Below are 576,716 nucleotides of genomic sequence, written 5' to 3'. Positions count from 1 at the left end.
TGCCACAGGTCTCCAGAGACACTGGCACTGACTTTTCTTTGCTAACCTTATGGCTTCCTGGGTTCTCTTGACTAAAACCAATGTTTATAATAATGGTGCTGTTTACATGTATGTTACTGCTGCTCTCTACTGTAATGCTTACCCTACCTGAGCTCTGCTTATACATTTATGCCAATGTCCAGTGACTACCGTACTGTTCAATATCTGTACCACTTTGTCCATTGTCGGCAGGGAAGGGACAGGCAATCTCTGTGAAGGAGGACCCTGCGACCCACCCAGCTGGACCCAGATGGCCTTGAGAAGCCAGCAGCACGTCAAAAGACATCAAAGGTTTGCTATCTAGAACCTTAATGGGGTGTTGTGCAGTTTCCAGGCTGTATGGCCATGTTCCAGCAGCATTTTCTCCTGACGTTTCACCTGCATCTGTGGCTAGTGGCATCTTCAGAGGATCTGGCTGTGCAGATTGGAAACCACACAACACCCCAGTGATTCCAGCTGTGAAAGGTTACAACACTACATAGAACATCAGTATTTCCAAGCTGTGAATGGTTGAATCTGTGGAAATGCAAAGGACGGAAAATATAACTCTCTCTGTGCCAGTGGACCTGCAGGGCCGACATCAGAAGCAAAGCCAAGGAACGGACGATGGGGGGCCGGAATACCAGGAATGTTAGCGCCCCTGGGAGAAACGTGCCGCCGACCCCTCCGCACCGCTTGGCCCTTTGTGGCTTCTTCCTCCGCCCCATTCCACACACCGACAAGTGTCCTGATGGAGGCATCTCCTCCCGCGTTTGAAGCCACCTGTTTACATTCCTGTTTACCCGTCCCCATGGAGATGTCTGATGCCACATGAAACCCAAGCTAGTGTTCCTTTCCTGGTGCAAATGCTGGAGCCGGGCCACTTGTCCAGGGAGCGGTTCGAGCACCGGACAGCCAACACATTCCCAACCTAGTCCTTGTGCAAGCATTTGGAATCTACACACCAGAGTAGAGCGCAGCGTAACCAGTGCTATCTATGAGCTTATGGTAGGAAGCCGGAGAGGAAATATGCTGGCAAAGTTTAAAATAATAATATTAACCATAATAACAACTTTATTTTTCTAAAAGGCAAAAGCCTTGCTTTTATTGTGGCAGGTAATACAACTTGGATAAAAGAGGAGATCGAAAAGCAAGGGGAAGCCTTCTGGAAACAATCCCCCGTCTGCCAATTTCGTCTTTAACGACACCTTCTATTCATTCATGCCAAACAGACACGAAACAAGCTGGGCCGCTATCTCCCAGATCCCTTTTTACACATTGGCCATTTCCCAGTCTTCTGCTACAGAAACCAATTTTAGCGACAAGTTGCATATTTTATTTTAACTGGAGCAACGTTTTCACATGTTTCTGTATCGGGAACTCTTGGACGGGTACCATCTGCACCCAGGGATTTGTCAATTTTTAATGCCTCGAGCATCCTTCCCCTTTTGCCGACATTGTTTCCTCTGTGTTTCCAGACTGAAATGTATGGTGGGTCTTATTCTGCAAGGAAATTGGGGGGGGGGGGGGGCAGAAAGGAAAAACTACACCAAGAGTTAAGGCCTGTGAATGAAACAAGTCTTCCGCTGGTCAACATACATTTTGGTACATCAAGTATCAGCCCTGTTTCTGGGCACCTTTGACCTGCCGATTCCAAAAATGGCCCCAGTTTCCCCCATCAGCTCTAGTTTTTGAGAAAAAGAACATATGCCATCTACCAGTCACCATCTGCTCACCCATAGAAAACCACGATAAAGGCATCTGAGAAACGAGAGCAGATGCAGTCCATCCAATGCAATTTTCTGAATCAGTGCACCAAAGAACCCAAGAAACAGATCCAAAACACATAGACACTAAGATTGGGGGTTTTTTTTGGTTGGGCTTCTTGGTGTCTGATCCCAAACACAGAAAGTCCTTTCTGGAGAGGCCCCTTCGATGTACCCTTCCGAGGACTGATTTCGGCTGTTCTTCAGGAGCTGACTGTTCACCAGAAAGGGCTTTTAACAATGCACCCTGTCTCCTGTATTTGTTCTTCTTCAACTACTGGTAACATTCCTACTACTACTTAACTTTGCCTTCTGTACGTGGTGTGAAGTTGTGCCTGCATCTCTTCCCCTTCCAAGACAGTGAGTAAAATATATAGTTCCTGCCAGAAGCCGAAATGTGGGGGGAAGAGACTCCTGGCTCTGTCTGACCTGGCTTGGCTTTGAAGCTCCCTGCGTTTCAGTCACCACGGAACAAAAAGGCCGGGGAGCTCTGCGTTCGACTGCCGAGTTTCCTCAAAAGTAGGTCAGGATGATGTGCCATGGCTGGCCCCGTCTTCCTTCCTTCCTTCCTTCCTTCCTTCCGAAAGCGCCACAGCACAGGCACCCTGCGGGGAGACGCTTCATCTCGGTGCTGCCATTCCAACCCAGACGGTTCGAGCAGAAGCGCCCAAGAGCCTCCAAGCGACGCGAGAAACAGAGACCTTGTTGCGTGCCTCCTCACAACAGCCCCAAAGCCAGCAGCACCGCTGGGCTGTGACAAATCAGGTGCAAAGACTGCGCTGCCAAAGGCCACTGGTCTCTTCACCAGCCCTCATGACTGCTCTCCATTGAACAAGGCCTTCTGGGTACAGCAGTGTTTCTCAACCTGGGGGTCAGAGTGTTGCTTCCCATCTACTGTTTTGATTTTTGAGTTTTTTAATACTAGTAGCCAGATTTTGTTCATTTTCATGGTTTCCTCCTTTCTGTTGAAGTTGTCCACATGCTTGTGGATTTCAATGGCTTCTCTGTGTAGATGGGAAGCAACACTCTGAGGGCAGAGGAGCCCCAAGGACGGCTAATGACTCTTAACAAAGGATGCCCCCAGGCAATAGACAAACCTTTCCAATGCTAATTAGGATGATTAATTGCAACATTAACGCTGGCTTCCAACTGACAAAGGACTCTTGTCACACCCTGGACTCTCCACAGATATATATATTTTTCCTTCCTTGCCTAGTTTATCCATACCTCACGACCTCTGAGGATGCCTGCCATAGATGTGGGCGAAACGTCAGGAGAGAATACTTCTGGAACATGGCCACACAGCCCGAAAGACATACAACAACTCTTGTTTTCCTGTTTGCTTTCACTCCTGATGCGATCACATCACCTTTCATGACAACTCACCACCTTTCATGATTTACCCACAATCACAAAGTGCAACCATTCCAATTCCGAATTGAATGGTGGCACAGTAGTGTTGTGAATTAATACAATCACAATTAAAGTTGTTCTTTTTTGTAACTAGCGAAGCCAGAACCCCCTGAGAGGTCACGCTGGGAAGTGGGGAGAGGAGGGAAAGCTGTGGCAGGCAAGCGTGGATTTCCTCTCATTGTTTCAGGAATACTGATGCCCTCTTCCTCCTCCGCTGCACATTGCAAGCGTGTGCGCGCGCGTGTGCCCTCATGTCGCCTGTAGACTTGCAGCAACGATTTCACAGTTTTATTTGGCAAGGAAGAGTCACAGAGTGTGTTGTCAAAGGAAGGCTTTCATGGACCTTCCACAAATATATAAACCCCATTTGCTTAGTTTCCAACAGACCTCACAACCTCTGAGGATGCCTGCCATAGATGTGGGTGAAACATCAGGAAAGAATGTTTCTGGAACATGGCCATACAGCCCGGAAAACTCACAGCAACCCAGTCAGGAGGTGGTTTCCCCAGTTCCTTCCTTTGAAATACGGCCCCATAGCGCCTGCTGTTTATCGGCAGTGTCTCAGCCAAGAACTTAACTGGAGCTGATCCTGATTTCTTCTAAGGGTGAAGTGGATCTGGTGCTTTTGGGGATTAAAAAAAAAATACACTGCCCCTCACAGTTCCCCGAGCATTTCAGTTCCTTCCTCCAAACCTGAAATACCTTACGGAAAAATGCACCTTGGGCTCAAAGATTTAAAAACTGGCAAAAGACCAGGTCCAGAAGGAGAGACTCCAACCAGAGAATGTTGCCAAGGGCACCGAGATGGAACATCCTTATCATGAAACCAACCACAGGTTTGGGGTGTGCATGGTGGTGGTGGTGGTGGTGGTGGGGGGGGGGGGGAGAAAACACGGGAAGAGTTTTGTAGAGAAGGCAAGCCAGGGGGGCTAAACTCCCTGCCGGAAGAGGAAGAGGAGCAAGCCCTTGAAACAGCGGCTGGATTTCCGCTCTCTATCAGGGAGAGATAGCCTTTTTGCCTGCCACCAGACGGGGAGAGTTCCACTTTTCCTGCTCCTCGGCAGCCCCAAATGAAATCCAGACCCAGGCAGCAGAGCGCAGCCGCTCAAAGAGCCCTGTCTAGTGGACCCACATCTGGAGCCCATTAGTATTGGCACATGCCTGTCCCTCTCAGATAGAAGTGGGGTGCTGGACTTAGACGCTTTTGTTGGCCTCACAAGGCCTGGGCCAGCATTGAGGCCATGGAGCGAGCGCCAACGTAAACTCCGGTCCATCCACACAGACTCTGACAGAGACCTTTCCTCACTGTCTTTTGCCACAGATCCCAGCCTGTCCCATCTTCTTGCAGGCTGAGCCACGTGCGCTGCACCCAAAGCTCAACTTGCCCATCCCAAGCTCAGCCCTGGCCCTTCTTTAAAGCAGTCTCCCCCCCTATTCTCATGCTCCATGGGACCAGGGGTCACCGCTTTGAGGATCACTGGTGCAAGAGGGCAAGATACAACATGGGAAGGGAAAAGAAGCTTTTTTTGCAGCAGCGGGAGGCAGAACTTCATCCTCCTGAGAAGGCAGCCCACTGACAGTTCCTCACTGGGGTTTTCCTCACATTTAATGGCAGAGAGGGAGGGAGGGCTGCAGCCGCGGGAGTCTCTCTGGATCAAAGGCATCCAATGCAAAGCTGTTATTTCCTGCGCCTGCCTCAGCCCACACGGCCACGCTTCCTGCAGGCCTGCCATTTCCAGGCAGTGCACCAACAGCAGCATCCAGGGAAGCAAAGCCAGAGCTGCAGAGGGAGGGGGTCCCTGAGTTGGTGATGGCCTATGAGTCACTGGATGACCGTCTGGAGCCCATTTCCAAGAAGGAAGGGAGGAAAGCGAGGAAGGAAGGGAGGAAGGTGGGTAATAAATAAAGCATTATTATTATTACTGCATTGCAAGTGGAAGCCGCAGTTGACCTGTGCACACCACCAAGCCTTCTTCCACTGAGCTTTTTACTGATCCACCCGGTCAACCGTCAAGACATGAAACCTGGAGAACGAGCCACACAAGTGCTGCTACACTTTTGTTCGTATCATGGTCATACAGCACTGCATCCGCAGAAGAGCCGTCTTCTGCCTCCGGAGCCCTGCTCTTTCCTCTCCAAGAAAGGGCTTCCAAGCCCAAGACACAACCACTTAGGCCTTCAAACTGGGGATTCTGCACTTTTACTCCAACTACTTTTGAGGTGAAGGATACAGTCTTTTTGTTGATGCAACCCTTATTTATTTATAAATGTATTCCACCTCTTAAGAAAGAGATAAGCTTATGTACAATAACATCAACCAAGCATCATCAGCACCACCGAGAGAAGAATGAACCAAGCGCTTTGCCACCCGGAAATACAAAAGCAAGAGGCAGATGATCCGAGCAGAGTATTGCATTCCTCCCCTCCAAGCTGCCTTTTCCCACACATGTCCCCAAGCAGAAGGAGAATACCACTGACGTGGGAAGGGAACTGGGAAAGAGCTTACATGTGTTCAGCCCTGAACCTCCAAGGGAAAAAGAGAGAGAGAGGAAGGAAAGAAGGAAGGAAGGAAGGGATGGGAGAGAACAAAGCAGGCATCACTAGGAGTTGGGATTCAGCAGAAGGCCAGGTTGTCTGGAAACTAAAAGGGAGGTCGGATCGCCATTCGATTTTCATGAGCAGACTGTGGATCCAAGTACTAACATGGGGACAACAAATAGGGAAGCCCCACTGAGCTTCAGAACAATATATTATAACTATTATTTAATATTATCATTATTGGCGTGCAAGCTGCCTTTCAAAGTATGAGCTGAAGTGCAAGGGATTCCATAGCTCATGCAGAAGGCCGGGGAAATGAGTCTGGGAATCCAAAAAACATTGAAGAAGATCTTTGGATCTGGACCAAACTTGGCACCAATACTCAATATGCCTAAATGTGAACACTGGTGGAGTTTGGGGAAAACAGAACTTGACATTTGGAAGTTGTAGTTTGGAGGGGCCCATAGCTTTCGTTTGGGGTCAAGCAAAGATATGCTCACTCTTAGGAGGACACTGCAGGCTGGCATCACATTTCAGCCAGGGGGAAGTATACACGGAAATCAACTGATGTCCATATATACTAGCCTTACTCGGTTCCTAAAACTTCTGCCACAGTATGAGGGAGCCGTTCTGGCCAGCAGATCGAGAGAGTGGAACAGAAGAGCTAGATAAGCAGTATATAACAACAATAACAACAATAGTAAATAATTGGGTGGCTACAAACACAACTGAGTCTGCAGGGATCAGCCCCTCTTTGCCATTACAAACAGCAAGGCCTGTTCAAGATTTTGGTGAAAGAAGAGCAGCTCCTGTTTCTCCATAAAAGCACTTTTAGCCACATATTTGGCCCAATATATAAAAAGACAGCAAGTGATCTTCCCAAATGTGAAGGAGTCAGGAGTAAAAGCCAGGTCTGGCTGTGTCCAACCGCACGAGGGCTGCCAGGCCCTGAGTGATAAAACATTGCGTCCAAAGCCACGGCTCTCGTAAAAACGGAGGGCGTGGAATCACCAAGTGCCTGCTGCTCCCAAGAAGAGCCCGAAGGAGCAAGCCGAGAGCCAGAGCCTCGCGCCCCGTGGCCAAGGGCCAGCCACAGGGCTGGCTGGCGAGATAAACAGCCGCGGAATGAATGTGTTTCTTAGATTACCGAGGCATGGTGCTTCTGCGGGCGGCACTGGGGCCCGGCACGGCTGCTGCGCCTTGGCAGGACATGAGAGGGATGCGGGAGGCCAGGACAAACGGCTCCGCGGCTCACACGCTGGCACTCTGCACGCCAACAATGCCCCCCACCCAAGAAAGAGCCCTGCTGGTGCCAAGGGCACAGAGACATGCAAACAGAAGCCCTGCAGTTGGGAGGATTGTGTCAGGATGGCCTAGTGCAAGCACAAGGTATCATCCGTCATCCGTGACTCTGAAGGAAGAGTGGAAGTGTCTGGATCCAAGGACGACACAGTCAAAGTCTCTCCTGCTTTGGTCAGGCCCCGTCTGGGATTGTCTCCAGTTCTGAGCACCACCGTGTCCAAAGGCTACGGACACAATGGAAGGTGTCCAGAGAAGGGCCGAGGTCTGAAAAGCACAAATCCTACTGAAGGGCAGATGAGGGAGTTGGGCCTGTGTAGCTTAGAGAAGGGGACACAAGAGCCAGGATTCAGCATCTGAAAGCATCTCCTATCAAGGAGAAAGGGGAAAGCTGGCTTCAGAAGCTGGGACACAATGGTGCAATGGAGTCACATTGTAGGAGATTCCACCAAAACATTAGGAAGCATGCCTTGATGTAGAGAGCTGTGTGACGGCAGAATATGCTGCCTGGGAGTCTAGCGGGGCCTCCTTCTCTGGAAGTTTTTGCACAGAGCCCTTGGCCATGGGTCTCCTGCTGGGATTCCACCAAGGAGAGATGAACCCAAAGCCACTGGGAAGACCTCAATTGGGGCCTTGCTGGGAAGCCTCTCCAGGCAAAGAATCCTGCACCAAATGCACCATTTCCAGGGCACGTGTAAGACTCACAGCCCCCGTTATACACCAACCAAAATTGGAATCGCTCGCCCTGCTACAATGAGAACCTCCCTCCAAAAAATCCCAGCTCACAATGTTTATGCATCTTGCCATTCCTATCTGCGTGGCTTCTGTTCCCTGCTCTCTGCAGGAATTACGCCAACCCTTTTCCAGCAGCAAAGGCTCTACAAAAAAATATCTTTGAATCATGCCTTCTACCAATTGTGACCTGGCACATGGGTGGCCTGCCATTTTCTGGGTTTCCCCGCCCCCTGCTTCGGCAATAGAAAATACCACGCACGCAAAGGCAGGCTTCCTTGTGGGATGAGGAGGCTGAACATCGCAACGGAGGACCTCGAGTTCCTTAGGAAGAACATTTCAAACCAAATGTGGAGGGACGGCGGAGTGACTCTCTGCCCTCCTTCCATCCTGGCTTTTCCCAGACGCCAGAGTCTGGAGGCAAGACGGGCATCTGATAGTGGGATTCTTCAAAGGAAGAGGCCACACTATCGATCCCCTCCATGCAAACCCTGCGCCAACCAGACACGGAGAGAGTGAACTAAGGATGGAAGCCACCAAGGAGGAATCTGGAAGGCTTCACATTCATTTCTGACAAGTCTCTTCTCCCAACTGTTTCTATGGGAACCACCGAGAAGGAAGCCGGCAAAAGAACCACCGTAACACACAAGAACTCTGCACATTGTGTTGCTTCAGAGTCATTTCTGATTTGTGGCAATCCTTTTGTGACTTTTTCTTGGCAACTATTGCCCCCAGGAAGGTTGTGGCTGCTGTCCTGTGAGGCCGAGAGAGCGTGACTTGAACCCCAGAGGTTTCCATTGTCAGGCTTATGTTCCTATCTGCTCTTTGTGAACAACATCCCCTTTTTGCTTCTTGTTTTTCACCTGCCTTTCAAAGGATCACATCAGCCCCTTTTATCACAAGGCTCCTTCTATTGAGTTTGCTGCACAAATTGATACAGTGGCCAACACTTTCACCTTTTCCTTTGCATCCACTACTCTAACAATACTGGGCTGTTGTGTGTTTTCCTTCCCACCAGAGCGGTACCTATTTATCTACTCACATTTGCTTGTTTTCAAACTGCTAGGTTGGCAGAAGCTGGGGCTAACAGCGGGTGCTCACTCCGCTCCCCAGATTCGAACCTGAGACCTTTCGGTCCGAAAGTTCAGCAGCTCAGTGCTTTAACAGCTGCGCCACTGGGGGCTCCGAAATGACCAAAGGATGGCCAAAATGCCACCCAACTGGCACACCCCTGGTCCCTGCTGGGAATGCCTTCCAATGGGGCCCAAGTGTGACATTTGCCCCTTTGTTGTACGAGTGTTTCCTAAACAATGCCACCCAGGAAGCCAAACACCTGCTCAGTCAAAAACGCTGCTCTGACGTCACTCTTTCCAAGGGGAATGGCTGGGGTTTGGAGCGGGGCGCAGGACCAGAACGGAAAAGGCAGAAGCTCGTTTTTGCCTTGCGCAAAACGCTTCGAGGAAAAACAACACAGCTCAGAAGAAACACAGGGAGACCCCTCATTTTAAAAAAGCCTCACTCAAAGCAAGAAGATATCATCAAAGTACACTCTGCATCCACAAAAGGGGATAGGGCGTCTGCTAAACTCCGCAGCGCAGGCCGAGATGCCTTAGAGCAGAAGTTGGGAAAAGGGCAGATGGCAGGCCCGACTCAATGAAAGGCAAGGCCGAGTCAGGTTACAAGCAGCCGCTTAGCATTTCAGGCCGGTCACTGGAGCAGCCTGCCTGCATGAACCCAACTCCCTCCTCCTCCCTCCTCTTGTTATACTACCTCCCTACCTGCGGCCTCTCGTGTCAGCCGCTGAGATTATAAAACTTCAATCTGGGAGACGTATTTGCTCACTTTGCGAACGCAATCTCTGTGCAAGCCATGCTACTGAAGGGAATACGTTAAACCTGCGGTATCTGTGGGGGTTCGGGTCTGGGACCCTGCGTGAATGCAAAAATTAAATGGCAATGACAAGAACGTGTAGGCTTCCAAAGAAGGGGGAAACCCAGTACTTTGAAGCCTGAGGCTCTTCATATTTGTTCTCAAGTGTTTATGGAAGGAGGCGGAGATCAGTTTCCCAGGTGGAAGCGGGTGGCGAAGGCAAATCAGTCCCTGGCCAAGCCATCCCCAGGCTCCGTGCGCCTCTTCCTCTGCCAACGGGCGCAGGATGAGCCAACGAGCCAGAGCCTTCCAAGGCTGTCGCAAGCGCTGGCCCTTCGTCCTCCTGCGCGGCAGTGACGCACATGTCCCTCCCTCCCTCCCTCCGCTCCGCATGCCAAGGATGAGCCAGCCGGCAGGAATGTCAGAGGCCACACGGCTGCTCTTTCCCATTCCGCCGTGGAAAACAAGTTTTTCCTTTCCTGTGACCTTCCTCGCAGGCCCCCAAAGCCGTGGCTAAGAAGAAGCAGGGTGAGCGTGCGGCACCCGGAACCCGCTCCGTCCGAAGAGAACTTCAGAGTCGAAGGAGTAACAGCCTCACCAGGCACGGGTTGATTTCCGAAATGTACACACCGCCCTTCATCCCCATCGCCTGCAGCCCACAGGGCCCTTCCTACACATCCTTGAGACTTCCATGTCTCCAACCCTGGGACATGACCATCCATTTAGCCCAGGCATGGGCAAACTTCGGCCCTCCAGGTGTTTTGGACCCCCAACCTCCACAATTCCTAACAGTCAATAAAGGCTGTGTGTGTGACAAGTCAATGGTTGGATTTATGGATCAGAGGAAATGTTTAGGAAGGGAGTTGGATAAGCAGCATCATCGGTGCCCTGATGGCACGAATCTCACTGTCTTCTAAGGGTAGAGGGTTCACAAGGGACTGTGATCTGTTCTGGATCCCCCCGGTCTTTCTGTCACAATGGGGACATAGGTTTCCAGATGGAAGGGTTTGCTTGAGGCGCCTTCTTCCTCTTGGCATGTTTCACCCTTTCACCCTCTTTTCGTGCCTCTTCAAAACCCACAGCACTGCTGGTAACAGCTGGCCTCCAGTTAGACATTACAGGGCCAGAGCTTCCCACTTCTCAGTGTTTATGACACATTTTTTAGCTTTAAGTCCAAAGTAGGATAACAAGGGATAAATATCAACAATGAATGTGAGGCTCATAGAACAGTTTCTGTAGTTGTGTGTTAGCATATGCATGTTAGTATAGATTTGGTTTGTGAAGTGTCGCCATAGCTAGTCGGATAGCTGCTTAGTTTGATACATACATACACATACACACACACACATGTATACACTACACACACACATATATATCTATACAATCTGCTGTTTTGTGTTGCCTCTTTATTATTATTTTCTTGACTTCGAAAAGAAAAGAATTCTTGCAACTTTTTTTTCGCGTCAGGAGCAACCTGAGAGAATTGGCCGTCTGCAAGGACATTTCCCAAGGGACGCCCGGATGTTTTGATGTTTTACCATCCTTATGGGAGGCTTCTCTCATGTCCCTGCATGGAGCTGGAGCTGATAGAGGGAGCTCATCCGCGCTCTCCCCGGGTGGGATTCGAACCTGGCAGAGCTTCAGGTCAGCAACCCAACCTTCAAGTCACAAGGCTTTTATCCCTAGGCCACTGGAGGCTCCTATCCTTGCAACTATCAAGGGCAGTCAGTGGCCTTTAAGACAAGGCCTTTAGCTTACGATGGCCCGGTCTCATTTCTGAAAATATACTGGCTGTCCAGACCACCTTGCCTTCCATGGGGGACCCTCCCACCTTTCCTACTCCCCTTCTGTCATTGTCCTACTATAGGAAATCTCTTAAAGAGGAAGAGATGGAGGTCAAGAAGCGGCACAAGGCATTTACCAAGACTCCAAGAACTTCTGCCGCAGGAAAGCTGGCTATGGGAGGATGAAGGCGAGCGCATGCTCCTTGCAGGGCTGTGCGCAAACAGTGCCATGCCCGCTCTGCTGCTGGCTGCCGGCCTTGGCAGAGGGCACAGGGGAGCAGTTGGCGGTGCCACATGGTGCCAGGCTGCGCAGCACAGAGGCACCTGCAGGACCCAGCCGAGCCTCAAGGTCAAAACAAAGCGACCGTGCCAGGCTCCTCCACCGAGCGGATGGACGGACGCAGGGCGGGCTTTCTCCCCTTGTTCCGAAGCATGGCTGCGGAAGGTGCCGCCGGAGCCAGCGTGTGCGCGCAGCAGGGCATGCGTAAGAGGGGCCGGTTTCTATAGCAATCCTTCATCGGCCAGGTTGGCAAGCCCTTCCCCTTCTTCCGTGGCTGAAGTGAGGCCTGGCTAAGAGGAAGAGAAGCAGGAAAAGGATGGAGAGGCCCGTCGCATCCACTCCGCAATGGAGCCTGTGGGGAGGACGAGTGCACCAAGGCGGCGAGAAATGTACGGACGCATTCCGCTTGTCCTCAAAGCCCCGGACAGTCCAAGGCTTGATGGCAAAAGTCACTCTCCGACAAAAAGAGGGAGGAAGAGTTTCCAAGTCAGGCTCCCTGCGCTTGGGGTGATTCATCTTGCAGGAACGCCTCGCCGCTCCGATGCAATGGAAAAATCTAGAGATTAAAACGCTCAACCGACCCACCGAGGCTCAAAAAGGGTTAGAAGAGCCTTCCTGAAGAGGCACACGCCACTCCCCGTTACTCATCGCCTTCCACACCAAAGAGAGGACCACGGAAAACAAGGCTGAGAGTGCAACTGGCATCGAAAAGAGTTACCAGAACGAGAAGCGTGAGCGGAGATCCACCAGCCCAGAGGCCGGCCGGAGCTGGAAGTGCCTATCAAACTTTGCCATGGCTTTGCACGCAAGACTTGACCTTTCTGCAGAGATTTGATTCAAAGGGAGAAACCGCATTCACACTTTGTTCAAGGCTTTGGGACAAACATGACTCCTTGCACGAATCTCCTCGCCTGACCTCCGCGAAGAAACCAAAGCAAGCCTCCCAAGACAAGCCATAACACTCCAGGCAGAGCGACTGAAATTGCGACTGAAGGACGAGGGGGAGGATAAGGGTTTCGGCAAAAGCACTGCAAATGGGTGACTTTGGAGCCGGTGTAGGCTGTCTTCCCCAGGACAACAGGGAGGCCCTTGCTTGCAAGGAGCCTGTACGATTATTACCTCCCTCATTATATTGCATATGATTACATATTACATTATGATCCCTGATTATCTCCCTCTCTTGATGCCATTCCCACAGCTAAGCGGGTGGCACAGACTGCCACTTGGGCATCAGCTGCCTCCGTTGGTCTTGTTTCCAGCTTCAGTTAAGACTTTATTCCTAAAATAAAGCTGGCCAAAACAAATCTATCCTTCATAACAGCTTGCTTTATTTATTTTGCCTAAAAAAATAATTTAATCAAAACATGGTAGAAATATCAGAATTAGTTGGTGGTTTTCTCTCTGTATCCTAGTTCAGGCCAAAGATACTGCAAGAGATTCCACTTTCAGAGCAGAAGAGGCCATTCCAATTATCACGGGGTCTTCAGAGGAAGCTTCCTCTGAGGCTGAGAAAGTGTGACTTGTCCACAGTCAGCAGTGGGTTTTCGTGCCTGAAGAGAGATTCAAGCCCTGGTCTCCAAGGTCAAAGAACAACATGAAAACCACAATATCATGCTTTCTGATATGGAGCAATATGCCCCGGAAAAAAAAAAAACTCCCACAACTTGGGTTACGGCTGGGAAGGAGATTACAAACACGGCACAAAGCCATCTGACCTACTCAGTTATATATAGACAAAACAACGCAGCAGAATTGTCTGTTTTCGTAAAACAAGTTTCCTGGAAGTGGGCCACTATGCAAAAAATCCAGAAAAAATAGAAAACCCTCTTACAGGTGCTCACTAGTTGTCAACACAGGTCAGAAGAGACACGGTCATTTATTTTAAATGGGGAAAGGCCTGCCTATGGCACTCATCCTCTTTTAATCCAGGCAGCGAAAGCTGTATCGGGAATTGGTTTTCAATTCTGGACAGTAGCATTATTTATGTATACTTCTCCATCAACCCTAGACTAGGTTTGTGAATAGAAATGATCAAAACTGGGTACAACCCTTTGAAGGAAGACTTGGTAATGTTTTGTGAAATTGTATAGGTGTCCATTAGGGAATCTCTCAGCACTTATTATTTTGTGACATTCATATGCCACCCTTCTCACTCCGAAGGGGACTCAGAGTGGTTTAAAAGTTATATGTACATACAATATATTATATTATTAGCATAGCAGAATATAAGCATTATATATTACTACTGTATATTGTGCTGTACCACTACACTGCATATTATTAGCACCTAGTATCTGGGCATCCTACAACGAAACAACAACCTCTCAGTCCAAACCAAGAATAGACTAGAACAACTTTATTGTCATTGTATTATCGTACAACGAAATTAAATGCCATCCCCAATCACATTATATATGTATAAATTCCAAATCAAAGCACCACCCTTCCACATTCTAATCACTACTGCACAACTCCTAATGCCACATCAGTGTGAAATGTTCGGCACTTGCTCTGCAAAGGCCACATATGCATTGCTGCTTGGTTTTGTTGGGAAACATATTCAGGTGAATTTCAAACTACAAGAACGTCTGAGCAGGACCAAAGCAGAGAGGCTCACACAAAGACAGCTTTACATGTTGCAGTTCTCCAGGTGGGAAAAAAGGATCCAAATGCCTGTCAATGCCATGCAAGTTGACCTAGAGTGGTCACTGTTTGCAGCATGAGGTTCTACCCTGGAGCCTCCCTCCGTGGCGCCTGCTCTGGCTAACTCGATTAGCTTGCTTCCCATGTTTTCCAGGCTTAATCTGCCCAACTCGATACGGAGGGTTGGTAGCTCTGCAACGAAGAGCAGGTGGAGAGAAAGGGCCCTCAAAGACATGGGCAGATGGCAACCGAAACGGAGGCAGGGTTTCCAGAAGAGCACAGGCGGCTCGGAGGGGGAGCGCATTGCTGGCGCTGCTGCTGCCACTGCTGCTCATTGACGTCAAGCCTGCTTCTCCTCATGGCAACCCTATGAATAAGAGACCTCCAGTCACGCTGTTATTAGCAGCTTTGCTTGGGCCTTGCAAATGCAGGGCAATGGTGGCAATCCGCCCTTAACATCGACTCCTACTGGTTTCCGCTTTTACCACGCACTACCTTCTCCTTTCGTCATGCGTCATCAACCTTGGTCATCCACCAGTACGGCTCCTTTGCACAAGGCGAGCCACGTTTAGCCTCTCTCTTTCGCTCCAGAAGGATACGAAAGATGGCAGCTGAAGGTCTTGGGCGCAATGATTTTACGACAGGTAAGAAAAAGCATACATGCCAAGCTTGGTCCAGAGTCATCAAGTCATGTCAGGAGCCTTGTGGGACCAACAAACAAAACATACAGCCTTGGCCATGTACAGAGAAGGATTCGCCCCAAAGTTTGGAAAATTCGCTGAAATATCATGTCCATAAGGTTGCGTGAGAACGTTTGAGGGGCACTGCCACCCAGAAGGCAAAACACATCCAGGATTAGTTAGCGTCCAAATCATCAGGGTGAAGCACTGTGCAATGACAAACACTGTGCGCATATATATATGCGTGTGTCTGAAGGATGATCCCGAGCCGGATGCCTTCCCACAAAACTGGCTTGTTCCAACTCGACCATCTCGCCCCCGCACCGCCATGGAGCGTGACTCACCCCATCCAGCCTCAGGTTGTGCCTCAACCGCTGACTTCGGGGTTTGGGGCATCAGAGAGAGAGAGAGAGAGAGAGAGAGAGAGCCTTCCTCCCGAATACCAAGAAAACAGGTTTATTTACTTAACAGGCTCGTCTTCCCTGTCTTTCGCCATTGCTGCGACTGCAATCACTACTTTTTAAAAAAGACATGCTGTTTGTGTTTAATTCTGTTTTAATGTTAGTATATTTTAAACTGTATACGAATGCTTTCATGACAAGCCGCCTTGAGTCTCCTTTGGGGAGATAAAGAGGGATATAAATAAATATTATAATATCCTAGGCCCTTGGGAAAAGTGTTGGGGAGACGACTCCCCGACACTTGGACCTAATGTGCATATCTGCTACGTTGCTATGCACACGCAAACAAATAGAAAACAGCAAAGCCAAGAGGACAGGTAGCGGGAGCCGAACCCCAAGGCTGCAGGCCTAAGAGGGCAGAGGCCAGGTGAGCTCCACAAACAAAGCACTTTACCAAACAGGCTCCTTTGTCAATCTGAGACCTCAAGCAGTGGCCCAGGTTGGTGAAAGAAAAGGTGTTCCATCCCTTATTCAGGTCTTAAACCAAGGCCAGGCTCAAGCACCAGGACTTGAACCTGGAAACAGGCAGGATGCCCAAGGAGCTCTTGGATCCCTGAATTTGCCAGTGGTGTTCAACCTTCGGTTATCCAGATGTCCTGGACTTCATTTCCCAGAATCCCTGACCACTGGTCAAAGCAAGGGGGAGGAGCTTTGAAGAGTTTCTTGGCTTCAGCTCCTGAAGTTGATGCTGGAGAGCCTCCGAGGACCAAGGTTTGAGACAACCGTTCTTGGAGACTAACAGGTTTCCCTCTCCCTGGCAATGCGAGCAGAGTTGAGAGACCCACGGACTGCGATTGTAGAACCAGCACCACCGACAAGCCCAAAGCTGACTCCTCTACCCCCCCCCCCAATGGGCCCTGACCACTGTTTGTACAACGGCCAAAAGCTGCAGAGCATGTGGCCTTTTCACCGCTGAGGATTGGCAGGTTTTAGCAGTCGAAGGCTGCAGATGTGGCAAGGAGAGGGTGCCATGCCCAAGCCTTTGCCCACGCATCCCTTGGGGCAGCGTGGGAAGGGAACCGCTCCCACAAAGTCTGGGGAAAGTCTTTGGAAAGTTTGTTGCTGTGGAAACACTCTGGCTCTTGGTTCAGGTGTTCAGAAGGCACCACCATATACAGACGGGGTACAATGCTTGCCCCTTCCCTTTGCCACTGAACGTCCACATATTACACAGCAAAAGGGACGTCAAGGAACCCACTCCTATAGAGACCTACCTGTCCAAGATCAAGAGCAAAATCCCTCATCAACTCCCTCTGAACTCCACTTCTGTAGTGATTAAACCTCTTGGATGTTTTTAAATGGAGCCTGGATGACCATCTGTTGTGGGAGGACTATGACCGTGCCTTCCTGCCTGGCTGAAGCCTTTTGGACTAGATGCTCTTTGGGACTCCCTCCCAACTCTAGTGAAGTATGGACTGCCTGGGAGTCCAGGGCAGTCTCCTTCTCCAGAGGTTTTTGAACTGAGGCTGGATGGCCATCTATCAAGAATGCTTTGACTGTAACTTTCTGTCAGGCAGCCTTTGGGGTTTTTTTTTTTTTTTTGGGGGGGGGACATTTTTCATGCAACACACCTGTGGACTGCAGGCGATACACTCATGTGTCCTGCTGTAAAGTCTTTATCAGTGTGGGCTTTTGGAGGGGGTTGCTTCCATTTCTGTGTTTGTGTAAGACAAAGCGATTAGTCACTGGCTCTGATTAGTCTCATTAATCCATGACTACCCAGATCCATCGTTCCTTCCTTCCTTCCTGTCTTCCTTCCTGTCTTCCTTCCTTCGGGGGCAGAGCCAGCATGAGCCACAGAAGCCTCTGTCATCTCCTTCTCGGCCTCAGGGCAAGAAAAGCCTCCAGAGCGACTCCCTCAAGGCCAAGGCAACTAGGACAGAAGGCCAGAGCACATTCCAGGGCTTGTACTGATCATCAGCATTTCTGGCCAAGGGTCTGCTCCTAAATGCAAGAAGGGAATGCATCTGTATGGGAGAGCTCCTTAAGAAATTGTGGGCCAGGGGCTGAACCAACCCCGGGTCTGCCAGCTCCCCTGCAAGGACCCCAAAACCCAGTCTGGGCTGCCTTCCCAATAATGAAGAAGTCTGGCTGGGGACTTGATGCAGCTGAATGTCCCTCAATATCCCACAAAAGCTCAGCGCTGAGCTACCTCCTTTAGGCAACCCCACAGAAGTGGTGACTCGTCCTGCCTTTGCCTCCATTCACAATTAGAGGTCAGCTCCCAAACATTTGCAGGGCATTTATGGCGCTGTTGGGACGGTTTATTCATTGAAGCAAAGGGATGGTTGGATTTCCCAAGAACAACGGGCTCCTCTACACAGACATCTGCTACCACGTGCCTCAGAAAGAAGCATCTTATGCTGATTTCAAGACTTGATGTCCAGCTGTTCATGTGAATCTTATCCATCTCCTGATATTTATTATTTACTTATTTATTTACAGTATTTATATTTCGCCCTTCTCACCCTGAAGGGGACTCAGGGCGGATCACATCACACATATAAGCCATGAAGCCATGAAGAGACTTCCATCTTGTCTCTTTGCATCAGCTGGAGGCCCCTATCCGCAATAACATGCTATGCTAGTTTTATATATATATATATATATATATATATATATATATATATATATACGCACACACACACACATACATACATATATATGTGTGTGTTTATATATAAATATATATATACAATATAATTTACAATATGTAATAATTATAACATATTGTATATACATATAATATTCATAATATTATATTGTAATACGATATAATACTAATGATACAATATAATAATATTAATTATATATCATATTTTACATGTAATATTACTAACAATATTGCAATATGTTGATACAGTACAATATAGTAATTTGTTACCAGTATTGTACTATACTAATAGAATATTGTATGTAAATTTAATTTGTAAGCCGCTCTGAGTCCCCTTCGGGGTGAGAAGGGCGGCATATAAATGTAGCAAATAAATAAAATAAATATAAGGCAAACATTCAATGCCTTAACAGAACAAAGACAGAGACAAATGCAGGCTCCGAGCTGGCCTCGAACTCATGACCTCTTGGTCAGAGTGATTTGTTGCAGCTGGCTATAGCTGGCTGCTCACCAGCCTGCGCCACAGCCCGGGCCTGATAGCCTCAGTGGAGATGTTTATCTATCCCAGACCTCCTTTGGAACAAAATCCAACGAAGCAGAATCCCTGGCAGATGAGACAGAGCTCATTATGGGAAACTCCACAACAACTCCAAGGTCTGAGCAAGGAGCCGGCACCAGCATCAAGCTGGACCTTTGCTGTGAACCACAGTGACAACATAAGACGGCACCGTAAGGAGAGGGAAGCCACAGAATATGTCGTTCCCAGTGCCATTTCTCAGGGAAGGAACTGATGGGACGGGGACCCAAATCCACCAATGTAACAACACACAACAAAAAGGTCTTCAAAACCAGCTTATGCTGGCACCACTTGAGAAGCATCGTTATTTGGGATGAAAGCATGATTTAGAATTTGGTCAAGCAAAGCAATAAAATACACATTTATTTGAAACCCAATCCCCAGACCTCGGCAACACAGATGGAGATCTTAGACCAAGGAACAAGGAGGTCTCCAACCCTTTCCATCATCGGGAGAGAGGCGTCCAGCTTTTGGGAGAAACACAAGAGGAGCCCCAGTGACAGCAGGCGAGGAGCCAGGAAGTGTTTACATTTACTGCTATTTCCAAATCGAAGTGAGGCCACAGCCATGGACAAAATGCACCATTCCTGGTGGCAATGTCAGCAAATGAAGGTTGGGGCAGCGCTGCCAGACAAGCCCTTGATTACGTCAGACGCCGGCCCCAAAGAAAGATGTTTCGGACGGACGCACCAATTAAGGCCAGCCATGTTTAGAACCAGTGACTCACGGCCACAACGACGTCCCCAAGGCATGCAGCCACGCATTGGAGCTCTTGAATTGAAACACAACACCAGATGTTTTGGACTGCAACTCCCACCATTCCTAACAGCCTCAGGCCCTTTCCTTTTCCCCCTCAGCCGCTTAAGCGGCTGAGGGGGAAAAGGAAGGGGCCTGAGGCTGTTAGGAATGGTGGGAGTTGCAGTCCAAAACACCCGGAGGGACAAAGTTTGCCCATGCCTGCTTTATTGTGCACATGGTCGCCTAGTTGTTGTATTAATGCATTATTCTGCTAGGAATTTGTAGCCTGACAGCTGCTTGTTGTAAGTACATATTTGGTACAACATTCTATGTATCCCTTTATTGTTTAGGTATTTTATTTAGAGGTTATCATTTTGATAATTAGTTGCCACCCTCTTAGATATTATGTATTTAGTTCAGTGTTGATAATCTGCTAGTTTTGTTTTGCTATGAGCAGGCTGTTTACAGAGATTTGGTATGATTTTAATACATGTAGCCCTTGATAAAAAAATGTTTCCCACCAGCTTTATTCATCCCTGACTAGGAGCCAGATCAGATCTTGGCCCTTTTCGGATTCAACGCCTCCATGCTGATTCCCGTTCTCTCCTTTTTTGGGCAAGATTCATCCCAACTGCCTTCTTTTCCAGGTCCACCTCATCTTGGAAGCTAAGCAAGATTCGCCCTGGTTAAGTTATTTGGATGGGAGGCCACATTTCAGAGAAAGGAAGTGGCTTTGCCTTCGGTTTCCTAGCAGAAGAAAACCCTATGAAATTCAGTATCTCAAAGCCCTCAAGATCTTGGAGACCACAGCCCACCATTGGCTTATCTGGAGCATTGATACCCCAACCCTCTGAGAATAATAATAATAATAATAATAATAATAATAAGTTTATATATATCCCGTCTCCATCTCCCCCGAAGGGGACTCGGGGCGGCTTACAGCGAAATCAAAATACAAGCAATGATAAAATATAAAACATCAAAGGACAAAAACAAAAACCAATAATAAAATATACACAATAAGAACTCGCCCCATATTTTGGGGAGCCATGTTTGAGTTTATCAGCCCGCTTTTCAATCCTCCCGTCCCTCAAAGACAGAACACACAACCCATTCAATAGAACTAAACTGATGTGCTCAATGATTTGTTTTTTTGTTTTTGCAATGAGTTCAAGATTTGTTATTCATAGCCCAGATCGCATAGTTAATAGCCCAATCTATTTAATGCATCCTTCTAAGAGCGCCCAGGGATTCCCAGAGTGAATCCGCTGGCAGCGGCTCTCGGCAGCCTCCTTCCAGCCAAGATCCCAAACGGTTCAGGGTTCTCTGAGAAACCACGAGGCCCCAGGAGTGTGGCCACAGCAGGTGCCTTCCCAACAGCGTCAAAGGCATAATTCACCCGGATCGGTATCACAAGCTGGAAGGGTGAGGAGCAAGAGGAAGAGCCAACCGCCAAGCTGGCTGGGTGCAATACTTTAGCTTGGTAAGCAAACAGTGGGTGGAGAGAGGGCTACAGGTCTGAAGCCAATTGGGAGCTCAGATGAAACCAGTGCCACTTCCAAGGCCTGGCAGCCATGCTCTCAACACACCTTCCCTGCCACAGGGAACCATGCCTGGAGGACAATGCTGCCCACCTTTGCAGGTTTGCCGTCCAAGGAACTGCAGAGATGCTAGAACATTGGTCAGCAAGCATCAGGCCTGAGGAGTCCTCTCCTACAAAACACAAGGCCTTCTCCGATTCAAGGAGGGGGACCTGTGTGTGGCGGAAGCTCCTTCCTTGGATGGCCATCTGCCAGGGGTACTTTGACTGTGCTTTTCCTGCATGGCAGAAAGGGTTTGGACTAGACTGCCCAGGTGGTTTTTTCCACCCCTATTATTCTATGCTTCTATGACCCCAGATGTGTCGACATGAGTCTTCATTAAAAGAGGAGGTGTCTGCCCTACCAGAGCTCTTCAGAGAAGTTGCATCGCTGGGCAGGAAGCCACATTCGCCAATGACAAGGCACCAAATGTGAAGAGTCAGCAGGAAAGGAGTTTCGCTTCTACGGCTGATTTATGGGTAGAATGCAGAGCTGGGAAGGCAGGATACAGTGGCCCTGTGGGAAAGGGGTGCCCCCCCCCCCAAACAGCCCACGAGGGGCACACGCTAGCCACTTTCTGCCTCAGCTGGCATGCGGGTGGGAAGGGCCACGCAACACGCAGCCAACCTTCCAGGTTTACGAGACACACACTTTGTCAGGAAACGTTGTGGGGGCTGCCCTTGCCATATGGCTCATGGGAAAGTCATCCTTGCGCATCGAGTCTCCAGAAGGAGAAGGCAAGGGAGCCAAGAATTAACCATAGAGGCGCATATGCATCCGAGAGAGCAGCCCAACCAAGGTAGGAAGCCCTTCATCCTGCTTCCCAGAGGCCACAAGGAATCCACCAGAAAAACCACATCCTCCACCAACAAAAACCCAGCTTCAGATTCCCACAGGCCACATACAGGTGTTGTGATGAGTCGCCACCATGGAGTAACACGCTGGCACACATGTGGAATGCGCTCCCTATGCACGCACACAAATGCTGTCTCAAGCACAAGGACACATACATAGATAGCACTATTTTGACAACACCAGAATGCTCCTTGCAGGCCTCTACCCCTCTCGCATTCCAAGTATTTATTTATGTATGTATTCTAGGCATTTACTTATGACCTCTCAAGTGATCAGGGCCTCTGGGGTGAGACACAAAAGAATGAGCGGCCCCAAAATACGACCCTCGGTCACACCAATACTGCATTTTCATGTTCTCTCTCTCCATCCGCAAGACATGCCATAAACTCCACTATCGGTAACAGGGCAATCCAGTATATTCATGCGTCACAGGCAGGAAGAGAGAGGGGCCCTTAAAGGAATGAGCTGGAAGGACACCTGGAACAGAAAGGCAGGCAAGCAGCAACGGTTCTGCAGGTGCCCCACTTCCTTACCCAAGGAAGCTGCAGGACATCACATTGTCAAAGAGAGGGTTTGGGACCACGCTCCACCAAAAAGGAGATGAGGGAGCCAAAGCCTGCACTCACAGGCCTCTTCTGAAAGGAAGGGAGGTGGGCTAGCCTTAAGCCAAACCCTAAACAGCAAACACAGGAAGAGGTCTCTTTGAAAGAGCAGGAGGTTTGAAGTCAACAAAACCAAGTTGATCACGAAATCAGACCTTCCACAGGGAACTCAATGTCGGTGCGGGGGGTTGTAGAGTCACCATTTTCTCCAGAGGCCCAACACCACCGACAAGGGCTTCAGCAGGGCGAGGGGCTCTCTGCTCAGCTGATCCAAAAGAACCTGGAAATGAAGACGAACCACCCCTGTTTGCTTTTAGCCTCCACTGTCCTGATTGCTTCTTCCTTTTATGTGAGCCGGTAGCCCCAGGGGCTTGGGTTTGTCTTATAATTGATTTCTGCCAGCCACTCTGGGAGCCTTCGAATAAAATATAAAAGGAAACAAACCTCTGCTGCCGTCAGAGCACCAGGCCCCTCGATTACTATGAGAAAAGCAAAGGGCAGCCAATCTATGGACATGGCGCGCAGGCCCTCTCGCCACGGGGGCGTCTTCTTCTACAAGGTGAAGTTTAGGGAAGGCCCAGAGGAGACTCCTGTCAACAAACACTGACCAGCCATTTCCCCCAACGCACACTTCTCCCCCTTTCAGCCCTGGTTGCTTGCTCAATGCTGGCGGACTCTGTAAACAATCCCGCGTTTGTTCCAAGGCTTGTTTGCAGCCAGCCAGCACTCTCTGAATCACTGCAGTGACCGCCTCCAGCAAAGACCACAGAAAAACACAAGGCAACGGGGAAGAGACCCTGCACAAACAGGCATCTGCTGATCGTGCCCTCTGTTTGTCAGAGACAAAGGATGAGCTCAGAACAACAAGGGACCCTGGAAGAGAAGCAAGGGTTTCAAGGGACACAATTCTTCCCTCACCAGTCGGTTTGGCCTTCAGGAATTTACTCTGAACTCTGAACTGAATGACCAACACAGGTCAGACTAAATATTCTCAGAATGCACACTTCTCTGGGGCCTCGCTGGCAGGGAACAATTCTCCTGAGTCAACGGGGCCAAGAGGCCTTTCGGATTCACGTCTACCAGATTCCTGGATGTCAGCAGCCTCTAATTATTTTCTCCAACTAACAACCGTCCTGAGCAAAGCAGACCGGGGAGGGAGGAAAACAGCTTCACTTAAATGCAGCTTTGGACTGCAAGACATAGTGGTTGGCTGTCTAGAGCAAGCATGGGCCAACTCTGGCCGTCCCTCCAGGTGTTTTGGACTTGAACTCCCACCATTCCTAACAGCCTCAGGCCCCTTCCTTTCCTTAAGCAGCTGAGGGGAAAAGGAAGGGGCCTGAGGCTGTTAGGAATGGTGGGAGTTCAAGTCCAAAACACCTGGAGGGACGGCCAAAGTTGGCCCATGCCTGGTCTAGAACCATTGCAAACCAGTTGCTGTCAGGGCAGCTCTTCTGGGCACAGGTTCTTCTGTTCCCATCCCAACGGTCACAACTCATGAACATTATTTCTCAAGTTGCTCCTGACACATACAAAAAAATTCTGAAAATCTTAACACAAATTTGCCAAAAAACAGAGCGGCAGATCGCTCCACTTCCTGGCCTCCCTCAGTTGAATCCTGCAAGCTTTCCATGGGGCTCAAGTGCATCTCTGTGCAGCTGAGCAGCAGCACTTGGCGCAGTGTGTCCTGCCCGAGGCAGTGCCTGTCCTGTGGCTTCTGACGACCTCCTAACCACGGGACGCTTTGGCCCGCAAACTTTCCCCACAGACAGAGGAGGGAGTGGACCTGGCCGCTCACGGTGGGACCAGCTTGCAGACTCCACTCAGGCTTCTGCAGAGAATACTGCATTGCTACCGGGTGACAGCAAAAAATGCGGTGGAGGGAGGCATGGGGAAAGAAAGGGAGAGTGCCGGAGAATAGAAGCAGCCAGCAGCCTCCTCACCTGACAGCCTTCAACAATAGGAGAATTCCTCGTGACGCACATGCGGGTTAGTCAGACCCACTGCCAAGCTGCATTCGGCAACCGATTAGCAACAAGAGACTGCGCCCGCTCCTGCTCTACATATTCCTGGAGGCTCCTCTGCCCAGCCATCTATCTCCCAAAGCATTCTAGGGCATGCTGAGAGATGCCCAGGGACTACTGATGGTGCAAGGACACGGATCGAGATTATTTGGGGCGTGGGACAAATGGCAGGTGCCCTGATATCATTTCCCTTGATAGTAACCATAGAGGTATATCTTGATACCTTCAGACTCAGGGTTCTAGCAGTCTTGGGATAGAATTGGCTCGTCCATCTCTCGTTGGCCACAAATGGACATCAGCAACCAGAGCGCACCTATCCACACACAGAGAGCCAAAGGAGCAACTGGTTTAAGGCCGCTTCCTGCCACCAGCCGGGTGTCACATCAGGGAGAAAGGGGAGCATATAAGCCCCCAAGGTCACTATCAGCTAAGAGGAAATGCTTTTCTGCTCCGTGCCTCACAAGTGTTACTCTCCTCTTTATCATGATCGGAGCCCTGACGTTTCATCACTTTCTTGGACAGTAGAATCGCCAAATGTGAGCTGCAGCAAAGGGAAGAGAAATGTCCCAATGAATTATCTAAGTCAACCACTGAAGCAGCCAACATAGGTACACACTAGATGTCCCACAGGAAGGAGACAAGACACCCAAGCATCCAACAAAAACAACGTTCAGGACCCTGATCTAAACGAGGCTGGCTTCCGAAAGGTGGAGTTTAGAAACTCTTCTGCCCTGCATTTACTTTCCCATTCCGCCTTGCCTTGGTGTGCTGAGAGATTGGACATACAAATATTTGCAAGAAAAACCATCATCCCCGCTTCCTCTTTTCCTCAAAAGCATTCTAGTCCTGCCCACCTGATGCAAAGCTCCATCGCCACAAAGGTTGAAAAGGTGTGCTGTTCCAAAAGAAAGAAGAATACAAGGCAAGGACCATTCCAAACCTTTGAAAATTACACCACAAGAAGCAGAGCTCTGGCCACTGTTGCCGACAATTTTTGAGTGTTTTTGGGATCTCAGACAGTGGCACAGCACAGATCAGAACCGCAGTCGGAAGAGATACCCCACAGGGCCATCCAGCCCAATGACACAATCCAAGCCTTCCCAACAGAGAGCCAGCTTATTGATAGACCTCCAGAGAAGGAGACACCATCGCACACAATCCCACTGTTGAACAGATCCGACAGTCAGGAGGTTCTTCCTAAGGTTTAGATGGAAACCTCTTTTCCTGCCATTTGAATCTGTAGCCGTGTTGCTTCCATTCAAACATGCCTTGGTCTCCTCTTTTTCAAACTCAACCTCCCCAATTCCTTCAGCAGTTCCTCAGAGGGATTCATAGTTTCCAGACATTCAACCAAAGGCCAGGATGGTGAAGAGGAAGCCTGGGCAATGTTTTGCCATGTTTAGAGTAAAATAGCTGTGGTTAGCTTCGATACAATAAGCCTAGTTTACCTGGGAACCAATTCTGGATTTATTTCAGAGAATAATAATAAAAATACAAACATTCCTTATATTTCTGTTTGGTCCCACTTTGCAGTCTTCAGGAGACTCAATGCTCTGAATATCTGCATTTGCGAGACAGCAAAGAATATGGTGGCATTTACACTGTAGAAATAAGTGCAATTTCCATCACTTTACTGGCTACAGTTCAATACTATGGACTCGTGAGAGTTCTACTTTGACAAGGCATTTCACCATCTCTTGCCAAAGAGTGCAAACGGTGACTCCTAGGATTCTGTGACTCGCAATGCGCCACGGCCGCTCAAGCCCCACCAAACTTGCATTCACGGTGTAGAAAGGCACCCTAAATATGCCACCAAATGACAACTCCCACTGCATTGGGCCAAAATCCCTTCGTTCAACACCCCTTTACCAAACTACAGATCCCAGGGATGCAGAGCACTGAGCCGCTTTGTGTCTCCTTTAAAGCAAAAAAAAGAAAGAATAACAACAATAATAATAGTAATAATAATGGCATTTTAAAAAGTGCCAAGATGCATTAATGCAGCTGTATACAGCTAACAAATATAAATAATAATAATATAAATAATGAGGGCAAAGTGGTGCCAAGAATGCATGAATACGACTGTATGTAAATAAGAAATAATAGGAATAATAGTAATAACAATAATGGCAATCAAAGCGGTGCCAAGAATAATAGCAATTATAATAATAGCAATGCAAGTGGTGCCAAGAATGCCTGAATTTGATTGTATGTAAATAAGAAATAGCAGTAATAAAAATATTGCACAAATGTAACCTTATGTAAATAAGAAATAATAGTAAAAAGAATGCATGAATGTGACTGTATATAAATAAGAAATACTAATAATAATAGCAATGAAAGTGGTGCGAAGAGTGCATGAATGCGACAGTGTGTAAATAGGAAATAAGCATGATAACAATAATGGCTGTCAAGAGTGCATAAATGCAAGTGTAGATAACAAATAATAACAATAATAATAACAGCAATGAAAGTGGTGCCAAGAATGTATGAATGCGACTGTATGTATATAAGATACATTAGTAAAAATAATAAAATGGGACTGCATGTAAATAAGAAATCATAGTAGTAATAACGGCAACAAAAGCAGTGCCAAGAGTGAATGAATGCGACCATATGTAAATTATAAACAACAACAAGGATGAGGACGGCAATGAATGTGCTGAGAAGAATAAACAAGGAGGAAAATGGCAATGCTCCCCTAAAATGCCCCCCGCCCTAAAATGACTCTAAAATCAGGACAGTAAATAAAGAACAACACTCAGAAAACAGAGGAATTCCAGACAGGAAACCATCAGGGCTAGAATTCCCCCAGGCGGAAAGCAGCCAGGCTTTGAAGCTGCAAGGCTATTCAGTATGAAACAACAACAAGGAGGAGGAGGGCAATGCAAGTACAGTAGAGTCTCACTTATCCAAGCCTCGCTTATCCAACGTTCTGGATTATCCAACGCATTTTTGTAGTCAATGTTTTCAATATATCGTGAGATTTTGGTGCTACATTCATAAAAACAGTAATTACAGCATAACATTACTGCGTATTGAACTACTTTTTCTGTCAAATTTGTTGTATAACATGATGTTTTGGTGCTTAATTTGTAAAATCATAACCTAAATTGATGTTTAATACGCTTTACCTTAATCCCTCATTATCCAACGTATTCTCTTATCCAACGTTCAGCCGGCCCATTTACGTTGGATAAGCGAGACTCTACTGTAAATAAAGAACAACACTCAGAAAACAGAGGAATTGCAGACAGGAAACCATCAGGTTTCCCCCTAAAATAACTCTAAAATCAGGACAGTAAATAAAGAACAACACTCAGAAAACAGGAATTCCAGACAGGAAACCATCAGAGCTAGAATTCCCCCAGGCGGGAAGCAGCCAGGCTTTGAAGCTGCAAGGCTATTCAGTATGAAACAACAACAAGGAGGAGGAGGGCAATGCAAGTATAGTAGAGTCTCACTTATCCAACATAAACGGGCCGGCAGAACGTTGGATAAGCGAATATGTTGGATAATAAGGAGAGATTAAGGAAAAGCCTATTAAACATCAAAATAGGTTATGAGTTTACAAATGAAGCACCAAAACATCATGTTAGACAACAAATTTGACAGAAAAAGTAGTTCAATGCGCATTAATGCTATGTTGTAATTACTGTATTTATGAATTTAGCACCAAAATATCACGATGTATTGAAAACATTGACTACAAAAATGCGTTGGATAATCCAGAACGTTGGATAAGCGAGTGTTGGATAAGTGAGACTCTACTGTACTGACAACAGAAGAATTCCAGAGAGTAAACAACCGGGGCCAGCTAACACCTCCGAAGAAAGGGTTCCTCCCCCCAGGCGGGAAGCAGCCAGGCTTTGAAGCTGCAAGGCTATTCAGTATGAAACAACAACAAGGAGGAGAAGGGCAACGCAAGTACGGACAAGAGAAGAATTCCAGAGAGGAAACAACCGGGGCCAGCTAACACCTCCGAAGAAATGATTCCCCCAGGCGGGAAGCAGCCAGGCCGGGGGGGGGGGCGTGCGGGCCTGACCTTGGCGCGGGTGAGGAGGTGCGTGGCGAGCTTGACGACGGCGAAGTTCCCCTTCCCGATGGTGCGCTCCACCTCGTAGTGCCCGATGCGGGCCGGGCCTAGCGGGGGCGCGGGCCGGGGGGCGGGCGGGGGCGCGGGCGGCGGGGCGGCCGGGGGCGGCGGGGCCGGGTGCGGGGGCGGCGGGGGCGGCGCCAGGCGCGGGGCCGCGGAGGAGGGCGGGGGCGCGCCCGGGGGGGAGCCCGCGCACGACGCGCCCCCGCAGCCGCCCCCTCCGCCGCCGCCGCCGCCGCCTCCCGCCGCTGCTGCTGCCGTGGCCGCCATCTTGTCCTCCCGCCCTCCTCCCTCCTCTCCTTCCCGGCGCTGAGTGAGATCATCCGCACGGGGGCGGGGCCGCAGCCATGGCAACCGCAGCCTGGAGGACGGGAAGACATGGAGTGACGTCGCCGACACCCTATTGGCTCTCCTCCGCCGCCATCTTCTCCTCCTCCTCTACTCCCCGGCCGAAATAGAAGGGGCGGAGCCACAGCACTCTATTGGCTGCCCTTCTCCTCCATCTTGTCCTCCCGCCCTCCTCCTGGCGCTGCCGCCATGGCAACGGCGGTGAAGGGGGCGGGAAGAGGACGCCTCTGACGCCACCCTATTGGCTGCCCTCCACCGCCGCCATCTTGTCCTCCCTCCCTCCTCCTCTACCCGGCGCTGTCGCCATGGCAACCGCACTAAAAGGGGCGGAGCTACTATAAGGGGCCCCTTAGAGTAGGAATGAATAGCAATACAGTAGAGTCTCGCTTATCCAACGTAAACGGGCCGGCAGAACGTTGGATAAGCGAATATGTTGGATAATAAGGAGAGATTAAGGAATAATAATAATAATAAATAATAATAATAAAATTTCGGCACATGTTGCACTTTGCCTGGGTTCTATGAATTAGTCTCCAGTGTGAATATTGTATGTTTTATGTTGATTTTAACGATTGTTTTTACTGTAATTGATGTTTTTATTGGATAACTGTTTTATTGCTGTGTTTTGATATTTGATTGTTTTATCGGGCAAGGCCCCATGTAAGCCGCCCCGAGTCCCGTCGGGGAGATGGGGCGGGGTATAAAAATAAAGTTATTATTATTATTATTATTATTATTATTATTATTATTATTATTATTATTATTATTTATACCCCGCCACCATCTCCCCGCGGGGACTCGGGGCGGATTACATGGGGCAGAGGCCCAAAGAACATAGGACAAAATATAGGCAACATAATACAAATCACACTATAAAAAGATAAAACAGTAATACAATATATCAACTAAATCAAAAATACAGGATAAAAAATTGCATTTAAAACACATAAATGGTAAAATCTTAATAAATATAGGATAGATTATTAAAAACTCTCTGGGGCTGATTAATTAATGACTGTATCTCCAAAGGCCTGCCGAAACATCCAAGTCTTCAGTTGCTTCAGGAAAAGCCTATTAAACATCAAATTAGGTTATGATTTTGCAAATTAAGCACCAAAACATCATGCTTTACAACAACTTTGACAGAAAAAGTAGTTCAATACGCAGTAAAGCTATGTGGTAATTACTGTAGTTACGAATTTAGCACTAAAATATCACGATGTATTGAAAACATTGACTACAAAAATGCGTTGGATAATCCAGAACGTTGGATAAGCGAGACTCTACTGTAATATGAATAATCGTAATGAATGACTATAGAAAAGGCAAGGAAAGAAAACCCCGTTGTTAGAGTCGCTTTCGCAGCCATGCTGTGACGCCATCGGCCCGCGTCAGGGCCCCGCTTTGAGGCGATACCACCCGCGCATGCGCCTCAACGGAAATTCCTTTCGAAGATGGCGGCGGGAGGCTAGAGAAAGGAAAATGATAGAAGGTTTTTGCGCCCTCCGGCTCGCCGTAGACTGCGCGGGGGCTCCCCCTAGAGGAGAGAAAGGCCCAAGCCAGACGGGGGTGTGTGTGAGAGAGGGAGGAGGGGGCGGGACTTCCGCCGAGCGCTGCCGCCGATTGGCACGCGCCGAGGGAGTTGCTGGCGGAAATGGCTTTCTGCGCAGGCGCGCTGCGGGAGGAGGAGGGGGAAAAAGAGGCGGCGGCAACCGAGGCGAAGGTTTGGGGGGCTGCGCGGGGGGCGGGCGGGGGTCCGAGGCGTCTCCTTGGCAACCGGGGCCCCTCCCTCCCTAGGGTGGAACTCTTCAGTCCCACGGCAGTGTCTACAGCGCGGGATGGATGCGGGTTAGCGCCGCTTTGGACTCCCATGCCTCAACATTGGCCGAGCCTGGGCCTGGACCGCAAAAGGGCCAATGTTGTGAAACCACAGGCTCTGGGAGGCCAGGCAGTTCAAGTGGGGACCAAACCGCGCTAATTCCGCAGTGTAGACGCGCCCAGAGATACCACAGAGCAGCCCCATAGAGATCACTGGCTTCTATAGAGAGATGAAACCACCACCATCATCATCTTTTGTAGACAAACAATAATCATGTCCTATCATCAGGCATCAAGAAACAATTGAAAACTTGGATGTTTAGGTTGGCCTTTGGAGAGACAGCCATTGGATGACCAGCCTCATTATAATTCTATTCTGAATTTTACTAGGTCCCTCTTATCTGGGTATTTTAATCTAATGATTCCACAGTAGAGTCTCACTTATCCAACACAAACGGGCTGGCAGAACATTGGATAAGTGAATATGTTGGATAATAAGGAGAGATTAAGACAAAGCCTATTAAACATCAAAATAGATTATGATTTTACAAATTAAGCACCAAAACATCATGTTATATAACAAATTTGACAGAAAAAGTAGTTCATTACACATTAATGCTATGTAGTAATTACTGTATTTACGAATTTAGCACCAAAATATCACAATGCATTGAAAACATTGACTACAAAAATGCGTTGGATAATCCAGAACGTTGGATAAGCGAGAGACTACTGTATTTTTATATTGCTGATGCAGTCCCCCCACTTATGAAGTTTGACTGAATTGTATTGGTGGTGGTTTGATATTATTACTGTTGTATTAACTTTTGTTTTAACTTTGGTTTATTACCTTATTGTGTTTTAACCTGTGTATATTGTGCTAATGTATTTGTGTTGTTACTTTTGTAACAATGTTAGCCGCCCCGAGTCCCGAGATGGTGGTGGGGTATAAATAAAGTTTTATTATTATTATTATTATTATGCATGGTGTGCTGGACTCTAACTCCCAGAATTCCTCCGAGCCGCAGACCCCTCCCTTTTCACCCTCAGCCGCTTAAGAGGGACCAAACTGCACTAATTCTACAGTCTAGGTGCAGCCATAGGGAACGCAGGGCAGTCCCCTAGATATCCATGACTTTTATAGAGAGAGAGGACAATCATTATCCCTGAGCCATGGCCGTTCAAGGGCGACCAAACTGCATTAGTTCTATTAATGGGAATACTTCCTGCGGACGGCTGCTGACCGTGTTTCTCTCTCCAGGGATAGGATGAGCCAAGGAGACTCCAACCCGGCGGCTGTCGCTCACGCAGCCGAAGACGTCCAGGGCGATGACCGGTGGATGTCACAGGTGAGAATGGAAACGTAAATGGCTTCATTTTGAGACTCGTGCCCTAAAAGCACATGTGAAAACGTGTTAAATTAGTCCACATTTGATCTATGGTTTGTGTTGCTTTATAATGTACCAATGAAGCTAGGCTTAGTTTTTGCAGACTGTGTTGTTTCCATCCAGGATTCTTATTTGTAAGTTTGAAATCTCTTTAGTTTTTGTTTTGCTTTGCATAAGGATTTAAAAGGCCACAATGAGTGACAAAGGAAAGGAGCATCGTTGAGAGGCAGGCAAGTTTGCTTTAACCTACCTGCCTCTGTGATTTTCCAGCACAACCGATTTGTCTTGGACTGCAAAGACAAGGAGCCGGACGTGCTGTTTGTGGGGGACTCCATGGTGCAGTTGCTACAGCAATATGAGGTAATTGGCTGTTTGGTTGTGCATTTAAGTAAATTAGATCTAATTTGCCAAATAGTCACTGTTGAATGTTTTTATGTTGAATGTTTTTATATTGTGGAATGATATTTTAAATTGTAAGTCGCTCGGAGCACTCTGGTGGAGAGTGACTAATTAAGAAATAAAGTGAAGTAATTGTGGGATCGCCTTCCGTGGCTTTATTTGCTTCACTCCAAGGAGGGATTGCAAAGGATTCTGGGATTTTTATGCGGCTGAGGGGGGAAAGGAAGGGGCCTGAGGATGTGAGGAATGGTGGGAGTTGTAGTCCAAAACCCCTGGAGGTCCCAAGTTTGCTCATGCCTGGCATAAGGGGATGACAGCAATAATTTAAAAACAGTTTTGCTATAACAACGTAAGCAACGATAGGAGCTGTTTCTCAGTAATGCCAAATATTACATTTGTACCTTGGGCAACTCAAAAGCGATTGCGGCTAAAAGGAGTCATATGTATTACCAATAGACTGAAGAGCAGTTTTAATGCTCTGCTTTTGTCGGTGAACTGGTTTCTTTGCACAGATCTGGCGCGAACTCTTTTCCCCTTTACACGCGTTGAATTTTGGCATTGGCGGGGATACAACGGGGCATGTGTTGTGGAGGCTGAAGAATGGCGAACTGGAGAACATTAAGCCTAAGGTAAACGTTGTGCCCGAGAGAGCGATGCCCTCTGTTTTGCTTTATTATTGAATCCATAAAAAGAAATAGATAAGCGATGCCCCTCGGTTCATAAATCTAGTTTGCCGGACGTTGTAGCATTGTAGTCTGTTGCCTCCATCGCATTTCTAGCTTGTGGTGTGTGAATGGCTGCTGTGTCACACAAATCCCTATCGCCTCATCCTCCTCTTTGGCTTGGACTCTGTGCTGTCTCCCAAGTCCTGACCCCTTGTTCTCGCCCTCAGGTCATTGTCATCTGGGTGGGGACGAATAACCACTTCAACACAGCAGAAGAGGTCGCCGGTGGGATCGAGGCCATTGCCAAGTTCATCAGTTCGCAGCAGCCCCAGGCCAAGATCATCGTCCTGGTAGGCCGTCCCACCATCGCGGGTTGGGTGCTGGGATCCCATTGGGGCCTAAGGATCCTTTGCTGGAGTGCATTCTACGGAAAGATTTGGCCTGCTCTTCTCCTTTTCCCAACTCTGATAAGAAGCCGGGCTTCCCTTGTTCCCTGAGCAGCAGGCGCAAAAAATTACATATGTGCGATTTCACTGGGACCACGATGGAGAAAACCATATTATCATTATGTATTATTATATATTATCAGTTATATTATTACATTACAATATTATTGTTATTAGTAATTATAATAAATGAGTGGAGGGTGAGTCCCTGCTTGTGGCAGAGGGAGCGGGCGGCCTTGTGGTCCGAAACCCGCAAGCAGTGGAGAGCAATGCTGTGCCTTCTTCTTCCTCCCAGGGCCTTTTGCCCCGCGGCGAGAAGCCCAACCCCCTGCGGCTGAAGAACGCGCTGGTGAACCAGCTGCTGAAGGCCTCTCTGCCCAAGCTGTCCAACGTGCAGCTGCTGGACGTGGACGTGGGCTTTGTGCACTCGGACGGCACCATCTCCTGCCACGACATGTTCGACTTCCTGCACCTGACGGGGGCCGGCTACGCCAAGATCTGCAAGCCCCTCCACGAACTGATCATGCAGCTGCTGGAGGAGACCCCCGAAGAGAAGCAGGCCACCCTGGCCTGACCCCCGCGGTGTGGCTCCGACGGTCCCCTGGTCCTTCCTTTCTCCTTCCCTCCCTTCCTTCCTTCCCTCCTCCCTTCCTTCCCCAGGCACTACAGAACCCTCCCTGCTCCGAGCGCGTTCCATCCTCCAAAGTTACCGGGTCTTGTCCTTTTTTCTAAGCACTGGCCAAGGGAGAGGCAGAGAGAGAGCCACCAAACAGGGTGGGTGGGCATAGCTGTAGGAAGCGGATTATTATTATTTTTTGTTTACATCCCCAGCACCCCTGCCCCTAGTTCTGCTGGATGTCTCTCATTCATTGTCCAGCCCGAGCTCATCCGTGGCATCCACATTCCACTCCCCCGACTTGGAAGAGGAGCAGCTTCCTTCCGATTATTCCAGTTTTTAAAAAATACTTAATTGGGGTTAGGAGTTTTGTTTTGTTTTAAGTGATAACTCGCTGCTTTCTGGCCCCAGGAGGCAGGGACAGACACCGTGCCCAACCTGTGAAAAAGAACCGCATCCGGATCAAGTGAAGAGGAACATGAAGAAGAAGTCATTTCAGGCCACTTGCTTTGCATCTCTCTAGCTTGATGCATGTTGGGGTGGATGGAGAAGGGTGGGAGGGCTTTGCTTTTGCGTCTTTCCTTGGGTGTAAAACTGACATCTCCGCTCCTTGGGGCTGCTTGCATATACCGTACATTTATTTTGTTTTACTGTTTTAAGAAAAGCAAGTGACTGTTACTTTCTCTTATTCCCCCTCTGACAAAACCACCCTCACCTTCCCATCAGTTTTCTTTCAAAGCATGCAAGCTGCAAGCTTTATGAGTTTGGAGGTGTATTATTTCCTGCGTTGTGTCTGGTTATGTTCCAGTGAGGGACGCTAAGCCCGGTTTCAGTTGTACATTCCCTGCATTGCGTCTGGTTGTGTTCCAGCAAGGGACGCAAAGCACGGTTGCAGGCCTCTTTCAGGTGTATATGTCCTGCGTTGCATCTGGTCCCAGCAAGGGATGCAAAGCCCAGTTAGAGGTGCATTTCAGGTGTATATTCCCTGCATTGTGTCTGATTGTGTTCCAGTGAGGGAGGCAAAGGCCAGTTGCAGGCCCGTTTCAGGTGCATATTTCCTTCGTTGTGTCTGGTTATGTTCCAACAAGGGATGCAAAGCACAGTTGCAGGCCTGTTTCAGATGTATATTCCCTGTGTTGTGTCTGGTTGTGTTCCAACAAGGGACGCAAAGTACGGTTGCAGGTGCATTTCAGATGTATATTCCCTGTGTTGTGTCTGGTTGTGTTCCAACAAGGGACGCAAAGCATGGTTGCAGGCTCATTTCAGGTGTATATTCCCTGCGTTGTGTCTGGTTGTGTTCCAACAAGGGACACAAAGCATGGTTGCACGCCCGTATCCGGTGTCTATGTCCTGCCTGGCGTCTGGTTGTGTTCCAGTGAGGGACGCAAAGCCTGGTGCAAGCCCTGAGAGGCGCTGCAAAGAGAGAGAGCCATTGAGGAGCGTGGCCTTGGGTGTGGAGACCTTTTGATGGCGAGGGACCAGGGATATAAAGCCTGTATCTCCAAAGCAGTTGTCCCCATCCTTTGGGGTCTCCAGGTGTTTTGGACTCCCACTCCCAGAAATCTCAGCCAGAAATGGTGGGAGCTGAAGTCCAAAACACCTGGAGGGAAGAGGCCCAAAGGTTGGGAAGGAAGGGACCAGCCCTTGCAATGGGGGACTTGCATGGCTTGTTTCGGACAGGGATGCAGGCAAGTCTCTGATGCAGAACTGCAGGGGTGATGTTTATTTTTCTTGCTGCAGGGCTTGCGTCGCTCTCAACGTCCCCTTTTCTCCCGGCCTTGTTCCCTTTGCGCTCTTTCCTCCAGCAAAAGGAGTGATGCTTTCAATGCGAAGCGTTGTGTTGCATTGTGCACCAAGCCAGGGCCGCGTTTCCTTGCCTTGTGCCTGGGAATGTCGGGTGTGCAAAGTCTTGGCCCACCTGCGAGGCCCGGCTCCCTTCCTGCGCTCCTTCCTTCCTTCCTCCTGCCTGCGGTCCCGATCCTGGGAAGCCATTCCCCTTCCTCCTCTTCTTCGGACCCCCTTCTCTCTCTCTTTCTCTCTCTTATCAAATCTCATTGCTGTTTACAGTTTGTGTGCCGCGACCCAGAAGAATCCTGTTTTTTTTTGTCTGTCCTGTGATGTATGAGCATTGCCAATTTTATATTTATTGCAGCAAAAAAAAAGAGGAAGGAAAAAAAAATAGTGTGAAAGCAAAAAAGGTCCGGGAATGTCGTCTTTCCTCTTTGTCAATGTATGTCTGGGAAATGGGGAGAAACGGGGGAGGGGTGCCCCCATCCCACCCCTGCACCCCCCTCCCCCTCCCCCAAAAACAAGAACAACGGTGGTTCGGCTTTGGCAAAAACCAAGGGCACCGAAGACGAGTGGTAGAGCTCACTGTTTAGTGCATATTTCAATATAAATGTATATGTTTCACCAACCGGTCCGTGTGGGTGTCTCTCATCTTGGGAAAAAGGGAGGAGAGGGAGGGAAAGGAAGGAAGGAAGGAAGAGAGGGATTGGAGGGAGAAGGAAAGGAGGGAGGGAGGGAAAGGAAGGAAGGAAGGAAGGAAGGAAGAGAGGGATTGGAGGGAGAAGGAAAGGAGGGAAAGAAGGGGAGAAGGAAGGAAAAGAGGGAAGTAGAGAGGAGGAGAGAAAGAAAAGGAGGAAGGACAGAGGAAGGGAGGGAATGGAGGGAGGGAGGAAGATGAAAGGAAAGAAAGGGATGGGAGGGTGAAAGAAATGAGAGGGAGAAAGAAAAGGGCAGAGAGGGATGGGTGGAAGGAGGAAAGGAAGGAGGAAGATGGGAGGGAAAGAGGAAGAGAGCGATTGGAGGGATAAGGAAATGAGGGAAGAAGGGAGGGAGAGAGGAAAGGAAGAAGAAAGGGGCGGAAGAAAAGGGAGAAGGATGGAGGGGAGAAGGAAGGAAAAGGAAATAGGACGGAGGAAGAAAAGGAAGGACAGAAGAAGGGAGGGAATGGAAGGAGGGAAGAAAGAAAGAAAGAAGAGGGATGGAATGGATGGAGGGAGGAAAAGGAAGGATAGGAGAAGAAGGAAAAAAGGGATAGGAGGATGAAAGAAGAGGTAGAGGGATGGGAGGGAGGAGGAAAGGAAGGAGGAAGATGGGAGGGAAAGAGGAAGAGAGGGATTGGAGGGATAAGGAAATGAGGGAAGAAGGGAGGGAAAAGGAAAGGAAGAAGGGAAGGATAGAGAGAATGGAGGGGAGGAGGAAGGAAAAGGGAAGTAGGAGAGATGAGGGAGGAAGGACAGGAAGGGAGGGAATGGAGGGAGGGAAGAAAGGAGAGGGGTGGAATGGAGGGAGGGAGGAAGAGGAAAGGAAGAAGGATTGGGGAGGAAGAGGGATGGGAGGGCGAAAGAAAGGGGGAGAAAGAAGAGGTAGAGGGATGGTTGGGAGAAGGAAAGCAAGGAAGAAGGAGGAAGATGGGAGAGAACGGGTGGGAGAAGGAAATCAGGAGGAAAGGAAAAAGGGTAAGAGGAAGCAAAGGAGGAAGAGGGATGGGAGGGAGAAGGCAATGAGGAAGGATAGAGGAAGGGATGGAGTGGAGGGAGGGAAGAAAAGGGAAGGAAGGAGGAAGTAAGGCGGGAAGAAGAGAAGGGTGGATGGAAGGAGAGGAAGGAGGAGAGAAGGAAGGAAGGACGGGGAGAAGTAAGAAGGGGGGAGGGAAAGGGGACCAGGAAGAGGGAAGAATGGCCCAGCGGACCCCTCAACTTCAGGAGCCGGTGCTGGCGTGTCTGGATGGGTCCCCGCCCAGGGAAGGAAGGGAAGGGAAGAGAGAGAGAGAGAGAGAGAGAGAGAGCTTCCCCCTCGACACCCGGAAGAAGGAAGCCGAGAGAGAGCTTCCTGGGCGCCTCCTCCTGGGCTGGTCCTTCCTCTTCCTTCGGGCGCCTTTAAAAGGGCGAGGCCTGGGCGCTGACGCTGCTGCTGCTGCTGCTGCTCCTGAGCCCGGACGAAGGAAGGAAGGAAGGAGGGAAGGAGGGGGGAATGCGGCCGCTCTCTCGCGCGAGGCCATGGCGGAGGCCCCCCACCCCCACCCGCACCGTCTCCGGGCTCTCCTCCTCCTGGGCCTCGTTCTCCTCGTGAGCCTCGGTGTCGCGGAGGGCGAGGGCGAGGGCGAGTCGAAGCGTGTGGTGCAGAAGGAGGCCGAGTTCGACCGGCTCTACTCGGAGTCCGTCAACGCCGCCCTCCTCGACATCTACGCCTTCAACCACACCGTCACCCGGAACAGGGTCAGACCCAAAGGGAAGGGGGAAAGGGGGCCTCTGAGCAAGTGCAGAGCGCCCAGGGGAGGAGGGGAGGAGTCTCGCTGTCTGTCCTGCCAAGGTGGCGCCTGGAAGGGGCAAAGGCTGTGTTTACCCAAGGAGGGAAAGAGGGAGGGAGGGAGGGAGAGAGGGAGAGAGAGAAGGAAAGGAAGGGAGGAAAGAGGGAAGGAGAGAAAGGAAAGAGAGAAAGAGGGAGAGAATAGAGGAAAGGGAAGGAGAGAGGAAGGAGAGAGGAAGGAAAGGAAGGAAGAAAGGAAAGGAAGGGAGGAAAGAGGGAAGGAGAGAAAGGAAAGAGAGAAAGAGGGAGAGAATAGAGGAAAGGGAAGGAGAGAGGAAGGAGAGAGGAAGGAAAGGAAGGAAGAAAGGAAAGGAAGGGAGGAAAGAGGGAAGGAGAGAAAGGAAAGAGAGAAAGAGGGAGAGAATAGAGGAAAGGGAAGGAGAGAGGAAGGAGAGAGGAAGGAAAGGAAGGAAGAAAGGAAAGGAAGGGAGGAAAGAGGGAAGGAGAGAAAGGAAAGAGAGAAAGAGGGAGAGAATAGAGGAAAGGGAAGGAGAGAGGAAGGAGAGAGGAAGGAAAGGAAGGAAGAAAGGAAAGGAAGGGAGGAAAGAGGGAAGGAGAGAAAGGAAAGAGAGAAAGAGGGAGAGAATAGAGGAAAGGGAAGGAGAGAGGAAGGAGAGAGGAAGGAAAGGAAGGAAGAAAGGAAAGGAAGGGAGGAAAGAGGGAAGGAGAGAAAGGAAAGAGAGAAAGAGGGAGAGAATAGAGGAAAGGGAAGGAGAGAGGAAGGAGAGAGGAAGGAAAGGAAGGAAGAAAGGAAAGGAAGGGAGGAAAGAGGGAAGGAGAGAAAGAGGGAGAGAATAGAGGAAAGGGAAGGAGAGAGGAAGGAGAGAGGAAGGAAAGGAAGGAAGAAAGGAAAGGAAGGAGGAAAGAAGGGAAGGAAGGAAAGAGGGAGAGAGAGAAAAGGGAAGGAAGGAAGGGAGGAAAGAGGGAAGGAGAGAGGGAGGGAATAGAGGAAAGGAAGGAAGAAAGGAAAGGGAAAGAGAGAGGAAGGAAAGAGAAAGAAAGGGACGGAGGAAAGGAAGGAGGAAAGAGGGAAGGAGAGAGAAAGGAAAGGAAGAAAGAGAGAGAGAGAAAGAGGAATGAAAGGAAGGGAGGAAAGGGAAGCGGGAAGGAGAGAGAAAGGAAAGAAAGAGAAAGGGAGTGAGGGAGAGAGAGAAAAAGAGGAAGGAAGGGAGGAAAGAGGAAAGGAGAGAGGAAGGAAAGGAATAAAGAGAGAAAGAAAGATGGAGAGGAGAGAGAGAGGGAGGGAAGCAAGAAAGAAAAAGGGAAAGAGGGATGGAGAGAAAGAAAGAAAGGAAGGAGGAAAGGAAGGAGGAAAGATAAGGAAAAGGAGGGAGGGAGAAAAAGAGGGAAAGGAAATGAAGAGAAAGAAAGGATGGAAGAAAGGAAGGCAAGAGAGGAGTCTTGATTTATTTTGGGGAGTCTTGTGTTGTGCTTGGGACTCCATCATGACACCCCCCTTCTCCCCACTGGCTGCAGACGGAGGGGGTCCGTGTGTCGGTCAACGTGCTTTCGGAGCAGAAGGAGACCCCCGTGCTCTTCGTGGTGCGGCAGAAGGAGGCCGTGGTGTCCTTCCAGGTGCCCCTCATCCTGCGCGGACTGTGAGTAGCATCCGGCTGGGAGTTGGAGTCAGAACACCAAGTTGGGCCAGGCCTGGCTGCACACCTTCCCAGGGTCGGAAGGGAGCCCAGGGTGTCCAGGACTTGGTCTGGAACGGTCCTCTTGTTGTGGTCACCTCTGAGCGGTGAGACTCAATTTAGTCCTCTCTGGGGGAGATTCCACCAAAATGCAGCAGAGTAGCAAAAGCAGAAGCTTTCAAATGCAACAGTTACTTATACGGGGTGAGCAAGAGAAGCCTTGGTTTATTTAGGATTGCAATGGACTGCAGAGTCTCAATAAAAGTTCAAAAAGCATTTATTCAGGTAAAAAGAACTCCATTGTAGATAGAAAGGCTTGGGAGCTGTCTAGTCTACTCTAGACTGGTTTATAAGGAGAAAATAATAAAGGAAAAATAACAAACATCTAAATAGTTATATTTTGCCAGGAGAGAGGGTGAGACATGTTGTTAGCTTGAAGAACAAAGGGAGAAGAAGGAACCAAAAAGGTTCCAACCTCATGGTCCTGTTTATTGGGGCCATAAAAGACATTCTGACCATTGGGAAGTTAGTGTCCCTGGAGATTCACATTTCTACTACCTTCAAAGTAACGAAAACAGGATAGAGTGAAACACAGTGAAGCCTGTCTAGGCATGCTTTGGAAACGGGGAAAGGATTCCCTCAATCTAACTCTATCATGTATCTAACTACATTTGCACTTGAGTAGTCCAGGGTGATTCCCAACACTTCTTAGTCCCACTGACCAGCCCTTCCTTCCTTCTTTTCTTCCTTCTTTTCTTCCTTCTTTTCTTCCTTCCTTCCTTCCTCCCCCCCAGGTACCAGCGCAAGTACCTCTACCAGGACGTCAGCCGGACGCTGTGCCAGCCGCAGACCAAGAAGGAGGTGGACACCCAGTTCTTCTACGTCGACGTCTCCACGCTTTCCCGGGAAAATGCCTCCTACCAGCTGCGTGTCACACGTGTTGAGAACTTTGTGCTCCGGTGAGACCGTCGGCGGGCCTTGCGGGCCCTGTGCTGCCCCAACGGGTTGCGGCGGCATCCGTGTCCTTTCCGGGGTCATTGGGTGATGCCTGGACCCTGCCTTCACTGCCTTTGTTTCCTTCCTCATAGGACCGGGGAGCATTTCGGCTTCAATGCCACGGCCGCTCAGCCACAGGTGAGTGAGTCCCTCCATGGGTATAGTACAGTAGAGTCTCACTTATCCAAGCCTCGCTTATCCAAGCCTCTGGATAATCCAAGCCATTTTTGTAGACAATGTTTTCAATATATCATGATATTTTGGTGCTAAATTCGTAAATACAGTAATTACAACATAACATTACTGCATATTGAACTACTTTTTCTGTCACATTTGTTGTATAATCCCTCCTTATAATCCAAGATATTCGCTTATCCAAGCTTCTGCCGGCCCGTTTAGCTTGGTTAAGTGAGACTATTGTAACAAGAAATTCTTGATAGGATTCACAGTTTGTCTGATCATGCTGGTTTGTGATGACAACTACAGTATATAATAAAAGTTCTTTTTTCCCCAACAATAAATGTGAATTCTTCTTTATGGAAAATTAAGACATCCCCTGAAAATAAGTCCTAGAGCATCTTTGGGAGCAAAAATTGATATAAGACACTGTCTTATTTTCGAGGGAATACGGTATAATGTTGCATCCCCCTCTGACTGTTCTTGTAGTATTTCAAGTACGAGTTCCCGGAGGGCGTGGACTCGGTCATCGTGAAGGTGACCTCCGCCGCCAAGTTCCCCTGCTCCGTCATCTCCGTCCAGGACGTCCTGGTAGGCACAGCCGGGGAACCCGTCGGGAGCGGGAAGGGTCCTAGGGCCAACTTGGGCCCCCAGGGGTTTTGGACTCCAACTCCCACCATTCCTAACAGATGAATAATGTTTAGATAGCTTAATAATAGTCCGTTCTTCCTTCCTTGCTTTAGTGCCCCGTCTATGACTTGGACAACAACGTGGCCTTCATCGGCATGTACCAGACCATGACCAAGAAGGCCGCCATCACGGTCCAGGTACGGAAAGTCCTGTTTATGTATATATATAATATAGAATAATTATAACATATTGTATATACATATAATATTCATGTTATATTGTAATATCATATAATACTAATAATACAATATACCCTGTTTCCCCGAAAATAAGACATCCCCAGAAAATAAGACCTAGTAGAGGTTTTGCTGAATTGCTAAATATAAGGCCTTCCCCGAAAGTAAGACCTAGCAAAGTTTTTGTTTGGAAGCATGCCCGCCAAACCGAACACCAGAGTATGCGGGATCGGTAAATGTATATACCATAGAGTGTTGTACATGGAAATAATGGTAATAACAAGAAATTCTTGATAGGATTCACTGTTTGTCTGGTTATGCTGGTTTGTGATGACAACTATTGTATAGTATATAATATATGTTTTTTTTGTTCAACAATAAATGTGAATTCTTCTTCATGGAAAAATAAGACATCCCCTGAAAATAAGACCTAGCACATCTTTGGGAGCAAAAATTAATATAAGACACTGTCATATTTTCGGGGAAACACGGTAATATTAATTATATATTATATTTTACATGTAATATTACTAATAATATTACAATATATTGATACAGTACAATATAGTAATTTATTACCAGTATTGTACTATGCTAATATAATATTGTATGTAAATTTAATTTGTAAGCCGTTCTGAGTCCCCTTCGGGGTGAGAAGGGCTGCATATAAATGTAGCTAATAAATAAAAAATAAATAAATATGTACTTTATTAAAGCTTTGGATATTGTGTTTTATATGCCTGACCCCTTTTACCTCCAGTGGCTGATGCTGTATTATTACTAATTTGTTCTGATTTTATGTGTTTTATTGTAATTTTGTTTATTTTATTTGATTTATGTTATTACTGTTTTTGTTTTGATATTCATTGTAATTGCTTTGTTCTGTTTTGTTTTGGGCATCGCCGCATGTTAGCCGCCCCGAATCTCTTCGGGGATATGGTGGCAGGATAGAAAAATAAAGTATTATTATTATATTATTATTATTATTTCCCCGTTCCTGCTTGGAAAGGAGCATTTCTTGGTGAGAGGTGCCTTCCTTGCTTTGCACGCCATTGGCAGCTAGTTTGCAATCCTTGGTTCAGACTCTGCAGAAAATGCTTCGGCTGTGCTCCGTCCATAGGGAAACTGGCCTGTTTAGCAAGCCTTTCCAATGCTGGTGTCAGTCAATGATTGATTTTAATGCCTCTTGTATATATGTTCTCCTCGGAAGGATAGCCAGGACTTCACGTCCCGTGTTTAGCCCATCAGACATGGTCGGTTGCAGTCCACCAAGCTGGCCATGTGTGGTTGCGTGTGCGCCCGGCCCATGTTGTGCCTTCTGTCTCCCGTTTCTGCAGAAGAAGGACTATCCCAGCCACAGTTTCTATGTCGTGGTCGTGGTCAAGACGGAGGACGAAGCCTGCGGAGGGGCCCTCCGCTTCTACCCTTACTCCAAAGGTACGCTGCCTGGCACAGGAAGACACCATCAAAGCCCTCCCGACAGATGGCCATTCAGACCCTGTTTAATAATAATATTAATAATAATGATAATATGATATCCTAGAGTTGGAAGAGACCCCCAAAATGATCCAGTCCAACCACATTCTGCTAGGCAGGAAGACACCACCAAAGCCCTCCCGACAGATGGCCATTTGGACTCTGTTTATTATTATTATTAATAATAATAATAATAATGATAATATGATATCCTAGAGTTGGAAGAGACCCCCAAAACGATCCAGTCCAACCAAATTCTTCTAGGCAGGAAGACACCACCAAAGCCCTCCTGACAGATGGCCATTCGGACTCTGTTTAATAATAGTAATAATAATAATAATGATGATGATAATGTGATATCCTAGAGTTGGAAGAAACCCCCAAAATGATCCAGTCCAAACACAACCTCCAGAGATGGAGACTCCATCAGCATAACCAGGGATGATGGTGATGATTGAATCCTAGAGTTGGAAGAGACCGCAAGGGCCATCCAGCCCCATTCTGATGGTGAAGACACCATCAAAGCCCTCCCAACAGATGGCCATCCAGCCTCTGCTTAAAAATCTCCAGACTGCCAGGCAATGGTGTACTCTGCTATCAAGCAGGACGTTCCTCCTGCTTGATCCCAATGCCTTTTCCCAATTTATTTTCCCTTCTGCCGACACTTCGAATTCTCGAATTCCATTATTTATTTATTTATTTACAGTATTTATATTCCGCCCTTCTTTCTCACCCCGAAGGGGACTCAGGGCGGATTACAATGAACACATATATGGCAAACATTCAATGCCAGCAGACAAACAACATTCAGTTTTAGACAGACACAGAGGCATTTTTAACATCTTTCCAGCTTCACGATTCCGGCCACAGGGGGAGCTGTTGCTTCACCGTCCATTGGTGGCTGTTCTTCCTCTTCTTTTCCTCGTGAGCAGTTTTATGGTGTTGTAGATTAGTTAAATTAGCCTCCTGCATAAAGCGTACCTAAATTTTCCCTACTTGACAGATGCAACTGTCTTTCAGGGCTGCTAGGTCAACAGCAAGCCGGGGCTATTTTTTTTTTTTAATGGTCGGAGGCTTAACCCGACCCGGGCTTCGAACTCATGACCTCTCGGTCAGTAGTGATTTATAGCAGCTGGTTACTAGCCAGCTGCGCCACAGCCTGGCCCCTAGGAGCCATCCAGCCCAACCCCGCTTCTGCCAGGCAGGAAGGCACCATCCAATCATAATAATCTATTATGATAGCTATTATTATAAAGCTATACAAAGCTATTATAAAACTATAACTGCTGACCCTTGTCCTTGTCTGTCCCGCCAGATGAGCCCGTGGACCAAGGCAACCGCCTGAAAACCCTGGATGTGGTTGTGTCGCCGGCCGTCACCTGTAAGTAGCCCCAAAGGGCAGCTGGATGTTTCCATGCTTTCCGTATCTCCCGCTCTGTTTACGTGGCTGTGGGACACGGGGCGAGTGTCCCCGGCTGCCTGCTGGGCCCGCACAAGGCCTCTCCTCCTCCTCCTCCTGTCCTCCCCTTCCGTGCAGCGCAGGCCTATGTCGGCGGGATGCTCTTCGTCCTGGGCGTCTTCCTCTCCTTCTACCTCCTGACCGTCCTCATCGCCTGCTGGGAGAACTGGAGGTGAGCCCGGGGTTGCACTGGTTCAGGCTCAGTGCAAAAGGTGCTGGAGCAGGGTCATGCTCCTCCCAGGAAAACAAAAGTTTGGCAGGTGGTGGTGGTGGTGGTTGTTGTTGTTGTTGTTGTTGCTGTTGTTGCTGTTGTTATGTATCTATTACCCAACTCTCCTTACCACTCCAGAAGGGCGCCATAGTTAAAATTATTATTATGATTGTTGTTTTGCACAACTGTAAATATAAACAAGCGGCTTTCAGTCTGGAGCTGCAAACAGCCTTTGCTTTCTTTTCCCGAAAATAGGCAGCAGAATAAGAAGCGCCTAAGTGGTTGTTGTTTTTGTTTTGTTATGTATCTATTACCCAACTCTCCTTACAACTCCAGAAGAGGACATAACATAGTTGAAATTATTATTATTATTGTTGTTTTGCATGACTGTAAATATGAACAAGCATTTTTCAGTCTGGAGCTGCAAACGGCCCTTTGCTTTCTTTTCCCGAAAACAGGCAGCAGAAGAAGAAGTGCCTAAGTTGTTATTGTTGTTGTTGTTGCTGTTGTTATGTATCTACTACCCAACTCTCCTTACAACTCCAGAAGGGGGCATAACATAGTTGAAATTATTATTATTATTATTATTGTTGTTGTTGTTGTTGTTTTGCACGACTGTAAATATAAACAAGCATTTTTCAGTCTGGAGCTGCAAACAGCTTTTGCTTTCTTTTCCCGAAAACAGGCAGCATCAGAAGAAGTGCTTAGGTTGTTGTTATTGTTGTTGTTGTTGCTGTTGTTATGTATCACCCAACTCTCCTTACAACTCCAGAAGGGGGCATAACATGGTTGAAATTATTATTGTTGTTGTTGTTGTTTTGCATGGCTGTAAATATAAACAAGCAGCTTTCAGTCTGGAGCTGCAAACGGCCTTTGCTTTCTTTTCCCGAAAACAGGCAGTAGTAGAAGAAGTGCTTAGGTTGTTGTTATTGTTGTTGTTATGAATCTATTACCCAACCCTCCTTACAACTCCAGAAGGGGGCATAACATAGTTGAAATTATTATTGTTGTTGTTGTTGTTGTTGTTTTGCACAACTGTAAATATAAACAAGCGTTTTTCAGTCTGGAGCTGCAAACGGCCTTTGCTTTCTTTTCCCGAAAACAGGCAGTAGTAGAAGAAGTGCTTAGGTTGTTGTTGTTGTTGTTGTTGTTGTTGTTGTTATGTATCTATTACCTAACTCTCCTTACAACTCCAGAAGGGGGCATAACATAGTTGAAATTATTATTATTATTATTGTTGTTGTTTTGCATGACTGTAAATATAAACAAGCGTTTCCCCCCCCAAAAAACAGGCAGCAGAAGAAGAAGCGCCTGGGTCTCTTGGCTACGATGGACACTCCCAGCACCGAAACAGGTACACACACACACATATATATTGAGATTGAGATACAAGGCTTGTGGATAGGACGATGCCCCAACCTCAGAGCCACAGTTCCCATCATCCCCGGTCCGCAGAAGGGATGGGAGTCGTGGGTATGCAGATGACCCCTTGATTGACTTAAGAGGACAAAGGCATGGGCCAACTCTGGCCCTCCCTCCGGGTGTTTCGGACTACAACTCCCACAATTCCTACCAGCCTACCATGCCTGCTTTAGGAACTTTGGGACTTTCCCCCTGTTTGGTCACCCGTAGGTCAGGAAGTGTCAAGATGAGTGCCAGGGGTCAGGGTGAGTGATGGGTGGGTTTCTTCTCAAACACCATTGATCAAACATGCTCTGATGAATTGGTGAATTTTTCTGCCCCACCAAAGACATCTGCAGTCAAACATTTATTTAATATTTACAAAGATACTTACAATTGCAGCAAAGTCCATCTCTCGAAGCCGGCATTCTCCCTTTGCCTCTTGGCTCGGGGCTTTTCTCACACAGCTCAACAAGAGATAAGAAAGCACATTCCTTAGTCCGACCTCCAAGGCCGGAAATCATGTCTCATAGGTCACAGCAGGCTGTCAGTCAAATTTGCAAAACAGCAGAAACACTTGATTTACATTTCATATACACACAACCAAAATCCAACAGGAAGTGTGCGTTTGTGTTGACACCTCTGCTTTGCTTCGAGGTCTGCTTGCAAAGCCATTGGCTGACAATGGGTTGGACGGAGGAGCTTGGCTTGCACTGACCGACTCCTTCTCTCTCTCTCTTCTCTCCTTTCTCTCTCGCCTTCAGCGTCTCTCCTCGGTAAGCATCCATCTCTGCTTTGCTCCCGCGGTTGCCTTTCTCTGGCAGCCTCTTGCCAACCTCTGCTGCTCTCTTGCAGGCGCTCCTCCTCCTCCTGCTCCCCGCATCACCCCAGACTCCTTCCTGGGACGCCCGGCTTTCAATAGCTACAGCTATGGCTCCTTTGGTGAGTCCTTCGCTCCCAGGCTCTTGCAACCGAGAGGGTGGCCTATGTATATATTTTGATTTGTCCTCCCCGCCTGCTCCTGTCCGACGCCGCTTCCATTTGCGTCTTTGCAGACAATGGTTCCACCGCCAGCACCGAGAACGTCACCGACAGCCTCCTCTCCACCGAAGCCTCCTACAGTTACACAGGTGAGTCCCCAAGGCGTCTCCTGCACTCGGGACCTCCCAAAGGCCATCCAGTCCGACCCCTTTCTGCTATAGACACCATCAAAGCCTTCCCCACAGATGGCCATTCAGCTTGTTGTAGAGTTATAGTATTCCAAAACTGGAAGGAACCCCCAAAGGCCATCCAGTCTGACCCATTTCTGCTATGGACACCATCAAATCCTTCCCCACAGATGGCCATCCAGCCTGTTGTAGAATTATAGTATTCTAGAGTTTGAAGGGACCCCCAAAGGTCTTCCAGTCTGACCCCTTTCGGCTATGGATACCGTCAAAGCCCTCCCCACAGAGGGCCATTCAGCTTGTAGAATTGGAAGGAACTCCCAAAGGCCATCCAGTCCGCCATCAAAGCCCTCCCGACAGATGGCTATCCGGAATGTTGAAGAATTATAGTATTCTAGAGTTGGGAGGGACCCCCAAAGGCCTTCCAATCTGACCTTTTTCTGCTATAGAAACCGTCAAAGCCTTCCCCACAGATGGCCATCCATCTGTTGTAGAATCATAGTATTCTAGACTTGGAAGGGACCTCCAAAGGCCATCAAGTCCGCCATCAAAGCCCTCCCGACAGATGGCCATCCATCCTGTTGTAGAATCATAGTATTCTAGACTTGGAAGGGAACCCCAAAGGTCTTCCAGTCTGACCCCTTTCTGCTATAGACACATCAAAGCCCTCCCCACAGATGGCCATCCAGCTTGTCATGGAATCATAGTATCCTCGAGTTGGAAGGAACCCCCAAAGCCTTCACACCATCCAATCCCGCTCAGCCTCTGTTTAGAGACTTCCATTAACTCCTACCGTAGTTAGAAGGGACCCCAAAGGCCATCCAGTCTGACCCTTTCTGCTATGAAGGACACCATCAAAGCCCACCCTCCCTCCCGAGGGATAGCCACCCAGCCTGTCATGGATTCGTAGTATCCTCGAGTTGGAAGGGACCCCAGAGGCCACCCAGTCTGACCCGCTTGTGTTCTGGTTTAACCCTCTGCTTTCCTTTCAAGGGCAGGACCCGTGCCAGCGCCGCCAGAGACTCTGGGCCATCCCTATGGGTAGACCGTTTAGGGGAACGGGGCTCAATGGCTGCAATCGGCGGGGCCACGCCCTCTTCCCGGCGCTTGAGTGGGGAGGGGGAGGGAGGGGTCTTCTTGCCCCAGGAAGCGCCAGGAACCGGCCGTGGGTGCCCTTCCCCTTGATCCCGGTGGGGCAAGCGGTGGCTTCCTGAGGAGGGTCCGGTCACAATGCGAGTCGGTGGGAGGAGGGGTGTTGCAGCTCCCATAGGAAGGAGCAATGGGTGAAAAACCCTTGCCCTGGCCCTCCTCAGAAAGCTGCCCAAGGAGGCGGTGGTCGGCCGGCCGGTTGGTCAGTGGTCGTCTTTACAGGGTTTCCTTAACGGCGGAGCGTTAATTGCAAGGGCCGGGCACCAAAGCAGAGTGATTGCTGCTCACCCGGAAGGGGACGGGAGGCGAGGGCGATGCAAGGGGTCTTTCTCTCGCCTGGATCCGCCCCATTGCGCTGCCTCCTGTAGTCAATCAATCACCTTATCAAACGATTGAGTCCATGAGGCTGAGCTGGGTCTCCATCCCTCCTGCCTCCCTGTGTTGGGTTCTCTTCTCCCAGTTGTGCTGTGGGTCAGTCTTTCATCAGAAAAAGCACCAAGACACACGCTGGTAGATTCCAACAGATTTTATTGTACCAAATACCAGAACCTTCTCTTTGGCCCATTTATATAGGGGCTGTCGCATACCAGAGTGTAATTGAGGTTTTGTGGCTGACCAGTTTATGGCTGGCATCTGTTCTTTGTCAGCCGACCGGAGATGTCAAAGATTGGAGATCATGACACCCTGCAGAGGTTGTCAGATTGCAGCAGCTCCCATCATCCCTCACCATTGGGTGTCCCTATGGGACTCACAGTGCAAAAACCGGCTTGTATTTGAGGCCGCAATTCCAAGGAGCTTGCTGTGTTTGCCAATACCTGTCACCATCCGGGCCCGGTGCCTTTCCCATGTTTCTCTCACTCGTTTCATCATTGTGATTGAAGGGCGAAGTTTGCCCGTGTCGGCCTAGATGCTTCTTACTGGAGGCGTTTAGGAGTCCAGCTGGCTGTGAATGGAGGGGCAAAGGCTTAAGGAAGACCCCAAATGAGCCCCTTGGAGGTGACGCCGGCCCTCTTCTCTGCCTGCAGACCGCTCCTTGGAGAACATGGCCGGGCGGCCGAGGCTGGACTCGCTCAGCTCCGTGGAGGAGGACGACTACGACACTTTGGCCGACATCGAGTCGGATAAGAACGTCATCCGCACCAAGGTGGGTCTTCGCGCGGGAGGACAAGCATTAGATTTGAGTAAATACGACAATTTGGAGATGGGGAGGAGCATGCAAGCGGCAGAATATGGCTTGGCTGACTTGACCAAGCCACACTGAAGAACAATCTGCAGGACATTGTGGGACATCGTGGGTCAAGGAGGGCCAACGCTGACCATCTCTCTCTCCTCCTGTCTCTCCTCGAAGCAATACCTGTATGTGGCAGACCTGGCCCGCAAAGACAAGCGGGTGCTGCGGAAGAAGTACCAGATCTACTTCTGGTGAGAAGAGACGGCGAGGCATCCGGGGTGGACGAGAAGCACCACGTTCTTCCCTCCTTTCACCCCCCATTTTACCCGTTCCGTCTCTCGCAGGAACATCGCCACCATCGCGGTCTTCTACGCTCTGCCGGTCATCCAGCTGGTCATCACGTACCAGACGGTAACAACACGCTCCCCCGGACCCTGGGCATCTCGAGGGTGGGCAGGGAGGCCGGGTGGCTGTCCTGAGGCAGACAAAGAAGAATGTCTCAGCGTTTCTGTTTATCCATCAACTCACCTATCCATTCTTCCGTCCATTTTTCTATCCATTGACCCATCCTTCTTTCCATCTGTCCATCCATCCATCCATTCTTCTGTTTATCCATCAACTCACCTATCGATGCTTCTGTCCATTTATCTATCCATTCATCCATTCTGTCCATCCATCTATCCATCCATGCTTCTGTTCACCCATCAACCCACCTATCCATACTTCCGTCCATCCTTCCATCCATTCACCCATCTATTCACCCACCATCTCCTCCCTCCCTTTCTTCTTTATCTGTGCATACATCCATCCACCTACCCTTCCTTCCTTCCTTCCTTCACCCACCATCTCCTCCCTCCCTCTCTCCCTTTCTTCTATCTGTCCATCCATCCATCCACCCACCTACCCTTCCTTCCTTCCTTCTCTCCATCTGTTCATCCTTCCATCTGTCCACCCATGCTTCTGTTCATCCATCAATGTACCTATCCATGCTTCCATCCATTGTTCTATCCATCCTCCCTTCCATCTATCCATCCAACCATCCATACGTCCACCAATTCACCCATCAATCCTTCCTTCCACTCATTTTTCCATTCGTCCAACTATTCTTCCATTCTTCTTTCCTTCCTTCCTTCCTTCCTTCCTTCCTTCCTTCCTTCCTTCCTTCCTTCCTTCCTTCCCTCCCTCCATCTATCCACCCACCCATCTATCCATCCAACCACCCATTTAACCATCAATCCTTCCTTCCACCCATCTACCCACCCTTCCTTCCTTCCTTCCTTCCTTCCTTCCTCCCTCCCTCCCTCCCTCCCTCCCTCCCTCCCTCCCTCCCTCCCTCCCTCCCTCCCTCCCTCCCTCTCTTCTTGGCAGGTGGTGAATGTTACTGGGAACCAAGACATTTGCTACTACAACTTCCTGTGTGCCCACCCTTTGGGCAACCTCAGGTAGGGGAGTCGGGAGAGGGTCCGGGGGGTCCGGGGAGGTCTCTTCTCTGCTCCAAGGGGTCCCTGAGCCATGCCTTCCTCCTCCTCCTCCTCCTCCTCCTCCTCCTCCTCCTCTTTGCAGCGCCTTCAACAACATCCTCAGCAACCTGGGCTACATCCTGCTGGGCCTCCTCTTCCTGCTCATCATCCTCCAGCGCGAGATCAACTACAACCGGGCGCTGATGCGCAACGATCTTCAAGCCGTGGTGAGTCACAACATTGGAAAAGCACAGGTTGCATGGGGACTACAACTCCCATCATCGGAGTAAATAAGAGCCTGTTGACGGAGGTTCCTCCCCCCCTTCCTAGGAGTGCGGCATCCCCAAGCACTTTGGCCTCTTCTACGCCATGGGCACGGCCCTCATGATGGAGGGGCTCCTCAGCGCCTGCTACCACGTCTGCCCCAACTACACCAACTTCCAATTCGGTGAGTGCTGTCTCGGGGGAAAATCATCATCATCATCGTCGTCATCCTTGTTAGTCATGATAATCATGGTGATGGAGTCTCCTTCCTTGGAGGCTTTGAAACATAGGCTGGATGGCCATCTGTCAGGAGAGCTTTGATTGTGTTATTCCTACATAATGTCATAGGGAGGGTTGAACTGGATGGCCTTTAGTGGTCCCTTTCAACTCTAGTGGGTTCGATAATAATAATGATGATGATAATAGTAATAATAATAATTGAATTGAAAACAATAGGCATTGACAAAATTGGAATCAATAGGCATTGACAAAATCTGCCAACTGCAAAAGGCCACCCTACTGGGATCTGCACGCATCATCCGAAAATACATCACACAGTCCTAAACGCTTGGGAAGTGTTCGACTTGTGATTTTGTGAAACGAAATCCAGCATGACTACCTTGTTTGCTGTGTCATACAACGTCGTTGTGTCAATAATAATAATAATAATAATAATAATAATACATCACACAGTCCTAGACACTTGGGAAGTGTTCAACTTGTGATTTTGTGATACGAAATCCAGCATGTCTATCTTGTTTGCTGTGTCATAAAATAATAATAATAATAATAATAATAATAATAATAATAATAATAATAATTCTAGACACTTGGGAAGTGTTTGACTTGTGATTTTGTGATATGAAATCCAGCATATCGATCTTGTTTGCTGTGTCATACAATGTTGTTGTGTCAATAATAATAATAATAATAATAAATAGGATGCTACTAATCCCTGTTAATGCTGATGATGCTTCTCCCGGCAGACACCTCCTTCATGTACATGATTGCGGGGCTGTGCATGCTGAAGCTCTACCAGAAGCGGCACCCGGACATCAATGCCAGTGCCTACAGCGCCTACGCCTGCCTGGCCATCGTCATCTTCTTCTCCGTCGTGGGCGTGGTGAGCCCTTCCTCCCCAGTTCACATTCCCATCGCTCTGCGGGGGCCGTGGGTTTACCGAGACCTCCTTCCTTCCTCCTTCCTCAGGTCTTTGGGAAGGGCAACATGGCCTTCTGGATCGTCTTCTCGGTCATCCACATCCTCTCCACGCTGCTGCTCAGCACCCAGCTCTATTACATGGGCCGGTGGAAGCTGGGTGAGTTTTGGGGGCTCCCCATGGGGTCTGATATTATAATAATAATAATAATAATAATAATAATAATAATAATAATAATAAGTAAAGCAAAGTGAAGAACCTGCTTTGATTGAAGTCAAAAATCAGAAACTTCTCAAAGCACAGCAGACAAAAAATCAGTACAAGAAAACCGCACTACAAACTAGAGCTGACAGCTGGCACAACAAAACATTGCATGGAAAGTTCCTTGACAAAATTGAAGGAAAAGCTGACAAGGAGAAGACCTGGCTCTGGCTCACGAATGGGACCCTGAAGAAGGAGACAGAAGGCCTGATCCTTGCAGCCCAGGAGCAAGACATCAGGACAAAGGCAATTAAGGCCAAGATTGAAAAATCAACTGATGACTCAAAATGCAGACTGTGCAAGGAAACCGACGAAACCATGGATCATATCCTCAGCTGCTGTAAGAAAATCGCGCAGACAGACTACAAACAGAGGCACAACTATGTGGCCCAAAGGATCCATTGGAACTTATGCCTCAAGGACCACCTGCCAGCAGCAAAGAACTGGTGGGATCACAAACCTGCAAAAGTATTGGAAAATGAGCACGCAAAGATACTGTGGGACTTCCGAATCCAGACTGCCAAGGTTCTGGAACACAACACACCAGACATCACAGTTGTGGAAAAGAAAAAGGTTTGGATCATTGATGTTGCCATCCCAGGTGACAGTCGCATTGACGAAAAACAACAGGAAAAACTCAGCCGCTATCAGGACCTCAAGATTGAACTGCAAAGATTCTGGCAGAAACCAGTGCAGGTGGTCCCGGTGGTGATGGGCACACTGGGTGCCGTGCCAAAAGATCTCAGCCGGCATTTGGAAACAATAGGCATTGACAAAATTAAGATCTGCCAACTGCAAAAGGCCACCCGACTGGGATCTGCGCGCATCATCCGAAAACACATCACACAGTCTAGACACTTGGGAAGTGTTTGACTTGTGATTTTGTGATACGAAATCAGCATGTCTATCTTGTTTGCTGTGTCATACAACAACAACAACAACAATAATAATAATAATAATAATAATAATAATAATAATAATAATAATAAATGTGGGTATCCTCTCTCTTTCTGCCGCAGATTCTGGGATCCTGCGCAGGATTCTGCACGTCCTTTACACCGACTGCATCCGCCAGTGCAGTGGGCCCATGTATGTGGTGAGTACGTCTCATGCTTCTCCTTCTTCTCCTTTATCTTCCAGGTCTGTCCTCAGAGATAATAATAATAATAATAAAAATAAAAACTTTTTAAAATTTATACCCCGCCACCATCTCCCTGTGGGGACTTTGGCGGCTTACAATGTTACAAAAGAAGAACACACATACATTAACACAATATGCACAGGTTAAAACACCATATGGTAATAAAATCAAAAGTTAAAACAAAAGTTAATACAATAGTAATAGTATCAAACAACCACCAATACAATTCATAGGCCTCTTTCTGGGTCTCAGTTGGCCAACCGGTCTCCTTTCTCCTTCCGTCCACAGGATCGGATGGTGCTCCTGGTGATGGGCAACATCATCAACTGGTCCCTGTGAGTAAAACCAAGTGGGAGGATGGCCATCTGTCGGGAGGGATCGGGTTGCGTCTTGGCAGAGGGGAGGGCGGTGGACTGGATGGCCCTTGAGGGCTCTTCCAACTCTAGGATTCACTAACAACAATAATAACAAGAGCCATAAACCATGTTAATGATGATGTCGATGAAGTCTGTCCAGCCTCCGTCAGGAGGGCTTTGATTGTGCTTTTCCTGCAGGGCAGAAAGAAGGGGGTTGGACTGGGCTCTCTTCCGACTCTAGGGTTCAACAATATTATTAATATAACAGTAACAATAATGCATGTTAATAATGACGATGATGATGATGATGATGAGGGTGGAGTCTCCTTCTTGGGGTGGCCATCTGTTGTGAGTGCTTTGGTTGTGCTTCCTCCCTCCCTCCCGCCTTGCAGCGCTGCCTACGGCCTGATCATGCACCCCAACGACTTTGCCTCCTACCTGCTGGCCATCGGCATCTGCAACCTGCTCCTCTACTTCGCCTTCTACATCATCATGAAGGTGGGTGGCCCAGCCTGCCAGGCACAAAGGACACCCCAGTGCCGTTCAGGGGGTTAAGAATTAAGAATTTGGATGAGGGTAATGGGAGTTGTAGTTGCTGGGATTTATAGTTCGCCTACGCTCAAAGAGCATTCTGAACTCCACGAAGGATGGAACTGAACCAAACTTGGCACACAGAACCCCCATGACCCACAGGAAATACTGGGAGGGTCTGCTGGGCATTGGGCTTGAGTCTGGGAGTTGTAGTTCACCTACATCCAGAGAGCACTGTGGGCTCCAAACAATGATGGATCTGCACCAAACTTGACACGGATACTCAATATGCCTAAATAAACACTGGTGCAGTTTGGGGAAAACAGACCGTGACTTTTGGGAGTTGCAGTTGCTGGGATTTATAGTTCACCTATGAGCATTCTAACGAGTACTAACGAGTTGGCATCCTAACAGAGAGAGATGGAGGCTTTTATTTGTGTACATTTGTCACGGAGAAGCGGGCATGCCCATGGGACTGGGGGTCACCACAACCAGGCAGGAGAAACATGCAACGGAGGCTGCTCACGTTCTTCTTTGCCCGCAGCTCCGGAGTGGCGAGAGGCTGAAGCTGATCTCCCTGCTCTGCATCGTCTGCACCTCGGTCGTCTGGGGCTTCGCCCTCTATTTCTTCTTCCAGGGACTCAGCACCTGGCAGGTGAGGCGAGAGCCGCTCAGCAGTGAGACGCTCTTCTCCGAGTCATCGGAAGCTTTTAAGCAGAGGCTGGATGGACGTCTGTCAGGAGGGCTTCAATGGTGCTTTGCCCGCATCATGGCAGAAATAAGGGGGTGGGACTGGATGGCCTTCAGGGTCTCTTCTAACTCTAGGACTTAATAATAGACAATGGATAATAATGTAATTGTGCTTTTCCTGCATGGCAGGAAGGGATTGGACTAGATGGCCTTTGGGGTCCCTTCGAATTCTAGGATTCAATAATAATAATAATAATAATAATAATAGCCCCTGTTAATAATTTTTGTCTGCTGTGGCTTTGCCCCACTGACCTCCCCCCTCTTGACCTTCACAGAAAACGCCGGCTGAGTCCCGGGAGCACAACCGCGAGTGTGTCCTCCTCAACTTCTTCGACGACCACGACGTCTGGCACTTCCTATCGTCCATCGCCATGTTCGGCTCCTTCCTGGTGAGTCGTGTGGCTGTGTTTGCTCAGTTAGTTTTAGGCACTGGTTTGTCGCTCGCCTGTCTCCCAATGCGGGACCCACGAAAAAAAGGTAAAGCAGAGATATTAGGGCTGTGCAAACGTATCGTTCCTCCTCGTAAGTCGTTTCGATTTTGTTGAATTCGTGCAGACATTACATGGATCTACGCTGAACATATTACACAGCTCAAACATTATATGGATCTACACTGACCATATAACACAACTCAAACATTGGTTTGGTGGGCATTGGCCTTGAGTTTGGGAGTTGTAGTTTGCCTACATCCAGAGCACACTGTGGACTCCAAACAATGATGGATCTGGATCAAACTTGGCACGAATACTCAGTGTGCCCAAATTTGAACAGTGGTGGAGTTTGGGGAAAATAACCCTTGGCATTTGAGAGTTGTAGTTGCTGGAATTTATAGTTCATCTACAATCAAAGAGCCCCTTGAACCCCACCAATGATAGAATTGACCAGTAGAAAATACTGGAGGGATTTGGGCTCCTGAGACCATCAGAAATATGTGTTTTTGTCTCAACTTCTAAAAATAGGTTTTGCTGACTCTGGATGATGACCTGGATACCGTCCAGCGGGACAAGATCTACGTCTTCTAGGCGGATGGGCGGGTGGAGGGGCGCCTGCCGTTCCTGTGGTCCGAGGGGTGGGGGTCCCTGCCGTCCCTCCCTCCCACCCACAAAAGCCAGGCCTGCTTTTCCCACCAGCGGCTCATCGGCTGGTTCGGTGCATTTGGGGGGAGAACGAGCCACGGGAGCGGAGGAGGAGGCGGCGGCGGTGACAGGCGGCACGTCCTCTCTCCGTCCCCGCCCAGCGCCGTTGTACAAGGAACAGACGCCTCGTATGGACGAAGCTGGCTGAACAATCCTAAGATGACGGATCCGTTCTCAATTAATGTCCCGCTGCCAGAAAATACGATCAAGGGCCACCTCGAGCCCGGCTTGGCCTTTTCGCGCACATCTCTTGCCGGCCGAAAGCACATCTCTCGAGCCCCTTTCGTTGACCAAGGCCTGCCAACTGCCAAACGTGGCCTTCCGGAGCTGGAGGGGCTCGCTTGCCAACGAGAAGGACCTTCTTCTGGGGAGACAGATAGATAGATAGACAAAGGGCCTCTTCCGGGTCCTCCAAGCACATGCCTCTTCGGTGCCTAATTCGGGGCCCCTCCGCTTCCTCCTTCTCCTGCCTTTCTGCCCAGATCCGGGGAGGGGTCCTGGGCAGCTCTTCCTTCCTTCCTTCCTTCCTTCCTTCCTTCCTTCCTTCCTTCCTTCCTTCCTTCCTTCCTTCCTTCCTTCCTTTAGGGGAGGCTGCCATCTTTTCCTTCTGCGGTCATCCCTGGCAGCCAGTCACGAGTGACCGCTGACCGTATGCATTGTACTGCCTGAAACTGCCTGTCCAACGACGACGACAAACGTGTTTTTGGCAAGGGTCCCACCCGTGTCGCCGTCCTTTTCCCCCCTTGTACGAACAGCACAAAAGACAGCCGAGGACCGACGTGGCCGGCTTTTGCGGAGGGTTGCTGTATCAGTAGCCCAGGAGCAAGTGTTTTTTTTGGGGGGGGGGGGGCTCCTGCTGTTGGTTCTCCTTTTGTGCGTCTGTTCCTGGTTCTTTCGGTCATGTTTTAAAAACGGTTTTGGGGGGTTCGTTGTGGGGTTTCCTTTTGGTTTTCTTTTTAATTGTCCCGATGTTGCTGCTGCAGAACCGGAAAACAACACTTCTCGTTTCTACAGATTCTGTTGCCAAATGCAAAGAAATAAAAAAAAGAAAATTATAAATGATAGCCAAGCCATTTTTTTCTCCTCCTCCTTTTTAGCAACTCCCTACCCTTGCTTTCGGATTCATACCAAGATGGCATCCAGGGTGGCTTTCGGCCATTTAGAACATGTTTACATTAACAATAGAAAAGTAAGAAAGTTATGGAAAACCATTAGGGGTGTGCAAAAATAGTGTTACTCGTAAGTCGTATCAAATTCGTTAAATTAATGCATACAAATCGATATTAGAAACATGCAGAAGGGGGGGGGGGAAGGAATTTAAGAATTAAAACACCAATAATTTTCGTTTATTCTGTAACGTTCGGAAGCCTTCCAAGGTGAGTTTAATTTTCAGTATAAGTATTAAACAACTTTGGTAAAGGAGGCCATTGCAGAGTGAAGCCATTTCCTGACACACAGGGCTACTTTGACAGCCAGAAGACACTTAGACTAATTTTGAAGGCAAATAACAGAGGTTAATTTACTTTCAGTCTGAAAGGATGTCTGGTACAGAGTCTGTGCTCTAAAGGAATTGAACATAACCTTACAATACAGTGCAAGACGTTTTATTTATGACAGTCATTCAAAAGACTTGCTCTCTTCCCCTGATTGGCTCAGAAATGGTGAAACCTCGGCAGCCCTACCATTGCTTCCAGTGGTCCGAACATTGTCATTTTTTCTTACGTGAGATTAAAATCCTATTCGTATAAGCGCCCTGTTTTCGGAATCTGGGACAAATACAAAAATGAGACAAAAAGAATGAAATGAGACGAAACAAACAGTGATTCCATACAAATGCACATGACTAATTCATTGCGGAAGGTATTGTGAACCATGCGGAAGCTGAATTCAATATATAGATATATTTAATTGAAATACTGGATTTAATTCATTCTTTCAAGAAGGGGGTCGAGTTTTCAACAGCATTGGCTTGAGTGGATACTCAGCTCTCAGGAAATCACTCGGCACATGCTCAAAGGCATCCCTCTTTGCTTCCCAAGGTCCAACTATACATATGTGTTTCTCACCTATGACCTCCAGCATTGCTGTTAGGTGAGCCCGCGGTGGAGCAATGGGTTCGAATCCGGGGAGTGGGGTGAACTCCTGTTGTTAGCCCCAGCTTCTGCCAACCCAGCAGTTCGAAAACACCTTGTCCACGTGTCTGATATTACTTCGGAAGTAAAGATTTAAAAAATGTTAACACGACGTACAGAACCTCACCTGTGGGGTTTGGGGGGCTAATTGTGCCCCACGATCCCCCCGCCCCTCCCCTCTGCCTCGGTTTCCCTTTTACGTATCCGACAGGGAGCCCGGTGAGGATGATAATAATAATAGGCTTATGCTGGGTAATAGGCTTATGTGCTACATTATGCATGTCAAGGACAAGCAATTAAGCTTGGCCTCGCACGTAATAATTAGATTTTTTGTTGATGAGCTCATCAGTAATGTGTTTAGTTAAGATTAAGGGCTTAGTTGCCGGGGCACAACAGGTCTGGCCGCTTCCTCGAGAGGCACCGTCTCCTGTTATTCAACCGGGAGAGAGGAATGGGCCAAAGGGGACACGGTGTTGCGGGCGGAAGCGTCTGTAGCAAGTGTGGGCAAACCTCGGCCATCCATGTATTTTGGACTTCAACTCCCATAATTCCTAACCGCTAGTAAGGGGCCTTCAGGGGTCCCATAGACTATAATCTGTCTATCTAGAGTACACACACCCAGTGTTGGACCACCTGATGGACATGCAAGCCCATGGTTTGACAACCTAATGTATCAGGTATCCACAGGGTGGATGCACCCATCATTGGACTACCTAATGGACATAGAAGCCCATGTTTTGGCAACCTCATATATATGGTATCCACAGAATGGATGCACCCATCGTTGGACTTAACTGATGGACGTAGAAGCCCATGGTGTGGCAACCTCATATATATGGTATCCATAGGGTGGATGTATCTATTGTTGGACTGCCTGATGGACATACAAGCCCATGGTTTGACAACCTAATGTATCAGGTATCCACAGGATATATGCACCCATTGTTGGAATACCTGATGGACATACAAGCCCATGGTTTGACAACCTCATATCTATGGTATCCATAGGGTGAATGCATCCATTGTTGGACTACCTGATGAACGTAGAAGCCCATGGTTCAGCAACCTCATATATGGTATCCACAGAGTGGATGCACCCATCGTTGGACCACCTGATGGATGTAGAAGCCCATGGTTTGACAACCTCATATATATGGTATCCACAGGGTGGATGCAGCCATTGTTGAAGCACCTGATGAACATGCAAGGCCATGGTTTGACAACCTAATGTATCAGGTATCCACAGGGTGAATACACCCATCATTGGACTACCTGATGGACGTAGAAGCCCGTGGTTCGACAACCTCATATATATGGAATCCACAGGGTGGATGCACCCATCGTTGGACTGCTTGATGGACATACACACATACATGCATTTGTTTACTTCATCCAAAACAGAGGCGAGCATTGCAACAGTCATGAGTCTTGATGCACATGTGAACCTGAATGTCTCATGTGCAACTGATGAACATTATATGCAATGGCATGGGACTGTCTTGACAAACGGAGCTAAAGCGAGCCACACCTGAAACCTTTTGTTTCCCATTTTTGGTGCTGATGATAGATGGATGGATGATACCTTTCTGCGGGAAGCGCTTTCTCTGCCTCCCACGCGGCTGACGGGCGGCTCTTAGAGTCGCGAGAGAGATCTCGGTGACACTTTAAGTGCCCCGAATGACAACACAAGGGCGCCAAGCATCGCTCGCAGCAACATACGTGTGCCCGTCAAGAGGTTCCTGGGGATGATGGGCACGTTTCTCACCTGCCATCACCGTCATCATTATGTTCGCAGAATTGTTCACTGAAATATTCATCAAAATATTGGAGGAAATATTCATTAAAATATTCACACAAATATTTTTTAAAATATTAACAGAAATATTCATCTTTTTTTGCAGAAATATTCATCTAAAACATTCACATAAAAATCAAAATATTTACAGAAATATTCATTAAAATATTCATCAAAATATTCGCAGAAATGTTCATTAAATATTCGCAGGAATATTCACAAAAATATTTTCAGGAATATTCATCAAAAATATTCACATAAATACAGTAGAGTCTCACTTATCCAAGCCTTGCTTATCCAAGGTTCTGGATTATCCAAGGCATTTTTGTAGTCAATGTTTTCAATATATCATGATATTTTGGTGCTAAATTTGTAAATACAGTAATTACAACATAACATTACTGCGTATTGAACAACTTTTTCTGTCAAATTTGTTGTATAACATGATGTTTTGGTGCTTCATTTGTAAAATCATAACCTAATTTGATGTTTAATAGGTTTTTCCTTAATCCCTCCTTATTATCCAAGATATTCGCTTATCCAACATTCTGCCGGCCCATTTAGCTTGGATAAGTGAGACTCTACTGTATTCATTAAAATATTCACAGAAATATTAAATAAATAATCATCCAAATATTCGCAGAAAGACTCATAACAATATTCATCAAAATATTTGCAGAAATATTCATTAAAATATTCATCAAAATATTCATTAAATATTTGCAAGAATATTCACAAAAATATTTGCAGGAATATTCATCAAAAATGTTCACAGAAATATTAAATAAATAATCATCCAAATATTCACAGAAAGATTCATTAAAATATTTGCAGAACTATTCATCAAAGATATTCACAGAAATATTAATTAAGATATTCGTATACTTTATTATGCATGGCCGGGAATGGCAAGGAGGATGTCCTGGGCCTTTTGGGCCATTCGACATCTTTCCCGGTGACCTGGATGATGGAAGAGAAGGCAGGATGAGCAGATGCGATTTCTCCTCCTTTGTAGGTCTTGAAACAGAGGCTAGATGGCCATCTGCCAGGAGTGCTTTGATGGTGCCTTCTTCCATGGCCGAACAATGGGGTCGGGCTGGATGGCCTCGCAAGGCCTTTTTTCCCTTTTCCGTCCTCGCTCGTGCAGCCCGTTCCCCGAAGGCCCTTCCTCCAAACCCTCCATTTATCTGGTCATTAGATCTAATTAAATTCCTGAGTCTTGCAGGCCTGATGAGCGGGGTATTGCTTTTTTCCTCGCCAATTAAAACAGAAGAGATTAAGGGAAAAAAAATATGCCCCGGATGCTTTGTCCTTGCCATTCATTTTGCGGGAGGAAAAGGGAGAAGAGGAGGATCCACGTGCGAGAACGAAGGAACGAAGGACGGAGGAAAAGTTGAGTCCGTTTCCGTGGTGGAAACACCGAAAGAGAGCCTCTCGACAAGAACAATATCACAGCGACCGTTAATGAGGACTCCTCGGAGACACTTTTGGCAAAGCAGAGATGTCCAGGATGTCCAGGTCTCTTTGTTAGAGAAGCAAAAGCATCGTGGTTGATTCTGAGAGAGATCCCGGGCTTCTCGGAACAGCTTCGGATGCCGATTTTATTTTATTTTTGCGAATGCTGTGATATCGCAATGGCGCCGAGGCCAAATAAATCCCTCTCCAGACTCTTGATGGCAACAGAAAAAGGAAAAAAATGAGAAAGACTAGGAGAAAGAGAAGACAAAATAAAAATGAGAAGCAGGAGGAAAGTGAGAAGGAGAAGAAAGAAAAGGGGGAAAGGGAGAAGGAAAAGGAGGAGAAGAAGGAGGAAAACAAGAAAGAGATGAAGGAGAAAGAGAAGGAGAAGGAAAAGGAAACGGAGGAGGAAGAAGAGAGGAGAAGAAGAAGAAGAAGAAGAAGAAGAAGAAGAAGAAGAAGAAGAAGAAGAAGAAGAAGAAGAAGAAGAAGAAGAAGAAGAAGGACAATTGTGTGTGCCCTGGCTGAAAGGAAAGGCTTGAAGATGCAGTTGCCAAGGCAGCCAGTTACACGTTGTTGTTCTGGTCCCTTTGGAAGGGAAAGTCACAATTGTTGTTGCTTTTGCAGGGTGTGAGTGTGCAGTCCTTCCTAACCACAGCAGAATATTGTTGTTATCTGACAACGTCGGAAAAGTTAAACGAGTAGAATAATATACTCCAAGGGCATGAACCTATATCCTAATCACAGGATCCCGAGAGGCCCTTCTCACCTCTGTGCACACTCTTTTTGGGACCCGATTTGTGTCCGTCTTTCTTCCTGCGCGGCCAGCATTGTCCTGCAGGGGGCGCTCTAGGACCACAGTGCGGACTGCCTTCCACCTCCATCTGGGTGTTCCGAAAATGGGAAAAAGACTAAATCCAATTTTTCCAGATGCCTGTTCGATACCTGCTCAGAGAAGTGTGTGAAGTGACTGTCAGATGCGGCGGCAGCCCTTCGGCATAGGATCGGGCCTCGGGGAAGTAAATAAAATCCGAAATAAAATAAAAGACCCAAGGTTATGGAAGTGGAGTTGCAACGGAGGAGCAGATTGTGCACGGAGGTGCATGACTACCGTGCATGGCTGCACAAGAAGTGTGCATGGAGAGGAACTTGAAATATGTTGTCGAAGGCTTTCATGGCCAGGATCACAGGGTTGTTGTATGTCTTTCGGGCTGTGTGGCCATGTTCCAGAAGTATTCTCTCCTGACGTTTCGCCCACATCTATGGCAGGCATCCTCAGAGGCTGTGAGGTGTGGATAAACTAAGTAAGGAAAGGAAATAATATATATCTGTGTAGAGTCCAGGGTGTGGCAAGAGTCCTTTGTCACTGGGAGCCAGCATTAATGTTTCAGTTAATCACCCTAATTAGCATTGGAAAGGTTTTGTCTCTTGCCTGGGGGCATCCTTTGTTCAGTCATAGCTGTCCTCTGCCCTCAGAGTGTTGGTTCCCATCGACTGTTTTGATTTTAGAGTTTTTTAATACTGGGAGCCAGATTTTGTTCATTTTCATGGTTTCCTCCTTTCTGTTGAAGTTGTCCACATGCTTGTGGATTTCAATGGCTTCTCTGTGTCGTCTGACATGATCGTTGTTGGAGTGGTCGAGCATTTCTGTGTTCTCAAATAATATCCTGTGTCCAGGTTGGTTCCTCAAGTGCTCTGCTCTGGCTGATTTCTCTGGTTGAGTGAGTCTGCAGTGCCTTTCATGTTCTTTGACTCGTGTTTGGGCAATGCTGCGTTTGGTGGTCCCTATGGAGACTTGCCCATATCTGGTAGACTCCTGCAGAGGAGAGAGGATCCCTCTTGTCCTTCGCTGACCGTAGCATTTGTTGGATTTTCTTCGTGGGTCTGTAGATAGTTTGTAGGTTGTGCTTCTTCATCAGCTTCCCTATGCGGTCAGTAGTTCCCTTGATGTATGGTAAGAACACCTTTCCTCTGGGTGGATCTTTGTCTTGACTCTCATGGCTTGTTCTTGGCCTTGCAGGTCTTCTGACATCTGTGGTGGAGTCTCCATTGGCCTGTAGAGCCCAGTTTAGGTGGTTTGAAATAGTTTGCAGTGTGCCTGATCATACTTAGGGACAAGTAGCGAGCTCATTGGACAGTACACAGTTGGTCAGCGCAATGTCCACGTTGAGCCAAAGTAACTGCGATGTAACATAACCCTTGTGCATGGATGTGCATGACAACTGTGCATGGCTGCACAAGAAGCGTGCATGGAGAGGAATGTGAAATAGTTTGCAGTGTGCCTGATTGTACTTAGGGACAAGTAGCAAGCGCATAGGACGGTATGCAGTTGGTCAGCGCAATGTCCACTTTGAGCAGAAGTAACTGCGATGTAACATAACCTTTGTGCAATCACGTGACCCTCTCAGTCAACGTAGACTTACATTGAGCTAGTGCCAACAACGCGCACTGCAAAACAGCCTCACATTCCTCGTTGTGCTTGCGGACAAACTGTGAGCTCATTGGTCGATACGCACTTGGTGAGGGCAATGTCAGTAGAGTGCAACACAACCCTTGTGCAATGTGTCAATGCAGATTTACCGTAAGCAAGCAATTGTGTTATTGTGCATAATGCGCATACCTATCATACATGACGGCGCATGGGTGTGCTTGCATGTGGCACAATGGGAAATGCATGCATCCGTGTGCAGCCATGGATCAATGATAGGATATAGGCTTTAAGCCCCATTGATTCCACGAGGCTTCTCTAATTGAAAGCAACTCTTTGTTACAGGCTTCGAACCCTATTGATTCAAGTGGAAAGCAACTATCAGTTGTGGGTCTTAAGCATCATTGATTCAACTGGGAGCAATTATAGGGTGTAAGCATTAAAGCCCACCCCTCATTGTGTTCAGGGACAAACAGTAAGCGCATTGGCCAGGATGCAGTTGTGTGGAGTGATTTCGGGTCCGGACGCCCGGCACACCTCGCTCATCCAAAAGGCCAAATCGGGACACGGATGGGTCAGAAGGCAAAAGCAGAGGTTTGTCTTGTCAGAGTATTTACAGTGCAGCAGTAGTTGGATGGAATCAGTGGAGCGCAGAACAAAGAGACACTCAGAGACGTTGGTAAAACTATTTACAAAGTTTTACTGTATCAACACAAACAGACTTACAGACGACAGATGAACACAGGACTTGAACAGACAGAACTCAACTGAACAGTAAGCACACATACTTGTGTCTGGATACTCCCTAGTTCCAGCCACACATCAAGGTCATCACAGCTTCTTGGCAATTATCAGTAAACACACACACTTGTGTCTGGATACTCCCTAGTTCCAGCCACACATCAAGGTCATCACAGCTTCTTGACAATTAACTCCTTCCACACTATGGCACATTCTGGATGATGCAATCAGTTGCAATACAAAGCAAGACACAAATTGCATTGAAACACTATCAATACCCAAATCCCAAACTAACATTTCTTTCTTCCGAGCCGGAAAGGATGTCAACGGAGTCCGCAGTCCCAAAGACGGACATACTGCAATTCATGATACAAAGCATTTTTATTTCATTTGCCAGTGTCGTGACCAGTGGTTTGGTGGTTGTAGCTTAGCTGCTGCGGAAGTTTGGAAAGAGTTAATCTCCCTCCTATTTGTAAGAGGCCGGATTGATCTTCCCAGCCAGGATTCACGGGCTGTGGCAATCATTGGGGAGGCCGGCTGAAATGGGATGCCGCTGTGATCCGCTGCGTGAAAGAGCTTTGCAAGAGACCACTCTTTGGGAGAAAAGCATCTTGTCATATTAGGAGGTGGATTTTGGATGTTTTTCCTCCATTTTTTTTTTAGGATGGTCCAGACAACTCTGAGATCCACTTTGTCAAATGCCTTTGCAAGGTCGATGAATGCCATGTATTCATTCAGCAGGAGTGTGGCCTGGAACAACCATTGTGCAGTTGTGTAACATTCTGTGCCAGTATGGATTTAGACTGGATCTATGTAGCCACGTAATGCATGATACGGTCAGTGTGTAGATCCATATAATGCAATCTATATATATAAAAGAGTGATGGCATCACGGCAACCCACAAAACAACAAAACTACAGGCCCCCCAACCTCGAAATTTGACAACACAACCCATCATCCACACCTCTAGGTTGATACAACAAAAAGAAAAGAAAAATAAAGTCCTAATTAGAGAGAGAGGAATAATTGCTTTTATCCAATTGCTGCCAGTTAGAAGGCTAAGCTCCTCCAACTTGTTCTCCTAGCAACCCAATAAAAATAATAAAAAAACACTAAAATTAATACAATAAAATACTATAATAACAGAAAATAACTAAAAATAATACAAGAAAATAATAAAATATAATAAATAAAAATATAACTTACAATAAAATTAATAAAAAATTAACCAATACCACCACCACTTTGCCACAGCAACGCATGGCTGGGCACAGCTAGTTCATTATATATGGCAGTGTTGGTGCAGCCTTACACTCAGCAAGAGCACAACTGAGACTCTCGGACAGAATTGCCTGGATTTGTCCAGAAAATTAAGCCAGAAACCACATACAGAATGCAAGTTTTTCCTGAGTATTTTGCAGCAATCTTGCAAATACCGACACGAACCCCGAAAATGGGAGGAAACAACACAGCAAATGGGACAATCTTGCTCACGCAGTTGCAACACACACACAAACACACGACGAGAAGAGAGCCTTGCTTTTCTGGGAAAACAAAGAAGAAGCAAGCGACAAGAAACAGGCACGCTCCCCGTTTTGTATTCCACAGGTTTGTGTGTTTTTCGCGACGCCGAAGTCCCGGCCACAAACGGAGGCATTAAAGGCACACATTATCATCTTTACAGGTATAATCCCTCTTTTCAAATGGAACGAGGATTTCCTTACATAGACACACACACACATATACCTAAAATGAATATAATTTTACACCCCATGCCTGCCAAACAAGAGAGACAAGGGAAGAGGCGGCAGAGCAGCTCTCCCTTTGCGGGCGGATTTGCTTCGCGTGTCTCTTTCCCAATTCTTGAGCTTTTCTTTTCAGACTCCGGTTTAAGGGCACAAGGAACCGAGAGAGGAATTTTAGGGCCGGTCTGAGTGTCTCCTTCCTTGAGAAATGCAAACAAAGCGCATGCATCCCCCAATGCAAACACAGGCCAGCCATAGGGATGCCTCTCTCCATGTGCTCCTTGTGAAGATCAACCCATTGCTATCAATAGAGCAGGACTGACTTAAATCACAGTTTTTTGTGAGCCAAAGTAGGTCACTGGCTATCCCAGTTCATGGATTCTGAGGTCCATTATGAATCACTAGGCTCTCCAAGGCTGCATCTCTTCTTCTTTCTAAGCTATTTTCCCATTGCGACTCGTTTCCACAGGGCTTTGTTTTGGAACTTCTCAGGTCTCAGGTTGACGCCATGCATGTCTTTGTTGATGGTGTCCAACCAGCTTTCCTTTGGTCTTTGTTCACGTAGTGGCTGTCCTGCAACCTCCAAATGCAGTGCTGTAGTATCCATCCATCCATCCATCCATCCATCCTTCCTTCCATCCATCCATCCATCCTTCCTTCCATCCTTCCTTCCATCCATCCATCCATCCATCCATCCATCCATCCATCCATCCATCCATCCTTCCTTCCTTCCATCCATCCATCCATCCTTCCATCCATCCATCCATCCATCCATCCATCCATCCATCCATCCATCCATGTTGTTTATAATAATTCCCCAAAAGTCCATAGGCCCTTCCTCCAGGTGTTTTGGACTTCGATTTCCACAATTCCTTCAGTACGTGGACAACATACTCATAGCACAGGTATGGGCCAACTTGGGCCCTCCAGATGTTTTGGACTTTGATTTCTACAGTTCATTCAGTACGTGGACAACTTCCTTCAGTACATGGACAACATACTCGTAGCACAGGCATGGGCCAACTTGGGCCCTCCAGATGTTTTGGACTTTGATTTCCACAATTCCTTCAGTACATGGACGACATACTCTTAGCACAGGCATGGGCCAACTTGGGCCCTCCAGATGTTTTGGACTTTGATTTCCACAATTCCTTCAGTACATGGACGACATTCTTCAGTACATGGATGACATACTCATATGCTTAAGCAGCTGAAGGGGAAAAGGAAGGGGCCTGAGGAATGGTGGGAGTTGGAGTCCAAAATACCTGGAGGGAGGGCCCAAGTTGGACCATGCCTGGTCTTCACTGTAGAACAAATGCAGTTTGACACCACTTGAACTGCCAACGTCCACCGGTTTCTCTACCTGAGATTTCCTATGAAGTCTTCCTAATTCGAATCCTGCTCCTCTCTTTTTCTGGGTTTACGAGCCACGCTTCGGCATATGTTCTCAGGGTCCAGATGACGAGAAAACAATAATACAACACACTCCGAAAAAGGCTGCGCCGCCTTGTCAATAAAACAGCTCAACCATAAAGCAACAATTAAAACCCGCTCTTCAACATGCTGGGGGGGAATAAATATGTGTCTGCAAACAAACGTTGCCATTGTTTATTTATTTGTTTGTTTGTGTGCTTGTTATGTTAAGAAAGAGCCTTTCTCTAATTTAGGTTGAATGGTTTTGGAGGGAAACAAATGCCATTTGCCTGAGACGTTTAGCTTGAGAAGGTTGAGAGGAGAACATGGATGGGAAAGTTGGGGCAGAATGAAGCCAAAAGGACTGTGGAGCACAACCCGATTCTATTATTATTATTCATTAAGCAGAGGCTGGATGGCCACCTGTCGGGATGCTTTGATGGTGCTTTTCCTGCATGGGAAGGGGTTGGACGATATGATCCATGTGGTCCCAACATCCAGTGAGCCTATTATTCTGCCTCTGCCTGGCGTGGTCAGGACTGTTACTTAGATGACCATTTAATTCAATTTCAATTAATGGATTGACCATTTGATGGATTGGTGCCCAAGTTGTCCAAATTACTTACAGCAAATCATATTCCATGGATGCATCTACACTGTAGAACGAATGCAGTCTGACACCACTTGAATGGCCAGTGTCCACCAGTTTCTCTACCTGAGATTAACCCTGCAATGAATTTTCTATGGAATCTTCCTAATTCTAATCCCCTTATTTACTGGCCATTCATTTAAAGAGGAAAGGCAGCCTTTTTGGCTTTGCTTTGCTTCCTTGCACTGAACATGAGGCTTCCGAGATTTACAAAATGCTAACGAAAGAGTGTTGGGTGAGTTCCGATTCTTAAGTTTTCGGTACAACTATTGGATATTGCATCGTAAGTTACGAATGTAACGAATTTGATCTGACTTACGACAACTTACGACTACTTTGTCATTCAATCACAGGACGATTTTAGTGCTTGAACTCAAGGTAGGCGGCAAGTTAGCTGCTGCGATTGAGGATTCTCGCTTCGAGAACGGGCTCTAATAAGATGGGCACAAGGGCATAAGCATCCGCATCCACGCCCCACCCGCCGCTCCGGATTCCTCTCGTCGGCACACGGCGTCAATATTTCATGAGACCTCGGTGCTTAATAATGGATGGGGAACATGTTTACAGAGAGATCGCTCTCACTGTGGGTATAATAGAGCACCTCCCAGGACCTGATCGGTGCTCTGACTTGCATCTCTCAGCTGCCGGTTGCGAGTCTGCCCAACCATCCAGCAATTTGGAATTATGGGAGTTAGAGTCCAAAAGACCTAAGCTGGACCATGCCTGTTTTATCCCATGCTTCCTCCCATTGAATGGTAACACTGAATGTGGGACTGAATGCATGACTAGACGCAGAATGGAATACACAGTGGAGTATGTGCCTACCTGTGCAACAGCCCTACAGTTGTATCTAATAATAATAATAATAATAATAATAATAATAATAATAATAATAATAATAATACCTGGCTATGGCTCACAAATGGGACCCTGAAGAAGGAGACAGAAAGCCTGATCCTTGCAGCCCAGGAGCAAGCCATCAGAACAAAGGCAATGAAGGCCAAGATCGAAAAATTAGCTGATGACCCAAAATGCAGACTGTTCAAGGAAACCGATGAAACCATTGATCATATCCTCAGCTGCTGTAAGAAAATCGCACAGACAGACTACGAACAGAGGCACAACTATGTGGCTCAAATGATTCATTGGCCTCAAATACCACCTCCCAGCAGCAATGAACTGGTGGGATCACAAACCTGCAAAAGTATTGGAAAAAGAACATGCAAAGATACTGTGGGACTTCCGAATCCAGACCAACAAAGTTCTGGAACACAACACACCAGACATCACAGTTGTGGAAAAGAAAAAGGTTTGGGTCATTGATGTTGCCATCCCAGGTGACAGTCGCATTGACGAAAAACAACAGGAAAAACTCAGCCGCTATCAGGACCTTAAGACTGAACTTCAAAGACTCTGGCAGAAACCAGTGCAGGTGGTCCCGGTGGTGATGGGCACACTGGGTGCCATGCCAAAAGATCTCAGCCGGCATTTGGAAACAATAGACATTGACAAAATCACCATCTGCCAACTGCAAAAGGCCACCCTACTGGGATCTGCACGCATCATCCGAAAATACATCACACAGTCCTAGACACTTGGGAAGTGTTCGACTTGTGATTTTGTGATACGAAATCCAGCATGTCTATCTTGTTTGCTGTGACATAATAAAATAATAATAATAACTAATAAGGTGATTAATAATAGCAATAATTTAACAATAATTTTTACATGGATGACATATTCATAGCACAGACAACCTGGGTCCTCCCTCCAGGTGTTTTGGACTTCAGCTCTCACCATTCCTAACAGCCTTACATTGCCAAATAGTCCTACAGGTTATGGGTCCAGGATGCTCCTCCACTGTCAAATATTCTTCCTACGGTTAGCCCAGGTACGGGCAAACTTAAGTGGCTGAGGGGGGGAAGGAAAAGGCCTTATTTTGCCTTGATTTGAGGCTGAGAGAGAGTGTCTTGCCCAAGGCCTGCTTCCCCAATCAGTCATATTATCTCAGCTTGTTTTCCAATGAGGATTTAGCCGAGATTTGACCCATGCATCAATCTCCTTGGAAAACCATGTTCTCCGTTGGACTCTTCCCCAGCAGATTTCAAACAAAAGTTGATGTGATATTCGAATACCCTCTGCAAGCAAATCTTTCTGTTTAGGTTTTGCCTTTCTTCACTGACAATCAATCAGCGCATCTGTAGGGACCATAAGCCAGAAAAATAGTAAAATATTGGCTATGTAGCTTTGCCTGTGCATATGCCCCTCCCTCCCTTCCTGTGAGCTGGTGCCTTTCTTCAGGAAGTTCCAACGGGAGAAGAAAGCTCAAAGTAAACAAGTTAGGTCATTGGTATCACTTGTGCCAAAGTAGGTGTGGAAGGTGAGGAAGACCCTCAGCCACTGGTAAATTTTAGATAAGCCGAGATATAAATTCTTTGTTTGCAGATTTTAGATTGTACTGAAAGGAGTTTAATGTGAGCCACGTTGCATCTCCATGTGGCGAGAAAAAGCGGGGTATAAATAAACATAAACAACAAGAACAATAATAAGGAAGCTTAATGACTCTCTTGCATTTTTCCCAAACTGGAGTCCCCACTTGAGTTGTCAGATGACAATGAGAGCCTCATTCCTACATATCCGGAGGCGTTCTTGCACAAGCCAGGGATGTGTATTGCGCACACATTGCGCTCACTCAGCAGTTTAGTTGTGTCTTCTGCTGTGTGGCACCCATGCCTCGATTTGCTCCGCTTCCTTGGGAACATCCATCACGTTGAGGGATGACAGTGTCAACCAAACTCAAAACAGGAACAGGAAGAGTGTGCGTGCCTTGCGCATGTGTGTGTGTCTCTCCCGTAACAAGGACACTTTCCAGCCTGCTGAAGGTCATTGGGCGCAAAGGAGAAACACGATTGTACTTTTCTACCATTCTACTGTCCTATTATTCTATGATTGTGTGATTGTGCAATTCTACTATTCTACTATTGTACGATTTTACTATTCTACAATTCCATGATCCTGTGATTCTTTGATTTCATAATTCCACAATTCCGCAATGCCGTGATTCCACGATTCTACAATTGCACTATTCTACTATTCTATGATTGTAAGATTGTACGATTCTACAATTCTAGGATTCTTCAATTCTATTATTCTACTATTGTACGATTTAACGATTCTACAATTCCATAATTCTGCGATTCCGCAATGCTGTGATTTCACAATTCTACAATTCCCGTATTCTACAATTCCTTGATTCTACGATTCTATGATTGTACAGCTCTTCAAGTCTACTATTGTACTATTCTATGATTCTACAATTCCATGATCCTATGGTTCTATGATTCCATAATTCTGCGATTCTGCAATGCCGTGATTCCACGATTCTCATATTCTACAATTCTTTTATTCTATGATTCTATGAGTGTACAGTTCTTCAAGTCTATTATTCTACTATTGTATGATTCAACAATTCTACATTTCTGTGATTCTATGATTCTAAGATTCCATAATTCTGCAATTCTGCAATGCCGTGATTCCTCGATTCTACGATTCTCATATTCTACAATTCTTTTATTCTACGATTCTATGATTGTACAGTTCTTCAAGTCTATTATTCTACTATTCTACTATTCTACGATTCTACAATTCCGTGATTCTATGATTCTACGATTCCATAATTCTGCAGTGCTGTGATTCCACAATTCTTTGATTCTACGATTCTATGATTGTACAGTTCTTCAGTTCTACTATTGTACTATACTACGATTCTACGCTTCCACCATTCCACGATCCTATGTCAGGTGCTGAAGCAGGACCACGGGAAGCATCAAGGCAGGGAGTCCGGCATCAGGGCCTTGCGGACAGTCTCCAGACCGCGTCCCTGTTCTGTGTCAGGTGCAGCCTCTCCGTCACTGTGGGCATCGTGTCCTCTTTGGCTTCCTGCAAAGGAAACCCACGCACTGAAACGCACACTCATCACGAAGCCGTCCTTCTTCTCCGCTTCTCGTTTGTCATTCCCAGGTGCCGCGGCTCAGGAGACGAGCGAGAGGCTCCTTTGGCTCTTCAGCTCCACACATGTCTGGCCAGATAAGTTTCAGCTGGGATTGCGATCAAGCTGTCCATCCGCCCGGCGCAGGAGGAGGCTGTAATGATGTGCTTGTCAGGCCTGGAGGAGCCTCCCGCGGTATCGGCCGCTTTCATCGCCTGCGCCTGCCGCGCCGAAGCGTCTGAGCAGCCGGCTCTTCGGAGAGGACAAGGGTGCCCTCCGCCTTCCTTGTCTTTCGGAGACAGCCGGGGACAGCTCAGGTGGGAGGCCACCGAGGAGAACGGGGGCCAGAGGATGATCAGAAATTGGTTTGGGGACCAAAAGACTGTTTTTGATGCTTGTAGGCATGTGGACGCACACTTGAGGGGAAGGACAGCACTGGTCCGTTTTCCACAGGTATATTAAAACCAGCAGAAAAATCACACCATCGGCTTCATCGGTACTTGGAGTTAGAATAATAGAAGGCTAGAGTTGGGAGGCCATCTAGTCCAACCCCCTTCTGTCTCCATGCAGGAAAAGTACAATCAAAGCATCACCCCCCCGACAGATTATTGAGGTTGGATGGTCATCTGTTGGGGGTGCTTTGACAATGCTTTCCCAACATGAAGGCAGAAGGTGGATGGTCCATGTGGTCCCCTCCAACTCTATTATTATTACTACTGTATGACACAGCAAACAAGATAGATATGATGGATTTCGTATTACAAAATCACAAGTCAAACACTTCCCAAGTGTCTAGGAGTTATTATTATTATTATTATTGTTGTTGTTGTTGTTGTTGTTATTGTTATTGTTATTGTTATTGTTATTGTTATTATTATTATTGAAGCTGGATAGTCATCTGTCGAGCGGGCCTTGATGGCGCTTTCCCAGCATGAAGGCAGAAGCAGATTGGACTGGATGACCCATATTTCTATTCCAAGATTTTCTCCACTGCTTTGGCTCCGAGGTGTAAAAAAATATAACACACGGCGACACCGCTTTTCTTGCAGCCCTGTGTGTCCCGCTTGCTGCGTTTGTCCCTTCGTTGATTCTATATACAATCATGGAATCATGGAATCACGGCATTGCGGAACCGTGGAATTATGGCACCAAAGAATCGTAGGATCATGGAACTGTAGAATAGTAGAATCATGCAACAGTAGAATAATCATAGAATAGTCGAACAGTACAATCGTAGAATCGTGGAATCATGGAATCACGGCATTGCGGAGTCGCAGAATTATGGAATTGCAGAATCAAAACATCATGGAACTGTGGAATCAAAGAATCACAGAACTGCGGAATCGTAAAAACATTGAATGGTAGATTCATGGAACCTCAGAATCATAGCATCACAGGGTTGGAAAGGAACCCCCAAAGGCCACCCAGTCCCACCCTCTTCAGCCAAGCAGGAAGACACCATTTAAGCCCCCCCAACAGATGGCCACCCAGACTCTGCTTAAAGACCTCCAGAGAAGGAGGCTTCACCATAGATTACCTACCAACTGATTTTATTAGAGATAGAGAACGATATCTGGAATGGTTGGACATCTCCCTAGAACAATGATGGGCAACCTTTTGCACTTGCTGTGTCAAAATTCACCAAAAAACCTAGCATGACTTGAGTGGTGTGTCACTTGGAGAAAAAAAACCATAATTTCACGATATAGTTTAAATAACAAAAATATATAATTGTAATATATAACTGTATTTAATCAATCAAAAACTATTTAACAGCATTATTTCCATGTACAACAATCTATGGTACCTCTTGCAATTTCCATGCTGATTTCTCTCTATTGTAGTTTCAATGTAGTCATGAATAATGAATAATATAATAATAATATAATAGTAATTATATATATATATATATATATATATTTACAGTATTTATATTCCGCTCTTCTCACCCCGAATGGGACTCAGGGCGGATTACAATGAACACATATATGGCAAACATTCAATGCCAACAGACAAACAACATACATTAGACAGACTCAGAGGCATTTTTAACATTTTTCCAGCTTCACGATTCCGGCCACAGGGGGAGCTGTTGCTTCACCATCCAGTAGTGGCTGTACTTCCTCATTCCTTTCCTCGTGTTTTGCTGGCAGTTTTTTTATGGTGTTGTAAATTAGCGTCCCTAAATTTCCCTAATTGACAGGTGCAACTGTCTTTCGGGGCTGCATAGGTCAACAGCAAGCCGGGGCTATTAATGGTCGGAGGCTTAACCCGACCCGGGCTTTGAACTCATGACCTCTCGGTCAGTAGTGATTTATAGCAGCTGATTACTAGCCAGCTGCGCCACAGCCCGGCCCCATCCTACAATAATACTAGAATGAATATATATATATATATATATATATATATATATATATATATATATGATAGAATGATATCTATATATGATAGAATGATATCTATATATGATAGAATGATTATATATATATGTATGTATGTGTGTGTGTGTGTGTGTGTGTAATGTGCATAATTCCCATGGAGTAAACAACAAAACCACTGGACCAAATCACACCAAATTTGGCCTCAAAAGACATAGTCATCCAATCTGCATGCAGCAGCGTGTCAGCAAAAATGGCTAGGCGTGTCAGTGCTGACATGTGTGTCATAGGTTGGCCATCACTGCCCTAGAAGATTGTGTGCCTCGAGGTCCTCTGACCTTATTGTTGTTGTGTGCCTGCAAGTCATTGCCGTCACCCAGAAGACCTTTCCATTGGCTGCCCCAAGACTGTGGAATGACCTGTCGGAAGAGCTCCAACTGCTAAACCAGTTGTCAGAACTGAAAACATAAATGCTGTCTCTCTCTCTCTGTATTGCGGTAGATATATTAGATTTGATGCTCTGCCATAAATAAGCAAAAAGCAACTCCGAGAAGGTCTGGCTGTGCCTTGGCAAGAGAAGTGTTGCGTTCCCTCTGAATGCAAATATCTCATTTCAGACTAATGCGGTCGTTCTGTTCCGTGTCTGTTCCGGGCCCTCCGATCCAACCCCGCCTCTCCTCCCTCCTCGAGGACCACATCTTCCCTTCCTTGATGAAGAATTAACTCGTTGGCGCTGATTTATGAAGAGTGGCAGGCGTCGCCGGCAGAACAGGGCTGGGAGGCGCTCCTCATAAAGTCCCGCCGCTATTCCTAAAAGGGTTCGCGTTAATGCCTGCCCATTAAAATTCATATTCGGTTCCGACGGAAGGACGCGCCTACCCTGCAATCTCTGAGATGTGCCCTTCAAAAAGGTGGAGGAGGATTGGAGCCGATCGACGGGCGACAAACCAGAGAGGCCTCCACCGTCGCCCGTTTCATCCAAGCCGCTTGACTGACAGCGAGGACTTGTCTTGTCACGTTACGCCTTGAGTCAAATATGACGAATGTTTGTCCACGAATATAAAGGCACGTGAGGTACGCACACTTGGAGGCGCTTTGCTCACCCAACTTTTTATTAATAAACCCCCTTCTCCTAAGAAAACAAAGGCTCTGGCGGCACGTCCTTTGAGCAGGCTTTTCAATTTACAGGTGTCGAATTGAATTGTCGCGGCACCTGAGAGCAGATTCCCATCTCGTCTCAATCGAGGAGGAAGGTGTTGCCGTCAAGGTAGGTTTTGGGGCTGCCTTTGCTCTTCCTCCGCAGCCCAAGAGAAGCCATTCGGAGGGATTGGGCTCCATCCTGCTTTGCTCCAGTGTCGTGATCTTTACAAACTGTCTGGTTCTCTTCTCCCAGTTGTGCTGTGGGTAAGTCTTCCACAGAAGAAAGCACCAAGACACACGCTGGTAGATTCCAACAGGTTTTACTGTACAGAATACCAGAACCTTCTCTTTAGCCCGTTTATATAGGGGCTCTCACTACCAGAGGGTAATTGAGGTTTTATGGCTTGTTAGGTTCTCTTCTCTCAGTTGTGCTGTGGGTAAGTCTTCCACCAGAAGAAAGCACCAAGACACACGCTGGTAGATTCAAACAGGTTTTATTGTACAGAATACCCAAACCTTCTCTTTGGCCCATTTATATAGGGGTTCTCACATATCAGAGGGTAATTGAGGTTTTATGGCTTGTTAGGTTTTCTTCTTCCAGTTGTGCTGTGGGTCAATCTTCCATCAGAAAAAGCACCAAGACACATGCTGGTAGATTCCGACACGTGAGCATGGTTGATGCCAAAAACTTAAGAATCTATACTCACTTAATACTTTTTCGTTTGCGTTTTGTAAACCTAGGAAGCCTCCCAAAGTCAGTTTCATGTTCAGCGCAAGGAAGCAAAGCAAAGCCAAAAAGGCTGCCTTTCCTCAGAGGGGAGCAATAGGGATAAGACAGAGTATGCTGAGGAAGAGGTGGAGAAAGCACAGGATTCTGGCAAATGTAGTTTGGGAAGGCAAGGAGCCCTATGGCAGAGAATAGTAACACAATTTTCACTAATGATAATAACAAGCCTTCCAAAGTCAGTTTCATGTTTAGCGCAAGGAAGCAAAGCAAAGCCAAAAAGGCTGCCTTTCCTCTTTAAATGAATGGCCTCTCACCACAAGGAGAGGGAAGCAGCAGGGAGAAAGCAGAGTTTGTTGATAAAGAAACAGAGAAAGCACAGGATTCTGGGAAATGTAGTTTGGGAAGGCAGGGAATAGTAACAAAATTTTCACTAATGATACTTTAGAAACGAAACGCGGGTGTGTCCTAATTTTGTAATGAGCTTTGAAACATGTTTTCCATCGGTTGCACAACCCTAATGGCCATCCTTCCATTGGCCCGGAAACACCTTGTTTCACCTCTTCTTCACCTGAGACCGCTGTCACTGATGTCCCAAAGACAAGGCCTTGGATGGACAGCCTCGTTTGCTCTCCACTTCCCATAGTCGGAGGCACTTCCTCACGGCCGGCCGGACACGTCCCTCATTTAATGGGTGGCCGGAGGAACTCGGGTTTCAAAGGACCCCCTTCCTTTTCCTGCCGCGTCCAGGACTTCCTTTCGGCTTCCTCCTCCGCGAGGCAACCCTTCCTGTTCCACTTTCCGCGGCGGTGTCGGCGTCTCCTCCTCCTTTGTAGTCAAAAGATGTTACTTACTCCGGGAAGACTCCATCGACTTGAACAAGACGAGACCCGCACTTGAGCTCTCTCCTTTTATAGCGCTAACCTTGGGGACTCCGTTCCTTTTGTTTCCTCTTCCCTTTTTTTTCTCCCCTGCTATTTCATGAGCGCTTTGTTCTCGACTCCAGTCTTTGTGCAAGAAGGCGCAGGGGTTTCATGCAATGACCTGGTTTCTTTCTCTTTTTTGTGCGCACGTCATATATATATATATATATATATATATATATATATATATATATATATGGCACAAACCCTGCTGGTGGCAGAAAAAGAAAGAGAAATGGTGCAAGAGAACGGACAGTGCGAGAGATGACAATTGGCAGCTTTGCTCCTTTGGAGGAATCATCATGTTGGAAGAGACCCCAAAGGTCATCCAGCCCAGCTCCCTTCTGTCATGGAGGAGGACACAACCCAAACACTCCTGACAGATGTCCATCAAGCCATTGCTTCAAACCCTCCAGAGCAATGAAGGCTGAGAATGCATTTGCAGACACAAAGCAAGTGTGCCTAGATGCCCAATATGATCATACATGACTTAATCACATTCTTCGTCTTGTTGATGGGAAGTTTCACACCGTAGTGGAAATCATCTATCGGACAGATGGCAAGCTATTTAACCTCAGCCAAAAGCAAGGTCACAACATCTGTTATAGAACTCCAATATGCCGATGATAACGTAGTCTGTTCGCATTCAGAAGAAGACTTACAAGCTTTCAGTGAGAAGCTCGGCATCTCACTGAACATCAAGAAAATCCAAGTGCTTTGAGGATCGGGACATCCGTAGGGACACCAAAGTGCTTGATTATAAAGCCATTGTCCTCCCAACCTTGTTCTATGCCTACGAAAGGTGGACGGTCTACAGACGTCACACTCAACTCCTGGAGCGTTTCCATCAGCCTTGTTTCCCAAAAAAATCCTGCAAATCTCTTGGGAAGACAAAGGTCAGTATGCTGGAAGAAGAAGCAAAGACCACCAGCATCAACTCCACTGGACTGGCCACATTGTTCGAATGCCCAAAGGTCACCATTGTCTCCCAAAGTAGTGACTCTACTCTCAACTCAAGAATAGGAAACGTAATGCTGGTGGACAGGAAAAGAGATTTAAAGATGAGCTTTGAGCCAACCTTAATGTCATGATCTCCAATCTTTGACATTTCCGGACACAGACCAAACGCTGACAAAGAACAGATGCCAGCCATAAAACTGGCCAGCCATAAAACCTCAATTACCCTCTGGTATGTGAGAGCCCCTATATAAATGGGCTACAGAGAAGATTCTGGTACTCTGTACAATAAAACCTGTTGGAATCTACCAGCGTGTGTCTTGGTGCTTTCTCCTAGTGGAAGACTTACCTACAGCACAACTGGAAGAAGAGAACCTAGCAATTTTGTACAGAATACCAAAATCTTCTCTGTAGCCCATTTATATAGGGGCTCACACAGAGGCGGTTCAACCACCAGGCCAACTAGGCATTTGCCTGTGGCGCCATCTTGTTGGGGGCGCCATCAAGGCAATTCCTGTTTCCTGCACTCTGCCTCCGCAAGGTATTGAACTGCTTTTTCTGTGGATTTGTTGTAAAACATGATGTTTTAGTGCTTAATTTGTAAAATCTTAATGTAATTTGATGTTTAATAGGCGTTTCCTTAATCCCTCCTTATTATCAAACATTTTCGCTTATCCAACACTTTTATTTTTCAGTGATTGTTTTTTGGGGGGGGGGGGGCGCCAAAATTCTGTTCGCCTACACTTGAAAAATACCTAGGGCCGGCTCTGGGCTCACACATACCAGAGGGTAATTGAGGTTTTCTGGCTGGAATCTGTTCTTTGTCAGCGCTTGCTCTGTGTCCGGAGATGTCAAAGATCGGAGACACTGAGAACTGGGAAGCCCTGGCCCTTGAGTGCTCTAACTGGAGGTCAGCTGTGGCCAGCAGTGCTGTGGTATGTGAAGAAGAATGAATGGAGGGCGAGAGGGAGAAATGTGCCAAGAGGAAGAAGGACTGCCTTCCGTCTGGAAACTGATTTCACTGCAGAAAAACATGCAGGTCAAGAACAGGGCTCCACAGCCACCTACGTACCCACCACCAAGACACTACACTTGGAGGGCCATCATCCTTGGACAACAACCTAAGTAAGTAAGTAAATAAATCACATTGCATTTCGATTATTATAACTTGCTGTGCATGGTCTGAGAGTCGTCATTTTACAAGCCTTCTTTCCAAACTACGATTCCAACCATCCCATAGCATTGAGTCATGGTGGTCAAAGTGGTATCGAACTGCATTAATTCTATAATATAGCTACCTCCCAGACTTACACAAGGGTTGCGTTAAGACTTACATCTCTCTCTCTGTCTCGTGGCATTAACGGTATTGCCAGGGAAGAAACCTGCAAAACTTCAGCACATACAGAAGGAAGAAGGCATGACAAACGATGCTCCCCAAAACGGTGTGGGTTTTGCTTTGTGTTCTGCTCAGCTGGAGGCACAAAAGAGGGGAAAAGGCCTTTTTCGCGTCATCCTTGATGAAATGGACGGATGGATGGGCAACGCTTTATTGAGGAAATATATGAAAGTTTACCCTCTGGAGCCTGTGTGCCTGGTGATGATGATTGCGGAGGGAGCCGTGCTGCCTTCTTGTTGGCGCATCAACACTTTACAAGGCTCGGCGCCCATCCTCATCTCTCCTTCCTCTCAAATGGAGTCGACGGCACCGAAGATCCGTTGGCAGACTCCCATCCAATGTCGAGCCAGGGCTGACCCTGCTTAGCATTCGAGATAAGTCGCGATCCTTTGTTACCTTTGAGGCAATTAAGCCTCTCTTTGCATGTATGCATGTGCATCTTCAAATGGCCTGTAAACCAATGCAAAACTTACGGCTTCCATAGGCAAGTGGTTTCTGCTCGTTGCTTCCTTTTAGCTTATCCGACATTCTGCCCACCCGTTTATGTCGGATAACCGAGACTCTACTGTGTATACACACCAACGAGCCACGCCTTTGGGTGCATCATGGCAGATTTTCATCCGTATTCTGGATTCAGCTTTGGCTCAGACACCAGATTGCTTTCCATACGCTTGGAAATCATCGTTGTCATCATCGTCAAGTGTCCTCTGGAGATTCCTACCCAAAGCTGTAAATCCGGAAGCCTGGCTTCCGACAAAGATTCCTTCTTATAATTATTTCCTACATTGTCTGCTTTGGTGGAAATTTTGCTGAGTATGTCCTTTGTAACCTGAGCCCACATACACGACAGAGAAGCCACGATTTTCATAGCAAGAGTATGGAACAGTCGTGGGCTTTGGGAGGCTTCCGAATATTTCAGAATCTTAACAAAAATTATTGGTGAGTGTTTCGATTCTTCAATTTTTCTCCCCTTTTTGGCATGTTTCTTAATAGCGATTCATTTGCACGAATCTAACGAATTACTAATAACTTACGAGGACTAGCGATAGTTTTGCACAACCCTATTGGCTATGCCAAATAGTCCAACAGGTTATGGGCCCAGCATGCTCCTCGGCTGTCAAATATTTTTCGGGGCTGAGGATTGTGGGCCCTTGAGGGATTTCTCTTCTTAATTGGACCTATTGAATTACTAATGACTTACGATAGAGTTACACCACCCTATTGGCTATGCTGCACTTTACATTGCCAAGGAGTCCTATAGGTTATGGGCCCAGGCTGCTCCTTGGTTGTCAAATATTCTTTCTACGGTTTGCCTAGGCATGGGCAAACTTTGGCCTTCCTCCAGGTGTTTTGGACTTCAACTCCCAGCATTCCTAACAGCCTCATGCTGGGAGTTAGTCCAAAACACCTGGAGGAAGGCCACCAAAGTTTGCCCATACCTGGGTTAGTTGCTGTCATATCTCATGGAGATGTCATCTTCCTCCCTCCATCCTAGGAAGTCATGCCTTTGGGCTTGGCCTCGGTGTTACTGGGGTCCCCGGGGTCTCTGTAACCGTCAACTTCTCCCTTCCTTCCCTTCAAAATCCCTCTCTGAAACCATCAGCCTGAGAGGAGGAGGATGCCTTCCCTTCATCGCTAAACCACAAAAGCCTGTAATTAGTTTGCACCGTGTTATTTCGACAAAGCAGATCTCACATTTAAAATTTGAAAGGTAATCATCGGGAAAATCAAGGCGGGAGCTATAAATAGTGGAGCAGGAGGCGCGGAGGCGTTGGCGTTGGCGACGGAAGGCTCTCCGTCTCCTCCTGGCCATGAAAGGAAGGGTTGGAGACCCTGCGGTTGGCCTTGGACCCCGTCTCCCATCCATTCCTTCTCCTTTCTGTTGTTGCTGCTGCTGATGCTGCGCTGGGGTAATTGCTGCCCTCATCGTGGAGGAAAGGGCGCAAAACCCTCAGGTTCATCTGTGCCGACCGCCGAAAGGAGGTGAAATAATAATCATGGTATTCATCGCTTATCTGCCAGAGACACCCACCAGCCTCCCGGTGATTCTGGAAAGGTGCTCCCTTTGGAGGTGAGATTAGATGCCGTCGCTTGGAGCCAATAAATCAACGACCGCTAAGGGCCGAGAAGAAACAGTAAACATACATGATTTGCAGAGCTCACGGCGCATGGTGTTTTTATGCTCTCTCGTGCTTTGGAGGGACTCAGCTCTCTCTTTTGCGCCTCTCTTCCTCCTTCCTTCCTTCCTTCTCCCCGGAGAGCCTTAAAGGGGGATTTGGAGGAAAGCACTGCCGAGCCATAAAGCACTCTTTGCAGGCCTCTGATTCTTTGCCGCCTTCACTCGTCGCTTCTGCCTCGATCCCCAAGAGAAATGACCACCGCAAGGTCCAGATCTAGGCCTTGATCCTGTTCTACGCCTGCGAAACATGGACGGTCTACAGACGTCACACTCAACTCCTGGAGCATTTCCATCAGCGTTGCCTCTGAAAAATCCTGCAAAATTTCTTGGGAAGACAGGCGGACAAATGCCAGCGTGCTGGAGGAAGAAGCAAAGACCATCAGCATTGAAGCCATGCTCCTATGCTGTCAACTCCGCTGGACTGGAGGACACATTGTCCGAATGGCCAAAGATCATCATTGTCTCCCAAAGCAGTTGCTATACTCCCAACTCAAGAATGGGAAACGTAATGTAAGGAAAAGAGACACCGAGAACTGGGAAGCCTTGGCCCTTGAGTGCTATAGCTGGAGGTCAGCTGTGATAAGCAGTGCTGTGGAATTTGAAGAGGCATGAATAGAGGACAAAAGGGAGAAATGTGCCAAGAGGAAGGTGATTCAGGCCAACCCTGACCGGGACCACCTTCCGTTTGGAATCCGGGTCAAGAACAGGTCTCCACAGACACCTACGGACCCACCGCCAAGACCATCATACTCAGACAACGAGGAATCACCCAAATAAGAATACTATTAAGATACCCGGTTTCAGTCCTCAATAGGAAACCTGTGGGGCTTTTAGCTCTTGTTGTCAGGCGCCTCCTCCTCCTCCCACCGCCTCCTCCTCCTTCTCTTCTTCGGAAGCACTGCACAGAAATGCTCCAATTAAAGGAGAAATGGCAGTTCATCTTCCAAGTTGACAACTTTGGGTCTGACACGTCTCTGGTCTTTGACAGAAATCCTGGTTTCCAAGCGCTTGTCTGTTGCTCAGGAGGGAACTCTGCAGACAAATCCGCCAGACCTGCCTGTCCCGCCACCCTCCGCAACAGTTTATTTTTCTTTATAATGAGAAAAAAAGCCCATGCCGTTTAAATGGTGTCTCTCTCCCCCAACGCTGTCCCCCCCTCCCTTCCATCCTTCACCCCCCACGTTGTGTTATTTGGAGCAATCGTTGTGAGCATCTCTCCCCCTTTCCTACCTTCCCCTTTCAAGTCGCGTTTCAATTAAGATCTTCATAGCCAGGAGATCCTTCTTAGATCAGAGCAAAAAGTTGATGGAGTCGCTCCTTCCTTATCCCCCCCCTCCCCAAACAACAACAACAACAACAACCGCCACCAATTTCCTTTTTGATATTCAAAAATGTCATGTTTTGTAGTTCCGCGCACCCAACCCTGTTCAGCAACGATTACACTTTGTGAACATTACACTAGAAAGATCTGAACCAAACAGGCTTGTTTTCTCCCAAGTACACTCTATAATCTCTGCCTCTGAAGGTACAAGCAAGTGGGGCGCAGACACGGTGGCAACGCAGACAGGGATTCGCTTTTAAAAAACGGTCGCTAAATTAAGCACTCAAGGTATACCTTCCCGTTTGCAGAAAGGTTTGTTTAGCGCTGGATTTGGACACATTTGCCTCCAAAGGTGGGGAATTTTGTCTCCAAGAATGGGAGCATCTATACTACAGAACAAATGCCGTTTGGATCCAATTGACTTGCCCTGGATCAATGCTATGGCATCCTGAGAGTGGTAGTTTCTTGCTCTCTCTCTCTCTCCCTCTCTTTTCCTTCTTGAAGTGAAACATACAGTACCAGGAATAAAAACCAATCCAAACTTCCTCAGTGGACAGCAATCTCCCAAAGCAGAGAAGAGCATGCAGGCAAAGGCACGCAGGCTGAGGCAGCAGGGAAAGGCACGCAGGCAAAGACATGCAGGCAAAGGCACACAGGCTGAGGCAAAGGCACGCAGGCAAAGGCACGCAGGCAGAGGCAGCAGGCAAAAGCACACAGGCAAAAGCACACAGGCAAAGGCATGCAGGCTGAGGCAGCAGGCAAAGGCACGCAGGCAAAGGCATGCAGGCTGAGGCAGCAGGCAAAGACACGCAGGCAGAGGCAGCAGGCAAAGGCACACAGGCAAAAGCACGCAGGCAAAGGCATGCAGGCTGAGGCAGCAGGCAAAGGCACGCAGGCAAAGACACGTAGACTGAGGTATGCAGGCAAAGGCAAGCAGGCTGAGGGAGCAGGCAAAGGCATACAGGCTGAGGCAGCAGGCAAAGGCACGCAGGCAAAGGCACACAGGCAAAGGCATGCAAGCTGAGGCAGCAGGCAAAGACACGCAGGCTAAGGCAGCAGGCAAAGGCACGCAGGCAAAGGCACGCAGGCAGAGGCAGCAGGCAAAGGCACACAGGCAAAAGCACGCAGGCAAAGGCATGCAAGCTGAGGCAGCAGGCAAAGACACGCAGGCTAAGGCAGCAGGCAAAGGCACGCAGGCAAAGACACGCAGGCAGAGGCAGCAGGCAAAGGCACACAGGCAAAAGCACACAGGCAAAGGCACACAGGCAAAAGCACGCAGGCAAAGGCATGCAGGCTGAGGCAGCAGGCAAAGGCACACAGGCAAAAGCACGCAGGCAAAGGCATGCAGGCTGAGGCAGCAGGCAAAGGCACGCAGGCAAAGACACGTAGACTGAGGTACGCAGGCAAAGGCAAGCAGGCTGAGGCAGCAGGCAAAGGCACGCAGGCAAAGGCACACAGGCAAAGGCATGCAAGCTGAGGCAGCAGGCAAAGACACGCAGGCTAAGGCAGCAGGCAAAGGCACGCAGGCAAAGGCACGTAGACTGAGGTACGCAGGCAAAGGCAAGCAAGCTGGGGCAGCAGGCAAAGGCATACAGGCAAAGACACGCAGGCTGAGGCACTGAGCCACACGTAGAATGTCTCCTCCGGTGTCCTGGAAGCCCCGAACTCTCTGTTTAGGCTGAGGCTCTTCTGTACTAGCCTGGACTGCAAACTCTGGAGTAGAATCTCTGGACTGGACTCCTCCCGGAACGTTTAGGGGAAGCAATCACATAGAGCTGGAGTTTCTGCCTTGTAGGAAGAGGAGTCCGAGCTGTTCTGGCTAGGAATCCTGTACAGGTTTTGTTTCTCTCTGCCTTGCTGTTTTGAATGGCAAAGAGGCATTTTTTGCATGGTTCTTAGATCAAAACAGTGTTCAGATGTCAAAACTGCACTCTAGGCTGAGTGAGGATTTGTAAGTTAGGAGGTGAATAGAGAAGATGTTGTGATCCACACGAAAGCTGAGGAACGGATTGCCTAAGTGTCTTATGTTCTGTTCCTACATTTGTAAATAAAGCCAATCTTATAGGCAACATGGTACCTGCAGGGATGGATGAGACTTCTTGGTCATCCTCCCATCCAATGGTCTGATTCATTCCATGTGGAGTATAATGCGAGAGATGAACATGGTTGTACAATAGTACACTGGTGAATTTATGCTCAAAATAGATACGAATGGAGGTGAATAGAGAAGATAATAATAATAATAATAACTTTATTTTTATACCCCGCCCCATCTCCCCGAAGGGACTCGGGGCGGCTTACATGGGGCCTGGCCCGATAAAACAAACAAATAACAGTAACAAAGCAATAAAACAATTATCCCAGTAAAAAACATCAACATCAATAAAAACAATCATTAAAATCAACAAGCAGGATACAGTGTTAATATTAAGATATTGTGATCCACATGAGAGCTGAGGAACTGATTGTCTAAGTGTCTTATGTTCTGCTCCTGCATTTGTAAATAAAGCCAGTCTTATTGGCCTATAGTGAAGTGGGCTCTCATTCCAAGCAAACCAAGGCCAAGTCTGCAAAAAAGTCAGGAAACGATGGGAAATATTCATTCAGAGGCGGGGCAAACATCTGCCAGGGATGCCGAAGTTACTCTGTTTAGCAGATGGTGACGGTAATGGGATCACTGTGTTGGGATGGTCACCAGGGCCCTCCAACGACCCCTTTGTCTCCATGAATCCGAACATAATGGAATCTCCTCTCATTCGTTTGGCGACGTTTTGCTCCCTCGGACTGGAAGAAACAAGCTGCGGAGCGGAGCAGATGTAGCTAATTCTGGCTACGCATAAACATGGCATCAAGCACACGTTGGGTCTTTGAAAGACCTCCATTTGGCAACCTTTGCTGCCCAGATCGGATGTTTCCGTGTCACTTCCACAAAGATGCCACCTTTTCCCCATTTCCAAGCCCAGGAAGACACGGGAGGAGGATGGGAAACTGATTCCTGTTTGGCTCACTCTTCTCTGATGTGCAACCGACTGACGTACAGCTCATGTTGAGAGAGAAGCGCAGATAAGATAAGTATTGATTTGGGAGAGGAGGACGCCTCCGGGCCTCCTCTCTTCCTCCGCCGCCACCGCCTCTTCCAACGTGTGTGTCTGGGACGGCGATCAAAGCCACGGCTGTCGCAAAGCGGTGGCAGCGGCTGTTTCAACACGGAGGCGGCAAGACTTGGGATGTGTTGGCAGGATCTTCGGGGAAGGAGCTCAGCAAAGAGGCCGCCTGGAACAAGAGAGCCTCCGTCGCCGTCACTTCGCATAATATCTTGTGGAAACACGATGGACCACCTGGATGAATGTTGTTCCAAGGAGGCCTCGGCGACCTCCGTAACGTCACTTGCTAACCAGTCTTTGAAGATGACCCTATGGATCATTTTTTGAAAAAAATTAAAATTTAAAATAATTTTATTGAGTGAAGTTAATGGGATTACTGGAGCCCCCGGTGGCGCAGTGGATTAAACTGCTGAGCTGCTGAACTTGCTGACCAAAAGGTCGGTGGTTCACTTCTTCACTTCACTTTATTTCTTAATTAATCGCTCTCCACCAGAGTGCTCCAGGCAACTTACAATTTAAAATATCATTCCACAATATTCGAATTCAGGGAGCGGAGTGAGCTCCAGCTCTTAGCCCCAGCTTCTGCCAACCTAGCAGTTCGAAAACATGCAAATATGAGTAGATCAATAGGTACTGCTCCTGCGGGAAGGTAACGGTGCTCTGTGCATTCATACCAATGGCCACATGACCTAGGAGGTGTCTACAGACAATGTGAGTAGATCAATAGGTACTGCTCCTCCGGGAAGGTAACGGTGCTCCATGCATTCATGCCAGTGGCCACATGACCTAGGAGGTGTCTACAGACAATGTGAGTAGATCAATAGGTACTGCTCCTGCGGGAAGGTAACGGTGCTCCATGCATTCATGCCAGTGGCCACATGACCTAGGAGGTGTCTATGGACAACAATATTGTATACGACACACCCCTACTGTCTGTCTTATTGGGTCTTCCAGGATGCCCTTGAGGTCCCTTCCAACTCTAGGATTCAAAATGAATTTGCAAATTGAAGGTGCCTTTTCCCAAGGAACCAAGGAACCTGCTTGAAATGCCCAAGGAACATCTCCACGTTGTCTACATTCATGCACACATCTCAGCATGGAGTGGAGCTTGGTTGTGGAAGATCTCAACGGTCAGGAAGCCAGAGAGCCACCCCGTCTTCTCCCCTTCTTCCTCCGAAGCATTTCCCGTCATCCATTTCTGATATTATCCAGGCAGAAGGGTGCATTTGCTGCAACAGATCCTCGTGTAACTATTTTAAATCTTAACTGAAGGCAGGAGGTGGTGATTGAGGGGAGAGAGGGAACAATCCAGAACGGATTAGCTGTTAATTACTTTTCAGAACATCTGTTATTTCCTACCATTTGTTTCATGCTTTCCTTTTGAGAAGTGTGAGATTTGTGCTGAGTTTGGCGCCTTCTGGAGCTGCCAAAGCAGGTCATCAGCCATCTCAGAACCAGCTCTGAACTGATAGTTTCCCCTCCTTTCCCTCCTCTACTGTATCATTTTCATTCTTTCCGCCTTCTCTTTCTCCTTTCCCCTCCTATCTTTTTATTCATTCCCTCATTCTCTTCCTCTTTTCCTTCCTCCTCCTCCTTATCATTATCTCCCTCTTTCGTCTCCTGTTGGGGCTCAGCAAGAGGCTCTGGATTTCTCACAGGATGAGGGGGATGATGGGTTTCCAGCTGAGAAGTCTGTGTGTGATCAGGGTGAATTGCAGGCCTTGGATCAGAGAGAAGTGCAGACAGTTGAAGATGAGACAGAGGATGTTTTGGATTCCAATGTTCATTCCATAACAACTGGGGAAAAACCAATTTCTCTTGGGAATCGGTCTTTGGCTGACGGGGAGTTTTCCCGTGGTATCAGATTAGGTCTCTGCACAGAGGGAGTGAAGGATAGATTAATTAGGCATTTAGCAAGACTTCTGTGGGAAGTCCTTGAAACCCAGGTGTGTGAGGCATGATCTCATGGCTTCGTGGTTGGGCTTGGGCTTAAATTAAGTGGTGTTTCTTGGTGTCTCTCAGAGCACACAACGTTGCCGAAAAGTTCAGGTTCGTGTTTCAGCTCTCAAGTCCATGATTCAAGTTAGCTGTGTTTGCCTATGTTCCTGGAAGAGTTTTGCCTTTGGAAAAGCTCCTGTTTTCATGCTTATGGATTTATGTTTGTGATCTTGACTTCATTGACTCCATGTTCTTTGTCATTTTTGGACTACTGTTCTTTTGTGTATTTCATAGCTCCTTTTCTACTGTTCTTTTGGGAAATGCCCTTTTCCCCTTTGTAAATGCTTTTCTTACTAAATTGCTGTAGTTAGTATGGCTGGACTTGTGTGGTGCTGGGTGTCTCAAGGCTAGAGTGCAACATCTCCTTTCCTTCCTACACCTTATCATTATCTTTCCCACTCATTCTTTTCCTCCTCCTCTTTCTCCTTCATCCTATATTTTTCATCGCTCATTCTTTTCCTCCTTCTCCTCCTTCTCATCATTATCTTCCCTACTCATTATTTCCTCTTCCTCTTTATCATTATCTCCTTCCTTTCCCTCCTTTCTCTCTTCCTCCTTATCATTATCACCCCTGCTCATTCTTTTCCTCTTACTTATCATTATCTCCCTCTTTTCCCTCCTTTCTCTCCTCCTCCTTATCATTATCACCCCTGCTCATTCTTTTCCTCTTACTTATCATTATTTCCCTCTTTTCTCTCCTTTCTCTCCTCCTCCTTATCATTATCACCCCTGCTCATTCTTTTCCTCTTACTTATCATTATTTCCCTCTTTTCTCTCCTTTCTCTCCTCCTCCTTATCATTATCACCCCTGCTCATTCTTTTCCTCTTACTTATCATTATCTCCCTCTTTTCCCTCCTTTCTCTTCTCCTCCTTATCATTATCACCCCTGTTCATTCTTTTCCTCTTACTTATTATTATCTCCCTCTTTTCTCTCCTTTCTCTCCTCCTCCTTATCATTATCATCCCTGCTCATTCTTTTCCTCTACTTATTATATCCCTCTTTTCCCTCCTTTCTCTCCTCCTCCTTATCATTATCATTCTTTTCCTCTTACTTATCACTATCTCCCTCTTTTCCCTCCTTTCTCTCCTCCTCCTTATCCTTCTCTTCTTCGCTCTCTCTTTCTTTCCTCCCATAAACACACCTTTTTACCAACTCTGGCAGCAGCTCCCTCCTCCTGCTGCTGCTGTTTTCTTTTCCTTTTCACCGAGCCAGCCTGAGCCTTCACGTCCCTTTCCCAATAGCTATATTTTATACGAAAACAAGCCCCTTTGAATGCAGGCGCCCTTATGCAAAGCCATATTCTTTGGCTCACGGCGCCGGCGTTTAGAAGAAGAAAATGCTTCCCTTTCATCTGTCCAAAGAAATCTTTTTTTCTCTCTCTCTCCTTCTGTGCGCTTGCTTGTAAATCTGATTGCTGCCAATTTCAGCAACAGAAGCACCGGCATTTGGGAAAGGAAGGCATTAGTGACTTAAAGATACTCATAACATTTAAACTAGATCTTTCTCTCTTTCCTCCCTTTTTTTCCTTCCACCTCGGGGCGTGCATTTTGCAGGGGTTGCCTATCTCTTCTGCAGAAGGAAAAAAAACCACACACATATATATTGGAGCTCGGGGCTTTGCTTTCTCTCCCTTCCTTAGAAATGAAAGATGCAAAGGATGTTTTTGTGCTGAAAGGGACAATCCCGCTCCGGGCCCCATCAGGAGTGAGGTTGAATTCTCCATATTATTCACACTGTGTGTGTTGATTCCCTCCTTGTCGGTTTAAGACCTCGAGGAAGAGGATAATATGTATATTTCCTATTTGCAGAAAACACCAAAAAGTGTGGACAATTTCAAAGTTCCCCTTCTTTCCCTCTCTCTCTCTTAAGTCAGTGCTACCAATAACACCAGATCTGCAAAGCTTTTCTCCTTTCTCAAAGATATTGACAGATATCATGGATGTTTGATGGGAGGGAGGTTATTTATGTTTTGAATATATACAGAGCTCTGTATGGTGAACTAAGATCACTCTACCCACTATATAGACTGAGCCATATGTGAGTCTATATAGTATCCTATATGGTGAACTCTATATCGTCGGTCAATATCATGGATAGAATGGCGCAAGTTGGCACAAGGGATCTTTCTCTTTCTTTCCTCCTGTTTCCTCCTCTTCCTCCTTCCTTTCCCTTCCTTCTGCTCCTTTCTTTCCCAGTGACATCACAGAGGGCCACTTCACCTAGCCACAGCCTTGGGGGCACAAACAAACAAACAAACATACTTTGACTTTTATATATAGTTTAGGTACTTGGGTTAGAGATTTTGTAAGTGTAAACATTAGAAGTAGTCATAGTTTGGTTTTGGGTTTTATGGATGCTCACATTAGGATATGGGTGAACTACAACTTCCATCATCATCTGCCATTGCCCCTAAATTGCATGAGTATTTAAAGTTGGTTATGTTGGCTATGTTTACCAAGTGTGGTCTGGATGTGTGTAAACTATAACTCCCAACATCCAAGATCAATCCCCTCCAAACCCCTCCAGTATTTAAAGTTGACCATAATGGGTCTGTGTGCCAAGTAAGGTCCAGATTCATCATGGGTTGGGTTCATAGGACTCTCTGGATACGGGTGGATTATAACTCCCAATATCCAAGGTCAATCCTGCCCAAACCTCTCTAGTATATAAAATTGGCCATGATGGGTCTGTGTGCCAAGTGTGGTCCAGATCCATCATCGGTTGGGTTCATAGGACTCTCTAGATATGGGTGAACTATAACTCCCAACATCCAAGATCAATCCTGCCCAAACCTCTCCAGTATATAAAATTGGTCATGATGGGTCTGTGTGCCAAGTGTGGTCCAGATCCATCATCGGTTGGGTTCATAGGACACTCTGGATATGGGTGAACTATAACTCCCAACATCCAAGATCAATCCTCTCCAAACCCCTCCAGTATTTAAAGTTGACCATAATGGGTCTGTGTGCCAAGTATGGTCCAGATTCATCATGGGTTGGGTTCATAGGACTCTCTGGATACGGGTGGATTATAACTCCCAATATCCAAGATCAATCCTGCCCAAACATCTCTAGTATATAAAATTGGTCATGATGGCTCTGTGTGCCAAGTGTGGTCCAGATCCATCATCGGTTGGGTTCATAGGACTCTCTGGATATGGGTGAACTATAATTCCCAACATCCAAGATCAATACCCTCCAAACCACTCCAGTATTTAAAGTCAGTTTTGATGGGTTTGTGTGCCAAGTGTGGTCCAGATCCATCATGGGTTGGTTGCGTGAATGGCATCGTTGCATCCTGCCCTGCTATGATATTCCGAGGTGCTCCTATTGCAAGCCTCCTCTTCTCTGGGAACCTGTGGCGGTGCCATCTTCCCGCATCCCTTTGCATGCGTTCGCTGAGCGCAGCCCATATGGCGGGGAAAATTACCCGCTGTTTGGAGACCTCATTGCTCCGGCGATCCCGGCGTCGGCAGTAATGAAGCCTCGGTGCTCCTGCGAGGGGGACTTAATGTAATAACAACATTACATTCCGCAAACAAATGTTTGAGATATCGAGAGTGCACCAGATAGTAAACAGAAGCACCCCAAACGCCCCCTTCCTCGGCTGAGAAATAAATTAGATGTTGTTAACGAGCAGATTGGTGGGCAATACTCCATGGCGCAGGAAGCTTCTCGAGCAAAATCCCATTCATGTTTCTCTATACGTTTCAGCAAGGTGTCTAAATACAATGCCGTGTTTTAATGCAAGAGGTAGCTATTGTTTCCCAAAGACTGAGAGGTGCAAGAGAAAGGGAATGCCGCTCTTTTATGGCCATTCCTTGACTTGGGGAACCATATCCTCTTATGCCAGTTGTTCTCAACCTTCCTAATGCTGTGGCCCCTTAATACAGTTCCTTATGTTGTGGTGACCTCCCAACCACAACATTATTTTCGTTGCTATTTCATAACTGTCATTTTGCTACTTCATGACTGTCATTTTTCTACTGTTATGAATTGTGGCACAGCTGGTTAGTAGCCAGCTGCAATAAATCACTACTGATCGAGAGGTCATGAGTTCGAAGCCAGCCTGGGTCAGAATAAGCTCTGGACTGTTAATAGTTTAGCTCGCTGTTGATCTAAGCAGCTTGAAAGACAATTGCATCAGTTGAGTAGAAAATTTAGGTACCGCTTTATACGGGGAGGCTAATTCAACTAGTTTGCGACACCATAAAACCTTCCAGTAGCATGTGGAAGAATGAGGAAGTACTCCATCAAGGACTCGGTGTCACAGGTGGACGGTAAAGCGGCAGCCCCCCCTGTGGCCGTAACTGAGCATACGAGCATTAAATTTTTTTCCCCATCTTGTTGTTTGTCCCACAGCACTTTATAAAACAATATTACTGCACTTTAGTTCAAATGTCCCCTCCATACTACCCCCCTCCATTAACCTGGTGGTTCATTCTATTTTACTATGTCTGTACTCATTTTATGCCTTTAAATGAGTTTTATGATCATTGTAATGTATGGTTTTATAGTGTTGATTTTATTGTGGTTTTATTTACTGTAATGTGTTTTAACTGTTGTATTTGTTTTGTTAGCCGCCCCAAGTCCCTGTCAGGAGATGGTGGTGGGGTATAAGAATAAAGTTACTTACTTACTTACTCAGGAAGCCGGAAGCTGGAGTGTGGAATTTCTCTCCAAAGGTAAAAACATCATTACGCATCATCTCAGCTTCTTCTTAGCCCTTGGCCTATGGCGGAATCACTTAGTTGTTGGCTCAAGAGAGGCTCCAGTGATGCCTGTAGGCTTATATGTTACTAGCTTTGCCCGGCCACGCGTTGCTGTGGCTTATGGGAATCCTTTGTTGGCCAGGTGGAATAGCAGTGAATAGCCTTGCAGTCTCAAAGCCTGGCCGTTTTCTGGAGTAGCTGGAGCTTTTTGTTGTATGAACGTAGAGGCATGGATGAGGGGTTGTGCTGCCAAGTTTAGTGTTTCTGGGATGTGTAGTTTTGTTGTTTTGTCCTAGGCCGAAATTTCATTACCCTTTTATATATATAGATGATGGCATGATATCTATGATGTCTTTGAGTCTTGGAGGAGCTTTCCAAGGTGTTGAAGGTACATGATCCATGCCTGAAACAGCCTCCAGGACTAGGGATGTGCAATTTTTTTTGTTAGTTGTTGTAAGTCGTATCAAGATTGTCAAATTTGTACTTATGATGCGATATCCGATATCCGTCAAAAACGTAAGAATCGAAACTCACCCAATGCTTTTTTGTTTGCATTTTGTAAACCTATTGTAAGCCTCCCAAAGTCAGTTTCGTGTTCAGGTGAACGTTTGCTTGGATGGGTGGGAAGAAGCCACAGCGGTTGGACAGTTAATTTCAACCGATTCTCTGATCCGTTTCCATCACCGGAAGGGGACTTCCTCTCGGAGAAGCGACATCTGTTGCCGAGTCCCGTCACCGTCCCGAATTCTCTTGGATGTAATTAGATCAGAAAACAGAGAGGCGCGCGGCTACGGTGGCCTTTGGGAAGGAGATGGTCTTTGAAAGGAATTATGCTAATCAGGATCGCCTCTTCTGCCGCCGCAACTGCTCTTATCCGGGGCAAAATTAATGGGACTCAGGAAAAGACCCGATCGTCATTGCAATCTGTTTCTCGCAGCAGGGGGAATTCTCCCCGCGCATTATTATTATTATTGCTCTGGAAGAGCCGAGCCGGAGCTTGTTGAAAACACTTACTATAATTAGTTCCAGGGACACTCACTTCCGTCCCTTTTCTAGTAATAATAATGGTCGGTAATGTTTACAAATTGGAGTGCTTCCATCGGAACGGAGGAACGGAAGCGCCGAAACCCAAAGAGGGGCCGAGGAGCTCATTTAGGACTACTCTAAAAAAAAAAAAAAAATAACAGGGAGCAATTGATGGAGGTTCTTAGAGGAAGCAGTGGTCACCTCTGGGTCATTAGACGTCTGCTCGGAGTTGGAAGTCCTTAAAGTAGACTGATAAGACCAGGAGTTGAAATAATTCCAGCATGGGAAGGAAGAAAAGGAAACGTAGTCTTCACTGCAGGGCTGACTTTAAATTGAGTTGGAGAGGAAAGGGTCACGGAGGACTTGCTTGATGTTGAAAGTGTCCCAGATTTCGTTGCTTCTTGAGAGAGACTTGCTTCTGAAATCCTGGAGAGTTGTTACACAACTGGCACGGATTGCAGCTGGGAGCTCCTTCCCATTAAAGGGCTGCAGAGAAGATCTCAAGAAGTTCTTCTTCTGGAGATGGGCGGGACAAAGGCAGAACGGGGTGGGACCTAAATAGTACGGGATGGAGCAAAATAGAAAAGGGGCGGTGCCAAATAGAAAGGAGGTGGTGCTAAAATAGAAAGGGGTGAGGCCAAATAGAAAGGAGGTGGTGCTAAAATAGAAAGGGGTGTGTTCAAAATAGAAAGGGGTGGTGACAAAATAAAGAAGTAGTGCCAAAATAGAAAGGGGTGGGGCAAAAATAAAAAGGGTGGTGCCAAATAAAAGGGGTGGGGCCTCAGAGAAAAAGATGGTGAGAAATAGAAAGGGGTGGTGCTAAATACAAAAGGGCAGTGCCAAATAGAAAGGGGTGGTGCCAAATAGGAAAGGGGAGTTGCCAAAATAGAAAGGGGCGTGTCCAAAATAGGACAGTGCCACATAAAAGGGGTGGGGCGAAAATAGCAAGGACAATGCCAGACAGAAAGGTACAACGCCAAATAGAAAGGGGTGGAGCCAAATAGATGGGATATTACCGAATCAAAGAGGTGTTGCCAAATAAAAAGGGTCGGGCCAAATAGAAAGGGGCGGGGCCAAAATAGAACACGTTTTTCTCAAAACTTTAAAAAATTCCCGAAAATCAGTAGATGTATGAATATTTCTGAAACTTGGAGGGAATGGTGCCCTGTTATCTTGTGCCATTGGATAGAAAATCCAAGGAGATAGCTCTTGTAGTTTTTTTTTAGAAATATTGTTTATAAAAACTTTGAAAATTCCCCAAAAATCAGTGGATGAGCGAAATCTTCTGAAACTTGTTGGGCTCACAGTGGTCAGTGTGTTCTATAATCATAATAAGTTTCACCTCAATAGCTGTACAAATGAGGGAGAAAGGAGCCCTTGAACTTTCCCCACTTGCTCAATTACGATAATGAAAAAGTCACGAAATTTTGTTATAGTAATGAAATTTTCATGACTTGCGTTATAGTAACAAAATTTTCATGACGCATGTTATAGTAATGAAAATTTCATGACACGCGTTATAGTAACAAAATTTTTATGACTCACGTTATAGTAACGAAATTTTCATGACGCGGGTTATAGTAAAAAAATTTTCATGACTCGTGTTATAGTAACAAAATTTTCATGACTCGCGTTATAGTAATGAAATTTTCATGACTTACGTTATAGTAACGAAATGTTCATGACTTGCGTTATAGTAACGAAATTTTCATGACTCGCATTATAGTAACGAAATGTTCATGACTCACATTATAGTAACGAAATTTTCATGACTCGCGTTATAGTAACGAAATTTTCATGACTCGCGTTATAGTAACGAAATTTTCATGACACGTGTTATAGTAAAGAAATTTTCATGACGCACGTTATAATAAAGAAATTTTCATGACGTGCGTTATAGTAGCGAAATTTTCATGACTTGCATTATAGTAGCGAAATTTTCATGACGCGTGTTATAGTAACAAATTTTTCATGACTTGCGTTATAGTAACGAAATTTTCACTAACTACACTTTAGAAATGAAACGCTAGCCCTACCTAATTTTGTAACGAGTTTTGAAACATTTTCTTAATTGACCACATAGGTTCATTAGTAAATAGTAACTTTTCCAAGCTCTGCACCTGGTTGCACTTCGGACGCCTTGCTATCCGCGCATGGACCGGAGGCGGATTTGGATTCGAGGGAGAACAGCCCGAACTGGATTGGCACCTGACGGAGAGGAGCAAAGGGCCAGTTATTATTAATTCCTGAATCTCAATCACGTTGCTCTAATAGGCTGATCGGATGAATCAGGGCTCCACTTGTGGAAACGAAATGAACCGGCGAGGGGCGACGCTCCGCTACCCTCCTCGCCTCCACATTCAAGAGTAATGTTTGTTTGAAACGGTCAGAGAGAAATCTGATTAAAATGTATAAAGGATGCTTGGCTACACATTTAATTTAGCTTTAATGAGGCCTTTAAGGTATTTTAATTCGAATCCAAATTATTATTTAACGGGAAGGGGGAAATTGACAGGTTGCTCTCCCCGGGTGGCAAAAAGGGAGGCCGGGTCTCAGAGTCTGGATGGAGGTAGAAACGCACCGAGATCAATGCTTTCCGTGGGAGGAAAACAACATGAGGTCACGGAGGAGGAAGGGCTCCCGAAGGCCATCTAGTCCAACCTATGCCTGGAGGGGACATCCTTGAGGATGGTCAAGGGGAGCTATACAAGGAGAGCGTTCATTCAGGAAGTAATTCAGGAGTGGAACTCGGATTTTGCCCTTTTTGGAAATCGTTGCCTATTCCCAACTATTCCTGCACGATATGTCTGGCAATGCCATGCCGTTATCTTGCTCATTAGGCAATACGAGAATTTCACTGAAGAAAGATGAAGCCCTATCCTCCCTCCCTCCCTTCCTTCCTTTCTTCTCTCTTTCATCCTCTACTCCCTCCCTTCCTCCCTTCTCTCCTTCCTTCCTTCCTTTTTTCCTTCCTTCCTTCCTTCCTTTTCTCCTCCCTTCCTTCCTTCCTTCTCTCTTTCATCCTCTACTCTCTCCCTTCCTCCTTTCTCTCCTTCCTACCTTTCACCCTTCCTTCCTTCTCTCCTTCCTTTCTTCCTTCTTTCCTTCCTTCTCTCTTTCATCCTCTGCTCCCTCCCTCCCTTCTTTCCTTCCTTCCTTCCTTCCTTCCTTCCTTCCTTCTCTCTTTCGTACTCTACTCCCTCCCTCCCTTCTCTCCTTCCTTCCTTCCTTCCTTCCTTCCTTCCTTCCTTCCTTCCTTCCTTCTCTCCTTCCTTCCTTCCTTCCTTCCTTCCTTCTCTCCTTCCTCCCTCCCTCCCTCCCTCCCTCCTCTCCTTCCTTCCTTCCTTCTCTCCTTCCTTCCTCCCTCCCTCCCTTCTCTCCTTCCTTCCTTCTCTCCTTCCTTCCTTCCTTCTTTCCTTCCTTCCTTCCTTCCTTCTCTCCTTCCTTCCTTCCTTCCTTCCTTCCTTCCTTCCTTCCTTCCTTCCTTCCTTCTCTCCTTCCTTCCTTCCTTCCTTCCTTCCTTCCTTCCTTCCTTCTCTCCTTCCTTCCTTCCTCCCTCCCTCCCTCCCTCCCTCCCTCCCTTCCTTCCTTCCTTCTCTCCTTCCTTCCTTCCTTCTCTCCTTCCTTCCTTCCTTCCTTCCTTCCTTCCTTCCTTCCTTCCTTCTCTCCTTCCTTCCTTCCTTCCTTCCTTCCTTCCTTCCTTCCTTCCTTCCTTCTCTCCTTCCTTCCTTCCTTCCTTCCTTCCTTCCTTCCTTCCTTCCTTCCTTCCTCCCTCCCTCCCTCCCTTCTCTCCTTCCTTCCTTCCTTCCTTCCTTCTCTCCTTCCTTCCTTCCTCCCTCCCTCCCTTCTCTCCTTCCTTCCTTCTCTCCTTCCTTCCTTCCTTCCTTCCTTCCTTCCTTCCTTCCTTCCTTCCTTCCTTCCTTCCTTCCTTCTCTCCTTCCTTCCTTCCTTCCTTCCTCCCTCCCTCCCTTCTCTCCTTCCTTCCTTCCTTCCTTCTCTCCTTCCTTCCTTCCTTCCTTCCTCCCTCCCTCCCTCCCTCCCTCCCTCCCTCCCTCCCTCCCTCCCTTCTCTCCTTCCTTCCTTCCTTCCTTCCTTCCTTCCTTCCTTCCTTCCTTCCTTCCTTCCTTCCTTCTCTCCTTCCTTCCTTCCTTCCTTCCTTCCTTCTCTCCTTCCTTCCTTCCTTCCTTCCTTCCTTCCTTCCTTCCTTCCTTCCTTCTCTCTTTTGTACTCTATTCCCTCCCTCCCTCCCTCCCTCCCTCCCTTCTTTCCTTCCTTCCTTCCTTCCTTCCTTCCTTCCTTCCTTCCTTCCCTCTTTCATCCTCTACTCTCTTCCTTCTCTCCTTCTTTCCTCCCTCCCTCCCTCCCTCTCTTCTCTCCTTCCTCCTCTCCTTCCTTCCTTTTCTCCTTCCTTCCTTCTCTCCTCTCCTTAGGTGGGACTAATGGGTAACCTGCTTAGGAAAGTAGGCTAAGTGTTGCATGCGACGATGCGGTGGGACTTGCCTCTCAGCAAACATGCCTTGATCATGTGCTTTGTTTCTCCCTGAGCTTCGTTGTCAAGAAAGGAAGCCTTGCTTTGGCTAATTCAACGAGAAGGGTCAACCCCCCAAGACATGGAGCTTCCTTCCTTCATTTCTCAGAGCTGGGGATAAAACGAAATATAGGCAGGACCGAGCCTTCAGGTGGGCCGAAAGGTAGGAATTAAGCCTAAAGCAGAAATCTGGAAGATTGCAGGAAGGTTGCAGGAAATGCTCAGAGGAGAGAGAAAGGGGGAAGAAATGTTGTTGAAAAATCAACCCCTCTCCCAGAATTCACTCAATCTGAACTCTGAAGTTAAATTTGAATTTTATTTTATTTTTATGTTTTATAAGGTTTCGCAATATCGCAATATCCACATTTGGCCTCATTTCGGATGCCCACACGGTGACCCTCACATCATTGGCACATCATGTTCGAGTAGTTTATGTGATTGGCTTCATAGATGGAAGAAAGCCTCCCTTCTGTTTGTAATACTCGTTACATGTCTTAGAATTGAAATACAGTTGTTGTTGTTGTTGTTGTTGTTGTTGTTGTTGTTGTTGTTGTTATTCTTGGAGTCTTCTTTATGCCTTTGCACTTCCTTCAGCTGGGGAAACACTGTGTCTTAGAATCAAAGTACAGTTGTTGTAGTTGTAGTAGTAGTAGTAGTTGTTGTTATCTCCCTGCCCTTCTTAGACCCCTCCTTGCACCCTTGCATTTCCTCAATCTCCAAGCAGCATCCCTTCTAAGTCGACACAGATTTTCCGAAGTGTTTCCGTCTTGCTTGAGGAGCAACTGAGTAAGGAGAAAAAGGTGTTAACAGGGAGGTCGGGGCCGGGGTCAGGCGAGCCGAGTGGTCGTCCATGCGTTGCTATGGAGCCTGTCGAACGAGCCGGAGAACAAGGAGCGGCAGGTGAAACGAGCTGACCCTTGGCTACCTGGGCTCTGCTCTTTCCCACAAAGGGACATGCCGGGAAATGCTAATGCGGCCGCACTCGGACATGGGATGCTCGCCTTTTCCATCCCAACAATAACAACCTCAACGATTGCATTCAAATTGCAGGCAAAGAGATTCCATCTCAAAACTAGGAAGAACGTCTCGATGGCCGATGATGTTCAATGAGGGAACCCCAGCCTGGTGCAATCTCCATCTTTGGAGTCTTTTCAAACACACCTTCTGAAATACTTACTTAATTCTTCTGAAACGTTGTAGGTGAATGTTTCAAATCGTTTGCTTTTTTGTGTGGGCACCGCTCGCATTTCGAAATAGCTTTGAATGTATGGACTATCCGAAATACAAACGAGATTCGAAGCACATATGACTTCCTACACAGACCTAGTAGAAACGATGGTTTAATTACGTGTGATGAATGTCAGCGTTGTGACAAAGCTTTTGGAGCATGGATGCTCTGGAGCGCAAAAGAATTGACACTGGGAGACGTCAGTAAAAGCAAGAAACACAGCTTTACTGAGTAGAGCAGTAAAAACAGCACAGACAGACTAGGCAGACGATGACAACTGATAACAACACTGTCATGGGGATGATGGGGTGCAGAGTGGATTCCAAAATTCATCATCCCGGTCTCACCTCCTTCTCCAGACTGTATTCCCATGCGGAGAATCAGCACTGGTCAAGAAACACTCCAGCAGGCGAAGGGGTCAGTTGAAAATCAACTGTTGTTAAACTTTATTTACATATCTATTTACAGTTGCATTTCTCGGCTTCAGAGCATAGCATTCATAGTCCATCTTCAGTGAATGCTCACGCCAAACACACACAGATAAGATAAAACACATTCCTCAGTCCGGAGGAAGTTCCGACCCCCAAAGTCATGCCTGATAGGTCATAGCAATCACAACAGGCTGTCAGTCAAAACTAGCCTGCTGTTAACTGTTTCATTACTGAAAAATACACTCTTGCTCAACAGCAGAAAACACTTGATTTACATTTCATACACATACAACCATAATCCAACAAACCGAACTGAACTGATCTGATCCAAACTGATGCAATAAGAAGGAACTCACTCTTATATCTAGATCTTCCCTCCTTTCCAGACACACTCAGGGTCATCACGGTTTATCACTTTCAACGTCCATACACTTCAGATGATGCAATCAGGTTGCAATCCCAGGCATGGCACCAATTACATTTAAACATTCACCTTACACAAATCTTACATTGACAACGACTTCACCAGGTCGGTCTCAGGCTTATACTGGACCTCCTTCCAAGGATGGTTACCTTCAATGGCCAAAGACTATCCCATATTTATTTATTTATTTATTTATTTATTTACAGTATTTATATTCCGCCCTTCTTTCTCACCCCGAAGGGGACTCAGGGCGGATCACATTATACACACATAGGGCAAACATTCAATGCCCATAAACACATCAAACAGAGACCGAGACAGACAGACGCAGAGGCAATTTAACCTTCTCCTGAGGGGATGTTCGATTCTGGCCACAGGGGGGAGCAGCTGCTTCATCATCCACTCTGATGGCACTTCCTCATTCCAGGTCGTAAATTAGTTAACCTTGCCTCCCCACTTTTTTTTTTAATAAGTGGTACCTTATTTCCTACTTGATAGATGCAACTATCTTTCGGGTTGCTAGGTCAGCAACGAGCAGGGGCTATATTTTATTTTTAATTGATGGGTGCTCACCCTGCCATGGGCTGGCCTCAAACTCATGACCTCATGGTCAGAGTGATTTATTGCAGCTGCTCAACAGCCTGCGCCACAACCCGACCCCAAATCCCATCCTTTGCCCAGGACTCCTCCTTCCTTCTCTCCCTGGGCGACAGACAAGGCTGTCTCCCTTGATGCTGATCTTGATCCTTCTTCCTGCGCTCCCTGCTCTTCCCCGTCCTGGTGATCTATGGCTTGTTTGGAGAAGGAGCAAATGCTGCTTATGCATTATATACATGTCTTGTCTGTTCCACTTGGTAATGCCATTCTTTAATATGCATAGCGGTGGCTTTCTAGCGGCTTCTGGTTGCTGCTCTTCTTTCTTTCCTCCATCTCCTCTGCTTTTTCTCCCTGGGAGCGTGTGATGAGGTCCTTCATCTCTCGTTTGTTTTTTTCTCCCTCTTCGTGCAATTTGAGGGACAACCTCATTTTCAAACTTGGTTGGGCAAAGTGCTCAATGAAAAGACATACCGTCACCAACAAGAACATGTAGTGTTTATGGAGCACCACCAGTTCCTTGTTCCAGAAGGTCCTTATAGGGCAGGGATGGAAACCAGGGACCCCACAAAGATTTTATGTACCCCTTATGTGCCTTTGAGGACCATCTATTCTATGTGTTTTAATTATTCTAGCTATATATATAAAAGGGTAATGAAATTTCAGCCTAGGACAAAACAACAAAACTACACATCCCAGAAACACTAAACTTGACAGCACAACACCTCATCCATGCCTCTACGTTCATACAACAAAAAGCTCCAGCTACTCCAGAAAACGGCCAGGTTTTGAGACTGCAAGGCTATTCACTGCTATTCCACCTGGCCAACAAAGGATTCCCATAAGCCACAGCAACGCGTGGCCGGGCAAAGCTAGTATTCTATATTATTCTAATTATTCTATAACCCTGCATTAATTCTCCAGCAGAGATGCACTCTTCATCGATACCAGCTGTGCAGCTGCATGTTCCTTAGGGTTATTTCATTATTTCCCACTCTCTGCAATATCCCATTGAAGTCACCGAGATTTCGGGAATATCTTTTGCACCCTTCCCATTGCACACTAGGATGGTAAGTAGGCATAAATGATTGCACTACGTGAATTTCCAGTTGGAAAATAGGGCCAGATAAGCACTGTGCCTCCCGCACCATACAGCCAGAATAAGGAATCTTGTCCGCTCTGTTTGGAGAAGAAAGTAAGCACGGTCCCGTATAGATTTTTCCTACCGAACCCTGTGGCATCAATACGGAAATAACAGAGAGCTCCTCTTCCAAAATCAAAATGTAGAACTTCTCAGCCATCAAAAAGGACTCGGCTCCTCCGCTCTGAAATTCAAATGTGAAATCGCAGCCGCAAGTTCATGAATTTCCACTCAAGTGGAAGAGCTGCTTCTTCCTTCGTTCCTTTTGCTCCCCGAAGCGCTCCTTTGGTCTCCGTGCCGTCCTACCTTTGCATTTTATGGAATTATGATTTTTTTTTGCATTATCTATAGAGCCAGGACTCCCCTCCGATATTTTTTTATGTGTTTGCAAAAACCCCACCTCGCCGCTGAAACCTTATTTGCACAACTCCGGCGTCTCACCTTCAAAATAGATTTGTCAGCCGGCTCAACAGCTGTGACAGCACCAAAGCTAACTCCTTGGATTTAGGAAAGTACGAAAACAGCTGAGGGCAAGAAAGAGCTCACAAGTCAGCTTAGAGTTGCAAATGCCGTCTCCCTCCCAAGCGCAGGAGGGAAAAAGTAACACATTACGGGAAATGCCGCCATGACGTGGTTGTGCTCCAGGCAGATGGAGCCGGGACTTTGCTCCTCAACCTCAACGGAAAGCATTTGTTCTTCAACCACTCCTTTCTGGAATATACCTTCACTTTTGTCATTGTGGATGATGTGGGTTAATCTCTGGAGACAAGTGGATTGTGTTAGGTTTTCTTCTTCCAATTGTGCTGTGGGTAAGTCTTCCAACAGAAGAAAGCACCAAGACACACGCTGATAGATTCCAACAGGTTTTATTGTACAGAATACCAGAATCTTCTCTGTAGCCCATTTATATAGGGGCTCTCACATACCAGAGGGTAATTGAGGTTTTATGGCCGGTATCTGTTCTTTGTCAGCGCTTGCTCTGTGTCCGGAGATGTCAGAGATCAGAGATCATGACAATCGGGCAAACCTTCCTTTGGGCAGGAATATGGAATATCAAGGACTCTTCCTTTGATGATGTTGAGTTTGTAGCATGGGACAAATGAAATAAAAGCTTAGCCATCAGATAGTGTAGCTGGTTCATAACACAATGGATGACATCCTGACACTGGCTTATGTTTTTACTCAATTTGTCAGTTGTAAATACTTGGTTGGGTGTCGTGCAAGATGGTTCCCAATGATCTAGGTTCAGAAAGCCACCTATATGGACTTCAGGTGCAGCTCTGCCCACAACTGTACACTGTGTTGCGGGATGTGCTGGTAGTAAAGGTAAAGATAAAGATTTTCCTCTGACATTGTCTAGTCATGTCCAACACTGGGGGTTGGTGCTCATCTCCATTTCTAAGCCAAAGAGCCGGCGTTGTCCGTAGACACGTCCAAGGTCATGTGGCCACTGGCATGACTGCATGCAGCGCCGATGTACTGGTTCGTGAAGTGATTTATAGTTTCCATATCACAACCTCCCTGAACTGCTACAAGCTGGATAACAAGTGTCCCAGAAGCAAGCAAAAAATCCAACAGAGTCATTTCACACCAAATATGTGTTCTTCAGCTTGTCTATCTGCAGAGTCCAACTGCCAGCATCTGACCTTATCTACACACTACTTAGTAAACTCACAGATTCAGGTTTTCATCCAAAATATCCGGTGGCAGCTCCCCCGTGGCCAGAATCGAGCATATCCTCACGAAGCTGGAAAATGTTAAATTGCCTCTGTGTCTGTCTATATGTCGTATGGCTAGAAGCTGGAAAATGTTCAATTGCCTCTGTGTCTGTCTATATATGTTGCATATCTAATGGGATTGAATGTTTGCCATGTAGATGTGCCTTGTGATCCGCCCTGAGTCTCCTTCAGGGTGAGAAGGAAGTGTGGAATATAAATACTGTAAATAATAATAATAATAATAATAATAATAATAATAATAATAATAATCTTTATTTATACCCCACCACCATCTCCCCACGGGAACTCGGGGCAGCTCACATGGGGCAAAGCCCGGTCAACATAGTTCACAGAAGTAACGACATAAATACATTTGCACAATATGCGCAGGTGAAAACACAATAAGGTAATAACACAAGAGTAATACAACAATAATAGTATCAAACAACCACCAATACAATTCAATCAACTTCATAGGTGCAGCAGCAATATAGAGATAGCATCGTCAGATTAAAATACCCAAATAAGAGGGACCTAATAAAATTCAGAATAGAATTATAATGAGGCCGGTGATCCAGTGACTGTCTCACCAAAGGCCAAGCTAAACATCCAAGTTTTCAGTTGTTTCTTAAAGGAGGATAGAGAGGGCGCCAACCTAAAAATAAAATGGAGTCTTGCGCCTGAACATGCTCAGTACCATTACATGTCTATAGCCCCTCCCACACCACAGAGGAACAGTCAGACTGACAAATCAAGATACATATACAAAACAGGTTAGTGAATATATACAAACAGTGAAAGACTTGGGAGGTTGTTGTTTCCAACGGTAACTGTAACGATGCAGGGTAATTCCAGAAATGAGACGTAATTAGCGCCTTTGTCAGAAGTAATATCCCAAAATGGGATGGCTAGATGCCACATCTATATGAAGGATCTCTCGCGGCCGGAGGGGCGGATGGTGCGGGGGTCCCAAAATGTGCTCTGCTCCAAGGCAAGCAAAAGAAATTAAAACGAGAAGAAAAATGGAGTCGCGTGATGGTTCGCATTATGCAGCTGAAACGGATAAGGTCGTTGCTTTGTCCTTTTGCTTCCCGATTTTATCAGGGGGAAGATGGTATCAAATAAATAATGCATCAAAAGATTTTTCTCCACTACCCCCCCCCCCCGACATTATCCCAATCGGCGGCGAGAAATCCAGCCGCCACGGCAAACAGTAATAAATGGCCGTGCTTGTCTCTGGAAATTTGGGCCGGCAAATTTCCGAACCAGATTAAAAAGTAAATTAGATTTCTTCTTGGAGGGTTGTTGTGGTTGTTGTGTGCTGGTGTGCTCGCTCACAATTGCCGCTCAAAGCAAGGTTGAGAGCGGGGGGGGGGGGGGGTCCCGGGTGCCAATTACAAAAAAGTAGTGATAATAATAAATATGTATTTATAATGGGTCTCCTCCTCCACTCAGATAAGATTGCTTGCAAGGCTCGGCCGATTGCAAGAGACAAGGAGGGAAAAGGACAAATAGAATCAAATTGGGGATTAGCAGCAGCCAAGTGGCATCTCTTTCTCCGTTCCCACCGTGTCTCACCTGCACCTGCAAATCCCACGGAAATAATCTGCGTGGATTAGGATCAATACAATAAATAGGCTTCCCCTTTGTTGAACCTCCTAGCCTCTAATATATAATACTAATATTATGCTATAATAATAATATAATATATTGTACTAGCTGTGCCCGGCCATGCGTTGCTGTCGCATTGTCTGGTGGTGTTGGTGAGAAATTGTTGAGGTAGTGGTGGTATTGAATGTCTGTTGTATGGTTGTCTTTATGTTTAGTATGCACACTGAAGTGGATTATATGGCAGTGTGGAGTCAAGATAATCCAGTTCAAAGCAGATAATATAAGATTCTAAATGGGTTATATAGCTGTGTGGAAGGGCCTTGAGTCTACATTGCCATATAATCCAGTTAAAATCTGATAATCTGTGGAAGAGGCCTAAGTGAGGCCTAACTGTGCCTGTCCCCTGGGCTGAGTAGGTTGTTAGGAGACCAAGTAGGTGGAGCTTAGCCTTCAAACTGGCAGCAATTGGATAAAAACTATTATTCCTCTCCCTGTAATTAGGACTTTATTTTTCTTTTCCTTTTTGTTGTATCAACCTAGAGCCGTAAATGATGGGTTGTGTTGTCAAATTTTGAGATTGGGGGGCCTGTAGTTTTGTTGTTTTGTCCGCTGCCCTGATGCCATCACTCTTTTATATATATAGATATACAGTGTTCCCTCACTTATCGCGGGGGTTATGTTCCAGGACCACCCGCAATAAATGAAAATAAGTGAAGGACAGGCAAAGAGATCTTCTGAGTTTCCTAAGACCATCAGAAATATGTGTTTTCTGATGGTTTTTGGCGACCCCTCTGATATCCTCTCGTGACCCCCCCCCTCAGGGGTCCTGACCCCCAGGCTGAGAAATGCTGACCTACAGTATAGATGGGGACATTCTCTGTGCATGGACGTCTTCCCCCTTTTGCAGCCAGTTTGCTTTTCTTCTGGGCCAGAGATACAAGAGCCATGAACATTGCTGAGATGTTATCTTTGTTTCAAGACACAGGACTCTTTTCCCATCTCCCCTCCTCTGATCAAAAACATGCACAAACTTTGGCAAAGCCGCCCGACCGACGGGAGAAATACTTTCTGACATTTTCCTTTCTCCGGCTCTGGATTTGAACCGAGGGGAGATTTAGATCTCTGAGAAAAAGAGGGGTCTTCAAAGGAGCCCTGGGTCCCTCCTCCCTGTTGCAAAATCAATGTGGATAAGCTCATAAAGCCAAGGCTGAGAGGAGGAAGGGAGCCGTCCTGCACACCTACGCTTGCGCATGTGTTGCTGCTACGAGGGATAAACAAACACCTAGATCACCTTGGCCCTTTCTGCTCTCCTCAGCAGTTCACGCAAAGGAGCTTCATTGAGATAAATGCCGTGGAGGCGGATCATTAGACGGAGCCGTTTCCCGGCTCTCTCTCCGAGGTCGGCCCACTTTGGAGGCCGGCACCTTTCCCGTTGCAAGCCAGGGCCAATGTGTATTAACATACGGCAATGCACACACATAGGAGAAACCGCTTGTGTGTAGAGCCTTGTAGTACATGTGTAGTGGACAGATTCAGCCCTAGGTAATTTTCAAGCGTAGGCGAACAGAATTTTGGCGCCCCCCCCAAACTAATCACTGAAAAATAAAAGCGTTGGATAAGTGAAAATGTTGGATAATAAGGAGGGATTACAGTATTTATATTCCGCCCTTCTCACCCCGAAGGGGACTCAGGGCGGATCACATTATACACACATAAGGCAAACCTTCAGTGCCCATAAACACATCAAACAGAGACAGAGTCAGACAGACACAGAGGCAATTTAACCTTCTCCTGAGGGGATGTTTGATTCTGGCCACAAGGGGGAGCAGCTGCTTCATCATCCACTCTGACGGCACTTCCTCATTCCAAGTCGTAAATTAGTTAAACTTGCCTCCCCACTTTATAAGTGGTACCTTATTTCCTACTTGATGGATGCAACTATCTTTCGGGTTGCTAGGTCAGCAACGAGCAGCGGCTATTTTTTTATTTTTAATTGACGAGTGCTCACCCCGCCACGGGCTGGCCTCGAACTCATGACCTCATGGTCAGAGTGATTTATTGCAGCAGGCTGCTCAACAGCCTGCGCCACAGGCAGGCTGTTGAGCACCAAAACATCATGTTTTACAAGAAATCAACAGAAAAAGCAGTCTCAACTGCGCCACCATATGTTTTGCGCCCCAAGCGACTGCTTAATTCACCTTATTGTTGGACCGGCTCTGGTAGCAGATATCCCTCCTCCTTGCTTACAATGGCTCCCCTGGTTCTTTGTCTAGGCATGTGTGTTTCATTTCTAAAGTATTGTTAGTGAAAATTTTGTGACTGTAACAAGAGTAAAGGAATTTCGTTACTTTTTTTGTTAAGTAATTGCGCAAGTGGGGAAAATTCTGGGGCTCATTTCTCATGATTACATTTGCTATAACCGTACCACACATTTTCCATGGTTAGCCCGCCAACCTCGCCTTCCCAAACTACATTTCCCAGAATTCTGTGCTTTCTCAGCCTCTTTCCCAGTGAACTCTGCTTTCTCCCTGCTTTCCCTCTGACTCAGCCTTTTTGGCTTTGCTTTGCTTGCTTGTGCTGAATACGAAACTGACTTTGGGAGGCTTCCGAGGTTGACAAAGTTCAAATGAAAAAGTTTCATTTGGGTAAGTTTCAAATTTTAAGTTTTTGGTGCATATCGGATATCACATCGTAAGTACGAATTTAACAATTTTGATCCGACTTACGAGTACTAACAAAACAATTGCACAGCCCTACTCTCCATAAAAACACGCTATGAATATTGCAATGTTCCTACATGACAAGCAAAGGTGATGAAGGTTATTTCCCTGCAAATACTAGAGGAATAACGCAGCTTCCCGCCACTGGGACTCGTTCCCACTGGAGACTATGGCTGTCCGGTTGAGCCCGGCAGACGTTGAAGTTTATGCGGCAAAACTTCCTCCTCCTCTTCCTCGCTCCCTCTTTCCTTTCAGGATGATGCCTCCTGCGGGAAGTGTAAATATAGAAAAAAATGACAACATGCGCATTAATGCTCGTTAGAATGTCATCATTATATTCTGCAAAGTGTCTGCCGAGGGGGTCCCACAAGGGCACTTAGAAGCCAAACAGCTGCTCCACATTTGTTCCAGCTCACATCTCGAAGAAAATGACATTGAGATAAATAGAGTCGGGGAGCCTTTCAGGCACCAAGAGAGAAGGGAAAGGGAGCAAAAGGGGGCCGGGAAGGAAAAGATGGCCGACGGCTTGGACCCAAATGTGGGGAGAGAGAGAGGTGGGCTTGGGCATCAGGCTGGGGTCGGTAGGAGCTCAGGCGGCAGAGAGGTGGAGGCGGCTGGAAGCTGGGCCTCAAGGTGTCCCGAGGGCTGCTGCTGCTAGGATTTTAAAACACACGGTCATGTTTGGAAGGTAAAATGCTGAGAAAAGTGCTGAGTCACAGTGAGTAGGCATGGAGATGATGAAATCATGAATGCGGGATTGCATCATGTGCAAAGGTGATGAAGCTTCATGTGCAAGGATGCTGAAACCACGAATAAAGGATTGCATCGTGTGTAAAGGTGATGAAGCATCATGTGCAAGGATGCTGAAACCATGAATGCAGGATTGCAACTCATGCAAGGATGATGAATGCAGGATTGCATCATGCTCAAGAGTGATGAAGCATCATGTGCAAGGATGATGAAACCATGAATGCAGGATTGCATTATGCGCAAGGGTGATGAAGCATCATGTGCAAGGATGCTGAAACCACGAATAAAGGATTGCATCGTGTGTAAAGGTGATGAAGCATCATGTGCAAGGATGATGAAACCATGAATGCAGGATTGCATCATGCGCAAGGGTGATGAAGCATCATGTGCAAGGATGATGAAACCATGAATGCAGGATTGCATTATGCGCAAGGGTGATGAAGCATCATGTGCAAGGATGCTGAAACCACGAATAAAGGATTGCATCGTGTGTAAAGGTGATGAAGCATCATGTGCAAGGATGATGAAACCATGAATGCAGGATTGCATCATGCGCAAGGGTGATGAAGCATCATGTGCAAGGATGCTGAAACCACGAATAAAGGATTGCATTGTGTGTAAAGGTGATGAAGCATCATATGCAAGGATGATGAAACCATGAATGCAGGATTGCAACTCATGCAAAGATGCTGAAACCATGAATAAAGGATTGCATCATGTGTGAGGATGATGAGCTCATAGTGTCACCCCCTTGGACCTCTTCCCATACTCAGCCATGTTCAATTGATACATAGCTACTTTATTTATTTATGTATTTATTTACAGCATTTATATCCCGCCCTTCTTTCTCACCCCGAAGGGGACTCAGGGCGGATCACATTACACATATAGGCAAACATTCAATGCCTTTTAACATAGAACAAAGACAAACAAACATAGGCTCCGAGCGGGCCTCGAACTCATGACCTCCTGGTCAGAGTGATTCATTGCAGTTAATTGCAGCAGCTGGCTTGCTCTCCCGCCTGCGCCACAGCTGGAACTAATATTACTTTAGCAATATTGTAGTTAATATGTAGCGGCATCGATGTTACTGCGCATGTGTTGCATCCATGCATCGGCATCTCTAGGGTTGGTCCCATCCAGTGCAGTGACTCATGATGCCACCTCCTTCTATCCAATACATTATGTGCCTGGGTATCTCTTTTCCAGAAATGTTTTTAATTTTGAATATTTGCATATTTGTAAGGAGATGTCTTGGAGACGGGAGCTACACCTAAACATGGCATTCACTGATACTTGCTGTGCACCTTAGATGGATAACTTGTAGGCGATTTTATAGATGTTTTAAAAATATCTGTTTTGTGCATGAAACTAAGTTTGTTGAACCACCTGGAAGCAAAGGTGACACTATGATGTTTTATTGCTGATTGATTTGTTTACTGTTTTGTTTTTGCTTTTATTCTGTTGTGTCCGGGCATGGCCCCATGTAAGCCGCCCCGAGTCCCTTCGGGGACGTGGGGCGGGATACAAGAATAAAGTTGTTATTATCTATCTATATAAAAGAGTGATGGCATCACGGCGACCCACAAAACAACAAAACTACAGGCCCCCCAACCTCGAAATTTGACAACACAACCCATCATCCACGCCTCTAGGTTGATACAACAAAAAGAAAAGAAAAATAAAGTCCTAATTGGAGGGAGAGGAATAATTGTTTTTATCCAATTGCTGCCAGTTAGAAGGCTAAGCTCCTCCAACTTGGTCTCCTAGCAACTCAATAAAAAATAATAAAAAACACTAAAAATAATTAAAAACACTAAAATATTAATACAATAAAATACTATAATAACAGAAAATAACTAAAATAATACAAGAAAATAATAAAATATAATAAATAAAAAGATAACTTACAGTAAAAATAATTTAAAAATACAAATAACGTCAAATAAAAATTACACAACAATTTTTAACCAATACCACCACCACTTTGCCACAGCAACGCGTGGCCGGGCACAGCTAGTTATTATTATTATTATTATTATTATTATTATTATTATTATTATTATTATCTCAGCCACCCAATTCTAGAGGATTTTGGATTCCAGAAACCTTGGATTCACAAGAGCTTGCCAACCTGGATGGTTTGCACACAGAGCTCCCTTGCCTTGCCCTCCCTTCCTCTGCTCTGAAAGAGAGACCATTTGGTACGGTTGTGTTCTGAGTAATTCCTCTCGAAAACGAGCGGCTTCAAATTAAAGAACAAAAGAGAGAGAAGGAGAGAAGTATCACCAGGAGGGAAAAAGCGCAAGAGCAGGAAGGATCCAGCTGCTGCTTCCAGCCCAGGACGCAAACTGGCCGTGACTCGGAGGCGCTGCCAACTCCATGCTCACTATCAATTTCTCATCTGTCATTGAGACACAAGGCGAGGCTGCGTTGCCGATTACAGGAATGTTCCATCCCAATGTATGCTCCGGCTTGTAAACCTTCCTTTTGAGGAAGGAGAGGATAGGGAACGAACAAAGAAGGACTGACAACAACTAATGGCTGGAGCCGGTGTGGGGAGGAAAAGGCAGCATTTGTGCTAGCAATGGGATGATATGATGCCATGTGAGCTTGCAGTACAATGGGGAGCAATTACTCCGCGTGCTTGTCATGAGGTGCCAAGAAGAAACTTGGGCTTATTTGCCCGAAGGCATCCTAGGATAGTGAAAAGAAGCAGGCCAAGATCCGATGCTCAGGAGAGGAAGCCTAACTCTACACTCATGCGGTGATGTGGCAGTTGTGCCTCACTAGCGTGGTGGTGAATTATGACAAGGTTCTCAGCACATTGGCTTGTTGCGCATAGCTGCTGTCAAGAAAACCCTATGACAGGATGCCCTTAGGGTTAGAACCATACGTAAGAAATGACACACAACACCATAGGCAAGAGTGTATGTAGTGTTATGGTTGGAGAAGTGGATGAAAACTCTGGGAGAACAGGGTTGCTTATTCATAAACATATTGGACAACCCACTGGATGACCTTGATGTTACCGTAGAAATCTATTGGATGACCTATATTGGTCTTATCCATAGAAACACATCAGATGAATTTAGTCTTACTCATAGGAAACCATCAGATGAGCTTAGTCTTACCCATAGAAACCTACTGGATGACCTTGGTCCTAGCCATAGAAACCCATTGGTCTTAGTCTTACTCATGGAAACCCATTGGATGACCTTAGTCTTAATCATGGAAACCCACCGGATGACCTTAGTCTTACTCATGGAAACGCATTGGATGACCTTAGTCTTACTCATGGAAACGCATTGGATGACCTTAGTCTTACTCATGGAAACCCATTGGATGGCCTTAGACTTACTCATGGAAACCCACCGGATGACCTTAGTCTTACTCATGGAAACTCGTTGGATGACCTTAGTCTTACTCATGGAAACCCATTGGATGACCTTAGTCTTACTCATGGAAACCCACCGGATGACCTTAGTCTTACTCATGGAAACGCATTGGATGACCTTAGTCTTACTCATGGAAATGCATTGGATGACCTTAGTCTTACTCATGGAAACCCATTGGATGGCCTTAGACTTACTCATGGAAACCCTTGGTATTTCTCATGAAAATTCACTGGATGACCTTGGTCTTACCCATAGAAGCCTACTGGATGATCGTAGTCTTTCCCATTGAACCCATTGGACAACCTTGGAGTTATCCACGGAAACCTACTGGGTGACTCTGAACATCAGAGAAAGGTGATGGCAAACCTTCTCTAAAGAAATATTGCCAAAGGGAGTAATTTTAGTCTTGTTGTGTCAGATGAGACCACAAGTCCCCGCTTATCCCTGGAAACCCTTTGGGTGATCTTGGCCAAGCCCTACTCTTAGTCTCAGAAGAGGGTCTCCTCTGAAGACATGTCATTAAGAATGATGGGATCACATTAAAATGGACTCAATTGGAAGTCCTATGAGAACAGTCCTACCAGCAGATTGTTGGGTCCACATCTGAAGACTGAAGCTTCTATGTTTACCAAAACGAGAGCCCAGTTTCCACCAGATTGGCAGCTCAGCATCAGAACAAAGGAGAAGGAGAAGCTCTCTGCTCTACTGGATGAACATACAAGGGATGGAAGATGCCTCTTTGCCGGAGCAGCCTGAATAAACGTTCAGAGGCAGCGGAGGATCAGATCTTAATCCCGCCTTACACCATCCTTGGCCAGGTATGTTGATTTTAGCCTAATCCTTTAATATTTAAAGCAATTCCGTTCCTTGTTTGAAGAGACTTGCTGGCCTCTGAGGGAGAAAGAGAGAAAGGAGGATGAAGAATGACACATGTCAACGGGTGTCTGAGGGGAGTACTCTTTCACTTAACATCATTCGATTGTTATGACCTCTCTTGTTTAGCTGGGAATTTCTCCTGGAACTCTAGGGGTGCATCTACACTGTGGAATGGATGCAGTACAATACCACTTTAATTGCCGTGGATTAAGGCTATGGAATTATGGTATCTGTAGTTTGATAAGGCATCTTCAGAGAAGGCTTGAACCCAATACTTCCAGGATTCCATGGCATTGATAATTAAAGTGATATCAAACTGAATTTGTTTTACAGTGTAGATGCTAGAGGTGTGAAAAATGGCAGAAATCTGATTAACAATTTGTTCTGAAGTTCGGATGGCTCCCTGTTTTGATTTGGGGGGGCGGTGGGCATTTTGATTTGTTAATCGAATTACGAAATTTCGTTATTGTTTTGGTAAGATTCATCCCATCGAAGAATGGGGAAACTTTCAAGGCTCGTTTCTTTGTCATTTTTATGGCTATCAGGATGAAACTTGCCACACTTACAGGTTACATTTACAAATGCAAGCCTGCCAAGTTTCAGAATGTTTCGGTCATCCACTGATTTTTAGGAATTTTTAAAAGTTTAACAATAATAACGATAATAAATGATAATGGATATAATAATATAATAGTAACTGGATATAATATGATAGTAACTCCACCTTCCTGCTTGGCTTCTTGGTTGGGACTGGATGGACCTTGGGGGTCCCTTCCAAATGTATGAGTCTAAAAATAAATAATAAATTAATATTTAATAATATAGTAATACAGTAGAGTCTCACTTATCCAACACTCGCTTATCCAACGTTCTGGATTATCCAACGCATTTTTGTAGTCAATGTTTTCAATATATCGTGATATTTTGGTGCTAAATTCGTAAATACAGTAATTACTACATAGCATTACTGCCTATTGAACTACTTTTTCTGTCAAATTTGTTGTATAACATGATGTTTTGGTGCTTAATTTGTAAAATCATAACCTAATTTGATGTTTAATAGGCTTTTCCTTAATATCTCCTTATTATCCAACATATTCGCTTAACTGCCGGCCCGTTTACGTTGGATAAGCGAGACTCTACTGTACCATTTTCCTGCCAGGGCTGGGGAAAGAGGAGTGGAATTTTAAACCGCTTTCTGCATGTAAGTTTTAACAACCACAGAACGGATTATCTTTTGCTCTGAATTAACAAATCATTTACGAATTTTCCAAAAGTTTTAGAGAGAGACTGTTTTGATCTGTATTGCTTCGGAGGGGCCCCTGTTCGATTTGTAATTTGTAATTCCTGAATCATACGAATCTCCAGAATTACAAAGCAACCTCCGAAATTTTGCACATCCCTAATAGATGCATGCTAGGAGAAATTAGGAGTCCAATGAGAAATGCATTTCTATTTCAAATCAGACAAATCAAACTCTGGACAAAATAGGGTTAATCACCAGCTTGAAGACTTTAATATAGTGTGTCAAGGTTGCCAACGATCAACTGCAGAGCACATGTTCTGGGGGAAAAACAGATTTGATAGAAATCCCAACTATAGTCTAGCAAAGTCTCTATTTGTTTGGCCTTCCAGGGAAGCAGAGATCCCATGCAACCTTCTGGAGGAAGACCAAAGAAGTACAAAGGCACCTTGCTTGGTTGGTCCCTAGGAGACCAAATCAGATCGCCTTATATTAAATAAACACTCCATTGAGGGACAACATTTGGGCAAGAATGACAGGTTAGATAAATCCAATGATAAAGCCCTCTATCGTGCCTCGAAAGCCTCTCTCTCCTCCTTAGGCCTGCCTGGGATTGTTGACTCCTTTGCCTCATCTTGATTGACGGCAAATAATGCCAGGTCTCTCTCTCTCTCCCTCGGCGGCCGATGTGCGTCGCCGTAAAGAGTCTTGGCAGCCTCACACCTCATTACTTGGCAACAGGTGCAAAGTGATAAATCAAGCAGAGAAAATGGGAACTCCTCCTCTTGGGAGGCTCAATATTCCTCTCGATTCCAACACCTGGATGCCTAGGGAAGGCTCCTCTCTCTGTCCGTGGTCCTGACCTGCTGCGTTCTGGGAAATGCAGGTGGAAAGAGTCAGCTTAGAGATATAGAAGTGAAATAGCCCACAGAGACAATATGCCATACACACACACACACACTCACACACATGCACAAACATTGAGAATTTATTTTTGCTGGGGAATAATGCAATGTGGAAAAAAATCCTTTATGCTTGGTAAACCTTCCGTAATCCCATGAAACCATCTTTGGTAAACCTTTCATAATCTCATGGAACCACCTCTAGTAAACCTTTCATAATCTCATGGAGCCACCTCTAGTAAACCTTTCATAATCTCATGGAACCACCTCTAGTAAACCTTTCATAATCTCATAGAAACACTTGTGGTTAAACCATTGATCCACCTTTGGTAAACCTTCCAAAATCTCATGGAACCATATTTGGTAAAATCATGGAACCACCTCTGGTAAACCTTCCATAATCCTATGGAACCACTTTTGATAAACCTTCCATAATCCCATGGAAACACCTTTGGTAAACCTTTCATCATCCCATGAAAACACCTCGGGTAAAGCCATTGAACCATCTTCAGTAAACCTTTGGTACATCCATGGAACCACCTTTTGTAATCTTTTGGTAAACCTATGGATTCAGTTCCAAAATGTGGCCAGCACTTACATTAACCTCATTGAGTAAATTTATCATTGAGACTAGCGACTGGAGTTGGTGAAATCATAGACCCCAAAAGGCATCTAACCCTGGCATTGAAAAATACATGGAAAAAGGTCTGCTGTGGAGTGACCATCCAACTTCTGTTGTTGGGTGCCTTCAAACAATTTCCAACTTATGTCAACCCTAAGGAGAAGCGATCATGGGATTTTCTAGGAGCTGTGATTCACCCAAGATTATCCAGTAGGTTTCCATGGAGGATCAGGGTGTCAGAGTACTTGCAGCGCAGCAGTAGTTGGATGAAAGCAGTGGAGCGCAGAACAAAAAGACACTCAGAGACGTTGGTAAAACTATTTACAAAGTTTTACTGTATGCAGCAGTAATCAACACAAACAGACTTGCAGACGACAGATGAACACAGGACTGTTCTGTTCTCCAACAGAACTTGACTTGAACTCTAGGCAGACAGAACTCAACTGAACTGACGCAATCGGTATGCAGAAACACTTGTGTCTGGATACTCCCTAGTTCCAGCCACACATCAAGGACATCATAGCTTCTTGGCAATTAACTCTTTCCACATTATGGTACATTCTGGATGATGCAATCAGTTGCAATACAAGCATAGCACAAATTGCATTTAAACACTATCAATACACAAATCCCACATTAACACAGGGGACCTCCAGAGCTGTAGTTTTATACGCAAACCACGATGCCATGGTGGTCTGAATCTCTGAGTTCCAGGTGTATCAAAGTGTCCTACCCGTAGAGTTTCCCATTGATTAAAATAGATGGAGTGGGATGGAACCTGACGAAAGGGTTCTCCACTTTTGGACTTTTCATTGCATCCTCCCAGATGGGAGAAAAGACTGAGCAATCTCCTCAATGCTCAGTTTATTCCAAACCCGATGATGTTCCTGGATCACCTTTTGTCGACGGATGGATGCCTCTTGTCTGCCAGCCCTTTTCCTGCTTCCTCCCCCACAACCTGCATTACGTCCTGGCATCACAATGTGGACACCCTCCCTCAGAAGAAAGGCAATAATAAATCTTTCACTTTCAAATCTTAGATTCATTAAAAGCAGCCCAGGAGGAAGAAATAATAAGGTGCCGCTTTACAGCCTAAATAAAACAGGGGAAGAGGCAGTCCATAATATGAATTTCAGGCTTTGGCTGGAGATAATTCATGCATCATTCTCAGATAAGAAACAAAAATGGAGCTGCGTCAGCACCTTGGCTTGAGAAATAACTTTTTGTATTATTTTATGCCTCTCGGTAATGGGCCCAGGTTACCATACATCACCCGCTCAGCCTTAGGGCTCCGAGCCTCATAATATCCTCTCCGAACGCAGCAGAAAAACTTGGAGAAAAGTCACCGTTGCTCATCGCCTTGAATAATGGGGGCCGCCGCACCTTTGTTCTGTGCTTCATATGCATTCAGACTGTTTTAAATATTCTAATACAGGCTGAGATCCTACGGAGCGCAACGTTGTCATGGCAGAAGTTATCACTGACACGATACGCAGCCAGATTGGAGAATTACAATGAGGTGTTTGAGAAAAATCATTTAAAAAGCCCATAGAATCATACAATCTTAGAGCTGGAAGGGCTCCCCAAGGGCCATCTAGTCCCAGCTGGTGCCATGGAGGAATACACAGCTAAAGCGCTCCATAAAGATGCTCATCCAGCCTCTATTTAAAGGCCTCCAAAGGCAGAGAGAGAGACCACCACTTTCCAAGGCGGACTATTCCACGAAGAGGTCCCATTTCACAACGGCAGCTCCCGTAGAATCAGAACACTTTGAACACAATATCCCGGAGTGCAAATGCAATGTCTGTTCCAAATTGTACATTGATGGTACTAATAAAGGGTTGCACAATCTCCAAAAATGGCATCATTGTCTTGAAATGCCTACTTTCAAGCTCATCGAGGTATCCGTTACTTATGTTTGGCCTAATTAAGGCTGTCCATGGCTTAGTCTTTGCTTTACTCAGGTCTGCTGAGGAAGGTTTGCGATAGGGTTGTGCAAATCTTCGGAGCTCTGCTTCGTAATTCAGAGATTTGGATGACTCGTAAATACAAACTTCCGAATTACTCATCAGAAAGGATCTTTCCAAAGCATTTACGAATCAAAGCACAATATTAAATTGGATAGTCTTATTGTTCTGAAACTTGGCAGGCTTAAAGTTGTAAATCTTTCCTACAAGTGTGCCAAGTTTCATCCTGATTGGCATAAAAATGACGGAGAAACGAGCCTCGAAATTTTCCCCATCGATACTAATGGAACGAATCTCAACAAATCACTGACAAAGCTTCGGAGATTAGAATTATGCTTCGGAACGGGATCCCTCGGAATCTTTACAAAATGAAACAGGGGACCATCCAAATCTCTGAAACGAATTACGAATCAGAAGTCATCCGTTTCTCACACCTCTAGTTTCCAAGATACAATGACATTATGTATCCAAAGGCAAACTGGAATTATTTGGAAGCCATTGCCGAAGGAGAGAGAGCCAAGGGTCCTCTTGGGATGGCCAGCACGGCCGCCATATTATTCGCCCACTCATCTCTCTGCATGTAAACAAATACACAAAAACATCAACAAACTCCCCATGTTTCTAGACCAGGCTTATCTAATAAAGATCCCACTCAAGGAGACCAAATGAAAGGCAGTGGAGTCTGAAAGGCAACTAATCGGATTGGATTGGCTCTTTTCGGCGTCTAATTTTACCTATCACTTGCGAAACTGTGAATCCATTCTTGTTTAGATACTGAATTTGTTCGTTTAATGGAACACAAGAGACGGCAAGTTGGGGGAGAGGAGAATAATTGGGTTTTTTCTTCATTTCTTGGCAAAATGGAATAGAAACAATTTGGAAATTGGAGATTCACAGGCAGGTGCACTCGACTTCTTTCTTAGGAGAAGAGGGGGAGAAATAAAAAGCTACAGGACGGACAAAGAGAACTGCAATGGGATGATGAGGCTTCAGTGTTGGACTGTGGGAGACCCGGGTTCGAATCCCCTCTCAGACATATTGGAAACTCATTGGGAGACCCTCTCATTGGGGACACAAGAGAAGTCTTATTTTTTGAGAGGTTCCCAAATCCCTGAAAGCGGGGACACGAAATGCATCACGGTTTACCAGGATTGCACAAGCCTAATATGTACTAAACACCCTACAAATCATCCTGTTGGTTTGTGGCTTCTTGTTTAGAATTTGAATACTGCCAGAACATGGTTGGATTGATTTGCCTTCCTCTTTTCCTGAAAGCTGAGATGAATTCTGCAAAGAGGAAGAAAAAGGCGCGTTCCCATCTGGGCCGCTTGAAAGAAAAGAAAGGATGGGATTCCTCTCCTTCCTTCGCTCCCTGCCTCTCCCCGTTCTCTGGCCGATTGTTCACGGCAAAGACAAATATTTTATCAAAGAGTTGGGGAAATAAACATGATTATAGCTCAAGGGCGCCAGGGAGTTTTGGGAATATATATGTATATATTATATGTGTATGTATATATCTCGACGCCAAAAAACAACAACGTGGGATGTTATCAGGAGAGACGGCATCACAATGCACACCTGACAAAGGTAATTTTTGTGGCGGTGAAGCTGTATCGGGAAGCAGAATCATTTTGCTGGGCGCAGGAAGGCCTTATAAGATCAGGAAATGAAGGCATGGAAGGAAAGTGGACTGTCTGTTCTCCTTCGCTCCGTTTTGGATCTGCACCTCCCTACACGAAACAGTGCATGGCTTATAGGGCATGGATCGTTCCTTTAAAGTCCACACTAAAATCTGGAGCAGAAACACTCTTATGAAGGTCAACCAACCTTGGATTTCTGAGCATAGATTATGAGGCGGACCTTCATAAAGACTTCTGATCGATCCAACACCTCAACTATCTGAAAGACTACATCTCTATATACAAGAGAGAGCCTGGGTTAAAACCATGGGTTGTCCCTTTAAAGTTCGCACTAAAATCTGGAACAGAGGCACTCTTGTGGAGGCAACCAACCTTCGCTTCCTTGGATTTCTGAGCTGAAATTATGAATGTCTTTCCAAGGTGGCCCTTCATAGTGACTTTTGATCCATCCAACACACCAACTATCTGAAAGACTGCATCCTCCTATAGAATAATAATAATATAAATACTGTAAATAAATAATATTAATAATAATAAATGTATGACCTGACTCTCCTTGCGTACACTTTATGGGGGTCCACCTGCCTTCATTTACTGGGATTTGTGAGTTGAAATGATAAATGTCTTCCCAAGGTGGTCCTTTATGGTGTCCTTTGATTCATTCAGCATCTCAACTATCTGAAAGAATGTACCTTTCTATAGAATAATAATAATAATAATAATAATAATAATAATAATAATAATAATAATCTAAATACTGTAAATAAATAATATTAATAATAATAAATGTATGACCTGACTCTCCTTGCATACACTTTTATGGGGGTCCACCAGCCTTGCTTTGCTGGGATTTCTGAGCTGAAATGATGGTGGTCCTTCTTAGTGACCTTTGATCCATCCAGCATCTCAACTATCCGAAAGACTGCATCTTCCTATACAATAACAACAACACCTTGTCTTTCCAAGGTGGTCCTTCATAGTGACCTTTGATCCATCCAACATCCCAACTATATAAGAATAAGAATAATTGTTTTACATGTTTCTCTTTGCAGATACACTTTTATAGAGGTCCACCAGCCTTGCTTTGCTGGGACTTGTGAGCTGAAATGATGAATGTCCTCCCAAGGTGGTCCTTCATAGTGACCTTTGATCCATCCAGCATCCCAACTATCTGAAAGACTGCATCTTCCTATATAAGAATAAGAATAATTGTTTTACCTGTCTCTCCTTGCAGATACACTTTTATGGAGGTCCACCAGCCTTCATTTACTGGGACTTGTGAGCTGAAATGATGAATGTCCTCCCAAGGTGGTCCTTCATATTGACCTCTGATGCATCCAACATCCCAACTATCTGAAAGACTGCATCTTCCTATATAATAATAAGAGTAATTGTTTTACATGTCTCTCTTTGCAGATAACACTTTTATGGAGGTCCACCAGCCTTCATTTACTGGGACTTGTGAGCTGAAATGATGAATGTCCTCCCAAGGTGGTCCTTCATAGTGACCTTTGATGTGTCCACCGTCCATGGATGAAAGATGGAGTCTCCATTCCCTCTCATGAGGCGTCCATAAGGAGACCTTGACCAGGAGGACTTGGCTTTGAGGCGGTCAATGGCATTTTTCATGATAATTGGTGCATTTTGCAGGGAAAGGGCAAGATGGATGGTGGGCCGAGATAATAGGCACCGCCGGACCCTTAAATCATGGCCGGGCAACTTGCAGGTTGCCTGCTTCCCAAACTTTCCGAAAGGGAAGGAAACATCTGGAGGCGGCACTGTTTGTTCTGGATGTTGCTCCGATGAATGATGCACTCAGACAATTTTCTGCCTTATCATAAATTCCGCAAACTCATGAACTTTGCAATCTCTCAAGCTCGGCTCTATCTGGGAACCACTTATCTTCTGCTGAAAGCAATATAAAAACAGATGGCAAAGATTGCATCGAGTGATAAATCAATGGCACTCCTGCCACTTGCTTGGCGGACGGACTGGCAGAGACTCCCAAGTTGAGACCGAAAAACACGTTCGGATGGCGAGGAGAAGGCGGAGCGGACGGGGCGGAAGGAGGGGACTCAATCTCAGGGGAGCACAGACTCTAAATTGAGATTTTGCGGGACCTGTGCATTTCAAGACGGATGGCGAGGATCACCACAGGAGGTTCTTCTACATCATGCGTTGGCAAACTTGGACTTCAACTCCCACCATTTCTAACAGCCTCAGGCCCTTTCCTTTCCCCCCTAAGCCACTTAAGCAAATTTATGGTGTTGTAAATTAGTTAAATTAGCCTCCCCGCATAAAGCAGTACCTAAATTTCCTACTTGACAGATGCAACTGTCTTTCGGGCTGCTTCGGTCAACAGCGAGCTAGGCTATTATCCTTCAACTACCCTGGTTGGTTTTACCAGGGCTGTCACGCAGCTGGTTAGTAGCCTGCTGCAATAAATCACTACTGACCAAGAGGTCATGAGATCAAAGCCTGGGTCGGATTAATAATAGCCTGGCTCACTGTTGACCTAAGCAGCCTGAAAGACAGTTGCATCTGTCAAGTAGGAAATTTAGGTATCGCTTTATGCGGGGAGGATAATATAACTAATTTACAATACCATAAAATTGCCAGCAGCGCACGGAAAGGAATGAGGAAGTACTACCATCAAGGACTCAGTGTCACAAATGGACCATGAAGCAGCAGCTCCTCCTGTGGCTGGAATCAAGCATACCCTCATGAAGCCGGAGGCTGGAAAATGTTAAAATTGCCTCTACTGTCTGTCTGCACATGTTGTATGTCTAATAATGGCACTGAATATTTTCCATGTATATGTGCATTGTAATCCGCCCTGAGTCCCATTTGGGGTGAGAAAGAAAGACAGAATAGAAATACTGTAAACAAATAAATAATAAATTTAGCCTTTTCTGTTGCTTTACTGAACTGCAAATCCAATGCATTAGGCCATGACAGTCAAAGGGGTGTCAAACTGCATTAATTCCACGGTGTAGAGCAACACAAGGCGGAGATCGAGTGAGTGAGCCACAGCCTTTTGCTTTCAGATACATCTTCCCATCAGAGAGATGTGGAAAAAAATAAAACTTATTCTGCTGCTGCTGCTGGTTGACTCGTCTCATTAATAACCTGCAAACATCCCGCCATATGTTGTGTGTGGTTTCCTTTTTATTATTATTATCACTTGACTCGTATCATTACGACTTCATTTCAGAGGGGCCCGGAGTAAATGAACAGCCATTCGGAAGGTTATTTAACTATTAAAACAACGCTTAATTAAAGTTTGCCAAGTCTGAGGAGCTGGGGAGGATAAAGAGGCGCTGAGTAAATATCAGTTATTATTTAATAAGGAGGGAGAGATTGAAACGTTCCACATCGGAGACGCGTTTTCCAGAAAGGATGAGGATGAGGATGAGGATGACGAGAGTTCTGTTCTTTGTCAAACTACCATATTTGGACGGCCACGGAGTTGCCAAGGAGCGGCCGGAGATCCTCTGCTAAGCGCTTATTGAATCAGGAGAGGAAGCCGCTGACGGAGTTCAACAGGGAATAGCAATCACCCTGATTAATTCTGTTGTTGTCTTCTTCTTCCACCTCCGCCTCCCCACTTAGCCAGGCAGCCAAATTCCATATTTCTTGTCTTGGAAAGAGGAATTGCAGGCGTCCTTAGGGTTTGCCTCAAACGCAAGGGGAATGCGATTGTTGGTCTCCTTCCAAATCCATCGTTCTGTCTAATCCAAGCATGGGGAAACTTCAGTCCTTCAGGTGTTTTGGACTTCAACTCCCATAATTTCTAACAGTCTTTTGGGATTTGTATTCCAAAACACCTAGAGCAGGGGTCCCCAAACTAAGGCCTGGGGGCCGGATGCGGCCCTCCAAGGTCATTTACCTGGCTCCTGTCCTAAACTGTAGACTTAGGATTGACCTAAGTCTACCTGGTCTTTGTAGGTCTCTTTGCTTACTTATAGCCTTATGAGGCCATCTAGATGGCTTTTGGAGGTCCCTTTCCTTACCTATGGTTTTATGAGATTGTCTAGATGGCCTTTGGGAGCCCCTTTCCTTACCTATGGTCTTATGACACCATCTATATGGTCTTTGAGGGCCCCTTTCCTTACCTATGGTCTTATGAGACCATCTCGATGGTCTTTGGAGGCCTCTTTGCTTACCTATGGTCTTATGAGATCGTCTAGATCAGGGGTCCCCAAACTAAGGCCCATGGGCCGGATGTGGCCCTCCAAGGTCATTGACCTGGCCTCTGTCCTAAACTTTAGACTTGGGGTTGACCTAAGTCTGAAATGACTTGAAGGCACACAACAACAACAATCCTAATTTTGGACTATTACATCATAGTCTGCCCCCCCCCCCAACAGTCTGAGGGACTGTGAACCGGCCCTCCACTTAAAAAGTTTGAGGACCCCTGACCTAGAGGGCCCAAGTTTGTCCATACCGAGTCTAATAAATGAATCTGCTTTGAGTACCAAAGGAGCTCTCCGAGGTGCTGAACTTGGTCACCAAAGGAGCTTCAGCACCTCTGAGAGCAGCTGGTCTGCTCTCAGAAATGGATCCCGAGCCAGAAAACAACACATTTGAAAAATGTTCTATTCTTGCTTTGAAAGTGTTATTCCTGTTTAATTGTATGGTACTTACTTTGAAAGCAGATGTGACACTCCAGAAACTTCGTTAAAATTAGGTTGAATTGGTTGAGACTCAATGATGAGATATTCATTGAAGAACTATCACAAATACAGTAGAGTCTCACTTATCCAACACTCACTTATCCAATGTTCTGGATTATCCAACGCATTTTTGTAGTCAATATTTTCAATACATCGTGATATTTTGGTGCTAAATTCGTAAATACAGTAATTACTACATAGCATTACTGTGTATTGAACTACTTTTTCTGTCAAATTTGTTGTATAACATAATGTTTTGGTGCTTAATTTGCAAAATCATAACCTAATTTGATGTTTAATAGGCCTTTCCTTAATCTCTCCTTATTATCCAACATATTCACTTATCCAACATTCTGCTGGCCCGTTTACGTTGGATAAGTGAGACTCTACTTTAGTGCCATAGCAGGATGTTCCTCCTGCAGAAACAAAGTTTATGCAGTTCAATAAAATTTTCCCATGTTTTTATGGTAGAACTGATTAGGAATTGACATTTTTAACCCAGGAACATAAATCGCGTTGCATAGTGTAATTGAAAGTTTTGAAGAAAGGTGGCCTAATCCCCATTCCTATTCTCTCTCTTTTCTACTCCTCTATGTTTTTCTTCCTCAACTATGAAACAGAGAACCACATGGCATGTTGACTGATGCCAATTTTCAGGATGAGATCATCTTCAGGACGAAAAGGAACGTTCTCAGACTGAAGTCAACCATTGCTCAAGTGGTGGCATGGTCCAGGAGTTTCTTCACGTTCCTAGCAATGGGAGGTCATCAGTTGTCCATTGGAGAATGCACAACCTTATTGACCATTTCATGATGCACAAGGATGCAAAAAACCCAACGATAATAGTTAGTCTCAACTAGAGTAGACCAAAGAAATAAGACATTCAATAGAGAATCAATAGCTATCTAAATTCCATTGCATCAGTGGGTTTCAACTGGAGTAGACCAAAGAAGTAAGACATTGAATAGAAAGTCAACACCTATCTTAATCCCATTGCATCAATAGGTCTCAACAAAAGTATACTAAAGAAATAAGACATTGAATGGAGAGTCAACCCCAGTTTCAATCCCATTGCATCAATGGGTCTCAACAAGAGTAGACCAAAGAAATAAGACATTGAATGGAGAATCAACACCGATTTCAATTCCATTGTATCAATGGGTCTCAATTAGAGTAGACCAAAGAAATAAGACAATGAATGGAGAGTCAACACCTATCTCAATCCCATTGCATCAATGTATCTACTTTAGTTGGAAGTACAAATAGGATCGAGGTCCTGCCTCACGTTGCTTCTGCGACATCTTGCAAACATCAATCTTAAACTAGAGTAAGGGAAGGAAGGGGGACAAAACTCTCTGAGCCTTTGAGACAAGAAAGGCAGAACAAACAAAACAAATGAATATGGAGCAGAGAAGCCAAGCCGTAAATCAGAGGATGGGAAAGAAGGGGGAGGCTGACAATGTTTCTTAAAAAACAAACCCAGAAAATGAGAGGGTGCCATGTAACCACCATGCGGAGACAATAATCGCTAATCAAGTCAAAGTTTCATTCTAATCAGTTCAGTTGTTAAAGCGGAGAGAGGGAGAGAAGCAGCAAATGTCTGGGTTTGAAGCATTTCCATTCATTACGGCTGACGGCGGCAGAGCCGTTGCCGGGGCTGAGCTGTCATTACGGCCCTTGTTTGCCTCGAGTTCCAAGATGCAGACCTGTTGTTTACAACTGGAAGTGGAAAACAACGACAAAGGCACACACGGACACACCTCACAATGATGTTTCTGGACATGCTATTTGGCCCATGGCCACCAAACCCTCATTGGGCAAACGTCTTCTTGGTTTTCAGGCTACCCATGGCTCTTTGGAAAGGTTGGAAGCCATTTGTGGACCTTTTGAGCAAGAAGAACAGTCAACATGCAAGCATTTGTGGTTCTGGGTATGAACAATATAATAATAATAATAAAACTTTATTTATATCCCGCCCTATCTCCCGGATGGGACTCAGGTAGAGAATCCCAGGTAGAGCTCAAATGGAACCATAGGAGGGGTTTAGATGATGATGATGGTGATGATGATGATGATGATGATGATGATGATGTTTATTTATGGGCTGGGCTTTAGCACAGCTGGTAAACCCCCAGCAGTAATAAGATCTACCAATCGAACAATGGCTAGTTCGAAGCCCGGTCGGGGTGAGCACCTGACTGTCAAGCCCAGCTCACTGTTTACCTAAGGAGTTCGAAAACTTTTAGAGCTGTAAATAGAGAAATTAGGTACTGTGAATTAAGAGGGGGAGATATTTTATGACACCATACAATGCCGGTGATCAAAAGGAAGGAGGAAGTCCTGATGGCTCTTCCTGATAGAGAATGGAGCAACAGCAGTGGCTGAATCTGAGCACAACCTCTAAGGCACCAAAGCTGGATTTCAAACACAACATACCTCCTTTCTGTCTGTTTTGTCCTGTCTGTTGAAACGGCATTGAATGTTTACCATGTATGTGTACTGTGATCCCCCCTGAGTCCCCTTGGGGAGATAGGGCAGAATATAAATAGTGTTGTTGTTGTTGTTGTTATTTTATTATGACACCGCAAACAAGATAGACATGCTGGATTTCGTATCACAAAATCACAAGTCGAACACTTCCCAAGTGTCTAGGACTGTGTGATGTATTTTTGGATGATGTGCACAAATCCCAGTAGGGTGGCCTTTTGCACCTAATAATAATAATAATAATAATAATAATAATAATAATAATAATAATAATAATAATAATAATAATAAAAAAAAACTTCAAAGACTCTGGTAGAAACCAGTGCAGGTGGTCCCGGTGGTGATCGGCACATTGGGTGCCGTACCAAAAGATCTCAGCCGGCATTTGGAAACAATAGACATTGACAAAATCACGATCTGCCAACTGCAAAAGGCCACCCTGCTGGGATCTGCATGCATCATCCGAAAATACATCACACAGTCCTAGACACTTGGGAAGTGTTTGACTTGTGATTTTGTGATACGAAATCCAGCATATCTATCTTGTTTGCTGTATCATAATAATAATAATAATAATAATTTATACCCCACTTTTTCACTCCACAAGGAGACTCATAGTGACTTTGCATAGGAGCAAAGAGATGGAAGAAACCCATCCTTGTTCGACACAAACTTAGAGCAAGGGAGCCACGCTTTCTACCTGCTTGAACTCCATCTTAGACCAAGATCTAGACGAGTGTTGCCAGTCACCTTTGGCTTCCAAAACGGCCATGCCCCTAATTAAACTTCCAGTGTGGCTCTTGCAAAAAACACACACCAAAGCGATTAGTTATCAGTGTGTAAGATTCATAGCATAGCTGCTCCCCAAGATAAAGTCATAATTCCAAAGCGGCTTCCCGAATGGCAATTTATTCCAGTACTAAAACACCGAGAAGGTAAATCATGGGGAGCATAATCACTTCTTTTCTTTCTTGTAAATCACGGTAACGTGCTGAGTTTTTGGATATTTGGGGCGAGGGAGAGGAAGGAGCAAGGGGAGGACCCTCCATGTGTGTCAATGGGAATGAAAGATGGACGAAGGGTGAATCTACACTGTGGCTTTAATACAGTTTGGCACGATTTTCATTGCCATGGCTCAATGCTGTGGGATCATGGGAGCTGTAGTTTGGTGAAGCATCAGGACTCTTTGGCAGAGAAAGCCAAGGCCTTGCAGAACAACAACAATAACAATAACAACAACAATAATAATAACAACATTTGCGTTGTTATTATTATTATTATTATTATTATTACATGCAAATGTTATTATTATTATTATTATTATTATTATTTTATTATGACACAGCAAACAAGATAGACATGCTGGACTTCGTATCACAAAATCACAAGTCGAACACTTCCCAAGTGTCTAGGACTGTGTGATGTATTTTTGGATGATGCGTGCAGATCCCAGCAGGGTGGCCTTTTGCAGTTGGCAGGTCGTGATTTTGTCAATGTCTATTGTTTCCAAATGCCGGCTGAGATCTTTTGGAACGGCACCCAATAATAATAATAATAATAATAATAATAATAATAATAATAATAATAATAACAATAATAATAATAACATTTGCATTTGCATTATTATTATTATTATTATGCCAATACAACGCACATGCGCATTAGGTCTAAGTGTCTGGAATTCATCTCCGAATATCGAGCTCTTCCCAAAAGAACAAAATATGTGTTACATCTATATATATAAAAGGGTAATGAAATTTTGGCCTAGGACAAAACAACAAAACTACACATCCCAGAAACACTAAACTTGGCAGCACAACCCCTCATCCATGGCTCTAGGTTCATACAACCAAAAGCTCCAGCTACTCCAGAAAACAGCCAGGCTTTGAGACTGCAAGGCTACTCACTGCTATTCCACCTGGCCAACAAAGGATTCCCATAAGCCACAGCAACGCGTGGCCGGGCAAAGCTAGTATGTTATAATTGAAGCTATTATAAAATTTATTATAAAAATATAAAGATCCCAGTATTCCATATCATTGAGTCGTGGCAGTCGCAGTGGTGTCAAACTGCATTAACTCCACAGTACAGATGAATCCTAAGCTAGATGTTCTATCTTGAAACCCGTTCCCATTTTTCTGTTCAGCTCTTTGCCAAAAACGATCCTGCCCTCCGCTCTTGCTCTATGCAAGCGGCATCCATTGTATTTACTCTTGACAGCCGCCTGCCAAGAGGCTGAAGGGGTGGTCAGTACAAATGACCCCTCTGGCAGATTGATGGGCCCATTCCTCTCGAGTGTCCTTGTGCTCCCTGCCAAGGCGGCATGAATCACAGCATCTGTAAGAGGTTCCCTTTGCTAATAACATAGATGTTGAAAGATATTGCTATGAGCCCCGGAGTGCTTTGCACAGATTGCTTGGGGGTTGGCGCAGTCGCCTTCCTCTGGACACCCTCCAGCTTCTCCACCTCCTGCTTGAGTTGTTTTGCCCAGAATTAGCCACAGTCTATTTCCAGGTGAGATCTGACCAAAGCAGAATAAAGTAGGAATCATCATCATCATCATCATCACCATAGGCCATCACTTGTGGCTCATGCGTCCGATTGTCTTCTAAATGTAGGGTCTTGGTTATGGGTCCATAGGTGATTAGAGAGACTTATTTTTGATCCGAATGTTCTTCCGCAGTGAGGACATTGATTTCCAGGTGGAAGGTGGTCCCGACAAGGGTTGGCCTTCTTTTTAAACCCATCTTTCAATCTCTCTTCCTGTCCATCAGCATTCCATTTTGCATTCTTGAGTTGCTTTGGGAAATGGTGATCTCTGGGCATTCGGACAACGTGATATTCAGTCCAACAAAGTTGGTGGTGGAGGGTCATCACTTCAATGCTGGTGGTCTTTGCTTCTTCTTCCACAACACTGTCATTTGCCCAGTGCACTTCGCTACCCCAAAGGCCAGATCAAGACAAGAGATTTGCAAGATTTTTCATTTGTAGACAGTCCACGTTTTGCAGGCGTATAACAGACTTGGGAGGACAATAGCTTTACAGACAAGAATCTTAGTCTCCCTACAAAAATCTTGATCCTCAAACACTTTCTGCTTTATTTGGAAAAATGCTGCACCCCCAGAGCTCAGGTGGTGTTGCATTTTGGTGTCGATGTTGACTTTTGTGGAAAGGTGGCTGCCAAGGTAGCAGAAATGGTCAACACAACCCTGGACTCACTCCGTTCATAGGGTTGACATTTAAAAGGACTTGGACTTTAAACTAAGCAACCACAGCTGTTCCTTTTTCCCATCATAAGTGGAAATCCTCCAGCCAATGATGCCAGGAGGAATCTCCAGCCAATGGGAGCCCAGATCCAAGTCGGGTGGCCTTTCCACCAATCGGGGAGGACACTGGTCTTTTGAAGTGGATAAAATGCTCTGTACTTTTCTGTATGCTTTACATCAGTTCCTTTTGAGCGCAGACTCTATACTGACATCCTTTCTGGCCAGAAAGAATAAACTTCTGTTCATTGCCTTCAGACCCGATTCATGTCTTGATCTGGCTTTTGGAGTAGCGAAGTGCGCTGGGCTCTGTGTTGTGGTAATCTCTGAGTGGTAAGACTCAATTTAGCCCTCTCTGGGGGAGATTCCACCAAAATCAGCAGAGTAGCAAAAGCAAAGCTTTCAAATGCAACAGTTACTTACACGGGGTGAGTAAGAGAAGCCTTTGTCTATTTAGGATTGCAATGGATTGCAGAGTCTCAATAAAAGTTCAAAAAGTATTTATTCAGGTAAAAAGAACTCCATTGTAGATAGAAAGGCTTGGGAGCTGTCTAGTCTACTCTAGACTTGTTTCTAAGGAAAAATAAGAAAGGAAAAATAACAAACATCTAAATAGTTATATCTTGCCAGGAGAGATGGCAGGACGTGTTGTTAGCTAGAAGAACAAAGGGAGAAGAGAGAACCAAAATGGTTCCAACCTCATGGTCCAGTTTATTGGGGCCATAAAAGACATTCTGGCCAATGAGAAGTTAGTATCCCTAAAGATTCACATTTTCACTAACTTCAAAGTAAGGGATGTGACGTACACAGGATAGAGGGAAACACAGTAAAGCCTGTCTAGGCATGCTTTGGAAACAGGGAAAGGATTCCCTCAATTTAACTCTATCATCTATCCGACTACATCTAGACTTGAGTAGTCCAGGGTGATTCCCAACACTCTGAACCCACATTTAGTGGTTAGCTGAAATCACTCAACAAGCCTCCCTGCAACTCACCGTTTTGCAATGTGGTTCAGCCATTCTTTCCCACTTCCAAGCCTTGGCTTGGCTTCCCCATCCACGCTACTCACTCTGATTGTCAAGCGTGAGGCTCACTTGAGCGGAAGCGAAGCCCCAACTCCGAAAGCACAAGCAAAACTCATCATTGCTATTTGAGCTGACCCTCAATCTCCAGAAACCTGCTGAGGAATTCCCCGTCCTCTTTGTTCGCCGGCAGCTGCAACAGGCGCCTCGTCTGCTTCTTCTGGAGTGTTTTTAATTAACGGAGCCCAATTCATTCCGGGACTGGTCAAGTCCTCCCCAAAGGTACACAATGGCGCTACTAGTGTTTTCTCAGGAATTAAACTTATCATACAATAGAGGGAAGGAGGCCGGCTTTGTACACGCTATTACCGGTAGACCTTGCTTTGCATACAATGGAATACATTACCTTTTGTTCTAAAACCTTAATCCTCTTTGCTAAGTGGGATAAATCCCACCTCGGATCCATCCGTGAGCCTCGGAGGCGCAGATACCAAAGGAACACGGGAACATCTTGCCCGTCGAGAAGCGCAACGCCAAGCCGCGGAGTTATGGGTTGTCTTCCAAACCCTCAAAGGTCATGGGGTCAAGGGCGCGGGAAAAAAACCCACCATCCACCCGGGAAAAACCTTCAAAACGAAACAGTATAATTATACGGCGAGGAATAAAAATGAAGATAATGTAATAACCAAATAACGGCGAACATCATACCTGGAGGCACCACTCTCCGCCAACACCGAATATCCTCCCAATAATCCAGATCGCGTCGTTTATAATTGCAAACGATGCAAGTGCGTCGCCGTCAGAGCTCTGGGGTTTAACTTCTCATCGCTTGAATATTTTATCATTTACTTGTTTGTGTTAATGACCTCGCCTGGGTTTCACCCAAACGACGACGACGCACTTAGACGCCCAACAGCCTTCGGGTGTTTTCTTTTTCGAATCAAAAATCAGAAATCAAAGGATGATTAATATTTTAAGACACAAATCCCAAGGAATGAAACCACGCAGGTGAGGCCGATGGGACGAGACAATAAGGAATTTCTGTGGCCACTTTAGGGAAGAAGAGCAAGAGAGAGCAGGTGTCGTCCATGGGAGGAATCTCACAGGTGGGAACGCTCTTGCACCGAGGGCCCTCCGATGCTCAACCGGTCGGTCTGAGATGGGAATTAATCCATTTAAGCAAAGAGGATTAATGCCTCATCATGGCAAAAGGCAATTTATTCAAGCACGGCCTCTCGTGAACCTCCAAATTGCAAGCGGGACGTGTCTTGCCTTCGATAGGCTCCCTCGTCCCTAAATATCATGCCGCCATTGATAGACACTCGCTTGTCTTCTGCCCTATTTGTTTGTATTTATGGAAGGGGAAAGACACCATTTAGGGATCCCACATCTCCCTGGCCTGCCTTCCCTGGTTGTCAGGAGGAAGGAGAGGAATCCCAGGGTGAGAGCGCTGCCTTGAAAAGTGCTTGCGAGAGGGATCATGAGCCTCCTCCTTCGGCAGGAATATGGTTGGTGTCTAGACATGAGGCAAGTTCGCTTTCTTCCTGCATAAAGTTTGGGGGCAGAAGGGGGATGGACAGCTTGGCCCTGGGGTCTCTCCCAAAGGCAGGATTGTATAACCCTCCCTCTCATCTCCTCTCCTCATCTTCCTTCCATTCTTTCTATCCTTCATACTTCCAGCCTTCCTTCTGTCCTTCTTTCCTCCCTCCCTGCCCCTCCCTTCCACCTTTCTTTCCTTCCTTCCACATTCCTTCCTCCCTCCCTCCCTCCCTCCCTCCCTCCCTCCCTCCCTCCCTTCCTTCCTTTTCTACTGACATTCCCTCCTTCTCTTCCTTCCCTTCCACCCAGAGGCGGTTCAACTGCCAGGCCAACTAGGCAGTTGCCTGTGTTGCCATCCTGTAGGGGGCGCCATCGAGGCAACTCCTGTCTCCTGCGGCCTGCCTCCGCAAGGTATTGAACTGCTTTTTCTGTTGATTTGTTGTAAAACATGATGTTTTAGTGCTTAATTTGTAAAATCTTAATGTAATTTGATGTTTAATAGGCTTTTCCTTAATCCCTCCTTATTATCCAACATTTTCGCTTATCCAACGCGTTTATTTTTCAGCGGTTGATTTGGGGGGGGGGGGGCGCCAAAATTCTGTTCGCCTACGCTTGAAAATTACCTTGGGCCGGCTCTGTTTCCACCTTCCTTCCTTTCTTCTACTGTCCTTCCCTTCCTCCTCCCTTCCATCTTCCTCCCTTCCATCTTCCTTCCTTCCTTCCTTCTCTCCTTTTCTATTGTCTTTCCCTTCCTTTCTTCCTTTTCTTCCACCTTTCACCTTCCTTCCTTCCCTTTCATCTCCTTCCTTCCTTCCTTCCTTCCTTCCTTCCTTCCTTCCTTCCTTCCTTTTCTACTGCCATTCCCTTCTCTTCCCTTCCACCCACCTTCCTTCCTTCCTTCCTTCCTTTTCCTTCTTTCTTTTTACAGTCCTTCTCTCTCTTCCCTCCCTCCCTCCTTCCTTCTCCTCTCTTGTGGTCTCCTTGCACCCGGCTCCCTTGCCCCTGACAAATGCGCAACATCCCTCTGCGCCAGTCGGATCTGTGAGGCCGGACTCCGTGAGAGCGAGAGAGCGAACCCCCTGGAAAAAAAAAACCCTTCTGTCGGAAATGACAGCTCCTGACAAAATGAAAGGAAGTATCTTGTTCAGATCTTCACTTAAAACAATCCAGAGGCCATTAGTATTCATCTCGCGTGATCTGGATGGAGTAATAGCGGCTCTATGAATAAAATTAAAATCAGGGAGCTTACACTTAGCAAGAGAGAGAGAGAAGGGAAGAAGGAGAGAAAGGGAGAGAGAGATGCACCGCAGTCTGGGCGGCATTACAATTGTTAATGATGACTGAAGATGCACTCGAGTGGTCGGGCAATTGGAGAAAGCTGCCAGGGAGAGGTTCGCACCGGCCGGCATTGATCTCCGATGCCAGGCACGATCGGCCTCTCCTTTGGGTGGACTTCACTCTTTCCAAGGTGCGGGAGAAGGAAGCAGGACTCAAAACACATCTCCTATGTCCGGCTTCGAAACAAGAGAGTCTTGAAAGCCAACTAATCATAGAATCCTAGAGTTGGAAGAGACCCCAAGGGCCACCCAGTCCAATCCCCACCAGCCTCTGCTTAAAACCCTCCAGAGAAGGCCACTCCACCAGACTCCGAGGCAGGAGCATATTCCGCTGTTGAGGTCTTCTTACCATCAGGACGTTCGTCTTAATGTTGTCAAACCCCAAAGAGTGGGCCCATGTGCTCTTACCTACTGCACATCCATGTGTACCTCTGATGCAAATGTCATGTCCATGCATGTTTGTAATGCCCACTTGGACCACATAGGCAACCATGCTTCTGCAACTTTGAACCAAATGTCGACGTTCCATATACAGTTGAATGTTTTTATGTTGAATCTATATATATAAAAGAGTGATGGCATCACGGCAGCGGACAAAACAACAAAAGTAAACACCCCACAACCTCGAAAATTGACAGCACAACCCCTCATCCATGCCTCTAGGTTGATACAACAAAAAGAAAAGAAAAATAAAGTCCTAATTAGAGGGAGAGAAATAATTGTTTTTATCCAATTGCTGCCAGTTAAAAGGCTAAGCTCTGCCCACTTGATCTCCTAGAAACCCACTCAGCCCAGGGGACCCTTTACCTTAACTAGTACCAGTTCCTCAATACTTTATTTCCCATACCACCATACTTTGCCACAGCAATGCGTGGCCGGGCACAGCTAGTGTTTTTATATTGTGGAATGATATTTTAAATTGTAAGTTGTTCAGAGCACTCTGGTGGAGAGCGACTAATTAAGAAATAAAGTGAAGTGAAGAAGTAGAGTCTCACTCATCCAACAAACCAGCAGAACGTTGGATAAGCAAATATGTTGGATAATAAGGAGGGATTAAGGAAAAGCCTATTAAATGTCAAATTTGGTTACGATTTTACAAATTAAGCACCAAAACATCATGTTATACAACAAATTTGACAGAAAAAATAGTTCAGTACGTAGTAATGCTATGTAGTAATGACTGTATTTACGAATTTAGCATCAAAATATCACAATATATTGAAAACATTGACTGCAAAAACATGTTGGATAATCCAGAACATTGGATAAATGAAAGTTGGATAAGTGAGACTCTACTGTATGTCTCATTAAGACTAAACTATGCTGCTGTTCCATGACAAAAAACCACAAAGCCATTGGCAGACACAAAAAAGCAGACACAACAACAGAAGACTTGCAAGGTGGGTTTTCCATATACAGTAGAGTCTCACTTATCCAAGCCTCGCTTATCCAAGCTTCTGGATTATCCAAGCCATTTTTGTAGTCAATGTTTTCAATATATCGTGATATTTTGGTGCTAAATTCGTAAATACAGTAATTGCAACATAACATTACTACATATTGAACTACCTTTTTTGTCAAATTTGTTGTATAACATGATGTTTTGGTGCTTCATTTGTGAAATCATAACCCAATTTGATGTTTAATAGGCTTTTCCTTAATCCCTCCTTATTATCCAAGATATTTGCTTATCCAAGCTTCTGCCAGCCCGTTTAGCTTGGATAAGTGAGACTCTACTGTATATTGGCCTGTATGCTTGTGGCCAATGTATATATGTGAATAAATATTTCCAAGATAGCTCCCACATCCAATAAAACAGTATCACATCAATTAAAACTCCAATTAGACTCTATAAAACCATGAATTATAACATTAAAAATGCATGTATAGTTAAATTCATCCACTAACACCTTCGTGTGCACCTTGATTCACGTCCTATCAACCTCAGATGTTACTCCTCGAACGCTTGAGTACATATTATTATTATTATTATTATTATTATTATTATTATTATTATATGTACATTGCCACGTCTTTACATGAACAGAGATGCTGGGTTGCATCATGAAAACCAGAAGGAAGAACCAACATCCTTGAGACGGGTGGCTAAGCAGCCAAGGTCGATACCATTCTTAACCAGTTTCGAATTTTCGAAAGGAGTTCATTAAGTGCAGGAGATCGTTGTAGCGATAGCCCGGATTTTGCAGTCAATGGCATCGAAAGGGCTGCCCAGCTCAGCTTAATGGAGCCATTGGATTCCAATTGCTTCCTACTCCATCCAAGAGCCCGAAATCTTCACGTCTGGTTGAAAGTCGGGAGGGTTTCTTCCGTGAGGGATCAATGAGTGTCGAAGTGAGCATTGGATCGATGACCTTAAAGACTACGAAGGAGGTGGTGGATTATTTTCAGTCCTGCTTCCAGGGAAAGAATGGATAGACCCACGTAGAAGAGATCCGTTGTATCAATGGGTTTGAAGAGCTCTCCACCCCACAACTGATTCATTGGGTTCGTTCTCATTGAGACGACTCTATTGGATTTGGGTATTGTTCAGTCTACCCTAGTTGGGGTCAACTAATAGGATTCCAGATCTTGTGATGATGATGAAGAAGATGATGGTGACAAAAGGAAGAAGAAGAAGATGAGGAGGAAGGCAATGTCATGGTACCAAATGTCATCCAAAAAGGAGAAAAATGAAATAAAAATATTGGTGTTTTCAGCTTGAGAGTATTGTGTGGGTGAAGAAAATGAACAAATGAAATGAGACTCCCTTGATAGCAGAAAAATGCAATCTTCTGTTGTCTATGGATTCCTTCCTCTACAAGACATATAATTGCAAAGGGAGAAGGGTATCTGTATCACCTCTTATAGAGGAGGAGAAGACGGGGGACTTTTCCCATCAGCAAATAACAAGAGGAAATAGGAGCATGCCGTGTTTCGAAAGAGTGCAATTTGGGATGTTGGCACAACTTGCAAGCACATCGTTTCCTTTGCCATTCCTGTTGTTGTTATTGTTGTTTATCATCATGTCTCTATGGAATATAATACTCCAGTACAGAAATATTACCATGTTTTGCAAAGAAAAAGCTGTCTCGTGCTCAGAAAATGCTATTTTTGGAACAACACAACCATATGTGAATTTTATGCAGATTGCGTCATGAACGGCCAAAATTTTGGTCAGTTCAGGATTCTTCTCGTTAGAGTTTCTTAACATTAAAAAAACATGTTTTGTTTCATTTTCAAATACTTTCCACTATTACGGCTGGGCTAGCACAGCGGTTAAACTGCCAGCTATAGAAGATCCTGCTGATCGGAAGGACTGCGGTTCAAGTCCGGGTTGGGGTGAGCTCCCACCACCAGCGAAGCTTCTGCTCACTTAGCAGTTCAAAAACAACACCATGTAAGGAGATAAATAGGTGGGGAGGTAAAAGGCAACCCTGAAAAACATGCTGGCAAAAATCCATCCAGGAAAGGTGTCCATGGATGACAGGCTCCTTGGCATGGAAAATGAAACCACAGCACCTCCCCGAGGCTGAGTCGAGCACAGGCGGATGCCGGAGATGAAAAGAGGGAAGCCTTGCCTCTGTTTGTGTATTGTCTGTCTTCGTCAATTGTATAGTGGCATTGAATATTTGCTATATATATACTTGTACTCTGCTCTGAGTCCCTTCGGGGAAATAGAGTAGAATATAAATAAAACATATTATTATTAGTATATTATTAATATTATTTTCATCCCCCCAAAAGCAAAGCGAACATTTACTTCAGTGATTCCCAAAGTGGGGGCTACCGCCCCCTGGTGGGTGCTGCAGTGATCCAGGGGGGTGGTGATGGCACCTATTAGGACACGTGGGCGGGGCCAGGGGAGGGGTGGGGCTTCTTCCCAAGTGCTGGAGACAGGTCTGAGCCTCTATACCTCTCCTGAGGCTCTTGTTGGGACAGAGAGGACGGAGCTAGGGAAGGGGGCGGGGCCTCCTTCCAAGAGCCCAAGACAGGGCTGAGCCTCTATGCTTCTCCTGAGACGCCTTTTAGGACTAAAGGGCGGGGCTAGGGGCGGGGCCTCTTCCCAAGAGCCTGAGACAGGGCTGAGCCTCTATACTTTTCCTAAGAGGCCTTTTAGGACTAAAGGGTGGGGCTAGGGGCGGGGCCTCTTCCCAAGAGCCCGAGACAGGGCTGAGCCTCTATACTTTTCCTAAGAGGCCTTTTAGGACTAAAGGGCGGGGCTAGGGGCGGGGCCTCTTCCCTAGAGCCAGCGACAGGGCTGAGCCTCTATACTTTTCCTAAGAGGCCTTTTAGGACTAAAGGGCGGGGCTAGGGGCGGGGCCTCTTCCCTAGAGCCAGCGACAGGGCTGAGCCTCTATACTTTTCCTAAGAGGCCTTTTAGGACTAAAGGGCGGGGCTAGGGGCGGGGCCTCTTCCCTAGAGCCAGCGACAGGGCTGAGCCTCTATACTTTTCCTAAGAGGCCTTTTAGGACTAAAGGGCGGGGCTAGGGGCGGGGCCTCTTCCCTAGAGCCAGCGACAGGGCTGAGCCTCTATACTTTTCCTAAGAGGCCTTTTAGGACTAAAGGGCGGGGCTAGGGGCGGGGCCTCTTCCCAAGAGCCCGAGACAGGGCTGAGCCTCTATACCTCCCCTGCGGTGCTTGTTAGAACACGGGGGCGGGGTATAGAGGCTCCTCCCCCTCCTCTAGCCCCACCCCCTGTGTCCTGGCAGGCGTCACAGGACACAGATAGAAGCTCAGCCCTGTCTCAGAGCTTGTAAGTCCGCCCTCCCCAGTCCTGGCTGCCCATTTGTAGCCCTGCCCCCTCCCCCTCCCCCTCGCAGCCCTGCACTTTGGACTCCGGAGAGGCTCAGTCCCGCCCTCTTGAGCAGGAGCCACGCCCACCCCTCTAAGCTACGCCCCCTTTCCAGGCATGCTGAGTAATATTTTTTCTGGAAAGCGGGCGGCAGGCCAAATACGTTTGGGAACCACTGATTTACGTAAAACATATTGAGTTAATGCGTCTCCTTGAGGCCATTCGATTGCAGTTCGTTTATTTTGAAATGATAACATTCAATCTCCTTGAAATAATAACATTCAATCTCAAAATCCCACTGCCAATGGAGGGTGAGTGGGATTTCCAAAATAGAGAAGAAAATCTGGAATGGGATCACTTTCTTTCTGACTAAGATAAAGACAGCAGCCAAAATAATGATTTACGCGGACCTTACCTTTGACCCTACAAGACTAATAGGAAGAAATAGGAAATAAGACGTACTCAAACAACCCTCTTGCTAATTTGGGAAGCCCGAGATTGCGTTGGGGGTCCTTTTGGAGACTATTCACTTAAATAAGAGCAAGGCGCGACCGTCTTAATGGGGTTATCCATCCCTGTCACTTTGCAAGATGGCAAAATAATGGGTTGGGCTTGGCTTTTTCTAAAGGCTCCCAGCCAAGGAGGTTGTGCTAAAGTAGAAAAATCTCTTTTATTTTCACCACAAATCTTTCCCTTTTGTCTCTCACAATACAGGCGAGAAGCTCAGCAATTGGAAGCTACGTTTTGAGGATGCCGTGAGATGCTCATAAATATGTTCAATGCTCTGAAAGACCAGGGGTGCATCCATATTGTACGTTGTTGTTGTTGTTGTTGTTGTTGTTGCTGTTATAATTTCAGTGGAATAGACCTACTGAATCAGCCATTGAGTCGACATAGTCCAAGTGGTCTACAGTGCATCTTCACTTTAGAATTAATGCAGTTTGACACCACTTTAACTGCCATGGAATTCTGGGAGTTGTAGTTTGAAAAGCCTTTTCCAAAGAGTGCTGCTGCTTCACCAAAACTACAAATCCCAGCCTTGAGCCATGGAGCTTAAAGTGGTGTCAAACCGCATTCATTCTACAGTGTAGATTGTACCTAGACCTCTTGGGACTATGTTGACTCAATGGCTGATTCAATGGGTCTACACCAGTCTGAAACAACAACAACAACAACAATAATAATAATATCCAAAAATACATCACACAATCCTAGACACTTGGGAAGTGTTCGACTTGTGATTTTGTGATACGAAATCCAGCATATCTATCTTGTTTGCTGTGTCATACAACGTCGTTGTGTCAATAATAATAATAATAATAATAATAATAATAATCTGCACGCATCATCCGAAAATGCATCACACAGTCCTAGACACTTGGGAAGTGTTCAACTTGTGATTTTGTGATACGAAATCCAGCATATCTATCTTGTTTGCTGTGTCATACAATAATAATAATAATAATAATAATAATAATAATAATAATAATAATAATAATTACAAGTAAAACAAGCAGTCAAAGAAGAAGAACACGCCCTGGCAGAATATGTAAAGCAAAGTGAAGAACCTGCTTTGATTGAAGTCAAAAATCAGAAACTACTCAAAGCACAGCAGACAAAAAACCAGTACAAGAAAACTGCAGTACAAACTAGAGCTGACAGCTGGCACAACAAAACATTGCATGGAAAGTTCCTTGACAAAATTGAAGGAAAAGTTGATAAGGAGAAGACCTGGCTCTGGCTCACGAATGGGACCCTGAAGAAGGAGACAGAAGGCCTGATCCTTGCAGCCCAGGAGCAAGACATCAGGACAAAGGCAATTCAGGCCAAGATCGAAAAATCAGCTGATGACCCAAAATGCAGACTGTGCAAGGAAACCGACGAAACCATGGATCATCTCCTCAGCTGCTGTAAGAAAATCGCACAGACAGACTACAAACAGAGGCACATCTGTGTGGCCCAAATGATTCATTGGAACTTATGCCTCAAGTACCACCTCCCAGCAGAAAAGAACTGGTGGGATCACAAACCTGCAAAAATATTGGAAAATGAACAGGCAAAGATACTGTGGGACTTCCGAATCCAGACTGACAAAGTTCTGGAACACAACACACCAGACATCACAGTTGTGGAAAAGAACAAGGTTTGGATCATTGATGTTGCCATCCCAGGTGACAGTCGCATTGACGAAAAACAACAGGAAAAACTCAGCCGCTCTCAGGACCTCAAGATTGAACTTCAAAGACTCTGGCAGAAACCAGTGCAGTTGGTCCCGGTGGTGATGGGCACACTGGGTGCTGTGCCAAAAGATCTCAGCCGGCATTTGGAAACAATAGACATTGACAAAATCACGATCTGCCAACTGCAAAAGGCCACCCGACTGGGATCTGCGTGCATCATCCGAAAATACATCACACAGTCCTAGACACTTGGGAAGTGTTCGACTTGTGATTTTGTGATACGAAATCCAGCATATCTATCTTGTTTGCTGTGTCATAATAATAATAATAAGTTACTAACTACCTGCTTCTCCTTGCAGATTGAGGAAGGGCACAAGACAGTTAAAATACACTGATAAAAGCACATATCGAACCATACACGTATTAAAATACATGGAACACAGTCAACTAACTAGTAGCGTTCAGTCTTTATTCAGTCGGAAGCAGATGTGTGAATTGCAATCATTTATTATTCATTCATTTGCATGCTTCTATTTTTCCCTGTGTTTAAAGATCTCAGGGTAGCATGCGATGAAAGCAACTTGACCAGCTTGAAAATAGATGCGGAAAACAGACCCAAAGCATTGAACGAGTTAAAATCAGGACAGTTCGAAGCGACTGAAAGTAATTCTGCACCAAGTATGTGCACGGATTTGGATGAAATCAATCAAGTTTTAGTAAAAGTTGACAAAACAACAACCTTGTGTTTACTTGGTACCCATCATTGGCATCTGTTGGGCCTCTAGGAAAACAGAAAACAGAATGCCCGAGATTTATTCCGGTGGGCAGCACAACTTCTGTTCCCCCGAATCCATTCATTTTTACAAATGAAACAGGCGGAGATTGGCAAGAAGATATAAAGAAGGGAAACAGCCCCTGACGCTCGCAATCTCGGCCTTTGAAATGTCTATTTTGCCATTTACCGACACGCTCTTAATAGAGCTGCAATTTCCAAAGCGATGCTTCCCAAGTAAATGTCACAGATTCCAGAGATAGTTACTTACGAGTCAATGGGCTTGGGCTTGGGGCCACCGCCGTTGTGCGGTCAAGATCTCCAAAAGGAAGAGGGAACCAAAGCCAGATGGAGCTCTTGCGATTCGGCCAGGAAGACTCGGCGAGTGAACACACCTGGCAGAGAAGTTGGCCAAGGACTCTTTGGAGAAGCAACGGAAAATGGTACGGGTCTTTTCAACAATGGACGCTGCTCTCTCTTTCCATCTTCAGTTAATAGAGGTGTGCATTTTTTCGTTAGTTCTCGTAATTCAGATCAACTTCGTTAAATTCGTACTTACGAGACAATGTCCGATACGTGGCTGTTGCCCGCACCAAAAATTTAAGAATCGAAACTGAACCCATACTTTTTCGTTTTAGTTTTGTACATTTCAGTTTCATATTTAGTGCAAGGAAACAAAGGTGAAAGCAAAGCCAAAGGGTCCAACCCAAGATTTTATCATTATATTTTTGCATGTGATTTCTTATGACTTGTTTTATTGCTGATTGATTGTTTTATTGCTCTGTTTTTATATTGTTGATGTCCGGGCTTGGTCCCATGTAAGCCGCCCTGAGTCCCTTCGGGGAGATGGAGCGGGGTATAAAAATAAAATAATAATAATAATAATAATAATAATAATAATAATAATAATAATAATAATTAAAAGGTGCCATAGTGCCTTGCCATCAGGAGCGGGGAAAAGAGCGAGCAGTTTTTTTTCTGGGAATAGTACAGGACTCTGGGAAATGTAGTTTGGGAAGGGAGGAGTCCTACGTCAGATAATTCAAAAGGCCCTGCCCTGAACTACATTTCCCAGATTTGTGATATCCTGACCTTTCTTATGAACTCTGGGAACCTTGTACTTCGAAGAACCTTGAACCCTGGTGAGCATCCTGTTGTGTACCTTGAATCCCTGGACTGACTCTTGACTACATATTTTGGATCACACTTGGACCCTGGACTCTCTGGCTTGACCTTTGGAACTACAACTACTTTTTGGTCTCTTGAACCTTGGACATTAATAACTGAACCCTCGACATTTGACTCCTGGACTGCAACCTTGACTAGGTGGTACTCTTGTTCCTGAACCAGAGTTTGTAGTATTCTCCTTGTTATAAGTCTTTGCTTTGTATCTGTGGCTGTGTGCTATATTTATGTTCTGAACTTGGACCTTGAAACAGACAAATTAGTAAATGCTGCTCTAAGTAAATAGTTTTGACAAGCCGGGAGTGGTCTTGGTTCATCTCTGCATACCGGAAGAGCCCTGGACCCTGACATTTTGAGCATTTGACTATTTTCCTCTCACTAGCAGTCCAAACTTGTACCAAGGAGGAGAACCACCCCATAATGCTCAGTGTCACCCCATGGATACTGTGTCTTTGAACTTGGAAGGAAAATATCCAAAGCTTTCCAAAGGATCTGAAGGTTCAATGGCCAAGGAGCTGGGAAGTTGAAGTCCAAAGTATCTGGAGGATCAATGGTCAGGGATTTGGGGAGCTGAAGCTCAAAACATCTGGAGGACCAACAGTCATGGATTCAGGGAGCTGAAGTCCAAAAGATCTGGAGGACCAATGGTCAAGGATTTGGGAAGTTGGAGTCCAAAGCATCTGAAGGTTCAATAGCCAAGGACTTAGAAAGTTGAAGTCCAAAGTATCTGGAGGATCAATGGTCTGGGATTTGGGGAGCTGAAGCTCAAAACATCTGGAGGACCAACAGTCATGGATTCAGGGACCTGAAATCCAAAGGATCTGGAGGACCAATGGTCAAGGATTTGGGAGGTTGGAGTCCAAAGCATCTGAAGGTTCAATAGCCAAGAATTTGGGAAGCTGAAGTCCAACTCATCTAGAGGATCAATGACCAAGGAAATCTGCAACACTCCCTAGATCAAGTCATATTGTCAGCAGATACTTTTTACCAGAAAAGTAAGGTTGAACCTCTTTCATCCAAAAGAAAACATTTGAGAAGTTCTGAGCTGGGACCCCATCCAGCTTCTCTCTGGTCATGGTGGGCACAGACATGGTGCCCATTTCTTATAAAGAATGGGAATCTTAATATATCTTCTTCTCAACTGTTGACGACGCAGTCACAGGTCTCCAGCGAATGGAGATACACGTGGAGCTCTAATGGCAACATGGCACATTTAAGCAGGAAACACCTCTGGAGCCACTTTCTGGTGAATTATGGAGTCTGCCGCAGATGGTGTGCCCACAAGTGTCACAAGGGGAGCCATAAGGAGAGGGCTGCGCATGTGTTGTACGGCCATTCCTGTCCAACCAGGGACACTTCTCTTTCCCATTGAGGCCTCCACGGGCAGCTGCCTCTGACGCCATGCTGAAGGAAAGGTGTAATTGCCTTTTATTCATTTGGAGAGCATCGTGGAACATTAAAATCAGATTGGATGGGTCACATGGGAGAATCCCTCATCAACGGCTTGGCATGTGCGCCATGCGTGTGCCGGATGGCATGGCGGGAAGCCTCGCAATCCCGCCCTCTCTTCTTCTCCGCGGCTGGCAGGAAGCGTTATTAAAAGAAACTCATCATCCATCCCCCCAAACACACACACACACTCACACAAACCAAAAGTACAAATAACCTAGTTATCTGGTGGGGCCTAATGGCCTTATTTTTCCCCATTCTTCAGCGTAATGAGTGCCGTCGGAGCTGCTTGAATCCGTCTCTCCCGGAGCCTAATTGTTTTTAAATGTCTTTCCTAACCACTTCACATCGAGGCCATAAATCTGTGTTTTTGGGTAAGGGAGAGCCACAGTTTGGAGCTTTTCTCTTTTTATGATGACACATTTGGGCGTTAATTAAAAAACGCACGTAGGAAGAAGCAATCCTTCAGTCTTTTAACTGAATCCCCTTTTTGCTGCCAGGACAGATGAGGAGGAGGGGTCAACGCCTTTCCGACGTGCAAAGCGGAACATTTCCATCCAAATTCAGAGTTTCCAGCAAGAAGGATTTCCTCGTTCCCTTCTTTATTTCCTTTGCCCAGTCCTTGCTCTGATCGGTCCGGGTGGTTATATCTCAAAGAGGTCTACGGTGCCTCAGCCAACCATCTATCATCGCTGCCCTTGCCGTTGGGTTCTCTTCTTGGTCACTTTGTCACGATTATGAAGATCGAGAAGGCTGCTGCACTTCCTAGTGCACAGTGGAAGGACTCTTTTAGGCTCCTCTTCCCTTTATAAATAGACAACGGAAGAGAGCGGGAACGAGAGGAAACTTCTCTTCTACTCTTATATAAGTATTTGTTTATGGAGCTCTCTGGACATGGACTTGCGCATCACTATATTGTGTAATTTTGGCACGGGACACGAACACGCTGCAATCAAATGCACAACCCAAAGTGCAAGAAAGTGAGCAAATGAAGGCGTGCTGTTGCCAATTTTGGACAAAGAAGACAGGCACACATCTGCTGGCAATGTGCATTTGTAGGCAGAACTGCACCACATGCATCATTCTACTTCTCCAGCCTTGACGATGTTGGGTATACCGATTCTTGGCATTATCTGCATCAGTCAACATTTTAGCTCAGTATCTCAGGGATATCCGGGTTTGAGTCCTTACTCAGCCATGGGAAGCTCCTAAATCAATCTTGGGCCGGCCTACACAACCTGAGGCCCTCCAGATGTTTGGACTTCTAACTCCCAACTTGTCCAACATTCAGGAATTCTGGGAGATGAAGTCTAAAACACCTGGAGGGCAGGAGGTTGCGCTGGGTAAGTCTTGGATAAGTCACTCTTTCCCAGCCTGAGAGGAAGGCAACGGAAAACCTCCTCTGAAGAAGCCTCACCAGGAAAGTCCTATGAGAGGCAGCATGGTGAACTGGTTTCACTCTTGGACTGGGCAATTGCTGGTGAGACCCTCTGATCTTCACGGGGGAGGCCATAATTGTGTTATGATTTGGTTGTTTCTGCTCAAAAGGGGGGAGTTGAGGAAGGACAAAGGCCTTCATCACGATTGAAGGAACCTCATGAGACCTTGTCCTGCTCCAGGATCTGGAGCTCCGTCCCGACAACCCTAACCTTTCTGCGTTTCACATCTTTCCACAATATTCATTGACAGGGTGTCATGATCTCCAATCTTTGACATCTCCAGTCGGCTGACAAAGAACAGATGCCAGCCATAAAACCTCAATTACCCTCTGGTATGTGAAAGCCCCTATATAAATGGGCTAAAGAGAAGGTTCTGGTATTCTGTACAATAAAACCTGTTGGAATCTACCAGCGTGTGTCTTGGTGCTTTCTTCTGGTGGAAGACTTACCCACAGCACAACTGGAAGAAGAGAACCTAACAAGCCATAAAACCTCAATTACCCTATGGTATGTGAGAGCCCCTATATAAACGAGCTAAAGAGAAGGTTCTGGTATTCTGTACAATAAAACCTGTTGGAATCTACCAGCGTGTGTCTTGGTGCTTTCTTCTGGTGGAAGACTTACCCACAGCACAACTGGAAGAAGAGAACCTAACAAGCCATAAAACCTCAATTACCCTATGGTATGTGAGAGCCCCTATATAAACGGGCTAAAGAGAAGGTTCTGGTATTCTGTACAATAAAACCTGTTGGAATCTACCAGCGTGTGTCTTGGTGCTTTCTTCTGGTGGAAGACTTACCCACAGCGCAACTGGGAGAAGAGAACCCGACACAGGGCAATGTTGCCACTCTGTAACAACCACAACGATAACTCCAGGAATGTCAAGGAACATGACGTCTCCTTGATGAAAGGTCTTGATCAGGACAAACTAAAACAACAAACAAGAAGACAGTGTTTTCTTGACTGACTGCAAAAACAAATGCAACCTGACCTCAAGGGAGAACCTGAAATACTGAGCGCTGGTTTCATGGCACCCTCTGGACCTCTTTCCCTTCTCTGATGGAATTCCCTGCCAAAGCCGACACGAAGGGATGTAAAACTCAGAGGCGCTCGCTTCATTTTTGTCAGGTTGTTATACATTCACCTGTGAGACAATTGTGTGCCTTTTAAACGTGAGCCTCTTCTCCTCATTTCGGAGAAGTCAAATTAACATCACTTTCCCGAAAGAGAACAATAGAGGGAAAGAGAAGAACACGGCCGTCATTGTTGAAGGCAGAGGTGGGTTTCGGGAGAGCAATCTGCTAAATATTGGTACAATGGGGTTGGGATTTCTGACATTTCAGGACTCAATTATGGGCTGATGAATCCATGCTTTTACAGCGTGTCATGTTTGTGATGGAAAAGGAGGCACCAATCATCTCCGGGAGAGAATGGCAGAGAGACAGGTTGTGAAGGAGTCTCTGACAAAAAGGTTTTGCCATTAAGTGGATACAGCGCTGCGCTCATGCTCGCAATTATTTTCCAGAGTTCGGAAAAAATCTTCTGGGCTGCAAAGCTCAGAGGTCTCCAGCTTCTGGATCTGTGGTCCTGTTGGGGGTCTTATTCATGTGTACGTTCTCAGTTCCTCCAACCCATGACCACTGGTCAAGCAGATTGGGACTTATGGGAGCTAAAGTCCAAAACATCTAGAGGGCCAAAAGACCGAGAATGTGTGGTTTAGGTCAGGGCTGTCAAACGCCTTTCCATGGAGAGTCACATCAGCCTTATTATGGTTGCCTTCAAAGGGCCATTGAATCCATGGACTGGGAATATGTGGAGATGGAGAGAGGGTAATCTAGCTATCTATATTATCTCTATCTATCTATTATCTATCTATCTATCTATCTATCTATCTATCTATCTATCTATCTATCTAACATCACCATCTATCTATCATCTATCTATCTATCTATCATCATCATCTATCTATCATATCATATCTATCTATCTATCTATCTATCTATCATCTATCATCTATCATCATTATCTATCTATCATATATCTATCATCATCATCATCATCATCATCTATCATATCTATCTATCTATCTATCTATCTATCTCTATCTCTATCTCTATCTCTATCTCTATCTCTATCTCTATCTCTATCTCTATCTCTATCTCTATCTCTATCTCTGTCTCTATCTATCGTGGTTGGTGCTCTTCAGCTTCAACCCAAATTGCATACCCAGATGTTATTGAATGACAACTCCCATCACTTTTGGGATAATGGGAATGGCAACCCAACCTGCAACCTTCTAGATGTTCTTGTATCCCAACTCCCACCAGCTCTAGTCATGAAATCTAATGATTAGGAACACAGGAGTCGTTGTCCAGGATCTGGAGAAAGGGCCACCCAGATTGACATGGTGGGCCGGATGCGGCCCGTGGGCCTTGTGTTTGACACATGTGATTTAGGTAGTTATCATTCTAGTTCTAGTGCTGTCACTCACGGGAGTGGCGTCAATATCTCTCAAGCAGAGAAACTTCTAAGTACTCTTCTCCAAAAGCTACACATTCTAGGACTCGGTAGGATGGAGACATTAAAGTGGCATCAACTGTTCTAACCACCCAGTGTGGATACACAATACCCCGCAAGGATTAGTTTAAAATAAAATATATAAAAAAACTCTAAATGCACCAGATCATCTTTCCTGAGTCAACGCCTGCTGCAAATGCAGACTTCTTGCAAAGTCGGGGGGAAAAGCCAGAGAGAAACGTGGGCGTGCGGGGCCATAACGGCCATATTGCGATATTGCTTTCCGGGAGAAGCTCCTCAGCGTGGCCCCCGCCGCCCCCTTTTTGCATCTTAAGTGCCCTCCTCACAGCTTGGCCCGGCCGTCAGACGTGATGCATGGTGTCTGCTGGGCTTATTGACTGCTCTCAGCTGCAGATTGATTCAGGCGCTGTTCTTCGGCATTATATCAACGGGCCCTTTCGCGGTCCCTCCGCGGCGGGAGGCGAGGCGGGGCGGAGCGCGGGGAGGAACATTACTTCTCTTTTAATACCATCATCTCAGGAAAAAACCAGCGGAGGAATGGAATATAAAAGAGTGTTTTAAAACAGCATTAATATTCAGGCTTAAACTGAAAAGCGCCGGGAAATTTAGAAAAAAGCGTGGTGGTGGGGGGACCGTTCTCCGGCATTCGGGAGCCTCTCTTAACCACTCGGCGTATTGTTATGTATATTGGGGCCAGCGTGCAATTATTCCGCCACGCGTTTTTAGTAAAATGTGGTGATCCAAAGGGATGAGAATGAGATGCAAAGATAGCAAGCAGCTCCGCTTGGGTCGAAGGAGATGAGGAGCAGCCCGACTTTTGCATCGAAAAAGGGAATGAAAGGAGGGTTGTCCTTGAATGCTTCCCTCTCCTTTTCCATAATGATTTCGCCTGCACTTAGGTTGGATTCAGAAGTGAAACATCAGTCTCCGGGAAGGACAAGAAGTGTGCATGGAGAACGTTGAAAGACCCAACTCCCACAAAGTAGTGGCTCTTGAAATTGAGCCTACCTGGTACTCGTTGGCCTTCTCCCATCCAAGTTTCAAACATGGTTGTTGAGCTTCCAAGATTGGATCGTTGGCCTTCTCCCATCCAAGTTTCAACTATGGTTGTTGAGCTTCCAAGATTGGATCGTTGGCCTTCTCCCATCCAAGTTTCAACTATGGTTGTTGAGCTTCCAAGATTGGATCGTTGGCCTTCTCCCATCTAAGTTTCAACCATGGTTGTTGAGTTTCCAAGGTTGGATCGTTGGCCTTCTCCCATCCAAGTTTCAACCATGGTTGTTGAGTTTCCAAGACTGGATCGTTAGCCTTCTCCCATCCAAGTTTCCACCATGGTTGTTGAGTTTCCAAGATTGGATCGTTGGTCTTCTCCCATCCAAGTTTCAACCATTGTTGTTGAGTTTCCAAGCTTGGATCGTTGGCCTTCTCCCATCCAAGTTTCAACCATGGTTGTTGAGTTTCCAAGCTTGGATCGTTGACCTTCTCCCATCCAAGTTTCAACCATGGTTGTTGAGTTTCCAAAATTGGATCATTGGCCTTCTCCCATCCAAGTTTCAACCATAGTCGTTGAGTTTCCAAGATTGGATCGTTGGCCTTCTCTCATCCAAGTTTCAACCAAGGCTCACGTTGTTGAGCTTCCAATATTGGATTGTTGTCGTTAGACTTCATTCCATAAATGTATCAGCTATTGTCTGGGACTTATGATGACTCCACAAGGTTTTCTAAGGCAAGTATTCCCCAGAGGTGTTTTTACCAGTATCTTCTTCTGAAATATGGCTGACCACTCACGATATTTGTTGGTGGCCTCCCATCCAAGTCCTAACCAGGACTCACCCTCTTTAGCTTCCAAGATTGGATGGGATGGGGTGCTTTTAGGGATTAAAGCTTTGATCCTCAAATGTGTCTGTATGTTCCTTCTAGCTGCCTGATGACTTATACTGCCCCATGAGTTCCGTGTTGTGGGATGCTGGTACGTGAAGTGATTTATAGTTTTCAAATCACAACTTCCCTGAACCACTGTGAGCTGTGTAGCAAGTATCTCAGGAGCAAGCAAAATTACAGCAGAGTCCTTTCACAGCAAACACATGTGCTTCAACCTGCCTATCAACAGAGAATCAAGTTGGATCTGAGTCAATGATCTAGTTCTGGTTCCGGGGACATTGCAAAGCACTTCTTCTGCCCTATATGCTGCTCTAAAACCCTCTCCAGAATGCCAAGGTGGCTAAGTAGTAAGTTCAAGAGGAGGTTGGGAGCCACAGAGCCGTTCATGTAAAACTATGATTATTATTATGCCACGTTGTGCCATGCAAGATCTCTGCTATTGTTACCCAGCTGGCAGAGCTTGATTGAAGTCAAGTTCCCATGTCATAAGAGCTGGCTGGGGAGGTGTAAATGTGTCATGCTCCATCTTATTGAATTCCATCACATTCGGCTGCCAAGTGCAGGCAGATCCAGGGCCGTATCAGACCACGAGCCCTGGCTTTCAACCTATGGAAATACAAGCCTGTTATTCATGTATGTATCCTCCCATTGAGTAAGGCATATTGGGTGTATGATTTATTTACTGTAATTGGTGTATTTATCTTCTGCTGTTTTTCCAACCTGGGACCCCAACATGGGTTCCTCAAAACGTGGAGTGACACAAGGTGCATCCACAAACCTAATGACAGTAAAAATATGTTCAAATATTGGGAGGAAAATGAGACGTGTGGCGACTGTCCTGATCCTCCTTCCCCAATCTTTTGGCATTAGGCCGGGGGCTGCATCCGGCCCCCGGGCCTTAGTCAGCCCATGCTTGGTTTAGACTCAGCCCAAGAAAGTGATCAACGAAGAGGATGATTGAGATTCAAATAGTTGGGATATGCAAAGGGCCATAATATGTCTGCCCCAGCAAGACAGCCTTGGCCTTAGCACCCATTTTGCTTTCCTTCATGGTCTCCATATACCCATTTCGGATCCACTTGGGGTGCCTTTTAACCCCCTTTGACCAACAGAATGGAAACTCGGTGTCATACCCCAGCCACCTTTGGCTTCTGAACCTGATTCAGAAATGAACTTTGACCAGGATGAAGCTTATTCTGACTTTTTACCTAGTCTGCAGAGCTCCTTCCAATTACAGCTGCCGGCTGTTGATAGCTCGGATGATTCTTTAATTGGGAGAGAAACTGGATATCTTACTCCCATGGCTGAACCAGATGTTCTTAGTTCCCCAGAGAATGTGTCCTTCAACAGTAGGGAGTTTCTGCATCGCCAGAGATCAGAAAAACAAGGCCTCCAAAGGAGTAACCGCTGGGCATCCAGGATAGAAGATTCCCTTGGGAACCTTTGGGGAGTTTGGCTTCCATTCTTTGTGATCAGATCTAAGTTGCATAAAAGTGTCTTGCACCGTGAACACTTTGCGGTGTCAATGTAGCCATTTCCTGAGAAGAGTTCACTGACTCTAGCTCCTGATTCTACCAAGCCAAGTTTCCTGTTCCTGGCGGCCAAGCCGAGCCACGACTCCCGAGTAGACCTGGAGTAAATCTACTTCCTTGCCTTGTCCCTGAATCAAGATTGGTCTTAGCTTCGTCTCGTTCCTGCCTTGATATTAAAGACTTCCTAGTGACTTTGGACTCTGTTATTCAACCTTGCTTCCTCGTTGTTCCCTGCTCAAGAACTTTTCAACAGTTTTGAGCGTGTTTCGGTTTCTGGACTTTGGACAATAATATTGGACATTTCTCTTTAACTCTTTGGACTAATCCATACCTTTTCACAAAGGATTATTATCTACTCAATCTTTCCACTTATTCATTCTTGAATTTCTAATTGTTTTAATAAAGATATCATATGGTTATTGGTCTCTGTCTGGTTCCCAGTGTTCACGCTGTCTTGGGGTGCAACACTCGGCCTTTCTCCACTCCTTCCGCAGGGCTGCGGATCGGCCCGTTTGTACCACAGGCAGCAGAAAACTAGTTTAACATCTCATTTATTTCATAGATGCGAAAGCAATTCCCTCCTGAACGATTGTCCTGAACCAACAATTCAGATCGGAGGGGAATGTGCCTCGCCTGCCAGGGAACAGTCGGCGCCTCACCGAAGAGCCAAAGCGGAGCAGAGGAAATATCTCCTTCCCTTCCCTCTCTCCCCTGTTAGCCCGAAGTGAAAAGCCATTAAATATGATTAAGGTTAAGAGATTGCTAAAATTACAAACAGCCGCCGTTCAATTATTTTTGCTCTATAAAATTCAACCCAGATTGGTGTTATTCCTCCGAAATGTGTTTTTAGGAAAATAACATTGCGCCGCTAATGCAGTGCGGTAGAGCCAGCCAAAGAGCGGCTCTTTCTCTGAAGGCAAAGCTAAAAGCTTCATAATTTAACAGGCCAAGATCATAACTTAATATTCATCGGGGTCCGAATTGACACAAGACGGGGTTCAAGAAGGAAAGGAAAGGGTTGGAAACGATCCTTGCCGTCAGAATCAGAGAGAAAGCAGAGAGTCCATCAGATTTATCATCCACTAAAAGAAATGACAAGAGAGGAGAATATAGCCATTTGACACGACGCCTTTCTTCTTCTTCCTTTCCTTTCTTTTGTAAAGGAAGGTAAATTACTTGAAAATTTTCCACGCTTAGCCAACACGGCTGCAGCTGCGATGGCAGGATTTATTGGACTCGAGCATGTTGTGATAAAACAAAATTCACAGAGTTAATAAACTAGGCTGGAAAAAAAGTGAAAGGAGATGAAGTGAAGTCTGTGCCAAGCTCATATACTTTCATGGGAGGGTACAAGCCATTTGGAACATGGCTTGCGCCTTCTTTATGGCATCTCTGCTCATGTTTAATGTGCTGTTGTGTGCCGAACTGCCGAGCGGCACTCAAACGCATTTTCGGATAGTTTTGTTCCAAAAGCGAAGAAAGACTCGGAAGTTCAGGGGATGAAAAAAGAAATAATCTCGGTATGGATTTACTAGTGCCGAGAGACTCGTGTTTATTATGGTTAATAAAATATGAAAGATTGCATCTCTCTGCACAGGAAAGGGATTAGACTGGGCTGGGTTTGAATGGGTTTTGATGTCTCTGTTTCGGTCCATGCAATGGTGCCAACCCGGCAGACAAAAGGGTGCTCAGGGTGTTGGCAAATTCAATGGAGACTCCAGGGAGGGGGTCTGGTCTAGCAACTGGGGTGAGGAAACGTTCCCAGGAATAAAACTAGATAATATCAGGAGAACCCTTTGACTCTTCCTAAAGCCCATTATGTGCTCCATGTGTCTTCTCAGGATGTTGTGAAGGGATCATGTAAACCAATGTGTGGTCATTACCTGAGGTCTGTGTAAGTGTTTGTGCAACATTCTAGAGAAGTTTACTGGAAGATGGTGTGAATCTAGAGAGAACACAGGCTCCCGATTACTCAAGGGATCCAAAGGGCAAGAGATGACATGTCATACCTGTCCGCAATGGTTGCCGATTCACAACACACACACACACACACACACACTGTTTGATCGCTTGAGTATCTCTTTGCAAAGTGTTTATAACTTTTGCATGAATGTTTCATCAAGCCGCACAGTAGTTTCCACTCTCCTGGGAAATGGACCCATCTGGAAAGGCACCGTTTTCCCTTTCCTTTCATTGGGTGGGATTCATCAAAAGAGAAAAAGATGATTGATCTTCCTTCAAGGAGAATGAAATCCTTAGTAACAGTTGTCCGTTGGGCCAGGCAGCAGCCGAAGGTGCATCTCCACTGTGAAATAAATGCAGTTTGGCACAACTTGAACTGCCACGGCTCAGTTGTAGTTGTAGTTTCTTGTGCCTTTACTGTCGAATAATACCAAACTGCAACTGCCATGATTCCATAGCACTGAGCCATGGCTGTTCAAGTGGTGCCAAACTGCATTTATTTTGCAGTGTAGAGGCACCCCAAGTCCAGATGCAATTGAAGGAATGATTTCTCCTCTGTTTTTTATTGCAGCTGGAAAAAAAGGACAAGTGCGAAAGATGCAATCATATGCCCAGGACCCCAAACTTCCAATTTCTCTTCTCTGCAGTTATATCTTTTAGTAGAGAGGGTGAAAGACCTTGCAAAACTACTACTCACAGGTTTCCATAGTATCAACAACCCTGTGTTTAACTCCGGAAAACACAATTCAAGAAGTAAACGGATAAGGTGGAATATGTCCAGAGAAGGACCACCCAAATAGTCTAGAAAAGGTCTGGAAGCCAGTTCTTGATATACTTTGTGAACAACTGAACAACTCTTGGCAAAGGCGAGAACTTCCATGAAGATGGAGGTCCCCTCACTTCATCCGTTCCTTTCATGTTGTATTTTCCAGGTTAATATTTAGTGTGAAAATAACTATTTATGTGTCCCTCCCTCGTGCCCAAACGGAGAAGTCCAAGGTGACAAACGTCGCATGTGTTATTGGGTCACAGTCAGCCGGTCTCCTAGTATCGGCCCATAAAGATGTACATATTTTGTCACTTCAAAGAAGAAAATCCATTCGTGATGTCCACACTCTTCCCCGTCGGGGCTCCGATTTATCCCGGGGCCTCGCAGGCTTTCGGCAAAAGCCATTACCACAGGATTAGAGTTCAGTTTGATTTTCATCAAAGGCTCTGGTCACTGCGTATTTGCTTAACACCAGACCTTTTGGGCCCCGTCAAATTTAACAAGCCTTGACAGATTTGGGATTAAACACAAAATGCCAGACAAATCCACACTTTCATCAGAGGCTCCGGCGAAGGCGGCCAGATCGGCTGGGGTTTCTGAGAAAGTTATCTATATATGGAGAGGACAAAGAGCCAAAATTAATTTGAGTTGTCACCTCAAAGCCAAGTGTAAATCTGACTGTGAAAGCTGCAGGAGATGTGGTCTCCGTGCGCCCCTTCCCCATAAGTTTGGAGTCTCCTCGGGCTTCCGCCTGTCTTTTTTGGTCCCATTGCTTTCCAATCCATTTTGCAGACGTGTATATGAAATGGCACCTGGGAGTTTCAGGGAAAGCAGAGTTTGGAAGAAGCTACTTCAGAGTGGAAAGGGAACTGTATATCTCAAATGTTCCCAAAAGCAACACTTTAGGGAAAATTATGAGTTTTCTCATATGTTTAGACTTGTTGCCATGTGCCTCCAGGTCATTTCAGACACAAAACCTCTCTTGGGGTTTTCTTGGCAATGTTTATTCCAAGGCAACTTACCCTCACTATATTCCAAACCGTGACTTTTTCAAGATCACTCAGTTGACCTTCCAGTTGGGATTTGAACCCTGGCTTCCTCAACACTTTTTTCAACAACCTTTCCACTCCTTCTGCCATTTGTGACCATCTTCTAAACACATTCCATTAGTCAAGATCTTCCTTGAACTGCAGGGCTCAGAATAGGACACCACTTGAGCTGTCATGGCATCATGCTATTGAGGTCCAATTTAGATTAGGACTGTGGATAAGGAGGGTCTGTGCCTGGCAAGCGCTGACGCTAAAGCCTGAAGTTCCCAATTCTGCGGTACACATGTGCCCAAATAGAGTGCCCAAACTGACTGCATTTACATCCTGAGGAGTCCTATAGAATTGCTCCAAGACTTCAGAGACTTTGATTTGTTTTGACTCCAAGCCAGGTTTGAGCCAATTGATTTCTACACTGATATATTTAGTTTCATAGCATACTACCTACCATTTTGGAGAGACTGAATGTAAACATATTGTGTCACTAACACATTTTAGTTGGAGTCTGGTGGATATATGTTTGATATATGTTTTATACTGAAAACTGCTCTATGTAGCATTTAAATCTGGATGATTGCAGTCTATAAATCTTTATACTCTGTAAGTTACGACTGTGTGCCACTACAGCTGACTGAATTTGGTCATCAGTTGTATTATTATTTGTATTACTAGCTGTGCCCGGCCACGCGTTGCTGTGGCGTTGTCTCGTGGTGTTGGTGAGAAATTGTTGAGGTAGTGGTGGTATTGAATGTCTGTTGTATGGTTGTCTTTATGTTTAGTATGCACACTGAAGTGGATTATATGGCAGTGTGGAGTCAAGATAATCCCGTTCAAAGCAGATAATCTAAGATTATAAATGGGTTATATAGCTGTGTGGAAGGGCCTTGAGTCTACACTGCCATATAATCCAGTTAAAATCTGATAATCTGTGGAAGAGGCCTAAGTGAGGCCTAACTGTGCCTGTCCCCTGGGCTGAGTGGGTTGCTAGGAGACCAAGTAGGCGGAGCTTAGCCTTCAAACTGGCAGCAATTGGATAAAAACAATTATTCCTCTCTCTCTAATTAGGACTTTATTTTTCTTTTCTTTTTGTTGTATCAACCTAGAGGCATGAATGATGGGTTGTGTTGTCAAATTTCGAGGTTGGGGGGCCTGTAGTTTTGTTGTTTTGTCCGCTGCCCTGATGCCATCACTCTTTTATATATATAGATTGTTAACATTATTATGTATATGATGCTCTAATATACATATTGTGTTCTATGCTTTGAACCTTTATCGTGGTGCATATTTCTCAGATAGTGCCCAAATAGAGGCCAGTGACAACATCCAACCTTGTGCTGCTGTTGCCACTGACTCTTTTCTCTGCTTCGCTCATCCTCAGCTCTGGCCATAGATCTTGCTTAAGTTTACTCCTCCTCCGGGGATGAGCCGTGCCCTTCTGCGTCTCAGGAGGAGCTGTGATTTACCTGGGCATTTCGCCTGAAGCTGTTTGGGAAGGAGCTGCATTAATCAGCCGGCTTCTTCTCGAGTCCTCCCTCCTCCTGGGAGACGCAGTCCACCCACCTTTCCGTGATGACAAGGGAGGACGGGGCTCAAGCACTAAGAGGACGGGGCCAATAAATCTGCCTCCTGTTCTGGCTCTGGTGGGAGCCTGCGTTTGAACCGTACAGCATCCGATGGAAAGGAGCCCAGAGACACCAGGACACATGAAACACACACTTGGAGTGGGTCAAGGCACTGAAGTTCCAGACTGGCACACTTGCGTGTTCTGCTCATCATGAACGAGGAATGAGTCTGCCCCCGAAAAAGAGAAGGAATCGATGGAGAGGATGACTCAGCGCTCCACTGAGTCATCCTCTCCATTGATTCCTTCTCTTTTTCAGGGGCAGACTCATCCCTCGTTCATGATGAGGAGAACACACAAGTGTGCCAGTCTGGAACTTCAGTGCCTCAGCCCAAGCAGGTGGGATGTGAGATGGCACACAAGAAAACTGCAAGGGCAGAGAGCTTTGGAATTCGAAAACACGCGATCCAAAGTTGGCATTGCAGGGATCGGACATGTTGAGATAGGGCAGGAGTAGAAAATAGCCAGTGCTCCTGGGCAAGATGATAACAGAACCCTAGAGTGAGAAGAAAGGAGCCCCGGTGGCGCAGTGTGTTAAAGCGCTGAGCTGCTGAACTTGCAGACCGAAAGGTCCCAGGTTCAAACCCCGGGAGCGGAGTGAGCGCCTGCTGTAGCTCCAGCTTCTGCCAACCTAGCAGTTTGAAAATATGCCAGTGTGAGTAGATCAATAGGTACCGCTCCGACGGGAAGGTAAGGGCGCTCCATGCAGTCATGCCAGTGGCCACATGACCTTGGAGGTGTCTACGGACAACGCCGGCTCTTCGGCTTAGAAATGGAGATGAGCACCAACCCCCAGAGTTGGTCACAACTGGACTTCACGTCAGGGGAAAACCTTTACCTTTACCTTAAAATTGCCAGCAGCACGTGGAAAGGAATGAGGAAGTACTACCATCAAGGACTCAGTGTTGCATTAACTAATGACCTATCTGCAGGTGGCTATTGAAGGAGGATGGAAGAATCCATCTTTCTCTCTCCTGTGTGACTCTGTGTGAGTATCTGCTATGTTGTATGCGACGATCTGATGGCTCTGATTGTTTCTGGACATCTTCCATCTTATCCATTTACTGCTTGAATTGTGTTGTCCGGAACTAGGCACAGGGTTGTTATTCCAGACAAGGTCTCATCAAGTTCACAATGGAGTGGGACTATCATCAACCTCATCCGATGGACAGTCTCCCCTGTTGTGGGACACTTTTGCTCCGGTTCAACGATGGAAAGTCACAGTTGCCATCAAACAAAGCACCCGTACTTCCAGTTATCATCCCGACCCCAATCCCCCATTCATTGAACTGGAGGGCAATCGTGTTCAAGGCTCCAACAGTGCTATATCCATAGTACCAGCTGGAAAGCATGTATGAAGGCAACTGTCACACTCTCCATCCCATTTGGGTGCATGACGGAAGAGCGATCTTTCTGAGAGTAGCAGTCTCTCATGAGGGAAAGCTAAGTCTTGGATGGGACATCTTAGGAATTGTTTGCTTTGGCTTGTAGACTTTAGGTAAAGATTATCATTGTTAATGTCAAAGCCTGTCCTGTTATGTCGGAGCTTGAGGAACCAAACCCTTTGCTCTCTGGATCAAATCCAAAGCCTTCTCTGCCAAAATGAGACGTGTGATGAGGAAGGACGGCAGAGAACGATGGGGAAAATACATGTGATGAGAAGACTGAACTCCATATGTGACGAAGGGCTATCTAAATGGTACAACTGCCTATGAAATAGAGAAGGACCACCATGGATCTCATGGTCCATGTGATGAGATATCAGCGAGGCTTCCTCTTGACACCTTCCAGATTCTCCATATCCTTCTTCAATTGCAGACGTGGATGACCACCACCTTGTTGGCCATATGAGTACCCATACAGGGAGAATGGGGAGAGACACGTAATTGATGGCTATGTTTCATCTGGTACTTTCCTGGACTTTTCCAGGCATCAATATGTCGTGCAGAAATGCAGAGAATACCCGGCAAGGTTTTTAGCTCCACAAATGTAACCTAGGACCCGGGACGAAATGAAAGAGAGGTGCAAGAAATGTCTCCTTAGGGCTTCCCAGGCATTTTGCCCATGGAAACAGAAAGACAACATTAACTTCAAAGCTCTCCTTAGGCAAAGTGTTGAGTCGAAACCACCAGGAGGTTTGGATCCGGCATCAAGCAAAGCTTCCGGGCATCGGAAAAGCCAGCCTGAAATGGCCTTCTCTCCCTTCTGCAGAAGCCGAGGAAATCATGCCTGAGCTTAGAAAGGTCTGAGATAGATATAGTGTGTGCGTATACACACACATACACACACAGATTGATTGGGATGATTCACAGCAAGGAATGAGGGCTCCCCGCTGAGCACTTTGTCATCCGTTTTGATCAAGGAGAACACATGCGCCGAGCCCAGGATGGTAATGAAATTCAGAATCGATGCCAGGGCCCGGGTCAACGCCTGGCCAAGTTGTCTTTGTGCCCACATCCGCACAGCCATGCACACTGCCACTACTATGGGTTGTAAGTACCGTATATACTGGAGTATAAGCCCACCCAAATATAAGCCGAGGCACCTAATTTTACCACAAAAAAACGGGGAAAACATTGACTCCAGTATAAGCCGAGGGTGGTAAATTTCAGAAATAAAAATAGATACCAATAAAATTACATTAATTGAGGTATCAGTAGGTGAAATGTTTTTGAATATTTACGTAAAGCTCAAATTTAAGACAAGACTGTCCAACTCCGATCAAATCATTATTCTCATCTCATTGGTATGTTTTTGAACTGCTAGGTTGGCAGAAGCTGGAGCTAACAGCGGTGTGCAAGTTCAGCAGCTCAGCGCTTTAACACACTGCGCCACCGGGGCTGGCAATTTTATGGTGATATAAATTAGTTAATTTGCGTCTGCCAACCTAGCAGCTCGAAAACATGCAAATGTGAGTAGATCAATAGGAAGGTAATGGCGCTCCATGCAGTCATGCCAGTGACCACATGACCTTGGAGGTGTCTACGGACAACGCTGGCTCTTCGGCTTAGAAATGGAGATGAGCACCAACTCCCAGAGTCGGACATGACTGGACTTAACATCAGGGGAAACCTTTACCTTTACTTTAAATTAGTTAAATTAGCCTCCCCGCATAAAGCGGTACCTAAATTTCCTACTTGACAGATGCAACTGTCTTTCAGATTGCTTAGGTAAACAGCAAGCCAGGGCTATTAATGGTCGGCGACTTAACCCGACCCGGGCTTTGATCTCATGACCTCTCGGTCAGTAGTGATTCATTGCAGCTGGCTACTAACCAGCTGCGCCACAGCCCGGCCCTGCCAGGCAGGAAGATACAACAACAACAACAACAACAATAACAACATTGGCATGTTTTCGAACTGCTAGGTTGGCGGGAGCTGGAGCAACAGCGGGCGCTCAATCTGCTCCCGGGATTTGAACCTGGGACCTTTCGGTCTGCAAGTTGAGCAGCTCAGTGCTTTAACACACTGCGCCACCAGGGCTGGCAATTTTATGGTGACGTGAATGAGTTAAGTTAGCCTCCCCGCATAAAGTGGTACCTAAAATTCCTACTTGACAGATGCAACTGTCTTTCGGATTGCTTAGGCAAGCAGTGAGCCAGGGCTATTCATGGTCAGGAACTTAACCCTACCTGGGCTTCGATCTCATGACCTCTCAGTCAGTAGTGATTCATTGCAGCTGGCTACTAACCAGCTGCGCCACAGCCCGGCCCTGCCAGGCAGGAAGATACAACAACAACAACAACAACAACAACAACAATATTAATAATAATAATAATAATAATAATAATAATAATAATAATAATAATAACAACAACAACATTGGCATGTTTTCGAACTGCTAGGTTGGCAGAAGCTGGAGCAACAGCGGGTGCTCAATCTGCTCCCGGGATTTGAACCTGGGACCTTTCGGTCTGCAGGTTCAGCAGCTCAGCGCTTTAACACACTGCACCACTGGGGTTGGCAATTTTATGGTGACGTGAATGAGTTAAATTAGCCTCCCCGCATAAAGCGGTACCTAAATTTCCTACTTGACAGATGCAACTGTCTTTCGGATTGCTTAGGTAAACAGTGATCCAGGGCTATTAATGGTTGGGAACTTAACCCGACCCAGGCTTCGATCTCATGACCTCTCGGTCAGTAGTGATTCATTGCAGCTGGCTACTAACCAGCTGCGCCACAGCCCAGCCCTGCCAGGCAGGAAGATACAACCGAAACACTCTTGACAGATGGCCACTCAGCCTCTGTTTCAAAACATCCAGAGGAGAACCCTTAAGGCCAAACCCAGGCCAGGTCTTCCTTGACCCAAGGCCTGTTTGTACGTATTTACATCTTGGCAAAAGAGAGCTGAAAGGGAGCGGAGCGGAGGAGAGCCGTGCCAGACGTGCGCAGGGAGCAAAAGGCAATTAGCACCTCATGTACGTTAAACACAGCTGCCTTCCCGGCTGTATGGAGGCTGCCGCCGCCGCCGCCTCGGAGAGATGTTCCTGCAAGAAGCACTTGGCAAGCGAAGCGCCTCGCACCCTTCCCGCCCCGAATCCCTCGCCATTCCTGGGAAAAATCTCTGCAACATCTTCCCCTTTCAACACATTTGGAAGGAAAGGGATTCGGGAGGGGTGTGTGTGGGCATGCGTGTGCGTGCGCGCACTCTGTTATGTTTTATGCATGCATCTGTTATGCTAAAATAACCATCCCTCCCAGCTAGGCCCACCTGCTGCTTTTTTCAATTTTAAGTATTTCTAAGTAGCAATCAAAATCAGTTTAATTTGTTCTTTATCTCGGAAAAAACCATTGTGGAAGAAAAATGTGACCATTATGATACATCAGGGAGAAATACAGGCCCCTTTTTATTTCCACGTCCTCCGTATTTGATCAGATCACGGAGTCGTCATTATGCCGGTTGTATTTAATGCTCCTCGTACGAGGCGGGCCGCCTTCAATCACCACTAATCTCTCTCTCTTTCTCTCTTTCTCTCTCTTGCAGATTCCTCCCTTTTGGAACGCTTCCATCTTTCTTTCCACACATGCAATGCCCTGCCCGTGTTATGAAATATAGATCTGGTGCAAAAGAGCCAGCGGTTGCTTGCATTCATTCATGTAAGGTTCTCTTCTTCCAGTTGTGCTGTGGGTAAGTCTTCCCCAAGAAGAAAGCACCAAGACACACACTGGGCAGATTACAACAGGTTTTTATTGTACAGAATAACAAAATCTTCTCTGTAGCCCATTTATATAGGGGCTCTCACACACCAGAGGGTAATTGAGGTTTTATGGCTGGCCCGTTTTATGGCTGGCATCTGTTCTTTGTTAGCGCTTGGTCTGTGTCCGGAGATGTCAAAGATCTGAGATCATGACACATCCACACAGTTATCGGGTACAATTATGAACCAGGAAAGTCAATACCGCCCAACAACTTCCGGAGAAGATTTCCACAAAATGCAAATTCGTTGGGCTCCCTTTGTTGCTTCTGTTGTCGACGGAGCCCGGCAGAAGAGGTTTCAGCAGGTTAGCATCAGCGCATTCCCTTTGATAACCTTTAATAAGCCCAGCAAATGAGCCTTCAATAGGCCAGGCGGGCCGGGCCGGACAGCCAGCGAAGGTCCGTTTGGCCTCGATTGATGATCATTCCCTTCGAAGATGAAAAGGTCCTTCTCCAAGGGAGGGAAGCCTTGAAGCTGCCCTTTGGAGCACCTTCCCGGGATGCAATTAATGGGCCGGCAGGAAGATGCCTCCTCCACCAAAGCCAGGCTAATTAACCCAGCCACATGGACGGACGCAGAGGAAGCCATTGATTAATAAAGCAACCGATGGCTTAAGTAGAAGAATCAAAGCATGGAAAAACCCTGGGCCCAGATGGTGGACCTGAGCAGTTGGAGGTGGATTACGACAGAGGAGGCTTTTCAAGAAGATTATTATTATTATCATTTTTTCGTGTCAGGAGCAACCGGAGTTCAAGAAGATGGGACTCCACCTTGGCTGGAACTCAAGGACACCTTGGAGACAAGTCCATCACTAGCGGCATATATAGAGTCACTAGCTGTGCCCGGCCACGCGTTGCTGTGGTGTTGTCTGGTGGTGTTGGTGAGAAATTGTTGAGGTAGTGGTGGTATTGAATGTCTGTTGTATGATTGTCTTTATGTTTAGTATGCACACTGAAGTGGATTATATGGCAGTGGGGACTCAAGATAATCCAGTTCAAAGCAGATAATATAAGATTCTAAATGGGTAATATAGCTGTGTGGAAGGGCCTTGAGTCTACACTGCCATATAATCCAGTTCAGAGCAGATAATATAAAATTATAAATGGGTAATATAGCTGTGTGGAACGGCCTTGAGTCTACACTGCCATATAATCCAGTTCAAAGCAGATAATATAAGATTATAAATGGGTTATATAGCTGTGTGGAAGTGGGCGGAGCTTAGCCTTCAAACCGGCAGCAATTGGATAAAAACTATTATTCCTCTCCCTGTAATTAGGACTTTATTTTTCTTTTCTTTTTGTTGTATCAACCTGGAGCCGTGAATGATGGGTTGTGTTGTCAAATTTCGAGGTTGGGGGGCCTGTAGTTTTGTTGTTTTGTCTGCTGCCCTGATGCCATCACTCTTTTATATATATAGATGGAATCACAGAATAATAGAGTTGGAAGAGGCTATCCAGCCTCTGCTTAAAAGCTTCCAAGGAAGGAGCTTCTACCAGACATCACGGCAGAGAGTTCCACTGCTGAACAGCTTTTACAGTTAGGAGGTTCTTCCTAATGTTCTTCGTAGTCCAATCATAAGTCTATTAGGGACCACAAAGGCCATCTAGTCCAATCATACAGCAGGAATGGACTCCCCAGAAGCCATCTAATCCAATCATAAGGCTGGAAGAGACCCCAAAGGTTATCTAGTCCAATTGTAGGGATGTAAGGGATCACCAAAGGTTCTCTAGTCCAATTACAGGGCTGGAACGGACTCCTAAAGGCCATCTAATCCAATCATAGGGCTGGAAGAGACCCCAAAGGTCATCTAGTCCAATTGTAGGGATGTAAGGGACCACCAAAGGTCATCTAGTCCAATCACAGGGCTGGAACGGACTCCTAAAGGCCATCTAGTCCAATCATAGGGCTGTAAGGGACTACCAAAGGTCATCTAGTCCAATCACAGGGCTGGAACGGACTCCTAAAGGCCATCTAGTCCAATCATAGGGCTGGAAGGGACCACCAAAGGTCATCTAGTCCAATCATAAGTCTGGACAGGACCCCCAAAGGCCGTCTAGTCCAATCATAGGGCAGGGAGGGACCCTTGAAGGTTATCTAGTCCAATCATAGGGCTGGAATAGAAGTCTATAGAGAGGTCTCCTCCCCAGTAACCTTCCCAAGGAGGCCACCATGTAATTCAGCTTCTCTTCCATCTCCTGCTTAATATTTAAGAGGGTGGGCAGGATGTGAAATCGGCTCTGAATGCATCTCTAATAGAGTCCTCTCTTATTTCCCGATTCTTTTCTTCTTTTCAAACAGGAGGGAAGGGGAGACAGAGCTATATCGACGGGGAGATAAGCGAGCGACAGATAATGAGGCCCAGGAACGATGGGGTGATAGAGGAAAGCGGGGAAGAGGGGAGGGGAGGTGGCGGGTGCGGCTGACCTTTGCAAAGAGTGGGGGGAGCAGGAGCCTTTTGGGGGTCCAGGAGGAGAGATTTAATTCGGAGCTCTGGCTTTCAAATACCAGCACCATCGCTGGGGAATGCATGATATTTTTATAACATTTTCCCTTTTCCATCAGCACCTTTCATCCTGAGGGATCTCAGGGGGCTTGTCAGAAAGGACTGCTCCAATTTTCGTCGTCTCCGGCGTCTCTCTCGGCGCTTCCCTCCATTATGCACAATATTCAAAGCGGGAGAGACGGACAGTTTCTTTGCCAGGAGGGGCACCGGATTTGCCCCAGGTTTTCATCCAAACCCCAAAAGAGCTCTCAAAAAGGATCTGACTGTTTAGAGGTAATAGGTTTGGGCAACTTGGATAGGTCATTCGGGAATGGGGCTTCAGAACCCCGGAGAGCTCTTTTGGGAATATGGTTTCCAGGATTTTTGGGAAATGGGGTTCCAGCACCTTGAATGATGTGGTTTCAGTATGTTGGATAGCTCATTTTGGGAATAGGATTACAGCACCTTGGATAGCTCTCTTGGGGATCTGGTTTCACCACCCTGGATAGTTCTTTCGGGGAAATAGTTTCAGCCTCCTGGATAAGTCATTTGGGAATGTATTTCAGCACCCAAGAGAGCTCTTTGAGGATATGGTTTTCAGCATTTTTGAGATATGGAGTTCCAGCACCATGAATAGCTCTTTCGGGAATGCAATTTCAGTGCCTTTTGGGAATGGGATTTCAGCACTTGGATAGCTCTGTTGGCGATATGGTTTCAGCGCCTTGGATAGGTCATTTGGGAATGGTATTTCAGCACCCTGGAAAACTCTTTTGGAAATATAGTTTTCAGCATTTTTGGGATATGCAGTTCCAGCACCTTGAATAGCTCTTTTGTGGATAAAGGTTTCAGTATGTTGGCTAGGTCTTTTGGGAATAGGATTTCAGCACCTTGCATAGCTCTTTTGTGGATATGGTTTCAGTATGTTGGCTAGGTCTTTTGGGAATGGGATTTCAGCACCTTGGATAGCTGTTTTTGGATATGGTTTCAGCATGCTTGTAGCTATTTTGGAAATGGGGTTCCAGCACTTTGGATAGGGCTTTTGTGGATATGGTTTCAGCATGCTGATAACTCTTTTGGGAATGGGGTTCCAGCACCTTGGAGAGCATTTTTGGGAATAATATTTCAGCACGTTGGTCTTCTGGGAATGGGATCTCCACACCTTGGAGAGCTCCCTAACATTTCAATTTGATTGAAAGACTCCTGTCTTGTTATAATATCCTATAGCTCAGTCCCAACTTGAGCAAATCCATTTACTCAATTGTTGATGAATAGTCAACACCTAGATAAATCCCATTGATCCAATGGGCCTATTCTAACTGAAAATAATCAAGAAGCTTGAGACCTTCCTGTAAGGTTTAAATGTATTTACAAGACCACCTGATTTAAAGTTAAGCTGTCACAAGAGTAACTTTCGGGTTGGTAATTAAGGCAGTGGTCCTTTAGGTTCCTCTTTGTTGCCATTTTGCTATAGCTTAACAACATATGTGTTGTAACCCACATCCCAAGACACCCTCCCTTGTTTTCAGTTCAGCAATGACAGAACTGAAGCAGACGTATTGCCCACCATGGTCGATTCAAACCCGTTCAACAGATCAATGGGCTGTTCAAACTCGTTCAACCAGTTGGAGTCCTCCATCTGCAGCGATGGGTTCAACGTGTCCGCGACCTGCTAGAAACGTGTAATCTTCCCTCACTTCTCTTCCCAAACACACCCTTTTCTGAAACAGTTCTCCGAGTCCCGTTTCCATAAATAAAAATTAAACAAGACCTTAATGAACCCCATGCATATTAATCACCTCCAGCTGAAGGTTAGGAGGAGACATGATTGGAGCCCACCCTCGCTTGATTAGAGTGACTTCGCAAATAATGGTCGTATTCATAAAACCACAGGAGGAGAGGAAAACACAAGCAAAATGTGATATTTTTCTTTAAAGTACGAATGGAATTGGAGTAACATCTTCTTTCGACCTCCACGAACATCCTTCCCTGCGATTTCTGCTTCGTTTGAACCATGTCATTAGATGACAAATGTACTTCTGGCAAAAAAAAGAAGAGGACGAAACCTCCGAGTGCCGTTCTTCTTCTATTTTTTTACCCTCAGGCCAGTAGTTAGCTTTCCAGCGCAGCTTCGGGATAACAGGTCCGAGTCTTTCTACCCATTTGCCGGAGAAGAAGAACTCCTTGGAAAACAGAGAGACTTGTTAAAAGTCCCTCCTCCGGAGTCCGGGGCGAGAATTTGAAGCTGTTATTCAAGGTGGACGTGTTGGGAGCTCAAAAAAGCTCACACTCAAGTTGTCTTCCTTCACAAATTAAAGGGAGGTTTATTTTTAACTGGCTGACAGGTCACAGCTGGAGGAGAGCGAGGACCGGAGAGGGACGGGCTTTTTGCAGGATGGTATTTGGAGACGCTTTGAAAGACAGATCCCATTATACTTGCTCCAGGGCCGCCGTCTTCTCCGTTTTCTCACTGGATAAAATAAATAGACTGAATTATTGCTATTAACACTGGACAACACACGTTTTGGGGTCTCGAAGGTTAGGCCTGTTTCTGGGTATATCCGACCTGCTGATTCCAAAACTGGTCCCAGATTCCCCTTATCAGCTCTAGTTTTTGAGATACATTAGATTCTTGGTTCAGAAGTTCTTCATCTCAATAGGGTTCACCATTATCTATGGTTTCACATGTCCAGCCAAGTCTAGAAATGTATCTCCCATGGATATAGAGGTCATATTGTACACTTTTCTGCATTATAGTACAAACATAGCATTTACCAGTCACCATCTGCTCACCCGTAGAAAACCATGGTGACCACATCTAAGGAACTAAAGCTGTTGCAGTCTATCCAGCGCAAGTTTCTGAAACAGCCTTAGATAAGCTACACAATGCCTTCTTCTTTGGGTTATGGACTTGGAACCCCAGGAAAAATGGAAATTAGTTTTTAAAAAACTATTTTTTCCAAAGAGAACATTTCCCTAGGAATTTCCAAGTTCTGCAATGTGACTCAAGGGTCAACCTCCACCAGATGTTGATCCTAGAGGAGTTCTGTTGGAAGATCTGGAGATTCTTAGAGAAGTCTTCTCTCTTTTCCAGAACGACTCTATGGTTAACTTTGGACATGATCTCTCTAGGAATATAGACTCTCTATGGATATCTAGGTCCTCCAGCTTAACTTGGTGGTCGCTGTCTTCGTTGCATTGGGTGTTTTGACCATCGCATTACATTGTGGACTCAGCTTGTGATTTACTAAGATCCCTAGATAGTTTTCACATTCTAATTTCTCAATAGCTTTCTCTACTTACAGTGAAAAGAACTGGAAACAATATCCCAGGTGAGGGCCATTCAGTGCAGATTGGGGCGGTATTATAACTTTCAACAACAGCAATAGCAGCAACTCCTCCTTCTTCTCCTTCTTTTTCTTCTCCTCCTTCTCCTTTTTCTTCATTACTTTTTTTCCCTAACCTTCCAATGACATGACACAATACAATAGTGTTAGGTAGAAATGGAGCAGCATTTCTAATCACATAAAAATACTGTGGTATATGAATAGCACCTGTGTAATGTCTGTGAAGGTCATGAGGCAATACCTAAGGGGGTGTCATACCCCATCCACCTTTGGCTTCTGAATCTGATCCAGAAATGAACTTTGACCAGGATGAAGCTTATTCTGACCTTTTGCCCAGTTCTCCGAGCTCCTTTCAGTTACAGCTGCCGGCCGTTGATAGTTCAGATGCTTCCTTAATTGGGAGAGATACTGGAGATGTTGCTCCCATGGCTGAACCAGATGTCCTGAGTTCCCCAGAGAACGTGCACTTCAACCGAAAGGAGTTTTTGCATCGCCAGAGATCAGAAAAACAAGGTTTTAGAAGTGGCATCTCGAGGGGATTGTGGATAAAAAGATTCCCTTAGGAACTTTTGGGGAGTTTGGTCTCCCTTCGTTGGGATCTGATCTTCGTTCCATAAAAGTGCCTGGCACTGCAGACAATTTGCAGTGTCAACGTAGCGTTTTCCTGAGAACACGTCACCGACTCCAGTTCCCTGATTTCACCAAGCCAAGCCTCATGTTTCTAGCGGCCAAGTCGAGCCGCGACTCCCGATTTAAGCTGGAGTAAATTCACTTCCTTGCCTTGAACCTTGAACCAAGTTTGATCTTCGCTTCGTCTTGTTCCTGCTTTGATATCCACGATCTCCTTGTGACTGGGGACCTTGTTATCCAGCCTTGCTTCCTTGATGTTCCCCACTCAAACTTCCCAACAGTTTGAGCGTGTTTCGGTTTTGGACTTTGGACAATAATATTGGACATTTTCCTTCATCTTTTTGGACTTATTCATACCTCATCACAAAGGACTATTTCCCACTCATCCTTTCTGCTTATGCATTCCTGGATTTATATTTGCTTTAATAAAGATATTATATGATTATTGGTCTCTGTCTAGTTTCCAGTGTTCACGCTGCCTTGGGGTGCAACAGGGGGTGTGGTAAAGCCTAAGTCATAACCACGTGAGGTGTATTGCAAATGGGTTGCATCAACCAATGTCCCTTACTGATGACCTGTTAGCAAGTGGCTATATAAGGCGGAGGAAATAATCCATCTTTCTCTCTCCTGTGTGACTTGGTGTGTGTTACTATCTGATCACTCTGATTGTTTGTAAGTACAAGGAAAGCATGTAAGTACAAGGTCTGCGTTCCTGTTTGTTCATTCGTATATATTGCAACTGTGAAGATATGCCTCCGGATATTTGGGATGAAAACCTGAATCCGTGAGTTTACTAAACAGTGTATAGATAAGGTCTGATGCTGGTAGTTGGACTCTGCTGATAGACGAGCTGAAGCACGTGTTTGCTGTGAAAGGACTCTGCTGTATTTTTGCTTGCTTTTGCGACACTTGTTATCCAACTTGCAGCAGTTCAGGGAAACTATAAATGACTTCACGTACCAGCAAATCCCACAACAAATACAAGCATACTCCTATTGTTGTTGCCTAGAATGGCTATGGCTCTCTGATTAAGAATTTTGCAACATGCGAATCACTCTTCGCCATTACCCAGAACATAAACAAATACAACCGCACCTGAAAATAGTTAAATTCCGAACGAGACACAAGCCTTTGGGGTCGAAGGAGGAGAAGGACACCCCGAAGAGGGATAAAGGTCAAACAACGGCTAATACATTCCTCACAAAAGGTTCCTAGGAAGCCAACCTCGGCAGGCCTCCCACTCCAAGGCTTCGCCAAAGCGATGGTTGCTGTAGCAACGCAGGTAGCATTTTTAAGTCGGCAGGTGGCTTATTCTTTGCCCTTGTCTTGTTTGGCAGCAATTAGCCATGGAAACAACTTCATTCTTCCCATCGCTTTGTACAACTAGCTTTGTTTGCACTGTTTCCTGAACCGGGTCGGAGTCCAAATTACACCCCAGGTTTCCGACTCTGAAAATAAGCACGGACCCACATTGGGCGAATTTGGACACATCAGCAATGCCTTTTGCCTTGTTCAGAACCCTTGCAAACCAGTCTTCCCAACGAGAGGCAGCTTTGGGGCTGTAGGGATCATAAGCCAGAAAATAGTAAACTATTGCTTAACATAGCTTTGCCTCTGCATATATCATATAGCCTTTATATAGACAATATAAGCACTTTATATGAACCAAAGTAGTATGTGCAACACAGGGCCTGTGCCCCTCCCTTCCTGTGAGCTGGTGCCTTTCTCCAGGAAGTTCCAAGACGAAAAGTTAGCTTGAAATCAGCAAGTGAGGTCACAGGTATCACTTATGCCAAGTAGGTGTGGAAGGTGGGGAAGATCCTCAGCCATTGGTCAATTCTAGATAAGGCAGAGATATGAAATTCTTTGTTTGCTACGACATGCTTTGCGACTGCCATTTGCATTGTATGGACCCACAAATATGGGTATTTACGGCTGTTTTGCTTTATCATCAGCTGTGATAATAAAAGGCTTGTTTTATTGCTCCTTTTCTTCCCCTCTGGGCTAGTCTCCTACAGAACAACTAAACCCGCTTCGGATTAAAGTCCAACTCTTAAAGGAGCTCCTCGAAGATCTCCTTCATTAAAGCTCACGCTCAAACCCGAACATCCCAGAGCCAAACAAAGTTGCTGCAAAGACAGTTGAGCCAAAGATATAATGACTTCTGAAGTCACCTTATCAATCCAATAGAAGCAGATAAGCAAAATAACTGGTGATGATATCTGCAGGTGTATGTGTGGTGAGTAGGATGAGAGCGGCCGCGGTTTTTATTTTCAACCAATTTAATTCAAATCCTGAGATTCAATCAACTTGAGATGCCTCCTCTCACTATATCTATCTATTTCTATCTCTTCCCTAAATACATAATAGAAGTGAAAATACATATATATGTGTGTGGCTGGGACTCCCACTTCCACAAACAGCTATGAGACCCACCTATGAGAAACCACTGAAGACTCTCCCTCCAATGACATGGCAGGTTTTAGCAAGTGCCGTGAACATGCCCAAGAGCCCTGCCAAGGTCCTCCACAAACACAAGACCACCCACCATCCAAGTGAATGTTTTCATAAGGTGACAATTTCCTCCACAATTTTATGTGTTTCCTCCATCACAGACATCTCAGTGTTTCTAACGCTCTCCATTGGTGTGGAATTTGCATGATCCCACCCACACCAAAGTGCCACTTTGCTTTGTCATATTATCGAGGAATGTTTGAAATAGTATTTTCAGTGCATTTTCATTTGTAGCAAGTATCCGCCACTTATGTTTCCAATACCAGATGTTCTCAATCCTCCAAGGCCACCAAAAGGCCACCAAAGGACCTTCACAGGATGAATGAATGGGAGTTCTCTCTATGGAGGTGATTGCACAAAGAAGGTACCAAATACCTCTCTCCATAATGACCAAAAATAGACATATGTGAAATTAACTAGAAGATAGCCTACAGGATGCCCACCATTTATTTCCAAATCATTTCATTTTCTTCCCAAAGGAGAAGTCACACCTTTGGGGTCATTGAATCTCTGCAGCTTCATGACCGAACCAACATATCCATCCCACAACAAACGTATTTGCAGGAGATCATGGCCAACTTTTCAAAACAACATAGAACCTAAGATGTGGCCAATCGTCCAAAACAACATAGAACCTACTGAATAACTCCTCCCATTATAATCAAAAATGGACATATATGAAATCAACTAGAGTAGATGGCCTACAGGATGCCCACCATTTATTTCCAAATCATTTCCTCTTCTTCCCAAAGGAGAAGTCATATCTTTGGGGTCATTGAATGTCCACAGCTTCCCGAATGAACCAACATATCCATCCCAGCAAACATATTTGCAGGAGATGGTGGCCTACCTTCCAAAACAACATAGAACCTACTGAATATCTCCTCCCATAATGACCAAAAATGGACATATGTCAATTAGATGGCCTACAGGGTGCCATCAATTAAAGTAGATGACCTACAAGATGCCCACCATTTGTATCCAGATCATTTCCTTATCTTCTCAGAGGAGCAGAAGTCACATCTTGGGGTCATTGAATGTCCGCAGCTTCATGACCGAACCAACATATCCATCCCATAACAAACAAATTTGCAGGAGATGGTGGCCTATCTTCCAAAACAAGATAGAACCTACTGAATACCTCCTCCCATAATGACCAAAAATGGACATATGTCCATTAAAGTAGATGGCCTACAGGATGCCCACCATTTGTTTCCAGATCATTTCCTTATCTTCCCAGAGGAGCAGAAGTCACATCTTGAGGTCATTGAATGTCTGTAGCTTCACGACCGAACTGACGTATCCATCCCATAACAAAGTATTTGCAGGAGATGATGGCCTATCTTCCAAAACAAGATAGAACCTACTAAATACCTCCTCCCATAATGACCAAAAATGGACATATGTCCATTAAAGTAGATGGCCTACAGGATGCCCACCATTTGTTTCCAGATCATTTCCTTATCTTCTCAGAGGAGCAGAAGTCACATCTTGGGGTCATTCAATGTCCACAGCTTCACGACCGAACTGACATATCCACCCCATAACAAACGTATTTGCAGGAGATGGTGGCCAGTCTTCCAAAGCAACATGGAACCAAGATGAGGCAGTAGATGTTGAATAGGGGCTCATTGCAAGCCAGAAAGAAAAGTGATCAACTTCCCCTTGATTGTGTTTGATCATCTCCAGAGCTACTTCGCAATTGTGCCGAAGCAGAAGGTTAATACGAATCACCCTTGGCCCGACACATAGAAGTTCCCGAGGAGTTCCTGAAGTGGAGAAGGCCTCCTGGGAAGCCGTAGGAGATGCTGCCTTAGTTCCTGCAACTAACTCCTCCGTCTTCCCATCCCTCCACTCACTCCTCCGGCTTAATGGTGCTGACAAGCTTCGCCTTTCAGTGCAGAACCCAGTTAGTCATACAAATGACGAACAAGTAATTATGGTGACAGATCCCAATGCAAACCTGTCCGGACAAAGCGCCCACTAATTCAATGCGTCCTGAAAGGTGATGGTTGGACAGGTCCTGGCAGCTATCAACAGCGAGCTACTTTTTTTGGGTTCTATTTTCAAACCAGGCTAACAATGCCAGGAAAGCAGTTGTCAAGCCGCCTGAAAATGTCAGTCTATTAAGGACATTTGCTTGAGACGAGTGGCAACCGAACCGGGTATGATATGTGTCTGAGATAATATTATCCTTGAATCCCTGGGGCTTTTATGGTCCGGTGGTAAGTACGATCAGGGAGCAGGGGGAGAGGTGGGCCAAGCACGAACGGGGAGGATTTATTGCCTGATTGTGTGGCGACCTGTGTCCCAATTGTTCCCTGCCAGAGCAAGCGTGAAATCTGTGCCATATGGATTTTTTGTTTTGCACAGAAAACACACTTTCTGCGTACTATATGGCAGTTATCCTTCTGACCCAATTACGTTGTCTCAAAACAAGTCTCACAAAGGTAACGGATTTAGATTTATTACCATGGCACTGTTGCCGTAACCACAAACGTCTCCAAGATCCACCATAAAATCCTGGAAGACACAATCATAAATAGGTAAAGGTTTTCCCCTTGAAGTTAAGTCCGGTCGTGTCCGACTTCTGGGGGCTGGTGCTCATCTCCATTTCTAAGCCAAAGAGCCAGCGTTGTCCGTAGACACATCCAAGATCATGACTGCATGGAGCGCCATTACCTTCCCTATTGATCTACTCACATTTGCATGTTTTCGAACTGCTAGGTTGGCAGAAGCTGGGGCTAACAGCAGGAGCTCACCCAGCTCCCCGGATTTGAACTGGCAAGCTTTCGGTCAGCAAGTTCAGCAGCTCAGCGGTTTAATCCGCTGCATCACCAAGGGCTTTCAATCATAAATAATAATAATAATAATAATAATAATAATCATCATCATCATCATCATTTGGGCCACATCATTATGCCTCTGTTTGAAAATCGCACAGACAGACTACAAACAGAGGCACAACCATGTGGCCCAAATGATTCATTGGAACTTATGCCTCAAGTCCCACCTCCCAGCAGCAAAGAACTGGTGGGATCACAAACCTGCAAAAGTATTGGAAAATGAGCACGCAAAGATACTGTGGGACTTCCGAATCCAGACTGACAAAGTTCTGGAACACAACACACCAGACATCACAGTTGTGGAGAAGAAAAAGGTTTGGATCATTGATGTCGCCATCCCAGGTGACAGTCGCATTGACGAAAAACAACAGGAAAAACTTAGCCGCTCTCAGGACCTCAAGATTGAACTTCAAAGACTCTGGCAGAAACCAGTGCAGGTGGTCCCGGTGGTGATCGGCACATTGGGTGCAGTGCCAAAAGATCTCAGCCGGCATTTGGAAACATTGACAAAATCATGATCTGCCAACTGCAAAAGGCCACCCTACTGGGATCTGTGCGCATCATCCGAAAATACATCACCCAGTCCTAGACACTTGGGAAGTGTTCGACTTGGGATTTTGTGATACGAAATCCAGCATGTCTATCTTGTTTGCTGTGTCATAATAAAATAATAATAATAATAATAATAATAATAATAATAATAATAATAATAATAATAATACATCACACAGTCCTAGACACTTGGGAAGTGTTCGACTTGGGATTTTGTGATACGAAATTCAGCATGTCTATCTTGTTTGCTGTGTCACAATAAAATAATAATAATAATAATAATAATAATAATAATAATAATAATAATAGGCAAAGATGGCAAGTGGTGCATTAAAGGAGAGTATATTCAGCCCCTACAACCATCAACTCACAATGAAACTAGAAGTTCAGGTAGGACACGGGTCTGCAGAGCTCAACCTGTAGATATTATTATTATTATTATTATCATTATGATTCCCTTGAACAGCCTCCCCATCTTTCCTTCTCTCGTTTCTCTCTAGTAAACGACTGCAAACAAACCAGGGAGATTTCTCGCTCCCAGCAGCAATAAAGCCCCCTCTCTTCTTTATGGCTCTATTTGCCCCTTGCTTCCAGATGTCGTAATTCCTGCATCATTCATGCTAAAATAGTCATAGAAATTGAAATAAGGCTCGCGACCGATCAAGTGTCTCCCTCCTGCAGTCATAACGCAGGGCAGTTAGGTTCCATCTGTCCAGAGACCGGTGCCGTTCCGATCGGGGTGATTAAATTAAAATCGCTATCTCACAAAGCGCACTTTAGGCTTTAAATAACAAAATTAATAAGGAGGGAGACATCTGCTTGCGCAAAAGCCTGGCGGGTGTGGAGACGGGGAAAGTACATGTGTAGCAGGAACAGCGGTGCATCTGCACTGCAGAATTAAAGCAGTTTGGCACCAAATGCAATGGTGTTTGATGGAGTCAGCAGTGGAACTCTCTGCCTCAGAGTGTGGTGGAAGCTCCTTCCTTGGAAGCTTTTAAACAGAGGCTGGATGAAAATAGTTCCATTTTGTCTCCTGTGCCATAGCAACATGCTATGCTAATTTTACACACACACACACACAGATATCTAATATACGATAATTTATAAATATAGAATATATTGTTCATACTTATAATATTAATAATAATATTATTATTTATTTGCAGTATTTATATTCCGCCCTTCTCACCCCGAAGGGGACTCAGGGCGGATGACCATGAACACATATATTCAATGCCAACAGACAAACAACATACAGTATAGACAGACACAGAGGCATTTAACATTTTTCCAGCTTCACGATTCCAGCCACAAGGGGAGCTGTTGCTTCACCGTCCATTACTGGCTGTACTTCTTCATTCCTTTCCTCGTGTTTTGCTGGCAGTTTTATGGTGTTGTAAATTAGTTAAATTAGCCTCCCCGCATAAAGCGTACCTAAATTTCCCTACTTGACAGATGCAACTATCTTTCGGGGCTGCATAGGTCAACAGCAAGCCGGGCTATTTAATGGTCGGGGGCTTAACCCGACCCGGGCTTCGAACTCATGACCTCTCAGTCAGTAGTGATTTATTGCAGCTGGTTACTAGCCAGCTGCGCCACAGTATATTAGTAAATTATACTAATAATATAATATAATAATATTAATTATATATTATACATTAAATGTAATATTACTAATAATATTACCATATAATGATATCGTACAATATAGTAATTTAATGCTTACATTGTGCTGTGCTAATAATATATTGTATGTACATTTGATTTGTAAGCCGTTCTGAGTCCCCTCTGGGGTGAGAAGAGTGGGATATAAATGTAGTAAATAAACAAACAAACAAACAAACAAATAAATAAATAAATCTGTCAGGGGTGCTTTGATGGTGCTTTTCTTGCATGGCAGGGGTTGGACTAGATGGCCCACGTGGTCCCCTCAGTTGTGTTCTGTCAGTACTTTGGAGTGCTTTCTCCGCTGACATCCTCTCTGGCCATTGAGAATGAACCTCAGTTTTCGCCTTCTGATTTGGCCTTCTGGGAAGCTCGGCATGCTCGCTGGGGATCACGGAGTCCCGGGCCGAGAAGAACTCCACCATCGTCTTCCCGCTCCCCATCGACTTCCTCCAAGGCATCGTCACCGGGATGAAGTGCTAGCTGGAGGAAGAAAGAGAGAAACAGTTTGTTGCTGTTTATTCGTCCAGTCGCTTCCGGCTCTTCTTGGTGACCTCACAGACCAGCCCACGCAGAGACCCCGGCTGCACTGTTGAAAGTCTCGGAAGGAAGGAAGGAAGGAAGGAAGCAAATGAAGAGGGAAGGAAGGAAGGAAGGAAGGAAGGAAGGAAGGAAGGAAGGAAGGAAGGAAGGAAAGAAAGAAAAAAGGAAGGATAGAAGGAAGGACAGAAGGAAGGAAGGAAGGAAGGAAGGAAGGAAGGAAGGAAGGAAGGAAGGAAGGAAGGAAGGAAGGAAGGAAGGAAGGAAGGAAGGAAGGAAAGAAAGAAAAAAGGAAGGATAGAAGGAAGGACAGAAGGAAGGAAGGAAGGAAAAAAGAAAGGAAGGAAGGAAGGAAGGAAGGAAGGAAGGAAAGAAAAAAGGAAGGATAGAAGGAAGGACAGAAGGAAGGAAGGAAGGAAGGAAGGAAGGAAGGAAGGAAGGAAGGAAGGAAGGAAGGAAGGAAGGAAAAAAGGAAGGAAGGAAGGAAGGAAGGAAGGAAGGAAGGAAGGAAGGAAGGAAGGAAGGAAGGAAGAAAGGAAGGAAGAAAGGAAGGAAGCAAATAAAGAGGGAAGGAAGGACAGAAGGAAGGAAGGAAGGAAGGAAGGAAGGAAAGAAAGAAAGAAAAAAGGAAGGATAGAAGGAAGGACAGAAAGAAGGAAGGAAGGAAAAAAGGAAGGAAGGAAGGAAGGAAGGAAGGAAGGAAGGAAGGAAGGAAGGAAGGAAGGAAGGAAGGAAGGAAAGAAAGAAAGAAAAAAGGAAGGATAGAAGGAAGGACAGAAGGAAGGAAGGAAGGAAAAAAGGAAGGAAGGAAGGAAGGAAGGAAGGAAGAAAGGAAGGAAGAAAGCAAATAAAGAGGGAAGGAAGGACAGAAGGAAGGAAGGAAGGAAGGAAGGAAGGAAGGAAGGAAAGACGGCACAAGGTGTTAAAGCACTGAGCTGCTAACTTGCAGACCGAAAGGTCCCAGGTTCAAATCCCAGGAGCGGAATGAGCGCCTGCTGTTAGCCCCAGTTCCTGCCAACCTAGCAGTTCGAAAACATGCCAATGTGAGTAAATCAATAGGTACTGCTCTGGCGGGAAGGTACCGGCGCTCCATGCAGTCATGCCAATGGCAACATGACCTTGGAGGTGTCTATGGACAACGCCGGCTCTTCGGCTTAGAAATGGAGATGAGCCCCAACCCCCAGAGTCGGTCACGACTGGACTTAGTGTCAGGGGAAACCTTTACCTTTACCTTTTAGAATCACCACCAGATCTGTATGTCAGAAGGGGCAGGACTGGATGGCCCTTGGGGCCTCTTCCAGCAATATAGTTCTCTAACATTGGATGGAAGAGTCCCTCCCCGGTCTCCAAAGCGAGCATTCCTCTCCTGACAGCAAATGTCTTTTGCTCACTAGTCTGGGCAAAGCAGGGATGGCAAGGCACCAAGTGGAGAATGCGGAGAAGGAGGAGGAGACAGGCCGCCCGCTTGCAAGGAGCAGATAATGCGAATTCCCACTATCTCACCCATCCTCCCAGCAAGGAGTTGGCAGAGCCTGGGAAAGTTACTTTTGGGAAGACAGCTCCACGAATCCTTCGGCCGACTTGGCTTTGGGCGAAGGAAGCACCGGATATATTTACACTTGGTGCTGTGTGGTTTCCAGGCTGTATTTACATTTGTGTTGTCGAAGGTTTTCATGGCCGGAATCACTGGGTTGCTGTGAGTTTTCTGGGCTGTCCAGTCATGTTCCAGAAGCATTCTCTCCTGATGTTTCACCCACATCTAGGGCAGGCATCCTCAGAGGCTGGGAGGTCTGTTGGAAACTAGGCAAGTGGGGTTGATATTAGGGGCCGGGCTGTGGAGCAGGCTGGTGAGCCGCCAGCTGCAATAAATCAATCAATCAAGTTTGCCCAGGCCTGTTGGATGGAATGACCCTCCAGTCAAACCTTCCAGGTGCTCCTAATTCGGATACTGAGTTCTGCAAAACATATAACGAAAACACGTGCCGTCTTCAAAAAAGCAAAAGCAATTTGTGCTGTTTTTGAAATCTTCCCCCCTCTGCTTCGATGCCTTTCCATTTCTCTCTCCATCCGCCCCAAGTTGCACAAAAGACGCGGGTCCCGTATCTCCTCTAAAAGATACCTTTTTCCTTTTTCCCCTCTCAAAAGAAACACAGCCTTAACGTTTAATTAAAAGTATCTGCATCCGAGTAAGATTAATTAATTCGCCTCCCACCCTGGAGTCCCTCGCTTTGTGCTCAAGCAAATGAGGTTTTAAATGTTTGCCGGTATCTCCAGACAGACAACACTTCGGCAGGTATCGGCGGGAAGGGAACGAAGGCGCTCGGCTGGTTTCCGGGCTGCAAGGAAAGAGGAAAAAGGCTCGGAGCTGAAGGCCTCCTTGGAAAGGCTCTTGCAGAGAGAGGCTATTATTTCCATGCCGAACAGAGGCGGGAAGAGGTCATGTTTTACACCTCCAAATTAGGAAAATCAACCTGGGCCAGGTGGCACACATCCAGGAGTTCTTAAATAACTCAGATGTGGAACAGCTGATCGTGTAATTTATATATTTATATATGTGTGTGTGTGTGTACATACTAGCTTGGGGACCCGGTGATGCTCAGGGCCTTTATCAACCGGGTTATTTGTCACCTGGGTTCACTGCACTCTGGAGAAGGGTGAACTACAACTCTCCTATGCCAAGGACAATCACCTCCAAACCGGGCCTGTCTGCACAGTTGGCCATGTTGGGTCTGTGTGCTAAGTCCCATCTTCCATGGTCCATCCTCGACCAAACCACAACAGGACATAAAGTTGGTCATGTGTGTGGAGGGGGTCTGTTTGCCAAGAGATATATAGCTATCTCTATCTCTATCTATCTATCTATCTATCTACCTACCTATCTATCTATCTATCTATCTATCTATCTATCTATCTATCTACACAATGATTCCCAAAGCGGGTGGTACCGCTCTCTGGTGGGCGCTGCAGAGATTCAGGGGGGCGGTGATGGCACCTATTAGGACATGGGGGCGGGGCCAGGGGAGGGGCGGGGCCTCTTCCCAAGTGCCGGAGACAGGGCTGAGCACCTGAGGCGCCTGTTAGGACACAGGGGGCGGAGCTAGAGGAGTGGGCGTGGCTTCTTTCCAAGAGCCCAAGACAGGGCTGAGCCTCTATATTTCTCCTGAGAGACCTTTTAGGACTAAAGGGCCGGGCTGGGGTGGAGTGGGTCTTCTTCCCAAGAGCTCGAGACAGGGCTGAGAATCTATACGTCTCCTGAGGTGCTTTTTGGGACACAGAGGGCGGAGCTAAGGAAGGGGGCGGGGCCTCCTTCCAGGAGCCTGAGACAGGGCTGAGCCTCTATATTTCTCCTGAGAGACCTTTTAGGACTAAAGGGCGGGGCTGGGGCAGGGCAGGGCTTCTTCCCAACAGCCCGAGAATCTATACCTCTCCTGAGGCGCTTGTTGGGACACAGAGGGCGGAGCTAGGGGTGGGGGCGGGGCCTCCTTCCAAGAGCACGAGACAGGGCTGAGCCTCTATACCTCCCCTGAGGTGCTTGTTAGAACACGGGGGCGGGGTATAGAGGTTCAGCCCCGTCAGACACTTAGGAAGAGGCCCCGCCCCCTCCTCTAGCCCCGCCCCCTGTGTCATAGCAGGCGCCGCAGGATGGGGATAGAAGCTCAGCCCTGCCTCAGAGCTCGTAACTCCGCCCATCCCAGTCCTGGCCGCCCATTTGTGGCCCCGCCCACCTCCCCTCCCCCTTGCAGCCCTGCATCTTGGACTGGGGGAGAGACTCAGCCCCGCCCTCTTGAGCAGAAGCCACGCCCACCCCTCTAAGCCACGCCCCCTTTCAAGGGGGCATTGAGTAATATTTTTTCTGGAAAGGGGGCGGCAGGCCAAATAAGTTTGGGAACCACTTATTTACACACACACACAATAAAAGTGAAAACCTGCTTCAGTGTCATTGCAAATGGGCCAAGATGAATGGAAATGCCGAAATCCTTATGCTGACGGCTCATGTTTCTTGTACTGAACCCCATGGTTGGGTCCCCTTTGGATCATGATAAGTCCAAGTCAACTTGAAGGCACCCAACAACAGAACAGAAGACCTAATGCAGGTAGGATGTCCCTTCCTGGGCCTATTTCCCAATCCGGGTTGCATCGTGTTGTGCGTTGTGTGTCCTTGTGACTGGGCTGCCACAAGTCTCCACCCGGAGCCGCGGGCCTTCCTTTGTGCTCCTCTCGTCTCGCTCGTCTCCTACCTGATCCGCCCTTCATTTCCATCCATCGCTCTGTGAGCGAGCGCGTCAGACTCCTGCAGCAAAAGATTAATTGATAAGGGATCGGGAGGTTTCTCCTCCAGAACAATGGGCCTTTTAGTGAGTGCTAATAGGATGCCAATTAGGCTATTTACATTTTGAGTTAGGAGAGGAAGCCGCACGGAGATCCCCCCAAGGTGGATGATTGGGGGTAATCTTGCTTGCAAAGAAAGGGCAACGGGAGCCTGGCACACACTCCGCGCATGAGATTGCGCCTGCCAAACATCAGGGAGGAAAGCCTTCAAAATACAGAATAATAATAATAACAATAATAATAATAGGAAGAAGAACATGCCCTGGCAGAATATGTAAAGCAAAGTGAAGAACCTGCTCTGATTGAAGTCAAAAATCAGAAACTACTCAAAGCACAGCAGACAAAAAACCAGTACAAGAAAACCGCACTACAAACTAGAGCTGACAGCTGGCACAACAAAACATTGCATGGAAAGTTCCTTGACAAAATTGAAGGAAAAGCTGATAAGGAGAAGACCTGGCTCTGGCTCACGAATGGGACCCTGAAGAAGGAGACAGAAGGCCTGATCCTTGCAGCCCAGGAGCAAGACATCAGGACAAAGGCAATTAATAATAATAATAATAATAATAATAATAATAATAATAATAATAATAATAATAGAAGACCTGGCTCTGGCTCACGAATGGGACCCTGAAGAAGGAGACAGAAGGCCTGATCCTTGCAGCCCAGGAGCAAGACATCAGGACAAAGGCAATTAATAATAATAATAATAATAATAATAATAATAGAAGACCTGGCTCTGGCTCACGAATGGGACCCTGAAGAAGGAGACAGAAGGCCTGATCCTTGCAGCCCAGGAGCAAGACATCAGCACAAAGGCCATTAATAATAATAATAATAATAATAATAATAATAATAATAATAGAAGACCTGGCTCTGGCTCACGAATGGGACCCTGAAGAAGGAGACAGAAGGCCTGATCCTTGCAGCCCAGGAGCAAGACATCAGGACAAAGGCAATTAATAATAATAATAATAATAATAATAATAATAATAATAATAATAATAGAAGACCTGGCTCTGGCTCACGAATGGGACCCTGAAGAAGGAGACAGAAGGCCTGATACTTGCAGCCCAGGAGCAAGCCATCAGGACAAAGGCAATTAATAATAATAATAATAATAATAATAATAATAATAGAAGACCTGGCTCTGGCTCACGAATGGGACCCTGAAGAAGGAGACAGAAGGCCTGATACTTGCAGCCCAGGAGCAAGCCATCAGGACAAAGGCAATTAATAATAATAATAATAATAATAATAATAATAATAATAATAATAGAAGACCTGGCTCTGGCTCACGAATGGGACCCTGAAGAAGGAGACAGAAGGCCTGATCCTTGCAGCCCAGGAGCAAGACATCAGGACAAAGGCAATTAATAATAATAATAATAATAATAATAATAATAATAATAGAAGACCTGGCTCTGGCTCACAAATGGGACCCTGAAGAAGGAGACAGAAGGCCTGATCCTTGCAGCCCAGGAGCAAGACATCAGGACAAAGGCCATTAATAATAATAATAATAATAATAATAATACAAGACCTGGCTCTGGCTCACGAATGGGACCCTGAAGAAGGAGACAGAAGGCCTGATCCTTGCAGCCCAGGAGCAAGACATCAGAACAAAGGCCATTAATAATAATAATAATAATAATAATAATAATAATAATAATAAGAGAAGACCTGGCTCTGGCTCACGAATGGGACCCTGAAGAAGGAGACAGAAGGCCTGATCCTTGCAGCCCAGGAGCAAGACATCAGGACAAAGGCCATTAATAATAATAATAATAATAATAATAATAATAATAATAATAATACAAGACCTGGCTCTGGCTCACGAATGGGACCCTGAAGAAGGAGACAGAAGGCCTGATCCTTGCAGCCCAGGAGCAAGACATCAGAACAAAGGCCATTAATAATAATAATAATAATAATAATAATAATAATAATAATAATAATAGAAGACCTGGCTCTGGCTCACGAATGGGACCCTGAAGAAGGAGACAGAAGGCCTGATCCTTGCAGCCCAGGAGCAAGACATCAGGACAAAGGCTATTAATAATAATAATAATAATAATAATAATAATAATAATAATAATAGACCTGGCTCTGGCTCACGAATGGGACCCTGAGGAAGGAGACAGAAGGCCTGATCCTTGCAGCCCAGGAGCAAGACATCAGGACAAAGGCAATTCAGGCCAAGATCGGAAAATCAGCTGATGACCCAAAATGCAGACTGTGCAAGGAAACCGACAAAACCATTGATCATATCCTCAGCTGCTGTAAGAAAATTGCACAGACAGACTACAAACAGAGGCACAACTATGTGGCCCAAATGATTCATTGGAACTTATGCCTCAAGTATAGTAGAGTCTCACTTATCCAACACTCACTTATCCAACATTCTGGATTATCCAATGCATTTTTGTAGTCAATGTTTTCAATACATCATGATATTTTAGTACTAATAGTAATAAGATCAGAGTGAAATAATAAATGTATTAATAATAATAAAAATAGAGTAAAATAAATGTAATAGTAGCAACAATAATAGAGTACAATAATAAATGTAATAATACAAATAATAATAGAGAAAAATAATAAATGCACCATATATTCTCGAGTATAAGCTGACCCAAACATAAGCCAACCAGGACCCTCACCCGAGTATAAGCCGTGGGGGGCTTTTTCAGTCTTAAAAAAAGGCTGAAAATCTAGGCTTATACTCGAGTATATACAGTACATCAGAATAAAACATACAGCAACAACAATTTAAAACATGTTCAATGGAGGAGAGGACTATGCGGTGGTTGTGTTGTTATGGCTGTTGTTGTTGTTGTTGTACACCAGCTATGGAAGATCCTGCTGACCGGTACGTTAACACTTCAAGCCCGGGTCAGGGTGAGCTCCCGCCGTCAGCCCAGCTTCTGCTCACCTAGCAGTTCGAAAATAGCAAGGCGGGTAGATAAATAGGTACCGCCCGGCGGCTGAGATCCCACCTGCGACCCCTCTGACAACTCCTTATCGCAAGCGCCTGTGGCAAGTCCGCAGCGACTTTCTTCCATCTTATTAGCTCGGCGCAGATTAGCTTTCGGCGGCGCCGAGCCCGTTTATACAGATTCCTGATAAATGTTTTGACTGATTTTCCCGACTCCGGGAAGACACACAGAGAAACTCCCCTGCTCTTCCAAGGATGTGATTACACCGAGAGGCATGAAATATTCATCAGCGCACACAGGCGCCCGGCTGGGTCCCCGTCAAGGAATCCTCCTCCTGCAAAGAGGGCGAGGATTCGAAAACACTCCCTTCGGAAAGAGGAGCCATGGCTCAGGGACTGGCTTGGACCACACTGCTTCTGATCTTGAACTTTCCTTTCTCCTGGACAAGAGAATTTCCTTTTCCTCCCTTCCTCCCTCCCTTCTGCCTTCCTGCCTTCCCTCCTTCCTTCTTTCCTTCCTTCCTTCCTGTTTTCCTTCCCTCCTTCCTTCTTTTCTGCTTTCCTTTCCACCTCCCTCCCTCCTTCCTTCCTTCCTTTTTCCGGTCTTCCTTCTTTCCTTCCTTCCTTCCTTCCTTCCTTCCTTCCTTCCTTCCTTCCTTCCTTCCTTCCTTCTTTCCTTCCCTCCTTCCTTCTTTTCTGCTTTCCTTTCCACCTCCCTCCCTCCTTCCTTCCTTCCTTTTTCCGGTCTTCCTTCTTTCCTTCCTTCCTTCCTTCCTTCCTTCCTTCCTTCCTTCCTTCCTTCCTTCCTTCTTTCCTTCCCTCCTTCCTTCTTTTCTGCTTTCCTTTCCACCTCCCTCCCTCCTTCCTTCCTTCCTTTTTCCGGTCTTCCTTCTTTCCTTCCTTCCTTCCTTCCTTCCTTCCTTCCTTCCTTCCTTCCTTCCTTCCTTCCTTCTTTCCTTCCCTCCTTCCTTCTTTTCTGCTTTCCTTTCCACCTCCCTCCCTCCTTCCTTCCTTCCTTTTTCCGGTCTTCCTTCTTTCCTTCCTTCCTTCCTTCCTTCCTTCCCTCTTTCCTTCCTTCCTTCCTTCCTTCCTTCCTTCCTTCCTTCCTTCCTTCCTTCTTTCCTTCCCTCCTTCCTTCTTTTCTGCCTTCCTTTCCACCTCCCTCCCTCCTTCCTTCCTTCTTTCCTTCCTTCCTTCCCTCTTTCCTTCCTTCCTTCCTTCCTTCCTTCCTTCCTTCCTTCCTTCCTTCCTTCTTTCCTTCCCTCCTTCCTTCTTTTCTGCCTTCCTTTCCACCTCCCTCCCTCCTTCCTTCCTTCTTTCCTTCCTTCCTTCCTTCCCTCTTTCCTTCCTTCTTTCCTTCCTTCCTTCCTGTTTTCCTTCCCTCCTTCCTTCTTTTCTGCCTTCCTTTCCACCTCCCTCCCTCCTTCCTTTCTTCTTTCCTTCCTTCCTTCCCTCTTTCCTTCCTTCCTTCCTTCCTTCCTTCCTTCTTTCCTTCCCTCCTTCCTTCTTTTCTGCCTTCCTTTCCACCTCCCTCCCGCCCTCCTTCCTTCCTTCTTTCCTTCCTTCCTTCCCTCTTTCCTTCCTTCCTTCCTTCCTTCCTTCCTTCCTTCCTTCCTTCCTTCCTTCTTTCCTTCCTTCCTTCCCTCTTTCCTTCCTTCCTTCCTTCCTTCCTTCCTTCCTTCCTTCTTTCCTTCCTTCCTTCCCTCTTTCCTTCCTTCCTTCCTTCCTTCCTTCCTTCCTTCCTTCCTTCCTTCCTTCCTTCCTTCCTTCCTTCCTTCCTTCCTTCCTTCATTTCCTATGAAAACTCTCCCCATTGTTTTCAAATGTATCCGATCCACAGACAATTTTGAAGGTTCTGGTTCTATAGATTTACATTATAGCTCCAGATTACACAATGACAACAACGAGACAACAACATCAAAACAACAAAAGACCACCCAGGAAAAATGCTCACACTATTTAACAACAAGCACCTCAACACCTTGACGTGACGCGACAATAAAACCTCAACTGAAGAAAGAAGCAAAGAGGCAAAAAGGGATTCAATGGTAGCAGTTTGGCTTGTGACAAAGTGGGTTTGCTGGGCAAGTGAATTAAAATTCCCCAAGGACATGTTCATTAAACTGCTAGAGACGTTTGGATGTGGGAACCACATCACTAAATCATTTATTTCTTTATTGCACTTCCCACATTTGGAAGCGTAATCTGGGAGAGGTGAATTGGAGACCTGAACAAACCTGGCCAATTGATTTGGTCATTACAGACAGTTATAGCCTTGTATTGTCGAAGGCTTTCATGGCTGGAATCACTGGGTTGCTGTGAGTTTTCTGGGCTGTCTGGGCCATGTTCCAGAAGCATTCCACCAACATCTATGGCAGGCACCCTCAGAAGTTGTGAGATGTTGGAACCCAGGCAAGTGGGATTTATATCCCTGTGGAATAATGTCCATGGTGGGAGAAAGAGCTCTTGTCTGTTGGGAATGCTGCCATTGGCCACTTTGATTGGCATTGAATAGCCTTGCCGCTTCAATGCCTGGCTGCTTCCTGCCTGGAGGAATCCTTGTGGATTTGAATGGCTTCTCTGTGTAGTCTGATATGACGGTGGTCCGAGTCGTCTGTGCTCTCAAATAATATGTTGTGTCCAGGATGGTTCTGCTATGAGTCTGAGGATGCCTGCCATAGACGTGGGAGAAACATCAGGAGAAAATGCTTCTGGAACACGGCCATTATGGAAATAATCTGGGAAGGATTTCAGCAAATACAGCAGAGTCTCACTTATCCAAGACTCACTTACCAAGGCATTTTTGTAGTTAATGTTTTCAATACATTGTGATATTTTGGTGCTAAATTCGTAAATACAGCAATTACAACATAACATTACTGTGTATTGAACTACCTTTTCTGTCAAATTTGTTGTATAACATGATGTTTTGGTGCTTACTTTGTTAAACCATGACCTAATTTGATGTTTAATAGGCTTCTTCTTAATCTCTGCTTATTATCCAAGATATTCGCTTATCCAAGGTTCTGCTGGCCCATTTAACTTGGATAAGTGAGACTCTCTTATATATGAAAACATCTGCAGGGATTGTATGCATAAAAGGGAGCAGAATTGTCTTCTGCTGCTTCACAGAGAAGACATCGGAACGGGTTCAAATTATCAATATTTATATATGTCAGCCGAACATTAGAAGGAAGGTCCTATTGATAAAGGTTGTTGGAAATTGTGAAAATTTTGGCCTCTTGGGAATGCTTTGGTCGTGAAATTCTTCACGTTGGGGGTGAGACTAGATGTCCTTCAAGGTCCCTTCCGACCCCACGATGCTATCATTCCAGCCGCATAATAGTTAACCTGTTTCGAACGAAAGAGTAAGCCCTGTATTTATTTTATGGGCCGGCCGCTTGTTCTGCCTCCTGCCCTTTCCTCTCAATGCATTTAGAGCAACCTACTTGTTTCTGCCCATCAACATTTGTCCCGACGACAGCCATACAAATCAAAAGCTCTGAAGGCTAATAGCGAGGAGATCTATCTGGCAGGGACTAAATGGCTGCATCGAAGGGAACATTGGCAAATTTTCCTCCCGTATCAGAGCAGGACAAGAAGATTGCCATCCGATGTTGTTGTTGCGAGGGTCAGGGTAGAATGCCTCTCCATTCTGCATAATTCCGCCTGTCACGGGGAGACGGGAGGACAATCGGGAGGCTGGGAGGCTTGGATCTGGAAGTCAAGGAGGGATGGCATCTATGTGTATACGGTGTGTGTGTGTGTGTTATTTGGCACTCTATATCCATGCCAGGCCATCGAGATAGGTCATATTTAGTAGGGGTAAACATGACGCTTTTCAAAGCAAGTGGCATCTTGTTTTCAGGACCTTGGAGAGTTCTGGAGAAGCAAACAAACTAGTAAAATGTGGGCTAGACAAAACTACGGTTAGGTGGATCTGTAATTGGCTAAGCGAACGAACCCAAAGGGTGCTCACCAATGCGTCGTCTTCATCTTGGAAAGAAGTCACGAGTGGAGTGCCACAAGCAGGGCTCCGTCCTGGGCCCGGTTCTGTTCAACATCTTTATTAACGACTTAGACGAAGGGTTAGAAGGCACGATCATCAAGTTTGCAGACGACACCAAACTGGGAGGGATAGCTAACACTCCAGAAGACAGGAGCAGAATTCAAAACGATCTTGACAGACTAGCGAGATGGGCCAAAACTAACAAAATGAAGTTCAACAGGGACAAATGCAAGATACTTCACTTCAGCAGAAAAAATGGAAATCAAAGAGACAGAATGGGGGACGCCTGGCTTGACAGCAGTGTGTGCGAAAAAGACCTTGGAGTCCTCGTGGGGAACAAGTTAAACATGAGCCAACAATGTGATGCGGCAGCTAAAAAAGCCAATGGGATTCTGTCCTGCATCAAGAGGGGAATAGCGTCTAGATCCAGGGAAGTCATGCTCCCCCTCTATTCTGCCTTGGTCAGACCACACCTGGAATCACACTGTGTCCAATTCTGGGCACCGCAGTTGAAGGGAGATGTTGACAAGCTGGAAAGCGTCCAGAGGAGGGCGACTAAAATGATTAAGGGTCTGGAGAACAAGCCCTATGAGGAGCGGCTTAAAGAGCTGGGCATGTTTAGCCTGCAGAAGAGAAGGCTGAGAGGAGACATGATAGCCATGTACAAATACGTGAGGGGAAGTCATAGGGAGGAGGGAGCAAGCTTGTTTTCTGCTGCCCTGCAGACTAGGACACAATGGAGCAATGGCTTCAAACTACAGGAAAGGAAGGAGATTCCACCTGAACATCAGGAAGAACTTCCTCACTGTGAAGGCTGTTCAGCAGTGGAACTCTCTGCCCCGGGCTGTGGTGGAGGCTCCTTCTTTGGAGGCTTTTAAGCAGAGGCTGGATGGCCATCTGTCGGGGGTGCTTTGAATGCAATTTCCTGCTTCTTAGCGGGGGGTTGGACTGGATGGCCCATGAGGTCTCTTCCAACTCTACTATTCTATTATTCTATGATTCTATAGGAGTTGCTCCAGCAAAAGTCACAACAGGGTCAAGGAGAGAAGGCATATATGTGTATACGAAGGGGGGTAATTTGGTGCTCTATATCCATGCCAGGCCATGGAGATGGGCCACGTGTAGTAGGGGCAAACATGACGCTCTTCAAAGCAAGTGTTTTCAGGACCTTGGAGAGCTCCAGGAGAAGATTGGAGTTGCTCCAGCAAACGTCTTAACAGACCAATCGAGAAACACGTTGATCACCATCCATGCCCTTATGCATCCATACCCACATGCATGGCCCATATGGAAATTGCACAATAGGCATGTGGCATCTTTAACCATGCTTACCTTGTAAAGACCAAGGGGACACGTTCGCCACCACGGAAGACTTTGGATAGCGGCACTCCCCTCCCACTGGACTCACTTCCACACGTTGTCTAAAGGTCTTCAGAAGCTCTCTATCAGATATGGGTCATCCCTCTCATCTTTTAGGGCCTTCCTGGTCCATTTGAGGCCCAGAAGAGGCGTTTTTAGCAACAGGAAGTGAATGGAAGCTACTCAAGGATGTTGGGGATAACATATGAGCCCTAAAGGTCTAAGTGACCTCCAAATGTGCCTCCACCAAGCAGACAACAACACTGCAGCAATGGTTTTAGGCAAAGCAAGCCAGGATAGCATTGGCGACCACTCTCCTGCCGAGACCTGAGAAGTGCATAAGAAGGGAACACTTTTCCATCCGTACCTGCAGTCTCACAACATGACCTGCAACCCTCCCGGCCCTCTGATTGACACAGTTTGAGCAAGTAATTTGCCAGTGCCGAGAAGGGGGCCCCGGGAGGAAGCCCAGCCGACCTCGGTAATGAAAACATAAGATGGGGCTGCTGAATAAGTAAAGAATGGAGTGTCTGCGGCGATTCCCCCGGCTGGCTCTTCATTTCCCTGCCTATTATTGTGCAACTGTTTGCAGAGGCAGCCCAGTGGCTCTGGAGCCTGGAATCACTTCTCGCGCAGACCGGGGCTGCGACGAGGTCATTTTATATTTCCTCAGTTCCTGAATCTTTGGATTTCTTTGGGTCCCTTCGGCTCCTCTGTTTGGAGAAAGAGGCCTCTTGTCATACACAGGCAGTGGCATGACAAGAGTGGAAAGTGGAAAGCTCTCATGTTCATGGATGAAGGTGTGAAGGTGTGAATCCACTCTGGGTTTTAGTCTCACCTTGAAAGGAGCTCTCCGACATGCAGACGACTCTGGTGACCTCCAAAACTGGTTCACTACTTTGAACTGGTTCAGTACTCTGCCGGCTGTTAGGAATTGTGGGAGTTGAAGTCCAAAAACCCTGGCGGGCCAAAGTCTGCCCATGCTTGTTATAAACGGAGGATGAGAGCATCCATCTTTCTCTCTCCTGCGCGACTCAGTGTGAGTATCTGCCTGTGTTGCATGTGACTATTTGACAACTCTGATTGTTTGCAAGAACAAGGAAAGTGGATCTGCACATCATGTTTGAACATTGGTATATACTGCAATGTGAAAATTAAAGCCTCCGGATATTTTGGGTGAAAACCTGTATCCCTGAGTTTACTAAACAGTGTGTAGATAAGGGCCAAAGTTCTTGCTATAAACAGAGGATGACAGGATCCATCTTTCTCTCTCCAGTGTGACTCAGTGTGAGTATCTGCCTATGTCGTATGTGACTATTTGGCAACTCTGTTTGCAAGAACAAGGAAAGTGGATCTGCGTATCCTGAGTGTATAGTTGTATATATTGCAACTGTGAAGAGAGGCCACGACACTAAAGATTCCTGGGGAAACAACCTAAAGGGAGATTAAAAGAAACTTTATAGGAACCTGTACATACCCTGTTTCCCCGGAAATAAGACAGTGTCTTATATTAATTTTTGCTCCCAAAGACGCGCTAGGTCTTATTTTCAGGGGATGTCTTATTTTTCCACAAAGACGAATTCACATTTATGGTTGAATTTTTAAAAATGACAATTTATTATCTACTGTACAGAGGTTGTCATCATAAAACAGCATAACCAAACTGTGAATCCTTTCAAGAATTTCTATATTATATTTTATTGCTATACTGTTTTTAAATTACTGTTTTAAATTTCTGTTCGTATGTAAATTTATGTTGTTGTTGTTGGGCTTGTCCCTGTGTAAGCTGCCCTGAGTCCCTTCTGGGAGATGGAGGTGGGATACAAGAATAAAGTTATTATATTATTATTATTATTATTATTATTATTATTATTATTATTTCTTGATACTACCTTTATTTCCATGTACAACAATCTATGGTATGTACATTTACCGATCCTGCAAGCTTCCAAACAAAAACTTTGCTAGGTCTTACTTTCGGGGGAGGCCTTATATTTAGCAATTCAGCAAAACCTCTACTAGGTCATATTTTCTGGGGATGTCTTATTTTCAGGGAAACAGGGTATGAAAGCCATTGGGGTGGAGAGACCGGAGGAATCCGCAGGGACCGAGGGAAGGTCAGAGAGGAAGCAGAGGAGGCCAAGAGGCGCAAGGGAATGGAGTCGGCGGACTGGCCATCTTGGGCTGATTGCTATTCTTGTGGGGTGCCGTATTGCGCAACCTGGCCACGGCCGCCGTCGCCAAGGGAGGCGGATGAGAGGCGCTGGCATCTGGCAAGGTGGCATTCCCCCGGAGACCCCGGAGAGGCAGGGAAGGAGGGGACGGAGGGAGCTTGTGATCAAATATTCCTTTTCACAGCCGGCAGCCTTCAGATATGTTTTTGTTCTCCCCCCGCCACGCTCGTTTCATGTCTCTGCGCGTCCAGTTGGCGCCCGTGCCAGGCGGGATTGGCAGCATTGTAGCCGGGCTCAGAGGGACCGGCCGGCCGGGGAGCAGCCGCGGTGCCATCTGCCAGAGCAAAGGGAGGCCGGGGGGCGGAAGGCCTTTGATGGGGAAGCAGGGCCAGGAAGCCCCCTCCCCTCCTGCATCCGGACTTGGTGGAAGTTTGCAACACGGAAAAGTCCTGCTTGGGGATGCAGCAGTGCCAGCCATGCTTTGCGATCTAAAAGCCTCGCTGTTTGGTTCTTGGTGGCCATTCCGTGACCAAGTTGTGCGATGAAGGCACACAATGCAGAAGAGACATTTGAACATGTTCGGTAAAGGTAAAGGTTTTCCCCAGATGTCAAGTGTAGTCGTGTCCGACCCTGGAGACTAGGACTCAATGGAGCCATGGGTTCCAATGACAGGAAGGGAGAATCCACCTGAACATGAGGAAGAACCTAAGAACCATTCAGCAGTCGAACTCTGCACCACTTTATCTATGTTTTGAGTTTACAACCTATGACGTGCACTTTGCTAATCTACTATTACAACCTCACTGTTTTTAGATTCTGTGTTTTTAATAAGTGTGTTTTTATTCTTTTTGGTTAATGTGCAAATATTACAATTGGTGCATGTTATCGTTTATTGATGTATTGTATATTGTTATTGTTTTGTATTTGATATTTCTGTGAACTGCCCCAAGTCCCCTCCGGGGGAGATGGTGGCGGGATACAAATAAACTTTATTATTATTATTATTATTATTATTATTATTATTATTATTATTGACACAACGATGTTGTATGACACAGCAAACAAGATAGACATGCTGGATTTCGTTTCACAAAACCACAAGTCGAACACTTCCCAAGTGTCTAGGACTGTGTGATGTATTTTCTGATGATGTGTGCAGATCCCAGTAGGGTGGCCTTTTGCAATTGACAGATCGTAATTTTGTCAATGTCTATTGTTTCCAAATGCCAGATGAGATCTTTTGGCACGGCACCCAGTGTGCCCATCACCACCGGGACCACCTGCACTGGTTTCTGCCAGAGTCTTTGAAGTTCGATCTTGAGGTCCTGAGAGCGGCTAAGTTTTTCCTGTTGTTTTTTGTCAATGCGACTGTCACCTGGGATGGCGACATCAATGATCCAAACCTTTTTCTTTTCCACAACTGTGATGTCTGGTGTGTTGTGTTCCAGAACTTTGTCAGTCTGGATTCGGAAGTCCCACAGTATCTTTGCGTGCTCATTTTCCAATACTTTTGCAGGTTTGTGATCCCACCAGTTCTTTGCTGCTGGGAGGTGATAATTGAGGCATAAGTTCCAATGAATCATTTGGGCCACCTAGTTGTGCCTCTGTTTGTAGTCTGTCTGTGTGATTTTCTTACAGCAGCTGAGGATATGATCCATGGTTTCGTCGGTTTCCTTGCACAGTCTGCATTTTGGGTCATCAGCTGATTTTTCGATCTTGGCCTGAATTGCCTTTGTTCTGATGTCTTGCTCCTGGGCTGCAAGGATCAGGCCTTCTGTCTCCTTCTTCAGGGTCCCATTCGTGAGCCAGAGCCAGGTCTTCTATTATTATTATTATTATTATTATTATTATTATTATTATTATTATTATTATTAATTGCCTTTGTCCTGATGTCTTGCTCCTGGGCTGCAAGGATCAGTCCTTCTGTCTCCTTCTTCAGGGTCCCATTCGTGAGCCAGAGCCAGGTCTTCTATTATTATTATTATTATTATTATTATTATTATTATTATTATTATTATTATTATTATTAATTGCCTTTGTTCTGATGTCTTGCTCCTGGGCTGCAAGGATCAGGCCTTCTGTCTCCTTCTTCAGGGTCCCATTCATGAGCCAGAGCCAGGTCTTCTCATTATCATCATCATCATCATCATCATCATCATCATCACCATCATCATCATCATCTCTCTGCCTCGGAGTGGCAGAGAGTGGTGGAGGCTCCTCCCTTGGAGACTGTTAAAAAGACTGGATGGCCATCATATGGGGGGATTAGATTGTGCTTTTCCTCCAAGGCAGGCAGTCGGACTCGAGGGTCTCTGGGGTCTCTTCCAGCTCTAAGGATTCGAACGCATTCGACTTTGCAGCCATGCATCCCATGTCTTTTTTTGGGGTGGATCTGCTCCACCACTAAAGTTGACGGATCTCTCTAAAGTGCAGGCTCTTTTGGAAATTCTGTTTTCTTTCCCTTTGATAAGAAAGCTATAAGCTCAAAGCCTGCAAAATGAAACGGAGTTGGTTTTCCTGGAAAGAAGCCTTCTTTTTCTCGTCTCCTCACATGTTGCTCCAGATTCCAGTAAGATCTTTGTTGCTGTTGTGGGTTTGTTTTTATAGGAAGGCAACCTTTGGCTTTTGTCAGGAAGATATATGGCTGGTTCCAGGCCCGTCTGCTGTGCCGGCTTCTCGGAATTTCCTTTCTATCCTTGGGATGTCATTCACGGCCAGGGCTTCTTTTGATAATACAACAGCGTGCTAACATGGCTTTGGACTCAAGTTTGGTAATTGTAGCTCCCAAAGCAAGACTATATATATACAACAGAGTCTCACTTATCCAACACTCGCTTATCCAACATTCTGGATTATCCAACGCATTTTTGTAGTCAATGTTTTCAATGCATTGTGATATTTTGGTGCTAAATTCATAAATACAGTAATTACTACATAGCATTATTTATAATGAACTACTTTTTCAGTCAAATATGTTGTATAACATGATGTTTTGGTGCTTAATTTGTAAAATCATAACCTATTTTGATGTTTCATTGGCTTTTTCTTAATCTCTCCTTATTATACAATATATTCGCTTATCCAACGTTCTGCCAGCCCGTTTATGTTGGATAAGTGAGACTCTACTATATGTATATGTATATATACATACAGTAGAGTTCCAGTTAACCAACTTCTGGTTAACCAACACTCCATATTATCCAACGTCCCAGGCCCCTTGGGAGGTGCCCGTGCGCGTTGCTAGGTAGCTTGCTATCTACCTAGCAACACACACGGGCGCTTCCTTCAACCAGCTTTCTGGATAATAGGGCCTCCCTATTATCCGTCAGATCCAGTTATTCAACATTCGGCCCGCCCGTTTATGTCGAATAACTGGAACTCTACTGCATACACATATACATATATATGCACATACACACACACACAAGTAAAAATATGTTCTGGGGCTTTACAATGTGTGATTGTGGGCTTTCCTTTTGGTTTCTGAGACCCCTCCCAACTTGGCATTTCAGCTTGAAAACGGGCTTCGTGTGACAACCGAAAAGACTGTCAAACATCAAATTCCTGGTGAGTTATACTTAGAGCACACCCTCCTTTCCTCTGTTTGGGATTTTGACTTGAAACTTGGCACAGCTTCTTGGATGACAACCAAAAGCATTCTGTCAAATTATGAAGTGTCTTGCAAGCTGCCCCAATGAGTTACGGCTGCCACAAATAGATGGAAAGACAGGCAGGCAGGCAGGCAGGCAGGCAGGCAGAGAGAGAGAGAGAGAGAGAGAGAGAGAGAGAGAGAGAGAGAGAGAGAGGGAGACAGACAGGACGCTTGGTTGTGACAGACAAGGCTGAGGAACCTCTTCTCCATCTTCATCCCCATCTCTTCTCCATCTCAATTCCCATCTCTTCTCCATCTCCTTCTTCTCCATCTCCATTCCCATCTCCATTCCTATCTCTTCTCCATCTCTTCTCCATCTCCATCTCCATCCCCATCTGTTCTCCATCCCCATCTCCATCTCAATTCCCATCTCTTCTCCATCTCCATCTCCTTCTTCCCCATCTCCATCTCCATCCCCATCTCAATTCCTATCTCTTCTCCATCTCCACCTCTTCTCCACCTCTTCTCCATCCCCATCCCCATCACCATCTCTTCTCCATCTCCATCTCGATTCCCATCTCTTCTCCATCTCCATCTCCATCCCCATCTCCATCTCGATTCCCATCTTGATTCCAATCTCGATTCCCATCTTGATTCCAATCTCGATTCCCATCTCAATTCCCATCTGTTCTCCATCTCCATCTTCTTCTCCATCTCCATCTCCATATCCATCTCATCTCCATCTGCATTCCCATCTCCATCTCCTTCTCCATCTAAAAGTCGAAGTATGTATGTACTCTTTAGGCATTATATAAGATGAAATTCACTGTGGTCAAAGAAATGGAGAGGGAGAGAGAAGGAGGAGGGACACTGGTTGCATGACTTTGGTCAGTGCATCTAGGTTTGAGTTTAAATGATCAAGGAGCTTTTCAGACCCAGCATCTTGGAGATCTTCTCGAAAGCCTAGACCAAAACCTCGAAAGCTTCCCAATGACACGGCAGCCACCACTTTCTTTTGGACCCACATCCTATTTGGGCATGATATGAGATACCCAATGGTCAGGGAGAGGGCGAGAGGTTATGGAGAGGACACACACAAAGTCTTCAGAGGTGCCTTTGGCCAGTGAATCCACCTTGGACTGACCTGGAGCCACTCCTGGTTTCACAGGAGCTTTCCAAGGTGCTGAACCCAAATCAACTTCCCTGCGAATGTCTTCCAGGCTTTTGCAGAACAGTTTTCCTCTTCCAGCGCCTTCAAAGTCTTTTTAAAAAAATACTTTTTATTAAGATTTCTTTTATAATACAGTAATAATATAATAGTAATAAAGAAGAAAAAGGAAAAGCAAAAAGGAAAAGAGAAAAAGAAAGATTAATATATAGATATGAAAAAAGGGACATAAATATAACAGATTTAAGACTGCAAGTTAGAGTATTTTGCTATGTGTATTACCTACACTAAATTGTGTATATTCTGGAAAAAATTAATTAATTTTTTTGTTATTATTGTTATAGTTACTTAATTGCAGTATATAGACGAATATATATAGGTAATGAAATTTTGGCCTAGAACAAAACAACAAAACTACACATCCCAGAAACACTAAACTTGGTAGCACAACCCCTCATCCATGCCTCTACGTTCATACAACAAAAAGCTCCAGCTACTCCGGAAAACGGCTAGGCTTTGAGACTGCAAGGCTATTCACTGCTATTCACTGGCTAACAAAGGATTCCCATAAGCCACAGCAACGCGTGGCCGGGCAAAGCTAGTATATATATATAGAGCGCATAGGCGAAGAAGAAATTGAAATATAAACATAGGTTAAAATTATCAGGATAGAGGATCGATGTTACATAGAAAAATGATTGGTTGTTTTGACTTCCTGGTATCTTCCAGAGGTCTGTTCCTTTTCTATTTTTCTGTTCTATTCTTGTTTCTTTTCTCCCTTTCTTCTTTCTTCCCCTTTGTTTTTGTACATAGTTTTGTTTTTACGAATAGTTCTTATCATATCAATATTTTTTTATTCTTTAACATGAGACATTCATTTATTTGTTTCCAGTTGGTTTCCTTTATTTTCATTCCTTTATTCTTAGTCATGAGAAAGGTAAGCCTATCCATATTTCTCATTTCTAAAGTCCTGAATCCCACTCCCAGGTTCGGCAACTCCTTCCCTATCTATCCAGGGATATCAAAGATAAAAAGTTCCGAAGAGGATAGAAGAGCGAAATAAAACCAACGAGAGCCGGAACGAGGCAGGACGGGGGGAAACTCTCATCCCGGGCGGGGCCTCCAAGCCAATCATTGCAAATGGTGACGGGAGCCCCAGAAAATCCTATTAGTTGCCTGTCAGGCTCTCCTTGTGATAACTGACAAGTTATCTGAGATCTGCGCTTCAGAGGTGCCGTTCCTTCCCGATGCCGTTCAATGACACATCTGACTTGCACATTAAAAATTACGGACGGCCTTTTAGTTTTTCTTCTTCTTCTTCTCCTTCTCCTTTCCCTTTCTTTCTTTTATTATTTTTTTGGTTCTTTAAACATGCCAGAAGTCAAAGCAACATTTATCACTAATTGCACAATTACTTCCCGTGGCACCCGGAGATGGAAGCCTTGACTCCTTGCGATATCAAGTTTGCCGAAAAGTCAAGGCAGTAATTACGCCAGGCAAAAAAATCATTTAGTAAATTAAAGTAATTCCACACTAGACGCGGTTAAGATTCCATGGATTCTATTACGGGCGTAATAAAATAATTGCACAATTAGGAGCAAATTACTTATTCTTTTAGAAGGGCTCAACTTACTGCAAACAATGTATTTTAAATCAAAGATCATATGCTGCCAGTTAATGAGACCTAGCGGTATCCTTCCGTGCCACAGTCCAGGGGAAAATATATATATATAATTCAGCAAATAGCAGAAAGTGACAAGGAGGTCACCCATTAAAAATTGTTGGTATATTAATTTTAGGATCCTGTGGTAACTCCTTTCCTGCGTTCAAAGTCGGTACAGATACTTTCTGCACGGTTTGTTCTTTGCACGTAGGCACATCCGCCATGTCGAAATTTGCATCCTATCACCAAATAAAGCACAACGGCTGCAGTGCACGGCTGGCACATATTAATTAATTAATTAATTTACAGTAGTTATAATCCGCTCTTCCTTCTCACCCTGAAGGGGATTCAGAGTGTACATATACATGGCAAACATTCAATGACATTAGACATACGACATATAGACACAGAGGCAATCTAACATTTTCCAGCTTCCAGCTTCATGAGGGTCATGCTCGATTCTGGCCACTGGGGGAGCTGCTGCTTCACCAGCCTCAGTTGGCATTATCTCTATCCTGGATTTTATTAGGTCCCTTTTATTCTGGCATTTTAACTGATGATGTTATTTCTATATTGCTGCTGCAGTCCCCCCCACCAATGAATAATAATAATAATAATAATAATAATAATAATAATAATAATAATAATAATAATAATATCTCAGCCAGCATTTGGAAACAATAGACATTGACAAAATCACGATCTGCTAACTGCAAAAGGCCACCCTACTGGGCTCTGCACGCATCATCTGAAAATACGTCACACAGTCCTAGACACTTGGGAAGTGTTCGACTTGTGATTTTGTGATACAAAATCCGGCATGTCTATCTTGTTTGCTGTGTCATAAAAAAAAATAATAAAAAAATAATAATAATAATAATAATAATAATAAGTTTATTTATATCCCACCTCCATCTCCCCCGAAAGGGACTCGGGGCGGCTTACAGCAAAATCAAATACAAAGCAATGATAAAATATGAAACATCAAAAAACAATAACAAAACCAATAACAAAATATACACAATAACCGAAAAAAACACAAAAAAACCCTCACAATGCGGTATTAAAACATCGAGTTAAAAACAATGAGGTTGCAATAGTGGATAAGCAAGGTGCACACTATGAATAAAAAATTTGTAAATAAAGTGCAATAGATTCATTGAAGGTCACATTAGGTAGGGAGGTCGACTGAATTGTTAGAGGTGCCTCTAAGAACCCATTACCGCTGTATTAACTCTTGTTTTACTGGAGTTTTTTTGTATATTGTTCAATGTATTTATGCTGTTGATTTTGCAAATTGTGCTGGTTGGGCCTTACTCCATGTGAGCCACCCTGAGTCCCCGTGGGGAGATAGTGGCGGGATATAAATAAAGTTTTATTATTTTTAATTATTCACCATCCACTTGTGACACTGAGTCCTTGATGGAGTACTTCCTCATTCCTTTCCGCATGCTGCTGGCAGTTTTATGGTGTTGTAAATTAGTTAAATTAGCCTCCGCGCATAAAGCGGTACCTAAGTTTCCTACTTGACAGATGCAACTGTCTTTCGGGCTGCATAAGTCAACAGCAAGCTAGGGTATTAATGGTCGGGAGCTTACTCTGACCCAGGCTGGCTTCGAACTCAAGACCTCTCAGTCAGTAGTCATTTATTGCAGCTGGCTGCTAACTAGCTGCACCATAGCCCGGCCCTTTTATTAACCCTTCCTTAATATATTTATGCAAAAAATCCAATGGATAGTATATGAATCAGTACGGGACACTACCATGTTTCTTCAACTGGAAGATGCCATCAATTGGAAGACCCACCCTCATTTCAGCTTCATCACTCCCACCAAAATGAAAAGGTAAGATATGCCTGCAATTCTAAGGTGCACCCCATTTTTAGATAGACCACACAGACCATCAAGTCCAACCCGTCATGCAGAAAAAGCACAAAGATGGCAGTTCGTTTAGAGTAGCCACTATTCCTTGACTACTTGTTTACCTATTTTGGGTTGCCTTTCCTCTTTCTATAGAGCGGAAAGTACATCTTAGAATGGAAGAAATGCAGTATATACTGTGTCCAGTTCTGGGTACTAGAGTCCAGAAGGTGTCCAGAACAGGGCCACCAAAATGGTCAAAGGTCTGGAAAACAAGTTCTTTTGAGGGCTTAAGGAATTTGGGAATGTGTACCTTGGTGAGGACAATACTAGGAGGTGACACAATAGCCATCTTCAATGCAAAGACATCACCATGTTGGTATGGAACCCAAGTATGCAAAGGGATCAACTGAGAGATCAACCAAGAGAACGAAGCTGGTGGTGGCGCAGTGGGTTAAACTGCTGAGCTGCTGAACTTGCTGACCCAAAGGTTCAAATCCAGGGAGTGGAGTGAGCTCCCGCTGTTAGCCCCAGCTTCTGTCAACCTAGAAGTTCGAAAACATGCAAATGTGAGTAGATCAATAGGCTGGTGAGCAGCCAGCTGCAGCCAGCTGCAACAAATCACTCTGACGAAGAGGTCATGAGTTCGAGGCCAGCTCGGAGCCCCGTCTTTGTCTCTGTCTTTGTTCTATGTCAAGGCATTGAATGTTTGCCTTATATGTGTGCAATGTGATCCGCCCTGAGTCCCCTTCAGGGTGAGAAAGAAGGGCGGAATATAAATACTGTAAATAAATAAATATTGGCAGGAAGGTAAGGGTGCTTCATGCAGTCATGAGGTTGAACACCTATCTAACACCTTTGAGTTTTCGATAGCAAGCCCTCGATTGCAACTCCTTCTTAATCAGGGGTTCAGCCGGATGATGTTGGAGTGCACCTCCCAGCATTCTTTTCTGTGGATGACAGTGGCGGATGGGAACTGCAACCCACCTGCCTTTGGAGTGCTGCGGGATTCCAGTTGCTTCCAGTTGGCCATTGAAAGCAAAGCCGGCCTCAGGGCTGGTCTGGTTTGCGCGGCCTCCGTTTAGCCACGCAGGCAGGTTCCCCGCAAGGCCCGTTGTCAGCTTTGTAGAAGGACATTTGTTCCTTTCCAAACCGTGTGGAACAGATGGCGGACGCAGGGCGAAACTGCCAGGGGCAAAGGAGTGTTTGCTCGCTCGGGAAGCCCGCCACGGCCTCCTGGCATCGGCCCAGGCTCGGCCGCTCCAGAGAGGTAAGCCGGCCGAAGGAAGCCAGGCCGCCGTCATTCATCCTCGGCAAGGAAAGGCTGGCAAAAGCACGAGACACGCAAGAGTAACAATAGTCCATAAATAGATCCCAGAATGTGTCGTCGTGCCTCTTATGTTGCTTCCCACAAACACCAGATGAGCCAAGCGCTGGGTTCTTAGAGGGACCTCTTTCGTGCCAAAATCCATGAGGACAGAGACAGCGAGAGGAGGCCTTTGGAGCCAAAGATGGCCAGGTCCGTTTGCATTTTAGAAACAGCCCCGTCTTTTCTTTCCTTTAGGGAAGGTTGAGGCATTGCGTTCACTTCCCCCCGCATTGTATATACACCCGCTGCTGAAAAGCAAAGAAAGAAAACGTGACTGAAGTACAGCCGAGCTCAGAGCTTTCGCCAATCTTTTCTGGAGGAAAAGTAGAAAGCAAGCGCTGATGCCGTACGGCGCAAGAACCAGAATCCATTGTGTCAGGCACAACAAGGAACACAATGGCACGGTTGAAAAGTGTGCATGGCTAGGCCTCCCTAGAAGGGGATGCAGAGAAAATTTCCGCTTTTGGCACGAGAGAAGGAAGGAAGGAAGGAAGGAAGGAAGGAAGGAAGGAAGGAAGGAAGGAAGGAAGGAAGGAAGGAAGGAAGGAAGGAACACACAGGACTGGCCAACACAGATGCAGAAGTCCCCTCAGGGTGCTTCTGTCCGCAAAGCCTATGGCTTGTGAATTCAAGAACAACGAGAAGAATGAGAAATCTGCTGCCCAGGCGCATGAAAGAGCATTTGAGTAAAAGGATCACATTGCATGGGACAATGACACCAAACCCAACCTCCCAACTTCCCAAGTTGGTACTTTGGGAAGTTGGTAAGGTAAAGAGTTGGGAAGTTGGGAAGTTGTGAAGGTGTCAAGGTGGGAAATTGGCAAGTTAGGAAGTTGTGAAGGTGTCAAGGTGGTAGATTGGCAAGTTAGGAAGTTGTGAAGGTGTCAAGGTGGGAAATTGGCAAGTTAGGAAGTTGTGAAGGTGTCAAGGTGGGAAATTGGCAAGTTAGGAAGTTGTGAAGGTGTCAAGGTGGGAAATTGGCAAGTTAGGAAGTTGTGAAGGTGTCAAGGTGGTAGATTGGCAAGTTAGGAAGTTGTGAAGGTGTCAAGGTGGTAGATTGGCAAGTTAGGAAGTTGTGAAGGTGTCAAGGTGGGAAATTGGCAAGTTAGGAAGTTGTGAAGGTGTCAAGGTGGGAAATTGGCAAGTTAGGAAGTTGTGAAGGTGTCAAGGTGGGAGATTGGCAAGTTAGGAAGTTGTGAAGGTGTCAAGGTGGGAGATTGGCAAGGAAGCAAGTTGGCAAGTTGGCAAGTTAGAACACTGGGAAGTTGGCAAGGAAGTAAGTTGGGAAATTGGCCAGTTAGGAAGTTGTGAAGTTGGCACGTTAGGAAGTTGTAAAGTTGTGAAGCTGGCAAGGAAGCCAGTTGCCAAGGTGGGAAGTCGGCGAGTAAGAAAGTTGTGAAGTTGGCAAGTTAGGAAGCTGTGAAGTTGGCAAGGAAGCAAGTTGGGAAGCTGGGAAGTTAGCAAGCTGGCAAGTTGGCAAGTGCCCACTTCTTGACTATACAGGAACTTTGCAATGTGCTGAATCTGAAGTAGGACCCAACACCACCACTGCGTTAATGAGAGATGTACTCAATGTGTGGATGCCGCAGTCACGCACCCTCACGTGGCCTTGGGTGCAAATCAAACCAGTGGTTACATCCCTACCAGAAGCAACAATATGTGTAGCAATGAGCCTTCAAAGAAGATGGAGACATCACTAGTCCTCGACTCAGAAAACCAAGGGGTACATAATGTCTCCCAGCTATTGGCCAGGGTTCTGATTTGTCAACCCAGGTTCTTTGTCTCCAGTTGGTCTGGCATCAACAGTTGCCCCAAGGTGACCATTGCTTTGGTTGGACTCAAAACAAATTCCTGCAGAGATTGCGATGCCAAGCATATTCCCAGCAATGCCATTGACAGAGCGGCCCAATTTGGAAGCTGAACTGTCAGATGAAGGGAATGATCACCAATAGCAGAGATGTTTGGAGACAGAAAACAACACCAGCCTTTTATTTTTATTTTTGCAGACCCTCCAAGTCTCTCATAGTTTCCCACCTCGAATCAAACAATCTTGCTTTTGTGAAATCCGGGTGAAGACAGAGAAGTGGATCCATGCTTATCATGGCTCAAACCAGTTTCTTTTTTCCTTGTGTTTTGATCATTCAAGAGCTTGTTTGGCTGCCTTCGTGTGCTGGGAAGCGGCCAATGGGTTGCAATGGGTGCCGGCGTATGTGCGAAACAGCCAAGCAATGGTTGGAGCCATGACCAGGCCATTGCAGTGAAGGTCACTCCGAGGAATCAACCCAGGAATCCAATGTGGCTGGAAATCACTCCCACAATCTCGAGGACAATGGCGACGGCAAAAATCCCCGGAAGCTCTTCTCCGCCTCTTTCTCTCCGCTTCCCTCGCCGCCCGATTCTCCGTCCTTTCTTTCGCAATCTTTAAGGCACTTTAATGTAACGAAATAGCCCAGTTGGAGGTCATCCAAGGAAGAAAGCTGCATCGCAAGCCGATCGAGGCACAAAAAGGTTTTGTCGGTTCCCGCCTGGCAGAGACACACACGCACCAACTTCATCCGTTTCTGAAAAATCTGTGCGTTGACAAAAGGAGGCCTGTTTGGCTTCTGCGGGTCAGTTCTGAATGGCGCCAACACAATGCTCTCAAAGCTCATGTGGTTTCGGGAAAACAATCCACGGCCGAGTCGTTTCCCTGCCAAGACCAGGAAAACATCCAGAAGAGAGGTAATTTCTGATCCAGGTAATTTCCTCCACCTGCTTTATTGTGACACATTTGGTGCACGATACAGACGGGGACGGTCCTGTCCGTCTAATCCCAGAAATAATACCTGAGCTGCCACATCCCCCAAGTATCCATTGTTAAAATATTGCATAATGCAATGCCTTGTTTATGACATGCAATTCGGGAAGGGAATAACTGTGGTGGGAAATGTCCCATTTGGACGGAAGATATATTGTACTACCTGAAGGTACGCGTCACAGAGGTTCACCACCTTAAACAACATGCCGTTGCCTCAAATCATTTCAAATGCCTTGAAACCACTTCCAGCTTGCCATTTTAACTGGTTTAATATGCTTTTGAAATATATTATTACTATTAGCATTAGTATTCATACTGTTTTTAAATGGCCATATTGGTTTTGCATTAAACCGACCGGAGAACTCTGGATCGAGGCTATAAATAAAGGGATAGACAGTCCTGCTTTGTTCCTATAAGGAGTGATGTGTGGGAGGTTGGTGCTTTTTGCTGAACGGCGTCAAAGAAAATCTGTGTTTTGCCTCAGGGCGAGTGTAGACGTATGTATTGCCGCTGCCATCCTTGTCTTTGCGAGGAACGGGAGGTCCACCATATTGCCTTCCTCCCATTGGGAGTTTTGCTCGGCGTCCTATGACATCTGCTTGCTTCTCTGTGACTCACCAGTCTCTGCAACCTCTGGGCTCATTTCTTGAAGTGAATGTCTAAAACATCTGCCTTGGTGGACTTCCGTGCTTCTTTCTCTCCCCTTTCCTAACACATCGGGCCTGAAGATGAAGAAACATCACAGTAGGTCTAAAGGACAATCGTCTGTCTCTGGGGCCTTCGAACACTACCGAAAATACCTCCGCCCTGGGTTTGAGAAAAAGGGTATTTCATAGAGATGTGCACAATTTCGTTGGTTGATTCGTATTTCGGATAATTTTTGCGATCTGGCAGCTGAGCAATTCCTGGTTCCCACGAGAGCTTTCCAAGGTGCTGAACCTGAAAAGGAGCCTTAACAGAATGAAAAACGGACTAAACTCTTTGGCTAAATTCTATAGTTTTCATTTGTTTTTGGAGAACCCAACTAGATGGAGAAGTCCACCAGAATGAACGTTCTCCTCCTTTTTGGATGGAGAGGAAAGACGTTTCGCCCAAATCTTCCCGGTTCTGAATATTCCTCCTGCCTGTCACTGACGGCGGCCTTCAAGTCTCTCTCAACATCAGCTCTGGAAGATTGAAATATCAATTACAGATCAATTTTCTCCTTAAGTAAACACTAATGCAGGATAAACAGCATCAGGCGATGCGATCGCAACATGGCTGACTTCGGGACAGGCTGCCTGCTGCTCGCAGCAAGTTTAAGCCCGGAGATTAATTAACCTGAGAAGATATCACTTAAGGAAGATTTAAGGCGATCGGGTTGGGAATATCAAGCACGGTCGGCGCATGCTAAGGAGGAAGAGGAGGAGGAGGAAGGCAAGGAGGCTTTGATTTTGAAGGCCCTAGATTCCTCCGGCGAGCCTTGAAGGATTAGGCTCCAAAAATGGTGCAAAGACTAAGCCGTTGTAACTGGCCCGAGATGAGAAGAGCTCGCAATTGTACAACGGTGTCCAGTCCCATGATGCCAACTTTGATTCCAACCCAACGTTCCATTCATGATCCAGGCTACAATTTGGTGTTTATGGAGCATCAATGGAAGGCATGGGCCAACCTCAGCCCTCCAGGTGTTTTGGACTCCAACTCCCACCATTCCTAACATCCTACCGGCTGTTAGGAATGGTGGGAGTTGGAGTCCAAAACACCTGGAGGGCTGAGGTTGGCCCATGCCTGATCTATGACTTGTAGCTTGACACTACTGCTCAATGCTATGCGATCCTTGGAGTTATCGTTTGGTAAGACACCACTGCTCCTCCGTAGTGAAGCTGAAAGTCTTCGCAAAACAACAGATCCCTGGATCTTATTGCATTAAGCCAAAATGGTGTCAAACTGCATTAATTGGACAGTGTAGACACACCCAAGTGGGAACTGAACTAGGCCCTGAGAATCCATGACAAGGACGCACCGTGCATCAAACGGTTGCATGTCATAGCTGAGATCTGACATTGAAGCAGTCGAACAAGACTCCACACTTGTGTCCTTGTTGGCCAATGTGGTTTTGTACAGATGTGAAACCAAGTATCCATATGAATGCGAGGCACGATATATATCTACATGCTGCACTGTCATGTGTGTGCAGACATCACGTTTTGCTCCAGACAAAAATGTCAACAGAATTGGAGATACTAAAATTCCAGCGTGAGGAAAGCAATGGTAGATATGATGTCTTGAGAAGGAAACCCAATGATAAGTTTGACTTAGGGTCAAAACATCTTGAAGGCAAACAACAACAACAACAAGAGCAGCAGCAGCAAACTATTATGGATGAAACAAATGCTGCCAGAATATGTGTTGTCGAAGGCTTTCATGGCCGGGATCACAGGGTTGTTGTATGTATTCTGGGCTGTATGGCCATGTTCTAGAAGTATTCTCTCCTGACGTTTCGCCCACATCTATTGCAGGCATCCTCAGAGGTGTGAGGTATGGAGAAACTAAGTAAGGAAGGTTTATATATATCTGTGGAAACCTCACAACCTCTGAGGATGCCTGCCACAGATGTGGGCAAAACGTCAGGAGAGAATGCTTCTGGAACATGGCCATACAGCCCGGAATACATACAACAACCCTGATTAACTACAACATTCACACTGGCCTCCAACTGACAAAGAGTTCTTCTCTCACCCTGGACTTTCCACAGATATATATTAACCTCTGCTTAGTTTTCTCCATACTTCACAACCTCTGAGGATGCCTGCCACAGATGTGGGCGAAACGTCAGGAGAGAATACTCCTAGAACATGACCATACATACAACAACCTTGATTAACTACAACATTCACACTGGCCTCCAACTGACAAGAGTTCTTCTCTCACCCTGGACTTTCCACAGATATATATAAACCTTCCTTGCTTAGCTTCTCCATACAACCTCTGAGGATGCCTGCCATAGATGTGGGCGAAACGTCAGGAGAGAATACTTCTAGAACATGGCCAGACAGCCCAGAATATATACAACAACCCTAATTAACTACAACATTCACACTGGCCTCCAACTAACAAGAGTTCTTCTCTCACCCTGGACTTTTCATAGATATATATTAACCTCTTTGCTTAGTTTCTCCATACCTCACAACCTCTGAGGATGCCTGCCATAGATGTGGGCGAAACGTCAGGAGAGAATGCTTCTGGAACATGGCCAGACAGCCTGGCAAACCTACAACAACCCTGCTGCCAGAACAGCATCCTCCTCCTTCTGTTTCCAGGATGCGAAACTGGTGGTAACGAGAGGCGATCAATCCCAGAGACATGGGCCCGGGTCCAGGTCAACGGTTTGGGGCAGAGAGGCCATGCCAGTGGGACGGAAAGCCCTCTCCGCAGACAATTACTTGACACCGAAAGGGATTACAAAGCGAGTCCTGCCTTTGCTGCGGCCCAGTTGTTGTTTTACAGGGAAACGGAGCACATTTGGCCCCCGATTCCCCCCAGGGATCGAACCTGCTTCGGCTGAACAGTCTTGCTTCCCTCTCCGTCTCTGGGAGGACGGCGGTGAACGATGGCACCAATTAGAGCCGACGCGTCACCTTCGGGCCGCCCGCCAATGCGCCGGGAAAATGTCACCGGCCCCCGAAAAAACAATAGTGGGAAACTAATAACTCCGTCGCCTGCCCTCGAGGAAGCGCGTTGCCTTTTATCTCCTCTCCGAATCGGGCAAGAAAAACCACCGCGGGCCTCGGGGAAAAGCATTTCCCTCTTAACAGCTCCATCGGAGAGGCATTTCTTCACAAATAATTTAGTAGGAGGAGAAGCTTTGTATTGCTTTTATAAAAACTAAACACAATCACAGAACAACACTGTGTGCTTGAAGAGTGCCTACTCGGCCTGGCTCGGAAGTTTCAGAAATCGTAGGAAAATCGGAAGTTTCAGAAATCGTAAGAAAATCAGAAGTTTCAGAAATCGTGAGAAAATCGGAAGTTTTGCAAGTCGGAAGCCATATCCAAAGCGTTTGCGTGCCCACTCCAAACATTTTAGAATTGAAGTTGACCCCATACTTTTTCATTTTAGTTACCGTATATACTCGAGTATAAGCCGACCCAAATATAAGCTGAGGCACCTAATTTTACCATAAAAAACCCTGGGAAAACATTGACTCCAGTATAAGCCGAAAGTGGTAAATTTCAGAAATAAAAATAGATACAGTAGAGTCTCACTTATTCAACATAAACGGGCCAGCAGAACATTGGATAAGTGAATATGTTGGATAATAAGGAGGGATTAAGGAAAAGCCTATTAAACATCAAATTAGGTTATGATTTTACAAATTAAGCACCAAAACATCATGTTATACAACAAATTAGACAGAAGAAGTAGTTCAATACGCAGTAATGTTATGTAGTAATGACTGTATTTACGAATTTAGCACCAAAATATCATGATATATTGAAAATATTGACTACAAAAATGCGTTGGATAATCCAGAACGTTGGATAAGTGAGACTCTACTGTACCAATAAAATTACATTAATTGAGGCATCTGTAGGTTAAATGTTTTTGGAATATTTACATAAAGCTCGAATTTAAGATAAGACTCTCCAACTCTGATCAAATCATTCTTCTCATCTTCTTCAATGTAAATGTGCTTATGCATCCTTTTAATAATAATAGAGTAAAATAATACATGTAACAACAACAACAACAATAATAAATAATACAGGAAAATAATACAATTAATAAATAGAGTAAAATAATAAATGCAATAATAATAATAATGATCAGAGTGAAATATTAAATGTCTTAATAATAATGACTTGTGATTTTGTGATACGAAATCCAGCATATCTATCTTGTTTGCTGTGTCATAATAAACTAATAAAAATAGAGTAAAATAAATGTAACAGTAGCAACAATAATAGAGAAAACTAATAAGTGTAATAATACCAATAATAATAGAGAAAAATAATAAATGTACCATATATTCTCGAGTATAAGCTGACCCAAATATAAGCCAACCAGGACCCTCACCCAAGTATAAGCCGAGGGGGGCTTTTTCAGTCTTAAAAAAGGGCTGAAAAACTAGGCTTATACTAGAATATATATATATATATATATATATATATATATATATATATATATATATATATCTCGAAAGGCTCCCAAAGGCAGTTTCATATTCAATGCAGGACAAGGAAGCCAAGCCAAAGGTTGCCTTAGTGCCTTGCCATTCCTCTATGAAATTAATGCAGCCTCGGCATTAGCAGCGGGCAAAAAAAGGAGCAGTGCATTTTAGGAACAGCGCAGAACTCTGTAGTTTGGGAAAGGAGGAGCCCTATGCGAGGGAATTCAGGAAATCGACCAGGAAAGGCGTCCATGGACGACACGCTCCTGTCATGATCTCAGATCTTTAACATATCCGGACACAGAGCAAGCGCTGACAAAGAACAGATGCCAGCCATAAAACCTCAATTACTCTCTTGTATGTGAGAGCCCCTATATAAATGGGCTACAGAGATGATTTTGGTATTCTGTACAATAAAAACCTGTTGGAATCTACCAGCTTGTGTCTTGGTGCTTTCTTCTGGCGGAAGACTGACCCACAGCACCACTGGAAGAAGAGAACCTAACAGCTCCTCGATATGGAAAATGAAACAACAGCACCTCCCCACGGCCGAGTCGAGCACAGCCAGATGCAGGAGATGAAGAGGGAAGCCTCGCCTCTGTTGATGTACTGTCTGTCTCTGTCAATTGTATGACGCCATTGAATGTTTGCCATATATGTACCTGTAAGTCCCCTCGGAGAGATAGCGTGGAATATCAATAAAGTATATTATATTATTACTAGCTGTGCCCGGCCACGCGTTGCTGTGTCGAAGTATGGTGGTATGGGAAATAAAGTATTGAGGAATTGATGGTAGTTAAGGTAAAGGGTAAAGCTTTTCCCCTGATATTAAGTCCAGTCGTGTCTGACTCTGGGGGTTGGTGCTCATCTTGAGTCTACACTGCCATATAATCCAGTTGAAATCAGATAATCTGTATTTTATAGGCAGTGTGGAAGAGGCCTGATTGAAGTGGCCCTGGGCTGAGTGGGTTGCTAGGAGACCAAGTGGGTGGCAGCAATTGGATAAAAACAATTATTCCTCTCCCTCTAATTAGGACTTTATTTTTCTTTTCTTTTTGTTGTATGAACATAGAGGCATGGATGAGGGGTTGTGCTGCCAAGTTTAGTATTTCTGGGATGTGTAGTTTTGTTGTTTTGTCCTAGGCCAAAATTTCATTATTCCTTTTTATATAGAGATTTGAATTCGACACCTCCGTTTTGGAAGACGCCCTGTGGCTAAAAGAGTGCAAATTGAGACAGGGAGGTAGTTTTGTAACATTAATTTCTTTTTATTAAGAAGACAGATAACTTTATAGTACTTCTTTTTTTTTCTCCTCTTTGTAAAAATGGTATACATGAACCAATACAAAATGTGAATGGGAAGAGATGGATATGCGTTTTCTTACACTGCAACATCATCCATGGACATCTTAAAACAGAACCGGCCTAAAGTGGTGGGAAGCGGGGCGGGAAGAAAAAAAGAAACGTGGGAAAAACAAGAGAAGAAAAACGGGGAGAAAAGAACAAGCTTATTTGGCATCAATTATGCACCCTTCGCTTTCGCTTTCCAACGGGTTTCTTTCTTTCTTTTTTTGTCAACAAAACAAAAGAAAACTCAAAACCATAAAAGCCCAAGAAACAAGTTTGTTCTTTCTCCGCTCTGAACTAAAAAACAAAACAAAACAGAAAAACCCCTTTTTGTAATCTAAACCTGTACAAATCAATACCTAACAATACATTTCAAACAGTGCACGGTATACTTTGCAGGAGCCGAAAAGTTCCCCTTTTAGACTCCGTACGCAACTAAAAATAAAAAAGCCGTTAAAAGTTATTATTCCTTCCTGGCGCGGTGGCTCGTTCTCGTCCGACGTTGAGAGTGGGGCCGAAAAAAAGGTTTTCGCAATCTACCTGAGACGGAACACACCAATCCAAAAACACATGAACCTGAGACATGTCAAACATTATTTAAAAGTCGAAAAGTTACATTATCGGGAATAAAACACCGCACTACTGCACACTTCCGGAAACGAAGATGAACTAACTGCTCAGGGAAAACGGGATGTCGGTTTCGGGCGGTCGATGCGTAGAAAAAAGACGAACCCCTTCCCCCCCAAAGACCCTTCCGCCATCTCGGTCCGAAAACACACCGATATTTCGTTTCGTCCCAAAGGAAGGCCGGGAAGGGATTTCTCATGGTTTCCAAGGTGGGAAACGGGGAGGAAAGGCAAGCGTTGGAGCGTTCCCCTGATCCAACCCAAGGGCAAAAGGAACCGCAAAGATAAACCAGGAATGGGCAAACCTGAGCCCTGAGGGTGTTTTGGACTTGGACTCCCACAACGTGGACATGTAGATGATTCCTTGGGTGACTGAAGTGTCCAGTTCCAAGAGGACAAAGTCATGGGCAGACTTGAGCCCTGAGGGTGTTTTGGACTTGGACTCTCACAACGTGGACATGTAGATGATTCCTTGGGTGACTGAAGTGTCCAGTTCCAAGAGAACAAAGGCATGGTCCACCTTGGGCCTTCCAGGTGTTTTGGACTTCGACTGAGGCTGTTAGGAATTGTCAACGTTGAAATCCAAAACATCTGGAGGGATGGCCCAAGTTGGCCCATGCCTTTGTCCTCTTAGAATTGGACATCTCAATCAATCAAGGGATCATCTGCATACCCACGTTGTGGGAGTTGAAGTCCATAACAACCAAAGGGTCCAAGTTGGCCCATGCCTTTGTCCTCTTGAAACTGGACACCTCAATCAATCAAGGGATCATCTGCATACTCATGTTGTGGGAGTTGAAGTCCAAAACAACCAGAGGATCCAAGTTGGCCCATGCCTTTGTCCTCTTGGAACTGGATGCTTCAGTCAATCAAGGGATCATCTGCATAGCCACGTTGTGGGAGTCCAAGTCCAAAACACCTGGAGGGCCCAAATTGGCCCATGCCTTTGTCCTCTTGGAATTGGACACCTCAGTCAATCAAGGGATCATCTGCATACCCACGTTATGGGAGTCCAAGTCCAAAACAACCAGAGGATCCAAGTTGGCCCATGTCTTTGTTCTCCTGGAACTGGACACTTCAGTCAATCAAGGGATCATCTGCATACCCACGTTGTGGGAGTCCAAGTCCAAAACATCTGAAGAGCCCAAATTGGCCCATGCCTGGTCTAAACCATTCTGCCAATAATTTAAAAAATAAATATATATTTTAAAAGCCTTTTCCCTAAAAAAAATATAATAAGAAGCAAAACGAACGGACGCTAGAGGTGATTGCTCTTTCTTGCTCCCCCAGTGAGTCAAGACTTCAGTCAAAGTGCTTCCTTCCCTGTGAATCAGCCAACGGAATCAACCCTTCCTCCAAAGTCTCATCGTCTTCCCAATTGGGTCCAAGATTCGAAAAAGGGTTGGCTTTACAAGAGGTGGGGGTTCTTTAAAGATGCCTCGAGTCCCTCTTAAGGTGGGATAAAAAGAAAGGAGAGGAAATAAAAAAGCAATAAATATAATTTCCCTCCCCAGGAAAAGAAAAACAAAACAAGGGATTGGGCGCTGTATAATTCTAGTTCTGTCCGCTCCCGAGATCCCCCAGGTCAGCTGGGTTTTAGTTTGCATCTACGCTGCAGAATTAATGAACTTAATTAATTCTGTGGCCGGAATCGAGCAAAACCTCCGGGTTGCCGAAGATGGGAAATGCCTATATACCTCTATCTGTCCTGTCTGCGTATAACGGCACTGAATGTTTGCCATATATGTATTCTGTGATCCGCCTTGAATCCCCTTTATAAAAGGGCGGAATATAAATTTTGTAAATAGATAAACTTTGTCACTACTTTGATCTCCTTAGCTCAATGCAACGGGATCATGGGAATCGTCATTTGGGGAGAAACCAGTCCTTTCGGAAGAGAAGATTGTTACACTGCAATGCTCAAGATCCCATAGCAATGAGTCATTGCTATTAAGTGTCAAACTGCATTAATTTAGCAGTGTAGATGCACCCACTAGGACTTCTCCTTGCCAAAGTTGCGGGAACAGAAGGTATAGAGTCAGGGAAATGGAAGCAAAACAAAGCCAACGGGAGCAAAAACAGAAGGAGTTATACTACTGAGTTTGGATAAAGTTAGTGGAAACTAAGGCTTCTTTCTCTGACCTTTCTCTGAACGGAGATACAGAGCGGTTCAGCATGAAAACAAACGCCGTCTCCCCCCCTCCTGCCTTTTGCCAAGTCAAATCCAACGGCGTGGAAAGTTTCATGCTGGATTTCTCAGCGGGACAAATACCTGTAAATGTACATGACTTGCTGGCTGCAATCAGGACTTCTCCCCGTGACCTCTTTAACAAAGCGAATGCCCAAAATGGGGGGAGAAGAACAAGAAGAAGAAGGGGGCAAAGCAAAGGGGGAAATTAAGAACAAGAACGACAACAGACGTTGGCCGATTCACATTCTTTTCACATCACAAAGGTTTGTGTTGAGTTTTTATTTCCAGCAAATTACAGTAAACGTGAGGCCGGTTGGGAGCCGCTGATGGGATCGTTTGGAACGGAAATAATTAGAGCGGAACGTCCTCCCCCCCCCCCACTTTCGCTCCCTCCCGCCCTAACTTTTCCTTCCGGTGACAACTCGAAATGGCTTCCTTTGTCCCAAAAGGGCCAGTCCCAATCCATCATGGAGTCAAGGGGGGGACGGGATGTCGTGGTGGCCCCCGTCCGGACAGAATGGATAAGGGATGATAAGGCGATAAAAGCAGATTCAATAACGGGGTGGGGGGACTTGTTTCGCTCGCCGACGAACCCTGAAATCAAAATATGGGGTCCCCCCTCTCCGATCCCCAATCCGGCCCATTGTTTCGCCTTGGAAAACCCTGGACATCTGCCCCCCATTCTCCCGAAAAAAGTTTCTTCTTCCAAGTTTTCATATGACAAGGGAGTTGGATGGATTGATGGTTACACTGAATTGCAAACGGATGAGATCTAAGGTGTGCTGGTTCTTCTTGGATGACACAGTTTTCCAACAACGACAACAGAAACAAAACAAATATATTAAAAAAAACCCTTAACCCGGAGATAAAACATTGGGGGAGAGGGATGACCGAAAGTTAGGGGAAATAAAAACGAAATATATATATTTTCAAGGGATCCCAACAGGCAGGCAATTTCCAAGAGAGACTACGAAGGGAATGGGAACCGTTTGCTCTCCACGCCTCCCCCGCGAAAGACCAAATAAAAGAAGGCACGGAAATATATCTATATTCTCTTTTTTTCTGCAAAATGGTAGGACTAAACTAAATCCAAGCTGGACGACTCGGGTCGAGTAATTTAGAAAACCCCAAGACAAGGGAGAGTGTACTTTACAGAGAACGCTTTTTTACACAAAGGGGGGGAAGGAGGGTGCCTCGATTCTGCGACACAGACACACTTTGCCAGCCATTTCGGTTTTGTTTCTCAAAATTAACAGCACTGGAACCAAAAATAAAAAAAGGTGGGGGGTGGGATAAAAGAAATCAAGGGGAAGGGTCGGGGGAAGAAGAGAGACAGAAAGAGACAAAATTAAAAGAGCCATAAGCTGGTAGCAACTTCCAACATCACTGTCTTTTGATCTTCTACGCGGGGCCTGTCTCTCGGTCGTCCGCCACGAGCGGGCGCCTCTTTGAAACCAAGAGAGACCTCAAATGAAGTACTCTTTCTTCTCTTCGGAGTTGTTCTGTCCCCCCTCGGCGTTGATGATGGCGGTGTCGGCGTCGGCCGCGTCGTCGGCTCCTTTGGCTTCATGGGTGAAGTAGGTACCTGAGGGACACAGAGCGGGAGAAAGGGGTGAATCAAGGAGTTGGAAGAGGGCTCACGGGCCATCCGGTCCAACCCTACTCTTCCCTAAAGGAAGACACAATCCATGCTTTCCTTTGAATAATAATAATAATAATAATAATAATAATAATAATAATAATAATAAGTAGTAGTAGTAGTAGTAGTAAAACAAGCAGTCAAAGAAGAAGAACATGTCCTGGCAGAATATGTAAAGCAAAGTGAAGAACCTGCTTTGATTGAAGTCAAAAATCAGAAACTCCTCAAAACACAGCAAACAAGAAACCGGTACAAGAAACCCGCACTACAAACTAGAGCTGACAGTTGGCACAACAAAACATTGCATGGAAAGTTCCTTGACAAAATTGAAGGAAAAGCTGACAAGGAGAAGACCTGGCTCTGGCTCACGAATGGGACCCTGAAGAAGGAAGGAGACAGAAGGCCTGATCCTTGCAGCCCAGGAGCAAGCCATCGGGACAAAGGCAATTCAGGCCAAGATTGAAAAATCAGCTGAGGACCCAAAATGCAGACTGTGCAAGGAAACCGACGAAACCATTGATCATATCCTCAGTTGCTGTAAGAAAATCACAGACAGACTACAAACAGAGGCACAACTATGTGGCCCAAATGATCCATTGGAACTTATGCCTCAAGTACCACCTCCCTGCAGTAAAGAACTGGTGGGATCACAAACCTGCAAAAGTATTGGAAAATGAGCACGCAAAGATACTGTGGGACTTCCGAATCCAGACTGACAAAGTTCTGGAACACAACACACCAGGTTGTGGAAAAGAAAAAGGTTTGGATCATTGATGTCGCCATCTCAAGTGACAGTCGCATTGATGAAAAACAACAGGAAAAACTCAGCCGCTATCAGGACCTCAAGACTGGACTTCAAAGACTCTGGCAGAAACCAGTGCAGGTGGTCCCGGTGGTGATGGGCACACTGGGTGCCGTGCCAAGAGATCTCAGCCAGCAGTTGGAAACAATGGACATTGACAAAAAAATGATCTGCCAACTGCAAAAGTAGGGTGGGAAAAAACGATCTCCCACCCTACTGGGATCTGCGCACATTATCTGAAAATACATCACACAGTCCTAAACGCTTGGGAAGTGTTCGACTTGTGATTTTGTGATAAGAAATCCAGCATATCTATCTTTTTGCTGTATCATAATAAAATAAATAAATAAATAAATAAATAAATTTATTTTTATACCCCGCCCCATCTCCCCGAGGGGACTCGGGGCAGCTTACATGGGGCTAGGGCCAGGCAACAGACAATATAAAACTCAACAATAAAAACAAATCATAAACAAATAAATATAAATGACATATACCAATACACAATAAGCACACTTTGGTAAAATCCTGGGTTTGCTTCTAAGACCTCTAGTGATGGAGATCCCACCATCATCTTGAATGGTCATCAAATCCCTCTCCATAGGACACCCTTCCAATAGCTTACCTTTGTGTCTTGCAAAGTATCGGCCCAGAATGATCAGCAGGCAGAGCATCGCAAAGACTACGACGGCGACAACGCCACCGATCACTGCGTGGTCCACGGCGGTGATGGCGCTTTCCTCACCTGCCCGGGAATCTGTGAGAATTGGAAAACAATCGGCATTACCAACCATAGCGAGGATGGTTTTGCAATCCTAGACTGGCACATCTGCCTTAATTTGTCATTTTTTAAAAGGGCTTTAAGGGGAAGCAAAACTAAGCCAGGAAAACTAGGTCCAGGCAAGAGACCAAGAAGTCTTGGGCCTCAATTGAATTGGATTACCGGGCAGCAGCACCAAAAGTGCTAATGGTGCAACTCAGGCTAGTTGAAGGGAAACAGATCAAAGAATGGGCACCAAACCCTTACTCATTGACATTCCCAATGTTTTACTGAGTCACAATTCAATCCTATCTTCAAACTACACAAAGCAATGAATCCACATTTGGTGCTAAGAAAATACTAGAGGAGCTATCCAAGGTGCTGAAACTTACCAGCAAACCAGGTTCAGCACCTTGGAGAGCTCCTTGAAGGTATGCTCTGAAAGCCTATAGTGGACCACACTGATGATGGAAGTCACCTACTACAATGCTTCTCAAATCTTTGTTTACATCATTTGATACGTCCAGGACAGTCTCTTCTCAAACTGTTGGAGACGATGTATCCCATATCCACATGCTTTTAAATCCCTCTCCGCTCCTCCCTGGCCGTTTCATGACCAAGGAGGGCCCCTGAAGAACCTTCGATCCCAAACATAAAAATTCTCCTGAAATAAAGATAGCAAGCAATAATTGTACATTGCTTTTACTTTATGTATTTAACCACTTGCCGGGCAATTAATTTGTTTTTATGAGTCGCTCCTTTCCTCCCTCCCTCCCTCCGCGGATGTCTTTCTCCCTGGAGAGAAATGGCTTCTTTGGCTGGGGAGAAACTCCGGCATGAGCGATGGCCATGTAAAATTAATGTATAGCAATGTAAACAATTTTAATTTAAGGACGTGGCTGCAACCGATTCGAATGGCAACCGGGATTTATAATGCAGTAAAAAACAATTATTCTCTCGTTGATTAATACATTAACATTTGGGAATGGAAGCTAAACCATTGTTGCTTGTCTCCTCCCCCCCTTTCTTTATCGAGTTGGACCGTGACACCTCCATTAAAATGATTTACCGGCCATCTCTTACAATTTAAGCACAGCAGCAAAAGAAACGGTAAAATTCTTTTAACTTTACATGATTTGTGAAGTCATATGTGAAGGATTTACCATTTAAATCTTTCACTACAAGAAGCACACAGCCCATAAATCTGTCCCGGCCGCCCAACGTTCGCCCTCCTTTCGCGCGGCCCGGCCGTGCCAGGAAGAGGGATGCCTTTCACTAGGAAGAGCGAGTGTGCAAATCCAAAGCCAGGCCTTTAAAAAAGATTTATCTCGGCCTCTCTCCCCAAGAACAGAGCCAATCTCTGAAACCTCCACCTCTAATAATATTTGAAGTTTATCGATCAAGTGTACAGATCCGTGACAGCGAGCCAGCGAGCCAACGGCGGTGGGCTCTTCTGGAGCCAAGACCCGATACAAGGCTTTCAGCCCAGGCTCCGGGATTTATGCTTCTCTATTGATGTTTTCTTCCCATTCCGTTCCAAAAGGAAGTCGGTAAATAACTTGTGACCACGACTGCTGTAAAGTGCGGCTTAATTAAAACCGGATTCAATGAAGAGAAGAGACTTCCGGAGGTGTTCCCTGGCACAACTTTGCCTTTCCTTCCCAGGTTCATCTCGGAGCACAACCGAGCGGGATAAGGTCACCAACTACTGTACCGGAGGTGTTCCCTGACACAATTTTGCAGGAAAACCGGATTCAATTAAGAGGAGAGACTTCTAAAGGTGTTCCCTGACACAACTTTGTCTTTCCTTCCCAGGTTCAGCACAATGGAGCGGGATAAGGTCACAAACTACTGTACCGGAGGTTTTCCTTGACACAACTTGTAGAAAAGCTACTGCCTTTCTTTCCCAGGTTCACTTCGGAGCACAATGGAGCGGGATAAGGTCACCAACTATCATACCGGAGGTGTTCCCTGACACAACTTTGCAGGAAAACTAGATTCAATTAAAAGGTGTTCCTTGACACAACTTTGCCATTCCTTCCCAGGTTCATCTCGGAGCACAACGGAGCGGGATAAGGTCACCAACTACTGTACTGGAGGTGTTCCCATACACAACTTTGTAGGAAAGCTCCTGCCTTTCTTTCCCAGGTTCACTTCGGAGCACAACGAAGCGGGATAAGGTCACCAACTATCATACCGGAGGTGTTCCCTGACACAACTTTGCAGAAAAACTATACTCACTTAAAAGGAGAGACTTCCGGAGGTGTTCCTTGACACAACTTTGCCTTTCGTTCCCAGGTTCATCTCGGAGCACAACCGAGCGGGATAAGGTCACCAACTACCATACAGGACGTGTTCCATGATACAACTTTGCAGGAAAACCGGATTCAGTTAAGAGGAGAGACTTCCGGAGGTGTTCCCTGACACAACTTTGCAGGAAAGCGCCTGCCTTTCATTCCCAGGTTCATCTCAGAGCACAACGGAGTGGGATAAGATCACCAACTACCGTACCTATGAAGTCTTGCAGCTAAAGTTGCCTTCTTCCAAAGGTCGGCTCAGGAGACACAAGGACGTGCAACCGGCAGCCAAGAAATGCTGGGACTTGCAAGGCCCGGCTCAGAGTGAGGAGCAAATTCTCCTTGGAAGGGTCACCCAGAAGCTCAGTTTGTGTCCTGGATTTTCCCCACAGCTAGATTAATACGCTTTGGAGAGCAGCTCCCATGTTATTTACCCCAAAAGGCATTTAAACAGGTACAGAAGACTCCGTGGAGACACTGCAAAGGCATTAGTAGGTCAGGGATTTCACGGCCGGGCAGACTAACCCCTGGACAAATGAAAGGGCAAAGATGTCTACCGGGCATCTCTGAATGCCTTCTCAATATGGTAGACTCCTGAAATGGCTAGAGGATCGCTCTGATCCTTTGGTGAATGTAGCATTTGTTGGATGTTCTTGGTGGGTCTGTAGGTTGTGTTTCTTCATCAGCTTCCCTATGCAGTCAGTCGATCCCTTGATGTATGGTAAGAACCCTTTTCCTCTGGTGGATCTTTGTCTTTACTCTCGTGGCTTGTTCTTGGTCTTGTAGCTCTTCTGATGTCTGCAAAGCCAAGGGCATACAAATCAAAGTCCTTGCCTATGACTGACCATCCTATATGTTCTTGGGTTTCTAAGACCATGGACTACCATCTTCTTTCATCATTGCTTCTGCCTCTTGCAGACTCTATGGAGTCCCTAAGGAGGTGGAAATAGTACTGATGGAAAAGGGGGAGGCAGGGAGCTCATACTCCTTTCAGCCAACACGGATGGACACAGAAAGGGCAGGAACAAAGGGCAGCAGAACCTCGATGGATATGCGCCTGGCACTGCTGAAGTGACGCTTCCTGGCATCCGACTGGCTTTCTCCAGCTGAGCATCTGGCCCACAACATAACCAACTGAAATATTGTGTCAACGCCACTGACTCGCCAAGCTCTCTCATGGCTGCTGTTCAGCTGGTGGCGATGCCAACACTGCCGGCCCCTCGTTCGCATGTTCTTCCCAAAGAAGACCGACCGTAAGGTGCTTATGGCTGGGTACGCTTACGATATGCCATATCTTCTGCTGGGATGGGCACTCACGTTTCCCTTAATTATTTCTAGGAAAACAAGAGCTTCGCGCGGGCTGAGGGTGCTTTATTTTGTGCATGGCTAAGTAGCCCGATTTTGCACGTTCGTGTTAATTAAAAATTAACTACGGCGTGGAGAAGATGCAAAGCAAGGAGTAGCGGCACCTGTGAGGCTGGTCAAGAGCGCTTTCCTGCCTTAAAGGATAAGAGGATCAGGCATCTGCTGGGATATCAAATGTGATGCCAAAACGATGCACAAAAATGCTCAAAGTTGTACGAGTCCCTTAGAGCTCTCGGACTGTCTGGAGAGGCCCTTCTTTCCATCCTGCCATTTTTTCGGGATCATTTTGGTGGGAATGAAAGGCCTTCCCAGATTTTGACATTCTTTCGCTAAGGAGGTCAGGACGGTCCCATCCTTGCTCTCCATCCTTTGATGTCATATAGTCAAAACATTACGCCCTCCAGGTGTTTTGGACTTCCACTCCCACCATTCCTAACAGCCTCAGGCCCCTTCCTTTCCCCCCATGTTTGCCCATGTCTGCAATAAAGGATAAGAGCTGTATGTTATCATCACGAGAGGTAGAAAGACCTTGTGCCATGTTCCCACCTTAGCTTCCTTCCAAAAGATTGCATTCATAGGGGCATCTCCCAGTGAATTCACATTGTGTTTCGGCTGGACTGAACTGAGCTCTCCAAAGTGCTGAACCTGTTTCTGGGCATGGAGTTCAGCACCTTGGAGAGCTCATTTAAAGTTCAACCTGAAACATGGAAATTATTCATACTGGTTCCTATAGGTCATCCTTAAAAAATCTTAAATTCTAGAGTTGTGCGTGGAAACCATTTCCTCCGCTACTTTCATTCCTTCGAGAGCACATAATGGGCCCCACTCCCTACGAAAATCAGCTCAACACGAAAGCAAGCGGGAGCCAATCTCGGCTTCTCCTCTGCTTTTCAGTATTAGTTAAATCATTTTATTACTCCCCAGCAAAAAGAAAATCCTCATTCCCTGAAAACTACTACCAGTTACCTCTCCTCTTCCAGGAGGTCATTGCTCTTCCTTACCTGGAAGTGGGAAGCCTCCTTAAAATGCCTTGGAAGAGTGCGTGGCTGTTGGTGTGCCTGCACTTGCCTGCAGCTGAGTGCCTCCTCTAGAGCAAGAAACAACCGTACACTTACTTGCCTCCTTTAAATGCCTTTGAATAGAAAGACTGCATGGCTGCTGGTGTGCCTGCACTTGCCTGAAGCTGAGCGCCTCCTCTAGAGCAAGAAACATCTTTAAGAACTTGCTTGAGTCCTTTAAATGCCTTCAAATGGAAAAGTGCATGGCTGTTGGTGTGCACCTGCACTTGCCTGCAGCTGAGTGCCTCCTCTAGAGCAAGAAACAACCGTACACTTACTTGCCTCCTTTAAATGCCTTTGAATAGAAAGACTGCATGGCTGCTGGTGTGCCTGCACTTGCCTGAAGCTGAGCGCCTCCTCTAGAGCAAGAAACATCTTTAAGAACTTGCTTGAGTCCTTTAAATGCCTTCAAATGGAAAAGTGCATGGCTGTTGGTGTGCACCTGCACTTGCCTGCAGCTGAGTGCGTCCTCTAGAGCAAGAAACAACCGTACACTTACTTGCCTCCTTTAAATGCCTTTGAATAGAAAGACTGCATGGCTGCTGGTGTGCCTGCACTTGCCTGAAGCTGAGCGCCTCCTCTAGAGCAAGAAACATCTTTAAGAACTTGCTTGAGTCCTTTAAATGCCTTCAAATGGAAAAGTGCATGGCTGTTGGTGTGCACCTGCACTTGCCTGCAGCTGAGTGCCTCCTCTAGAGCAAGAAACAACCGTACACTTACTTGCCTCCTTTAAATGCCTTTGAATAGAAAGACTGCATGGCTGCTGGTGTGCCTGCACTTGCCTGAAGCTGAGCGCCTCCTCTAGAGCAAGAAACATCTTTAAGAACTTGCTTGAGTCCTTTAAATGCCTTCAAATGGAAAAGTGCATGGCTGTTGGTGTGCACCTGCGCTTGCCTGCAGCCGAGCGCCTCCTCTAGAGCAAGAAACAGCTTTAAGAACTTGCTTGCCTCCTTTAAATGCCTTGGGAAGAGAAAGTGTGTGTTGTGCAGGCCCAGGAGAGAGGTTGCGGTGCCTGCCTGCAGCCCAGCGTCTCTCCTCTAGAGTAAAAGACTTAAATGCCTAAAATGATGGGAAGGGGAGCTTAAGAAGTCCCCCCCCTCATAATGGACCTTTAGAAAACGGATTTCGGCACCCCAGAGCGACAAAGGATATCTGCCCTCCCGATTTCTGGAGGCTCCCAAAAAAACAATCGAAGCCCCCACCGAAAGCCCGGATGCACAACCCTATTAAATTCTCCAAAGATAAACTGATATCTCTGGTGATAATAAAGGAATGAAACAGAAGCCCTTTCTATAGGTTACCGAGCTCAGTGGATAATGAAAGTTACACTGCTGGGAAGCTTAAATGCTCCGGCAAACAGAAGCCATTCAAGTGTGTGATTACTTAGGGACAACTTCCACCTTGTTGCCGAACAAAAATACCAGTCTATTTGGGACCGGGAGGCTGAAAAATAGAAGATGAGACTCAAATAGTCGCAGAGTCCCTCAGAAACCTGAGATGCCCGTGGTTTAGATCTTTGTTGTCATTTCAGCGGAGGCAAAAACGGGATATGACTTCTTAAAATGGAGCCGTTTCTGAGCAGTCACATAAATAACATTTTCTCCCCCTAAAAAAAGCAACCCACCGAGGAACCAGCTGGTCCTTCCCGGCTGGTGTTTTGCTTGCCGAATGAGCCTGACTATTTTTAGAGGCTCCTGGAAGCAAATCATATTTTTGTATATATATATATATTCCAGAATGTCGCAAGATATTAGATCAGGTGTTTTTTCCACTCCTTTATGCAAGCCTTTTTCCCCTTTGAAGTCTTCTAAGCACATCCCGCCGCCCTTGCTCCTAACCGAAAGGTAGGCTTATCTGCTTATTGAACTGGCAATTTGAAAAGTTTGCCATCTTCACAAACCTCCCCCAGAAAATGTTCCTGACAATGTGCAAGGCTTCTGCCAACAAATGACTCTCCTAAGTTGTACATAAGGTTGGTCTCCTGTGCATGAATTATATAGCAATACATTCTAATATGGATCTTTGATAGAGCTACATAATAATAGATGTGTTTATAGAATTTTTACAATGTGTATGTGAAGATGCCATACAGCCTGAGGAACCATACAACACTCCAATAATAATAATGATGATGATGTAATAATAATAATAATAATAATAATAATAATAATAATAATAATAATAATAAATAATCCAGCATATATATCTCGTTTGCTGTGTCATACTTTGGCTTTATGTCAATAATAATAATAATAATAATAATAATAATAATAATAATAATAATGGTGAATTAACCCAAGTGGGCAGGAGAAAAGCCTTCATGTTGACTATCCCTTATCCAGAATCTCGAAATCTGAAATGCTCCAATGCTTACGTTTAGACTTGGGCTGAATCTCCAAGATATCTAATCTATAAATATAAAAGGGTAATGAAATTTCGGTCCAGGACAAAACAACAAAACTACACATCCCAGAAACACTAAACTTGGCAGTACAATCCCTCATCCATGCCTCTACGTTCATACAACAAAAAGAAAAGAAAAATAAAGTCCTAATTAGAGGGAGAGGAAGAATTGTTTTTATCCAATTGCTGCCAGTTAGAAGGCTAAGCTCCGCCCACTTGGTCTCCTAGCAACCCACTCAGCCCAGGGGACAGGCAGAGTTAGGCCTCACTTAGACCTCTTCCCCACTGCTGATAAAATACAGATTGTCAGATTTGAACTGGATTATATGGCAGTGTAGACTCAAGGCCCTTCTACACAGCTATATAACCCATTTATAATCTTATATTATCTGCTTTGAACTGAATTATCTTGACTCCACACTGCCATATAATCCACTTCAGTGTGCAGTCGGACACAACTGGACTTAATGTCAGGAGAAAACCTTCACCCCTGCTGACCTTAACTACCACCAATTCCTCAATATTTTATTTCCCATACCACCATACTTTGCCACAGCAACGTAACAGCTAGTTACTTATAAGTAAATATCTCCAAATCCGTCACCACCGAAATACACAACACTTCTAGCCCCAAGCATTTCCGATAAGGGATATTCGACCTTTCCTGTTGTATAGCTCCTTTGAGTACTAGAAGCAACTCAACCGTTGACTGATGCCCATCCAAAATGATTTGCGGAGCTGAGCAAACTGCGGTGGAAGGGAAGGAAACAAAAGCCCATAATACCACGTCTGATCCTGACCTGAAAAGGAGATGTCAGTTGCAAACAGCCGTCCCAGTTAACATTGTCCCTTTAAGATAAACAGGGGCAGCCCTCTGTTATTGCACGGGAGAGGGACGTGGCTCCACAGCAGGCCCCGACAAAACGCCACATTATTTGCTAATCCTAATGTGTTATTCTTCCTCCAGATTTGCTTTTCTCAGCACCAATTCAATTATAGATGCTACAAATCCTTCTGACATTTAATTCCCTCTTGTCAGGCAGAGCAGTGAACGTATATATACATGAGCCGCGTTTCCATTAAGATGTTAATATACGCTGGGAGCAGGCTGGCTTTCCTTCAAGGAACCTCCAGAAAGGAGGGCAGATCCCAAAGCTGCGTGCCCAAGGGGGACCTGGGTTGCCGTCCCTGGGAAGCGGAGAGACATCGGCCCGTCCTGAACCACGGAGGCGAAATTTGGGGTAAGAAGAGAGGCTCAGAGGTTGTGTGAAGCTCCCGTACCTTCTTTGATTGCAAATGGAAGGCCACCAGGACCACAAATGGTCACTGAGAGACAACATTGGCCAACAGCTCCAGGAGAAGTTCATCTTGTTGCTTCCAAACACAGGCCATGAAGAAGCTTGTTTGGACCACAACCTTCCTAGACCTTCCCTTGGGAAGTTGATGTTTCTCTCTTTCTGTGTTTCTCACTTTCTTTTTCAGCCAGTCAGAGGCCCAATTGACTGTCCATTCTCCTCCCCTCTTGTGATGTGAGCTTGGGACTTCAATGCAGCATGTGCTTGGGAACGCCCAAGTTTGCCCATGCCTGCACCATAGGAGTTTAGAGCAAACCTTTGAGGTGCTCTCCAAGGTGCTGAACCTGGTGTGCTGGTAGATTTCAGCACCTTGGATAGTTCCTCCAGTATTTTTCTTTAAGGAGGCTGATGTGGAACCCACTCATTGGAGTTAAGCGTAAATGCAGGAGCCTGAGGCTGTTAGGAATGGTGGGAGTTGAAGTCCCAAACACCTGGAAGGCTGAAGTTTGCCCACACCTGGTGTAGATGCACTTTGAGTCAGGGATGCAAAGCGAACATGAGATTTCCAAGGGCCTCTATAACTTCATCTTGAAATACAGGCCGCCTATAATTGCCCTGGAAGGCTGAAATGGAGACCCTCAAGCATTGGGAGCAGAGCCTTTGCTGTTATTCATTACCCCGGTTTAGCCTTAAAAGAGCCGCACGGATGGTAATGTATTGACGGGCCGTTTAAAGCCTGCGTTAACCTGTTTGTCTTGCATTACAATTGAATCTGGTCTCTAATTTAAGTGAGCGGAATCCAAGGAGTCCATCCTTCCTCAATCAATATGTTCCCCTTCGCTGACCCATCTCAAGATAGCTTCATAAAAAATAATGTATTTTTGTTTTAATAAATTTAATCACCCCGACAGGTGCTCAATTTTTATTGGCCGCTCCTCCAGATGTCTCTTTGCCGGGGAACAAAGCCACCCTCGCAGTCAATATTAATTGATTAATCCGCATCCCCCCGGAACAAAGGTGCTAATCAGTTTTTGATTAGTTAATCAAAGGACAAGGAAGAGTGGCGCAGGTCCGCTTTGATTGTGTCGGGCTCTACAGACAATGTGCACATTTGGAGCAAAACCTACACAATGGGAAGAGCCCGGCTCAAGAGAGGGAGATGCATGCAATCGGATTGTCAGTTGTGCACAAATGATTGCTTTTTGTTGCATTTGTAGATAAATGATAGCTGGGAATGAGAGATGGGCCATGACTTTAATGCTCTTCACCTGAACTTCAACTATCACAGATGCTGCGTGATGCTCCCGTACATTCCTTGACTGTAAATGGAAGGCCACCAGGACCACAAATGGTCACGGAGAGACGTTAGCCAACAGCATCAGGAGAAGTTCATCCTGTTGCTTCCAAACTCAGGATGGTATATATCAGACCTTGGAGAAGCTTCCTTGTTTGGACCACAATGATTGTGTCAGTCGTGCACAAATGATTGCTTTTTGTTGCATTCATAAATGAATGCTAGCTGAGAATGAGAGATGGGCCATGGCTTTAATGCTCTTCACCCAGACGAGGTCAACTGTAGCAATGATGGGCACAATCCATGAGTTGAGCCAAGAAGGTGACCATGTGCTTGAGGCAATCTCCATCTGCTGGGCTTCGTTCTGTGCAATAGCTTTGCAGAAGAATGAAAGATGGGTCATGGCTTTAATGCCCTTCTCTTCTACTCTTCACCAAACTTCAACTATGTCGAAAACGTTGGGAGAGCAACAATGGACATGATTCATCATCAACACAAGTTGTGCCAAGAAGAGGCCATTAGTCCTTCTGCCACACTTGTCACCCAAACTTCCACAATGTTTGGAAAGTGAAGAAATGCCAACCGTAGCAACAATGGACACAATCCAGTTGACAAGAGTCATGTTGGGAACGTGGCATGTCTTTGTGGCGATCTCCATCCTTAAGATTCCTTCTATGCAATGGCTTGTCAACACTTTTGGACAGCTCAGAGTTGCAGACGATTGAAAGATGGGATGTGGCTTCAATGCCCTTCTCTCCCACTTCACTTAAACCTTAAGCAAGTTGGAAAAGTTGGGAAAGGCTAACTGTGGGAGCAATGGGCAGGATCCACAATCAACACATGTTGTGCCAAGAAGGTGGTCAGAAGCTTGGGGCAATCCCCGTCTTTTGGATTTCCTTCCGCACAAGAGCTTGTTGATATTTTTGGATGGCTTGGAGTGGCAGAAGAATGTGGGATGGGCCATGACTTGAATCTTGAACGGCCCTTTCTTCTACTCTTCATGGTAGCAACAATGGACACAATCCAAGACGCAAGAAGATGGCCACATACTTGGGGCAATCTCCATCCACTAGATTTCCTTCTGTACAACAACTTGTCGATGCTTTCAAGCGGCTCAGAATTGCAGAAGAGAAGCTCAACCCAGTGCGGCAACACACAACGCAAATCAGCGAGGACTTTGCTGCATCCAATTGCTTGTGGGAATAAGGGGCAGGGGAGAGAGAAATGAGATTACCAGCCTTCCAAGTGGCTTTGATGGACCATGAAACGAATTCATGAGCAAATCATCATGCCAATAAAACCTAGATTTGTAGCCTGGTGTCACTTAATGGACACGCGGTCCCTCCTGTGTGACCCAAATGGCAATTTCATACGGCCAAAACAGACTCGGCGCATAGGGCTGGCTTTGCACTGCATGTATTGATGGAAAGGGCAGCGAAAATCCCTTCTTCTTTTGGGAAGCAGCACAAATGTTCCACCTTTCCTCCATTGAACAGCATCAGCCCCTTCATGTTGCACTATGCTTCGCTCATTTGGAAAGGGGAATACGTTTGGAACGGAGATGGAGCAAGCAGAGACTCAAACAACAAGGTCTAATCAGTACTTTCCAGTCTGACCCTTCCCCATGCAACTAGGGCTTCTTTAAGAGATGGTCAATCGGCTACGGCATAAAGATCCACAAAGAAGGGGAGTCCACCAGCCTCCCTGGGAGATGTCAATCTGTAGCATCAATGGACACAATCCATGAATTCATCTCTCCATGCCCAGGACACCCAATGGGCAGTCCTCCTCAAGACATTCATGGAACCTACACACACTTGGGCCCTGTCACACTATACAATTACAGTCGTTCCACCATCTGTAGCTTGAGAACATTCCAAAAAAGGAGAAAGTAAACAAAAGAGCCCTCCCCTCCCCAAAGCAACCCTTAATTTTGCAATTTTCTATAAGGGATATCCTTTCGTTATTGGATATAATGGGACTTGAGCGCCCTTGAATTTTGGAACCAAACTCCCCTATATCTCAAGAGCACACTGGATAGTCAAATATCCACCGGAAAAGATGCTTCAATGTTATGCAAGGGGTGTGGTAGAGAGTATGCTGGCGTTGGATCCTCAATAGGTATTAGTAATCCAAATGTGGGTTCTAACCCCCACGTTGCCATGGAACACATTGGCCAGAGACCCCAGAGAAAGCACCAGTTAACCTGTTATGAAGGTAAAATGGGAGGGGGGGGGGTCAATCCATAAGGTTAAATGTGTGTATGTGTGAGATGGAAACACAAAATGCACGAGGCATGGGCAAACTTGGTCCCTTCAGGTGTTTTGGACTTCAACTCCCAAAATTCCTAACAGCCTACTGGCTACTGAAGTCCAAAACACCTGGAGGGCCCAAGTTTGCCCATGCCTGGGATACACCATAATTAATACATTTCCTACTGGAGGGACCTACCATTTCATTCCCCTGGCCAATGACTAATGTGCTGTGAGAAACAACAACAGATAAACAAAAACAAAGCTGGGCGTTGGAAGTCATGTATACGCTGCGATATAATTGCCCGCTCCTCTTCTCCGACCACATCAGATCCCCAAATATAACACACGATCCAAGAGGCAGGTGGAGACACCCCCTTCCTCAGTTCACATCCATCACCCTTTGTGAATGTTGCAGAATGTCAACTGAAGCCTCCTCTAATTAGGATTCCCTCATTACTGCTGAGAAATAAGCTTTCAGCAGCTCCTAGACAAGGTGCGATATAACTCCTTTCTGTCCTCCTCCTCTTCCCTGAATTAGAAGGCTGCTCTACATATTGGGGAATTCATGCAACCGGTGACCAAGGAGAAGCCTGGCTGGACGCAGCTAACACAGCGGGGTTAAATCACCAGCTCCTGAAAATCTTGTCAACCGGAAGGTCGGCAGTTCGACCTGCGGGTCGAGGTAAGCTCCTGCCATCAGGTCTAGCTTCTGCTTACCTAGCAGTTTGAAAACAGCAATGTAAGTAGATAAATAGGTACTGATTCAGCGGGGAGGTAAAAGGCACTCCTGGAAAACATGCCGGCAAATTCAACCAGGAAGGTGTCCATGGACATCAGCCTCCTCAACGTGGAAAATTGAGCAATTGAAATGAAAAGAGGGAAGCCTTGCCTCTGTTTATGTACTGTCTGTCTCTGTCAAGTGTATAACGGGATTGAATGTCTGCCATATATGCACTTATAATCCGCTCTGAGTCCCCTTGGAGTATATATAAAGTATATTATTAACAACAGCACCTCCCCATGGCTGAATTGAACAGCCTCCAGATGATGAAGATGAAAAAGCAGGAAGCCTTGCCCCTGTCTATGTATTGTCTGTCTTTGTTATTAATTGTGACGACATTGAATGTTTGCCTTGTATGTATTCTGTAATCCACTCGGAGTACCCTCGGGAAATAGAGCGGAATATAAATCAAGTATATTGTTATTATTATTAAGGTGGACATCAAGGAGTATGCGGCTATTGGGAAGGATGGGTTGGGCCGCCTGGGATGTTGCCATAAAGCCACTACGAAATACCAAGCAAAGCAAACCAACAAACCGAAAAGGTTTGGTCAGGATGAGCAGAAAGGAATGGAAAGGAGAAGACCACCCACCCACTGCCCAAATGCGGCCCCGGCATTTAGCTTGACCTCAAGACTGGCCCTTACCTGAGAGATCCCCATAGTCCAGTTCTTCAGCGGAATTGGGCAACTGAGTAATGCCTTACAAGTAAAAAACAAGCTCATTTTTCTTTGCGTTCCTCAAGGGACAAGAAAACAAAACACTTAAGCACAGAGGGTGAATTGCTCAGGAAGACTTCAAAACAGAAGAGCCAACAACCTCTTGCCATCTGACAAAAGCTTGAGCTCTGGAAATAGCTTGCACTACATGAGGCACTCCAATCGTTTTAACACATATATACTTTTTTTGTGTACGGGAGGGGGTTTGTTTTGCCTCTTTAAAAGCAACCGACAGACTGAGCAGAAAGATTTCTTTGTCTGCACCATCAAAACACACAAAAACATGGAAGGCGGACATTCAAAAGCACTCATTCAACACGGCATGCATGGGATTGTTGGACGTTGCTGAAATAAAGCAATGGGTCCTCCTTCTTTGGTTGACAATCCTATTTAGGGTTTACATCAGGCATGGGCCAACTTGGGCCTTCCCTGCAGGTGTTTTGGACTTCAACTCCCACCATTCCTAACAGCCTCAGGCTCCTTCCTTTCCCCCCTTGGCCGCTGAAGTGCTTAGGCTTAACTGTGATGAGTGGGTTCCACATCAATAGGGCAATCGATCCACCTTTGGTTCAAAGGAAAACCCTGGAGGAGCTATTCAGGGTGCTGAAATCTCCCAGCAAAGCAGGTTCAGCACCTTGGAGAGCTCCTCAAAGGTTTGCTCTAAAAGCCTTAAGCAGCTGAGGGGGGAAAGGGAAAGGCCTGAGGCTGATAGGAATGGTGGGCGTTGTAGTCCAAAACACCTAGAGAAAAGGCTGAAGTTGCCCATGCCTGGTTGACAGCGATTTCGGACCGTGCTTTTCAAAGCTGCAGCAACTGTAGGAGATTGCAATTCGTATTACTTTTTATATTACGATGATGAAGGGAAACTCAGAGGATCACCTGGAGATGTCACAAGTGATCTGATCTAGGAAAGTCATCTCAAAGCTGATACGGCAAGGATATTTTCTTGTTAGACAAATGCAAAAGCTGTCCCGCTTTCACAGCTGCCTTCTTTCCCCCTCGACTTGTTTCAAAGTGATTTTAAGTGTTTGCATGTGTATGGGCAATTCATTTTGAGGGTTTCGTGGATGCAATGCGTTTTCAGATTCCTCAGCCAAGTCCACGAGGAGTACGTAATGGAAGGTGGTGATGAAGCTGCTTGAGAGGAGGATGCAAGAGACATTTCCATTGCCTTTTATCCTGATAGACTCCTTATCCAAATTGTAAACTCAAAATGCCGCCTTTGAACCCATGGGCTGCTCAACTGTCTCCCTCCTTCCCTTCCTTTGAGAACTCACCAATACCAGGGATGTCCTTACTGTACAACCAAGAGCAGATCTAAATCAAATTGATAAGATGTAAAGCTGCAATTCCTTCATTCAGTGGAGCAGGTATACCTAATGAAGACAATAGACTTGTGCGCGGATTTGTTTTCATCCGTTTCCTTTGGTACCTTCAGGAGCACGCAACAGGAAGGGCCCTCCCGGTACGAAAAACCCACCCGCGATGAAAGCAAGTGGAAAAAGGGTTTTCTTTTTGTTTACTGGAGGATTAATAAAAAAGAATAAGTCATGATGCCAAAAAGCAGAGGAGCAGTCGAGATTGGCTCCCCTTGCTTTCTTTGCAGGCGGGTTTTTCGTACTGGGAGGTCCCTCCCCGTTTCGTGCTCCCGAAGGTACCAGAGGAAACGGGATTTGCGCACAACTCTACTAACTGCTGTGAGCTGCCTTGAGTCCCAACGTAGGGAAATATCGGTATGATGATGATACCACCATTATGTTGCAAAAAGCAAAGGTCAAAGTAGGCTTGCATCCCACTCTGCAATAGCCCTTTTCATGTGTTCAGGGCAAGACTTGCTCCCAAGCGTTCTCTCCAATGTTGCGCATAGCTTTTGCCATCACACAAGTCCTACAGAATTAATTGATCAAGTCACATGCCAAAGAAAGAAACCTTTCTCCCGTTGTGACAAAGCAAGCAACCTCTAAAGTCTAGAGTCTAAACCCACTTGAGCTATTCAGGAAATGGCATCTGCGGGCTCATTTGTGGGACGACAAAGGAAGCAGCTTCTCAAAAAACACCTTCTGCGAAATCCTATTCTTATCTCCCACGAGTGGCTTCTTTTGGGAGACTCTTCCTCCCACTTTTGAGAGCTAAAAACACACACACTTTGTTTTCTTAAAAGGGGAAAAAAGGTCAGTGCTGCATTTTTGATGAAGCCAAGGGCCTTTCATTTCCCTCTGTAGGAAGCAGGCCGATTCCTATCCGATCATCTCTTTCTGTTGCCTGAAAAAATGTCACAAGAAACGGCCAGGAAGGCACCTTAAACACGGCACAAATTACGTCTCGGGTTTTCTCATTACATTCCTCATTCGGCTATTAAAAGCCTTTATTCTTCATTTTTGATTAGAAAGCATTCACATTTCCCTGCCATTTTTTTTCTTTGCAGAATAAATGAGAATTACCTTTCCAACTTCACACAATTGTTTTGTCACTTGTTATTAAAGAAGTTGGAATCAATTGGCGGAGGAGCGGCACCGCCGTGAATGAATGCACTGGGGCGAGCGTTCTCCTCCTTCCCTTCCCTTCCTTCTCCAGGCCCACCTTTGCGTGGCAACATTATGCATTACTTCCTAAATTGATTTCCAGAGAAGCATCCAATTTGGCGCTTATAAAAATCAGAATTAATTTCAGACAATATCGTCCTGAAACTTCTATGGACCTTGCTCTGTTGCAGCAAAACAACAACAGCCTCGACACCAAGTAAAACCCGCCAATCTCACTGGGTCTGCAATATGCTTTTGTGGTTAATTCTGAGATATGTCTAGTATTAAAAGTGTTGTTGTTGCTATGACTGTTGCATTTAGGGGTCCTTTACGTCCCTAAAAGCTCCAGTTTTTAATGGCCCTTATGTCTAAATGAGATGTGATGTTGTGTTTGGAATAAAGTGATGCATCCAAGTCTTACAAATGTACCTTCAAGTCACCTATTGTCCTATGGCAACCCATGGATTTCATGGGTGTTTCTTGGGCAAGGGATCCTCAGAAGTGGTTTTTTCCAGTTCCTTCCTCTAAAATAAGAGCTGACTGCACTTGAAACTTCCATCCAAGGACTAAACTCGGTCTAACCATGCATTACTTGGTGCCTTTAGAGAAGCGATTCCCAGATGTTGGTCCTTCAAGTGATTTGGACTTCAACCCCCAGCAGCCTCACCTACTTAGGCCAATGTTCAGATCCTGGAAGCTGAAACCCAAAACACTTGAAGGATCAGAGTTTGGGAAGAACTGATTTAGAATATATCCGCCTTCAAGTCGCCAACTGACTTATGGTGACCCCATAACTTTCATCAGGTTTTCTTGGGCAAGGATTCCTCAAGGATGGAGCCCATGACCTTCTCCCATTCGAGGAAGGCTGATTCTACTGAACTTCCAGGATCAGACAGGATCTGAACCTTTAGGGAATATAGGGCCAACAAGGACAAACCTGCTAGTTCCCTCCATTCAGAGAGTTTGTGTGGGATCTGCTACTGGTTATACTGGAGTATGCGTGCAGTGCCCCCAATTTCATCCCTAAGGAAATCACAACTGGTACTAACTCTAATCTCAATGTCTATCCCAACTAGGGCTGCCAACTGGATCCAACCTTCTCTCAGCTAAAAGTTCAAGTTTATTTTCGTTCAACCATAATTTTATTTCTCATCAATAGGGTTGAACTGCTACTTAGCAAAAACTCGGCTGCTCAACCGTTTTGTGCTCTTTGTTGAAAATGATTTTAGGGTTGTCATTCTGGATCAAGCTTTCTGCTCAAACTCTCCTTTATCAGCTTTGAGGATGACAGGGATTTGGCATCTCTTCCTCGGTGATGACTGAAGACACATTTTGTTCCCAAATTCAAATGACAACACGATGGCCGAAATCCAATCTCCAGGCTGAATTGCAGTTGGAAAGCGGAATGGGCTGGTCCACTGTATCCCTATGGCTGATGACTCACTTGTGGGGATTTCTCTGATATTTGGGAAACACACCCTCATTTGTGGCATGAGGAACACTGTGAAATGCTCAGAGGTTAGGGACGGACCTTGGAAGGAGAACAGGGCTTTGGTTCAGACTGGTTGGTAAAAATGGGGCAGGGATTGAAGAGGTCCAAGGAGTCTCCTCAACACTGCTGAGAACTTGGACGAGGGGCTCACAACGACTTCTTTAGTGAAACCAGTGGAGATACCAAAGGATTTGGCCACGTGGACACTACATTCTTAAAGGAATTTTTTGGAAGTTGTGCCCAAATATGTGGGATTGCATATGGCGCCTTATTAGGAAGCTTTTGAGGGAGTTTATCTCTTTCTCTTAGTTGTGTTTCCTAAATGCTTCTCCCCTTTGCTTCCTCCAAAGTGTACCTTTGGTATGGAAGCTACAAATGAAGGCATGGCCACCCCAATAGGAATCCTCAAGACCCCCATGATATTTCGTTTCTAAATTTCTAGCATTGCAGTAACTTTTTCAAAACCTGGAGAATCCAGAAATGCAACGTAGGCCTCCATAGAGAAGAGGGAGGTATGGTGACCCAGGGAATGTGAGGACAACAAACTGAACCACCACCGTCATTATCATTACTAATATTATTAATTACACTATGTTTCAAAATTTTTGTTTAATTGTGAGGCCCTTAATTTGAAAGGAGTTGTTATGCTCCAGAAACATTGTTGTTGTGGATACCATTGGTTGAGATCCAATGATGAGATATTCATTGACGAACTATCGCCAAATGCGATGATGTCCCTCCAGAATGACGTTTGGGAAGTCTAATATGCTTTCCACATGTTGTTGTGATAGAACTAATTAGGAAACGACATTGATAACCCAAGAACAAAAATCGTGTTACATAGTGTTATTATTAATTATGATGGTTCTAAGCGCAAATTATTTTTCAGTGGCTGCAATGCTAGAAAAGGAGAAAGGAATCACAGTGGGGGAGATACTTATTTGGGGGCAATGCCCTCGTTTTGCGTCCTTCTCCCCATCTTTGGGATTCCCATCCTCATTCTGGGAAGGCTTAGAAAGAAAGGGATCGGCCCAGTTCTTTGGAGAGGACTGGCCTGTGGAAAGACCTTGGTCTCCCAAAGCCTCCTTCTTCAAAACTCATTACGGGTTTTCCCGAAAGGGGATGCCAAAAAGCTGCCGAAGCGCAAGCAGAAGAAGCTCGAACGCCAGCCGTGAGCATGCTGTTGTTATTGGAAATCTGGAGATGGATGCAGAAAACTGGGAGGAAAGGCAGGATGGGGAGAGAAGGAACACAGAGAAATCCTGACGTTTTAAGGCCTCGGCTCTATTCTATGGAGCCGAAGCGCCCGTGCTGCCATTGTGCCCATGCATGGCTGCTCCAAATCCTGCAAAATACAAAGACTGGGCAGCTCTTATGTTCTGCATGCATGCAACCAAGCACTCCTTTCTTTTGCAATGCCCTTCCATCCTCGGGGTGCGAATTCAATGGCAAGGCTAATTTTCAGTCCCTTGGAATTGGTATTGATTTCTGGGTTGGTTGGTTTGTTGACCATGCCCCGTCATGCATTTCTCACCCTCCACAGACATGCTTCCTCTCATTTGGGGACATTTGTTTTTTTTTGGACGAAATGGCCCACACGCAAGAAATGCCCGGTCAACGTGTCATACACACTTCTGGCAACGCAAGCTTGGGAAGAAACCACGGGAGGATCACGCGGGAGAACAGAAATGACCGACCCCAGCTTAATTTTTTGGAAAGGTACTTTGCCATCATATTCAGTCATATATCCACTTCGCCAAATGTATCCACAATTCAAAGACTCCAAAACTAGGGGAAATCAATGGACACTTGTGTCATATTTGGGTTATTTTCAAAGTCCTGCTCTTTAGTTATAGCAAGGGCTCAGATTTGTTCTCCAAATGATGTCCTTTCCGTTTTGCTTTGGATGCATTAATGCTACCTGACTTAGCTCCGTGGGACCGGCATACCTCTACAACAGGCATGGGCAAACTTGGGCCCTCCAAGTGTTTTGGAATGCAACTCCCACAATTCCTAACAGCCGACAGTGGTATGTGTGTGGTTATGTATGCACTTTGATGTACAGATGAGCACAAGGACATCGATGGTGGTCAACTTGTTTCCCAATCACTCCATCCTGACTTTTGCTGGAGCAACTCCTATCTTCTCCAGGAGCTCTCCAAGGTCCTGAAAGCAAATTGCCACTTGCTGGAGCTCTTCGGTCGCTGGAGTAGAAAGTGCTGATTACACATCTGTGGTTATGTATGCACTTCGAAGTACAGATGAGCACAAGGACATTGATGGTGGTCAACTTGTTTCCCAATCACTCCATCCTGACTTTTGCTGGAGCAACTCCTATCTTCTCCAGGAGCTCTCCAAGGTCCTGAAAGCAAATTGCCACTTGCTGGAGTTCTTCGGTCACTGGAGTCGAAAAGTGCTGATTACACATCTGTGACGTCAAAACTTGGTCATTTCCACTATGTCTGCTCTTATCGTAATGTAAATTGGTGGAAACTTAGGTCAGGATGTCTCAAAACTCAGCTGTTAACGCTTCTCCTCCTTTGTGTTTTTGGATCTTTCTATCATTAAGGGTGGTTTGAATGGAACCTTGAGATCCCATCATCGAGGAAAGCTATACTGGTTCCTCTGTAACATCCCAAGAAATGAGAGATTTTGTGTCTGGGGAGAACAAAGAGTGGAAGATATCGAACATTTTTTGATTGATTGCCCAGCATATGCTGAACTTCGACACAGATATTTACATCCATTACTATCTAATTTTAGGGCCCCCAACAGAAATGATCTTCTGACAGTCCTCTTGCAAGGACAAGAAAGGTCCACCATAATCAGAGTAAGCCTTTATATCCTGAAAGCTATCAAGAAAAGAACACATTTCCTGAAAGAAGAATCAGGAAAATAAGCTTTTGACGGTGAACAGAAGATCAGCTGCTGTCCTCCCATCCTTTTTGCCTTGTTTTTATTTATGTTGCACTTTGAAATGGTCATATGACTGGTCAAACAAATAAATTATTTATTATTTATTATTATTATTATTATGGTTCCTCTGGGACAAAAGAGAACTTCAGTAGAAGCCACGGACTTAAGGTGGTCCTATTCACCCTAGTTTTGGGGCTGGACTCCAATCTATGACCTATCCTCACATATGCAATGTATATGATTATTAATTTTTGCAATGTTTATGAGTTTTAATCAGGATGTGATCTGCCTGAAGACACAAACAGAGGCAGATAAGAAATATTATTATTATGGAATACTAACAAAATCCATCCAACTATTATTATTATGGACCACTTGCAAAGTCCACCCAACTATTATTATTATTATGGACCATTTACAAAGTCCACCCAACTCTTGGACCAAGCTTGTCCATATTAAGGTTCATAGTGAGACTGGGTCACATTTACTGTTTTGTTTATTGTATTGTGTTGTGCTGTTCTTTTATATGCTGTTTACATTGTATTGTTTTGGGCGTGGCCCCATGTAAGCCGCCCCGAGTCCCCATTGGGGAGATGGTGGCGGGGTATAAATAAAGTTTTATTATTATTATTATTATTATTATTTTGGAAAACCGAGAGTCATGAAGCAGCTTTTCTTCTTGCTTAGTTGAAAGGATTCAAGGGGAACGCCTTGCATTTGGGTGCGTCGCATTCCGAAGCACAGCCTTCGCGCACAACAACTTGCATCAACTGCTTCGTGGGACTATTACGTCCTTCTTGCGCAGTCTTTCCAAAGTGAGATGCCTTCTCTGGGTCCTTTGCATCACTCAGCCGCTCCGCCTGCTCTTGCTCCTTGTGGCATCTGGGACCGCTTCATACTGCAGTTTTGAGACTCTGTGGGTCAATGCAACGTGATCCTGAGAGTCGAGGCTTGGTGAGGCAGAGAAGGCGCCAGGCCTTGCAAAACTACAACTCCCATCACACCATAGCAGCATCGAGCCACAGCAGTTCAAGTGGTGCCAGACTGTATACAAACAACGCAAATAGTTGCTAATAATACATGAATGACAGGTAGTTAAGGTTCCATCTACTGACCCACAACCTGTGATGGAACTAACCCGTTTGTGGTGAATTTTAGGAAGGGATATTTGACAAAAAATGATGGACCCGAAATCATTAGATTGGACCATGAGCTGACCCACAATGGAGTTTGAATGCAGAATAGAAGATCGTACGGGGCTGCAATGCCGTATCTTAGATATACGAATAGGAGGAGCAACTTGCAGAATGACAAGGCGAGGCATCCTTGCAAAGCCTGCAGAGTGGATCATGATGCCCACTTGATATGCAATTCTGCCTAAACTTGTATCAGTATTGTTGTTGTTGTTTCTCCACCCCCCCCCCCCAAATCCTCCGGGGTTTCTTCCCCCCCAAAGCTTGCGTTGCCACTCAGCTCTGCTATTATTGCTGCTGCTGAGAGAGAGAGAGAGAGAGAGAGAAAGAAAAAGGTAAGAACAGGAATGCAATACCAACCGTGAACCGCCGGTTCTGTCTCCGCCGTTGTGTCTACACACGGGAACAGAGGGTTTTGGAGGGAAGGAAGAGACAGGAGGGACGGCATGCAAAAAAAGGGAAATGGAAAAAAAATGGAAACAGATAATATATGAGCAAGCTTTCAAAGAACAATTGCGTGACAAGCAATAATAATAATAATAGAAATAAAAGCCAAAAAGCATTTGAAGTGAGTTGCACTGTTTTTAAAGAGACATGCCTTTGAGCTTACGAAGCCGTGAGCCTGGAAAAAGGGGGAGCAGGGGACCAAAAGGGAACCCAAAGGAGGGGACGGGCCCCCCGTTTGCTTGGTTTTTGGGGCCCTGTTGCTGTTCTTTCTGCCAACAGTGACGTTGTTTCGTGGAGCGTTGGAAAGGGAGACATGCAAAGTGGGAGGAGACACTGGAGCGGTAAAGCTCTTGCAAGGAGAGGAAAAAAGGGCTCCGGACAATGGAGACGATCACGCGACGCCATCATGGCATTGCGACTCCGTTTCATATCCTATGTCTGCTTCCTGCAAAATCCTGGGATTTGCAGTTTAGGGAGGGACCTTTAACACTCTCCCTTGTTGTCCTGGGTCTTACTAAACTGCAAATCTCAGGATGCCGTGCTTTAACAGCGTCGTGTGATAATCTCCCGTGAAAGCGGAGTGCAGCCCAGGAAAAAGCTTTCATCCATTCAGACATTGCCTTTGTCAAATGCACACGCCCTTTTGCTTTCTATGTTTCCTAGGCATGGCCTTGGCTCCCCAGCTCCGTTCCTCATGCAAAGGACGCCCGCAGATGCAACCCAGCATTTTGCATCCGAAAAAATACCCATGCCAGGTTGACTTGGGGTGAATGCCCCCGGCGTAGCTGCATTCACAGGTCTGCAAGGAAAGGAGCGATGCCTTGCCCTTGGCAAGCCATGCAAAGTGCGGAAAGCGGGGAAAAGAGAGACAGAGACACCCCATCTTTGCAAAGAAACCCACACTGCTCTCTGCAAAGATTCCCATTTCGAGGTGGTGGGTCGATTCCAAAGAGCATTTCTGGGGATCCCTGTTGCTAGGAATGTGGCTCGCAAAACAAAACAGCCCAGCTCTCCTGGTGTTGTTTTACAGCCCTTATGCAACAGTGAATTAAAAAAGCCTCAAGGGCCGATGGGTTGCTAAACCTACTTTCAGCTGGAGGTTGGGATTTGTCTGATGGCGCCAAACCTGGAAAGGGGACCGGGCGGTTTTCTCTCTTGTGTCTCCTGAGCAAAAGAGTTCTTTTCCATCTTTGGACTTGGAGCCCATATCTTGTGCTGTCTGTGGGGTTCATCTCCCCAAAGAATATATCTGGACTGGAGGCACCTTGGACTTCCATTTGGGTTCTCCTTGGCTTTATGTAGACAGATAGCCACGTTTCTCATACAGACCAACTCAACCTTTTCTGGTTTAGAAAACCGTGTAAGAATCATGCCTGGATCTGGGTATAGAGATAATGGCCTCCATAGCAGGAGACTAAAAATGTCTGCAGCTCTATCCCAGTAGATGTCTATAGTCTACTGTTATGGAACTGGGATGGCTCTATGTTAACTCTGTCCATAGACCAGGCATGGGCAAACTTGGGACCTCCAGGTGTTTTGGACTTCAACTCCCGCAATTCCAGTAGGCTGTTAGGAATTGTGGGAGTTGAAGTCCAAAACACCTGGAGAGCCCTAGCTTGCCCATGCCTGCCCTAGACACTGGCATGACATCCAGGTACTCAGCAAGGATAAGCAAAGAGGAGCCATTTTTGTGGCATCCAGGGACCTCATCACATTGGGATATACTCCATTCATGAGACTCTTTGAACGTGATTCTGAAGGGTGTCTTATCACATGACTTTTGGCACTGTTTCTGATTGTCAAATCCAAATGCATCCCGTCAGCTCAAATCTCGCAAGAATGGTAGTTAGGGACTTTCAAGTTGTGCCATTGCACAAGATTAGAAAAATAAAATTGCAAAAAAGCGACCCAGGGAGGCATTTGAACAGATTGGGAGGAGCCAGTAACAATCTAAAGGTCCAAAATGTAAGAATCGGGTGTGATGGGGTCAGTGTGCATCCCATCGGAATGAAGTATCTATCCAGTCCTAAAAAATACGGGATGAATACCGATAGAAACGCAGTATCTCTCAATGTGATAAGGTCCCAGGAAACAAGTTCTTGACATCAGAATGTCCCTAGCAGGTTCTGGAGGCATTCTGGAAACCTTTTGCTCCTTTTATAGCCCCAGGATAATTTTCTTTAGTAACAGGAAGTCTCTCCAGACTTCAAAATGTTGCCTCCAAATTCCCAAAATGCCTCCACAATCCCTGGAGGCAAAAAATAAGACAAAAATTGATTTTTTGGGGGTATTTTATATGTGGACAGATACCGTTCTTCAATGTTTACAAAACTCCAGCAGCAGCACAAAAGGAACTGCTTGAAACCACTTGGTCAGGAAGGTGTTCTGGCATTTCTGAAGAACCACAGGCTTCAAGGGAAGGCCCTGGTCGCCTGAGTTTGGTTCAGCGTAGGCAATGTTTCAATGAACGAAGGCAGACCTGTACGCAAGGCTCTAGGACAGGCAATTTAGCCAACCAACTATCCTAGGACTTGAGTCTTATGGTAACCAAAGACCACTCCATGGAGTCGATTGCTCTCTTTGACCCTCTGAATCCAACGAAGGCCCAATATTCCACTTAATAGGGAGGAAGGGATGCTTTCCTTTAGAGACTGAACAAACGGAAGAGTGTACGTTTACCTTTCCGGACCAAAGGGCAAGACAACACAAGTCAATACACGTATATTACCCACATGGGGAAAAATGCACAATACTTACGGACGGACATTTTTAAAAAGATCGAAGTGGGGAGAGGACAATAGAAATAGGCACTTGTATCAAGCTTTTGACAATATCAGTATACCCCTGGCATTTCCCATCCTCCGTTTCAAGACACACAAAATTAGTAAGTTGGCCCAAGTGCATCCTATGCTGGGGGTCTGGACAAAGCTATGGCCCCAAAGAAGTAAGAGGGAGAGAAAAGGCAAGGTTCGGGGTGGGCTCACTCTTAACCCCAAGGAGAGCTTCATGTTGTAAAGGGTTCAATATGGGGATGGCCCTGTTAAACACTCTGGACGTTGCATTGCATTAACTCCTGCAATTTCATCTTGCCCTCCCCACCAAATGATCAACTGATTTAGGGTTTCATTTTTGGAGGTGGGAGGGGTGGGTGGGAAGAGCTTTGCACGCTTCCGCTTTGAGAAGGCAGTTCTTGCGGACCGGCACCTTCTGTTCACGTGCTGGAAAAAGAGGATTAGTCAAGGAAAATGGTTCTGGGTGGACAGTGCAGCTCGCTTTTCCCATTCTGGGACAGAGATCAGCAAGGAACGGACAAAAACAAAACAAACCAAACAAAACGGAACACAAAGTTGTCAAGCAAGTTAAGGGCGAAACGGATATTCAGCGTCAAACAACACCATGTTGGCTGCAGCTGGAATGGCAAAGTTATGATTAGCAGATGAGCTGGATGGTCGCGGTAGGAAACAAAGCAGTTATGGGTTAAAACAGCCCAAGTTCAACCCAGACCCTCCCCATGGTTAAGCAGAGGTCAGCCCTTGGGGAAGAGTGGGGTGGGTTGTGTTTTGGGTGGGAGACAGCTTTAAGGCACTCTGACAGTGATGCCCTGGGAGGAACGGCTTCGTTTTCAGAAGGCAGCGAGGACATCCAGAATAATCCCTGCCTCACAATTGCGCAAAGAGCGCCCACCAACCACTGCCCGCACTTCTAAGGACTCCAAGGAAGAGATATTCCGGCTGTCGTCAACAAGAGAGGGGTCCAAAAAAGGAGAAAGATGAGGGAGGAAAGGTCCGCTCCATAGCGCTAAGGGCACAAATATGATGTACACATACAGAATGACCCAATGCCGCCCTGTGCAAAGTAGTAGCACTAAACAAAATTTATTAGGTGCGGAAGAGTGTTCCAACCACCCATTCCATCTAACACTCTCCACAGATCAATACTTAATGCTCAAAAAGCCAAATATATTGCCTCGATCAAGGTACAGGACATGGAGATGCTATGGGGGGGCGGACGGGCTTTAGCACAGCAGGTTAAACCACCAGCTGCAATAAATCTTGTCAATCTGGAGGCTGACAGTTCGAAGCCCAGGTCAGGGTGAGCTCCTGACCTTTAGCTCAGCTTCCGCCTACCTAGCGGTTCAAAAGCAAAATGTGAGTAGATAAATTGGGACCACTTAAAAGCGGGGAAATATTTTAAAGGGGCCTGGAAAATGCCAGGCTTGATCAAAAAAAGGAGGAAGTTTAAAAACAAAGCTCTTCAGCAGGGCATGGAGCCATTTCTTCCTGGAAAAACCACATTCACTCTGCCCGACCTCCTTTGCGGCTGATGTGCAACTTGGACAGAAGCGCAACCACCTAACGCACTGGCACAACGCTGGCCTGAATCAATGCCTCAATACCCGTGCATGCAAACAACACACAACCCACATTCTGCAAGACAGCTGGCCAACACTCGGTTGAAACAGCCGCGTTCCAACTCCTTCGTGGCGCCTCCTAATCTCTTCAGATGGCTCCTCTCCAACACAAAACTGTGTGCTGAGTGAGAAGGACCAAGGGTTTTAAAAGCTAATCCGTAAAATGAGTCCGCCGTTTCCAGCAGAACAGTCTCCATCGAGGAGAACAGAAAAACCCAAGGACATGATTAAAACAAACCAACCCGACTTCCCCACCCAAAAACACCAAATGTTGTTCTGCAAAGTTGAGCCTCTGCCATGAGCTATTGCCAGTCTAGAGATGCTAAATAATAAACAGTTGAGAATAATTATGTTGGGTGTTGCCTTCTACACCAAACGCCTTTGCGTCTCGATCACCTACCTGGGCCGTACTGTCTGCCAGAAGAGAAAATGGGTCCTTTGGCCTGGAAGAGCCCTCATTTGTGGAGCTGAATGGTCTATCCCAGGCATGGACAAACTTGAGCCTTGCAGTGAAAAGGAAAGGGCCTGAGGATGTTGGGAATGATGGGAGTTGAAGTCCAAAACACCTGGAGGGCCCAAGTTTGTCCATATCTACACTATAGGCTTTTAGAGCAAACCTCCAAGGAGCTCTCCAAGGTCCTGAACCTGGGTTGCCGGTAGGTTTCAGCACCTTGGATAGCTCCACCAGAGTGGCAGAAGGGTTGGAGAAAAAAGGAGGGCTTCCTAAGTCGCCCCAATGGAACAGCAAGGGATCGAACCCTGTACTGCTGTCACAAAGCGTCGTTTCCGAGAGCCGCTTTCGGAAGGAAGCGTTCTGCCGAGCGGCCGGTTTGTACGGCACCCACGAGATCCCTTCATTTGCAGACCAGATGTTTCCCAAAAACAATCTGGGTCCGTTTAGGGGTTTTGTGTAGCATGGAAAATTATTTTCTGAAGCGTGGCGCTGCATATTGGGCTGAGATTTAATGCTTCACTCCACACGGCTCTCTCTCTCTCCAGGCTTTCCTCTCCATTTAGAACCTCTGTTAAAGCCGGAAATGCCCCTCGCACACTCTTTGCATGCTCCTAATGCAATGCAATGCAATGCAAACTACCAAGTTCTAGTGTGTTGCAGAATGAATGTTTTGGGTGAGCAAGAGAGCCAGCCCGATGTACCTGTGATGCTAAAACAGAGCACTATCAGTTGGTAGGCTGTTAGGAATTGTGGGAGTTGAAGTCCAAAACACCTGGAGGGCTCAAGTTTGCCCATGCCTATTTTAGAGCAAGGAAAAACAGCAGCAAGCAATTTAGACTGGAGACCCCTTTGGATGACCTTGTTAGGACCCTCCAGAAATGACATGCATGTGACACTTACCAACAACCATGGTTTCAGGTTAACTGAGAGCCTACTAAGAAAGAAACCAGAAGGAAACCCAAGTTAGGAAATTCCCCTGGACCTGATGGCCACTAGCTATTAGAGGTGTGCAACGTTTTGGACACGATTCGTAAGTCGTACTAAGTTCAGCAAAATCCGTACTTACGATTTGACTTACGAACTCGAAATTGAGCACATTCGAACCCAAACAAAACAAAACAGAACCCCCATGAAATTCTGGAAAAGCTTGTTAGTATTTTGTTAGTATCCTGACTGTTTTCCCCCAAGAAAGCAATCTCTCTGTGGGGACGATGGGGCCGAGTGCAGTCACACTTGCTGAATCAGATGCTCTTCACAAGGCTGGATTTCCTCTCCATTCTCCTTCCCTGTTGTGAGGTTGTTTTGGACTTCAAGTTCCAGAAATCCCTACCGTTGGCTTCTCTCAGTAGGTGAGAGATTTATTTTTTTAAAAAAATCAATGCATGAGCGAAAAGTTTTGAAACCTAGGAGGAATGATGCCCTATATATGTTGTCCCATTATGTAGAAATTCAAGGGAATCCCTCCCGTAGTTTTCCTTTTTAAGAAAGTTACTTGCAAAAACTTTTTTAAATTTCCAAAAAATCAGTGGATGAACAAAACGTTCTGAAACTTGGTAGGCTTACAATGGTAAATGTGTTCTACAAATGTCCCAAGTTTCATCATGACAGATGAAGAAATGAGCCTTTAAAGTTATTCCATTGCTGCCAATAGAACAAAACGGTAACAAAAAAAAAAAAAAATTCCAGAAATTCACATCCAAAACGACTCCCCCCATTTTCTGAAATAATTTTGAAAAACTATAGGCTTTTAGAGTAAACCTCCAAGGAGCTCTCCAAGGTGCTGAACCTGGTTTGCCGTTAGGTTTCAGCACCTTGGATAGCCCCAACGGGCCATCCAAATTTGGAAACAAAACCCGGAACGGATTTCTGCCATTTCGCACACCTCTGCTAGCTATCCATTGTGTTCAGCCTCTTTCCCGTCCATTGAATGGTTTCCTCTTCCAGTGGACTAGAGGATGAAGTCTAGAGCCGTTCAGCCAAAACACATCCTTGTCGGTTAGCAACTGAAAGGAGCATCCTCCGTTCCTCCTCCCTTAGATCTCTCCTCCTCCTCCTCCCTTCTTCCATTTCAATGTGGTCACCGTGGATGGAAATGTCAGGAGAGCACCGCATCAACTCTAAATTAACTTGACATTTTACCAGGGACACAAGGAAGGCTCCCCAGAAAGCCGAGATGAAAACAATAAATAATTTGTGGGGACTGAAGGTTAGAGGGAACAACTCCTTTGGCACCAGCTTGCAAAGTGCCTTGGGGAATGTGTTCAAGCCACGGCTGCAACACAGAGAGGAGAATGCGACACGAATCAGAGGGAAGGGTTGGCCGTGGTCACTTCTGATGTTCCAAAAAAGGCGGGTGGTGGGCTGGGGAGAGAGGCGTGAAAACGATACGAGCCCCTTCCCGGGAGGATCTGGGATATTTAAGTCCATTTAATGCTCCTAATGCAGGCGTGTTCAAAGAGAATCTCAAACCTATTTATCCTTCCCTGATGATAAAACAAGCTTTTGAATCAACATGTCTAATGGACGTGCAAGAGCTTGTTCAAGCTAATGCGATTCTTCTCTCATCTGCTGATGATAATTGAAAGAGCTCAATCGAACACTGGCTTTTGTTAAGCAACACAAGGAGGTTTTGGTCTCCAATCAGTCTTGGCTTCAGATTCAGGTGACCCAGGGTCGTGTTGTGGGTGGAATGGACCATACTCAACAGTATGGGACTCATCCTAGCTGGAAAATGTCCAGATTTCTTTCTGGGGTTACCTAGTGATAAATTCCGCATATATTACTAAGATCGGGATCTCTTCCAGCTCCCGTTTCCCATCATGGCCAAACTGGCCCTTCCAAAAAGCCTCCAAGGAGGGCAAGAAAGCAAGATTCTGGGCTCTTGCAGCTCAGCAACTTATATTTCATGGAACTTGGACTCTAAACCCATGAGGCCATTTCATCACATTATGGAGGACCTATGGATAGCTAGAGAGAAAACTTGTCTAAGGATTTCCAGTTCTTCCAGGACAACACTATAGTCAATTTCTGGCAAAAAATGATCACAGAGTCACCATAGAGGTTCCTAGTGAGATGTTCTTGCAAGTAAAAATATAGTGTTTTTCAATTTTGTGGGTGTCTTGTGCTCCTAACTACTACAAAAATGGAGGACCTACATAATAAATCTCTACTGTGGTTGTTGTCATGCCTTCCAGAGAGGGGTGAGGAGATAATATTTTGGGGCTCTGGGATGGTAGAGTTTTGGAGAGATGTTGTGGGTCCGTCATACAATCTCCAACCCAGACAGAATCCAAGATGTCAACAATAACATGAAGGTCTCCTTGTAAAGACACAGAGGACATCCTTTATGCTATTAGCATGGAAACCAAGCGAGAGACGAGACCCAGCTGTAAGACACGTTTCTGCAATACTCACAAATAATTACTGGCGTACTTGAGTAGAAGAAAAATTGATCCATCGCCCAGAGAGGAGGGAAGAGAACTCAAGGTACACAAACACAGCCAGACACAATTGTCCTGAGCCCCCAAAGAGGAGGAGGAGGAGGGCTCTGTTTCTCCCCCTTACAAATATTAAGAACTTTTTAATTATCTCCGAGGAAATAACAGCTGTCCAAACGGAGTATTTCCGAGAGAAAACTCCAGGGGCAATTTAAATTATGCAGCATGCGCCGCTGTATCGGAGTGTACATCTTAATGAACAAAGCTACAAGGACATTTTGAAGTGATATAAAAGGGCCGCTTTTGAGGGAGGGGACGGGTTGGCATTACAGCGGAAAATACCCAAGAAAGGAGGCACTACCGGCACAGAGATGGCAAGGATGGCCTGGCCTTGAAGAACAGCCAAGGAACATCGCAAAAGGTCACTCTTAGGGTCCCTTTCGCGACCCATCTCTCAACTGGAAAACCACATTTTCCGTAGGATGGGACCCTGATGGCACCTCATGGGAAACCATAGTATTTGAGTAGAATATAAGTCATAGGGTTGTTGTATGTTTTCCGGGCTGTATGGCCATGTTCTAGAAGTATTCTCTCCTGACGTTTCGCCCACCTCTATGGCAGGCATCCTCAGAGGTTGTGAGGTATGGAGAAACTAAGCAAGGAAGGTTTATATATATCTGTGGAAAGTCCAGGGTGAGAGAAGAACTCTTGTCAGTTGGAGGCCAGTGTGAATGTTGCAGTTAATCACCCTAATTTGCATTGAATGGCTTCATCTACTGATATAAGCATGATATATCAACATGACTTCATCAAACATGATATAAGTCATCATTTCATGAAATGATGGACTTTCTGGGAAACACGGCCCCATTTCCCTACATGCTTTTCCGAAGCTTTGGGGAAAGTAACGACAGGTTGAATATCCAAGGTGCTTGGATTAAAGATGGGAAGGGCTGGAAAAAATGCGAAAAAAGGAAAAACTCAGAGAAATTCAGAAAAAAACCTGAAAAAAAAGTCTCCCCCCATTTTCTGGGATTTTTTCCAGGCCTTTCCATCTCTCCATGGGATTAGACATGTTTTGGATTTTACGTTTTCTTCCCGATTTTGGAATATCTATATTTGCATATTTTTTTATATATACTGAAACATCTTGGAGCGGGGCCTCAAGTCTAAAAATGAAACTCACTGATGTTTCATATCTACGTATTTTAAAGGTAATTATTCCTTGAACAAACTTTTAAAATAATTTTGTGCACAAAACAATATCTCTGCACAAAGAATCACCAGAAAAGCAAAGGTGTCACTGTCTTAGCCAACCATGTGGATAATTTCTGATTTTAGAGTATTTTGGAAGTTGCTCAACCTATAATGAGGTTTTTCTGGTTGCAGAATGAATTAGGTCCAAGCCTGAAGAAAAGAAGCAAAAGTTGGGAAGCAAATTCTTCTGACTTACGGTCAAATACATACGAGGAGACCATCATCTTCTGCTTCTGAAGGCCATGAAAAGGACCTTCTGGAGATTTGTGATTGAGGACTGAAAGGGTCAACTCTCTAATGAAGGATGGGTCTACAAAGATGTTTCCCCTCCAATTTTCAAGGTTCTTTGACCCAAACTATTGTTCTTAGCCCTCCAACATGGCCAGGAAGTTCTCCAGGAGCTAGAATTCCCTTTATAAAGGGTTGCAGGACAGCTCAAACCCTATAGTTTAACACTGAAAATATTTTTTAAAAAACGAAAGTGGGCTTTCAATGCATTCTGGTTTACTTCTGTGCAGTATTGGCAACCCATGAGCATCACCTCTTAGCCGTCTCAATGGCGAAAGCAAGAGACGTCAACAAGGTCACCTGGGAAACAAACATGGGTCTCCAGCTCGGATTTCTACCCACTGGGTCTTATGGGCCTTTTTGCTCTATCATCACTATCATCACCACCACCATCATCTATAATTGTTCTTTCTAAAGAGCAGCCTTGGCAACAGGCGGCACCCCGGCGGAGGGCGACGGGAACCCCGAAATGATCTGTTGCCCCTTGAGGCTTTTAGGAAAGCATTTTTCCTCGCGACGACTGCATTAAAACGCCGGTAATTATGCTAATTTCATTCGGAGGATGGTTTTCAGTTACACAAACCTTTAGCACGGCAGGAAGAAAAATACATTCCTGGAGGTTTTATGCCTGCATTTAATCACCGATGTTTGGCTGCCGAAGCTTTTAAGGCTAATGGGTGGCTCCAAAGCGCCGCGGTCGGCAGCGAGAGAACGGAAATTTGGTCCATTTGTCAGGCCGTAATAAACATGGCAAATTTAAGAACGGAGATGAGAGATGCTTCCTTCTCTAACCTTTTGCCCATTTGAAGGACCCAGGTTAAATCCCACATGGGGAGGAATCAAGCCTTTGGGATCAGATAACTGCATGAGGAGCTTGTTGACTAAGACGTGGCAAGTTGGCGAGATCCCATCTATCAGAAAACGGGATTTGTTGGGGTTCCGATGTTACCAGAGTTGTTGGGAGCCAAGGGGAGAGATGAAAGCAACTGAGTGAGTTGAAAAGGATTGCATATGGCACTCTTTTAGGAAGCGTTTGAATGCCTGGTTGGAAAAATGGCATTGACATTGGTGCTTCCTGCCTCTCCACGGAATGTCCCTCTCCTATCCACGATTCCTATCAAAATCCATAATCCTGGCCACCAAACCTGCCCTCGATTTATACATGAGATGGACTCGTACATGAGTATAGTCCACACCAGGCCTGGGCCAACTTCGGTCCTCCCTCCAGGTGTTTTGGACTTCAACTCCCACAATTCAAAGTTGGCCCATTCCTGGTCTACATCTACTCAAACCAAACCCATGTCAAGACTTTGTGGTTGGTCATAATGGACTCAATGGCATCCCATCCCGCTTCCTCCCTTTTTATAGTCACCATCTTCTGCTGAAAGAGCGATACTGAGACATCCCAAATTCAACAAAGACTTTGGTTACTTACCGGAGCTTCTGGAGCGTCATAGCGAAAGGGTCTTGGCTAAGCACAGCATGAGAAGGGCCTTCTGAAGTGTGCAAATGTATCTGCAGGTCTCTAGCTCATTCCCTTTGACCGAATGATAGGTACGGACCACAACTTTAAGCCAAGGTCTTCACAACTAACTAAGGCGCATATATGCTTATCGAAAGCGGCAGTCCTTCTATCATCTCTTCATAGACAAGGGGAACACTTATAGTAAATGGTGAGGAAAGCATGTTTCTTGCTATGAAAAAAATAATAATTACTCCATCACTTATGATGTAGTGATATGCAAATTTATGCAAAACAATTGACTAAAATAAATGAGACTGGAAACACAGCCAGCCAGCCAAAGCCAAGGGGACCCTAAGAGGATGAGACTATGGATTCCACTCCTTCACATTAAAACACAAAATGCTCAGAATCCCCCCATAATATTCTTATGGCGCAAAGGCATTTGTTCGTCTCCGAATTGTGACCGGAGATAGCGGACAGGGGAAATATCCAAAGTAAAGGACACACAACTTGCTACGAGGGATATTACCGCTTGTCAGCAACACTTCCTGCAACGAAATTAAGCTACAAATCAACTCCGGAATGGAGGATTAGACTGTCGAGGTTGTTTTCTTTAGAGGAACGTTCTTCCTCTAAAAGAAATATATATATAGAGATACACACACACAAACGAAGTTAGAATCATCCAGAGGGGAACCTAGTGAAATTGAAACCCACAGAATCAGCACGGAAGAGGCATTAGGAGGAAACCTGATTAAATTAAGAGGTGAGAGCGACAACAACTACAGCAAACAAAGAGGAGAAGGGGAAGGAATCAATTCCTGGAGACCAAGGTGAGTCTATTGGGGGAAGCAGGAATATTCTGGCTGGGGTCAATAGCAATTGGCAAAAGGGTCGACAAAGATGAGGAACCTTGAGGGACTAGTCCACATGGTCATCTTTTAATGGCCTAGAAGCGTGGTTCTCAACTTGTGGATCCCCAGATGTTTTGGCCTACAACTCCCAGAAATCCCAGCCAGTTTGCCAGCTGTTAGGATTTCTGGGAGTTGGAGGCCAAAACAGCTAAGGACCCACAGGTTGAGAACCACTGACCTAGAAGATGGTTAGGGTTACATAACAACAACAACAGCAACAACCACCTCCTTGTAGCTTGAGACTGGGTACAACAGGAAGAGTGATCCTTGACATTCAAGTCATCCCTTCCACCATATTTATATCTACTTCTGTATCTGCTTCCTGGGATTTCACTAACTCCTTTCCCTCCATAAGGACCAGAATCCTTCCTCAAAATCCTGGTTGTTTCCTTCCTTCTTAGACTCTCCGACTCAAAGGACTATTTGACTTATTGGCCAAGTACCACTTGGGTTGCCATACTTTTCTTAATACCGTTGGTTCTCCACATTCATGGATTCCACCACCCAAGGTCTGACAACATTCCCCTCCAAAACAATCCAAGAAGCAAACCTTGACATCTGAGACACCATTGAACCTGAGTTTGGTATCCATGGAGAAGGTCTTTGATAGCCAAACCTCAGCATATACTGAGGCCCGTTGTACACAAAGTGCATCAAATTGCACCTTCTCGTCTTGGAGGTTGAGGAACAGGGAAAATCAAGGAGAAGGGATGTCTTCTGTGACGCAACCACAATGAGCAGCAACACAGTGAAAGTCTTCTATGATAGGATGAGCAACAACCTGATGGCCACCAACAAACAAGGAAGTCGTGGCCAGAAAACTATATGGAAGCAGAACCTGGAGGTTGAAACTGGGAGGAAAAATATATCTGTTCTGCACATTTGCTAAGGATGGTGAAGCTTGCTTCCTATTGGAAGACATAGAACTTGCCATGACAGCTCCAAACCAAGGACACTTCATGTGTCCAAGACGTGAGCATGGGAATAATAAGAATGGAGAGATCCCACACTCTCCTCACAATGCCACAACTCCAGTTCCTGCATCCACGGAGCATTGCAGGCCTTGGTTAGGCTTATGTGAACATTACTTTGGGTTCTACCCCCACAAATGGGTGGAAACTACATGCCATTCCCGCACATTGGCATTGGCATCTTCGGAATGCACAGGGACCCAGAGACATTCTGATTTCTTAAGATCCTAGAAGGAGGGGGGAAAAAAGCGTAACGAGGCGAACAGCTAGACAGCGCAACGGAAAGTGGTCGTTAAGGCACACTGGAAAGAAAGGTTTTTTGTTATTTGCACAGATCATTAATTCCAAATATCAGAGAAAGCAAAAAAAAAGTATGAGTCCAAGGACGGGAACGAAACGGGGAGTAAAGGCACCGTGACTGTCAAAGCGACGCATACTGGCCACCATTGTCATTATGAGCAAAGGGGATATCACAACCAGGATGGAAAAACAGCACATCTCCGCTCCGGTACCAGGTTCAGACTGGCACCACGTCTTAACTGAAAAGCAGGGGGAGAATAATGGGGCACAATGGGAGTGAACACTGCAAATGGAAGCAAACCAGGGGATGGAGATGACAATGGAGGATGGATTTGGCAGCTGGAAGAAAGAAAGTTATCTGTTATCGGAGGAAGAGATGGACTGGTTACAAAAGAAAGGGAGGGTTGGATAAAAAACCATTGGAGGCACTGGTTTCTGGTGGGGATGAGGGATTTAACATTGGGAGGGAACTAATTTTGGAAAGCATTACACAAAAGAGGCTGTAGGACACCCAATTGCTTCTCTGGAGTGAAGAAAGAGGCCACAGATGCACCCCTGGAAACCCAAAAGGAAGAATTAGGACCTTTAAAGGGGGGGGGGAGTATTAATCTGAATTGAGCTGGACCCCATTTGTCCAATAATCACTTAATGACGCCTTCGGCTTCTGCATTAGAGAAAAGCTATCCAATGGTAGGGAATGGAAAGAATATTTGTCGTCATTGCCCACCTGCCCCCAACTGAATAAGGGGTTCCTCAACCATTGGGACACCTAGTTGGGACCAGTAACATAAAGGTGAGATTTCTGTACAGTTTTTGCCCAGAATTTGCACACCTCCGAGTGTTTCAGGAAATCATTCTGCGTAGAAACACATGAAAGGGGAATTTTTCACAAACACCATGTCTTTCACGTGGCCTATGGCTAGTACAATAAACAGCTCATTCACATGAAAAATGCTTCTCGAAACAATGATGAAGATTTTGTACAAGACTGGAGAATATTTGCAAATCCAAACCATTTATGTACAAAATCCCTCGCGCAATCACACTACAAACAGATTATTCTTCATACAAATGTGTATTTTCAAATATTTTTCATGCAAAAAAAAAAGGCCCAAGACATTTTCCTGAATCATTCCTACAGACATACATACAAATACACATTTGATTCAGGGAAAAGCATTTGGGAATTTTTATAGATATCAATAGGAAAATAGCTGCAAAAGAACACATCGCTTTCTGCAAACTGAGAAGTGGAAAAGTGTATCAAAAACACTGTTGCTGCATACATTTTTCATGCAAAACCCCAATATGTGTTTCTGTGTACAGAGTAATTTCCCAAAATACTTCCAAGATGTATGAATACCAGGCACAAAGGGAACAGAAATACTAGTTTTCTCCTACAATTGGGGAGAAAAAAATCAACAGAAATGACCCACTCTTCCAAGGGAGGTTGAAATAGCCATATATTTACATCCCTATAAGGGTCCTTCCAGACAGGCCCTATATTGGGCATGTGCATTCAGGCCAAAAGGCATGCCGTTGTCGGATCCGTTTTTCGCCTGACTTCGCATTTTGTTTACTGGAAAGTTACCCAAAATGGGAGGGGGTACCGTTTCATTCGGCAGATTTGGCCCATTGGCTGCAATGGAAAACTTTAAAGGCTCACTCCTTGGCCATTTTAAGGCCTATCTGAGTCAAACCTACCTCAGTTGTAGACCCGACTTACAACTGCAGGCCTGCCAAGTTTCGAAACAATTCACCAATATGCTGATTTTTTAGATTTTTAAAAAAGTTTTAACCATAACATTTTTAAAAATAAGACATACTGCAAGAGAGGGTTCTGGGAACTCTGGTTACTGGTTATGTCCACTCTCAGCCAACCAAAGCATGAACACCACCAGGCTTTTTATTGGCTGAGACACAGAGAGAGTAAAACTTCAACTGTCATCATGTTCCGAGAGGAACTTTTCAATAGCCACCCATTGCTAGTGCCACAGGGAAAGCGGGTTCCCCAGGGTTTTCTCTGGAGGAGGAGGTAACTTTCCAAGAAAAAATGGCGGAGGCTTCTTCTGCTGAGGAGAAAAAAAGATGCCACAGATCCCCCTGCCTCAGTTATTTTGTGAACTTAACTCTTTCTGAAAATATTTGTTTCACTGGTCTTTTGGTTCTCACTTTCCCCTTGTTTTCGGAAATTAAACGAAAACGGCCCTCCGAAAACTACAAATATTTTCGTTAACAGTGATTCGGGCACAAGCCTACCCTATATTCAAGTATCTGATCCCAGGTTTTCTGCTTTGAACTAGATTATATGATTCCGCACGGCCAGATAATCTGGGATAAACGGAAAACCTGGGATAAAAGGCCTGTCTGGAAGGGCCCTCCGTTAGTGGTAGGGAAAACTTTCCGGGGATTCACAACTTTGACCACTTTTTGGTCACATCACATTGGCCAAACGAAAAAGACAAAATAAATCCATAACGGGATAAATGGGGTGGGAGTTTCTCCCTTTCTAGACTCTTATTCCATCTCCCACAACTGTCCCCTCCCCCTTGATACAGAGATAAACAAACACATATCTGGGTTCTTTAACCCCATGTTTATGAAAGTACCGTACCTGTGGCGGTGGTGGTGGTGGTAGTGGTGGTAGGGATGGTAGTGAAGGTGGTTGTTGTGGGTGGAGGGAGTGTTGTGGGGGAATCTAGATAAAAACATAAAACAAAACAACAAATAGGAAAACAAAAAGAAAAGGAAACAGAAACAAAAAATAAGCAAATTAAAAGCAATGAGCAGGACGCAAAACTGGTCAATAAAATTAACAAAGAAGCAAAACAAAGGATGATGGTTATATGCCCCTGCTTCAAATTTTTAGGTTTTAGCTTGAGGAGGAAGAAGAGGAGGTTATGCCCGAATCTGAGTCCGGAGTGACTCCGGATTAACCGAACGGAGGCGTGTTTCCGGGCACGAATCCTCCCTTCCCGCAAACGGGCAGACACAAGGCGTAGCAGCGCAAAACATTAGTCAGAGATGCAAAAGCATGAGATGGAATAGGAAAACCCTGCAAGAAGAAATGAAGGTAAAAATATATATAAAAAATTCTAGCCCTCAAAACAAACAAACAAACAAACAAACGATTCGTGGACTGTTTGCAAAAGGATAAGACCGACAATAGCGCTTTGTCTTCCTTATGGCTTTTTCGAGAAGAGAAAAATACAAAAAAAAAATTTAGGGTCTGGGAGGGGGGACGGAGGGACCCCGCTGTGCTTAACAGACTAAATATCAACAGCAGATGAATACGTTCCCTCTTTTCTTCTCTTTCCCCCTTTCCCGCTCTCTCTCTCTCTCTCTCTCTCTCTTTCTCTCCAGAGCGGTTAACTTCATTATTCTCCCCTGCATCAATACATCCCAGCAGGATATAAAACTACTTCTAAGCCAGTAATAAATACAAAAGGGAACGAGAATGTCACGACTAAATACCAAGTTGGATGCATGGAAGATTTGAGCGAGATTTCTTTTAAAACAGAGTCAATGTCTTTTGTGATGTATAAATATTAATGTTCGGCCAGGGCTCAGGCGTCGTGCTCTGGTCTCATCTATCAAGTCCCCTTGAACGGCCCCGACGGAGAAAGATGAAGGGGGGGGGGGGCTGCACGTTTTCACCCTTTCCCTTTTGTGTGGGAAGGAATTAAGGAAGAAATGAGTATCTTCCCTGGTCTAGAAGATACTTGACCTGCAAAAGGTAACAGCAAACAATCTTAAGGAGCATCTAATATGCATAAAGAACAGACAGCACAAGAAATTCCTTCCTTCATTTGTGTGAACTTGTTGTGGGTAGAGAGGAGAGATATGGGAAGGAAATCCGCCCCCCCCCCCCGGTCGCCTTCTCAACCCCCCAACATATCATTGCCCAAATGATCAAACCGAATGCATAAAGTAGAGCGCCAGACTTTGAACTCGGGAATGAATCTGCAATAATGGAGCATGAAACAGTTCGGAGGCTTTTGATTTTGGATTTTATCTCGAGCATGTCAAACTTCTCATCGCCGACACATCTGCTCCTCTTTTATCTCTCCGAGTGAGCTCTCAGATTTTCTAATTAATACCTCCAAAACTTTAATTATGTGCTTCACCTTTATTGTGTTTGGCACAACTTTCCTCGGGGGAGAGAGCGAGCGCGGAGCTGTCACCTGGACGAGAGGGATTGCCGGGGGAACAGCCATGGCGGGCGGCCAGGTAACACTCCGCCAAGGGGCCCCGGCCCCCCATGTGTCGGATGGAGGGCCCTGAGTCAGGGCCGTTCCCATTGGGGGGTCCTGTCAGCATGCTTTTAATGAACAGAATGGAATTAGTCATTAGGGGTCAGTGGGGGGACCTATGATTGGGGCAGGTTGCCCCCCTTTTTAGACCAATTTCTGGGCAAAAAAATATCATGTGAGAACAGGGAATTATTGAGAACTTGAGAAATTCCTCCTTTTTGATCCAATCGGCATGCTTTTAACTGGCAAAAAGGAATTAGTTATTAGGGGACGGGGGAGACCTATGATCGGGGCCAGGTTCCCCCCCCCTTTAGCCCATTTCTGGGCACAAAAAGTTCACGTGATAAAGGGGAAGAATTGAGAACTTGAGAAATTCCTCCTTTTTCATCCGATCTGCTTGCTTATAATCGGCAATAAAGAATTAAATATCATAGGACGGTGGGAGGGGAACCATGATTGGGACTGGGTTCCCCCCTTTAGGTCCATTTCTGGGCACAAAAAGGTCACGTGACAACCGAGAATAATCCAGAACTTGAGAAATTCCTCCCTTTTGATCCGATCAGAATGCCTTTAATTGGCAAAAGGGGGCTAAGCATTGCGGGACGGTGGGAGGGGCACCACGATTGGGGGCGGGTTCTCCCCTTCAGGTCCGTTTCTGGGCACCAAATAGTTTGTCTCCTTCCTTGAACGTTCTGGGTGAGATAAAGGTCTTCTTGTTCCAGAAAAGGGACCTTAAATGGCCCAGTAGGTTGAAAAAGTTACGCAAATGAATGCTTTTTTGGGGGGTTTTCAATTTTTGGAAACCTGGTCTCCACATGCCATCTTTGGACCATGCTTTGTGAACTTTTGCTCGGTCCCTTACACCTTCCACTCTAGTCACTTTTCGGTCATATTTTGGAAAGCGGGGGATATAACAGTCCAAGGCCTGAAGCACACATACAGATGGAAACCAAAGCTTTTAACATGGCAATGCCACATACAAGGAGTTCTCTGAAGGAAATGCCTTTGGGTAGGATCTCCGGAGTCCCTCTCTGCAGCCAAAGGTGATCCACTTTGCCCTGACTGTAATTTGTATCTCTCTGTTTCTTGAGTGTTTCCAATAAACCTGACACTTAACAATGATGAAAGAGAATTCCTGAATGTCTGGTCTACATCATTGCAGGCTTCAAAAACTCAAATACAAGTGAAGGAAGGAAAGAAGCCCTGTACAGAGGAGAGAAGGGCTCACAAATCCCGCCTTGTACTTTCAGCACAAAGCAACGGATGTAAATCCCCTACAGAAGGGAATCAGAGACCTTAAATATCTATAGATAGGACTCTAATGTCCCCAAACACGAAAGAAATGAATCTAACACTCTAAAAACCTGCAGAAGGGAACTGAACATTTTCATATCCTACAGAAGGGACTCTAACACCCTAAGACCCAGTAGAGGGGAATCGAATACCCCAAAACCCCATGAAAGGAAATCTAGATGGGAAAGAAACCAACATAAGCACCTCAAACCATTCATTATTTGGAAGCCTTGACACATATGGTGACATTTCACAGCCCAGGATTGTAAACAACAGTCCCCTCCTAACCAGTTTTCCTAACCAGAGTCCTGCAAAACAGAAGACTGAGAGCAAAAATATTGAAGAATAGCAAGACAAATACCATAGCAAACGCTTAAGGGCGACTGAAGGTGGAGCTTTTCCTTCCAGGTTATGCCCCGCGTTGCATTATCTGTCTGTGTCTTCAAGGCATTTAACTTGCTAAAGAGAGGGGGAGACTTCCTTCAGGTGTTATTAATGTACGGGACTGAACGGAATACAAATGGGGAGATGAGCGGACTGCGAAGAAGAGACGGCTCTTATCTCGCCACCTCCGGCCAATGGGTTTTGACCTCTGTGGCACCTGACAGCATTTCCAGCTTCCCAAACAAGCCCTCGGTGACAGATCAGGGCAAGAGCTGCCTCCCTGATATGGGAGGGAAAATATATTCTGCATCAAGAGGTGAAAAGGGAAGGGACCCAAGAAGGCGTTGCTCCGATGAGACGTCCCCGTTTCTTTCCCGAAGCAACAAACTCAAGCAAGAGCTCCCTCTGTCCCTCCCGCTTGCCCTGAAACACGAGCGCCAAGGAAATCCACGCCCGGAAGAAGGAGGAGGAGGACAGTCACGTATTTCACGTACCGTAGACGTAAAGGACGTAATCGGAGAAGGAGGTGCCCACTTCATTGGAGGCCTCGCAGCGGTAGGTGCCGTTGTCGCTCTTGTTGAGGCTCTCGATGTGGAGGTTCGATCCGGACACTAGAACGTGTTGGGGCATCTCGTCGTCGACCCGGATCCACGTCACATCCAGAGGCCTAACGAGGAGGAAGGAAGAAAGGAAAGAGAGAAGATACAGAGAGACGGATAAAGAGCTGAACGTCAATGCCAATTCCTCCAGCGCAATGACATTCTCATCAAACTATGGTTAGACCAGGTATGGGCCAACTTGGGCCCTCCAGGTGTTTTGGACTTCAACTCTCACAACGTGGGTATGTAGATGACCCCTTGATTGAAGTGTCCAGTTCCAAGAAGACAAAGACATGGGCCAACTTGGGCCTTTCGGATGTTTTGGACTTCGGCTCCCACAACGTGGATATGCAGATGATCCCTTGATTGACTGAAGTGTCCAGTTCCAAGAGGACAAAGGCATGGGCCACGGGTGTTTTGGACTCCAACTCCCACCATTCCTAACAACCTCAGGCCCTTTTCCTTTTCTCCCTCAGCCGCTTAAAATATGGCCGCTTTTATTAGCGTATATGCATGTTTGGTATCCTTCGTACTTTCTTCCAACTCGTTTTCTCCTTCTTCTTATATTTCTCATATTTTTTTCTTGTGCCAGGAGAAACTTGAGAAACTGCAAGTCACTTCTTGTATTTTGAAAACCAACCACAATGGAGGGGAAATGCACAGTGGCAAAAAAAAAATCCATACAGGACGGTAAAAAAGCAGTTTCGATGCTCCAGTGATTTTAATGCACACACAAATGCAACAAAATGCAAAGGAGCTTGGAAGGTAGATGAAAAACACCGCCTCTGCGGAAATTGTGCACAATTCTATCCGAAGTGTCTACTATCCTTTGGGTACAAGGACTGCATTAGGACTGCAGCCTTGGATTTAAATTCATGGTGAAGGATGGTAGGAAGCGGAGGGTGTGTTTGTGTGTGTCTGTGTGTGTTGGGGGGAGGCCGGGGAGAGGCAAAGAAAACCTTCTGTAAGTGAAAAGGTCAGAGCGGGAGGTTATCGATCAGGCGTGTCTTCTTCGGTAGGGCAAATTCATTAAGCGGAGGGACTGGAGGGAAGCCGGCTCGGGAGGGAAGGAGAGAAAACAAGGCCGGCTGGAAAAGAAGAATCAAAGCCCAGCCAAGTCCAATGTATGTCTGGCTGGATAATGCAATCAGGGAAAGAGGCCGGGAAAAAAAGGTGGTGCGGGTCCTCTTGTGCTGATGGTTTGAGCAGTTGAATCATGTCCAAAGAGATACTGTGTTGGTGGTGCTATCCTTCCCATGTCATGTCTGCTTCTGGCACTCCATTTTCATGCCCAAGGACATCTCTACTTGGTGAATGAAGGCACACCTGTTTTATACATCACATTTGGCCGTAAATTACTGCACTGGAACATTTACTTACGAGTGTCCAAACTTACGAGTGTTTCGAGTTACGAGCCGGCACTCGCCCCGGCGTTTTCGTTTGACATAAGAACAATGTTTGAGTTAAGAGCCCGGCCACAAAACAAATTAAACTCTTAACTCAATGTATGATAACTTTATTCTTGTATCCCGCCCCCTCTCCCCGAAGAGACTCGGGGCGGCTTACACACGGCACAAAAATGCCTATTACAAGAGCATAAAATAAAACATGATATAAATTGAAATTAAATAAAACAAATAGACATAAAACAACAATTTTAAGCTCAGTTAAAACAGTGCTCACTGGCAGTAAGCTACTGTAAACATGGCCAGGCTGTAAACAATGGGCAAGGGAGTGGGATAAGTGCAAAGGTGCAGCCATGGGACGAAGGCATGGGGAGTAGTGCAAGAGTGTGTAACTATTGGTATCACTGTATTTTTTAAAAGTTCATCATCATCATCACAGCAAACAGGATGTTTGTGGCGCAACACTTACTCGGGTTTGCCCTTCACTTGGCAAAGGAGGTCGAGGAGGTCCCCTTCTCTTGTGAGCGGCTGAGCGGGGGAGTTTTGCAAGACTTGGACTTCGGGCTTATCTGTGCATCAAACACACAAAACACACCATGAGAGGGAGAGGGAGAAGGAGACAGAAGGCAAGCAATACGAGAGAGAAGCAAAGCATACGCAACTGAACACGTTTCTTCGTCGGTTTGTGCAAAATGGACCCTGGAACGAAACCGCGAGGCCCGAGGGAGCTGCCCCTTCTTTATGGCAGCCTTGTCGTCTCCGATTCTCCCCTTCCCAAATTAAGTTGACTAATAACCTCCAAAGCCGTACATGCCGATAAGGCCTTTGCACACCAAGGGCAGCAAGCGGTGGCATGAGCCTCCGCCGGTTCTTGCGAAATGAAATTTTGTCAAATTGAAGTTTATCTCTGAACTCACTCGAGCTAAAGGAAACTCATTTGCCTTCATGCTGAGGTGAAACGGCAGATTTGTGGCGTTCAGAATTGATACATTTTATCATGTATCATATTTTACGGGATGACAATACTCGGTGCCACGGCATATTAATACGTTGGGGCTCCGGCGGGAGCTTTGAGGAACGGCGCGGACAAAGGAGAGGCTTCCACTGCCACCGGACGGCTCTCGCAAATCCCCAAACGCAAATGTGGCCAAGGATAAATGTGGAGAAGGGATTGGAAATCCTTCTGGAGGATCTGGAGGAACGGGAGGTGATGCCCACCATCATGGTGTCCATTGCCTTCAACACATACAAGGCAATTTACTGCTGAATCAGATGAAGACCATCCATGGAAAACCATGCGTTCCATTTCCACCAACAATCAACTCTACTGAGCCCATGATAATAATCTCAAAGGGAGAGTGATAATAAACTCAAAGACATAAGGTCTTAGTCCAGATCAGTATACAAAGGGATTGTGGAACCTCTTTGGGATTGAGTGAGAGCATAAGGTTGTAGCATAAGGTTTTGTAGACTACACTGGCTGCATAACCTGGGACTGGAATGGAGTCCAAATGGGATAACGTTGACCATGTAGGTGGCCACACGCATTGAGATGGATCCAGGGTTCAAAGATCCAGACGTATTCACCCTGAATATTGGTATGCAAAGGAATCTTGTATCAACTTTGGCATTAATTGAGAGTAAGATGTTTGCAGTATAAGCTTTTCAAAAGGGAGGTCAAATAATCTGGGACTAGCTCAGAGCCTGAATGACCCTGGATGACCATAAAGGTGACCACATCTACTGGATCAAATCTAGTGTGGTGCCTCCCTGTTGAGCACGTAGGGACCAAATTCACTCAGGTGGCCAGTTTTGACACCACCAACACCACATCTGCCATCTGAACCAACGACTGGTCAGATTCAGACATGAACCAGTTGTCCAGACACCAACAACTGGATCTAGAAGCTACTCCTGAGTTTCTGGGAAACAGCAGACTTTTCCCTGATTTTGCTTTGGTCAGAGCAAAGTCGAGGTGAAGCCAGAGAAAGGTAGACATAAGTCATCTAGAGAGTCACCACCAGCTATGGGGGGAGTCCACCTTTCTTTGCTGGCGTAAACACAACCTGAGTCTGCATGCATCTGAAGATGCAAACTCAAGTCTACAAAGCTTATGCTACAAACATCTCAATTAATTTCACAGATGCTACAAGATCCCTTTGTATAACAGACACGGAGGGAGTTCCATCACTTGTCATCCTGGGATACAAAAGGAGGCAGAGGCAACATATTTTGCTCACGAATGCCATGCAACGAGGAGAACCTCAAAGCCACATTTGAGGGACCAGGTGCGTATGGATGGAGACTGTGGAACAAGGGATAGCTAAGCAGTCTTTAGACATAGGAAACTCCCAGTACAAGTCGGAATGGGGTCTAGTTGCTTTGGAAACCCAACTGGTGCCTAAGATTTGGCGCAGAAGAAGATGTAAAATAAAGTAGGTCTAATTGGGATTTCTGCTCCACAGTGCAGCCCGTCTCTTTGGCAAGGGACCCACAAAGAGGCAAACACATATATTATCTACTTTCACACAATACTTAAGAACAAACAAATGGTGGCCATTCGAGGAAACCTGTAAAAGAATACTGAGATGATTTTAAGCAGCACAGATCACCACATCTAGGAAGTAACGTACAGGAAGTTAGTGTGGATGCAAAAAGGGAGCTTACTTGGAATTTCACGAATATCTATCTCTCCACACACCCATGTCTAGACCATACATGTTATAGATATATGCATTTTTATTTAACTCCAAAAGCAATGTTTGAGCACATCATGTGACATGACACATATGGTATCCTTTTCCAGGTCAAGGAGGAAGTCCACTCTTGCTGCCCCCTGTTGGGAAATAAGGATAAGGCTCAGGCCACGGATACCGAACTCATAAAACTTTACGTTTTCTTGATTTCAGAATGTTGACAAATCAAAACCTTTCCTTTGCTCCCTGAACCCCAAGTCTTGTACCCTGGGATTTGGATTCCACAAGGAAATGAAACATCAACGTCCCCCCTCTTTCCCACGTCAACAACAACGTCTCCATGCGCTCAGTTTGCAAACAAGAGGAAAGAATAGCGGTATTATTTGTGACGCGCACCCCAAAATTATAAGGGATTCCTGCCCAGGGATTGATGCGAATTAATAGGAGGAAATAAAGCGAGGTAGAAGGAGAACTGGAGGAGGAGAATAAAATAAAATATAATTAGATATTAGTTTTGAAACATTAATCAATTAAAGGCAGATTATCACCTGTTAAGCAGTCTGATAGATAAATATGGCGCATAGGATGAGGTTTAATGGGGTTTAATGGAAGACAGAGAGTCAAAAAGAAGATGGAGATGGAGGAGGAAACAGCAGAGGAATCGGAAATGAAACCAAAAACAAAGGAACACCGATTGGCATGCAAAACACAAATGCTTACATTGGGGGAAAAAAGGGAAATTAGGTAATAATATTTTATGAAATGGTAATATTTGTGCGCCACAGCAAGAACAAAGTGATTTTTTTTTTGCAATATTTGACAGCACCGCCATTGCTTCCAACAAACAAAAATAGCAGCAGCACGGATGAAATTTGCAGGGAAAGGAAAAGGAAGAGCGAAAATTATAAGAATTCAGAGTTTGAGAAGTCGTCACTTCGTCAATAGGAAACCCCCCAAAAGAAAGCCGAGGAAAGAGTCCAGAGGGCGAGAAAATCCAAGCGAGCGCTGTCCTTGAAACGAGTGAGCTTTCAAGAAATGCGCAGGCAGCTGTGAAGGAATGACAAGAGGAGATCAAAGATTAAAAAATAAAGAACCCAGATCAGAGATTGCAAAGCAGAACAGGAACAACACCGGCAGGAAACACAATAGTTTATATGGAAGGACGGGAGGACATCATAACTGAGGGGTAATAATAGTAATACTAACGAAAATAATAATAATAAGAAGCAGCAGCAGCAGCGAAAAGGTCTGGCACAAAAGTGGGGATGGCCGACGGAGGAAAGGGTCGCAAAAAAGGGGAGACAGAGGACCACGGAAACCAAGCTGGAGATCGACAGAACTGAACACAGAGGAAACACCAGTGGATTCGGTCACTGATTATTTTTAGATGCACACACAATATAATCCATTGCCATTTTTCTTCATCAAAAAGTCTTGGGTGAATAGGTTTCCCTAACTTTGGATCCCCTATTTCACCAAATCTCAATATCTCTCTCTCTCTCTCTCTCTCTCTCTCTCTCTCTCTGTGAGATATATATATATATATATATATATATATATATATATATATATATATATATGCACTGAATAGCCTTGCTTTGCAGCTTCAAAGCCAGGCTGCTTGCTAACCAGAGGGATCCTAACCACCAGACTACGCCACAGCAACACGTGGCCGGGCACAGCTAGTGTGTGTGTGTATAAATATCTGATATATTCTATACATGTGTGATATTTGTGCATGATAAATATTCCCTCCCTCTCTCCCCTCTATACATAATATCACGTATGTATTTATCCCTTATTTCACCAAAGATATTTATCTCTATCTGACCCCATATAAAACCCAGATGATCTGCTTTGAACTGGATGATATGGCAGTGCAGACTCATGTAATCCAGTTCAAAGCAGACCATGTGGATTAACCGTGTGGATTAATCCATCCTCAGACTACTTCAGAAGTATTTCCGAGCGATCGTTCTGTCCCTGCATTTCGCGTGCCTCAAACGTGGCTTGGTCGCGTTCATGTTTGAGGGATGATGGCGCAGCGAGGGCCGAAGATCTGCTGCAGTGGGAAATGCTTTCTGTCCCCGATCTGCGTCCTTCTCCCCACCCACCCACCCACCCACCCATCGCTGGGCTAATGAGCCCTCTCTTAGGAGGCGCGAGCGGCTTGCTTTGCTCCTTCCGAAGCGGCGCCATTTGTAACTCACGCCGCGCTCTAAAGTGGCACAACTCGAGGGAAGATTGGCACGCTAATGCCCCATCGAAATCAGCAGAGGCAGGGAAGAAGAAAAGAAAACCTCCACTTCGGCTGATTTCTGGAGGACTTAAATGAGCCGAGCTTCCCGTTGGCGGGTGCAAAGGCTCCGTCCGGAAGCATTTCTCAGCCTTCAGGCGACGGGCCAAAGAGCCACTTAGCCGCGAGGGATCAGGAATTCGTTTGGAAAGGAGCTCGGAAAATAGACTCACAGCTATGCCTTTCTCTAATGGAAAATGGGCTGATAACAGTTTTGGACGAGGGACCCAAGTGTCCATTGCCAGTGTTTCCAATGGACGCCTGGCTACGAAAAAGGAAAGGGTAGCCATAGCTTACATTCAGAGAATTCAGCAGCATGGCTGCACCAAGGTGGCAACGCACAAAGCAAAGCTTGATGTATGTGTGGTTACGTAATGCAGGAAGTTGAGCCATCTGAATGGTTAGGAGGTTAGGAGGACATCTACAAGTTCAGACCCCCTAACAGTCCCCCAAAACCTCACCAGGATGTTCACGACTGATACATGAGCTATGTTTCGTCCAGAACTATTGTTGGTGGGATTCACATGGCTCTCCAATTGTGGGTGGACTACAACTCCCATTGTCCCCTATCAGCACCACCTAATTGGATCAGGATGAGTCTGTGTGCCAAGTCTGGTCCCGATCGATCAAGTCGTATGGGAGCCTTAGTGGATCATACATAACTACATGTAGTCTTTCTCTCCTATGGAAAGGAAGGCCCCATCTCCTATGTCCTCAACCAACCATCCGTGATGATGGTGGGACCAAGAAAGCTCATTTGAAGTTCCTAAGACCCAAAACAGGGTCTTAGGAATATTTTATATTAATAAAATAATATTAATATAATATTATTATATAATTTATTATTTTATATTATGTATTATTATATTTATTTTTATTATTATTATTACTTTATTGTATTATTATTTTATTATATTTATTATTCATATTGTTATTAAGCCGTCGCCAATTGTGCCGTTTGCGGCAGGTAAAGAAAAGCCTTGCAAGGAGCAACCTGTTGTGATCCCAACAGGCCCGCTCTCACCAAATAATGGTTTCGTGTATTATTATTATTACAATTCCTCGGCTTTTTTGTTCAAGGGAAGAAGAACAGAGGCTTCGCGGCCGAATCTGGGGTGCAATTATCTCCCATTCCAAAGCATTTATTCCGCCCCGTTTTTGCAACCAAGACCGGGCTGGGCTTTGCCGTAGAGCACGGCTGGCTCTCCGTTATTTGCGGCAACGTTCCTCCTCCTCCTCCTCCTCGGAGAAAGCCTTATTAATGAGCTCGCAAACGAGCACCCAACTGGGAAATGTCACAAACAAGAGAGGCTAATGCTCCAGAAAATCAAATAACCGAACACTCAGCTGATCGTGGTGCCTTTCATATCTGCAATAATAATACATTTCGGGGGGGAAAAGGGCCCTCCTTGAAACCACACATTCTGAAAGGGGTCAACACCTCGTTGAACAAAACAACTCATTTATTTTTGTTCAGAAATCTCCAGATGATAAATTATATTGATGTTAATCACTTCACTGCATACTATTGCAATTAATATCGGCGCTTGCCAGAAAAACGTGCGGAATCGGAACGCGCCAGGCGGCGGCATATGGCTGGCCCCTCTCCCTCTCTCCTTCCTCCTCCTTCCTTCCTTCCCTCCTTCCACAAACATAATTGGGCACCAGGAATCCTCCTGGAATGAACAATAAACAGAGGTTACCGCCGCTTCCCTGGGTATGTATTTTTATAAACATGTGTGTAGACATTATAAATATCCGTGTTGCATTAATTATGACTGAACTCTACGTTACTTCTCCTGCGGCTTGAAGGATACAGAGCAGACTCCTCCCCCGGCATCCAAACACAACCAGAAACAAGGAGAAAACAATCCCAAGGCACAGACAGCGTGGAGGGATTTCCCCTTCCCCTCCCTCCCTCCCTCCCTCCCTCCCTCCCTCCCTCCCTTCCTTCTTTCCTTCCTTCCTTCCTTCCTGCCTTCCTTCCTTCCTTCCTTCCTTCCTTCCTTCCTCCCTCCCTCCCTCCCTTCTCCTTCCTCCCTCTCTCCTTCCTTCAAATCCTTCCTTTCTCTTCCTTTCCTCTTTTTTCTTTCTCTATTCCTTCTTCTTAATTCATTCCTTCTTTCTTCCCTTTCCTTCTCTCCCTTTCTTCCTCTCCTCCCTCCCTCCTTCAAATCCTTCTCCTTCCTTCCACTCCTCCCTCCCTCCCTCCCTCTTTCCTCCTTCTTCTCCCTCTCCTTTTCTTCTTCCTTCCTTCCATCCTCTTTCCATAAAAGCAAGCATCCTTTCCTTTCTTCCCCTCCCTTCCCTATTCCATCCTTCTTTCTGATTTTTCTTCTATTTTTCTGAACACAAAAGCATGCAGAGTTGGCTTCCCTCCCCCTCCCCCTCCTTTCCTTCCCATTTCCTCCCAGCCCTTAATGACGCCTTAATGTGTTTCGATGCTCCACTTCACTTTTTCAAAAATATATTTATACACAGCCTCCTCCTCAAGCAACACGGGAAACTGGATTTGTGTATTTCTTTTGGGGGACAAGACCTCACGTCGGCCATCTTGACCTAAACCCTCCCACAAAAATAGGATCAACTGGGCAATAGGTTGGGTGCCAACCATGACTCAAGCATTACTACTTAGTTGAAGGCCACCAAAAGCATCTCAGGGATTTCTGTTTTATGGTTGAAGGCCACCAAAAGCATCTCACGGATTTCTGTTTTGTGGTTGAAGGTCACCAAAACATCTCAAGAATTTCTGTTTTATGGTTGAAGGCCACCAAAAGCATCTCAGGGATTTCTGTTTTATGGTCGAAGGCTACCAAAAAAATCTCATGGATTTCTGTTTTATGGTTGAACCCCAGAGTCAGACATGACTAGATTTAATGTCAAGGGAAAACCTTTACCTTTACTTTAGTTGAAGGCCACCAAAAGCATCTCAGGGATTTCTGTTTTGTGGTTGAAGGCCACCAAAATATCTCAAGGATTTCTGTTTTATGGTTGAAGGCCACCAAAAACATATCACGGATTTCTGTTTTATGGTTGAAGGCCACCAAAAACATCTCACGGATTTCTGTTTTGTGGTTGAAACCCAGAGTTGGACATGACTAGATTTAATGTCAAGGGAAAACCTTTACTTTTACCTTAGTTGAAGGCCACCAAAAGCATCTCAAGGATTTCTGTTTTGTGGTTGAAGGCTACCAAAACATCTCAAGGATGTTTGTTCTGGCCTTCAAAACTCCCACAATCCCTACAGTGATCTTCTTCTGGGCAAAAAAGAAGGCCAGTGGACGCCCTTGGAAGTCTCCTGGCAAAATAAGTGTACCTTTTCCATAGGTTGCAAAGCCTTTCTTTTGAGACCAGAAGTGAACTCAGGGACACTTTAATTGTGGGTGATTTGTGGTCCGTGTGGGCCTCAGAAGGCCTCAGAGCATCAACGTGATCCCAGACATGTTCTTCATCCATTGCTTTCTCATTTAGCGTGAAGGACAATCTTGTGCGGGAGGATTCAAGAAGAATCTCTGGTTATTTTTCCTGAAGAACTTCCTTTTCTCCCGCAATGCCACGGCCCAGCAGGGTTCTCCGATGCAGCCGATAAAGCCGCTCAACAAACAAGTTCCTCCGCGTTCTTGCTCAGAGAGGAGCCGGCGTGAATAAAGTAACAAAGACGGGAAAGAGGGGGGATGCAAATCCATAATTTCATTTGAGCTGGTAGCATGGAAAGTAAGTTTAAATGAAATGTTCATAAAACCTTAAGTTAAATAGGTCAAACTTGTCAGCCCGCGATCTCGCACGCCGGCTTCCAACAAAGTGAATTTGTGCAGCGGGAGGCTGACTTCTAATGGAATTACTGACAGGCCCAGAACAATAGCTGCAGCAGGTCTGTGGACCAAATCCCTCCTTACAAACAGGGTGATTACCATACTCAGGGGGGGTCTGTCAGGAGCAAAGCTCGGCCTCCAAAGCAAGGCTTATGGCACGACAATTCAACAGCCTCCCCCTTCCCCTACCTCTCCCGTTGCTCCCATTCGAGTGGGAGTGTGAGTTGGGGCTTGCAGGAGAATGGGCACTCCAAGTGCAAAGCATACTCCTCACTTCTCCATCTCCATTTCTCCATATCCTCCTCTCTTCCTCTTCCTCCTCCTCCTATTCCTCTCCCCCCTCCTGATTTCTCTTTTTCTTTCCTTCTCCTCCTTTCCTTTCTTCCTTCCTTCCTTCTTTCTTCCTCCTCCTATTTCTGCACGCAACCTGTTTGGTTATTTCCCATCTCCATTAATTTGCCCCGAAAAACAGAATTTGCACAGTACAAAACGGTACAAAACGATATTTCAAAAGTCTCAAATGGCAGCCAAGTCAAGGATGTGTACACCAAGGACAAACAACAACACAGATGATAATAATAATAATAATAATAATAATAATAATAATAATAATAATAATAATAATTGAACTTATGCCTCAAGTCCCACCTCCCAGCAGCAAAGAACTGGTGGGATCACAAACCTGCAAAAGTATTGGAAAATGAGCACGCAAAGATACTGTGGGACTTCCGAATCCAGACTGACAAAGTTCTGGAACACAACACACCAGACATCACAGTTGTGGAAAAGAAAAAGGTTTGGATCATTGATGTTGACATCCCAGGTGACAGAAAAGCAATAGGAAAAACTCAGCCGCTATCAGGACCTCAAGATTGAACTGGCAGAAACCAGTGCAGGTGGTCCCGGTGGTGATGGGCACACAGGGTGCCGTGCCAAAAGATCTCAGCTGGTATTTGGAAACAATAGACATTGACAAAATCACAATCTGCCAACTGCAAAAGGCCACCCTACTGGATCTGCGCGCATCATCCGAAAATACATCACACAGTCCTAGACACTTGGGAAGTGTTCAACTTGTGATTTTGTGATACAAAATCCAGCATGTCTATCTTGTTTGCTGTGTCATAATAAATAATAATAATATAAATTGATATTTGTACCCTGCCACTATCTCCCCAAAGGGACTCGGGGCGTCTCACACTCCAAGTGCCACGTATAAACAACAATACCTAAGTATATACACAGTGACATAAGTGTAAAAACAACAACACACATAAAGCCTCACTAATAAAATTGTCAAAATTATAAAATTTCCTAAAATCGCAGTAGAACCTCCGAGTAAAGCCAGCTATCTGCAATAACAAAACAAAGTGAGAAGTGATGTAACAGGTGGATCATCGGGCTGGCTATAGATTACACAAAGTCAAAGGCCTCTCTGAAGAGCCATGTTTTTAAATTCACCCAAAAGGCTTGAACAGGGAGGGAATTCCAGAGCTGGGGAGCCACCACCGAGAAGGCCCCCCTCTCTCGTCCCCACCAAACCGTACTTGAAATGGTTTGAAAAGGTCTCCCCAGCAGATCTCAATGCTCATGCCGGTTGATAGAAGGAGATGTGATCTCAGGGTCATTGTGTGTTTTCCGGGCTGTATCTCCATGTTCCAGAAGTATTCTCTCCTGACGTTTCGCCCACATCTATGGCAGGCATCCTCAGAGGTTGTGAGGTAATCCTCACAACCTCTGAGGATGCCTGCCATAAATGTCAGTGAAACGTCAGGAGAGAATACTTCTGGAACATGGCCATACAGCCCGGAAAACATACAACAACGCTGTGATCCCGGCCATGAAAGCCTTCGACAACACAGATGTGATCTCAAAGATACCTATCTCGAAGACAGGTTGGACTCCACTGTTCCTTTATATCCATTCTATGGCTCTCTACAGCTCTGGTACGAGGCATGTTTTAGCCCAAAAGGCTCTTTAGATCTGTGGGTACACAAAGCATGCGCTTCTGCTCACCTTGACCCAACAAAAGAGGACATCAATCTTGTGATGTGAAGGTTGGTCTGTTCCTTTGAGCAGACCTCTGTCCGTTCAAGTCATTTGCAACTTATGGTGACCCTATCTTGGCAGCATTTGGTCCAAGCGAGATTGCCCTTGTCTTCCCCTGAGATCAACATTCAGTGGAACATCTAGTAGAACATTCTGGAGGACCAAGAGATTCCTAGAGACCCCATCAGTCAGCGAATAGTCAAATCTACACACGTTAAGCCCACAAGTGTCTATTTTAACCTTAATTTTGTGTACGGTTCGGGACATCCATGTCAAGGAGAGGTGGAGCGAGGTCACCTCGAAAACGCAAGCCTATCTTGCCATGTTGCCATTCCATGCAGCTCCTCCAGTTCATCTCCCATCCCTCTAACTCTCTTCTACAAATGTTCGCACCTCCCTGGATATTCAGGGCTCTGAGCAAACAATAATTAGCTCTCCGCCTCGAAAAAGCTCCGTAGATAATTTGAATTTTGCCTGCTAATACCTTCTCTGTTATTACCGGCCACTTCCTGCTGAATCCCATCTCATTGTAAGTACACCAAAGTGACAAAATTGCTCGCTGTGACTGCGCATTCATTGGAACCGTTCTCTGAATCTAACTCATCATTATATCCATAGTGGTTTCCTACCCAGTCCTGGCTGAGGCCTATCTCTCATTCTCCTGGCCTTCACACTTTACTCTTGGTAAATACATGGGGGTCACAAGGGCAAAGGTGATCCACTACTAGATCTTTAGATACTTCCTTACTCCTTCCTGTGTTGTATGTCATTGTGCTGCCCTTGACATATTCAAAACCTATCAATTCAGGTTGTCTCCAAAGTCTGTAAAATACGCTCAATGGTTGAACTATGTTTCTCTTTTCCATCTTTCTATTTGCATTTGTATACATACATGCATCCATGTTTTTGTGTTTCTGCGCTTAAGCCCTTTTCTTCTTCTTATAATCAGACCTCACATAGGTGCTAATGTATTATTAAGGCTAATGGAGCTCTACAAGAAATGTTAATGGACATTAAGTTTGCATAAATGAATTACACATTTAGTGCAGCGGCGAGAAAGCGACAATCTGCCAATTTAGGTAGTATCTGATGGTGTTTGTTTTCCCATTATAGGGACATTACTTCCCCCAATACTTTCAGGGCGATATGAAAATTGTAAGCAGAATGCTCATAATGGAACAAACATAATGAAGTAGAAGAAATAAATTAACACGGGGGTGGGTTGCGGGGAGGTTCTTTGTGCAACGTTATGGTTGAGCTGCATGTACAAAAAGGCGTTCTGAATTATCCGCTGAGCAACCAACCGGCTTCATTTCTGCTCCTTGGTGAAAAGGAAGAGCCATAGAAGGAAGGGTTGGTTTCTGCTTAAGGACTGTTCTTCCTTGCTATGGATCCGTGGTCCAAACCGAAGCATGTGATCCTGTGTGGAACTCAACTCCAGTTCTATCTTTCCATGGGCATTCCGAACCCGGTTCCAAACCATACAAAATGCCACAATTCCATGAAATATTTCAATACAAAGAGGCAAACCCAACACAACCCCAAGAGACCTCTCTTGGAAGACCTTCACTGGATGTTGACCATAGGAGAATGCTGGAGGGTCTAGAGATGCCTACAGAGATGTTCTCTCAGAAGTGTTTTCAATTATATTTGTGATATTTCCATTGACATGAGACCCTTGCAAATGCACAGGGACGACTAGAGTTTGCTAAGTGTCTAAAACATCATTCTGAAACAGTGATGCCTTCCTTGGAGAAAGGGTTCCAGAAGGAAGGAGGTCTTTGGACTTCCTTTGGCTTCCTTTGGAACCATGTATATACCACCAAAGAACCAAGAACAGCATCTTGCTTCCACTCTTATACGGATTCCTTAAAAAGCTTCATTATGTTAGTGCTTGAAAAGCCTAAGCATTAATGATGAGTCATAGGCAAACAAGTTAAGGAGGGACTACGGTGAGATTCGGATTTGGGGCCTTCAGCTTCACAGCTTCTCATCTTAAGCTCAATTTAACATTTTTTGGGATCAGGAAGGATATTGACATGTGCTTCAGCTATTCTACAGCGGTTCTACAAGTCGTCCAAGTTTGTGGAAGCAAACACCATCAACGCTGATCTGCTAAGTCAACATGCCTTGAGGGAATCGCATGCGGTTGGTCCAAGAATGGAGAAGGCGAAACTACATTCTGTGGCCAACTCAGTGACAAAACCAACAGAGAAAGCCTTAAAACAACACTCAGTATTTTGAATCTCAGAATGAGATAGAAACCACAGGCACCGTATTCAGCTAAAAACGCCAGCCATATGGCCCAAAGGACATTTTCCAGCCTTGATCAGGTGGATGGATGGAAGAGGGTAGATGATTCTGGTACTCACACATTACGTCTAGGTAGTACTTGGTCTGCAAGTCTTTGACGGCAGGGTGGTCTACCTGACAGATAACCGGGACCCCGTCGTCCTCTCGTTTGACCTTCAGTGAAAGCTGGCTGGTCACTGTGAACATGTCTGACCACTGCTCCACTTCTGTTTTGCCTGCTGGAGAGAGGGACACGGGGAAGAAAAAGGGCAAGTAAGTGGCAAATGACTGGACCAACGGTGTCTGCATCCAAGGACTAGCCTACTTCAGCCTCACTTGTGTATGAGGAACACTCCACCATTGGCAGAGAGGTCTACATCATCTCCCTTGGACCCATTTAGAGACCTCTTCTAGACTTTGCATAATAAAAGCAGAGATTGAAATATTTTAACAATGGTTGTGTCAAAGACCAGCAAACTACGTTTGATGGAGGAGAAGGTTCCTTGTGGGACCTCTTCCAACAGGAAATCAGGGAACGAACAAGGCAATATGGAGAAAGAAGGGAGGAAAGAAAGAAAGAAAGGAGAAGGCCAGTGCTAGTGGTCGATTGTCTATAAAGCCCTATATGGCTCAGGTCATGTGGGATGGGCTTTGAATAATCTTAATACATTTTAATATTTTTAAAATTCATAAATGGTTAACATTCTAGAAATAATTTCTACGTATATTTTTATGGAATGATGCATCATTTATTTTGCATCATTCATAAATGAATTTTGCATCAAATTTATTTTGCATCATTTAAAAACTATGTTGTAAACTACTCTTGAGACTCACGACTTGGAGAAAGTTGGGATATAGATGGATGAAATAGTAGTAGTAATAGTGCTAATGATGATACATTCAAGTAATAAAAGGAGAAGGAAGAAGAGGAGAAGGAAAAGTAGGAGAAGGATAAGAAGAGGAGGAGAAAGAAGGAGAAAATGAAGGAGGAACAGGAGAAGGAAGGAGAAGGAGACGAAGGTGAAAAAGAGGAGGAGGAGGATGTAGAGGATGAGGAGGAGAAGGATGGATGGAATGAGATGGTAGAAGATAGAACATCGATTCAGGAAGATATGAAAGGGATGGCTGGATGCTGAGATGCCTGGCAGCCCAGGTAGCGAGTCCAGAAGGACGTGGCTCACTCTTGGACTCCTTGGGTGCCTACCATCAGTATTACCACTATTATCTTATTCATTTCTATCCAACCTTCCACCCAATAATGAGACTCAAGAGTGTTTTACAACATATATTTTAAAAACTGTCCAAAAGCTTCAATAAAAATACTCCCGCAATGACCAAACATGGTCATTCATGATCCACCTCAAGATGTTCCTCTTGCATTTCTACAAAGCTGTCTGGCTTACTGTAAGAGTAAAACAAAACAACCAAACAACCATACAGCACACTTCATTAGACTGATTAAGATGTGTGTGTGTGTGTGTATGGGTATGTGTTGGGTCTACCAGATAGCTCCTTGCTCCCTTTGAACCATCTGATCGTCGTGGCTGGTCTGCTGGCCATTGCGGTGCAATTCAGCTCAACCTCTTCTCCCTCCATGATGGTCTCCTTCTGGGATTCAATCCTTAAGTTGCGCGGAGGAACTGTGAGGAAACATGGAGAAAACAAAATGAGAACATCTCAGAATGCTGCAATTGGCTACCTGGAGACCAGATGTTGTAGCCATGTGGCTTTGCCATGAACATCCTCTAAAGATGAAAAACCACAACTCCACATTGGCTCTCACTCTTTTCCTCTCTTTGCTCTTCCAGGATCAGCAATCAATGTTTCCAATTTCAAGAGAAAAAAACCAGAGAGTCTCCTCTGAGGCAATCTAAGCAACAATCCCAACCTACTAAATCACTCGTAGGGTTCTGGCATGAAGATCTCAGATTCTCCCCGTTCTCCAAAAATCGAGGAAAGGGTGGGCAAAATGTTAAATTAATTGTCAGGGATCCTCGGTGTTAAATGAGGCTCTAAAATAAATATGTTAACTAGTGTTCGTAAAGACAAGTGGGCACCTGCTCTCTCTCACACACATACAGTTTGATAATTCTGATGAAGCAGTTCCATGGCTCAAGTAGCCAGGGTTTTTTAAAGGAGATAAACAAGTGTGTATAAAATATATTGGGTGATAAAGGGAGCTCCACAGTGCTCATAAGGACGCAAAGCAGGTGGCACATTTATTTCTGATTCCAATGTGCAGAAAAGCGACACAGCATATCGAAACACAAGAAGGAAGGGATGTGGCTGCCCATGGTCTCCATCCCAAGAAAATAAGATGACTACGGAAATGGGATGGTCACGGTCTCCATCCCAAGGAAATGCGATGATCACGGAAATGATCTGACCATGGTCTCCATCCCAAGGAAATGAGACGGCCATAATAATGAGATGGCCATGATCTCCATCTCAAGGAAATAAGATGACCATGGAAATGAGATGGGCAAAGTCTACATCCCAAGAAAATAAGATGACTACGGAAATGGGATGGTCACGGTCTCCATCCCAAGGAAATGAGACGGCCATAATAATGGGATAGCCATGATCTCCATCTCAAGGAAATAAGATGACAATGGAAATGAGATGGGCAAAGTCTACATCCCAAGGAAATGAGATGACTATGGAAATGAGATGGTTATGGTTTATATCTCAAGGTAATGAGATGGTCATAGAAATGTGATGTCCATAGTCTCTATCCCAAGGAAATGAGATGACCATGATCTCAATTCCTAGGAAATGAGGTGGTTAGGGAAATGAGATGGCCATGGTTTCATCCCAAGGTAATGAGATGGCCATGGAAGTGAGATGGCCATGGTCTCCATTGCTAGGAAATGAGGGTGACTATAGCCTCTACCCTAGGAAATGAGATGCCCATGGTTTCCATCTCAAGGAAATGAGATGGCCATGATCTCCATTGCTAGGAAATGAGGGTGACTATAGCCTCTACCCTAGGAAATGAGATGCCCATGGTTTCCATCTCAAGGAAATGAGGTGGCCATGGTCTCCATTGCTAGGAAATGAGAGTGACTATAGCCTCTACCCTAGGAAATGAGATGCCCATGGTTTCCAGCCTTCCAAAATGAAGGAGTATCAGACATACTGCACTTCAAGGTTTCTCAGCCCTAGGGAATGAAGTGCATTGTACCCATGCCATATTGATTCTTCTTCCAGGTACGACTCACTGCCAGGTGAGGGGAAGGAGCAATAGTGCAGCCCCAGTCGAAATTTCTCTATGGACTGGAACGCATGAGTATGAAACACCAAGTTCGGTTACAAGAAGCAAAGCATCTACGGGGGAATCATAGCAGAGCCGTGCTAGGAATCAGCTCTCAAGAGTAGAGCGAGCTGAACTTGAAATTCACACTCCAGGCTAATTTTAAATACCTTTTCAACGTATAATAACATGCTAAGAATGGAATCTCATTAAATGGTGAGATGGGGAGGCAGGGAGAGAAAAGGAGAGGAGAATCCATGTCACTAATCAGCAAGTGAGATCTCACTCTGAGATTGTTGGTTGCAATTCGGAGCGGCGTCAAGGGAGACGGAGCTAAATCTGGAGCCACGGCGGTTACGGCATTAGCAACTATTACGGACAGACACTTTCACGCGTTCGTTTAGGGATCTTTGGAGCCGTGAGCGAGGGGATCGTCCTCTCTTCTCCTGTATCTCTGGAAACATCTACACTGCAGAATTAATGCAGTTTGATACAAACTTAGCTGCAATTCCGCCTTAAAACTGACCAATGTATTCAACACACACAATGTCCTTTGATGGACACTTGGCTTCCAAGATGGAAATGTCAAGGTTTTTGGAGAGTTGGGGAACTCTATAGAAAAGCTAGAGCTTGAAAATAAAATAAAAAATGGTCAATTACAGGAGCTCCTTTTGGGATATCTGCAGGTTGTCTTCCTTTTCCTCTAGTCCTCAATTTTTGAGGTCAAAGACTGGAAAATCTGTGCATTGCCTATAGGAGGAATATGGAGTAAATGTCTAGGTTCGAATCCAAAGACGATCTCAAGTGTGAAGAGATTTTTAGAGGCCACTTGTGCCAAAATGTAGCAAAGATGCAGCAAAATGCAGCATTTTTACATCTTGGTGTGTGCTGTGTGTGTTGAGATCTCTCTCTGCTTGTGTGTCAGGAGAGATGTGTGCTTGGAGATTTCTCCCTCTCTTTTGAACCCTAGAAGACATGGAGCTTAGAGTAGCTAGGACGCAGTTATTTACTATTAAGAAATGTAGTTATTATTTTTGTAAATAAACCTTTTGTGATTTTAAAGACAGGACTCTGAATCTTTGCCTCCTAAGCTCGAAATACTTTACAGCCACATGGCACTTCGTGCTCTGCTTGCTGTGAGCTCAATGCTCAACCATAAGTACCCTGATTTTGTATTTTTTTTGATGCTCTGCTGTATTTGGGGAGTTTTCCCTGACACAAAGTACGTCCCAAAGAAAAAGAAAACCAAGAAGACAAGATGGTTGTCCGCTGTGACACTGGAAGCAGCCCAAGAAAGAAGGAAGGCAAAAGGAAACAGTGATAGGGAGAGATATGCCCAATTAAATGCACAATTCCAGAGGTTAGCCAGAAGAGATAAGGAACTATTTTTAAACAAACAATGCATGGAAGTGGAAAGAGACAAGAAAATAGGAGGGACAAGAGACTTCTTCCAAAAAATGGCACTTCACACTCTGCTTGCTGTGAGCTGAATGCTCAACTATAAGTATCCTGCTTTTGTGTATTTTTGGATGCTCGGCTGTTTTTGGGTAGTTTCTCCCACAACATACAGAGAAAATCCAAACAAGCATAATCTCCTAAATCGAAAAAAAGGTCCAGTCCTTACCCAGCACAGTAATGGTCATGTAGTATTCTTGCGGGGGATCCGTGTAGAGTTGGCAGAAGTATCTTCCTTCGTCCGAGATGGAGACGTTGGTGAGCGAGACCCTGAGCTCGCTGCTGGAGAAGTTCACTAGCTGGAATCTGCTGTCCTTCAAAGCTGCGGAAGGAGGAGGAGGAGGAGAAGACCGTTGGGAAAAGGCAGACGCACAAGGCAGATGGATGGAAAACACAGTGAAATGCAGACGTCTCTGGAAAGGGAGCAACAGCGCTGGAACGCAAAGGTTAACCCCCTTCTCCAAGTCCTGTGATTTCGTATAGCTCAATACAGTTACTTATCAATTGGTATAAATATTCCAAACCAATGTCCCTTATCATCCAAGACTGGTAATGTTCTTTTCATCCTCCACAAAGTCCATTCACCTCCTGCCAAGTTCTATAAACTAAGCAACCAAGCAGCAAACACCTATCGGCTGTTAGGAATTGTGAGAGCTGAAGTCCAAAACACCTGGAGGGCCGAAGTTGGCCCATGCCTGCTGCATATCATCTCTCATCAGCTCTAGTCATGATGTCCAATGATGAGGAACAGAGATGTCATCTGGCAACTGGAGGAAGACTACATAAAAGGACATGAAGGGCTAGATTCATCTCACAGGCCTTGAGTTTGACGCCAGGGCTCCAAGTGATATGTGGTCAATCAGACCACTCTCTCCAACCAAGGAAGTGCTTGTAAATAAGTATGGAATTGATAAATCAACACCAATGGAAATCCCATGGATTCTGTGGATCAACTCAACTCCAGTTAGAACTAGAAATTGGATGTTAAGGCTTGAATCTACCTAGGGAAACATATATTTTTCTCCCATGCTGCTTGAACCCCTATTTGGCCCTGTTCAATTTGTGCTTGTCAACTCAATATTTTGGCACCTGACTGTAATTCAGAGTGAACAGGTACAATCAATGCCCGTTGTGTCGCGAGACAAGAAGTCATAAGGAAGGCGTTTCATGAACGCTGGCATTTATGACGGGCGGCCTGACGGAACCTTTCAAGGGTCGGATGTCAAATAAAAAGGGAAAGCGCCGCAACCCCTCTCCGCTCTCGAGATTTGTCCCCTGCCCCTCCGCCAAAACTCACGCCTGAAGTCTCTGAAATAAATCGTCTGTCTGTTGGGATTCAAGAGCTGGATCACGGAGTCATCGCTGTTCTTGACTCTGCAGCTGATGGTGGCCACCTCCCCTTCGACCACAGTCACGTCTTCGGTCACCAAGTTCTGTCCGTCACCTGAAAATGGGAAGAAAACAACGTTAGCCTGCATGGCATCCACATAGTCAATCCAGAGGGCAAGTCACCCAAGAACTGCAAGAAAATAGCAAACTATGTCATTTGTATCCAGAGATGAGCACCGCCTCCAGAAGCCGGAAATGAAAGGAGAAGCCTTTGCCTTTGTTTGTGTGTCTCATTGTATGTGACTGTAAAGGCACTGAATGTTTGCCTATGTCTACTGTAAATGCTGTAATAAGCAGAATATAAATAAAGTGTATTCCAAATACCAAATACAATGAGAGAAGAGTCACTATTTCTCCCCATTGCTATTCTCTTTTCAACTTCCCAATGAGGTCAACTATCAAAGGTCTCTTGAATGATGAAAAACCTTCTCAATGAACTATCTAATGGAGGAGAAAGTTGGCGCATGACCTTGAGCCTAGATATAACGGTCAAGGCAATCCTTTTCCATCAGCCAACCTCATGCCTCCAGGTAGAATCACCTGCCTGTCTTTTCTGACACAACGCTCTCCATTGCTCAGTGCAACACACATCACTTCTGTTTGTGCCAAGCTCTTACAACTCGGTAAATCAATGTCGGACACGCAAAAACCGAGGCCCATGCATTCTTAGGATCGGCGCTGTTAACTGCATTAGGCACCGCCAGGTAGGAGCTTTATGGAAAGGCTAAGTGGGAAGGAAAGGGGGAATATAGACACAATTATTTGGAAACTCTTTCTGCAAAAGCAGCGGCCGAAATGGTAATTCTGGTTGGCAGTTAATACTCAACGCTCAGGAAACGGATCCGGGTGGGTGAGGTGGAGGAAAGCGGGCGCCAGTTCATTCTCAAAACAGTGAAAAACGGAATAGTTACTTTGCTTAGGGAAAAGCAAGCCCAATCTTGCCTGAATTATCCACAAAACGGGGGATTTAATGAGACCGCAGCAAAAATACACATAGACAAAGTGATAAGAAAAGGAAAGAACGGGATGGAGAAAACCAAGAAGCACATCAAAGGTCCCACTGCATCTGCTCAGCTTCACAGCCAGTGGCCTTTTTGCTGGTCCCCTAAAGAGTCTCCTGGGGATGCTCGAAGAAAGGAAGAGGCGGAAGGCAGCACCCACACATGCATCACATCTCTGTATTTCCTCAGCTGGTCTCTCCCTCTTTTTCTCCTTACCGCAGCCTTCTTTGCCTCTGCCTCATTTCCCTGACTATGGAACACAGACCTTTATGTAAATGTGCTTTGACGCTGGGAACATTCCCTCTCTCTCTCTCTCTCTCTCTCTCTCTCTCTCTCTCTCTCTCTCTCTTTCTTCTTCTTCTTTTTTACTCCAGCAGTTTATCGAAGACCCAATTATGCACTCCCAGACCTAGCAGAAACTGTGCTGACTATTAAGTACCTTGTTTACAGCTCCATTCTTTCCCTCAAAGCTCCACACATTTTTGCCGCAGAAGTGTGGCTGCGCATTGGCGGCGGGAGGAGAGTTGGCAGAGGACGGCGGCCTAATAGGGAAGCGCCCAGCGCCTGCACGAAGAGGGAAGGACAGCTGTCCCATGCTCAGACGGGAAGAGGGAAGCCACTGCTCCCATGACAATATGGTCCCGGTCCTAACAAGATGTTCTCATGCTGATACTCAAGCTTTAGCATCTCTTGTGTGATGGCGACGCTTTGAAATGGCACAGCAGCCAATGCGTTGTCAGTAACAAGTGACAGATTTTGCTGGTTTCCAAGTGCCCACATTTGCTCATTTCCATGCAACATCTGTGCAACTGCAAATTAACACCATGGGCAAAGAGGCAAGCAAGACTAATGCTTCACCCAAGTGGGGGGACGGACTAAAACCAACTCTGTAGCCAAAGAAGCAAGCAAGACCAACAATTGGCCAAGGAGGTAAGCAAAACCAGTGCTTGGCCAAAGATGGAAGCAAGACCAACGCTTGGCCAAAGAGGCAAGCAAGACCAATGCTTGGCCAAAGATAGAAGCAAGACCAATGCTTGGCAAAAGGGACAACTAAAATCAATGCTGTGGCTGAATAGGCAAGCAAAACCAATGCTGTGGCCAATGAGGCAATCAAGACCAACACTGTCAGAGTAATTTGCAGCGCAGTAGTAGTTGGATGGAATCAGTGGAATGCAGAACGAAGTGACACCCAGAGACTATATACAAAGTTTTACTATATGCAGTAATAATCAAGACAAACAGACTTGCAGACAATGGACGAACACAGGACTCTCACTCTAAGCAGACAGAACTCGACTCAACTCAGAACAGAACTGAACAGAACTGATGCAGTCAGTAATGCACACACACTTGTGTCTGGACACTCCCCAGTTCCAGCCACACATCAAGGTCAACACAGCTTCTTAGGAATTAACTCTTTCCAGACTATGTTACACTCTGGATGATGCAATCAGTATGCAATACAGGCAAGACACAAATTTCATTTAAACACTACCAATACACAAATCCCACATTAACAAACACTTGACCAAAGAGACAAGCAAGACCAACGCTTGGCCAAAGATGTAAACAAACCCAATGCTTGGCCAAAGACGTAAGCAAGACCAACGCTTGGCCAAGGAGGCAACTAAAACCAACATTGTGGGCAAAGAGGCAAGAAACAGCACAACGAAACCCAAGATTATAAACCCTTTCCCATGTGGGTTGCGGTGTTTCACACTCAAAGTTGGTTGTGGTCTTTAGTGATACATGGTATGGCCCAAATTCCATTGGAAATACGTTCCTGGACTTTGTGTGATATGTGAAACTGTGGGTGACAGCAAACCCAATTGAATGATGGGCCTCTGGATGCCATAGAGTTGCACCGGAGGATGTAGAAAACGAGAGGATGTATTTTGTCAGATATGAATAAACTGCGGATATGGTAGATACGGGAGTCTTACTGTGTTATCTGCCAGCTCCTTGGCCAATTAACCACAAAGAGAGCTTTGATGGAGAAGGGATGTCCAACAAAAAGTATATGAACATGCATTCAGACATACACAAACACAGCAATTATATTATTATTGCCTGTAATATATATAGAGAGAGGAAAGGGTCTTCAAGACACATAAACACATCGCTGGCAACAAATTGAAGCCATTAAGATTTGATTTCCATCTCTGTAATGATCAGCATATTCTTTTGAACATTTGCTTTTTAAGACAATCCTATCTTTTAATTCATTAAGCTCGTTCTCTCATTTACGGAGCTTTATATCAAATCAAAATCCTATTTGAATTAATCAGAATTATGGCGGAGGGGGCGAAGTAATTTAGAAATAAATGATCTGAGGTTCAAACCATTCAGGCTTTTGATTATGAAATGCCGCACGATTAAAACCAGCCAGAGGATGTCTCGAGCGAACGCCGCCAATTGAGGCCGGGAGCCTGGGATTGCTCCTGGGTCTGCAGCTCTTTTAGAGGTTCCATCACGGGTCAACGTTTCTCATTGAACCCAAAAAAAGCCAAGACATTTTGTATCGACGTAAGAATATCTGCCGAGAATCAAAGCCCAGATTGCTTCCATGGAACGTGCAGACCTCAACTTTGGATTAAATTATAAACCAAACTCAACTATAGTTCAAAAATGATCTCCCATTTGATTGACCATCACTTGGTTGGATGTTCAAAATCACCCAAAATTGTCCAGGGCGGTATTTCAGACAGTGGACCCATTGCTTTGTGATGCTTCGCTGAACGCAAACTAGGTTCCATGAACAAAATGATTAAACATCTTGGGTCTAAAATTAATAAGATACGGTTTCGTATCTAGGTTTGGTTCTCCATCTCCAAGACCATCCCATTATGTATAGACATGAAAAACACAAGCGTTCCATAACCCAACTTTCTTTCCTACCCAATCCAAAATACTTCTGGTCCCAAGCATTTGGAATAAGGAACAATCGATGCATATATTCCTCTCGAGCAATGCATTGCATTCCCTTTGGAAGATAAAGCTGGCCCACACACCGTTTGGTTTTGCAGAAGTTACAGTCACCTGCCTTTCTAACTTAGCCTTGAGACCTTGGTGGTTTCATTAATGGTCTTGAAGTTCATATTGTCTTCCATAACGGGAGACTTTTGCAGGCAGGCAGGCAGGCAGGAAGGAAGGAAGGAAGGAAGGAGGAAGGGATGGAAGGAGAGAAGGGAAGAAAGAGAAGGAAGAAAGAAAGAAAAGAAAAGGAAAGAAAGAGAGGGAGGGAGGAAAGAGAAAGGCGGAAGGATGGAATGATGGAAAAGGAAGGAAAGAGAAAGGAAGGAAGGGAGGGGAGAGAGAGGGAAGGAAGGAGGGAAGGAAGGGAGGGAGGGAGGAAAGAGAAGGAAGGAAGGAGTGAAGGAAGAGAGGAAAGAGAAAGGCAGAAGAATGGAATGACAGAAAAGGGAGGAAAGAGGGAAGGAAGGAAGGAAAGAAAGAGAAGGAAGGAAGGGAGGAAAGAGAAAGGCGGAAGGATGGAATGACAGAAAAGGAAGGAGAGAGAAAGGAAGGGAGGGAGGAAAGAGAAGGAAGGAAGGAGGAAAGGAAGAGAGGAAAGAGAAAGGCGGAAAGATGGAATGATAGAAAAGGAAGGAAAGAGGGAAGGAAGGAAGGGAAGAGGAAGGAAGGGAGGAAAGAGAATGAAGAAAGGAAGGAAAGAGAAGGAAGGAAGGAAGGAAGGAAGGAAGGAAGGAAGGAAGGAAGGAAGGAAGGAAGGAAGGAAGGAAGGAAGGAAGACAGCAACTTCAGGGGCTGAAATCTCCACCACAATCCAAGCTTCCCGATTTTAATTTGTTGATCCATATTTAGATTGGCCTTCAGCAGCTAAGAAGTGGGTGGATTCGGGGAAAAGCACAACGACATTTGCGGCGAACGCTCTCCGCAAACAGGCCTGCCTTGTTGATACTGGGACGGATATAGACAACGCCGGCGCAGCCCGGCCCACGCAAAAAGCTCATTCTGCCAATTCCCCATCACGGAAAAAACAACTCCCTAAAATACTAATAATAATAAGCAACTGTCAATCTATTTCGAATGGTGGATTTGGAGACCGCAGACCCGCTTAGCACATCTGAGGCCTCTGCATGACGCCATGTTCGTTTACGGAGCGGTAACTGGAAAGCGCCGGCGATAAATATGTAAAGTATACATGTAAGCAAATACACAAATGGGGTCTAATTAGGCGATGCTCTGCTCCGAACCAACCGTTTCCGTGTCTAGCGCTCAACGCCGCAAATCGCGGCTCTTTCAACTTTCCTGCGCGAAATAACACGGGCTCGCATAAACGAACTTCTATCACCAAAGGTACACAAACAGTGTGGGTGCATTAGCATCTTAAGCAGAGTCGGTATCTCATATTCCGTATGTACTTAGACCCCAAGGGGGGCACTTAACTCACGAACGCCAACAACGCTTTAGTGTGACGGATGCATATTTTCCTAAAAAAATACACAACACAAGCATTCGTAGAACTCAAAAATCGCTCGTACTCGGCTGGCAGACTGCTACTCGCTTGCTATTCCTAACAGCTGCAATATATTCGGTTCCCAAAGAAAGGGAAGGCCTGCTTAAGCTACGGATTTGGGAAACTACAAATCCCCTTTCATACAACGGAGATACATTTGTGCTTTGTGTGGCCAATGCAGATAATCGATCTGGTGAAGCAAAGCAATTTCTAAGTACTTCTTGGTGCAACTGATGCTCTTCTTCAACTACAAAGATATGGATGTGATGAATAGGCCATGAAAAGGAATGTTGATGTTAACCTGAATTGTAGTGATACGAGGGAGCAACAACTACTAGTATTAGCAACTCAAATCAATCATGTGTTGGGAACCAATATAGTGTATAGACTCCAATATACAATAGGCTCCAATATGTACTATCTTGGTACCCAATGCCTGTTTGATTTCAACATCACATGCTAGTAGATAGGTGATTCTCAACCTGTTTTTGGCCTTCAGCTCCCAGAAATTCTAACAGTTGGTAAATTGGCTGAGATTTATGGCAGTTGTAGACCAAAAACATCTGGGGACCTCAGGTTGAAAACCACTGTAGTAGATGGTGCTATTGGAGTCAATTGTATATTGAAGTATACAGTATTTGAATTTCCAGGATTTGAGTTTCTGCTCAACTATGGAAACCTATTGGGTGACCTTAGACAAGGCACAGTTTCTCAGCCTTAGAGGAAGGCTATGGCAAAGCCCCTCTGAACAAATCTTACTAATAGTGTACAAGACCGTGATAGGTCTACCTTAGGGTTGCTATAAGCCAGACTTGAAGGCACACAACAACAACAAGAACAATAACAACTATTACTAATGACCAAACTAAGTTTTTAATAGTTGTCCATCCTCCTCTCACTTGGCCTGTGTTGACTTGGTTTTTACAGCAGAGATGAAGGTAGAGTTGGCCCTCCGTATCCACAGATTTTGCACCCACAGGGTCAACCGTCCATGATTTGAAATATATACACACACACACACACGCACACACACGCACATACATACACACACACAGTAGAGTCCTGGTTATCCGACTTCCGATTATCCGATACACCGTATTATCTGACGTGCCGCCATCTCGACCCTCTCGGCAGGTGCCCGGTCCTTGGAGAGGCCTGTTGCGTGTTGCTGTTTTTCTAGGCAACAACACGCAGTGGGCCTCTCCAAGCCGGGTGCTTGCCGGGAGGGAGGAGACTTTTCCCTCCTGGCAAGCACCCGGCTTGCTGGGAGGGATAGTAGGGCCTCCCTATTATCCAACAGTTTCGGTTATCTGACATTTAGCCCACCCGTTTATGTCGGACAACCGGAATTCTACTGTATATATAAAACTTGACTTTACCATTTTATATACCACTGCATATAATGGGATTTGGGTATCCGTGGAATTAGGTATCAATGGAATCAAACTCTAATGAATGCCAAGAGACAACTACATGTATGTTTGTTTGTAAGAGTTTGGAAGAAACAACTAGAATACTGGTTGCATGCATTTCAGTGAGGACTCATTAAAAGACCCTGTGGTAAGTTCACCTTAAGCTCGCCATAAGTCAGAAATGACTTGAAGGAACACAACAGCAGCAGCAACAACAACCAGCACAAACCCAACAATAACCTAGTGTAACTCTGGAAAGGGACTATGCATTTGTTTTTTCCAGTCTTGCATATCAATCCAAAGGTAAAACCTGGAGGTGCGGAGTTTCCCCAGATTTGGCATTTTCGAGCGTTTTCTTTGGCATCTCTTCTCTTGTATTGTTTCCCTTCTTTTGTGCCGAGTGCTCGACCGACCACGAAGATCCTGGAGCCAATAAATTGAGACAATAGACCTTAATTGTTGTCAAGGAGATATTATTATGATATATACGTAAGTGCCCATTTAGCTGATGGAATGCAAAGCATCCACTTGTTACAAAGCTACCATCTGAGTGTGTATTTAAACTATTGTCACGCCGGATCATATTTACTATGTCTTGTAATGATTCCAAAGGAGCCATTATGGCCTATTATGCAGCTTACATATTTAAACTGCATGGTTAAAAAAAAGCTTTTGGAATTTAAAACTAATCAGAAAGTCTGCATAGTGAATATCTTAGCTCAGAAGATAGGATTCTAACTTAACCATCTTTTTAAAAAAACACATCACAATAGCAGATTAATAAAAAAGAAGACAACGACAAAGAAAGCTCGGAGATTATGATGTGTTCCATTTATGTGTAATTAACTTTAATTGAGGAAAAATCTGTGCATCATGAATATCAATCAGGGCCATTTGAGTTCTCTCCTTCTCCAAGGCACGACTCCCACATAAGTTTGTGGTGATTCTCCAAAGACAATCCAGTCTCCTCTGGCCAACATTTGCCCACAAAAGCTCTCCAAGCTGAGATGGTCAGCCATGATGGCTTCTTAACATATACGAAATAAATAAGTAACTTGGGAAAGGCATCCCTGGTATTCTAGGAGGCTCAAAAGTGGCCACGAATGGGAACTCCCTGCTAATAATGCGTGAGCTTCCAGCACTTACTGGATTTACTTTCCACTCCTTCTGTTCAGGGCTAGCATCACAGCTCAACCTACTCTTGCAGGGGTGGAGGACCTATTAAAACGGTTCTAGCTTTTAAGTCTATTTCATACAATATTATTAAGAGATGCTTCTTTTTAGAACCAAGGAATATGGCGAAGGCACATGGAGAGGCTTCATTACTGCTTCAAACGCCAAACTGTGAGGCATCAAACCCTTTGCGAGGATTCATCCCCGACTTTCAGCACGGAGCGAGAATCCTATCCTAATCTAATCCCATTAGCTTCAGATGAACAACAGCCCTCTGTATTCAGTCAAATGATGTGGTTTACATCTGAGGAAGCTTTAATCGCCCAGCAAACTAAATTAATGGCAATCATTGTCAAATTAGGTGTCGTTGTTGCCTTCTGAAAGCCCCGTGCCTTTATCTTGCGTGGAAAATTGTGCATGAGATGGAGAAACCGAAGGCCTTGTTGACAACACAGAACTAAAAACGGAGCCTTAAGCTTCTTGCGGTCCTTGTTTACTGTGAGTTTGCCAAGGGCTTCCAAAGGTTGCAAGAGGTTACAAGAGATTAAGAGATGGCCTTCGCGATTAAGGTCAAGGGTGGCGGTGGATATTGTAGGAGCTGTAAGCGCGGATGAAGGGTCAGCCCAGGACACAAGGGATTACGTGGACTCGGGTTTTCTCTTAAGCAGATCTCTCCCCAATATAGGCATATGCGATCGATTAGAAAAATGTTTCAAAAGTCATTACAAAACTGGTGGGTGCTGGTGCTTCATTTCTAAAGTGTTTCTAAAGTATAGGTAGTAAACATTTCATTACTATAATGAGGGTAACAACATTTAGTTACTTTTTTCATTAAGTAATTAAGTGGGGAAATCTCTGAGGCTCATTTCTCCCTCATTTTAAAAACGATCGTGATGTAACCTGCTATAATTGTACGACACATTTTTCACTGTCAGTCCACCAAGTTTCAGAACATTACACTCACCCAGTAATGTTTTGGAAATTTAATTTTTTTAAAAAAAAACAATATATACACACACACACACACACACACACACACACACACACACTATAAGAGCTCTCTACTTTAATTTTTATATACAACGCACAAGACAACCAGGGCATCTTTTTTTAAAAAAAAAAAACTTTGGGAGGCTTTTGAATATTACAGAATCTTAACGAACATGATTGGTGAGTTTTCTGATTCTAAAATCCCCCATCTCTCCTGCATGTTTCTAATATCGATTCGTATGCACGAATTTAACAAATTTGATGCAACTTACGAGGAGTAACAATATTTTTACACATCCCTAATAATCATGAAGAGCCTTGAATCCTACTGGTATCTATTAGGGTTGTGCAAAAAGGCAGAAATCCATTCTGTTTTCGGTTCTGTTTTCGGATGCCCCCAATGCTATAGGATCCTGGCAGTTCGAGGTCTTTTGCCTTCTCTGCCAAAGACTGGTGATGCCTCTCCAAACTACAGATCCCAGGATTCCATAGTATGGAGCCATGTGGTGCCAAACTGCATTAATTTTACAGTGCAGACGCACCAACAGAGATAGAGAGGGCCTAGTGTTGGGGCAGATTACTTCCAAAGTGGGACGAGTCAAACGCCCTTGTAATATTTTGCAAGTTTTCTTTAAGATTTCCTGGCCGTAAGAGAGTGGAGCAGCCCACATCTGTATGGAAAACTGTTGGACTATTTTTAAAAAGATGTTCAATTTTGTTTTGAAAAAAGGAAAAGAAAGCAAGGCACTTTTGGAGAAGAATGGACAATGGGTGGTAATTGTGCTGACAATATAAGGCATTTCCTTTCAATAGAGTTAATTTAGTGACATCTGTTTGTGGTCGAGGGAATAAAAGGGACTATTTAAGACAGGGCTGTCAGCAAGAAAACATCCACACTGGGGGCCTTCGATGAGCCTCTTCCGGCCAAAATCCTTCGCAGGCGCCGGGAAGAAGGGAAGAACCCCGCCTCATTTGCTCAAGCCCTTTCCCATATGCAACAGAGATAGTAGTGATAATAATAAGTAGAGGAGGGGAAAAGACTAGATGTTTTCCAAAGCAAAAATGCTGAGTTGGTTTCCATGTTTTGCAAGGCAACTATACCTAGTATTTATGTCTCCCCTCCCAATCTCTGGAATGGAAACCAAAAGTCATGATGGCCATCACTCAAGGTGGAGAAGCCGAAGGAAAAGAAGAAAGGACTATGTTCATCCATGGGAGATTTCTGGAGTGTTCAAAGCTCAGAAAGCAATATGGAACTATAGAAAAGACACAATGTCGTACGATAAGACTCAACCATAGTTGGCTTAATCCTACTGTAATTGCACTTAATCAACCTTGTGTGATAAAGACCTAGAACTTGGACTGGAGAAGCACAACGCAACCATGGGACAGGCACAATGTCATATGATAAGACCCAACCATAGTTGCCTTTATCATACCGTAATTGCACTTAATCAACCTTGTGTGATAAAGTCCTAGAGCTTGGACTGGGAGAAGCACAACACAACCACGGGGACAGGTACAGCATCATATGATAAGACCCAACCATTGCACCTATATCCTGTTGTAATTGTGCTTAATCAACTTTGTATGATAAAATCCTAGAGCTTAGACTGCTTAAGGACACTGCAACAATGGGACAGACACAATGTTGTATGATAAGACCAAACCATGGTTGCTTTTATCTGATAGTAATTGCGCTTTATTAACCTTGTGTGATTAAGTACTATAGCTGCAGAAGTCAATTCGGAGCTCTAGTAGGACTCTTCTTAGTTTCTTCAACATGGAATCTCAATCTATGCAACCTACATGAAAAGCAACCCACCCCCACATTTCTCTCCTGATGCTTATGTTTTGGGAAATATTCACTACCACTCCGTTTTGGAAGCCGGCCATGACAACTCACACTTAGGAGATAAGAGTCAGTCTAGCAGGACAAACTAACTTCTTGCAACTCAAGTGTCTTCTCTGGGAAGCAATAAGGGCTATTCAAGTTACGCCGCTACACCTCTTGCACAACACATATTCTAGCCTCCTAAACATCCGGATGAGGGCACTTGAAAGCACAGAAAAACAGTTTTCTATGAGTCACTGCTCTTTATGAAGGCCTTCTTTCCTCCCTTTCTTCTCTTGAAGCTGCAAGTTCTGAGCAGGAAATAAGGTCGAAAAACACATACGGCCGACCACCTTCTCAAGAGAAGCCTTGCTGTTTGTTTTCTTCTCGGCCCCTGCAGAAATAATCTACCTGTGTCTCATACAGCAGGTAGGTCTTTCAATTAAAACCCTCCATCTAAAACATTATCACAAACACACCATGAAGATGAAAGTGTGCGTGTGTGAAGGTGAGGCGCTTTCCCCCCTGAAGACAACATCAACCCCTACGTTCGTCTAAGACGACATCTTTAATCATTTTGAACGTATGTCTAAAGCTATTAAAACGGTAGAATTCCAGAAGTCCTTAAACACGACTGCAGAACAAGAATACATGGGTTCAAATGCTGCAGCATCACACAGGCAGGGACAGCATTTCAGCCACATGGACATCAAAACAACTACGAGTGGCATTAGATCCTGATTTATATATAAATCTGGAATTTCTTCACATTCACAAACAAAAAATCAACCTTACAAAAATCACTGCTTGGGATCCTTAAAAAACCCATTCTGAAAAAAACCCCGATTCATGCCAATGCCTTTTTGGCGTTACCCAGAAGTAATATCTTTGGGCATAGGACAGATCTTTTGGCACACCAGAGCATTTTATAGAAATAGCCAGGCTATGGAAAACAAAGAGTCTTGCAGGCCTTTTGACAAGTTACATGTGAAAGGGATCTTGGAGTCTTCATGGACCATGGGATTTGGGGCTGCATCAAAGGAGCATAGTGTCCAGATCAAGGGAAGTCCTGGTGCCCCTCTCCTCTTCTGCTTTGGTCAGATCTTCTCACCTGGAATAATAATAGCCCTGGATCCCATTCTGGGCAAAGCAATTCAAGAGAAATATTGACTCTAAGCTGGAAGGTGTCCAGAGAAGGGCAACTAAAAGGATCAAAGGACTGGAGACCATGAATCCCCGAGAAGCGTCTTAAAGAACTGGGTCTGTTTAGCCTGCAGAAGAGAAGGTTGACAGGAGACAAATATAAATATGTGAGATGGTGTCATAAGGAAGAGGGAGCAGGCTTGTTTTCTGCTGCCCTGGAGACCAGGACTCAATGGAACCATGGGTTCCACCTGAACTTTAGGAAGAACTTCCCAACCATACGAAGAACTGTCCAACGATGGAATCCTCTGCCTCAGAGTCTGGTTGAAGCCCCTTCTTTGGAGGCTTTGAAACAGAGGCTGGATGACTGTCTATCAGGGGAGGCTTTGATTGTGCTTTTCCTGCCTGTCTGAAGGAGGTTGGACTAGATGGCCCCTGGGGGGTCTCTTCCAACTCGATGATGCTAAGTGCAAGAAAGGGGACAGAGGAAATTCTTTTGATGAACCGCCAGGAAGACAGTGCGGTGCCCAACTGCAGGACTTGGCCATAAATCAAGGGCTCCCTAATAAGCAGCAAGGATAAATTAGGTGCGTTTGTGGCTGTATGAGGTTTTCTTTGAGGTGGGAGAGGGGTGATTCATTGTTTTCAAAGAGAGTTGGCAGCCGTTGGGTTCAGTTCAATGATTTTTTTTGGTCTTCAGAGGATGGCGGAGCCCCCGCCCGCCTCAGATGTTTACCGTACCTGTTTCAAGGGCATTCATTAGGGCCGACGGTCCGCGTGATGGCAATTTGGCTCCTTCCGCATCACCTAATTCATCCCTCCTGCCAACCCGAGATGCCAAGAGCCTTCCAAAGCAAGGCTCAGATCAGACGTGATGCACAGGAAGGCTCTGTCTTGCAACACATCAGAAACGCTCGCGGAGAGCATGTCACCATCCATTGACATTACTAGAAAGGTGTGTGTTTGTGTTGGAAGCAAAGACGAAAGGAGAGAAGGTAAGAGAGAGAGAGAGAGAGAGAGAGAGAGAGAGAGAGAGAGGGCACACACACTTCTGTGAGGAGGCAGGAAAGCCTATCTTTCATCCCTGAGACAGCTGTAAACAGATGATAATAATCATGCCGAATAATACCGCAAGGTGAAAATTACTCACATTTCTCATGAAGAAGCCAAGTGGGTTTGGATTATTAGGCGAAGGGGCAATTTCTAACCTGAAAATTAGGTTTCAGTGACGCAGACGTGTGAGTTGACAGTGATGGGTTATTCGCTCCATCAGTCCGCCATTAAAAAAAGCAGAACAAGGAAGGCACCAATACAGGAAGGACTGGATATAGGAAGCACAACTTGACTTCCAGAACTGACCCGAGACGAAATGGAATGGACGGCTGCAGGCTCAAAAGGATGAGAAAGTGGTGGCTGCACACCTCTATGCACATACTGGATATGATCCTAGGCTGTATTAATATGAGTCTAGTGTCTAGATCAACGGTTCTTAACGTGTGCTCTGCTGGGCCCTTGGAGCTCCACAAAGCATACTGAGGAGCCCATGCTTGTTTTCTGCTGTTCCAGAGACTAGCATTCAAGCAAAACTTGAACAGGAATACAAAACAAGAACATGCACAACTTCCAGAATTCTTGAATCCCAAAACCAAGACTTGAAACAGGAACTAGAGAATGCAGGCCTAGCCATACCTGAAAGCCATGTTGCCTGAACTAACATCGGAGTGTCCATTAGCTCCTAATAAACAGACATGAAAGCATTATGTCTGCCCTGAAATTTCTGCTTCCCACAAAGTCGTGTTGATCTATGAAGCTATCTGCTCTAATCTACAAATGTGCCTCCTTGCTGAGGTCAGTATCACCAGGTGCTTTCCCATGAGTGTTTCTCATCAATTTGTCTTCGCCAGACTCCTTAACTAGAGCGGATGATTCCAACTCCTGTGCCTGGCCTTGAGGTTCAGAGGGAATTACATTCCCAGGCCCTGCATCCGTGCCTGCATCACTTTCTTGGCGTGCATCAGAAGGAATCCCAGGAAAGCCCACAATCCAGTCTGACTCTAAGTCATTAGGGAACCCATCAGCCCCTGACTGTTGTGACTGCTGCTGAGCTACAACAGGAAAACAGATTCCATATAAACATTGAGAAAAACTTCATGATTGATCAGAGCTGTTCAACCATTGAATACGCTGCCTGAGAGTCTGGTGGAGACTTCTTCTCTGTAGGTGTTTAAGCAGAGGCTGGATGGCCATCTGTTGGGCGGGCTTTGATGGGAGTTTCTTTGGATTGGATGGCCCTTGGGGGTCTCTTTCAACTCAATTCCATGAATCTATGATACTCAGCTATCTCCTGCGTCTTTGTTCAAGAGCTGCTAATGGGAACCTATCCATCCCAGTCTATCAGCCCAGCCACAAATCAATTGCTTAGAGGCAGCAATTCCATTTCTCTGACATGAGCCAATTGGCCGATAAAACATAGTCGCTGCTGCTTTGACTTCGACCAAAACGACAGATCTCCACGAGTGTTTGCCTCATCAAACGCCTTGCAGATTACTCACAATCTCACCTGTGCATTCAGACAAGGCAGAGTTGCATAAATAATACATCTGGTAGCCTTTAATGTGCCACGTATCTCTGATCCCTCCTTCAATGGGAAATATAATCATGGTTATTGCAGCGAGACAAGGACAGGTTGCGGAGGGATGCAACCTGTCCAGGTGACACTATAATAGGAGCACTTCTAGATAGATAAAAGCAAAGCAGATCTGAGTTGAGGCTTCGTGGAGTAAATAAAGCCCAGGATAACAGAGCAGAAGCCAGAAAAATGGACTTGGAAGCCCAGGTTTTGGGACTTTCAGCTCTTGTGTTGTTCTCAAATCTACCCCAATCTGCTGCCATGTGGCTTCCTTGGGGCTCACGGAACAGGTTTCTGACCCACAGGAACCCATAGCTAAATAGATTCAATGCATATCAAGAAGTTTTGGACGAGGTGAAGAGATCAAGGGAGAAGATGTTGTTGCACCTAATAAATGTTGGCTGCGCACAAAACTCGATCTCTCCAAGTTCACGAAATTCCCATGAAAAGAGAGCCGCCGTTAAGAGTAAGAGGTTGTGGTAATTGCGACGCCGCTTGAAATGGCTTCGGGGCCATTTGAAAGCTCTCGCAAGACGCCCAGCCTCAACGTCCAAGGTTTGCAAAGCAAAGTCAGCCTGGGCTCTGCTTATAATGCAAGAATTTATAACATCACGGCAGGGCTTGCACGGCCCTCTTGGGAGAAGCAAAACATAAAACCGATAAGGGATCATTTCCATAAAATCCAGCATGTTCAGCGGCAGCAGCATCATAAAAGTCCACAGGCACGGCTCAGATCGGGAGGCCTTGAAACAAAAACAGTTGGTATTGGTTTTAGTAGGACTTTCTTCAGGACCATTCCGAGTGCTCCGAATCACCACAACCAGCTTTCTGCTCATGATGGTGCTGACCCGGTGAGAATTTCAGACATTCCTCCCTAAACTACAAATCTCAGGACACAGCCACGGGATTTTAAGTGGAATAACACTGTCGCGTGATAATGTCCTCCGTCCCTCAAAGCTCCACACAAGGCCAGCTCTATCTAGTTTTTGTGTATGAGGTGGAAGGTGTGAAGGTCTGTCTCCCTACAACAGAATATATTCCAATGGGCGTCTTCCCGGTTTCCTGTATGCTTAGATTCATGACGCATGTGCGTGTTCTTTGGGCTCCATTCCCGCGGTGTTCCCCTTGCAGCACCTCCTTTCTTCCTCCCATCATGGCTTCCCAACCTGCTCCTCCTGAAGCAGTGCCCAACCCGATCGACATTAATCCCCATCTTTTTCTCCGCCGCAATTATCCATTACCAGCATCAAGCCATATCAAGCTCAGATTTATGACCCCCTCGGCCGTGTTGTGATGAGGTGTCATCCCCGTCTTTCTCTTTCTCTGATATTGATAGATAATATTCTACGGCGCTGCATCGTCTGCCCTTTCAAAGGTTACAGCCAGTAGATATTCCAGAATCAATACGGATCTTATCTGTCACAAACCTTGAGAAAAACACACACAACAAGAAGATCTTTACCAGGGAGAACGCCTGCGGCCCGACCAAAAAGGGGGCTCTCGGGGTGGAATTCAAGAGGACCGCGACTTTGCATTCGGTGTTTTCAAGCCTAGCGGGAAGGAGAGTAAGATGTTTTATGGCGGATGACAAGTTCGTGTCCTCTGATAACAGCGGCAACGCGGGCTTTGTTATTCATAACCGCCCCACCAATGTTTGCAAGGTTAGGGAAGGTATAAAAGGATAACAGATGTGTGTGAGTGTGTGTATCTTCATCCGTGTGGTTTTCTTACCCTGCTCGAGAAAGAAAAATGCACATCCTGGGCATAACGCCTTCCAAAACCCATTTTTCAACCCAAGGAGGGAGGGATGAAAGGAGTGAAGGGAAAAGTTGTCCTTGCAGCCCACTTACCTTCGCAATAGTATGCAAAGGGGATGCTACCAACATCTATAAATGCCTGGGCGAAGCTGTCAGCTTTTAGTGGGAAAGGAATATAGAATGAGATGGGAATAATCCATGGAGATGCCTCCAGGTCTAGAGACCACCTCCTTCACAAGGGACAATGGGATAGTTTACGTATATGACCAAATATAATAATAATAATAATAATAATAATAATAATTTATTTATTTGCTACATTTATATTCTCACCCCGAAGGGGACTCAGAGTGACTTACAAATTAAATTTACATACAATATTATATAATTAGTACAATACTGGTAATAAATTACTATATTGTACTATATGAATATATTGTAATATTATTAGTAATATTACATGTAAAATGTAATATACAATTAACATAAAGACCACCTCCTTGCACCCCCAAAAGGTATCTTGCCCAACACCACTTTATAAAGTGCATTTACACTATAGAATGAATGCACTTTGGACCCAAAGGGAGATGTATTTTTACAAGGCCTTCTCTGCTAAAGAAGCCATAGCACCCAGCCATGAGACTCAAAATAGCATCAAACTGCATTAATTCTATGGTGAAGGTGCAACCTATTCACAAGTTTTAAGGAACCCCTTGAAGATAAAAGACCGTCTAGGTCAGTGGTTCTCAACTTGTGGGTTGCCAGATGTTTTGGCCTTTAACACCCAAAAATCCTAACAGCGGGCAAACTGGCTGGGATTTCTGGGAGTTGCAGGCTCCACTGGAGTAGAGGAATCAGGGCTCGCTTTAGGTTGTCCTGGGATGGACTAAGCTTTTTCCACTGTACTTAGAAAAGCAGGTGCTCAACTTTTCATCAAAGTGAATGTAAAATATTCACACTGACCCATGAATAAGTCGAACCAGGGCTGATTTGTTGACTAACGTTCCTAGACTTCTGCATAAGTCTTGCAGTTTTGCAGAGTCAAGAGCACTCACAACGACACGCCCAGTCTCTCGGGCCAAAGATGCTTCCCATTAGCACAAACCACTGCAGGTCAATCCTTGATCTTGTATCCAAAAATAGTTCGTTAAAGCACATCCTTAGCCAGATATAGATGCTGCCGAGAGGGTCTGGGATATGACTCAGAGCCACTGGGACCCAACTGGCTCATGAAGACGCAAGCAAGAGGTAGACTGAGTTTCTGGCGAACCTTTGACGCTATTCAATGACATTGCTGCGTGAGTCTGAAATATCAGAATGCAAAGGGTTCTTGCAATGTACTGGAGACTAACCAAAAGAACGAAATTAGTAGTAAACATTTTCATAGATTACTTCATCAGATTCATCTAACGAAGTTGAAGGAAGTCAATGGAATCTTATGCTTCTAACATCTTTCCTTCCGTTAGTCTCAAAGATCCTACAAAATCTCTTGACATTATGTGGGTCAACCACCAGTTGGGCTCCGAAGACTTGCTTGGATCTCCATCACTTTCATCCTAGGTCCTCCATTGCAATTCCATGGTTAATTTCCATTGGAAGTTGGCCATAGAGTCAACTCTGAGGTCTTCCATTGCAATTCCATGGTTAATTTCCATTGGAAGTTGGCCATAGAGTCAACTCTGAGGTCCTCCATTGCAATTCCATGGTTAATTTCCATTGGAAGTTGGCCATAGAGTCAACTCTGAGGTCCTCCATTGCAATTCTATGGTTAATTTCCATTGGAAGTTGGCCACAGAGTCAACTCTGAGGTCCTCCATTGCAATTCCATGATTCATATCCATTGGAAGTTGGCCACAGAGTCAACTCCTAGGTCCTCCATTGCAATTCCATGGTTAATTTCCATTGGAAGTTGGCCATAGAGTCAACTCTGAGGTCCTCCATTGCAATTCCATGGTTAATTTCCATTGGAAGTTGGCCATAGAGTCAACTCTGAGGTCCTCCATAGCAATTCCATGGTTCATATCCATTGGAAGTTGGCCATAGAGTCATGCTGGAGAACCTAGTGAGGTGTTCCCTCAGGTACAAAAAAGGTTTGCTAATTCTTGCTTTCCACTTTCACAAAAGTCTTCTGCCCATAACCTCAGCAGATTTCCCAACTGCATGAACCAACACAGATATTACAAAATCCGAAATGCTTCCAGCCCCAGGCATTTGGAATACTCAACTGGCCTTCCAACAAACCTTTCTAATTGGTGTTTTATGAGTTTTCTTTTCATCCAAGAAGGCCACGTCTTTTGCTCCGCGTCTCATTTGATTGCCTGGCCGGCGTCTTCAAGCAAAGAAAAGGTAGGAAAGAAGCCAGGTGTTTTGCATGCCAACCGCAGCCCTTTCCCCCAACGGTCTGTAATCACTTTCTGACACAAACTTTTATTCATACTCTCTGGCAATTTTTTCCCTTCTCTGCTCTGATTTTACGTGAATCGTTTCTCTAAGCAAACAATTACGGGCTGCATTCCAGGATTCTTCCCGAACGGGAGGGGAAAAGGCCTATTCCCACCCCGCTATCTGAAATTGAAAACATTGCCACTCCGGGCTGTAACAAGCTAATTTATACATTCACAAATGTAAGCCATTTCTTGAACACTTTTAACATTCATAAGTTTGACAGATGTTCCTGACAGAACATCCTCTGCAGCATCCCAATCTCCCGAAACCCAAATATCTTTATTTCAGATGACGATACAAGATTGAATACTGATAAAACAAGAAGCCTGTCTTAAATAATAATAAAAGAAAGGAGCCAAAGAGAAAGGAAGGGGAGAGAGGGGAGGAGGAAGGAAGGAAGGGGTTCTCCGTTATCTGCCTCCAGGTAGAGATTGCCTATAACCGTCTCCCATTCTGTCAATACTCCATTAGAGCTTCAAAATACAGAAACAAAAACAGAAGCATTTCAAGTACAATCGCAATACAGTGCAACTCAGAGATCGGAAATGCCACAGGAGACCCCTCGTGAGAGCTTTACAGGAGACCTTTTTGATGGCGAGGAGGATAACGAGGAAGAAGAGGAAGAAGATGACATTCACCGAGTGGGAAATGCTCAAAATCATTAGGAAATCTTTACCAGCTTGAGATTCAGGCATTGTTAGACGTTCAAGCTTTGACTCTCAATCCTGGGGAAAAGGTGAAATATAAATTGTTGTACTCTTAGAACACCTTTTCACCCAGCACCACACAGAGTCCAGTAGTTACTAACTTCAGCTGTTTATTTACAAAGCTCGTACAAAAGGGGGAAAGAGGCATTTCCCAAAAGGCAGCAGAAAAAGGTGCTATGCAACAGCAGTAGTCCATATATACAAAAAGATCTATAGTCCATAATAGGTACATGAAAATCCATGATGTCAAGAACATAATCATGAAAACAAGCACTTGAATCTATGGCAGTGTAGTCTGCTCTGAGAGACATAAGTAAACATCACTAATTTAAGCCTATGCCCGACCAAGAAGCCATGAGATCATGTGTCACACACCTAGGTTTCAAGAACTTCTGACCGAGTCTTTCTGAAGGTCTAATTAATCTATCCTTGACGCCCTCCTTGCGGAGGCGTAATCTGATATCATGGGAAAACTCTCCATATGCACCTGCAGAAGGCCTAGAAGGCCTATTCCCAAGAGAAATGAACATTTCCCCGGTTGCTAAGGAATGGACATTGGAACCCCAAACATCTCCCATCTTTGCAACTTCTGGTACTTCTCTCTGATCTGAGGCCTGCAAATCACCCTGATCACACACAGACTTGCCAATGGGAAACCCATCTTCCCCCTCGTCCTCCGAGGATTTCCCAGCATCTTTCTGATGAACCCCAACAGAAATTATGATGAGGATGTGTTGTCGAAGGCTTTCATGGCTGGGATCACAGGGTTGTTGTATGTTTTCTGGGCTGTATGGCCATGTTCTAGAAGTATTCTCTCCTAGAATACTTCTAGAACATGGCCATACAGCCCGGAAAACATACAACAACCCTATGATGAGGATGATGATGATAATGACAACCATTTGTAGCATCAAGTGCTCTGGGGTCAGTTCCAAATTGATTGACGAAACCATTCAGACAAAACTGCTTTCACACAAAATCACAACACTGCAATTCTGAAAGACAAGAGTTCCAGTAAAGTTTATATATATGGATAGATACTACATACTGCAACACTGCATTTGGAGATTGCAGGACGGCAACCATCTGGACAAAGACCAAAGGGAAGATGGATGGACACCATCAACAAAGACATGCGTGGCGCCAACCTGACACCCTAACCTAACCTGAGACCTGAGGAGGCCCAAAACAAATCCCTGTGGAAATGACAGTCACGATGCTCACCCCTCCATTGGGAAAATAGCTTAAAAAGAAGAAGGTTATTCCTATGCTGAATGCAAGGACCACATCCCACTCCTAGGACCAGAGACCTATGGAAAGCAATGCAGGTGCTAGGAAGGGATTAAAGTCTGACACAAACAAACAATAGCAAGCGCTCATCTGGATACCGTATCATTCATGGCAATGATGAATAGCCGCAGAAAGGCCAACGCATCCATAAGTTCTAAGCAGTTGTTGCGACACCAACTGTCCTGATTTATACCTCTGATAAAGGCTACACAAAGCTACTTTGCTGTATTTATTATTTTAGAGGGGACAGGGAAATGTTGATTTAGTCCTCCAAGTGCCACCGCCGGAGTTATAAATGCGGGGGAGAGATCGATGCAGGCCCCTTTACATATTAATCTATTCGCTGCGCATTGTGTTCCTTCTTCCTTGGCTTCACTATCGCAACGCCGGGGAAGGCATCAAAAAGAAACGCCGAGTTGACAAAGGAGGAACACCCACACGCTGGCCTTGCAAAAGTCCCAGGCCATAAAGTGTCTCGGTTAAGAGAGACTATTAAGATGTGCAAAAGGTGAACATGGCACCGCCAACTCCTCATGCCATTTGGTGCATCAATAACCTTACAATGCCTATCTATTAGTGATGTGCATTTGTATGAAATGGCTATTTGTTTTGTTTCATTCATTCAGCTCAGTTTTCGTTTCTTTTGCAACTTCCGAAAACGGGACCCTATCCAAATGGGATTTTTGCCTCGCATCTGAAAAAAAAACAAAATTGTTTGGACCATTGGTGGCAATGGGAAGGCTTCCAAGGTTTGCCCTCCCCTCACCCCACTAAATACCCTTGTAACATCACAGTTTCCTTGGCCTCTGATTGGCCAAAAGCCCCAAATATCACCTCCTCCTTCTTTGACGCATGTAGAAGAACTCCCTGGGCTGCGGGAGGAAAGCCACACAGCCCGAAAACCAAACAAAGAAATGGAAACCATGCAACTTTCCCTTTCATTTCACCTTATGTTTCACCCAAAAATGGGCTTTCATTTCATGCCATCCAAATGGATGGTACAAAACAAATATCCGAATGAAACAAATCAAACAAATAGCGCTCACACCACTACTATCTATACTATTTTGCATATCCCATCCCTTTCACGCAACCATCACTCATTTTTCTGCATGCACAATATGTAACTAATATCTCATACATCTCCGGCAACTGAGCTATAATGCATTCCATTATACCAAGTGTTATTACACTACACATCTGTCCGCAGTCTTCATTTGGACTACTTTTGGGTGTATATGTCATAACATGCTAACAAACAACCGCTGAAAATTGGCAAGGAATTCTGCTTTGTGTGATATGTGGTTCCAGACAGCACTGGTTTGCACCCCCAAAGACTTTGAGATTGATGTCTGCCATAAACGCCACTTCCTCTTTGTAATGGCATTTATGGCAGAAACATCAATCAAAAGGCCTCTGGGGGTTCAAATTAGGACCATCTGGATGTACTTTCCACACAATGAAGCGTATTTTGTATGTTGGGGGTATTTTGGATTTTGGAATTCTAGGTAAGAGATGCTGCAACAAATCCTCTTTGAAATCCACAAAAGAAGGGCCAAGTCCAAGCAGAAGATACCATCCTCTTGAGCCCTGCATCATGTTAAGACCCATTGACATCATGGCAGGAAGCATACATTTGGCATGAAGTGAAATCCTTTAGGTGTTGGGAGTATTTTGGGATTCTAGATAAGAGATGCTGAACTCAACTTTTGCAAACGGCCATTTGAGCCTCCAAAGGAAGGACCTATCCAGGTGCAAAATCTTGCACTCTCCAATCTTTTCAGGATCAAACATAAAGCAACAAGTCCATATATATGCAACCTCTTCAACATTGGGACCATAGATGCTTCTGGTTTGAATCAGGCCCTGCGCCACAAAGCCAAAACCAATGGTTACTTTCTGCAGACATGATACACCAAACCGTGTTCAATTTTTAATTAAGCTTTTATGTTTGCATTCGAAGAAATGTGTAAGCCCAGAGGTTTAAATGGCTGTTTGAAGCCAAAGTATATGGTAAATGCCTTTTTTCGCAGGCACCACCATTAGATATAATTACGCAGTGGGTAAAACATGTGCCACGCTAGAAATGTCATTTGGTTTTACAGTTATAAACTCATCAACATTTATCAAAACATTGCCTCGAGAAAATGGGGGAAAAAAGCGAAAGAAGAAGAAAGAAGCGGCTGCAGCAAGAGACTTGCGTCCCTTGGAAAAAAACACACGCTGAAAGGCAAAACGCCACGGCACAAAAAGAATAAGAAGAAAATCCTTCACATCATTTCATATTCTCATCTCCTTGACTGAAATGTTAATTTCCTCTCACCGGTCGGAACGAGGAAGCGAGGGAAAGGACTACCGTATTGACTTGAGTCTCATGCACCCTCGAATCTAACGCGCAACACAATTTTCCAAACCCCAAAACCAAAAAATAAAAGGATTTGCTTGGCAAATGTAAATGCTAGAGTAGGGCCCAAATCCTGTTTCATCTGTTTCTTTTGTGGTTTTGTACTGTTCCATTCATTCGGATGGCACAGAGAACGAAAGAAGCAGTGAAACAAAAGAAAAAGAGGAATGGTAGCAGTTTCGTCGGCTGATTTTTGGCGCTTGGCTGTAGGCCCTGGCTGGCAGGGCCTACAGCCAAGCGCCGAGTGCTTGATGCTCATAGGCCCATCTCACAGGGCCTAAAGTTGACTGCCAAGTACTCGATGGCTCATAGGCCCAGCTCGCAGGGTCTATAGTCAAGTGTCGAGCACTCGATGGCTCGTAGGCCTGGCTGGCAGGGCCTACAGCCGAGCACTGAGCCCGTTCGGCTGTAGGCCCTGGCTGGCAGGCCCTGGCGCTTTGCTGCCCAAGGCCTGAAAAATCTTTGTTTTTTTGGAGTTGGATGGAAAAGCATATTTATATAGGCACCCGTTTCCGTAAGCAGCGGATGGAAGTAGAGCCATATGGATGGTACAAATAGAAAGGGCAGTGATTCCATACAAATATACAAGACTAGTAAATGTGCAGTGTGCTCTTTGTAATTCAGGCAAAAAAAAAAAAAAGATGTGGATGACAGGGCAAAAAGGAAAGGGCCTGTGGCTGTTAGGGATGGTGGGAGTTGAAGTCCAAAACTTCTGGAAGTCCCAAGTTTGCCCATGCCTGATCTAGACAGAAAAGAGAAGGAGGGCAGAAGCCACCATATTGGAGTTGTTTCCTTTAAAAACCAAAAGCCAATTCGTGTCCTGTAGTCATATTTGTATACATTGCTCTTGAACACCATCAACATCCAAGATGATGGAATCTTGGAAATCCGTGATGGAAGATCTCACTTTGGGGATGGAGTTGAGTTGGACCCAAACTTCAGAAATCAAGCAACTTAGTTTGAAAATACCTATTTGCTTTGTTTCAATATCATCCTCATAGCTGGAGATGTCCATTTCGGGATTTTTTGGGGGGCGGAAGCAGTCCTTGTTTCTTAAAAGAGGGACAAACGCAGAAGGTAGACCTGGTGTCTGTTGACCTGAGCGAAGAAGTTGTGTTTACTGACAATTCTGTTTGTTTTGAAGAGGGGAGAGCCAAACTCAAGGCTACCCCAGAGGTACTTAAAACGTGAGCTTTTAAGCCTCTGTTTCCCACCGCGCCGAATCCCGCTTTTCAGAGCTTTGTCTCCATAACCCTGGCAATCTGATAGTTATCACCCAGGGAGGTTTGTCCCTTGAAGAACAAAGCAGCTGGGGCAGAGAGGCATTATTTACTTCTTGCCTTTGCCCTGGACGCTTTGAGCAACTTCTCAACAAATAATAATAAAAGGAGTAAATAACCGAAAGCAAGCGTGGCCCCGGTGTTAAAATCGCCATCCGCCAATGTTTCTGGATGATTAACACCTGTCATGCCCTTCTCCACAGCTTCGACAAATAGAAAAGTCTGGGCAGCCGGGGGGATGAAATTATCTGTTTGCTGGAGTTTGAGTAAGTTCAGGCAAGGGGAATCTAGGCATTGTTATGCTTTACGTTTGTTGTCCAACTTTCACTTCAACATCTTTCTAGGGTCACCTAGTCCTCAAGGCAAGACCAACAGATACAGTTAAGACGAGGCATGATTTCTATACTGCAAAATAGATTATAACAGTGGTTCTCAACCTGTGGGTCCCTGCCCAGGTGTCTTGGCCTTCGGCTCCCAGAAATCTCAGCCAGTTTACCAACTGTTAGGATTTCTGGGAGCTGAAGGCCAAAACACTTGGGGACCCACAGGTTGAGAACCACTAGGTTATAACATAGTTCACTTAACTTACTGCACAAAATAGCGGAGGAGACAAAATTGGAACTGAATGGTACACACAAACGTGTTCATGGTTCACGTCTCTCCATTGTATGGGGTTTACTGGCTGCAGGAGAACCTTATGAGTCTATGGAAGTGGTTTCCAACCTTTGGGCCTCCAGATATTTTGGACTTCAACTCTCAGAAATCCCAGCCAGCTTACCAGCTGTTAGGAATTGTGGGAGCTGGAGTCCAAAATACCTGGAGGCCCAAAGGTTGGGAACCACTGGTCTATGGGCACAATTCAGGCTGTAAACTACCAAGGGTTGAAGGTGATCCTTAGTTCAACCTTGTTCTTGATTCAGGAAAAAGAGAGGTGGATCATCTCCAAATGATGGTTCTTCAGGCGCTGCATAAAAAAAGACCTCAACTGAGATAAGGTCCATCCACCTCTGGGTAACTGGTTCCAATACTGTAGGGTTTTCCAGAAAAAGTTCTAAGGACTTCGTCAGATGCAATAAAATCAGTGTTTCTACAAATTTAAGAAATAGCTACCAATGGAACCCATCACACGATGCCAGCTCCTACCATGGGTTCCAGGTATTTTGCCATTTCTAAAGTGTGTTTTGTGATGATTCCTAAGTCAATTGGCATCAGACTTCATTTTGAATTCCCTGCGTAGAGACGTGGAAAAGCGTCAAATTTAATGTGTGACGGGAATGACCAATTGTCCGCTTGTAAACATAACAAGAAAAGAACAGAAATGTATATATTTTTTAAATAATGCAATGATGGAGGTAGGAAAATCGTCTGTTTAATTTCCAAAGGGGCGTTGCAAAGCTTAAGGGAGAAAAAACCGACCCCCAACGCTTTACTTATTGCATGGGATGAAGTCCTAAATCAATGCTACTCAACATGGTGGTCTATAGACCAATCCATCAGTTGGTAGTCCATGGAGATTTTCCATAACAGAAAGGAACAATGGTTGGACTGGGTGGCCCTTGTGGTCTCTTTCAACTCTAGGTACCCAATGGACAAAAGATACATACTGAATCTGACAAACATCAATAAAATATACCTCTCCCCACCCAATATATTCCAAGCCTTTTCAATGTATACCAGCAAAAGGAGTCACGTGGTGATCAAAACAATGACAATATTGATCCTAAAAGAATAGTTGTAAGTGAAGCAAAGGCTGGAGAGAAACCCAAATGTTGGCGCACATCGAAACGTTTGGGAGGAGCGGCTCCATCTGTATGTACCCACCAAACAGTTTTCTTGGCCAAATCCTACAAACCGCAAAGTGATCTCTTGACACTTGGAGCGCATCACAGATGTTAGTCTTTTCCAAGTGCGGCAAAGCTCTTGCGTTTGCTACCAACAGACCAACACAGTTCCCCCCACGTATCTTCACACTTTTGGGGAAAACAGTCTAGGACTGTAAAAGGAAACATAAGCCACCCTTCTCCAGCTTGGAGATCTAGCCAAAGAGGAGAGAGACGCTACTTGAGAGAGCGTCTCTAGTCGAGGAGAAGGACCGAGCGCGTTCCCAAACACCTATGTGTGTGTGTATATATATATATATATATATATATATATATATATGAAAAAATGTGCATTAGGAGATAATGGCAACTCGTCTATTTGAAGTTCAATATTCCCCATTTTTATCCATCTGAGAGACATTAAAAAACCCTTCACTGAGCTTATTAGCAGAAATTTTCAATTTATTTCCATTCCCTCAACTGCGCTGCATTCAAGAAACAGAGAGAGTTATCCATTTCATGAACAAGAACAGTAGCAGATTACTTATCTGCATTAACTGTATTTAATTTCAAGCTCTCTGACTCACAGCTTTAAAACGAAGGAAGGGAGGGGAAAAAAAAACAGATATAAACTGATGTGTTTTATCTCCTTTTCTTTCTGAGCGGGCTGTGCCGAGTGAATACATAATGAATCCGAAAGTGTTTATTAGTCCTCCCTCTTACAGGTTAAGGAATGGCGATTGTAAAAATTACGGAGACGTCTTCTCTCAATCCGTTTGACATTTAGTGTGCGGCGCGCGGCATTTGCGCACGTGTTTAAAGTATCTCCAGCACTTATAAAGCCAAAGTCATTGGCAAGGCAACGGGAATTAGAGGGAGATGAGGTGCGGAATGGGCGTCCCATCCAGTCCCACATGAAAGAATTGGTCGGGAAATGCAAGACTGAAGGGAAGAGGCTCAAAACAAGCCCATTAAATGTTAACCACAAGAAGTCATCTCAACATTGGATGTACAGGAACAGTTGTGTCTTCGGCTGGGTTCTATGGATACCGAACTCCATGGATGCTCCAAGTCCCACTGTACACAATCCCATAATAAACTGGCACCCCTTATACAAAATGGCCAAATCAAGGTTTGCTTTTAGGACTTCTCTTGCAGGGATGGAGAAACATGGATGGCTGAATCCGTGGATACAGAAACCATGGATATGGAGGTCCGGCTGAATACAAATGCAATCACTGGAATGACGATGTGGATATATTATTTCATATCACAAAAAGGCCCTCTCCAAAATCTGGGATTAACCTTTTGGTCTATGTGCCTTAAGGATGAAACCTCCTTGAGATGCCACCACATGATTGTCAGAGTCAGCTTCTATCACACTCCAGGACCTACAGCTGATTGCCAAGCAAGGAGTGCAGGACCTACAGCTGATTGCCGGGTAAGGAGCGCTCCTTACTTGGCCTCGCTGGGCCCTGCAGCTGGTTGCCGAATAAGGAGCGCTCCTTACTTGGCCTCGCTGGGCCCTGCAGCCGATTGCCGAATAAGGAGCGCTCCTTACTTGGCCTCGCTGGGCCCTGCAGCCGATTGCCGAATAAGGAGCGCTCCTTACTTGGCCTCGCTGGGCCCTGCAGCCGATTGCCGAATAAGGAGCGCTCCTTACTTGGCCTCGCTGGGCCCTGCAGCCGATTGCCGAATAAGGAGCGCTCCTTACTTGGCCTCGCTGGGCCCTGCAGCCGATTGCCGAATAAGGAGCGCTCCTTACTTGGCCTCGCTGGGCCCTGCAGCCGATTGCCGAATAAGGAGCGCTCCTTACTTGGCCTCGCTGGGCCCTGCAGCCGATTGCCGAATAAGGAGCGCTCCTTACTTGGCCTCGCTGGGCCCTGCAGCCGATTGCCGAATAAGGAGCGCTCCTTACTTGGCCTCGCTGGGCCCTGCAGCCGATTGCCGAATAAGGAGCGCTCCTTACTTGGCCTCGCTGGGCCCTGCAGCCGATTGCCGAGTAAGGAGCGCTCCTTACTTGGCCTCGCTGGGCCCTGCAGCCGATTGCCGAGTAAGGAGCGCTCCTTACTTGGCCTCGCTGGGCCCTGCAGCCGATTGCCGAGTAAGGAGCGCTCCTTACTTGGCCTCGCTGGGCCCTGCAGCCGATTGCCGAATAAGGAGCGCTCCTTACTTGGCCTCGCTGGGCCCTGCAGTCGATTGCCGAATAAGGAGCGCTCCTTACTTGGCCTCGCTGGTCCCTGCAGCCGATTGCCGAATAAGGAGCGCTCCTTACTTGGCTTCGCTGGGCCCTGCAGCCGATTGCCGAGTAAGGAGCGCTCATTACTTGGCCTCGCTGGGCCCTGCAGCCAATTGCCGAGTAAGGAGTGCTCCTTACTCGGCAATAGGCAGTAAGCCCTGAGAGGTCCAGGTGCCTAGGCCCAAAGCCTGCACCTGTAGACCCGGGTGCTTTGGGTGAAAAGAAAACAGATCTTTTGGTCCAGAAGACAAAACATAACAAAGGTCTGACCTTCCGATTTTGGGACGTCAGACGAAAATGGAACAGGGCCCCACTGAAATCCGGAACACGAAATGGAACAAGGTAAGTCCCGAATGCACACCACTATTTTGCAAGGGCAACCACCCCTTAGTATTATTCTGCAGATTAAACTATTATATTTGTAAATCACCTCCTTGTTTCTAGTATCTGATTGGAAATAGAGATATTTGAACACTGAGCTTCATAGCAAACCTGCAAGAAGGTCAACCAATGTGGACGACATCCCTTTGGGTCCCTGCATCTGAAAGGATGTGCCTGGAGCCGAAGGGACAGACACTGTGGGCAACCAATGCATCAACAAGACAACACTGTGTCCCAGACATCTTTCTTCTCTGTAGGAAGAGTCTCAACATGTGACAACACAGTCGCTAACTCCTGTCCGGATCTCAGAATGAGATGAAAAGCCTGGAATCCAACTGGACAAGAAAAGGAGAGGGAAAGGCTCAAGAAGGGCTGGCTTTACAAATCTAGCTGAAGATCAAGAATTTAGACTGTCTGCTGCACGAGTCCCAAGAGGCCTTGAGCAGAAGCTGGCAAGTCTTTTGTGTAGACCGGCGAATGCAAAAGCACTCCTGACACGAGGAAATGAATGCATTACTCCTCTATCCAAAGACCTAGCCGTGTTAGCCTGGAATATCAATATGCAAAGGCACCTTGCCGCACCATTGCAAAACGAAGCTGGTCTCCTAACCCTTCACAGACTTAGTCTTGCATCTGAGGAAGAAGACTTAAGGCTCTGAAAGCTTAGGGCACCCAACTTTGTTTTCTCAGTCTCACAGATGTGGTCAGATCCCATTGCATACATCACTTTCCTGTTTACGTAAAACACAAGAAGGTTGGAAACCTCTTTCCATCTGTAATGCTGGCAAAGTATGAAATGCTTGGTTTGGGGTGAAATCAAAAATTAGTGTACCGTATATACTCAAGTATAAGCCGACCCGAATATAAGCTGAGACACCTAATTTTACCACAAAAAGACTGGTAAACCATTGACTCTAGTATAAGCCGAGGGTGGTAAATTTCAGAAATAAAAATAGATACTAAAAAATTACATTAATTGAGGCATCAGTAGGTTAAATGTTTCTGAATATTTACATAAAGCTCAAATTTAAGATAAGACTGTTCAACTCTGATCAAATCATTATTATCATCTTCTTCCATGTAAATGTGCTTATGTATCCTTTTAATAATAATAGAGTAAAATAATACATGTAATAATAATAATAATAATAATAATAATAATAATAATAATAATAATAATAAATACAGGAAAATAATACAAGTAATAATAGAGTAAAATAATACATGTAATAATAATAATAATAATAATATCAGAGTGAAATAATATTTAATAATAATAATAAAAAATAGAGTAAAATAAATGTAATAGTAGCAACAATAATAGAGAAAAATAATAAATATACTAAAACCAATAATAGAGAAAAATAATAAATGTACCATATATTCTCGAATATAAGCTGACCCAAATATAAGCCAACCAGGACCCTCACTCGAGTATATGCCGATGGGGGCCTTTTTCAGTCTTAAAGAAAGGGCTGAAAAACTAGGCTTATACTCAAGTATATACAGTAATTAACGTACCGGCTGTTAGGAATTGTGCTAGTTGAAGTCCAAAACACCTGGAGGGCCCAAGTTTGCCCATGCCTGGGTTATACTATTATGAGCATCCAGGACAATCGTGCTAGGTCTTATTTTCTGGGAAAGAGGGCAACAAGAAAGCAAGCGTTCCTTAGGGAATAAGCCGAACCCAAACATGGCCGGAGACCGACCCATGCGGAGGCGGGACGTTGCGCAAGAAAAGGGGACGCGAAGCCATGTGCAGAATTAAAGCTGTCACTCACTGCATCTGCAAACTGCCAGGAGCCACTTAATGTAATCAAGTTCCCGACTGGAGCCACAAATCAGCACCGAAGAGGCAGGGAAAGCAAATTGGTCTTTGCTTTAATGCAGTTGTGGAAACACTAGGATGAGGCAGAATGGGCGGAGGGAGGGAGGGCGGAGGGCATTCTGTGATGCCATCCTGCCGGGAGAATAACATGGGAGGAGGAGGGTGAACCAGTCTGAAGTCTTGGTTTATGTGGTTGAGGTTCCTCACCAGCTGTTTTTTGGATCCAGGGGTCTTTCTATATCCACGTTGCACTCCAGGCTTAGAACACCTTTTCATCCCCACCACACAGAGTCCAGTAGTTACAACTACAGCAGTTTATTTACAAAGCCTGTACAAAAGGGGGAAGAGGGCATTTCCCAAAAGGCATCAGAAAAAGGTGCTATGCAATAGCAGTAGTCCATATATACAAACACATATATAGTCCATAATAGGTACATGAAAATCCATGATGTCAAGAAGATAGGAATACATCCTTAGGCATGAAAACAGCAAGTTTTCCAAGGCAAAAGCTAATTCAGGAACAAGGCAAACACAAGAAACTTGAATCATGAGCAGGAGAGCTGGAACATGAACTTGATTCTACGGCAACATTGACACTAGTAAACAATTTAATTTAAGCCCAGGTCCGACCAAGAAGCCATGAGATCATGACTTTGACACTTGGGTCTCCAGGACTTTTCATTGAGTCTTTCTGAGTGCCTAATTAATCTATCCTTGACTCTCTCCGTGTGGAGGCCTAATCTGATATCACAGGAAAACTCCCCATCTGCACCTGCAGAAGACCTCGAAGGCCGATTCCCAAGGAAATGGACATTTGAATCCCAAACATCCCCAACTCCTCTGCACTGACCAATACTTCCCTTTCTCTCTGATCTGAGGCCTGCAAGTCACCCTGCTCACACACAGGCTCATCCATGGGAAACCCATCATCCCCTTCGTACACTGAGGAATCCCCAGTGTCTTGCTGAGGAACCTCAACACTCCAACTCCTCTGCGTGGGATTCCTTACGAGTTATGCCAATCTTGGCCACCTTTCGGCTACCATATTTGGTGTTTTACAGCCTTTTTAAACATAGGGAGCATTGGCAAATGTTCGGCCCATCAGAAGCGGGTTTTATGAGTTTGATCCTAAGTCAATTGCACAACCCTATCGTTCCCTCTTTTCCACCCACAGTGAAGAGATCCTAACATTTCAGGTTGTTTTACCATCTGAGTAGAAAGTGGGTTCCCATCTTGCCCAGTAGTCTCGGTGATTCTCGACCAGAGACCCAACGGCACAAGAACAGGAAAGACACTTGGAAGGTGACTTCACTCCCAAACTGCCAGAAAGGAAAAAGCAAATGATGAAGATGGCCCTCAAAAGAGATTAATCAAAACCAAAAGCGTATATTTCATGAATAATGGAAGCCTTCGCGTACAGTTCGGTTCACTTAATTGAAAAGAGACCCGAGAAAAGCCTCTGTCAACACCAAACAATGCTGAATCATTTCTCAATCTCCCTCGTGGAATCGATACGGAAACGCACCGCATCGTCTCCATCATTTTCGGTTCCGTGACAACTCCATTTGCTGTTGTCTCCGAAGGTTTGGGACGAACTGGCCTTCGAGCCGGAAACGTAATTGAGACATAGAAACAACAGAAAGGAGTTTGACGATTTGTGGTAAACGTTCCAGATTCAACGGTACATCAACTGGGTGGTGGAGGTTTCCAATATGCAAGTGAACCATACTCATGTTTCGCAATTGCCTCCTTGACCACATTTTAACGATATGTTCTGTATATACAGCAGAGTTTCGCTTATCCGACATAAACGGGCCAGCAGAATGTCGGATAAACAAAAATGTTGGATAATAAGAATACAACAGTATTCAATCTTTCTATTTAGAGCCTCTACTGGAGAACCAGACTCATTTAGAGAATAAGGAGAAATTGCACATCCTTCTACAGGGTTCAGATAAAAACTCTATTTTAAAACTGACCCTTTTTACGCAAAAAGCGCTGGTCATCCGCGAGAAGATGGAAGCTGAGAGCTGTGACATTAATGCCATTAACAAAATTTAAAATTTACTATGGACAAGCCACTACTTTCACCTACCCTTGCCCCCACTCAAACCTTAATTAATTTTAATCTTTTTATTCTGTATTTGCACAACTACCTAGGAGTGGGTTGATAGGCTAGTGGGCCGGGATGCTTTGTATCTATACACGGTTTTACTGTATGTATGGTTAAGTGCGTACGTTTTGTATGTTTCACATGTTTTGATATGGTCAAAACTGACTAATCAATAAAGAGCTGTTGTTGTTGTTCTAATAGCTATGAAAATATAACAATACTATCATTTTAATTTTTTTATGGGATAATAAGGAGGAATATTAAACGTGTGTGCCTTTTTTTAGGGGCTAAAAAAGGGCCTCTTTCCCACGCCCGGACTGCACGTCCTGGCCGGGGACAGGAGAGACCCTTAAGTACGCATCGATGGAGTTTCTTGGGGTTAACCTGGCACAATGTGAGTTGAGTTCACCCAGAACCTTATGCATTTTGTACAATTAAAAATGGACTTTTTCAAATACAGTAAGGCTTTCCATATCCTTCCATCGGATAAGACGGAATGTTGGATAAGCAAAGGTGGGTTAAACGAGACTCTACTGTACTGTATATACCAGGCCCTCCAGTTGTTTTGGACTTCAATTCCCACAATTCCTTCAGTGCATGGATGTCATACCCCAGCCACCTTTGGCTTCTGAACCTGATCCAGGAAAGAACTTTGACCAGGATGAAGCTGATTCTGACCTTTTGCCCAGTTCTCCGAGCTCCTTTCAGTTACAGCTGCCAACTGTTGATAGTTCAGATGCTTCCTTAATTGGGAGAGATACTGGAAATGTTACTCCCCTGGCTGAACCAGATGTCCAGAGTTCCCCAGAGAACGTGCCCTTCAACCGAAAGGAGTTTTTGCATCGCCAGAGATCAGAAAAACAAGGTCTTAGAAGGAGTAACCGCTTGGCATCTCGAGGGGATTGTGGATCTTTTTGGACTTATTCATACCTCATCACAAAGGACTATTTCCCACTCATCCTTTCTGCTTATGCATCCCTGAATTTATATTTGCTTTAATAAAGATATTATATGATTATTGGTCTCTGTCTAGTTTCCAGTGTTCACGCTGCCTTGGGGTGCAACAATGGACCACATCCTTCAGTATGTGGATGACATACTCATAGTAAACCTGGGCCCTCCCTCCAGGTGTTTTCGTGTTGGATTCATGGATTGACTTTGCAGCTGCCAGGCTATCAATGCTACCCAAGCTGGCCAACGGCAACATTCAGACTTGCCTTCAACAGACAAGAGTTCTTTCTTTCTCCCACCCTGGACATAATTCCACAGGGATATATATAATCCCCACTTGCCTCGTTTTCAACAGACTTCACAACCTCCGAGGATGCCTGCCATAGATGTGGGTGAAACGACAGGAGAGAATGCTTCTGGAACATGGCCAGACAGCCCAGAAAACTCACCGCAACACAGTCATTCCAATCACGAAAGCCTTTGACAACACAATAAGTTTTTCAAACGGCATCTTTTAAAAAAAGAGCGTGCGAGATGAAAGACCAATGAGAGAAGGAGCGGCGGCACCAGGAGGGCTGTTTCCTGGTGGAAAAGGCTTCTAAAGACAAATCAGCACGATGCATATTTTTCACACCCCTAATTCAACCCAAAGAAACTCCAAATTTTCCTTTTGTGCCGCAGATAAGATACCATCATTGCCTTCCTTCCTCCAGGAGAAGAAATCTTTTGTGGAAGTAATATGAGGAGGGTTTGAAAGCTACGAGAGAGAGGCTAATATATGAAACAAATTTGGGATTGGGTTACTAAAAGCACCCGCCTGCTTATCAATCTAAAAGCGGCATCTCTAAAGGTCACGAATGAAAGAAAATCAGATAGAGTCATTCTAATTCCCAGCAAACAGGAGCTCGCGGCTCAGAAAGCCTCCCTGAAGCGCCCCGCATTGTGCCCTTTCCCCGACAAAGAGAACAACGGACGGACGCATCTCTCCCCCGCCTCCCTTTGCCCTTCATGAATTAAACACAGGCTGATACCATCGTGGCATCTGCACCAAGAAAAATACTCTCCTCACCACCAAAAACTTCTGCCCATCTGACAGAGCCAAGGCTATGCTCGTTGCCTGAGGCTGATGCCACCTAAGATGCCTCCAAGGTGGACTTGGAGACCACCAACTGCATCCCCAAACTGTTCTGTCCCATCTTCACGAAATAAACACAGGCTGATACCATCATGGCATCTGCACCAAGCAAAAGACTCTCCTTGCCACCAAAAACCAAGACTATGCTAGTTGCCTGAGGCTGATGCCACCTAAGATGCCTCCAAGGTGGACTGGGAGTCCAATAATCCCAAACTGTTCTGTCCCATCTTCATGGATTAAACACAGGCTGATACCATCATGGCATCTTCACCAAGCAAAATACTCTCACCACCAAAAACTTCTGCCCATCTGACAGAGCCAAGCCTACGCTAGTTGCTTGAGGTTGATGCCACCTAAGATGCCTCCAAGGTAGACTGGGAGTCCAACAACCCCAAACTGTTCTGTCCCATCTTCATGGATTGAACACAGGCTGATACCATCATGGCATCTTCACCAAGCAAAATACTCTCACCACCAAAAACTTCTGCCCATCTGTCAGAGCCAAGCCTATGGTAGTTGCTTAAGGTTGATGCCACCTAGTAAGCCTCCAAGGTGGACTTGGGAGTCCACCAACTGCATCCCAAACTGTTCTGTCCCATCTTCATGAATTAAAGACAGGCTGATACCATCATGGCATCTGCACCAAGCAAAATACTCTCCTCACCACATGTGTCCGTCCAGCATTTGCTGGTGGACGGGCTTCCATGCCCGCCTTCGTATCTCTTTCTCCATCCATCCCCATGAAGAATTTCCTGCATTTTGGGCAAAAGGTGACTGTCTGGCTTAATTACTACTCCGAAGACAGATGGGCTGCTCTTGCTCAGAAAACTTTCCTTCTGGAGTCAACAAGTCGCCCCATCTTGTGAGCAAATTTAGCTCCATATGTTCATGAATAATTGATTGTGAGAAGGGAAGGCAGGGTTGATGGCGGCAGACGAGATGATCGCTCTGCCCGGCATATCCGATACTTTTACACATCAGTATACAAAAGGCACCATAAATGGGTCCAGATCTCTCTATTTTTCCTGGTTCCTTCTAACTCAGTGATTTCACAGCTCTCTGGTGTCCCTCCACCGTCATAAATCGGTTGCCTCTTGGGTTCTGGAGCTTTAAAACTCCCCCACACATTCGTTAAATGCATTGGTTGTGAAACCCAAGGCATTTGGCCCAGCTTCTTGACTGCAAGCTTTGGAAAAAGCAAATGTGCCTGGCTGTCAGTCTGGGCAATTCCTGGGATGGATTTAAATGAGCAGTCCTTAATGCGCAGTGCGTTAAACGTTCGTCTTTCAGGCCGAGAGAAGAGACATCCAGATCGCAGCCCAGGACCTGTCAGGCCCGACTCTATCAGACTGCTAAGAGGAAGACAACAAGACAGCGCTTGGGAAGAGGGCTGCAGAAGTGGAAATCACGTCTCCCCCTCCTCCGCACCCCCATTTAATTAGCTCTGAGACTTCATAGGCGCTTCGGAGAGAAAGGGAACATTCTCTTCCGAACAAATGCTAAGTGAACGGCGTGCTTGAATGAGCTGCCGGCAACACGGAAGAGAAGAGAAAGGACATCAAGAGAGCCTCAGGATCCTGAGTCATCTGCCCTAAATACAAGGATCCCCCCATAGATGTGATCTTTGTGGGCCTCAACAGGGAAACTCTAGCACCCCTCTAAGTCAAGTCAGCTTGCTCCAAGGGGTTTGAAGCTATGGATGCCTTCTGCAGGTTCTTTGAGATGTTTGGACTAGCTTTGGTTCGTGAAGCACTGCAGTACCAAGACCTGGAGTACCATATTTGGGGAGAGAGAAGACACACCTGAAGCTCCCTTGGTGGACCCATTCTTTGAGATATTTAGGACTAGCCATGGTGAACATCTTTTGGTTAAATCCCATTTTGTACTACTGCAATGCATCCTATGTGGGCTGCCTTTGGAAATGGCTGGGACATTTCAAAATCATAACCGGTTATAGGGAGAATATAGCTTTCTTGTTAAAACAGCTTCATGGTTCATTTCTGGGCACATTTCCAAGTCCTGATAGTGACCTATCAAACCTTGTATGGCTTAGGTCTGGAGTATAAGGCCCTGACTCCTCATATGAACCTCATACAGTTTACAAGTCTATAGGTAGGGGTGGGCTTTGGATCCAGAAGATGATGCTGGTGGTTCCACTTTTGGCCTCAAAAACATACAAGTAGAAGTTGGCACACAATGTGGTCTCCTTGACATGGACCGCTTGGTCTTGGCATGAAGATTATGCCATTCCTAAATGGGTGGCACCATGATCTAGGGTGGATCAATGACCTGTCTGGACAGTAAGCCTTTCAATTGAGGGTTTTGGACAGGTCCGTCTCTTCAAGCTTCCAAAGAAGACAGGTCCATCTCTTCAAGCTTCCAAGGAGGACAGGTCCATCTCTTCAAGCTTTCAAAGAAGACAGGTCCATCTCTTCAAACTTCCAAGGAGGACAGGTTCATCTCTTCAAGCTTCCAAGGAGGACAGGTCCATCTCTTCAAGCTTTCAAAGAGGACAGGTCCATCTCTTCAAACTTCCAAGGAGGACAGGTCCATCTCTTCAAGCTTTCAAAGAGGACAGGTCTATCTCTGTTTGGACATTTTGGAACAATAGGCACAATGGTAGACTTTCCTGACAAGCTTACGTTTGCCAATATGTTCAATGCTATGGAGCTGAACAGATATTCCAAAAAACAAGATAAGATGCCATGATGGAATGCCATCTGTTTCAGACAAGGTTGGAAAACCTTCTCCTCCTCAACTATGGTTGCCATCCCAAACATCTGGAACCCGACCAACGGTATTTCTCAGGTGTTATGGAGTTGGGGAATCATTAGCAATGGAGTTGAGAAGCCAACAGAGATGCAGAGCTTCTAAAAACAGTTCCAAAGCCTCGGACTTGGCGAGGGACGACATTATGAATAAATGAATGGCAAAAGCCTTGAGATGTCATGGTCGGTCATCTCTCCTAATGTTTTGTTTAAGGGAAGAAAAGGCTCGAGTGGATTGCGATGCGCCTTCTTTCAGGATGGTATTATTTTGTAAATTCGGTGTCACAGTGCTGCCCGCTTTGGCGGATTGACCTATTTCCCGCGGAGGTTGGGCCTCATTGCGTGGAAGGTTGGCCTCCGAAAATCGCTCTCAACCCTGTAATCGGTCTCCCTGATAGAGGTGAGAAAGAGCGCGGAAAGGGGAGCCTGACAATTTCCCTTCAAATCTGGATTCTCATTCATATGAAAATAGGAAGCTGAGACCGGCCCCCTCCTCCTCCTCCCCCCCGCTCCGTTTTGGAAATGTTTTACCAACCATGGAAGGAAATAACATTTGGCTTAATATTTAAACACTCGCCGAGTGCAGTTAGGCAAGCTAAATCAGACAAAAAGGAGGCATGTTAAGGGGTAATCTCTTCTATAAAACCCATCATAATTCCCTCCTGATTGAAAACGGGGATTTCCGATTAGCTCGCTTAAGTGCCTTTCTGCTGGAAAAAATGTAACCATTTCCATTTTATCCAGGTTAAAATTAAGCTATAAATAGAGAAAAGAGAAACATGTTGGGTGATTTAAATGGGCAAAAAATAACTTGCTGTTCATAATGTGTGAATCTGTCTGGAGTGAGTTACCGTCGGCTGAGATTTCCCCTTCTTCGGGATCATGGAGATAAATCTGCCGGCGAGCCGAGTCTCCTTCACCTTCTCCTACGATTTTGCAGAAGGAAGGGGACAGCAAGGTGCACAGACTGGGGCTCACTGGGGAAGAAGAATTAATTTCCTTGATGACATTTTGAAAGAGGGACCATCACCATATGATTGGAAGGCACTGAGAAACATGAAAAGGATATGGAACGAAAACAACATGGAGCTGGGAGCATTGGTCGAAGGAGAGAGTTGAGTCTCCTGTGAAGGTTCCCTAACGTTTGGACCTCAGCTCCCATAAGTCTGAATCCACTTAGCCAACAGACAGAAGTTCTGGGATCTAAAGTCTGGAGGACCAAGGTGTGGGAACCATTGTACCATCAGGACCAAAGTGACTGGGGGGGAGAGAAGACACGCCTGAAGCTCTGTTGGTGTTTCTCCAACTGCTTCCACCAAACAATAGACCTCTTGGAAAGATGGACAGTGAAGACTCTGAGGCCAACGGATACAACATTGACCACTCGCTTCATGAGAGGCATCCAAACCAACTTAGAGACTTGGCCCTATTCCTGAATCCAGGCTACCTTTCAGCAAACACTCTGGTCCCCCAATTACACGATTTTTATAACACGATTTTTGTTCCTGGGTCATACATGTCATTTCCTAATTGCTTACATCATAAAAAGATGAGAAAGGTTTATTAAAATGCAAAACTTTGTTTTTGAGAGACATCCTGCAGTAGAATATTTTGCGAGAGTTTCCCAATGAATATCTCATAGAGTCTCGACAAAGTTTCTGGAGTACAACAACTTTCAAAGTCAGTTCTGCACAATTAAACAGGAACAGATTTTTTTTCAAATTTTTGTATAGCGTGTAATCTGGATCTTGACCATCACCTGTGAACGGGATTTACATTTCCCGCCAAATGAACTGCAACAACAATAGACAGATGCCTGAATGGGCCAACCTTCAATATCCATGGGTTCTACATCTATGGATTTAACCAGTTAACAGCTTGAGAATATGCAAAAAAGAGTTCCCCCCAAAAAGCCAACCTTGATTTGGTGCCATTTTATATAAGGGGTCCCATTTTACTATGGTGTTGTATACCATAGTCTTGAGCATCCATGGTTTGGGGATCCAGAAGGGTCCAGGAACCAAATGCCAGCAGATACAATTTTACTGCACATCTCTCTCTTTATAAAAAATCAAAGTATATCAGAATAATAGATTCATAGAGTTGAAAGAGACCTGTCAAGGTAATTTTCAATTCTAATCTTGTCTTCTGGAGTATTAGCTATTCCTAATATGGTATCATCTGCAAACTTGATAAGAAACATGACCTATAAACCTTCATCCAAGTCATCAATAAAGATATTGAACAGAACCGGGCCCAGGACCAAACCTTCTTCATGGCACTCCAGGATGAGGAAGAAGAACCACTGAATGGTATTGGGCGTGGTGGCACTCCAGTAGTCACTTCTTTCCAGGATGAAGAAGAAGAACCACTGAATGGTACTGGGCATAGAAATGGAAACCATAATAATAATAACGCATTTTGTTTGAAGGCCTTGCGAACTGAGCTTTCCCCCTGCGATCTTTGCAGAAACATCCCAAAGAGCATTGTCCTTCGCTCTTGCCATTGGTTTGTGTGTGTTTCAGGACAGAGAGACTATTATCCGGCCTAGAGATGTCTTACAAAAGCTTTCACCTTGGATTTGCAAGATATCCTCCTCGGTCTTCTGACCAAATCTGCAGGGATATTATGCGCAAATTGCCCAGTTAGAATAATAAATACAGGGCTCTGCTTCATGTCAAACATGCCTGAAACCGGGAGGAAAAGAAACCTTTGTCTGCCAGGAGATAAACTTAAGTAAATAATGTTTGCTATCAACTCGAAATGAAGAATGACAGTTAACTTTCATAATCATCCTCCCGGCTTCAGGGCTGGCTTCTATTTTCCCAGGCTGCTGACCCGGGAGGTTACCATGGCAACTCGGAAATCCTACCTTATCAGGCTCTTCCATTGTCGTTCCTCCCGGCTTGCTTCCCCTTTCATGAATTCAGCCCATTGCGGACTTGCATTCTCAAAATTAAGAACTCCTTAGGATTATCTCGCAGAAACAAGGATTGAAATGCTTTGATCGAAATGCCCCATGTGGGCGCTCATTGGGCAGCAAATGCATGGACTGTGCCCATTGAAAAGGATTTCTCCAACAGACCAATGCCCTCCCAAAGCTGGACATTAAGCATAGAATGGGCAAGGAGGGTTGCCACTAGGAAAAGGGCAAGGGAAGGCTTTGCAGAACCAGGGGCTGGACTTCTTACATCACTTTGGGCCATTTAAAGATGGCAACAGGACCTCCAAGGAAGGAGCTTCCCATTCCTGAACAGCTCTTCTTACAGTCAGGAAGTTCTTCCTAATGTTCAGGTGGAATCTCCTCTCCTGTCATTTGAACCCACGGCTCCATTGAGTCCCAGTTTCCAGGGCAGCAGAACACAAGCCTGCTCCCTCTTCCTTATGACATCCTTTGACATATTGATACATGGACTCTCATGTCTATCAACCTTCTCTTCTGCAGGCTAAACAGACCAAGACGTTCCTCAAGAGGGATTATTCATGGTCTCCAGACCTTTGATCATTCTAGTCATCCTCTTTTGGATACCTTCCAGCTTAGAGTTACTATCTCTTTTGAACTGCGGGGCCCAGAATTTGAGACAGTACTCCAGATGAGGCCTAACCAAAGTGGAGTAGAGAGGCACTATGATTTCCCTCGATTTGGACACTGGACTCCTTTGGATGCAGCCCAAAATCCCATTGGCTTTTTGAGCTGTTGCATCATACTCTTGGCTCATGTTCAGCTTGTTCCCCATGAAGACTCCAAGATCTTTCTCACATGGACTGTTGTTGAGCCAGGCGTCACCCATCCCATTTATAACACCCAAATAGTCACTTCTTTCCAGGATGAAGAGGAGAAACCATTGGGGAGAAGCACCCTTTGGATTCAGTCACCTAACCAATTACAGATCCACCTAACAGTCATATTGTCTAGTCCACATTTGACTAGTTTGTTTGCAAGAAGGTCATGGGGGACTCTGTCAAAGGCCTTACTGGAATCAAGATATGCTCCATCCACAGCATTCTCTGCATCTCCCAAGCTTGCAACTCGATTGACAGTAAGAGCGGTTCTGCAGTGGAATATGCTTCCTTGGATATCTCCTCCTCCAGAGATTTTTGAACAGAAGCTATATGGACGTCTGTTGGATTATTTGTGCCTTTCTGAACGGGATAATGGGGTTGGGTGGACCTCTTTGTGGTCCCTTCCAAGCCTAGGATTCCACAAAAAGGGGAAGACCACACTCCAGGATCGACAAAGCCAAGGATGTTCTGAACCTGCCGAAGCCATCACTGGGTCTCACCCAATCCAACATAAGTTTGTGACACAAAAAACAAAGTTTCTGGAGCAGAACAACTACTTTCAAAGTAAGGACCACACAATGAAACAGGAAATAACACTTTTAAGCCAGGAACAGAATATTTATTTTCAAGTCTGGTTATTGAGAGAAGTTGTTGGACAAAAAGCTGGACCAAGACCTTGGACTCCTGGCTTCCCTTTGGATGCATCAGCAATGCTCTCCAGGCCCTTCATTACGATAATGGCATTTCTATGAGATTTCTGGCGGCGAAAGAGGGACCAGGCTGGAATGGAGTGGCTCAATCAGCCACCGTTCTATATTGATATCCAATCAACCGGAGCGGCGTCTTAAATCGGCGGCCTTTTTTCCAGCCCTGTTTTTTGATTAAGAGGGACTCTGCTCTGCCTGTAATGAAGCCCATAAAAGCCGAAGCTCCGTCGTGACGAAGCCAGAGGCACGGAAGAGTTTTAATTTGGTTAATGCACTTTTCCTCTTTTCCCCTCCGAATCCCTTATTGGTTCTTTATGAAAGATGCCGAGTGCATTGCTTAATTAACCATGCTATATCTATATATATATATATATATATATATATATATATATATATATATATATATATATATGGAGAAGTATTTAAGTTGTCCATCAATACGTGGCGCAGGGCAGAGCGATGATCGATTGATGGAGTGAGTAATGCACAGCGCAGATGTCAAAGGAAGTTAGCCTCACGCTGCTGCATTAGGAGGACTTAAGGAGGATAATATATTAGGAGAGGCAATTGGATGCATTTTAACACGCTCTGCATACCCTCTTCCTATCGATTTGTGTTGGGTTTAGGATGCAGACGGGATGTTGTTGTTGTTGTTGGGTTAAAAGAGAGAAACAAACAGAGGGTGCATCTACGCGGTTTCAAGGCTCAAAACTATCTTGAGAAATTGTTGCACTCTAGACTTGGAACACCTTTTCACCCAGCACCACACAGAGTCCAGTACTAATTACAACAGTCTATTTACAAAGCCTGTACAAAAGGAAAAAAAGGGCATTTCCCAAAATGCCACAGAAAAGGTGTTATGGAATATACACAAAAGATCAATCCATGATAGCAAGGTACATGAAATCCAAGAGGTCAAGAACATAGGCATAAATCCATAAGCATTAAAACAGGAACTTTTCCATGGCAAAGACTCATTCAGGAACATAGACAAATACAAGAAACTTGAATCATGAGAAGGATTGCTGAAACAGGAACTTGATTCTACTATGCCAACTTTGTCCGCTCTGGAGACACAAGTAAACATCCCTCAATTTAAGCTCAGTCCCGACCAAGAAGCCATGAGATCATGCCTCTGACACCTGGGTCTTAAGGACTTCTCACAGTCTTTCTGAATGCCTAATTAATCTATCCTTGACTCCCTCCATGCTGAGGCCTTATCTGATATCACAGGAAAACTCCTCATCTGCACCTGCAGAAGGCCCTGAAGGCTGATTCCCAAGAGAAACGGATTTTTCCCTAGTTGTTAAAGAATGGACATTGGGATCCCAACCATCCCCTGTCTCCACTGCCGGCACTTCTCTCTGATCTGAGGCCTGAAAATCACCCTGATCACACACAGACTCGTCAAAGGGAAACCCATCATCCCCCTCGTCCTTCGAGGAATCCCCAGCATCTTGCTGCTGAACCCCAACATAAAGACAGTTTGTTTTGCTAGGTCTTTATTTACCCTTCTTTGCCAAATAATGCCAGCACTTCCCCAATGTACAACTTCCAGGATTCAACAAAAGTAAAGTGATGCCAAACCACATTCATCCTGCATTATAGATAGACCCAAAAAGGCAATCTTCCGTCTGTTGAGAAAGCTTTTCTCCCATGTAAATGCAAGACACCTCCAAATCCAAGGCATCTTCTACTAAAAAAAAATGTTTCGATGCTGTAAACTAGAGATGTGTGAAATGCCAAAAATCTATTTCATATCAAAATAAGAATTTAGTATGTCATCTGTTTTGTTTAGTAAGTGTTTCTAAACTATCTTGAGGGGTCCGTTTTGTTTCGAATTTGAAACACCAAAATGGAAGGCTGCAACCAACTGCTCATTGACTTCCTCGAAGCACGAAAAAAAATTACTCACTCTCCAAGTACAAATCAACATAAGAGATACTAGAAAAGTAGGCGCCTTACTGTTTTCTTGTTTGCAATTCAGATTCTACAAAACACAAAAAACGAAATCAACAAGATTATATCAAGAAAACGACAGTATCTCCAGGATAAAAAAGGTGTTTGAAAGCAATCCAAGGAAGGAAACCATGATGGGATTTTTGAGACGAGACCTTTCTTGATTCTAAGAGATTTGCAGGGAGAAGAAGTGACACTGAACTAAAAAGTGGGATTCTGGATGACTAGTAAAGGCTTCCTGGCGAAGCTTAGCGTAAAGAAACAAAGCAAGTGCCTTCTTTGGAACTTTCCTTCCTTTTTCGAAAGTAAGACCAATATTAGTTCAGCTATTTTGACACTGTCACTATTCTTGGCAATCTATTAAAGCCTCTTCGTGCGCCAAAAAGGAGAGGAGCAAAGGGTCACAATGGAGCTCCTCCACGTCGAAAGTGTTCCCAAGGAAAGTTCGCACAAAGCCCTTGCGCTTTCGACAATAATATCCTCCAAAGGAGAGAGAAAAAGGTCATGTCCCCGTTTCACTTTCATGTAGTTTTTTTTTTTGAAATTGTCACACAATGCCCAGAAAACTCCAGATTGTGAAGATGATTCACGGATGCTTCAAGGGCAAGAGGCACAGGAGGGGAAATGTACCACCCCCAAAGCCTCCCAAAAAATAAAAGAGGAGGAAATTATTATGGGAAAAAGGGGAAGAAAGGCACATAATGGGGGGATTGTTCTTGGCATGAAAGGCCAACATAGCAGACAAGAAAGCCTGCTGCGAGTGAAAGGCCCGAGGGTCAGGCGGGCACGGGGCCAACTGCTTTCAGCTCCGATTCTCATTTGCAAGGAACACGCTGCTTGCAAAACACCGACTCTCGTTGGAGCAGGAAAGGCAGAGGGAAGGGAAAGGATCCCAACTGCCAAGACGAGGTGCAAGTCCTGCCTTTGTCCTTGCCAACAACCTTGGAGGCCTGGACACACGGGTGGTGATGGAAGCTGCAAATGGGGTCTCCAAGAAGAGGTCCTTTCATGCATGGTGGCCCACAAGTCTGGTTATCTTCCAAGAGCAGAACCCGTAAGTGACCGTGGAGACCTATTCTGGGTCCGCGTGATGGCTTTTCACAACACGGCATATATTTCCAGATGGAAGCTGGTCCCAACCAGGGCTTGCTTGAGGTGCCTCCTTCACCCTCGATTTGCGCCTCTTCAGAATCCACAGCTGGCTTCCAATTCCAAGGCTTCTCACTTCTCTCAGTGTTTATTATGCCACATTTTAAAGGTTAGCACTAAGTCCATCATTCAATCTCTTTTTCTGTCCACCAACATTCCATTTTCCGTCCATAAGCTGAGAGTAAAGGAGCTGCTTTGCTAGACAATGGTGACCTTTGGGCCAACGTGGCCTTCGGTCCAGCAAAGAGGATGGCAGAGGATCACGTCTTCAATGCTGGTGGCCTTTGAGGTTGAAGAGCATGGGGAATAGAATGGCCAGGGATCCGAGAAGGTATCTCCCAGCTTCACCAACTGGGTTTATTTATTTCGTGTCAAAAGCATTGCATAACAAATACATTTTAAAATGATGAAGAAAAAAAATTAGAGGAAATCACAAACAACTAAATAGTTTTAGACCAGAAACGGGCAACAGCAACCGCATTGTCCGTAGCTTTAAACAACTCCTCCTCCGTGCATGAGGCAGGACATTGTGGGCAAGCATACATATGCTGAGTTGTTTGTTCAGCTCCACAGTCACACAAGGTGGAGGATTCCTCCAGGTAGTGCCACCTTGCCAAGTTGTCTTTAGATCTGCCCACTCCACTTCTTAGTCTGGTCAGGGACTTCCAAGTTGCCCATTCTTGGTTTGCCCCAGGAGGAAGACCCTTGTGGGGGGCCATCCAGTTAGAATTGCCAGGTTTAGCTGCCCAGAGGGACACCCTTGCTGCTGCTGGAGGAACATCAAGAGGAGTGGTGGTTCTCATGAAGCCCTTCCTTGATTTGAGTCTACTGGGAGGAGGCTGATAGTCATGCTGGTAGACCAACTGGGTGTGGTCCTCCAGGAAGGACTGGAGCCATTGTAGTGCAGTGCCCTCAAGACCCATTCCGGAGAGCGGTCCCAGAAGAATACCATGGTTGATGGTATCGAAAGCTTCTGAGATGTCCAGGAGAACCAACAGGGAGATGCTCCCCCATCCAGCTCTCTGTGGAGGTCATCCACCAAGGTGACCAAAGCCATCTCTGTACTGTGACCAGGCCTGAAGCCAGACTGCGATGGATCCAGGCCTGTCTGAACCAATGCAATTGCCACAAGATCATAGGCGAATAATGAAGTCCCAAAAGGATGGCTAGATCCCAGGTCCTGGCCCTTCTTCCCCACTTACTGAAGCGTATAGCTTCTAACGCCTGCCTGAACTCTAAATCCCAGGATTAAACAGAAAGCGTAGTGCTATAAGTATTTAATGTGAAACAGCTTGTTCTTGTAGGGTTCCTACTGCACCAACCGCACTAGATCTTCCAGAAAGCTCAAACCGTTATCACTTTTTCCCCTTTTTCCAAAATGCCGTTGGTCTTCATTAGGCTAATCACTCCCTCCTCCTCCTCCTCCTCCTCCTCCGAGTGACGGCTTCGGCTGGCTATTTACTCCTTGTTTTTATGCTAATGTTTGCTTTTAATGAATGTTTTTAAAAATGCATAACACTGCTTTTAATGCATAATGCAGATGTGCTCTAATGACGGCTTTCCACGTTGATTGAGCTAATTCCGCGGGTTTTTGCACCATTCAGGTGTTGTGTGTGTGGGTATTTGCGTATGTGTGTATATACACACACACAGAGTAGTTTTACACCATTTGGATGTTGTGTGTATGTATGTGCATCTATATATACATACATCCATGTGTGTGTGTTTGTGTATAAATATATGCTTCTATAGCATTAGGATGTTGTATATGTGTGTGTGTGTAAACATGTATGTGTGTATATATATATGTGTGTGTGTGAGAGAGAGAGTTTTTACACCATTTTGGATGCTCTGTTTATAAATATATATGAGCGTTTGTGTGTGTGTGTGTGTATAAAAATATATGATTTTGCACCATTAGGGTGTTGTGTATGTGTAGGTATGTAGGTATGCATATATGTGTACATATATGTATGTATATTATATATGTGTGTGTGTGTATAAAATATATGATTTTGCACCATTAGGGTGTTGTGTGTGTGTGTGTGTGTGTAGGTATGTATATATGTGCACATATATGTATGTATATGTTTGTATGAATGTATATTATATATGTATATGTGTGTGTGTGTACAAAATATATGCTTTTGCACCATTAGGGGGTTCTCTGTGTGAGTGTATATATATATATGTATATGTATGTGTGTGTGTGTATATATATATGCATATATGTGTGTATATATGTGTATGTATATGTATGTATATTATATATGTATATGTGTGTTTGTGTGTGTGTGTGTGTACCAAATATATGGTTTTGCACCATTAGGGTGTTGTGTGTGTAGGTATGTATATATGTGCACATATATGTATGTATATGTTTGTATGAACGTATATTATATATGTATATGTGTGTGTGTACAAAATATATGCTTTTGCACCATTAGGAGGTTGTGTGTGTGTATATATATATATATATATGTGTGTGTGTGTGTGTGTGTGTGTGTGTGTGTATATATATATATGCATATATGTGTGTGTGTGTATATATATATATACACACACACACATATACATATATATATAAATATATATACACACACACACATATACACACATACACACACACACACACATATACACACACACACACACACATATATATATATACACTCAGTTCCTCTGTGAAGCCAGTCCTAAGGCAAATGTATCCGAATCACCCAAAGTCCAAGCAAGGAGCCAAACCCAGGTAGACACAAAATGGCCTTCTTACCAGCTTCTCTCTTATGGAGAATCTCAGCCAAGGAGATCTCTTTGCTTTTTAGGTATTGCTGATATTGTATCACTCCTAACCATTTTTGAGGCATTAGAAGGCGAGAGTAGAAATACAACAACAAGGAGAAGCTCCATAATGGGAAGCTTATGCAGAAATGCCGCTTACCAGGGTTGTGGTCAACACCCAACATCTGCATTCTGCTGGGCCTCTGACACTACTCTTGCAAAGTTTAAGCCTGGGTTTTGCACAAAAGCAGGAGAGGAAGAGGAGGGAGAGGAGAGGGCAACCCCGTAGGCCCAGGACCCCATTCCCTTTGCAAGGAGGAGGAGGACAGCCAAGCAAAGGGCTCTCTCCTCTCTCTCTCTCCTGTTAACAACAAGGCAGAGAAGAGTATTTAAAAGCAAACAAGCTAAAGGAATAATGGCATTAATTAGCGCCAGTTCAAGAGAAGGATTGGCAGGGAGACAAGGCTCCATCCATCTTCATTGGCAGCCCATCTACAGGCTCCAAAGCCATCCGTCTCCGTCTGAAGGGTCCCTGGCAGCTCCGTCTATATATGGGAGGCGGTGCTGCCTTCAATGCGCTCGCATGGCACTGAGAAACAAAGACCGCCCCTCTCTGGCTTTCCCATTTTCCAGGAAAGACCCCCCCCCAAAGTCAATAGGAAGCTTCAGTCTTTCTCCACCACTTCCTCCAAGCAAGACAATGCTCTCATTTGAGAAACCAAGGCCCTGAAGACCTAGCATGGATACATAAAACTAAATACAACAGCAAACCCTCTTATGGGATGAATGGCAAAGGTAAAGGAGGGCCCCCGAGTGGATAACGGAAACCATGGGTAAATGAAACCACATATATTGGTTCTGCGTATACGGGGGTCGCATTGTATGGTGATTGGTTTGAAGACTGCGACTGTTGAGAGATACACAACAGAACCAGCATGATGATGAGATTGTATATTAGGAAACTCTGGTGCTGTTGGAACATCTCCCAAGAAGGACTTGCACCAAGGGTATCTCCAACTCGCTATCTTAATGACCGAAGGGGTCTCCCCAGCAATCCATCTCGACGATCCAAGGGATCTCCCCAACTGATTGTCTCAATGATCCATCTCCCCAGACACCCACTTCAATGATTCAAGGGGTCTCTCCAGTCACCCATTGCGATGACACAAGGGATCTCCCCAACTGATTGTCTCAATGATCCAAGGGATCTCCCCATTGGATTGTCTCAATGATCTATCGCCCAGACACCCATCTCAATGATTCAAGGGGTCTCTCCAGTCACCCATCTGGATGATTCAAGGGATCTCCCCAACTGATTGTCTCAATGATCTATCTCCCCACACACCAACTTCAATGATTCAAGGGGTCTCGCCAGACACCTCTCTCAAGGCCCATGGGATCTCCACATCCACCCGTCCCAATGGTCCCAGCGGTCTTTCTGGATGATTATCCCAATGATACAAGGGGTCTCCCCAGATATCCGTCTTGATTTACTGCAGAGAGAAATTCCCAGCTCCCAGATCTGCAGTGTGTTGGATGCCTTTTGTTTGGGGCCCTGCCTGGCTGAGCAAGTAGGCTTTGATCGCTGACACTCATAAACGAGAATCCTAAAAGTTATGAGGTTGTAAGTCCCGGTTATGATCTTGTAAATACCGAATACAGTGCAGCCTATATCTGAAATAACAGCAGTTTGGATTTCCACTCGTGATTTGAGAACCCCAATAGGGTCCTTCAAGCATACGTTTGTGCACAATGCCAATATTCATATCATATATAAATCACAAATTGCGCAATGCCGATATTCAGCCAAAGTGCGGCATAACGTAACCGCTGCATAACAAAGAAGAATATAGATGTCCACCAAAAAAGTACAATGAAGTTTCTATCCCACAATCTATTACCAAAAGACCTAGTAAGCAGTTACCACGTTCACAACAATGCGGAGTTTGACAAATTAACATTTTTCACGGCATCCAAAACATGGCAGAAAGATTACTGGAATATATGTATATGTAACCCAGCACAGGCCGAAACACGATTGACGATAATATTGGAAGCGAAGAGACTCATTCTGCCTTTCTTGGGCCAGGCATTAAAATAATAAATCACTGCACAATGCAGCAAATGCAAATTACTTATTGGCATCCCATTACCACATTGCCCAACGATCCAGGAGATCAAACGCAATACAGGCCCAAAGTATGGGTTGAGGCATCATAACATCACACATAAACACACGTTCAATGCATTTCCAAATTATCCCAACCTTTAGATTATTTCCTGGGGTTGATAATGAAATAATGAGATTGCATAACCTTTGCAACAAAAGGAAAAGGTCCTTACTGCACGAGGAAACACAGCCATGGCAGGAGTCCCAGCCATTGACACTCAGGGTCAAAACATGAGCAGAGGTTAACAAAGCCAAAGGGGATCGAGCTCTAAGTCAGAGTTCGCGCCGACTACTATCTTCCAGAACCGAAACTGGGTTAAGTGTCCGTATTGCTTACCTGCAAAGGAAAAGAAAAGGAAACAATTAAGTATATAGCGTTTTTGCAACAGAACCAAGTACCGGGTGCGTCAAAACAGTCACAAAGGCGAGCAATATATGTGTATATATGTGTGTGTGTGTATATCTATCTATATCTATATATATAAAAGGGTAGTGAAATTTTGGCCTAGGACAAAACAACAAAACTACACATCCCAGAAACACCAAACTTGGCAACACAACCCCTCATCCATGCTTCTACGTTCATACAACAAAAAGAAAAGAAAAATAAAGTCCTAATTAGAGGGAGAGGAAGAATTGTTTTTATCCAATTGCTGCCAGTTAGAAGGCTAAGCTCCGCCCACTTGGTCTCCTAGCAACCCACTCAGCCCAGGGGACAGGCAGAGTTAGGCCTCACTTAGGCCTCTTCCACACTACCTATCAAATACAGATTATCTGATTTGAACTGGATTATATGGCAGTGTAGACTCAAAGCCCTTCCACACAGCTATATAACCCATTTATAATCTTATATTATCTGCTTTGAACTGGATTATCTTGACTCCACATTGCCATATAATCCACTTCAGTGTGCATTTTATCCAGCTGTGTAGAAGGGGCCTCATACTTCGCCATAGCAACGCATGGCCAGGCACAGCTAGTGTGTGTGTGTGTGTGTGTGTGTGTGTACACACACACACACACACACACACACACACACACACACACACACATATATATATATAAGTATTGTGCTTTTGTATGGAATTGCTGTTCATTTTTTACAATAAAAACATATTTTAAAAAAAGTATTGCTGTTCGTTTTGTGTAGTTTCATTTGTATCATCTCACTTTCATATTTGTGTCCTGCTAATGAAAATGGGCCGCCTATCGTTTTGTATGAAAATCTCATCTGTCGTTTTGTATAGACAATTGGTTGACACAAAACGAAACGAAAGAAACGAAGGAATTTTTTTTGTGCACATCTCTAATATATATACACACACACAAGATTGGTAATGTCGTTTTATATACTAGTGGTTTTATTTTGTATTGTGCTGTGTGTTTATTTTATGTGTTATTTTAGGCATCTTGTGCCATACGTAAGCCGCCGCAAGTCCCTTCAGGGAGATGGAGGCGGGGTACAAAAATAAAGTAGTTATTATTATTATTATTATTATTATTATTATTATTATTATTATTCAATGTACATTTCCTATATATAAATATTGCATGTGATGCATACAACAAATTAAAAACGAAACATAAAGGTGTTATTACGTATTGGAACTCCTTTGTGACTGTTGGCCCACCCTGTGCGACACAGTAAATCATTTATGTATTGTAATGGTCTTATCTTATTAAAGTCTTATTATTATTTTAAATTACAATTTTATATAAATATTCAAAAACATTTAACCTACTGATGCCTCAAATACAGTAGAGTCTCACTTATCCAACATAAACAGGCCGGCAGAACGTTGGATAAGCAAATATGTTGGATAATAAGGAGAGATGAAGGAGAAGCCTATTAAACATCAAATTAGGTTATGATTTTACAAATTAAGCACCAAAACATCATGTTATACTACAAATTTGACAGAAAAAGTAGTTCAATATGCAGCAATGCTACGTAGTAATGACTGTATTTATGAATTTAGCACCCCAAAATCACGATATATTGAAAACATTGACTACAAAAATGCGTTGCATAATCCAGAACATTGGATAAGTGAATGTTGAATAAGTGAGACTCTACTGTACTGCAATTTTATTAATATCTATTTTTATTTTTGAATTTGACCCGTAGCTGCTGCATTTCCCACCCTCGTCTTATACCCGAGTCAATAAGTTTTCCCAGTTTTTGTGGTAAAATTAGTTGCCTCGGCTTATATTTGGGTTGGCTTATACTTGAGCATATACGGAACATACTGCAAGTCTAAATGCAGTGCTTTTCACCTTAAGAACAGACAAACATCTGAGGATTTCCTGGGAAGCAATCCCAGGGAGCATTGCAGCTCACCCAAATACTTGACTCTGGACCGTGCCCTGACTTACAAGACGCAACCTCTGTAAGCAAAGATATTTTAAAAACTCATTGCTCAACCTCAGAGCCCGTTCTGTGCATGTATTTCATTTCCAAACGTTGCATTAATGAGGACGAAACGAGGCAGATCCACCCAGGACCCAACACATTGGGGGGAGAAGGTAATTTCTCCGCCAGTGTGTTGCTTGCCTTCCCCAAATGCAAATGCAAGAGGAAAATCATGACAATTGCAAAACCCATGGTCTCCAAACATACCGTAAATGCATCATTTCTATTTTTCCCCAGCCCTGAATCATGAATGGAAAAGGCTCAAAGGTGCTTTGAAAAGCACAAAAAAAGCAAGATATATATTAGAGATGTGCACAATATTTGTCCTATTTGTTTCATTCACGTTTTCGTTTCTTATCGTCCAAAACAAATGTCTGACCTTCCGATTTCGGGATATGAAAGTCAGGACACGAAATGGAACAAGGCAAGTCTCGAATGCACAACTCTAATATATAAGCACTGAGACGGAAACGGGGAGCCTGAAACTGTTCAAAAGACAGCAAGGCCGAACAATTACACAGGAAACGACACTTTCAAACCAGGAACAGAACATTTTCCACGTTTTGTTACATAGTGTATTTGCAAGAAAGAAGGTGCATCTGCACTGTCAAATTAATGCAGTTTGATACCACTTGAACTGCAATGGCTGAATGCTATGGAATCCTGGGAGTTGTAGTTTTCAGGTGCAATTATAGCCTCTCCAAGTGAGGGTCGTTTTGCATTGAGAACCACAACTTGACCAACAAATTCTTAATTAATGAATTAACTATCCAACTCAAAAATGGACTTTTTTGCAGCTTTGTATCAGGATGTTGTTGACTTTGAACCACTTACAAAACACCAACGAAACTCAAGGGGAAAAAACCCAACAAAATTAAGAAGTGAATATAAATACGATACTGTTGCAGAAAACAAGAGAGGATCCCAAACCCAAAACAACTCAAGTCAACAATGTAACCAAAGCACGACATCAGGGAACAAGAAATAATTGAACACAAAATATATATACAATATAGCAAAGGCGGAAGGTAGTTAGCTTAAAGTAAACATTAGGATGCAAGAGCACAACACAAACAAAAACGGTCAGAATGTTTTGCCTTATTGTCCCCAAGGCGTTAAGTAGCATGCTGAGATGCTGGACTGGCGTCATTAAGGGTGCGTCTACACTGTAGAATGAATGCAGTTTGGCACCATTTCAATGCCGTGGAGTCTGCAGGAGCGGAATACATGTTATGAATCATTCTCCAATGCAGAGCGGGGCTTTTGTGCCAGGACGTGCCACCTAAACGGATGGCGTGGGAAGGCCTTCACAGTCCAAAGAAGGCACCAATTAGGTTGTTTTTGCTTTCCTTTGTTGTTGTCGTAATCCCTTTAATCCCAGGACGCCGAGAGCTTCGTAAAGCCACAAAGAAACACCCAGAACGGGGCTGGGAAATCAACCAGGAGGAGATCGCCAGTTAAGTGTCACGCAATTTTAATCAAAGAAAGACCCACAAACATTTCCAAGAGAAGATTCACATAAGACATATCCAGGAAAACTATTCCAGAGTGGGTTGCTGTGAGTCTTGGTGTTAGTTGGCCCTGATTGTTTCATGTCTGAAATTCCTCTGTTTTCAGAGTGTTGTTCTTTATGTACTGTTCTGATTTTAGGTTTATTTTTAATACTGGGAGTCAGATTTGGTTCATTTTCAAGGTTTCTTCCAGGGAGTGGGGTGAGTTCCTGTTCTTAGCCCCAGCTTCTGCCAACCTAGCAGTTCGAAAACATGCAAATGTGAGTAGATCAATAGGTACCGCTCCTGTACGGACATGATAGTTTCCCCGGTGGCACAGCAGGTTAAACTGCTGAGCTGCGGAACTTGCTGACCAAAACGTCCGCGGTTCAGAATCCGGGGAGCAGGGTGAGCTCCCGCTACTAGCCCCAGCTTCTGCCAATCTAGCAGTTCGAAAACATGCAAATGTGAGTAGATCAATAGGTACCGCTCCTGTATGGACATGATAGTTTCCCCGGTGGCACAGCAGGTTAAACCGCTGAGCTGCGGAACTTGCTGAACAAAAGGTCGGCGGTTCAGAATCCGGGGAGCAGGGTGAGCTCCTGCTATTAGCCCCAGCTTCTGCCAATCTAGCAGTTCAAAAACATGCAAATGTGAGTAGATCAATAGATACTGCTCCAGCAGGAAAGTAACATTGGCGCTCTATTTTTGTTCCTGAGTTATCAATGTCATTTCCTAATTAGTTAACAATTAAACAGGAAATAACACTTTCATTCCAGGAGCAGAACATTTTCCAAATTTTGTTACGTAGTAGAACGGCGCTCCATGCAGTCATGCCGGCCACATGACCTTGGAGGTGTCTATGAACAATGCTGGCTCTTTGGCTCAGCAATGGAGATGAGCACCAACCCCTAGAGTCGGACACGACTGGACTTAATGTCAAGGGGAAACCTTTACCTTTTACCTATGGATATGATAATTGATCATGTTTTTCTCCTTAGTTTTGAAAGTGAAGTGGGCTCAGAGCAGAGAAAGCAATGGGAGGTACGCCTGGAAGCCACAAGGCGTAGAGCCTTTTCGGCCGATGCTCCAATTCTGTGGAACTCATGGCCTCCATATAATAGAGCAATGTCAGAGTGGCGACCTTTTGTAAAAGTGCTCAAGACTTGGCTGTTTGGTTGTGCATTTGAGTAGATCAGATCTAGTTTGCCAAATAGTCACTGTTGAATGTTTTTACGTTGAATGTTTTTATATTGTGGAATGATATTTTAAATTGTAAGTCGCTTGGAGCACTCTGGTGGAGAGCGACTAATTAAGAAGTAAAGTGAAGTGAAGTGAATGGCTGCTTTCCATTTTTGGGGGAGGTAAACCTCGCAATGGAGCCTCCCGTGGCTCAGTGTGTTAAAGCGCTGAGCTGCTGAACTTGCAGACCGAAAGGCCCCAGGTTCAAATCCGGGGAGCGGAGTGAGCACCCACTGTTAGCTCCAGCTTCTGCCAACCTAGTTCGGAAACATGCCAATGTGAGTAGATCAACAGGTACCGCTCCGGCGGGAAGGTAATGCCGCTCCATGCAGTCATTCCACATGACCTTGGAGGTGTCTACGGACAACGCCGGCTCTTCGGCCTAGAAATGGAGATGAGCACCAACCCCCAGAGTGTGAGTAGATCAATAGGTACCACTCCGGTGGGAAGGTAACGGCGTTCCATGCAGTCATGCCAATGGCCACATGACCTTGGAGGTGTCTACGGACAACGCCGGCTCTTCAGCCTAGAAATGGAGATGAGCACCAACCCCCAGAGTGTGAGTAGATCAATAGGTACCACTCCGGTGGGAAGGTAACGGCGTTCCATGCAGTCATGCCAATGGCCACATGACCTTGGAGGTGTCTACGGACAACGCCGGCTCTTCGGCCTAGAAATGGAGATGAGCACCAACCCCCAGAGTTGGACACAACTGGACTTAACGTCAGGGGAAACCTTTATCTTTACTTAAACCTGGCAATCTCACACGGGCAAGGGAAGGAGACAGACCCAGACGTCCATACTTCGAGGCTTGCCAAAGAAGGACTTTTCCTGCTCCTTTTTCCAAACCAGATTAAACCCACGGCCGGGCTTTGCCTTCCATTTCCTGTAGGTGGAAGCAAATGCCTTGCTGAGACACGGATTATATATTTGCAATGGAGAGAGAGAGAGAGAGCCTGACGGTGGCTCAGCCAGGAGCGCTCGCTCGCTCGCTCTCCGCATTCATGGCTTCTTCTGGTTCTGTGAAGCTTTCCTCCTTGGAGCCCATTTGCCACCCAAAGCAATGCAGAGACCCTCCTTCTGATGCCATGTAAACAGGAGCCAGGAGCCTTGCGTCATTATAAACCATCTGGAGGAAGAAGGAAGCAGAGGGTTCCCCACGCTGGGATTTTGAAATTTTTGAAATTGCCTTTTCGTATCCCAAGTTGGGATGTTTGCAGACTTTGAAACAGAGATGCAACAGAGCATCGGGATATTTGCCACGGCGTGTTTTCTGGCCTCACCGGGATGCCCAAAGCAAGGCACGGGAAGCAATGGAGGGAAGCGCCTAATCGGAAAACGCGGCACCGTGTTTCAGTCGGAAGTGGCACGAGATGTGCAAATGCACACATTAGGAATACATTAATCTTTTAAGAAATCATGCAAATGTCACCTTTGGGGAGAAAACGCCCGACTCTCCCAATCAGATATGAAAATGGGATGCCAAGGAGATGCAGGTGGGAGTCGAGGAAGCGCAGCCAAAGCGAGACCGAGAGAGAGCGTCAGGTGGATCCCTATCTCTCACTGAGCAAGATGGACCACAGGGACCATCACATCTGAGCATAAGCGGTCTTTCAGGTAACACGGCCACCAAGCATTTGGGACATTGAAGCCTTAATAAAGCCCACCAAGCTAGTCCCAAATATGACTAAGCATCAGGGCACTGGTTTCCAATGGGGTTCTAGGTATTGCATTTCATACCAGGTGGGTTTCCAAACCACCGTCAATGGTGGTTTGGAAACTGTAACCCACCTCAAGGAGAAGCGGGTAAGATATAAAATTGTTGTTGTTGTTGTTTTAACTACGGCAATGATACAAACTGGACACAACGATGGCAATGCATCCTTGGGGCTTCCTTAGATTCCTTTGTCACTTCTTCTCGCAATGAAAGCCACCTTTGATACGACAGACCAGCAAGTCCCAGTTGGCTTTGGACTTCAACGCTTAGAAGCCATAGCTGCTTTGGCCAAGGACCAAGGATTATGGGAGATGAAGTTGAAAACTACCTAGAAGACCAAAGTTTGGGACTACATCTACAGGGCAGAATCAACCCAGTTTGATACTACGTCCACAGCACTGATTCTACAGTGTAGGTGCCCTCGTGGTCAACGAGCTTTGACATTTGATCAATGTTGCAGAATCATAGGATTTTTATAAGGTCAACAAACTATAGCTTCCATGGGACAGAGCGATAGCTATTAAAATGGTGTCAGACCAAATTCTACTGTGTAGGTGTGCCCCGCTTTCAGCTCTAGCTGTGCACCAAGTCCTTCAAAGGGAGCGTGACCCCATCTAGAATTACATCTGACCTTCCTTCTATCCGGATTAGTCAATCTCTTCACTCTGCGGATTAAGTTTCGGCCATTTAGAGTAAACAGGTCAGGGACCGGAGGGAGTGGTGTTTGAAAGTGCCCGACCTGAGCTCCGTCTTCCAAACCATTTCCTTTAAGCCCATTCACAGTGCAAGGCACTCCTATCAGTAGCCTATATCTTTATGACCCGTGAGCATTGCCTCTCTTCTAAAAGAAACACAGTGTGTTAGGATCAGGGAAATCAACCCAAAAAATAAAAGCTGGGGTTATCCAATCCAATACTGTGTGACTACAGGAACCCGTATCTTAAATAACCCTCAGAAGTGTCCTTCTAAACCCTGTTTAGATATCTCCAATGAAGAAGAAGATTTCATGACCTTCTGTGTCAGTCCAAAGCAATTCTATCCTTCATGAAAGGCTCTCTAATGCTCTTCAAGGCCCTCTCTCCCATGTCTTCTCCAAACACAGCCAAGATGATGGTGGAACCAAGAGGAAGTCCTCCCTTAAGGTCTCCAAGCTTGGGCAGGTCAAATATATCATGTGCTTGGGACACTGAAGGATCAAAACTGTCCAAAGAGGAACAGAAGCAAAACATAACATTCGCAAGTTGCAGGTAAGGTATGGTGTCCTAGAAGCTAGGTAAGATGAGAGTTGGTTGAACCCATTTTAGACATTGTTGACAAAACCTTGAGAATATGCCGCTATCTGCGGCTTTCGATACCATCGACCATGGTATCCTTCTGGGGAGGCTCTCTGGGATGGGGCTCGGTGGCACGGTTCTGCAGTGGCTCCGGTCCTTCCTGGAGGGCCATTCCCAGATGGTGAAGCTGGGGGAAACCTGCTCGGACCCCTGGCCATTGACCTGTGGGGTCCCGCAAGGGTCTATCCTATCCCCCATGCTATTTAACATCTACATGAAACCGCTGGGAGAGGTCATCCGGGAGAGGTCATCACGCAAATCCACTACTCATTTCCATCTAACTCCAAGGAAGCCCCTCGGATTCTGAACCAGTGCCTGGCCGCTGTGGCGGACTGGATGAGGAGGAACATGCTGCGGATCAATCCTGACAAGACAGAGGCCCTCCTGGTCAGTCGCTCGTCGGATCGGGGTATTGGGTGGCAACCTGTGCTGGACGGGGTCTCACTCCCCCTGAAATCACAGGTCCGCAGTTTGGGGGTCCTCTTGGATTCAGCGTTGACGCTTGAGGCTCAGGTGTCGGCGGTGGCCGGGAGGGCTTTTGCACAACTCAAACTTGTGCGCCAACTGCGACCATACCTTGTGAAGTCTGATTTGACCACGGTGGTCCATGCCCTAGTTACCTCTAGACTGGACTACTGTAATGCGCTCTACGTGGGGCTTCCCTTGAAGACGGCTCGGAAATTACAACTGGTCCAACGCGCGGCTGCCAGACTAATAACGGGGGCGAGTTACAGGGAGAGATTTACTCCCCTGTTTAAGGAGCTCCACTGGCTTCCGTTCATTTTCCGATCCCAATTCAAGGTGCAGACCATCATATATAAAGCCCTAAACGGTTTGGGACCCACCTACCTTCGTGACCGTATCTCCTACCATAAACCTGCCAGATCTCTCCGATCATCAGGGGAGGCCCTCCTGTTGCCACTACCTATATCTCAGGCCCGCCTGGTGGGAACAAGGGAGAGGGCCTTCTCTGCTGTGGCCCCCGTTTATGGAACTCACTGCCCATCGAAATCAGGCAAGCCCCCACTCTTTTAGCCTTCAGGAAAGATTTAAAAACCTGGCTTTTCCTATGTGCTTTCGGAGAGTAACTATTACACACTTCTTTTGTTACTCCCCCATTATCTACCCTCTAGATTGTTTTTATCTTATGTCCCTGGTCTCCGTGATTGTATTCTTATCCTTTTCTCACCCCAAGTTTTAATTAAGTGTCTCATGCGGCCCGCCCTGTGTTATATATATATATATATATATATATATATATATATATATATATTGTGTTGCAGTGTATATGATTATTTATTGTATTGTTTAATTGTATTGTGATATGTTGTATTATATTTTGCTATATTGTACTGTTCTGGGCATGGCCCCATGTAAGCCGCCCCGAGTCCCCGTTGGGGAGATGGTGGCAGGGTATAAATAAAGTTTTATTATTATTATTATTATTATTATTATTATTATTATTATTATTATTATTATTGCCCCACCCTGTCTTCATGAACGTTCCGGGATGAATTAATTCATCCGTGAAAAAGAAGGTGACCCACTAGTCCTTCTCTCAGACTTCTGGGCTCTCCAGTCAGCCGCTGCACAACTTCCAGACTTGATTATGGGCAAAATTGAATTACACAAATATTTCGCTAAATATCTTCCTAAGCTTCATTAATATTGATGTAGAATCTATCTCTGATGTGCCTGGCATTTCAAAGAACCCATTTCAATACACATATATATTAATTTAAGGTATGCATCTAGCATACCAATGAGGAGATCCTGCCTTGCTCACTCTGTTTTGCTTGGCACCGGCTCCACTATTTGTTCCGGTGTGTCATTCGTTGTCACTCTAGAATGATGGATCTTAAAGGCCCTTGATTCCTAAAGTACTATATCTCTGACCGACGAAGCTGTCAGGAGACAGGAACACACTGAGCGACACCAACGGCGTAGCTGACTCACAACTTCTCCCCTTTCCCATGATCTGGTGATTGAAGTCTCACTTCAACTGCCATCTTTGTAGCCCAAAATCCACACAATACAGACATATCTTGCTTTTTGATGAGCTGCTCTTCTGACCCTTTTCAATCATCACCAGAACTCATGCATTCGACCTATTGTTCCCTCTTTTGACCTATTCCCATGAACTTAAACATACCACTGCAACCACATGTGGTGTTTTATCTCAATTCCTACTTCTACAATAACCTGAAAAATACTTATGGTTTTGCGACAGCACTCTGGTCCCTAACCTGTTGAATAAGGGGAGGACTCCTGTTTAGGTCCCACCTCGGGCATCAATACTCTTAATCCTGAAGATGCCAGATCTCATCTGTTCTTGGAAACTATGTCAGTTCTGTTGGTACTTGGATGGGAGACCTCCAATGACTACCTGGTCCTTCTTAGCTTCCAAGCATGAAGTTGTAGTTTGAGCACAGTCCTAAGACTCCAGGAGTTGTTACCCTATGCCTTCAAGTCATTTCCGAATTACGGAGAACCAAGGCCTTCACAACGCCTGGAGACCAGATCTCAAATCCCTTGGAGCCATGGGACCTTCCTTGGGTCTCCTTGGGCAATGTGTCATGGCTCCCTCTGGAACTTCAGAGAAGATTTCAGAGGAATCCACAAGGAAATTTACAACAAACGGTCAATTACAGCCATTTGGTCTCATCAAGTCTGAGAGGAAAGGAAGCCATAACATTTGTTATCTAGATATTTAAGATCTGGGAACTTAGTACCATGAGAACATGCAAACAATTGAGAAGATGGAAGAAAGGGGGATGTACCTGCAGGAATATAACCATGTTTTTTCCCTGCCAAAATGCTCAGAAGTGACTTTCTCAGGAAATAAGAGAAGCTATTTCAAGCCCTGACTGTGAGTAGCTTCCTTCCTAGAGATCTGCCATTCCTGACACTTTGAGGGAAGCAATGGTGGCAGACCTCTTCTGTACATACATTTGTCTGAGGAATCCTAGGGCAACACCATCATGTGTTCCAATCAACTTGAAAGAACACAACAACAACAACAACAACAACAACAACAACAACCATAACTGTTTCCATGTTCGTCCACAAGAATGTCCATGAGCAAATGTAGATGTTGACAATAGCTGCAAACATAGGATTTGGCTTGTTGCTCCCAAGTCTCTGAGAACATACCTGAGATGTGGCACCTCAATTCAACTTCATTAGTAGAAGAACCTGTGCATTTGTCCCTATTATATCTCCAACCCATTTCCACCCATCTGCCCCATGCAGATCTCCTAAGGACTTCTCAGGAGACACCAATCCAACTCACTGGCCAAATCTGCTTTTTGGCTAGCCAGGAGGACTGACAACTAGATATACATATGATTAATGTTCTCAAGATGAACCTGCAGAGATTTTCAGATTCTCCTTCACCACCAGGTTTCCTATTATTGCGATATAGTTGTATAATATAATATATTATATGTATATATACTTGTAAACCGCCCTGAGTCCCCTTCGGGGTGAGAAGGGCGGTATATAAATGTCGCAAATAAATAAATAAATAAATATTCCCCCTTGTAGGCCTCACTTTGCCATCTTGCTCACCTCCCCAGTGCTGGCAACTCAAAGGGCTCTTGTTTTCCCCTTCTGCTGAGCCTCGCTTGAGATTAATTAAACAGTATTTTTCCCCTGTTAAATTGAAGCCTTCATTAGTGAGCTGGCGTCAACATTATTCCACGCCGCATTGTGGTAGGTCCCTCCTCAGCGAACTGTCAGTTGCTCAAACACCCTTTTGTCTTCCCTTCCCAAACGGTTTCCCATCCCTGCAAAATGTGACCAAGAGAATAAACATCGAACGGAACACGGATGAGATGCTTTCCCCCAATTTGTGTCTCGTTTTCCTTCCCATGTTGACAACGACGCTATGTCTCACGACGTGTCCCTTTCCCGCAAGGAAACGCCCACCGCCACGTTCACGGGGAAACCAGGGAAGGAAGCACAGCCTGGTAGGAGAACTCATTTTTCATCCTCCTTCCCATGCGTTTCTGAAAGAACAGGATGACATCAACCATATCACGCCAGTCAGGCTTGGCGAAACTCACAAAACAAAGGAGAAATGGAAGCAGATCAGGACGTGGAGACTTGATATCTTTCTCTCTTCCAACCTAGATTGTATCGCATGGAGATCCTCATCCTTCCATTCTATTCGAAGGACAATACATTGGCCAACACACATTTTGGAGCCTCAAATGTGAGCCCTGTCCATGGGTATATTTGACCTGGTGATTCCAAAAAATGGCACTAGCTTTCTCCTCACAGCTTCAGTTTTTGTGATACAGAACATATGCCATCTACCAGTCCCCATCTGCTTGCTCATAGAAAACCATGATAATCCTATCTAAGAAACTAGAGCTGATCTGATCTATCTGTTGAAAGCTTCTGAATCAGGGGCCCAAAAAACTCAAGGAAGAGGCCTAAAACACCAAGACACCAAAATGTGTAGCAGATGAAAGCTTTGAGATTCCGAGGGAAGCAATTTGGTGATGAACAAAGTGGACAACGGAGTGGAGGAGGATTACTTTGGGGACTACAACTCCCAGAAGCTGTGCCGGGTGGGGGATTCTGTACTTACAGCCCAAATATTTCCAAGCCGGGTAAGTACGGCAAGTAACGATGCGCATCAGCGAGCCAAGCAATGGTTTCGAAGATCTCCCAACAGCTCTGAATTTCCTTGACATCGGGACAAGATACACAACCGGTTCTGAAATGGCTGTTTGGATGAGGACTGGAGACGGGAGGCATTTCGGCAGGCACAGAATGAACTGGAGAGCTCCATGCGCCGCCCCGCCGTCTGCTGGCTAATGACACATAGAAAATGGATGGCGGGGTCCCCCATTTGTGTTGATTTATGCAACCAAAAGCCAGTTGTCTATTCCCTTGGTATCTATCTGCTTGAGATTGATTTGCCATCGAGGGGCGGGGAAGGCAGCTGCGTCGTCCGTCGTCAAAGATAAAGCCTGTTCCTGGGGAGTTTGTGTCACAACCAGGCGTCAAATAACTGTCACGACTCCCCTGCAACTCCATGAAAAGGTACCAACGCCATCGCCGCCCGTTCCCAAAAATTGGATTTTGCATTACTGTAACAAACTCGATGTGAATGCAATTTACCTCTGGCTTGTCAAGTTAAATGCTCTGCTATCTAATTCAATGCTCCTCAAAACTAAAGCTTGATGAATTCCAGAAAAGGGCTCCGTTTCCGTACCTATCTCCCAACGCAAGGGAATTATGCCAGCCATTTGTCATGTTTGTCATCCCCAAGATAAGTCACAATCGAAATAACTTTAACTTACCTTAAGAACTATGGTGACAGTAAAATATCTCTCCGCGCGGCAGCATCGTATCGCACTACAGTTAAGAGATTACTTTAATCCGATTCCTTAGAAGAAAAGTTATTAAAAGAGCCAGGGAAAACGCTCTCCATTCTTCTAGATGAAGGGCTTGCGTCTCTATCTCCGCCCTGAACGGATCCAAGTGTGACAAGGTGATCAAAGGCCCAGTTATCTCGGAAGAAAGAGACCACGAAAGGGATTCGGAGCCAAGGCGTTTCAGGTGAGAACGACCACGGGCGGCTGCTTATCAGCAAAGGAGATCCGACGGATGAATAAGACAAACCCGAGAAACGTCTGGCACGGCGGCAAATCACCAAGAAGAAAGGAGGGACGGGATGGAGAAAGGCGGCAGGACGGATGCCAAGCGTCGTCATTGGAAGGAAATCAGCTTTAACATTTTCATTTAGTTAGTTTTAATTCCAGAATCAATGAACAGAGAGAGGACCAGACTCTTAGCTTTTAGAGCACAAGAAGCAGAATCAGGCTGCCTTCTATCAACCCAACCCTGTATAGAAGTATGGCCATATTCTTTATTATACTAGAGTACAAGAACCAGAATAAGGTCTTGTTGTCCATCAACCCAACCCTATATAGAAATATGACCACATTCTTTCTTATATTAGGGTACAAGAACCAGAATAAGATCTTGTTGTCCATCAACCCAACCTCACATAGAAACATGACCACGGTCTTTATTATATTAGGGTACAAAGATGCCCTCACCGATGCCCTCACTGTGGAAGACCATGCAGGTCAAGAATAGGACTTCACAGTCACCTACGTATCCACCACCAAGATACTACTCTTGGAGGACCATCATACTTGGATAATGAGGGATCACCTAAGTAAGTAAGTAAGTAAGTAAGCAAGTAAGGGTACAAGGAATAGAATCAGGTCTTGTCATCCATCAACTCAACCACATATAGAAATATGACCACATTCTTTCTTATTTTAGGGCAGAAGGAACAAAATCAGGTCTTGTCATCCATCAACCCAACCCCACATAGAAATATGACCACAGTCTTTATTATATTAGGGTCCAAAACCCAGAAACAAGTCTTCTGTAGACCATCAACCTAACCTCATATAAAATATGGCCTTCTTTTTTCATTTCAGAGCACAAAGAAATCACAACCAAGTCTTGTCATTCATCAACCCAACCCCATATAGAAATATGACCACAGTCTTTATTATATTAGGGTCCAAAACCCAGAATTAAGTCTTCTGTAGACCATCAACCTAACCTCATATAAAAATATGGCCTTCTTTTTTCATTTCAGAGCACAAAGAAATCACAACCAAGTCTTGTCATCCATCAACCCAACCCCATAAAGAAATATGACCACATTCTTTATTATATTAGGGTTCAAAAACCAGAAGAAGGTCTTGTTGTCTATCAACCCAACCCAAATTAGGAATAAGACCACATCCTTTATTATGTTGGGGTCCAAAAACCAGACTCAGATCTTGTCGTCTATCAACCCAACATCATATAGGAATATGGCCATATTCTGTATTATATTAGGGTACACAACCATAATAAGTTCTTGTTGTCCAGCAACTCAACCCCATATAGAAATATGACCATATTCTTTATTATACTAGAGTACAAGAACCAAAATAAGTTCTTGCCATCCATCAACCCAACCCCATAATAGTTTTGTGCATGCAATGATGTTCCTGAACAGCGGACCATCAGAAAGCAGAGGCACTCCTATCTAAGCCACTCGTGTGGGCAAATTCAGAGCGTGTCACATTTCCGGATCAAGGATACTGAAGCCTGTATTAAATTTTTTAAAAAAGCAATCTGTATTCTCTGACCAAAGGTCCCTTAGGAATCCTTGTTTGCGCTCCCCGTCGCTTGGTCAATCTCTCTTGCGTTTGGAAATTTTGCACAACAAAAAGATATCTACGCTTTGTAGTGCAAAACGACGCAATGGTCCCATGGAGTTTTGCAGTGTGTCTTTGTGACCTTGTGAGTTTAGTGGAATGGAGACACACACACACACACACACATATATATAGGAGAAAAAAAGAGTCATTGTTTAAGATAGGGCCAGAATAGGACCTTTTGATGTGACTTTTAAAAGTCTCTGTGAACATGCCCTCCTTTGTGGAGGTCCTTTCCAAAGGGCATGTTATGAATTGTCCCACTTGGAGTTATTTCTTTCCACAAAGCCTGGGTTGTCCTCAACAATCGTCTGCTGTGATCCCTCCCACGTAGGAAAAGTGGACGCCAAGAAGTCCTTCCTCTTCCTCGTTTCTGTTCTCATTGTGCTTTTCTTGGAAATCCCAAATAACGTGAACCTCAAAGGAGTCAACGGACTGTGGGTTGAATCCTGTTGAGTGGAGACCCATTGAATGGATCGTTGAATGGTGAGTCAACATGTAAGTCAATGTCATTGATTCATGGAGTCTCTGGATTGACACCAATGGAAAATAGCCTTCTTTTTAGGTTGGATTTATGGAGGTCATCCAAGACCGTACCATGGCCTTGGAGTATGAGGAACATGGTCATTTTGGGGATGTTTTTGTACTATAGTCTATGCGACTGGTTGAATATGCCAAACCAAGGAAAACCTTATAACAAAATTTGAAAAAGAAATGTTCAGTTCCGGACTTGGAAGTGTTATTCCTGTTGGATTGTGTCGTCCTTACTTTGAAAGTCATTGTCCTACTCCAGAAACTTTGTTTTTTTTTGTGTTGTCTTCACAGGGTGGTCGTGTGTTTTCCAGGTTGTATGGCCATGTTCCAGAAGCATTCTCTCCTAATGTTTCACCTACATCTACGGCAGGCATCCTCAGAGGTTGTGAGGTATATGGAAAAATTAAGATGGCAATAAAAAACATTTGTTTTTTTTAAGAAAAGGTTATTACCTGTACTTTTTACAGATATGAGACTAAAAGACTGCGCCCCACGCTAAATAATATGCACGGCACATCTCCACCTTTTTTGATGTTGTTCCTCTGCTTCCAAAAAAGACACAGCCATCTCGGTTCTGTTTGATGAATAATTTATATTCTGAAAAACACTGCTTAATTAGTGTCCTGTTGGTCATCTACCGTTGGGGGGACAATAGGATAGAAATATATTCCTTATAACCAAACGCTTTCGCAATGGAAAAAACATAGAGAAGCAAAACATCTCAGGTGGCCGTTTTTGGAAAGGACAAGACAAGAAACGGAGGAAGATTGCCTTGGAAGTTGTTGAAAGTAATTATTGCCAAATCTGAAGAAGAGAAAGTGAAGAACAGAAGTGGAATGTATTTATTATTTTATTTATTTACAACATTTCTATCCCGCCTTTCTCACCCGAGGGGACTCAAGGCGGGTAAGGAACACTGATAGATAGACACGGCACAGCATTTCGTGTCATTTAAAAATACTGTTTGATGAACATGTGGAATATTGATAGCACAGGGTAATGACTGTGAATGTCATGAAGTGATACCCAAGGGGTGTCGTAAAGGTTGAGTCACATGTCAGAGTATTTTGCAGCGCAGCAGTAGTTCGATGGAATCAGTGGGACGGAGACGAAGTGACACCTAGAGACGTTAGTAAAACTATATACAAAGTTTTACTGTAAGCAGTAATAATCAAGACAAACAGACTTGCAGACAATGGACGAACACAGGACTCAACTGACGCAATCAGCAATGCACACACACTTGTGTCTGGATACTCCCCAGTTCCAGCCACACATCAAGGTCATCACAGCTTCTTAGTAATTAACTCTTTCCAGACTATGTTACACTCTGGATGATGCAATCAGTATGCAATACAGGCAAGACACAAATTTCATTTAAACACTACCAATACACAAATCCCACATTAACATCACAACCATGTGAGGGTCATTGCAAAGGGGTTGCATCAGCCAGTGTTCCTTCCTTACTCGTGACCTGTCAGCAGGTGGCTATAAAAGGGGAGTGAACGGTTCCATCTTCCTCTCTCCTGTGTGACTCAGTGAGAATATCTTCCTATGTTTTGTGTATTACTATTTGATGACTCTGTTTACAAATACAAGGAAAGTGGATCTGTGTATCCTGACGGTACATCTGTATATATTGCAACAGCCAAGATTAAAGCCTATGGATATTTTGGGTGAAAACCTGAATCTGTGAGTTTACTAAACAGTGTGTAGATAAGATCAGATACTGGCAGTTGGACTTTGCTGATAGATGGGTTGAAACACGTGTTTGCTCTGCTGTCTTTTGCTTTCTTCTGGGACATTTGCTACCCAGCTTGCAGCGGTTTGGGAAGGTTGTGATTTGGAAACTATAAATCACTTCACAGGCCCATCCTATTTCTCACAAAGGCCCTTTTCTCAACAAGGAGAGCGGCAAGATTCGGGTTTTCTACCTCCGCCTTTTAGGAAAGATAACCCTTCACGAAAGCCGAACAAATGAAGAGGCCTTCAGTGTTATTGATAGATTTTTACAACTTACTTAATAGAGGTTGTAAATTACCGGGCTGAAACCTGTCATTTGCTAATCAAATGTAATACTTTATTTTTCTTCTTATTGCCTCCTAAGACAAATTATCAATTTTTGTAAATCATAATTAGTTCTGAGTTTCCAATTCTGAAAAAGATTAGATCTCTGGAGTTTTAAATGAGGAGCACTTTGGCGAGACGGGCGGCTCGGCTGAACTTCCAGCCATTGCCGGGATTGCAAATCGAGGGTTACGGCCCTGGAGAGTCTCTCGCATTAATTTTTAATTGTGATTAAAAAAATGAAATGTGTTTGAATTGTATCACAAACGAAGGCAAGAAGAACCACCACTCAAAAGTTAAGACACTTAACTTACGAACAAGAGGGCCATCTCCCATATGCCACCTTGTAATCCCCAAAAAGGATACTAGAAAGTAGTCCGGAATCCATATTTTGGGCATATCTAACCTCCTAATTGGCTATTGGTATATTTTATGTCACACTCCCTGATTCTCTAGTTTTGTTTCAGAAGGACAACGCAGTCCACAGTTTTAGAAGGTCGAAGCTTGGGTTTGTGGCCACGTAACTTGAGGAACAACCCCAAACTGACCTCAATCAGTATACAACATCATCCAAGTTATTATGGGTTATAGACAGCTGGAAACCCTAAAACGGATGATCAATTTACTGGAATGACAATGGATCCTTCTGGAAAGACCTTGGGCACCATCAACCCAAGTTGTGCAGGAAGAAGTGAGCAAGATGAATAGAATAACTTTATTGTCATTGTACATTGTACAATGAAATTAAATGCCATCTCTAATACCCATTATATAGAGAGAATTACAAAAACAAAACACATTCTAATCACTATTGTACAACCCTAATGACACATCAGTGTGAAACCACAGAGTTCAATATAGTCTCAGCTCTAGGATAAAAGCTCTCTTTCGGCCTAATTGTTTTTATCACCCTATCCCGTCTGCCAGAGAGTAATAATTCCAAAATAGAAAAATATCCAGGGTGAGATGGATCCTTTAGGATATTTTGAAACATGTCAGACTCGTGAGGAGAAGGTAAAGGCCGGTGCGTTGGATAATACAGTGTGTCGGATAAGCGCAAGTTGGACAATCGGAACTCTACTGTAATTCAAAAATAGAAGAATACCCAGAGTGAGATTGATCCTTTAGGAGATTCTGAAGCATGTCACACTCATGAGGAGAAGGCAGAAGTCAATAGGATGGCATGAGTGTGACCTAGGAAAGAGACCTTCAAACGGGGTAGACTATCTCTTTGAGGAGAGCATCAGACTACATCTACCGTATCTCTTTGAGGAGAGCATCCGACTACATCTACTGTATCTGAGGAGAGCATTTATTTATTTATTTACAACATTTATATCCCGCCCTTCTCACCCGAGGGGACTCAGGGCGGCTTACAAAAATTGGCAAAATTTAATGCCCAAAATACAGACTACATCTACCGTATCTCTTTGAGGAGAGCATCAGACTACATCTACCATATCTCTTTGAGGAGTGCATCAGACTACATCTACCGTATCTCTTTGAGGAAAGCATCAGACTACATCTACCGTATCTCTTTGAGGAGAGCAATAGACTACATCTACCGTATCTTTGAGGAGAGCATCAGACTACATCTACCGTATCTCTTTGAGGAGACCTTCAAGACCAGTGGTTCTCAACTTTCGGTCCTCCAAGTGTTTTGGACTTCAACTATCATAATTCCTAACAACTGGTAACCTGGCTTGGATTTCTGGGAGCTGAAGTCCAAAACAACTAGAAGACCAAAGATTGGGAACCACTGGTCAAGGACTCGTATCAGAAGCCACACACTTGTGACAGTCCAAGCTCCTGTGCCACCAAACAGAAAAGTGAGGAAAACCAAGGACCATCGGTCATGGCGGAAGTAACTGCGGCATCATTCTGGATCAAAGGCTTATGCCTTTGAACTCCGAGGTCTCAACTACAAATCTCCTGAATGTGCCTCACTGCACTGGGAAGAAGAGCAATATGCGAAGTTATGCAGATGAGGGGGAGGGACCCGCAACGACGTCGTGGAGGAGGTCTGCGCTACTGACGTGACACAAGTATTTGTTTTCTCCGGAACTCTATTATATTAAAGAGGGAGATGCTAATGTGACATTTTCCCCAGTACAAAAGGAAGCTCTGTACTAAAATTAGGGCATAAATCAAGCACAAATATATTCTCTCAGACATACAATCAACGCAGATTTCGACTCGTCCTTTTCCCCCACATCAAGGGCTGGAGCAAGTTCAGTTCCGCATGCATTAACAGCGCATTCTCCTCTCCCGCTCCGCATTCCCATACCATCCTTTATTTCAAGTTCATAAGAGGTCTAGGAGTCCAGCAAGATGCACTAGGCTTGCATTAGGAAAGGCCATTACAGTGCTAAGGAGGAGAAGAATGGAAATGCAGATCCATGGAGTGCAACACCATTTAGGTTTCAGGTGCAAGGGAGTTAGTCAACAATGCATAAAAAATACAAGCATACTGGGAAAAGTCTAGTTTGCCAACTGGGCTGAATGGGGAAAGAAGGCAAAGCGTTTCTACCATCTCCCATCCCTAATAAGACGGGCCTTCAATCACCTGAAGATCAATAGTGGCCCCATTCATTTCATAGGTTGTTTTAGGCTGTTCAGCGGAGGTTTTGTCAGTTCTTTCCTCTGAAATAGGAATCCTATGACACCTGGGATTCATTCATTTGGTGGTTTTCCATCCAATTCCTAAACAGGGCTGACTCTGCATAGCTTTCAGACTCAAATAGAATCTAGCACTTATAGAATATTGACCAGAGACACTTAATCTTTGGTCATCCAGATGTTTGAGGCTTTTGACTACAGCCAACATGGTCAACGGTCAAGACTTTGGTCAATGTTGAGGAATATTGGATATTGACCAGAGACACTCTCAACCTTTGGTCATCCAGATGTTTGGGGCTTTTGACTAGCAAAACCTCCAGCCAACATGGTCAACGGTCAAGACTTTGGCCAATGTTGGGGAATACTGGATATTGACCAGAAACACTCTCAACCTTTGGTCAGCCAGACGTTTGGGGCTTTTGACACACAAAACCTCCAGCCAACATGGTCAAAAATTCAGCCAGTGTTGAGGAATATTGGAAGCTGAATTGCAAAATGAAGGAGGACCAAAGGTTGGGAACCACTGACTCAACAGTCTTCAAAGCCAAGCTTCTGTTTAGAAAACAAACCCAATGTTTGGGATGCCTTCGGTTCAATAACAACAACAACAACAAAGGAAAAGGTTGAAGAGCCAAACACAGCCTTGCATCTTAAAGCACCTGCGTTGACCCTATTGACAACCGTGGACCTTCTCTTCGAACCTTTGAGACCAGACGTCACAAGGAATAACTCCTACAACTCAAGGCATTGATTTGGATGCTACGTTTGGCCATTCATCTCGATTTCTAGCACAAGGAAGGAGGTGTGTGTGTGTGTGTGTGTGTGTATATATATATATATATATATATATCCATCCCCATCTGATGCACTCTTACTAATGCTGGAAAAGCAAAACTATGTTCCGGAAGCCTCCGGGATCAATAGAAAAGCTCAACGGAAAACTCTAGTAAGAAAGGTCCCAGCCTCTAACCCAACATTCGGATTTGTTCAAGGTAAGAGAAACAACAAATTGACACAGCAAACAGACGTCAATGCAACACGGAAGAATGTTTTGCAGGGAATGGAGCTCAAACGCCGCAGAAAAAGCCCTGCGCCAAGCATCCCAAAACTGGAAATACTTAAAATAGGCCATGGTGTTCTATTGCAAATTAAAAAAAAAACACACACACACACAACAACACGAGACTGCCTGGTGCAGAAAAAAGACGGGAGAAACAAGTGCCCATAAAACCCAACCCAACCTCAGTGCATTAATTAGCATCTTCTTTGTTCTGAACGCAATGAATTTATATCATCTTTCAACACTGTTTAGCCCAAGCAAACACAAACACAAGGAAATCACATTATTCTTTCCAATCCATACACAAAAATGATCTGGATATTCACATTCAAAATTGCCATCATGGATTAGCTTAAGGCAATTATTTCTCTCTCTCTCTCTCCCCGCATTCTTTTACAATAATTTTTAAAAAAGAATTCATGTCTCTCGCCTAACAAGAAAAATGAAATCCCATTAGTTGTGTCTCCAGTGGATATTAACGCTCCCTTTGTTTACAAAGGTTAATATCTCCCAAATAAAGGAACACACACTGCCTGCTAAAATAATTACATCATGACATTTCAGAAAGGTTGGCAGATAGACATGGTTTCAAGCAAGGAAACAAACCAAATAAGGACGGGTACGAGAGGTTTTGTGCTTGGGATGTTTTTTCCCCAGTTTGCTTTTAATTATCCATGATTTATTAAATGGGGACAACTGGATGTTCCATCACAACTGCCATCTTGGATAGTGGGTTGTCATACTTCTTCGGTCCCATGGGATACATAATCTTTAGACAGCCAGGAAGAACATTGCTTTGTTCCTCAAATCTGGCCGGCTTCTCCTTGCCTTGAGACAATCCCAGTAGGAACAAGCGGATGTTGTTGTTATTGTTGCCTTGTGTGTACTCATCCAGGTAAGGCTTGGATAGGCATGATTTGCAGTAAATTGGATCGATGGCTTTAACACATGCCTCCAAATGTCTACTTGGGTTACTTTGAGCTCAACATAATAGGAAAATGTCCACTTCGATTACCTTAAATTCAACACAATGAGCAAATATCTACCTGGGTGCCCTTAGACTCAACACAATGGGTGAATGTCTACTTGGGTTCCCTAAACTCAACACAATGGACACATGTCTACTTGGGTTCCCTTAAACCCAACACAATGTATAAATATCTACGTGGGTTCTGTTAAATTCAACAACATGGGTGAGTGTCTACTTGGGTTCCCTTAAACTCAACACAATGGATGAATGTCTACTTGGGTTCCCTAAACTCAACACAATGGACACATGTCTCCTTAGGTTCCCTTAAACCCAACACAATGTATAAATATCTACTTGGGTTCCATTAAATTCAACAACATGGGTGAGTGTCTACTAGGGTTACCTGAAACTCAGCACAATGGACAAATATCTACTTGGGTTCCCTTAAACTCAACACAATGAGCAAATATCAACTTGGGTTCCCTTAAACTCAACACAATGGGCAAATATCAACTTGGGTTCACTTAAACTCAACACAATGGGCAAATATCAACTTGGGTTCCCTTAAACTCAACACAATGGGCAAATATCAACTTGGGTTCCCTTAAACTCAACACAATGGGCAAATATCAACTTGGGTTCCCTTAAACTCAACACAATGGGCAAATATCAACTTGGGTTCCCTTAAACTCAACACAATGAGCAAATATCTACTTGGGTTCCCTTAAACTCAACACAATGGGCAAATATCAACTTGGGGTCCCTTAAACTCAACACAATGGGCAAGTCCAATTGATGAAGTAAAGGAAGATAAGGGCCATACAGCAAACTAGACATAGCAATGAATTCACCAAATGCAAGAGCGAATGAGATGTGTACGTTCAAGAACCAACTAAGCTACACAGTACTAAGATGGCCGCATGCAACAAAATGCAACAGCTATTGGAAAAAGCCAACATGGAGGGACTTCAACTCAATGGCGCTGCCCATCTGTGACTAATCATTTATTTATTTATTGCAGGCCTACACATTTCGGGCAGAATGTGTAGAATAATCTAAATATTCTTTGGGAATACAAATTCTGGGAAGCAAACAAGGGGAAGTGTGTCCCTCCCACAATCCAAGCTGAGCTCTGAACTATGGACTCTCCGAATACAAGCGGTCGCTTTAACAACTTCACCGCGAGATGTAATGAAGTACTACCGTTGACTCCTGAGAAATCCTTAATGTAACATTAGCATATTAACACAATGGCAAATTATAGTCAAAGCTATTTAAACAAGCCTAAGTACTCCAAAAAATACATTTAAAAATTGACTCTCTCTTTTTTCTCTCTCGCCAAGGCACGGATACAATGGAAATCGGAGAGCTGAAGTCATGGGCCCACCTTGGTTTCACCGCTCTGGACCTCAACAATCACATCGACACCCACACGTGTGGCATTGCAGCCCGGTGGGATATTCCAAAACTCCACGTTAGCCACCAAATTAGGGCCTTACGACCCCGGCGTTTCAATGAGAACTTCCTCCCTTTCCATTGTGAGGGGCATTCAAACGACTTGAAATAATGATTGTTCGCCGTTCCACAAAGGCAACAATGCGAGCCCTGCGTCTGTAAACACATGCACCTTCCACAGAAAAAGAAGTGGGAACATGTCCAACCACTTGCTTACACACAAAACCAGCTCTGGAAATGGGCCACTGCTCTCCGAAGGTAGTTGTCCATCCAGAACAACAACACATCCCTCTGAATGGATGTTCCTCAAAGGCAACTGGAAATGGGCCACTGCTCGTCCCAGGTAGACGTCAATCCAAAAGGACAACACAACACCCTCTGAATGGATGTGCCTCAAAGACAACGGAGGACAAATCTCTATAACACACATAGACACAAAACCACACATCCCAGCAGCTGTAGGTGCCATGGCCAGCAAGCAAAGACATAAGAGGCATGCGTCCAAAGTCCAAACCAGTCAGTGTGCGACTGTGAAGCTTCCCACAATATCAGCTGCGCATTTTCAGAATAAGCACAAGGATGGTGCACACTACAGGGTTTTTGTGTTACACAAGAAGCTTCAAAAGGGATTGCAAGAGATCACACATTTGCTCCACCATTTTTCACAGCCACTTGTGCAACAACATGCCGAAGCACAAGTGCACCAATGGGGATAAGTTCTTATCTGGACCATGGCTGCCTACCAAACGCCATTCAATTACCTCACTACAAGTATCAGCATACTATAGAGGACCTGACACATTCCTTGAGAAGTATCATCTCTAAGAATTGGCTAGGTCCTTCAAGTGACTTTACGGCAACGTACAAGAGAACCATATCATACAGTCGCCTGGAGGAACTTCCACCTGAAGTTGACCATAGAATCATGCTGGACATCTAGAGAAGATACTTTTCAAGGCGTTTTTGAACACCGCCAGAGAAATTCCATGGTATGCTATAGTCAGAAACCCAAGATGTTGTTCAACTCAAGTAAAAACAATAGTATTCCGGATTACACAAAAATCGTATTGTTCTGGAATGGATCCCGTTTGTAATACACAAGCCGAGATTCTCCCTGTGTCACTAGACGATTCTTCTTTGAAGGCAAAGGGTTCTCTTCCACAGGTCTGATGAAGTTGGCTGAAGCCCACAAAAGCTTATGCCCAGTTCTTTATGGTTGGCATTGATGGTTCAAAGCAACTAGAATTGCATTCAGTCCATTGAAAGTCCTAGAATCTCTGCTTTGTCAACTGAGAAGACTCAAGCTAGGATTGATTTATAGTTTTTTTGTTTTTGTTTTTTTCTTGATTTCTTGATGTTCTGTTTATTATTATTTATTGTATTTTAAATGGTGTTATGATATGTTGTTCTTATATTTTATTATGTTGTATTGCTCTGGGCATGGCCCCATGTTAGCCGCCCCGAGTCCCCATTGGGGAGATGGTGGCGGGGTATAAATAAAGTTTTATTATTATTATTATTATTATTGTTCTCCTCTCCTGCTATTTTTGGTGCCAGGCTTTCACATATCAGTGTAATGGACAATATCTTCTTTTTGCTGCCCGGTCATTTTATGAGAACGCATGTGTAGCGTTATATTTCCCCAGGAGACAATCCCATATAAGTCAGAAACGTTTCAACTTCTTGCATGACGGAGCAAGAGAACCTATCGCCACGATATCTTATACTATAGAATTGCACATGCATCCAATATACCAATGGTTAAGAAATTATGGAGATATAAGGTGAATGCTCCTAAGTTATGAGGCTGCTGGTTGTCCCGACTCAGGCAACCAAATCAAGTTGAGGAGTCACAGAGCTCCAATGGACAAAATTCCATGTTGTATGGTTTGCACTCGTATCCATCCACAACATCAACCTTGTGAGGAAGGTCACCCATCTCCTTGCGATTGGGAACCGAGACTAATTTCCACCCGCCAGAACTTTAACGTATTTCCTCCTCTCGAATATCATTATACAGATATAGATATACATACTTTTATGGAAGTGTAATGTTTCCCTATATATTGCAAACACAGAGTCACATCTGCCTCCCACGTCAAGCGATGGCAGGACTTTGGAGAAAGCCGTGTTCTACAGATGTTCCTCCAAACTAAAATATAATTTCCACGTCAGGATGACAATTTTCCAGCTGACTGGTCGAATATACCGCTCAAAGGCATGTATTGCCAACAGAGATTGGATGCAGATGGCAAGGTTAGCAATTCCTTTCTTGTCCTATTAAAAACTTCTCTTTGCCACCATAATATTTTGTAAATGAAGGCTGCGGAGTGAAACCGCTCTGGCATTTCGGATCCGACAAAGGGGGGTGGGAGAGAAAAATCCATTCTCGCTTTTCATCTGCTCTAATAATCTATTTTTAATATCCTTGTTAAACAGAAGTATCCTTTTCTCCAGAACAGATGCGCCTTCTCGCACAGACTAACTATAAATCACATTTGTCTAGTGACAAGCTGCCTTGCTGGGTCATTGTGCCTCTGAAATGGGGATCGGCGCTTCTTGCTCGCTCCCGGCTCCGGAGATCAGATTTATTAAAAATTCTTTCTATCAGAGGAGCCAAACCTGAGCGCTTTTGCGACGGCGGACGAATTGCACAGAAGCCTGCAAAGCAACAGGCCAACGATGGGCTCCACGAAATTATGGAAGTCAGCCCCATCCCCAGCACAGTGCTGAGGTTCAGGGGCTGACAAGGATGGAAATCCCTCAAAGCCTCGTGGACGCCCCTGTTATGGATTTTGCCCATCCCGTGACTCAATCATTGACGTCGCGGCGGCGGCGTTTCAATCTCTCGTTCTGCTGAGGCTCACAAACCAAACGGTCCTCGGGTGGTTTATGCTGTCAGCAGAACCCTTGACTGAACGCCGCCTCGTTCCTGAGATCCCATAAAGCGTCTGAGAGGCAATTCGCCAGGTCTTTAAAACGGGAAGAGTGATGACCCCAATTGCCTTCAGGAAGGCTTTTCTTCTAAAATCCCTTCAAAGGAAATGTAGAGGTGGGGGGAGATAGAGAAATCGGGGAGCAGAAAAGACTCCACAAGAAGCGAAGGTCATCCTTCATCCACGAAACCCTGCTCAGGGTCTCTCCTACATTTCGGCTCAAAAATATCAATTCTTGGTCGAACCTTCCCTTGGAAGGGCCTCCATTGGGCGTCTTTGTATTCCTCCCAACATCTCCAATGCAATGAGAAGACACAGGACTTCATCACACGCTTTGTTTGCAGCATTTCTAAGCAGTAAAAACACAAAGTCACCATCTCAGACACAAGATACGTTCTCTCTTAGCTTGCTTATGATGGAGATGCTGGTCTGTTGGGAGGAGATCCAAGGCTTTGTTGGAATTTTTCCACAAATACTATGGTGCAAGTTGTGGTGCGCTTCTGGGGATGAAGAACGTGAAGCAGGCAAACCATCTAAGCTTAAAGGTAGCACCTGAAAATATATGGAGAAAAAAAACTTCTTTCTCCCCAAGGGAATAGCGTCTAGATCCAGGGAAGTCTTGCTCCCCCTTATTCTATTCTGCCTTGGTCAGACCACACCTGGAATCACACTGTGTCCAATTTTGGGCACCACAGTTGAAGGGAGATGTTGACAAGCTGGAAAGCGTCCAGAGGAGGGCAACTAAAATGATTAAGGGTCTGGAGAACAAGCCCTATGAGGAGCGGCTTAAAGAACTGGGCATGTTTAGCCTGCAGAAGAGAAGGCTGAGAGGAGACATGATAGCCATGTACAAATACGTGAGGGGAAGTCATAGGGAGGAGGGAGCAAGCTTGTTTTCTGCGGCCCTGCAGACTAGGACGCAAGGGAACAAGGGCTTCAAACTACAGGAGATTCCACCTGAACATCAGGAAGAACTTCCTCACAGTGAGAGAGAGCTGTTCAGCAGTGGAACTCTCTCCCCCAGACTGTGGTGGAGGCTCCTTCTTTGGAGGCTTTTAAGCAGAGGCTGGATGGCCATCTGTCGGGGGTGCTTTGAATGCGATTTCCTGCTTCTTAGCGGGGGGTTGGACTGGATGGCCCATGAGGTCTCTTCCAACTCTACTATTCTATGATTCTATGATAATAATAATAATAATAATATATTGTTTGCTGTGTCATACTATGTCTTTGTGTTGTTGTTGTTGACGATGATGATGATAATAATATTTATTTATTTATTTATTTATTCCCAATATTTATATCCCGCCCTTCTCACCCGAAGGGACTCAGGGCGGCTTACAACACTGGCACAATTAGATGCCTATACAAAATCAATCAACAGTACATAAAATCAATAAAAACAATTAAATACAATATAAAATTACAATATATAAATTTTTAAAATATATGTGCTCAAATCCGTTCATCCGAAAACCTCGTGCCTTATCCATAGGTCAGTCTGTGTCATCTATAATAATAATAATAATAATAATAATAATAATAATAATAATAATAATAATAATAATAATAATACAGTAGAGTCTCACTTATCCAAGCCTCGCTTATCCAAGCCTCTGGATTATCCAAGCCATTTTTCTAGTCAATGTTTTCAATATACAGTAGAGTCTTGCTTATCCAAGCCTCGCTTATCCAAGCTTCTGGATTATCCAAGCCATTTTTGTAGTCAATGTTTTCAATATATCATGATGTTTTGGCACTTAATTTGTAAAATCATAACCTAATTTGATGTTTAATAGGCTTTTCCTTAATCCCTCCTTATTATCCAAGATTTTCGCTTATCCAAGCTTCTGCCGGTCCGTTTAGCTTGGATAAGTGAGACTCTACTGTAATAACTTTATTCTTATATCCTGCCCTATCTCCCCGAAGGGACTTGGGGCGGCTTACATGGGGATCAAGCCCAAAAACACAACGATACATAGCACAAAATACATTCCAAAATTAATACATAAAATATATAAAAACATCAAACATCATAATTCAATAATCCAACAACTGACTAGTGCTGTGGACATATTCAGAGTTGGGGCGAGGGTTAAAATCTGTGTATATAGTATGGTTAAAGGCCATTGGTAAGGAGAGGCAAAAATCAGTGCAACGCTATAGGTGAGGTAGAGATGTGGCGATTTAATCGAAAGCACATTGAAAAAACTCCCCTCACCCGCTTATGGTGGAGATGTTGGTCTTCTGGAAGGAGATCCAAGGTTTTGTTGGGTACCTTTTTTTTTTACAAACTTATGGGACAAGCTGCAATGTGCATCTGGGGATGAAGAAGATGAACCAAGAAGAACCTCAACCCTGTGATCCCGGCCATGAAAGACTTCGACAACACATTGAACATCTCTATGGGGAGAAATTGTTCCAAGATTCATACCTCACAACCTCTGAGGATGCCTGCCACAGATGTGGGCGAAACGTCAGGAGAGAATACTTCTGGAACATAGCCACACAGCCCGAAAGACATACAACAACCCCAAGAACCTCAACAATTACATCTCCAGTGAAAACCATTCTGCTGCATCGTCCAGACTTTCAATGGTAGTGTCATGAAAAAGATGACGTGATTTTATGAGGGAAGGAAGACCTGCAAAACAGCAGCGCCGTGTAGGAGAAGCGGCTGCACCCTATAACTGGCCAAAGGCAAAGTTCAAATCCACACATGAACACACACTGAAGTGTTTTGCAGACTGAGCTTCTCGTCCGCCATTTCTGGAAGACTTGGAGTGTCTCTTTCCAAATCGCTTCCAGAATTTTAGTAGGACAGAGACCGCAGAGCAAGCCATAAACAAATATCCGAGTGGAGAGAAGAGGGGTTTTTTCTCCTCCTTCTCCCTTCTTTTTGCAATATCTAATGCACACGTCGCATATAAATCCTCCTCGCTGAGACAGATGGTTCAGGCTTCTATTAGCAATGAATAATGAGATGCGCACGGAAAGGTGTGAGATTCTATTTAACCTTGTTTCTCCCACTATTTTCCCCAATAAGTCTTGGAAGTGCAGCGTTTAATGTTTTCTGCAGTTATTTGGGACGGAGGGGAGGGACCCTGGGCTGTTGCCATAATGGGGACTGAGACGGGCACCCGTTACCTGTCTGTCTTGCAAAGCCCACCCGTCTCTCCTGTTCCATTCCCTCCCCTTCGATCTGTGAGCCGAACTCCTTGAGATGAGTAACGCACAGCTGTAGCCGCAGAGCGATGCCAGCTGTCTGGCACTTCGCAGCCGGAAGGACAAACTGGCACCACCTCTGCTTAATGACGGGACGCTTTGTTCCAACTGTCATTTAGGAGCCATTTGGGAAAGGCAAGAATGCGTTCCCACCTCGCGCAAGAGCGACTTCCATTGGTTACGTCCCAACGTGGCCTTCAAGAGAACAGAATCATCTTGGCATCGGAGTGGTCCTACATCATAGAATCATAGAGTTGGAAGAGATCTGGTGGGACATCCAGCCCAACCCCATCCTGCAAAGAAGCAGGAAAATTGCATTCAAAGCACCCCCGACAGATGACCATCCATCCTCTGTTTCAAAGCCTCCAAAGAAGGAGCCTTCACCACACTCCGGAGCAGAGACAGAGCTCTCTCAGGGAGTTCTTCCTCATGTTCAGGTGGTATCTCCTTTCTTTCCTGTAGTTTGAAGCCATTGTTCCATTGCTTCCTACTCTCCAAGGCAGCAGAACACAAGCTTTCTCCCTCCTCCCTATGACTTCCCCAGCTTCACATCTTGATCCATGGCCCTTAACATGGAGTATTGGTTCTCCCTTCCAATTTGGTCCCGTCTGCAAACTTGATGATCATGCCTTCTAACCCTTCATCTAAGTCATGAAACGAGATCCTCAACAGAACCAGTCCCAGGATGGAACCCTCTTTATGGCACTCCACTCGTCACTTCTTTCCAGGATAAAGAGGACGCGTTGGGGAAGAATCACCTCCTGGGTTCATTCGCTTAACCAATTCCAGATCCAACTCACCGTAGTTTTGCCTAGCCCACATTGGACTAGTTTGTTTGTCAGAAGGTCACGGAGGACCTTGTTGAAGACTAACATGGGATTGTTCACCAACAAGAAGTAAACATGGAGTTGGTAGTAGTCCTACATTAAGCCACCAAAGGAGATTAAGATCCTTGGGGTCACTCCAACAAGAAAGGCTAGTTTTCTAGTAAATGTTATGAAACATACATGATGCGTTTTTCCCTCAGTGACATGAAAAGACACACACTGAGAACGTTGTGAGGTTCCATAGGTTTCTTTTCTGGGAGGTCTTTCATCCAAAAATCCTGGAAATTGAGAAGTGAAATAAAACATGGGGTCTACCTGAACTGTATCCATTACCATTATAGCACAGACTGAACTGCATTATATGGTCACATTATGCAGTTTGACTGCATTGAATTGGATTCTATAAGCCTACACTTGCAGGAGACGCATTCTGCAACGGCACCGGTATCAACTTTTTGTCCATTTGTCATGTTCATATGCAAGTCAACCACTTTTTGGGTCGTTACTCCAAACGCTGCCCCAAATGCAACAGCACGTGCCCCAACATTTGTGCGATGCAGAGTCTGGCTTTTGCTGCTAGTGGCGCCCGGTTGGTGTTGAACGGTTTCCAAGCAAAGCCATTCCACGGCGTGTGGTTCATTATGTATGGAAACCGTGCCTGCTTGATCTATATTGCATATACACTAACATCAGCACAACTGTCTCCCCGAGTGGGTGTTTGTTACACTACAGCAAAAAAAATTCAATTATTAATAACACAATGACATTATCAAAGGAACTCCTTGCATTTTCAAACAGGTGGCAAACTTTTAAAGCCACCATAATGGGTTCTATTAGCATAAGCAACAAGAACGGCGCCGTAAGAGCCATTGTTTATTACGAGACCTCCGATATATACATGCAACTTGACACAAGAGATTCTGTCTTCTCGGGCAGAAGATCCAAAGCAATCAGAGAGAAGACCAAGTACCATCTAGTCCAGCATGGGCAAGCTTTGGCCTTCCCTCCAGGTGTTTTGGACTCCAACTCCCACCATTCCTAACAGCCTCAGCCCCTTTCTCCTCAGACACTTAAACTAACGACTTATGAGGACTAATTGTTGTTTTGCACAGCCCTAATGGCTATGCTGCACCTTATATTGCCAAATAGTCCTAACAGGTTATGGGCCCAGGAGGATCCTCTGATGTCAAATATTCTTCCTGTGGTTAGTCCAAGCATGGGCAAACTTCAGTTTTCCCTCCAAGTGTTTTGGACCTCAACTCCCCTTCCTTTCCCCTCTCAGTCGCTTAAGCGGAGGGAAGCATTGACCGTGCAGATTCCTTCCACTGCTTTCTGCGCAACACAGGAAGCCTCCCATGTTACCATGGGACTCCACTCTAGATGACCCACGGAGCCCCTCCAGAACTACACATGTGCCGTGAGATGGCAACCAGCAGGCTCCATGGGTCAACCAGGGCTAGACCAAAGTATGCCACTGAAAACAGCCCCATATAATATGGTCCTTAGTCTCTGCAGTGAGCTGTTCCAGAACCTTGACTAGGATGGATGTCATGCTGGTGGGCCCATATTTACTCAACATTGTTTCCCCCCATTTTGGAAGACTGGGACATCATCCAAGTAATGCTGGACCCTCTACCAACTGCAAATCCCAGGATTCCATAGTATTGAGCTGCGCCACTTAAAGTCGTCTTGAACTGCATCAATTCGACAGCGAAGATGCACCCCTTTGTCTTGAGCAAAAAGGGACATCAGGAAAGAGGTGACTAACGAAGGATTGCAAATACCTCTTTCTATCCCTCTACTCAGTGGATACAACCCAGTGTACAAAAAGCACAGAGTCCAATGGAAATAAAAGAGGCGAGAGGGAGAGATTCTGGACTGTTTTCAACGAGACTTTTAGGAGCTCCTCGCCATTGTGCCCATGGCTTGGTAATGGCTGAAATGCCTGCAATAAGATGAATACTGGATATATCGGCAGGCCTTTTTACGACGATCAGCACGCCTCCTAAACACATTTCCAGGGCACTCAATGCGGGCCTCTTTCGCCCTTTGGGGCATTTCAGGAACTGGAGTGTTAATGGGCTGCAGGAGGAAAGCCATTCCCGAGATTTGTTTGTCTTGGCGAACGGTAACTGCTTACTATTTTATCGGCACATTTCATTTGCTTTCTTTTCCTATTGTGGTTTTATGGATTGTGTAGGTTTTTTATGTCTAGGAACCAGGGATGATGCAGAAAATAATAAAGCAAGAGTAACGTTATCACCGTCGGCAGCGTTTTATAGGCCAGGGAAAGAGCATCCCCGTCCAGACCTTCGCTTTCAGGAGGTAAGCAGCATCGCCCGGCGTCCCGGAGAAGATTTATCAGGAGATATCTGATGAGACAGACTCACTTCTGAAGGTGTTTTGATCCCATCCATATTTCAGAGTGGGAAGCATACAAATGAAGGTCACCAAAAAAAGATGAAACAGAATGCAAGACTTGGATTTGATGAGAGGAGATGCTTGTCACTGTGAAAAATGTCAGGACTCACCAAAAGTCATGCATGGCAACAGCTTAACTCTAGATGTCATGTGGCTTCAGATTATCTCATGCATGGGCATATCTATACCATAGAACTAAAGCAGTATGACACCACATTAACTGCCATGGTTCAATGTTACGCGATTCTGGGAGCTGTTGCTTGGTGAGATCCTGGCACTCGTTGGCCAAGGCATGGGCAAACTTGGGCTCTCCAGATGTTTGGACTTCAACTCCCACCATTCCTAACAGCCAGTAAGATATGTTCAGAGACAGCTGGCCTTAGTCTCCAAGGCTGAAAGAGCGTGACTTGACTAAGGTCATCCATGAGTTTCCACGGTTGGTCTGGTCTCTAGAACTGTAGTCCAATGCTATGACCTCCAGAGTCCAGAAGGGGTTGACCTTAGTCTCCAAGGCTGAAAGAACATGACTTGATGAAGGTCATCCATGGTTTTCCAAGGCTTGTCAGGTCTCCATAGTTGTAGTCCAACGCTATGGTCTCCAGGATCCAAAAGTGGTTGGCCCTAGCCTCCAAGACTGAAAGAACATGGCTTGATTAAGCTCACTCATGGTTTTCCAAGGTTGGTCTGGTCCAATGCTATGGTCCCCAGGGTCCCAGAGAAGTTGAAAGAACGTGTTTTAACAAAGGTCACCCATGTGTTTCCAAGGCTGAACTAGACTGTACAGTTGTAGTTCAACGCTATGGTCTCCAGAATCCATGAGAAGTTGGCCTTAGCCTCCAATGCTGAAAGAAAATGACTTGACAAAGGTCACCCATGGGCTTCCAAGGCTGGTTTGGTCCTCAGAGTTGTAGTCCAATGTTATGGTCTCCAGAGTCCAGAAGAAATTGGCCTCAGACTCCAAGGCTGAAATAACGTGACTTGATGGTCACCCAACGAGTTTCATGGCTGAGCAGAAATTCTGAGCAGGAAGTCCTAGTCCTACTCTCATAGGTCTAACAACAACAACAAGAAACACATAAGTAATACCTTGAGAAGCCCAAATTATACTTGAGGTTATATGGAAAAATGGAAGTCCATCTCACTATAATACGGCTATGCATTTAGGATCACTGTGGAGACCACTGGATACCTGCCCCATGTTTTCCTACCTAGGATTTTACCATCTCCAACTTCATGGAGATGTATTCTTCTCAAGCTACTTTCAATGAACTACTGCAAAACATGGTTGTGAGAGTGCACATGGATGTATAATCCAACACATACATCTCTGGAAATAATGAAGCAACCAACACTTCTCTACATTCTTTCTCAGCCTTAGCTTTTGAAAGGATCGGAGCAAGGACATGCTGTATCTATTCTTCTCAACAATGCAGGATTTTCTCTCTTATGCACATAGAAATAAGCATTTTTAGCTAAGCTAAGACTGAAGCATCATCTCAACTTACAGCTTCAAACATTTCCATTAAAGCAATACGGGTCTGCAAAGCGGGCTACCCAGAGGCCTAGTAGATTCCGCATTGTTCCTAAACCCATAGTTTAATTATCAGAGAGGCATTAATGGCGCTGTGAGAAAGGGCCGGCGTAGTTCAAGGCCCCCTTTTCAAGGAAGAATTACGGCTAAACCTCCAAAGCCATTCTGCAATAGCCAACATAAGAGAAGAACACAGTCCCTGCTAATACCGCAATCTCGCCGTAAAGCTGCCGTCAACAAGAGGATAACCTCTATCAATCCACGCACACCTTTTGTTGAACTGTCTACATTTCAAGTCCTCGGGCAAAAGCAGAGGAATATTAAAGGGAGGAGAGGAGTCAGTAACGTATATTAAAGCCATGGCGGGTTCCGGGAGGAAAACAACGCTCTCCCAAGGAAAGGATTAGCAAGCGTTCTGGAGGAAAACAAAGTTGCTCAAACCCTATTTGAGGAAACACAAGGAAGGGAGAGGAAAATGTTTAGCTTTTCAGACATACATATTTACTCACACAATACGCCAAAAGGGGAAAATAAGTTCTGCACAAACATAAACTCGTGCAAAGAATGAATGGGTATTTGAAGGCTAATTCTCAACAGAAGCTAAACATGACTATGAGGGAGGCTATTATACTTTGGACATATCGTGAGAAGAGATGACTTGCAAGGAAAGAGTTGTGCTTGGTAAAGATGGTGGGAAAGAAGAAAGGCCTCCTAACAGACAGTTGGCCTCTATCAAAGACGTCTGTAAGATCTCAATTTGGCTGGTTATGGTCAAGAGGTTCTTGGAGGTCTCCCATCCATAGGTTTTCCACAACTTGGGGGTCCCCTTGATGGTGCATAGCAACAACAACCATTCCGAAAGCACTTGCTCAACAAGATCATCATTCTCCTTATCTCTGTGGCTAAACCAGGTATGGGCAAACTTGGGCCCGCCAGGTGTTTTGGACTTCAACTCTCACAATTCCTAAGAGCCTACTGAAGGAGAAGGAGGAAAAAAAGGAAGAGAGGGAGAAGAGGAAAGAATAAGAAGGTGGAGCAGGTGGTGGAGAAGGAGAAGGAGGAGGAGGAGGAGGAGGAGGAGGAGGAGGAGGAGGAGGAGAAGGAGAAGAGGAGGAGAAGAAGGAGGAGAAAGAGGAAGAGAGGGAGAAGAAGAAAGAATAAGAAGGTGGTGGATGAGGATGAGAAGGAGAAGAAGAAGAGGGAGGATGAGAAGGAGGAGGAGGAGAAGGAGAAGGAGGAGGAGAAGGAGAAGAAGAAGGAGGAAAAGAAGGAGAAGGAGGCTCGTGTTTTCTACCAAACATGGTCTTTGCTTCAGAGCATTTGTTCTTCTGGTGGTGGATTCCACCCACCCATAGAATCATAGAGTTGGACTAGACCTCATGGGCCATCCAGTCCAACCCCCTGCCAAGAAGCACACCAACATGCCCATCAGATGTTGACCAAGGAGGCTGTCCACAGGAAAGATGCCATGGTGGTCCTCCACATTCTCCAGGAAGACCCCGTTGGCATCTCTCCCTGCTCACGCAAGCCACCCGTGCCCACACGTTCACCAGGGAAGGAATGACTCCCCGGCGCCTGGTGGGAAGCCTCCCCTTCCCCTTCCGCTCTTCTGCGTGTTTTGACAACAGCGCTTTTGAGAGGCATTTGTCACTCGCCAACTTCAGACAAGGTTAATGAAAGTTCTGTCAGTGCGAACGCAGAGCCGGCTTTAAATTACAGATGTCACCCGCCATGACGAAAGAAGGGAAGGAAGGGCGCGCGGCTCCAGCCCCATAAACCACCCTCTCCGGGGACACGCAGGTAATTGCAGAGCTCATTAAAAAACTGTTTTAATTATTAATTGACCGTGTCAGAGTTGTCCTTTAAAGTCAGTTTCAATTCTGTTCTATTTCGCAAGCAGAATGCCAGCTGACCTACAGAACTTGGTGTTCTGGCAACAAAGGACCAGCGGGGAAGGGGCGGGATGCCCAGGAGGGCGCCATGGCGACGCAGGCCGTTACGCGGCAACCGTCAAGAGCCCGGCATCCCTCCGTCCGTCCGTCCGTCCGTCCATCCAACCCCCAAGTCCCCCCCCCCCTCCTCCTCCATAGTTAAAGGGGGGAGCAAAATGGATCAAGGAAGGAAGCATGTATATGTATTTGTGTGTGTGCATATATATATGGTGTGTATATGTATATTTATCTATAATGTATCGATATGGTGTATCTATATGGAGTATATGGTGCATATGGTATGTGTGTATATATAAAGGGTGTATGTGTGTCTATATATATAGTGCACATGGTGTAGATGGTGTGTGTGTATATTTATAGTGTATATGGTGTTTATATAGTGCATATGGTGCGTGTGTATATATATGGTGTATATGCGCCAACTGTGTATTTATATGTATATTTTTATCAATGTTTAATGTATTTAATTTTAACTGATTGAATTGTTTGTAATATTTTTATATTGTGTTTTATTGTAGGCCGCCCTGAGTCCCCTGTGGGCAAGAAGGGCAGGATATAAGTATTGTAATAAATAAATAAATAAATAATATGGTGTGTGTGCGTGTGTGTATATATATAGAGCATATGGTGTGTGTGTATATATGTATATGGTGTATATGGTGTGTGTGTGTGTTTATGTATATGGTGTCAATGGGGTGTGTGTGTATATATAGTGCATATGGTGTGCATGTTTATAGTGCATATGGTATATATGGTGTGTATATATAGTTCATATGGTATATATGGTGTGCATGTTTATAGTGCATATGGTATATATGGTGTGTGTATATATAGTTCATATGGTGCATATGGTGTGCATGTTTATAGTGCATATGGTATATATGGTGTGTGTATATATAGTTCATATGGTGCATATGGTGTAGATATATATATGGTGTAGATATATATATATATGCTGTATGGTATATGTGTGTATATATAAATGGTGTATATATGTGTGTATATAGTGCATATGGTGTCTATAGGTGTGTGTGTGTGTATTTGCACCAATACTAGTCTGAGATGACCTTCAGAGGTCCTTCCCATCCCTAACCTATAGAGAGTAAGACTCCACCTCTTTGCATTTCCAGCATTGTGACAGCTCCTCCTGCTTCCAAAGAGCAATTCGGAAGAGTGCCTTTCAGGTCCTATAACTACACCCTTGTTCAGAAAAACACACACATCAACACACAGAGTTGCAATCCCAAGAAAAAGCCCGCCTCGCTCTCTCCGTCCCTCTCAAAAATCCTCGTATCGGCCCCAGAACTCTGCCCAGCCAGTAATTATAGAATCAAAGCCTGGCAGAGTTGGTAGGTGCGGTCAAAGGCCACCTTCCCAGCCCTTGTCAGTCCAGTAAATCCATTCCTGAAGCACATCAAACAGACATCCAGCCTTATTTTTTGAAAAACCTCCAGTGAACCGGAACCCCTCACCTTTGGTAGGAATCTGATCCGCTATCAAAGAATTTCTACTGTCACAAAGTTCTTCCTCGCCTCTTGAGGAAATCTTTCTTTCTTACCGTTTGAATCCACGGATTCTAGTTTCAGAAGCAAGTTTGCTCCATTTCCTCGTTTCAAAGGCAACTTTTGCTCCATTTCCCATGCAATGATCGCTCTTCAAACAAACCCCTCCGTCTTCGGCAGACGAAAGAAGACACAGAGATCTTCTAACGCTTTTCATAAGACTTGGTTTCTAGGACGTTCATTGTCTTTGCCATACTTTCTTGGACACACGCTTGGGTTTGTTGACCTCTTTCTTAAATAGTGGTGCCTGGGAAGGGACACAACCTTTTGGAGAAGTCCAACCCACAATTGAATGGAGTCATGTGTTGCTGTCAGTTTGTGGACTTGAGACACTATTTCCTTCTCGCACATCCCACTGTCAAGGTGGACCATTCATTCATCCATCCATCCATCCATCCATTACTTTGCTTACCTAAATGCTGGACTAGGTTCCTATCTATCTGCCCTAATACCCAGACATTACTAGATCTCATCTGATCTTGGAAGCTAAGCAGACTAGACCTGGTTAACATTTACCCATCTATCCACCCACCCACCACCCATCTATCCATCCATCGATCCATGATTTTCCTTACCTAAATACTGGACTAGGTTTCCATCTATCTGCCCTAATACCCAGACATTATTGGATCTCGTTTCATCTTGGAAGCTAAGTAGACTACACCTGGTTAACATTTTGGAGACCTTCAGGAAACAATAAATGTTTGTAGGCTGATTTCAGAGGAAGGCAATGATAAACATACCTTTGAGTTCTTCTTGGTTAAGATAACCCTATCAAACCCATGGAGTCATCTCAAGTTCACAGATGCCTCAGAGGCACATACGCTACAATTATTCCAATCTGTCCAAGTCATTCTGAACCCTGTTTCTGATCTTCTGATGTTGGAGGCATTTATAAAGTTGCTGAATGACACCAAACCCAAGACAGAAACCAACCTGGTTCTCATCTCCAAGATGACAAGGAACCACAGGTGAGCTTTGTTTGGACATGGTCCATTAAACAAACTAAAAAAAATACTTAAGAATAGCGTTCATTAGCCAACGTTGCACAAGCTTAGCCAATGTTTTATCACGAATATCATCTTCTTTGAAAAGAAAACTTTGCTGAAATCCAAACACACAACCGTCCCTGACGCACGATGGTGGCAATTTGGATGCCCATCATCCACCAATGTCAGAAGAAGAACTTAATGGCCTGTCATATAACACTGAATGGTGTGTGCACACAAATGCGAGAGACAGAGAGAGTTAGAAAAGGAGGGGGGAAACAGAAAGAAGTCCACTCTAGAAGAGATGCCGGTGGCAAGCTTGAACAGCTTAAACGAGTAATTTTATATTTATAAGGAAAGACAATTCATAATGTCAGATGACAAAGTGTTAGAGGATTTATTAGCGAGTTGAACTTTCGAGTGAAGAGAAAGGGAGAGTTCCCCAGTTCACTCCCTTATGAATTAATGTAGAGGTTCAACCCACTTATTCTCGTCAACTATTAATAAGCAATTTCCACGCGACGAGCGGAACGAGGAGCGCCCCCCACCTCCCCTCTTTGTCAGCCACGACAGCAGTGAAGTGGCCATTTGTCCAATGGCCGGCATTAACCTCTGGCAAGAAGCAGTCCGGGAAGGTCATCCAGCTTTGGTCCCATCATGAAAGGCTCCAGGCCTTGGAAGATGTGGCTCCAAAATGCTGGTTATAGCTGGTAGCTTCCCACCATCGGTTCATGTGGTCGAATGGATGCCTGAGGCTTCCACATCTTATTCCTTGTGTCAGTCATTGGAAGGGGAGACTCAGGAAAGACAACGGGGAGAGGGGAGGCGCTCCCCAGAATGGGAAGAGAAGACCCAGTTGCTTAAGCGTGGTCCCAGCAACCACTGGTCTGTGGCTGTGGCTAGTCATTTGTATTCCACTACCACACTAAGACTGAAGGTGCATCTACACTGTACGATTAATGTAGTTCAGCAGCACTTTAATCACCATGACTCCATGATATCGAATCCTGGGAATTGTGGGCATTAGTCCGCTTTGGCAGAGAAGGAGAAAACCTTGCAAAAGTACAACTCCTATGATTTCACAGCATCGAGCCATGGCAGTGAAGGGAGATTATCACACAATGCTGTTAAAGCTATTCCGCTTCAACGGCTATGTCTGTCTCCTGCAGAATTGTGGGATTTGTAGTTTAGGCTCAGGACCTCTCTGGCTGACAGTGTTAAAGGGCTCTCCCTAAACTACAAACCCTAGGATTCCACAGGAAGCAGCCATAGCAGTTAAACTGCAGTAACAGCGCTATAGCAGCGCTGCATGATAATCTCCCAAGTGGTGACATATTGCATTAATTCTGAAGTAAACATATCCTGGGATTTATATTGAAATCACATAGAGTGGCTACCTGCCTAGCTATCTATCGTCATCTCCCACCCCATTCAATTCAATCGTAGAGGCCATATTGAGACATTCCAATGTTTCCTTAATAAATATCGGACAAACCAGTGTTTTAAATCAATTCACGTGCTATTTAGAACTTTGGGTTCTAAATAAAAAAATCCAATTTGTAATTTGCTGGAAAAGCCACATTGCCGCTGGTAGCGCAATGCATGCCAACAGGTGGTGAGAGCTCTAATTACAGGAAACCTCCCCTGCCAGACGTACAGGTAAGCCCAAATGAGTTTCAAAACCAGCCCAAGAAAAGCTGGGTCTCCCCTCCACCACATCTGAGACGCAACGAAAGCTGGTGCGCGGCTTTGTGGGAACTACAGAGCTCGGAGATAAGGAAAGGCAAAGCCAGACAAAGAGCCGGGTTTTCATGAGAAACCGGAATGTAACACATTTTGCAAAGAGCAGCTCGCGGAGCATAATTAAAATATTATCTGCCTGATAGAAGTGCAAAATTCTGTATTCATCTTCACTCATGCCAAGATTAGCTCCCATTCACTGCGGAGACACTCAAAAGAACAGATTGTTCTTTAGAAATGGATAGCGTGGCGCAGGTAAGACGGAGGCTTGAGGCTCTGCAGATGGCGGAGAACAAGGGACAGAAATAGAGATAAGGCAGGGCCTGATGTCACATGATGAAGGCTCAGACCAATTGTGGAGGTCCTTCCAGAACTTCCCCTGGTGTGTATGGGCACCCATACAGAGGAGGAGGAGGAGACAATGACAATGACAGGGGATGTGCAAGAGATCCTCCTTTCCAACAACTGAAGTACCAACTATTTAGATCCATCCCAATATGATCTAGAACAGTGATTCTCTACCTGGGGTCCCCAGATGTTTTTGACCTTCAACTCCCAGAAATCCTAACAGCTGGTACATTGGCTGGGATTTCTGGAAGTTGTAGGCCAAAACATCTGGGGAACCCAGGTTGAGAACCACTGATCTAGAAGACATCTTGGTATAAATGTCTAATGGGGAGTGGATCTGAGGTTGAAGATGCAGCCCTCTTAGTGACCCTGAACCTCTCAGGTCCTTCTGGTTGAGAAAGACATCTTGGAACATGACACCTGATGGAGAATGGAGTCTAAGCATGTTAATTCAGGTTCTTTTGGTCTAGAAAGTCAACTTGGTTTATGACATCTGACAGGGAATAGGTCTGGGGTTAAGAACGCAACCTTGTTAGTGACCCTGAGCATCTTAGGTCCTTCTGGTTTAGAAAATCAACTTGGTTTATGATTCTGCTAGGGAATGCATCTGAGGTTGAGGATGTTACTGTTAGTGGTCCTGAACTTCTCGTGGTCTTCTAGTTTAGAGGGTCAATTTTGCACATGACATGTGACGGAGAATGGAGTCTAGGGTGAGGACACAACCCTGTTAATCCAGATCCTTCTGGTCTAGAAAGTTGTAGAATCATATAATCATAGAATCATAGTTGGAAGAGACCTTGTGGGCCATCCAGTCCAACCCCATTCTGCCAAGAAGCAGGAAAATTGACCCGACAGATGGCCATCCAGTTTCTATTTAAAAGCCTCCACCACACTCTGGGGCAGAGAGTTTCAAGTCTACTTGGTTTATGGCATCTGATGGGATATAAGTGAACCTTTTGGTACCTTCAACCATGGTGATTGGAGGTGACTTCTGGTCAGAAATGGTGGTGCACAGTTTTGCCCTTTAGCGCTAGTGCAGTGGGGACACATATTGCACATTAAGATTGCTGGTCCTGAGATATTAGGATTGGCGGAAATGGTCCCTCTGGGAAGTCCCCTGACAAGGGTCATGATCCCATCTCTGGTGTGACATTAGAGCACAAGTCTTGGAAGGACTCAGCAAGATGGAAAGGAGTGCAAGAAGAGGCTCCCCACACCTGGCAGCAGGAATGGCCACAAGCGTCACATTCAACTCTCAAAGAAGCAACTTGAAGCTTCATTTACAATTCTAAGGAAATGCTGCCACGAGGGCAACAGCAGATGATGGAGTGCCTTTAATATTTTTATGTTCAGCGCCAATTATTTTTATAGAGCAGCAATAAAACACGATTCCTCCTCCTTGTTAGACAACCATCGAGAGCCAATTAGATCGATAAATTCAGTCCCACCAAGAATCCGACTCCATCACGCCAGGATGAAACATGCATCTCCAAGGCTCTGGTTCTGTCTCCAAAACAGTGTTGACATCTATGTCTCAGGTCACGAGACACACATTTGGAAACTGGGACATAAGACAATACTGAAGGAAATGGTGACAGACCAGGCATGGGCAAACTTCATCCCTCCGGGTGTTTTGGACTCCAACTTCCACAATTCCTAACAGCCTCAGGCCTCTTCCTTTTCCTCATCAGCCACTTAAAAAATAGGATATACAGTAGAGTCTCACTTATCCAAGCCTAGCTTATCCAAGCCTCTGGATAATCCAAGCCATTTTTGTCGTCAATGTTTTCAATATATGGTGATATTTTGGTGCTAAATTCATAAATACAGCAATTACAACATAACATGACTGCGTATTGAACTACTTTTTCTCTCAAATTTGTTGTATAACATGATCTTTTGGTGCTTAATTTGTAAAATCATAACCTAATTTGATGTTTAATAGGCTTTTCCTTAATCCCTCCTTATTATGCAAGTTATTCGCTTATCCAAGCTTCTGCCGGCCCATTTAGCTTGGATAAGTGAGACTCTACTGTACATACAATACAACCCCAATATCTGGAAGGGATTAATTTCCTGACATTACATGGAAATCATACATAACTTTATTAAGGTCCATGGATCCACAGCTGTTAAGTGAATAACATATAAGAGTTTACAGAACAGTCAAACCAGGGAAATTGCTTAATGAACACAAACTACATACAAACTACACAAAGTTTCCAACTCTAGTTGGAAATCAGTAAATTGACAAAATAACAACTTGTGTGGGAAAGAAATTCCATCTATGACCAGATGTCAAGGAGACACTCATGGATTTATATGGTGGTTGTACATTAGTGATGCGCAATCCCATGCAAACAAAGGTGAAATGTGCAATTGTGGTACGCAATGCAATTTGCAAGTGGAATCTATACTGGCACCATATGTGCAATTCTGCTTCTGTTGCCTTCAACTGAATATGGATTTCCATATTGGGCAGAAATGTCAACGGAGACTGTGTCTACCCGAGTCACCGTGAGGACGGCAGACCTTGTTCCGTGACTCCGTTGTCGTCACGCGGCGCTTCCATGACGAACGCCCCTGAGAAGGAGGCTCAACCACCTTTCTAAATGGTTAGTCTAGCCCTCGGGCTTCGCTCTATTCCATATTTCCCCAGACATGGAGAACAGGCAAAGCGGCGCAACGGAAAAAAGGGAACGGGATTGATTATATATTTAAAGTACGACGGCGCAACAGAACTTGGGAGCCACGGGAGGGATTTCCGAAAAGGCAAACTTGAGCGCGAGCGAAATCCATTTTGCCAAGAGAGGGAAAGAGAAGGTGCACAAGGTGCCGCGCAGTGACATCCTCTGGCGCGCGAGGCGACATGCTTCTGCGGCTGGGAACGTGCAAGGTGAAAAGCGTCTTAATGGCTAATTAGGCTCCTACATTAGCTAATAGGCAAAGAAGAAGGAAGCTTTGGAGTATTATTGAATCACTGTCATATTGACATTAATTCCGGCTGTTGGTACATCATTGATTTTCTTTTTTTTCAGGAGCCCGGCGAACCAACAGCGCCTGCATCACGTTTCAAAGCACACCCTCCCAGCCCTTGCATTAGCGGTTAATTAACATGCGCATTTGGTAATGAAACAAAGAGCAAGGCTTTCTAAGGAGGCACCACTCTTTCTCCCTCAAACAATGGCTCCTTTCCTGTACACAACCAAGGTGTAATCAGCGAAATTATGCCACTCGGGCTTGAAAGGACTCCTCAGGACAAGAGGCATTATTTCCCGACCAAGTGGAGGCTTTAGACATGGAGGACATGTGGCTTTAAACAATACTTTCCCATTGGTGACCCCAGGAATCCATAGGCTTTCTCAGGCAAAGAATACCTAGACCAGTGGTTCTCAACCTTCCTATAGAAGGTTATAGAAGAAGGGGGAGGAAAAAGGGGAAAGGGGGGGGGGGGGAATGGATTTTTTTCCCAGGATTTCTTTGTTTTGGGACAGGACCACCACATGTGGTAGAAACTGCCCTCATTCACCTGGCACTTCCAACATTTTGTTTGAATATTTTTGTTGTAATGGCTTAATTTTTTCAGAGTGATGTACCACCTGTAAATCATTTTGTATTGATTTTCTTTTAAGTCGGTTGCATATGTGTGTTTTATATTTTTCTTCCAGATTGATTCCCATTCCTCATAACTTATAGGCCTTCCTATATCTTTGGACCATTGCACCATACTTCCCTTAATTTGTTCTTCCTTGGTATTCCACTCCAAGAGTTTCTTATATATCTTTGTAATTAGTTTTCGGACTCTAGAATTTTGTCCCATTCTGAGTCTTTCTTCATGAAGCCGTCTTGTTTACCCTTAATGTATTGTTCCTTTATTTGCCTGTAGTGGATCCATGATAAGTGACCGAATGATTTCAATACTTCTGCTTGTGATTTTAGTACATATTCATTTTCTTGACTTGTAAGGACATCTCTGTATGTGGGCCAGTTTATGTTGCTTTGGATACTCTTCTGAGTTATTGCTAGTGGTGATAGACATATTGGGGTTTTGGTGAACATTCTTATTTTGTATTTCTCCCATATCTTGCTTAGTGAAGTTCTTATTATGTGGTTTCTGAATATTTTCTTATGCCATGGCCCCTTAATACGGTTCCTCATGTTGTGGTGACCCCCAACCATAACATTATTTCCGTTGCTACTTCACAACTGTCATTTTGCTCCTGTCATGCATCGTAATTTAAATACGTGATATGCAGGATGTATATTCATTTACTGGACCAAATTTGGCACAAATTCCCGATACGCCCAAATTTGAATCCTGGTGGGGTTGGGGAGTGGGTTGATTTTGTCATCTGGGGGTTGTAGTTAACCTACAATCAAAGAATTCTTTTGCTTTTGCTGAGCAGTCGGGCTTCTTCAATCTGTGCTTTGGAAGCATGGAGACAATGCTTGTGTGTGGAGGCCACCGAGATTCTAGCCAGAATAAGGTCATAAAATAGTTGCATCGTCAAGGAAAATATCCTAGTTGTGGAAAAGACTGTAAAGCTGTAAATCCTATGGAAGTGGTACTTTCAGCTAATGTACAAATGTCTTCTAGCTTCTGAGATCTTAGCAGGCTAAATTCCAGGCTATTTTGGCCACTGTGGGCTAGAAATGTATTTCTTTAGCCAAAGCAAAGGCTCTCCAAATGCAGAATTCTGCACCCAAGATTACAACCTCCAAATGTGAAGAATTTCAGGATGCAATACTCTATCCTGAAGTGTGGTGGAAGCTCCTTCCTTGGAAGTTTTTAAATAGACTGGATGGTTATCTGTCAGGGGTATTTTGATTGTGCTTTTCCTGCATGGCAGGGGGTTGGACTAGACGACCCATGTGCCCTCTTCCGGCTCTATTATTCTATGACTAGCTGTGCCCGGCCACGCGTTGCTGTGGCGTTGTTGGTGGTGTTGGTGAGAAATTGTTGAGGTAGTGTGGTACTGAATGTCTGTTGTATGGTTGTCTTTATGTTTAGTATGCATTTGGTTGTTTGTGTACTGTGAAAGTGGTGAGGATAGTGCCTGTGCCTGTGTTTTAAATTCATTGTGATATTTTGGTGCTAAATTTGTAAATATAGTAATTACAACATAGCATTACGGAATACAGAACTACTTTTTCTGTCAAATTTGTTGTACAACATGATGTTTGGTGCTTAATTTGTATAACCATTACGTAATTTGATGTTTAATAGGCTTTTTCTGAATCCCTTCTTATTATCCAACATATTCACTTATCCAACGTTCTGCCGGCCTGTTTATGTTGGATAAGTGAGACTCTACTGTATATTTATAATCTTATATTATCTGTTTAGAACTGGATTATATGAGGCCCCTTCTACACAGCTGTATAAAATGAACACTGAAGTGAATTATCTGGCAGTGTAGAGTCAAGATAACCCAGTTCAAAGCAGGTAATATAAGATTATAAATGGGTAATATAGCTGTGTGGAAGGGCCTTGAGTCTACACTGCCATATAATCCAGTTAAAATCAAATAATCTGTGGAAAAAGCCTAAGTGAGGCCTAACTGTGCCTGTCCCCTGGGCTGAGTAGGTTGCTAGGAGACCAAGTGGGCGGAGCTTAGCCCTCTAACTGGCAGCAATTGGATAAAAACAATTATTCCTCTCGCTCTAATTAGGACTATTTTTCTTTTGTTTTTGTTGTATGAACGTAGAGGCATGGATGATGGGTTGTGTTGTCAAATTTCGAGGTTGGGGGGCCTGTAGTTTTGTTGTTTTGTCCGGTGCCCTGATTCCATCACTCTTTTATATATATATAGATTTCTATGAAAGAGTGTTCTGAACTCCAGCAATGATGGAATTGAACCAAACTTGGTACACAGAACTCCCACGGCCAACAGAAAATACGGGAAGGCTTTGGTGGGCACTGATCTTGAGTTTGGGAGTTGTAGTTCACCTCCCACATGGCATCAGAGTCCCCCTTTTTATCCAGATCATGCTATTTGCTCACATAATTGAAGCCTTCTTTGAGGGTCTTTAGATTTCATTTTGTGTTTGTGGGGACAAAGCCGGAGGAAGACATTCGCCATTCATCTTTCTTTACACGCCATAATCTAAACGCAAGAGGCGAATGCGAGAAAGTGCCGGTGATGGATCACTCCTCTTTGTGCCTCGGTGGGGCTTAAATATAACCCATTATGTATCTCCGAAGCCTTAATGGGGCGGTGGGGAAGAAACCCTGTATTTTGCTTCTCCAAGCGTTCTTGCAACCATGTATTATTATGATTATCTTCGCGCAGAGAAACTAAAAAGGAATATGGGCAGGTGAGGATGAATCAAGGTACCACGGGGATGGAGGGAAGAGGCAGGAGCGTCCGTCAAAGACAGATCCACTCACAGCAGTGTTTATTGGGTTGACTCTTTCAAAGCTGCAGGGATGGAGGCATTGCTTCCCGAATCAGCAACCATGCAAGGCGGAACGTTCAACATAATGAGACCTCTGCTCCTGAGTCGTGTAAATATTGGGCGATTCAAACATTTTTTTTTACATGCAACTAGGAGGAAACACCACTGGTTTCCCGGAAAATGTAGCTCTAAGACAAGGCATCAACGCAAAGATTTTGTTGGAGGGTTCATTGAACAAACTTGGGCTTTCTGTCCAGGTGTTTTGGACTCCAACTCCCACCATTCCTAACAGCCTCAGGCCCTTTCCTTTTCCCCCTCAGCCGCTTAAGCGGCTGAGGGGGAAAAGGAAAGGGCCTGAGGCTGTTAGGAATGGTGGGAGTTGGAGTCCAAAACACCTGGACAGAAGGCCCAAGTTTTCCCATGCCTGAGCTAACCATCGGAAGAATATTTGTCCACAGAGGATCCTCCTGGGCCCATAACCTGTTAGGACTATTTGGCAATATAAGGTGTGTTGGGAATCATCCTGGACTACTCAAGTCTAATTTCCTTATTTCCTCTTCTAATTTCTTATTTCCTGCTTCTTGGCAGAATGGGGTTGGACTGGATGGCCCATGAGGTCTCTTCCAACTCTACTATTCTATGATTCTATGATTCTATGAAATGTAGTTAGATAAATAAGAGTTAGATTGAGGGAATCCTTTCCCTGTTTCCAAATCATGCCTAGACAGGCTTTACTGTGTTTCACTCTATCCTGCTTACGTCACATCCCTTACTTTGAAGTTAGTAGAAATGTGAATCTCCGGGGACACTAACTTCTCATTGGTCAGAATGTCTTTTATGGCCCCAATAAACCGGACCATGAGATTGGAACCATTTTGGTTCTCTCTTCTCCCTTTGTTCTTCAAGCTAACAATACCTCCTGCCATCTCTCCTGGCAAGATGTAACTATTTAGATGTTTGTTATTTCTCCTTTTTTATTTTTCCTTAGAAACCAGTCTAGAGTAGACTAGACAGCTCCCAAGCCTTTCTATTTACAATGGAGTTCTTTTTACTTGAATAAATACTTTTTGAATTTTTATTGAGACTCTGCAGTCCATTGCAATCCTAAATAGACAAAGGCTTCTCTTTGCTCGCCCCTTGTAAGTAACTGTTGCATTTGAAAGCCTTTGCTTTTGCTACTCTGCTGCATTTTGGTGGAATCTCCCCCAGAGAAGGTTAAATTGAGTCTAACAGCTCAGAGATTACCACAACAAGGTGCAGAATAGCCAATAAAAGGTAAAGATTTCCCCTGACGTTAAGTCATGTCTGACTCTGGGGGTTGGTGCTCATCTCCATTTCTAAGCCGAAGAGCCGGTGTTGTCTGTAGACATCTCCAAGGTCATGTAGCCAGCATGACTGCATGGAATGCTGTTGCCTTCCCGCCAGAGCGGTACCTATTGATCTACTCACATTTGCGTGTTTTCGAACTGCTAGGTTGGCAGAAGCTGGAGCTAACAGCGGGCGCTCACTCTGCTCCCCGCATTCGAACCTGCGACCTTTCGGTCTGCAAGTTCAGCAGCTCAGTGCTTTAACACTGTGCCACCAGAGGCTCCATAGAACAGCCAATAGGGCTGTGCAAAACTATCATTAGTCCTTGTAAGCAGCTGAGGGGAAAGGAGGCTGAGGCTGTTAGGAATGGTGGGAGTTGCAGTCCAAAACACCTGGACGGAAGGCCCAAGTTTGCCCAGGCCTGAGCCAGAACCATGCACAGCCACCTTTTCCCCGCAAGAGCCTTCTTGCAATTCACCCGCCCGGCATCTTCCAAGAAACAGCGCAGTAAATAAAATCCCTTCCAAGATGAAAGCCCCCGAAAGCATCGGGATTAGCCAAGTAAGCTTGTGCTGGATCAATCCAAAACTGGGAAATCTCTCATTTTCTGTGGCAGATAAGATTTACAGAGCGCCTGTATTCATTTGAACATGCGCCGCTTTGCAAACAAAACATATGATCCTTTTTTTTCCTGCCGCTCAGACAACAGCAAACAATGTGCTTTTTTTATAATCAAATGTTTGGTGGGTATTTTGTGCCGCGGGATTTATTTCAGCCTTGCCGGATAATGATGGAAGCATTACTTGTAGGGAGGGCTAGGCAGTGAGCGAGACGCCCGCAGAGATAGGCGTGATTTCCACAATGTCTTTATTCCGTCTCTGAGATAGAAGGGAGCTGTCGAATGCGCCATGGTGCCATGACCGCATCAAGCGTCCGGGAGGGATGTGGAGACGGTGGCGCACAGAAACATCTCCTCGCTCCCCGTCCATCCTGCAGAGAGAGCTCTGCTGAGAACAACAATCTTTTTCGATCCGGGTGGAGACGGAAGATGGGCTTCCCATCATCCGGAACCAGTTTGCAACTGTACCAAATGGCCCCCGAGTGAGACGTCCAAGTGGAGAAGGGATCATTCGCCCTGACGGAGATGTCTCTCGGATGAGCTCGCCTGGACGTCCGGCTCTCCCGTTCTGCTGAGACGAAGAGAAAAATATTCTCTGCCTGACGGGAGAAACCTGAGGACGACGGGAGGACTGAACTCCTTCCGTGGCAGCCATCACGAATCCTGAGCAAGAAACTCAAGGAAGGCGGAATGAATTGCCTTCTGTCTAAGGCAGTGGTTCTCAAAGTGTGCTCCGCGGAGCACTTGGGGCTCCATGAAGCATACTGAGATGCTCCGCTCTTTCCTCCTCCTCATCCTAGCTTTCCCTCCTCTTTCCTGCTCCTCGCCTTCTTGCTGCCCAGATCCTTTTCCCCTCGCCTTCCTTGATTTCAAAACATTATTGCTCTCCCACCACTCAGGAAGTGCTTTGCTTGTGCTTTTCCTGCACAGCAGAACTTGAAGGGAGTTGAATGGATGGACCCTAGGGTTCCTACTGCTATTATTGTTGTTATTGTAAAGGTTGGGTGCCCATCTGTTGAAGGTGCTTTGATTGTGTTTTTCCTGCATGGCAGAAAGAAGGCGGGTTGACTAGATCAGGGGTTCCCAACCTTTGGGCCTCCCTCAGGTGTTTTGGATTTCAGCTCCCACACTTCCTAACAGCTGGTAAGCTGGCTGGGATTTCTGGGAGTTGAAGTCCAAAACATCTGGAGGACAAAAGGTTGGGAACCACTGGACTAGATGGTCCCTGGGGTTTCTACTACTACTACTACTACTACTACAAAGGCTGGATAACCATCTGTTGATGATTTTTCTGTATGGAAGAAGGGGGTTGGATTGGATGGCCCCTGACAATTTTGCTATTACTACTACTACTGCTACTGCTATTACTACTACTACTACTACTACTATTACTATTACTACTACTACAAAGGCTGGATAACCATCTGTTGATGATTTTTCTGTATGGAAGAAGGGGGTTGGATTGGATGGCCCCTGACGATTCTGCTATTACTACTACTACTACTACAAAGGCTGGATGGCCATTTGTTGGGGGTGCTTTGATTGTGCTTTTCCTGCATGGCTGAAGTGGTTGGACTTGATGCTCCCCTGGGGATCCTGCTATTACTACTACTACTACTACAATTACTACTACTACTACTACAAAGGCTTGATGGCCATCTGTTGGGGGTGCTTTAATGGTGCTTTTCCTGCATGGTAGAAGGGGGATGTACTGGATGGCCCCTGGGAATCCTACTACTACTACTACTACTACTTCTTCTACTACTACGGCTCGATGTCCATTTGTTGGGAGTGCTTTGATGGTGCTTTTCCTGTAAAGCAGGAAGAAGGTGTTTGTGCTGGATGGTCCAAAGAAAACAAGTGTCCCTCCAATACGCAATAGCAGCCGACAGCATCTGGAGGCCAAAAAGCTGGCCAAGCGAGGGGCACCTGGAACCAACCGACCCCGTTTCATTTCCAGCCGAAATGACATTATTCTTTGGTAAAGAGCAAGTGCGGCTTAAGCTGCTTGCCAAACACACACCTTATTGGTTTGAGTCGTGAGCAAACCGCACAACTCCCAGTTAAAGAGGGCAGGACCCATCCTAAATAAAATCTTATTTGAAGGCAAACTTCCCCGGCACGCTTGAGAAGGGAAGCCTGGAGGTTAATCTTTAATCTAGACCACCGCTAAGCTAAATCAATTGCCCGGATGGCGAAGCGATAATCAGAAACTTTGGCCCAGATCTTGGCTATAAAGATCCGGCGATCTGAGAACAAAGGCAGCGTTTCTTTCATCGGTTGGCACCTCTTTCTTCTATTATTTCCAAGCTTTGCCCTTGTGAACCGACTGTATACACACACACACACACACACACACAAATTATTCCCGCTGTCACACCCTTGTAGAAGCAGAAACTGGCCTAGATACCTTTCCGAAATGTTGTTTTGCCACCTGCCAGTTCAATGGAATAGTTAAAAGTTTGTAAAATCATAAAAGACTGGAGTTGGAAAGAACTCTTCAGGGCCACCTAAGCCAACCTGATGCCATGGAGGAAGATGATGATAAAGGAATGCCAGTCCAACATTGGTTTGAAGACCTCCAAAGATGGGAGTCCACCAACTTTCTAGGACAGTGGTTCCCAACCTTTCGACCTCCAAGTGTTTTGGACTTCAGCTCCCACACTTCCTAACAGTTGCAAAGCTGGCTGGGATTTCTGGGAGTTGAAGTCCAAAACACTTGGAGGCTCAAAGTTTGGGAACCACTGTCCTAGAAAGTTGGTGGACTCTCCATCTTTGGAGGTCTTCATACCAATGTTAGACGGGCATCTCATCCAATAGTTAAAAGTTTGTAAAAATCAGGAAAGACTGGAGTTGGAAAGAACTCTTCAAGGGCCATCTAAGCCAACCTGGTGCTATGGAAGAAGACAAAGCTAAAGTACTCCATGAAGATGACCGTCCAACATTGGTCAAGGCCTCCAAAGATGGAGCCCATCAACTTTCCCAACCTTTGGACCTCCAGGTGTTTTGGATTTCAACTTCCACACTTCTTAACAGTTGGGAAGCTGGCTGGAATTTCTGGGAGTTGAAGTCCAAAACAACTGGAAGCCCAAAGGTTGGGACTCCATCTTTGGAGGTCTTCAAACCAATATTAGATGGGCATCTCATCCATTGGAAACTCAAGAGAGGCCAGTCCAAAGCACAGACTGACCATTCATTCGGCCTTCACCCCAAATATGTTTACCCAATGCCAAGCAAGTCCATCACCCAAAGCGGCCACACAAGACACAACAATACGCACCCGATCCAACTGACATTTCCCCAAAGTTCAACTTAATAAACCGACTATTGTTTTGAAGCCTGGGAAAAAGGGGCCATGTGCTGTGCTGCCCAGAAACTATTAACCTATCTGCAAGAGGCTGTCATAATCGAGCACAATTAGACAGACAATTTAGGCAATTCATCAGAACAGATGAGCAAAAATAAAGAACGTCCCCATTTTAATCATGTTCCCTTTCAAAAGGGACAGGGCTTTGACTGCAGGCTAGTTTTCCCTTTATTGCGTCCACCCTTTATCAGAAAATGGATTACAAAGGAGACTCTGAGCTGAGTCTGCCGAATGAAATGAGGCTCTCATTTGGCGCATGCTCTGAACACCAATCGAGTGACAGACAATTGGCATTTGGGCTCAAGCCGACGGTGGATGGGAGAGCCCTCAAGCTCCTAAAAGTGGAGGCATCCAAGGGTTGATTGGGTCCTTATGGAGACACAAGATCTCAGCCACGCTCAAAGGGTAACTTGGTGCTATTTGACTGACGCAGTACAACACTACAAACTGGTACGATGGGTTGGTGTGCCTTCAAATCATCAACTGACTTATGGAGATCCCATGATTTCAAAGAGTTTTCTAGACAAGAATCATCAGAGATGTTTATGCCTCTGAAATATCATCTGGGATTCGCTGGTGGTCTCCCATCCAAGTCCTAAGAAGGGTGGAGGCAATCCTAGAATCCTAGAGTTGGAAGAGACCTGGTGGGCCATCCAGTCCAACCCCATTCTGTCAAGAAGATCACAACCAACAACTCCAAGCAACCATAGATGGCAAAGCATGGTCTTGCAGGTGGAAGAGGAAGCAGACCCAGGACAATTAGGAAGCGCCCAATGGATACAGGTTCCTCCAAGGCAGGAAACCATCCAATCCTAGAATCCTAGAGTTGGAAGAGACCTGGTGGGCCATCCAGTCCAACCCCATTCTGTCAAAAAGATCACAACCAACAACTCCACGCAACCATAGATGGCAAAGTATGGTCTTGCAGGTGGAAGAGGAAGCAGAACCAGGACAATTAGGAAGAGCCTAATGGATACAGGTTTCTCCAAGGCAGGAAACCATCCAATCCTAGAATCCTAGAGTTGGAGGAGACCTGGTGGGCCATCCAGTCCAACCCCATTGTGTCAAGAAGAAGGAAAATCGCAACCAACAACTCCAAGCAACCATAGATGGCAAAGTATGGTCTTGCAGGTGGAAGAGGAAGCAGAACCAGGACAAGTAGGAAGCGCCCAATGGATACAGGTTCTTCCAAGGCAGGAAACCATCCAATCCTAGAATCCTAGAGTTGGAAGAGACCTGGTGGGCCGTCCAGTCCAACCCCCTTCCTCTAAGGCAGGAAACCGTCCACCAGCATCAACCACAGCTTCCCAACGTTCGCCTCCGTCATGCACTGAAAGCAGACGATATCCAGCATCGCTCAACATCCGGCGAAGAGAGCTGTCCCTGATTTATGCCAGTCTCTTAAAAAGCCGTTGGCCTTTCAGCCATCACAAGCGAGGAACTTAATTATATTTGGTGCTTTTACTTTAAGGGGAAGATACGGCCGCGCTTGGAACGCCACCATTGGCTCCGCACGCCCCCGAACAAGGAAAGAAATGAAATGAAAGTTAAAGTCACCATAAAAATATTCATTGCTTCCATGTTCACATTTCATTTTCGTTGGCTTCCATCATAAAAAATAGCTTAGTGTGCACTCACTGTTAATCTTCTCGCAGACAAGGAATTCTTCCCTTTTCCGAAGGAGTCCAACAGCAATCCCACGCCTCGGGGCTGTTTTCCCCGGCGAGGAGGAGGACGCCGACGCGCGAGACAGGAGTTAAATTTACTATTCCAAATCCTAACCTCTCTGAGCACCAACAATGCGGCAGTTCAAACAGAAAAAGAGATTAAGAGCACACCTGATCTCGAAGGAAGGGAGAGAAGGCGCGCCGCCGCCGCTGGAGATTGCGCCACGGTCCGGCCCATAAATCCGCCGCTCGCAATACAAAGCCAAACTCCGCAACGGCAGAGCCACTTCTCAACCGATCACTGAAAAGGTAGCGTTCAGGGCAAGTGGCCATTATTTATATGGAAGAAAGGCCTCCGCGGCATCCGGGGAAAGGCGCTGCAAAGAGATTTGGCGCACTGAACACATGGAGCCAGGAATGCAAGGAGCACCGCCATGCTTGGGAAAATCAGTGTTTTCCTCCCCACCCCACCCCCCAATATAATAAAAATGAAATAAAAATGAACATCCTAGATTTTCTGTTTTTCCTCCACCACAGACATCCCAGTGTTTCTTACTATAGCTCCCACCACTTAGGAGCCCCCCCTCCAATGACACTGCAGGTTATGGAGAGCGCCATGAGCATGCCCAAGAGCCCTGCCAATGTCCTCCACAAGCAATATCCTGCCCACCACCCGAGGGAAGGGACCAGTTCACCTAGATTTTCTATTTTTCCTCCACCACAGGCATCCCAGTGTTTCTTGCTATAGCATCCACTACTCAGGAAGCACCAATGGTCCTCCCTCCAATGACATTGCATGTCATAGCTAGCGCCGTGAACATGTCCAAGAGCCCTGCCAATGTCCTCCACAAACACCGTCCTTCCCACCACCCAAGGGAAGGCTTTTAGATGGGGACCAGTTCTCCTAGATTTTCTATTTTTCCTCCACCACAGACATCCCAGTGTTTCTTACTATAGCTCCCACTACTCAAGAGACATCAATGGCCATCCCTCCAATGGCATTGCAGGTCATAGTGAACGCCATAAACATGTCCATGAGCCCTGCCAATGTCCTCCACAAACACCATCTTTCCCACCACCCAAGGAAAGGCTTTTAGATGGGGACCAGTTCAAATAGATTTTCTATTTTTCCTCCACCACAGACATCCCAGTGTTTCTTACTATAGCTCCCACTACTCAGGAGGCACCAATGGTCCTCTCTCCAATGACATTGCAGGTCATAGTGAGTGCCGTGAACACGTCATTATTAATAATATTACAATATATAGATAAAGTACAATATGGTAATTTATTGCCAGTATTGTGCTATGCTAATAATATAATATTGTACGTAAATTTAATTTGTAAGCCGCTCTGAGTCCCCTTTGGGGTGAGAAGGGCGGGATATAAATGTATTAAATAAATAAATAAATGTCCAAGAGCCCTGCCAATGTCCTCCACAAATACCATCTTTCCCACCACCCAAGGGAAGACTTTTAGACAGGGACCATTTCATCCTAGATTTTTGATTTTTCCCACCACCACAGGCACCCCAGTGTTTGTTGTTATAGCTCCCACTACTCAGGAGACACCAATGGTCCCCACAGTAACCAACTGGGAGAGACCTAGAAATCTCCCAAAGTGGATTCTTCTACCTTATGCAATTGTTTACTTAATAGTGTTTATTTAATTTTTTGCAAAGAAGGGGTGGGTAAACACAACTGCACAAAGCATGCCACGCAGGAATTACGTCGCTCTTTCGGTGCATTCAATGATAGGATCATTGCCAAAGAGGAAAACTGCTGTAAGCCACTGTGTAAAAAATAAAATAAAACAGAACCAGGTTGGGGAAGGAGTATTTACACCCCATAAGCCAATAAAGCTGGAAACAGACTGCTGCATTCGGAAAGGGCATTTTAAGGCGGCGTGTGCATAAAAATAACATCGGTTCGGAGGGTTTTAATACCTCCGTCTCTTTTGCAAGTCTGGCTCTTGCGGGGAAAATATCTCCGTTCATAAAAATCAAACTATTTCAGGAACAATAAGGCAAAAGAAAGCCCTCTTTTCCACATTTGAGGGGGAAGTTTATTGCGGTGGAGCGAGTTAGGCCTTTCCCCAACCTTATCCAGGGGTTTGCAACACAAAATACAACTAGGCATCAATGAAAGTGCACTGTCGTGCTTATTATTATTATTATTATTATTATTATTATTATTATTATTATTATTATTATTCCATTTTATCCCAATTGAGATATGCATGGAGTTCAACCACTTCTTTGGGGTCACGTTTTGCCCACGCCGGCCACAAAAGAAGACATATCCTTCGCAAATACAGGAACCTTGCTTTGAATTTCTCTACAGCGGTGCTTCTTGGAGCAGCGAACCGGATACAACAGTGCCATCGTTCCAGATTTTGCATCGGCTTCAGCTATTTTTATGGCAGGATGGCAATACATCCGGGTGTCCCCTGGGCAATGTCTGGGGAGCGGGGTGAGCTCCCATCTGTCAGCTCCAGCTTCCCATTCGGGGACATGAGAGAAGCCTCCCACAAGGATGGTAAGAACATCAAAACATCCAGGGCAAGGTCCCATGGGCAACGTCCTTGAAGACAGCCAATTCTGTCACACCAGAAGTGACTTGCAGTTTCCCAACTTGTTCCTGACACGAATATATAATAATAATAATAATAATAATAATAATAATAATAATAATAATAATGGAAAATGAACATGCAAAGATACTGTGGGACTTCCGAATCCAGACTGACAAAGTTCTGGAACACAACACACCAGACATCACAGTTGTGGAAAAGAAAAAGGTTTGGATCATGGATGTCGCCATCCCAGGTGACAGTCGCATTGACGAAAAACAACAGGAAAAACTCAGTCGCTCTCAGGACCTCAAGATTGAACTTTAAAGACTCTGGCAGAAACCAGTGCAGGTGGTCCCGGTGGTGATCGGCACACTGGGTGCCGTGCCAAAAGATCTCACCTGGCATGTGGAAACAATAGACATTGACAAAATGACGATCTGCCAACTGCAAAAGGCCACCCGACTGGGATCTGCGCGCATCATCCGAAAATACATCACACAGTCCTAGACACTTGGGAAGTGTTCGACTTGTGATTTTGTGAAACGAAATCCAGCATATCTATCTTGTTTGCTGTGTCATAATTAAATAATAATAATAATAATAATAATAATAATAATAATAATAATAAGTTTACTTGTATCCCACCCACCATCTCCCCCGGAGGGGTCTCGGGGCGGCTCACAGAAATATCAGATACAAAACAATAACAATATGCAATACATCAATAAACATTAACATGCACCGATTGTAATATTTGCACATTAACCAAAAAGAATAAAAACACACTTATTAAAAACATAGAATTTAAAAACAGTGAGGTTGTAATAGTAGATTAGCAAAGTGCACATTATAAGTTGTAAACTCAAAACATAGATAAAGTGCTACATAGAATCATAGAATCATAGAATAGTAGAGTTGGAAGAGACCTCATGGGCCATCTAGTCCAACCCCCCGCTAAGAAGCAGGAAATCGCATTCAAAGCACCCCCGACAGATGGCCATCCAGCCTCTGCTTAAAAGCTTCCAAAGAAGGAGCCTCCACCACAGTCCTGGGGAGAGAGTTCCACTGCCGAACAGCCCTCACAGTGAGGAAGTTCTTCCTGAGGTTCAGGTGGAATCTCCTTTCCTGTAGTACAGATTCATTTGAGGTTGATTTGGGATGAGAGGAGCCCTGAGCTAATGTCAAGTAACCAGGAGAAGTGTGACCAATGCATATATATACATATATATACATATATATGTATGTATGTGTATCCTCACAGACACACACACATACGTACATATATACACATACATACACACACACACATATATATACACAAGCATATATATAAACATGGAATAATATGGAGTATGCCTTATCCAGAAATCCGAAATATTCCAACAAGCAAGTCTACACGTGAGACTGACCTTTGCTTCTGGACGGTTCAATGTACACAAACATTGCTTCCTGCACGTAATTATTAAAAATACTGTGGATAAGAACTGCATTGAGCCTATGTGTCGTCTTATATGAAATATCAATGAATTTCACATTTAAAACTCCAAATATTCCAATAATTCACCCCCAAAATCCAATATGCTTTGGTTCATGGGGCACCCAACCTGTGTTCGACTCTTTTCAACCTTCCGGTTTCTTCCACACGCATAAACACACACACACCTAATTCCTCGTTGGGATGAAGTCATGATATATCCATGATTAAGTTTCCATGGTAACAGACCGGCGACTTAAGGACACACCATTGGGACTTTCTAGAAACCAGGAAGGGAGAGGATGCAAAAAAAGGAGAGAAAAAGAGGAGGTGTATTTGGTTGCAACGCAGATCTCTTCATGCCATTGCAATCCTTGTTTGGGCACCGTGGCCCAAACCCAACCTGGACCAAGCTGCTGCTCACAGAAAAAGTGTGGAGCCTGGCCCCCACGCGAGCGGTCCTGCAAATCGGAATCTCAGCATTATTTTAATGCACTCTTGTTATTTAATAATCCTCGGCTTCAGACATTAGTCTGTTACCATGGGAATGGCAGCAGTGTGTGTGTGTGTGAGTACAACACACAGGGAGAGGGGGGTATTATATGGGCTATTGGAAAAGCAACAACGAAAGTATGGAAAAGCTCAAATTAGGTGCAGAACAGGAGCAAGGAGGTGACCACTGGTCGGCCCTCCAGATATGGATGGGTGGCATCAGCCCCAGAAAGACAAGCCCATAGGAAGGAATGATAGGGATTGCAGTCCATTCACATCTGGAGAGCTTCACAGTTTCCATCCCTGATTTGGAGGGTCCCAACAACATCTGGACAGATCCAGTTTCAATATGTGATTCGAAGACTCCCAGCAACATTTGGAAAACTTCACGCTTTCCATCCTTGATTTGGAGACCCCCAAGAACATCTGGAGAACTTGATGCTTTCCATCCCTGATTTGGAGAGTCCCAACAACATCTGGAGAACTTCAGAGATTCCATCCTTGATTTGGAGACCACCAACAACATCTGGAGAACTTCACCATTTCCATTAGGGATGTGCGAAATGGCAGAAATACGTTATGTTTTTGTTGTGAATTTTGGGTGCCCCTTTGTTCTTTTTTTGGGAAGATTCTGGGAGATTAAGAGGGGGGCGTCGTTTGGATTCATAATTCAGGATCTGGAGTTCAATTCCGTTTCAGGAAGAATCTTCCGAAAAACAGAACTGGGAGTGGGTGGGAATTTGGAAAGAAAAAAGAATGGATTTCTGCAGTTTCAAACACCCCTAGTTTCCAACCTTGGTTTGCAGACCCCCCCCCCCAAACAACATCTGGAGAACATAACAGATTCCATTCCTGATTTGGAGACTCCCAACATCTGGAGAATTCAATGGTTTCCATCTTTGATTGGGAGACTCCCAACAACATCTGGAGAACTTCACTGTTTCCACCCCTCATTTGATGAGGTGCTGCCACCCCCAAACTACCCAACATTGCAATGCTGTTGGTTTCAACAAGCTTCTAAAAAGGCCCAATGGTCCAACTCAATGCAAAGCAAAGGCACGTTCAGCCCTCAGTACATCCATATGTTCATCTCCTATACCATCTTAGAAACCTGCTGTTTTTCTCCATCCGTTTTGGAAGCCAATCTATAGTACAAGCTCTCACTCCAGTCCCATGTGCCAACAAAATCTCTGTGCAAACTCTCGGCGAAGTGCTATTTGCACTGCAGTCCCACCGCTCGGGATGGCGGCCAGAATCATCTCCTCTCTAAATCAGCCCCATGCTCTCTGTCTCATTGGCCCAGGCCTCCCGCAAATGAGCCTTCCTCAAAACGAATATCCTTTCCGGCTTATTTCCAGATTTACACAGAGGCAAGTCCGCTGTGCAATCTAATTAAGAACCAGGCATTTGATAAGGGATCTGATGGCATTACTTTGTGCAAATTTAAGCTTAGATGAAGGGAGAGTATTTCAGACAGACATCCTCTAACTTAATGGAAAAGGTCCTTCTGAAGGATCGGGGTCCTAAAAGGAAGGCTGGACCGAAGATGACAAAAATAACAAGAGTAGCACTTGAGATCTGATTCCAGGTCTGCTGCTCATGTGCCAACCATCCTTTGATAGGGAATTCCAGTGACACATTTACAAACTCTAGATGTCTCATCACTCAATGTGATGGGTGGAGAACATCAAAGGATAATGGGACTTCTCTATGGTGGCAACCAGAATGTGGAAATCACTGTGTTTTCCAACAAGCGACCCAAGAGAATTGTCTCAAGACTTTTGGGATGGGATTTCACAGCCTGCCTTCCGTTTTGAGTTCTTCGTCTCCCTCTTCCACTTACATTGTTTTGTTCACCCATATCTAAAATCTCTGACCTGGGTATCACCAGGTACTTAAGCCCGTCATAAATAGAATCAACACACAAAGAAAACCATCATTAGGCTTTGTCTAGAATCATATGTCAGACTTAAGATGGAAATGCCAAATGAACCCAACTGGTCATTGATCAAAGCTGCAACCTGGTAGTCTGGTAGGGAACCTAGACCAGTGGTCCTCATGCCGTGGGTCCCCAGGTGTTTTGGCCTACAACTCTCAGAAATCGCAGCCAGTTAACCAGCTGTTAAGATTGCTGGGATCTGAAGGCCAAAACATCTGGGGACCCACAGGTTGAAAAACATTAACCTAGATGAATCAATCGTGTTGGTCTCACATTTCCATCCCTGATTTGGAGGCTCCCAACATCTGGAGAACTTCAGTTTCCATCTTTGATTTGGAGACTCCCAACAACATCTGGAGAACTTCACTGTTTCCATCCCTCATTTGGAGAGGTGCTGCCACCCCCCAAACTACCCAATATCACAACGCTCTTGGTTTCAACAAGCTTCTAAAAATCACCCATAAACATCTGATGAACTTCCACCAGTGACTTATTTTCAAGGGCCTGAGAATCCCTTCCGACGAAAGGCCTCGGGCCACAACCCTTCCCATTTCCACCCAACTTACTAATGGCGCCTCCTTCTACCCGGTTCATTCGTTCTTTCTCGGTTTTAATGCGGCCGAAGACTGCGGAACCCGACAGATCAATTGGTACCTCCAAAGATTATATTCACTTACCTAAAGAAGGGAAGAAGAAGGGGAAAAAATCATAAAGAACTATTAGTGCAAAATGCGGTGTGTCCGATTTCAAAGGCTTGTAACAAGGCTGGAAATTTTCAGCTCCAGATAATAACTAGGCAGCGTTAAGAGGCTTTAATGGAGTCCCTGGGCACAGTTCATATTACTCATATTCTTTCAGATTCTCTTTCTCTCTCTCAGGTAGTATATTTTTAGTAATGGATGGGCCTTATTAAACCAGCAGCAAACTTGCAAAGAGATGAACCCACGCTACTGACCGCCCCTACGTTCCGTACAAACCGGTGCATTGCCAGAGAGAGCAAGTAAATCTGTAAACACTCCTGGATGCATGCCGTTGTTTCGATTGCTTGGGTTTGGGCCTGAGATGGAGGCAATCCTAGGAGATTTCTATCCCCAGGTTGGAGAAGAGAGAGCTGTTCCCCAACAAAAGACAAATCTCAAAGATCTCCCGTCTCTGCCTCTGTATTCCGTAACGGTTTGCTACAACGAGGCACCACCCCGGGAATTTGGATGGAAGCCACTTGGCGGGGAGAAACGAGCTCCACAAATGAGGCAGAGAAAAGTGGGCTCCTATTGCAAAGCTACTGTAAAAGACCTCGTCAATTGTATTTTCAACACTTACGAAACGACAGCCCTTTGTTTCCTATCTTGAGCCAAGATTCACGGGAAACGTCCGTCCAAAACAAGCCCTGCAGATGCGCAAGGGAACTTTCTATATAGCAGGCGTGGGCAAACTTGGGCCCTGCAGGTGTTTTGGACTCTCAATTCCCACAATTCCTAACAGCCGGTAGGCTGTTAGGAATTGTGGGAGTTGGGGGTCCAAAACACCTGGAGGGCCCAAGTTTGCATAATCATCTTCTCATCAAGATATTTTATTTGGTGTTCTTTCCCTTTGGTGGTAGACCATGTCCATCGCAACGAAGAGGTCCAAGCCAACTAGAGCAGTAGTTCTCAACCTGTGGCTCCCCAGATATTTTGGCCTTCAACTCCCAGAAACAGGAGTTGGTAAACTGGCTGGGATTTCTAGGAGTTGTAGGCCAAAACACCTGGGGACCCACACGTTGAGAACCACTGATCTTGAGCTCTGAGGATGACCTGGGAAGGGATCCCACTGGAGCATTGCAGCATACCAACATACCTGGGAGTTACCTTGGACCATGCTCTGACTTATAAGAAGCACGGCATGAATATCAAGCAAAAAGTGGCTGCTAGAAATAACATCGTACAAAAGCTGACTGGCACAACCTGGAGATCACAACCAGACACAGTGAAGGCATCTGCCCTTGCGCTTTGTCTCTGCTGCTGAATACGCATGCTCAGTGTGGAATACATCTCACCATGTTAAAACAGTGGATGTGGCTCTTAATGAGACATGCCGCATCATCACAGGATATCTGGGCTCTACACCACTGGAGAAATTATAATGCTTAGCCGGTATTGCACCACCTGATATCCAATAATGAAAGGACCAAGGCAGTGACATCTCCAGCTCATCCTCGGTTTGGATATCAGCCAGCATGCCAATGCCTTAAATCAAGAAATAGCTTCCTAAAATCCACAGATATACTCACTTATGCGGCTGAGGGGGAAAAGGAAGGGGCCCGAGGCTGTTAGGAATTGTGGGAGTTGAAATCCAAATATCTGGAAGACCAATGTTTGCCCATGCCTGATCTACAATGTCACATCACCAGATGACGACTCCATCTCCTAGCCTTCGAGATGTTTGGGGCTGGTTCAGCCACCCGTGTCGACACAGTCAATTTCCGCTTATGTTTCCAACCTGCGCACCATGCAGAAGGAATCGAGCTCTGCCCTTAATTACCAAAACATTTACGACCACATTTCGACACGCCGAGCATACAAATCGGACACTTATAGGAGGTGCTAAGCATGAAACCAGGACAACGGCGACAACTTCTCAGGGAGGACAGCGCAATGGCCATAAATCAAGGAGGAGCACGGAGATGCGTTTGCCCCCACACCCGTCTCGAAGCTTTGGCTATGCTTATTAGTTACACATTTAATTGCCACTCATTAATATCAAAAGCTCATCTCCAACACATTGTGGGTGTATCTCCCAGTTTCTTCACACAAACCTCATCAAGTAAAGCAAAGACAATTTGCATAAAACTCAAAGCAATTTTGCTAATAAGATGTGGATGGGAATTTGTAGGCAGGAGAACGTAGGATTCAAAGGCATGTTTGTCTGGAATATCAATACACAAAGGGATCATGTGGCACCTCCGAGACTAGCCGAGACAACCAAATTCGGAGCATAAGCTTCTGTAGGCTGAGTCTCCTTCCTCAGATGGCGTCTAAGAAAGCTCCCACTACCAACTTCCTTCTCACATTTCGCATGTGATAAATGTGTTTGTGTCAAGAAAGTTATTTTCTCTCTAGTAGATTTTTTTTCAGGACATTGAACACAATCTGTATCATTTGAAGTGCGGAAAACCTCCACGGTTCAAGGCACATCCAGAGAACATTCAAGACTGCTGATCCATTTAACTGTCAGATGAACCTAGGACATCCAGAAATTTAATCGTCAGATGAACCTGAGATATTCAGAAATGACTAGACCTGGTTTGCTTTTTTTAACAAGCGAGAGATCTAGCAAGCTCTAGCACAATTCCTACAGGCTGTTAAGAATTGTGGGAGTTAAAGTCAAAAACACCTGGAGGGCCAAAGTTTTCCCATGCATGGTCTAGTGGAAGTCATCCATAGACTTTGCACCGGAAGATCTATAGATTCCTAGATAGACTATATCAATCAAGTCCATGAATTATGACATCCGCACAAGTGAATCCTTCAAATTTGGAGAGCTGACCGTTTTCAACTAGATCACACTCATCAAATGCGAGGCCCGCGGGCCACATCTGACCCACCATGTCATCTTATGTGGCCTGCAAAGCTTCCAATGCCATGGTAACACAGTTGCATCTATACAGTCCTCCAATGACAATTTGAAGGCAACCATAAGGCTGATGAGGTCCTTGGGGAAAATGCGTTTGACAGCCCTGAACTAGAGCTTTTACAATTTCCATTTTGTGTTAAATCAGGGAAACTCAACAGAAAAATGAAATGCAACTGACTTTTTCTCTCCCATCAACATTCTGCCTCATTTGGGCTGAGATATATAGATAGAGATGCAGATGAACACACACCCATTCCCATATCCACTGCTGCACTCCAGCCCTCGAAACACCTATGACCACTGAACCACATAGAGTCCAGGAATATAAGTAAACAGCTTATGGTAAAAAAATACAAAAGCATATTAAAATCAGGAATAAAAAAGGAAGATATATAATCCAAAAAGGTTTAGCAAAAGGCGAGAACCAAACAATAAGTCAAATGTCTCATAAAGTTCCAAGGGTGACAAAGTCCAGGAACAGCCAGGAATCACAGATACAGCATAAGTCCATAATCAGGAAGATATAACCAGTAAGACTTGAAGAGGAGTACATGAACAGGAACATAGAAAACTTCCAGGATATATTAAATCCAAAATCAAGGCTTGACTTGAACCAGGAACTCAGGCTTAGCTTCTCACTCTAACACAGTGTTGCCTGAACTGACCTTAAGGTAAACAATTGGTTGCTTAATAGACAACCATGAAAGCATTCCGTTTCCCATGAATTTATTTTACAACTTTCCCACGTAATCTCTCTGAACGAGCAATCTATTTTTTTCTCTGATTTGTAAACAAAGATTTTTGTTGATCTCCGTAGCTACAGGTGGATTCCAATGAGAACCCTCCTTATCACTCAACTCTTCACTCAATTCCTTACCTGCAGTTGCTACTTCTGACTCCCCTGAATGCCCTTGAGGCCCTGTATTTTCCAAGCCAGGTTTCTCATAGAGAGAACCATCATTTTCCAGACTTGAGGGCCCATCACTTTGTGCTACAGGAAAGCTCACAATCCTCTCTAAATCATCAGTAAAACCATAGGCCTCTGGTGACTGATCTACAACATCCACATTCTCGTTCTTGTGTTTTGAACCCAAGGAAAGAGGGTCAAGTGCGCCACGGTCCTTGCCCACCATTGCCTGATAATAATCCGGAGATGGAAAGGCAACCTGCCTGTAATTGTATTGCCGGAGGCGCCAAGGAAGACGAGCAGAGACCGCTTACATTATTCTGCATAACAAGAAGAGCTCATCCATGGGTTCTTTACTACCTGTGATCCATGGGCTGCCAGGTATATTTTTAGAAAACATCTTCGGCATGCAAGATTTGAAAGCAGGGGAATGTTAAGAGAAAGAGGCAAAAACTCATGGAAGAGAAATCGGTGTGTCACGTTTCCTTCAACTAGCGGTCCCGTTCGGCTCTTCACCAGAGACACTCCTTCAGCTTTAGAAAAACCATGTTGTAAATTGCACGCACCGAGCCAGTTTCAAGATGATCTCCAATTCATTGCAGGATTTATACATATTAATGTCGAAAAGATGGTGCCGACCAAATGCTAAAGTTTATCAGCTCCCCCAAAATTAATTAGGAACTCTAGAGTTAAGCATCCAATTGAGCATTACGTGCCTTAAATCCAAGCCAAGAGAGACCTTGACAATAGAGCCAGGAAGATTACGGCTTAGCTAGAACAAAGGCGGAAACGGGAGCCGCTCAGACGTGGTGGGTTTTTGTTTTTTGGGAAGGCGATGCTGCTCAAAACGCAGCATTTCCACAAATGCAAACAACGTCAATCTATAAAAGACTTCTGGAATCGGAGCTTCAAAAAGATACAGATAGGGAGAGGGGGACAATTTACGCTGCTAAAATGAGCATAATTAATAAAGCCATCTCAATTAAAGCAGCGCGGTTGTTGTTGCAGGAATAGGGGGAAAGCTAAATAGACCGGTTTCTGAGGATAAACAGTGCTATCTCTGGGGAGAACCCAAAAAGCATGTAAAATCTGATCATTAAATTTTACCCACTTCGCTTTGTTGATCTCCATAGCTCAACATAGCCGCGCTTTGCTATTTCAACAAACGCCGCCAAACGCCGAGTATCAAAGCCAGGCTCATTCGCCCATCAAGGGCAGCACTCTTCTGACAGACATCTGTCTTTTCGATTTGAGAGGCAATAGGGGCTGAACCCGGGACCTTCTGCACACAAGGCAAAGGCACTTACTCCCCTCCCTCCCCCTTCAGCTGAAATGGAAAAATCTATAGATCTGGATGTAAACATACACTGGTCAGCAAAAGCATTTCAACACTCTACATTTAAAAGCATTCACCTACTACGTCACATGTGTCCCGCTCAACCTGCAATGTCATTCTATGTGGCCCTTCTCCAGATGCTGGATTACAAGTCCTGTATTCCCCATCATTACACATCATGACTATAGAGCTGATGGGAGTCACATCTGGAAGGATGCCGTCCGTTCTGTTGAGTCAGGAGAGTTTGGATTGAGATACAAGGCTTGTGGAAATGGAAAGGAAATGGAAAGGCCTGGTTCTGTTCAGAATCTTCATTCATGACTTAGACCAGTGGTTCTCAACCTGTGGGTCCCCAGGTGTTTTGGCCTACAACTCCCAGAAATCCCAGTTTACCAGCTGTAGGAGTTGAAGGTTAAAACATCTGGGGATCCATAGGTCAAGAACTACTGCTTTAATGTGTCAACCTTTCCCAAGCTCAGAGCCACAAGTGCTATTGGGTTCCAGTTCCCATTATCTCCATGATGGATAATCAAAAGTGATGGGAGTTGTCCAATAACATCCATAACTAAAGAGCACTTACCAGTACATAGCAAATTATAATTGTCCCTCTGTCTCCACGGATCTTCCATCCATGGATTCAATAGACCTCTGAAGGCAACCATAAAGCTAATGGGACCTTCGATGAAAATGAGTTTGACACCTATGTAGTATGTGATTTTAATTCATGTCTGTTAAACAAGATAATCGAAGGATAATTGTCTCAATCTATTAATGTTCTGGACAAAAGTAGTAATAGACATGAATTGGAAGGGCCTACATGTCCATGCATCATTCAACAGTTGGTACAAAAGTCAACTCAACTTAGGAAAAATAATCTTTGGTCCATGTAAATGCCATGGGAAAAACCAAAATTAACTCGAGAAGCTACACAAATGTCACAACCAATGGAGATTCCACATCTGAAGCTGGAAGCATGTCAAAGTTTAGATCAGTGGTTCTACCTTGTGAAGCCTGACTTGGCCACGGTGGTCCATGCTCTCGTTATATCCAGGATAGACTGCTGCAGTGGTTCTCAACATGGGGTCCCCAGATGTTTTTGGCCTACAACTCCCAGAAATCGCAGAAAGTTTACCAGATGTTAGGATTTCTGGGAACTGAAGGCCAAAAACATCTGGGAACCCCACTGGTTTAGATGTTTTGAAGGCTTTGAAACAGAGGCTGGATGGCTATCTGGTGGGGTGTGCAGAAGGGGGTTGGACTGGATGGCCCCTGGGGTCTCTTCCAACGCTATGATTCTATGACTTTGAGGCTCACCAATATTAAATATTAGAATTGTATATGACCATAGAATGCCTTAATGGTCTTCTCCAGTTTGGCACAGTTGCACACTCAAAGAGCCTATCTTGTCCATCTTCCAGGCCAATCCAGCAAATGCCTTGACCCATTACATCCTCCTAGCATTTTCCACACTTATAAACAGTCTGAATTCGGCATTTGGTGAGGGAGACTGTATCTCAGTGTATAAACCCTTAATCTTTCGCTCATGCTGATGAAGATGGAGAAACGGGCATCTCGGGAATACGAGCCGTACAAAACCTCATTTGAATAAAGCCTGTGCCTGAGCCCTCCGTGGCAACTTACAACATTTAGGAACAGCTGTGGAAGCCTAAAGAAGCCATCTTGCCTCTGAAAGTGCATTTCATAATTATGTAAGAAACCAAATCCCATCTGTCCACTCTCTGCTCTGAAAACCGCCAAATTCATGAGCTTTCATAGGTCCATTTGTGCCTTTTTATTAAAAAGATCCAGATGATGGCATATATTAGAGGCTTAAAAAACATGCTGTTGTCCCTCCGTCAACCCCAAGGGAAGGATATTCATGCAAATTATTGACTCAAGTACTTCCAACAAGAGTTTTGGGAGCTGTTTGACAAGGCCGTTTTGGCAGGGGAAAACCATCCAAAACCCAACCGAGTAGAACTGAGATACTTTCCATCATTTCCAACTCAGCTGTTGACTCACACAACCTTTTCATTTCAGATAGACCCTTCCCAGCTGGCCAACAATGTTTCCTAAAGAGTTTGGATACAGAAATGGATATCCAAATCCAGCAAGAAGGCGCTCTGCGGATCGGGTGTCAAACAGGGATAATGCGTTACTGCCCCAATCTTATTTTGTATTTTCATCACTATGATTCTACACCTTGTTGATGGAAAGCTTCCCTCCCGTGTGGAAATTATCTATCAGACAGATTGTAAGGTATTTAATTTTTAATATTTAAAAAGTAAGGTCACAACAACTTCTGTGACAGAACTCCATACGCTGACGATAACGTAGTCTGTGCTCAATCACACAAAGGCCTACAAGCCACTTCAAGCACTTTTTTCTAACTGGCCTCTTACTGAACACTGAGAAAACCAAAGTGTTCCTCTACCAGCAATAGGCACCAACCAATCCCTTTGCAATGCCAGAAATAAAGCTTAATGCTAGAATGCTAGAAGATGTTGACCATTCCCACTGCTCTTTTCGACATTAATATGCATAAATCCTGCAATGGGAACCACTGCTCTACATCCAGAAGAGACATTTCCTTACCATACTTGGTCCCAACTCATTGAATCCCTATAAAATTAACTTAAATCTCATATATTTCCCCTATTTTGCTTTGTTTTTGTACCACATTGATAGTAAAAATGAAAAGAAGGCCACTAATGTATTTCAAGGAAGTGTCTAATCCCAGTACGACCCACCATGTTGCTTCTGTTCGGCCTTGAATGTACATTGGATTGAAATGAATGTTGCATCTCTGAAAAATGTTCCAATCTTGATGAGTGGGTTGTCCGTAGAGAACCGAGTGATGAGCCCAACCGTGAACAGGTACCTGGACTATTCCAGCTCAGGGTCTTGGGGCTAATTTATATATTGAAGAACAGACTCGGCCGATTTCCGCGGCAGACTTTGATCTCGAGTGAAGATCAAGTACCTCTAAACCCGCAGCCGCAATATAGGTGAACACGTATGATGAAATGTCCTTTGACGCCGGAGCCTTAGCACACAAAAGCGTTCATCAAAATGGAACGGCGGGGGTTTTTTTGAAGGAGGGGAGAGAAGGGGAGGCAAGGAGCCCGCTCGGTGCTATTGTCTGAGCAAAACGGTGCAGCTTTCCATCAAACATTGTTTGCTCAAAACGTACTTGACAGCTCCCGAGATCTCTGAAAGGGAAGACGCGTTTCAGGAGGGCCCCGATAACCACAAAAAGGTCTTCTGACTCAAAATGATCAAAAACCACTTAAACATTTCTATACAAAAATATTTGATGTCAGGAGTTCAGAATTAATGCATTTATACATGTCTGCTCATAGGCAGATGCCCCGAGGTTGTTCTCTCAACTCATTCATCTACAGCTGTCTCCTTGTAGCGCTTCATCTTGCTTGCCATCCACATCTGGGCAATTAAACTTCAAAATCCCGCTACAGGCGTTAGTTACTTCCAAAATAAAAGCAAGGCGGGGGCTGGCAAACTCTCCTCGTCTGGTTGCCTTGCATAAGGAACACCGGCGCCACCCAGTTCGCTCAGTATGCCCTCCTTTCCTCCAACGCAAGCTATCCCAACAATGCAATAGTGTTCAAGATGACATTAGGGTTTAATTAGCAAAGTAATTAAAGAGGGAGGGCAATTCTCTGCACTCCTAGGTTGAGCCTGTTGGGCAAGTGGGCTTGTTAACAAAAGACCCTCCCCATAAATGTATAGCAGAGTAACTTATTAGCAGCAGCATGACCCCGCACCAGTAGCCAAAAGTGATAAGAAAAACAAGAACACACAGTCCAATGTTATCTCTTCCTTTGGAGGCTTTTTTTGTAGAAAATAATATGGGTTGCACTATTTCCAAAAACAAAGCTTCCATAACATAAATAAAGTTTTTTCTACTTCCTCTTTTGCTTCCATGCTGGGCTTCTTTCTCATGCAGATAAACAGCTTCGCTCTCACAGAGCCTCCTCTCACACTAAACTTACACAGGAGCTTCAAACAGTAGCTTTACACACAGCAGGCTTCACACTGGGAGCTTCAACCTGGGGCTTCTCTTGCCGAAGCTTCTCACACCAGGCCTTCTCACACTGAGGCCTACTAACACCGAGGGCTTCTCATACTGGGGCTTACTAACACTGAGGCCTTCTCACACTGAGGCTTACTAACACTGAGGCCTTCTCATACTGAGGCTTACTAACACTGAGTCCTACTAAGCTCCAGACACACCTGCTTATATTGAACTACAGCTTTCGCTGAGTCATTGCATCCACTTAACCCTTTCTGTGCTTGACTCACATTTTTGTAATCAAAAATACCTACTTAATTTTTAATATTTCTGACAGATCCTTCTGTTCCTTCGGCATCAGAAGAAGATGGACAGACGACGGCACAATCCTCATTCTTTCCGAACCAGGTAAAGATGTACGGAAGAAAGGAATGCTCAAGACAGGACCCAATGGGTCTTTGGACAGTAGAAGTCTGGAGTTTACTCCCTTTGACCCAAATCAGAACACAGCATATGCATCTCTCTACATTCATGAGTATTTGGAGTACAGGACCCCACAAAAGCAGGAAACCCATAGACATCACTAGTGTGATAAGTATAATGCGTAGATTGAATGAAATTGTATGATTGGTGCATGACTGGAGTCTGGACAACACTGAAGACAACTATCCTCAGATTGAGGCCTGGAAAACTACAAAAGGAGGTGAAGAATTCATGAACTGCTAAACTGTTGACATGACCAGAGACAATGATGGACTCTTGGTTGAAAACAACATGTTTACATTAGTCCTCCCAACATCTTCCAAATCATTTCAAGGATATGATTTCTCTAAGCGTGGATGTCAAGGCAGTGAGGTCTTCCTGTTCTGCGAGAGCTCCATCCAGATCTCTCTCTGGCGCCTTCCATATTGCTCGCCTTGCACTGGCGCTCCCTGGGGGGCTCCCGCTTTCTTCCCCCCAAAAAGTGGCTATTCCGGAGAGCCATCCGGGGCCGCGGCGATTAATCATCCCCGCTTTCGGAGCTGACACCTCGAGGTGGGGGAAACGACAACCTAAATGAGCGCGGCTGATTACCTGGGAAAGCAATTCTTCAAGAGAGCGCAGCTAACTAATGGCTCCATCTGCTCCACAAATGCATCCCTCCCTGGCCCCATCCGGACCCGGCGAACAAAAGGCTTGCCCCACCTGCCAAACTCAGGAGTCCCCCGTAAATACTGTACATACCTTTAAGATTACAATATACACAAAGAGACACACATATGCACCTATCTATCTATGCACATTATTAAATAATGAAATCAAATGTATTGTCGAACATTAGGAAAGAATGCTTCTGGAACATGGCCATACAGCCCGAAAGACTCACAGCTACCCATAATGAAGTCCCTTTGTAACTTTTGGCTCCCTCTGGATGTATATGTGTATATATATGGGTGCATATATGTATACATGAATATGTGTGTGCACAAATATGTATGTATATGTATGTGTGGAAATGTCTATGTGTGATTATATATATATATACATATACATATGTACTGTATACACGCGCGCGCACACACACATATAGTATATTTATTTGATCAGTCATATGACCATTTCAAAATGCAACACAAATAAACACAAATATATATATAGTTTGTTTGTGTTCCATCAGCTGTCAGTTGTTAACTTCACTGCTAAGCAAGAAGTCAGGGTTATAAAATATAAATTAGCTCCTGAGCAATAAAACAGCAAAAATGATCAAAGCACAAGGATGGTCTGAACCAGAACGAAGAGTTGCCTGTCTGATCACTGGTGATGACTAAGGCTGCATCCACATTGCAGAATTATTACAGTTAGACACCACGTTAACTGCCATGGTTCGATGTTATGGATTCCCAGGAGTTGTTGTATTGCAAGGTTGGGAGGCTTCAATGCTAAAGAGCTATGATGCTTCACTAAAACTACAGTGCCTATCATTCCATAACATGGAGTTATACGTGGGATACATGGAGATGTTTATAGGATCCTCTTCTCATATTTCAACAAAACCACCTATTTATAATAATCATACACAAAGTTGAGACCTATGTTTTGTGATAGCAAGCATCACCGCTCTGCAGATGGAAATGTAATGGATGGTACAAAATTTTTACTCTGAAATGAGTATTTTCATGTTGTCGTCGCTTCTGTCAGAGAATTCCAATATGCTGACGATAACGTAACCTGTGCTCATTCAGAGGAAGGCCTATGATCCACTTTGAACACTTTCCCAGAAGCTTATGAAAAGCTTAGCCTCTCCCTGAACATCAAGAAAGACAAAGTGCTCCGCCCTCAGCAAAAGGCACCAACCAATCTCTCTGCAATGCCAGAAATAAAGCTTAATGGTGCAACACTAGAAAATGTTGACCCTTTCTGCTACCTGGGCAGCCATCTCTCCACAAGTCGACATCCAACACAAAACCGCCTGAGCTCTGTGAGCGCAGCATTCTTCTGAATGAAATAGAGAGTGTTTGAGGATCGGGACATCAGTAGGGATACTAAGGTGCTTGTTGATAAAGCTATTGTACTCCCAACCCTGCTCTACGGCTGCAAAACATGGATTGTCTAGAGACGTCACTCTCAACTTCTGGCATGATTCCATCTATGTTGCCTCCAAAAAAAATCCCACAAATCACTTGGGAAGAAGACGGGTGGACAAATGTCAGAATCTGGAAGAAGAAGCAAGGACCACCAGAATCAAAGCCATGATCCTCTGCTATCCTCTTCACCAGACCGAATGCCACATTGTCCAAATAACGGCCACATCATAGTCTCCAAAACAGTGACTTTACCCTCATCTCAAGAGCAGAAAATGAAACGAAGGAGATTGCTAAATGGGCTTAAAGCTAACCTCAAATAATGTGCCATAAGCACTGGACCTCGAGAGGTCAGCTATGGATTTTGAAGAGACAGGAATAGAGGGCGAAAGGGAAGAACGGGCTGAGAAGGCACCTCAAGCAAACCTTTGAAGGTGCCTCAAGCAGACCTTGTTGGGACTGACTTCCATCTGGAAACCTCTGTCCTCACTGCAAAAGAAAGACCATGTGGATCTAGAAGAAGTCTCCTTCATAGTCCCTGACGGACTCACCACCAAGACTCTACCCTTGGAAGACTAACAGCCAAGGATCGCCTATAGATAAGATAGATTTCCATGTCGCATTGTCTCCAAGCCTTTTATGGGGCGGAGATTGTGCCGGGTTAAATCCTTGCAACTGAAAAACGATGGAGCTCCCATTTTTGGGACGAGCAACCACTGGCGACCCTTTTTCTCAATGAAGGAAAAGAAACCGACCACAACCCCAATGGCAAGCATCTCTAACAAAACACTGCACCCCAAGCTACATCTTGATTTTGAGCAAAAGCAAGCAGGCCGGCGGCAGGCGTCTTGTATTTCCAAAGCATTTCTCTCCCTATTCATTATGCTTCCACCTGTTGCTAGGTAACCAAATGCGGCTTTGGCAGGTCGGACCATTATGCAGCGCGGGATTTCTCTCTCTCCTGAGCACAGGGCAGGGCTGCATTTCCATTTTCCTCCCTTCCTTCCTTAAAGAGCACGGCCACCGTTCTGCAAAGGTGAGCAGCCCCTGCCCGGGCTCACTTCTCCAAGAAGGAAAAATCGCGCCACTGATTCTGCAAACTGTTTTGTGCTGCTTTGATGTAGAGCATTGGACGAAAACTCTAGACTATGACCAGGGTTCAAATCCCAGTTTGGCCATGGAAACCCATTGGGAGACCTTGGGCAAGCCACTCTCTCTTAGCCTCAAAGGAAAGCCCTCTCTGAATAAATCTGGACAAGAAAACCTTGCAATAGGACCATACATCAGAAACAATATGGAGGTACATCATCATCATCATCATCATCATCATCATCATCCTTTTAATGCAGTGGTTCCCAATTTGTTTTTGACCAGAGACCATTTGACCAGATACCACTTTGACTGGGGACCATTTGACCGGGGACCATTATGAACAAACACCACTAGGACCGGGGATCACCTTGTCCAGGGACCACCATGACCGGGGACCACTCTCCAACATTAGTACCAAAAGGGTTATGAATCAATTTTTGGTCAACTTTAGATTTGATTTGGTTACTTGGGGTCCTGATTCAGAAAATTGCATTGGATAGACCACATCAGCTCTAGTCTCTGATACAGAACATAAGCCACCCAGTAGTTGCCATCTGCTCGTCCAGAGAAAACCAGATTTAATAACCTAGAGCTCATGTGGTCTATCCAATGCAATTTTCTGAATCGGCACCCCAAATAATTCCAGGAACAGGCCTCAAAACAAAGACATCAAGACATGGTGTAGTAACGCTGAGGCCGCGAACCATATTTTAGTTCTTAGGAACCACTGGTGGTCCATGGACCACAGGGTGGGAACCACTGCTTTTTTGGGTGAAATTAGAATAAGTAGAAGTAACAGAATTGACAGAGCTGTACTTTTATAATGCTACGTGAAACAGCCCCAATCTTGACAAGAAAACTCTATAATAGGATCCGCTTGAGGGTCACCAGAAATTAGTTGAAGGCATGTGACAACAACATGTTTTTCAACTGCTATTTCCTTTCAACTGCTGTATTGCTTAATACGTTCTTGTTTGGATTGAATTATTTATGGTTTTAATCTGGAAGTGATTGAAATTGCACGTTGCCCTGAGACGTAAATATTTAGACAGACAAAAACCCGCTCATCATGGTAATTTCGAATACAATTTTTCACATACAGTACCTTTAAAAAAACAGGAGGAGGAAATCGGGGGAGAGATTTTATCAGGCATGGGCAAACTTGGGCCCTCCCTCCAGGTGTTTTGGACCACTTAAGTGGCTGAAGGGGAAAAGGAAAGGGTCTGAGGCTGTTAGGAATGGTGGGAGTTGAAGTCCAAAACACTTGCAGGGCCCAAGTTTGCCCATGCCTTTGTCCTCTTGGAACTAGAGGCAATCAAGGGATCATCTGCATACCCACGTTGTGGGAATCAAAGTCCAAAACACCTGGAGGGACCAAGTTGGCTTTAGATTGTCCTTTTGGAATTGGACACTTCAGTCAATCAAGGGATCATCTGCATACCCACGTTGTGGGAGTCAAAGTCCAAAACATCTGGAGGGCCCAAATTGGCCCATGATTTTGTCCTCTTGGAACTGGACACTTCAGTCAATCAATCTGCATACCCATGTTGTGGGAGTCCAAGTCCAAAACATCTGGAGGGCCCAAGTTTGCCCATGCCTGGTCTAGAAATGCCTTTCTAACTATGATCAGAAACTTATTAAAAGAATTGCTCAATTCTTTTAATAACTCAATTGACAGACCCAGTCTTTTAAACTTGAACACGCCTATCTGTATTTTATAATGCGTTTTATGAATGTCTTATGTAAGTTAATTTTTTAACTGATTTATAGTGTATTGTACAGTTTTTATATGTGTGTTTTATTGTAAGCCACCCTGAGTCCCCTGTTGGGTGAGAAGGGCGGGATATAAATATTGTAATAAATAATTGCTAATTTTTTTATCTGATGGTGATGAGAGCAGAGGAGACTTAAATTGGGGTCACTAGAAAAGTAATGGAATGATGGTTATTTTTTAAAGCAACGTATCAAAATGAGTATGGGTCATGCAGGAAACTAACACATTATTTGCAAAGAAAATACTCCTCAAAAACAGCCAAGACTGATCAATCCCGTCCTAAATACTGAATGTTGATAGCATCAAGTAAGCAGTCAACCTCCATTTTCGACGGGGGAAATGTAAACATTTCAGCGACCTGAATGTGATATATACCTGGGAGAAGGGGATTGGGGAGTAATAGTTCTGGGCGAACTTGGCGTGAAGTCAACCCTTTCTCCCGCCTCGCTCGCTTCCATCAGAGTGGGAGACGGAGGAAGAATAATGAGCCTGCGTCCGACTTCACTCGCTATAAAAAAAGATCCCATTCTACAATTGGAAAGGCACCCAGAGTTGACTGAAGTGATGGCCGAGTAATATTATTTATGAAGGGAAAGGAATGAATTATGGAGAGTAGAAAGAAAGCAATGAAAAGGCTCAGTGCAAGTTCAGGTATGCTGCACAACGCATCCAGAGGAACAAGGAAGGAAGCAGACTTCAAATAAGGCAACGGAGGAAGGAGGCAGGCTCTGATATATATGTATATGTATATATGTATATGTGCAAAAACAACCAATAAGAATGCCCCGAAATCCAGAAATGTAGGGGGAATAAAAACAACAAATGGCAGACAAAAAAATTCATCCAATTGCTTGTTCCAACTATAGTAGATCCACCAAAGCAATGGTTCATGGAGAAGTGGCCAACAGAGATTTCGGTGTCTCAATTGTTAGCCCTCTTTCTGGATACATCTGACCTGCTGATTCCACAAATGGCACCCGTTTCTCCCCATCAGCTCTCGTTTTTGAGATACAGGACATACAAATTGACCAGTTCCTTCTGCTCCTCCCATAGAAAACTCTCTAGAAGAAACTTGAGCTGATACGGTCGATCCAATGCAATTTTCTCAAATCAGTTCCCCAAAGAACCCCAGGAATGGGCCTAAAACGTCAAGGTATTAAGAAATGATATAAATCTATGGGTCCTCTTTAGTTGAGACTAATTCAGAAGTTTCTCAAAATTTGACTCCTAGCAACTTATAGGCTGCGTCCAAGTGTATCACCTGTTTTAAGTAAGGTTATATTATGCATTTAAGTATTCTTGTTCTATGGTTTTTCTCAGCCGCCTGAAGAAGGACTTGGGCCTTCAAAATGTTGGGTGTCCCACCAATAGACAACCATCTTTAGATGATTCTATCGTATTGTTATATGTCGAATAACGGTCATTTCTGATGTTGTGGTCCTTCTGTTGTTTCTCATGTTGTTGACCTTGTTACATGACTTCAAATTGTTGTCGATTTAGAACATTCCTACTTCTCAATGCATTTTCTTGGCAAGATTGACCAAGATCACCAATCTAGTTCCATAAACAAGTTAACATTCAGATCCTGGTCTCCCCAAGTTCTAGTCCACCTGTCAAAACACTAGAACATGGCGGCTTCCAATGACCATGTACTGCCTTCCAATATCACACTTCGCTCCTGATGATAAAAGGGAATCTTCTATATTCTTCGGGTGATTCTATGGTATACTTCTGACATAAGCTATCAGCGAACATCTCCAGATGTTTCCACTAAGGAACCTTTCTGAAATCCTGCCCAAATTCTGTTAGTAACGCATGGGAATATTTCTATGTTGCCTTTCTTGACCAACTTTAGGTCTTTCCATCTTGGGCAGAAGCAAATGGGAAGAAAATAAAATAGTTAAATCTGAAAATATACCAAAACTCGAACTATTCTAGTTGTAAACATCCATAGAAATGTATTGTCGAAGGCTTAGCAATGTTCTAGAAAGGCAACATTTGCGGATGACAAGGATAACTCCAAAATGGAGACTTGACCATATAGAGATTTGGGAAGCAAAATAGTATTCCATGGATTTAACAACCTCTCTCCAATTCTCTAGTCCTAAAAATGAATGCTTCCAATGCCTATGTGGAGAGGCAATGTGGAGAGGTCTAAATGCAGGATATGTAACAACCTTCTGCTTTGATATAATTATAGAGTTGAAAGAAGCTAAAAGAGTCTTCCAACCCAAAAATATACCACTAAAACCATGTCCAGCAACTCAAGTCCCTTTCTTAACCTTCGCCTTCTTCGTGATGTGGCAAAAAACTCAGAGACTCCTCAAGAATCCCTCAGTTTGTAGCTCCATTTGTAACAAGATCTTAAAACATTCAGAGCCGAATTACTATGCATGGTAATTATTGTCTTAAAAAGCTATACTTTTTGATTTAACGTCCCCAAACATGCCAATTTTACGAGCAAACCACACCACGCATTACGCATTCCATGTTGCAAAAGTAACCATTTCAAACAAATTTCGGATTCCTCCCCTGGGGAAAAAGGAACGCCTGAGCTTCAGAAGTAAGGAACATGAAAACATCTCTCCGTAAATAAAATGGAGGGAAACTTAACAGCGGCACATTTGTCAGAGGGGTCCCTGAGAAGATACAATTACTTTTGAGGGAATTGATGGTACAGTACTCACATTGACTCAAGGATAACTCAACCCAGGTTTTTCAGGCTGATTTCTTGACAGAAATATCTAGACTTCTTCATTCAGGTACAATATTCACATTAAGTCTCTACTCAATTTGGGGGAGTTAGTTTTTTCACGACTGTTTCTAGAGCTATACATTACGGTACAATAGTCATATTGATCTATGGATAAGTCCACCCAGTTTTAGATGGTTGGATTATACACTGATATTTCTAAACTTAAGGCACAATATTCATATTAACCCATGGATAAGTCAACCCAAGCTCTTGGGGTTGATCTTTTGACATTATGGTATGTTTCAATCCTTTGTCTTTCAAACAAATAAGGAACTCTCCGGCCTCATATCTCTCTGCAGCCTCGTGTCTCATTTCTAAATGAGACTGAAGGGAGACTGAGGATATGAGAGACTGAGGATATAAAGGACCCAATACTGGAACTGGGAAAGTATTACTATATAGAGATCTCAACAGAACCCACCAGCTGCAAACCTTCATTTTTCGAACAAATAATGAACTCTCCAGCCTCATATCTCTCTGCAGCCTCATGTCTCATTAGTTCACTATTTCTAAATGAGACTGAAGGGAGACTGAGGATATGAGAGACTGAGGATATAAAGGACCCAATACTGGAATTTGGAAAGTATGTATTATATAGAGATCTCAACAGAACCCATCAGCTGCAAACTTCTGTATTTCAAACAAATAAGGAATGCTGTAATTGTTGCCATAAGAATGGAAGCAACAAAAGTTTGAGGCTTACTCAAGCTGTACTAAGATCAAACCGAGGGGGAAACGGGGGAAAGAAGTCTGTCCATTCCCTCCTTTTTTATACCATAACGTAAGAAGCTGGAAGGATTATTGCTGATGAAGCTCCTGTCTGATTAGACAAACGATGCCCTCCGGCCCTTTCGCCCTGCCAAGGGAAGACCCCCAATCGCAAGTGCAAAAAATGTAAACCTTTTATACAGTGTATAAAGTGTAAACCTTTTATACACAGAGGGGCTTCTTTTAATGTGCGGAAAAATGCAAGCGAGACGCCTCATCAGCATCTTTCCAAATGCCCAAGATTCTCCCTCCCTCTGGCAAAATGCAACTGGATTTTCATTTCTTTTTAATAAAATAATTGAATGTGACATTTACTACAACGCGTTGCAAATTTGTACCTAATAATTACCATGGTGTCACTTCTGACGTTTCCCAGGAATGAATTGTTATCACCTAATAATGTGTGTAGATTTAATTATGGGAGTGGTGAACGTTATGACTTGATTGTTGTAAAAAAAAAGAGAACAAATACCTACGTTACACAAAGATATTTACGTTTTGTTACCTGTTTACTTTCTGTGAGAGACGTCCAGCTGAGCTGTATTTTCTAAAATGAACATCTGATCTAACACATACCTACACGATAGCAAGCCTCAACTCATCTAGTTGGCCTTAATTTTGCATCAACATGTATAGAATCCAGATAAAGTCTGTATCCGGAAAAGATCCTCATCTGCCCATTAGTCTGGCAAAGATTTCGAAGCTGCAGAGAGCAAATGGTGATGATATCCACAGTGTGTGTTTACATCAGGACACAAATTATCATATGGTGAGGCACACATGAGATCTCCAAATGGATAAAAGGGAGTCCTCAATTTCCCCCTGCTTTAGCTCTCATATCTTTAGCAAAACCAGATGACAGGCTTGCAATACGGCTGCCATAAGTTGGAAACGCCTTGAAGGCACTCAACAACAACAAAGAGAATCTCTCATATGACATCAGAGTTCTCCAGTATCTTTCTAGATGTCTGAGCTGCACAACAGAGAAGATACTGATCCTGTGGGTCAGCCCAACCAAAAATGTCTTGGTGTCTTGGTTTTTAGGCCTGTCCCTGAAATTATTTTGGGCACTGATTCAGAAAATTGTATTGGATAAACAACACCAGCTCTAATTTCTTATATAATGATCAACATGGTTTTCTATGGGCAAGCTGATGGTGACTGGTAAGATGGCATACATTCTGTATTGCAAATAACTAGTGCTGATGGGTAGAAACTAGGTAAATATACCCAGAAACAGGTCTAACGTTTGAGACTCCAAAATGCGTGTTGGCCAATGATATGGGAGACCATCACCAATTCAGATCTCCTTTGTCTTCAAGCCTGTTCTCTGAAAGCCCAGAGAACCATTGCAAGTCAGTGTCAAGAACAACGAGGTCTATCTCAATATAGGACATGCACGCAACTTCTATGCAATCATGAAACACTCAGAGCCCAAGTGCCCTGAAGGCACCCACTGGTCTTGGGAGGTAAGGATGGAAGGCCACCAAGGAATCCCAGGGGCAGAATGCAATATTTCACAGGAAGGAACTGGAAAGATCACCTCTGAGGATTCCTTGCCCCAAAAAACCCCCTATGTAGTCACCATGAGTCAACGTGCAACTTGAAATCATGTGTGCACACTCAAACACACACATATATGAAAAGTTGTGTCCCTTTTCATGGGCAAGGTACAGATAGAAGAAAATAATGACGCTGGAAGTTCTGCCCATTTTTCCTTGAAAAGGGATATAAATACAATGTGTGATCTATGCCAGTTGCAACCTAAATGTTACTCCGTGGACTTGTGCTATCAAGCTCCTGGTCTACAACAAGCTTCTGGGAAAGAAAGAAAATGTTGTAGTAGACAATGGGAACCAATATGGCCAGCATCCCACACACAGCACTGAGGAAGGCCATGCATGTGTGTGGAGACACAATGCCAGGAATTGCAAGCTGTCGCGCTGGCTGCCCATCGGCACACAGGTCACCGTCCCTGCTGCTACCTGGCCGGGAAAGGCAAGCAAAGACACATGGGAAACGAGTGGCATGCTTTCTGAAAGCCCAACAGAACTGCGAGAGAGAGAAAGGGTATAAATATTTCATGCCCAACAAACAAACAAACAGAAAGTTGTGTGGGGACCGGGAAGCTAGATGCGTTTGGGGAGGATGTGATAGAGATTATTCACACCAAAAGACAGGCGCGCCAAAGTGTAAAGAAACAACTAACACGAGGGGGAAGAAGGGGAAGAAGGGCTCTGCGTCTGGAGGAGGGCTGTCCACCTACTCCCGTGTTTGTTGATTCAAACCCACATCTCATGACACTTCTTGATTTCAGGGAAGAGGCGTGATATCCTTCAACTGAAAAAGTTGTACAAGATCTGACAAAGTATGCCGGTGCCTCCCCGCACTGCATATCCCAGGATTCCATAGCCTCGAGGCACGGCAGGTCGAGTCCTGTCAAACTGCATTAATTTTCCGGTGCAGATGCACCCTGGGCCTGTCTTCCTTTGCGGGCGCAGTCCCGTTCCCTTGGAATGAGGGCTCTCCTTTTCTGCAGCAGCCTCCTTTGCGAGGAGCGTCTCCTGCACCCTCCCGATTAGCCACGGTTCAAAAGAAGAAGCCCTCGAGGCACCGGCGCCACCGACGCAAAGCAAATGCAAACAGCGGGGAGCGACGCCGCGCGCAACCTGTGGAGAGGAGTCCCATGCTGCTCGACCTAGATCTCTCGCCTCAAATCTTGCTCCTGCCGTGGAGTTGTGGAAATGTCAAGTGCAATTCCAGCTTTCCCCCTCTCACGGCTTAATTTGTGTACAGCTCACCCACCGCTCCGAAAAGCAGCAACCGTGTTCACGCTGAAACTTTAATAAGCCCAATACTCCAAATGCTAGCTAGCTCCCCGTTTGACGTTTCCAGGCTTCGCCGTTTTAATGGCTTAACATGGTGGCCATCAAGCTATGGCTTCCCACAGTGTCTACATCGGGGTCACAGGCTGTCAATGGGTTCCTCAGCCATCCCAGGGCCTCAAAGTGATGGACAATCTGGGTCAAGCAAAGCAACACTCTACATGGGGATTAGCAACAGGTAAACAGCCTAACGGCGCTTGGTTTTCTGCCCTCGGGATCCTCACATCGTGACACACTTTGGCCCCAAGGCCTTTGCACCGAAAAGATGACTTGTGTTTCCAGGCACCGTATTCCTCCCTCTCTGCACTTTCAGTGAACCAGCTCCGGATTGAGGCCCTCCCTGCAACTCTCCCGGATTACTGCATGGGTATTTGACGGCCCGGCATTGACTTTCTGTCCGGCGAAATGATTGCATTCCGTACGCTCTAATCCTGACATGACCTATTTTGCAGCTCGGGGGCCCACCCTCCAGCTGCTCAGGCCGTAGCCAATGAGAAGGGGAAGGATGGGCCGCCAACAAAGAGGAAGGGAGGAAAACACGCCGGAGGGGGCAGAATCCATGCACCGTTATGGGGAAGTCCTTCCTCACTGCATTACACTACGTAACAAAATTTGGAAAATGTTCTGCTCCTGGAATGAAAGTGTTATTTCCTGTTTAATTGTTAACTAATTAGGAAATGACATTGATAACTTAGGAACAAAAATTGTGTCATATAGTGTTATCTTCCTGAGCCATACTGCACATAGCGAGACACAAGGAGCGCAATAAAATCACAGAATCATAGTATTATGAAGTTGGAAGAGGTCCCTAAGGACCATCCAGTCCAGCTCCCTTCTGGCAGGCAGGAAGACACCATCCAGTCCCTCTTGACAGGTGGCCAGATGGCTTAAAACCCCCCGGAGAAGGAACTACTCTTCCACCGTTGAACTACTCTTACAATCAGGAAGTTCTTCCTAATGTTTAGGTGGAATCTCTTTTCCTATAGTTTGAATCCATGGCTCCTTTGTGTCCTAGTCTCTGGAGAAGCACAAAACAAGCCTTTTCCCACCTCAATGGGACCTCCCTCCCAATACTGAGAACATGGCTCTCATGCCCCGCTTCTCTCAACCATCTCTTCTCCAAGATAAACATTCCATGGCTTCCAGCCTTTTGACCATTTTGTTGGCCCTTCTCTGGACATCACGTCCAGTTGTCCATCTCGTTTTCTTGAACTCATGGAGTTCTTGGAATCATGGATTCAGGCAGCAGAAATATGCCATGTTGATTTTGTCACATGAAAGCTTATATCGTCACTTCAAGAACATGACACTAGGTATGGCTACATATAACACGCAACAACTATCCAAATTAGAGTTAGATCTAAACCATCTCATCTAGCTGGTTGCCAGCAAAATGTACTGCCGTGACCCAAACGCAAGCTACAAACACTCCATAGCAAATAAATAAAACATCAAAACATCAGGGCAACGTTTCCTGGGCAACGTCCTTGCAGGCGGCCAATTCTCTCACACCAGAAGCAACTTCCAGTTTCTCAAGTCACTCTTGACACACACAAAAATAATGGGGAAATATAGACAGTCCGCACGTCAGATAGCTTGGGTAGTATAGGCCCGGATCTAAAATTGTACTATTTTGCTGATTTGTGAAATTTCTGCACACAAAACACATCTGAACAAAATTGTTAGATGCAAACGTTCCCTCCTTTGCTGTGCCACAATGTACCCATTATGGCAAAAGAATGTTAAAACAATTAACACAGAGAACAACACAGTGAAAAAAGCAAAAATGAAAGCCCTCCGTTTTTCCAGCTGAGTAAACAGGGAGGAGGTAATTATTAAAAACAGCCGGGAAATAAATAAACGCTTTCTTTCATGTCTATTCCTAGAAAGAAGGTTAGAAAGAAGCGATATCCTGGAAACACGCGGCTCCTGCTGGCCAAAGGTTTCGTGCTTCTGAAGATGTTTTCCCATTTCTGCAATTATTTCGTCCCACTGAAAGTTTCTTCCTTTCCGAAATGTGCTCCATAAAATTAATTAGGAACACAGCAAATGTAAGTCAAGTCGGGCAACTCGGATAAATACGATGTCGGTGCAATCTGGAATCGACGTTGTAATTAACTTCTTTTGCAGGCAACTATCCCTAGGAACTATATATATATATATATATATATATATATATATGCGCAGCTCATCAAGCTACACTAAAATTAGCATGTTAACATTTTTCAAACCTTCATTTTTATTCTGTAAGACCAGTGTAAGACTACATTACGGGGCTGCCATGTTCTGAAATATTTACATGTGCTCCAATTAAAATAATTCTGTAAAGCTTTGAATGTGCTGAATGCAACCATGTTCACTTTATGAATTTTTCCCCTCTTCCTCTCATTAAATATTTCAATTTGTCTATCTCTGGCTTTTCCGGTATTTATGCCGCATATGTTTTGAGCTGCGTATATTCTAAGACAAGCAAACAAATAGACCAGATTGTCAACAGAGGTGGGAAACAGCCCAATGCAGTGATCCCATGACACTGTTTCCCCAAACGTGTTTATATGAGTTTTGTTCTATCCATAGAAGTGTGTAAAAGAAAATAAACCAAATGGCGTATTTGGGGGAAATGTCGAAGAGCAGCAAATGAGGTTATTCTCTGGATTGTTCAGTCATTGAGTCATGCGAAGAAAAGGCTTCCATGAACCCTTGGAGATCCACCACCATTTCCAAACAGACCAAGAATGAGAAACTTTGGAGCAAAGACAAGAGAGCATTTTCCACGTACATCTGGCCCCATTTCTGGAAATGTTCTGCTAATAATAGGTTTGTAGGAGAGGCCTTATTTTAAAGGTGAATGGTGTCCCACTGAAGTTTATGGTGGTACAAACCTCCATTTTGCCTTCTTCTAGAACAGCCTCTACATCAAAAAAAAACCTGGATCCAGACTACTATGTTCCTAATAACTTTGGAAACACACAAACCTTATATTAGTGTTTGACATTTTATGGATCTTGAGGTCCTCCAGAACATCTCTGACCTAGAGGTTCTTAGAAAAATATTATTTCAGGTTTGAAAAATTGCAATTTTGTCATGGATTTGATTGAAATGTTCTCCCTAGGAATCTTTAGGTCAGGCATGGGCAAATTTGGCCTCCAACCCTTCCTCAATGTAAGATCTCTAGAGGTGCTTTAAATCTGATTTTCCTGTTTCTTGACAGAAGGTTGGACTGGATGGCCCATGAAATCTCTTCCAACTCTATCTTCAACTAGAGTAGTGATTTGCAAAAATTCTGACCTTCTGGCCAACTGTTGTAAGAGACTCCATGACTGTTCAACTCAACCCCTGTTCAGTGCAGGATCTTCAACTAAAGCAGTGATGATATCTGTTCCTCCGGGTGTTTTGTTCAAGGTACTTCTTGTTGGGTGGATGCGGGAGACACTCTGCCAGATGCTCAGAGGCACTTTTGCTGTTTCTTGCTGGCTAGAAAGCCCATTAAAAATTACTGAGCCCAGGTGTAATTTGTGGACCCCTTCCAATTCTGGTATACCATCCTATAGTTTCTCCTGCCATTTATAAATTAGTTGAGCCTCAGAAGCTTGGCACCTGTTTTGCAGCTGTGGTTAAAAAAGCAGTTATTTACTACTTGTAGTTGTTTGGCAAGTTGGACGGGATCGCTCTCGGAAGCCCAGGAGCAAGACGGGGAAATCTGTCCTGGCGCTTTCGGAGCCCTGTATCTTGTTTGCTCAGCTTTCCTCGCCCTTTATTCCCGCTTGGAAGGCGGCGATTCGGTCCCGATCTCCATAATTGTGAGCAAAGGAGTTCTCTCTCATGGGCAGATTGGCAGCCAGGGATGCCAAGGAACAAGGGAAGTTGCGCCAGGAGCCTGAATTAGAGAGGTAACTTGGCGACCGTGGCGCAGCGCCTTGGCCGCGCATCGCAGAGACAAGCAACCGCGCATGCACCCCGCCCCCCCCCCCCCTGGATTCCTTTTATTCCCCTATCTCTGCGGCATGCAAATATTGCTTTTAATTGTTTGCTCCCTCTTTCCTTTAATGTGTACCCGAAATGCCAGGCTTTCCCCTTAAACAAAGGAACCGTAATTTATTTTATCTCGGGAGCATTAAATTAGCTGTCAGCCATGCTACACAGGTGAATGGTGATTTTTGAATGAAATTACCCAATTGCTGCTCCGAAGGCATTTCGAGATGGAAGGGGCAGAAGAGACGGGGGGACGACAGGGAAATTGGAATATTCCAAAAGGGGTGGCAGTAGAGAGAGAGAGAGAGGCCCAAATTGTATTTCCCTGTATTAATTACAGGGGTTTGATAACCCGCCTGCTTTCATCTTGGCGCAATGGGTTGCCGACAGCCGAGCCGTAAATTGGACAGATGCAAGGTGGCGAGCCGCGTTTAGGTTTGCTAGCTTTTAACGGACTAATTTCTTAAGTGACTTGCTTCGGTGCAGGTTTTCCTGGGCCGCGCGGTAATTTATTGTGTGAAAGGCATTGCGCATAAATCCCCCCAAATGGGATGCGCCACGTTGCTTTCTAAACATCATAAAAAAGGGAAAGGCAAGTCTGAAAAGTGTGGGCAGAAACACGTTGTTTGATGTGATCCTATGGCCACCTGGGCAAGTAAGAGACTGTGTCACCTGGCAAACGGGGGAATGGCTTAAATATACCGCAAGCCCTCGATTTTTACTAGTTGGGGCACATTAACACTCACAAAGGGAGAAAGCGCAACCTCAGAGAATACCTTTCTAGTAACCTCTAGGTCCTCCAGCATGACTCCATAGTCGTCTTCCAGTAGACGTTGACAACAGAACTGCACTGGAGGATCTAGAGTGGTGGTTCTCAACCTGTGGGTCCGCAAGTGTTTTGGCCTACAATTCCCAGAAATCTCATGCAGTTTACAAGCTGTTAGGATTTCTGGGAGTTGTAGGCCAGAACATCTGGGGACCCACAGGTTGAGAACCACTGGTCTAGAGAGTCCTAGAGGGAGAACTGTAAGGAAATCTAAGAATAACTGCAATTTTTGTGACCTCTAAGAATATCTCTCTAGGAATCTTTAGGTCCTCCAGTGCAACTCTCAGGTCGATGCCTGGCAGATACAGATTATGAAGTTGCCCTGGAGGACCTAGAGCAAGCATGGGCAAACTTTGGCCCTTGGGGTGTTTTGGACTCCAACTCCCACAATTGGTCTAGAGAGTCCCAGAGGGAGAATTCTAGGAGATTGGACTAGATGGCCCATGCAGTCTCTTCCAACTCCATGAGTCTAAGAATCTACATTGAGCAAGAGTTGGAGTCAATGGTCCATGGGGTCTCTTCCAAAGATTGGACACAATGCCACCATTTTGAGAGATCACTGTTCTAGGTGCATTGAGCAGGAGTTGGACACAATAATCCATGTAGGCCCTTCCTGGCCCATGAATGAAGACAATGGTTGAGTGTAATGGCAGCAGACTCAAGCAACAGATACATCTTAGTGGAGTTATACCCTGTGTGAAGCCACCTTTTTTAACCATTGCAACCTAACTCACCCTTTCTACAACGATAGACCATAATATTTGTTTGCCTTTTGCTGTGTGTATCGTAGACCCTGGAGACAGAGGCAAATACTTTGACAAACTCACTCCAAGTCCTTTCTCTGTAATGTGTTTTTCTGGTTCCTGCATAGTAAGGAGCTAGGAGGCTGAGAAAAACAACAACTATACCTTTCAAATCGTAATTCCTGGCTGGGAGAAGCTTGCAAGCAAAGCACAATTTGTCACTATCCCTTCCTGGCGTGATGCTTCTGAAACGTGTGCATAGTAAGGAGATGCTACCCAGCCACCTTTCCAGGTGAAAACCACATCGTGACGGCACTTCTCTTTTCAACGCCTCTTGCTGCAAAGTGGTTTTCCTCGTCTCCTGAAAAGCCAGGCAGGCAGTCTCTCAACAATAGCAGCCCCATTTCTCCCTGCGGTACCCGCACACGAGATGCATTAGGAAAAATGCCAATAAGCCCAATCATTCTCCCCGTCGCTCCACTCAAAGCGAGGGTCTCGCAGGTGCCGCCAAGCAGCGCCGCTTTCTGGATCCGGCGCCCCCAGGGAGCTCCCGGCCAATCAGGCTGCTCCGCTTATCATCCGGCATGACTAAATCACTCCAAGGGCAAACCCATCAGAACTGCGCCAGAGCCACTTTCGCCGCTCGACAGAAAATGGCAGGCCGTAAACCAAGGTAATCCGGACGGAGACGAAAAGAAGGAAGGAGTGAAGGGAAGGATACACAAACAAGGCCTTTCGACATTCCATCTATTAGGGGGGCTTTGAATGCGATTTTCCTGCTTCTTGGCAGAATGGGGTTGGATTGGATGGCCCACCGGGTCTCGTCCAACTCTAGGATTCTAGGAGTCTATTATCGAGTCTTTGATTTCAAGAAAGAACGAGGATAACACAAGAAGAAATGACAACACGGCAGCGATCACATCTCGGTGGCGCTCTGGGCCTCCCGGCGCCACAAGTGGGGCGGAGACCCAATTAAAACCAAAACAAGGTCATTTTGCATCGTAGTCCCTCGCCACTGCAGTTTTGTAGCTTCAAAGCCGTGCTGCCAACGAGCGCCACGAGGGAGGGAAGGAGAGGCTCCGGCGCGGCAGACGGGCCCAAGGTGGCTCCGAGGATGGCCCGGTGAGCCTTTCGCATCTATGCGCCATGGGCAGGCGGGTGATGGAATTCTCCATCCTGGAAATACTTAATTATTTTAATACGATTACGTTGGGTTTTTTCTGACAGAAAGTGCTTAAAACAGGGCCTGTGAATTTCATTAGCCCACAAGCGCGGGAGATCAGTCACTTCAACACAAACATCTCTACATCTAAGTAAGCAACTGGCAGCAAGTCAATTCCACCCAAACGAAGAGGTTCTGCGACGTGACGCAAAACATGGAGCGAGAGGTTGTGGAATGATGGGAGAGGGTTTCAGCAGCGAGCCTCTCGTACTCTTCTCTCTCTCTCATGGATCGACCTCCCAAAACAACCCCAGAATGCATCCGCATATGGTTGCGAGCAAGAAGGTTTATCTGCATCGAGAGAACATTCACTGCTTGATAATTGCTACCAACTGGGTCGGCTTTGCATATGTTCTGCCATCGAGGGCCAAGTGGTTGGGTCAACACATTGGAACTGCTCTTCCAACGCATCCCATTCTCAGAACATCCGTGAGACGCCTTCTGCGCATGCGCAAATAATTTCAAGTATCAACATATATATATGGCTCATCAACGGAATAGGAAGAACGCCTTGCGCACTGAAGGGAAGATGAGGCCAACCATGTTCTGCTGGGAAATGGCATCATGCAGGACAACGCCTTGTGTGCTCGGAATAGACTAAGAGAAAGGCACTCAAGGGAGGAACTCTTGAGCAGGCTTACACTGGGATCCTTCTGCAGCAAGACCTTGGATCCAGGAGACACTGGGTTCTTCTACCCTGACAGGTCACTTCAACACGAAATCAGTGATTGATCAGACTTCTGCAAACCATGCTGTTCTCAAATTATCAGAATATGTTTTCTGTGATCCAGATTTTTCTGTGATCCAGCGTTTTCCTATTGGGGAAAATCATGATTCGGAAGGCCCACAAATAGAAAACCATACCAGTTTAATCCACTCATTGTTCACTTCCAGCTCTGATGTTCCTCAATTTCACTGCTGTTGTTTCATAATGGGGGTGACAACCTTGAGGCTCTCCAGATGTACCTATACTACAAATCCTAGCAGGGCTACAAACTTTGAGCCCCTCCAGATGCACCTGGATCACAAATCCCATCAGGACTACAAACATTGAGGCTCTGCAAATGTACCTAGACTACAAATCCCAGCAGGGTTACACATTAAGCCCCCCGATGCACCTGGACTACAAATCCTATCAGGGCTACAACGCTGAGGCTCTCCAGATGCACCTGGACTACAAATCCCAGCAGGGCTACAAAGGTTATGCCCCTCCAGATGTGCCTGGTCTACAAAATCCCAGGAGCTCAATTTCTGGAATACAGCCAACGGAGAAGAATACTGGGAGCTTTGACCCAAACATGTCCATTCTGGGGTGGAAACGGCACAACGGATCTCATGATCCTAGCCAATCAGCCCAACGTTCTTTGTGCAGAAGCTTTTACCAAGAGCACCGGACTGCCTTTTGAGGCCGCACTGCGGAGCACCATCCCAACGCCTCCTCATTTATTCCGGCTACGAGGCAACGAGGTGCTCCTTGGCGCCAAGAATAAGTGGGCCGCGGGGAGAGATGGCCTGTGACCAGAAAGGTAATTAAAACCTTCCCCCGAACAGGTGGACCCTCGCAAACCCGGCCGTTACGGCCTCAAGACTGCCAAAGTAATGCCTTCCCACATTCCCCTTGTCATCGCAAGTCAGAGGGATCGGGAAGCATATTTCTGTTTCGTTGACACTTGGCCCATAACAGAATTACTATTGATCTGCAGGGAGCTCCTAATAAAACAGTAGGACCTCGATTTAAGGAAGCAAGAACTGTCTGCAGAAGATGACGAGTCAGCCCGAAAAGACCGCGGAGAGAGAAAATGATGGGGTCGTGTGCCTTCCTCTCTCCTTGCTTCTCTCGTGCACTTCGCTTCTCCTGAAGTTCACACTCAAAGCAGTGCCTACGATGCACTGAAAAGGGAGAAAACAAGCTTCGGAGCAGTTGGTTTTGCTCCTATTTGGGGAGACGGGTTGGAGACGGATCACCTGTTCTGTGCATCTGCGGCAACGAAGCTTTGGCAGCGTCCCAAGATCTAGCCAACTGATTCCTTTATGAAGCCGAGTACAGAAAAGACAAAACAATGGCTGGAAAATGGAAGATACGGTGAGCAGGAGGGAATGGAGACTATGAGGGAAACAGAAATCCAGGGAAAGGAGAGACTGTCTGGAAAAGATGGTTCTCCAATGGCAAAAGCTTGCAATGTCCAAGAAAGCTCTCCGATACGGGACTCCTTGAATCGTAACAACACAGAGACCCTTTGGACGTATCTACACCTGTGGTTCTCAAACTGTGCTCTACAGAGACATTGATCTACACCAGTGGTTCCTAACCTGTTGTCCATGGACCACCAGTGGTCCCCAAGAACTAAAATATGGTCCATATGGTGTCTAGAAGCAGGGGCACCTTGGTGTCTTCATTTTTAGGCCTGTTCCTGGGGTTATTTGGGGTGCGGATGCAAAAAATTGCACTGGATAGACCACATCAGCTCTAGATTATTGAATATGGTTTTCTGTGGGTGAGCAGATGGCAACTACTGGATGGCATCTATGTTCTGTATCAGAAACTAGAGCCGATGTGGTCTACCTATTCAATTTTCTGAATCAGCACCCCAAATAACCAAACCTAATCTAAAGTTGGCCAAAAACTGATTCGTAACCCTTTTGGTACTAATGTTGGAGAGTGGCCCTGGTCAAATTGGTCCCTGGCCAAAACAAGTTTGGGAATCACTGATCTACACAGTAGAATTGATGCAGTCTGACACCACATTGGTGTCAAATTCATATTATTTTCAGGCACAGGGATGGTGACAAATCCACATACAGTAGAGTCTCACTTATCCAACACTTGCTTATCCAACGTTCTGGATTATCCAACGCATTTTTGTAGTCAATGTTTTCAATACATCGTGATATTTTGGTGCTAAATTCATAAATACAGTAATTATTACATAGCATTACTGTGTATTGAACTACTTTTTCTGTAAAATTTGTTGTATAACATGATGTTTTGATGCTTAATTTGTAAAATCATAACCTAATTTGATGATTAATAGGCTTTTCCTTAATCTCTCCTTATTATCCAACATATTCGCTTATCCAATGTTCTCCCGGCCCGTTTATGTTGGATAAGTGAGACTCTACTGTATCGCTCTAAATACAAAGATAGGGAAAATGTACTATAAACTCTCACTTCACCTAAGGCACCTTTTAGGAATTAGTAGTCGCCAGATAAATGTGGTTTCTGGTTGCTTGAGAGCTGCTACTATTAAAAACAGGCCTAACTAATCCTATCACCCGGACTACACTACATCAAAAACTCTGAATGCTTGACATTCATCTTGAAACGCACTCGCTTCTCAATGGTCAGCAAAAGGGAATCCAAGAGCCTCTTGTTTTGCAAGCCATTTTGTGGCACTTGTGATCTGCCTCCAATTTCTCATTTCCAGATTGAAACATCCCTTTGCTTTCCCTTCCGACATGTTTTGCCATGCTTTTAAATATACACACAGATGAAATTTCATCATCCTAATTTAAGGGGCAAAACCCACCCGCAGGTTACAAAAAGTCTGCCGAGGGCTTAGAGGTAGCTGTTCAAAGGGGTTTGCAGCACAAAAGCAATTAGAATGTGATGGACCTTAAGACACTGTACAGTTGAAAGAGGTGAGTTATTAATAGCAATTATATCCAGGAGTATATTAGCTATTTGAAGATAAATATTCAAGGAGAGAGAGAGAATATTTCAGGGCCCTGAAACCACAATGTTTTGCGAACTCGTCTATCAGTGTTGATTATTAATGACTCTCATAAATACAGGAATGTATATGTCTAGTGATTAACCTTTGGAGTACAGAAGTAACTTCCCAAAATTATTAGTTTATTATTAAACCAGATACACGTTACTATTGACCGAGAAAATACCTAAAACTATCAGCATGAACTGAAATTATTGTTACACATCTGCTTATATTTGGAGTATTGATTGTTTGGCAACTCTAGTGTCACTTTTTTGATGTTTATTAATTATACCTCGGCTTATTTTGTCCATTTCCTGACTCTGTTTGCTAGTCTTGTGTGTCCGGTCCTATATATCACTGTTGCTGTTTCCTAATCCAATATGAAAAGAATTGATTAAATGATCGGTCGATTACAACAAATCAGAGAGGAGACCATAGTCTTTAGGTATAATTGTATTCAATGAAGTCCATAAGTCATATTTCTCTACTGAAGTCCAAAACAGCAACATGCATCCACCTCCACTGAGGTGGTGAGGAGACTGACTACAAAATGGAGTCCTGTGCCTGAACATCCTCAGTACAGTCACATGTCTATAACCCCTACCACACCAAAGAGGTACAGTCCAACTGGCAAATCAACGTACACATAGAATACAGGTTATGAATATATATGTTAACAAATAGTGAAATATTTGGGAGGTTGCTATTTCCAACAGTTTGACCTCATTTTAACTGCCATGGCTCAATGCTACAGCATCCTGTGAGTTGTACTTTGGCACTCTTTAAGGCAGGCATGGACAAACTTCACGTGGCATCAAACCGCATTAATTCTACAGCATAGCATTTGCTTGGTGCTTCGGTTACAAATTCAGCCTGCATATTCCACAACAACCTTGTGCAACTCAGGAGAAACTCCAGTTCAGATCTCTCATTGGGCAGCCAAGTTGGGGATGCCAGCAGAAACCATCACTGTATGGTTGTTGTATTTTTATAAAAGAGAGCAAATTGATCAGACCAAAAATAACCCAGAGGAAGGGGAGATATACTAATCTTGGGTGGCTGTCTCCGCAGGAAGTGTTCCAATCAAGGAGAGCACGCCTCGATGTCAACACAAAGCGGCGGAAGAGGAAGGCTCCCAGCAAGTCCCCCGTCTCTCCGGAACTTCAATTAGTGGTGACAATCTGAGCCTGTGTCATAACACTAGGCAACAAAATCTGGGGGAAAAATTCTGTTCCTGGTTTGAAAGTGTGATTTCCTCCTTAATTGTGAGGTCCTTACTTTGCAAGTAGTTGTTCTACTCCAGAAACTTAGTTTTTGTGGCCAAAACTATATCAAATTGGTTGAGACTCGATGAGATAGTCATTAAAATATGATGCAGGATGTTAATCCCAGAAAAACAATGTTTTGGAAGTTTTATAAACTTTCTCCATGTTTTTAGGATTGAACCAATTAGGAGATGGCATTTATAACCAGGAATGAAAATCGTGTTACATAGTTCAAACAAAATCCCAGAGAAAAATATACAGCATGATCATCTACAACAGTGGTTCTCAACCTGTGGGTCCCCAGATGTTCTGGCCTTCAACGCCCAGAAATCCTAACAGCTGGTAAACTGGCTGGGATTTCTGGGAGTTGTAGGCCAAAACACCTGGGATAGGAGCTCAGTGTTTCTTCATGCAACGAATGATCCAACTCCATGCCATGATTTTCACATACCGTATTAAGATAAGACAGTGGTTCTCACCCTCAGGTCCCCAGATGTTCTTGGCCTTCAACTCCCAGAAATCCTAACAGCTGGTAAACTGACTGGGATTTCTGGGAGTTGTAGGCCATGAATACATTTGGGGATCCACAGGTTGAGAACCACTGGAATAAGAGTCAGGGTTTCTTCATGCAATGACGGATCCAACTCCTTCTATTTAGCGTCCTCCAAAAGCAAACACATCTCCTTTAATCGATTCCATCTTGGATTCTTCCTCTTACTTTCATAGAATTGTCAAGTTGAAGAAGACCAGTCCAACCCTATGCCATGATTTTCTCATGTCATGTCAGGATAGGAGCTTGGTGTTTCTTCATGCAACGATGGATCCAACTCCTTCCAAAGTAAACACATCTCCTTTCCTCTATATAAGCTTGGATTCTTCCTCCGGATCCCATTGCGACCCATTCTGCAAACGGGTCCCGATGTGAGCGAGACGTCGAGGTTGATCTGCCGAGGCCTCGCTGGACCCGACCGTAACGACAGGGCTTTGGTCCGGGAGCGTTTTGTGGAGACAGAGGGAAGCCATGCAAACAGCTGACAAGTCTCCTTAGAGCCTCCGCGTCCGACGACAAGGCAATCTGGCACTCGGAGCGCCTACTCCTGGCCAACAAATGAGACAGGAACAAAAAGAGAAGGACAGGAGCGCAGGATAACTTCATTCATGCTGGAAAACAAAGATTTCACTGGGAGATTTTTATCTCGGCTGCCAAAAGGAACCTCTCCGGCAGCCAAAAAGGAAAAGCCAACCATTTCAACACACAGCAATTGAGACTTTCTTTACTGACTGATGCCTGAACAGAGGGATTCTAGCAAACAGGTATCCAAGTTCAAACAGCTATTTCATTCCCCCGGAATAATGCACAAGTCCAGCTTGGAAGCAGGAGAAAACTTTGCTTGATAAAAAGGAAAGTGAACTACGTCTCTGGGTTTTATTTGAAGCTATTGAAAGATTCCGGTATCCAAAAAAAAAAAAAGGAAGCAACTATTTCCAACTTTTTACAAAGGGAGCCAATCCCCAAATAATTCCTCCATATTTCAGAGTGAAGCTCAATCCAACTACGACAGAACTATCCAAGTTCAGAAGGGAGCGGAATGATTCACGGCGACACACTGAAGTCCCAACTGGGCTTTATTGTATTCACATAAAATGAAAAGTTGTGAACTGAAGAACCGCCAAGTCCCTAGTGAGTCACCAAAGGCAACATTGGTGCAAGTTCTCGAGAAACCGGATTTTGTCTCCCGAAGGAGAGGAGCCAGCAAAGGGTTAAGAACAGGAGGCCCAGAGAAAAATGTCTCTATAAAAACGTATGTGTAATAAGGCTACAGACCATTGGGCAGCTGCCAGAGAAATGATGGAATACAGTATAGTTTACTTATTTCTTTTTAATGGCTCCAACATTCCACCTGAAAAATTGGTCCTGGAGCTGTATAATTGGGGATAAAAATGAAATGACAGTTTCCATTTGTCAGCGTGAGAGCTGATCACTTATGTTTTTCATAGAGCGGCGGAGAACTCCCGCTGGGTTCCGGAAGTTTACTTAAGAGCAGGACGAATGGCTCGAGTGAAGGGAGATGAGACAGGAAGTCCTTCAAAGGTCAAAGGAAGTACGCAGGAAGCCCATTGTCCACCCACTTTCGACCTTCACCCCCATCTCTAGCAAGGCACGTGCCTTCATACTTAATAAGGCCCTTGAGATGTAAATAAAAGTTCTGGGCATGCTCATCAGCCTTGGAAGCCAATGAACTTCCCTTGAAGAAACCCAATGGGTTGAATGTTGGCCTCTACTGCTATGTTCTCTCATTATTCCCATTCAGTTCTCCAGAAGCTACTGCCAAGGCTGTCTACCCATCTCCATTCAAACCATGTTGCTAAGGTCTCTTTCTCATGGAACCGCAAGGGTCACCCTTGATGGAAATCATTATGTAAACAAATTATAGTTGGCCAGGAAGCATGGAGGCCGTGCACATCTAGAATGATGTTTTCTCCTCTTAAATGGCTCCCTTTTCTTCATTGGCACGGGACAATGGTGATGAATCTGAGCTCTGAGATGGATGTCCCAAGCAACCTTCTCAGGAGTTGGTCCCAAACTGTGGGACTCCACGGTGGGTGACCCTTTGCTCTCCTTCTTCCAGCCAATGGAAGATCAACAAACGCAATGAATTAGGGGACACACAATGAAGACCCTTTCACTTCCATAGGCTTTTTGATCTGCAATCCCCAAATCATTAATACACTAGAAGTAACAACACTCAATCTTTGGCTTTCTACATATTTCAGTTCTGGGTTGTCGTTGTGTTTTTATGGGTTTAATTCTTTTTTGGGTCTTTAACTGCCCAGAGAACTTAATATTCTGGACACAAATGTTGTGAAATAGAAATAATATTTCGATAAGGAGACAACTGAATACATGGGATAATGGTGATGATGAAAATAACAACAACAGCAACAATGAACAAGTGTGAAGTCTAAACCTTACAAAATCGAATTCCAGGTCCTAACTTCATCATAGCAAAGTATTCATGGCCCCTCTGACGGCATTCAGCCTGGTTTGTTCTGAAATTATGTGAGCTCTTTAGGCAGAAAGACAACTCTGCCTCCAGAAAAATCTACACGCATCACATGAACTGAATTATTAAAGTATTTTAAATAGCTCTGCAGTTCGTTATTTGGAGACCTCATTTCAGTTGATTTTTGCGACAACCGCCAAGGCACCCCAACGAGATACGCATCCTTAAACCGGCCAAAATATAAACACAACACTAGTAAATCTTGCTTCTATGACTCGCAAAGAGTTTTGATATTTGGAAGTTAATGTTAAATTGCCTCAACCTGGGAAGAATCCAAAGAAAATTGTACAGCATCCAAAAAGAAACCTAGTCAAAAGAGCTGCTGGTTTATGAGAAGAGTCAGCCGTACAGAAATATACAATCCAAGAGGAATCCCAACATGGAAATATAAAATCCAATGTATTGTTGTTTGGGTCAAAGAGATAAACGAGCCACACAAAACCCAACACACCTTGATTCTTAGAAGTTCTGTGAGTTGTGATTCAAGAGTCTAAATCCAGCTAGTAGCCCCAACTGAAGTAGATCCAGTGGGCCAATTGCCCAACAGCAAGTCCATGATCCCATGGCCCAATGCAAGTGGAGTCTAGATGATGTTTTCCTATTACCAACCACAGCCATTCCAGTTATTTTCCAAGCATTTCGCAACCAAATATGACATTTATGTAGTTTTCCCAGTCTCAATCAATCTCCCATCATAAAAAAACATGTTCATGACTTTTCTTCCTGTGTTTAGTAAAGAAAAAAAACCACGTATCCACAGAAAATACATTCCCAGATACACAAAAGAGTGAATAATAGCATGACCTATTGAAATGGACTTCTGGTTCAAGAATACCATAAAACCATGCTGGAGGGCTTATAAAATACCTCGAGAGGACATATTTCATTGGTTGAGAAGCAAGAAAAGCACAAGCACCCCTTCTAATGATATATGTCTGGCTCTATAGTCAAATAGTAATAAGCATTTGGGTCTCAGAGTTCTGGAGAAGTTATCTATCCATCCGGAAAAGGTGGCCATGCTCATAGGTCTACCATTTTGTAATGGCACTCTCAAAATCTGAAATATGCCCAAAGAACCCTGAAGGATGGAGAGAGACTTTCCTTAACTGGATTTCCATGATTTCCCCTAAATAACTGTTCCGGGAAACCCAGCAATGTCTTTTCCATCCATCCATCCATCCATCCATCCATACGTTCAACCATCTGTTCATCCATCTATCCATCCATCATCCATTCATGTATCTTTACATCTATCTCTCTATCCATCCATCCATCCATCCATCCATCCATCCACCCACCCACCCACCCTCCTATCTATCTATCTATCTATCTATCTATCTATCTATCTATCTATCTATCTATCTATCTATCCACCTATCCAACTATCCATCCATCCATCCACCCACCTATCTCTCCTTCTATCCGTCCATCCATCCACCTATCTATCCATCACTCTAGCCACCCATCTACCATATCAAGTTGGAAAGAACCAACCATCCCAAGTGGGGCCACTCTGATTTTGTGTAGACACTATATTCCGAGGTTGGTACGAAATTGCAGCACAGCTTGGAAGGGCAGAGGCGGATCGGTTCTATTTTCCCAAATATTGGCGCGTGCTCTGAGCAAAATAGTAGGAGCAACCTTCCAATTTTATTTCTTTCCTTTTTTTAATGTCACTCGCAGTGCCGTATTGGCTGGAGTTATGAGTAAATGGCAGCTGGTCCCTGAGAAGCGCAGAATGTTGAGATTTTAATGCACGCCAAGGCAGTTTTTGGGACGCGTTCCCAAGGGGGAAAGAGAAACTGTACCTGAGTATGCTTTTCCCCACAATTATTTTCATTAAAATTGCTAGGTTTTTTTTTATTCCTTTTCCAGATGGCATCTCTTTTAATGAAGTCGAGCACCACAGGAGGTCAACCGGAAAGCATGGATGTGGTATTTCAGTGGAGAAATGCATCCAAGACACATAAATGGGAACAAAGCAGTATATGAATAGGTCTGTCCAGATTCCTAAAATGGGGAGTCTTTTAGGATGAATGTAAAAGAAAAACCCAAGTCCTTGGGCCGGAGACTCAAAATCAAGAGACAAAACCATTTTGCGAGACCACTCCTATTGCATAGAACTGGTCAACTCCTATATTTTAGGGATGTGCAGAATGATAGAAATCCATTCTGTTTTTGTTGTTTTTGTTTCAAATTGCGTGTCCCCGCCCTTTCTGTTTTTGGGAAGATTCTTCTTCAGATGAAAGTGGAACTCAGGGATCCGAATTATGAATCCCTCCTAATCTCCCGGAATCGTCCCAAAATAAGAACCGGGGGGGGGGGGGGGGGTACATGAAAACAGAATGAAAACAGAATGGATTTCTGCTGTTTCGCACAGCCCTACGCCATCCAACCCTAACCCTTTGTCTTAGCAATGGATAGGTAAGATGCTACTTGGCAAGGGGTTGGACTGGATGGCCCATGGGGTCTCTTCCAACTCTACTATTCTATGATTCTATGATTCTAAGAGGGAACAAGAGAGGTAGGTATTAAAAAGGGTCTTTCACATAAGGGTCATTCCTCACCAGTCATGAAAAACAAAGTATGATGATAGAAAAAGTAAGTGGAGAACATCTGTTGGTTTGGTTTTCTAGATCCTATCAGAAATGTATGCTGCGTTGCTACACAATGGATCCTGTTATAGGCAGCAAAATATGGATCCTGATACTAGCCTTTCAAAAGAGGCACTGGATCCCATCTGATCTTGGAAGCGAATAGGGTCAAGCTTTGGTCTATAGGTGCAATAGGCAATATTTTTGAGGAAGGAGCTGGCAAGACCACATCTGGAGCCTCCTTGCCTAAGAAGGCCATGAAGAACGGATGGGGCCACCATCACATGACTTAGAGGTATGTACAAGGTTTAGAGAATTGAAGCTTAAGTACCCTAAAAAGATCAGATCCTACCTGATCTTGGAAACTCATCTAATCTAGGATCAGACCTGGTTAGCAGTTGAATAGGAAACCACTACTGAATACCTGCTTATATTGGCTCTATTTCAGAGGAATGAACTGGGGAAAGGACCACTATTGGGATTCCTTGTTTAAGAAATCCCTACAAAATTCATGGAGTCACTATAAATAGACAAGTGACTGAAGGCACATGTATGCAACCACATACGGCAAGAGTTCAGGGCTGCTCTGTTTCACTGTGTTATTGGAAGCAAGATGCATTTTTGGCTTGGCTGTTCTATTCTGTCCACCTCGGGAAACGAGACGCTGTCGGATACAGATTTCCTGTCCTAAAAGAACAACCCATAAATCACCGCAAAACGTTGATCTTGCAAAGCGGCTCGGCATTTTGCTGCCGCGGTGAGTTTCATCCAGAGAAGGAAGCCGCGCGGCAGCTGCCCGCCCGTCCCCCTATTATCCCGGTTCCAAGCCCTACTAATTTAATCAAGCAGCTGGAAACCAAAACGTGCCACCTGTCAACACCTGGACAGGTTAATTATCAGATGTCGCCATTGTACACGCTGCCAAGAACCCAAGTAGGACGCCGACACCTGCAATGGCAGATCAACTCACTGCTCCGCTCCATTGCAAAGGAAAACGGCTTTTGGAAATGAACCCCAACCCAAGAAAGCAGAGCATAAGCACTTCAAATAATCCTTCAAACAAGCAAGCTCTCTACCCACCTATCTAACCTTACATATCTGTCGGTTTGCCTACCATGTGTCTCTATATTTCTATTATATCTTTCTTTTTTTGTATTATCTTTATCTATCATCTATCTGTCTATCTATCCCTGCATATCTATCTCAGCATATCTACCTATTCCTGCATATCTATCTATCTATCTATCTATCTATCTATCTATCTATCTAGGTGGGCCTCCATCTCCAGCCACCAATGGGCAATTCCACCAAAACCTTGTCAAATCCTCCAAGTCTACTTCGCCATTATGGAATGTGTTGATTCAGGTGGAAAATCATGGTAGATATTCCAATTCCTCAGTCATGGTGGGCTTCCATCTCCAACCATCAATGGGAAATTCCAACCAGAACCTTGGTGAAACCTCCAAGCCTACTTCCCCATTATTCAATGTATCAATTCAGGTGGAATATTATGGTAGATATTCCAATTCCTCAGTCATTGTGGGCTTCCATCTCCAACCATCAATGGGCAATTCCAACCAGAACCTTGGTGAAGCCTCCAAGCTTACTTCTCCATTACTGAATGTATCAATTCAGGTGGAATATTATGGTAGATATTCCAGTTCCTAGGTCACGGTGGGCTTCCATCTCCAACCATCAATGGGCAATTCCAACCAGAACCTTGGTGAAGCCTCCAAGCCTACCTTCTCTAGAACTGAATGTGTCATTTCAGGCGGAAATCTCTGCCAGAAACTGAGCAATGACGTTTCATGCCAGTCTGGAAAGTCCTTTTGCCGACAGGCTTTGATTCATGGCTGTAGGATCTCCTGGCTTTAAGGGAAACTGCACACAAACAGAAGAAGGAGAGAGGCATGGATTTCGAGGGCTGAGTTTCCGCTCACACTTGGCAAGCAAAGCCCACCGAACACAGATGAAGAGAGATAAGCTATAAAAACACCATTTGGCCTCCCCCACTAGAATAGCAGCTGGTAATCCAATTCCAGCTCTCCTTGCCAAGTGTTACACACAATATATCTGCGTATCGGGTTCTTTCGCCCCTCTCTCTGCCGCCACCGCAGCAGCACTGAAGATTAACCAACAGACGAGTAAGCCGTGGCGTCAAAAACGAGCGGGAGATTGATGGTGACAACCTTTTGAAATTTATGGACTAGAAAAAGCCGCACGTTCTTTCGCGTTACGGCTCCGCTTTCGGGAGCTTTTAAGGTTGAGGAGGAAATACCTTGCGGGAAGTAACGTGTGACCTTAATGAATTTTGCCTCTCGGGTCAGAAGGAAGCACCTGAACGAACCAGTTTGAGGAGATTATTATGGATGCAAGGAGAGGCTCTCTGAGAAATCAATGCAATGGTTGGCTTCCATCTTGAAACAAAGGAATCACGTGAGGGTTGAGGACTCACCCCAAAAGCATCACGGTTTCCAGGGTAACGTTAATGCAGTAAATCCACTCCACATCTCCTATGATTCCATGCCATTGAGTCTTTCCAATTTAAAGGAGGGTCAAACTGCATGAATTCTACAGAACAGATGCACCCCAGATGCCGAAAATCCCAACTGAAATTTAATTAAAGATGGACTTTATCCCACAAAACGTGTTTGCCACCTTGGAGGAAGAGGGCATTCAGTAAGCCAACAACGCCAACTTCCAACCATCCTGGAGATGCAAAGTGTTTGTTCTCCCCTTCTCTGCTCCAAGACGTCAATGGCGAAGGCCTTTCCCCTCTCTTTCCCATCCCTACTTTCCAAAATGGCTTCGCAAGTGTCCTCCTCTCAGGCTCATCTGGCTCCTAATGCTGGGATTCCCAAGTGGATTGTCAGTCAAGCTCCACCGCTTTTAAGGTTCCTCCCTCGAGAGCTGCATTCAAAGCAACCATGGCTACAAGTCCCCAGAAGAAGCTTCCTCTGTCATTTAAGGACCAGAAGGAGGGCGGACAGATGCAAAAGCAATCGCTCTCCAATCTCTGTTTTGAACTCCTTTTCCTGAGGTTCGACCTCGAATAAGAAACTTGTGCTTTGACGCAAATCAAAGACAGATCTTGTCCTTAATTCACTTTCCAAATCCACCAAGATCTTCCCTGTTAACCACTGTATGAAAATCAAAAACGTATATATCTAGCGATCCATCCGTCCATCCATCCGTCCATCCATGCTTCTATACATACATACATACATACATACATCCACCCATCCATCTAATTCCATCTGTCCATCCATCCATCCATCCATCTAATTCTGTTATCGAACACCACTACCCCCCCCCCCCAAATAAAAACAAATCTATAGTTTGGGGATCTGTAGTTGGCTACATATAACATTGATAATAATATTATAATGGAATACGATATTATACTACTAACTATACAACAAAATAATATTAATTTTATATTATATATTAAATGTAATATTACTAATAATATTACCATATTACGATATAGTACAGTAGAGTCTCACTTATCGAACACTCGCTTATCCAACGTTCTGGATTATCCAACGCATTTTTGTAGTCAATGTTTTCAATACATCGTGATATTTTGGTGCTGAATTGGTAAATACAGTAATTACTACATAGCATTACTGCATATTGAACTACTTTTTCTGTCAAATTTGTTGTATAACATGATGTTTTGGTGCTTCATTTGTAAAATCATAACCTAATTTGATGTTTAATAGGCTTTTCCTTAATCTCTCCTTATTATCCAACATATTCGCTTATCCAACGTTCTGCCGGCCCGTTTACGTTGGATAAGCGAGACTCTACTGTACAATATAGTAATTTAATGCTTATATTGTGCTATGCTAGTAATATATTGTATGTTCATTTGATTTGTAAGCCGCTCTGAGTCCCCTTCGGGGTGAGAAGCGCAGGATATAAATGTAGCAAATAAATAAATGAATGAATGAATAAAGAGCATCAAGCTGAAAGGGTACAAAAGGAGTTAAGTCTTGGCCTCCTTGCAAAAGGAGTAACAGCAGCAAGGATCCCCTTCCCATGTTAAATCTCTGTAATCCCTGTAAAGGACCTGGCTGTTGTGACTCCGGGCCATCACTCACAAACAAAAGGGGAGAGACATTCACAGACTCTCCAAACTGGTTTGTCAAGTCCACCTTCCTCCTGACCAGACCCTCCATTGTTCTCCTGGGCCTGGATTTCGCAATCCCATCATCTCCTGCTGGGTCCATGCCCACCTCCCCTCAGCCAATCTTAAGCCAGGGAGGGAGGATTCAAACTCTAACCATGAAACAGACTCTATTTAGCTCCTTAGAGAAGCACATGTTGCTCAGACTTGTCTCTTGGGCGTGAGCCCACAGGTCTCCTTCCTATGGCCATGGATGAATAAATATGCCACTGACTTATGCCTTCAACTGCCTTTTGTGAGTTAATTCTCGTCTGGGAACTGATTTAATTCATAACATTCCTTGCCAGGCAGAATCCTCAAATTATTGCAGTCTAAATTCAATAGCAATTCCATCTACAGTAGAGTCTCACTTATCCAACGTAAACGGGCCAGCGGAATGTTGGATAAGCGAATATGTTGGATAATAAGGAGAGATGAAGGAGAAGCCAATTAAACATCACATTAGGTTATGATTTTACAAATTAAGCACCAAAACACCATGTTATACAACAAATTTGACAGGAAAAGTAGTTCAATATGCAGTAATGCTATGTAGTAATGACTGTATTTACGAATTTAGCACCAAAATATCACAATGCATTGAAAACATTGACTACAAAAATGCGTTGGATAATCCAGAATGTTGGATAAGCGAATGTTGGATAAGTGAGACTCTACTGTAATTCATAACATTCCTTGCCAGGCAGAATCCACAAATTATTGCAGTCTAAATGCGATAGCAATTCCATCTATCTATCTATCTATCTATCTATCTATCTATCTATCTATCTATCCATTCACCTATTGATCGATCCATCCATCCACCTATCCATCAATCAATTTATCTATCAATTTCCATCCATCAATCTATCCATCCATCTCTATCCATTCATTTCTCCATCCATCCATCCATCCATCCATCCACTTATTCATCCATCTTCATCCATCCATTCATCCATCTATCCATAAACAGAGGCAAAACTATGAAAAATTTCCAAGCCCAGAATGTCCTTATGAGCAAATGAATCCAACCAAATTCCAGAAACAATGGTGCAGGCTGGGTAGATTTGGGCTGTGTAGCTCTAGAGTTTGCATTCTCCCTTTTAAGGGAGGGGCTTAACATCTACCTGATATACATTATATGCTCTCTCTTTCTGTGTGTATAACTGTCACAAGGATGCACACAAAGAGCGCAGCCGCAGTATATCCGAGAGATGCTAAGATCCGCAAACAAGGCTGAAATTAAATCAAAAGCCAGAGCTGGAACGAAAGGCGGGGAGATGAAGGGGAGCGACTTATCTAATGGCAGGCAGCAAGAGCAAAGGAAAAGCATTACATAAGGAGCCGGATCGGAGGGGAGAGCTATCAGGACCGGGATATGTAAATGCCACCCGAGCAAAACCAGAATGGTTCGCTCCCAACAAGACCAAGATGCCGGCTGCTCGTGTTCCAGGCAGATAACGGCTTTGCTGCTTGCGGAAGACGCCCTGCAAGGGCTGCTCCAAAACCCCTTCCCAACATCTCTCTCCAAAGCAAAGACCTGGTTAAATTATTCCCAGATTAGAAACTACAGCTGTCAATCCCAGTATTATTTATACGTCTCCATCTCTCTCGCTCTTACAGATACACCGGGTTTCCGCTTCGAGGCATTTCCAAACATGAAAGAAGGCTCAAGTTCAGGGAAACTATGCTCAGCACTCAGAACGAAATCCAAACCCAAAGGAGGCAGGAAACATAGGGCCACCCGTACACCTCCTTGCATTTGGTGGAGTCCACATTTCTGAAATAGGGTGCAATTGTTCCTTGAATCTATGGCACATCAACCTCAAGACAGAACATGAAGACTATTTTTTTCAAGGCAGTGCTCTCACCCAGAGATTCCCCCCTTTCCCCTGCGGATGGAAGGAGAGGGTTCAGAGCCTGAGAACCCCGATTATATTGTCTTCGGAGATACTTTGAGAAGGTCTCTTCTCACCTTTCTCCGTTGTTGACTCATCCTGCCATTAATACCTTGTCTTCGCTGTAGAAGTTTTAATCTTTCATGACTCATTTGTTAGTTACCACTCTCAAAGGGAAGGACAACGCAAAGGCTTTAAATAAATTAAAGGGACTGATATTCCCTCGTTTCGGAAGCTCGGATTCCCCTCGTCCACAGTGGAGTGGTGCAATCCAGGTAAACCTTGACCTGTTTTGTGTCCTGGCTTTTGGCGGGGGGCCCGATCCACTTTTTTGGGAGCCTCCCAAAATCAGGAGGGCAGATATCAGTTTTTGTTCTCGGGTGCTGAAAGATTCTTTTTTCTATTGATCCATTATGGGTGGGTGGCTTCCCAGGCTCCCCTTCCCGTCATAGGCATTTAAGCTGTTTCTACTCTAGAGGAGAGGCGCTCAGCTGAAGGCAGGTGCACACACTTTCTGGGCCTGTATGCCACACATGCACTTTCCAAGGCAAAGTTCTGATTCTTACTCTAGAAGAGAGGCGCTCAGCTGCAGGCAAGCACATACTTTCTGAGCCTGCATGCCACACACACTCTCTCCAAGGCAAAGTTCTGATTCTTACTCTAGAGGAGAGGCGCTTGGCTGCAGGTAAGCACATACACTTTCTGGGCCTGCATGCCACACACACTCTCTCCAAGGCAAAGTTCTGATTCTCACTATAGAGGAGAGGTGCTCGGCTGCAGGCAAGTACACATGCTTTCTGGGACTGCATGTCACACACACTCTCTTTCCAAAGCAAGGAGGCTGCTCATGAAAAGCAGACAAGGAGCCGGGACTGGCTCCCGCTTGCTTCCTATTGAGCTGATTTTTGTACCAGGAGTGGCTTCTTATTACGTGCTCCCTAAGCACTGAAGATACCGAATTAAACGGAGGAAACGAATTCCACACACAACCCTAATCCACAGCTTGGAAAGGTGGCACCAAAGGATTACATGGACAACTGCAATGCTAAAGGATGGATTCTGGAACTTATCGTCACAAAGACTTACAAAAAACCACTTCTCGAAATGTATCTCTCTTTTTCTCAATTGTAAACAAACAGAAAGAAACGAAAGGCTCCCTCCCTCCTTCCCTCCCTCCCCGCAGCCCTGGATGCAACGGCTTGGAAGAGGTTGCACCGCTTTTCAAAAAGGTGGACTTGGAATCAAAGCGTCACCTCAACCAGAACTCCAATATATTGCGAAAGAGGGGGGAAGAGAGAAATCTAATGAATACAAGGCATTCCAGCAAGGATAAATGGACAAAACAGAAATTGCCAAGGCTGATGTGGACAGCGAAGAGCACACAGAGAGGTATCCAAGTGAGTAGGCGTCAAATGGAGGATTATCCACATTTGTGAGGAACTCATTCCAGCAAGAAATTGAACCGGGAACCTTCTGCATCCGAAAAGCCAGGTGCACTCAGCTACAGAGAAGCCTTGCGCTCCGACTGTGACCGGGCGGCACCTGCTGCGGCTCCAGATAGGCCGCAAGGACTTGGCGCCGATCGCACATGTGGATGACTTCTGCTCCGAGGGCTCTCGACACAGGGAAGTGGTGCCTCCAGGACCAGCCAGCCTCCATCCCTGTCCTTCTCAGAATCCTTGACCCCCAAAGGCCATCCAGTCCAACCCCTTTCTTCTGACAGGCAGGAGTCTTCACAGACCATAAACTGAGCGTGAGCCAGGAGTGTGATGCGGCAGCGGAAAAGACCAATGGGATCCTAGGCTGCACCAACAGAAGCTTAGTATCGAGATTGAGAGAAGGCACAGTCCCAGAGAGTTTTGCTGTGAAAGAGATCTAGGATTTGGATTTGGACAATCCACCCCTTCCTGATGATTTCGACATAATTGGCACTTTGGCCCAGGCTTCTCCTGATTTTATCTAAGATTTTACCTTTTGTCCTTATATGTGATTTTTTATGACTTGTTTTCATTGTTTTTACTCTGTTTTATGGTGTTATTTTATTGTTGTTGACTGGGCTTGGCCCCATGTAAGCCGCCCCGAGTCCCTTCGGGGAGATGGGGCAGGGTATAAGAATAAAATTATTATTATTATTATCATCATCATCATCATCATCATCATCATCATCATCATCATCATCATCAGAGGCCCCTGCTACACTCCCATATAAAATCCAGATTATCTGCTTTTGGAACTGGATTATCTAGCAGTGTAGACATATAATCCAGTTCAAAGATGGATTATATAGCAGTGCAGACCCAACCTGAGTCAACCAGAAGCTGAACCTGAGCCAGGAGTGTGATGCGGCTGCTAAAAAGGCCATTGCAAGCAGACCTAAAGATCCAGATCGCCGACCCTGGAAGCTAGGAAAGGTCAGCTCTGGCTGGTACTGGGATGTGAGACTCCTTGCACCTCCCAGGTGATTTGTTTTGCAAAAATACACACAGATGTGCAGGCCACGGGTGCGATATATGCGACTGCCACCTTGAAACCTGCCGCCATGGAGTGGTTGGGAAGGCATGAGCTTTGAGAAGCGTTCTCCTCCTTCCTCTCGACCTTCCTTGCCGAAGCCGCCTTGCAAGAGAGTCGCGGTGCCATTAGCGGCTTAATAGGGAAAACAAAGGGACCCTCCAGAGTATTTGTGATGCAGGAGAGGATGTGTGTCCTTCCCCCTCCGGAGAAAACAATGGGCCCCATTCAGGAGCGAAGCATGCGCCGAGCCAATTAAATACTCCAGGTTGCATAATTATGATGGCAATAATGAACGGCAAAGAGGGCCCTCCACAAGCGCACAATGCCGCGCATCCTATTCAGTTCCCGCCTTGCCTTTTCGCGCTCACCTTTTCGTGCACATCTGTTATCAGATCTTCTTGGCTTTTTCAAAGGGTAATAACAAATACGGCATTATGCGAGTCGGGGAAATAAGTTAAGCATCCTTGAACCAGGCCGGTGTTTATCGTCGGTTCGAGGACTGTCTCAGCGTTCAAAACATATATTCAATTAACCCGCGCGTTAATGAAATTTCGGCACTCGCATCCCCTGCCAAGGCCGAAGCCGCCGATAAAGGTTCGAAGCCGATTTCCTTACAATCGCAATCGGCCAAAGCGGGACATTCCTGGCCTTTATGGCCGCAAAGGAGCAAAAGACCAGCTGCTCCTTCGCAACCGGTCAACCTGAAGAAATTAAATTGGAAAAGGCACAAATTCAAGAACGACGGGAAAAAAACCCGAAAAATTCCGTTCTTGGGCACATGCTCTCTTTCCCCGCAAAGTCCTCCTCCTTTTTTCTGCGCATGCTTCGCTGGGCCCAATAAGCTTTGCAAAATAAATTGCCTCCTGGAAGGTTACCATCGCATTTCGGGCTCTCCAGGGTTCGGCCAGAATGCTCCCGAATGCTTTCCCGCCTCTATTAACCTGCCTATTGATTTCCCACAAATGAGAAAGTAAAAAGATCGGAACAAAAAATGTGTTTTCCAGGGGTCATTCCAGCTACGACGGAAAAGGGGAGCAAAAGGCATAGAATCAAAGAATCCTTGAGTTGGAAGAGACCTGGTGGGCCATCCAATCCGACCCCATCCTGAAAAGATGCAGGAAAAACACATTCATCGTATTCTGGAATCCTAGAGTTGGAAGAGACCTGGTGGGCCATCCAGTCCGACCCCATCCTGAAAAGATGCAGGAAAAACACATTCATTGTATTCTGGAATCCCTAAATTGGAAGAGACCTAGTGGGCCATCCAGTCCAACCCCATCCTGAAAAGACGTAGGAAAAACACATTCATCGTATTCTGGAATCCTAGAGTTGGAAGAGGTCATCCAGTTGGAAGAGGCCTATCCTGAAAAGAAGCAGGAAAACTGCATTCATAGAATAATGGAATCCTAGAATCCTAGAGTTGGAAGAGACCTCATGGGCCATCCAGTCCAACCCCATTCTGCCACGAAACAACAAAATCGCATTCAAAGCACCTCTGACAGATGGCCATCCAGCCTCTGCTTCAAAGCCTCCAAAGAAGGAGCCTCCACCAGACTTCTGAGGCAGAGAAAGCGTTCCACTGCTGAACAGCTCTCAGAGATAGGAAGTTCTTCCTCGTGTTCAGGTGCAATCTCCTTCCTTTCCTGTAGTTTGAAGCCATTGCTCCATTGCGTTCTAGTCTCCAGGGCAGCAGAAAACAAGCTTGCTCCTTCCTCCCTATGACTTCTCATCACATCTTGATCCATGGTTCCTCATTATGAACATGTTGAACTTGTCTGGTGTGATATTTCGAGAGGCTTCTTTGTGGGCTAGGTATCTCCTTTTCACGTCCTTCTTTGGAGCTCTACTCACTCCTCTCTTGGAAGCAAGTCAGGAATGCTTCCCATTTGGCTCAGGAAGAAGACCGATGGGAGACACCAGTAGGGTTCCTAAAGCGCACTGCACCATCCGTCTTCTGTTTTAATTGAAGATGCGGAGCCTGTCGGAAGCGTGCATGGGAAATGGGGCACACACCAACCAGACATCTTATTTCCCCCCCTCCTTTTCCTCCCCCTTCATCCAGAGAGCAGTGACTTGCTGTTTTCTGTTTGTTTATACATTCATCTTAAACAAAGTGCTCGCTTTGTCTGTGTACGCTCCTTGTTTTGTTACACTTCTGGTCCATTTCCTGCCTTGAACTTATGCCGGCGGAAGAATGTGTTGTGCAGCGGAATAAGACTAATGTGTTAAATATTTAATGCCGCTAATTGATTCAATAGGAAGCTAGGCTTGTGTGCGAACCACCAGACGGCCTGGAGCTATGGTCAGCACTTTTTCCTCTGACGCTGCTGACAAAATGCAACAATGGAGCGCTGCACAGCAATGGTGCCAAAGCCACAGGGACAGGGATGGAGACTGGCCAGCACTGGAGGCAATGGCAGAGCCAATGGCTCTTGGCCATTGATGGGCACCTCTGCAATACAAGAAGCAACCAGAAAAAAACCCCATGATGCTGGTGGTAGCTATGGGTTAATACTCAAGAACACCAAAAATTGATCACAGAAGAACAATGGAGGACCTAAAGGTTCTTGGGGAGGTGTTCCCTCTAGGAATTTCTAGGTCCTCCAGGTCAATTCTATGAATCATAGAAACATGATGGATTTTATTAATATGGTCTCTCTAGAATTTCTTGGTCATCCAGAGCAATTCTATGGTCAATGTCTAACAGAATTTGATCACATACACACAGTGGGAGACATAGGGATTCTTGGAGAACTCTTCTCTCTAGGAATGTCTAAGTCCTCCAACGGTCAACATATGATGGAAGTTGGTCAGCATCTGAAGGAAGACCTAGAGGTTCCTAGATATGGAAATAAACAAGTTGGCACGAATTAAACCCACAAGGGCTCATTGCAATTGAGCGTGACAGAAAACAAAAATATAACAAAGGATCTAATTCAGTTCTGAAGTCACAGTTCCATCGTTTCTGTTTGCTTTTTGGCGTGATAACCATCATTCACTTTTTCCTCCATCATTCTCCTACAACGCTTTGGGAAAGATGTAGAAACCCAAGGGATGGTGGAAGCCACATCTTCTCCAATGGACTGCAAACCTATAGCAACTCTTGCCAGTATAGTAAAGGACTACAGTAATTGGATTCCTCTCTTCCCTGTCCCCTAGGCAACTTGTTTTCGGCTGTTTTTTCTATTTATGTTTTTTATGAGATTCAGTTCACCAGAGATGCTTCTATACCTTAAAAAGCTATTTGATCCTGCCCTTTTCCCATGATCAGAAGGGAAAGGCGGCCTCCATCTGCTCCTCAGCCTTCCAGATATTTAATGCTCTCTTCGAACACATCCATCTACCCACAAATAATAATCTTTTCTAAATAGCAAAACTCCCTACTTCAGCCTCTTCAGTTGACTTCCATGCTCTGCCCTTTGCCATCTCATTTTACTTTCCTATAGAGATGCCAAGCGTTTTATTTATTCCGCAACGTCCCAAAGCGAGGAGACTCCAAAAATAGCAAATCAGTAATCCCTATAAAGGTTGGATATTATTTCCTGGGTTTTAACACATCGGCTGTGGTGGCTCAACATCAAATTAAGTTCTTGCAATCTTCATTGGATTTGAAGATTAATGTCGAGATCCCGTCAAGTTCCCAAATTCTTAGACCACATACATTTGGAGCCGTTTAAGCTGTAATCAGAGTGCATGCAATGTATATTATCACACAGGAATACAAAGACGGAAGGGTTCCAGAAATGTCCCTCAACAGGCATTATGCATATTCCTTGACCAAGACAACCCTATAAAATGTATAGGGTCACCTTAAGTCTACAGGAAACTTGAAGGCAGAAAGAAGGCTGGTGCCTCACCAAACAACAAATCCCAGGGTCCTACAGATTGGAGCCATAGCATTAATTCAACGGTGTAGATCAGTGGTTCTCAACCTGGGGTCTCCAGATGTTTTTGGCCTACAACTCCCAGAAATTCCAGCCAGTTTAACAGCTGTTAGGACTTCTGGGAGTTGAAGGCCAAAAACATCTGGAGACCCCAGATTGAGAACCACTGGTGTAGATGCTTCCTATGAGAACGTTTTAGGTTTCCGTCCCTAGATTCAAAGACCGCTCTATAGACGCAAGAAGAAGTCTATTAAAGCTTCTGTAGAAACATCTCAACTTGCAGTTATTGGGATTCTGATCACTTAACATTTGCTCTGGGTTTATAATGTTCCCACCTTGTTTAACCTGAATTGCTCAACAGATCCCGGGGCATGTGTCACCTATGAGGAAGATACACAGTGACAACATTATGATCTGTGAACTTTACCTAAGTGTTCAAAATCCCCTTTCTTGCCACAATCCAGTCTACAGGAAGAAGCCTAATGGTTGACATTTCCTGTTGACTCCGAATTAGAGCATCTCCTAATGAAGCTCGCTTCAAAATCAGTCAAACTCCATTTGCTCATGTCAACATCAATGTACTCAGCGTTAGCTACCAATTAGCAAACCGGAAAATATCCTTCAGATAATCTGAAATCGTGGTGAAATATTCAACATGCCGTTCGCTTGCAACAAACTGCCCTATAAAACCAAATTACTGTAACCAGCTGTCACACACCAACACATCTAAAGGGTGCGGCACTATTTAAGTTGAGTCCTCCCCCCAAACAACACAAGAAAGGTTCCAAGACCTGACTGTAGTCAAGTTGATTAATATTTTGAAGCACAGACTGCTTTACCTGCTCTCTTTGCAACAAACCAGTCTCCTTGTCTCCATTGATGTACGAGGTAATGAGGAGAAGTTGTAAGGATCTTTAAATCATTAGCTCAACCTGAGTGCCATACGAGGGACCAGCAAACTCAGCAGATCAAGCTGTTCAGGCGTCGGGTTTCCAGGAATGTCGCATGGAAACACAGACTCTTATGAAGATGCCATGGGATTTGGAGAAACCAAACAACACCTTCTCCTCAATGCCGATCAAGGCAAAATTTGGAACATGGCCTAAGTATGGAAGACATGTCAGGAACAAACACATTCCCAGCCATCAATGTCTTGTATCTCTTTTCTGACTCCTGAAGCTTGTTAATTTCCAGTATGCCATGCCACAAAACAGAGATGGCTCCACCCAAATAATGTCAAGGAACCATTCAACGTCAAGGCACTGGGTCCATTCATTCCTCTACAAGTTCTGCAATCCCATCTATTACAAACAAACCTGTAATAACTGCAAGTAGAAAAGGAGAACTGACTTCTAATTCTAGTTCGCACCGTCGTTTTCCATATCTAGTTTACAACAACAAGCCATGGTTGACTATGAGATGGAACAAAAGCATGCAAGGAAACCACTAAGATTTACTTCACAACCCACAGGTTCGTATTCCATTTGAATGTAACCAACCCTGCAGATATGTTCATTAGTGCACCATGTTCTTCATGTGATGCCAACCCACAGGTTCGTATTCCGTTTGAATGTCACCAACCCTGCGGAGATATTCATCAGTACATCATGTCTTATCATCTGATGCTTTGGAGATGGCAATGCTGGTGGTCATGGAAAGAGGACAACATATGCATCGCATGAACTTCTGTATCACTTGGAACTCTCTCAACATGATCTTAGTTGGCTTTGGATTAATTCATGGAAAAGGAGAGGTTTGTGAAAAGCTCTGACATCCAAAATCAGAGTTAGGCTTTGGGATCCAAAAGATCCCAAAGGGAACAGAACAAAAGACATTCTAGTCTAAGCACTGCAAGACAATATCCTAAACACGCCAACTTGTACGAAACTCCGTCAGTTGTCCAAGATAATGACTCATCTCCCACTGAAATGCACAAGGCTACAAAGGCATCCAAACTACACCAAGGATTTATGGGGTGATATTAATGAGTTATCCATCCACAGAGTGAGACTCACCCACCACTAAAAAACAAAAAACCCATCACTAGTGATGAGCTTGAGACTGATTGAGCAAATAAATATACAATATGTGTATCTGCTGGGAGATACGTTCCAAGACCCTTTGTGGATACCTGAAACCATGGATAAAACTGAACTCAATATCTCAACTAAACTTGGGTTGGACGCATACCATGGAATAGCACTGGAGGACCTAGAGAAGCCTACAAACACTTCCAGGAGAATATTTTTAGGATTATGGGCAAATGAAATCATGGATAATGCGAATCCATGGATAAGGAAGCCATGATGCGTAGCGATCAGGTCTACAGAAGGGCTGGGACTCAAGTGTCCTTCAGGAGCTTCCTTCAGATGTTGATGGATTTCAGCTGCTAACGTCTTGAATGCTCTAACTGCAATATTTATAGGGAAAGGTCTAATGGGAAGAGAACTAACAGAGCCCAGTCCAAAGCACATCCATAAAATGTAGACTGGCGTGTGGGCTCCCTCCTACCATCCCGTGACCCTCCATGAGATCTTGTTTACAAATCCTCCACCTTGTTTTTGTGATCAATGCAGCTGACTCTCTGCATAATTGTGCTTCAGCAGATGGTTCCAACATCTCATCTCCGAGAAGGAAGAACACCCCAAAGAGAAATATTGGCAGAACGCTCAATATCTACATGCATGCATAATCCTCCTCTCCAAGGCCTTCAAGTACACCAACTACAAATATTATTATTTCTCCTCTCTACAAATCAGTTTGGATAATTCTGCCATTTAAATACAGCAATATTTCAAGAGCAGGCTGCCACTTTAGCCCCTTTCAGCATTTTCTCACTTTAATGCACTGAATATAAATAAACCACATCAGAACATATTCCAGGGACTTTTTTTAAAAAATGCTTTCTGATTATGAAAGACGGTTTTGAAGGTCTTTTCTCCCCCCTCCCCCAAGTGCATGCATTTATCATTTTCAACATTCCCTACTAGTGGAAACATGTTTAATTCTTTAGTAGCGTCTGCCAAACGAAGCTTCCGCCAAAGACTAGCTCTGTTTCTGCTTTATCAGACTTTCAAAACTCAGAAGTCTCAGAAAAGCAAGTTGCACGCCAAACACTTCAAACATCTTCTGGAATCCCACACACGTTTCGGTTACAAGGCAGCCTGGGATATAAATTCATCCGAAATCAACACTAATCTACACAAACCAGCCAAAAGACCCACAAATCACAAGACGCTTCTCCTACTGCATTGTATTACCGATTTATGGCAATCCTATGCTAGGCTAACTTGGAGAGATTGATTCAGAACAGATTTATCGCTATTGTTATCTTCCAAGGCTGAGAAAGTGTGACCCAATGGGTCAGCCAATGGGTTTCCATGACTGTCCAAGGGTCACCACATGGGTTTCCATGACTATCCAAGATCACATAATGGGTTTCTGTGACTCTTCTAGGTTACCCAATGAGTTTCCATGACTGTCCAAAGTCACCCATCCAATAGGTTTCTATGACTGTCCAAGGTCACCTAATGAGTTTCCATAACTCTACAAGGGTTACCCAGTGGCTTCCCATGACTCTTCAAGGGTCACCCAATGGGTTTCCATGACTATCCAAGATCACCTAATGGTTTTCTATGACTCTTCTAGTTACCCAATAAGTTTCCATGACTGTCCAAGGTCACCCAATGAGTTTCCATAACTCTTCAAGGGTTACCCAGTGGCTTCCCATGACTCTTCAAGGATCACCCAATGGATTTCCATGACTCTTCAAGGGTCACCCAATGGGCTTCCATGACTCTTCAAGGGTCTCCCAATGGGTTTCCATGACTGTCTGGAAATGCAAATCCTGGTTTCTAATAGTTGTAGTCCAGAAGTTACGACACGGCAGATGCTTGCTCTACTTTATCACTGTACCCTCCATTAATTCTGCAAGTCTTTCTGCTGCAAGGAACCATTATGATTTCTGCCTTTGAAGAGGGAAAATCCCATGTTCTAGGAGAAGGTCACTATGGTCTCAAGCATAGACAGCACAAATATAATGGAGGACACTGGCTGCATCTACAATGTCGAATCAATGCCTTTTGACTGCCATGGCTCAATGCTACGGAATCCTTGGAGTTGCCGTTTGGGGAAGCATCAGGACTCTTGGGCAGAGAAGGCTTTGCAAAGCTACATCTTCCAGGATTCCACAGCACTGAACCATGGCAGCTAAAGTGGGGTCAAACTGCATTATCTCTACAGTGTAGATACAGCCATCGTCCTCCATCACCTTCTAGCTTCTGAGACTGAACGCTTTCAGAGTTGCCTTCTCAATCAGAAAATTTTGGATGAAGTCATGGATGCCAGTATTGTTCGGAAGCCGAATTCTGTGCGCAATGCAACCCAACACATTTGCGCAGAAGGACCACTGTGTGTGATACAGCCACACAAAGGAAGAACATAGAATCATAGAATAGTAGAGTTGGAAGAGACCTCAAGGGCCATCTAGTCCAACCCCCCGCTAAGAAGCAGGAACATGAAGCACATCAACTTGCGAACTTGCAAAAGCTTCACTAGCAGATCATACAATGACATGGAAATATAATGTTCCTCCCCTTCTATTTGGGTCAGGGTGCCGACAAATCTAATCCAGCACCTCTAGGCTTGAAGAAGAATGTCGTAATTCCGAATATGGCTTTTCCCTTGTAACATCAAAGCTTTTTTACGCAGCCATCACTTCCCCATAACATTAACATCCTTCGTCTAGACTCCTGTATTTATTTCCTGTCTGTTTTTGAAACTTAAACCAAGAAATAACATTCAAAGTCCCAAGGCTTTTGCCGTCCTCAATCCTGCCCTCATTCTCTCGATGCTCCCACTGAGCCTTCAAGCGCATTCCAAAAGGACTGTCTTTAGCTGTACATTCAGCACAACAAAATGGAAATCCCAATTTTCGAAGCATGCCTCATTCTTCTTCTCCCTATTAAAGGAAAACAAGTCACGCGACCAATGCAAAAAACTATATGCGCCTGCTGGAAGCCAGGAAGCACTGGACCATCCATTTTGGGTACTTTTAATTCATACAGGAGAGAAATAGAATTTAAGTCTGTGCAGAAAAGGAAAGGGAAAAAAACCCAAACCTTGAGAGACTCTGAAAATAAGCCTTGAGGATTAGATCTTCATTACCTTTTTCATAACAGAACTGAATTCATTCCTTTAAGCGTCGTAGATACACTTCTTGCTTGAGATCACACATCTGTTGACTATGCAATCGCATTTCAGGAGGTCAAGGTTGGTTAAGAGAACGCGATGTGGCGCCGCAACGTTGAATTTCCCCCTCATGCGCATTGCATTTGATGGGACTCCTCCAAATGGGAGGTAAAAGGAGGCCTCATGCTCCAACGCTCAGCCTTCCTTGACCAGAGTGCATCACAAGCCCAACAGAAACAACAAGAAGTCCCACCACACATGGTTCTGGAAGTGTGTAGCAGGAAGATAGACTTCAACACTTGTATCGCTTCCATCCCAGTGAACATCTCTCATTCAACATGGGGTTAAAGACCAAGTAGGAAAGTTGACAGCTCCCCAAGGAGATGTCATGTGACAAAACCCATCTTTCAGGCAACAAGGTGGAAGCCCTTTGCTGTCATGTACACTGCCTTTGACCAAACTCCACTAAATTGAAGTCATTATGAGGCATAATGCTCCAACGGTCCAGCCTTCCTTGAGGTGAGTGCATCCCAACCGCATGGCTCAACAAGAAGACCATTGCACACAGTTCTAGAAGTGTGTGGCAGGAAGATAACCTCACATCACTTCCATCTCGGTGAACATCTCCCATTCAACATGGGGTGGAAGACCAAGTAAGAAAGTTGACAGCCCCTCAAGGGGTCACCATGCAACAAGACCCATCTCTCAAGCAACACAGACACACATGTGGAAGCCCTTCTCCATGCTTTTGCACTGCATTCAACAGGAACCTTCTAAACGGGAGGCAAGATCATGCTCCAACCCTCCAGCCTTCCTTGAGGTAGATGCATGCCAAGTCCACGATCCAACAAGACGCCCATCAAGCATGGAGTGTGTCAGGTAAGTGGGCTTCAAACCCCACATCACTTCTGTCTCATACCTCCATTAATAAAGCAATCTCAACAGAAGAAATTTCCATGCCATGAACAGCTCCCTGTTCAAGATGGGCTTGAAGACCAAGTAAGGTGGGTGGACAGTTCCCTAGTGGATCACAATGCTACATGACCTCCTCTAAGGCAACAAAGAGTACACACAGACACACGTGTATGGAGACCCTTCACTGTAACACAAGAGTGGAACGTATTTCAAACATTGGAACAGATTACTACAGTGACTGTTGTAGCACCAACACAACGTGGACGCTGAGGAATAAACACTTGTGGAGGACCCAACTTCATTTAAATGAAAAAGAAGAAAACACTACCTAATATTTATAAACCATGAATATATTCCATTTTGGTAGCATATTTTCTTGACAAGTATATGGCATTTTTCAAGGACTTCAAATGTCATGATGGACCATGGCTGTTGAAATGCTTCTCCAACAAGAAGACACTTGATATACATCAAAACCAAAGAATATAGGTTGTGAGTTCCTCAATATATCATTCCTTGAAGCGGACCACAAAGTTGGTTGGAGCACAGAAGTCTTAAAAGACCCGAAGGAATAGAAAGGGCAGGAATAGAAAGCCACCCGACGCAACGTCTCGCAAGTCAAAGCTCCTCTCCAAAATCCTAAGGGAACATTTCATCCCATTCATTCAAATGGTGTTTATTTACTGTTTTCCTTGGGCTGGTATTAAACTCTTACTAATTAAACAAACCACAAGATCTGACTCCTGATAGGACATCCAGATCTAATTAAACGCTATTCACAAAAGCTGGTATTTCACATATCTAGGAGAAAATAAGAAAGGAACCTAACCTTTTGAAATCCTATTGCACTGAAGTAATGCGATCTATTAGCATCTCAAATTATAGTATGCAAATTTTGATAATTCAATGGTATTTATAAAATTCAAATCAAGTAACTCACCAGTCCCGAACACAGAGCGAAATGGCAAATTTCAAGAGACAGGAGGAAATTTGTTCCTAAGCCACACAGTCCCATGAAATGCCATATCTATCATCAACTTTTTTAATTACCAATTGATCAGCATGTCGACGGTGTAATAGCTTTCAGCTTTTAATTACAGAACTATCACAATCCCAACCCAAAAAAAATAAAAATAAGGAGGGGTCTCCAGAGATGAAACAGTAATGCTTGATTATTCATCGCCGCATAATGAATGATTTGTTTTTAAACAAGACGTCAAGTTCCTTATGTAATCCATCTGGATGCATTGCTTCTCGGGACCCACTTCACCCAAACGTCTCAAGGAGCAAACCGGCGCCTTCCTCCAATTGCGACTGAATTTCATTTTAACTTTTTTGGGGAAAGGATTCAGACATCATTCCGAGACGTTGAGATCATGGAGAACCCAACGAGCTGCATCCCCCCAGCCATGAATCCGATAGGCCCGACCAGCTCCTCCATGATCAATGCAAACATTTTGCAAAGGCTCCTCCTTATTACTCTCCAAGGTGCAATTCTGCGCTCGCTGGAATAAGTTCCTCAGTACAGTACATTATTCATGCATTGCTTAAGCATTCTGGAAATTAGCGACAAAAGGAAAAAAGCAAGGACTACCTAGGTCTGGATGCATTATGGAGTTTATTTCCTGACAGTGTAGAGATACCTAGCCTTGACCAGGCATTGGAGGGGCCGCTGCCCACCTACTTGCTCCCTTCTCCAGTTCTGGAAGGTCTACTTGGCGATGTCTTCATTGCAACGTTCCAGCAATGTTGGGCAGGGATTCCTAGAGCATCTCTCTGTTGATGTTTTGCCCTCTTCTTCCCTTTGTCATCTCTCCTCTAGGTTTGCCTTCCCATCTAGACAGTGCCCTCATGTGGTGGCCTCCTTCCTTGGCAGCGTGAGGCTCGTTTTGGGAGTTGTGGCCTCGAAAGAGGTGGATTTTTCAGTCGAAAACCCACCAGTATTTTAAGTTGGATAATAAAGGGTAAGTGTGCCAAGTCTGGTCTAGTTCCATCAAGCCATTTAAAAGCCTTCGTGCATCAAATGTACATACATACATGACCCTATCCATTGATCAATTGAAAATATTACAGATATTGATAAACAGAGTCATTACAAAACCCTTATTGGATAATATTGTCCCCAGTAGGATGCCCTCATCCAATGGTCAATACAGATATCGATAAACAAGGCCACGCTGTAGGATGACACTATCCAACATTCAACCGATAATATTGTAAATCCCCAACACATTTCAGGAAACCTCTCTCTCATGACGCGAAATATATATTGTTTCGGAGCAGGAGGGGATACAGAGACGCATTCATGGCCAATGGAGCAACCAACTGACTTCTCGTAAGCACTGAGGATAAAATATCTATATAAGAAAGTATCATCCTCACAGCAAATTGGCATTTCCATGCAACCGCAAGACACTCTTCCTCCTGAGCATTGAAAACTCATGAATGCTAAAAGAGGGAGGAAATCCCGCACGCAAACAGACGCCCAAATAACCCGCGCAAGATAGTGATGCTAAGTGTCAACGTTCCCTTAAGACGGTTAAAATAAGTCTGTGAGAAAGGCACAAAGGCACCGACGACGCAAGGAGCTCACGAAATGCGCACTGACCCGCGAGATCAAACATATGGAAAGGTCTGCGTTTATCGCTATGTTAAACGGAGCAAACAGCCATTTATGTATGTGCCGCCGGTTTTTTAACAGCTCCGGGTTTCCCTCCGAGAGCAGATTTCCCCCCTGAAAAATAGCAGCCAGTCAATCTGGTACTTCCGCACTGTTTGCTCAGCTCGGTGCACAATCTCAAGAAGGAAGGAAGGTAGGTAAGGCGTTTGCTATTTTAAAGAAAAGAAAATCACATCAAATGTGTCACTAAAGAAATCCCTTTCCCCACAGTGCCTTTGCTGAACAGATTCAAACAGTCGTGAAAAGTCTTTCCTTTCAGCCTCAATTTCCCCTCCGCAAAATGGGAAGAGGAGCTCATCTTCTAGGCTTTAAGGTAGGACAGCTTTGGAGTCACTGGCCATAGCCTTTCCTCCATCAGATACGAACTGAGGGAGAACTCGTTGGCTTTTCAGTAGGACAGCTATAAAGGAAGTGTCAACTCGTCATATTTTTCCTCCATCTGATACAAACTGAGAAAGAACTCATAGGCTTTTTGAAAGAACAGCTTTGGAGGAAGAGTCAATTGGTCACAGCCTTTCCTCCATCTGATACAAACTAAGGAAGAACTCTTCAGCTCTTGGATGGGACAGCTAAGGAGGAAGACTCAACTAGCCATATCCTTTCCTCCATCAGATATAAACTGAGGAAGAACTCATCTGCTTTTGGATGGGACAGCTAAGGAGGAAGAGTCAACTGGTCACAGCCTTTCCTCCATCAGATACAAACTGAGGAAGAACTCATTGGCTTTTCATTAGGACAGCCATAGAGGAAGAGTCAACTGATCATATCCTTCCCTCCATCAAATACAAACTGAGGAAGAACTCATTGGCTTTTCAGTAGGACAGCCATAGAGGAAGAGTCAACTGATCATATCCTTCCCTCCATCAAATACAAACGGAGGAAGAACTCATTGGCTTTTCAGTAGGACAGCCATAGAGGAAGAGTCAACTGATCAGATCCTTCCCTCCATCAAATACAAACGGAGGAAGAACTCATTGGCTTTTCAGTAGGACAGCCATAGAGGAAGAGTCAACTGATCATATCCTTCCCTCTATCAAATACAAACTGAGGAAGAACTCATTGGCATTTCAGTAGGACAGCCATAGAGGAAGAGTCAACTGATCATATCCTTCCCTCCATCAAATACAAACTGAGGAAGAACTCATTGGCTTTTCAGTAGGACAGCCATAGAGGAAGAGTCAGCTGATCATATCCTTCCCTCCATCAAATACAAACTGAGGAAGAAATAGCACTGAAAGATGAACACTACATTGATTGTAACTGATCATCTCCATCTCAACAAACATAAACAGATTCTTAAGAGATGTTGAGTGTCTTCAAGATATTTTCAACTTATGGAGACCTCAAGATCAACCAATCATGAGGTTTTATGGGCGGAGAGAGTATGTCACCCATCGGGTTTCCATGTTTGAGCAAGGAATGGATCCTGGGTCTCCAGAATCATCATCCTCCACTTACACCGCTCCTTAAGAGACAAAGTGTGCATCTAAACTATAGAATTAATGCACTTCGATATCACTTGAGCAGTCGTGTCTCAGTGCTATGGAATCCTGGGAGCTGTAGTTCGGTGCCACTCTTTGGCAGCAAAGGCTAAAGACCTTGTTAAGCCCCAGCTCTCAGGATCCCAGTGGTTAAAGCGGTGCCAGGCGGCATTCATTCTACAGTGTAGATGCCCCTTTAGATATGGCTAAACTCAAACCAAGCATTGGCTGGCGGAGCTAGAAAGACTTTCCCGCTCCCTGCAGGTTTCAGGGGGTGTTTTTCACCTTCAAGTTTAATTAAATTTCACTCCATTTGAAGAAATAAGTCATGAAAAGGTGGCAAGAAATTTCCAGACGGCTGGGAATTCTCCAAGCAAAGGACCAGCTCCACTGTTGACGAGGACAAAAGCGTCTTGCGGCAGAGGTGATAACGGCGGATGGCTGAAGATTAATAAACGTGTTTCTAATTAACTGTTAACATGAACAATCTAATTTACAAGTAAAGGAATCCAAACATTCAAGAAATAAACAGAAAGAAGGAAAAAGAGGGAAGAGGAGGAGGGGGAGGGAGAAGGAAAGAAGGAAGGAAAGAAGGAAGGAAGGAAGGAAGGAAGGAAGGAAGGAAGGAAGGAAGGAAAGAAAGAGAGGAAGGAAGGAAGGAAGGAAGGAAGGAAGGAAGGAAGGAAGGAAGGAAGGAAGGAAGGAAGGAAGGAAGGAAGGAGAATGTCCAGCTGTTGAGGTGCCAAGGGGCTTTGGACCTAATTTCATCCCAGGTGGAGCTCATGGGTTTGAGGGAATGCACATAAGGATCACTCCCTGCAATGCCCCAGTTTTGTTGCCCATGAGCCTTTGCAGAGGCCATTCCCACCCAGACACTTTTCGCCCAACAGACTTGACCTGGGAATGTCCTCCAATTGGGTTTTGACATTGGTCCAAATGTCCTGCCACAGGACCAGGGTAAGGATTCCAAGGAAGGGTCTGGGGGTCTTGTAGGAGGCTAATTGGAGGAAGGAGAGAAGGAAGGAAGGAGGTAGAGAAGGAGAGAGAGGAGAAGGAGAAAGAGGAGATGAAGAAGGAGAATCAGAAAGAGAAGTAAGAGGAGGAGGAGGAGGAGGAGGAGGAGGAGGAGGAGGAGGAGGAGAAGGTGGAGGAGAAGGTAGAGAATAAGAAGGTGGAGAAGAAGATGGAGGAGGAGAACGAGAAGGTGAAAGTGGAGGAGAAGGAGAAAGTGAAAGAGAAGAAGAAAGAGAAGGCTGAGGGGGGAAAAAAGGAGATATACTGATCTACAGCAGAGCCCTGATTGCCCCGAACCTGACTCTCATGAAAATAAAACAATATTATTCTGCCATTACAGATCCAACTAAATCTCACAAAAATTACTACCGACCATAAGTACAGTTTATGACGTCGTCAAGATTCCTTATGGCTCCAAAAGTCCATAAAAGGTTTCCAATCCTTCCAATTGGCTTATCTTTTGCAACTCACATTAATTTGGCCGTTTGGACCAAGTCAAGGGTCTCAAACAATCCATTCTTCCCCTTATTTCCAAATAACATTGCTGCTACTCCTGTCATAGATATTGAAGAAGCAATCCATATTTACTCTCCTGTTCCTTCTGGATATAAAGAAAGGTGTACATAAGTGTTGGATTAACGCATAAATCATAGACACGAAGGCCAATAAAGGAGATTTTCTTGACATCCCAAAGATTGGGTGGAAATATTCGGAGACATGTTGGACAACCCATCAATAATAATTGGAATTGATTAGAAATGTAACAGATTCTTTTGTTTGTTGAAGTCAATGGATAACGGTTGTTGTCCTCTGTCCATTGGGTCCTAAGCAAATGCTTTTAAACCCCAAATATCCCCTAAAATCCACTATTCCAAACAGGGAACCATTAGGGAACCTTGCACCAAGGTTGCGTTGCAAGGCATCGGACCAGATTGTGAAAGAAAATACAAATATCACAAGGTTACAGAGCTGCCTGTGCTTCTGGTTCTCCATTTTGGTAGTCAAAACAGGATTTTCTTTGGATGTCAACAATCTTGTTTGCAAAAATCAGGTCCAACAAGACTGGCAGCATCCCAAAAATGCTGTCCCAACTATTAAAATTAGAGAACGGAAACGCAACTCGCCTTATTTCTTGAGGTCATGCAACTATTGCAGCACTTTCATTTGCAAAAAAATAATAATACTGGCAGTTGTAGTTTTACAAGGACTTCTCGGCCCAAGAGGGCTAGGGCCTCACCAAACTGGCTTGGGGGTGCTTGGCAAACCCAAAGTACAGTAGAGTGGTAGTTATCTGACATACTGTATTATCCAACACATCGGCGCTTCGGTCCTCCCGGCAGGTGCCCGGCACTTGGAGAGGCCCAGTGCATTGCTGTCTAGAAAAACAGCAGCAGCGGGCCCCTCCAAGCTGGGTGTTTGCCAGGAGGGATGAGACTTTTCCCTCCTGACAAGCACCCAGCGTGCCGGGAGGGATAATAGGGCCTGCCTATTAAACAACAGTTTTGGTTATCCGACATTCGGCCCACTCGTTAATGTCGGATAACAGGAACTGTATCTGAAATGGGTCCAAACGCTGCTGCAGCAAACCCGGAAAAGCAAGGCAGTCCAACCTGTCCGACCCGCTCAGCTGCATTACGTTGTGTTGTGTGTGTCCTGCCCCTCCTTCCAAGCCCCCCTCCCCAGCAATAGCTATCCCGACCAACGCTATTTGGGTCAGACTTGAGCTCCCGAAGTACAGCTGGGCGACAGATTCAGGCTAAATCATGGGCTAATCTCGGCGCCTGCTAATCTGATCACGCACAACTGAGCTCCAACATTTGTAAGGAAGGAAGACATTAGAAGGGAATGGCAAAGCGGGAGGGAAGGAGGCTGAATCTGTCGGCAAATCCGGGGAAAGGTTTTCTCCCAAAGCCCATAAACTTGGCCTGCAACCCATTGGCCTCTTCCTCTCTCTGGCCCAGTTGACAACACAGGAGAGAAGCACATCTTACAGAAGACGAACAAAACCCCATTCCCAAGCACGATGCCCGAAATCCTCCCTTTCGGGATTCAGCCGTCTCCAAGTAGCCAATATTTATGTATCGTTCTTTTTCTCCCTTGGCAGCATTATGCGCTCATGCTTGCTCCCAATGTTCTGCAAAAATATGCCATCTGGCATTTGCAGGGTTTTTAAAAAGTATATTACATTAAGTAGGTATATTCTGTTTTAAAAGATTATGTGAAGCCATTGAGGATATTTAAGAACTTTAAATCAGGCTGAAAATGATTACTATGGACAGAACTCATGAGGCCTGGCTGGGATGGCGCATTAACAAGGAAGTCGGGTCGCTTTAAGATGAGTGATGCCGCCTCACCGTTTGGCACCCGAGGGCAACACGGGGTCTAATGGAGCCAACCAAAATGACAGTTGCTGCCTCTTTAGAGGCCATGATAAAATAAATAAATCATTCGCCTGGAAGACTTCCACAGCAGCAGGAGCCAAGGAGAAGGCTCCTCCAAGGAGGGCAGGAAAGGAACCTGAGGGATTGATGGGAAAACAGAAGCAGGTAAAAGAACCTGGCCCAACCCAGGCGCAAAAAGATAGGATTTGGTATTTCTGTGGGATGGAAAGAAGGTCCAAAGTCCTTCCAAAAGAAAGAGCTTCTTGGAGATCTCCATTTCCAAGATCTTCATCTTTGTGATCTCCAATATATCCATCACTGAGATCTCCATCTCAAAGATCTGAGATTTATCTCCGAGATCTCCATCTCCGAGATCTCCATCACCGAGATCTCCATCACCGAGATCTCCAAGATTTCCATCTCCAAGATCACCATCTCTGAGATGTCGATCTCCAAGCTCTCCATCTCCGAGATCTCCACCTCCAAGATCGTAATAAACAAAGATGATGTTTGTTTATGAAATGGAGGTGGCTTTCGAGTCATTGCCAGTTGCCTTATATAGGTAAACCTGGGTTTCTCTGACCTGATACAAGCTGTGTTAGAATCTGTCTATAAGTCATGCATATTCATGACTAATTGCAAAGTCAGGATGACTAGACAAGTCTCAGTGGCTGACATAACCATGAGGCAATTCATTGTCTGATGTAACCATGAAGTAATCCCAAGTAATGCCATAGTTTCTTGAATGATATTGGTATAAATTGGGATAGCAAATGGTGTACTGTGTGGGTCAGGTTTGTTGGAGAGAGATATGCCAGAGAATTTGTTCTGAATCAAGCCAGGAGGGGTGCAGGTTGTACAGGAGTCTCTCAGGTCCCTTCTACACTGCCATATAATCCAAATTATCAAAGCAGAAAAGGAAGGGAACTGAGGCTGTTCGGAATGGTGGGAGTTGAAGTCCAAAAACACCTGGAGGGAGAACCGAAGTTTGCCCCTGCCGGACATAAACGCACACAAACACCGGGCTTTGGCGATGCTGCCGGCACAGCTCCAGGAGCCTCCTGTTGCTCAGGAAGACGCGAAGGGCCACTAATTGCTTACTAAAATGGAGACTTTCCCGTGGAGGCTACAGAGTTAAAATCCATGCCGACTTCCTTCCCGGCAGGAGGTCACATTAGGAGTGAGCTGTACTTTCACGACTGAACTACAAATCAAGACTCCCCCACACATCAATTTAATTCCAGGCCCCCGCTGCGTAATATGTACGAAGGAACCGCGCACCGTTTTCCCTGGACTCGGCACAGCGGGCTTAAAAACTAGGGTGGCACAAAGAGGGGGAAGGAAGAAAGAGCGAGAGAGAGAGAGAAAGGAAGGGAAATTAATCTGCCTATGGAACGGGCGTTTGCTGCTCAAGCGACCTAGATTCCTTGCTTCCTCGAACAGGCGCTCCAATCTGGCCTCGGGGTGCCGTTCCGAACCCAACCAAGGAAGGAGAGCCCTTCCAGCAACGATCCCAGGCAAAACGGTCCCCAAACCAGTTGGCTGCCTGACAAAGCCGACGTTCGCCCGACACAACACGAACCGCTTTGATGTTGTTGGTTTTTTTCGGGGATCAGCTCCCTTCCTTAAACTATGCAACCCCCAGAATCCTCATTAAGACTTCTCCAAATGTGATAATTATCCAGAATGACACCCAGGCAAGATCTGGGCACTCAGGCAGCAGCACAAATTCTGTGTTGAAGGCTTCTTCCTCGTCACCGCCCCCAAACTCTTTTAATTAAGACAAAGGGGAGAAATGTGGGCTTGAAAACATGGAACGTTTCAGGGATCTGCTGACATCTCAAAAAGAGAGAGAAAGAGAAGAGGAGAACTGTGTGCATTTCAGTGGGAAACAGCCTGCGCCAAATGCTTCACTTATTTCCATCTCAGTAACCCAACGAATAGACCGTTCTTCTGGGAGAAGGGAGAGCTTTGTGTCGGAAAGCAACACATTCTGAAGATGGAAAGCCCTCTCGCTATGCTGAAAATTGCATGACTGGGGCACAGCTGCATGCCTTTCGCGTATTTTGCAAACTATTTGGGAGGCATACAAGATTTTATAGATTCCTTTTCCTATTGCGGAGAGTTACGTTTCAAGGAATGCAGAAGAACAGCTGGGAGGAAAACCAGGACAGAAAACTAAAACATACTGAAGCAACATGGGAAGAAGCTCTAACTAGATAAAATTCCAATAAAGTCCAACTCATAATGAGTCATAAACGACATGTGCTGGAGGACGTAGCCAACGAGGTGTGATATTTTGAATGTTGGACTAGGACTATGCAAGATCTGGACTTGAAACCCAACTCAACCATGGAAATGCAATTGAAGGGTTTCCATGGCTGAGTGGGCTTTCAAATCCAGACCTTCTGCAGTCCTAATCCAACTGAGCCTTGGGCAAGTCTAAACCATTGAGGTGGCATGGTCTGAGTGTTGGACTAAGACTACGGAAGATCTGGACTTGAAACCCAACTCAACTATGGAAATGCAGTGGATGGGTTTCCATGACCAAGTGGAGTTTCAAATCCAGATCTTACGCAGTCCTAATCCAACTGAGCCTTGGGCAACTCATGCTCTCTCAGAAGAAGGCAACACTAGCAACATCCTGAAGGGCAATGTTGACTCATGGTAGGTTTTCCTTAGGGCAGGCCTGCTCAACTTGTGGCCCTCCAGATATTGCGATCTTCAGCTCACAGAATTCATGGCCATTGGTCAAGTTGACTAGGGCTTCTGGGAGGTGGAGGGTTGTAAGTTGTGAAGGACTGTCTTAGGGTCACCACAAGTCAAAAACGACTTGTGCTATAGGACTGAGTTAATGAGCAGTAACAGTTTGAGTGTTGGACTAGGACTATGAAGTTCTGGATTTGAAGTCCCACTCAACCATGGAAATGCAATTGATGGGTTTCCATGGCCGAATGGACTTTCAAATCCAGATCTTTCATCATCTTAATCCAACCAATCCTTGGGCAAGTCATGCTCTCCCAGCTCCAGAAGAAAGCCATGTTGGACAATCCCCTCTGAACATATCTTGGCAAGAAAACCTTGTGACAGGTTCTCCTTAGGTCTGAAACGCCTTGACGGCTCACAAGACGAACAACAGCATTGAGCAATGGCTCCAACCCAGCCTAACCCACACACCCTAAACCACCTTTTTATGCAACTCATTAACAAAGTGCTTTCTGAGCAAGCAGATTCATCATGGCTGTCGTCGACAAGCAAATGCTTGCTTGCAGCAACGCCTCCAGACCGGTATTTAATGCGCTGCGCCCAGCAGTCGCCCCGGCCCGCCTGCGACGTCTGCCAAAGAAATGCACCTGACATCGTTTTTTGCGCTTCAGGAAAACTACGTATTTAAAAAAAAACCACCCTGTTTGTGATTCTCCTGAAAAACCTGGACCAGGTGAGCTCAGTTAATGTGTTCGTAATGCTCCAGCAAATACAGACACAGAGCCAAAGACATTAAAGCCGCACAACTGCAAAAGGAAAGGCCGACGACTACTCTGGACGGTGATGTGCCGCACTGCTAAGAATAAAACCAGGCTGACAGCCTTCCTGCCTCCAGCAGGCATTAGAAGGTCAAACGAACACGAGGCATTTAAGGAAGGAGAAGCCGGGGCTCCTTGCAAAAACACACAGAGCTCTCCCTCTCTAATCAGGTCTCCTCATTTGCCATTCCGGACGAAGTCCTCCTCATTACGGAGCGCCAGCGAGCACAAGGGACCCGGATCCGAGAAATCCACATTTTTAAATAGTTGGAATGAAGCCAGACAAGATGTCTTGGCGTAATTGTGCCCTCCTGTATTTCATCCGTAAACTGAGATTACATTTTGCAAAACCAGCCTTGCCAAAGGGGTTCCTATCTATATATCTTCTTTGGGTGATTAGAAGGCAAAGTGACAGCACTCCTTCCAAGCTTGTCCTCGATAGGAGGAGGATGCAATTAATCACTGCGGGGATATATAAATATATGTGTGTGCTTGTGTGTGACTTACAAACAAGACTTATATACATCAACAGCAAAATGTTTTGGCTTTCCTTTCTTCAGCTGTCAGAGATGAGAATGATCTTTACAGTAGGAGGCAGGTTGGAAGAGGATGTCAACAGCATTCTTTGTGTTCTCTCTTGTGTGCCGTTTGAGTTGATGGACCCAAAATGTCTCCCTTTCAACCCAAATATATGAAAGGGAAGGCCAAATGAGGGCAAATCGGAAAGGCTGGGACACTTCATGTCCAAATGCCAGGCCTATGGTTGATCTCGAGACCACAGACTTATGGTCCTAGGGTTTGAATACAAATCTTGGGTGGTTCTGTCCATATGGAACATGTAGCAGGGAGGGAGAGTAGAAGGTACATTTTGTAGGATGTTGAATTCCTTTGTAATCAATCAATGGTCTCCCCAATCATTACAAAAGAAGAAAATTCACATAATGGACCCTTGGAGCAACCAATTCTCCCCTTGGAAGGAATGAGAGATCTATACTGAAGTGGCACTTCTCAATCCTAAACCCTGTCTCCGTTCCAAGATCTCTCTTGGCCATTATCCACACACACACCACAATATTTTCTACAAAGATAGAGATGTGAGTAAAACCAAAGTAGACCCCCACCTTTATCCTCCCTTTCTTTGGAAAAAGAATAGGACTCGGGTGTCCTCAACCTGAGTGCCCTCAACAGCCAGAAGCACCTCAAGACTCAACAGGGAGTTTGTATAAGTTTCATTCCAAAGTGAGAAGAACTAAACCAGAGGGTTTGGATACCATTTCTTGGAGCGCTAAGTACATTCGTAGAGAGGATGCTTCTCTGGGCAATTCGGCAGACCTTCCAACGCAACTGTATTGTAGACGAGGACTGGAAGTTGGGTAATTCAATGGCACTGGGTTCTGTCTGCACTACGAAATTGTGAGAAATCAATTGAACTTTGAGAACCGGTGGGGGAAACGGCACCAAAATCATGGTTGCCCCCAAAATGGTCCTTCAGGTCTCACACTGAGATTAACTTGGTGTTTCTGGATGTTTCCATAGCTAAGGATTCTGGCCCTTTTGCGGTCGGATACTAACTACCTTCCTTGCAACCCTTGCATAACCCTCCAAGCCCCTAGAGATCCCAGTGGGAGCCCCATCTTGGAGAAGGACCGAATCCCAAGAGCTTGCAAGGCGTTCAACCTCGGAGGCATATCTATTATTCTGTATTAACGAAAACCCACCAGAGATTGCTGGAGGACACTTGGCTTCTTCCCACTCAAACCTCCATCGAGAGAAGCAGCAGCCAACGTTTAGCAGCAACCAACTCCGGAGGAGATTAATAGCACAAATATTCCTAAAGCGCTCCTCGCTCGGCCTTTTGCGCGAGGCTGCATCGCAAGCTCATTTACAAGACAGAAATGCAGCAACAAGCAGTTTCTCACGCTTAATCCGATAACTCTGATGTATCTTTTGAGGCCGTCGACTCCGGCTCATATTTCTATTTTGGAAACAGGGCCCTTTGGAGCTTTAATGGCGGCACATTTCTTCCCGGCGTGGCAAATGTCAGGGATCCGGCCGGCGAAAGGGGTCGCTGCTCCGTTTCCCTTCCTTTAAATCACAAAACAAGCATCTAGTCTCCTTTGAGGAGCAGGTGGAAAGGAGCCGCTTCCAAAGCCAAGCCTTGCAGTCGGGAGTTGATCATAAGTCTGTCCAATTTCATATATGCATATATATTGCCTTTCAAAGTCAGGCCTCCTGAAAAAAATGGTTCTAAATTCAAAATAGTAAAATTTAAGAGGCAACTAACGAAGCAGCGGCATAAAATGATTAAAGCCGCTTCATAAAACTCCCAAAGCATGCTTGGTTTGCATCGTCCTGCAGTCCAAATGTGTCCATCCTCCTCAGCTGCATCTGCATTGCAGGATTAATGCAGTTTATGCCACTTTAACTACCATGGCTCAATGACAGGGAATCCTAGTAGATGTAGTTCTGGTGAGACACAGTGTGCATCTACACTGGAGAATAAATGCAGTTTGATGCCACTATGACCGCCATGGGTCCATACATGGAATTGTAGGATTTGTAGTTTGGTGAGGAACCAGCACTTTTTGCCAAAATTACAATTCTAAAGATTCCACAGAACCATCCACTGAATCATTAAAGTGGTGTCAAACTGCATTAAAACCAGGTGCACTCCTGGTCTGGACACTCTAGTCCACCTCTCTGGAGATATACTATATATCCAAGCAATGCCTGACCACTGATATCTGTTCCATTCATTCCTTTGTCCCATCTATGGTCATTGATTTTTATGCTTACTCCCCCCCCCCTTTCATTATATGACCCTGGACAATAATAAAATTGATTGGATGATGATTGATGGACAAGAGAAGGAAGAGCCAAGTCATGGAAATGAAGATGAAGGGATTGAGGGATTGTTCTCAAGAGGCTCAATTTGCTGGACGAAAGCAATCAAAGACTAACGGCAGACACAAGGATGGAACAGGGTTACACAAGACACAAATCAAAGCCCTGGTGTTGACCTACAAAGTCTCTCTCTATCTACCTACCTAGAAAGCCTCATATGGCTTGGGCCCAGCCTATCTGAAAGACCTACCCCATATATTCATGCACAAGTCTAGAAATTGTAGGTTGAGGTATCCATGGGTCACATCAAAAGTCATATATGCCCTTGACTCATAACTGAGGCCACCTAACACTTATATCTCCCTTTCTAAGTCCATCAGAGCTCCAAGATCTTCTGTAGATACTCTTCTTTGTCACATCGCCTTCTCAAGCTTGTTTGACGAAAACAAGTGAGACAGATTTCGGAAATCCCTCCCTTTGGAGGCCCACATGGTCACATCCTTGCTCTCCTTCCTCCAATAGTTCCTATCCATCTAGAATTAATACTATTTACAGGTAGACATTTTTGACCTCTGTGACTATTTCCTGGAGTGTTGCATTCTGAAGACCGTGCACACAGTTCCGAAATTACGGGATAATGCACTATTACGCTAACGAGCAAGATGTGGCACCCAACCAGCACTTAACTCTGAACCAATTAAATCTGTGCGTGTAACGCTAAGCAACACACAATGTGCCAAACCACAGAGTGATGCAAAAGGATGGAGAATTATAGCCTTGGCCGAACTCTTCCTACGCAGATTTTGCTTTTATGCTAATCTCCGCTCTTAAGACAAACTTCCGGAAGCCAAGGCGCTTTCATTCCGAATTCAAATCAGAACCACACTTCAATCAAATTAGGGTTCAGGGAAAACTATTGAGATGTTCAGATCTCTGTATCATCCAAAGTACATGGTGAGGAGATATCAACCAAGACGATTCACCATTGTTTACCCTGATCTTATGGAAAGACAATGAAATCCATCCATGGTGGAACAACAGATCAGGACCAAACTTAGAACACAAACACAACATGACCAACTTTCAATGCTGGTGGGGTTTGGGGGGAATTGACCTAGGATGTTGGGAACTGTAGTTCTCCTGCATCCAGAGAGAGCTGTGAACTCAATTAACGATGGATCTGGACCAAACTTGGCACACATTCCCAACATACCCAACGTTGACAACTGACGTGGTTTGGGGGGAATTGGCCCACAATGTTGGGAGTTGTAGTTCGCTCACCTCCTTATGTTTTTTCTAATAAGGCTGTTTATTATAAATAGCATTGCAAAAGACCTAACCCGGACATCGTTGTTGGATACTTAAGCTAGTATTGAAACGAAATCTCAGCTAGCCTTGAAGTCTCATAAAGTGATGAGTCTCATAAAGTCATCCAAGAAGGAAGACAGCTCCATGGAGGCTCAATGGAGGAAGAACACAAGAGGATCGGCAACCCAAAAATGCCACTAAGATACAATGGGAGCTCGGCCTGGATAATACGAGCAAAATGTAAGCAGAGTAGGGTAAGGAGAATGGTCTGTTCAACATATCAGCTGTATGTATCTGTGCACACAAACTCAACCTTTTTTGTAAGGCATGAGTCAACCGAAGCAACTGCCTGCTGAAAAACAAAGATGATTCAGAAAACGTTCGTTGAAGGCAACTTACAATTGAGAGAGGCACATAATTATCACAACACGTACCGGAGGAGGCAGAGATGTCTCCTTCTGTTCTCAATAACAATACACGAAACAGAAGCTCATATGGCATGGAGGTGGTTGGGAGTGGACTGGAATTCATGGACTCAGGGTATCAAGGAACGTCCACAAAGCAGGAGAGATCTAGACGGCAGCTCAGATCTCTCTCAAATTTTCGCAGATCTCCAAGTCACCTTCCCTTTCATTTCTTGGTCCCATCGCCAGGTTTCAGGGCAGGCGGTAATCTCCCATCAAAATTCAATAAAACCCATAAATAATGCTCATAAAAAAGTGCTGGCATGCCATACTGGAATATTTACCCTAATTATATAATTGCTTAACCCCAATTATCTCCACCAGCAACTTTCATTTCTCTCTCTTCCCCACTTTTGTTGATTTCCATCTTTTCGAAAGAAAGGGCCTTTCACCTCATTTGGCTTCTTTTTTGGCTGTCAGAAAGCAGGAGGAATGAGGAATGAATAGGAGAAGGAGGAGGAAGTATTAAAAGCCTCTCCGAAATTGAACAGTTCCAACCATCAGCCATATAAAAAGTCCCATATCTCCTGCAAAGATCACCATTAACCCAGACGGGATGAATCGAGATGATTCGGGAGCCGCTAATACGAGCACGAGTTCCGAGTGCCATTTTTCATTAAACTCCCTTTTCTCAATTTTTTGGGGACGCTGGATGTTCACCTGATAGGAAACAAAGCAGGACGCTGCGGTGTCGCGGAAAGCTAATCAGGAGCGCAACCTTCCCAGAGATAACGCAAACGCAACCGAGTCCTTCAAAGCAAAACGGAAAGAAGGGGACACATCGCTTTTGAAGTCTCCATGAGGGATGTGCGACCCATTTTAAAAAGTTGTTCAAAAGTCATTAAAAGTCAGTATAAAAAAAAATAATCGGGCAACAGGATATTATTCTCACACCTCCTCACCAAAGCAACTTGCAGTAATGTTGGACATCTAAGTGACCCTGGAGGCACTGCAGATGACTCAAGTCCATTGGGTCCTTCTATTTTCCTCTTTCGTGGAGGCCATGTTCTTCAGAAGCTTGTTTAGACCAAGGGAATAATGGCCTTGTCAGCTTCCTCCACGTGAATAATTAGGAGTTATTTTTGGAGTAATAGGAATGATATTGTCAAGGCATCAACATTTTAGAAAGGCTGAGGTGGGATAGGACAAAAAAAAGTTGTGAATAAGTTCTCCATCCTCCAAGGCAGTGGTTCTCAACCTGTGGGTCCCCAGGTGTTTTGGCCTACAACTCCCAGAAATCTCAGCCAGTTTACCAGGTGCTAGGATTTCTGGGAGCGGAAAGCCAAAACATCTGGTGACCCACAGGTTGAGAACCATTGCTCCAAGGCAACCCAATCTCAAGGAGCTCTTGCCATGGGCATTGAGGTGGGATCTCTTTGTCTTCCAGTTCGAATCCAAAAACACCCTCTCTATGGCACCCAATGAGAAATCTAAAGGCGGTGTTCATATCAGTTCTCCATCTCCAGTTCCACAAACGTTCTAGTCCTTGCAAGACGTTGGCCAACCCTCTTGGTGACCCAAAGCAAAAGAACTGCTTCCCTAAAAAGCCACAAATGAGGTAGCGACACCCATCAACACTTTTGTTTTCATTAAAAAGTGGAGGAAGCAGAAGGCAAAGCTCAGGATTAGCAATAAGAAAGTCCCACAGATAGTTGGCAAAAAAAACCAGAAGCACCAAGGCTCATTCCAGGAGAACATGATTCAAAGCAAAATCGATACAGTGCGAGAACGTACTCCTGAGCAAACCTTGTTTGATGAAGGACTTCTCCAAAACAGAGGTGAGGAGCCACCAGGGCAGTGGTTCTCAACCTGGGGTCCCCAGATGTTTTGGCCTTCCAACTCCCAGAAATCCTAACGACTGGCTGGGATTTCTGGGAGTTGCAGGCCAAAAACATATGGGGACCCCAGGTTGAGAACCACTCACTGCACCAGAGAGTGTTTATTGCAGTAAGCAAAACTGTAATCAATTCCCACAATGGTGGACCCAAAAAGGAACCACTGAATGTCCAGCTGCCTTTTCTGCACAGCACTTGTACCAAAGGCAGGCTTGCGAGTTGCTTCTCTAGGCACCAAAGGAACAACGGCAATTACAGGCAACGAACGATGGATGTGGCTCTCCACTATTGTTTTATAAAGCAGAACATCAGGTTTAGAACAGAATAAAAATTCATCAACTGCGCTAAATGGCGGTTTTAAAGTGTATTTAGCATTTCAATAAAGGAAGGATGAAAAAAATACCCGACGCCCAAACGTCTGCTTGCCTCGACTCATGTCAACATGTTGAGAAGAGACAGTCGTTTGTAATATCGACCCCAGTTTGTCTCACTGATACAATAACTCATTGGTTTTGAGGATGGTCTGCTAATGAACAGGAGTTTGCCTTCAGGAAAAAACATCTCCAGCCTCTATAAACTCTACAATGAGGAGCATCAAAAGCAACCAGCAAGCATCAGGAATGGTTGAAAGGGTCTCGGCCTTCATGTTCTATCAAGGAGACCCCAAATGACTTCTGAAGTTCAGCATTACATACACAAGGCAATCAAAATGGGATAACAACATAATAACATCCAGCAGCAGAACCCATTGTGATTGTAGATCCAAGTCAAAGTAGACATCTGGCAGTTGTTTGTGCTTCACGTTAAGTCCAGAAAATACACAAGGAAATCAAAAGGGGACAAGACCATAACAACGTTCAGGAGCAGAACCCATTGTCATTGTAGATCCAAGTCAAAGTAGACATCTGGCAGTCACTGGTGCTTCACCTAACTTGACATTGACAACCTTGGGTCCAAGCAATTGATGAAGGATGCAATCTAGGCTCTCCACATCCATATTCCTGCCCCACAAGCATTACATTTTGGGTTACAACCTGAACCCAGCCCAACTGTAGTAGAAGGGCTGATTTACACAGCCTTGGAAATAACACTTCCAAATTTCAAGAGGTGAAAAATAAAGTAAAAGCCTGCATTTTAAGGAAATGGATACCAGCACGCTCAAAATGCAAGATACAGCCCAAGAAACCTAAAGGCACTTTAGGGAGGGAAAATTATTGTGTTTCCACCGGCAAGAGTCAGCCCAAAACCCATCAACAAAGTGCACACAGTATATGCATAACACTGAGGAAATTGCTAGGTAAGTCATTCCCGATGCACACAAACAGAACGGTAATAGCATTTAAATAGGCAGCCTTTGATGCAGAGTGAAGCGGACCGCCTGATCCGAGGCAAAAGGCGTTTTATTAGCTCTGACCAGGCGCACACTCAGGGCGAGAGGCCGGCCCACGCCGCCCACGGAGCCCTGTCATTTGGGAGGGAGGCAGAGCTCACGTTGTCACCCCACAGGAAGGGGTCCGCAGCCCCGTCCTGCCCAAAGACCCAAGGCGGCAAGCAGAAAGACACTCCGTGTTGACGTCCCCAAGCAGCAAAGCCAACTGTGAAAGCTATGGAAGCTCAATGCAAACCATTCCCAAGGGCCCTCCTTCCCAGGGCATGTACAGATGCCTCTTCCTGCAAACATCTCACCAGTTGCATCCACCACCATAAGTGAAGAAACAGGTACAAAGGGCATGAGCTTCCTCCACACAATCCCAACCTCAGTCCCAAACTAGCAATCACCCAAAGGAAGATGGAGTGGGGCTATTGCTGAACATTCAACTATTGCTGAAATTTGCACAGTGGGCATCTCACCAGTTGCATCCACCACCATAAATGAAGAATCAGGTACAAAGGGCATGAGCTTCCTCCACACAATCCCAATCTCAGTCCCAAACTAGCAATCATCCAAAGGAGAAAGGATGGAGTGGAGCTATTGCTGAACATTCAACTATTGCTGAACATTCAACTACTGCTGAAATCTGCACAGATGCCACTTTCTGCAAGTAGACATTTCTCCAGCTGCACCCACCACCATATGTGAAGGAACAGGCCCAAGGGCATGAGCTTCTGCCATGCAATCCCAATCTCAGTCCCAAACTTGGAATCACACAAAGCAGAAAGGATAGAGTGGAGCTATTGCTGAAACCTTACTGAGGGAGCATCCTGGAACAGAAGACCATGAACTTTGAAAACCAATCTGCCTAAAAGGAAGCTCCAGATGCTCCATACAAGCTATCTGAGAGTGCCGCCCCTTTGCATGCACAGATACCACTTTCTGCAAGCAGACATCTCACCAGTTGCATCCACCATCATAAGTGAGGAAACAGGCCCAAGAGTATGAGCGGCCTCCACCCAATCCCAATCTTACAACCACCTATATCAGAAAGTAGACTATGCACTAAACATTGACACAACAGACATGGACCCCAAGGACAATCCACATCCAACATATACAAGAATACACAACATGCAGCTGCAAATTGCATGAACACTCATTACCTTCCTCCCATCATGTGTGGTCAACATCTCCCCATGTTCCCCAACATTGCTGCCAACATATCTGACATTCATTACCTTCTAACCACCATGCATGGTCAAGGAAACATCTCTCCAAGTTCTCCAACATTACTGCCAATACCTCTGTCATTCATTACCTTCTACTCATCATGTATAGTCAAGGAAACATCTCCCCACGTTTTCCAACATAACTACCCATGCCTTGACCATTCATTACTTCCAACTCTTCATGTATAGTCAAAGACAAATCTTCCCATGTCCCCCAACACTGCTAACAATGCCTCTGCCATTCATTACCTTCCCCCCATCATGTATGGTCAAGGAAACATCTCCCCATGTTCCCCAACATTGCTGCCAATACCTCCGCCATTCATTACCTTCTAACCATCATGTATGGTCAAGGAAACATCTCCCCGCATTCTCCAACATTGCTGTCAATGGCTCTGCTACTCATTATTTTCTACCCATCACTTGAGGTCAAGGAAACATCTCCCTATGTTCTCCAGCACTGCTGCAACATGTCTGCCACCTCTTAAGCGATGTCCCACATACGTTGTCAGAAACCCATCGCATGAGAGAGATCCTTGCATCGCCCCACCTTGTCAGAGATTCCTTCCCGAATCAGGCGTTGACGCAATGTTTGCACGCACCGTTAACCAGCAGCTGCGTTCCACCCCAGTGGTGGCCGCGTTTCCGTACCACTTGGAAATCTCTCCTCTTCCGGCCTCCGAGGAGCATTGTGAAGCTTAATTAACTGTAAAGCAGAGTGATCTTCAGATGAAAGGTGCCACAGAAATGCATAGATTAAAGTTACCAGCTTATTTTAAACCAAGTCTTAACATTACCTATCCCCATTACAATTACCCATGCTTGAATCGCTTTTTGTGCAGCAATTACTCCATGCTCCAGAACACACTCCTGATTATCTGCACTACTTTAGGAGCCTACCTATCTGGAAAGGCTCTTCCCTTTTGCACAACCTGGGCTGGGAACTCACTTAAGCGACAACGCCGACTCCAGGATCTGGGCAGAAATGGAAAACCTCTAGATGCTTGATGGCTTGCATGCCTAGCCTTCAGCCATGGCCGAATGGGGAAAGCGAGTCCTAGAAAATGCACACCAGAAAAGACCTGACACAAGGCCTTTGAATCCCTTTCATGTGCAACACAAAAGGTGGGTCACAGCCACCACCGATTGCGGTGACCACAATGACGAGCTTCCAACAATGCAGTAGAAGCACAGAAGGCCACTTCTAGGTCACGGAGGAGGACCTCAAAGGGCAGAACATTTCATATAATGGCCTCCTTAATGAAATATTTAAGCAGCGTGGGGGGGGGGGGTCATGAGAAAGCACAAAGGGGTGTTGTTTAACAGGGGAAGGGGTCGGGAAACACTGGATTTGCCAGCGTCCCCAACGCGCACAGCATTGCCTTGGAATCAGCAAAGGAGGGATCACTCGTCCATGCGGCAACAGTTGTCTCTCCGGTCTCTCCTTCTGCACCATTTAGGCCCTTCGTTTCTCCCGTCGTTAGACCCCCAACGCTGATGCGCACCAGGCTGGACTGTGTACATTGTCGGATTAGGAAGGAGCAGTGGTGCTTGTTGGTTTTATCAGCCAGGTTTCATGCTTTGTCTGGCTGCATCACAGTGTTTCTGCGCGACTTTTGCAGCGAGGCAAAATAGTACGGCAAAGGGAAGAACAAGCGAGGCATTGTGCATTCATGTCCACACAAGGAGAGCACCTTTATTTTACGCCGGTTCCCCAATTTCTTTGGGTCTGAAACACTACTGACCGAGAAAAATAGGGACTGTTTCATAACTGGACGCAAGAACTACTGGAGTTGTTTCAAACCAACCAAAGCAGGAACATCATGCACCTTTATGTTTTGTATTATCGGATTTCTCTGCACCCAAACACAATGCATGAAGAGGAAAGGGAGCATCGACACCACAAACCCATAAAAGCCAGAACCACCGGCTGATGGAAAGGAAGGGGAGTGAGAGTCCTTTAAAATCCACCAAGACAGGAACATCATTTCTCCGGCGTCTGAACATATTGAACACCTGGCGCCAAGCGCTGACAAGAGATCCCGCTCAAGCGATAGTCTGGGCTTCACCGCCTCCTGGTCCAAAGACCGACACAGGCGGATACCTCAAACCCGAAATGCAAGGCCCCCAAACTGCCTTCCAAAATACTACTTGGTTTGGAGGGAGGGATGTGCCATCATGCCCACATTCGTCCCGCGCAACCATCACCTCAGCTCTGGAGAGCATCGTGTTCCAGCAGGAGGGTTCACTGAGCCGATCTAATGAGCCAAAGAGTATTTTTGCTTCTTTGTCCACCCATCCACTCCCTCCCCAAAGCCCTTTTCTTTTCCAAACCAAGGGGCCCCGCTCGCTCGGCCGAACTTGATAAAGCGAATGCATGACATCCATATGAATGCCGGCCTTTGTTCCGGGGAGAGAGAGCTGTCCGGGCTTTTCTATTCCCCACCGACGAGAGGAAACTGAAAGGGTCCCCTCAATGGCCCTGTTGTGTTAGTCCCATCACGCGAGAGAGAGAGAGAGAGAGATACTCTCGTCACACCGAGGGAGTAAATGAGGCCTTGTAACGAGAGCGGGGACACACTGGAAATATCAACAGGCCTTAATGAGGGGTAGAGGATTGCGGCCCACCGACACCGGGGCATTCGAGCCGTTCCAAAAGCGGCAAGGAATCGTAACATTGTAGACGCGGCACTTCCGCAAAGCGCACCACTCTTGCCCAACTTGTAAAACAAAGTGAAGGGACACTCTACCCTTGCAGGGATGGATCCCATTACTTCTGACTTTCCCCAGTTCCAAACAGGAGAGGGAACGGCACTTCTTGCAACAATCTGGGACAAAAGTGTGCTTCTCGTGCAACCTGTTACCTCCGAATCCAAACGCTACAAAACCCAAATGCTCAAGAGATGCCTCAAGGGCCTGGACACCTTTCCAAAAACATTGGCCAAATCCAAAACAATTGGAAACATGACAATAGGGTGAAAGGATTTCCATAAAGGGAAGGAGGAAGGAAGTGTCAATTGTGCCCCAAAAAGTGAGAAAATTGTCAGCCAACATTTGGACGCACTTCTGCGCCGATTTGTACACTACACCGGTTCCCGTTTTCCAAAATGTGTGTGTGTGTATGTGTGTGTGTGTGTGTGTGTGTATATATATATATATATATATATATTTCAAAGCCAGGCAGCTGCAGTAACAGAAAGGAAGCACCACTGACACATACACACACACACACAAGCCAAGGGCTGTTCGGTTCGAAAGCAGTGTCAGATATGTAAGAGAACGAAGCTGCTTCCATGGTAACCGGCAAACGAGTTTCTCCAACATGGATTTCTCTCTCTCTCTCTCTCTCGTAGTATCCGTTGCTCGTTCCTCCTTTGCAAAGGAAACACGTCCTCCTCCGAGAAGGGAAGCAAGCCCTCCTGTTTGTTTATGTATTTATTTATCATAAAAGGATAAAGACGTAAACAAAGGGAGGGCTAACTGTTGCTGCGCTTCCGCGCGTCCGAACGGTTTGTCAACAAGGTCACTTTGGAGATTGCGTTACACAGGGAGCAGCTTCCCGGATATCTTTTTGTGATTTCTGGAGTAGCCAAGTCCGTCCACATCGGAAGCAAAGACCTACATCATAACACGATGCTCCTTGCATTTTCTAAACTTGTACGTTTCCAAGACCCGCTTCTCCTCCACTCGCCAAGAGAAGACTTGGGCCATTTGTGCATGATGTGGCTCCTGTTTGTGTTTAATCCAGAGGCCAAAGTACTCATCACAGGTCCGAACTCAAGCCTCAAACGATAATAATGTACACTATTCGATGATTCAGTTGCATACATAACAAGAGAGGGAAAAGCCAAGGAAGGGATCCGTTCGGAGAGGGGTTCGGAGAGGGGAAGCTCAACCATCGTTTGCTGCAAAGGTGTGGAAGCAGGAAGGTGGTTCCCCACTTGTTGCTCCTCTCAAATTTACATCCGTGATGGGGTCATAGCCCCCCCCCCAAGAAAAGAGCCAGTTACTTGAGAATCCGTCAACGGCATTCCCTGCTCTCCTTCCTTCCCCTTTTGTTCGTGAAAGCAAACACTGCCCTCTTCTTTCCCAACCTCGCCAGCGCCGCCGACTCCGTGCCGGAGAGCGAGCAAACGTTTGCAGCAGGGACATTTGGGGACGGGAAGGAGAGCACCTCTCCAGCATGCCGCTGCAACGCTTTGCCGAGCCACAATATTAGGCAGACGGTGTAAAATACTGCCATTAGGTCCACACATTTGCACATTCTATCTATCTCTCTACATAGACGGCGGAAGGGATGTTTTGTGTGCAGAACGACAGTGTCTTGCTAAGGTTAAGTGGTGGGAGAACCGGGGCGGAATGAACCCCCGTACTGCTTTTAGACCCATGTACATACATACATACATACATATATATACATGCACATAAATACACGAGTGTGTACATATACACATATAAATGTATATACAAATATATATGCATGTGTGTGTGTGTGTGTGTGTATATATATATATGGACATGGGTCTAAAAGCAGCATGGGTGTTCATTCCACTATGATATATACATGCATACCTATATATATAAATGAGTGATGGCATCACGGTGACCTACAAAACAACAAAACTACAGGCCCCCCAACCTCGAAATTTGACAACACAACCCATCATCCACGCCTCTAGTTAAATATATATATTCACACACACACACATATATATACACACACATGTGTGTGTACATACACATACATATATATGTGTGTATGTGTATATACAGAGAGATTCAGATATGGATATCTTTCCTTCTCTGCCAAAGGCTTGGAGGAACCAAGAGGACTGTGAATCCCAAACACATACAAATACATACACATGCATATATACAGTGTGTGTATTTGTGTGTCTTTGCTTCTCTGCAGAAGGTTTGGAGGAACCAAGAAGACTGCAAATCCCAGACACATACATATATATGCACATCTATATATATAAAAGAGTCATGGTGTCATTAATTATTAAAAATAATTAAAAATACAAATACTGTAACATCAAATAAAAATTCCACAACAATTTTTAACCAATACCACCACCACTTTGCCACAGCAACGCGTGGCCGGGCACAGCTAGTATATATATACAATAGGTGTGTGTCTTTGCTTCTTTGCCAAAGGTTTGGAGGAACCAAGAGGACTGTGAATCCCAAACACAGACACACACATGCAATAGTAATGTAATAAATCCTTATTTATATTCAAAGATAGACGGAGAGATAGATAGATCTCTGCAGGTTTGGAGAAACCAAGAGGGCTGCGCATTGCCTCTCCGTCCGTCATCCAAGGGAAAGCACAGAGTTGTGTGCAAAGACATGAAAGGGGGTTTCCGTGCAAAGAGAAGCCCCCTCCCCAAATTCTTTTTTGGAAAGGAAACAGGGAGAAAGGGGGAAAGGGAAGGGTCTCTGGAAAAACAACAAGCCGGGGAGAGGAGAAGAGGGAGAGCGGTGGTGGTGGCGGCGGTGGTGGTGGGGAGGGGGTCTTCGTTCTTTCTCGCTTGGGCAAGTTCGGGTTTCAAAGCAGAAGGGGCCGTCGATGGGGAGGGGGAAAAAGGGGGACGGAGAAGGAAGGAAGGAGGGAATGGAGAGGGCACTGCAGTCTTCTCGGCAGGGAAAGAAGAAAGGAAGGAGAAAGAGAAGCAGACGGAGGGAGGGAGGGATGGAAGAAGGCGCATTCTCCTCTGCATGGATGGGAAGGGGTCAAAGGCAGTTGTGTATACATACGTGTACAGCCGTGTGTGTAAATACATAAGGGGGGCTCAGGCGGCAAAATACGGAAGGGAAACTGAGGCATGGAAAGGGAGAAAGAGGGAAGGAGAAAAAGAAAGAGAGCCATGCAAATTGCCTCCATAGAGACTGAACAGGATACATATTTTTACATTGTTTCTGCATATATATTTATTGGTAAATAAATCTGAGGAATGTTTGCCAATACTATTTATTTACTATAAACAAATATGGGAAACAGTTGCCTGGCCAACAATTATATGAATAGGGTTGTTGTATGTCTTTCGGGCTGTATGAATGAATAGTCTAAGTCAGCAATACTACATTGCAAATATCATAAACTATTTATTATATCACGAAGAGATATTCTCATTACTTATATTCTGTTACACATGAATATTATACATAAGTGTGAGGATTATTATATTATATGGGAAATGAATATTATAAATAAATATTCCTATCCCATCCACTCCTTTGGCCTTTGTGCAAATCTACCATTGGCCAAATCAACACTATAACCAAAAAAATATAATAATATATAAAAACTAAATATTGTCAAGAATTATATTGTATGGTATAAAATATTACATATAAAGATTATACCTATTTCAATATAATATATTACAAATATACAGTCTAATTAATTACATTATATTACATATCATTGTTAATTGTAACATATTATAAATATTACCAATAATTGTATAGAATATATTATAAATATTACTGAGAATTGTATAATAACATAATTAGATATCATCATTATGTTATATTATAAATATAATTGATTATAATATATTATCACTAAATATCATCAATAATTTTATAGAATATATTATAGATATTATCAAGAATTGTATTATGACATAAGTTACATTATCATTAGTTATATTATATAGCAACTATTATAAGTTTGCTAAATAATAAATAATGGTATATCGCATAAATAAATATTATGAATTATATGATAAGCATTATCATTAATTATATAATATATATATACATATTTCTCACTTATCCAGCACTCGCTTATCTAATGTTCTGGATTATCCAACGCATTTTTGTAGTCAATATTTTCAATACATCGTAATATTTTGGTGCTAAATCCGTAAATAATAATTACTACATAGCACTACTGCGTAATGAACTATTTTTTCTGTCAAATTTGTTGTATAACATGATGTTTTGGTGCTTAATTTGTAAAATCATAACCTAATTTGATGTTTAATAGGCTTTTCCTTAATCCCTCCTTATTATCCAACATATTCGCTTATCCAACATTCTGCCGGCCCGTTTATGTTGGATAAATGAGACTCTACTGTATTAATTAGTATAATATTGTATTACATTATAATATTATTATCAATATTATAAGTACCTACACTATATTATATATTGCTATTAACGGTATAACACCGTGACTGGAAATGATTGTAAAATGCTAATGAAGGATAAGCGAGATTCTACTGTAATAACTATAATAACATAAATAAATATGATCAGCAATGATTTATAATATAAATACATATTACCACTAATTAAATATAATAATAACAATAATTAGTTTTTCTTAAATTAATATTGCTATTAATGGTATAAATAAAATAAATAAATAACGGTGTATTATAATGGTATAATGAGTGACTGGAAATGATTGGAAAATGCTAATGAAGGAGGGAAGAAGGGGGTTGGGGTCGGGTCACGTGGGGGGCTGTTATTACCATATTACCATAATAATAATATATGAGAATTAATTACGATCTCTAGTTTTTCTTAAATTGATATTGCTATGAATGGTATAATGGTATGATGAGTGATTGGAAATGATTAGAGGATAATGAAGGAGGGAAGAAGGGGGTTGGGGTGGGTCACGTGGGGTCCCGGCCCCCGAGCCGAGGCCCCGCCCCCCGCGCCGAGGCCCCGCCCCCGCTTGCCGGGCCCTGCGGCGGCTTACCTGTGGGCAGCATGGAGGCGGCGGCGGCGGCGGCCAGGAGGAAGAGGGCGAGCGAGGGCGGGAAGGCCGGGCAGGCGGCGGGCGGGAGCGGGGCGCAGGGCGGGAGGACCCGGGGCGGCGGCGGCGGGGCCTCGGGGTGTCTCTCCGGGGGCGGCTCGGGGCTCCTCCGCCGGGGGTGGTGCCCGGGCCGCCCGCTCCTCCGCTGCCGGGCGGGCTCCGCTCCGCGCCCGGCCTCCATCCTTCCTTCCCTGCCTGCCTGCGCTCCCTCCGTCCGTCCGTCCTTTCCTCAGCGCACCTGCTCCGCTTCTGCCGCCGCCGCCTCCGAGCCGCCCTGCGCGCCCGCCGCGGGGGAGGAGCCGCGCGCCCGCACCGCCAATCAGCGCGCGCGGAGACGCATAATCAGCCCCGGCGCCCGTCCCCATTCGCCGGCCTTGGCAAGGCGGGGCCTGCATAATCAGCACGGGCGGAGCTTCCCATTCGCCGGCCTCCCCGTAACTGCGCCTCGCGCTCTTCCAATAGGTCCATGCAAGGGGAGGGGCCTGCATAGATTAAAGAGCCTCCCTCGCCATCCCGAACACAACGGGGGCGGGGCCTGCATCTATTTATTTATTTTCCGATATTTCTATTAGGAGTCTTCTTGCTATCGCCAACAGCGTGGGGGCGGGGCCTGCATATATTATGGATTTCTCACTCTCCTTTCTCTCTTCTAATAGATCCAGAGAAGGGGCGGGGCCTGCATAAATTATAGGTCTTATAACAGTCTCTAAGAGCGAGGGGGCGGGTCCTGCATAAATTATGGATTTCTCACTCTCCTTTCTCTCCTAATAGAAGGGGCGGGGCCTGCATGAATTATGACTGTTCTCTTCTCAGTAACCATCTCAAGAGCAAGGGGGCGTGGCCTGCATAAATTATGGATCCTCTTCTTTCTAACTATCTTAAAGAGCGAAGGGGGCGGGACCTTTCTCGCGATCTCCAACAGGGAGGAGGGCGGGGCCTGCATAAATTATGAATCTCGCCTTCTCCTCTGCTTTCGCTCTTCTAATAGGTTCATAGAAGGGGCGTGGCCTGCATAAATTATGGCTCCTCTGCTTCTAACCACCTCCAAGAGCGAGGGGGCGGGGCCTGCATCAAGAGCGGGCGCTCGCTATTCGCCAGAGCCTAGGGGGCGGGGCTTGCATAGAGAAGCCTTTTTCCTCTCTTCCAATTGGTCTCAAGGTGAGGGGAGGGGCCTGCATAAATTATAGGCTCTCCTTTCCTTTGTAAGCTTCTCAAGGATTTGCTAGGCTTGCATACATAATACAGTAGAGTCTCACTTATCCAACATTCTGGATTATCCAACACATTTTTGTAGTCAATGTTTTCAATATATCGTGATATTTTGGTGCTAAATTTGTAAATACAGCAATTACTAGATAACATTACTGCGTATTGAACTACTTTTTCTGTCCAATTTGTTATAAAACATGATGTTTTGGTGCTTAATTTGTAAAATCATAACTTAATTTGGTGTTTAATAGGCTTTTCCTTAGTCTCTCCTTATTATCCAACATATTCGCTTATCCAACGTTCTGCTGGCCCGTTTACGTTGGATAAGCGAGACTCTACTGTATTAATAGATTATTAGAATATGATAGGTTATATTATTATTATTATTATTATTATTATTATTATTATATTAAGCTCTCCTTTAGAGATTAGCAGGCCCTTGTCGAACTACAACTCCCAGGCTCAATGGAGACATGCTTGAGATTACAAATCCTGGGATTTGTAGTTTCGGCAAGGGCTTGCCAGTCTACAACTCCCAGGATCCCTTAGCACTGGGCCAAGGGAGTTAAAGAGGTGCTGAACTGCAGCAATTCAACAGTGCAGACGTGCCCAGAGAGTGCAGATCCTGGGATCTGTAGTTTGGCAAGGCTTTGTCGAACTACAACTCCCAGACTATATCCTATGGGAGTCAAAGACATGCTAAACTGCATTAATTGTGCAATTGGGATGCACTTGAGATTACAAAACCTGGGATTTATAGTTCGCAATGACCTTGTCGAACTATAATTCCCAGGATCCCATAGCATTGGGCCACGGGAGATAAAGAGGTGCTAAACTGCATTAATTGCACAGTGGAGATGTGCTTGAGATTACAAATGCTGGGATGTATAGTTTGGCAAGACCTTGTGGAACTACATCTCCCAGGCTGAATGCTATTGAGGAGTGGAGGGTGGGGTTAAAGAGGTACCACACTTAATTAATTATACAATGGAGATGCATTTTAGATTACAAACCTTAAGATTTATAGTTCGGCAAGGCCTTGTAGAACTACAACTCCCAGGATCCCATAGCAGTCAGCTATCACATCGTAGGCATGAATGTAATGGATTCAATTTGACTTACGAGGGCGAATGAATAAGCAGAATATAAATAATAATAATAATAATAATAGATTTTTTGCATAGGTGTTGGATATCACATCGTAGGCATGAATGTAACGAATTCGATCGAACTTACGAGGGCGAACGAATAGGCAGAATATAAATATAATAATAATAATAGAGTTTTTCGCGTGGGCATCGGATATCTCATCGTAAGTCCGAATGTAATGGATTCAATTCGACTTATGAGGGCAAATGAATAAACAGAATATAAATAAATATAATAATAATAATAATAATAGAGTTTTTCGCATGGGCATCGGATATCTCATCGTAGGCATGAATGTAACTGATTTGATCCAACTGAAGAGGGTGAACAAATAAGCAGAATATAATAATAATAATAACCATCATCATCATCATCATCATCATCATCATCATAACAATAGAGTTATTTGCGTGGGCATCGGATATCTCATCGTAAGTCCGAATGTAACGGATTCAATTCGACTTATGAGGGCGAATGAATAAGCAGAATATAAATATTATAATAATAATAGAGTTATTTGCGTAGGCATTGGATATCACATCATAGGCATGACTGTAACAGATTCGATCTGACTTATGAGGGCGAACGAATAAGCAGAATATTAATATTGTTAAAATAATAATAGAGTTTTTCGCGTGGGCGTCGGATATCACATCGTAGGCATGAATGTAACGAATTCGATCCGACTTATGAGGGTGAACGAATAAGCAGAATATAAATATAATAATAATAATAATAATAATAATAATAATAATAATAATAATAGAGTTTTTCGCGTGGGTGTCAGATATCTCATCGTAGGCATGAATGTAACAGATTCGATCCAACTGAAGAGGGCGAACGAATAAGCAGAATATAAATATAAAATAACAATAATAATAATAGAGTTTTTTGCGTAGGCGTTGGATATCTCATCGTAAGTCCGAATGTAACGGATTCAATTCGACTTACAAGGGCGAACGAATAAGCACAATATAAATATTATAATAATAATGGAGTTATTTGCGTAGGCGTTGCATATCACATTGTAGGCATGAATGTAATGGATTCAATCCGACTTACGAGGGCTAACGAATAAGCAGAATATAAATATAATAATAATAGAGTTTTTTGCATGGGCGTTGGATATCTCATCGTAAGTCCGAATGTAACGAATTCGATCAAACTTACGAGGGCGAACGAATAAGCAGAATATAAATATAATAATAATGATAGAGTTATTTGCGTAGGCGTTGGATATCACATTGTAGGCATGAGTGGAATGGATTCAATCCGACTTACGAGGGCTAACAAATAAGCAGAATATAAATATAATAATAATAATAATAGAGTTTTGCGTGGGCATCGGATATCTCATCATAAGTCCGAACGTAATGGATTCGATCCGACTTACGAGGGCTAATGAATAAGCAGAATATAAATATTATAATAATAATAGAGTTTTACGCGTGGGCGTCGGACATCTCATCGTAAGTCCGAATGTATCAAATTCGATCCGACTTCCGAGAACGACCGCTACTCTCCTCCTATGGACGGAGGCTGGAACGAGTGCCGACCGGCTTGTGGAGTTGTGAAGGTGAGCTTCTCCTCCTCCTCCTCTGCCAGTCTCTGCTTTGCCCACCCAAGTCGGACGCGGCCTTTGATGTCTGAGGATGAAAGCAGGCACCTGGCGAGGAGAGAGAGAGTCCCGGAAAGAAGGACTTCTCTCGCCGCCGCCGCCGTCACAAAGGGAGTCTTTCCTCCTGGCGGGAGTGGAGTGGCGGACTCCGCTCCCGAGTGTCTGGAGGGTCCGGCTCCTCGGTCTCGTGGGGGGATTGCTTCCCTATTAGTCAGCCTCTTAGAGGCTAATGACTTCTTCCTTGTGAGTCATCCTGCACGTTAAGCCCTTTCCTTTTCGTGGGGGTGAGAGCACACTTAGAGGTATTAAGTGGAGTTCTGTGCCGATTAGTCACAACAAAATTTTTAAAAAAGGATCTCGTAATTCAAAGCGCACGTTGCAACTGGTTGCAGGGAGGTGAGCGCCAGAGGTGTCCATGGCACATCTACACCGGAGAGTTAACACAGTTTGGAACCACTTTGTATGGCACAAAGGAATCCTGGAAGGAGGGTAAAGAAAGACCCTGCCAGGCTGCATCTCACAGGATTGCTTCGCATTGAGCCCTTGCAATGAAACAGGGTACCAAACTGCATTAAATCCACAATGTTTATCCCCGCTTTTGTGTTTTTCAGCCAAGGCCAAAACCAGGTCTGATTTGGAGCCTTTTGCCTTGGAAAACGCTGTCCTCTGGGTTAACCATTTGCAGAAGAGCAGGCCCTTGTCTCCGCTCTGCATTCCAGGGCAAATATTCCGCATTCCACGCAGACAAGAGGCAACAAGTTCGGAGACAAAGGCGGCCAAATGCATTCATCTTCTCCTCACTCCCTTGGGGCGCATCTGCACTCTAGATTTAATGCAGTTTGGACACCACTTTTCGACTGGCTTGGCTCAAGGCTATGGCATCTGGCACTCTGGGAGCTGTAGTTTTGCAAAGACTCCTTTCCTTACTTGCCAAAGTGGATGACCATGAGTCCAACAACAACAACTATAACAACAACAACAACTATAACAACAACAACAACAACTATTATTATTATTATTATTATTACTATTATTATGAGGTCATAAGTCCAAAATAACTTGAAGGCACATAACAACTATAACAACAACAACTATAACAACAACAACTATTATTATTATTATGAGGTCATAAGTCCAAAATGGCTTGAAGGCACATAACAACAACAACTATAACAACAACAACAACAACAACAACAACTATTATTATTATTATTATTATTATTATTATTATTATTATTATTATTATTATTATTTATTAATAGACCATACGTGCAAAACAACAACAATTATAATAACAATTATTATTATTATTATTATTATTATTATTATTATTATTATTATTAGACCATAAGTTAAAAATGGCTTGAAGGCACATAACAACAACAACTACTACTACTACTACTACTGTTGTTGTTGTTGTTAGGTCATAAGTCCAAAATGGCTTGAAGGCACACAACAACAACAACAACAACAACAACAATTATTATTAGGCCATAAGTACAAAATGGCTTGAAGGCACATAACAATAACAACTACTACTACTACTACTATTATTATTATTATTATTATTATTATTATTATTATTATTATTAGGCCATAAGTACAAAATGGCTTGAAGGCACATAACAACAACAACAACTATTATTATTATTATTATTATTAGGCCATAAGTCCAAAATGAAAGGAACGGGCCTGAGGCCAGGAATTGTGGGAGTCGAAGTCCAAGACACCTGGAAGGAGGGCCTCAGTTTGCCCAGGCCTGGGTCCTGTGCTAGTTTTAATGGAAAGGCCAGTGTGAGTGTGCAGTCGCTGGAGAGAAGTCAAAAGCAGAAGTCACTCCTGGCAGAGCCCTGGGCCTTGCACAAGGAAAGAAGTGAAACTGGTTTGTTTTGTTATTTATTTACCCATTTCCTTCTCTCTTCCGATCCCATTCGGGGGTTTCCTTGGCAAGATCTGTTCCTAAGGAGTTTGTGTTTGTGGCTGAGAGAGTGTGACTTTCTTATTGGGTTTCCACCACCGAGTGAGGATTCGAACCCCAAACAGTGAAACCATACGCCAACTCCAATATATGGAGACTTTATCTCTGGATTAGGGACAACCTCTATTAATTGTATCATGTATTTATTTCCCACCAGAGTGGAACTCATCTATCATACAGATGGCAAGCTACTCAACCTCAGCAGACTGAAAGCCTAAACCAAGGTCACAACAACATCTGTTATAGAATTCCAGCATGCCGATGATAGCGTAGTCTGTGTGCATTCAGAAGAAGACTTACATCTGTTATAGAATTCCAATATGCAGATGATAACGTAGTCTTTGCGCATTCAGAAGATCTACAATGTCTGTTATAGAACTCCAATATGCCGATGATAACGTAGTCTGTGTGCATTCAGAAGAAGAATTACATCTGTTATAGAACTCCAATATGCAGATGATAACGTAGTCTTTGCGCATTCAGAAGAAGACTTACATCTGTTATAGAACTCCAATATGCAGATGATAACGTAGTCTGTGTGCATTCAGAAGAAGAATTACATCTGTTATAGAATTCCAATATGCAGATGATAACGTAGTCTTTGCGCATTCAGAAGAAGACTTACATCTGTTATAGAACTCCAATATGCAGATGATAACGTAGTCTTTGCGCATTCAGAAGAAGACTTACATCTGTTATAGAACTCCAATATGCAGATGATAACGTAGTCTGTGTGCATTCAGAAGAAGACTTACATCTGTTATAGAATTCCAATATGCAGATGATAACGTAGTCTTTGCGCATTCAGAAGAAGACTTACATCTGTTATAGAACTCCAATATGCAGATGATAACGTAGTCTTTGCGCATTCAGAAGAAGAATTACATCTGCTATAGAACTCCAATATGCAGTCTCTGCGCATTCAGAAGAAAACCTGCAAGTGTTTACTTTTGCAGATACATACAAGTAGCTCAAATACAATTGTTTTCCGAAGGAGTTTGCTTTTGAGGCTGAGAGAGTGTGACTTTCTCATTGGCTTTCCCCTGCAGTGAGGATTTGAACCCCAAACCGCAAGACCATATGCCGACTCCAATATATAGAGACTTTACCTTGGGATGAAGGACAACCTGCATTCATTGCATCATGTATTTATTTCCCCTTAATAATGAACTTTGGCCGTAAACAAAACCAGTTCCATCGTGTTCATTGATGAATAATCAAAGCAACGCGTGAATCTCTCACTCAAACTCCTTTTCGTTCGGATCCGTTCCCTTCTCAAAACCGAACCAGCCTTTTGCAAACATTGGTTGTAATCTGCAAGCTGCGAAAACACCATCTGGCTCTTGAAGTTGGCTATATTAAAATATAAAGATATTAACCGAGGCCTCTTTGAAGCGTGTTCGTTCGGTGGCCCTGGCATTTGGAGAGAGAGAGGGAGAGGAGGAGGAGAGCGACTGTCAAGCCATCGCTCGCTCCTCGCACTCATAACTCTCGCCTTCTTCATGAAGTAGCCATGGCAACTTGGCACGTTCCTCGCACGCCGCGATCGCATCTCTCCAGGCAGAGAAATGGCCCAAAAGCATCCTCGTCGGAGGGGAAACGGATGCCTCGGGGTTGCCCGGAGCTCCATCAACGCCTCGCCGGGCCTTGGGCGCCATTCCTTTCCGAGGGAGAGCCTCCATGCTTCTTCCTCCTCTTGTTCAACTCAAAACATATTTGGGGAAACCAGGCGTCTCCCTTTCGGAGATTCACACTATTTGGAACAATCGCAACCTTTTGGAAAGGCATGGCCTTGTTAGAGATAGTAAACCTTTTTCGCTGGAGTCAACCTTCTCCTTAGTGATAAATATCCATTAGGATTCATGCAAGGCCATTTAGGTTTCTCAGTTGTTAGACTGATGAACCTGGTTTTCTCTTTGAACACTTAGGAACAAAGATGCCAATGCACAACATATATAGCAGATCTTCAGAAGTGTTTTTTTTCTTTTTGGTTACCCAAAAACATCTATTATTTATTTATTTATTACAACACTAGCTGTGCCCGGCCACGCGTTGCTGTGGCAAAGTGGTGGTGGTATTAGTTAAAAATTGTTGTGTAATTTTTATTTGACGTTATTTGCAATTTTTTATTAATTTTATTGTAAGTTATATTTTTATTTATTATATTTTATTATTTTCTTGTATTATTTTTAGTTATTTTCTGTTATTATAGTATTTTATTGTATTAATTTTTAGTGTTTTTTATTATTTTTTATTGGGTTGCTAGGAGACCAAGTTGGAGGAGCTTAGCCTTCTCACTGGCAGCAATTGGATAAAAGCAATTATTCCTCTATCTCTAATTAGGACTTTATTTTCCTTTTCTATTTGTTGTATCAACCTAGAGGCGTGGATGATGGGTTGTGCTGTCAAATTTTGAGGTTGGGGGGCCTGTAGTTTTGTTGTTTTGTGGGTCGCCGTGATGCCATCACTCTTTTATATATATAGATTGATATCCCGCCCTTCTCACCCGAGAGGGGACTCAGGGCGGCTTACAATAAACACATATAAAAATTATACAAAACACTATAAATCAAATTAAACATTATTAACTTACATCAGCATTCATAAAAACATTCTAAAATACAAATGGGCGTGTTCAAATTCAAAGGACTGGGTCTGTCAATTGAGTTCTGGCGTACATAATAATAATTAGCCCTGCTGATTCTTATTCGATTCTTATTCTTATTCTATTCTCCCATAAAATACATGGCTTTCCAATCATGCTCTCAATGGTTGGCTCCATGTTTGGCCATGTCCTCCAATGTTTACCTCAATGATTAGTCACAACCTTCAATGGTTGGCTCAATGTTTTTCTCAATGGTTGGACATGTCCTCCAATGGTTGGCTCAATGGTTGGCCATGTCTTCTAATGCTTGGTTCAATGATTGGTCATGACCTTCAGTCACAACCTTGAATGTTTGTCTCAATGGTTGGCCCAATGATTGGTCACAGCCTTCAATGGTTGGCTTAATGGTTGGCCATGTCCTACAATGTTTGCCTTAATGATTAGTCATAACTTTCAATGGTTGAGTCAATCGTTGGCCATGCCCTCCAATGTTTATCTCAATTATTGGTCATGACCTTGAATGTTTAGCTTGAGGATTAGTCGCAACCTTCAATGGTTGGCTCAGTATTTGTCCATGTCCTCCAATGTTTTCCTCGATGATTGGTCAAGTCCTTCAATGACTGGCTCAATGGTTGGCCATGTCCTCTAATGTTTGTCTCAATGATTGGTCATTGAACGTTTGCCTCAATGGTTGGCCATGACCATCAGTGTTTGGCTCAATGATTAGTTACAGCCTTCAATGGTTGGCTCAATAGTTGGCCATGACCTTCAGTGTTTGGCTCAATGATTAGTCATAACATTTAATGGTTGGGTCAATGTTTGGCTGTATCCTCCCATGTTTTCCTCAATGATTGGTCATGTCCTCCAATGACTGGCTCAATTATTGGTCATGTTCTTCAGAAATGAGATTACAATGGAGCAATGGATTCAAACAGCAGGAAAAGAGATTCCACCTGAATATCAGAAAGAAATTCCTAATGGCCGTGCTCTTTGGGAGTGTGATCTGATGTGGGAGCCTGGTGGAGTCTCCTCTGGAGGTCTTTCAACAGGGGTTAGATGGCTATCTGTCCGGAGGGCTTTGGTTGTGTGCTCTTGCATGGCAGAAGGGGGTTGGACTGGATGATCTTGAGGGGCCCCTTCCATGGTTCTACTCGAGGGCCTCCTTGCCTTGATCTTCTGGACTGGCTTGCTTGGACTCGGAGGGACTGAGCAGACTATTATTAAAAATATACTTAAATGCTAATGCGATGCCTCGGAATGAGATGTCAGACATAAGAGAGAGGACGGGAGACGCTGTCTCTACAGAAGGATGTGACCTCGGTAATCTAATTTGCTTTAAATTTCAAATGGTGCTTCGTTGCCTTATTAGAAGGCGCCGAGGTGACCGTTCCTTGTCCTCCCGGTTGCCATAAATCCGACGCGATTCCCAATTTGTCACAACCGGGTGCGGAGGGCAGGGGTTGGATGGAGGAGGCGGCGGGTGCGTTTCATCTCGGCTCCCGGGATCCGCGGGGTTCTGTCAAACCCGTCCAAAATGCTCCTTCTTGTTCCGACCGGCCTGAGGGCATCGGGAAACCTCCCGGCGACTTTCTTTTATCATGATCTTTTATTAGTGGTAGACGACGGTGCTGCCGACAGGACACGGAGCGTGTTGCGTTGTGTGTTTATGGCACGGAACTGGATTTCTCTCCAGACCAGCAACCAAACAACTGGGCGCTGTGTGTTCCCAACATCCAAAACTTTAAACCTTTTCAACCCGTGCGTTCTTTCTTCCTTCTTTCTTTTCATAAGTACGTGATGCGTAAACATGGCCACTATACGAGCATGAAGAGAACATCAACGAAGCTCATGTCGTAGTGCGAGTATGGCATTATCCGAGTAGTAGTGTTTCGCATCCTGAGCAAAGCCATAGAAAGAAAACCCAGTGGACGGACACTTCATGGAGGCCACTTCGCCTAGCAACAGCAATTCCTTCACCCAGCAACATCAAATGCAGTGACATGACAGAGGGCCACTTCACCTAGCAACAGCCTTTGTGGTACAAAAGGGCAGCAAATATACATACTTTTATATACATGGATTTCAATTATGTTGTATGCTACCTTGAGAATATTATTATTCTGGGTGTTCAGCTTGGCCCTTAGTTTCTGAGTTCTCAGAAACTTTTAGGAATATAGCAACAAAACAATTCGTATTGTAGGGACCATAAGGTAAAGGTAAAAGTTTCCCCTGACGTTAAGTCCAGTCATGTCTGACTCTGGGGGTTGGTGCTCATCTCCATTTCTAAGCCGAAGAGCCAGCGTTGTCCATAGACACCTCCAAGGTCATGTGGCTATTGGCATGACTGCATGGAGCGCCGTTACCTTCCCGCTGGAGCAGTACCTATTGATGTACTCACATTGGCATGTTTTCGAACTGCTAGGTTGGCAGGAGCTGGAGCTAACAGCGGCCGCTCACTCTGCTCCTGGGATTTGAACCTGGGACCTTTCGGTCTGCAGCCAGACCATAAGCCAGAAAAATAGTAAACTATTGCCTATGTAGCTTTGCCTGTGCATATGCCCCTCCCTTCCTGTGAGCTGGTGCCTTCCTCCAGAATGTTCCAAGACCAAAAGTTAGCTTGAAAACAACAAGTTAGTTCATTGGTATCACTTGTGCCAAGTAGGTGTGGAAGGTGAGGAAGACCCTCAGCCATTGGTCAATTTTAGATAAGCCGAGATATAAATTCTTTGTTTGCTACGCACGTGGTGCAACGGTCATTTGCATAGTACGGACCCACTGTTTTGCCTTATCATCAGCTGTGATAATAGTAAAAGGCTTGTTTTATTGCTCTCTTGGAATTCTCTCCTTTACTTCCCTTCCAGGCTGGTCTCCAACAGTATTGGTGACAAAATGCAGGATAGAATGGCATTGGAAAAGAGAGGAGATCCTGGCCTCTGCCAGCTGTTCCGGGTGGGCAGCTGAGGCAGAAGCGGCCGCTTCGCCCTGCTAAGAATAGCCGGATGCAGCGAGTGTCCCGCCCTCCCTGGGGCCTCTCTCTCGCTCCCTCCGTCGCTTTGCAGAGAACAGGTTTCGGGTGCAGAACAGCAGACCTTTCCAAGCAGCACAAAACCCTCCGATATTTTGACCAGGTGCTACATTGGAAGGGGCCAAAGGGGGAAAGAGCGAAAGGAATGGATATCAGCAAGTAGATATCTTGGACAGATAGACAAAGGGAGAGAAATGTAGTGTCAGTGTACTGAGTCTATTGGAAATATGTATCTGCTAGTGCAGGCATTGGCAAGTTTGGCCCTCCGGGTGTTTTGGACTCCGACTCCCACCATTCCTAACAGCCTCAGGCCCCTTCCTTTTCCCCCTCAGCCGCTTAAGCGGCTGAGGGGGAAAAGGAAAGGGCCTGAGGCTGTTAGGAATGGTGGGAGTCGGAGTCCAAAACACCCGGAGGTCCTAAGTAAATGCAGAAATCGGTTATGAAGGAATCCAGTAGAGCTGTGCAATGTTTTCATTAGTCCTCATATGTCGTATCAAATTCGTAATATTCATACCTACGACACGATATACGCTTAAGTGGCTGAGGGGGAAAAGGAAGGGGCCTGAGGCTGTTAGGAATGGTGGGAGTCGGAGTCCAAAACACCCGGAGGTCCTAAGTAAATGCAGAAATCGGTTATGAAGGAATCCAGTAGAGGTGTGCAATGTTTTCATTAGTCCTCATATGTCGTATCAAATTCGTAATATTCATACCTACGACACGATATACGCTTAAGTGGCTGAGGGGGAAAAGGAAGGGGCCTGAGGCTGTTAGGAATGATGGGAGTCAAAATCCAAAACACCTGGAAGGCCCAAGGAAATGCAGAAATCGGTTATGAAGGAATCCAGTAGAGGTGTGCAATGTTTTCATTAGTCCTCGTAAGTCGTATCAAATTCGTAATATTCATACTTCCGACACGATATCCGCTTAAGTGGCTGATGGGGAAAAGGAAAGGGTCTGAGGCTGTTAGGAATGGTGGGAGTCAGAGTCCAGAACACCCGGAGGTCCCAAGTAAATCCAGAAATCAGTTATGAAGGAATCTAGTAGAGGTGTGCAATGTTTTCATTAGTGCTCGTAAGTCATATCAAATTCGTAATATTCATACCTACGACACGATCTCCGCTTAAGCAGCTGAGGGGGAAAAGGAAGGGCGGGAGTTGGAGTCCAAAACATCTGGAGGGCGGGCCGAAGTTTGCCCATGCCTGGGCTAACCATAAGAAGAATATTTGTCTTCAGAGGATCCTCCTGGGTCCATAACCTGTTAGGACTATTTGGCAATATAAGGTGCAGCATAGCCAATAGGGCTGTGTAAAACTATCATTAGTCCTTGTAAGCCGTTACCTTAAGTGGCTTAGGGACAAAAGGAAGGGGCCTGGGGCTGTTAGAAATGGTGGGAGTTGGAGTCCAAAACATCTGGAGGGAGGGCCGAAGTTTGCCCATGCCTGGTTTATCCACTGCTTGTCCCATGCGATGGACCATCTATGGCTTTCGCATCTTGTACATAATTGATAAAAACCTGGACTGATTTATGGCTAAAGCACAAGGATATTGGATGAATGGATTTTAACCATATGTTTTTATATTTTTATACTGTATTAATTGTTGTAATGGATTTTATTTGCTGTTATGTTTATTTATGTGTCGGCGTTGAATTGTTGCCAGTTGTGTACACGCCCTGAGTCCCTCCGGGTGAGAAGGGCGGGATATAAATGTTGTAAACAATAATAATAATAATAAATAAATAAATTACATCTGCGAAATGGTAGAAGTTGCACCCTGGACGGTGCTGTTCAGTCACACCTGTGGTCTTGGTGGAACTACAAGTCACATTCTCCTTGACGTATCAAGAGTTCACCTGCAGGGATGCAAAGCTCGGATGTGCCATGATGTGATTCCAGGGATTTTCAGTTGATTTCAGCTGTCAGCACCAGCTTCTCGAGGAGAAGGAGGAGGCTGACAGAAAGGACTATTAATAGCTGCAGAAAGACACGGTGGATTAGCTCCGAAAGGGTAGCTTTCTTTAATTGTCAAGCGGATATATATATATATATATATATATATATATATATATATATAACGGAGTGGAAACATATATGCAACATGGAGATTGAGGTTGTAGGGAAGGCTGTTCCTGCTCCATGGTTCCTGCCACTGAAGCCATTGCAACCCTAAAGCCAATATCTTCATCTCTAAAGGAGCTTTCCAAGGTGCTGCATCCCACAAATAAGCTTCCTACCTTGGAGAGCTCCTTCCCAAGTAAACAAATTGTACACATTGCATACAAAACACATCTTGCCTTGCTAGGATTCGGGTTGCAATTAACTACGGATAAAGCATGAGGATGAACGGATTTGATTTTATGTTTGAAATTTATATTTTGTAATTTATAATGTATTTTAATAGTTTTAACTGTTTTATGGAGCCTCCGGTGGCCTAGGGGATAAAAGCCTCGTGACTTGAAGGTTGGGCTGCTGACCTGAAGGCTGCCAGGTTCGAATCCCAACCGGGGAGAGTGCGGATGAGCTCCCTCTGCCAGCTCCAGCTCCATGTGGGGACATGAGAGAAGCCTCCCACAAGGATGGTAAAACATCAAAAACATCTGGGCATCCCCTGGGCAATGTCCTTGCAGATGGCCAATTCTCTCACTCCACAAGCAACTCCGGTTGCTCCTGACACGAAAAAAAACCTGTTTTATGCACTGTTTTATATTGATTTGTATGGGCATCGAATTGCTGCCATTATGGTAAGCCACCCTGAGTCCCTTCGGGTGAGAAGGGCGGGATATAAATGTGAGAAATAAATAAAATAAATACTTATTTTTGTGTTACGTTATGACCCAACGCCACTCAAGAATCAAACTGAAGGACGACTCGTGTTAAGGATAAAGGTTTATAGAATGCAGAACAATAAGATGCATGAACACCGTTTGCATAATAAATATTGATATTGTGACGGGAAAAGCAAAAGCGTAACAAATGATCCGCCTCTCATTGGCCCGAGAGATACCAGAATGCAGATGGGAAGAAAGAGCTGCGTCTACACTGCGGAATAAATGCAGTTTGGCCCCACTGGTGCTCCAATGGCTCAATGCTATGGAATCCTGGGAGATGTAGCCTGTCATTCTTCTATACCTCCCCTGTCCAAACAGGACAGAGGTCGAACTATGGAGGACACCTTATTTCTTTTTTTTTCTTTTTTTAAAATTGTTTTTATTAGATTTCCAAATAAAATTTACAGTGAAAGAGTGAGAACAAATGGGTTTTTAAAAAAGGAGGTGAAGGAAATAGGCGGAAGAGGAAGAGAATTAAGGCAGAAAAGGAAAAAAGTGGATATTCATAACCCATACCAGGTAGAGAGAAAAAGAAAAAAAAGGACAAAGAATAATAATAATAATAATAATAATAATAATAATAATAATAATAATAATAATAATAATAAAGAGTTGACTTCCATCTCTTACACAGATACTTTAAGAAGTTTTTTTTCCCCTTGCAAAAAGGCGAAGAACTATTGGAAGAAAATCCACCAAGAAATACAAAAGATGTTGCAAATTAAAATAGAGCTGGACCCAAAATATTTTCTTCTGGGGATGCTTAATATTGAAAATGACAAAAATAAAGAAATTCTTTTTAGCTATCTTACTACAGCAGCAAGAATAATATATGCCAAGTATTGGAAAAATAAAGAAACCCCCGAGTTAAGCTGCTGGTTAAATAAGGTCTTGGAAATAATGAATATGGATAAATTGATGTATCGATTAAAAATAATCATGGTATTCCAAAAAAAGCAAACAAATTGGGACCTGATAAAAAAATCATTTGATAGAAATGCAAATGAAGGTGCTAATTTAACTTAAATAGATGGTTTGTTGATACAGACTGAATGCAAGAAGATGCTGACACCAAAGAGGAAAAAAGAAGAAGAAAAAGAAACAAGGGAGGACTCCTTATTTCTGAGAGCGGGTGGGAAGTGGAGATGAGCGCAATGCGGGATCTCAGCCTCGTAGGACAATCTTTCTGACATGAAGGTCTGGCTGCGTTTGCTTTCTCTCTCCTTCCCTCCTTCCCTTTTTTTTGGGGAAAGTAAACTAAAACGTTCTCTCTGAAGTTCTGGGAGACGTCTGCTCTCGGAGGGAGGCCTGGCGACACAGGGAGGCTCAAAAGGAAGAGCGCCTTTCGCTCGTCTCTCGGGTCATTGAGGTCTCTGCTCAGCAGGGAAGGGACAACAGAAGGAGGTCGGTGCCCGAGTCTGGTTATTTTGGGAGGTTTTTGTTTGACGCTGGAATGTCTTTGTCAAGACCATCAAATCTGCACAAAATTGGGAGGGATCGCTGATCCCTCAGAGGGATTGAAAGTGACCTTCACGGATCGGAGAACTGGGTCAGAAGGCAGACAGTGCAGCAGATCCCGGGAGTAATTGAATTGGAAGAGACCCCAAGGCCCACCCAAGGCATGCTATGCAGGGACACACAATCTGAGCCCTCCTGAAAGATGGACATCCAGTCTGTCCTTCAAAACCTATAGATCAGTGGTTATCAACCACAGTGGTTGATAACCAACCTGTGAGTCCCTAGGTGTTTCAGCAGACAACTCCCAGAAATCCCAGACAGTTTACCAGCTGTTTCTGGGAGTTGAAGGCCAAACATCTGGAGACCCACAGGTTGAGAACCATTGATCTATAGGAAACTAGCTGTGCCCGGCCACGTGTTGCTGTGGCGAAGTCTGGTGGTATGGGAAATAAAGTATTGAGGAATTGGTGGTAGATAAGGTAAAGGGTAAAGGTTTTCCCCTGACATTAAGTCCATTATAAATGGGTTATATAGCTGTCTGGAAGGGCCTTGAGTCTACACTGCCATATAATCCAGTTCAAATCAGATAATCTGTATTTTATAAGCAGTGTGAAAGAGGCCTGAGGCCTAACTCTGCCTGTCCCCTGGGCTGAGTGGGTTTCTAGGAGACCAGCTTAGCCTTCTAACTGGCAGCAATTGGATAAAAACAATTATTCCTCTCCCTCTAATTGGGACTTAATTTTTCTTTTTTGTTGTTGAACGTAGAGGCATGGATGAGGGGTTGTGCTGCCAACTTTAATGTTTCTGGGATTTGTAGTTTTGTTGTTTTGTCCTAGGCCGAAATTTCATTACCCTTTTATATATATAGATAGTAACTAACTGGTTGTGTATACAACTGGGAAGGGAGTGTGCCATATCAGATTGCTTGGGGAACCCTAATCGAGAGGTTCTCCCTGGAGACACAACGTGGGAAGGAGAGCCATGAGGGGCCTCCAAGGAGGGAGATGATGCCTCATCCGTGTGTCAGAACATTGGCTAAACCATTCGAGGGAAGGGATATGAGTTATGGAAAGAGGGGAGAAAACCCCTCCACCGTAATTATTATCGGGTTTTGAGCACCGCCAGATGGAATGCTACAGAAGACGGCGACGGGAATCAGCCTAATCTACATTGCTAAGTAATGCGCCTTCTCCGCATGCCAATGGGATGGGACGCGGTCCAGATCTCCCGGCGCTGGGCACCTGTTTGCCAGGACCGTTATAGCGCTCAGCTGCTTTGAGATACGTGCACGTTTGGTAGTCCCTCATCAAGGGCAAAGTTGGGGAAACGGCCCCGTTATTACAAATAATAACAAAGACGCTAATCTGCGTCGGATCCTCATAGCCGGCTTGGCGAAGCTTCGGCCTCAGACTGAAAACAAAGGCGGGCAGGATCTCCCGTACGATTACGGATGGCGGATCATTAGATATATTAGCAATGTTGGGTAGAATAAAAATGATGTGTTTGCAGGAGTTCATTAAACTATATTCTCTGAGCCAGGAAGATAGATCAATGCCTTTGCGCCTCATGGGTTCAGCCACACCGGAAACCCGCCGCCATCTCTTCCCAGGCCATACATCAACGTTGTGGCATCGCGCATTAGCAACCCAGCCGGAGAGTCTTTCTGCTTGTCAGTGGGACGCGCACTTTGAGTGCAATTCAACTGGCTTGACTGGGTCTACACTGCATTATATGGCAATAGATCCAGACTTAGTTGAGAATGGTTCTGCACTGGCATACAATGCAGTGCGAGTGCAGATCAGTGTGCTCAAAGTACATTAAACTGGTCTACATTGCATGATATGACAGTGTAGATCCAGACTTAGTTGAGAATGGGTCTGCACTGACACATAATGCAGTGTAAGTGAAATTAAGTGCGGTTAAAGTACATGGACCTAGTCGAGGCTGGGTCTGCACTGCCATATAGTGCAGTGTGAATGTAGTTCAGTGCTGTTAAACTGCCTTGAATGGGTCTACACTGCATTCTATGGCAGTTTGGTCCAGACTTAGTTGAGGCTGGGTCTACACTGCCATGTAATGAGGTTGTCTACTCATATAATCCGGTTCAGTGGAGTTAGACTGCATTGAATGGGTCTATACTGCACTATATGCTAGTGTAGATCCAGACTTAGTTGAGAATGGGTCTACACTGACACATAATGCAGTGTAAGTGCCAATCAGTGCGGTTAAAGTACATGGACCTAGCTGAGGCTGGGTCTGCACTGCTATATAATGCAGCGTGAATGCAGTTTAGTGCTGTTAAACTGCCTTGAATGGGTCTACACTGCATTCTATGGTAGTGTAGTTCCAGACTTAGTTGAGGCTGGGTCTGCACTGCCATATAATGCGGTTTGGTCAGTGTCTACTCATATTATGCGGTTCAGTGTAGTTAGACTGCATTGAATGGGTCTATGCTGCACTATATGGCAGTGTAGATCCAGACATAGTTGAGACTGGTTCTGCACTGCCATATCATGCAGTGTGAATGCAGTGCAGTGCTGTTAAACTGCCTTGAGTGGGTCTACACTGCATTCTCTGGTAGTGTAGATCCAGACTTAATTGAGGATGGGTCTACACTGCCATGTAAGGTGGTTTGGTCAGTGTCTACGCATATAATATGGTTCAATGGAGTTAAACTGCCTTGAATGGGTCTACACTGCATTCTATGGTAGTGTAGATCCAGACATAGTTGAGGCTGGGTCTGCACTGCCGTATAATGCAGTGTGAATGCAGTGCAGTGCTGTTAAACTGCCTTGAATGGGTCTACACTGCATTATATGTCCCCAGCCTTCCCTTTGGTGTACTTCTTGGGTGGATGTTGGAACGTGGTGGCCACGAACCCCCTTGGCCTGGAGAGTTGCCCACGAATCCCTCTGGAAAGACAGCCAACGCAGTTGGGGAGCCCACAAATGGGCCAGACGGCTTCATCCTTGGTGCCGTGGGCTCCATTCTTCAATCTTGTGCCGCTCCCTTTGCCACGGACGCCCTCGTCTCGGCATGAGCTGGGCTCGGATCCCGCTGGGACAACATCCGCCGCCGTGCTCCGGCCTCTTTGCCGGCGTGTTGTTGTGTTTGTTTTCTGCCCAGGGATCGCAACCCCTGCAGAAGAACACCTTTGTCATCCCATATTGCAAACCTGTCGGTTCGACAACGGCGCTAATGAAACTCCAGGAAAAAGGCAATTCGCCTTCTCTGTGTCGCACAATAGGAACGCTTGTCTGGCTCCAAAGGAAGGAAGGCAAGAAAGAAGGGGGAGAAGCGTGTGTGTGGGGTTTTGGGAAGGACAGGTCCTTTATTAATAGGTCTCCCTGCTCAAGGGAGTTTGAAGGGAAACTGCACTGGAGGAGGAAGCAACAAAAGCAAAATGTGGACATTCAGGCTCTGGGCGTGGATTCGTTTCCAGGTCTGTGATGGTCAGGCTTTGGGACAGAAGGGTCCCTTATGGATGCTATACAACTAAATGGACACTGTTGGTTCTTGGGGGTCTTATGGGCCCCAAAATGATGTTATTTTATGGCCTTTCTATGGCCAAAGAAAGATGGACAATCACCACTCCTAGAAGCCAAAGGTGCCACAATTTATCTTTCCAACAGATTGTCGTGTTTAATATATTTTTAAAAAAGACACAGAGAAGAAAATAGGAATGGAAGGAATAGTGGGAAATAGTGAAAAAATGGTCAAAACACAACTTCGAATCACAAAGATGAAAATCTTGGACACATGATTTTTTTTGCAATTTTGGAGTTTATCTGCGCAAAACCTTCGGGACAGATGCTTTTTTGCACAGAAAACAGCATAGGAAAAAAACATTTTTGTGCAGAAACTAATATATATATTTTGTATAGAAAAAGCTCTATTAATTGGGGGCTTATTGTGAACAAAATTGTGCACATGGTTGATTAGGATAGAAAATAATATGTATTGCATTTGCATGCCTCCTTTCTCCCATAACACTATGTCACAAAATTTGAAATATGTTGTGTTCCTGGTTTGAAAGTGTTATTTCCTGTTTAATTGTGCAATCCTGAGTTTGAAAGTAGTTGTTCTTCTCTGGAAACTTTGTGTTTGTGTCACAAACTATGTTGAATGGATTGAGACTCAATGCTGAGATAGAGATGCAGTAGAGTCTCACTTATCCAACATAAACGGGCTGGCAGAACGTTGGATAAGTGAATATATTAGATAATAAGGAGAGATTAAAGAGAAGCCTATTAAACATCAAATTAGGTTATGATTTTACAAATTAAGCACCAAAACATCATGTTATACAACAAATTTGACAGAAAAAGTAGTTCAATATGCAGTAATGCTACGTAGTAATTACTGTATTTACGAATTTAGCACCAAAATATCACGATATATTGAAAACATTGAGTACAAAAATGCGTTGGATAATCCAGAACGTTGGATAAGCAAATGTTGGATAAGTGAGACTCTACTGCATTCATTGAAAAACTGGAGCAAAATGTGCTGCAGGATTTCATGCAAAAAAACCCCCAAAGTTGTTGCAGCTTAATAAACATTTTCCATGTTTTTATGATACAACCAATTAGGAAATGTCATTTATAACCCAGGAAAAGACGTCATAGTGTTACATAGCATAATGGGGCCCAAGATGGGATTTCCGTACAGGAAGCAGCGACATAGGGATAGTTTCTGGACAGAAAAATGCAATTCTTTGCACAAAACAACTGGTTGCGAATTTTGTACAGATTGGGCTTTAAATTGCGAATTTCCTTTGCAAACTCTGTCATTTTTGGAGGCTCGCTTGGAACGGGGAGACAAGGGCTGAGGTTGTCCATTGGTTCCTTCGGGACGACATTTCACCAGGAATCCCACCTTTCTGCCTCGTCCGGAGTCCATTAATCGACTGGCCCTTTGCTGCTCCTGTCCCTTCTCTCCGGCTCCATCTCTGTCCGCTTTCCAAAGCGAGGAGAGCGTTTGCTGGCAGACAGCCTCTGGGCACATTGGATTTTTCTCCCCTTCCCTTCTTCCTAAAGGGGCATTGATTAGTAGCGTTGCCTGAAACATAACAATGTGCCAATACTTCCCTTGTTCTATGACAGATTGCAACGCCAATGCCGGGCTAATGCAGTTATTTCTCCTTATTATACTCTAATGCTTACAAAATAGCTGACAGTTAGCCCGGCTCATTAGGGCAAATCATTTCTTTCCTGGCCTCGAACGTCGTCGTCTCCTTGGTAATGATCCGGTTTTGGGGTTTGCGGGTGGGGGGCGGAGACCCAGAAGCCCCCTTTCAGGAAGCCCAGGTTTCCTACAACAAACCTCAAGCGGGACCACGAATGAACCTGGACCGTGTCCTTAGAAGACCCCGCATTGTTTACGATGGCCAACTCTGAGTCCAGTGGAGTCTCCTTCCAACCGAAGGGTTGTATCTTCCTGTATGGCCAAACTGGATTGGACTGGGTGGCCCTTGGAGTCTCTTCCAACTAGGATTCCAGGACTTCCCATTCATTTGCCCCCAAAGGAGGTCCTAGATCATCTCCTTCTCTCTGAGAATTTGGGGGTTTCTGAGATTTCTCAATAAGGTTTGGTCTACATCTAATTTCATATTGATAGCCATGCATATTGACTCACACACATTACACTATATTGAAATTTACCATAGGAGTATCTCACTTAGCTCTACTGGTGAATTTTTATATGATGCTCAAAAATCTTGGCCCATCAAATTGTGCTTGGTGTTTGTTAGTGGAATGGCGTTCTCTGCAGTGAAGGTTATATGCTCAGTCAAAGCACCAGGGAACACCTCTTGTAACACTGTGGTTGTGTGCCTTCAAGTCAGTTCTGAGATCCTACTATGGAAGTTTTCAATGGTTGAAGGTCTGTAACTCAAATGGGTCTCCATGGCCAAGCGGAGAATCAAACCCTGGTCTCCAAGGTCAGCCTCCAACGCTCAATCCACAACATCATGCTGGTTTGCTTGGTCTCGGGTTTTGGCTCTGAAATCCAACTCAAAGTGGTATCATCATCATTATCACCATCAGTCAAAGCACCAGGGAACACCCCTTGTAACATTGTGGTTGTGTGCCTTCAAGTCACTTCTGAGATACTACTATGGAGGTTTTCAATGGTTGAATGGTTTCAATGGTTTTTTTATTGGCTAATGTTTAATTTTTTTTTTTTTGTGCAAGTTGTTGTCTATTGCTGTGTTTTATACTGCTACTGTTTTTATTCGGGTTTGGCCCCATGTAAGCCGCCCTGAGTCCCCTCCGGGGAGATAGAGGCGGGGTATAAAAATAAAGTTATTATTATTATTATTATTATTGAAGGTCTGTATCTCAAATGGGTCTCCATGGCCAAGCGGAGAATCGAACCCTGGTCTCCAAGGTCAGCCTCCAACAATCAATCCACAACATCACGCTGGCTTTGCTTGGTCTCAGGTTTTGGGTCTGAAATCCAACTCAAAGTGGTATCATCATCATCATCATCATCATCATCATCAGTCAAAGCACCAGGGAACACCCCTTGTGGTTGTGTGCCTTCAAGTCACTTCTGAGATCCTACTATGGAGGTTTTCAATGGTTGAAGGTCTGTGTCTCAAATGGGTCTCCATGGCCGCCCTGAGTCCCTTCGGGTGAGAAGGGTGGGATATAAATGTTGTAAATAAATAAATAATAAATAAATAAATATTGAACCCTGGTCTCCAAGGTTAGCCTCCAACGCTCAATCCACAACATCACGCTGGCTTTGCTTGGTCTTAGGTTTTGGCTCTGAAATCCAACTCAAAGTGGTATCATCATCATCATCATCATCATCAGTCAAAGCACCAGGGAACACCCCTTGTAACATTGTGGTTGTGTGCCTACAAGTCACTTCTGAGATCCTACTATGGAGGTTTTCAATGGTTGAAGGTCTGTATCTCAAATGGGTCTCCATGGCCAAGCAGAGAATCGAACCCTGGTCTCCAAGGTCAGCCTCCAACAATCAATCCACAACATCATGCTAGTTTGCTTGGTCTCGGGTTTTGGGTTTGAAATCCAACTCGAAGTGGTATCATCATCATCATTATCATCATCATCAGTCAAAGCACCAGGGAACCCCTTGTAACATTGGTCAGCCTCCAATGCTCAAAATCCACAACATCACGCTGGCTTTGCTTGGTCTCAGGTTTTGGCTCTGAAATCCAACTCAAAGTGGTATCATCATCATCATCATCATCATCATCATTATCGTCATTAAGTATAACATACCAACAGGATTTGGGTAATGATTGTCCAGCTCCACTTCGACTTCTTCAAAACCGGAGTTGGATTCGTGTTGCCTTCAAAGAGAACTGTGTGAAGTTTGAGTAGGCATGGGCAAACTTGGACCTTTCCGGGTGTTTTGGATTTCAACTCCCAGAATTCCTAACAGCCTCAGGCTCCTTCCTTTTCCCGCTCAGCCGCTTAAGCGGCTGAGCGGGAAAAGGAAAGAGCCTGAGGCTGTTAGGAATTCTGGGAGTTGAAATCCAAAACACCCGGAAAGGTCCAAGTTTGCCCATTCCTGCGTTGGAGCCTTTGGGATTCTGATTCTACGCAACTCTTTCAACGGGTTGCCTTTCGGAAGCGCAAAGCAAGACGGTCGTGGCCGACGTTTCTTCCTGCCACCACGGGAGCCCCATTAGTGCCTTCTTGACTCGGCGACGCTCCCTCTTGCGAAAGGGTCAAAGCGCCGCTTGGGAGATTTCCACCAAATGGGCCTCGTTTGTCACCAGGCGGTCGGAGCGGCTCTTTCCGGGCCCTTTGCCGCTCGCAAGCCCCGTTCTGACAGGTGTGAAGTGGCCGGGATCAACACGCATACGCTCAGGCCGCCTCCCCGCCTGCCTCCTGACAGCACCCATCACCGAGCCGTCCCTGCTTCCGTTGGCTTCGTCCTTTCTTGTCAAGGAAGCCGCATCAACAGCCGAGGCACACACAAACCTAGCAAAATAGGCCGCTTTTCTCTTTCCCGGCAGCGCCTTCTCATGCATGTTTCAGCAGCAGGACTCTCCGCAGTCTGTTGTCTTGCAAGGAGCCTCCTTTCTTCCTCCTTGTGCATGTTTATGTACACATTTGTGCAGGTATGCACAACAGGCTGCAGAATTAAACACCAGAAAAACAGATCCCGGATCAACAATAAATATAGACAATCTATATATATAAATGAGTGATGGCATCACGGCGACCAACAAAACAACAAAAGTACAGGCCCCCCAACCTCGAAATTTGACAACACCACCCATCATACATGCCTCTAGGTTGATACAATAAAAAGAAAAGAAAAGTAAAGTCCTAATTAGAGGGAAAGGAATAATTGTTTTTATCCAATTGCTGCCAGTTAGAGGACTAATCTCTGCCCACTTGGTCTCCTAGCAACCCAGTCAGCCCAGGGGACGGGCCGAGTTAGGCCTCACTTAGGCCTCTTCCACAGATTATCTAATTTGCACTGGATTATAGGGTAGTATAGACTCAAAGCCCTTCCACACAGCTATATAACCCATTTATAATGCACTTAATGTCAGGGGAAAACCTTTACCCTTGACCTTAACTACCACCAATTCCTCAATACTTTATTTCCCAGACCACCAGACTTCGCCACAGCAACGTGTGGTTGGGCACAGCTAGTAAAACTATATTTATATACTGGTCTATGACCCCGAAGGCACTCAGGGTGGTGAACAACAAAATCAGCAAACATTCAACGCTGTACAACAAGTACCAGGGGCCGGGCTGTGGCGCAGGCTGGTTAGCAGCCAGCTTCAACAAATCACTCATGAGTTCAAGGCCCGCCCATGCCTGTGTCTGTCTCTGTTCCATGTTATGGCATTGAATGTTTGCCTTATATGTGTAACTAGCTGTGCCCGGCCACGCGTTGCTGTGGCGAAGTCTGGTGGTATGGGAAATAAAGTATTGAGGAATTGGTGGTAGTTAAGGTCAAGGGTAAAGGTTTTCCCCTGATATTAAATCCAGTTGTGTCCAACTGCACACTGATGTGGATTATATGGCAGTGTGGTGTCAAGATAATCCAGTTCAAAGCAGATAATATAAGATTATAAATGGGTTATATAGCTGTGTGGAAGGGCCTTGAGTCTGCCATATCATCCAGTTCAAATCTGTATAATCTGTATTTTATAGGCAGTGTGGAAGAGGCCTAAGTGAGGCCTAACTGTGCCTGTCCCCTGGGCTGCGTGGGTTGCTAGGAGACCAAGTGGGCGGAGTTTGGCCTTTTAACTGGCAGCAATTGGATAAAAACAATAATTCCTCTCCATCTAATTAGGACTTTTCTTTTCTTTTCTTTTTGTTGTATGAATGCAGAGGCATGGATGAGGGGTTGTGCTGCCAAGTTTAGTGTTTCTGGGATGTGTAGTTTTGTTGTTTTGTCCTAGGCCGAAATTTCATTACCCTTTTATATATATATATATGCATGTGATCCGCCGTGAGTCCCCTTCGGGGTGAGAAGGGCGGAATATAAATACTGTAAATAAATAAACTGTAAATAAACCCGAAAGATAGTTGCATCTATCAAGTAGTAAATTTAGGTACCACTTATATGTGGGGAGGCTAATTTACAACACCATAAAAAAAATCATCCAGCCACCGTTGGAATGAGGAAGTGCCATTGCAGTGGATGATGAAGCAGCTGCTCCCCCTGTGGCCGGAATCAAGCATACCCTCAGGAAGCTGGAAGCTGGAGAAGATTTAAATTGCCTCTGTGTCTGTCTCTGTCTCTGTTCTATGCTATATGGCATTGAATGTTTGCCTTATATGTGTGCAATGTGATCCGCCCTGAATAAATAAATAAATACCCATTCCATCCAAATCCCAAAACAAATACCAATAGGTATGTTAGAAATGGCACAGCCTTTCTAATCACATAAATATATTGTTTGATGAACATGTGGTATATTGACGTGGCTTCTTCCAACTCTAGCCCTCCAGGTTGCCCAAAACGAGAGGCGAAAGGTGTGCAGAAGCGGCATTCCTGCAAAATCCGGTGCTGCCTTCCATCCCTCCGGCCTCCTTTCCCCTTAGCTAATAAGAAATTAGGAGAAGGAGGTTGGAGTGCGGTGTTATTGTATTTGGCCTAGAAAAATGCCTTCCCTTCCCCGCTGCCACCTCTGCTTTCTCTCTCTTTTTCTCTCTCTCTGTTCCTTCCTCTCTTCCGTTCTTTCCTTTCCCTATAATATGCTGCCTGAGATTTATTTGCAAGCCAGTAAATACAGAGTAAATAGCTTTAATTTAATTTGCCGGGCTACTGTTGGAAAATAGATCCACGCGAGGCAAATTCCATCAGCCGGCGCTGAGCTGAAGAAAGGAACGGAGAGGCAGATGGGAAATCAACCCAATCTCTCTCTTGATCTCTGGATACCGGAGGAGCTCAGACCTTTCGGGTGGCATTTCTCTTCTTGAAAGCGAGAGGAAAAGAAATCCTTTCTGGCTTTTGGCCCTCCGTCGCCTTCATTACCATCAAAGCCCGAGCGAGAGCATCGGGTTTAATCTTCAGAGTCACACAAGGTGCCGAGTGAAGATGATTCTGGTTTGCCGTGGAAGGTTATACTCTATGCAAGATGGTGGCACATTCCAGTGTTGCTTTCTGATCCAAATGGATCCAGCTGGGTCATGTCTCTCAAATTGTTTAAGCGGCCTCCTCTTTGTTATGCCTTTCTTTAAAATATTGGGGTTTTCCAATGTGGACATAGTCTTCCATAAGTAACCCTTTGGTTCATCAAATGTGTTGATTATGTCCAAGAGCCGTTGCCGTGGAGAAGACCTCTTAAGTCACAAGGTGACTATATATATAAGGAGAATGAACGAATCCATCTTTCTCTCTCCTGTGCGACTCTGTGTAAGTATCTGTCTATGTTGTATATAACTATCTGAATCTTCCTTCCTCAAGGAAGGCAGCAGGAAGTTAGAATGTTGCATTGTGGGGTAAGTCCACGAGACTCACCCATTTAAGCTTGTTGGTCCAAGGATGGTCTCCATTGGGTTTAGTCTTCAGAGTCACACAAGGTGCTGAGTGAAGCTGATTCTGGTTTGCTGTGAAAGTTTATGGTCTATGCAAGAAGGCAGCGTGTTTCAGTGTTGCTTTCTGATCCAGATTGATCCAGCTGGGTCATGTCTCTTAAATTGTTTAACTGGCCTCCTCTTTGTTATGCCTTTCTTTAAAATATTGGGGTTTTCCAATGTGCACATAGTCTTCCATAAGTAACCCTTTGGTTCATCAAATGTGTTGATTATTTCCAAGAGCTGTTGCCATGGAGAAGACCTCTTAAGTCACAAGGTGGCTATATATATAAGGAGAATGAACGAATCCATCTTTCTCTCTCCTGTGCGACTCTGTGTAAGTATCTGCCTATGTTGTATATGACTATCTAAATCTTCCTTCCTCGAGGAAGGCAGCAAGAAGTTAGAAGACACGAGACTCACCCATCTAAGCTTGTTGGTCCAAGGATGGTCTCCATTGGCAGAGAAGGCTGATGAGCTTACAAAACTACAACTCCCTGAATTCCGTAATACTGGTGTCATTATGGACTGTGTGAAAGAGGCAGAAACAAGATCTGGGTTCTGTGCATACGCAAGCATGTTTTTGAATGACTACATGGCCAGCTTCCAGTATCATATACACATGTGTGAGAATGAGGAGACCATCTAAGGTCTCCATTTCTATGGGTTTGGGGCTCAATGAGCAACAGACTGGTTCCAGACGAAAAGCAACACAAATCCCAAAGCCTCGTCCAATGGAGAAAGGAACAACCTCAATTCCAAGAAGGACTAGAGTCACTAACAATCCGAAAAAGGGGATGGAAAGGAGACCTTGAGTGGGAGAGATCTGCCAGTTAGGAGTCTTGGAGCACTGGTGGCAAACGAGGTGGACAGGGTCCCTCTCTGGAAATAAGCACTTTCCTTGTTTGGGTGCGGGAAACATCCCCGTTTTTTCCTAATTAGTCTCGACATCTTGCCCATTTGCTGCATAAATAGAAAAATGTCCCCTAAGGGCAGGAGATGAGAAGCGCTATTTATTGCCGCCCGGAGGGGGAAGACTGACAGCCATGACAGGTGGGATATTGGGAATAATTAAGAGAAATAAGCCCATCGCGTGCCAATGTCGGGATGGCTCCCCGCAGACGGGTCTTTGGTAACTCTGGCATTCCTGGATGAAAAATGCAGATGCATGAACGGAGATCAGGAAGCGATGTCCAGGACAGGTTGGTAAACAATGGGGCACGATGCTCAAAGCTAAGCATTGAAATGTCAGTCCTGACAGGCAACCCCATTCTTCCATGCAAACATCCAGGACTAAGATCCTCTTGAGAGATGTCCATCCAACCAAAGAAGGAGAGGTCAACTTCATTCCATTCCATCTCTTACAATTGTTCTTCCAAGCATTAAGGGTGTTGTCTCCATTTTTGCCACTTGTGTTCATTGGGTGGTCACCTAATCTCTGGAACAGCAGAAGGCCTTCACAGTTGTTGTCATCTCACCAGGTTTTGTTTGTTTGGAAGACGGCTAAGAAATCTAGCCAAAGAGGTTGGCCATCCAGTATCAAGCGGAGAGCTTCATTACATCCATTCTTGGTCCGTGGTCACCGTATCTCCAAATATTCAGGCCTTATGAGCTTCAGCACCACTCTTGTTGGAAAGGGATCCAAAATCCCAGGCCGGGCTGTGGCGCAGGCTAGTGAGCAGCCAGTTGCCAGCTGCAACAAATCACTCTGACCAAGAGGTCATGAGTTCGAGGCCAGCTCTGAGCCTGCGTTTGTCTCTATCTTTGTTCTATGTTAAGGCACTGAATGTTTGCTTTATATGTATAATGTTATCCGCCCTGAGTCCCCTTCGGGGTGAGAAAGAAGGGCGGAATAGAAATGCTGTAAATAAATAAATAAATAAATAAATAAATAAATAAATAAATCCCTGAACTCTGAGCAGATCTTGGTGGGAAGAGAGGGCTCCACGCAAACGTCTCCGTCAATGAATGGTCCTGCTCCGTTCCTCCTTCCAAACCGTCCCGTCGGATGCCAACTCTAATGGACCTGACACATGCAGAAAAGTCTCACCCGAAGTGCTTGCAACCCTGAAGGCCTGGAGTTTGCTAATGATGTCGTTACTCCGCCAGCCCAACATTATTTTTAGGATGACCATTTCCTCCTGCATTAAGCCTCATTAAGAGGATGCCGTCGTGCTCTTTTGCTGGAGGAATGGCAAGCCGAGAGACAGACCGATGGACGGACGGACGGAGGAACGAAGGAACGGAGGATTTTTACTCTCTGATTGCGATCTCTCCTCCGTCTCCTCCATTGCTGTTTCGAACTGTCCTTGGGACATTTATAGCAGCTGAAATGATGTATGTGTGATCCAAGGCATGGCGGGAGGGAGAGGGGGAATCAAGAGAAACCCCTGACCTAGCAAAGCTCTGCATTTTGCATGTGTTATATTTAGATCTCTCCCTGCCGCACACCTTCCTCCGGCTCCTCTCTCTCGTTCTCTCGCTCCCTCCATTTCTCTCTTTAACAAGACCCAGCTTTTTGATGGCTGCCATTGAAGCCGGGCGCTCACAGGCCTTCGTGGCGGACAGGAAAAAATCGCTTGTGGGTTTTGCTTCCTCCTAAATTTAGATGATTAGGAACATTTTTGGGGAGGAGGGAAGCCAAGCCCAGCACTCAGGGATGAGCCGGAGAGCGAGCATTTTGCCTGACGCAAGGCATTGGTGGCATCATGCAAGGGTCAGCAGTTACGGAAGGCGAGAGCCAGGCCGGCCGGCCGGTCAGGTGGTGTGGAATTAGAAGGACCTGGAAAGTTCTTGAAGGAATTCAACTGCCTCGAAGAAGAGCGATGAATGAGAGGCCGTCCCAAGTTTGGAATGCGATTCTGTTGGAGGCTGACACAAGTCTCGGTTCCCTTGGAGAAGCCATTTGACGTTGTTGTCCAGTGTACGGTCACTGTGTTCAGCTTAAGGTTGCAGAAAGGCATCTGTGGCCTTCATGGTACCATCAAGAATCCTTGTGCTTCTCATACAGATCAGGCATGGGCAAACTAGGCATCTGAGGAGGCCTGCCATAGATGTGGGCGAAACGTCAGGAGAGAATGCTTCCAGAACATGGCCATACAGCCCGGAAGGCTCACAAGAACAACAACAACAACAACCGGGCTGTGGCACAGGCTGGAGAGCAAGCCAGCTGAATCCAGCTGCAATGAATCACTCTGACCAGGAGGTCATGGGTTTGAGGCCCTCTCGGAGCCTATGTTTGTCTTGTCTTTGTTCTATGTTAAAAGGCATTGAATGTTTACTTATATGTGTAATGTGATCCGCCCTGAGTCCCCTTCGGGGTGAGAAAGAAGGGCGGAATATAAATACTGTAAATAAATAATAATAAATAAACAACAACAACAACAACAACAACAACAACATAATAATAATAATAATAATAATAATAATAATAATAATAATATTAAGATGTGATTCCTTTCAGTTTTTTTTCAATCCCACATATAATTTGGCTTGCACAGGTGATCATTCAAAAAATTAAAGCGAAGGAAGGGACAACTATCTAAGGAGAAGTATTTTGTTATGGTTGAGCCTTCAGGCTCCGATAATAGAAGAAGGAGGCATAAGACTCCTCGAGAATCAGACTCTTTTGAGGAGCGTGAACGAAAACGGCTCCGGGATTTGTTTACAGACCCGACAGATGAGGACTCATTTGAGGGTTTTTCTGAGGGTTTGGAGGAAGAGATGGCCAGCTCGGAGGAGGATGACATGGAATGGACTCGTGTGAGGGAGGATTTGGGTGTTGGGGAAACAGGCAATGAAAGCATGGGAGGTGAGTGGCGGGTTGCAGGATCAGACCCATGGACTGGCTGGAGGGATGGAGCGGGATCCACAGCTGGGGATGCTGTGGGGCGTAGTCAAAGGTGCTTTAGCTCTGATGAGGATGATGAGTTTGGGGCGCCTGGAATTGGGATGGCAGCTGACAGCGATGATGAGCTTGAACTGGGATAAAATGGGGTTTGGGATCAATGTCTAATTGCGTTGACGGGCAATACCTACTCACACTGGATTGACGCTGGACTGACTGACTTCGATTCTGGATTATCCCTTCTGCTGCTTATCGGTGAGACCTTTGGATTCCTAGACGACTACGTTTGGCTATTGACCTCTGGACCGGATTGGGACCCTGCTGACTGCCGTTTCCCTGACTGCTGAGCCTGGACCTGGATATCGTTGGCTGTTGAACCTTAAATTGAATCTTGACTACGACCACGTTTTCCTTCGCTGCAGGGAGGAATAAACAAGCCTGGTTTAGTCTCCTGCTGTTTCTGAGTAGCAGAGAGGAATCTGCTACCAGTCTGTTGTTTACATTCTGACTCCTGTTGATCCTCCTTTGTTTGCCAGGCTGAGGTAAGCACTTTTGATTTAATCCGGATTATACTTCTGTTTAACCCGGTTTTTCCCTTTGAGTTGTTTAAGCTCAATCTGAGTTGTTTTTTGTTACCTATCACACTGAAGTCAAGTGTTTGCCCTGTTCTTTGTCTCCTACGGGCATTTTTAGTTCTGTAATCTCAATAAACTGAGTTTTGCTTTACTCACTGGCGTTCTGTCTCTGACATATTTGGTGTTTATCAATGGAAATCATTCTTACATCTGTCTGGCATCTAAAAGATACCATTTCCCCTCAGATCTTTGTTTGGTCATAGCAATTCACTACATTAACTGTATGAAATACAGACTCCTTTGGCACATTGTCTGTGTGTTGAGCATCCCGGGCTGTGGTGCAGGCTGGTGAGAAGCCAGCTGCAATAAATCACTCTGTCCATGAGGTCATGAGTTCGAGGCCAGCCTGTGGTGGGGTGAGCACCTGTCAATTAAAAAAAACATAGCCCCTGCTCGTTGCTCACCTAGCAACCTGAAAGATAGTTGCATCTATCAAGTAGGAGATAAGGTACCACTTATAAAGTGGGGAGGCAAATTTAACTAATTTACGATGTTGGAATGAGGAAGTGCAGTCAGAGTGGATGATGAAGCAGCTGCTCCCTCCTGTGGCCAGAATCGAACATCCCCTCAGGAGAAGGTTAAATTGCCTCTGTGTCTGTCTCTGTCTCCGTTCTGTGTGTATGTGGGCATTGAATGTTTGCCCTATATGTATATAATGTGATTCGCCCTGAGTCCCCTTCGGGGTGAGAAAGAAGGGCGGAATATACATACTGTAAATAAATAAAATCCCACATCCAGAAATCCACAAAAATCTGAAATTGTGGCTGAGACGGAGACACCTTTGCTTTTTGAAGGCTCACCGTACCATGCTTCGTTCTGTGCACAGAATGATTAAGAATATTGTATAAAATTGCCTTCAGGCTATAGACGTACATGAAATATAAATGAATTTTCGTTGTTTAGACTGAGGCCCCCGAGACATCTCATCATCTATATAAATATACGTATATGCAATTGTAGGCACTGCAAAATCGTAATAGAAAGCCCCCAAAATATTTCTGGTCCCAAGCATTTTGGATCAGGGACACCCGATCTATATGTATATGTGTGTGTGTGTGTGTGTGTGTGAGTGTATCATTATGGGCATTTGATGAGTCTTATGATACACTCCATCGAGGAGGTGTTCTCTTGATATCAGAAGAATCTGAGGAGGAAGAGGAGGAAAAAGGAGAGGGCGTTGGGTCTATGGGAGTGAATGTGGGGTGGGTCTGAAGCGAGAGTCCTTCCTCCCAGCAGAATGACACCTCTTTGGGTTTCGATCGCACTCGGTCCAGAAGTGGCACTACACACCGTGCTCCAAGCGCAATATGTTTTGGATAGTCCCCTTGACATTTTGGGTAGCGGCGATGTGCGTCCGCACAGGCAAGGCTCTCCATTCGAGTGCCAGGGAGATCAAGAGTAGTGGAAGCGAGCGAAAGAGCAGAGATAGAGAAGCAACGCAACAACCAAGCCCTCTTGATGTCAAAAACTTGGAAAAGCTGCTGGTTTGGAATCATAACACTCTGGCTCTCCCATCTGGTTGAGTTGACACCATAAACAGCACTAGATGAATGGCCACCTTGATACTTCTTCTCTCACCAGGTCTTACTCCATTATCCACCATTCATGGTGAGATGCACCAAGGAGGAAGATCTAGTGTAGGACCATTCAGCTGTGAATATGTGTATGCATGGACAAGAATGAACAGCAAGGAGCAAATTGCCACCTCGTTGCTTCTTCTCCCACCAGATTGTCCTCCTTTCTCCACCATTCATGGTGAGATGTACCAAGGAAGAAGATCTAGTCTGTGATCACTTGCCTGTGAGTATGTATTTGCATGGACAATAATGAACAGTAATGGACAAATTGCTACCTCGACACTTCTTCTCCAACCAGATCTCCCTCCTTCCTCCACCATTCATGGTGAGATGCACCAAGGAGGAAGATCTAGTGCAGGATCTGTGAATGGACATGACATTATTATATGAATGGACAATAATGAACAGGAAGGAGAAAATTGCCACCTCAACACTTTTTCTCCTACCAGGTCTTCCTCCTTCCTCCACTATTCATGGTGAGATGCACCAAGGAGGAAGATCTAGTGTAGGACCATTGAGCTGTGAATATGTGTATGCATGGACAATAATGAACAGCAAGGAGAAAATTGCCACCTCGTTGCTTCTTCTCCCACCAGATTGTCCTCCTTTCTCCACCATTCATGGTGAAATGCACCAAGGAGAAAGATTTAGTATAGGATCCCTTGTCTGTATGTATTTGTATTTGGACAATAATGAACAGTAATGACCAAATTGCTACCTCAATACTTCTTCTCAACCAGGTCTTCCTCCTTTCTCCACCATTCATGGTGAGATACACCAAGGAGAAAGATTTAGTATAGGATCCCTTGCCTGTAAGTATGTATTTGCATGGACAATAATGAACAGTAATGGGCAGATTGCCACCTCAACGTTTCCTCTCCCACCAGATTGTCCTCCTTTCTCCACCTTTCATGATGAGATACACCAAGGAGGAAGATCTAATCTGGGATCCTTTGGCTGTGTGTTTGCATGGAGCATCCAAGTTAGTTTCCATAAATCTGATGCACCTTGTTTATCCGGACTGATTGTGTGCTGAATCCCATACCCCAAATAGTTCCAGCTGCTTTGATTTATTGTTGTTTGCTCTCTGGCTGACTTTGACTTATGGCGACTCTATGAATGAGAGCTCTCCAAGAGCCTCGGTCATTAATAACCCTGTTCAGGTCTTGCAAACTCAGCCTTGACTGAATCAATCCACTTGATGGGATCAATCCACTTGGCAGTACCCATCTGTCTGTGGCGTGGCTTCCTTCTTTTCCTACCATCTCCATTTTACTAAGTATTATCATCATTTCTTATTGGTCACATCATCTCATGATACGTCCAAAGTACAACAGTCTCCATGGCATCATCTGGGCTTCTGGTAAGAACCAGATTTGCTCCCCACCCATTAGTTGTCTTTCCAGGTGAAAGATTTATATGATCTGAAGCAGGGGTCCCCAAACTAAGGCCCGGGGGCCGGATGCGGCCCTCCGAGGTCATTTACCTGGCCCCTGCCCTCAGTTTTATAATATAATATATTGTATATACATATAATATTGATAATAATATTATAATGTAATACAATATAACACTAATAATAATGCCATATAATATTAATTATATATTCTATATTACATATAATATTACTAATAATATTACAGTATAGTGGTATAGTTCAATATAGTAATATATAATGCTAATATTGTGCTATGCTAATAATATAATATATTGTATGTACATATAATTTGTAAGCCACTCTGAGTTCTCTTTGGGGTGAGAAGGGTGTGATACAAATGTAGTAAATAAATGCAGTAAATAAATAATAAATAAATAAATACATTTTGGACTTGGGCTCACCCAAAGTCTGAAATGACTTGAAGGGACACAACAACAACAACAACAACAACAACAACAACAACAACCCTAATTAACTTGACTATCTCATTGGCCAGAAGCAGGACCACACTTCCTATTGAAATCTCGATAAATGTATGTTGGTTAAAATTGTTTTTATTTTTAAATACTGTATTGTTCTTTCATTGTTGTTGTTGTTGTTGTTTTTGCACTACAAATAAGACATATGCAGTGTGCATCGGAATTTGTTTGTATTTTTTTCAAATGATAATCCGGCCCCTCAACAGTCTGAAGGATTGTGGACCGGCCCTCTGCTTTAAAAGTTTGAGGACCCCTGATCTGAAGAAACCAGAGTGTATTAGTTGTCTTTCTGATGGTTCGTAGGATCCACAAAAGTCTTCTCCAGCACCGCAATCCAAATGAATTCATTCTGTGAGCTTGCTCTGTCTATAGCTGGGACATTAAAGTCCAGATTCAAGCCGAATTGGGATTCTTCACCCCATTGACTTGTGCCCAAGGGATGGATCTGGACCATCACCCTCAGGACTTGCTAAGAAAAGCTCGGTGTCCTTGTTTGCTCTTCTTGGTCCTTCCGTTCCGACCATTTTGCTCCAACGACCTTCAAGGACGTGGCTTCAAAACGACTGGATTGGATTGCTGTGGTTTCTCTCTCTTTCCTTCTTTCTTTTTTTGGCCATTTTAGAGCTCTTTCTCTCTGTTCTTTTTTAAAAAAGAGTATTTTTGTTAACCCTCTCTCCATGAATTATTTATCACATGCATAATACATAACTGCATTATGGTTTACAGCTGGCCTACGAAGGCGGTGCTGGAGGCAACCGGGCCCACCCGAGCGCTGCCTTCCTCTCCACTTTCCACGCCAACCAAGCCGGGTCCGAATGCCTTGCAAGGCCCCATCTGCCAGGACGGTCCTCCTGGGCTGAGAAGACGAGTCAGAGTTGCAGAACGTTGTTGCTAGAGAAGAGTTCCTTCAACTCAGATGTCTAAAAATGGGAACCAAACGGTTGGTTGTAGAGACGTTGGCATCCTGAGATCCAAAGGACTTCCTTGGCAGGGAAGAGACACCATGATTTTCCCAGGGTGAGGGTCACACATTGCACTCTGGGTGAGCTGACCTTTGCGGTTTCCCCAAATGCGGGAAACACAACTGCAAGAATCATTGAGGAAGGAACGTCGTGATTACTAGAAGTCAACATGGGTTTCTCAAAGACAAGTGGGCCGGGCTGTGGCGCAGCTGGCTAGTAACCAGCTGCTATAAATCACTACTGACCGAGAGGTCATGAGTTTGAAGCCTGGGTCGGGTTAAGCCTCTGACCATTAATAGCCCCGGCTTGCTGTTGACCTATGCAGGCCCGAAAGACAGTTGCACCTGTCAATTAGGGAAATTTAGGGACGCTTTATGCGGGAGGCTAATTTACAACACCATAAAATTGCCAGCAAAACACGAGGAAAGGAATGAGGAAGTACAGCCACTACTGGACGGTGAAGCAACAGCTCCCCCTGTGGCCGGAATCGTGAAGCTGGAAAAATGTTAAAAATGCTTCTGAGTCTGTCTAATGTATATTGTTTGTCTGTTGGCATTGAATGTTTGCCATATATGTGTTCATTGTAATCCGCCCTGAGTCCCCTTCGGGGTGAGAAAGAAGGGCGGAATATAAATACTGTAAATAAATAAATAAATAAATAAATAAGTATAGCCGTGACGTCCATCTATGTCAGACTCAATGGGAGCAACTTTATCTGCAAAATGGTCAACTTCACCCTCAGTTCATCCCAGTTCCTTCATGATAATGGACCTCCCAAACTAGAAGCACTGAGAAAGGATAGCCACTTAGACCTTAGAGCATGAGCATCACTGCAGGCTTTTGTCCTCCTTCGACTGGCCTGAATGACCCCACGTTTCCCACCATCACTGTTCCTGGTCTCGTATTCAGATATCAATGAGGCTCGGTCTGGGAGGGACTCATAGCCGGGCATGTCGGCATCGTGTTGTCGAGCGGAGATGGGACGTTCTTTCTGGAGGAAGGAAAGGCCACCCAGAAGCAACTTGGATGGAGCCCAGCCATTCATCAGTGGACACAAAAGGAAGCGTTGCCGGTGGCAGGGTTCGAATCAGGTCACCTTGGGGTGCTTCAGCCATGAGCTGAATGGGACCCATTTTCTCCCATAATATTCATGGTTGAAGGAAGCAGACATTTGGGGACGAGAATCCCTTCCAATAAGAAGAAGCCTTCTCCAGATCATTCAGCTCTTCCCAGGCCTTTCCGAGCAGAAAGAGACATCGGAAGCCTTGCATCGCATTCAAAACCATACCACAAAAGGGAGTCTACCTGTCAGGCAGGTGAACCCCAGAGCAATCAAAAAGGGTGTAAGACAAAGAGAATGCATCTTGTCTTTGGATACAAAGGACGAGATTAAAAGTGTATGGTTCCTATAAATATATATACACACAGAGAGAGAGAGAGAGAGACAGCCGAGTTGCCAATTACGGTGCTCCGGCTAACGTGCTTTGTTGACCTCGCTGATTTCAATCAGGTTCCGGCAGATCCCGGCTTTGCCTGCTATGAATCAAAACCTGCAGGGCTTGGATCTCGCTGCCGAAGAAACCCTTTGATAAGCTTGTTATGGATGCCAGACAGCTGCAGTCGGCTGTGTTGCGGAGAGCGGCGTTGCACATTAATGATGCCACCCAAGCAAGGCGCGGGGCGATCCGGAGAAGGAGGAAGGAAGACTTGGGGGAAGAAGCGGGGAAAGGAGAGCGCTGGAAGCACGGCTGCCATGGCATCTTTCCTCGTCGGCCATGGAAGGCGACGGAGCCAGGCAGCAAGCCTCAGGGATGTGGCCGCTGCCCCAACGTCCTTCCCAAGCCCACCTTCTGCAAGCCAAGTGCACACCTTGACACTGAGGGAGAGGGAGCATTTCCCACTACTACACGGTGGAATGAATGCAATATTGCACATTAATTACCGCAATGTTATGGGGTCTGTCTTTTGGTGAGACACTCTTTGGCAAAGCCGCACATCCCAGGACTCCACATATAGCATTGAGCCATGGCACTAAAAGTGGTGCCATTGTTGTTGTTTATTTGTTCAGTCGCTTCCAAGTCTTGGTGACCTCCTTGGTGACCATTCCAGGTCAGAGCTCCTTGTCAGCCGTGTGTCCACCTCCAGCTCCTTCAAGATCAAGTCAGTCCTTCAAGGATCCCACCTACCCACCCACCTTGCCCTTGGTCGGCCCCCCTTCCTTTTTCCCTCCCTTTCCCCCAGCATCGTTCTCTTCTCCAAGCTTTCCTGCCTTCTCATGATGTGGCCAAAGTCCTTCATCTTTATTATTATTATTATTATTATTATTATTATTATTATTATTATTATTAAATTTTATTTGTACCCCGCTAGCATCTCCCGAAGGACTCGATGCGGCTTACAAAGGCCAAGGCCTCAACACACAATATAACAATACAAAACAAAAGGCAAATTAAAAACAATTAAAACAGTATAAACAACAAGCAATAAACAATACGCTAAAACACAATAAAACTGGGCCGGGCCAGAGTAATGGGTACAAGATTAAAAGTGCTGATGTGACAGGTGATATATAAGGCTTCTAGGGCAAGTGCAGAGTGCGATATACGATCTTAGTTCTAATAAAGTGCTTATGGGACTTGGTGTTGGAGATTTCCTATTAATCTGGGAAGGCACATTGGAGCAGCCAGGTCTTCAAGTTCTTTCTGAAGACTGCCTCTCTTTGCCTCTCATCTCCTTCCCTCCAGTGAGCAGCTTTCTTTCCTGGAGGATGGACTGGTTGGATCTTCTTGCCAAGGTCCAAGGCACTCTCAGGATTTTCCTCCAACACCACAGTCCAAAAGTGCCTCTCTTCCTTCCTTTGCTTAGCCTTCCTTATGGTCCAGCTCTTGCATCCATAGGTTACTACGGGGAATACCATTACTTTCACTATGCGGACCTTTGTTGTCAGTGTGATGTCTCTACTCTTCACTATTTTATCATTGAGGCTGGTCCTTGCTCTCCCACCAAGAATCAAAGCTGCCTTGCCAAACTACAACTTCCAGGTTCCCATAGTTCAAGAGTAGATGCACCCATCATCACGATTGTCAACAACATGAAAACGGGTCTCTCTGAACCTCCAAAAGCGGTTTTGTCGTGAGCCCCATTGGGCTGATTCTTCAGTCATTAACTCCAAGGATCCCATAGCCTGAGCCATGGCAGCGGAAGTGGTGCCAAACTGCATTAATTCCACTGTACAGATGCACCCTGAGACTCACGCTCACCATCTTCTTCTTTCGGGTGTCCAAAAAAAGGCACTTGAAAAGGAACAGAGCGCGAGGTGGGCTTCTTTCCTCTTTTCTTGCTGGCTTTGCCTGAGACATTGCTTCGCATGTTGGGAAAGGCAAGGTGTGCCCGGCCGTCGGCCTGAAGGAACCCCAAGGCAACGTCTCCCCGAAATGCCAGCAAAGCGGTTCAAGGAGACCATCTGGGCTCCGACTCTGGTCCAGTTATTTCTCTTTGCTTTGCAGAAGCCATTCAGACCTTCCGGGCTGCTGCCGGAGTGCCGGCTCCCGAGGGCCGCGCCAAATGAAGTGTGCGTTTGTGTTGTTGCTACACCAGATGTAAATGTTTAAGGGCCGGCTTTCCCCGGCGGCGTCGCGGGAGAGTTCGGAGCCTACCCGACGGCATTTGCTCATATTACACTCCACGCATGCAAACGCTGCCGGATAATTGGAAACATTTGTTATTATCGGAGATGCTCCGAAACGGGCGGAGGGGAATGCGGTTGCGTCTTTGCAACTCCCTCGCAGTTTGGAAAATAAAATAAAATCAACGCGTGCCCTTCAGGATTGGATGCTGAAATAATACATATACGTGTATATATTTCCCCATCAGGTTCATGACCTCTGCTTGAGCAAAACGCAGGCAATCTTCCCACCTCGATGCGGCGATGGGTCTCTTTCATGTCTTCCGTTTCAGCCAAAAGAGAGGTCCATCACCTCCAAATAGCAGGTTCCCCAAAAGGCAGCTGAGAATGGCATCCAAATGGAAGCTTTAAATAGTCTTCACTGTAGATATATACCTACATTAGCTGTGCCCGGCCACGCGTTGCTGTGGTGAAGTCTGGTGGTCTGGGAAATAAAGTATTGAGGAATTGGTGGTAGTTAAGGTCAAGGGTAAAGGTTTTCTCCTGACATTAAATCTAGTCGTGTCTGACTCTGGGGGTTGGGGCTCATCTCTATTATTTATTATTATTATTTATTTACAGTATTTATATTCCGCCCTTCTTTCTCACCCTGAAGGGGACTCAGGGCGGATTACAATGAACACGTATATGGCAAACATTCAATGCCAACAGACAAACAACATATATAGACAGACTCAGAGGCATTTTTAACATTTTTCCAGCTTCACGATTCCAGCCACAGGGGGAGCTGTTGCTTCAGTCCAGTAGTGGCTGTACTTCCTCATTCCTTTCCTCGTGTTTTGCTGGCAGTTTTATGGTGTTGTAAATTAGCCTCCCGCATAAAGCGTCCCTAAATTTCCCTAATTGACAGATGCAACTGTCTTTCGGGGCTGCATAGGTCAACAGCAAGCCGGGGCTATTAATGGTCGGAGGCTTAACCCGACCCGGGCTTCGAACTCATGACCTCTCGGTCAGTAGTGATCTATAGCAGCTGGTTACTAGCCAGCTGCACCACAGTCCGGTCCCTATGTCTATTTCTAAGCCGAAGAGCTGGCGTTCTCCGTAGAGTCCTCCAAGGTCATGTGGCCGGCATGACTGCATGGAGCGCCTTTACCTTCCTGCCGGAGCAGTACCTATTCATCTACTCTCATTTGTGAGGCCTAACTCTGCCTGTCCCCTGGGCTGAGTGGGTTGCTAGGAGACCAAGTGGGTGGAGCTTAGCCTTCTAACTGGCAGCAATTGGATAAAGACAATTATTCCTCTCCCTCTAATTAGAACTTCATTTTTCTTTTCTTTTTGTTGTATGAACGTAGAGGCATGGATGAGGGGTTGTGCTGCCAAGTTTAGTCTTTCTGGGATGTCTAGTTTTGTTGTTTTGTCCTAGGCCGAAATTTCATTACCCTTTTATATATATAGATAAAAGCTCTCCTCTCATGTCACGAAAGGGAGAAATCTGGGTTGTGTCAATAATGTTGCGTTAAAGCAGTTTGGCACCGCTTGAGCAAATTTGAATACTGGTGGGGTTGGGGGGGGGATTATTTTGCAATTTGGGAGTTGTACTTGCTGGGATTTATAGTTCACCTACAATCAAAGAGCATTCTGGACTCCACCAACAATGGAATTGAACCAAACTTGGCACACAGAACCCCCATGACCAACAGAAAATACTGGAAGGGTTTAGAGAGCATTGACCTTGAGTTTGGGAGTTGTAGTTCACCTTGCAGGGAACTCAAACAATGATGGATCTGGACCAAACTTGGCACAGATACTCAATATGCCCAAATGTGAACACTGGTGGAGTTTGGGGAAAATAGACCTTGGCATTTGGGAGTTGTAATTGCTGGGATTTACAGTTTGCCTAAAATCAAAGAGCCCCTTGAACTCCACCGAGGATAGAATTGGACCAAGCAGGCGGAGAGATCTTCCACCTTCTCTGCCAAAGAAGTTGACTAAGACCCATCCGAAATATGGCCTCTCCTTTCCCTCCAGTTTAGGATGGACATTTAGTAAATAGATTTATAATAGACTAGCTTTGCCCGGCCACGCATTGTTGTGGCTTATGGAAATCCTTTGTTGACCAGGTGGAATAGCAGTGAATAGCCTTGCAGTCTCATAGCCTGGCCATTTCGTGGAGTAGCTGGAGCTTTTTGTTGTATGAACGTAGAGGCATGGATGAGGGGTTGTGCTGCCAAGTTTAGTGTTTCTGGGATGTGTAGTTTTGTTGTTTTGTCCTAGGCCAAAATTTCATTACCCTTTTATATATATACTAGCTGTGCCCGGCCACGTGTTGCTGTGGCTTAGTGTGGTGGTGTTGGTTGGATAAAAACAATTATTCTTCTCCCTCTAATTAGGACTTTATTTTTCTTTTCTTTTTGTTGTATGAACGTAGAGGCATGTGGGAGGGGTTGTGCTGCCAAGTTTAGTGTTTCTGGGATGTGTAGTTTTGTTGTTTTGTCCTAGTCCGAAATTTCTTTACCCTTTTATATAGATAGATAGAAGGGAAGACGGTAAATAAACCTCAGCTGCAACTCTGCCATCAGAGTGACAGGGACGAACAGCCGCAAACTGGAAACGACAACAACAACGCACAGCCCATAATATTCCAGAGCGAGAGTCCAAGCGGCACCCGCTTTCCAGCTGGAGATCCTCATCTCCCTTTTCTTCCCTTGGCCATTGCGCTGAATGGCTGTTCTATAAATATTCATGGCACCAAAAGGACAGCTTGGCGTTCTCCGCCCGCGTTGTGGCCATTCCCCTTCCCTGCCCACCTTAGCGTCTCTTGCGCTCAATGCACCAAACATTTCTGCAAGAGGACCGGTAGGAAGACCTCGCCTGTGTTTAGGAGGCATCTCTTCTCCTGCAATTCAGATCCATGTGTCTCCATTGTCTCTGGAGCAAGCAGCATCTTGTTAAAGGTCACCATGTTTGGGGAGGGGGTCTATAGCAATGGACCCCATAAATGGTATGGAGGGTTGAGGGGAAGCAATGTTAGATAGGAATAGCACAGCATTTCTGGCCCGGGGCTGTGGCGCAGACGGGAGAGCAAGCCAGTGCAATTAACTGCAATGAATTACTGACCAGGAGGTCATAAGTTCGAGGCCCGCTTGGAGCTATGTTTGTCTTGTCTTTGTGCTATGTTAAAAGGCATTGAATGTTTGCCTATATGTGTAATGTGATCCGCCCTGAGTCCCCTTCGGGGTGAGAAGGGCAGAATATAAATGCTGTAAATAAATAAAAATACTGATGAAGATGTGGTATATTGATCGCACCTGGGTATGATTGCAAATGTCGTGATGCAACATCTAAAGGGAATGTGGTAAGAGGCTGAATCATAACCATGTGAGGTTTGTTGCAAAGAGCTTGCATCAACCAGTGTCCCTTATATATATAAGGACTATATATATAAGGAGGAGGAAGGAATCCATCTTTCTCTCTCCTGTGTGACTCTGTGTGAGTATCTGCCTATGTTGTATGTGATATCTGATGACACTGATTGTTCATAAGTACAAGGAATGAGGATCTGTGTATCCCTGAGTGTACATCTATATATATAAAGGAGAAAAAAACTGGCCGCCTGGAAGGTAGCAACAAAAATACACATCCCAGAACCACGAAACTTGGGAGCACAACCCACCACCCTTGCCTCTAGGTTCCAACAACAAAAAGAAAAGAAAAATAAAGTCCTAATTAGAGGGAGAGGAAAAATTGTTTTTATCCGATTGCTGACAGTTAGAAGGCTAAGCTCCACCCACTTGGTCTCCTAGCAACCCACTCAGCCCAGAGCCTCTTCAAATAGGATTCTTCCCCACTGCCTATAAAATACAGATTATCTTACTTCAACTGGATTATATGGCAGTGTACACTCAAGGCCCTTCCACACAGCTATATAACCCATTTATAATCTTATATTATATGCTTTGAACAGGATTATCTTCAGTCCACACTGCCATATAATCACTTCAAGGTAACAGCGCTCCATACAGTTATCCCACATGACCTTGGAGGAGTCTACGGACAACGCCGGCTCTTCGGCTTACAAATGGACATAAGCACCAACCCGCACAGTCAGACATGAGTAGACTTAATGTTAGGGGAAAACCTTTGCCTTTACCTTAACTACCAACAATTCCTCAATACTTTATTTTCCATACCACCAGACTTCGCCACAGCAACGCGTGGCTGGGCACAGCTAGTTTGTATATATTGCAATGGTGAGGATTAAATCCTCTGGACATTTTGGATGAAAACAGTGTGTAGATAAGTTGGACTCTGCTGATAGATGGGTTGAAGCATGTGTTTGCTGAGAAAGGACTCTGCTGTCTTTGCTTGTTTCTGGGACACTTGCTATCCATTTGCAGTGGTTCGGGGAGGTCGCGATTTGGAAACTATAAATCACTTCACGTACCAGTACCCCATGACAAGCAAAAGTACTGTGCAATGAGTAAGTACAAGACATTGCTGTCTGGTGCACAACCAGTAGTGTTGCATATTGTGCAAAGCAATACAATTCCGGCGTAACTTTGTGCTACACAATCATTGAATAATAACTCCAGGAATGGAGTTATGGGAGTAAAATGGGGACACTGACCTCCAAATGGGAATTCCTATTAGGAAAGGCAGCAGAGAGATGAGAACGACATTCCGCGTCTCGTTTTATGGAATGTGAGACATTTTGGATCTAAAGGGACATTCCATTGGAGGGAAGAATTCTTATTTTGGGGAAGGAATCCTCTCATTTCAGCTCCTTCCTTCCTATAGCCACTTTGAGTCTCCTTCAGGGGAGATAAAGTGGGGTGATATTATTATTATTATTATTATTATTATTATTATTATTATTATTATTATTATTATTATTTTATTATGACACAGCAGACAAGATAGATATGCTGGATTTCATATCACAAAATCACAAGTCGAACACTTCCCAAGTGTCTAGGACTGTGTGATGTATTTTCGGATGATGCGCGCAGATCCCAGCAGGGTGGCCTTTTGCAGCTGGCAGATCGTTATTTTGTCAATGTCTATTGTTTCCAAATGCCGGCTGAGATCTTTTATTATCTTATTTTTTATTATTATTATTATTATTATTATTATTATTATTATTATTATTATTATTATTATTATTAGCTCTCCTATGTGGGCCAAGGACTCAATGCAGGTCCGTCTGCACAAAACAATGTGAGGACGACAGAAGCAGGAGTCGGCTTGAAGCTGTTGCTTCTCCTGGAACAGGATCCGGCCTCTCTAAGCCTTTGGGGCTCAGAAGTAAACTGGGCCAGATTTCCAAGGAAGGGCCAGATGAGGACGCAGAGACGATGCTCCATCTTGACCTCCTTTCACCTGCATCAGTGTCCGGCTAAAGCCGTGTCATGTGGAGGGTTTTGAGGGAGAACTGGGTCTGCGAGGAGCTATATATAGAGGAAAGCCTGGGTGGATTTGCAAAGGATCAACACCCGCGTCCTCCCGTCCCACGACTGGATGGACTGGGTGCATCTTGGGCACTGAAAGGGGACTTTCTAAGACCGCCTGGTGCTGAACAGAGCTTGCAGGAGGAGAGTTAGGGTTGGTGGTACTTCTTTATGCCAGTGTCCTCCTGGGAGAGTGTGCCGATATGGGAAAAGGCCTAGGGAATGCGAATAGTATGTTTGGACTACCCCATTGAATAGTCTTTCCAAGCTACAGTGGGGGATTCTGGGAATTTCAGTGGGAAAAGTAACTTTTCCTGGCTCTGCTACTGGGCCACGTTGACTGATACGGTCTGACTTGGACCAGATGTCCGTGGTCTTGGATAGAGAAAGGACTTTTCCATAATCTACCATCTTTGTGCATCAAGGCACCATGCCATGGTCTCTCTGACAATATGGTGACCATTTGTAGGGTTTTCCTGGCCAATGGAATCTTGCAAACTATAAGGATGCATGAAATAGTCAACTGGACAATGGGTAGCCAATAGCATCCAATAGCATCTTTCAAAGCACAAGTATACATGAACTGTTCATCTGTGGCCAATAGCATCCCAATAGTACGCAAGCTTTTAATGAATGAGAACATGGACTTCACATGACCTGTAACTAGACTTATGTTGAGGATTCTGGATGAATGGATTTTAATCCTGGATATGTTTAAAATTTTATATAATGTGATTTTATTTTGTAATGGTATCTGCTTTTATATGAATTGTTGTTTTGTACACTGTTTTTAGGCATTGCATTTTTGCGTATTTATTGTAAGCCACCTTGAGTCCCCCCGGGGAGAAAGGCGGGGTAAAAATGATGTAAATAAATAAATAAATAGCATTCTGCAATGAAATACATGAAATGGTTATTTGGACAATGGGTGGCCAATAGCATCCAGTACAGTCTTGCAAACCATAAGGATGCATGAAATGGTCAACTGGGTGGAAAAAAGCATCGAGTAGCATTTTGCAAAGTATGCATGAAAGAGTCATATGGACAATGACTGGCCAATAGCGTCTTGAAAAGCTCAAGGATACATGAACTGTTCATCTGTGGCCAATAGCATTTTGCAAAGCATGCATGAACTGGTCATCTGAACCATTGGGTGGCCAATTGCATCCAATAGCATCTTGCAAATTGCAAGGATGCATGAACTGGTCCTCTGGGAGGTACATCTAGCCAGTAGACATGTCCAAAAAATCGTTTTGAATCGTATCGGAATTATTTTGGATTGTTCTCGCTTTTTGATATGCATTCCGAGACATTGTCTCACAGTGCAACCAGCAATGTAATTCGAACCATTGTTGGCCCATTCTCTAATTGTCTCTAAATGTTTTGTTAATGTCCCCCCCCCCCAATTTTTTTTAAATATATATTTTTTAAAAAAAATTAAATTTTTTTGTTTCTGCAACCTACCTTGAATGGGAGCTTAGCGCAGCCTAACATGGCTGCCGCTCCCCAGCCAATCAGAAGCTTCCACGATGGACGCAAAGGTGGAGGCTAACGTACTCTGCGTCCACATGGAAGATTGCCATACAAGCCCGGTGTAGTGATTGCGCATGCATGTCCGCCATTTTAGAAACATTTAGAATCATTATGAATTTTCGGAAATATCCGAAATTTTTGGATGAAAAAATCGGAAATACTTTCTATATCAAAGTGCCAGCTCCCCCTACTTTAGAAACGAGAATTGAAACATTTTTTTCATCGATTGGACATGACTACTAGCCAGGGATAACATAAATAGAAGGGTCAAGGGCTTGTTATGGACAGAAGTCCCAGCGACCTCTATCTTTCACCATTGGGAAAAGGGCATCAACTGATATGATGGACAACGATGCCCTTCTTGGTCCTTGGCAGTATCCCAGATGACCCAGTTAGGGGCTTCCGATAAGCCTTGGGTGGAGAAAAGCATCTGGATTAGTCCGGCCCTTTGCTTGACCCCAAATGCCTCTCTCCGCTGATGCTCTTATCTTCTTAGGAGAGCAACCTCAGCCCTGGGATGCCTTCCCAGCCCATCTCTGCCTACGTGAGGCCAACTTGTCCCCAACACACCTGGCTAATAAGGTGGGCAATGGGCCAGAAGAACATGCAGATGACACTTGACATCCCTAAGCGTTCCAGATACGCATCTCGCTGCACTTAATCCTGATTTAGTAGGACAGATCGGGTGTAATAGCAGCGGGAGGCCAATATCTGGTGACAATGCCCTGTACCTCTGATGCTATCTCTTCATTAATTAAACACCAATCGGGCTATTAATTGCAACGGATATATTTATCGCGGCTGGGATCAGTTACAGAAGTAGTTAAAGGCGGCTTTGTGCTATAGGCAAGCGGGCTTTCTTTATCTTTTTGGCAGAGACATTAAGGTAAATGCTCCTGTAGCAGGAAGAACGCATCTCATTTGAAAGGCAAGACAGAGACCAATGACAGGAGGTTGGGATATTATCGATTCTGTTCTTGCCCAAAAGCAAGAGCAAATGAAGTTCGTTAAGACCAAGGAGCCTGTCCTAGAAGGAAGACCATCCACATTATAACAATGCACCCGATTTATAACGATGCACCCAGGAATGGTTAAACTTTGGCCTTTCCTCCAGGTGTTTTGGACTTCAACTCCCAGCATTCCTAACAGCCTCAGGCCCTTTCCTTTTCCTGCTCAGCCGCTTAAGCGGCTGAGCGGGAAAAGGAAGGGGCCTGAGGCTGTTAGGAATGCTGGGAGTCGAAATCCAAAACAACTGGAAGGCCCAAGTAAATGGCATTGATAACCCAGTAACAAAAATAGTGTTACATAGCATTATCACTTGATTTCCTGCTCGTTTGATGCTTTGAGAGCATTGCAGATATCGGTTATGAAGGAATCCAGTAGAGTTGTGCAATGTTTTCGTTAGTCCTCGTAAGTCGGATCAAATTCGTACTTACGACACAATATCTGACACCTGCGCCAAAAACTTACGAATCAAAACTCAACCAATACTTTTTCATTTGCTTTATGTCAACCTCGGAAGCCTCTCAAAGTCAGTTTCATGTCCAGCGCAAGGAAGCAAAGCAAAGCCAAAAAGGCTGCCTTTCCCCTTTAAAGAAATGGGAAGCACTGGGAAAGCAATCAAACTATGGAATCCTGGGAGTTGTAGTTTCATCAGGGCTTGAGCCTACTCCCTGCAACAAGAGTGCCGGTGCCTTGCCGAACTACAAATCCCAGGATTCAACAACTAGGAGCCATTGGCAGTTAAAGTGGGCCAAACGGCATCAATTTAACTGTGTAGTATAGATACAACACATTGTTGCTGCAAAGAGCTTGTATTTATTAGGAGTGTGCACTTTTTCGTTTGTTGTCATAAGTCAGATCGAATTCATTAAATCTGTACTGACAACACAATGTCCGACACTTGTGCCAAAAACTTAAGAATCAAAACTCACCCAATACTATTTCATGTTCAGTGCAAGGAAGCAAAACAAAGCCAAAAAGGCTGCCTTTCCTCTTTAAATGAACGGCCTCTTGGTAGGCTGTTAGGAATTGTGGGAGTTGAAGTCCAAAGTTTGCCCATACCTAACGTAAGGGTTGCCTCCTTGCCACTTTAATCCCCCCAAAAGTAAGTATTATCCAACTCTAGATTTTGTTTCTACTCGTGCCTCATATATAACAAAACTTTTGGAAGTGGATTGTCAGATGCCACAATGTCCATCCTGGAAGCCTTCCCTCTCTCGGCCATGGAGATGCCAGAAAAGTTCATCCAAAGCCCAACGGAAATCGATACGGAAACTTCTCATTGACCTCGTCCAGGGTTGGGATTGTTCCAAAGTGCTTTAATGGGGGCGGGGGCCAGAAGAGAGATCCATTATTCTGTCAATAATCATCTCCTTTTTTCCCTGCTCTTTTGTTAAAAATCCAAGGCAGGCAAATATATATAAAAATAATACCGGAGCATCAATACTTGGCTCCTTTCACCAAGGCTCTCTCTCTCTCTCTCTCTCTCTGCTGGGAAAAGTTCTGGTTTCCATCAGAAGCAAACTGTTGCAGGATCCCTCTTGTTGAGGAACAACTCGCTGAGCACCTGAGGACAGGTAGAGTGGCCCCAACGTGATTTGGATGCAGATGATGTTGATGCATAAAAAAGTAATAGGGTGATGAAGAACGTAAAGCTCGATATAGATGGAGATGCGATGCTGAACAGCGGGAGCGTAATGCTCCGAATGACCTTCTCAGGGCTTCTCCTGCTCCATTCTTGGTGACGTTACATTAGATAATATACCTCTTGTCCCTGCTTACCTGTCCAGGTGAAGGAGAAACAGCCAGTCTTGGCTTGGAAGGGGAAAGAAATGAAATAATAATAATAATAATAATAATAATAATAATAATAATAATAATAATAATAATAATAATGTATGACACAGCAAGCAAGACAGATATGCTGGATTTCGTATCACAAAATCACAAGTCGAACACTTCCCAGGTGTCTAGGACTCTGTGATGTATTTTCGGATGATGCGTGCAGATCCCAGTCGGGTGGCCTTTTGCAGTTGACAGATCGTGATTTTGTCAATGTCTATTGTTTCCAAATGTCGGCTGAGATCTTTTGGCATGGCACCCAGTGTGCCCATCACCACCGGGACCACCTGTACTGGTTTCTGCCAGAGTCTTTGCAGTTCAATCTTGAGGTCCTGAGAGCGGCTGAGTTTTTCCTGTTGTTTTTCGTCAATGTGACTGTCACCTGGGATGGCAACATCAATGATCCAAACCTTTTTCTTTTCCACGACTGTGATGTCTGGTGTGTTGTGTTCCAGAACTTTGTCAGTCTGGATTCGAAAGTCCCACAGTATCTTTGCGTGCTCATTTTCCAAGACTTTTGCAGGTTTGTGATCCCACCAGGTCTTTGCTGCTGGGAGGTGGTACTTGAGGCATAAGTTCCAATGAATCCTTTGGGCCACATAGTTGTGCCTCTGTTTGTAGTCTGTCTGTGTGATTTTCTTACAGCAACTGAGGATATGATTAATGGTTTCGTCAGTTTCCTTGCACAGTCTGCATGTTGATAATAACAATTATTATTATTATTATTATTATTATTATTATTATTATTATTATTATTATTATTATTATATCTTCCCTTCCTCACCAGTAAATGAAAGCGGTTGAAAGAGGTGGTTCCAAAGGGATAGAGAATAGTCCCATCCCTTAGTCCCACCCAAAAAGTTACAAATAAAGCCATATAAGGGTTCAAATGTCCGCTATGTTCACTTAAGGAACAGATAGGAGACCCATCACGAGTTCTTCCTTCCTTTCTGGGGAGTTCTGATGTGACTTTGTCATCCTGATGGCTCTTGCATGGGAGATGTCCCTGCCCATCAATCCTCGCGCAGTTCAGTCAAGAGACTTCTGCTTCGGGTCTAAAAACCTGGGTGATAATCAGGAGCCATTGACACTCCGCTCGCCCATCACCGGCCCATCACCGTCTTCCACAGTTTTACAATATTAATACAATCCGAAGACACTGGGGGAAAATAATCTCTCTCCGAGAGATATTTTTACCTGCTTTCAAGCTATCAATCATTCCCGCTTGTCACCGCCACGTCTCCCGTCTTCGTCTGTCGGCAGCTCGGCACCCAGTTAGAGCAAATGGAAAATATCATGTCATTTTTAGAAGTTCAACACAAAAGCCTTCAGCCAACAATTGGGGAGAACACTGTCATTGAGAAGGGAAAATAATAACATGTCATCGCATGCAAATATCCGAGGAGTTTTTTCGCGCTTGAGTACTAAACGGCGGGGAAGCGAGGAGGAGACGGCGGAGGAGACGGACAACAGAACACGGTTTGAGAAGAATAGTTCTAATTGTGCTTTCTAAAAACAAAACAATCACTTGGACATGCTGGTAGCAACAGGGAATTTGGCACAACTCTATCGGTGTCGTGTCCTTGAGCATTGCTCGCTTCTCAGCCTTCAGGCAAGGATCCATGGCCATCCCGGGTCCATCTATCCTATCAGGCGCAGTGTTGCAATTCCAATATGGTGCCATGGATGGGCATGAGATGGGGCGCAGGGCAGAATCTTGCTCAGGTATGGGCCAACTTCGGCCCTCCTTCCAGGTTTTGGACTCTAACTCCCACAATTCCTATCAGCCTCAGGCCCTTTCATCATCATCATCATCATCATCATTATTATTATTATTATTATTATTATTATTATTATTATTATTATATTATGACACAGCAAACAAGATAGACATGCTGGATTTCGTTTCACAAAATCACAAGTCGAACACTTCCCAAGTGTCTAGGACTGTGTGATGTATTTTCGGATGATGCTTCAGATCCCAGCAGGGTGGCCTTTTGCAGTTGGCAGATCGTGATTTTGTCAATGTCTATTGTTTCCAAATGCCGGCTGAGATCTTTTGGCACGGCACCCAGTGTGCCCATCACCACCGGGACCACCTGCACTGGTTTTTGCCAGAGTCTTTGCAGTTCAATCTTGAGGTCCTGAGAGCGGCTAAGTTTTTCCTGTTGTTTTTCGTCAATGCGACTGTCACCTGGGATGGCGACATCAATGATCCAAACCTTGTTCTTTTCCACAACTGTGATGTCTGCTGTGTTGTGTTCCAGAACTTTGTCAGTCTGGATTCGGAAGTCCCACAGTATCTTTGCGTGCTCATTTTCCAATACTTTTGCAGGTTTGTGATCCCAACAGTTCTTTGCTGCTGGGAGGTGGGACTTGAGGCATAAGTTCCAATGGATCATTTGGGCCACATAGTTGTGCCTCTGTTTGTAGTCTGTCTGTGCGATTTTCTTACAGCAGCTGAGGATATGATCCATGGTTTCGTCGGTTTCCTTGCACAGTCTGCATTTTGTTGTTGTTTCGGACTTGTCCCTGTTGTGAGCCACCCCGAATCCCTTGGGGGAGATGGGGCGGGATATAAAAATAAAGTTTTTTTATTATTATTTTCATCAGTTGATTTTTTGATCTTGGCCTTAATTGCATTTGTCCTGATGTCTTGCTCCTGGGCTGCAAGGATCAGGCCTTCTATCTCCTTCTTCAGGGTCCCATTCGTGAGCCAGAGCCAGGTCTTCTCCTTATCAGCTTTTCCTTCAATTTTGTCAAGGAACTTTCCATGCAATGTTTTGTTGTGCCAGCTGTCAGCTCTAGTTTGTAGTGTGGTTTTCTTGTGCTCATTTTTTGTCTGCTGTGCTTTGAGGAGTTTCTGATATTATTATTATTATTATTATTATTATTATTATTATTATTATTATTGTCATTATGGAAATTATTATTATTTCTATTATTATTATTATTATTATTATTATTATTATTATTATTATTCTCATGTTTATTTATACCCTGCTTTTTGTCTCCACAAGGAGACTCAACGTCATGGTGAGTCAGGAGGGAAGAAAGTCCATCCTGAGAAGATCCACAGAAAGTGTCCTGTTCTGGTGGGATGAGTGTAACAAATAGGGAGAAAGCTACACATCAGTGTGTGTATGTGTCATGGAAGATGGTGATTTTTTAAAAGTGAGGTCATGAAGACAATCCCTCTTGAGCTGCCAGCTCCTCGGTGAACAGCCTTAAATCCAGCTCATAAGTCGGCGTTTGGAGGGGATTCTCTCTCGGAAAGGCTCCGGAAGGAGGAGGAAGGCACCTTGATTCCGCTCATCCCGGCCTCCCGAGGCAGATCTGCTTAGTCAACTGGCAAGAGCAAACTATTACTTGCTGTCAGCCTTGCAAACGCAATATAGCCGTCGGAGAGCAGGCTGGAGGAGGATTATCACACATTCATAATGTACAAGACAGGCTGGCTCCCCGCCAGGCGAGACTGTGGGGACAGGCAGATGAGATGCCCGGCTTGTCCAGATACGAGGATGTACCAAGGGCTGCCCTTCTTACCAACCCAGACCCTTGAAGCCCATCCAGCCCCATGATGTCAACAATGACCCTGCACCAGAGCTCTCTTCTAGCTCGACTTGGAGACTTCTGGTCCTCCTTCCTTCCCGTGGCCTCCCATCCAAGCCCTAACTGAGCCTCTCCAACGTCTGAAATGAAATGGAAGATGCCTCATAAACTGAACCTTGGAGCAAGGTCTGTTCAAGGTTTCGGGTAGGATCCTCTCCTTACTTTCCTTGATCATCCATCTTGGTGGTCTTCCACCCAGGCCTGGTCTTATTTAGCTTCTGAAGTCAGAAATTATTAACAGAACTGGATTGTTGAAGGGGGTCCAATAGCTGGTCTTCTCCCTGATTCTAACCATTGAGGTCTAACTAACCTTAAAGTGTCAGCACTGACAGAGAGCTTGAAGATCTATGGTCCTCCTTCCTTCCATCCTGGTGGTTTCTCATCCAAGCCCTAACTGAGCTTCTCTGTTCTCTGAAATCTTATGAGGTCGATTAAGAGTAAGAGATTCCTTACAAACCTTGGGTGTGTCCACCTGGCCCATATTGTCAACTCTGACTGGAAGTAGGGGCTGTTCAAGTTTTTAGGTGGGCTCCTCTCCTCACCCTCCTTGGTCTTGCATCTTGGTGGTCTTCCATCCAAGCACTGGCCAGGCCTGGTCTTATTTAGCTTCCGAAATCAGTAAAGTCATGATAAAACTGAACCAAATTGTGGAAAGAGGAGATGGTGGCGGGGTACAAATAACAATTTATTATTATTATAAGAGTAGGAGATGCCTCATAAACCTTGGAGAGGTCCATCTGGTCCATATTGTCAACTGGAATGAGGGGCTGTTCACGTCTTCAGGTGGGATCCTCTCCTTGCCTTCCTTGGAGATCTCTGGCCTTCCGTCTTGGTGGTCGTCCATCCAAGCGCTGACCAGACCTGGTCCAACTTGGCTTCTGGAATTAAAGAGGTCAGGCATATCGAAAACCGAGCCAGATCCTTGGAGAAGTCCATCTAAGCCTTGAACTGGCTGTGGAGACATTTTAAGACTAATTTGCATTTCCTCTCACGGCCTCTTTAATGTCACATCTCCCCACCATGGTATGAAAACAGAATACGTAAGAAAATCAGAGCTAATTCTAATGAGTGCTTTGCCACTGATATTCTACCATTTCCTTGCTTTTCAAATGAGTTTATGTCAGAATGAGGCGTCCCATTAAAGTCCATTAGTTTTTGAAAAGAGACACATGGAAAGGTTTAAGGGCAATTTAACAGCTGGATAATATTATTACAGCTTCGAGGCTCCAGCATTAATGTTGGTCCACCCAAATGGGAGACAGATACCAAACTGAACATCTGATCCAGGGCACGTCTACACTGGAATGAATGCAAATTGATACCGCTTTCATTGCCATGGAGTCCTGGGATTTGTAGTTTGCTGATGCCAGCACTCTTTGGCAAAAGTGCAACTCTGAGGATTCCATAGAATTAAGTGCTGATGTGCATTCAGTCTACAGTATAGATGGAGCCTGAGATGCCATGTTGCTGTTGCTGCTGTTGTTGTAATGTTATTTATATCCCACGTTTTTCTCCACAAGGTGATTCCATGAAAACCTTCCACAATACATTATCTCTACAGTGGAAATGCACCCTTGGTCTCCTGCGGAAAGGAAGACATCTCCTGTGTCCTCAACCAACCATCCATGATGGTGGTGGTTCCAAGAAAGCTCCATCCTTTGGGGTTCCTGGGACCAGGGACAGGCTTGCGTTGAGGGATGAGCTCTCTATGGACAATGTCCTTCTTTGAAGGCTTTTAAACCGAGGTTAGATGGCCATCTGTCGGGGGGGGGGGGGGCTTTGAATGTGATCTTCCTGCTTCTTGGCAGAAAGGGGTTGGACTGGATGGTCCACCAGGTCTCTTCCAACTAATACTACTACTACTACTACTAATAATAATAATAATAATAATAATAATAATAATAATAATTAATAATAAGCCGGCATTTGGAAACAACAGACATTGACAAAATTACGATCTGCCAACTGCAAAAGGCCACCCGACTGGGATCTGCACGCATCATCCGAAAATACATCACACAGTCCTAGACACTTGGGAAGTGTTCGACTTGTGATTTTGTGATATGAAATCCAGCATGTCTGTCTTGTTTGCTGTGTCATAATAAAATAATAACAATAATAATAATAATAATAATAATAATAATAATAATAATAATAATAATAAACACTTGGGAGGTGTTCGACTTGTGATTTTGTGATACGAAATCCAGCATGTCTATTTTGTTTGCTGTGTCATAATAAAATAATAATAATACTTTATTTATACCCCGCCACCAGCTCCCCACAGGGACTCAGGGCGGCTCACATGGGGCAAGGCCCGACCAACACAATTTACAAAAACAACAGCATAAATATATTGCACAAAATAAAACACAGTAAGACAATAAAACAGGAGTTAATACCGCGGTAATAATATCAATCAACCACCAAGTACAATTCAGTCGACTTCATTGGTGGTGGTGGTGGTGGAGGGAATCTATGATTCTACAGTAGAGTCTCACTTATCCAACATAAACAGGCCGGCAGAACGTTGGATAAGCAAAAATGTTGGATAATAAGGAGGGATTAAGGAAAAGCCTATTAAACATCAAATTACGTTACGATTTTACAAATTAAGCACCAAAAACACAACGTTTTACAACAAATCGACAGAAAAAGCAGTCCAAAACATGGTAACGTAGTAATTACTATATTTACGCATTTAGCACCAAAACATTGCAATATATTGAAAACATTGACTACAAAAACATTGGCTACTAACAAATTGACTACAAATAAACCAAAACCAAATATGTAGTATTTGAAGGGCATATCCTGACATTGATATTTGCAGCATTTTAATGTTTTAATGATTTATATAGGGTTTTAATGGCATGTTTTATATTGTATTTGATGGTCTGGCTTTTGTGTATTTGTTTGTTTGTCTTGTATGCAAAGGACCTATGGTCTAAGCATTAAATAAATTTTGGGTTTTTTTTTTTACTACAAATAAAGATAGAATCGCATAAAATGAACTTACAGTAGCAACATTGTCGGAAATTAAATCCATAAAAGTTCAGTCCCTGCTGTCTGGAGAAACAGCTGTGGATCGGGGCAGGAGGCAAACCGCGTTGGATAAGCAGATGTTGGATAAGTGAGACTCTACTGTATGTCAAAGAGACAATTCAGAATCTACTCTCCCTACCCAATGAAACCCGACGTTGCTCTCCATACCCAATGAGATATTTCCATGGAACCTTCAAAGGATCCCCAGTTTATTTCTTATTTTCATGCCTAATTTGCACTGCGGAATCCATCCGTTGGACGCTTTTCCAATGAGCAGGGTTTTTGTGTGGAGTTGCGCACTCTCAGCCTTATCGGCTCAAGTGACACATTGCTAACACGCTTATCCAGAGTGCCATGCGCTGCGCATATCTCTGCCGGGCGAGGAAATGGCAGATTGAGTGACAGGAGGAGAGTCAACCAGGCCTTGCGAGTTGCGATGTCCCCGTTGTCACCCGGGAACGGGAGAAAGCCACGAGGCACTCCCTTCCTCAACATCCCATCTCTCCGAGTCCTTCAGAGAGAGAGTGTGTTGCCTTTATCAGGCCGGATTGACAGGCCTGCAGATGGGTATTGTGTTTCAGTCTCCTTTTTGAAACGTTTCAACTTCTCGGGCTTAATTCACGTTTACACATCCTCCCTTCTCCAATTACGCCGCCCTTTCACTTTTGGAGGAAGGAAACGGCTTTGCAATCTTGATGGCCTTCCCTGGTCGGGGGAGCTGTCAATATATTTGCATCTCAGAGATGGAGAACCGACAGGTCTATTACCTGACGAAACTCTGCCGAGCGGTCGGGTTCAGAGCCCAGGGCAAACCATGGGTTGCAAAAGCTGCGTTGAGCACCAGAGTTCGGGAGTCATAGAACCATAGAGTTGGAGAAGACCACATGGGCCACCTTCCATGCGGGAAAAGCACCATTAACGTGCCCCCAACAGATGGCCATCCAGACTCTGTTTAAAAGTTTTCAAGGAAGGACTTTCCACCGGACTCCAATTAATAATAATAATAATAATAATAATAATAATAATAATAATAATAAGTTCTGGAACACAACACACCAGACATCACAGTTGTGGAAAATAAAAAGGTTTGGATCATTGATGTTGCCATCCCAGGTGACAGTCACATTGACGAAAAACAACAGGAAAAACTCGGCCGCTACCAGGACCTCAAGATTGAACTGCAAAGACTCTGGCAGAAACCAGTACAGGTGGTCCCGGTGGTGATGGGCACACTGGGTGCCATGCCAAAAGATCTCAGCCGGCATTTGGAAACAATAGACATTGACAAAATCACGATCTGCCAACTGCAAAAGGCCACCTGACTGGGATCTGCACGCATCATCCAAAAATGCATCACACAGTCCTAGACACTTGGGAAGAGTTCGACTTGTGATTTTGTGATACGAAATCCAGCATATCTATCTTGTTTGCTGTGTCATAATAAAATAATAATAATAATAATAATAATAATAATAATAATAATAATAATAATAATAATAAGTTTATTTATATCCCGCCTCCATCTCCCCCAAAGGGGACTCGGGGCAGCTTACAGCAAAATCAAATTCAAGCGGTGATAAAATATGAAACATCAAAGGACAAAAACAGAAACCAATCATAAAATATACACAATAGGTGAAAAACACAACGCGGAATTAAAACATAGAATTAAAAACAATGAGGTTGCAATAGTGGATGAGCAAGGTGCACATTATGACTCCAAGGCAAAGAGTTCCACTGTTGAACAGTGCTCATGATCAGGAAGTTCTTCCTAATGTTCAGGTGGAATCTCCTTCCCTGTAATTTGAACCCATGCCTCAAATGAGTCCATTTATTTATTTACAGTATTTATTTATATTCCACCCTTCTTTCTCACCCTGAAGGGGACTCAGGGAGGGTTACAATGTACATATGCATGGGAAAAATTCAATGCCGTTATTAGACATACAACATTTACAGACAGACAATAGAGGCAAATTAACATCGTCCAGCTTCCAGCTTGAGGGCATGCTCGATTCCGGCCACAGAGGGAGCTGCTGCTTCATCATCCCCTGTGACACTGAGTCCTTTTTGATGGTTGTACTTCCTCATGTTCTTCGCAAGCCACTGGCAGTTTTATGGTGTCATAAATTAAGTTAAATTAGCCTCCCCACATTATGTGGTACCTAGAATTCTCTACTCACAGAAACAAGGGCCCGCTTATCCCCTTACCAACCCCAGAGATTAGTTCGGTCTAAAGACCAACATTTGCTTGAAGTCCCCAACATCTGGACCTATCATTTGTCTTCCACTAGGCAGAGAGCCTTCTCGATTGTAGCCGCTTATCTATGGAATGCCTTGCCAGTTGAAATTCAAACTAGCCGAGACCTACTTGCCTTTCGAAAGCCTGTAAATTTTTTCTCTTTCGACAAGCCTTTGAAGGGTGAAAACTTGGGGCTATGTCCATTCTTATTGTTATTTAATGCTAAGTGTATAGTTTTATCTATTTTGTGAACCGCTCCAAGCCAAATTGGGAGTAGCGGTATACAAGTCCAATAAATAAATAAATAAATAAATTGTTTTAGATCTGCTTAGGTGGGCAGCAAGCTAGGCTATTAACAGTCAGGAGCTTAATCCCGACCCGGGCATCGAACCAATGACCTCAAAGTCATTTTCTCAGATGGAGATTGCCATATGTCTCCAGAAACGGTTCTTGGCCCATCCTTCAACTGGTGGGCTGAAGTGCAGTGACCTAATAGAACTTACCAGAGACAAAAGAGCACCTCATTTAAAGAAGGATGGATGCAAGGTGGAGCAAGTCCAGAGGAAGGCAACAAGGATGGTATGAGATACAGAGATCAAAACGTATGAGGAGGTGGGCATGGTTAGCTTAGCAAAGAGATGATGGGGAGGTGGCATGGATGCTCTCCTTAAATATCTCCAAAGGATAGAACCAGACCTCATAGCTCCTAGTTGCAAGAAGGTAGATCTTTGAACTCTAGAAGAAACTGCTTGATAGTGGGAACAGTTCTGCAGTGAAACCAACTGTATGGAGAGATGGTAGGGTCTCCTTTGGATGTCTCCAAAAAGAGGCTCTTGTTGGGGACACTTTATTTGGAGATCCCACACTGAAAGCAATGATGGTTTTCTGATCCTATTATTTCCTTTTTTATGTGAGAATCACGGGCTTTCTTGTGTGTCCGCATAGAATATACCAATCAAAACCTCTGGAAAGGCTGCTTTCTGCCCATCTCTGTTCCAATATGGGAAGTGCTCGGCATTTTTATCATGCACGCAAGGGCTCACAAGAGGGAAAAGGAGTGTCCCTTGCCTTCTCTTTGTTTTGAATGTTGTGTGTGTGTGTGTCAGGTTACACTCTCCAGGAGAAAGAGGAGCCCTCTTTGCCAAACAATCACAGCAAGGTAATTTCAGTGTGGACCGGTGATTGTGTCATGCAGGAAAAAAAAGGACATAAAATAAAATAAAACACACACGGCTTAATCAAAGGGCTGCAGACACTTTTAAGTAATCTGCTTCTGCCTTTGCATAACGGCACATTTCGCCAGCAGCTACTCTTGTCGTCCGCAAGAGACTGTAATATACATCAAAAATTCTCCTTTAAATTTATTTTTCTATAAAGATTGGTCTTTTGAACTCCAGTGGCGAAGGCTTGCGGGTACAAAAACCTCTCCTGGCATCTCTCTCGTGCGCTCTTTCTCTCTCATTTCTCTCGCTCATCGAGGGACTTCTGATCCGAGGTTATCTCTGAGGAAACAAGTGACCACGATTCTCTGTAAGATGCCGACGTTCCCTCGCTTTATCTGCCGTTTGATTAAGACACAAAGGGCACGATCAGACGCAGGGCACAAAGGCCCATCGCAAAGTACAAGAGCAAATTGGGCGTTTCATCTATGCTGATCTGCCTGAGACTTCTTGTGAGTAATTGTGCAAAGGATTGTACTCAGTGGATGGCGTTTCCCACGTCCATAGAGTAAGGGAGTCCCTCCGAGTCTGGATCGCTGTAAGGGAACTCTCCGGGGTGCTGAATCTCCACTAATGTCTTTTCAGCACCTTGGAGAGCTCATTGACAGCCTAGATTTTTTTTTCTTCATGTCAGGAATGACTTGAGAAACTGCAAGTCGCTTCTGGAGTGAGAGAATTGGCTGTCTGCAAGGACGTTGCCCAGGGGATGTTGCCCGGATGTTTTGATGTTTTACCATCCTTGTGGGAGGCTTCTCTCATGTCCCCGCATGGAGCTGGAGCTGATAGAGGGAGCTCATCCGTACTCTCCCCGGGTGGGATTCAAACCTGGCAGCTTGTAGATCAGCAACTCAACTTTCAAGTCACAAGGCTTTCACCCACTACTCTACCGAGACTACATTCCTTGCTCCTATCACCAATAGAAGCCAGTTGTTGCTACTGGCCCAAGATAGGAAGGGCAGAAATCACCAAAAATCATTGGATGGCATGTGTCTTCCCCTTGCTTAGTGTAAGGCTTGGGCAGAAGGTGTTTGAATCGACTGAATCCTGTCTCCTGTTATCTGCTCAGCCTCTTGCCTCCTTGATGTAGGATGCTGGCCATTTTGGGTCCATTCCATCCCCTTTTGGTCCACGGCTTCTACTGCAAAGTGTGTATATATATATATATATATATATATATATATATTAGGGATGTGCATAATGCCCCAAAACCGTACTGTTTTCATATGTTTTTGGCTGGCCTTTCATTCTGTTCATGGCCCGTTTCAGGTTAGGGCTTTGGGTGGCCCTGCCTAATCTGTTTAGGCTGTTCCGAATGCTGAATTAGCTGAACTTCACAAGGTAAAACGAATACCTGCACATCCCTAATATCTATCCCTCCCACGCTAGTGCCCCTTCCTTCAAGGGTTGTAGGAGATCCTCCATCTCTCTTGGAAGAGTGTCATCTCATGCCATGATTGTGGTCCCTTCGCGGTCTCCTTCCCATTGCATACTCTGGGAACGATCCATTTCAGGATCCCAGAACATCCCTCTGACGCCCGCGACGGCCTTCTTCCCGTGATGCAGCTTGTAACCCCTTCTCCTGAAAGGCTTTGTCAGGCCTTGTGGAGCCTTGTCGGTTTCAGCGCCCTCGACCTTTTAATAACCGTTTCCCTGCCTTATCGGAGCGTTTCCTAATTCATCCCTCTCTCCGTCCCCAGAAAAATATCTAAATCCTATTTCAGTTAATGCCCTTCATTTTCATTTATAAAGACAGATACAAAATAATTATTTCCTATCTCTGCCGCTCCCTTATCTTCTGTCCTAATAATTCCGCGCTGTCTCCCTTTCATCGTCTGGGGCACGCTCACACGCCGACACAGGCTTTTTTGTGCATTAGTTAAAAATATTCCGTGTCCGTCGCCTCCGAGGGTGCCTTTAATCTGTTCTTCCGGCCCCTTCCCCGTCTCAAGACCCTCCCTGAGACCCGGCGTCTCCCCCTCGGTGGTGTTTGCCTTGCCATTTTGTTTGCAACTCTGTCTATGTAATTGCCAGCTGGCCACCTCTTCAAGCCTCGCTTTTGATCTCCAAGTAGCCCCATGTTGTGCAAAATGTTTTTGCCTAAACAGGCTCTCTTCTGGAAATGAGCTCTCCTGTCTTCACCCCAGATGAAAGGGGGACTTGCGGATGATATCTCATGGCCATCATTTGAAGTGTCTGATTAAAAGGAAACCTGGGAGGAGGAAGAGGAGGAGGAGGAGGAACCCTGAACAGAAGAGATACCTGCCAGCTCGTGGGGGGAGCAAGGGGGGGAACGCTCCTCTCCGAACTTCAGAGGACAAAGCTGGCACGGGAAGAAAGGAAGGAAGAAAGGAAGGAAGGAAGGAAGGAAGAAAGGCAACAGCCATCTTCTATCGCCTTGCAAACAACCGCCATCTCTCGCTGGAGAACTTCTTTAGGTTCTGCCATCTCTCTGAATGTCAGAAGACAAAGCTGACACTGGAAAGAAAGAAAGTAAGAAGGGAGGGAGGAATGAAAGGAGTCACCTGTTGGACAACAGTCAAGAAGATGGACTGGATGGCCCACGAGGTTGTTGTGGTAATCTCTGAGCGGTTAGACTCAATTTAACCCTCTCTGGGGGAGATTCCACCAAAATCAGCAGAGTAGCAAAAGCAAAGCTTTCAAATGCAACAGTCACTTACACGGGGCGAGCAAAGAGAAGCCTTTGTCTATTTAGGATTGCAATGGACTGCAGAGTCTCAGTAAAAGTTCAAAAAGTATTTATTCAGGTAAAAAGAACTCCATTGTAGATAGAAAGGCTTGGGAGCTGTCTAGACTACTCTAGACTGGTTTCTAAGGAAAAATAAGAAAGGAAAAATAACAAACATCTAAATATGTTGTCAAAGGCTTTCATGGCCAGAATCACAGGGTTGTTGTATGTCTTTCGGGCTGTGTGGCCATGTTCCAGAAGCATTCTCTCCTGACGTTTCGCCCACATCTATGGCAGGCATCCTCAGAGGTTGTGAGGTATGTAACATCTAAATAGTTACATCTTGCCAGGAAAGATGGCAGGATGCTTCTTGTTAACTTGAAGAACAAAAGCAGAAGAGAGAACCAAAATGGTTCCGACCTCATGGTCCAGTTTATTGGGGCCATAAAAAATATTCTGACCAATGGGAAGTTAGTGTCCCTAAAGATTCACATTTCTACTAACTTCAAAGTAAGGGATGTGACGTAAGCAGGATAGAGTGAAACACAGTAAAGCCTGTCTGGGCATGCTTTGGAATCAAGGAAAGGATTCCCTCAATCTAACTCTATCATCTATCTAACTACATTTAGACTTGAGTAGTCCAGGGTGATTCCCAACAGAGGTCTCTTCCAATGCTATGATTCTATGATTCTACCTTCTATCACCTTGCAGGCAACCACCATCTCTTGCTGGAGGACTCCTTCAGGTTCTACCATCTCTCTGAATGTCAGAAGACAAAGTTAACACAAGAAGGAAAGAAAGTAAGAAGGGAGGGAGGAATGAAAGGAGTCACCTGTTGGACAACAGTCAGGAGGATGGACTGGATGGCCCATGAGGTCTCTTCCAACGCTAAGATTCTATGATTCTACCTTCTATCACCTTGCAGACAACCACCATCTCTTGCTGGAGGACGCCTTCAGGTTCTGCCATCTCTCTGAATGTCAGAAGACAAAGCTGGCACAAGAAAGAAGGGAGGGAAGGAGGGAGGGAGGAAGAACAGTGACCTATCACCTTGCAAACAACTAGCAATTCCACCGGAGAATTTCTCCACATTCGATATTGTTTGGAATGTGAAACCAATGCCAACACAGGAGAGAAAGAGCAGATGCTCAATTAAGGTCCAGAAATGCTCACCACGCCACACAAAACTTAACTTTGGTTCCTCCGAGATGTGTCTCCGTCACATCGTCTCCCAGAGGTTCTCTTCCCAATTATCCGAGTTTAATGCTCTTGAATTTCTTACGGCCGGTTTGGAGGTTCAAAGGCACGGTGAAAGGAACGGCGTGTGATGGGAGCCAGGCACATAGACACACGCTTTCCCTTTGCCAAGGCATTGTGGAGCAGGACTCTTTGATCTTCTTTACTGTAGGATTATATCCAGCCCTAGACAAAGGTCTGAGCCTGGAGGGAGAACCGGGAGCCCTCTCGCCCGAGTCGGACGTCTCGCCTCTTTCCAAAAAGTGGCACGAATTGTCAGGAAAGCGTGGTATGTTTGTGGATCAGGGCCCGCTTCTCCACGTGCAAGAAAGGTGTGCCGACAGGTGTGCGTACAGCAAACAGGGATAAAGAGGGGATTAAGAACATCGGGAAACCATGGAGACCCAAATGCCATGAAATGCAAGCCTGGTATTTCTCTGCCGAGCTCAAATTATGCAGAAGAAACACACTGACCATTTACGACGGCAATTATTGGTGATTTAAGGCCGCCTTCTAAGCTTTGCTATGCAAATGCAACACCTGTAATGGAACGCAACCAAACAATCGCTCGGTTCCCAGCGAGTCCTAAATGGGCACAATCAAACCTGCCGGTGCATTTGAGTTCGGATTCCCCACTGACCCAGGTTTGGGGATGTTTTTTGTTCGTTTGTGCGCTTCTCCCTACAGGTGTTGAATTAGCATAGCAAAGCCAGGTGAGATGTGTGATTGCCAACGGACGCTGTTGCGAATGGCCATTTGTAAACATGCATGCGCTGCAGGGAAATGTTGCCTGTCTCCTCTGCTCCGAGGCCTCCGGGCTCTGTATTTGCAACTGCGCTGATGGAGACACACACCAGCCTGATGAAGATGTTGTGCAGATCTATGCAATGGTTGGACTATGCCTTCTTTTGACTGGACACCAAGGCTATGTATCTCCCAATGTGTTTGGATATTATTCCATTAAGCTGTGGGGAAGCCACAGTTGGTTTTTGCACGTACTGCAGTCAAATAGTCCAACAATGTGCAACCCTGTGGCTGCTTAGCTCCTTCTAACACAGACCAGGCCTTGGACTACAACTCCCAGATTCTTCTTGCCTTAGTAGAAGACGGGAGAAATGACACAGGATCACTTCATCACTATCTCTTTGTCTCATTTGGCTCAGAAACAAGCTTTGACCATAGACCCCCATTCCAACATTTTGGATGAATGGATTGCCTTCATTCTGTTGGTTAATATAAACTCGAATAGAGCCATGGGATGATTGAATGGTGAGTCAACATGTTGGAGAATTCCATGGATTCAAATAGTTCTGCTCTACTTTGGTTAGCGATGGGATGGAAACCCTTGAGAAACCTGAGCCAACTGGCCACTGAAGTCCAAAACATCTGATGGACCGAAAGTGTAGGAACCACTATCAGTTGCCTTGCAGGTTGGATAGTGACCTCATCGCATTGAGAAATCTCCCCGTCATCATATGAGTTAAGCTACCTCCAACCATCATGTATAGCCTTTGGTGGTTGAAGAGAGGCAGAAGTGTCCTCAAAGGAGGGAACACGGGACAGCTACTGTGCTCAGAGCTCCTAGGGCATCAGAGCCATAGTTTCAGCTGGACAACACGTGGGATGGGAAGTAGTGGTTTGTTCCGATGGGAGGTCTTCTTAAGAATGGGACTTGGGAAGGAAAACAGCTTATAGAAGGGTCTTAAGAACGTCGCTTGGAAGGAGAGCAGCCCAAAGAAGTGTATTAACAATGGAGCTTGGCAGGAAAGCAGCCTATAGAAGTGTATAAACAACAGGACTTTCTAGGAGACCAGCCCATAGAGGCAGAAGATATTTCTTCCCATGTGATGATTTGGAACCTGGACAACAACGGGGAAGACTGAAGAGGCAAAGAGGTGTGATGGGAAGACAGAACTTGGAACTGGGCGACTGGCGATGGAAAGGGACGAATGCCTTCCCGAGACATACGGACCCACACGCTTCTCAGCATCCATGTGATGAAGTCCTAGGACTCCGAAGACAGAGTCTGAAACCTTTCTTGGATACAGAAACCCACTGGAAATGGACACCCGCTTTCCATATCAATTTCAGAGGAAGGCAAGGGTTGCAAACCAGCTTTTGAAGGGGTAAAAAGATATCTGCAGAACAGTGTTGATATGTGAAGCAGATAAAAATACCAACGGATTGCATTGTACATCTGAGTAGATGTGAGGCCTATAGGGCCGCAGTGTTTTGGATAACGGTTAAGAAAGCGCTGTTTCCATTTATATTCATGGGCTTTACGCGTTCCCGGGGGGGCCGTGCCCTCTGCGGTTAACCTTTCCTCCGAGCGGTTTCCCTTCGGAGATGGTGCAAATGGCCCGCCTTGGTTCAGGGCAGGAGAGGAGGACGCGGCAGCGGGAGCGGATGGCACTGCAAGGTATCCGCTGATGTAAATTTAACACGATAGGTAAACTTTTCACCCACGTCCCCAAAGAGCAGCCGGGTAAATGGGAGTTTACAGTTTCGCCTGGATGTCCCTTTCGGTTCACGGCTCCGGCAGAAAGTTTGCGCTCGTCCTCCTAATTGCAGCGTCCTCTGCCTTCCCTCCCAGGCCCGGAGGGAAAAAGAGGAGGCCCACAATCCTGCTGGCATCTTAGGCATGGGAAGGGGATTTATATATATATATATATATATAGGGTTGTTGTATGTCTTTCGGGCTGTGTGGCCATGTTCCAGAAGCATTCTCTCCTGACGTTTCGCCCACATCTATGGCAGGCATCCTCAGAGGTTGTGAGGTAAGGGTAATATATATATATATATATATAGCCAAAGCCAAACGTTCACATTCCGTTCAAGGTTGCAAAATCAGAGCTGTACATACAATAACACTGCACTTTTAGATTGCATATTTGCATGCATTTTATGCATTGGATTCTGTGTAGTTGCATTACATTCTGTGTTTAGTTGCATTGAGTTTTATGTTCAGTTGCGTTGGATTCTGTGTTTCATTGCATTGCATTCTATATATAGTTGCATTGTATTCTGTGTTTAGTTGCATTGAATTCTATGTTCAGTTGCATCAGATTCAGTGTTTAGTTGCATTGAGTTCTATGTTCAGTTGCATCGGATTCAGTGTTTAGTTGCATTGCATTCTATATATAGTTGCATCGGATTCTGTGTTTAGTTGCATTGAGTTCTATGTTTAGTTGCATCGGATTCAGTGTTTAGTTGCATTGCATTCTATATATAGTTGCATCGGATTCTGTGTTTAGTTGCATTGAGTTCTATGTTCAGTTGCATCGGATTCAGTGTTTAGTTGCATTGCATTCTATATGTAGTTGCATTGTATTCAGTGTTTAGTTGCATTGAGTTCTATGTTCAGTTGCATTGGATTCTGTGTTTAGTTGCATTGCATTCTATATATAGTTGCATTGGATTCTGTATTTCGTTGCATTGAGTTCTATGTTCAGTTGCATTGGATTCTGTGTTTAGTTGCATTGCATTCTATATATAGTTGCATTGTATTCTGTGTTTAGTTGCATTGAATTCTATGTTCAGTTGCATCGGATTCAGTGTTTAGTTGCATTGCATTCTATATATAGTTGCATTGGATTCTGTGTTTCGTTGCACTGAGTTCTTTGTTTAGTTGTACTGGGTTTTGTGTTTAGTTGCATTGCATTCTATGTTTAGTGAGCATTGCCAAAAAGGACATGAATTGTTTTCAACCAGATGTTGTGATCCTCTACAGAAAGCATAACTGGATGGAAGGGAAAGGCAATCTTCCTTCAACCCCATCCTATCCTCCTCCCATTGCCATTGATGTGCTAGTCTTGACACGTTCCCATAGCTTTAGGCTCATGGCAGTAGCTTTAGGCTCATGGATTTGGTGCCAGTTCTTGAACATTGACTCATTACTGAATTGTGACATTGGGCAACTCAACTCACAACCAAATGCAGGTGTGTGTGTATGCATGCATCCAAACACAATGGCACTCCATGCACAACTCTGCTTCTACTGAATCTAGAAACAAGGTGTCCAATACTTTCCAAAGCAGAAAATGGTTCCAGGCTGAAGGCACTGGCTGAATCCCAGCCAAGATGTTTATGGCTCTTGGAAAATGCCACTGCTACCATTTGTCATGCTTTCACGAAGAGACAACATAGATGTTATGCATTCATACTGTAAAAAAAAAGAAGAAGAGAGGAAGGTTATTGGCAATCGGCATCGTGCATCTTGGAAAGTGCATCTGTTCCTACAAGCCGAGAGCACCCACCAAATGATTCCGATTAACCGGCCAGATTTCTAGCGATTCCATTAGCATACATTACATACTGCTGCATTCCAAGCTTTATTTTTAAATGGTGGAGGAGGCATGGATGGGACGAGGAATGGCCGAGCAGCTGGCCATGGAAGGAGGAGAAGGGAAGGTGCCTTTTGGAATCACACAGAGTCCAGTAGCTTTCTAACTACTTCAGTTTATTTACGAAGCCTGTACAAAAGGGGAAAAGGACATGTCCTAAAAAGCAGTGGAAAGGGTGCTATGAAATAGCAGTAATCCATATATCCAGAAGGTCAATAGTCTATGATAGCAAGGTACATAAAATCCAAGAATTAGGCAATCACAATAGACTTGAGGCATGAACACGAAAGCTGAAACAGGAACTTGATTCAAAGGCAACGTTGCCTGCTCTAGAGATGCAGGTAAACACCACTTAATTTAAGCCGAGGCCCAACCAAGCAGCCATGAAGTCATGCCTTTGACACCGAGGCCTCAAGGCCTTCTCATGGAGTCTTTCCAAGTGCCTAATTGATCTCTCCTTGACTCCCTCCGTGTGAAGGCTTAATCCGATATCAAGATAAACTCCCCTTTTGCATCTGCAGAAGGCCCTGAAGGCCGATTCTCAAGAGTTGCTAAGGAATGGACATTGGAATCCCAAACATCCCTTGTCTCCTCTGCAGCTGCTGGCATTTCTCCCTGATCTGAGGCCTGTAAATCCCCTGATCACACACAGATGTATCAATGGGAAGCCCATTATCCCCCTCGTCCTCCGAATCCCTGCACCTTGCTGCTGAACCCCAACATCTTTCCCATTCCGGCCTCATGCTCTTTTCTCCCTGGGTCTTGTTTCCAACCTGGGAGCTTGAGAAAAGAAACACTGACTTTTACGGAATGTGCCGGATCCCTTCTAGGGTTGAGCAAGAGAAGGCATGAAAGAGGGAAAGAGCAAGAGAGAGGAGTAAGCCAGGGCAGGAAGAGATTCGCAACGGCTGCACCCGCTGCAGGCGAGTTCTGAGAAACTGACCGGCAGGAACCGGGTTATTAGGATAATTAAAAGTGTTTAAACCCACCTGCCCTCGAGCACGGGCTTCGGAAGTGGCCTACAAGACGGCTGCCTGGATCCGGCAACGCAACGCCTTTCTCCTCGTCTCCGCTTTATGCCGCCTCTGCAACCGTTCCGATCCTGTCGGTAAAAAATCCATGAAGGCTGCAGGCTAGCAATCTATTAAACTTGAATGTTGTGTGATTTCTAAATAATAAGCAACTTCATCTGCTGAAATCCCAAGCCTCTTATAAGCAAGGATGTTATGTTATTGTTGCTGGGGTTTTGTTTTGTGTTTTTGTTTTTTTGTCTCTTTCTCTCTCTCTCTCTCCAAACAATAAAGACCTTCCTTGGAAACTGTCCTGATGCAAACAGGCATCATTAAAGGGACAGATGTCAGTTCTGTCGCGCTAACAAGGATCTTTGGTTTCGAGCAAAAGGGTGGCAGCATGCAAGACTCACACGGAGTCGGAGTTGGTGTCGAGGGCTTCTGTCTTTTCCGTGGAGAGAATGACACCATCCGGGCTCGTCCAAACAATGATGAGGATTGCAAGCCACCTTGGCACCGTGTTGCAGACGTGTCACTCAACGTAGCTAATGAGTGCTCTCATAGGAAAAACAAAAGATGGCCGCTCAAATCCTACACAAAGCAGGTGGAGCAAAAACAGTGCCCATTCGCTAACATACATTCCCCATGACTTTCACACTCTATATTCGCAATTGTATGTATAGATAGACATTAGGGATGTGCATATTTTCGTTTCGTGATACGGGATTCGGGGAAATTCGGTGATCCGGCAACCAGACCCCATGATAACATTTTGGAGAGAAGCATTGGCTACAAAATTCTTGGTTAATCCAAACTAGAACAGAGCAATTGGACTTATTCTTCAATGCTGAGTCAATGTATCAGCAACTCCCATGGGTTCAATATTTCTAATCTTGGTTGACTTTTCTTCCCTTGGTAGCTGTTCTACCTTGAAGGAAACTTGAGGGACTTTCTGGTAGTTAAGAAGCAATTGATCTCAGTTAGGAAGGGGAAAGGGAAGAGGATACATGGGGATGGACTTCGCACTCCTTTCCCTTGAAGCTGAGGTTACCTTCATCTTCATCATATTCATTGCCTTCTTTCTTCCTTTCCCACAAAATTAGTACCTTCGCAGAACTGGGCGAAGTGTGGGATGGAAGATGAAGGACTAGAAAACAATCCCACATGTATCTGTGCCTTCAAGTTGCTTGTTGACTTATGGTGACCCCCATGGATTGGGTGCAAGTCCATGGACACAGAATTGCACAGATGTGAGGCCAAGATGCATGTAAATATACCATCTCATCCATCCTTGTTGGAATTGGTCTTCTCCCATTTTGGGAAAAAAGATGGGATATAAATTGAAGAAAGGAGCAACGACGGGGCTAACTCGAGGCGAGACCAGGGCCCCCCAGCAGACCCCAAAGGGCACTGAGGAGCCTATTTATCATAAGACGCTATATCTTGCCTTGCCATACTAACACCTGGCAGCCAGAAACCTTGTGAATGCACAGCAAATCAAAATGTAAGAATGGGAGCCATATAGCTAGAGGCGAGTAAACAACAGTGCAGGAGCTGCAGAATAAAAATAGCCAGCCTAGATTAAAACAAATCAAGCCAAACAGACCAGGATTTAAGACCTGGATCCTCCAGCTTCCGCAGACCTGTGTGCGTCGAGTTGCCTTCTGGGCAACTCCACGCTTGCATCTCAATAGTCCCACGCATTGCCAGGGCCTCCTTCGTGCATGATGTCCGCCTCTTCCTCCCGATCTCTCTGTTCACTGTGTCCCTGCTTTGCCCTTCTACTCTCTGCTCATCTCAATCTGAGCTCCAGCTTTGTCCAGAGCTTCTTCAAACCCAGCTGTCTTGATCTCCTCCCTCCCTCAGAACCTGAACCTCATAGCAAGGATTTCTTCAGAACCCCTCTGGCTAGAAGACCATGGTGGGCATCCTTTCAATGGCATTTGTCCAGCCTATACACACATGACGCACTTGTCTGCTCATTGAACAAGTTGACATTCTCTACTGACCATGCAGTCACCCCAAAAATTCCCTTTTGAACTGGTGTCACCTTTCCCAGTAGGCTGGTAATGAATGGGAGGCATCAGAACATTGTCCAGCTATGTTGCTAGGTTGTGGAGGGGCAAAAAGACAATGACATTGCTGTCTATCCAGATATGTTCCTATAGATCTTCTGGAGGTCCAACAAGACAATATCATTGCTGTGCATTTGGACATCATATAGGTTCTCTAGACGTGCAGAAAACAATGTCATTGCCATGAGAGTCAAGACAAAGATCCACCCAGAGGAAAGGTGTTCTTACCATACATCAAGGGAACTACTGACCGCATAGGGAAGCTGATGAAGAAGCACAACCTACAAACTATCTACAGACCCACGAAGAAAATCCAACAAATGCTACGGTCAGCGAAGGACAAGAGGGATCCTCTCTCTTTTGCAGGAGTCTACCGGATACCATGCAGCTGTGGACAAGTCTACATAGGGACCACCAAACGCAGCGCCCAAACAAGAGTCAAAGAACATGAAAGGCACTGCAGACTAATTCAACCAGAGAAATCAGCCATAGCAGAGCATTTGATGAACCAGCCTGGACACAGAATACTATTTGAGAACACAAAAATGCTGGACCATTCTAACAACTATCATGTCAGACTACACAGAGAAGCCATTGAAATCCACAAGCATGTGGACAACTTCAACAGAAAGGAAGAAACCATGAAAATGAACAAAATCTGGCTACCAGTATTAAAAAACTCAAGAATCAGAACAGTAAATAAAAAGCAATACTCTGAAAACAGAGGATTTCCAGACATGAATCAACCAAGGGCAGTTAACGACTCTAAACAAAGGATGCCCCAGAGGCAGGAAGAAGACAGCAGATAAGCTTTTCAATGCTAATTAAAGTGATTAACTACACAACATTCACACTGACCTCTCTCACCCTAGACTTTCCACAGATATATATTAACCTCTTTGCTTAGTTTTCTCCATACCTCACAACCTCTGAGGATGCCTGCCATAGATGTGGGCGAAACGTCAGGAGAGAATGCTTCTGGAACATGGCCACACAGCCCGAAAGACATACAACAACCCAATGTCATTGCTGTCCATCCAGATCTGTTCCTCTAGTTCTCCTTCTGGTCCAAGAAGAATGTCATTGTTGTCTATCCAGATCTGTTCCTATAGTTCTTCTGGAGGTCCGAGAAGACAATGCCATTGCTGTCCAAGCAGATATGTTCTCCTTGTGATCCAAGAAGAATGTCATTGCTGTCTATCCAGATCTGGCTCAATGGAATCCTGGGAGTTGTAGTTTGGAGATGCACTGGTGCCCTTTGGCAGGGGAGGCTACAAACCTTGTAAAACTACACCTCCCAGGATCCTATAGCCTTGAGCTATGCCAGACAAAGTGATGTCTGACTGCATTAATTCTGCAGTGTAGATGCACACCAAGACTTGGCACGGTTGCTCTTTAGCTTCCTGGCATCGTGGTGAAGCCAGACGTGGGATGTTTGCCTATCTGTTGCTCTTAGGACAGGATAGGGTGGTCCTTCTGAACACTGTGGGTTGTTTTTTTTCCCCCTTTTTGCATGGCCGTCAGCATTGACAAGACACCAGCGTTTCCCTGGAACACTTCAAATTGCCTTTTTTACACTTCGCCGCTCGGTGCCAACCCTGATGCATGTTGTTTGTGTGTGTTTGCTTAGCGTACATTATCCGATCCGTCACCCAGCGAAAGGTGGGAAGGAAGGAGCGCCGCGTCTCACTGCCGCAGGTCAGGCGCCAATATTTTTCAGGAGCGGCTGACGGCCTCCTGTCACCGGGAGAAGCAGGGAGCAAAGCGTGGCCTAGCCCATGATGCCGCAGCTCAGGGCCGGGGACAGAGCGATGGGCCCTGAACCCAAGAGACGGCACAGCGAACACCTTTCCAACCTCGCGCCTGGGCTGAGCGGCATCACGCTAACAGGAACGGACAGGCGAAGGGGATGTCGGCCGCGCTCGCCGGGAAAATCGGCATATTTCTTCTGACGGCCAAAGTCACTGAAGAACTTGCTTGGCTGGGAGGCCGAGGAAGACGTCAGGCCTGCCTGGATGCTGAACTGGAAGCAGCACTCTCCTTATGGAATGGTTTGGACCCAGAACCAAGTGGACAGTTCTGACTGAAGAGGGCCGGGCTGTGGCGCAGGCTGTTGAGCAGCTGCAATAAATCACTCTGACCACGAGGTCATGAGTTCGAGGCCAGCCCGTGGCAGGTTGAGCACCCATCAATTAAAATAATAATAATAATAATAATAATAATAATAATAATAATAATAATAATAATAATAGCCCCTGCTCGTTGCTGACCTAGCAACCCGAAAGATAGTTGCATCTATCAAGTAGGAAATAAGGTACCACTTATAAAGTGGGGAGGCAAGTTTAACTAATTTACGATCTGGAATGAGGAAGTGCCGTCACAGTGGATGATGAAGCAGCTGCTCCCCCCTGTGGCTAGAATCGAACATCCCCTCAGGAGAAGGTTAAATTGCTTCTGTGTCTGTCTCCGTCTTGGTTCTATGTGTATATGGGCATTGAATGTTTGCCCTATATGTATATAATGTGATCCGCCACGAGTCCCCTTCGGGGTGAGAAGGGCGGAATATAAATACTGTAAATAAATAATAATATATAAATACATTGGCACCATTTGGACTGCCACGGCTTATCGCTATGGAATCCTGGGAGATGTAGCTTGCAGTGACAAAGAAGGATAAAGATCTTGTGAAGCTACAGCTCCCAGGATTCCATGGCTGTTTAAGTAGGTCAAAGTGCATTCATTCCACAGTGGATCTCCACACTGGGATGGACTTTGTCCATCTCCAATTGGGGTCCACCTCCCATCATCTCCAACTGAGGCCCATCATCCCAACTCGTCCCCATCCCTTTCTTCGCCCATCGTAGGGTGCAACAAGGCCTGTAATCTGGGTCCATTCTTGTCCCAGAGACCCAAGATGCTGAGATATCAATACGCTGGGTTGAACATTTTGGGGAGGAAATGCATGCGTTGGTTGAGATCCTGTTGTGAGTTGTGACATTGTGCATCCAAATGAGCATCCAAATGTCCATGTACAACGTGCATCCACATAAGCAATTCTTCTTCCATCCATAACTTGCAACTTGCAAGAGAGCCGTTCTCCATCAACGTCCTATTGTTTCCATAGCAAACATCAGTAAGGCACCCACAGGATTCAGTGCATTGTATTCTTTCAAAACACTTCCCTTTTTCTTCAGAATCTGAATTGTATCTAGAAATAAGTTTCAGTTCTTTGTCATGTTCCATTGAAAGGAAATTATTATATCACTCCTTACCGATAAAACCCAAAATGCAGTCCCATCCCACGAATTCCACGGCTTTGCATGAGTTTGGCCTAACAATAGAATTTGGATCAATGCAACAGTCAGATTTCCCGAACGAAGCATATCTATGAGAGGGCCAGCCATTTAGCTATTTGTTTTAACTGGAGGGGGAAAACGAAGAAAGGTTAAACAATCATTACTGCGCTATTAATTACTCCATTCTTTGTTAATTCGTCAAAGCCCCCCAAGCTAGTTATTGGTTCTGGATCGATTTCAGCTTTAGCCTAATCCCTCCTGCATCCGAACTAAGCTCTTGGCCTTGGAGATTCTATTTGTGCAATGAATAAACACCGTATCCTGGAGAAATCGGGGAATTTCCTCCTATCCAAAGCCAAGGTGGGAGGCTGGCACTTCTGGTTTCATTCAAGGAATACACACACACACACACACACACACACACATTAGTTTGGGGACCCGGCATTGCTCGGGTTATTTGAAAAAGTCATTTTTTTTTAATTTTGTGGGCGAACTACAAGTCACATCATGCCAGGTTGACCCCCTGAAACTCCATCAGTATTTATATCATGTTGGGCAAGTTTGCTCTAGATGCATCATTGGTGATGTTCAGTGTGCTCTTTGGCTGCAGGGTAAACTACAACTCCCACCATGGTGAGCCAGTCCTCTCAAACTATTACTGTAGGTTCAGTTGGTCATGGGGTTCTGTGTGCCGGGTTTGGTCCTGGTCTATTGTCAGTGGGGGTCACAGTGTCTCTGGATGTAGATGAACTCCAACTCCCAAATGTCAAGGTCAATTCCCGCAAACCCCTCCCACATTGAAATGTGGGCATATCGGGGATGCGTGCCCAGTTTGGTCCAGATCCATTCCTAGTTGGGTCCACAGTATCTTCTAGGTGTAGTTGAGCTAAAACTCCTATAAATCAAGGTCAGTTCTCCCTCCTCTCCCCCAAACCTGGTCATGTGGGTTCTGTGTGCCAAATGTGGTCCAGGTCCATTGTCGGTGTGGGTCACAGTGCTGTGTCTTGATGCAGGGTGAACTACAACTTCCATCGTGTTGAGTCAGTCCCCCAAACCCCTCCAGTATGTTCAGTTGCTGGTCAATTCCTGTTTGCTGTGTGCCATAGAAAAGAAAGGGGGGGGGTCATGCAAATTCCACACCAATGGAGAGAGTAAGGAACACGGGATGCCTGTGGTGGAGGAAAAACAGAAAATCTTGGATGAAATCGTCGCTGAATGACAGCCTTCACTTGGGTGGTGGGCAGGATGGTGTTTGTGGAGGACATTAGCAGGGCTCTTGGACATGTTCATGGCGCTCACTGTAACCTACAATGTCATTGGAGGGAGGTCCATTGGTGTCTCCTGAGTTGTCTGACCTACAGCTATTTCTGGAGCCAAGACTAGTATAGAGTAGTCTAGGACTAGTCTATACAAGTCTAGATTTGGGAGAAATTTTTATCTTTTTGGCTGCAGCTCCTACAACCTCCCAGATGGCGATAAGACCCATCAATATAAAAAGTAACTTTTGCAAGCTCCTCTCGAGTTAATGGGCCCAAACCAGCGAAATGGCCTTTGGAGGGTCCTCCCGCTCCACGCTTCCCCCTTTGCGGCCACAACCCCGGAGGCGCCATCAATTAAGAGAAGTCATAATTACCAATGAAAAACGGCAGACCTTTGAGTGCCTAATGTGTTTCCATTAGATTAAGTAGTCGTGGGATACTTAGAAAAAAAATAATAAAGCGGGTCTTTCGGATAATTGAGCACGTTTGCCATCCGGTTGAGATCTTCAGAGAAGACGGAGGTGATGGGGAGGGACGGGAGGAAATCTCCTGAATTTGCACTTCTGGGGTTCATTTCCCTCGTCGGGATAACATAATCGTCTCCGAGGTTAACACGTCAAGCCTGGATTGGAGAGGAAGGGAGAAGTAAAACGGATGTTTCAATTAAGCTTCAATGGCAGGACCTTGGTAGCCAATGGGGCGTTCTGGGCTGCAGTCTGCAAAGCTGGTGCACATCCATGCAGAGATAATGCAGACCTATATTATATCGGTCTATAATATCTCTCTAGTAGGCCTGTGCGATCAATTAAAAATGTTTCAATACTCATTACTAAATTAGGAGGGGGGCATGGAGAATTGTTTCTATAATACCATTAAGGGTCTGTATCGTAACCACGACTCTTACGAAATAGATATAACAAGCAAAGTTTTGCACATCTCTAATCTCTAGATAGACATGTATGTATGTTGGTTTGTACCACGAAGGCTCCTCTATGGTTTGATGGATCTGGACCCAACTTGGCCCACAGACCCTTCATTGCACAACTTAAAACAATCACGTGGTTTGGAGTAAAATCCCACCCCTTTGGGCCCAGAGTAGAGGGAAAGGAAAGGAAGAAAGCAGATTGGCAGTTGCTAGGTGAAGAGGCCCTTTGTCACATGACTGGGAAGAAAGGGAGCAAAATGGATTGGCTGCTGCCAGGTGGCATGTCTATGAGGAGGAGGGAGGAAAGAAGGAAAGAAAGAAAGAAAGAAAGAAAGAAAGAAAGAAAGAAAGAAAGAAAGAAAGAGAAAAACAAGGGAGGGAGGAAGGGAAAAGAAAAGGGAAAAGGTATAAGAAGAGGAAAGAAAGAAAGGAAGGAAGAGAAAAAAAGGGAGGGAAAAGGAAGGGAAGAAAGAAAAAGAAGGGAAGATAAAAGAAGGACGAAAAAGAAAAGAAAAGAAAAGAAAGAAAGAAAGAAAGAAAGAAAGAAAGAAGAAAGAAAGAAAGAAGAAAGAAAGAAAGAAAGATAACGTGGCATTAAACTGCATTTCAACACGTCATCAAACCACTTTAACCGCCACGGCTCAGTACTATGGAATCATGGGAGTTGTAGTTTTGCAAAGCCTTTAGCCTCCCCTTCAAACTACAACTCCCAAGATTCTATAGCCTTGAGGTGTGGCAGTTAAAATAGTGTTGAAATGCATTAATTCAACAGTGTAGATGCACCCTGCATTGTAATATCCCTGCCTGGTGCAAAATATCAAGAACAACAGCAACAACAACAACAACAACAACAACAACAACAACAACAGAGTACAATGAACTATTCCAGTCTCTGAACACAAAGCCAACCTTTTTTCCCTTTTGAAAAATCAGAGGGGCAAATAAATAAATGTCCTTCCACCTTGGTTATTATTCAACGGGCTTGAAAAACAATGTGGAAGGAAATAACGCCGCTCGTTGCCCTTGCTGCATGAAAGCAAAGGAGCCAAGACGTTTCTGCGTTTGACTGAAGGATATGTTCTGAAATGAATCATCAAGAAGGGAGGGAAAGAGGGAAACGCATGGAGCAGAATTTGGCATTATTCACCCAAACGCAGAGCCAGGGGTTTGGGCGGTTACTGTGGAAACCCTCCGATATCGAAAGGAAACAACTCATTAATTAACGGGATTAAAAACTAATACGGAACGAGGGAGGCACAAAACGTGATAGGTTGCTCCCAAATCGAGCCCACTCTGTTTTTAGGAGATTTTTAAGCATTTCAAGGTGATGCGTTTCGCCAAAAAGAGGGGGAAAGCAAGGCCTATGATGTTGGACGTGGTCAAAAAAGGCAATTAAAAGGAATGGGAACTATCCGGTGGGGGAAGAACATCTGATATGAAATTGATATTGGCTTCTGGAGAGAAAACTGGCTTCGTGTCACAAATAAACTCAACATGTTTCATCCAAGAATATTTTAATATCTTTCGTCTGGGGAAAGCGAGTTGAAAAACCATCCCGTGGGGATATTTCCTTTTAAAAATATGGCCCCGGAGCTCCCTTTTAGCGGCTGATCGTTCTCTACCGATAGTGACAGCTCCAATGAGTTCCCTTAAAGTCAGAGAGGTGTTTTGGGGGCAAAATGCAATTTGGTAGAATAAAAACTCCTCTTAAAAATGTATCCCCAGAAAGATGACATATCACACAGTTATATAATTCCCCTTCGAGTGCCATGACTTCATCCTGTGGCATGCTGGGATTTGTAGTTGGTGGGATGCTGGGAATTATAGTTTGAGTTCTCTGCCTGAGAACGTTTTCCAAATGCAAATCCAAGGATTCTGTTCTTTCCATGGACACTATTGCGCCGCACCATTAATCCACTTTAACTCGCCATAGCAACTTCCTATGGGATCTTGGGACTTGTAGTTCATTGACTATTTGGAATCTGTTCCCTGAGACCTCCCCAAACTCCAGATCCACAGATTTTGACGGAGTAAACCATGGTCGTTATTACATAGTATCGTTATAGCACTATTGTTCTACTTTAACTTCCTACGGAATCTTGGGATTTGTAGTTCAGTGAGTATTCAGAATTCTCTGCCTTAGACCTCTCCAAACTGTAAATCCAAGGATTCTGTTCTTTGGAAACCGTGGGCAGTATCGCACTGCATTGTTCTAGCGATATATGCTTCAACAGCCATGGCAACATCTTGCAAAATTCTAGGGTTTGTAGTTTGGAGAGGCACTATAACTCTCTCCAAGAAGGGCGAGACTTCTTGGTGCCCCCCCTCCCTAAACTGAAAATCCCAGGATTCCATATGACATTGCCATGGAAGTTAAAGTGTAACTATAGCACTACAATGGTGTAGTGTGATAGGGATCCATGGGGCATTTGTAGTATACTCTAAAGGACATTTGTAGTATACTCTTTCCGGAGTACTAGAACTCCCCAAATATCATTATGGGGGTATTTTGGCCAAAAGGTTCTGGACCCAAAAGGTGACTTCCCCAAGGCCTGGGCTGCCTCACCTGGCGACAACAGGTGACTTGCGCAATGCATGCTCCCCCAACATTTCATGCGCTTGCAAGAAGAGGAACCGTTCATCCAACATCTTTTTCTTGTAATTGAATAATTTAGACGCGATTAATTTTCCCTGCTGGGTGGAAATGAAGCCTGAACCTTCAGCGAGTAAGAAATGATGAGGAAGCAAACAGGCTCCCTGTCCGAGTCGAGGAGGGAAAGATGACCGCAGGTGCATCCATATGGTTGAATTAATGCAACTTGACACCACTTCAATGGCCCTGGCTCAATGCTATGGACTCAGGGGCCTTAGTTCTAACAGGTCTTTCGCCTTCTCTGCCAAAGCATGATGATGCCGCACCAAACTACAATCCCCATGATACTATAGCATTGAGCCAGGGCAGTTCAAGTGGTGTCAAACTGCATTCATATCTTACAGTATATAATACTTTTTGCCACCGTGCCTGCACTCAAATGTTGCTTGGCCATGTCTGTCCCCATTCCCCACTGTGGTATGTTGGTGGGTATGATAAGTGGATCCCTTTTAGAGATGTGCGTGAAAAAAAAAATCTTCATTTCCTTCGTGCTATCGTTTCATTTTGACCGTTTGTCTACATGAAACAAATGACAACATTTTCGTAGGAAACAAGAGGCGATACAAAAATAAAAGCCGCAGTAATCGTGAGTGCTTTCATTTTCCTTTCATTTGGGCCGCGTAACAATAAGCAGGTACTTACAGAAGGCTGCTTCCCCATGACATCTGATGTGTGCCAATGAGTGTTAATAGTAATATTCATATAAATAACAATAGTTACTATGGGACCCTAAGCTGAGTCTGGGAGAGGAGTGCCTCCCAATTACATCCAATGTGTATGAATGGGTCTTGATAATAATATTTATATTAATATAAATAACGATAGTTACTCTGGGACCCTAAGCTGAGTCTGGGAGAGCAGTGCCTCCCAATTACGTCCAGTGTGTATCCATGGGTCTTGATAATAATATTTATATTAATATAAATAACGATACTCTGGGACCCTAAGCTGAGTCTGGGAGAGCAGTGCTTCCCAATTACATCCAATGTGTATCCATGGGTCTAGAAAATAATATTAATATAAATAACAATAGTTATTCTGGGACCCTAAGCTGAGTTTGGGAGAGCATTGCCTCTCAATTACATCCAATGTGTATCCATGGGTCTGAAAATAATATTTATATTAATATAAATAACAATATTTACTCTGGCACCCTAAGCTGAGTCTGGGAGAGCAGTGCCTCCCAATTACATCAATTTTCACCCCTCTAGCCCAAAAACCAAGGTGGGGAGGGGTGAGCCTTGGAAGCCCTCCCATTGTAGACAATGGTCTGAAAAATTTTGGGTTTTTTTGTAAGCTAGATGAAAATTCGTGTTGTATAGGCAGCCCATTTTTGTTAGTGGGACACAAATACAAAAATGAGACGAGACGAATGAAACTACACAAAACGAACAGCAATTCTATACAAATGCACACCGCTAATCCCTTTGCAGGACACCCAGGCTTTCCAGACTAGAAGAAATCCATTCCAGGCCCCTCTCTTTGGAGACGAAAACTCCTGTCGGTGAATGAGCAGCCTGCCCGCCCGCCATGGATCCCTCCATCTCCCCCGCCTCCTCCCAGGGCCATTCCCCCCTCTTGATACATTAGAGGCGTTTGATAAACAAATTGCAGCTCCCCAAAAGAAAGCCAAATGAAATAAAAACCCGGCAAAGCTATCTCCTGTTTAAGAGCTATTTGCATAATTTAACGTAATTTGCCAGGCGGCATTGGGGGGGTGGGGATGCAAAGGAGTATTTTGCCTCCCCTCGGCCTCCCTCTCTCCCTCCGCACAATGCTTAATGCAGCTGCGCAATTAAGTGATTACATTTGTCAGATCTCCCTTTTATTAAAATAAATATGATTCAGGTGAGGAATGAGATGGGCCGGCTTCCCTCTGCTTTGGTTTAAAATGGTTTGGTTTTGTCTCATGAAGAATATCCGCATGGATGATACCCACAGTAGGCACTCCCCTCCTTCTCTTTCTCCTTCTCCTCCATCGCCATTTTCTACTTACTTCTGTTTCTCTTTCTCCTTCTCCTCCATCTCCATTTTCACTTTTTACTCTTTCTTTCTCCTTCACTCCCTTCTCCTTCTCCACCACCTCCATTTCCATTTCCCATCTTTCTTTGCTTGTCCTCCTCCACCTCTATCTCCATCTCCAGGTCCTTCTTTTTCTTCTCCTTCTCTTCCATCTTTCTCCTTTTTATCCTCCTTCTTGTCTTTTTCTTTGTCTTCCATCTTCATCATCTCCATGCCCATCTCCATCCCCTTCTCCTCAATATCTTCTCCTTCTCTTTCTCCTCCATCTCCATCTCCATCATCTTCATCATTTCCATCCCCATCTCCATCCCCTTCTCTTTCATATCTTCTCCTCCAATTCTTCTCCTCCATCTCAATCTCCTTTTCTCCTTCTCTTTTTCCTCCATTTCCACCTTTATCTCCATCATCTTCAGCTGCACCTCTTCTCCTTCTCTTCTGCTCCTTGTCCTTTTCCTCCTTTATCTCCATCTCCATCTCATTCTCTTCTCCTTCTCCTTGTTCTCCTTCACTTTCATCTCCATCTCCTCCTTCTCCTCCTTCTCAGCCTTCTCTTTCTCCCTTTCCTCCTTCTCCTCCATCTCAGTTTCCTTCTCCTACTTGTCACTTTCCTTCTTCAGCACCCTGGCAAGGAAATAGGATGGAGAAGAGGGGGAAAGACCTTCCAAAGGCCACAAAAATGACAGCTGAGTCAGCCATTGGATAATGGAGAGAATACGCACAATTGGCAAAACATTCAAAAAAGAAATCAATACAATTTGTATAAAACCATCAAAATTAATCAGAATCGGATGGGAAATCAGGAGAAGATGAGGACTTGGAAGGACAGTTCTGCAGAAACCAGACGAGATCCTCAAGTATAACTATATGTCTAAAGTTAGGATGGTCCATGCCATTGTATCTTACATATGGTTGTGAAAGTTGGGCATGGAAGAAAGATGATAGGGAGAGTATCCACTCATCCACTCATCCAGAATCCAGAATCCTTCTTTGGAGGCTTTTAAACAGAGACTGGATGGCCATCTGTCAGGGGTGCTTTGAATGCGATTTCCTGCTTCTTGGCAGGGGGTTGGACTGGATGGCCCATGAGGTCTCTTCCAACTCTACTATTCTATGATTCTATGATTCTATGATTTGAAATGAGGTCTTGGAAGCAAGTTCTGCAGATGCTATGGACCCGTAAGAGCATAAATGAAAGGCTGAGCTCTCCCTAGAGAGGCCGTTGTACTTTGGCCATATCCCGAGAAAAGAGCATAAGGTTGGATAAGGTAGAAGGAGGAAGAGAACAAGAGGAAGGCCACATTACAGGTGGAGAGGGTCCATCCAACAGACCTGTGTTTGCAAGGCCTGGGCAGGGCTATGGACGAGAGGGTGACTTGGGGGCCTCTCCTTCCCAGACCTCCATAAATCGAACCTGAGCTGATGGCACATCACAAAAACCAATCAAGCTGAGAGAGCCTGCTTTCCACCAAGAAAGCAAAAGGAAGGGAACCCTATAGAGGACCTGGCAACACTTGTATACAAATCTCACAGTCCCAGTCGGAAGAAAGCAATCATCCCTGCAATAAAAGCAAGCTCAAGCTGTGGGATGTCATTTCAAATCCACACGGCTGTAAAAACTCCAGTGCAGACTCCATTATGTCGTGCTTCCTTTTTTAATGATTCTTCATTATTTTATGGGCCTGTTTTTATCACGGGGGAGGGAGAGGTCTTGCTCTCGGAAACCTTTCCCTTTGGAAGAAAAAAAGGCCCAGCATGTTTCTGCCTCTGTATATATACATATATTTCCACATCATTCTTCAGGGACGATATACAATCTAAGAGCAGAAATGTATGGAGTTGAGGACTTCATTCAATTTCCCTGATCGAAATATTGGGCAAGGTGTGTTGTTGTGGACCTTCACATTGTTGCAGACCTTCAAGTTGTGTCCAGTTTAGAGGTGAATCGATTATAGAGTTGTGCGTGGATTTCGTTTCCTCCATTTCCTCTGTTTCCTTCTATACTTTTGGTACTTTGGGAGCCTGTAATGGTAAGGGCCCTACTGGTACAAAAACCTGGCCAACACGAAAGCAAGCGGAAGCTGATCTCGACTCCTCCTCCCCTATTCGGCATCACAGTTGAATCTTTTTTATTTTCCTTTATTTTCCTGATTCTTTTTAGTTAGTGGGACTGACTGGGAGTTGAGGGCCAGAGGGACGGTGGGTGGGGAGTGCACACACAAGTTTGGGGCTTTCACCCTTCTAGCTTATTTTTCTCTTTCAGAAAATACTTCTAAAAGATAATAATAATTATTAATAATAGTAATCCCAGCAAACAAAAAGAGAAGCCTACCTTTCCTCTGGAGTAGAAGTAGAAACAGCTTTAAGGAAGCAAAACCAGGAAGCAGAAAGGAAATTGCAGGCACTGAAAACGGGATTTTTAAGGTGGTCCAGGGAGGATAGCTTCACTGAGCTACAGGTCTTCTTTCCCTGGGCCTCCTTAAAATGCCTCTTAGAAAGCTGCTTGGTGTGCTGCTGGTGCTGTTGAGAGAAAGCACAGGCCCCTGCCTTTCCTGCAGCCGAGCGCCGCTCTTCTAGAGTAGAAACAGGTATGAAGCCTTCTTAAAGTGAGCACCTGCCTCCAGCTGAGCACCTGTCCGCTAGAGTAGAAAAACAGCTTTAAACACAAAGCCTCCTTAAGGCATGTGCCTGTCTGAAGCCAAGTCCCTCTCCTCTAGAGTAGAAACAGGTCAGAAGCCTCCTTAAAGCATGCGTGACTGCCTGCAGCTGAGCGCCAATCCTCTTGAGTAGAAAAAAAAACAGCTTAAATGCCTAAAATGATGGAAAGGGGAGCCTGGGAACCCTCCCCCCATATTGGGCTGATAGAAAACGGGTCTTTTGGCACCCCCGGAGCAAAAACAGATATCTACCCTCCTGTATTGGGGGAGGGGGTCCCAAAAATGGGTTGGGGCCCCCACCGAAAGTCAGGACACGAAACAGCTCACGGTTTACCGAGATTGCACAACTCTAGTAATAACAGCAACAATAACAGCAATAATAGTGATGATAACAGTAGTCACAATAACAATTATGGATGTATCACCCACCTCTCCTTGCTACTCAAGTACAATAGGATTAAGCCTTCTTAATCCTGTTGATTAAAATACATGGATTTTTTTGGGGTATTTTATATAATCCTTGTAATTGATATGAAGAAGTAGATGCATTAAAAAAGAAGGAAAATTGCTTCCTCCTCGCCTCCAATGTAATAAAGACATCAAGAAAACTTTGTACATTGGTATTTGTCTTCTCACCTTTTCTTTAACCCCTTCCCTCTTCTTTTGTGACACATTTAATGTTGGTCACAGTTTCCTCTGCTAATAATAACGCCATCTCGCCCCTTTCCTGGTGTCAAACTGCATTAATTCTATAGTGTAGACCAGGCATGAGCTAACTTGGGCCCTCCTTCCAGGTGTTTTGGACTTCAACTCCCACCATTCCTAACAGCCTCAGGCCCTTTCCTTTTCTCCTTCAGCCGCTTAAGCGGCTGAAGGGGAAAAGGAAGGGGCCTGAGGCTGTTAGGAATGGTGGGAGTTGAAGTCCAAAACACCTGGAGAGATGGCCCAAGTTGGCCCATGCCTGTGTTATGAGTATGTCGTCCACGTACTGAAGGATGTTGTCCACGTACTGAAGGACTTACAGGAGTTGTAGTCCAAAACACCTAGAGAGAGGGCCCAAGTTGGCTCATGCCTGTGTTATGAGTATGTCGTCCACGTACTGAAGGATGTTGTCCACGTACTGAAGGACTTGCAGGAGTTGTAGTCCAAAACACCTAGAGAGAGGGCCCAAGTTGGCCCATGCCTGTGTTATGAGTATGTCGTCCACGTACTGAGGGATGTTGTCCACGTACTGAAGGACTTGCAGGAGTTGAAGTACAAAACACCTAGAGAGAGGGCCCAAGTTGGCCCATGCCTGTGTTATGAGTATGTCGTCCACGTACTGAAGGATGTTGTCCACGTACTGAAGGACTTGCAGGAGTTGTAGTCCAAAACACCTAGAGAGAGGGCCCAAGTTGGCCCATGCCTGTGTTATGAGTATGTCGTCCACGTACTGAAGGATGTTGTCCACGTACTGAAGGACTTGCAGGAGTTGTAGTCCAAAACACCTAGAGAGAGGGCCCAAGTTGGCCCATGCCTGTGCTATGAGTATGTCATCCACGTACTGAAGGATGTTGTCCACGTACTGAAGGACTTACAGGAGTTGTAGTCCAAAACACCTAGAGAGAGGGCCCAAGTTGGCTCATGCCTGTGTTATGAGTATGTCGTCCACGTACTGAAGGATGTTGTCCACGTACTGAAGGACTTGCAGGAGTTGTAGTCCAAAACACCTAGAGAGAGGGCCCAAGTTGGCCCATGCCTGTGTTATGAGTATGTCGTCCACGTACTGAAGGATGTTGTCCACGTACTGAAGGACTTGCAGGAGTTGAAGTCCAAAACACCTAGAGAGAGGGCCCAAGTTGGCCCATGCCTGTGCTATGAGTATGTCATCCACGTACTGAAGGATGTTGTCCACGTACTGAAGGAATTGTGGGAGTTGAAGTCCAAAACACCTATAGGGAGGGCCCAAGTTGGCCCATGCCTGGTGTAGATACACCCGGAGAGAGTGTATTGAAGTCACCAATAGGTTTCCATGGAGAAGTGGGCTTCGAATGCTGTCCTCCCAAACCTCCAACCATCGACCCATGGCTCTCCGTTGCATCATAGAAATGCTACAAAGGAAGGTTTGGAAGAGATCGCCCCATCATAAATCTCAGCAGTTAAGTGAACCTCTATCCACTCTTGCATCTTCTCAACAGGACCCAACCCTACATTTTCTTCAACAAAGACCAATTCCTCCTCAACACTTCAGGAGGCTTGGAGATGGGCAGAATGCTGTGGCAGGATGCTCATTTTCTCCTGCGGCAGGAAGAAAACTGCGGTAATTATCCGCCCCCCCCCCCCCCATGCTGGGACGATACTGCTGAGGATTTACGTCCTCACTGCAAGCGCAGACTTCGGCGAAGGCATTTGCATGCATGCAGGGAGCTTTGTGGTGTCCATGGCTGCCTAGGTGTGAAGGTTACCGCTGCGGACGGATATTGTACAATAGCTTGCCAACATCGCCTATTTGCTGGCTAGCAAGGCACTCCTGTCTTGTTTGAAAGCTGGTCTGGCAACGCTCTCCGCTTTCGCCTGGCACGGCCTTATCCAACTTGGATCCCAACAACTTTGTAGAAGTGGCCATGTTCCATATTTGAGGGAGAGAAATGTGGCCGAGCTGGAATAAAAGGAACTCCATGAATGGTGTTTCAAAATGACCAAATGACCTCTGGGCTGTGTATAATTTCTATAGTGAAGATCATGGCTGGAAGATCATTGCAGGCCTAGAAAGTCATCTTACACATGCAAGTTGTTGGGGGGGGGGGTTGGCCATTGTGCAATGGATACATTCAGTCTACAATAGAGTTGTGCATGAAACCGTTTTCCTTTGTTACATCCACTCTTTCGTTACCTTCGGGAGCACGTAACAGGAAGCCCCCTCCCGGTATGAAAATCAGCTTGACACGAAAGCAAGTGGAAGCCGATCCTGACTCCTCGCCTGCATTTCGTGGGCAGCCTCCGTGCCTTGGAAAGAGTGCATGTGCAGTGTACAGACCCAGAAAGCATGTGCGCCTGCCTGCGGCTGAGCGCCTCTCCTGTAGAGTAGAGAAACAGGTAAGAAGCCCCCTTAAATTGCGCACTTGCCTGCAGCCAAGCGCCTCTCCTGTAGAGTAGAGAAACAGATAAGAAGCCTCCTTAAATTGCACACCTGCCTGCAGCCAAGCGCCTCTCCTGTAGAGAAACAGGTAAGAAGGCTCCTTAAATTGCGCACCTGCCTGCGACTGAGCGCCTCTCCTGTAGAGTAGAGAAACAGGTAAGAATCCTCCTTAAATTGCGCACCTGCCTGCAGCTGAGCGCCTCTCCTCTAGAATAGAGAAACAGGTAGGAAATCTCCTTAAATGCACCTGCCTGCAGCTGAGCGTCTCTCCTCTAGAGAAACAGGTAGGAAGCCTCCTTAAATTACATGCCTGCCTGCAGCTGAGCGCCTTTAGAGTAGAGAAACAGGTAAGAAGCCTCCTTAAAGAAAGGGAGGAAACCATAAGGGAAGGAAAAGAATGAAGGAGAAAGAAAGGGAAGTAGGAGACAGAAGAAGGGAAGAGAAGAAAGAGAGAAAGAAAGAAAGGGGGGTAGGAAACAGAGAGGGAAGGAAGAGAAGAAAGGGAGAACGGTGACTCTGAGCGGCCATGGGCTGAGCTGGCCCAGCCTGGGCTCTCTTGCCAGGGAGGGACCCCTGCCGTGATTGATCAGCCGATCGGGTGAAGGCACCTCGGCACTGTGCTAATTGCGCCAGACAGAGCTGCTTAAATACCACCAGACAGAGTATTACTCAAATTAAAATGAGGCCTTAAAATGTCATTATTTGTGTCATTATTAATAGCCCTTAATTGTGTGCTCTAATCATCACAAAATTATGTTAGTATTAATAACCACGTCAAAGCTGCCTTGGGAACTGCAAGAACGTCCTCAAAATTTTTTAAAATAAAATCATGCCATATGTCAGTTCCTATGAACGTGAAATGCAAAGCTGGGAAGGAGGCCTCCGCTCTGCGTGCTTGGCTGCATCCAGCGGACGAGGAATGAACAGGGAAGGACAGGGATCCTTTGGAGGAACGGGAGGCCCTGAGACCCGGCCCTCGCCTTCCGACTTGCATCAGGGTGGGAAAACCTGCCACTTTCAGGCTCTGAGGGATCTTTTTGTGGTTCTCGGATTCAGATTTGTCCCAGATTCTGTTAGGCTGGATCTACTCTGCCATAGGTATTTACAAACTCTAAATATCATTTGAATCCATTAGTGGGAAAGACTTTTCTTGTCTCTCAATGAGACAGCATTTCATTGGAGGATGCCAAACATGTTTGCCAGCTGTCAGGATAAAAGTGCACCACCTTTGCACTGACTATATCAGGCATGAGCAAACTTTGGCCCTCCAGGTGTTTTGGATTTGGACTCCCACAACAGGTGGGACAGGTGTCTTGGCCATAATGCAAATGCAAGATAGAGCAATATCTGATAATAATCTACAGTTCTGGATGCACAAGTAAAGGGATGGAGCACCTGGGCTTTCAGGCTGGACATTTATAAAGAAATCTCAGATCTCCTTGTATGGGTTTTGTCCACTTGCAAAACATCCCATAATACTCAGATGGTCTCAAGGAAAGTCTTTGTCCTCTGCCAACCAACTGGGATGCCTCAATTTTTCTTGCATCCTCGTATTTGCATTGTGTTACGTCTGCATCCCTCTGGCACCATGTTCCGTTCTTCTAATGCAAGAGTGAGGAACGTCTACTTGGTGTCCTCCAAAGCCCTTCTGTTTTATGAAGGTTTCCTTTGCCTCCTTCCACCCAAAACCAGTATTTTCTCCATAGAATTATGGACTTTGTCCATGGATGTTCATGGCATTCTATATAGTTTTAGAACATAGTGGCTGAAGGGGAAAAGGAAAGGGCTGAGGCTGTTAGGAATGGTGGGGTTTGAAGTCCAAAACACCTGGAGGGCTGAAGTTGGCCCATGCCTGGTCAAGCTGCATCCCTGCTCCATGTTGAAGGAAGCCCAGTGCTGAGCATCCTCCCTCCTCCTGTTCCAAGCCCAGCCCCACCAACCACTCCAGAAGGGACCGTGCTGTGCTAATGTGGGTTAACAACCACCTCAGATCCAATCCCGGCTCCACGGAGGAGCGGGCCCCCTCCCCGGCTCAGACGCACAGCCTGTAATACTGGAAATGGCTTTAGATTGGAGAAATTGGCACGTTGTCGTCCAACAAGGCAATTTCTGAATTGCTCCACGCAGCTGCAAGGATTTGGGCAGGGACGCGGCTTGCATCCTAAGCGGCCAGGGAGTGGAAGCAGTGCCTTGGAACTCCCGTGCTGTTTGATTGTCCAGCTAGGAATACGACAAGCCCAGGGCGTTTTCCCTTTCGAGAATGACCGGGTTGGGTGAATGGGTCCACACAACCCCAGGACTCTTGCAAGTCCCCTCCAGGCTCTCTGAGAAGCCAAAGGGAGGAAGAGATGAACCCTTTCTATTGTGGGCAGTAGGTCTGCTCCACCATTAGGAAACCAAGGCCTATTAGGAAGCACAAGTAAGTAGCAATATGTCGTTTTTTATTCGTTTAGTCACTTCTGCCTCTTGGTGACCTCCTGGACCATCTCAGGCCAGAGATCACCACCAGCAGCTCCTTCAAAGTCAAGCCAGTCCCTTCAAGGATCGCATAATAATAATAATAATAATAATAATAATAATAATAATAATAATAATAATAATAACTGGGATCTGCACGCATCATCCGAAAATACATCACACAGTCCTAGACACTTGGGAAGTGTTCGACTTGTGATTTTGTGATACAAAATCCAGCATATCTATCTTGTTTGCTGTGCCATACAATAAAATAACAACAACAACAACAACACGTTTATTTATTCCCCGCCTCTATCTCCCCTGAAGGGGACTCGGGGCGGCTTACATGGGGCAAGCCCAGACAAAAACGATAACAATATACAATACATCAATAGACAAAAACATACACAATTATAAAATTTAAACATTAACCTATAGAAATAAAAAACAGACTTAATAAAACATGGAATTAAAAACAGCGAGGTTGTAATAATAGGCTAGGTAAAGTGCACATTATATAAAGTTGTAAACTTGAGGTAACTGATAAAGTGCTGCAGATTCGTGGGAAAGCAATTTGAGATGGGAGAAACCTTGAGTCAATATCAAATTAACCATCTATCCAACCAGCTTGCTGTTGGTGGGCCCCTCTTCCTTTTTCTTTCCCTTTTCCCCAGCATCATTCTCTTCTCCAAGCATTGCATTCCAATAGGTAGATAGATAGATAGATATTGTGCATATATTGACACATGGAAGCAGAGGTCCTACATTGGGGTTATGTGGCAACAATCCATGTCTGGAGTTGGGTATTGTTTGTGCTCGCATGGCAGCCAATATGTTGGATGTCAACTTGGTGCACTCCAATATGTAACCCAATTTTTCATCAGTTGTGTAACTCTGCTTCAGCAACCTTCAATGGAAAACGGTAGTCTTCTCCAAGATGGTCCCTCCACTTCTATAGAGTCTAGAAAGAACATTTTGCAATCACTATCTTTCAACGCACATTGAAGAATTTGTGGATTTTTCCATCCTTGGCTGGTGTTATATTTTTCATTATGCATGTAATTCTTTTTGACGAAACAGACCCAGGTTTTATTGACAAAGCCCTGTAATTGCATTCTTGCGGTTTGCAAGCTTTGCGCTGCCCGGGCTTGTTTCTCTGCATGACGATGTGTCCACAACAACAACCCAACGATTGCGGGGAAATGTCATAGGAAAGGAAAGAGGAGGCATCTAGACCAGGCATGGGCCAACTTGGGACCTCCCTCCAGGTGTTTTGGACTTCCACAATGCCTCACAGCCTGTGCTACTATTTGTATGTCATCCACATACTGAAGGAATGGTGGGGGTTGGAGTCCAAAACATCTGGAGGAAGGCCCCAAGTTGGCAATGGACCTTGCCTGTGCTACTATGAGTATGTTGTCCATGGACTGAAGGAATGGAGGGAGTTGAAGTATAAAACTCCTGGAGAGTGGGCCCAAGTTGGCCCATGCCTGTGCGACTATGTGTATATCATCCACGTGCTGAAGGAATGGTGGGAGTTGGAGTCCAAAATATCTGGAGGAAGGCCCCAAGTTGGCCCTTGCCTGTGCTACTATGAGTATGTTGTCCATGGACTGAAGGAATGGTGGGAGTTGAAGTATAAACCTCCTGGAGGGTGGGCCCAAGTTGGCAATGGCCCTTTCCTGTGCTACTCTGAGTATGTTGACCATGTACTGAAGGAATGGTGGGAGTTGGAGTCCAAAACACCTGGAGGAAGGCCCCAAGTTGGCAATGGACCTTGCCTGTGCTACTATGAGTTGTCCATGGACTGAAGGAATGGTGGGAGTTGAAGTATAAAACTCCTGGAAGGTGGGCCCAAGTTGGCCCATGCCTGTGCTACTATGTGTATGTCGTCCACGTACGGAAGGAATGGTGGGAGTTGAAGTCCAAAACAGAACTAAGACCTCTTTATGTCTCCCAAATAGTCACTTCTTTCCAGGATGAAGAAGAGGAACCATTGGGGAGAAGCTTCCTTTGGGTTCGGTCCCTTAACCAATGACAGAGTCTGGAGATTTTAAGCCAATGTTGGACGGATGACCATCAGAAGGGCTTGGCTGGACTGGATGGCCTTTGGGGGCCTCTTCATGCTTCTGGAAGGCCCTTGAGGTCCCTTCCGTCAACCTGGCTCTTCTCTTGGCAGCCTCTTTGCTTGCCTTCCCGCCTTCCCTCCAAGTGTCCATTCTCTCCACCCAATCGGAGCCGCAGAAGATCCCTCCTGCTCCTTTGCCAAGACGTGTCTCTCTCTGTCCACCTCCTTCCTTCTGCTTTCTTGGCAGCCAGACGGAGGAGCAGGAGGAAGAGGAAGAGGAGGAGGAAGTGAGGAAGGCTCCCTTTTGCAGAGGTGCCTGTTGCCAGGCAACCCAACCTTGCCAGGGATGCTCTCCGGATGGAGAATGGATGCGGTCCGACCCCACTTCCACTGCTATGGGATCCCGGGAGATGTAGTCTCACAAGGTCTCCAGCCTCCTCTGCCAAAGAGTGCAGGCGCCTTTCCAACAGTGATGACCCCATAATTCCAGAGCCTTAAGCTTTTCCGGTCAAACTGTATTCTTCCTCCTGTATACAATGTTAACCACCATCTTTCAGGCCGAGATGTTTCATCACAATCCTTTTGTCTCGGAGGGTTGCAGCACAGATGCAGTTCTCGTTGGTGGCCGGCCTGCCTGTATTCATCATTTATCTCTTTCCCGCCTGGATCTACGACAGCCTGCTCGTTTGGCATTCGGAGAAATCTCCGGCATTTGTCAACACACATGTTCTTTAAATTATATCCTTGGGATAAGATGGGATAATGCATGCTCTTTAAAAACTGTTTCTCCAAGGTTTCTCTTCCAAGGCCGCCATCTATTATTCAATGGTCAGAAGGTTTTCCTGCTTTAGTTAAGCATCTACATGTATTTTACAAGTGCCAATGTCCTAAAAACCCCTATTTTCCCAAAATGAGAGGGAGATCTGGACATTTTCCAAAACCTAGATTTCCAAAAGCATATTTTGGAGATACACGTATATTTATGCAACTGCTTGGCTCACATTTACATCCTTCATAGCCAGTTGTCTTCTTCTTTCTGTAATAATAATAATAATAATAATAATAATAATAATAATAATAATTCAATTTCTTGCCCGCCTTTCCTCATTCAATACTTCAATGAACACACTTTAAAAGCTAAATATGACCACGTTGGTGGGTAGTAGCATTCAAACAAAGAGAAGAGAGACCTGCTGAAGCATTGACCCCTAAAAAGCTGCTATTTAGATCCCTTTGGGAAAGTAAAGGTGGTCACATCAGCCATATCTTCCTGTTGCATAAATAATCCTGTTGGACATAGTTTGACTGTAATTCAAGCCCACTTGAACTGTCATGGCTCAATGCTATGGAATCCTGGGAATTGTAGTTTCATGAGGTAATTGGCCTTCTCTGCCCAAGAGTGCTGGTGCCTCACTAAACTACAACTACCAGGATTCCATAACATTCATCCATGGCAGTTCAAATGGGGTCAAACTGTTATCCAAAATCATGAATGATGAAAGACAGCTCCATTGGGACATGCAAAGGACCCACACTGCCTTCTCCATTTTGTCGTGTGATGACCTTTCATGAATTTCCCTGGAATGTTACCTCACCAAACCTCAGACTCCAAGAAACGATTCTCCAATGATCCTAATCTCTTCACAATACACCAGGAGACTCTGGGGGATACACAAGGGGCTTGCATAACAATCCCTGGTCCTTTCCCCTGTTTTATCTGATATGATCTGGGTCATCTCTGGGAATTTTTCCTCCTCAATGCCCCCCAAACCAGACCCACCCCTGCAGCACCCATTGAAATGCCCAACACCTTAAGCACCCTTTTGTTTACTTGGATTGGCACCCATTGTATTAACCAGAGCTGGAATATCAAGCCCCATTCCAGCCCACTATCTCGTGCCCCCCTGCATTTCTTTCTGACCACATTCCTCTCCAGGGTGGATCAAAACATGGAAACAAACCTTAAAATAATCCAAAGACAGTTTATTAGATTTTCCCGCTGCAACGAAGACCAATCAGCGATGGCCTTGGACAGAGTCTTAGACCAACCAGGGAATGGATCCTATCTGGACACTTTCTGGACCAATCAGGAGTCTTGAATAACTTTCAAATTATAATAAATATGTTCTGCATTTGCAATTGTATCCGTTCTTTGGAGTGTTGTCTCCGTTGACATCCTCATTGGCCATTGAGAATAAAGCCTCTGATTTTGCTTTGAAACCATTTGCGTCTCATTTGGCCTTCTGGGAAGCTTGAGACAATGGGTCCTGAACCCATGGCTTTTGCAGCAGCTGAAATCCAGATAACAAAACTGCATTAATTCTACAGCGTAGATCCAGGCTTTTGGCCCTGCCCGGCTTCTCCTTAGCCTCGCCTGGCTCACCCCTTGCAACAATACCATTGTTTGGCTCAAGGAGGGGCTTCCAGCTGCTCTGTGTGCGTTTGGAGATGTACGCCCGAGGAGAGGCAAGCGCCCCTGCTGTTTCCTCCATGAGCTCAATGTATTGTAAATAAGTAATGCTGTTTTGATGGAGGGGAAGCGGAGCGGTCGACGGCTTTGTCGACTCCTGTTCTGTTGGCTGCTGCGACACAAAGTCAGAGAACCAGGGAACTGTGATAATGCTGACCTACTAAGACAGGCGGTGCTGGATTGGAGCGTCTACGGATGCAATCACGCTGGCGAATAAATGCAGCTATCCTTGACATCTCTGTCTGTCTTCCTCAGTTTGAACCAGGCTTTGCCCAGATTGGCGTTTCAGGACTGTTTACCCATCAAAGGCCCTGTCCTGAAGGCTATCAATGGGCAGCAATGGGAAGTGTGGAAAGTGAAGAAAGGGGGAAAGATCAAGAGTGTCCAGACGAACGAGGCGCCTCCTGAACTGAATGCAGATGAGTGGAAAGAAGGGGCCAGGAAAAACCTTTCACAACCTCAAGGCCTCCCTGCCTTGCCTCCATCTCTGGAGATGATCCTTGGCTTTGAGGAGCCCCTTGCCCGCTCCTTGTTCACCCGCTGATCTTTGGCTTGTATCTGAGAGAAATAGAGATGAGAAAAACCCAGTCCTGTGGGGCTTAATCCCTTGTTGAGGGGAAATGGAGAACTCCGTAAGCCGCTTAGGAGGACATTTTGCACAAAGAGGTGCCTGGTGAGAAAAGCTGGGAAGAAACCATCTATTACAGCCCCAAATTTCAGGAGGTCTATATTTAAAATAAACGCAGGAGGCTTGTTCCCGTTTTATCAGAGCTGCTTTTTCCCAAGGAGGAGAAGCAGCAGGACTGAGCGGAGGTTAAAGGCTCTCGTTTATCACCGTTCGGGAAATAGGCCTCAGCCGAGCCTTTATCTGTTTTTGAATAACTTCCCAGAGACCCAGGAAGATGCCACAGATTCAAGAGAAACAAATGAGAGAACGAGCGTCCATAGGGACTAAGTGGCACTCAATGTAATATTCTGAGACTCAAAGAGAGACCAATAATAATAATAATAACAACAACAACAACAACAACTTTATTTTTATACCCCGCCTCTATCTCCCCAAAGGGGATTCAGGGCGGCTTACATGGGGCCAAGCCCGAATAAAAACAATCTATATATATAAAAGGGTAATGAAATTTCGGCCTAGGACAAAACAACAAAACTACATATCCCAGAAACACTAAACTTGGCAGCACAACCCCTCATCAATGCCTCTACGTTCATATAACAAAAAACTCCAGATACTCCAGAAAACGGCCAGGCTTTGAGACTGCAAGGCTATTCACTGCTATTCCACCTGGCCAACAAAGGATTCCCATAAGCCACAGCAATGCATGGCCGGGCAAAGCTAATAACAATATAAAACACAACAATAGACAAGAGACATGCACAATTATAAAAATGTAAACATTAAACATTACCAAGGTCATACAATTCATTCCATGTTTGTAAACAAACAGAGCAATCAGATAGTCACATACAGAATAGACAGATACTCACACAGAGTCACAGAGGAGACAGAAAGATGGATTCCTTCATTCTCCTTATATAGCCACTTGCTGATATGTCACCATTGCAATACACAGATCCTCATTCCTTGCACTTGCAAACAATCAGAGTCATCAGATAATGACATGCAATACAGGCGGATACTCACACTAAGTCACACAGGAGACAGCAAGATGGATTGTTTCATCCTCCTTATATTGCCACTTGCTGATAGGTCACCGTTGCAATATATACAAATATGCAATCAGGATTCGCAAATCCTCATGCCTTCTACTTACAAAGAATCAGAGCCATCATATAGTTACTTTCAACATAGGCAGTCACAGAGGAGAGAGAAAGATGGATTCCTTCATTCTCCTTATATAGCCACCTGCTGATATGTCACAATTGCAATACACAGATCCTCATTCCTTGCACTTGCAAACAGAGTCATTAGTTACATTCAACATAGCCAGATACTCACAGAGTCACAGAGGAGAGAGAAAGATGGATTCTTTCCTCCTCCTTAGATAGCCACCTGCTGATAGGTCACGAGTAAGGGACACTGGCTGATGCCACTCTTTTGCGATACACCTCACATGGTTATGATTCTGCCATTATCACATCTCCTTAACTCGTGACATCATGACAGAGTCATACCCAGATGCTCTCAATCTTCCACACGTTCATCAAACAGTATTTTTTCCCATGGTTAGAAATGCTTTCCCATTTCTATCTAACATCCCTTGTGTCCAATTGTCACATCGCTCCACAAAGTTGCTCTCCGTCTCTTTGATGTGGGCTCTCGGTCCCCATTTCACATCACAAATGAGCCAGAAAGAGGGAGACGCAAGAGACTCGGGTTGAACCCCAGCGGAAGGGCCAAGCACGGGAGGGTCTCTCTCTTTCATGCCTCCTCTCTTGTTTCTGGCGGGAAAATGGGTGCCATTTGTACAAATTGTGCTTCAATTCTCAACTGGGAGAGAAAAGCCACCGCCGTCCTCCCCGCCTTTCATGTTCTCAGGCCTCCCTTTTGCTCCTTGCTGAGCCGAGAGCGAAATCTTTCGGGAACAAAGGCGAGCCCTTGTCAGCCTTCTGCAGAGACAAATTGCTCTCCCGCCTCTCACGATCACCTGTCCTCCAAGGTGAGCAGAAGGCACGTCTTTCGTTCTTCCCTAGATTCCTGCATTAGCCCCAGTGACTTCTCTCTTTGGAGAGACTCCATGGGTCTCTGCAGGGCCTTTGCAACAGAAGAAACATCCTTCCTTGGGAGATCCATGTTGCACCAGGATGGAGATATATATATATATGTATCTATCTATCTATCTATATATATAAGAGTGATGGCATCAGGGCAGCGGACAAAACAACAAAACTACAGGCCCCCCCAACCTCGAAATTTGACAACACAAACCCTCATCCACGGCTCTAGGTTGATACAACAAAAAGAAAAGAAAAATAAAGTCCTAATTAGAGGGAGAGGAATAATTGCTTTTATCCAATTGCTGCCAGTTAGAGGGCTAAGCTCCGCCCACTTGGTCTCCTAGCAATGCACTCAGCCCAGGGGACAGGCACAAGAGTTTGGAGAGACCCTAAGGGCCATCCAGCCCAACCCTTTCTACTATGCAGCAGGACACAATCCAAGCATTCCCAACACATGGACAACGTATAAATACTATACAATACTACACAGGGACACAGACCCCCTCTACCCTCACCACTTTCACAGTACACAAACAACCCAATGCATACTAAACATCAAGACAACCATACAACAGACATTCAATACCACCACTACCTCAACAAGTTCTCACCAACACCACCAGACAACACCACAGCAACGCGTGGCCGGGCACAGCTAATATATATATATATATATATATATATATATATATATACACACACACACACACACACACACACACACACAAATATGAAAGGCTTTGGAGACTAATTTACTTTGAAATGAACGTCCGTTTCTTTTAATTGTTGCAGCTTTTAATGCTGTTTGAGCAGTTGACTTCGGAAGGATGTTTTTATCTCGTTTTAAATAATTAATGGTCATGATGCGGAAGAGTTTTAATTGTTTACACTGTAAAGCACCTTGGAATCCCTCGATAAAGGGTGGGATGTAAATATTTTACTGTTATAGAAACAGAGATAGGAAGGCAGACAGATGGGTGGATAAAAAGACAGAAGATACATGGATAGATAGGTTAGATGGTCGGTGTATGGATGCGTGGATAGATAGATAGATAGATAGATAGATAGATAGATAGATAGATAGGATATAATGCTAATAATCTATATATATAAAAGAGTGATGGCATCACGGCAACCCACAAAACAACAAAACTACAGGCCCCCCAACCTCGAAATTTGACAACACAACCCATCATCCATGCCTCTAGGTTGATACAACAAAAAGAAAAGAAAAATAAAGTCCTAATTAGAGAGAGAGGAATAATTGCTTTTATCCAATTGCTGCCAGTTAGAAGGCTAAGCTCCTCCAACTTGGTCTCCTAGCAACCCAAAAAATAATAATAAAAAACACTAAAAATTAATACAATAAAATACTACATTATCAGAAAATAACTAAAAATAATATAAGAAAATAATAAAATATAATAAATAAAAATATAACTTACAATAAAATTAATAAAAAAATGCAAATCACATCAAATAAAAATTACACAACAATTTTTAACCAATACCACCACTACTTTGCCACAGCAATGCGTGGTCGGGCACAGCTAGTACAATATAATAATATTAATTATATATTATATTTGATATGTAATATTACTAATAATTTTACAATATATTGATATAGTACAATATAGTAATTTATTGCCAGTATTGTACTATGCTAATAATATAATATTGTATGTAAATTTAATTTGTAAGCAGCTCTGATTCCCCTTTGGGGTGAGAAGGGCGGGATATAAATGTAGTAAATAAATAAAAAAATAAAATAGATAGATAGATGATAGATCGATCGATCAGTATAGTTATATGATGGAGTGAGAGAGA

The 576,716-nt window shown here is 45.0% G+C and overlaps 4 protein-coding genes and 1 long non-coding RNA gene across 24 annotated transcripts in view; 3 read left to right on the top strand and 2 right to left on the bottom strand.

Annotated features, from left to right (window-relative positions):
• sik3 (SIK family kinase 3) overlaps nucleotides 1–28,830 on the bottom strand; it is a 51,886-nt gene extending 23,056 nt beyond the window's left edge. Inside the window, exon 1 of one of the 2 annotated variants that reach the window (XM_062960910.1) lies at nucleotides 28,516–28,830. The gene's annotated coding sequence lies outside the window, so the exon portion shown is untranslated. The remainder of the gene's footprint in view (nucleotides 1–28,515) is intronic. The other variant, XM_062960911.1, reaches the window with a different exon arrangement.
• Nucleotides 28,831–30,510: 1,680 nt separating this feature from the next.
• On the top strand, nucleotides 30,511–36,662 carry pafah1b2 (platelet activating factor acetylhydrolase 1b catalytic subunit 2). 2 transcript variants are annotated; one of them, XM_062960908.1, is made up of 6 exons: nucleotides 30,511–30,637; nucleotides 31,994–32,081; nucleotides 32,391–32,480; nucleotides 33,032–33,148; nucleotides 33,412–33,534; nucleotides 33,926–36,662. In XM_062960908.1, the coding sequence occupies exons 2-6, from the start codon at nucleotides 32,001–32,003 to the stop codon at nucleotides 34,202–34,204; spliced, it is 690 nt and encodes a 229-aa protein (XP_062816978.1). In that variant the 5' UTR covers nucleotides 30,511–30,637; nucleotides 31,994–32,000; the 3' UTR covers nucleotides 34,205–36,662. The 2 variants fall into 2 exon arrangements, with proteins under 2 accessions (XP_062816978.1, XP_062816979.1); XM_062960909.1 differs by lacking the exon at nucleotides 30,511–30,637 and adding an exon at nucleotides 30,700–31,137.
• Nucleotides 36,663–37,880: 1,218 nt separating this feature from the next.
• Nucleotides 37,881–58,388, top strand: sidt2 (SID1 transmembrane family member 2). 6 transcript variants are annotated; one of them, XM_062960902.1, is made up of 28 exons: nucleotides 37,881–38,469; nucleotides 40,037–40,158; nucleotides 40,989–41,153; nucleotides 41,283–41,328; nucleotides 41,857–41,958; nucleotides 42,111–42,194; nucleotides 43,571–43,670; nucleotides 45,025–45,090; nucleotides 45,247–45,340; nucleotides 46,672–46,733; nucleotides 47,545–47,556; nucleotides 47,636–47,722; nucleotides 47,836–47,910; nucleotides 48,940–48,987; nucleotides 50,121–50,239; nucleotides 50,444–50,517; nucleotides 50,611–50,677; nucleotides 51,635–51,708; nucleotides 51,830–51,953; nucleotides 52,057–52,174; nucleotides 52,977–53,113; nucleotides 53,200–53,308; nucleotides 54,430–54,506; nucleotides 54,840–54,886; nucleotides 55,300–55,405; nucleotides 55,983–56,093; nucleotides 56,464–56,577; nucleotides 57,148–58,388. In XM_062960902.1, the coding sequence occupies exons 1-28, from the start codon at nucleotides 37,930–37,932 to the stop codon at nucleotides 57,208–57,210; spliced, it is 2,943 nt and encodes a 980-aa protein (XP_062816972.1). In that variant the 5' UTR covers nucleotides 37,881–37,929; the 3' UTR covers nucleotides 57,211–58,388. The 6 variants fall into 6 exon arrangements, with proteins under 6 accessions (XP_062816972.1, XP_062816973.1, XP_062816975.1 ...); XM_062960903.1 differs by lacking the exon at nucleotides 47,545–47,556 and having other exon boundaries at nucleotides 37,882–38,469; XM_062960904.1 differs by lacking the exon at nucleotides 48,940–48,987 and having other exon boundaries at nucleotides 37,887–38,469.
• Nucleotides 58,389–114,414: 56,026 nt separating this feature from the next.
• Nucleotides 114,415–124,231, top strand: LOC134293557 (uncharacterized). The gene is made up of 2 exons (XR_010000511.1): nucleotides 114,415–114,894; nucleotides 122,743–124,231. It is a non-coding gene; the product is annotated as an uncharacterized LOC134293557 (long non-coding RNA).
• Nucleotides 124,232–212,236: 88,005 nt separating this feature from the next.
• On the bottom strand, nucleotides 212,237–478,783 carry cadm1 (cell adhesion molecule 1). Of its 13 annotated transcripts, none has more exons than XM_062961273.1 (12): nucleotides 478,465–478,783; nucleotides 280,979–281,125; nucleotides 279,851–280,003; nucleotides 276,476–276,613; nucleotides 275,051–275,206; nucleotides 262,295–262,394; nucleotides 260,315–260,487; nucleotides 256,505–256,588; nucleotides 240,307–240,339; nucleotides 231,752–231,805; nucleotides 218,223–218,354; nucleotides 212,237–216,741 (listed from the first exon to the last, which is right to left on the bottom strand). In XM_062961273.1, exons 1-12 carry the CDS (start codon nucleotides 478,700–478,702, stop codon nucleotides 216,623–216,625), a joined length of 1,527 nt encoding a protein of 508 aa, XP_062817343.1. In that variant the 5' UTR covers nucleotides 478,703–478,783; the 3' UTR covers nucleotides 212,237–216,622. The 13 variants fall into 13 exon arrangements, with proteins under 13 accessions (XP_062817343.1, XP_062817342.1, XP_062817345.1 ...); XM_062961272.1 differs by having other exon boundaries at nucleotides 275,051–275,209; nucleotides 478,465–478,782; XM_062961275.1 differs by lacking the exon at nucleotides 231,752–231,805.
• Between the last annotated feature and the right edge of the window lie 97,933 nt (nucleotides 478,784–576,716).

Source organism: Anolis carolinensis, unplaced genomic scaffold (genome assembly GCF_035594765.1).
Source record: "Anolis carolinensis isolate JA03-04 unplaced genomic scaffold, rAnoCar3.1.pri scaffold_8, whole genome shotgun sequence".
Taxonomy (NCBI): domain Eukaryota; kingdom Metazoa; phylum Chordata; class Lepidosauria; order Squamata; family Dactyloidae; genus Anolis; species Anolis carolinensis.
Note: the sequence above shows the minus strand (reverse complement) of the source record. Positions and strands in the feature narration are given on the sequence as shown.

Excerpts from the sequence above, each read along its gene's own strand:
- pafah1b2 (XM_062960908.1), top strand. The coding sequence starts at position 32,001 with ATGAGCCAAGGAGACTCCAACCCGGCGGCTGTCGCTCACGCAGCCGAA. Across the intron at positions 33,149-33,411 it reads TGGAGAACATTAAGCCTAAG|GTCATTGTCATCTGGGTGGG; the intron begins GTAAACGTTGTG and ends TCTCGCCCTCAG. Across the intron at positions 33,535-33,925 it reads AGGCCAAGATCATCGTCCTG|GGCCTTTTGCCCCGCGGCGA; the intron begins GTAGGCCGTCCC and ends TCTTCCTCCCAG.
- sidt2 (XM_062960902.1), top strand. The coding sequence starts at position 37,930 with ATGGCCCAGCGGACCCCTCAACTTCAGGAGCCGGTGCTGGCGTGTCTG. Across the intron at positions 53,114-53,199 it reads TCTTCTCCGTCGTGGGCGTG|GTCTTTGGGAAGGGCAACAT; the intron begins GTGAGCCCTTCC and ends CTCCTTCCTCAG. Across the intron at positions 55,406-55,982 it reads CCTTCTACATCATCATGAAG|CTCCGGAGTGGCGAGAGGCT; the intron begins GTGGGTGGCCCA and ends CTTTGCCCGCAG.
- cadm1 (XM_062961272.1), bottom strand. The coding sequence starts at position 478,702 with ATGGAGGCCGGGCGCGGAGCGGAGCCCGCCCGGCAGCGGAGGAGCGGG. Across the intron at positions 281,126-478,464 it reads CGCCTCCATGCTGCCCACAG|GTGACGGACAGAACTTGGTG; the intron begins GTAAGCCGCCGC and ends TCCCATTTTCAG. Across the intron at positions 240,340-256,504 it reads CACCACCACCACCGCCACAG|ACACAACGGCGGAGACAGAA; the intron begins GTACGGTACTTT and ends TCCCGTGTGTAG.